Raw genomic sequence first — 576,716 nt, 5'->3', positions numbered from 1 at the left:
TGCATCACGTACCATAGTATCTGAATAAGGGAGTCCACATTGACACGCAAAAGCACAGTCCCTAGTAAGGCCTTGCAAGGCTGCAACCCACTCCAGATTAGTCTGACCTGCCGTACGTTTTGTACGAAAGAAGGTATACTGTTTGGCAACTACATTGACTGATCCTTTGAAATATGCATCTAATGCAGACAAAATTTCTTCATAGGACAGAGTTGCTACGTTGCGTCGGGGAAATAATTTGACTATCACACGGTACGTGGTCACCCCTACGGAGGACAATAAGAAAGGCTGCCGCTCGTTACCTTGAATTCTGTAGGCAGCGAGATGGAATCCAAATTGGCGTGACCACTCCGTCCAGCTTTCCAGTGCAGCATCAAAATAACGAAAAGTTGGTGCAACTGCGTGTTGTGGCTGCGTTAGCGGTGGAGCGGCGGCCGCCGCATCGTTTTGCATTGCACATTGACCCTGGACGAGCTGTCCGAGGGCATCCAGTAAGGCCTGCGTCTGCTGATTCTGTAAGCAATAAAATTCGGACAGTACATCTGGAGATGGTGGCGAAGCCATTACACAAGTAAATCAAGGCAGTATAGTTACGAACGCGGTGTGGCCTCGTCGCCAAATGTTGTGGGTTGGCAGGAGAGCCAACACCGGTATGAGAAGAAGCCGAAAGGCACACGTTTTAGCTCACGCAGGCTGGCGTCAGGTATGTTTTACAGCATCAATAGTAGCTGGCAATGGCGCCTTGCTAGGTCGTAGCAAATGACGTAGCTGAAGGCTGTGCTAACTATCGTCTCGGCAAATGAGAGCGTATTTTGTCAGTGAACCATCGCTAGCAAAGTCGGTTGTATCACTGGGCTAGGAAGTCTCTCTAGACCTGCCGTGTGGCGGCGCTCGGTCTGCAATCACTGATAGTGGCGACACGCGGGTCCGATTTAAAGGCTACCATCTAGCAAGTGTGGTGTCTGGCGGTGACACCACACTAGTTGTGGTACGAGGTACCCTCCGCCACGCACCGTATGGTGGATTGCGGAGTATGTATGTAGATGTAGATGTAGATGTAGTGGCGGCCGGCCATGCAGCAGACCACAGCCAGAAACGCGCCGCCCGCTCCTCATCAGCCCACTCTCCCAGGGCACCGTTCTGCTGGAGGCGCGCTATCTCACCGGTGTTCGATTGTGGCTGAACTGATCGGCGAACTTGTCTGAGGCCGTCGTAGCCCCGAATTCGAAGTTTACCAAGGGACCTTAAGTGCCGACTCTAGTTTTTGCCAGTTTAATTCAGACGCCGAGGAAGGCAATATGTTGTTGAACAGCCTTTTTCATTGGATGTCTTTACTAGTAGACTGCCCATTGGACAGTGATTAGTATTCAAAGTAGTGACTCGAGAATTAATTATCTGTAATTATTGAAAGAAACTGTTTTATTTCGTTTACAAATTTCCAGAACAGGAACTTTTTCAACTCCATTTTCAACTTGTTTGTTATTGGCACAGTGATAAACTTTTTCTTGCCGATTTGTGCCTCAAATATTCAAAACTGAAACTTATGAATAAAATGTAGTTATTCTTGGCTATTCATGTGTTCTTGTTGGCGTGTCCACACTGCGGGGTGCCTTAGCTTGCCCCTGAACTGAAAGTAAGGAGTGGGAACTCCGGATGGAGAAGCATTTAGCAAAAAAATATAGCATTTTTGGTGCAGGTTGGAAGAGACATGTTAGAGAAGTTTCAAGGCAGCGGTAGGCGCAGCGGAAAGAGTACACAACAGTAATCCGAGAGTCGTGGGATCGAAAATCTACACTCCTGGAAATGGAAAAAAGAACACATTGACACCGGTGTGTCAGACCCACCATGCTTGCTCCGGACACTGCGAGAGGGCTGTACAAGCAATGATCACACGCACGGCACAGCGGACACACCAGGAACCGCGGTGTTGGCCGTCGAATGGCGCTAGCTGCGCAGCATTTGTGCACCGCCGCCGTCAGTGTCAGCCAGTTTGCCGTGGCATACGGAGCTCCATCGCAGTCTTTAACACTGGTAGCATGCCGCGACAGCGTGGACGTGAACCGTATGTGCAGTTGACGGACTTTGAGCGAGGGCGTATAGTGGGCATGTGGGAGGCCGGGTGGACGTACCGCCGAATTGCTCAACACGTGGGGCGTGAGGTCTCCACAGTACATCGATGTTGTCGCCAGTGGTCGGCGGAAGGTGCACGTGCCCGCCGACCTGGGACCGGACCGCAGCGACGCACGGGTGCACGCCAAGACCGTAGGATCCTACGCAGTGCCGTAGGGGACCGCACCGCCACTTCCCAGCAAATTAGGGACACTGTTGCTCCTGGGGTATCGGCGAGGACCATTCGCAACCGTCTCCATGAAGCTGGGCTACGGTCCCGCACACCGTTAGGCCGTCTTCCGCTCACGCCCCAACATCGTGCAGCCCGCCTCCAGTGGTGTCGCGACAGGCGTGAATGGAGGGACGAATGGAGACGTGTCGTCTTCAACGATGAGAGTCGCTTCTGCCTTGGTGCCAATGATGGTCGTATGCGTGTTTGGCGCCGTGCAGGTGAGCGCCACAATCAGGACTGCATACGACCGAGGCACACAGGGCCAACACCCAGCATCATGGTGTGGGGAGCGATCTCCTACACTGGCCGTACACCACTGGTGATCGTCGAGGGGACACTGAATAGTACACGGTACATCCAAACCGTCATCGAACCCATCGTTCTACCATTCCTAGACCGGCAAGGGAACTTGCTGTTCCAACAGGACAATGCACGTCCGCATGTATCCCGTGCCACCCAACGTGCTCTAGAAGGTGTAAGTCAACTACCCTGGCCAGCAAGATCTCCGGATCTGTCCCCCATTGAGCATGTTTGGGACTGGATGAAGCGTCGTCTCACGCGGTCTGCACGTCCAGCACGAACGCTGGTCCAACTGAGGCGCCAGGTGGAAATGGCATGGCAAGACGTTCCACAGGACTACATCCAGCATCTCTACGATCGTCTCCATGGGAGAATAGCAGCCTGCATTGCTGCGAAAGGTGGATATACACTGTACTAGTGCCGACATTGTGCATGCTCTGTTGCCTGTGTCTATGTGCCTGTGGTTCTGTCAGTGTGATCATGTGATGTATCTGACCCCAGGAATGTGTCAATAAAGTTTCCCCTTCCTGGGACAATGAATTCACGGTGTTCTTATTTCAATTTCCAGGAGTGTATATGACAACTTTTTTTAATTTTCTGTTTTTACTTTATTTACACTGCAAATGAACTGAAATAATATTTAGTGTATTAAATAAATAAATGTCGTGTGATTAGGGCCTCGCGTCGGGCAGACCGTTAATCGGGTGCAAGTCTTTCGATTTGTCGCCACTTCGGCGACTTGCGCGTATTCATAAGATGACCATCAACGAAAGTAATACTGTGGTAATAGAATGTAGTACAGTTAAATAAAGTGATTTTGAAGTAATCAGATTATGAAATGAGACACTCCAAGTAGATGAGTTTTGCTATTTGGGCAGTAAAATACGAGAGTGTGCTGAAAAGAAATGCCTCCGAAATTTTTATGTGAAACTCTTAAAGAATTTAAAACAAAACAAACATTATTCAACATTCTACATTCTTATTCTTCATGTACACACACAACTTCTCAACAGAGTCACCTCGGTGACGAACACATTTCTCCCAACGAGAAACAAGGCTGATGATACCGTCACTTTAGAAAGTTTGACTTTGTTGACGGAACCACTATCTTACCTCTGCTTGCAACGCTTCATCACTATCGAAGTTCTCGAAGGTGTTATTTAAGTTTTGGAAATAGATGAAAATCGGACTGGGCCAGGTCGGGACAGGGACGAACTCTTCGAATTCGAAGATCGATTACGGGAAGCTGTTTCTCATGCACCGACATACACTGACGAAAGAACATCGCAAAACCAAAGAAGAATTACTGTAGAGTAGTAAAATTTTACGAATACATTTGTCTATTAACATCTTTAAGTGACTGACATTGCAAAATCACAGGTTAATGTATGCACGTGATAAGCCATTGCAGATATGGAATGGTCGTGCGTTAACAACCAGTGTAACCGCCAGATCTTTGAATGCAAGTATGCAAACGAGCATTCATTGAGTTGTACAGGTGCCGGATGTCAGTTTGTGGAACGGAGTTCCGTGCCTACAATACAGGAAAGGGTAATCCTGGATGTGGATGACGCTGGAGTTGTCCAATGGTGTCCCATATGCGTCCAATTGGAGACAGATCTGGTGATCGCGCAGACCAAGGCAACATGTCGACACTCTGTACAGCATGTCGATTTACAACAAAAGTATGAGGGTGAGCGTTATCCTGTTGGAAAAAACCCTCTGGAATGCTGTTCGCAAATGGCAACTTAACAGGTCGAATCACCCGATTAACGTACGGATTTGCAGTCAGGATGCGTGGGATAACCACTAGAGGGCTCGCGCTGTCATACGAAATCGCACCATAACGCCGGGTGTAGGTCCAATGTGTCTAGCACGTAGACAGGTTGGTTGCAGGCCCTCAACTGGTCTTCTTCTATCCGACACATGGCCAGCACTGGCAAAAAGGCAAAGCCAGCTTTCGTCAAAAAAACACAACAGACCTCCACCCTGTCCACCAACGAGCTCTCAATTGACAACACTGAAGTTACAAATGGCGGTATTTTGTGACCAGTGAAATGCACGCTTCAGGATATCTAGCTCGGCGGTGTTCTTGAAGTAACCGATTTGTAACAGCTCGTTGTGTCAGTGTGGTACCAACTGCTGCTCAATGCACGATGCGCCAGAGCCGTACGCCGAACACGATGGTCTTCCCTCTCGATAGCACCACGTGGCAGTCTGGAGCCCGTACATTCTCATGACCGCCGCTTCCAGCAGTCACGTGCAGTGGCTAAATTCTGTAATGTCGCAGAAGGAACACCCAGCTTCTCGTAGCCCTATTACACAACCTCGTTCAAATTCAGTGAAGTGCTGATAATGGGACATTTGCCACCTTAAAGGCATTCTTGACTAACATCGATTCTCGACGTCCATCTCAAAGGTGACTAACGCTCACGACCATAGCAGCGTGTATTTATGGCAAACCTGATTTGCATCCTCATAGTGGCGCTACTAGCGACACTCTTACGCGACTGGAGCGAAATTTAATATACATCACAGATAGATGTAGAGACACACCTACCGACTTTCGTTTACCTTGATAAATAAATCAAGACCCTACGCTGCCGACAGGCGTTGATATACTTCAACGGGGACAGTTGAAAATGTGTGCCCCGACCGGAACTCGAACCCGGGATCTCCTGCCATGGCAGACGCTCTATCCATCTGAGCCACCGAGGGCACAGAGGATAGTGTGACCAAGGGTATTTATCCCTTGCACGCTCCCCGTGAGACCCACATTCCCAACTTAATGTCCATACACTACATTCGTAGTGCCCCTGTCCAATACACTCATTACTCGCGGCAGACAATCTGACCGAGCCCCGTAATAATTCGGGCAATGCGTGTACATCCAGCACAAAAGAAGAAGGTCATGGCCGGTTAGCCTTAATTATATATGGAGATGGTATCTGTTCTTTCGGACGCACACGCATTGCCCGAACTCTTGCGGGACCCGGTAAGATTGTCTGCCGCGAGTAATGAGTGTAGTGGGCAGGGGCACTACGAATGTAGTGTGTGGACATTAACTTGTGAATGTGGGTCTCACGTGGAGCGTGCAAGAGACAAATCCCTGCAATCGCACTATCCTCTGTGCCCTCGGTGGCTCAGATGAATAGAGCGTCTGCCACGTAAGCAGGAAATCCCGGGTTCGAGTCCCGCTCGGGGCACACATTTTCAACTGTCCCTGTTGATGCATATCAAGGCCTGTTGGCAGCGTATGGTCTTGATTTACTTATTATTTCTTTCTAGAGCACAGCATGGTCAACGATGATACATGTTCTTTCGGACATGTCCGAAAGAACAGATACCATCTCCATATATACGTTTACCTTTGTCGCGCAACTCCTTCTTGGTACTAAGATTTACAAGTGTATTTACATTAGACACCACTATCTTACACGCTGCAATTCGGAGCCCCCTAGTGGCAGAGGTCTGGAAATATGTAGACATGAAAAATAAAATGTAGTATGAGTTTACCACATAAACACTTAAGAGGCGTTACTTTTCAGCCGGCCGGAGTGGCAGAGCGGTTAAAGGCGCTACAGTCTGGAACCGCACAACCGCTACGGTCGCAGGTTCGAATCCTACCTCGGGCATGGATGTGAGTGATGTCCTTAGGTTAGTTAGGTTTAAGTAGTTCTAAGTTCAAGGGGACTTATGACCACAGCAGTTGAGTCCCATAGTGCTCAGAGCCATTTGAACCATTTTTGTTACTTTTCAGCACGCCTGCGTAACTAGTGATGGCCAAAGTATATGAAATGCAGCATGAACATAGCCAGAGGAGAGGTTTTAGGGGTTCAAACCCCATCCTAAACTGTTGACAAAGCTGAAAAAAGGGAGAAATGATAATAAAATCGATTGCCATGTGATCTTTTTTCTTAATTACCGCGTTTTCAAACCGCAGGTGTTACCAGCGTGGCGTAGCGTGGAATATGGCAACGATGAGCCAGTTTTGGCAAAAATATTGACACCAATGTGTGGACTGAGCCTCAAAGAAATGTTGTGTGGTGACTTGCAAAGTTCAGGTTGCACTTTCCCTGCATGAGGGCTAATGTAATAGTCATAGTTGCTGAGGCTAGGCGCAATCGGAAGACATCTTTCACATGGCAGCAGCTTAGAACTACCATCGTCGCGCTTGCTGGAAACGGCGGAAATTGTTGTTATTAGCCGGCCGAAGTGGCCGCGCGGTTCTGGCGCTGCAGTCTGGAACCGCGAGACCGCTACGGTCGCAGGTTCGAATCCTGCCTCGGGCATGGATGTGTGTGCTGTCCTTAGGTTAGTTAGGTTTAATTAGTTCTAAGTTCTAGGGGACTAATGACCTCAGCAGTTGAGTCCCATAGTGCTCAGAGCCATTTGTTGTTATTACCGTGGCGAGTATTTTATTATGTTTATTTTAAGTACTGTTGTGTAGGAGACAGGAACGGCTAGTGTACGAGTTTCATATCTCTGTTATGTTACGTCGCAAACGACCTTGTCGCAGTGGTTAACACCGGTTCCCATCGGATCACCGAAGTTAAAGGCTGTTAGATTGGTCACCATCCGGGTCTGCCGAGTGCTGGCAAGTGGAGTGCCAGTTGAGGAGCTACTTGACCGAGTAGTGGCGCTGGCCACGAAAACTGACAACAGCCGGGAGAGCGGTGTGCTGACCACACCCGCATCGGGTAACGCCTAAGGCTGAGGATGACACGGTGACCAGTCGATCCCATTGGACCTTCGAGGCCTGTTCGGATGGTGTTCGCAGGAGAGCTTCTGTAAAAGTTTGGAAGGTAGGAGACGAGGTACTGGCAGAAGTAAAGCTGTGAGTACCGGGCGACAGTCGTGCTTCGGTAGCTCAGATGGTAGAGCACTTGCCCGCGAAAGGCAAAGATCCCGAGTTCGAGTCTCGGTCGGGCACACAGTTTTAATCTGCCAGGAAGTTTCATATCAGCGCACACTCCGCTGCAGAGTGAAAATCTCATTCTGGATATTATATAATGGTAAAACAGAGATTTAGGAACCAAGTTTTAAATTTTAAGACATTTCCAGGGGCAGATATGGACTCTGACCACAATCTATTGGTTATGAACTGTAGATTAAAACCGAAGAACCTGCAGAAAGGTGGGAATTTAAGGAGATGGGACCTGGATAAACTGACTAAACCAGAGGTTGTACAGAGTTTCAGGGAGAGCATAAGGGAACAATTGACAGGAATGGGGGGAAGAAATACGGTAGAAGAAGAATGGGTAGCTTTGAGGGATGAAGTAGTGAAGGTAGCAGAGGATCAAGTAGGTAAAAAGACGAGGGCTAGTAGAAATCCTTGGGTAACAGAAGAATTATTGAAATTAATTGATGAAAGGAGAAAATACACTCCTGGAAATGGAAAAAAGAACACATTGACACCGGTGTGTCAGACCCACCATACTTGCTCCGGACACTGCGAGAGGGCTGTACAAGCAATGATCACACGCACGGCACAGCGGACACACCAGGAACCGCGGTGTTGGCCGTCGAATGGCGCTAGCTGCGCAGCATTTGTGCACCGCCGCCGTCAGTGTCAGCCAGTTTGCCGTGGCATACGGAGCTCCATCGCAGTCTTTAACACTGGTAGCATGCCGCGACAGCGTGGACGTGAACCGTATGTGCAGTTGACGGACTTTGAGCGAGGGCGTATAGTGGGCATGCGGGAGGCCGGGTGGACGTACCGCCGAATTGCTCAACACGTGGGGCGTGAGGTCTCCACAGTACATCGATGTTGTTGCCAGTGGTCGGCGGAAGGTGCACGTGCCCGTCGACCTGGGACCGGACCGCAGCGACGCACGGATGCACGCCAAGACCGTAGGATCCTACGCAGTGCCGTAGGGGACCGCACCGCCACTTCCCAGCAAATTAGGGACACTGTTGCTCCTGGGGTATCGGCGAGGACCATTCGCAACCGTCTCCATGAAGCTGGGCTACGGTCCCGCACACCGTTAGGCCGTCTTCTGCTCACGCCCCAACATCGTGCAGCCCGCCTCCAGTGGTGTCGCGACAGGCGTGAATGGAGGGACGAATGGAGACGTGTCGTCTTCAGCGATGAGAGTCGCTTCTGCATTGGTGCCAATGATGGTCGTATGCGTGTTTGGCGCCGTGCAGGTGAGCGCCACAATCAGGACTGCATACAACCGAGGCACACAGGGCCAACACCCGGCATCATGGTGTGGGGAGCGATCTCCTACACTGGCCGTACACCACTGGTGATCGTCGAGGGGACACTGAATAGTGTACGGTACATCCTAACCGTCATCGAACCCATCGTTCTACCATTCCTAGACCGGCAAGGGAACTTGCTGTTCCAACAGGACAATGCACGTCCGCATGTATCCCGTGCCACCCAACGTGCTCTAGAAGGTGTAAGTCAACTACCCTGGCCAGCAAGATCTCCGGATCTGTCCCCCATTGAGCATGTTTGGGACTGGATGAAGCGTCGTCTCACGCGGTCTGCACGTCCAGCACGAACGCTGGTCCAACTGAGGCGCCATGTGGAAATGGCATGGCAAGCCGTTCCACAGGGCTACATCCAGCATCTCTACGATCGTCTCCATGGGAGAATAGCAGCCTGCATTGCTGCGAAAGGTGGATATACACTGTACTAGTGCCGACATTGTGCATGCTCTGTTGCCTGTGTCTATGTGCCTGTGGTTCTGTCAGTGTGATCATGTGATGTATCTGACCCCAGGAATGTGTCAATAAAGTTTCCCCTTCCTGGGACAATGAATTCACGGTGTTCTTATTTCAATTTCCAGGAGTGTATAAAAATGCAGTAAATGAAGTAGGCAAAAAGCTATACAAACGTCTCAGAAATGAGATCGACAGGAAGTGCAAAATGGCTAAGCAGGGATGGGTAGAGGACAAATGTAAGGATGTAGAGGCTTATCTCACAAGGGGCAAGATAGATACTTCCTACAGGAAAATTAAAGAGACCTTTGGAGAAAAGAGAACCACTTGTATGAATATCAAGAGCTCAGATGGAAACCCAGTTCTAAGCAAGGAAGGGAAAGGAGAAAGGTGGAAGGAGTATATAGAGGGTCTATACAAGGGCGATGAACTCGAGGACAATATTATGGAAATGGAAGAGGATGTAGATGAAGATGAAATGGGAGATACGATACTGGGTGAAGAGTTTGACAGAACACTGAAAGACCTGAGTCGAAACAAGGCCCCGGGAGTAGATAACATTCCATTAGAACTACTGACGGCCTTGGGAGAGCCAGTCCTGACAAATCTGTACCATCTGGTGAGCGAGATGTATGAGACAGGTGAAATACCGTCAGACTTCAAGAAGAATATAATAATTCCAAACCCAAAGAAAGCAGGTGTTGACAGATGTGAAAATTACCGAACTATCAGTTTAATAAGCCACAGCTGCAAAATACTAACGCGAATTCTTTACAAACGAATGGAGAAACTGGTAGAAGCCGACCTCGGGGAAGATCAGCTTGGATTCCGTAGAAATGTTGGAACACGTGAGGCAATACAGGGAGCGAAAGGCTATTTACAATTTGCACAGAAACCAGATGGCTGTTATAAGAGTCGAGGGGCACGAAAGGGAAGCAGTGACATTGTAATTCTGTCAGAGACAGCAAAGGACTTGGAAGAGCAGTTGAACGGAATGGACACTGTCTTGAAAGGAGGATATAAGATGAACATCAACAAAAGCAAAACGTGGATAATGGAATGCAGTCGAATTAAGTCGGGTGATTCTGCTGGAATTAGATTAGGAAATGAGACACTTAAAGTAGTAAAGGAGTTTTGCTATTTGGGGAGCAAAATAACTGATGATGATCGAAGTAGTGAGGATATAAAATGTAGACCGGCAATGGCAAGGAAATCATTTCTGAAGAAGAGAAATTTGTTAACATCGAGTATACATTTAAGTGTCAGGAAGTCGTTTCTGGAAGTATTTGTATGGAGTGTAGGCATGTATGGAAGTGAAACATGATCGAGAAATAGTTTGGACAAGAAGAGAATAGAAGCTTTCGAAATGTGGTGCTACAGAAGAATGTTGAAGATTAGATGGGTAGATCACATAACTAATGAGGAGGTATTGAATAGAATTGGGGAGAAGAGAAATTTGTGGCACAACTTGACTAGAAGAAGGGATTGGTGGGTAGGACATGTTCTGAGGCATCAGGGGATCAGAAATTTAGCATTGGAGGGCAGCGTGGAGGGTAAAAATCGTAGAGGGAGACCAGGAGATGAATGCACTAAGCAGATTCAGAAGGATGTAGGTTGCAGTAAGTACTGGGAGATGAAGAAGCTTGCACAGGATAGAGTAGCATGGAGAGCTGCATCAAACCAGTCTCAGGACTGAAGACCACAACAACAACAACCGCATTGAAGACTACACACATCCATGAATGATTATGAAGACAAGTGTGAATAATATCTATCGATACGTTGTGTAGGCGCTGTGGTGGACAGAATAATGGTGGGACAGATGACTGATCCATTCCACAAGAGGTGCTCACTACCCCAACACATCTCAACGAACTTGTCATCGCTGCTGCAAGGTGGCAACCCATATGGGTCGAGCACTGGGAGTGCAAGGCCCACATCAATCGCCATTTTGTATTTTTCAGTAAGTAATCAGGGCAGTAATGACAAGTAGCAGTATTGATGAGAACAGATTTACGGTTTCTTGCGCGACGCTGACTGAGGTGGCTGTAGGGTGAGCAATGAGAATGTACTGCATTGCGTTAAGTGCAAATAATTTTGCGGACAGTGTTTCGTGTGGGATTTTACTCAGGAAGCCGGTGGTGTGAAGCCAGTTCTCGTTAGCCCAAAAGTCGAATTTTACAATCTACAGCACCCCAGTTGGTACTGGCTCCGCCAGGGCGGTCTCCAGCGGCAGGGTGTTGATACAGCCCGGCGAGGCCAGCAGAACTTCTCCCCAAAGTGAATAATGCTGGAGACGCTGTTTCACCCTTGACCATGTTTCCCTGGGCTCAGGCGTCGCAGGCGCCATTGCCAGCAAGGAACGTTCCTCCACGAATGGCCCACTTCTTCTTCTTCTTTTTTTTTCTTCCTTTCTTCTTGAGCGTGGAACAGAGAAGCGGAATGTGTCCGTTTAGACGCGGGTGCCAAGGAAGCATCTCGAAAGTTTTTCGGACGAGCGGCGTCTCCCAGAGGCCACTGCTATTGGCCAAATCGATTCTTAATTTATATTAATGACTTGCCATTCTATATTCACGAAGATGCAAAGCTGGTACTTTTTGCCGATGATACAAGTATAGCTATCACACCCAACAAACAAGAATTAACTGGTGAAATTGTAAACGATGTTTTTCAGAAAATCATTAAGTGGTTCTCTGCAAATGGGCTCTCATTAAACTTTGACAAAACACAGTATATACAGTGGCACATATTAAATGGACTGACACCATTAATAAATATAGACTTCGATCATAAATCGGTAGCTAAGGTAGAATATTCAAAATTTCTGGGTGTATGCATTGATGAGGGGTTGAACTGGAAAAAACACACTGAGGATCTTCTGAAACGTTTGAGTTCAGCTGCTTATGCTATTAGGGTCACTGCAAATTTTGGCGATATACATCTGAGTAAATTAGCTTACCATGCCTATTTTCATTGTTTGCTTTCGTATGGCATCATATTCTGGGGTAACTCATCATTGACTAAAAGAGTGTTCATTGCACAAAAGCGTGTAATCAGAATAATTGCTGGAGCTCATCCAAGATCATCCTGCAGACACTTATTTAAAGATCTAGAGATCTTCACTGTAGCCTCACAATATATATATTCACTTATGAAATTTGTTATTAACAATCCGAACGAATTCAAAAGTAATAGCAGTGTGCATGGCTACAACACTAGGAGAAAGTATGATCTTCACTACTCAAGGTTAAATCTAACTTTGGCTCAGAAGGGGGTAAATTATGCTATCACGAAAGTCTTTGATCACTTACCTAATAGAATCAAAAGTCTGACAGATAGCCATACAGCTTTTAAAAGGAAATTAAAAGAATTTCTTAATGGCAACTCCTTCTGCTCATTAGATGAATTGTTGGATGTAGTAAGTGGGTAATTTCCCCAACCCCCACAAAAAAATTAAAAATATTAAGTGTCATGTAATATTTTGTGTAATGTAATATCTTGTATAGACACCTTTTATTAACCTGACGCGTTCCATATCATTACGAAGTGTCGTATTCATGATCTGTGGAACAAGTACTAATCTAATCTAATCTAATCTAATGTGAAGCAAGCAGTGTTTCCCAGTCGCCCACAGTGGGAAGGGAGATGCGCTCATTTGTTACAAATTTGTTAAAACGTTACGATTGGGCAGCTGCAGTAGTGGAGCGGAAAGCCGCACTAGAGGTTGCTAGAAATTAGATCACTCGCGTTTCAGCGTCCTTCCGATAAGCGCGCAGTACCCTGCACCGCGCGATACGGAGTAACTGCGGAGTAGTTGTGTACCTTAGTCAGAACTCCGAGTAATATCACGGAATTGTGGCGTGTAAATGCGCGCGGTGGTTGCAGCATCACACCTGATCTGCGTAACAGCACGACGAGGACAGCCGGCTGGGAAGCGCGTCGTTGAATAGAAGAGCCGAAGAGCAGAATACATAATACACACAGGTGTGCCTGTAGCACGAACAGCCTTGCAGCTTATAGAAGTTAGCCGGCCGCTGTGGCCGAGCAGTCCTAGGCGTTTCAGTCCGGAGCCGCGCTGCTGCTACGGTCGTGGGTTCGAATCCTACCTCGGGCATGGATGTGTGTGATGTTCTTAAGTTAGTTAGGTTTAAGTAGTTCTAAGTCTAGAGGACTGAAAGCCTCAGATATTAAGTCCCATAGTGCTTAGAGCCATTTGAACCATATAGAAGTTAAATGGGTGGCCATTGACAAACTGAGCATCGTAACTCATTCTCATATTTAGTTCTGTGATTATATTATGATGGAAAGAACATGGCCTAGAATCTTGTGCTTTCATCCAGTTAATGGGAAGTGCCGATCTGCATTGCTACGTTTTATAGTTCTAGATTTGCCTTATGCACCTTTCTCTTTAATAATATATTAATTTGTCCACATTCAAGAGGCTTCACCTCATTAACTAGATTTGTTAATATATGTAAATTGCCAAATAGAATAAATCTGATTACCAGTAGTTAGAATCAATTTCATTACCAGTTGTGCTCTCATCCAGTTAATGGGATGCGCCGATCTGCATTGCTAGGTTTTATAGTTATAGATTTGCCTTATACACCTTCCTCTTTAATAAGATATTAATTTGTCCACATTCTGCTGCTGGTCCCGGCGGAGGTTCGAGTCCTCCCTCGGGCATGGGTGTGTGTGTTTGTCCTTAGGATAATTTAGGTTAAGTAGTGTGTAAGCTTAGGGACTGATGACCTTAGCAGTTAAGTCCCATAAGATTTGACACACATTTGAACTTTTTTTTTACTACATTCAAGAGGCATCACCTCATTAACTAGATTTGTTAATATATGTAAATTGCCAAATAGAATAAATCTTATTACTAGCATTTAGGACTACGTATATTGACACTCCAATCCTTTCCTACAACCAAGTCACATATGTTGGTGGGGTTAACTTTATGTCAATAATTTACATGATTAACTACTTTCTATGAGGCAAGCGACCTCATCCAAACCTATTCTTCAAAACAGACCTGGACTGCATATTCAGATATCATAAAGCTGCATAAGAATCACATTTGGAAAATTCATAATAGAATTCCGAATTTAATAAGTAGTTCATTTGCGTATCGCCTCACAGTAGCAAAGGAGAACTCGGAGGTCGCTTCCCAGAGTATTAGACGGTGTGATGTGTTGCACATCGAAGATCATCTCAGCGGGATTTAACGCAGGCAACAGCCTCAGTGATTTGTAACGTTAACATGCCCCTTTTAACCAGCCCCATAAACAAAAGTCTAACGAGGTTAGGACGGGTGATCTGGCAAGCCAGTTAATGGGTCCACCACGGCCAATCCACCATCGAGGAAATGTGTTATTCAGATACTGGGATACTTTCTGGTACATTGAATCGGTGATCCGTCATGCTGCAGGTTCATCTGCCGTTGTTGCTCTGATGTCATGTTTTCCAAACGTGCAGGTAAGTCTTCTGTCAGGAAATGTTCATATGCTGCTGCTGTAACGCGATTTGGCAGGAACACATGCCCTATCACCAGGCCATCAATTATACCGTACCAGACGTTCACTGAGAACCCAACTTGGAATGTTGTTTCCCCATTGTCATGTGGATTCTCGATCGCCCACGTATGAGAATTACAGGTGTTCATGAACACTGCGTGTAAATGTAGCCTCATCTGTAAATAAAGTGTATTGCACGACACCTCTGTGAACAGCCAACCATTCACAAGATTGTTGTCTGCTTTCTGAGTCACCAGGATGCAGACGTTGTATGCGCTGCACATCGTAATAGGTACAAGCCCTCAGAATGTAACGTACGCCACACTCACGTTTATAGACTATTGAGCTGATGGCTGATGTTCCACATACTGGTAGTGGGACTGTATTGTACCATTGCCTTCCCTTTCCTCACCTGACTGGACGGTCTCACTTTCTGATGTTATGTGTACAGTGGGTAGTGTTCCGGATTCACGTGATGTTGGAAAGACCTGTGAAATATCCTGTACAGGGGGTTCATCCATCAGTGAAACGTCTCTGGTATTCTGTCACAGCTGCACGGGCACTGCAATTACAGCATCTATACACAAACAACATGTCTATGTATTCTGCACGGGTGAACGTGTATGGCATACCAGTATTCGCGGACAATGGACTTGCTCAGTTAAACAGCACTCAAGCATGACACGCACACGGCCACACGACTGCTCACAGATCTATGCCCGACTGCACATTAGTACTCTTGTTGCTGTTGCCTTGGTGCGATGTCACAGTGCTGCCATCTGTTGGAGAACTCCCACACCTCTTGTAGGATAGATCACTCATCTGTCCCACCATTATTCTGTCCACCACAGCGCCTACACAGCAATTCAGTAATATTCACGCTTGTGTTCATATTCATTCACGGATGTGTACAATCTTCACCCAATCCAGTTGCGTAACGATCGAAAACTGGACACATGTTCATAGGACTTTTTCGGTTTATTTTCGCATGTAGAATCACCTCACAAATTATGTGACATTCCTCCTGAATCACCCTGTATGTTCTTTGCTGCTACCATGACAGTTTAACTATGTACTTAAATTTGATTCATATGCTATAAATACCAGTCTGTGTTTGTAATTATCACACATAATATGTACCTTTTTATGAACATGTAATGGCATTAAGATTTTGTGAAGAAGATGTTGACATCTTGCGAACCAGTATAAATTGAGCTCTTGTAATACACCTCTTATAGTTTTCATAAATATATGGATAAGTTCTAATGATTTATAATATCCCGAATTTTGTAGGCTTCCGAAGATGACAGATTAATTTGTTAAAACAGTAAAGTGAAATAAATTTAATTGTGCAACTGATGAATTTTGTTCTGAAAGAATCTTACTACTTATTGGAACACAGAATCTGTGGTTCTGTGTCACTGGTTAAAAACACCGCACATTTCAATTGGTATACTACGACCTGGATTGTTTCGCACAACAGTCAAATGTCCCCCGTCCTTAAGAAGAGTTCCACTTTCACACAGACTTCTTCACAAATCGAACGCCAGGATTCTCTTGTCAGGAGCAGACCCATCATCAAATTTTTTTGACTGTTTCGTTCGGTTTCCTTCAAAATGTCTTCGCTCAGTTGAATTTCTGATCTGGCTCCAGGGTTCAGTGTCGCTCCAGTAGCTTCCTATTTTGCTTTACATAATGCTGTCTCGGAGTTCTCATTATTTGGCATATTGCGGCGACGACCTAAACCTTTATCTTCCAAATCTTAAAACTCCCCCTTTAGAAATCTGGTTAATAGGCTTCTTTTCCTGCAGTTATGCATTCTTTTCTTAATCCGCACATCTGCTTCGCAAGTGGATAATAATGCTGTTGTTCAGCCGTCTGCAATTCTTTTACAGCCTCTGCACTTAATCCATTCGGAATTCACGCACAATCAGTTCGTATATTCATCACATTTTCTGTGCACTCGGTATCGATGAGCATCATTCAGAAGACACTGCTTCCCTTTCATTGTTGAAATTATTTCCATTACAGTGTACGGAATTTAAGTAGGCTAGGCCCACGAAACTATACGGAAACGAAGGCTGACGGCGAAAGCAAAGCGTAAGTGCCAACACATCCGCTGCCAGTGAACGACCGGTGTACAAATCGTGGAGAGATTGGACGGGAGGGGGGGGGGGGGGGGGAGGCTCTTGTCGGAAAACCCACGATGCAAAATTGCTTGGTCGGAAGTCCCAGGTACCTATGGCACCTACAAAAGGGTCGGAAACACCACAATCGAAAAGCCCACTTAGCCACGCCCCAGTGCTGTTTTCCTGCGAAATGCTTCCAGACTGCCGAGCAACGATGAACTAAACGCCGTCTGAGAGAGGTGAGATCGTCGTGCCGGAAAACACCACAGCTAACGATGTAACCTTCCACTCACGCACACGGTACATTTGGACGTATTTGCGTTAACGCCACACTGCATTTGCCCCTTGGGATGTGGGGCTTATAGAATGAACTGTACGTATACAGCGTTCTGCATCTTGGATGTACTTGGAAACTTCTACCTAGTGGCATCCGTCCATCCTTGAGGGATGATGGTGTAACATGCTTGGTTGAGAGTCTGCAGCGTCTGCTGTGGCTAAAAAGTCCCATTCGAAAGTGGCAGTCCCTACTGCAGTTTGGACATGTGAAATTTGAGGGACTTCGAACAGAAGTCGCTCTGTCTCTTCGCTTTGTCCTCTTCCTGATTTGTTCCTGTGTGCGTTCGTCCTCTGAGAGCTGGACGCCGTTGCGCACAGTTACTCGCCACTTGACACGGTCATCTGCAGTGCTTTCCCAGCGACTTGGATTGATTCTGGTCTTGGTCAGGTCTCTCTTGCAGACATCCTTGAAACGAAGATGCGGTCGTCCCAATGGCCTCACACCCTCCTGAAGTTCTCCGTACAGCAGTTGTTTCGGTATCCGTTCAGGATCCATGCGCCTGACATGTCCCAACCATCTTAGACGTCGATGACTCAGGAGTGCAAAGATGCTGGTTGTGCTTGCACGAAGAAAGACTTCGGTATTGGGTACTCTATCTCTCCAAGAGATCTGAAGGATCTTCCGGAGACGGCGGAGATGGAACCTGTTGAGTCGAGATTCATGCTTAGAAAGAGTTGTCCATGTCTCACAGCTGTAGAGAAGGGTGCTTATAACACAAGGGTTGTAGACTTTTAATTTAGTTTTTGTGGTAAGCAGTCCGTTATTCCATACTCTGTTTTTCAATCTAGCCATGACAGATGATGCCTTTGCGATTCTGTTAGTAATTTCAGTGTCCATGGACAAGTTGCTACATATTGTGGATCCCAAGTAGGTAAAGTCATCAACTACCTGGAGAGGATTGCCATCAATGCTGATGGATGGTGGGTTGGTAGTGCTCTGCGCCATGATCTTAGTCTTTTGAAGGCTGATGAGTAGACCAAATTTTTCACAGGCACGTGATAATTTGTTAATTATATACTGCAGGTCATCTTCTGTGTTCGCTACTAGAGCTGCATCGTCCGCATATAACAACTCACGGATAACAACTGTATTTACTTTGGTGTTGGCCTTGAGGCGAGCAATGTTGAAAAGATTTCCATCAGACCTCCTATGTAGATACACTCACTCCTCATAGTCTTCAAAGGGAAAAGAAAATCCCAAATAATGTAGGAGCTAACAAACACCCCTGTTTCACACCGCTATTAACAGGGAATGCTTCTGATGTTTTACCGTTGAAGCAGATTGTTGCTTGTGTTTTCTCATGGAAAGAGACAATTATTTGTAGTAGTTCAGGTGGGCATCCAATCTTCTGCAACAGTTTGAAAAGCCCATTTCTGCTCACTAAATCAAACGCTTTAACAAGGTCAATGAAAGCAATATAAAGTGGCCTCTGCTGCTCTCTTAAGGAGAAGATCATACCTACGGTTGATCGGCCAGGCCTAAAGCCACACTGAGATTCTGGGTAGATTCTGGAAGCTAAGATTTGTAATCGCATTAGGATGACTCTTGCATAAGCTTTCCCGGCTACACTTAGTAATGAAATGCCTCGGTAATTGATACAGTCACTTCTGTTCCCTTTCTGTTTATATAGAGTAACTATCCTCGAATTCCGCATACTCATCGGGACATAACCTTCTTCCCAGCTGGTTGTGATAAGAGAATATAAATGTTTGAGAAGAACAGACTTGTTATACTTAATAACCTCTGCAGGGATCCCATCTTCACCTGGGGCCTTTCCGTTAGCAAGAGAATCTACCATACACCATCAAAAGCTGTTGATTGGATAATCCTCATTATAATATGTTAAAATAAATTATCATCGAAACAGCAATTCTTAGTGATTGATAAAATTTTCCATAAGTGTTACAAGACTTATACTGTCGCAATATCGTCACCATCGAAACTTCTAAAGTTCCCTGTGGAAGTATAGAAACTAAGAGGAGATTCCATTTGCAAAACCAAATAGTTATCTGTGTTGAGTACTGTAACACTGCATTTGGTCCGCGAACACTTAAAAAGTAACAGAATAGGGAAACAAAATTAAAAATTGAATGTTCCCATGTTGCGCCTCTTTGAGGACTTGTGTAAATATGGCCAGAATTATCTGCCAGCAGTTTGATCTTACCTTGTTCCTTCTGTGAGATAATACTGGTATAATATATTTTGCCATATTTAGTACTACATCAGTAACGACCGTAAGAGTGTTTTGCTCATTACATTCACTGACTCACGAATGCGTTTCATCAAACTAGGTTTTTTTCAGATTTTCATTAAATTTATGCAATTTAAATACATTCACCAGTTCTCTAAAATATTCGTCTTTGCCATACCTGTGAGGCAACGCGGTATTGCAACGCATATGTGCGTCGACCCTTAGCAAAAGCAGTATTTATTGAGTTCATTTCGTTTAATATCGACTCCTGTTTCCACAAAATCACAGAAAGTTTCGGGAGTTCTTAAGGGGTAAAATTTAATTTTCACTCTGTGATTATACATTATCGGATAATAACCAAGTAATGGCTGTTAGCAAACTTTTCCAGTTCATAAATTTGCTTCGATAACAGCGCACCGCTAAAGCTACAGAGTAAATTCACCTTCGAAGTTTAAGCAGCATTACAAATTTTTCTAGCCATTGTTGACAGATAACACGAAAGGACGTATTAGACCTATTTATGCAGGATAGGGAATAGCATCAAAGAGTTATGGGATGAGATTTCTTCTCGTCTTAAAGTGTCTAAAAGGAATAGCGGCCCCCTTTCATCTATATACACAGTATTTGTTTGTGATTTTATGCAGGTAACTGCTTGAATCAACGCAGAATACGTGTTTCTGTGACTGGAAATGTATTCCATGTGTTGGCGATGCTGAAAAAGGTATGAATATGGATCAGGTGCCACCAAGATGTATAAATAAAATTAGCATCCCACAATTCCAATAAATTGTGAAGTCTTAGAGAATAATTAGTAAAATAAATTTAAAATAAATTACAGTACCTTGAATCAAAGACGCCTGCAATGGCCTTCAATTTGTTGTTCAGTTCCTCGGAAAATATCACAGAAAATTGAAGCTAGCATCCAACTTCTTTCATTCCGACTCCAGTGAACAGCCATCTCAATCTTACAATATGCCTTCAGTGCGCTCGGTGTTTCTCAATGAGAACAAGTTTTAATTACAACTATTCGCAGAATTTCTTCCGAAAAGGAGAGTGCGTCGACCCTTAGCTGCCTTAAAAGTGGGAGTAGTTTCTTCTTCGACAGAAATGTGTGCGTGAGTAAGCATTCATTTAAAAAATAAATGTGTTTTACTTAGTCTAAGCTTTAGTTTAACTTATATGTGAATTATTTCTGGCGCATTTTCCGTTGACCCTACTTGCAATTCTTTCACTCTGAATTGTTTGCCACTATTTCTTCTTCCCCCAGTTTTACCTCAGTAAGTAAAAGTAATGTTGTCATCAAACCAGTCCTCCGATCTTTGAACCGAATTACTTAGCCAGATACAGTGACTGATTATATGACAGTAGGCAAAATGAGGCTGCATATCTGAGTGTATTTAGGTGTTAGCGGGTGTCGTTGTGTGTTTTGAATCATTGTGTTGTAAATTCGAGCAGTGAAATTTTTAAAATTTTCTACTTTGTATTTTTTTGTCTCTAAAATATGCGTCTATATATTCATATGGCGCTGTCTACGAATTTGCATAGGCTGAATATCACATAACCGCTGATTTGTTAAATTTAATCACTCATTTGGCGATATTAATTGTTCCTATGGTGAGGGTCCTATTCGTTCATTTCAAATAGATTAAATAGATTACCATTGTCTGTTCTGTACTTGTTTTTTTTGTTTTTTTTAACCCCAAGACTACTTATCTGGCTAAGAATTGACGTAATTAGGAAAGAATATTTGAGCTCCAAATGAACCAGTCTGCTGCTGCTAAAATTTGTTTGGCTGTGGCATTATGCATGGGGAAAATAGACGCTGTACGGTGTACTTTGGCCAAGACGTAGACGTTAACCTAGTAAGGCTTTTGCACATGGACTCATTTTTTTTAGCATTGTTCTCGTAGGATTGCCATCATTCTATGTGTCTTATCGTGTTAGTTGTAGGAAACCATTTCCTGAAGATTTGATGTGATGCAGATGTGATATACAATCAAATTTTGACCTCGTGGTGATGCTAACTGTTCCAAGTGCGACGTAATTTAGATCTATCCGTTAAAAAAATCAGAATGGCCAATTTGATTTTATATAATATTGCTCCACAGTCTGTTTAGTATTGGTGGATTGGAGTCTCTGTTAGTTCTATATCTTCTTCATCGTGTATCAGGACACTGATATCGCCTACATAGGTGTGTACAGCTGTTTTGATGCTGAATACATTGACACCTTGTAGGCTTGAATGTCATCTTCCTAACAGAGACTCCTTTGCAGTAGCATATACAGTGGCGAACAGGCGACAACCTTGTTTCAGCTCCTGCTGAATAGAATACATGTACTCTGTTAACGTATCATCTACTTTCATCCTGGTTCGAATTCGTTTAATGCAATGTTTTACAATATTTATAAATTTGGTGTCAAAACAGAGGCTTGTCATCGTTGTAAAGAGATATTCATTCTCCGTTCTGTCATAAGTCTTTTCAAAAAATAAAGAGGCTATCTCAAGAGACGTTTGAGCAAGCCATATTAGGTAAATAAGAGAAGTGGATGAAGGAGAGTTCGAGTGCAGACAAAATATTTCCTGCTCTCCCTCCACCAGAAGGTCATCTCTTGCATTATCTTGTTGAAAGATTAAGTCACAGAGACTTCGAAGACACAGCCACCAGCTTTAATATTATCAAGGCTGTCATCTAAATTATATATCAAGGCTATCATCTAAATTATTAGCTATGCAAACGAGAGGTGCCAATGGCCTTTTCACAGCTATAACACCGGTTCCCGTCAGATCACCAAAGTTCAGCACCGTCGGGCTTGGCTGGCACTTGGATGGGTCACTGTCCATGTCTGTCGAGTGCTGTTGAAAAGCGGGATGCACTCTGCCTTTGTGAGGCCAATTGAGGAGCTACTTTATTGAGAAGTAGCAACTCCAGTCACGAGAACTTTCAACAGGCAGGAGTGTGGTGTGTTGACTGCAAACCCTTCCATATCCGCATCCAGTGACTCCTACTGGCTGAGCATTTTTGCCAGCATTGGTGGTGAAAATACCACCAAATTCGTCCAAAGAAGAAAAAAAATTACAGACAAAAATAAAAGATAATATTAATAATTAAATATCACATAACTAGATAAAATTTTGGCTTTGCACTGGCCGTTCCATATCCTAATATATAAAATACAGTAAGGAATACAAATGTTTTCATACATGTGATTTTACATAATAGTTTACACAAGTATCATGTGGTTAAACCATTCAATCAATAGCGTCAGCAATGACGAATATGTACCAGTAAGAGTCTCATAACATTTCATGAACAGTCAACACACAAAAAATCAGTTTATACAAATATTCACATAAAATGCTTTCCATAGTTCAATAAACAAGTAGTTGACAGTTCCAGCAGTAGCACCCAGCAATGGTCAACAGGTGCAGACACCAACGAGTGACATTATTTCAGTAGAAACAGTCCCATCAGTGGCACCCAGCAATGTTAAACAGGTGCAGACAGCAAGAAGTAACATCATTTCAGTAGAAACAGTTCTAACAGTGGCACCCAGTAACGTTGAACAGGTGCAAACACCGACAGTCAGTCGGTACTATTGGGCCTTCTGATGCCAATTCAGATGGGGTTAAACCAGAGGTGAATGTATTGTGTCCCCTGTGTTATGCGTGTATGTATGTATTAAACAAGGGACCTACAAACGATGGAGAAGCTTAGTCCCGCCGTAGCCCTCAGGAGTTCCCAAACCCACTACATGCCACAACAGTCCACCCACCCCACCGCCGCCCTACCACCGAACCCAGGGTTACTGTGCAAATCGGCCCACAGTGGATCCTCCCTCCCCCTCCCACCCCCCGGGGACGGCTCATACCAGATGAGCATGATAGAATAATTATGTTGTACGCGTACGTGGAAATGGGGTTTGCGCAGCAAGTGCGGACACAGTGTAGCTGAGGTGGAATAAGGGGAACCAGCTCGCATTCGCCTAAGTAGATGGAAAACAGCCTCAAAAACCATCCACAAGCTGGCTGGAACACCGGACCTCGACATGAATCTGCTGGGCGGGTTTGTGCCGGGGACGGACACACCTTCCTGCTTGGGAAGCAGCGCGTTAGACTGCACGGTTAGCCAGGCAGGCTGTGCCCAGTGGTACTCCAACCAATATGCCAAGTGTTGGGCCCATATGATGAAGAGTGCAGTCTGGCAATGTTCATTCTCCTTGGAGCTTCCACCAATATATAAACTCATCATGATGCTGTATGCAGAACCAGGACTCATTTGAAAAGAAGATGTGTTTTCTCCGCCTTGTCCACTGTTGTCGTAGGGAGCACCTCTGTTAGTATACCTCCCTCTGCTGCCACGTAAGGGGAAGCCATGACGCTGGTCGTCGTACTGGCAGACCAGGATGCTTCAGTCACAGTCGCACTGACCAAGTGAATACTTATCCTCCCGCAAATAAGCCTACTTCCTAACTCAAGGTATGTGATATGGCCAAACGAATAATATGCCTGTCCTCTCAATAATGAGGCACGTAGGTTGTTTGAGATCTGGTACGGTGCTGTTATTGCCCTCCTGAACCCAGCGATTCCAAATTCACATCACAGCTATGGGATCCAGATAGACCATGATCCTGCCGTATATTTTTCCAATATATGCTGGTTTTAGTATAGCAAACTCACTCTCTTTTCGCGGCTGCCGACCCAGTGTATAAACATAGTGATTTATCAGTTTTTAATGTATTTCAGAATAGGAAAATTGTCTTTTTTTTGTAACTACAAAAATATTGTGTTGTTTGCTCTTTCGTTTTCCTGCCAATTATTGGGAGAATACGTGATATCTCCGGCGTCCGAGCCGCGCCTGGACACTAAGGTTGGAGTCATGAACGATGGTGGTCGAGTTAGGCTCGTTCTGTGCGCACCTTCATGCATTCTCCGACAGCCAATGAGCGTTCAGTAGTGTTCTGAGCGCTTGCTGTGAATGTCATAGCCAGTGCGAGCATTAAACTTATTTGCAGCGAGTTATTTAGTGAATTTTTATTCGATTTGTTGTGATTTGTCATTGCGGATGGCGGTGGTGAGCTACATAGGCAAAAGAGGGACATAATTTGGAGGATACATGCTTTCTTCAAAAGCAAAGCAGATGTACTACAATTGCCATCGATCATGACCAGAACTATAGCTGCATGTGTACTGAGGAGTGAGGCCCCAGGAAGAAGTGCACACTCACTGTCCTGGGATGTTCTGAGAACAGTAAAAACTGGTGTTCTGTGATTTTGCTATTAACGAAATGGTTATTATCTTGTTTGATGTGTTCTTGTTAAGATTATCAGAATTACGTCAAAGCTAATAAATGTATAAATTGATAGCAAATTAGCGGTTCACTTTTCAAAGTAGTTAAACCATATCTCAGAATAACTTGTAACAGATTTCTCATTTATTTTTGCCTGCTTATAAGTTAGAAAATGGCTTGCAGAATATTTGAAATGGGCGCGAAAGAACTTTTTGGTGAATTAGCTGAACATAGTTTCATTCGAGGAGAATATTTTGTTACTATTGTAACGCGGCTACCATTTTGTAGGCAAATCTGTGTGAATGTATAGAGTACTGCAGCAACCACTGGCAGCTAGCGAGTGCAGGGTGTTGTCATTTCAGTTACGAGGGTTGGAACTTAAAATAGTGGCAACTATTTGTTCACAACCGATACAAAAGAGTTACATGGTTTCACCTGTTACTGTCCTTCAAAGTAGTCAACAGCGTTGTGTAGAACCCGTTGCCAGCGATGTGGAAGGCGTAGTATACCAATAGCAGAGCCTGTTCTGTTGATGGTGCGAATGGAGTGGTCTACTGCCTGTCGAATCTCTGGAACAGGTCTGAAGCGAATGCCACGAAGTAGCTCCTTCATTTTCGGAATCAAATAAAAGTCACAAGGACTTACGTCGGGGGAGTATGATGAATGCTACAGTACTTCCCAGTCCCACCGACCGAACAGAGCAGCTGTAAGCGCCCGCGCATTGTCGTGCAAAAAGATTGGTGGGTTGCGCAGGAAGTGTTGCCGCTTCTTTCGAAAAGGTGATGCTCCAAAAACCAACAGTAATGCTGTGCACTGACTTTCTACCATGGAGGAATGTAATGTGTTAGAATAACATCATCACAATCGTACACGAGAATCACCATAACTGGCCGGCCGAAGTGGCCGTGCGGTTAAAGGCGCTGCAGTCTGGAACCGCAAGACCGCTACGGTCGCAGGTTCGAATCCAGCCTCGGGCATGGATGTTTGTGATGTCCTTAGGTTAGTTAGGTTTAACTAGTTCTAAGTTCTAGGGGACTAATGACCTCAGCAGTTGAGTCCCATAGTGCTCAGAGCCATTTGAACCAATCACCATAACTTTGACTGCTCCATATGCCCCATCAATAGAACAGGCTCTGCTAACGGTGTACTACGCCTTCCACATCACTGGCAACGGGTTCTACACAACTCTGGTGGCTACTTTGAAGGACAGTAACAGGTGCAAACATGTAACTCTTTTGGAGGGGTTGTGAATAAATAGTTGTCACTATTTAAGTTCCAACCCTCGTACAACAACTGAGTTATTGGAATATTGCGAGGCGGATCAGGGCCCTTTGGTGAAACCTGCCAGCACAGCAATAACGCACAATCCTTACAGTACACCAGCGGGTTTTGATGGCGTTGCTAAGTACATGACTGGAAGTGGTGCATTGGCATAACAGACACGATCATTTGTGTAGCAGTTTCATTCTCAGCCGAGCAGATCTGTCAGGACATGGAGCTACGACAGACGTATGGACCACATGGAGCCACCAGCATCAGTCATGATTTTGGATCTCCATCACAGTACGGATTTAGTGCAATGTCGCAGCAGACCTTCCAGACCAATTTCACCAGCAAGCAGGACTCTTACCCAAGGGGTAGCGGGTCGTATCCCACACACGGCAGCCGTCTTACCTCCTAACGAAATGCGTGCCTCTGTGCTGCAAGCCAGTAGAGGCTGGGACACAGTAATTCATCACAAAGCTGGTTGCCCCAGCAAGATTGCCGACTGCCTTCGTGCGCCGCTGACGAAAGGTGTTTGTGACGGGGCGCCCACGAGAAATACGGGCCCTACAATGAACTTGTGATGTGACACTACTTGTCTTGTCTGCCATACAAAGTGAACGCTCAGTCCCATTCGGGGCCCACAGGAAAACAGTAAGATACACGCTAAAGGGACATTTCATGTACTTAAACGCACTGTTAGGAATTATAAAACTGGTCTAAAACAGTAACTCGGCCCCTTCTGGATACGGTGGCTGGAAATCATAAGACCTGTAGTGTCACGCATAGTGCGCATGCCACAGGGCCCGTATATCTCGTTGGCCCCGTTTGTGGCGTGACTCACGCAACGGGGTTACACGCCACACACTGGCTTCAGCAAAATTGGGCCTACGTGTTGCAGTCAGCTGGCCGGACATTGGTTATTATGTCACGGGTCACCCAGCTCTCTACTCGTGAAGGGGTGGTGTCGTTGCTAGCATACACTATCGCAGCATTAATGTATGAGCGAAAATAAAGCGTCAGTTTTGACAGCTGCTACCCTGCGTCAATCCTCCACCGCCAGCCATCCTAACATCATAGCCACCCCACCACCCCCAAGATCGGCTATAGTATCGAGAATTTTCAGAAGATGTTGCATATTTAGTTTGTGCTGATCGGAGGTAGTATATATAATTATCATTGACTGCAGCATATATGAAAGAAGTCAATTATTATCGTCATTCCTGCATTGCTTTTACCAATTTTTTTCTCTCTCATGTTAAAAAAAGCGAATTTGCAGTCACCATTAACAATTGATTCATAAGATCACTGGACGGCAAAACATCATGGCACACATTTCTCCTTCTTGCAAGAGGCATTACAAGAGACATAACACGAGTTTCTCTCAAACAAACAACATTCAATAGCGATTTATGAACGAAGAATACGCTGTGTAATCTTTCCTTTAGTAGAAAATGAAGATGACATACTCTTACCTACTGTACACGGTCGCACTGAAATGCTAATCGTTTGCTTTTCCAAACATGTGTTGCAATTGTAATGGCTACTAATGTACATGCAGATGCTAATGGCATCTAGAACTGCACCGGTATTTGCAGACGTTTCGCTAAGCGTCAGTAGAAGCAACGAAAAGGTGTGTTTACATGAGCCGGCCATATTTAAGGGAATATTTGACCGCATAGCGTTTTCGTCAACATTACTGCAATACCAGGCAGTTACGCGTTATGACTGGTCAATACTGCTGATGCATATAGTTGCCGACGAATTGCTGAGGGGTTTAGGGTGTTCTCCCCCGAGGGTGGAGAATATGGTTCAAATGGCTCTGAGTACTATTGGACTTAACTTCTGAGGTCATCAGTCCCCTAGAACTTAGAACTACTTAAACCTAACTAACCTAAGGACATCACACACATCCATGGCCGAGACAGGATTCGAACCTGCGACCGTAGCGGTCGCGCGGTTCCAGACTGTAGCGCCTAGAACCGCTCGGCCATTCCGGCCGGTGGTGGAGAATATTTCGTATTGCAGGGCATCTATCTCTGTCCTTGTTTGTAAATGCTTCCCTTTCGCTATCAACTTTTGTTTCCAGCTCTATCACCGACGACGATGCAACCACTTATTTGATGTATGCTCTCTAGTATCTGAGCGAAAACAACAGTTTCGCTTGCGTTCGGAAGCTTGCGCGCGTACTTGTTTTGTTAGTTGTTTGTTGTGTATAGCAATGGAGAAGTGGACAAGCGAAATAACTATGAATTTCACAAATGTTATTCATCTAAGAGCTATGGGACGCTGAAAGTAATGTATACAATGATCGCAATCTGAAAAAGAACAGTTGCAAGCTGTTGCTCACGAGGTAGGAATCAAGCTTGAATTTGTTGTGAGGCGAATAAAAAGAAAACATAAATAAAAACTGTACTCATATTTCAAACTTACTTTAGTGAAATCTTTTACTCCTTCTGCCAAATTATTGCTTACTTCTGGTACCAAGAGGATTATTGATGAAAAGTTGACTTCAGAGAGGTACATTAAACTGTTGTACCGCTGGTTTTAAGTACTGATGAGTACTTATATTCAAGACTGATAGCCAGTCACGTTATAAATGGCATGCACTCGCTCACAGCGATTTTAGCAGTTTCCGAATCAGTTGCTTGTGCGCTATATTAGAAACTGTGTTTCGACACCCTAGCAAAATTGCGGAAAAGGTGTGTATCCAACTTCCACTCACGAGTTAAATTTCTGAAGCACTCCGTAATCTTAAAGAAGAGCGCGTCTACAAAGCCCGATAGGTCTTGTGCTTTCTAATACGTATTATTCCTTGTGTGATGTAAAAATAGAAGATCCGCACTCACTTCCACTAGCTCGAGTTCGTCTATTTTGTGGCAACACTCTGGCCCCTCGCAAACACCTCTGGCCCAGAAATGTATAGCATCAAACATTGCAGGCAATACTGGCCGGTAGCACTGCAGGAGGGGCGTTCAGGAAGTAAACAACACTTCTTTTTCTTGGACAGTCTCGGTTCAAAAAATGCGGAATTTGTTGCGGGGCATCGGAGAACATTCCCACTCCAGTTCCTGTGGTTTCGTGAATTTTAGATTGGTGGCGGTGCTATACGCAGCCTTAAAAATGGCGTCTGTAACGTAGGTGCGTTCCAAGCAGCGAGCTGTCATTCAGTTTCTTTTGGCGGAAATCTAACATCACATATGTTAATAGGCGCTTGCAGATTATCTACGGAGACGTGGTAGTGGTAGAAAGTACGGTGAGTTTGGGCGGGGCAACTGTCATGATCGCAACAAGATCGCACGAACTTGTCCGAACTCTCGGTGTGCCGGCCGGGCGCATTCAGCTGTGACCCATGCAGTGTTGGAACTTGAGGACACTCTCATTCGAGATGGTCGACGGATTACAATCAAACACGTCGCCGCACAACTGGACCTCTCTGTTGGTAGTGTTGACAGACTCGTCCACAAGCTGGAGGATTCAAAGGTGTGTGCCCGCCGCCTAAAAAGCAATGAAGCGGAATTGCCTGCGCGCTACAACGCTGATCGTGACAATTCTTTGTCGAACATCGTTGTAGGTGATGAAACATGGGTTCATCACTCCGAACCGGAAGAAACGGCAATCTACGGGGTGGCGCCACATCGCCTCTCCAACGAAAGCTCAAAGCCGCACCCTAAACCAGTAAAATTGGAACAATTTTCTAACACTTTGAAGGGATTATTCTGTTTGATATCCTTCTTCATGGTGCAGTGATCAACTCTGAAGTGTGTTGTACCCTCAGGAAATTAAAGAAGCGACTTCAACGTCTTCATCACCACTTCTCCTTCTCCATGACAGCGCAAAGCCTCACACAAGTCTGCGCGCCCGAGAGGAGCTCACAAAACTTCATTGGACTGTTCTTCTCCATTCTCTACAGCCCGGACATCGCACCTTCGGACTTCCACCTGTTTGGCCCCATGAAGGACACTCTCCGTGGAAGCAGCACTTGGATCATGGGGAGGTTACACTGAAGTGGAATGAAATGTCATGTGGCGAGGGCCTCCCAGCGGGTAGGCCTGATCGCCTGGTGCAAGTATTTTGAGGTGACGCGACTTCCACGATTTGCGCGTCGATGAGGATGGAATGATGGTGACGAAGACAACACAAACACCCAGTCCCTGAGCGGAGAAAATCCTCAACCCAGCTGGGAATCTAACCCTCCAGGCATGAAAAGCCGGCACGCTGTCCACTCAGCTACGGTGGCGGACTACACTGAGGTGACAAAAAGCCATGGAACAGCGATGTGCACATTTACAGATGGTAGTAGCATCGTTTGTATTGCATAGTACGTTAACCGGGGGCCTACAAACGACGGATAGGCTCTGTCCCCGCCGCAGCCGCAGTGGTCCACAGCCGCACGACGACTACCGCAGTCCACTTCACACCTCTGCCGCCCCACACTGAACCACTCTTTCAGGGTTATTGTGCGGTTCGACCCCCGGTGGACCACCCCAGGGAACGTCTCGAACCAGGTGAGTGTGGCCCCTATGTTTGTGTGATAGAGTAACGTTGGTGTACGCGTATGTGGAGAATTTGTTTACACAGCAATTGCCGACATAGTGTAGCTGAGGCGGAATAAGGGGAACCAGCCCGCATTCGTCGAGGAAGATGGAAAACGCCTAAAAACCATACACAGATTGACCGGCGCACCGGACCTCAAGGCATGTCCGCCGGGCGGATTCGTGCAGGGGACCAGGCGCTCCTTTCCAATCCGGAAAGCCGTGCGTTAGTCCGCGCGGCTAATCGGGCGGGCTAGTATCGTTTACACAAGATATAAAATGGCAGTGCATTGACCGAACTGTCATTTTTACTCAGGTGATTCATGAAAAAAGGTTTCCGACATGATTATGGCCGCACGACGGGAATTAACAGACTTTGAACGCGGAGTGGTAGCTGGAGCTAAAAGTATGGGACATTCCACTTCGGAGATCGTTAGAGAATTCAGTATTCCGAGATACGTAGTGTCAAGAGTGCATGGAAAAAAACAGACTTCACGCTTTACCTCTGACCACGAATAATGCAGTGGCTGACGGTCTTCACTTAACGATGGAGAGCAGCGGCGTTTGCATAGATCTGTCAGTGGTAACAGACAAGCAACACTGCGTGAAGTAACGGCAGAAATCTGTGTGGAGCTATAATGAACGTATCCGTTAGGACACTGTGGCGAAATTTGACGTCACTGGTCTATGCCAGCGGCCGACCGAAGCGAGTGTGCCGCGCGGGGTAGCCGCGCCGTCTTAGGGCGTCTTGTCATGGTTCGCGCGGTTCCCCCCGTGGGAGGTTCGAGTCCTCTCTCAGGTATGGGTGTTGTCCATAGCGTAAGTTAGTTTAAGATTACGTAGTGGTTAAGCTTATGGACCGATGACCTCAGAAGTTTGGTCCCATAAGATCTTACCATAATTTCCGAAGCGAGTGTCTTTGCTGACAGCACATCACCTGCAGCCACTCCCCACTGGAGGACCGTGGTCTCATCAGGTGAGTCCCGATTTCATTCGGTAAGAGCTGATGGTAGGATTCGAGTGTGGCGCAGACCCCACGAAACCATGGACGCAAATTGTCAACAAGGCACTGTGGTGGCTCCAAATGGTGTTGGCTGTGTTTACATGGAAGGGGCTGGGTCCTCTGATTCAACTGAACCGGTCATCGATTAGAAATAGTTATGTTCAGTTACTTGGAGACTATTTGGAGCCATTCATGAACTTCATGATCCCGAAGAACGATGGATATTTTATGGATGGCAATGCGCCATGTCACTGGATCTTAATTGTTCGCGATTGGTTTGAAGAACAGTTCGAGCGAATGATTTGGCCAGCCACATCGCCCGACGTGGAACGTAAGCGGTAGGTCAGCTCGTGCACAAAATCCAGAAATTTGAATATTTTCGAAATTATGGACGGCTAAAGAGGCGACGTGGTTCAGTATTTGTGCAGTGGACCTCCAACGACTTAGAGTCGATGCCATGTCGAGGTACTGCACTACGCCGGGCAAAAGGAGGTCCGACACAATATTAGGCGATATTGCATGATTTTTGTCACCTCAGTGCAGCAAGACGTTGGCCCTGACGTCGAGCAGTAGAGTGATACTGTTCTGGCATACAGACCCTCCCAGCAAGGTGGCATAAGGCCGTGGAATTGAATGGAAATTTTGTTGAAAAATAGAATTTTAGCGCGATAAGAGTGGGGAATAATATGGCGTAGCGGAATAATACATTACTGGCCATTAAAATTGCTGCACCCAGAAAAAAAGCAGATGATAAACGGGAATTCTTTGGGCAAATATATTATACTATAACTGACATGCTATTACGTTTTCACGCAATTTGGGTGCATAGATCCTGAGAAATCAGTACCCAGAACAACTACCTCTGCCCGTAATAACGGCCTTAAAACACCTGGACATTGAGTCAAACAGAGCTTGAATGGCGTGTACAGATACAGCTGCCCATGAAGCTTCAACACGATACCACAGTTCATCGAGAGTAGTGACTGGCGTATTGTGACGAGCCAGTTGCTCGGCCACCATTGACCAGACGTTTTCAATTGGTGAGAGATCTGGAGAATCTGCTGGCCTGGGCAGCAGTCGAACATATTCTGTATCCAGAAAGGCCCGTACAGGACCTGCAACATGCGGTCGTGCATTATTCTGCTGAAATGTAGGGTTTCGCAGGGATCGAATGAAGGGTAGAGCCACGGGTCGTAACACATCTGAAATGTAACGTCCACTGTTCAAAGTGCCGTCAATGCGAAGAAGAGGTGACCGAGACGTGTAACCAATGACACCCCATACCATCACGCCGGGTGATACGCCAGTATGGCGATGACAAATACACGCTTCCAATGTCGCCAAACACCGATGCGACCATCATGATGCTGTAAACAGAACCTGGATTCATCCGAAAAAATGACGTTTTGACTTTCGTGCACCCAGGTTCGTCGTTGAGTACACCATCTCAGGCGCTCCTGTCTGTGATACAGCATCAAGGGTAACCGCAACCATGGTCTCCGAGCTGATAGTCCATGCCGCTGCAGACGTCGTCGAACTGTTGCGTGCAGATGGTTGTTGTCTTGCAAACGTCCCCATCTGTTGACTCAGGGATCGAGACGTGCCTGCACGATCCGTTACAGCCACGCGGATAAGATGCCTGTCATCTCGACTGCTAGTGATGCGAGGCCGTTGGGATCCAGCATAGGGTTCCGTATTATCCTCCTGAACCCACCGATTCCATATTCTGCTAACGGTCATTGGATCTCGAGCAACGCGAGCAGCAGTGTCGCGATACGATAAACCTCAATCGCGATAGACTACAATCCGACCTTTATAAACGTCTGAAACGTGATTGTACGAATTTCTCCTCCTTACACGAGGCATCGCAACAATGTTTTACCAGGCAACGCCGGTGAACTGCTGTTTGTGTATGAGAAATCGGTTGGAAACTTTCCTCATGTCAGCACGTTGTAGGTGTCGCCACCGGCGCCAACCTTGTGTGAATGCTCAGAAAAGCTAATCATTTGCATATCACAGCGTCTTCTTCCTGTCGGTTAAATTTCGCGTCTGTAGCACGTCATCTTCGTGGTGTAGCAATTTTAATGGCCAGTAGTGTATGTTGTATTGGAAACCTGAATAAAACCAACCTGCTTTCACAAAAAAAAGAAAAAAATATCTGTTGCGTTACTTGATGGGTGGGCAATCGGCGTTCCACGAGGCACATCCGGCGCGCGATTGGATGCAATCTGGCCCGCGGAAGAATTTCTGGGTGGACCTAAAATGGACGCTTTTCTCAAAAACAAGAGTTTTGACGTATAATTTGTTGGACTGACGTCTCGGGAAAGGTGTGCTATACATAAGGGTACATTATCACATAAACATTAAAGCCACGGACGCTATAGTTCTGACTTACGCGCTAGGAGCGTTACTGTTACGTCATGCCGATCTGGCCCACGAGTTGATGGAAGTATGAGAACTGGGCCCTCGGGCTGCCCAGACCTGCATAACTTATTGAACGGGCCTCATAGTACATGTGGCTGCAATTTGTCTGGCTGCAATGTTGCTGGACAGTATGTATTGTCGGCAATATGCAATTTTAAGTGCTCGTGCAAAAGTGCTTTTAGAGACACCTCTTCCAAACTTGTGCGATAACCTCTGTCACTCTGGTAGGGGCGGAGTCTGGGGAGTGTGGTTGGTAGTGGGATGCGCGCACCTTTGCGGGAAAGGCGGTGTAAATCACTCAGGCCACGGGCGCAGAGGCGAGGTGCCGGCGACGTTAGACGTGTTCACACTCGCGGCTAAACTGGGTGGAAACGCGCTATCTGGCGGCGCGGCTGCGGGCTCGGCAGCCACTAATAACTCACGCCCCATAGCGCCGACACCTCACCTCCACCCCCGCGCAATCTCGTTTCCACACGGCGAGCTCGCTGTCGAGCAGACGCGCCGAGCAACGCGGCGCCAGACCCCCATACCGACCGCCTCTCCTCAGTTCTCCTCCTGCGCACGGCGGATACGCCGGTGAAACATTTCGGATGAATATTTTGTGTGTCGTCTCGTAGCGATGGACGATGCTACACATCCTGTCTCTTATACAGGACGGCGCACGAAAAACCGGCCAGGAGTACTAGACTGCTCAGTGTCTTCCGCCAGTTGTGATCTATTGTGTCGAAGCTGTTGAGACTACGTTTTGCAAATAAAAATATGGCATATCAGTCTTTGATCGCTATTTTTTATTTTCAATGATCGGTTTTAGGCTAGCTGCCCATCTTCAGATCTGTCAGACAAAGTTAAAAATATAATTAACAAGAGAGACACAGTTACTGATAGAAATATCTTAGTTTACAAAAACAGGAAATTCTGGAATGTATTAAATGCCAACATAGCATATGTTGCAGTTACAGAGTAACTTGTCAGTACATAACTATCGGTTCGCTGTCATAACTAAAGTAAATTTTAATCTGTTAAAAGCTTATATCGCAGTTTTGGAGAAACCTGATTGGTAACATTAAAAAGTGCCCTCTACCTACAAGAATTGTGCATATTTTTTCACCGAACATATTAATGGCGAATATACTTTTTAATAAAACAATTTTGAAAGTAATAATATATGAATAATCTTTTTTGAGATGACCATGAACCGAAATAATTTACACTAATGTAATTTTTTTTATAAAGAAAATTAAAACTATAATTAAAATGTAGATATTCTTTCGAAAATGTGCGTTTCTTCTTCTTCGTATTGATTCGTGGTGGAGAGGATTTCCCTACGTCAGAATGTATACAACGCCACGCCAAGTCCTCTTCCGCCGCGCCCAATTCACCTCGCCGCCAGTACGCTGAGGGCCGTTACGCTGCAGCTCGTTCTTACTGGTGCGCGCTGTTGCATTCAAGAGTATTCAAGAGCATTCAAGAGTAAGTAAGAGTAAACTCATAATAACTCCTGTGCACAAAGTCACTTTGCTCATTAAGTAGTAGGTCTGGGTTTTTTCTTTGATTAGCGTATATTGATAAACTACGATTTGTATCGTCAGTACGAAAGCCGTTGAGAACTGATTAAGACCAGGGCCGGTTCTAGGCGTCCAGAGCGGCACATTTTTGGGGGTGGCAAAATCTTAAATTTTAATGTGGTTCCAAAATGACGAATTAAATAAGACAATGGAAGTTTCATACAGATGATGATGATGATGATGATGATGATGTTTGGGTTGTGGGGCGCTCAACTGCAGGGTCATCAGTGCCCGTACAAATTCCCAATTTGTACACAGTCCAATTTAGCCACTTTCACGAATAGTGACGGAATGATGAGGACAACACAAACACCCAGCCCAAGGGCAAAAGAAATCCTCAACCCGGCCGGGAATCGAACCCGTGACCCCGTGACGCTAGCCATAGGCCACGAGCTATAAACTTCATACAGATGAGGAAGTGTGAGAATAAGTTGTAAACACAAATCATTCACGAAATCCATTGTCTTACTGGATAACGTCTACAGTAATGTGAAACAGACGACAAAGTGCAGTAGCTGGTCGCCTCGGTTGCATTTTCAAAGAAGCAAAGATCGCAGCTGGCAGTGTTTGCAACTCTGTTTATCCCACGAGCCTACACAACGCTAGAAATGTACACTACTGGCCATTAAAATTGCTACACCACTAAGATGACGTGCTAAAGACGCAAAATTTAACCGACAGTAGGAAGATTCTGCGATATTCAAATGATTAGCTTTTCAAAGCATTCACACAAGGTTGGCGCCACCCTACAACGTGCTGACATGAGGAAAGTTTCCAACCGATTCCTCATACACAAACAGCAGTTCACCGGCGTTGCCTGGTGAAAAGTTGTTGTGATGCCTCGTGTAAGCAGGAGAAATTCGTATCATCACGTTTCCGACTTTGATAAAGGTGGGATTGTAGCCTCTCGCGACTGCGGTTTATCGTATCGCGACATTGCTGCTCGCGTTGGTAGAGATCCAATGATTGTTAGCAGCATCCCAACGGCCTCGTATCACTAGCAGTCGAGATGACAGGCATCTTATCCACATGGTTGTAACGGATCGTGCAGCCACGTCTCGATCCCTGAGTCAACAGATGGGGACTTTTGCAATACAACAACCATCTGCACGAACAGTTCGACGACGTTTTCAGCAGCATGGACTATCAGCTCGGAGACCATGGCTGCAGTTACCATTAATGCTGCATCACAGACAGGAACGTCTGCGATGGTGTACTCACCGACGAACCTGGGTGTACGAATGGCAAAACGTCATTTTTTCGGATGAATCCAGGTTCTGTTTACAGCATCATGATGGTCGCATCTGTGTTTGGCGACATCGCGGTGAACGCACATTGGAAGCGTGTATTCGTCATCGTCATACTAGCGTATCACCCGGCGTGATGGTATGGGGTGCCATTGGTTACACGTCTCGGTCACCTCTTCTTCGTATTGACGGCAATTTGAACAGTGGACGTTACATTTCAGATGTTTTATGACCCGTGGCTCTACCCTTCATTCGATCCCTGCGAAACCCTACATTTCGGCAGGATAATGCACGACCGCATGTTGCAGGTCCTTTAGGGCCTTTCTGGATACAGAAAATGTTCGACTGCTGCCCAGGCCAGCACATTCTCCAGATCTCTCACCAATTGAAAACGTCTGGTCAATGGCGGCCGAGCAACTGGCTCGTCACAATACGCCAGTCACTACTCTTGATTAACTGTGGTATCGTGTTGAAGCTTCATGGGCAGCTGTACCTGTACACGCCATCCAAGCTCTGTTTGACTCAATGCCCAGGCGTATCAGGGCTGTTATTACGGCCCGAGGTGGTTGTTCTGGGTACTGATTTCTCAGGATCTATGCACCCAAATTGCGTGAAAATGTAATCACATGTCAGTTCTAGTATAATATATTTGTCCAATGAATACCCGTTTATCATCTGCATTTCGTCTTGGTGTAGCAATTTTAATGGCCAGTAGTGTACCTGTGTCATCTTGAAAGCCCCAGCAGAAACGAGAAAAAAACACAGTTTTAATCTGCCAGGAGGTTTCATATCAGCGTACACTCAACTGCAGAGTGAAAATTTCGTTCTAGAAACGAAAAACATCGTAATAAAGAAATAAAGATCCATGTCAGCATATGATAGCTCACAATTCCTTAAATTCATATAGTGTTAGGGCGTAAAGTCAGCGCCGGCACGCCAGTCGGGAACGACAGAGAAGAGAAGGCTGTGAGAAGAGGTCAGCCAATCGCACACTGACCAACCTCCCTCCAGGACGACAACGCGACAGCAGCGGCCCCTAGGTGAAGACGACTTAAGCGCCGCGCCCGACTTGTGGCAGCCCTCTTCGATAGCAGCTTCAACGTTAGCCATTTTGTTAGCCGACGCATCATAGTCTCTTCATTAGTAATCTATACGCAGCACAGTTAGAGATCAGGAGTCATTGCAATTCAGAGACATTTGTTAGAAGCGGTCGCTAGGACCAGAAGTGTTACTTGTGTTTGTCTATTATGAAGAAGACTGATTCAAAGTTAAGTATTTGTCTTGTTATAATAAAACTCATTGGTACGAGTTGTTTTATTGTTTGTCTAGAGAACCGAGTATGCAGGATAGTAAACAGAGGAAGAATAAGTAAACTATGCACTTCCTATCACATGCCATAATCTTCTGAATCCGGACATTATGATTAAGGGGCGTTTACACGTGGAAAGGTGTATGGCATCCTCCCCTTACTCCCTCTAATTTGGATGCCCCATTAGCACCATTTACACTGCTCTCCTTCTTCTCACAGTCCTCTAATTTAGTTTTTTCTACTATGTCTGATACTCCTTTTAAATTTTCCCTCATTACCTTTTTTCCTCGATGTTGAAGCCATGATCAGTAGCTATTAATATTCAAAGTAATTCGGAAAAACCTGTAAAACCATATTCTAGAGCTGAAGCAACTATATTGCACGAGCTGTTTATTCAGTTTCCCTGTATTTCACATCTTTTGCGATCCAACAGCTTTATTAAGCATGTAACTGTAACTTTTCGAGAAAAAAATGAAAGTGCTTTCAAAACTGCACTCCTTGTTTTGAGCCATAAATCACAGTCGTGGCATGTAGGAAACCACGCCTTCTCAATATTCGGCCATAGCCGTTTTTCCTTTGTGTTTTATGGTCACACTAAATAGGCATTGGCTATTTATACCCTTTTTTCAACAAATAAAGCGTTTATATGTAAGTCACTCGCTGCCCCATGAGCTTCCACTTGTTCAGCAGAAGTGACGACGATACCGTCGACCATGCGATACTCACCTGTGCTGGTTGCTACAGGACTCTCAACGCACGCTCCCCTATGCTCGGGGAACGGGAAAAAGCGACCAGATTTTAGTTATATACTCTAAGAGGGACATAAATAATTTTGGTTGCATAATTAATTTTTTAGTTACACTGTAAACGTTTCACTACTGTTTCAATGACCGACGCCCCATAATAAGCGTAGCTCTGGTTTTAACGACGTATTCACGTCAAAAAGACGTGTGGCTATGTATGCTACGTAAAAATGAGACGTCGTCGACGAATGACGTTGCGAAAATGGTTGACTATGTCTGAAAATGCAAGGAGGGCCTGGCGCGGGAGAGAAATGCGGGGGAGTGGGAGGGGGGTGGGGATGGCGCTTGAAAATTCCGAAGGGGCGGCAAAATCACTGTAGCCAGCCTTGGTTGTCATGCGAAGTAAATACGAGGGTTGTCCAGAAAGTAAGTTCCGATCGGTCGCGAAATAGAAACCACTGGGAAAATCCGGTAAAGCTTCGCACAGGTGTGTTGGGCAGTCTCTCTAGTATGCCCGTCGATCGTGTCGCGTCGCTCTTTTCAGTTCTGAGTGAACAGTGAGCACGTAAAGATGCGTACCTCTATCCTCTTCAAGAAAATATTGCGATAGCGGAAGCGTATGTGTCTATCCGTTTATTTAAGGAAATGCGGAAAATTTTTGCAAAGAAGTTTCCTGGCTTTTTGATACCAGCAAGGAGCAGTATTCTGGATTTGGTGACAAAATGCCGTAGTACATGGTCAGTTGCAAATGCAAAAAAGAATCGAGCCCCGTCCACTCGGACCTACTGTGGCCGCGGATATTAGAGTACGAATGATCCAGAGCCCAGATTCGATACATAAATTGTCTCGACAAGTGAATGCTTCGCATAGGTCTTGTCAACGTGTTTTACACCACATAAGGTGAAGTCGTACAAAATAACACGCGTCCAAGACCTGAAGAAGGAAGATAAGGCAAAACGTGTGAATCACTGTCAAACAACTGATAGTGGAATGTTGGATCCGCTACTTTATTACATGAATGATGAGGCCTGGTATCATCTGACAGGGCATATGAACTTTCAGAACACCAGCTACTGGTCAACAAACAATCCCTATCCGATTAATGAGGAACTTCTTCGCGGTAAAAAAAAATCGGAGTTTGGTGTGCCGTGTCAGCATGTTTGATTGTGTGTCCCATATTTTTTGAAACAACAGTGAACACTGCTGTGTACAAGCGAATCTGAAGTATTTTATGCGCAATTGATCCTCCATAAACATAGGTGTGGGACGACCTGTCAACTTCAAGCGAGTCAATGTCACGAATTCGTGATTCAGAGGAGAAACGTACGCATATCGACAAAGGATTTGGTCGTCGCTCTCGCAGAACCTAACCACTTGTGACTTTTTTCCGTGGGGCAATCGAAAGGGTAATGTGTACACAAATAACATAACAACATTAGAAGACTTCAAGTAACGGAAGTTTGACAACAGATGCAGCAGAGTTGAGTAAAGTGTATATTAACTTGTTAGGGCGCACGCAAAAGTGCACTGAAGTACGAGGAGGTCATTTTCAGCACCTATTGTAATGTAATGTAATGTAAAAGCCAAAATCAGTTCAGCAAATATAGACCTTTGCATTAGCTTATATGTTATTTCTTTGTTATCGAATTATTACATGTTAATAAAACAATTCGTGCGGAATTTGCAAGCACTTTGTACTCGGAGCCGGTTTTCCACGCGCCGCCCTGTAGTTCTAATTCAGCTATCTATTTGTTTCCCGTTTTCTTTCAGTCTGTTATCTGCATACTAAAACAAACCAAAAGAAGCACATGAAGTTGTATATCTATAGGGTGATTCTCTGATGATGTTACAAATTGTCAGGGAATGATGGAGAAGGGAAAATGTATCAATTTGAAGAAAGGAACCCTGGTCCGGAAACGAGATTCGAAAGTTGTACTCGAGCATCGTTCTGATTGTGTTGTTGCTAAGATAGTAGGGTAGGGGAAAATGTTTAGAAAACATGGGCTCTAAAATGGGTACTTTAAGAGCAATGAGCACTTGCTCCTCTTCGCTTCTGTGAAATACATCTTGTGTACTGAACAAGTGTGCATAGCTCTTAAGGGATGCATTTTGGAGTCTATGTTTACCGGATATTTTTTCTCGTTTTGATCCATGTTACATACTCCAAAAATATGCAAGTCAAAGATCTTGCAATAGGGGAGACGTGTTTCGTAGTAGCAGAGATCAGGGGCGGAGATAATTTTTTTCTTCTGAGGGGGCGTTTAGTTCTGCTCAAGTACAAGACGTTCATTCAGATCAGATCCGCAAAACTTCAGCACCTGAACTGCCATAAACTGTTTCAAAGTTTAAAATCGAAATACAGATTGCATCTGTCGAAAATGCTGATGCTATGGTGGTACTTAGGGGCGGTAGTGCCGGGTTGAGAGGTGTGCAACAGCATCCAGGAAACATGTTTACTGATCACACAAAATCTTAACCGTAAAATCAAAATCAAGAGACCCCCAGTTTACCATATAATACAACACATACCTTATAGTGACCTCAAAACTTGGCCACTAAAAGAAAATACAGAACAAAACTACTTTCTGTAAAGTTATCAAATTAATTCTCACTCTAGCCACTTCCCAATTCCACAATTAAAATACCTTACAAATCTCAGATGTGTGACGTCCTTTATATATGCCTTTTTAAAAAAGTTGCGTAAAATGCATTATAATTGCAAATCCAATTAGATCCTTTCAAAAACAATTCACCGCAAAATACAACCACCAGAGGCTTTAAGAAACACAGTGTATCACAATAGAGCCACGCAAAATATTCAGTACTCAAAACATTAGTCAGATGGCTACCAGTTACCACAGACGAGCTCAGAAAGAAACACCACTCAAATGGCAACGTAAGTTAACATGGAAGTGTCATAATGTTAGTAATGAATATAAAACATTTGTACAAACAAAGAACACAATCACCTTTAAGCTTGTTGATAGCGAAATTTTATAGGACATCCGCGACCAAGTGCTCCCGACACACAACGAGTTCCTAGCAAGGCAAAAATACATTTGAGCTCCATTTCATACAACCAAACGAAGCCGACACCTACTCGAGGTAACATCCGGCAGCAAATCTTGTTGGTAAGTGCAGCTCATCGGCAGGTTGAGGCACGTGGCACACTCAACCCAAGGGCCACCTGTGTGATGGCAGATGATGTTTCTTTGCTGATGGCTCAACAAGGAAGACGACGCTGGGATGACCGCGCCGCCGTAACGGGCCCCGGAGCATCCCCTCGGTAGTTGGACGTGTATGCTTCACCGGCAGTGTGCACACTACACACTAGAGCCGTTAAAAATGTGTTTAAAACGGCTGGGGGACGTGACGCAACTGAACCATCACAGATGCAAATAATGGAGATGAAGGCACTGTCGGCCGCGGTGGTCTAGCGGTTCTAGGCGCGCAGTCCGGAACCGCGCGACTGCTACGGTCGCAGGCTCGAATCCTACCTCGGGCATGGATGTGCGTGATGTCCTTAGGTTATTTAGGTTTAAGTAGTTCTAAGTTCTAGGGGACTGATGACCATAGATGTTAAGTCCCATAGTGCTCAGGGCCATTTGAACCATTTGAAGGCACTGTAGCATGACAATTTCGATGCGCGTTGATGTTGACGTAAGTCGTGGGTAGCGTCTATAAATTGCAAGTTGTGCGTTACAAAACATGATGCGCATGTGAATAATGAGGAAAATCATTTGTCAGCCTGAGGATTAATGTTTCTGAAAAGTGTTTTAGGACTAAGAGAAGCGTTGTGTGAAGTAAAGACGACATCCATACCAAATATATTGATCTGCAAATGAATAAATAAATAAATAAATATTGGGTTAAAATAATTAAACATAAAACAAAGGTACCAGCAAATAATAAGCCTATTTCTCATAATAACGTATCGAGTTTTTTTCTTTCTCTTGACGACATTGTCTATCAACTCCAATTGTGTTATTGATACTGAACGATGAATGGACAAGAGGGCTATCCATTTAGTCTTTGTTGTGCCCAACTCCGTACACTACGGTAAGGAGAGGTGGACTACAGAGCGGTGCAGCAACTGTCGTCGTAGGAAAGCTGGACAGGAGCAGAAACGATTACAGAACAAGTTAATAACAGTAAACAGATTTACTTTACTAGTATTTCTCCGAGAGTACGAAGACTCATTGCAAATAATGCAGCAAGAAACAGAGTCCAGCTCTCAATGGCAACAAGGGTGACTTTCTTTGAACTAAGCACGAACAATAATGATGTAGCCAAGAGGCTCCTAGTGCAAGTGGGTTTAGTGGCTGCCGCCGGTCGTACTATACCACAGCGGCAGTGGGTGCTCCTGGTACGGAGCCACTGGAAGCGTGGCCTAGGGGGCACACACCATTCTGTCCGCGAGATCCAGTGCAACCGCTATCAGCATCTAAAGAAAACTTGCAATTCCGTTGCCAAGTTCGCGATACCCGTGAGATGGTATCGATATGTGATACCACTGTCTTCTCTGAAAGGATGAAACACGACCATCAACTCAATTCAACTGATACAGCAGCATACATTATTTATATTTATAACTTATAAATATTAATAAATGATAACATAATAATTGTTATGTCACTTGATGTGAGACAATAAACTTCAAAACTTGCCCATAATGTTGAATTTCGCAGGTATGTCTCGATTCTTTTTAACGTGGAGAATGACCTCTCTTCTCTGTAGTTACGGGGAGTGCGGCCAATATCTTCAGAAACCTGTTGATATTTGGATACATGTCCTTGTTGCACAACTGCAGTGCTTCCATGGCAGACGAAGGTCTAGAACCTTATTTCGAAGATTTTCTTCTCCATAAAATACAGAATTCAGTTATGGCCGTTAACTCTTCTCGTTCTTCACAATTTAATTCTATCTCACTGGCAGAAATAGGGAACAATGAAGAAAATTCCGACAGCACTTTCTTATGTTCTGTAAACTTTAATTCTACTATAAAACAATATGAAAATGAAAAAACAGCCCCTCGGTCCTATTTTTCAGGATCATACCTCAGGTAGTTTGATCTGTTCTTTTGCGCCTTAACTACGAGGAGAAACAAGATTAAGACGTTCAGCTGTTGACAAATTTCAATTGCTCTTTCAAAAAAAGTCCTGAAAGCTTTTCTAGTATCAGAATATCCAGTTCCTCTCTAGAGTCGTCAGCTACGTCCACGGTTTCTCACAAACAAAGTGTTGGTGTCTCAGCCGGCCCGTGTGGCCGAGCGGTTCTAGGCGCTTCAGTCTGGAACCGCGCGACCGCTACGGTAGCAGGTTAGAATCCTGCCTCGGGTATGGATGGGTGTGATGTGCTTAGGTTAGTTAGGTTTAAGTAGTTCTAAGTTCTAGGGGACTGATGACAAATGTTAAGTCCCATAGTGCTCAGAGCTATTTGAACCATTTTTGTTGGTGTCTGAAGTTAAATTTTCACCCTTAGAGAGTCTTGTCCCCAATGGATTTGTCTTGTGGAGCATTAACCTTATTTTGGAGGCATTTAAAAGGACACTGGAAACAAACTTTTTATGTTTTATTTGAATAGTAACCCTAGAACTTTAATACTGAATGTATGACACAATTGTTACATTTATTGTCATGTAATGTTAGTATGAATAAATTAATATAATTATTAAATAAGATTTCACTCTTCCAAAATATAAAAACAAACGTACCTTCAAATATTATTCCAGATGAACTGCACAAACAACACAATCTCAGTCTTGCTAAGTACTGCAACTTCCTTCTTGCTATATGTGACACAAGGTTTTAACATCCACCCCCCCCCCCCCACCCCATGTAAAAAAAAAGGCACACTTAGGACTAATCAGTGACCCTAGAATACAGCCACCAAGTGCAGTTCTGCCATTGGAAATAGGTACAACTTTCGCACTGCGTTCATCATTGTTACATAGCTACGACTGAAATTCTGAGACACTCTAAAAGTCTAAAGTCCAAACCATTGAAATCCATCAACAATTTGGTAACCAATAAGTCATTTAAGCCACGTTTCTTTTATTTCAAGTTTCAGTGATTTCAGGTGCAATAGTTCAGTTCTACAAATATCGATAGAAGTCGGTATATGTTGTCGATGCCAAGTTAAGCTTCGACCTCAGTGATGGGTGAAGTAACCAAGGAGAACTTTATCGCCATGTTGAGGTGAGGAGTAAGTGGGCGAATGTTGGCTGTCTGCTATTGAATGATACAACTTCAGACATGCGTGAGCACAGATACTCAGCTGTTATGATATAAATTATAGGCGGAAGTAACAAGATTATGTGAAGTTTTTCATGTACAGACACACTCATTATGCTACTTATTTCTCAGTTGATCCACAACAAGCGTTCGCTGCACCACTGTCGTACTACAGCTGTAAGATTACGGACGTTGGCAACAGTCGTAAACATCAGAACTCGACACGAAGTGTACCGACATGTACCGATAACAAGTAGGGAACCGAAGCTCATCTCCGTACCAACAATTTACAGACAGCGGATCACTTCTCGCTGCTGCCAAATTTTGCAATCTAACAGTCGTTATAGGTGTTCAACGGTCAAACTTTAACCTCATATTCATTGCAATTATTTGCCGTACTTTACAGTAAGCGACTTTAAACCCACTAGGGTGAGGGATCTGGAGGGTGGGAGTTCGTACCCATTGTCCCCTGCCGTTTCTACGCCTCTGGCGCAGATGAACTCGTACTCATACCTCTTGTTAAGATATGCACTTCAGAGATAAATAAAATGAACTGTACTTGTGGTTAGGGCCTCCCATCGGGTAGACCCGTCTTTTAGTTGACGCCACTTTGGGACTCGTGTGTCGCTGAACAGGAAATGATGAGGAAGGCAAGACAACGATCAGTCCCCAAGCGGAGAAAAAACAACTGACCGGGCCGCGAATAGAAACCGGGAACCTCATACGGCATTTGGTAGCATTGTCACTTTGATGTGGCGGACGGCACATGACATCCCTTCAAGTTCGTCGTGGAATATTTCACTCAGTTTTGTTTGTTACAGAGGGCAACCAAACCTATGACCGAACATGCTGAGCTATTGTGGCGCGTCGACTGAGCTATGGAGGCGTACCATCTTAGACATCATGTTTAATACACATTTTTTTCTTCTGTAGCTCCATACTATCACCTGTGAAAGTGCCAATTCTACAATCTTAGCAACAACAGTGATGATACATGCATTAACTTTCGACTTGCTCGCTTCTGGTCCGGGATCCCTACATCAAATTGATACATTTACCCCTCTCTATCATCCCTGAAAGTTTGTGTAGCATCACCATGGAAACACCCCGCATATTACGGCTAACCCGATTCATGGTTCATGGTGCTCGAGCCCAGTTGCAGACTGCCTAACTAACGGCTTCCAGGGGCAACAATAATTTCGATTTTAATGTTCCATATAATTATTGACCGAATTTAAAATGCTGTCGTAATGTACTCACTAAGAGGCATGTTAAAAGTTTAACACAGTAAGACAAGCACAAGGGTTGTTCAGAAAGTAAGTGTACTAGATTCTTACATTTTTTTTTAGAAAAAGCGTATTTGAAAAATAATTATAGTGTATTATTGATAAACTTTTATATTATTTTTCCACATAATGACCATTCCGTTCAATGAATGCATGTGCCCTGGAACAAGCTTCTTTAAGACTCCCTCGAAGAACTCTCCTGCTAGTTTCCTTCGTCGTCTTTACAACCTCTTCATACACTCGCTCGTCAGTTGAAAATTTAATTCCATTCATGTGGGGAGGCGAAAAGATGTGAGGAGGTGAAAAGATGACAATCTGAAGGTGCCAGTCCCAACCAAATGACTCCAAGAGAGAGTGGTCGTGCAATAAGCACACTCCTCTAGTCAGCATCCCCCTCCTTTTGCTCTGAATGCTCCTTTTGAGTTTTTTATGGTCTCACAATGTCGTTCTGCATTGATTGTCACGCCCTGGGGCAGAAATTCGACCAAAATTATATCTTTTCGGTCCCAAAGCATTGAAGGCATGACTCTTTGTTCGAAATTGTGATTTTAATTTTTTGGCAAGTGGGAAATTTGTGTGATGCCACTGTAACGACTGCCTTTCTGTCTCAGGCATACAATTAGCTACCTGCGTTTCATCCACAGTCAAAATAGAGCTCAGAAAATCCTCATCTTCTAGTTCAAGTCGCTTAACAAACTTGTGGGCGCTGTTGACCCGATTTTTATGTGCCGCTGTCAGTTGTTTTGGGACCCATCTTGTCTACAGTTTCCAGCATACCAGGGTTTCTGTGTGTGTCCCTTGTAAGAGAGTTGTGGAGGGTTGTAGAAACATTGCAGAAATTTCAGCCACTGTCAATCAGCGGTCTTTATGAACAGTATCCTCGATTTTTTGCACCAACTCTTCAGTCAAAATGAAAGGTTTTCCACTCCTCTGTTCGTCATGGACGTTTGTTCTGCCTCCACAAAACTCCTACGCCACTTAAACAAACTCTTTCTGTTCACAACGCTACCGCCATAAACCGTTTAGGTATGTGGAAAAATTTCGGTAGGTGTAATTTCTGCTCTGAGTAGGAAGCGATTCACAGCACGTGGTTCACACTTGGCGGGATTTCTCACCGACCTCTTTCAAGCAACTCGACATTACAAAGTACGTTTACGTACTACTCTGTTCCTGCGATGCTCGCTCTCGTCAGTGGATTCCCCCCCCCCCCCCCCTTACATCTCTACCCCTCAGCGTTGGCAGCTCTCAAAAAACAAAAAACCACAGGCCGTATGGGCACAATACACTTACTTTCTGAACATGCCTCGTATTACAATAGAAACTGTGTGTTGTCTTGGGGCAGCATATCTCACTGCGCGAAATTACCCAGACTATATTCATCCACTATTTGAGAAGGAGACCACTTAGTGACTTCCAACAAAAATTACACATAATTTCAAATGTTCACGAACCTTTTTCACGCTGACCCCATCAACAAAATGATGGAAGAGACAAAGTACATTGATTACTGCATTTCTGCTATTCATACTGTAAAACTTCAGCATCCAGAATGCCATCTTAATTTCTTACTTCTTTACTGCTAACTGCATTCATAACATTTTATCGTATGATGTATAGTTCATGGGATATGATGTCATAAACATTGAGATGCCTGAAAAACTAGCTTTTTCTTAAAACGGAGCACGCATTACGCAGAATATGAACATCCAGTGATTTATAATGAGAGTACTCAGCGGCTTCCAATAAACTTTAAACAAAATTTCGAACCTTTTCTAAGTTTTTTCTCGATCACGCGCTTAGCGTTAGATATTTAACGCTTTATCTCATTAGCAAAGTAATCAGACGTTTGAAGCCGTATATAGAAGGGAGACTGATTCTTTAAAGAATCGCGGTTTACTGGGACTACTACAACACAGAGTATTTTAATATAAGACTGCGAATGTATTAGTTTATTGATGTACCAGAACATTGGGGCCACCTGATTAAAAGGCATGTTGGTTCACCTTCGGAACCCAATGCACAGGCGATTCTACATAGTACGGATTTGACAAATTTGGCAGTTTTCCGTATGCATGTGGCAGACGTCTATACACAACTCAAGTAACTCCCATAGCATTCATATCAAGAGAATTTAGTGGGCAAGACTGAAGTGTGCGTTCATTGTCAAGCTCCTCAGACCACTGTACAACGATTCTGACCTTGTGAGATGGCCAAGTATTCTGCTAGAAGATGCCATCGCTGTCGGGAAAGACATGAAGCACGAACGGATGCAGGTGGTAGTTCGCAGCTGACATTGTGCATTTCACTACGTCCATGAAAGCTGAAGTGAATGTCAGCAGAAGCATATTACTATCTTCATCTGTCTGCGTACGTGCACGTTTCAGGCAGCTGTTCGCCTGGATGGCGACGTATCCAGATATGAGCTTTGACCAGATGTGACAGGGGACGAATTCATCTGACCAGTTAACACCAGTGGCGGCTGCTGCGTACGAGCACAAGAGCATGTGAACGTCTTAACTTTTGACACCTTGCGGATTTATTGGTTATTTTTCTTTGAATGCTGTTAAGCATAATGTAGATTCAGTAATCTGAAATACATGGCACTAAATCTATTGCGCTGTGCTGCGTTGCTCCTCCAGACGTTGAAACTTGACATCAGGGTCTCGAGCACATCTTCACCTGTGCGCGTTATAAGGAGCTTCTGCACATGAGCAACAGGCGCGACGTAATTGCCTTACGGGCCAAATACATATGGATTTGATAAACAATGTGCACGGTTCATGGTGTGCACAGTTATCCCTTACCATGCGTCAATGCCATCAGGTGTTAGCACATTGCAGCAGACTTTTAACTACATCTGCTTGGCATAAATTCCACTAGACGGTAGCACAGTCCAGATATGTCAATTCACACACTACATAGAAAATTAGATCGGACATCAATATATGTTATAGTTAAATAGAAAGGAAAACCTATTTGTGAGATTCTGAAGGAATCTTGGATTTTATCATATGGTTATCGATCTGAGGTGCTGAGAACCTTAAAGAATATCGACGATTGTGAGACTGTAGCATTTGTTCGTGCTCTGACGTCTGTTGACCTTATGGTGGGTCAAGCTTATCTGTACTGTAGGATTCACAAAAAACTGCCTCACTTGTTTCTCTGATGTTCACCTAAATGTGGGGTCGATGGGGTCGAAGAAGGCGTGCTATTGGCCCTTACGGCTCTCAGCGCCTCATTTATATTCTAGTCAAGTGACCATGTTCGTAGACAGTACTACTTGAATTTAATAATTTCCGCATACGGCAACTTGTGTTTAGAGTTGACTATCTACTGTGTGGGAATCAGCTTTCCTGTGGACTGTCAACATGAACTCTGTCGAACCTGTATTAAACACTAACAGAAAAGAAAATACCCAGAAAAATTTAGCTGCAAAGGAATTAGGGCCTCCAAGACTAGATCCGTTGTCTGAGAAAGTGACGAAATCAAATAAGCGTGACTAAAAGCGAAAATTTAACAAAGAAGTGTATAATAAGCACAAGTTTTTGTGTGGATGCAACGTAAGAATGCTCGTTGTGTGGTTGCAACGTAATAATGCCTGATTATCAGCCCAGAAGTTAATTCGTTAACTATTACATAATTAGGGATCTTGCACATTTGCCCGAGAAAATTAAAATGCACGGAAACTCCAACTGACACAAAAATTTGGAACGGAGAGTAGCGAAAGTTTAAACATTATTTCGTTTTTTCCATAAACTATACTTAATTGGTCTCGCGGTTCTAGGCGCGCAGTCCGGAACCGCGCGACTGCTACGGTCGCAGGTTCGAATCCTGCCTCGGGCATGGATGTGTGTGATGTCCTTAGGTTAGTTAGGTTTAAGTAGTTCTAAGTTCTAGGGGATTGATGACCACAGCTGTTAAGTCCCATAGTGCTCAGAGCCATTTGAACCATTTTTTATACTTAATTATGTACAAAATAAAATTCCACAAAAACAATTTTTCCATGTTTTAGACAAGTTATTCATATTATTATTATTATTATTATTGACAGCAGATGAAGGTGTATAAATGTGTTGATAAGCATAACTGTTACACAGCAGTTGGTATTAATTTCGCAATCTCATATTAATCTGAATTTAAAAATTTGTGAACACCCAGAATGTATACATACGAGCCGCCACTGGTCCCAGTGATTCAAGGTTCAATCTTGATGACCTCCTGCCCATTGCAGTCGTAACTGACAAAATCTTTGATTCAACATGGGAAACACAAAGGAGCTAAAAAAAATGGTTCAAATGGCTCTGAGCCCTATGGGACTTAACTTTTGAGGTCATCAGTCCCCTAGAACTTAGAACTACTTAACCTAACTAACCTAAGGACAACACACACATCCATGCCCGAAGCAGGATGCGACCGTAGCGGTCGCGCGGTTCCAGGCTGTAGCTCCTAGAACCGCTCGGCCACAAAGGAGTTATTTGCTGCTGAACTCCATGTTTAATACTGAACAGTGTGCATCGAAACACTTGTACCGACATCCCCACTGTACTCTGTCGTCTGATATCTGACACAGACCGCCGCCTATCCTTCTTTACAGTGGGGGCAAGCCTTGGAACTCCACGTTCTGTTACAGGCGTACACGTCCAGCACCTCGACGCCTCCTACATTTACGTCATCTACATCAACACCCCGCAAGCCACCTGACGGTATGTGGCGGAGGGTAGTTCTGGCGCCATTATCTGCTCCTCCCTTAGCGAATGGCGCGTGGGAAGAATGATTGCCGGTAAACCTCCGTATTAGCTCTAACTTCTCGAATTTTCGAGTTGTGGTCATTTAGACAGATGTATACGAGAGAAAGCAGTCTCTTGTCCGACTCTTCCTGGAATGTACTCTCTCGGCATTTCAATAGTAAACACGTTCGTGATGCACAACGCCTCTCTTTCAGTTTCTGTCACTGGAGTTCTGTATCGCTCTAACGAGGACTAAACGACCCTGTGACGAAACGCACTGCTCTCCGTTGGATCTTTTCTATGTCTTCTATTAGTCCTATCTGGTAAGGGATCCAGAGTGATGAGCAGTAGTCAAGAATCTGTCGAATAAGCGTCTTATAAGCCACTTCTTTCGGGGATGAGTTACATTTCGTAAAATTCTTCCTATGAATCTCAGTCCAGCGTCTGCGTTTCCTACCATTTATTTTATGTGGTCTTTCCACTTAAGATCACTCCGTATGGCTACACCTAGCTCATTTTACGGTCGATACTGTTCCCAGTAGTTTTGTCATCAATGGTGTAGTTGTAAAGTAGGGGATTTCTTCTAGTATGTATGTTCAATATATTACATTTATTTACGTTCAGGGTCAACTGCTGGTCCCTGCACCACTCATCAATCCTCTGCAGGTCCTTTTGCAAATCGCTACAGTCCTCTGGCGTTGCTACTTGATTATAGAGAACCGCATCATCTGCGAATAAGTTCCGACGTTTTCTACTAGGGCACTTATAATTACTACAAACAGTAACAGTCCAGTCACACTTCCCTGTAGTACTCCTGAATTTACCTCTGCATCTAATTTGTTTCGTTAAGAGCGACTTGTTGAGTTCTGTCTGTAACGAAGTATCGAATTCAGTCACAAATGTGGTCCAATACTCAGTAAGCTTATATTTTTTCACTAAATGGCAGTGGGAACGGTGTGAAACGCCTTCACGAAGTCCAGGAACACGACATCAACCTGAGCTCTGATGCCTACATCACTATGGGTCTCATGGAGGAACAGAGCGAGCTGAATTTCAAAAGATCTCTGTTTGCACAATCCATACTGAATGATTTTTATGGAGGAAATTTTCGTTCTCCAAAAACGTCATAATTCTTGAGCATAAAACATGTTCCACAGATTGACGTCAGCGATATAAACGTATAATTATGTGCATCTGTTCTACGAACAATCTTGAAAAGGAGAATGACATGCCCTTTTTTCCAGTCGCTAGGTATCCTTCGTTGCTTCAGCGGTCTACGATAAACTGCTGCTAGCAAGGGAGTAGGTCCTATCGCATAATCTCTGTAAAATCTTACATGCGTCTCTGCGCCTTTCCACAACTAAGCGATTGTAGTCTATTCCGCACGCAATGACTTATCTTAATATTTGTCATTTCGATGGATGTATGATGACTAAAAGGAGGGATCGTGTTACTACATTCCGCCGTAAAACAATTCTCTAAGACCGAATTAAGAATTTCGGCCTTCTCCTTGTCATCTTGCTTTTGAGCACCAGTATAGTCCCTGTGTGACCGAATAGATGATTTCGATCCGCTTACTGATCGTATGTAAGACAAAAACCTCTTACCATTTTTAATCAGGTCGGGTACCCAAATCTTACTCTAAAAGTCACTGAACGCTTCTCTCATTGCTGTCTGTAGGCTCATTTTCGCTTCGCACTGCTTATCAGCTCGTTTTTTTATTTCTCTTGAATCTGTAATGAAACTCTCTTCGTTTACGTAACAGATTTTTAATACGGTTCTTAAACCACGGTGACTCTTTCCCAACCCTTAAGACCTTGTACGGAACAAACATGACTATGGCATATTGAAAGATACTTTTGAATTTGTTCCGCTTGTGGCCTACATCTTCGTCCTCATCACTAAATATTTGATGTTGACTACTCACATATTAAGCAATTTGTATCCTGACGCTTTTGCTAAGCAAAAATATATTCCTACTTTTCTCGACATTCCTGCACCGCCGCACATGGCAATGTCCCAGTGGAGGGGGTTTGCCGTTGCCTTCTTCCGACTTGTTATAGAGTGTCAAGGTGCATCTGCATTTTGTGGATGACTGTAATTAGTGCTTGTACAGCGTAGTGTTGAGGTTGCGCTGTTCTGGATGAAAGGAATGGAGGGGCTGAAACCCGGTGCCGTCACATAGCCTACTACTGTCGAAAAGCCCCAAAGGAGCTCTCAGAGCTTAACGTCCCCATACGGCGGACGGATCGCCATCAACAGTGTAATATGCCTTCACATCATGAGACCCTGAGGAGATGTTTGGAATTTAGTCCAGGACATTGGCTGAAGACTGATGATCGGAAACCTTACGTCATCACCTCTCCTCCCCTTGCCGGCCAAATACTGGCTGTGAAAATTTAATCCATCATCAAGATTCGAACCTGCTTACCTCCGAGTCGAGCGCCACTGCAAAGGCGCTATGGAGGCGTGTTCTTTATAATATACACACATCAAAAAAAGTTTTGCATCACCTCGGTTCCGAGAGTTCCGGAACCTGTATAAAAAACTAGAGTAGAGAACAACATAAACATCATTTCCGCCCTTTTTATTTCTCATGAAAACCATACATTGAATGTTGTACCACCGTACAGTGAGAACTTCAGAGGTGGTGGTCCAGATTGCTGTACACACCGGTACCTCTAATACCCGGTAGCACGTCCTCTTGCATTGATGCATGCCTGTATTCGTCGTGGCATACTATCCACAAGTTCATCAAGGCACTGTTGGTCCAGATTGTCCCCTCCTCAACGGCGATTCGCGTAGTTTCCTCAGAGTGGTTGGTGGGTCACGTCGTCCGTAAACAGAACTTTCCAATCTATCCCAGGCATGTTGGATAGGGTTCATGCCTGGAGAACATGCTGGTCACTCTCGTCGAGCGATGTCGTTATCCTGATGGAAGTCATTCACAAGATGTGCACGATGGGGGCGCGAATTGTCATCCATGAAGACGAATGCCTCACCAATATGCTGCCGATATGGTTGCACTATCGGTCGGAGGATGGCATTCACGTATCGTACAGCTGTTACGGCGCCGTCCATGACCACCAGCGGCGTACATTGGTCCCACATAATGCCACCCCAAAACAGCAGGGAACCTACACCTTGCTGCAATCGCTGGATAGTGGTCTTAGGCGTTCAACCTGACCGGGTTGTCTCCAAACACGTCTCCGACGATTGTCTGGTTGAAGGCATTTGCGACACTCATCGGTGAAGAGAACGTGATGCCAATCCTGAGCTGTCCATTCGGCATGTTGTTGGGCCCATCTGTATCGCGCTGCATGGTGTCGTGATTCCAAAGATGAACCTCGCCATGGACATCGGGAGTGAAGTTGCGCATCATGCAGCCTATTGTGCACAGTTTAAGTCGTAACACGACGTCCTGTGGCTGCACGAAAAGCATTATTCAACATGGTGCCATTGCTGTCAGGGTTCCTCCAAGCCATAATCAGTAGGTAGCGGTCATCCACTGCAGTAGTAGCCCTCGGACGGCCTGAGTGAGGCATGTCATCGACAGTTCCTGTCTGTCTGTATCTCCTCCATGTCCGAACAACATCACTCTGGTTCACTTCGAGACGCCTGGACACTTCGCTTGTTGAGAGTCAATCCTGGCACACAGTAAAAATGCAGACGCGACCGAACCGCGGTACTGACCGTCTATGCATGGTTGAACTACAGACAATACGAGCCGTGTACTTCCTTCCTTGTGGAATGACTGGAACTGATCGTTTGTCGGATAATAGGCGCTGCTCATGCATGGCTGTTTACGTATTTGGGCTTGTTTAGTGACATCTCTGAACAGTCAAAGGGACTGTGTCTGTGATACAATATCCACACTCAATGTCTATCTTCAGGAGTTCTGGTAAACAAGATGATTAAAAACGTTATTGGTTTGTGTAGATGATGCTATAGTATACATGTTATCAGTGCTTTATGATCATTGATACCCACGTCTACGTTAACTGACTCTAAAAGTGAGCTGAGTTTCTGGTGGAATGTCGCTGTTCATCTCTCTTGTTTCACTAGTAAAAGTGATTTATGTTTTAAGAGCTTATGGATCTTGCGATAATAATGCTTAGTGAGAACTCTGCAGAGCAGATTTTGGTGACTGCTTTATTCTTCTCGTTTATATTAACGTAGACTCTAACACCAATAGCGCCACAGTCAGGTAACTTTCTGTCCCAGACAGGGGTCTGTTTGTTATTTCTCAAATATTCCTGCTTTTTTGCATTTTTGAGAATTTATACAGCGTCTTTTACACAGTATGGTATGGACAGAGACTGTGCTTGTTATGTGTGGACACAAGGGAACTGAGCACTGTCCGTAAACAGCTGAAAACTGCGTTGCCCGTGGTCTACCGGCTTCAGGCCACTACTGAAAGATGCAGCGGCACTGGGGCACCAGTGACGAGCCCCGCGACACCTTTGATGCTATGAGAATCCCCTGGCAAACCTGTGTCCTCTGATAAGCAACACCCAGCCCTTCTGTCTTCACTCGAGAGTAAGTAGCGGACTTCAGTGGGTCTGTGTGTCTCTGGACAGAAGGTGAAAGAGGGAACAGGCTGCATGGCTTACTCCTTATGCCTTAGCAAGACGTATGAGGTGCTACCCTGTGTTGAAAACACTTCTGAGCTATCACAGGATGCCTCTCCTGTTTGGTCAGCGACCGATTTGCCTGCCTAGTCAATACATGTGCAGAGGGCTGGTATGTTAGTCATTGGGATCGATAATGTTACGCGAATTATGGAGCTCTTCAGGAAAATGGCCAGCAGGTCGGGAGAGAATACCAGGTACACTCGGTGTGTTTGTCTCGTGGGGGGAGGAGGGGGAGGAGACAGAGATGGAGGGGGAGGAAGGTCTCGTCAGAGATGCGGACGAGGCTCTGCCAGCGGTAATATCCATAAAGGTCTATCCCTTCCAAAGCCTATTGACATGGCTGTACCTTATACCGGGTGATCAAAAAGTCAGTATAAATTGGAAAACTGAATAAATCACGGAAAAATGTAGATAGAGAGGTACAAATTGACACACATGCTTGGAATGACATGGGGTTTTATTAGAACAAAAAAAAATATAAAAGTTCAAAAAATCTCCGACAGATGGCGCTTCATCTGATCAGAATAGCAATAATTAGCATAACAAAGTAAGACAAAGCAAAGATGATGTTCTTTACAGAAAATGCTCAACATGTAGACGATCATTCCTCAACAATAGCTGTAGTCGAGGAATAATGTTGTGAACAGCACTGTAAAGCATGTCCGGATTTATGGTGAGGCATTGGCGTCGGATGTTGTCTTTCAGCATCCCTAGAGATGTCGGTCGATCACGATACACTTGCGACTTCAGGTAATCCCAAAGCCAATAATCGCACGGGCTGAGGTCAGGGACCTGGGGAGGCCAAGCATGACGAAAGTAGCGGCTGAGCACTCGATCGTCACCAAACGACGCGCGCAAGAGATCTTTCACGCGTCTAGCAATATGGGATGGAGCGCCACCCTGCATAAACATCGTACGTTCCACCAGGTGTTTATCAGCCAGGCTGGGGATGATGCGATTCTGTAACATATCGGCGTACCTCTCACCCGTCACGGTAGCAGTTACAAAACCAGAATCACACATTTCCTCGAAGGAAAAAGGCCCGATAACGGTAGGTGTGGTAAATCCAATCCATGGCGTGACTTTCTCGCCGTGCAATGGAGTTTCCATGACAGTTCTAGGATTTTCGGTAGCCCAAATTCTGCAGTTGTGGGCGTTGACAGACCTTCGGAGCGTGAAATGAACTTCGTCGGTCCACAACACGTTACTCAACCAATCGTCATCTTCCGCCATCTTTTGAAACGCCCACACCGCAAATTCGCCCCACTTCACTAAATCGCCAGGTAACAGTTCATGATGTCGATGGGTTTTGTACGGATAGCATCGGAGGGTACGCCTCAGTGCCAACCAAACGGTAGTGTATGGAATGCCGGTGCGACGTGCGACTGCACGAGCGCTGACTTCCCCGTGCATAGACGAACCCGCTACAGTCTCCATTTCTTCCTGAACTGTCTCAGCAGCATTACGCCGTGTGCTCGGTCGGCCACTACGGGGTCTATCGTCTAAACCACCCGCGGCTTCGAACTTCGAAATCATTCTCGCCACAGCTGCATTTGTCAACGGACCTTTACCCGTTCGAATCCCCTCCCTATGGCGATAGGATAGTAACGCTGAACTAGCACATTCCCCATTCTGATAATACAGCTTCACTAAAAGCGCCTTTTCAGATAACGTCAATATGCTGCGACTGCTGGCGCATCTGATTCTCTCTCTCATTACAGCTCCTTTTAAGCACGATTGTCATGCGCAGTCACTGACGTTTTGCTGTCCAGCGCCATATGTCGGACGTTTTGTGAACTTTGTTTTTTTTTTTTTTTTTGTTCTAATAAAACCCCATGTCATTCTAAGCATGTGTGTCAACTTTACCTCTCTCTCTATATTATTCCGTGGTTCATTAAGTTTTCAAATTTATACTGACTTTTTGATCACCCGGTACTTCCAAAGACTACAGAAATGCCAGTGGGAAAATATCCCTTATGACTGATTATTTAAAGAAGAAGATCATTAAAAGGAGGAAAAGAGCAGAACGTATTGAGATAAAGGCATCCACATAATTCAAGTGGCAACTTGTAGAAAAGAAAGTGAAAAAGCTGCTCAAGAAACAGAAACAAGTGAGTCATTCTAATGGAGCAAGCAAGACGGAAATGCACAGCAGCTACCAAAGCGAAAGCTCGACTTTGTTAACGATGATGAAGGCAGGAAAAAACAAGCGATAACAGGCATGAGACAGTGTCTTATTTGCAGAGAGACTGAAGAACGGTTACAGTTACGGTCTTGCAGTGGGTGGATTCATGCTGCGTGTGCAGACACTGAGACCGTTGCCTATTTTGTACATGAACATGCAAAAAATCATGATTGTAATTTTGAAGGACTATAACAAGAATGATATAACTGTGGTATTCAATTTCTCGTGTTAATATGTATTGTGTTTTTTTTTCTCTATGTCCAGCTCAGGCAACAGTTATTTTAAGCATATCGTTTCAAACACATTTCTAAAATGTAGCTGATTATTATGTTGGTGCATAAGTTCGTAGCGTTTTTGTCGTGCGTGTTAGGATTCCAGTTGTTATGGGTTTATTTGCAGACTGTAATTTTTACTTCTAGTACACTGTTCCCATTTGAGTTTACACATTGTCGTTTTCTCATTTGGAAAGGATGACTGGAGATGTGGGCACTAGAAAATGGGGTACCTAGTGGAGAAATCGGAACATTTCCAACATATTCTTCTGTTTGAGTTCATTAGAAAGGTGACAGCAGAGAAGGCAGCCAGAAACATTTGCGTCGTATGTGGGGATAATACCACTGAACACAACATGGCAAGAAACTGGGTTCCTCGTTTTAAGAAGAATCGTTTTCGATTGGTGAGAGATCTGGAGAACGTGCTGGCCAGGGCTGCAGTTCTGTATCCAGAAAGACCCATACAGGACCTGCAATATGCGGTCGTGCATTATCCTGCTGAAATGTAGGGTTTCGCAGGGATAGAATGAAGGGTAGAGCCACGCGTCGTAACACGTCTGAAATGTAACGTCCACTGTTAAAAGTGCCGTCAATGCGAACAAGAGGTGACCGAGACGTGTAACCAATGGCACCCCATACCATCACGACGGGTGATACGCCAGTATGGCGATGACGAATACACGTTTCCAATGAGCGTTCACCGCGATGTCACCAAACACCGATGCGACCATCATGATGCTGTAAACAGAACTTGGATCATCCGAAAAAATGACGTTTTGCCATTCGTGCACCCAGATTCGTCGTTGAGTACTCCATCGCAGGCGCTCCTGTCTGTGGTGCAGCGTCAAGGGTAACCGCAACCATGGTCTCCGAGCTGATAGCCCATGCTGCTGCAAACGTCGTCGAACTGTTCGTGCAGATGGTTGTTGTCTTGCAAACGTCCCCATCTGTTGACTCAGGGATCGAGACGTGGTTGCACGATCCGTTACAGCCATGCACATAAGATGCCTGTCATCTCGACTGCTACTGATACGAGGCCGTTTGGATCCAGCACGGCTTTCCGTATTACCCTCCTGAACCGACTGATTCCATATTCTGCTAATAGTCATTGGGTCTCGACCAACGCGAGCAGCAATGTCGCGATATGATAAACCGCAATAGCGATAGGCTACAATCCGACCTTTATCAAAGTCGAAAACGTGATGGTACGCATTTCTCCTCCTTACACGAGGCATCACAACAACTTTTCACCAGGCAACGCCGGTCAACTGCTGTTTGTGTATGAGAAATCGGTTGGAAACTTTCCTCATGTCAGCACGTTGTAGGTGTCGCCACCGGCTTCAACCTTGTGTGAATGCTCTGAAAAGCTAATCATTTGCATATCACAGCATCTTCTTCCTGTTGGTTAAATTTCGCGTCTGTAGCACGTCATCTTCGTGGTGTAGCAATTTTAATGGCTAGTAGTGTACCAGATGGTCTAAGTCAAAATTACAGAAATCAGCAGGTGGCCATATGTGCATAGTCTCTGCTGGCTCGTAATCAATTGGCTCGTGAACAATACCAACAACTTCTATCCTGTATCGTTACTGATGACGAGAAATGGTGTCTTTGTTGTAACATAAGGAAAAGAAAGGATTAGTTGAACCCAAACGAAGCAGCAACTCCCCTTACAAAGATCCGAGGGCGTCTATAAAAGGTGATGTTTGTATTTGGTGAAGCAGCGACGGGGTGTTGTACTATGAATTGCTTCTCCTAGTTGTAACCTTCGCTGCTGACATTTGTTGTCAACGACGACCCGGAAGACTGCGTGATGTTACTCTGCGACAATGCCCACCAGCATTCTGTTAGATTACCAGAAATCACTACACAGAAGTTATATTAGGAAGTCATTGCACATCCACCTTATTCACCTGATCTTGTGACCTCGATTTTCACTTTTTCTGCTGTCTGTCGAAAAACTTTCAATGAACTTCTTTTCTGGATGAAAACGCACTCTGAACATGGCTCGACGAATTCTTCGCCTCTAAACCAATTGATTTTCACAGTAGCAAACAAGCGTAGCTACTTGTGGCAGGCAAGTCTCAGTGGGCAAATAAGTATTTAGTATTTAGTATTTTTACACTTACTCATACAACTACACATTATTGTTATTATTATTATTATTGCTACTATACTATATCATGTTAAGAAGAAATAGAATAGAAGGACTTGCCCAAGAGAAATTGTTTTAAATTAGATTTAAACGTGCTTTGCTACCTGTCAGACAATTTATGTTATTGGACAATAGATCAAAACATTTTGTGGCTGCATATTTAACTTCTTTCTGAGTCGTTAGAAGCGTTAACAATGGGTAATAAAGGTCGTTTCCCCACTAGTGTTGTAGATATGTACAATGCTGTTCTTCTGAAATTGTGATGGATTATTTATGATGAACTTCATTAGGAAATATATGTATTCTTACAGAGCAGCTAAAGTGCTCAGCTCCTTGAAGAGGGCCTTCATGTGTCTGAGGATGAACACCACATACTTTTCTTACTGCTCACTTCTGTGTAATCGATACTTTCTTTCTAATTGTTGAGTTAACCAAGGAAATTAGACTGTATGACATTATTGAGTGGAAATATGCAAAACATGACAGAAGGTTGATATGTTTGTACCCAAGATTAGCAATTACATGGAGAGCAGAAGTAGCTGTACTTAATTGCTTGAGAAACTTAGTAATGTAATTCTTCCAGTTCGAGTTTTCATCAATATGTACACCCAAAAATTTGGAGGTTCTGCTCTACTTGCTGACTACTGATCATGTGCTATATCAATTGCTGTCTTTATTTGTTGTACTGGGCTTAATGTATTGTTTTGCTTCAAAATTTAGAAAGAGTCCATTTTCTGAGAACCACTTAATACTACTTTGAAAAATTGTTGCTTAATGTATTGTTTTGTTTCAAAATTTAGAAAGAGTCCATTTTCTGAGAACCACTTAATACTACTTTGAAAAATTGTTCCCCCTAGTCACTAAAATTTTCTATCTTTTTTAGATTATCTGAATTGTTCAGCACAACCTTTTGCATTCTGTTTGTTGAGTGTGGTTCAAACCATCTGTGCATAAGCCATCAGCTCCATAAAACTTGAGCTTTTCTAATGGGGTATCATGATCTACATAAACAAATGCCACAAAGAATACTAACTGGTGATGCTTATCATTTAAGGTGTTCACTATTTCATGTGTGAATATACAAATAGCATTCTCAGCCATGCAACCCTTTTGGAATCCAAACTCTGATATATGATAAGTAAATTGAAAAAGATGTCAGTAAAGAAATTTGACGATAATCGTTTAGGTCTGTGTTGTCACCTATCTCATGAAGTGGTTTAATAATGAATATTTCGACCTGTATCCAACAATTCCCTGTGCTAGTGACTCATTGCATATATTAATAACGACATACTTATTAATTTGGAAGAAGTTTCAGAATTCTGTTTGAAATTCCATCAACCCTACAAGGGCTTTTATTTTTTAGAATATATACGCCCTACCACCGGAGCATGGTTGAGGTCCCACAAGCCACTGGCTATTCAAGAGCCATTGAGTAGCATGTCGCAAATCACGATTGTGTCTCCATTCCTATTCTTCCTATTACAGCGCCATCTTGGCGAAACAAAGATAATACTTCAATAAAATGTATGTAGATTTTGCCACAGAATCGTAATCTGCAATAAAAAATCGGGGTAAAAACTGACACATATGACTGAAATGGCATGGGATTTTATTGAAAAACAGTACAAAAACTGGCCAACAGATGGCGCTGGACACATCAGTAACACTACATGAAAATTGTGTATAAAATAAGCTGTGGTGAGAGAGGCAGTCAGATCATCCCTAGCCTGGCTGATAAACACCTGCTGGAACGTAAAATTTTTATGTAGGATAGCGCCCCACTCCATATTGACACACATGTGAAATACCTCTTTCATACATCGTTTGCTGAGGATTGCATTCTGAGCCACCACATCCGTCATGTTGGCCTTCCAGGACCTCAGAGTTCAATCTGTGTGGTTATTGGTATGTTGTACATTGCTGTTGACAACATTGTCCCTCAACGACAGATTGCTGATGAATGAAGGCCAACATGCCGAGCTTTAGTTATAAAAGACATAGTATTTGCCAAAAAATCAGTTGTCATGCGAATTATTATTTTTTATCATATAAAGTGCCATCTGTTGCTAATTTTGTGCATCTTTTTGTTTCAATAAAACCCCGTGTCGTTTCAAGTATGTGCGTCAATCCTTACCTCTATATCCACGTTATTTCATGAAGAATCGAATTTTCGAATGTTAACGGACTTTCAGGATTATATGATTTATACATATATTTGCAACGACACTGATAATTAGATATTATCTTTTTTACTGGGGCAGTTCCAGATTTAGATTATTTTTTCCATGTTTCAGTAAATTTGCATCCATGTGAAGGTACACTGTCGAAGAAGATATGGCCTTCCAGCTATATTAATGCACCATAACTAAATTAATTGCTGCATTGTGTATTCCTCTGTGTGAATGGTCAGACAAAAGTGAAGCACAATATGAGACCTATATAGCTGTAAAATACAATTAATGTTGGAATGTAGTTATATGCAGAAAATGTATTGTAGACTGGCAGTATGTTGGGTGTATCGGGAGAAACAACTGACAACTGTGGCAACATAGGGCCTACATGAGTTACGGTGAAGACATCAACAGCTAAGAACAGAAGTCGAGTCATCACACTTTTGTGATTGTGACTGTTGTACATTGAAGAGAATTGGCACAAACACTTAACTGGTAATGTAATAAAATGACGATGGACAATCATTTACACAACCACCCAACTGTTTCTTCAACCACAATCCTACCCACCCAACCAACAATTCTCAACCATCTACACCTGCATCTACATCTAGATCTATACCGTGAAAATTTCGATAAATTAGCAGATGTAATAAAACGTCTGACAGACAACAGTAACAGTTTTAAAAATAAATTGAAATCATATCTCCCTGACAACCCCTTCTATACCATAGATGAATTCTTGAACAGGAATAAATAAATCTATAGATATAATATATCCATTTTGTGCCATTTAAGGGAATCGAGTAAGCAATAAGAATTTTAAGATCAAAAAAAGAAAAAAAAGACCTTCATTCATTTCTGCATTTCTTATGCACTTGACACATTCCACATCATAACGATTGCTGAGAGATTGATCAGTGGAACAAGTAACTAACTAACCACTGTGAAATGCATGCCAGAGGCTTCATCCCACTGTACCAGTTATACGGCTTCTCTCATTCCAATCATGTATGGAACACAGAAGGAATGATTGTTTTAATGCCTCTGACGTGCCGTAATTAATCTAATTTTGTCCTCATAATACCTATGGAAGCGACAGGTAGGCGATTGCAGTATATCCCCAGAGTTATCACTTATAGCTGGTTCTTGAAACTTTGTAAGTAGACTTCCTCAAGATAGTTTCCATCTATCTTCAAGAGTCTACCACTTACATTCTTTCGACATCACTGTGACACTCTCCCATGGGTCATACAAACCTATGACCATACGTGCTGCCCCCTCCGTATACATTCATTATCCCCTGCTAGTCCTCTTTGGCATTGGTCCCAAACACTTGAGCAATATTCTAAGATAACTCGCATGAGTGATATGTAAGCAATTTCCTTTGTAAACTGACCGAATTTCCCCAGTATTCTACCAATACACCAAAGTTTGTTACATGCTTTCCTCACTACTGAACCTATGTGATCGTTCCATTTCATGTCCCTACTAACAAAGGAAACTCCCCGTCTCACTCCCCTCAGATTTAGTAGCAAGATGACGCAGTGGATAGCCCGTCAAAAACTCAATACAGATCAACCATGAAAACAGGAAGAAGCTGTGCTGAACTATAAAAAAAAGCAAAATAGAAACATTGAATGGTCCAAGCTTAAGTGCAATATTGAGCAAAGATATTCATCAGTGCCGTCGTGGTTGAGCGGTAGTCGTGTTCGACTGTAAATTTTGGCGAGACGTCTTGTAGTGATTCGAGAATTTCTGTGTAAATTCTAGAACCACTCAGGCTTCTACCGTCTCTAACACACGATATTCTAGGTACGAGTGCGTGTTGGTAGAATCCTACCTACTGCGCGTCACATGTTTGTGTGTGCAGGTTTAAAATCAGTCGCAGGAAGAAAGAAGTCGCGGCGGCCGAACGGCACAGACGGATACCTGTCGGACAGTCCATAGATGTGTTAGTGAGTGTGTAATGAAGAACTATGGAGTTTTTATGTCATTGTCTATTGTTATGTGAAACAAGAACAGTTGAAAAAAGTACTTTTATAAACTCTTGGCTTAGCCTTGGTAGAGGCAAGACGTTTTTTCAGTCTCCTCTTCTGAAAGTCATAGTGTCTAAGCAGACTTTCTTTCGAATGTAACTCATTTTGTTTCTAATGTTCGACGGTACGAGGTACTTATATTGTGCATGAAAGTCAAATACATCGTTATCTGACGAAACTTAAAGTTTATGTGTCTACTTTCACACTTTAAGACGTCACAAAACGTTAGAACGTGGCGACCTGTGTGAAAGGACCAGGAAACGGGAATTTTTACACAAAAACGAGTAAAGAAGCTGTTGTGTGTTGTCATAGCAACCAAACATAATACGACAAGGGATTTACTCTGAGACATTGGAATATGTTCAGGTATCTAATGGAGCAAAATTTGAATGAAAAATTGTGAATACATAAAAAATTCACAACGATAAAACAGCAAATAAGATTTCGACGTATTTGTCTAAGAAGATATACACATAGAACGCTTCAGCCAAGAAGATCCCGTGGGGGGAGTAGACAGCTCTGACACATGTCTCGGGGACGCAGAAGCGGAAACCAATGTACATCCGACGCCACCGGCATCAGCTGCTGTTCATCGGTGCTGACCTGCCTCCACATCCACTCACCTATTCAACGAGAATTCTACGCCGAGTGAAAGTGAAACAAAACTTCATTACTTTAGTAAAAAGTCGTACAAGATACGGTTGAGTGAACTTCATTTGTGTAGTTATCATATTTAAAGTTAGTTTTAAATGCTTACAAGAGCTAAAGCATACAAGAGTATGGATAATATACAACAGTTTGTAGACACTCAAGAACCGGCTATGGCCATGAAAGTTTGCAAAAAAGTGCCTGACTGGGCTGAGTTGGTAAATGTAACCAAAGCTCAAAGTGCGGCTCTAAGTAAAGAACTAGGCGTAGTAAATCCTCAATTAAATATTCAAACGACAAATTTGGGTTTGTTTGGTGCCAAGTCGCTCTCAAAGCGAAGAATTTAGTAATCTGCGCAAAGGCATGGGCGCTTTGAAGACTGAGTTTGACGCTATAAGTACTAAAGTAGAGAATTTAAAAGTAGATCTAAAGAATGAGTTGACAAACTATTCACACAACTCATATGTTTACCGACCTTAGTCAGAAACGGAATGATGCCTTTCAGGATTTGTCAAAAAGGTTAGAACTTAACACTGAGAACAAATGTAATAATGTAGAATCCGAACTTATTGAAAAGTTAGACTCTTTTGAAAACGTGTACAATATTAAGTTTAATGATGTAAGACATGGGTTGTATACCTTCCAAGAGAGTGTAGATGAGCAGCCAATCATTCAATCGCAAATAACAGGTGCCAGTACACGGGTAGACAATGTAGAAAGGAATTTCAAAGAGAAAATAGCTAATTCCGATATTATAAATATAATTAGTATGGAGGAACAATTTGGGGAAATTATATATCGAAAAGTTACCGAGAGAATAACATCCGGGAATTTATCGCCTTTTCCTTCTTCTGAACTTAATGATACCAGGAAGGGTATGGACGACCTGTGGAAAGAGATTAAGCTTATCCAAGATAAAGTAGAAAAAGGGGTATCTTCACCTAATGTTGTATTAACTAGTGAAGCTGTGACTGATTTACAATGGGGAGCTAATTCATGGTTGACTAGACATTTCCCTAAGTGTAAGCCGGATGGAGATGTACATCCGACCCATTTGTTAAAAAGATTTAACCAAACTTTGCCAAGAAGTTGGGAAGATACCAAGAAGATCGAATTTGCGGTGGGGTACCTTTTAGAGGAAGCCTCAGAATGGGGTACAGTAAATACTGAGAATTTTTCTTCTTAGGATGACCTTCAAAAGAAAATTAAAGAAAATTACTGGTCTGCCAGTGCACAATAAAAGTTAATATCAGATCCATGGGACCCAGTTGGAGTCATCTATCCTCTAGGGACGTTAACATTCTGAGTTAATGGGCGGAGTGACGACCGGCGGATCCTGAGCTGTTTTCGGTGTTTTTCCCAAATAGTTTCCTCTGCCGAATTCCACTAAAATCTTAAACTATTCTGTCATCTATCCCCCAGGGACGTTAACATTCCCATTTAACAGGCGGAGTGACGACCGTCCGATCCCGACTTGTTTTCTGTGTTATTTCCAAATAGTTTCCTTTAAAACCTTACACTATTCTGTCATCTATCGCCCAGGGACATTAACATTCTGAGTTATCGGGCGGAGTAACGGCCGTCGGATCCCGAGTTGTTTTCGGTGTTTCTTTTAAAACAGTTTTCCTGCACAGAATCCCTTTAAAATCAAAAACTATCCTGTATTCTTATTGACTAGAACACCGGATATGACTATGAAATAGAAAACAACTTAAGAGAATCACAGAAAAAAGTGATATCTACACTATTGGCCATTAAAATTGCTACACCACGAAGATGACTTGCTACACACGTGAAATTTAGCCGTCAGGATGAAGATGCTGCGATATGCAAATGATTAGCTTTTCAGAGCATTCACACAACGTTGAAGCCGGTAGCGACACCTGCAACGTGCTAACATGAGGAAAGTTTCCAACCGATTTCTCATACACAAACAAAAGTTGACCGGCGTTGCCTGGTGAAACGTTGTTGTGATGCCTCGTGTAAGGAGGCGTACCATCACGTTTCCGACTTTGATAAAGGTCGGATTGTAGCCTATCGCGATTGCGGATTGTCGTATCGCGACATTGCTGCTCGCGTTGGTCGAGATCCAATGAGTGTTGGCAGAATATGGAATGGGGGGTTCAGGAGGGTAATACGGAACGCTGTGCTGGATCCCAACGGCCTCGTATCACTAGCAGTCGAGATGACAGGCATCTTATGTGCATGGCTCTAACAGATCGTGCAGCCACGTCGCTATCCCTGAGTCAACAGATGGGGACGTTCGCAAGACAACAACCATCTGCACGAACAGCTCGACGTCGTTTGCAGCAGCATGGACTCTCAGATCGGATACCATAGCGGTTACCCTTGACGCTGCATCACACAGGAGCGCCTGCGATGGTGTACTCAACGACGAACCTGGGTGCACGAATGGCAAAACGTCATTTTTTCGGATGAATCCTGGTTCTGTTTACAGCATCATGATGGTCGCATCGGTGTTTGGCGACATCGCGGTGAACGCACACTGGAAGCGGTATTCGTCATCGCCATTCTGGCGTATAACCCGGCGTGATGGCATGGGGTGCTATTGGTTACACGTCTCGGTCACCTTTTCTTCGCAATGATGGCACTTTGAACAGTGGACGTTACATTTCAGATGTGTTACGACCCGTGGCTCTACCCTCCATTCGATCCCTGCGAAACCCTACATTTCAGCAGGATAATGCACGACCGCATGTTGCAGGTCCTGTACGGGCCTTTCTGGATACAGAAAATGTTAGACTCCTGCCCTGGCCAGCACATTCTCCAGATCTCTCACCAATTGAAAACGTCTGGTCAATGGTAGCCGAGCAACTGGCTCGTCACAATACGCCAGTCATTACTCTTGATGAACTGTGGTATCGTGTTGAAGCTGCATGGGCAGCTGTACCTGTACACGCCATCCAATCTCTGTTTGACTCATGTGGCCAGGCGTATCAAAGCCGTTATTACGGCCAGAGGTGATTCTTCTGGATACTGATTGCTCAGGATCTATGCACCCAAATTGCGTGAAAATGTTATCACATGTCAGTTCTAGTATAATATATTTGTCCAATGAATACCCGTTTATCATCTGCATTTCGTCTTGGTGTAGCAATTTTAATGACCAGTAGTGTAGACGTAATAAATTGACTATCGTATTATGTTTGTGGGAAACATAATATGATGTGACTAATTGAAGAATTGTTACACCGAAGTGTATAGATTTTCTGTTTTGTTTAGAGTATTTTATACCTTTTTTGAGATGTGATATAGATGGGAGGGTTTGTATAAATTTTGTAAGGGGTGGGTATTGTAGCTAAAAGCTTAATTTACAAGATCAGATAAATCATGACTAACACAAAACACACAGCACACCTTTCAAACAACCCTCACAATCAAGTGTGCCTGATTCTTCTTCATTTGCTGCTAAGATTTCCTTTGGGGACCTCAAAGGGTGAAGGTGGGACAAGTCCATTCTGTAGGAAACGATTAAACACCAAACCTCCTCTGGCATCTTACTCGAGTACCCGAGAGGCAGGGATCCTGGGGAAGGGGAGTGGGAAGGCTTTCCTGTCTTTGGGGCTATCTGCTTTCTCTTCTTCGATCCTAGCAACCACATCTATTTTTTCCTTTCTTGCTTCTCATCTTGAGGACCTGTCTATCTTTTCCCTTTTTCCATACTCATAAACTTCTATCGCTGACGTCCTTCTTTATTTCCGTGGTTACTAATAACCTACATCTTACCTTTAGATAAGAAGGCCGAAGAATCAGACAACACGAACACACATCCACATACGCACAAATATACACTTCTACGCAAACATTAAATTATATAAGACAAAGCCTGTCACGATGTGAAAATCGCCATGTGTTCTAGGCAAAAAGGTGTGTACATAGGGAAGTATGCACACATATATGGGGAGTTATGACGGTTCTACATCGAATATACATAAGGAGAGGTCCCCATACATAACAAACAACTATAAAATAGTGATGAATAATGTACAAATAAGAAAAAGGCGTGAGCAACGTCAGTGCAATAAAAACTCTGATGAATTGAGGGACAGGGGGACGTAAGCAGTATATGTAGACATAATATCTGTTGAAAGTATAGAAGTTGATAAGTAGAGGAGGACTCTGGGGAGTGAATGATATATTAAAGAATGAATGCGAAGTTTAAAATCGATTTATAGCTTTACCAGAAGATACTTAATTATGGTATACATAGAAATATATATTAGGGTAATGAATCATGAGGCCCACTCAGAAAAGATAAGGGAAGTGTACCCAGCATTCACTAAGTATAAAGGGCAGACGTACCTATGCGGAGATAGGACGATCTGTGGCCTAAAAAATATTGACTTTTATAAGGGGCGTACCTACCAGAATGGAAAGAGGAAGTGCTCTCATAAGGTCAACCCACATGCAAGGGATAGGTGCTGATCCTAGGAGAAGGGGACAGTATCGTGACAAAAGTCACAAATTTTATAGGAATTATTCTGGAAAGTGTAAATTCTATGAACGACTAGCATTATTATGTTTTGTGGAAGTAAATGAGTGCCACAAGAACACTTTCATTTCGCCCAGAGTTCCTCCAAGCTACAACTAATGAAAATAGTACATACTAGGAAAAAGGTATATAAACATATGTAAGAAATGTATACTGTTAAGATATGAAATATTATTATGAGTGATAGTACTTGCATAATGATTATGTATAAAATATCGCGTGTTCGATCTGATGGGGGGGGGGGGGGGATATGTAGTGATTCAAGAATTTCTGTGTACATTCTAAAACCACTCAGCCTTCTACCATCTCGAACACACACTATTCTAGATACGAGTGTGGGATGGTAGAATCCTACTTACTGCACGTCACATGTTTATGTGTGCAGGTTTAAATCAACTGCAGGAAGAAAGTAGACGCGGCAGCGACAAGTACCTGTCGGACAATCCATAGATGTGTTAGTGAGTGTGTAACGTAGAACCAGGGAGTTTTTATGCCGCTCTATGCTTATTGTGTCATTGTCTATTGTTATGTGAAACAAGAGCAGTTGGTAAAAGTACTCTTATAGACTCTTGACTTAGCCTTGTAGAGGCAAGACGTTTTTTTCAGCCTCCTGTTCTGAAAGTCATGGTGTCTAAGCAGACTTTCTTTCGAATGTAACGCATTTTGTTTCTAATGTACGACAGTACGAGGTACTTACAGAAAGTTACATATGCATTTTGAAAGTGTGAATTACATTTGCATGAAAGTCAAATACATCGTTATCTGACGAAAAGGAAAGTTTTATGTCTACTCATTTTATAAGTAGAAAGAGGCTTAAAAGTTCCTGTACCTAGCGCTATTCAACAGAAAAGAAGTCAAGAGATTTTCCAGCAGCCGACTATCCCGTAAAGAAGAGGGGCTGCAAAATTCCAAGTAAGTAACCTTGTAAAGAAGTGGAAACCTACACCTGCTTTCACACTTAAAATCATTAGAACGTTAGCGTCTTCAGAGCTCCCTCATGTCATTTGTTTTTATTTGTTTATTTTATTTTCACATTATGAACTGTCCTTCCGGTCATTGAAACATTTGTTCTTTTTCTGTAGTCTTAGCAGTTCTCATACTATACATTGGTTATAGAATACGAGTTTTGTAGTAAGAATGCATTACCCTCGCAAGGAGACATGATGGACACTGAGAGTAGGCGAGATACCACATACCCCAGATAGCACAGTAAGCCCGTTTCAAACTTGTTTCCAGATGTAAAGTTCAAGTATATAAGCTTGATCAAAGCTGGAATATTCAGGCCTGTTAGTTGGATTCAAGCTTGAAACAAACATCAAAGTTGGCAGAGCTCAAGCTGTATTTCAAGCTTGACTTATCAAGTTTGGCTTCAGCTGTATCTACAGACGTGGAATACAGCCTGGTATTTACAGCTTGTTTTAAGGTACATAATTATTAATCTGAATTTATTGAACCTAATTAATTAAATAAATACCAGAATGGAAATGGTGTGAAAAATATTATCAAGACATGTATGTTTAAAATTTTTTATTTTCAACATGTTTAAAATTGTTTTATTTTAAAATTTAATTGTTCTGAAGCCCCTCCGGCCCCAGCACACAGACCAGAGCAGGATCAAATATCGCTGACTTCTGCCGGTATAATGATCCTGCAATAGGTAAAAGAAAATGTTAGCCATACCTAAACATAAAAAATGTAAAAAGTTTAAACTGATCAACCTAAATATAATTTATGCCCCAGATTAGCAAAATAACTTCAAACTCACTGATGCAGTAAGAACCATTAAATGGTATAAACGTCACTGAGTAAGCAGCTGCTTCTGGTGACTTCATTCCAAAGAGTTTTTAAAGTAATTTGAAATATTTTTTTGTTTGAAATTTTTAAAGTAAAGATGACATTTGGGTAATTTTGCGACGACTTCATGAAGAAGCCACACGTCACTATTTCTAACAGTTTCAAGGCCATTTAAACTTAATTATAAAGAAACAGTTACTTGAAATCATATACACCTCATACTGTACGCTTATAAGCAAACTACGGTTTAGAAAAATGTAGACATTTTATTCTATCCACAATTATTTTTTGGTGAGTAAAACTGAATCAGAATGAAATAAAAGATGAAATCGAAATGAATTTAAGAAATTACCAGTTCAGTGGAACTGAAATGTAAAAGAACAAAAAATGTTCTCCTTGTCATATTTTAATATTGCCTTTTTTTAGATTTCAGCCACATTACAAATAACAATAAAATTAAAAAGTACCTGTAGGCCTTGCAGTATTATTTCACCTAGGGAATAACAAAATTAAGAGCAGATGAAGAGCAGTCAAAGCTACGTAAATAAAAAAGACTGACACCTATGTAGTGACTGGTTCTTGAGCACTTTTTCCCATTCACCATGTCATTACTATTTGTATTCGCAAAGACACTTTTCACACTTCACGATTACTCATTCATGGTGTGACACATGCGAGTACTTACAAGTAAACAAGTGTAATAGGGTGATATATATAAAAAGGCGAGATTTTAAAAAAGTAAAATAACATTAAGTTTTAATTTATTGGTGTGAACAACTTGTAATATGTATTCTTAGCTGGTAATCCATTTCACTTTCATCCAGGCTCAATTTTTCTACATAAAAGAATATGATATTTCTTTACGTTACGTAATAATATTTAACATTTGTAATATTAACGTACCACTAGAGAAAAATGCACCAACGTACCTGTAATACACTATATATCTTCTCCAGACCCAGTGTAGCAGTAAGGCAGGGAACGCCACACACTTTCCGAACTATTTTCCAGTATAAAACAAACTTCATGACAGTCAACAATCATTAACGCGCGTCACAAAAGTAAAATGGCCGTAAACCTAGCAGAGTCAGTGCAAGGCTTATAAACGCTTGTGACGCTTCCCGTGGACATCTATGGAAGCTATGCTGCGCACACATCTGCTGTACAGCCTTCCCGGGAAATTACAGTTTATTTCAAGCTTAGGAAAATTATTTTAATTCAAGCTAAATTTTTACAGCTTGATGTAAACTGAGTAACTGGTTGATTTTTCAGTCTTGAATTTTCAACTGAACCTAAACTCAATAACCACCTTGAAATAAGCTGTGTAACAGGTTGATTTTTCAATCTTGAATTTTCAACTGAACCTAAACTCAATATCCACCTTGAAATAAGCTTGAGTGCTAGATGGGAGACGATTCACAGAAATGAAAACAACAAACAAATAGGTTTGAACTAAATTACAAAAAAAGGAATTCAGGAGTTTAAACCTCCAAATGGAATACACCATCAAAAACATTAAAATCACGTTTTGACCTAGCACAAAGAATCTGTGTGATTGTGAAACTCTTGCATTTATTTGTTGCAACTCATGTGTCAAACTACCATGTTTTCATCATTCATTTGGGAGTGATCACATTTATATTCATACGAAAACCTAAATTGGGCAAGGAGGCATATCTCAATTACTAACCAGGCGTTCAAATCAGGTGCATTGGTAAGAGATTCCTATCATATGGTACATACTGTCGCTAATGCTGTGTATGACACACCAGATATGTTTTCCAGTAGGGGATTTGAATACAGCGAAAAAAAAAAATTGGCAGAAGGGAAGTTTGAACATGGCTCGCTGGCTTGGCAGTCCAACACGGCAGTAGCGGATACATATGGTGGGCGCCTCCCCCCCCCCCCCTCCCCCGTGCGGGACCGGCCGCATTGCCACTCGCGCCGCCCTTGCCAATTAGCCCTCACGCGCGATTCGTTCGTTTATTTCGTCAGTCGATTTGACTGAATCGAGTTATCGGGTAGGTGTACTTTCCTATGTAGCACGCGCGACCGCGTTATCATATTTTGTACGATCTGTCTGGCACACAGACAGCTAACATGTACCTATGAGAAAAGTGGCGGCCATTCTAGTGTACAAAATATTTGCTTGTCTACCTGCACCTATTACTAAAGTTGAAAGAAGTTTTTCAACATTGCGTCTTACAGACACATGGCTGAGGTCGACAATGAAGCAGAATCGACTAAGTGGCCTAGCTCTGTTGAACACTCACCCTGACATTGACTATCCTATTGACGCTGTAATTAAACAATTTGCTAAGAAGAACAGGCGTATAGAATTCACCATTTACGGAAGAGAACCACAACTGTAACTTTTTTATAACATAAGATGGCATTGTGTTGCATATGTGTATAATCAGTTTCCATAAAACTTTCTTAAACTTTGCATGTGACTTGATTATTTTTCTTATGGTAAAAATAAAGGTAGCTCAAGATATCTTTAGCGCCCACTCCTTGACGTTTTTCTGTATCCGCCACTGCAACACAATGACTACTTAACTACAAACCCGTTGCTGAGCTAAGCTGCTCCGTATTGCACTTGACTGTCCTAAGATCGTTCACTGTTCCTATTTTCCTTTTTTTCGCTTTTCAGCACACCTTCTTCCTGTGTTCATGCTTGATCTGTGTTCAGTTTTTGATAGGCTGTCCACTGGGCTCTATAGTGTCCCTTTCCGTATATTTGACATGAAAAATACAAATAAGGACAAAAGAACTATACATGCATAATGTTGTGTGAACTTGAATGCCTAATTGTGAGATGGACAAAGTGACGAAATAACTTTAACGATAATAGAAAAAAGACATTATTCTCTGTGATATAAGATCATATGTGTAAACTAAAGAACTGAACACTATAATCATTTTATTTATATTATAAAAAGACTGGAAGACAATGAACTTGGTCGTCTTCTGATGTTTTCTTGAGTCTTAGCTATTGTTTGGGTGCAGAAGGTACGATTGTATTACAATAGCTTTTGTCTTGCTCTCGTTTAATTACTAGAACATAATTGATGTGTAAAAGAGTTACGAAAATATAATAAGCTAATCTGGAGTGTAGAGTAATCATTTAAGGAACTCACGCTACATTTGTTACAATGCAAGTGTTTGTGTAGCATTTTTTGCAGTTGCTGATCATCTTTGACTGAGAAAGTTGGTCACCATTATGCGGCGCATTTTAACTTTTTATTTCCACAGGAAATACAATGAAGTTGGAGCAGAAGAACTTATTTAAAAATACTATCAAAATTAATTAGCACCAAATCATAAAATATATTTTATCATAAAGTGACTATTTTCAGTGAAACAATTTATTATAGTTCAGGTAACTATTTGCATAAATTTTATTACACTAATGCATCTGATATTATTTGTAGGGAGCCTGGCGCTCGTTTTCAATCAGAATTTGAAGTTTAATTCGGCAACCTGCAAATATAATATTGCTTATTTGTAATTGTTTCTTACGAGGTTTTATGAAAGGTAGCTTTACGAAATTTAACTTCATGAACTTAATAGAATCCTCATATAACTTACAGCAGAAAGAGACATTACAGCTCCCTTACCACTAAATCTGAGGGGGATGCAATGGGACGTTTCCCTTATAAATGTTCTACACCGGTATTTGTATGAGTTTACCAGTTCCAACTGATATTCCATTCATAAGATACTATGTTTTTTTCCGTTTTGTGAGTGCACAATTTTACATTTAAACCAAGTTGCCCATCTTTGCACCACTTTGAAACTTTATTAAGGTCTGACTGAATATCTGTGCAGACACTTTCAGACTGGACTTCATTGTAGATGGTTGTATTATCTGTGATAAGTCTGAGGTTACTATTAATATTGCCTACAAGGTCATTAATTACAACATGAGTAGCAACTGACAAAGTACATTTCCATGGGGTACACCCAAAGTAACTTCTACACCTGCTGATGACTCTCCATCCAAGGTAACTTGCTATGTCCTTCCTACCAAGAAATCCTGAACCCAATCACAAATTACCGCCTGATACCTTATATGATCGTATTCTTGATTATATGTGTAGGTTTTGTACTGAGTCAAATACTTCTTGGAAATCGATAAATATTGCATCTACCTTAATGCCTTGAGACATGGCTTTGAGGATCTCATGTGAGAAAAGTGCAACTTAGATTTCATGTGATCCATATTTTCAAAATTCTCGCTGATTGGCATGGAGGAGGATGTTCTGTTTGAAATACCTCATTGTGTTCAGTCTCAGAATATCTTCCAAGATCCTACAACAAATGGATGTCAGCCAGTACAATCAGGAGAGATTCCCCTGACTGGGGAGAAACCATATATTAAGTGCCCCAAGGCTTAATGTTAGGTCTGCCAATGTTCCTCTTAAATGTAAAGGATGTTCTGTCTAATATACAACAAACAGAATTAGTTCTTTTTGTGGATAACTAGAATTATAATCAATCTAAGCGTATATATAGCAACAGAGATATGGTAAATTATGTTCTTAACTATGTCTTTGACTGATTTTCAGCAAATGGTCGCACCCTCACAGAATATTCAGTTTTACACATTTAGATGTACTACACCAATGACAAGAGTAACACTTGGCGAGGAAATATAAAATAACGTGAAAATTTCAAAATTTTTGGATGTCCATATTGATGAGAATTTAAACTGTAAAAAGAACATTTTAGAACTTCTAAATCAACATAGTTTGGTAACATTTGCACTCAGAATCTTCTCAAATCTTGGAGAGAGACAAATCAGTAAGCTAATATATTTGTATATTTTTCTTCCCATATACACTCCTGGAAATGGAAAAAAGAACACATTGACACCGGTGTGTCAGACCCACCATACTTGCTCCGGACACTGCGAGAGGGCTGTACAAGCAATGATCACACGCACGGCACAGCGGACACACCAGGAACCGCGGTGTTGGCCGTCGAATGGCGCTAGCTGCGAAGCATTTGTGCACCGCCGCCGTCAGTGTCAGCCAGTTTGCCGTGGCATACGGAGCTCCATCGCAGTCTTTAACACTGGTAGCATGCCGCGACAGCGTGGACGTGAACCGTATGTGCAGTTGACGGACTTTGAGCGAGGGCGTATAGTGGGCATGCGGGAGGCCGGGTGGACGTACCGCCGAATTGCTCAACACGTGGGGCGTGAGGTCTCCACAGTACATCGATGTTGTCGCCAGTGGTCGGTGGAAGGTGCACGTGCCCGTCGACCTGGGACCGGACTGCAGCGACACACGGATGCACGCCAAGACCGTAGGATCCTACACAGTGCCGTAGGGGACCGCACCGCCACTTCCCAGCAAATTAGGGACACTGTTGCTCCTGGGGTATCGGCGAGGACCATTCGCAACCGTCTCCATGAAGCTGGGCTACGGTCCCGCACACCGTTAGGCCGTCTTCCGCTCACGCCCCAACATCGTGCAGCCCGCCTCCAGTGGTGTCGCGACAGGCGTGAATGGAGGGACGAATGGAGACGTGTCGTCTTCAGCGATGAGAGTCGCTTCTGCCTTGGTGCCAATGATGGTCGTATGCGTGTTTGGCGCCGTGCAGGTGAGCGCCACAATCAGGACTGCATACGACCGAGGCACACAGGGCCAACACCCGGCATCATGGTGTGGGGAGCAATCTCCTACACTGGCCGTACACCACTGGTGATCGTCGAGGGGACACTGAATAGTGCACGGTACATCCAAACCGTCATCGAACCCATCGTTCTACCATTCCTAGACCGGCAAGGGAACTTGCTGTTCCAACAGGACAATGCACGTCCGCATGTATCCCGTGCCACCCAACGTGCTCTAGAAGGTGTAAGTCAACTACCCTGGCCAGCAAGATCTCCGGATCTGTCCCCCATTGAGCATGTTTGGGACTGGATGAAGCGTCGTCTCACGCGGTCTGCACGTCCAGCACGAACGCTGGTCCAACTGAGGCGCCAGGTGGAAATGGCATGGCAAGCCGTTCCACAGGACTACATCCAGCATCTCTACGATCGTCTCCATGGGAGAATAGCAGCCTGCATTGCTGCGAAAGGTGCATATACACTGTACTAGTGCCGACATTGTGCATGCTCTGTTGCCTGTGTCTATGTGCCTGTGGTTCTGTCAGTGTGATCATGTGATGTATCTGACCCCAGGAATGTGTCAATAAAGTTTCCCCTTCCTGGGACAATGAATTCACGGTGTTCTTATTTCAATTTACAGGAGTGTATAATATGAAATAATGTTCTGAGGTAACTCACCTTTAAGACAGATTATTGAAAAATGTGCTGTAAGAATAATATATGGTGCCAACCAACAATCTTCTTGTAGATATCTGTTTGAGGATTCAGAATTCTAACTACTACTTCAGAGTATATTTATTTCCTCATGACTTTTGTTGTGAATAAACCACTACACTTCAAAAGGAACAATGATGTATGTAATTACATGACCAGAAGGAAGAATAAATTTCATTACTCCACATTCTGACTGTCTTTAGCACAAAAAGATTCACACAGTGTGGCAACTTAAAATTTTTGACCACTTAGCCTCTGATATAAAATACCTGTTGGATGGAAAAGTAAAATTTGAGAAAAAATAAAAACATCTTTCCTTAACAGCTCTGTAGAAGAATTACTGTTTTTGTAATATGTAAAGTGTGGTTGATAGGAATTACTAACTCACATCTGTGTAGCAAAAACCAAACAAAGCAAAAACCCTTAATGTTCAGTATGTAGCCATATATACAAACTAATTTACAATGTGAATGTAAAATGACTCATTCCATATCATTATGATTTATCATGCAAATAATCTGTGGAACATGATACTAACTAATAATATTGGATAGTACTTTTGTAGAGTGGTTCTGTCACCCTTCTAGTAGAAAGGTGTGACCTGCACTTTCTTTCAGCTACAGGGCATTGTTTTCTGTTTGATTGGTCTATGATGGATTACAATAGATTACAATTAACAGAGGGGCTAACTGAGCCACAAATTGCATTAGAATGTGACATTAGGCCCTGTAGACTTGTTAGTTTTATTACTCAGAAGCAATGTTTCTTTTTTCAGCAGCTATAACACAAATAGCAAATACTCTCAATAAATTTGAAAATAAGATATGCTGTCATTCTCTTAGTAACCCAGGTAAAGCTATTTAACAACATTCACAAGTTCAGATTGTAATCTGGTATTAATGTTTCTTGTAGCACAGTACTAATCCTCAGAAACCTTCATCAATATTAAAACTGCTTTACAAAAGTGATATCACACATTATAGTCAATATTAGACACAAGTGCCATTATTACATAGTGTCTAAACTGACTGAAACAGATATACAAGAAAGATTAGGTAGCTTTTTCAGTAACAATACATACTTGTGAATACTTAAAATGATTTTGCAGAAAAAAGGATAATTTTATCAGCATTATCGGGTGTCTTTGATTTCCCAAAGCAAGTTCTAAGACCAAAGATGGTGGTCAATTAACCTGTGCATGTTTCAAGAGTTAACTAAGTCTTACAGTTTGATTGACTATGATCCGTACATTTTGATGTAATGGTGTCCACACAGTTACCGATTTCTGGGTCAAATACTATCTTTCCAGCAAAGAGATGGAGGAAATATTTCATAATGAAAGAGAATACATTTCAGTAATTTGATCTGATTTCTATTTGGTCTTGTTCAATTACATTTTGACAAAGATCGTACTGCAATGTAGGACAAGTCAATGAATACATTATTAGAATAAAAGCAAACAATGCCATAAACAATGTACACACAGTATACAGAATATTACATTCAAGATTTCTAGAAGAATAACAATACTGCAAACACTGTACAAACAACATGTAATATTACATACATTGCAAAGCAAATTACATAATTTATTATATGAAACATCTTTTACAAATCTTATAGCCCTAGAAATTCAATTAAAATACATACACTATGGTTTATGGGGGTTGCCAATGTCCTTTTTTATATTTATTGGTCACTTATTGTAAATTCTTATTCCTGCCTGGGTAACTCCTTTTTGTACTACATTGAGGGTTACTGAGTCTTTGTGGAGGCTTTGTTTCTGCCTTGTGTCATGATTGTGGATATCACACCTAGCTTGGAAAAGTTTTTTGTTGTTGATTATAAATATCATCAATGAATAGATATACTGATATGTCAATGTCAATACCCCAAGGATCTTGAATAGGCAACTACAGGATGAATGATTTGAAACACCACAGACCAACCTCACAGCTCTTTCTTGTATTTTAAAAACTTGTTCCCCTTTTGCAGCATTTCCCCTAATACAAGATACTTACCTCTGTGGCACTCCTAGGTCCAGTATGTGTCCTTTGATACTTTTACTTTTTAAATGACTCATTATACCATTATCCAGCAGCTAAGAAAGAGTTGTTTGCTGATGATATAAGTCACTTGATTAAAGAGTATGGTGAAGCCAACACCAGTCAAAGTCTCTGTAATGATAAAATTTATATTTATATTTATTTACCAACTATTGGTCATTTATTAATATTTGTTTCCATAGGTATATTAACTACATATATTTAGATACATTTACAAGTAACAAATGTACATCATGTATAACACAATAAACAATATTAACGACTGAGTAGAGAAATTAAGGGAATAAAAAATATATGACTCAATATTCCACCTATAACAGGCTGGGCGAAACAGTGCTCCACAACTACAAATTCTCTGGTAACACTCCTGCCTGTACTTCAAGCACAATGGCGAGTGGGGCTCAGCAAATCAGTCATCTTGTCAGACACCAAACAATTTGTTGACAACTACTTACGTTAAATCAGACTTACATTATGCGTTAGGAGCACTACTGCATCTACACAGCTGTCCAAAAAACAAAAATGGAGAAACCATATTGTTAAGTGTTGAATGGGAGTTGCCTTACTTTTCACCTTGTTTAAAGGCTACGGAAAGTGCTTAATATGTCATCACACTATTATGAGCAGGAAACACACTTCTTCAAATGTCATTACAACACCAGCCACAAATACAATATGATGTGCTTGTTTTCTGATGAACAACAATGAATGCTGGCTGAAATGAAAATGGCCATTAGGGAACAAACTGAGTTAATGGTTAGCAGAACTGGGACAAAAGCTTTTATAGTCGACATTATCATTTATTTGAATTCATTAAGCATCTCAATGTAAAGGGAGAATAGTTTCTTAAGAGATGTGGTGGATAAGATTGCTGATATCAACCAGAAGCTAAACCTATTAAAATATCACCTTCAAGTTCATGACATGGAACATTTCCTGTAACTCAAGGCAGTCACTTGTTGACCAGACATGCCTGTCTACTTTTCAGTTGTGAAACTTTTCATCAAGAATTCTCAAAAAAATTTACAAACATTGGTCATAAAAGTCTGACTTTAGGGTCTTTTTTCATATGAGTTCACATTGTTGTCCTTGGAATACCAAGTTCTGATGAATGTTTATGTGTCAACTTCTTGTGAGGTTGTTCAATTGAAGCAAATATTCCGGAACAACTTTTTTCTTCTTTTGTCTCCTTTCCACTCTGTGCCCTGTCTTTACCACTGCCAAAAGCAAAAGCATGTCTTTCCCAATCCAGAAGTGCTGCTTATTGCACTTGGCACTATGCTCTCCTCAGTTGTTTAAATATGACCACTCACATCTGCCATGGTTACAAATTAAAATGCGACTGCAACTGCAAAAACGTATTAATATGAATTCCAACAATTGATAAGAAGTAGCATAATTACTAACTTGCATAATAACATTTGATGCTAAACAGTGTTCACAGGGCTACAGGAACTTCTGACTCACCCTGTAAATAAATAAAATACCATTAGAAGTATTGATCACTGTATTTATAAAAATTTAATATACACATATTTCTTCTATACATCATTATTTCTATATTGTGTGCTAGACTATAAATGTTCCAATAGCATTGGACCAAATAATTAAAGTGAGAACTATTCATTCACTCATCATGTTTACTAAAACACATCAAGAAGAAGAACCTTCAGGAATGTGGAACAAGTTGAAGTGTATATTAACAAAAGGTAAGCAAATTGTCGTGTTATGCCATGGGGATTCCAGTGTTTGCCAAGGCTGCAGTTATATGTACTTTCACACAAACAAAAAATTAAGTACACAACATTAATTTTTTGATGTGATAGTTAAAACTTTATAAGCATTTTGAACTGCCTTCTGTTTAACAATTTGTGACTGATGTACCCAACCAATTATCTCATGCCCTTGTGTATATAAATTTACATATTTGTGACACTTTTTGTATTACTTCTTAAATGAAAATACGTTTCAGATTTTTTTACTTATTCCACATCCATGACGATAATTTCATTTAGAATCTGTGGAAAAAATATTGGAATATTTTTCTGTTTTGTAAATACACACACACAAAAAAGTTTTGCATCACTTCAGTTCTGAGAGTTCAGGAACCTGTACAGAATACTGGAATAGAGATCAACATAAACATCATTTCCTCCTTTTTTTTTTTTTTTTTTTGAAAAACCACACATCGCTTGTTGTACCACCATACAGCGAGACCTTCAGAGGTGGTGGTCCAGACTGCTGTACACGTCAGTACTTCTAATACCCAGTAGCACGTCCTTTTTCATTGATGCATGCCTGTATTCGTCATGGCGTACTATCCACTAGTTCATCAACGCACTGTTGGTACTGAATGTCCCACTCCTCAGTGGCGATTTGGCGTAGATCCCTCAGAGTGGTTGGTGGGTTACAACGTCCATAAAAACCCTCTTCAATCCATCCCAGGCATGTTTCATAGGTTTCATGTCTGGAGAACTAGCTGGCCACTCTAGTTGACCGATGTTATTATTCTGAAGGGAGTCATTCACAAGATGTGCACGATTGTGGCGCGAATTGTCATCCATGAAGACCAATGCCTCGCCAATATGCTGCCGATATGGTTGCACTATCGGTCAGAGGATGGCATTCACGTATCGTACAGCCGTTACAGCACCTTGCATGACCACCAGCGGCGTACTTCGGCCCCACATAATGCCATCCCAGAACAGCAAAGAACCTCTACCTTGCTGCACTCGCTGGACAGTGTGTTTAAGGCGTTTAGCCTGACCAGGTTTCCTAATAACACGTCTATGACGATTGTCTGTTTGAAGGCATATGCGAAACTCATCGGTGAAGAGAATGTGATGCCAATCCTGACCAGTCCATTCGGCATGTTGTTGGGCCCATCTGTACCACGCTGCATGGTGTAGTGTTTGCAAAGATGGACCTCATCATGGACGTCAGGACTGAAGTTGCACATCATGCAACCTATTACACACAGTTTGAGTCGTAACACTTCGTCCTGTGGCTGCACGAAAATCATTATTCAATGTGGTGGCGTTGCTGTCAGGGTTCCCCCGAGACATAATAAGTAGGTAGCGGTCATCCATTGTAGTAGTAGACCCTGGGTGGCCATAGCGAGGCATGTCACCGACTGTTCCTGTCTCTCTGTATCTGCTCCATGTCCGAAAAACACCGCTTTGGTTCGCTGCGAAACGCCTGGACACTTCCCTTTTTGAGAGCCCTTCCAGGCACAAAGTGACAATGCGGATGAGATCAAACCGCGGTATCGCCCGTCCAGGCATGTTTGAGCCATAGACAACACGAGCCATGTACCTCGTTCATGGTGGAATGAGTGGAACTGATCGGCTGTCAGGCTTCCTCCATCTAATGGGTGCTGCTCATGCATGGTTGTTTACATCTTTGGGCGGGTTTAGTGACATCTCTGAACAGTCAAAAGGACTGTGTCTGTGATACAATATCCACAGTCAACATCTGTCCTCAGGAATGAGATTTTCACTCTGCAGCGGAGTGTGCACTGATATGAAACTTCCTCGGTCCGGCACACAGTTTTAATCTGCCAGGAAGTTTCATATCAGCGCACACTCCACTGTAGAGTGAAAATCTCATTCTGGAAACATCCCCCAGGCTGTGGCTAAGCCATGTCTCCGCAATATCCTTTCTTTCAGGAGTGCTAGTTCTGCGATGTTCGCAGGAGAGCTTCTGTATAGTTTGGAAGGTAGGAAGCGAGGTACTGGCAGAAATAAGGCTGTGAGGATGGGGCGTGAGTCGTGCTTGGGTAGCTCAGTTGGTAGGGAAGTTTCATTTGTCCTCAGGAGTTCTGGGAAGCGGGGTGATGCAAAACTTTTTTTGATGTGTGTATGTAAATGTCAGTTAGCACAGTCATTGGCAAGCTGTTGTAGTTGTATGGGTTGCTCATAAGAATTCGACTTTGAGATGATACACCTGTTGATGATAAGTAAGCTGCTCACACAAGATGGATCAAGGTTTAATTAAACTGCTACTTTATTACAAAGGCTATGTCATTCACCAGACACGGTTGTACAGACTGCATCAAAAATCACAAAACTGATTTAGATAAAAATATGTAACAAAAAAATTTTACAGATTAATTAAAATAACTAACTAATTAATTAAATCTGCTATTGACATTTGAGTTCTCTGACAAATTCACTAGTTTTGGAGAAAGTGGCAGGACCTTCATTTCCATAGGTAGTGATCCGAACATTCTAAGGGCAATGTTCGGAAAACAGTCTCTTGTTTTGGATATATGTTTATGCTCTTTTTGTTGCAGGTGTTGTGATTTTGTATCTCATGCCTCTTAGTGAAGGAATCTAGGTTTTCCTTAGTATGATGGAGGCACAAGAATACATAATGACTCTAAACAGTCATTATTCCCAATATTCTGATTAGTGGCCTGCAGTGATCCTGTCTTCTTCTCTGTGTTATGATCCTTATTGATTTTTTTTGAATAATTATGCTTTCTTGCAGCCTGAAGAGTGATCTCATAGAAACAAGCCACAGCAATAAGGCTGTGAAACAAAGGACAGTATATTATTAGGAGATACTGATCAGTTGCCACATGTTTCAGTTATCTCAGGAGGTATATGACTCGTGGCAGTTTGCCACACACATGTGCAGTATGGTTTTGCCAAGTGAGTTCGCTGTTCACCATGAACCCCAGACGTTCCACAGCTTCTACATCCTTTGTCACAGAAGCTACATATCAATTTGGGTTTTCTCTTCATTGATTTTCATTTTGTTTATAGCAAACTATTTTTTTGTCACATCAAACAAACCATCTGCTTCTTCTTGAGCCTTGATGCCTTTCGAGTGTAAAGTTGTGTTATCTGCAAATTACAAATTGTCCATGAGAGCTTAAGCCATTTGTAAAATTTACCGATCCCTTTGGCATGCCATATTCCAACTTTCATTCGCGTGATAGCGCTCCTTGGATTGATACGATCTGCTTTCTGTTTTCCAGATAAGGTTTGAGGGTTGCCAGAACAGTACCTCTAACTGTATAATGGCTGAGCTGAACAATGGAGGTCTATCGATGAAAGATACTGAACTCTGTGTAATTTCAGTAGCTGCGTCTCTAAAACTTTTGGCCTGATTCTTACTGGAACAATTATTTTGTTGATAGATCATGCATCAAGAACAAGGCGCACCCCTCCTCCTCCTTTACTGACGGCTAATAATGGGCTGCTGTATGGCGAAAGAGAAGGCTGTCTAACACACCACTATATCATCTGCTGGAGCTCCTGTTTGGCAGCCGCCCTTTTGGACCACAGGACGGAATAGGTTGCTTGACAGTAAGTTTCATGCGGTATGACTTCCATCCAGTAAACATAATCCTTGATCACGCCAGGCTTTAATGAAAATACCTCGACGTATTTCTCCATTAACATCGTATGAACGAAGAATCTATTTCCTTTTATCCACTGTTCTTAAGTTCAGGTGCAAGCTTCGTGTACTGCGAATGGTTTTGCACCCACAGCACTATTCTTAATAATTTTAACTTGTATTCCTTGACACAGTCTGCTGTGTTTCTCTTTTGTCTTTACCAAAACAAACTACTTACCTCCTAACTTTATATAGCATTTCACATGCGGGAAGCCGATTTTGACGTCCCTTTCCTGTATGAATTCCATGCCTACGGGACAGGACACGGTTAAATTTTTCACGACGAGGAACGTGCATTGATCCGCTCCGTTCTCGAATCCTATACCTATGCGTGCCTACAACGTAACAGTCTGGCCTCTGGCACCAATAGCACCAGATACCTGGCAGTTTTGAACTGGCAAAGTCGGAATCTTTACAGAGTGCGCTTATTTTCTTAAAGAAATTGGCTTCTGTCACGTTTACGCTTGCACCGGTGCTTAAAATCAATGTCGTGGGAATACCTCCCACAATTGCCAGAACAGCGGCTTGTACATACTTCGATTGATGTTCAGTATTATTGTCTGCCTCATTAAATAACTCTTGATGGATGTCAGTCTCATCGTTGTATCGGAGAATGTTTATCTGCTCAAACTAATGCCCCCATTCTGTCCAGCGACTAGCATCAGGGAACTCGATACAGTCGCATTTAGTTTGACGCCCCGGAGTTGTCGGGAGCGCTTCAACCATCGCGATTATCTAGACGTCCTGATGATAATTATTCCTACTTTGTTTTGCAGGCGTACCTTGCGCTTGATTATTTTGCGACCACTGATTATTGTGGCCTTGATTCCTGCTGTTGTTTTGTCGGTTCCTGTTTCGATTACTTTGATAACCGGGATGGTACCGATTGTTATTTCGTCTCTGCCTTTGAAACAATGCCTGCTCGTTCTGTGGACCACCATTGTTGCCGTTCTGACTTTCGTCACCCGTTTGCGACGTACCACCGTTAATCCACGACCCGCCGTTACAGCTATTATTGTGGCCGGGTCTGTTATTATTCGCTGACTGCGAGCCATTGTTGCCAGTGATGCTTTTCGCATCTTCTCGTATTAGGTCCATGGTATTGAGCACTGACAAAGTGTTCAAGGTCAAAGTCAAGGGCTGTTATTAACTTTTCCCTTATGTGCACAGGCAGCCTTTCCTTCAAGATGCGCCACCAGCTCGTCCCAGTATCTCGTCAATTCAATGTACAGGGTGATTCAAAAAGAATACCACAACTTTAAAAATGTGTATTTAATGAAAGAAACATAATATAACCTTCTGTTATACATCATTACAAAGAGTATTTAAAAAGGTTTTTTTTCACTCAAAAACAAGTTCAGAGATGTTCAATATGGCCCCCTCCAGACACTCGAGCAATATCAACCCGATACTCCAACTCGTTCCACCCTCTCTGTAGCATATCAGGCGTAACAGTTTGGATAGCTGCTGTTATTTCTCGTTTCAAATCATCAATGGTGGCTGGGAGAGGTGGCCAAAACACCATATCCTTAACATACCCCCATAACAAAAAATCGCAGGGGGTAAGATCAAGGCTTCTTGGAGGCCAGTGATGAAGTGCTCTGTCACGGGCTGCCTGGCGGCCGATCCATCGCCTCGGGTAGTTGACGGGTAGTTACAGACAGATAAGTGCCAATGTGGTGGCGCTCCATCCTGCTGAAATATGAATTGTTGTGCTTCTTGTTCGAGCTGAGGGAACAGCCAATTCTCTAACATCTCCAGATACTGTAGTCCAGTTACAGTAGCACCTTCGAAGAAAAAGGGACCAAAAACTTTATTGGCTGAAATGGCACAGAAAACGTTCACCTTAGGCGAGTCACGTTCATACTGAGTTGTTTCCCGCGGATTCTCAGTGCCCCATGTACAGACATTGTGACGGTTGACTTTCCCGTTAGTGTGGAAAGTTGCTTCATCACTAAACACAATCTTTGAAACGAAAGATTCATCTGTTTCCATTTGAGCATGGATAAAATCACAGAAATCGATTCTTTTAATCTTATCAGCTGCAGACAGTGCCTGAACCAATTTCAGACAATAAGGTTTCATAACTAACCTTTTTCGTAGGACTATCCATACAGTTGATTGTGGAATTTGCAGCTCTCTGCTGGCTCTGCGAGTCGATTTTCCTGGGCTGCGAAAAAATGTTTGCTGGATGCGTGCTTCATTTTCATCACTCGTTCTCGGCCGTCCAGAACTTTTCCCTTTGCACAAACACCCATCCTCTGTAAACTGTTTACACCAACGTTTAATACACCACCTATCAGGAGGTTTAACACCATACTTCGTTCGAAATGCACGCTGAACAACTGTCGTCGATTCACTTCTGCCGTACTCAATAACACAAAAAGCTTTCTGTTGAGCGGTCGCCATCTTAGCATCAACTGACGCTGACGCCTAGTCAACAGCGCCTCAAGCGAACAAATGTACAACTAAATGAAACTTTATAGCTCCCTTAATTCGCCGACAGATAGTGCTTAGCTCTGCCTTTTGTCGTTGCAGAGTTTTAAATCCCTAAAGTTGTGGTATTCTTTTTGAATCACCCTGTATTTTTCGTAATACTTCCTAAGTCCACCCTGCTTTGGGTTGTAAATTTCTGGACTGATGACCTGCTTTCTAAGGCGTTCTTGTATGCCCATTGACCAGTACTTAGCAAGAAAAGCCTTTTCAAATTGTTCTCTGCGGCTTCGGTTGCCCATAAAGCACCGTCTGGTTGTATATGTGAGTCAACGAATTGTATTCTCTGCCTCTCATTTCATGACCTGGGCAATATGTTGTGGAATGAACGTATAAAAACTACGGGATAGGCTTGTCTTTTGAATGGGATAAAGACCTGAACTTGTCTGTGTTTTAACAGGCTTCCTTCCTGAAAGATCTCAGCTAAGGCTACACCTGCCCCCACCTCACCACGCGATTGTTGTACAGAGTTTACAGGCTGATACGCTCTAAAGTATGACCTGCAATGTATGCAGCCTGCATTTGCGTATCGATAGTTGATGATTCGCGTGACGGCTGTGGTATTGTTTCCACCACATGGCGCACTTCTTTCATCTGTGACGAAACCGTCTCGCCACTGTGGAAGGTGCTTTATGTGGTCTATTTCCGAGAGGAGCGTTTGTTTTATTGTGTCAAGTTCGGCCATCGCTTCGCTCCCAGCGCGTCCTATGAGTTTATTTTCCACTATGAGTTTATTTTATCGGTAAGCATTTTGTCTTTATGCTTAAGTAACTTGGCGAACTCGGTATCAAATTTTTCATTTTGCTCTTCTACCCTGGTTTTTAACACTTCTTCTGCTGCTACGGACAGGCTGTCGACACATTGTGTTAATTCGCGCTTCGTATCTTCCATCTTCTTCTGTGCTGATTGCATTGTTTCTACATCTTTCGATAGTTTGGAAACGGTCTCTGGTAAATCCTTCTGTGCCTCCTTTAGGTTGACAATTTCCAATGTTATTGTTCCTAAACCAGCGTTTAATTTTTTTTTTTTTTTACTAATTCGTCGTTTACCTGAATCGAAATTTGAGTCACGTTCAGTCAAGGTATTATTTATTTGAGATGTCAGCGCTACATCTCTCTAAGCAAGAGTAGTATTTATGTGTGGAGCAAGCGCTTCATCACTTGCGTTAATCATCTCAGCAATTTTATTGAACAACGCAGGCAGGAGGTATTTGCTGGGCACTTTCAATTGTTTGTGCCCATGTATTAGCTTCTGCTTCCACATTGTGAGCATAGAATTCTGCCACCGACTGTCAGTACTATTGTTACCGCAATAAACGCTATTTTCAGAAACACTATCATTTGCAAAAACCATGTTTTCAAATTTACCTGTCTCTGTCATAACAAAAATTGCTAAATATACTTCAAAATAAAATCTCTTGACAACACACTGAATAATTACTAAAATGACAATATGGATGCTTCAAAGTAAAACAATCCATTATCACTCGTTTTCATCTCCCTTACATGCAGCGCAAAAGTAGCTATCTTAGTATAACGCTTAGGAACAATGCCTACTGCAATTACTGAGCTGCAAACTACGCAAAATGCAGAAAATCCAAAACTGACCACGAATTAAAAGAGCTATGCGTTGCAGAGCACACAAGCACATGAACTGGTAACATGTTGATAACCATACCTTTTTTTATTTCGTGTTGCTGTTGCTGACTCGAGTCTGCTTTAATCCCATTACATCAGTCAATTTCATTTACACACATCAAAAAAATTTTTGCATCGTCTTGGTTCCGGAACCTGCACAGAAAATTGGAATAGAGATCAACATAAACATCATTTCCGCCATTTTCATTGCCCATGAAAACCACACATTGCTTGTTTTACCATCATACAGCGAGACCTTCAGAGGTGGTGGTCCAGATTGCTGTACACACCAGTAACTCTAAGACCTAGTTGCACGTCCTACTGCATTGATGCATGCCTGTATTCTTCGTGGCATACTATCCACAAGTCCATCAAGGCACTGTTGGTCCTGATTGCCCCACTCCTCAACGGCGATTCGGTGTAGATCCCTCAGAGTGATTGATGGGCCACGTCGTCCATAAACAGCCCTTTTCAATCTATACCGGGCATGTTCGATAGGGCCCATGTCTGCAGAACATGCTGGCCACTCTAATCGAGCGATGTCGCTATCCTCAAGGAAGTCATTCACAAGATGTGCGCCATTGGGGCGCCAATTGACATCCATGAAGGCGAATGCCTCGCCATTATTCTACCAATATGGTTGCACTATCAGTCAGAGGATGGTATTCACATATCATACAGATGTTTTAATGGCACCTCCTATGACCACCAGTGGCGTACATCGACCCCACACAATGCCACCCCAAAACAGCAGGGAACCTCCACCTTGCTGCACCCCCTAGACAGTGTGTCTAACGCATACAGCCTGACCAGATTGCCTCCAAACACGTCTACGACGATTGTCTGGTTGAAGACATGTGAGAAACTCATCGACGAAGAGAATGTGATGGTAATCCTGAGTGGTCCATTCAGCATGTTGTTGGGCCCTCTGCAACAAGCTGAATGGTGTCGTGGTTGCAAAGATGGACCTCCACATGGACGTCAAGAGTGAAGTTGCACATCATGCAGACTATTACGCACAGTTTGAGTCGTAACATGACGTCCTGCGGCTGCAGGAAAAGCATTATTCAACATGATGGCGTTGCTGTCAGGGTTCCTCCGAGCCATATTACGCAGGTAGCGATCATCCACTGCAGTAGTAGCCCTTGCACAGCCTGAGCGAGGGATGTCATCGACAGTTCCTTTCTCTCTGTATCTCCTCCATGTCCGAAAACCATCGCTCTGGTTCACTCCGAGACGCCTGGACACTTCCCTTGTTGAGAGCCCTTCCTGGCACAAAGTAACAAGGCGGACGCGATCGAACCGCAGTATTGACCGTCTAGGCTTGGTTGAACTACAGACAACACGAGCCGTGTACCTCCTTCCTGGTAGATTGAGTGGAACTGCTCGGCTGTCGGACCCCCTCCCTCTAATAGGCGCTGTTCATGCATGTTTGTTTACATCTTTGGGCAGGTTTAGTGACATCTCTGAACAGTCAAAGGGACTGTGTCTGTGATACAATATCCACAGTCAACGTCTATCTTCAGGAGTTCTGGGAAATGGGGTGATGCAAAACTTTTTTTGATGTGTGTATGTTTCGTGTAGACAACATCAGTTTTTTCTTGCCTCCAATAATACTGTTGATTCATGAAAAATAAAACAAACAAACATCAACTAACATCACACATGAGAAACATGTTGGCTGCGCCAATATATTACTCATATTCAAACAAAATGAAAGAATATTATAAAACTTATTTATCGCTTTTGCTGGAGGCAAAACTCCTGAAACGATAGAATGGTGCATAGAAAATTTTCACTTGTTGATAATAAAATTATACCGCACCAACCAGCATCAGATTCCTATCAGACCGACGAGAACGTTGACCGACGGCATTGTTTACAGGCAAGTGACTAATCTCAAAATTACCCAGTTTGCGTAATTACATTGCCCGGATATTAATCGAAAAGATCGGTAAAGGAAATCTCAGGGACGACGAAATAAAAGTTTAATAAAGTAAATGCCGATTGAACACTAGTAGCGTTCGGCTGTGGCCACCAAACAATTCTTCGGCAACTCTCCTTCGTTGCAGCCCGAAAAATTCTAATATGCGACATAATAAATTGAGATGTGGCATTAATGGAAAAGGAAAGTAGGATTTTAATTCAAACATGGTTATTGCAATAAAATTAGCGTATTTATTTAACCAAAAGTTACAGATACGAGAGCGACACTTACGTTTTGTGAAACAGCCATCGGAAACAAATGAGAGAGAGAGAGAGCTCAGAGCTCATGCTTTTTCTGTTCTATTCTAGTCTATTAATTATTCAAAAAGCAACTTTTCAGAGTGTATATCCAACACAATGAGATGATTTTGACCTCTGTGGCCATTATGGGGTATTTAATATGTACAGATAATTTAGCAAAATTGTGCAAAACTGACGTTACATTTGCAGCTCTATGGAAATGTGTCAGCTGCCTTCATATATTCTGAAATATTTACCAGTAAACGGCGCATGGCTGTAGCACAATATTAGACTGTGGCTGTAGCAAGTCACTGTTGTTTGCCAAATGTAAAAACAGTAAGTTTTCAGCTAAGTTATTTTGCAAACTGTAGTCAGATTATAATCTTAGTAGATTATATGACTGATTTCTATCACTGGTAGAAATATGTATTTCTACGCGATGATAAAGACTTATTTCAACGGATTTCGATTTAAGTTCTTAATAGCTTTGCTGCCCAAGCCTTGATTTCGGAAGCTATTATAACTTTGACTTATGTACTTTGTTATTGCCGCCAAATTTTTATGTTGGGTGAGGGTGTTGTGATTTATGCAAGTGTCAATGTAATGTGGTAATAGCGTGGCAGTTAGTAAATGGCGAAAAGAATGAATAAAACACGCTGTCTGGTCAATTCATGCATTGTCTCGTCTCCAATAGGCAATCTGTATGTCAGAGTCTGCAAGCAAGGATTACATTTTCTGTCACAAAGCGATGAAACAGTTGGAGATAACTTCCAACCGGATAAAAGGTAACAAAATTAAGTATTTAGTTATCAGACTGCGATAGTGTTATATTTCTCATCTTCAATCGTTGTGTATAAAAGATGAAACATCAACAATAAAAGTTTAGTGTTGCTCTGCGTAAATATTTAAAGGTGGTATAAGAATGAATTTGGCCATTTTGTTTATGACAAACAAAAGGGCGTGTACCAGTTGTTCCCCAACATTCTATTTCACTGTACTAACTCTGTCGCTTGTGTTTGTTTTATTGTTGTTCAATAGTAAAAAATGCAAATTAAGATACGTAGAACTATGTATTAGTGCATATGTGTGGGTTGTATCACTCTCCCTTTTTTCCGTCCTCACCAATATTTCAATCAGAAAAGTGTTTGTGATTTGTCACTTGAAAGCTGCCGCACAGTTTCTGAAGTTATGTAGACACACATATTGAGGGAGATACACCCAAATGAAATCATATAGAGGAAGTTTTCATCATTGGTTTAAGCGAATAGGGTGGCATAAATAGATGCCCTTTTATATGTAGGCAAAAATATTATGAATACACATCTGTAAAATCCTGTCAGCTCGGACACGTTAGTTGAAGGTGCTGCATGACAGCATACATTCATATACTCTTATCGACACAGTAGAGATCGCAGGTAGACTGGTTTTGCCCAAATGAATCCTTCATATGTGATTCAAATTACTCAATGTTTCATACATTTAAGAATGTATTGACATATTTGCTTCAAAGCAGGGCGAGAAGGAAGCTATATTTGATTAGCTGTCAGTCGAAAACCTTGTTTCTTTGTGCTATTTAGTGGTGTATATAATAGTGTGTGGAATAATGGATCCATCATTATCATGGGGCATATTTCTCAGTATAACAAAGGTTTATGACAAAGTTCTTGGCAGTTACATAAAAACGGTGTTTTCTGCTCCTCCATGTCCAAACAATCTGTTATCTCAGTTCACTAGATGTAAGTGAAATGAAACACTACTAGCATTTTCTGTGCCAAACAGTTCTCATCTTCGTTAACACAGGGTCAGTCTTGTATTTCCTTCATTCATGTGTATTTCGGTCTTCTGTGTACAAAAATGTGGGTGTAGCAAGGTGGCTGAGAATTGTTTTATATTTTACCTTTAACAATTTTAAAAAAATTAAACACATTCATCTGCAGTTAGTTTAGTAAGAGCTCTGAGAGCATTGCTGTTGAGAGCTCTAGACACAATACTACTACCTTATAAATGTTTCCTGGGCCAGTGTTATTTTGCCCACTCTGTACAGCCCTAATCATAGATGTTGCATTGTGTGTCACCGTGAAGGGAATGGGTTTCTCACATTGGCAGTTTGGCTAGCGTCTACTTCCTTGACGTAATGTTTTGCAAACTGTTAGTTACTATTGCCGTTAAATTTGAGTCTTTAACTTACATATAAATTTTAAAAGATTAACAGATAGGTTTGTTATATTACTCCAAATATAGAGAAACTATAATGAGATGAATATGGTTACGTTTGTTGGTATCTTCCACAATATCATAGATGTGTATTTAAACCTCACCAAACCAAGAAAGAAAGTAGTTGTATCCAACAAGATTAGGTGGTCACAGTTTGATAGCAAACTTGAAATTCAGAACCAGATGTTTTTATCTAACAAACAAAAGAGAAGAATAGAACATAAAAGATAACTGTAGTTTCAGAGGGAAGATCAACTCATTGGGACCTTTTCAGAAGACACTAAATAGCTAAATGAAATGAATGATGATGACAGAATGCAAGATACAGCCATATGGCTTGCGACAAAGCAGTGTAAATCACAAGAAAGTTCAGTGATGATAAGACAGTCAAAAAATTAGATAGGCAAGTTGTCAGTTGCTGTGTTAAGCCTATCTTTTTTCTCTTTAATTTATTAATTGAATTATTAGTGTCTCAATTTTTCTTGTGGCTGTTGCTTTACATGCATTTTAATATCTCTCAAACAATCAAATACTTCAATGTTCGGCTAATTTCTTTTTCTGTCTTCTCGCTTCTCATCTTTCATGGCAATTTTGTTCCCTGTACTGCCTCTTCACTGACTTTCGTTCTTGGCTGCCTCATGAATCTCATATTTCACATGTGTCGTTGTTCAGATATTGTGACTAATTTATCAGTACACACCCAGTAAAATACACAAGTTACCATTTATTTGAAAAGCTAGCGATTTGGTACCCTCTGTCTGTAAAACTATTAGAGTGTAAACTTCAGTGACTATGAGCATCATATCTGCATGACATAATTGATAATGTCCATTTTTTACTCTTTAAGACATGTTATTTCTTTAGTGTGTAGCACAGGTTTATGACCTCAAAATGTTTCTTGTTTCATTGTTTCATCCTCTAGTCAAGAAGTAAGAATTATTTGTTCAGAAGATGGAAAATCAGCACAGGAGCAAATTGCTTATACTGTTATGTGGTTGCACACATATTTTCACGAGATTCAGGCTCTACCAAATTTAGCTCTTCCATCAATGTGCCCTACTGTAGGAGAAGGTACAGTAATATGAGATGATCTACTGTGGTTATACTTTCAGTAAATTTGATAATAATGGTAATTTTCTATTTTAATGTTTTAGGCACATTTAGAGGTAAAGTGTGGAATAAACTTGCTGAATATGTTGGGCCTGGTTGTACAGTTTCGTATGGAGAATTAGCAAAAGTTTCTGGCCATCCAGGTACTAAACTAGTTTAAATACAGAATGTATTCTCTTATTCTTTGCTCTGAACTGTGGAATGTCTTGGTATGCTACATAATCATTTATAACAGCAGTTACACAATTTGCCAGCATAGAGCAATAGAAAACAGGAACACATTTCATTTCTCTTGCACACAATTTTGAATTTACATTAGCTTGTGTACATTCTGATCGATGTCTTGTACTAAAATCCACTATCAAACTGAATTTTTTCCAGTAGGGCCTCTTAAACAGTAATAATTTTACTGTGCCCAGTCAGAGGCTCTGTCCATATCAGTTACATCATTGATAACTTACTCAGTACTTACAGTACTTTACACATTTCTATTGTAAACTGTGTGTCTATTTTCAGGGGCTGCCCAGGCCGTTGGAACAGCAATGGCTACAAATCCATTCCAAATAATAGTTCCTTGTCACAGAGTTATTCGCACCGATGGTACAATGGGACAATATGCCCGAGGCACCAGAAATGAAGTTAAATTGTGGCTTTTGGAGCATGAGGGCATAACAGGCCATAAAATATCTCACATTAAATGCTGAAACCCGCATAAAAATTAGCTTTGGAGCTGCAATCTGTCTGTTTTTTTTTATTATTTTTTATTATTATTGTCATAACAGATAAAGATGCATAGATTAGAGCACATGATCTTCAAACATGATTAGAGAGTTAATGGATTTCTGCACATTACTTACAGAATATTAAAAAGAAATTACTATTTTCACCATACTTGTAGTTAATTATTGGTGAGATCAAAACCTGCCAATCTGTTGAATACATATTTGTGAAAATGAAGGGAATATGTTACAGCTCTGCAGATAGAAATGCTTTCTTGCAGTATTTATTGCTTGCCAAAGTCTAAAATATGGACCATTAGTGTACAGTTGGTGAAAACCGGTTCACTGCTGTTCTCTTGCAGCGTGTGAGGATACTATTAAGTGCCATTGGAAGGAGTTACCTGCTGACTCCGCCCTGTGGGTCTGGGGGTAAGAATAGGCCCCAAGGTATTCCTCATAAGAGCCGACTAAAAGGAGGCTCACACATTTCGGCCTTTATGTGATGGTCTGGTGTAGGGTGTGACCTCCATTTTTGAAAATTTTCCCGAAGAGCGATCCAGTTGTGGAAGGGCACTTTACATGGTGCATCATGTCCATCGTGCATTGAGATCTTTAGCCCACTTTCTCGTCATCGCATTGCAGTCCCACACATTCTCCGTCTCTTGTGCGAGGACACATTCCTGGGTGCATTTTCCACCATTCACTACGCAGTGTCACTTTCTGTCCGATGATGACCGTGGACTTCTTTGTACCTCATATCCAGCACGGTAGCCAGTCCCCTGTGTTGGGACTGCCATGTACCCTGTTGGGTGTTGCCCCCCTGACAACACAGGGGTCACTGTGCTAAAGCCTGCACCGTTAACTCTCCACTCATGCCAAGGAGTAGATGCCTGTCATCCTTGGGCTTAGGGACTCCCAGCAATGGCCATCCTGCCAGGTGGCCTTTGCTGCAGCTGGGTGGCACCTGTGGGAAGGCCCCATGGGAGTAGGTTGCATCAGGGCAGATGACAGCCATGAAGCATAGTACGTCATCTCTTGCTGGTAGAGTGCCACCAGCAGTCTCCAAGCAGGCAAAGTCTAACTTTAATGCTAAGAAATATGGTCCCAAGTCGTTCCCCTCCCTGGCCACACCATGGGAGGAATGCCAGGCTAAGGATGTCAGTGAAGCTTATTTGCCCTGGTATATCTTATGTACGAGAGTTAATGGGGAATCTTTCATTTCCATGATGCCTCAGTTTGATGTGGAGTATTTGGAAGACAAGTTTGGGGAGGTGGAGGGCTTGTCCGAAATGTGCCGTCAGTTTGGATAAAAACGGCATCCTCTGTCCAGTCACGGGCATTACCCGCTTGTGGCAAGTTGGGGATGTTTGTTACCATCACGTCTCATAAGAGCTTAAATGTGGTTCAGGGTATTATATTCCACAAGGACCTTCTTTTGCATTCTGATGAGCTGCAGGCCAATTTAGGGTGGTGAGGTGTTCATTTCGTCAGGTGTGTCCACTGAGGTCCGAGGGATAACCAGGTTGGCACCGGTGCCTTCATCTTGGCCTTCGAGGGTGACATATTTCCCAAGAAGGTCGAGGTGATGATCTACTGCTGTGACGTCAAGCCATATATACCTCTCCCGATGCGGTGCTTTAATAGTGCTGGAAGTTCAGCCATATGTCTTCCTGCTGTACTTCCAGCCCCATCTGTCAGAGATTGTGGATGTCCATCACATCCCAATACTCCATACACCCTGCCTCCCATCTGTGTCAACTGTGGAGAGCATCATTCACCTTGCTCGCCATACTGCACGATTTTACAGAAAGAGAGGAGAATTGTGGAATATGAGACCCCGTACCTGATGACCTACGCTGAGGCTAAGAGGAAATTTGAGTCGCTTCATCCTGTGGCTATGACCACCTCATATGCCGCTGCTACGAGAACAGTTCTCGCCTCATCAGTTCCTTGAATTCCTGTTGCCTCTTAGAACTGGGAGACTACACCTTCCCTCTTGATGATGGGGGGCACTTCCCTCCCTGTTGCTCCCACACCACCTACGTTGGGAGCAATCCCCTCCCCCCAACCATCGGGAATTTCAGTCCCTACTTCTGAGCCAGAGAAGCATAAGGCTTCTTCTGCTCCTCTCGCCAGGAAGGGGTCCCTTGGGTCACTTGCTTCCCAGGTTTCTGCTAATGGGAAAGATGACACCCACCAGCGGCTGAAGAACCCAAAAGCAGGTGGTCGTAGGGCTTCACGCTCACCCTCAGTCCCGGAGACTGATTCAGTGAAGTCTTCCCAGCCAGGGAAACCCAAGGAACAGCGCGAGAAATCGAAAAAGAAGACCTTTAATAACAAGGAACTTGCAGTGGCAGCCACACCACTGCTACCTACATGTTCTGCGTCTGAGGATGTGGTGGAGATTCTGGCATCCGCTGAGGACCTAGATCTTGCCAGACCCTCAGACACAATGGATATAGACTGCTCAGGCAAAAAGTCAGTGACAGCAGGTGACCTTGAGGCGTAAACTGCCTCATTAAATGTTCCATGCCTTCCCAGTCTCACGATGATATCATCCTCCAGTGGAATTGCAGCAGTTTTTTCCATTACCTGACTGAGCTACGGCAACTGTTAAGCTTTACACCTGCTTTTTGCATTGCCCTCCAGGAAACCTGGTTCCCAGCAATGTGGACCCCTGCCCTCCACAGCTATAAAGGATATTACAGGAACTGTAGCAACTATAATCGAGTGTCAGGTGGAGTTTGTGTTTATGTCCTAAACTCAGTCTGTAGTGAACCTGTGCCCCTTCAAACCCCTACTGAAGCTGTGGCTGTCAGAATATGGATTATGCAGGAAATAATTGTCTTCCTCCAGATGATGCAGTACCTCTGAATGTATTAGCTGCACTGTTTGATCAACTCCCTAAACCTGTCCTACTTTTGGGAGATTCTAACGCCCATAATCCCTTGTGGGGTGACGCCGTGCTTACTGGCCGAGGCAAAGATGTTGAAACTTCACTGTCTCAGTTCGACCTCTGCCTCTTAAATACTGGGGCCACCACACATTTCAGTGTGGCTCAAGATAGTTACTCAGCCATTGATTTATCAATTTGCAGCCCAGGACTTCTCCCATCTACCCACTGGAGAGCACATGACAACCTGTGTGGTAGTGACCATTTTCCCATCTTCCTGTCACTGCCCCGGCATCAGGCCCACAGATGCCTGCCCAGATGGGCTTACAAACAAGGTGGACTGGGAAACATTCACCCCTGATGTCACCATTGACTCTGCCCCACATGGTAACATCGATGTGATGGTTCAGCAGGTGACTACCACAATCGTTTCTGCGGCAGAAAATGTGATCCCTCGCTCTTTAGGGTGCCCCTGGCAAAAGATAGTCCCTTGGTGGTCACCGGAAGTCGCTGAGGCAATTACATAGCAACGGCAAGCTCTACAGCGACATAAGCAACACCCTTCCCTAGAGCATCTGATAGCCTTTAAGTGGCTCTGTGCCCGTGTACGCCAGCTTATAAAACAATGGAAAAAGGAGTGTTAGGAGAGGTAAGTGTCAGCCATTGGGTGCCATATATCACCTTCCCAAGTCTGGACAAAGATCAGACGTCTTTTTGGGTACCAGACCCCAACAGGTGTCCCTGGTGTTACCATCAATGGCCTGCTATGTACCGACGCAAATGTGATAGCTGAGCACTATGCTTGAGCCTCTGTCGGAGAACCACCCCCCAGCCTTCCGCACCCACAAACGGCAGATGGAAAGGAAAGTCCTCTCATTCACTACATGCCACAGTGAAACCTATAGTGCCCCGTTTCCGGAGTGGGAACTGCTCAGTGCTCTTGCACATTGCAGACAGCCGGTGTGGCCGTGCGGTTCTAGCCGCTTCAGTCTGGAACTGTGTGACCGCTACGGTCGCAGGTTCGAATCCTGCCTCGGGCATGGATGTGTGTGATGTCCTTAGGTTAGTTAGGTTTAAGTAGTTCTAAGTTCTAGGGGACTGATGACCTTAGATGTTAAGTCCCATAATGCTCAGAGCCATTTTTCTTGCACATTGCCCCGACACAGCTCCTGGGCCAGATCGGATTCACAGTCAGATGATGAAACATCTCTTGTCTGGCTACAAGTGCCATCTCCTCGTCATCTTCAACCGGCTCTGGTGCAATGGCAGGAGAGCACCATCGTTCCGGTGCTCAAGCCCGGCAAAAAACTGCTTGATATAGCTATCAGTCTCACCAACTTTCTTTGTAAGCTGCTGGAACGTACTGTGTGCCAGCGGTTGGGTTGGGTCCTGGAGTCATGTGGCCTACTGGCTGCATGTCAGGGCGACTTCCACCAGGGGTGTTCTACCACTGATAATCTTGTGTCCCTAGAGTCTGCCATCTGCACAGCCTTTTTCACGTGCCAACACCTTGTTGCTGTCTTTTTTGATCTACGCAAAGCGTATGACATGACCTAGCGACATCATACTCTTGCCACATTATACTGGTGGAGTCTCTGAGGCCCGTTCCCGATTTTTATCCAGAATTTCCTGTCGCTCTGTACTTCCCATGTCCAAGTTGGTGCCTCCCATCGCTCCCCCCATATCCAGGAGAATAGGGTCCCGCGGGGCTCTGTATTGAGTGTATCGTTATTTTTAGTGGCCATTAACGGTCTAGCAGCAGCGGTAGGGCTGTAAGTCTCACCCTCTCTGTATGCAGATGACTTCTTCATTTCATACTGTTCCACCAGCGGTTGGTGTTGCTGAGCGGCGCTTACAGGGAGCCATCCTTAAGGCGCAGTCGTGGGCATCTTGCCCACGGCTTCCCAATTTTGGCCGCTAAGTCATGTGTCTTGCACTTCTGTCAGCGTCGTACTGTTCATCCGGAACCAGAACTTTACCTTCATGACGATCCACTCACTGTGGTAGAGACATATCGACTCTTAGGACTGGTTTTCAATGTCCAATTGACTTGGCTACCTCACCTTATTCAGCTAAGTGGAAGTGCTGGCAGCACCTCAATGCCCTCCGCTGCCTGAGCAACACCAACTGGGGTGCAGATCCTTTTACTCTGCTGCAGCTCTTCAAAGCCCTTGTTCAGTTCCGCCTTGACTATGGGAGTCTGATTTATGGTTCGGCGGCGCCCTCAGTGTTGCGAGTAATCGGCCCAGTGCACCACTGTGGCGTTCGCCTAGTGACAGGAGCTTTCAGGACGAGTCCGGTGGCCGGCATCCTTGTGGAGGCCGGAGTCCCTCCATTGCAGATCCAATGTGCACAACTGCTCGCTAGTTACGTTGCACACATTTGTAGTTCTCCTGAGCATCCGAATTATCGACTCCTTTTTCCACCCGCAGCAGTTCATCTCCGGCATCGGCGGCCCGGGTCAGGGCTAACGATTGCGGTTCACTTGTGATCCCTTCTGTCTGAACTGGGGTCCTTCTCTTTACCAGCTCCCATCCAGGTCCATCCGCATACACCTCCATGGTCTACACATAGGCCGCAGATTCGTCTGGACCTTTCGCATGACCCTAAGGGCTCAGTTACTCCTGCCGCTCTCTGCTGTCACTTTCTCTCGATTCTTGACGAGTTACGGGGCTCTGAAGTGGTTTACACCGACAGCTCGATGGCTGATGGTCATTTTGGCTTCGCCTACGTCCACAGAGGCAATTTTGAAAAGCATTCCTTGCCCTATGGCTGCATTGTATACACTGCAGAGCTTGTGGTCATCTCTCTTGCAGTTCAGTAAATGCTTTCATGCCTCAAGGAATCATTTCTTCTGTATACTGACTGCTTGAGCAGTCTACAAGCTATCGACCAGTGCTACCCTCGCCATCCTTTGGTAGCGTCCATCTATGCCCTGGACCGGTCCTGTCGTTCAGTGGTGTTTGTGTGGACCCCAGTACCCGTTGGCATCCCAGGCAACGAACTTGCCAACATGCTACATGGAAACCACTTCTGGAGATGGGCATCTCTGAACCTGACCTGCGTTCTGGCTTACGCCGTAGGATTCCCCCCAGGGGGTCCACAACTCTTTTGTGGATACGTGCGTGGCGAGCACGGGGCCCCGAGCCATTGCAGCCTTCTTTCTCTCCCGGGCTGCATTTCCTTTCCCTTCCCCTCCTTTCCCCTCCATACCCCTTTCCCCTCGCCCTCTCCTCTCCCTCTATTGGTGTCCTTGCTTATGTTGGCCCCCGCTATCCTCCTGGTTCTGTTGGTTTTACACTCCGGCTTTGTTGCGTAATCATCTCCTCCTTTTGGCATTCCTTGGTCCCCTCTGGGGTTTGACCTCCATTTCAAAATTTCTCTTCCGTAGTGTGAGCCATTTGGGGAAGAGCACCTTACCTAGTGTCTCCGACGTGTGCCCTCCTAGTACATTCCACCTTTTCTTTTACGTCGTTGTCTGATGCTAGGGTGCATAGCCAGCACGGTAGCAAGCCCGTGTGGTGGGGTCGCTATGTACCCTTTTGGTTGAGCCCCCTGAACACACAGGGATCACACTTCTGATACCTGAGCTGTGACCTCCTCATGCATGCCTTGGAGTGGTTGCTCGTCATCCTGGAGCATCGGAACTCCCGGCAATGGCCGCCGTGCCAGACGGCCCTTGCTGTGGCTGGGTGGCGCCCGTGAGGAGAGCCCCTGATTGGAGTGGGTGGTATCAGGGCGGACGCTATGCAGATGAAACGCATACGGGTCCAAAACTCTGGCTGCTCTTCTGCGGCCGTCTCTCTGCGTGGTACTGATTCCTCAAGTGCTGCTTCTCTTGCCCCTTCGGCCTTCCCTTCCGTGGCTACCCCCTGGGAGGAGGGTCAGGCCCGTCGTCTAGGGGCAAAACCTTTCCCCCGTTATCTAGTTTGCACCAGGACTGATGGAGATACTTTCACCAGTGTCAAACCTTTATTCTTTGTGGAACACATTGAAGACAAGTTCGGCGAAGTGGACTCCCTGAGCAAGATGCGGTCAGGTTCGTTGCTGATAAAAACTGCTTCGGCTGCCCAATCTGCGGCCCTTCGTGCCTGTACCCATCTTGGCACAATACCCGTGTCCATTACCCCTCACCAGTCTCTAAATATGGTACAAGGTGTGATTTTTCACAGAGACCTCATCCTTCAAACTGATGAGGAACTTCGGGACAATCTCGGACGGCGGGGTGTTCACTTTGTTCGGCGTGTTCAGAAGGGTCCTAAAGATAATCGTATTGATACTGGTGCCTTTATCCTGGCCTTTGAAGGGGATACCCTTCCTGAGAAAGTTAAGATTATGGTCTATCGCTGTGATGTGAAGCCGTACATCCCACCTCCTATGCGGTGTTTTAAGTGCTTGCGTTTTGGCCACATGTCTTCTCGCTGTTCCCAGGACCCTCTCTGTGGTGACTGTGGACGTCCACTCCATGAGGGGAGTCCCTGTGTTCCCCCTCCTGTATGTGTAAATTGTCATGGTAGTCATTCTCCACGTTCAGCAGATTGCCCAGTCTATAAGAAAGAAAAAAAGATACAGGAGTATAAGTCCCTTGATCGTTTAAGCTACACAGAGGCCCGTAAGAAATATGCACGATTGCACCCTGTGTCCATGACATCTAGTTACGCCTTGGTTACATCTTCATCCCTTCCTCCCCCTTCCTTACCCCCATCCCGGACCCCTCTCCTTCCCCCCTCCCCTGCGGCTCCCACACCTTCTCCTCTGGGCGCTGCTCCCCCTCCCCAGCCGGAGAAGTGTCCCACTCCTTCGGCGTCTGCCGGTCAAGGGCGCCTCTCCCGGGATGCCCCTTCCCGGCACCTTCCAGGTCAAAGGTCTGCTGCAGCGCGGCGACCGCGAGAGCCGCGGTCTATCGGCCCCCAGGTCGCCCGGTCTCTTTCTGTTCCTGATCTTGCTGCAGCTGGCTCCTCCATTATGCCACACAGCCCTCCTCGATCTCAGCCTGAAAAGAAGAAGAAACGTAAGTCCCGGGACAAAGAGCCTCTGGTGTCACCGGAGGTCCCTTCCCCGACTTCACAACCGGATTCTGACCTGTAGTTTATGGATGTCGCCCCCTCCTTGTCGGTGACGGGTGGGGACCCGGCGGTATGACTGGATTTAGCGTGTTCAGCCCTCATTTAAACCATCGTTCTGTGGTTCTCCAATGGAATTGTAATGGCTACTATCGTCACCTTCCGGAATTGAAATCCCTTCTTTCGTCCTACTCAGCAGCTTGTGTGGTTCTCCAGGAATCTCATTTTACTGATGCTCACTCACCGACCCTCCGTGGGTTCCGTGTTTTCTGTCGAAATCGGGTCGGACCCTTGCGGGCTTCTGGTGGCGTTTGTACGTTGGTCCGTACAGACATTGCTAGCACGTGGATTCCTCTCCAAACTACATTGGAAGCGGTTGCTGTTAGGGTCCACTTAGACTCTGCAGTCACAGTATGCAATCTTTATCTCCCTCCTGACAGGACTCTTACACCTGCTGCCTTAACCACCCTTCTTCAGCAACTTCCTCCTCCCTTCCTCCTCCTTGGGGATTTTAATGCTCATCATCCTTTGTGGGGCAGTGCCTTTCCATCTAGACGAGGTCTTCTTATAGACCAATTTATTGCAGACCACGACCTGTGCCTTCTTAATGATGGCTCCCCTACTCATTTCAGTGCTGGTCATGGTACCTTTTCTGCCATTGATCTTTCTCTTTCTTCTCCCTCTCTCCTCCCTTCATTACACTGGTCGCCACATGACGACCTTTGTGATAGTGACCATTTCCCGTTGATTATCACGCTCCCTTCCCGCTCCCCGATGGAGGGGTTACCTCGTTGGTCTTTCCACCGCGCCGATTGGCCTCTATATACTGCACAGGTCGAGTTTTCTCCCTCTTTGTCGGGTTGTATTGATGACGTCCTACGTGACGTGTCTGACGCGATTGTTCGCGCTGCTAACCTTGCTGTCCCGCGCTCATCTGGACAATTTCGTCGTCGGCAAGTCCCGTGGTGGAGTACGGCCATTGCCATCCGTGATCGCCGTCGAGGTTTGCAACACTTTAAGAGGCACCCATCTGTAGCCAGCCTTTCTACCTTTAAGCGCCTTCGCGCTAAAGCCCGTTATTTAATCAAACAGAGCAAGCGGATATGTTGGGAACGATTCGTTTCTTCCCTTGGTTCCACTGTCCCTCTGTCACGGGTATGGGCTACACTTCGCTCTCTCCAAGGTTGCCATCGACAGTCCACCCTCCCAGGCCTTCACCTCCCAGATGGCATTTGTACGGACCCATTAGTTCTCGCAGAACATCTTGCGACCCATTTTGCAGTGGCATCAGCGTCGGCCTCCTATCCAGCTGCTTTCCTTCATCAAAAACAGCAGGCTGAAGCTGTCACCTTATGTTTCACCACTTGTGAGTCAGAATCTTACAACGAACCTTTCACTGAATGGGAATTTCTTTCTGCTCTATCTTCTTCTCACGATACGGCCCCTGGCCCAGATTCCATTCATAACCAGCTGCTTCAACATCTCAGTGCTCCACAACGGCACCATCTTCTTCGGGTGTTTAACCGTATCTGGCTCCAGGGTGACTTCCCTTCTCAGTGGAGGGATAGCATTGTGGTTCCTGTCCTTAAGCCTGGTCAGAACCCCCTATCTGTTGACAGCTATCGGCCAATTAGTTTGACCAATGTTGGTTGTAAGTTACTTGAACGGCTGGTAGCCCGTCGGCTCACTTGGGTCCTCGAATCTCGGGATCTATTGTCCCCTTACCAGTGTGGCTTTCGAGAGGGACGATCTCCAATCGATCATTTACTTCGCTTGGAATCCGCAGTTCGGCAGGCTTTTTCCCAGTGCCGCCATTTGGTTGCAGTGTTTTTTGACCTTCGCAAGGCCTATGACACGGCCTGGCGCCATCACATCTTACTAACCCTTCATCAGTGGGGTCTTCGGGGCCCACTCCCGATTTTTATCCGCCAGTTCCTGATCCATCGGTCATTCAGAGTTCGAGTTGGTACTGCTTTTAGTTCTCCACGGACCCAGGAGACGGGCATCCCACAGGGTTCTGTCTTGAGTGTCCTTCTTTTCCTCATTGCTATCGATGGACTTGTGGCCTCTGTCGGTCCCTTGGTCGCCCCTGCCCTGTATGTGGATGATTTCTGCATTTGGGTTAGTTCCTCCTCGATGCCATCTGCAGAACGGCAGCTCCAGGTGGCTATACGGCGTGCCTCTGCATGGACCCTCTCACACGGGTTTCAATTCTCTCCTTTAAAATCGCGGGTGGTCCACTTCTGTCGCCGTACTACGGTCCACCCTGATCCAGAGCTCTATCTCGCTGCACAAAGATTGCCTGTGGTTCCACAGTTTCGTTTCCTAGGTCTTCTTTTCGACAACAAACTCACTTGGCTGCCCCATATCAGACTCCTGAAGGTAGGATGTTTCCGTAAACTCAATGTCCTTCGCTTCCTTGCCCACTCCTCTTGGGGTGCGGACCGTTCCCTCCTCCTCCGTCTTTATCGTGCTCTAGTTCTGTCACGTTTGGACTATGGTTGTCAAGTTTATGGTTCAGCTGCTCCTTCCACGCTGCACGTGCTGGATCCGGTCCACCATCGTGGTATCCGTTTGGCCACCGGTGCCTTCCCTACTAGCCCTGTTGATAGTCTCCTGGTTGAAGCTGGGATCCCCCCCCCTTTCTGTTCGGCGGTCCCAGCTTCTGGTGTCTTATGCCCTTACTATCCGTTCTTCTCCCGCTCATCCTTCCTATTCTATCCTATTCCCAGACCATGGACGTCGCCCGCCTGACTCCCGCCCTCGCGCGGGTTTACCGGTTGGACTGCGCCTTGCGTCTCTTAACCGTGATTTTCGGCTTCCTTCTTTGTCCTGTCTTCCTCGCTCCCTCCCCTCCAGCCCTCCTTGGTTAGTTCCTCGGCCTCGAATTCGGATGGATCTCCGCCGCGGTCCGAAAGATTCCATCCCCCCGGTGGTGTTCCGTTCCTTTTTCCGCCAAATTTTATGGGAGTTTCGGGATGCTGTTGTTTTTTACACTGATGGTTCTAAATCTGCTGATCATGTTGGGTATGCCTTCACGTCCTTTGTTGGAACAGAAAATCATCTACTGCCACCCTCATGTTGGGTGTTTACTGCGGAATTGATGGCAATTTCCCGGGCCCTTACCTTTATTAAACAATCCCAACAAAACCGCGTTTTGTTATGTACGGACTCGATGAGTGGCCTTCTTGCTATTGACCGGTGTTTTTCGCGCCATCCCTTGGTCTCTGCCATCCATGACCATCTCGCTGATCTTCACCGTGCTGCTTGTTCCATTGACTTCCTATGGGTCCCGGGCCATGTGGGTATCCCGGGTAATGAGCTCGCTGATCGTTTGGCTGGGGGAGCAGTTACTTACCCCCCGTTTTCTGTAACCCCTCCTGCAGCGGATTTACGGCTTCACATCAAATCCCACTTTGCACAGTCATGGGCCAATTCTTGGGAGGCTACTCCACTGTTTAATAAACTTCGTGCCATTAAGGTGAATCCAGGCCCATGGCGTTCTTCCTTTCGCCTCTCCCGCAAGGACTCGACCACACTGTGTCGTCTCCGCATTGGCCATACCAGGCTGACCCATGGTTTCCTTTTGCGTGATGAGCCACCCCCGCTATGTGGTTGTGGAGCCTTCCAGTCAGTGGCCCACATTTTGGTTGAATGCCCCCTTCTTTTGGCTCTGCGTGCTAAGTACAGACTCCCCCACACTTTACCTTTGATGTTGGCTGACGATTCCCGGATGGTCTCTCTGGTTCTAGGTTTCCTCCGGGAGAGTGGTTTTTATTCTCAGTTTTAAAGTTTTTAATCTCCCTCTGGTGTTGGGGCAGGGCGGTGAGTGTTTGGGTGTCTCCCACTGTAGGCAGTGTTCAGAGATTCCCGATTCACCTCCCTGACCAGAATCCTCTTTTCTTTCCCTTTTACTCTGTTTTTACCTCTTCTTTTTAAGGCTTGGTTAGTTTTTCTATTCCCATACGTACTTTCTGCATTATAGCAGTTGTACCTTTTAAGTCACAGGTGGTCTTGCCTATGCTGCTTCAGCATAGTGTTGGGTTCGTTCTCTTGCCAACTTCCCTCATTTGTTTTTACTATTGACAACGTGACTGCCCTTTTACGTTTCCCCTTTTTCCGTTTTATTGTTCTGACTTTTCTGAGATGTCCCGTTAGCAGAATGGAGTCTATTTGAAACAAGGGACTGATGACCTTGCTGTTTGGTCCCTTTAACCTCAAACAACCAACCAACCAACGCCGTAGGATTTTTTGGTTTTGGGAGACGGAATGGCATAACAGTACACACAGCAAACTGTGTGTCATTAAGGAGACTACAGATGTGTGGAAATCTTCCATGCGGGCCTCTCGCAGCAAATCAGTTGTCCTCTGCCGGCTCCGCTGGCCACACTTGAGTGACCCATGGTTACTTCCTGTGCTCTGAAGACCTGCGTGAGTGTCAGTGTGGTGCCCTGTTGACAGTGGCCCATATTCTGGTGCACTGTCCCACTTTGACTGCCCAGCAATGAAATCTTGGGTTACCGGACTCATTGCCGCTAATTTAATCTGACAACTCCTCATCGGTTGATTTGCAGAGTGGCTGGCTTTTCCTTTTTTATTTTCATGGTCAGCCAGTCATGGTAATCTGCTTTGTTGTTTTAATCTCTTCATCCTGTTTCTGTGGTTTTCTTGTACCCTTTTGTCCATTTACATGTTTGTTGCCCTTCATCGTCCTTGTGACTTTTCCTTTCATTCCGTTTTGAGTTGTCAGCCCATTTGTTTTATTCTCACACTTGTGGCATTGTTTTATTTGGAATAAGGGACTGATGACCTCGTAGTTTGCTCCCTTTACCCCTCTTTTAATCCAACCAACCTGTGGACTGTTGTACTTCGGATGTTCATTTCCTCCGAAGACAGCAGCACTTTCCAGTGACTCAGTAGAGGGTATTGACCGAACACACTGGCCCTCAAGAAATATTAATTTCTTACAGGAACATCAGATTAATTGGTATACAGTGTGTATAAGAAAGTCATTCCTTTAATATTTCAAGTCGCACGTAAAGCTATTGAAACTGTGTGAAATAATTGCTAAAATGAAACACAAAAGATCACAAATAGAGGAAACAAATTACGTATCAAAGTTCGGTAAGAAATGGTACAAAAATGTTCGTTTAAAAATTTGACGATGATATGAAAAGGATAGATTGCTACTCCCTGAATTTACATTTAAGTTTTTGGCCAAAAGGCCTCCCTCATGCGTGCGCATGACATGCGAAATGTTGCATGTTGTGCTCTGTCGCATGTTGCAACCACTAGGTGGTCGACCTTATTTTTGGCAACAGTTTGGCAGTGGCCATTCATTCTAGTTGACAGCTGCCACATCATGGAATATAGCTTGATATATTTTTAGAAAAGGCCATAAAGACAAGCACATAATAATAAAGGTTTCATTTAATCGCCGATTTGCTCAAGTAAGTCTCTAAGATCAGTTAGCCCTTGTGATGGGTGTGGCAGGGTGTCTGCTACTTCATTGTCTTTAGCGTTCACGTGCATTATTTCAAAATTATATTTCTGAAGACGTATTGGCAGCCTTGTGGAGTAACTTGCAGGTGCACAAAATATTGTAACGTTTCCTGTAAATGTAGTAGTTTAATTTCTTGAATGTCCATAATATGGCAAGAACTGAATATGCATGCTCAAATTCTGGAGGTATTTTGACTTTCGAAACTACTCTGTTGTCCTTTTTGGGAATTTGAAATAGACAGGTTCCAAGACCAGAAAAAGATGTCTGTTGCATTATAAAAATCCAAATTCATGTCAGGATTTCAGAATTTAACAAAGCAGTTTTTGTAGCATCAAATCCTAACTGATGTTTCTTCATCCAACATCATACTGCATTTTTCTTTTAGTAATATTAACAGTTCCAGGCTTTAAACAACTGATCATGTACACAGGAACCAGCGCATGAACAGAGGCCAATAAATGTGTTAAGTTTCGGTTTTGTTCTAGGACCTGGAAAATCCTTTATTGCACTTGTTTTACTAGGATCAGGTTTTATTCTTGAAGCAGATATAATATGTCCTAGAAATTTACTTTCTTGTAGACCGAATGTTTTTTTTAGGTTGGCTGTCACTCCAGCCTGTGAAAATTTATATAATATTCTTTCGTGTAAATAAAGATGTATGTCCCAAGTAGCAGTAGCAATTAAGATATCATCTACATAGTCACTTTATCTAGCAGATCAGGTTCTAGAACTGTATCTAGTGCAGTAATAAACACATCGGAACTTACCCTGAGACCGAGGGGCTTCACACTAAATTCGTAACATCTGTCAGTTGAACATACCTTGAGCCCAGGTGGTAATATACTAAACTGGTAACTTCTGCCAGCGTGGCCAGAAGCCTTATAATTCCTAGATTCATTAGACAGTCGGACCAGCCAGGAGGAGGCTGTGGTCATGGCACTAGTTAGGAAGTGCAGTGTGAAATTTCTGCAATAGATCCTCTAATTTTTCAGGTTGTGTATGAACTGGCACAATTATTTTGTTAATGGTATGTACATCCAAGACTAAACAAATTTCACCATTGGACTTGCCCACTGCTAGTAATGCACTACAGTATGGAGAGTGAGAGGGTTCAACAGCATTCCATTGAAACATTTGTTTTCTCAGGCAACTGCTGTTTTGTCCATAGGATGGAGTAAAGTTTTCAGCAAAATGCATCATCTGGCATCATGTCCATGTGATACACATAAGATTATTCTACGTAGTTTTTCATCAGATACATGTAAATACTTCATAAGCATGCTACTTAATTTGGTTGTTGTTCTGAACTGAGATAGGATGAGTCCATCCATTACTTTATTGTGGATGTGAGCATCTTTCTTCTTAATCTTACCACAGAGACTTGAGTTATTTTCTGGGGCACTCTTTGTTTTCAAGAATTCTATCTTAATATCCTTGTAGTATTTACCGTGTTCTACTGGGGTTTGTATTAAATCAACTACAATATCCTTGTCCTCAGTGCACAAATAGCATTTATCCAAAGAAAAATCTAACTTTTTGTCCTTTTCTTGCAAAAACTCCATGCCAAGTAAACATTTGGCTATGAGGTCCCTCAAAATTAAGAATATGCATAACTAACTTCATATCCTACTATAAAACCCCATCTCTGCTGTTGTGGCGTAGCAAGACAGCCACGCCACGGAAGTAGCCGGAAGGCACGCGTTTACTCACGCAGGCTAGAGATAGGTCTGAAACAGGATACGTAATGAATGCTATAAAGAAAAGTACGTAGCTTCTGGAATACTTAACTTTAATCCATCCTTGGTACATCGCTATTGACGATATAAGTGAGACTCCATAGATACATGCAATAAACTACTAATGGCGCCTTGCTAGGTCGTAGCCATTGACTTAGCTGAAGGCTATTCTAACTATCTGCTCTGCAAATGAGCGAGGCTTCGTCAGTGTGCATCGCTAGCTACGTCGTCCGTACAACTGGGGCGAGTGCTAGTACGTCTCTCTAGACCTGCCGTGTGGTGGCGCTCGGTCTGCGATTACTGACAGTGGCGACACGCGGGTCCGACATGTACTAATGGACCGCGGCCGATTTAAAGCTACCACCTAGCAAGTGTGGTGTCTGGCGGTGACACCACATCTGCCACTTGCCAGGTTGCAATTTTGTACCTAGAACTCTGGTTATACAACAGTTCGTAGTGGGTAAGTTGCCATTTGTATATGAACTCTGGACATCCAGTTACAAGACAAAGAGTACTATAACATCAAGCACCAGCAAGTTAGGTACAGCCCATGAAAATTGGTATGGATTTTTACACTTTTACAGAAACTAGGACTATCGGAAGAGTCACTAAAGCACTACTTTGGTCCGTAACATGCCCTTTGTCACTTGTTGGACATCACATATGAAGTTCAGGATTAAGACGTCCATCAAGAAGACAAAAGCAGAAACACCATCCATGCTCTCCATATGAACCTTCCTACAGTCCAGGTGCACAAAGTCCACAATGAGAGGTTCAAACTAGAAGACCCACCCAATGGCAAAGATTTGACGGGAGAGGCTACCTTTGATGTTCAGCATAGTAAGTAATAACTAGACCAGACTGCAAGGATCAACCAGTGCCACTATATGGATGACAGTTGAAGAGATCTAGAACCTGGGTGCTGTAATCGGCTCTGCTGTTTCTCCAGGAGAGGGAGCAGTGCTGCGAGCTGTGGTGATGAAGTGTAGCGTCACTGGGTGTTATGCTGCAGAGCATCAGGTCAAACCTGACCAACAGTGAATATTTATTTTTAGTATTTTATTTGATATTTAGAATTTAACATTTCTGGAAGGTTCTTGAAATAAATACCAGGATTACAGCGCATTTGATGTTTGTAAAAATAACTTCACTCTCTGCCCAGGAAGTGCGTCCTGTTGTGATTGTGTGATGATGAACTTAATAAATGAGCTTTCAGTGCTAAGCTTTGTATTATTTCATTCACCTTTCAAATTTAGAACTGATTCTAGCATGACAATATTTATGTTGGAATTAATTTGTATCCTGTAGAAATGTGTCCTATTGCTGAGTATTTGTCCGTTAGGATAGTCAGTTCAGACCACATTTTGCTTCACCAAATCCATTATAATCCACCTCAGAAGAACCAAAATATTGGGTCCATAGATAGAAATGTGAATGTTTTGTGTAGTTGAACCAGGAATGCATATTGGTTCAGATTGTAATAAATGCCGAAAGTTGTTGAAGCACGTATTATGCACAGATATGTAAACATTCACAGATTATTTTTTATGCTGTTTACAAATCAGTGCTTCTACTGTTCACTACCTGGTCTCCTTTACTCGTAGAGTACTTTCTACACGAACTCTCCTTGCCATATTTATGTTTCCTGTTTGATGCACAAAGCAGTTACTTAATTGTGTTTGCACATGGGCCATGAGCTCACACGAGATGACCAACTGAGGTGCTGTGCTGTGCTGTTCTGTTCTGTGACAGGTTGTGTGTGTCCTGAGGATTACCTGCTGGCCATTAGTTCTCAAATCATGCAGCTCCTAAGAGGGCATCACTCTCCAATGACTCAGGAGCATGGTGTAACGAAGCAGGCTGTATTGGGTCATGTGGAGCACTTGATACAGCAGATTTCGTAATATGCGATACATGCTAAAACCGATGTGGGTAGTGTATAAGGACACTTATTGAATAGGGTCACTTAGTGCACAGTGTGAAATAGTTACAATGAAAATGTTAAACTGTATCACAGACCAATTAATGTATGTACTTAATCAGGTTAAGTGATGTACAGTTAGGATAAGTCATCACTTTGATATGAATTTTGGGATGTTTTGAAGAGAAAGAACAAGTTCTGGAATCGGTGTTAATAGAGTATAAATGTTAGTAACCCTTTTCATTCAGTTTTGTAATTATAATTCAATTAGTAAAATTCATTGTTTACCATAATGCAAATTACCTGTGTAAACCATTAATTTTGGAAAAGCTTAGCATTTATGTATCTTTTGCAAGTCAGGACAACATATTCTTACGGAAATCACCAATTAAAAATCTGTAATTAAACTCGATTAATGTTTCTGGAACATTCTATAGAGAAATTCAGTGCAGTGTCCACATATTAAGAAAACTAGAGAAGATTCGTTTAAACTGGAGACATAACCTGATTCAAAAAGACTGTTTGTATCATAAATAATGTTAGAAGAACGATTCATTAATCTTTTGTAACACGATTTAAAGATTTTGTGATGTATGTAATTACTCTGCATTTTAGCCTTCACATGTTGTAAAAAGTCATTTTGAACATTTGAATTGTAAGTTTGATGTTGTAGAAATAGTACCAGCACAAAATTGTTTCGTAAATTACATAATTAATTAAATTGTGTACAGATATTCGAGAATGTTCTGAACTGAATAATAAGAACTTAATTGTAAACTGTATGTATGTTTCAAAAACGCACTTGTAAAAGATCGTTAATTTCGGAAATATGCATTATCATTGTACTCATTTTAATTTCTACTAAAACTCTGTTATCTCAGTTTTTGCTGTATTAACTTATTACAATTGTAACATCAAACATGAAATAATAAAATGATGTCATTAATTGTTAAAAGATATATAAATACACCTTGTACAAAAGCTTTGGAGGAGTGCGGTTGGAGTACTAGCTGGTGTGTTCTGGTGCCTGTAAAGTTGTGACAAAGAAGTGTTGTCAGCAGATTAATTTGTGTACATCTGGTAGCGACCCAAGACTTTCTACAGCGAAGTTATCACTTCCAAAAATGTAAAACATGGTACAATCAGCTGTATTGTGTTAAACCTGAAGTTGATGGGATTGTTATGTTAGTTTTGGTGACTGGAGCTTGTATGAGAAGTTACGTTAGATTTGACATCGGAACTGGGCTTCTGGACCTTGTTATGTTTTAATAGCAACTACGCAATATGTACCCGTGGTCTAGGGGTAGCGTCTTTGATTCATAATCAAAACGTCTTCGATCTCGGGTTCGATCCCCACCACTGCCTAAATTTTGATAAATAATCAGCATTGGCAGCCGAAGACTTCCGGCATAAGAAGTCAGCCTCATTCTGCTAACGGACTTGTCAAAGAGGGCAGAGGAGCGGATAGAGGTTCAGGGCACTCTCTTGTCCTAGGGGTGGGAAATTGCCCCTAAAGGCGGAAGAATCAGCAGTGATCAACAACATGAGGATGCAGAAGGCAATGGAAACCACTGCATTAAAGACACGTAATGTGTATCCACAGGACATGTGGCCTGTAATTGAAGAAGTGTCATGATGATCTCTCCATTGGCAAAAGATTCCGGAATAGTCCCCCATTCGGATCTCCGGGAGGGGACTGCCAAGGGGGAGGTTACCATGAGAAAAAGATTGAATAATCAACGAAAGGATAACGTTCTACGAGTCGGGGCGTGGAATGTCAGGAGCTTGAACGTGGTAGGGAAACTAGAAAATCTGAAAAGGGAAATGCAAAGGCTCAATCTAGATATAGTGGGGGTCAGTGAAGTGAAGAAGACAAGAATTTCTGGTCAGATGAGTATCGGGTGATATCAACAGCAGCAGAAAATGGTATAACAGGTGTACGATTCATTATGAATAGGAAGGTAGGGCAGAGGGTGTGTTACTGTGAACAGTTCAGTGACCGGGTTGTTCTAATCAGAATCGACAGCAGACCGACAATGATAGTTCAGGTATACATGCCGACGTCACAAGCTGAAGATGAACAGATAGAGAAAGTGTAGGAGGATATTGAAAGGGTAATGCAGTATGTAAAGGGGGACGAAAATCTAATAGTCATGGGCGACTGGAATGCAGTTGTATAGGGGAAGGAGTAGAAGAAAAGGTTACAGAAGAATATGGGCTTGGGACAAGGAATGAAAGAGGAGAAAGACTATTTGAGCTCTGTAACAAGTTTCAGCTAGTAATAGCGAATACCCTGTTCAAGAATCACAAGAGGAGGAGGTATACTTGGAAAAGGCCGGGAGATACGGGAAGATTTCAATTAGATTAAATCATGGTCAGACAGAGATTCCGAAATCAGATACTGGATTGTAAGGCGTACCCAGGAGCAGATACAGACTCAGATCACAATATAGTAGTGATGAAGAGTAGGTTGAAGTTCAAGACATTAGTCAGGAAGAATCAATACGCAAAGAAGTGGGATACGGAATGACGAGATACGTTTGAAGTTCTCTAACGCTGTAGATACAGCAATAAGGAATAGCGCAGTAGGCAGTACAGTTGAAGAGGAATGGACATCTCTAAAAAGTGCCATCACAGAAGTTGGGAAGGAAAACGTAGGTACAAAGAAGGTAGCTGTGAAGAAACCATGGGTAACAGAAGAAATACTTCAGTTGATTGATGAAAGGAGGAAGTACAAACATGTTCCAGGAATACAGAAATAAAAGTTGCTGAGGAATGAAATAAATAGGAAGTGCAGGGAAGCTAAGACGAAATGGCTGCAGGAAAAATGTGAAGACATCGAAAAAGATAAGATTGTCGGAAGGACAGACTCTGCATACAGGAAAGTCAAAACAACCTTTGGTGACATTAAAAGCAACGGTGGTAACATTAAGAGTGCAACGGGAATTCCACTGTTAAATGCAGAGGAGAGAGCAGATAGGTGGAAAGAATACATTGAAAGCCTCTATGAGGGTGAAGATTTGTCTGATGTGATAGAAGAGAAAACGAGTCGATTTAGAAGAGATGGGGGATCCAGTATTAGAATCGGAAGTTAAAAGAGCTTTGGAGGACTTACGGTCAAATAAGGCAGAAGGGATAGATAACATTCCGTCAGAATTTCTAGAATCGTTGGGGAAAGTGGCAACAAAACGACTATTCACATTGGTGTGTAGAATATATGAGTCTGGTGATGTACCATCTGACTTTCGGAAAAGCATCATCCACATAATTCCGAAGATGGCAAGAGCTGACAAGTGCGAGAATTATCGCACAATCAGCATAACAGCTCATGCATTGAAGCTGCTTACAAGAATAATATACAGAATAATGGAAAAGAAAATTGAGAATGCGCTAGGTGAAGATCAGTTTGCCTTTAGGAAAAGTAAAGGGACGAGAGAGGCAATTCTGACGTTACGGCTAATAATGGAAGCAAGGCTAAAGAAAAATCAAGACACTTTCATAGGATTTGTCGACCTGGAAAAAGCGTTTGACAATATAAAATGGTGCAAGCTGTTCGAGATTCTGAAAAAAGTAGGGGTAAGCTATAGGGAGAGACGGGTCATATACAATATGTACAACAACCAGGAGGGAATAATAAGAGTGGACGATCAAGAACAAAGTACTCGTATTAAGAAGGGTGTAAGACAAGGCTGTAGCCTTTCGCCCCTACTCTTCAATCTGTACATCGAGGAAGCAATGATGGAAATAAAAGAAAGGTTCAGGACTGGAATTAAAATACAAGGTGAAAGGATATCAATGATACGATTCGCTGATGACATTGCTATCCTGAGTGAAAGTGAAGAAGAATTAAATAATCTGCTGAATGGAATGAACAGTCTAATGAGTACACAGGATGGTTTGAGAGTAAATCAGAGAAAGACGAAGGTAATGAGAAGTAGTAGAAATCAGAACAGCGAGAAACTTAACATCAGGATTGATGGTCACGAAGTCAATGAAGTTAAGGAATTCTGCTACCTACGCAGTAAAATAACCAATGATGGACGGAGCAAGGAGGACACCAAAAGCAGACTCGCTATGGCAGAAAAGGCATTTCTGGCCAAGAGAAGTCTACTAGTATCAAATACTGGCCTTAATTTGAGGAAGAAATTTCTGAGGATGTACGTCTGGAGTACAGCATTGTATGGTAGTGAAACATGGACTGTGGGAAAACCGAAACAGAAGAGAATCGAAGCATTTGAGATGTGGTACTACAGACGAATGTTGAAAATTAGGTGGACTGAAAAGTTAAGGAATGAGGAGGTTCTACGCAGAATCGGAGAGAAAAGGAATACGTGGAAAACACTGATAAGGAGAAGGGACAGGATGATAGGACATCTGCTAAGACATGAGGGAATGACTTCCATGGTACTAGAGGTAGCTGTAGAGGGCAAAAACTGTAGAGGAAGACAGAGATTGGAATACGTCGAGCAAATAATTGAGGATGTAGGTTGCAAGTGATACTCTGAGATGAAGAGGTTAACATAGGAAAGGAATTTGTGGCGGGCCACATCAAACCAGTCAGCAGACTGATGACAAAGAAAAAACGAAGCTAAATAAATAACAATAAAAAAGAACTGTGTTAGAGTGATGATATCTGGAAATATATAATCCTCTTAAATATTTGTCTTGTACCTCAAATCCCACAAGTTTGTGTTTTATTTTGCTTCATCACATACAGATTTATACAAAGAAACTGAACTTTACACTCAGGAGGATGATAGTTCAAACCAGAGTCCAGCCATCCTGATTCAGGTTCTTCGTGCTTTCCCTGAATTGCTTGAGGCAAATGCTAGAATGGTTCCTTTGAATGAGCATGGCTACTTTCCTCCTCCATCCTTCCCTAAACAGAGCTTGTGCTGTGTCTCTAATGTCCTTGTTTTAGATGGGACGTTAAGCACTAATCTCCTTCTCCATCTTAACTTCACTATTCTCACCAATCCAGTTATAGCTCAATTACAAATATTTTTTAAAGTTAGAGGTTTGCTGCAAGTTTTAGAAATCAGAGAATTTTAAACGTGTCAGGTACATTTGGGGGGGGGAGCACAGGAAAATCTAGTTTTTGACGTAGAAGATGAAATGGTTTGTTTACTGAGATACCATGCATTGTCACTAGCTGGGTGTTGTGCACCCCCTCCCTACTCTATCCTTCCAATCCCTTCTCCCCTTCGCTCTGCACCCTTCAGCACCACTAGCGCTGCTTGCCACTAGCCAAGTAGCTGCTGACAAGTTCGGCAGGAAGACCCTGAGAAGTGGTTTGTTTGGATTAAACGTATTCACACAAGTTATCCATTAGCTGAATTAATTGCTGCTGTCTCAGTTCAACAATATGCTGTTGGTGACTCATCACTAGGGTTCTCTGACCAATCGGGCCACCAGCTTCTTGGTAAGTAAGAATTAGTGGATCTCAGCATAAGTTACAAGAGAAGTGAGAAGAGAATTGACCACTTTTGGAGACAACATTGGATGGTGATACCATCTGCCATCATTTGTATAGCTTTCTTCAAAAGATTCTCATTCTGAGCCATGGTCAAGCCTTCGTAGAGAAAGGTTTTTCCATTAATACCAATTGTATAATAGTCAACCAAGAAAACAAGTCATTTGCAGCCATAGATCAAGTATATGACAGCCTAAAGTCAGCTGGCAGTGTCATGATAGAAGGTCACAAGAGAATGAGTCTGGACTATTTAAAGTGCCCAAGATTGGTATGGTGTGGTTTTAAATTAGAAGCAATGTGAAGAAGATGAAGCTGAGACAGGTAGTCAGAAGGGGTCCATTGTCCAGCAGATTAATGAACTGAAGGCCAAAAAGTCAAGGACACTGGGTGAGAGGGCCACTGAACTGAGTGGAATTGATGAAGAGATCGTTTCTCTCTCAAACGAGTTTTGACTGGTTTTCACTGATAGATTTTAATTGTCTGTTTGCCTTTTTATTGTTTGACAAAACACTTGAGTATTATTTGGCAGGGAAAATGGCACACTATATATATGGGAGAAGGAGCCAAAACTTGCTGTTAATTCAAAGTTTGAGTTAATTTGTTAATAAACACACAAAACCTGTAACTAAAATTAAACATCTCACCTGTGTACTTACCCTTCACATCAAAAATCCTGTAAACAAAACAATAACACATTAAGAAATACTGAAGTCCTTAAATGTTGACAGCTTGCCTGTTTACTTACACTTAAGATCTCAAAATTTTTCAGGGAAAAACTCTAATACTGTGTCTAGAAATCAACGAATTTCGCTTAGGGAAACTTGTGGCAACCCTGAATTGATTTCCAAGTAAAATTATGTTGTCAGTACTTTAGATACAAACACAACATAAACATTTGCATTGGACAAAGCACTATAGACTCTTTAACTTACAAAAGCAGTTTACATTGATCCCAAATGTATTTTCCCAAATTTCTCCTATTTTTAAAAGTTTGTAATTTCAAATATTTTAACACATTACAAATTCTCCATATGATCAGTAGAATAACCAGCAAACTAAACTACAATATTAGGTGGACTTTGTCATTCAAATAGTTTTGTCTGCTACTGCCTCAAATATTAGTGGTTTTATATAACTGGGTATTGTAAATGGCAACTGGTCTCTTATCTCAAAAATCATATTGACAAACAAGCAGCAAAATTAGGCATTAATATACACTGTGACTAAAAGATACTCTTGTGTTTTAAATAGTGGAGGACATGTTGACGATTCAAAACAAATGGTAAAATCATTATTAATGATGTCCAACATAAAGCTTTATAGTTGTAAATAAATATAATTCTTTAATCACTGAGTGATACCTGAACTGGAAGGAATTTCCATCACAAATATGTGTGTAATCAATACAGCTCATGTTTCCAGTCTTTGATGATTTCTATAACTATAAAGTAATTAAAAAGTTGTCGGATACTGGTTAAAAGACCAAAGTATTGCAAATACTTACACTGAAAAACTTGTCAGACTCGTGATAAATTCTCAAATTACAATTTCTCACTTCGTAATCTGTAACAACATTTGAATAAGTTTTCCAGGTCAGACAACAAGACAAGTTAAAGAAAATGATAAATAACTGAAGTGCATGTTATATGTAGTACTTCTAGTGACAGTGTTTTAACTCTCCAGTCTCATAAAGACATCAGTATCCAGGACAAAAGTTTGAATTGGTGTTTGTTGTGGCAGTGCAAGACAAAATAATTTAGGGCAAAGGAAAAAAAAAAGAAAGAAGCAAATTATGAAATCAAGACAGAAAATGTGGACACTGATGTTGCGTAGTCATAGATAAAATAAAATGGAAGTAATGCTAGTAGGCTACAGCAAGTTTACAATTATCTGGGTTAACACTGACTTAAGGCCGCAAGAATATGGGTTGCATTATTTTTAATAAAATCACTTTTGGTATTTGTACATGTCATTATAAATCACTAAAAACAATTAAAACACTGATGATGTTTCACCTATCTTTGCAAGAGTCCTCTTCAGGGAGCTCACAACTCTTTTAAGAGTAAATGCATTGTGAGCACAGGGCTCCAAGTGATATCAGCACCTACTCTCCTTCCTGTGCTGCAATTTGTCGCCTTTGCCATCCTTCCTTCCCTTACTCTCTTTCTCATGGCGGCAGCATTTGATTTTGACCCAGCTATTCCCTAGATTTTGCTTTCATTTCTCAGAATATTCATTTGTCACCTTTCAGCTGAAGAAATTTTTGGTCCGTTTCTAGATTTGATCATAATTTTCCAAACCTTCTTCTGTAGTGTGGACATACAGGGGAAGAACATCTTAAATAGTGCCTATTGAAGCATGCAGCATTAGCAGATCTGTGCACAGTACCTACATGGGCTTCTATATGCACTTCAAAGCCAGCACATTAGCCAACCTGATCAGTATGTACGCTTTTACTTGAGCCTCTTGACAACACATAAATCACAGCTGATGCCTGGTGCTGGTAACTTCCCATGCTTACTAAGGAGTAGGTGTCCAGCTTCCTCAGGTGTCAGGATTCCCAGCAACAGACATCATGCTGTTTCCCACATGAAATGTATTAAATTACACCAAAACAATGGGCATTCTGTTCTGGCCTTATCAAACACGTATAAAAATTTCAACACAACTGTTTTCCCTACTCTGACTACCCATGGGAAGAGCAACAAGCTAGATGTCTTGGAACGAAACAATTTATCCAACACTTAGCAAGTACTTGAACTAATGGGTAATTTTACTGTGACAAAGACATCGTTTTTTGTGGAACATGCTGAAGATAAATTTGGAAAAGTTGAGTCATTGGGGAAATTCCACAATGAATTGCTATTGATTAAAGCCTCCTCTAATGTACAATCTACAGCTTTTCAGGTGTGTAAATATCTGGGGGACATACCAGTGACCACTCCTGCAGACAAAACTTAACATAGTCCAAGGAATCATCATCCACAGAGACTTTACACTCCAAACAGATGAGGCACTATGGGCTAATCGATCAATGGGGCACACATTTTGTCCAAAGCATCCAAAAAGATCTTGGAGATAATCCAGCAGATGCAATTGCCTTATCGTAGCCTTTGAATGGATGTATCTGTTAGATTATCCTTGGGACTAATCACTCCACAAAGATAGTCCCTGTGAACAACTATCTTTGTGTGTCAACTGCATGGAACACTGTCCTCCATGTTCATGGGTTTGCCCAATCTTCCAGAAGGCAAAGAAAATACAAGAATATAAACCTACTGACTGCATGTCTTATACTGAGGTATGAAAAACATATGAAATCCTACACCCTGTTGATATGATGAGCAATTATGTGACAGCCACAGCTGTCACTCCCACTAACTCTTCTGTTCCCAAATGTTCTCCCAATGCCCTCCTCTCTTGTGGTTCCAGCAGCACCATCTTCGGGAACCATTTCCTGCACTCAGCCAGAGGAGCAGCTTCATCCTCAGGTGTCTAACAGGGACAGGGTTCCCTCTCGGGATCCCCTCTCCCCTCTGAAACCCAAAGATCAGGGCTGCCCACTATCAGTCTCCATGCTCATCATAGATAGGCCCTTGCAAGAATCCCAGCCACCAAAGGCTGCAGAGGAACAGGAGGAGGTGAAGAAGAAGGAGACTCAGACAAGGCTACTCTGGTGGCCCCAGAAGTACCAGATCCTCCCATGCTGTCTGATTATGAACCAAAGTTCATTGACTGATTCCATCTAGATCGGTGAAAGGCAGTGGTCCTAAGGTGTGACTGGCCTCCTGGCCCTTTCATGTCCAACCATAAAACAATCATTCATTGGAACTGTAATGGCTACTATTGTAATCTACTGGAACCACAACACCGTATTTCTTCCACTACTGCAATTTCCTTACTGTACAAGAACTACACTTCACTGATGAGCATTCCCCAATGCCCCATAGTCATCTTGTGTTTTGTCAGCACTGTGTTGGTTGCATTCTGTCAGCACTGTGTTGGCCCCAAGAGGGCATCTGGAGCATATGCACATAGGTTCGTACAGATGTCATCAGTGAGTGAATTCCCCTTTATACCACATTGGAAGTGACAGTGGTGTGAGAGCAAATAATCTCAGTGATCACCACTTGCAACATTTACATACTTCCAGGCAGGCAACTTACTTTGAATCAACCACTTTAATCCAACAATTTTCCCCCCTTTGTCCTACTTGGGTACTTCAATGCGCACCATCCTCTTTGTGAGAGTACTACTTCATCTGGCAGGAGCCTTCTACTTGGCCAGCTTCTTACTGACCATGATCTGTGTCTTCTCAGTGACGGCACTCCTACCCATTTCCCGTGGCACCTTTTATGCTATCGATCTACCGATCTCTCCTCCAAATCTGATGGCTTTGCTATATAGATCACTACACGACAATCTTTGAGACAGTGACAACTTTCTGGTGATTGTGACATTACAGCCTTTATCACTGCGATTTTTAACGTGTAAAAGTTTTTTTTTCTGTATTCGCGTCAGTATGTGCGAACTTTTAACATATACCAATGAATGTTGTAACCAGATATCTTTGCCGCGCTCCTGAAAAGCGCAGAATATCACGATAGCTATAAATTGTTATACGCTGCTATCGATCAGTAAAAAAAAAAAACGATGCACCTACGTTTCAAAATAACAATTGCCAATTTTTACTTCTGCAGGGAGCCGCGCCGCTCTCTAGCTGTTCTTCTGTGAATGTGTTGCGAGTCAGATGCAAAAGTATTGTGCTCCATACTGATATAATCATTTTATTGTAAATTTAAGAGTTTAAGTGATTAAAAATATATGTAGCCACAAACAAGCGAGAATGTGTATCACGAAAATTCGCTCCACCGCCACAATGGGTGGCCATGTTAATGTAAGTTTCCGTTTCATAATATAATACTTGAAGCCTTGAAGTTTATTTAATTTCAAAGAAAATCTCTCAACCTTATTTTCATTAATTATACTTGTGATAATCTTTTCTGTTTAAAAGATTTATGCAGCTTATGATCCAGCGTGTGTTCTGTCGGAACAGGAGGCTGTCGTGACGACATCGTTATAGTATTTATTCCAAGTTCTTTCAGTTCTGTTTATATGTTCGTACAAATCCAATTAGTTGGTCCCTTAGGTTTCTTTCATGTAACTTCTGTCTGTTTTCTCTGCGTGATCTTCCTCCGAAAAAAAAATTTCTGTTCATTTTTTTTAGTAATTTTCGATATCGCGAAGGAGAAAAGACAGCCGCCTCCTGCTCCGAACGGAACACCACGACTTTTCTAACGTCGGAGAGTACCGCACGAATTTTCCGATAAAAGGTAATAGAATTTCTTAAAGCTGGATCAATTACACATGTTGCTGCTGTTCTCCGACAAATCTGGTGTGATTAATAGTAATTTATTCTGTCACGACAAAAAGAACCAATTTTATTTTTACCAAAGCAACAAAGCTTTCAATTAATTTACTAAAAATCATACCAGATCTGGCGCCCGACTCCTTGCCACTGCCAGATGAACTGACTACAACACTGTGTTCATTGAAGATGGAACTGGCACTTGTACGCCTCTACTGTTACCTTTGCCCCCTCTCTGTCTGACTGCATCAGTGAGACTGTAGAAGATATCTCCAGTGCAATCATCCACCTCGCTGAAACTGCGATTCCCCTTTCTACGGATCCCCTCTAGCCCCAGTCAGTGCTACAGTGGACAAAAAACTGCAATAATTGTTCAGAATTGCTGAAGAGCCACGCTATGTTCCAAGCGACATCCTTCATAGACCAACACTTTTAATCAACTTCATGCTGAGGCTCACAATCTAATAAGAAAGCTGGGAGCACTATATCTCCCCCCCCCCCCCCCCAGGATTGTATCCCTCTTCACTCTCGGGGTGGGCCAAGATCCGCAATCTTTTGGGTCACCAAACATCCACAACTGTATCGTGTCACTTCCTTCAGTATGGTAGCTTTACTCTCTTGCATCTTGCCACTATGTGACGGCATTTGCATCCTCTTCTTATGAAGACATTTTCCTCTCTTTCACCCTGCGGCTTGCCAAATTATATAATAAACCTTTGACCAGAAATTGCTTCAGGCTCTTGCTCTGTCTCACAATACAGCCCCAGGCCCTGATTTCATTCACAGTCAGATGGTATAACATCTGACTGTTACTCAATATCTCCATCTCCACAGGGTCTTAAGCCATATTTGACTGGACTTGCATTCGGGAGGACGACGGTTCAATCCCGTCTCCGGCCATCCTGATTTAGGTTTTCCGTGATTTCCCTAAATCGTTTCAAGCAAATGCTGGGATGGTTCCTTTGAAAGGGCACGGCCGATTACCTTCCCAATCCTTCCCTAACCCGAGCTTGCGCTCCGTCTCTAATGACCTCGTTGTCGACGGGACATTAAACACTAACTACCACCATCTTATGCCATATTTGGCGTGACAGTGTCTTCCCTTCATGATGGTGAGCAAGTATCATCATTCCAATCCTTAACCTGGGCAAACACCCAACATCCATTGACAGTTAACAGCTGATTGGCCTCACCGACCAGCTTTGCAAACTGCTTGGAAGGATGGTTGCCCGCTAATTATGCTGGGTTCTCAATCTCGGGGCCTTTTGTCCCCGTCATCATGGTTTTTGTGAGAGACTACCCACAACAAATGATTGGATTACGTCCAACAGGTAACACCTTTTTTGACCTACATAAGGCATACGACACCACCCGGTGCCATTGAATTTTACTTTCCCTGAATGATTGGGGTTTTGAGGCTACCTACTAATTTTTATTTGTCAGTTTTTAGGCCATAGGTTGTTCTGGTGTAGACTTGGTACTTCATTCAGCTCTCCACAGGTCCAAGAGAATGTCATCCCACAGGGCTCCATGCTAAGTGTCACACTCTTCCTCGACACCATCTATGGGCAAGTGACATTTGTTGGACCACTGGTCACCCCACATAGTAATTTACAGCTTTTACATTTAATCCAGCTCCCACTCTGTAGCCTTGGCTATACGCTAGCTCCAAGGTGCCCTGACGGGTCTCTGCTTGTAACCTTTCCCCCTGGTTACCAAGTCTCTCCTGCAAAACTGTGGGGTGTACATTTCTGTCAGCAGACCACGGTCAGTCGTGACCCATTGCTCTACCTGGGTACCCAGCTCTTGGACATTGTTGCATTGTCCTGATTTTTGCTACTCCTCTTTGAAAAGAAGCTGATGGTGGCTGCTCCATATTGGTAAGCTAAGGACGAACTGCATGTGAAAGCTTCACACTCTCTGCTTCCTTGCCCACACCTTTTGGAGTGCGGATCGCAATTATTGTTCTCCGTATGTACTGGGCTCAGGTTGCTAGTTCTACAGCTTGGCAGCACCTTCAGGTTTGAAATTGTTAGACTCTAGATCTACATAGATACTCCACAAGCCACTGTACAGTCCATGGTGGAGCGTACGCTGTACCACTACTAGTCATTTCCTTTCCTGTTCCACTTGCAAATAGAGCAAAGGAAAAATGATAGTCTACATGCCTCCATATGAGCCCTTATTTCTCGTATCTTATCTTCTTCGTCCTTACGTGCAATGTGTGTTGGCGGCAATAGAATCGTTCCGAAAACAACATTGCCTTCCCTCCAGGGATTCCCATTATAATTCCCGAAGCGTCCCTGTAACACTTACATGTTGTTCAAACATATCAGTAACAAATCTAGCAACCCACCTCTGGAATTGCTTCGACGTCTTCCTTCAGTCTGACCTGACTTTCATTTTACCAAATTTAGGGCTAGCTGCCATTCATCACACCAACCGGAAATTTTGTATAAGTCGTTCGTATCTTCCTACAGCCATTCAACTGTGATATGTTACTGTACACCACAGCATCATCAGCAAACAATGCAGATTGCTGCCCACTCTGTCCGCCAAATCATTTATGTATATAGAGAATGACAGAGGTCCTACCACATGTCCCTGGGCCATTCCATCATCATGGAGTTTGACTAGCCATTGGCACTTTCCAGACTATTCCTGTATACAGTCTCCTTTCCACAGCAGGCACCTTCCCTCAGTTCCAGTGGTAGCAACTCTTGCTCACCTATGCAATCGACATTTGACAGTTTCCTGATGTTCCAGCTTGTTGTTGTTGTGGTCTTCAGTCCTGAGACTGGTCTGATGCAGCTCTCCATGCTACTCTATCCTGTGCAAGCTTCATCATCTCCCAGCACTTACTGCAACCTACATCCTTCTGAATCTGCTTAGTGTATTCATCTCTTGGTCTCCCTCTATGATTTTTACCCTCCACACTGCCCTCCAATGCTAAATTTGTGATCCTGCTACCTCAACCAACCGATCCCTTCTTCTTGTCAAGTTGTGCCACAAACTCTTCTCCCCAATTCTGTTCAACACCTCCTCATTAGTTATGTGATCTACCCATCTAATCTCCAGCATTCTTCTGTAGCGCCAAATTTCAAAAGCTTCTATTCTCTTCTTGTCTAAACTATTTACCGTCCATGTTTCACTTCCATACATGGCTACACTCCATACAAATACTTCCAGAAACGACTTCCTGACACTTAAATCTATACTCGATGTTAACCAATTTCTCTTCTTCAGAAATGCTTTCCTTGCCATTGCCAGTTTACATTTTATATCTTCTCTACTTTGACCATCATCAGTTATTTTGCTCCCCAAATAGCAAAACTCATTTACTACTTTAAGCGTCACATTTCGTAACCTAATTCCTTCACCATCACCCAATTTAATTTGACTACATTCCATTATCCTCGTTTTGCTTTTGTTGATGTTCATCTTATATCCTCCTTTCAAGACACCGTCCATTCCGTTCAACTGCTCTTCCAAGTCCTTTGCTGTATCTGACAGAATTACAATGTCATTGGTGAACCTCAAAGCTTTTATTTCTTCTCCATGGATTTTAAGACCTACTCCAAACTTTTCTTTTGTTTCCTTTACTGCTTGCTGAATATACAGATTGAATAACATCGGGGAGAGGCTACAACCCTGTCTCACTCCCTTCCCAACCCACTGCTTCCCTTTCATGCCCCTCGACTCTTATAACTGCCACCTGGTTTCTGTACAAACTGTAAAGAGCCTTTCGCACGCTGTACCTTCCACCTTTAGAATTTGAAAGAGAGTATTCCAGTCAACATTGTCAAAAGCTTTCTCTAAGTCTACAAATGCTAGAAATGTAGGTTTGCCTTTCCTTAATCTTTCTTCTAAGATAAGTCGTAAAGTCAGTATTGCCTCACGTGTTCCAACATTTCTGCAGAATCCAAACTGATCTTGCATGAGGTTGGCTTCTACCAGTTTTTCCATTCGTCTGTAAAGAATTCGCGTTAGTATTTTGCAGCTGTGACTTATTAAACTGATAGTTCGGTAATTTTCACATCTGTCAACACTTGCTTTCTTTGGGATTGGAATTATTATATTCTTCTTGAGGTCTGAGGGTATTTCACCTGTCTCATACATCTTGCTCAGCAGATGGTAGAGCGTCAGGACTGGCTCTCCCAAGGCGGTCAGTAGTTCTAATGGGATGTTGTCTACTCCCGGGGCCTTGTTTCGGCTCAGGTCTTTCAGTGCTCTGTCAAACTCTTCATGCAGCATCGTATCTCCCATTTCATCTTCATCTACATCCTCTTCCATTTCCATAATATTGTCCTCAAGTACATCGCCCTTGTATAGAGCCTCTATATACTCCTTCCACCTTTCTGCTTTCCCTTCTTTGCTTAGAACTGGGTTTCCATTTGAGCTCTTAATATTCATACAAGTGGTTCTCTTCTCTCCAAAGGTCTCTTTAATTTTCCTGTAGGCAGTATCTATCTTACCACTAGGGAGATAAGCCTCTACATCCTTACATTTGTCCTCTAGCCATCCCTGCTTAGCCATTTTGCACTTCCTGTAGATCTCATTTTTAAGATGTTTGTATTCCTTTTTGCCTACTGCATTTTTATATTTTCTCCTTTCATCAATTAAATTCAATATTTCTTCTGTTACACAAGGATTTCTACTAGCCCTCATCTTTATACCTACTTGATCCTCTGCTACCTTCACTGCTTCATCCCTCAGAGCTACCCATTCTTCTTCTACTGTATTTCTTTCCCCCATTCCTGTCAATTGTTTCCTTATGCTCTCCCTGAAACTCTGTACAACCTCTGGTTTAGTCAGTTTATCCAGATCCCATCTCCTTAAATTCCCACCTTTTTGCAGTTTCTTCAGTTTTAATCTACAGTTCATAACCAATAGATTGTGGTCAGAGTCCACATCTGCCCCTGGAAATGTCTTACAATTTAAAACCTGGTTCCTAAATCTCTGTCTTACCATTATATAATCTATCTGGTACCTTCTAGTATCTCCAGGATTCTTCCATGTATACAACCTTCTTTTATGATTCTTGAACCAAGTGTTAGCTATGATTAAGTTATGCTCTGTGCAAAATTCTACCAGACAGCTTCCTCTTTCATTTCTTACCCCCAATCCATATTCACCCTACTGTGTTTCCTTCTCTCCCTTTTCCTACTCTTGAATTTCAGTAACCCATGACTATTAAATTTTCATCTCCCTTCACTACCTGAATAATTTCTTTTATCTCATCATACATTTCATCTATTTCTTCAGCATCTGCAGAGCTAGTTGGCATATAAACTTGTACTACTGTAGTAGGCATGGGCTTCGTGTCTATCTTGGCCACAATAATGCATTCACTATGCTGTTTGTAGTAGCTTACCTGCACTCCTTTTTTTTTTTTTTATTCATTATTAAACCTACTCCTGCATTACCCCTATTTAATTTTGTATTTATAACCCTGTATTCACCTGACCAAAAGTCTTGTTTTCCTGCCACCGAACTTCACTAATTCCCACTATATCTAACTTTAACCTATCCATTTCCCTTTTTAAATTATCTAACCTACCTGCCTGATTAAGGGATCTGACATTCCACACTCCGATCCATAGAATGACAGTTTTGTTTCTCCTGATAACAACGTCTTCTTGAGTAGTTCCTGCCTGGAGATCTGAATGGGGGGCTATTTTACCTCTGGAATATTATACCCAAGAGGACGCCATCATAATTTAACCATACAGTAAAGCTGCATGCCCTCAGCAAAAATTACGGCTGTAATTTCCCCTTGCTTTCAGCCGTTTGCAGTACTAGCACAGCAAGGCCGTTTTGGTTAGTGTTACAAGGCCAAATCAGTCAATCATCCGGATTGTTGCCCCTGCAACTGCTGAAAAGGCTCTTGCCCCTCTTCAGGAACCACACGTTTGTCTGGCCTCTCAACAGATACCCCTCCATTGTGGTTGCACCTACAGTATGGCCATCTGTATCACAGAGGCATGCAAGCCTCCCCACCAACGGCAAGGTCCATGGTTCATGGGGGGGGGGGGGGGGGGGGGGGGGGGGGGGGGGGGGGAGGTCTTCCAACATATCCTACTCATTTTGCATATGAGGTGCATTAATCCCCTGACATCCATCCTAGGTGGGATTACAAGTTGGAGTGTGCCTTGCAGCTCTCTGCTAGGGCCTCTGTCTATACTCCTTAGAATGTACTCCCTGTGTTTTCTCACACACCCCTCTTGGTTGGTAGCCAGGCCATGAATTAGGGCAGATTTACTTTAAGAACCTAAAGTCTCAGTTGCCTCCGAGACCTTTTGGTGCCTGTTCCTCTTAGTTCTTCAGGAGTATCAGCATACTACTGTATTTTACTCTAATTGCTCTAAAACCATGGGTAGCACAGGTTATTCTTTTACATTTCCTGCACATTATTCGTTGCCGGGAACATGTAGTGTTTTTATGGTGTGCTCCCTGCCGCCGTTGGATAAGCAGCTGCCAGCAGCAAGTCGTATACTCTTAGCTCACTTATTTGTTACTTAGTTTAATTCTTAATTTCTTTGCGTGTTTTGGGTACTTGCATTGTTTAATTCACAAATTTCGGTCGTATTATAGTATTTGAGAGTTGTAGCATCGCATTTTAGTACCTGAATAGTGTAAAATCGCGTAGTCTCCTTCTGCCGCCGAGCAGTGTGTCAGCAGTGCACACGTAGCAGCATTACTGCATTTACTAGGCAGCAGTCTTGTATTTTAATAATCATTTAAATTTTGTGTCGAATTGTTTGTGCTCCCTGTAGATTAGTTCAGATGTTCTTTGCACAACAGTGTTTAGCATGGACAGGGACTGCGACTGCTGTGTTCGGATGCGGGCTGAGTTGGCATCCCTTCGCTCCCAGCTTCAGGCTTTGGTCACACAGCTTGAGGCTGTTGCCAATGGGCATCACTGTGGGGGTCCAGGTGGGGGTTTGTTGGGGACGGCCAGCTCGTCCCACACATCCTCTGATCGGATTTCGGCTGTGGCTGCCGGGATACTGCCCACATTGAGGCTGACCCCTCACCTGTGGTAGAGTGGGAGGTTGTCTCAAGGTGTGGCAGGGGTCGAAAGACATTCCGGAGGGCTGAACGTAATGCCTCTTCAGTTTGTCTGATGAACCGGTTTCAGGCTCTGTGTCCGGCTCATAGTGATCTTCAGCCGGACATGGCTGCTTGTCCTGTTCCAGAGGTTGCCCCTCAGTCTGCAAGATCTGGGTGGTCGCAGAAGGTGGGCTTACTGGTAGTTCGGAGCTCCAATGTCAGGCGCGTAATGGGGCCCCTTAGGGATATGGCTGCAGGGGAGGGGAAGAAAACCAATGTGCACTCCGTGTGCATACCGGGGTGACTCATTCCAGATGTGGAAAGGATGCCATGAAGGGTACAGGGGGCACCCATATGCAGGTGGTTGCTCATGTCGGCACCAATGATGTGTGTCGCTATGGATTGGAGGAAATCCTCTCTGGCTTCCGGCGGCTATCTGATTTGGTGAAGACTGCCAGTCTCGCTAGCAGGATGAAAGCAGAGCTCACCATCTGCAGCATCGTTGACAGGACTGACGGCAGACCTTTGGTACAGAGCCGAGTGGAGGGTCTGAATCAGAGGCTGAGACGGTTCTGCGACCGTGTGGGCTGCAGATTCCTCGACTTGCGCCATAGGGTGGTGGGGTTTCAGGTTCCGCTGGATAGGTCAGGAGCCCACTACACCGAACAGGCGGCTACAGGGGTAGCAGGGGTTGTGTGGCATGGACTAGGCGGTTTTTTAGGTTAGATGGCCTCGGGCAAGTACAGAAAGGGCAACAGCCTCAAAGGGTGCGGGGCAAAGTCAGGACATGCGGGGACCAAGCAGCAATCGGTATTGTAATTGTAAACTGTCGAAGCAGCATTGGTAATGTACTGGAACTTCAAGCACTGATAGAAAGTACCAAAGCTGAAATCGTTATAGGTAGAGAAAGCTGGTTTCAGCGAGAGATAAATTCTGCCGAAATTTTTACAAAGGCACAAACAGTGTTTAGAAAGGATGGATTGCATGCAACCGGTGGTGGCATGTTTGTCGCTGTTAGTAGCAGTTTATCCTAGAAGTGGATAGTTCCTGTGAGTTATTATGGGTGGAGGTTATACTCAACAATCAAGCTAGGTTAATAATTGGCTCCTTTTACCGACCTCCCAACTCAGCAGCATTAGTGGCAGAACAACTGAGAGAAAATCTGGAATACATTTCACATAAATTTCCTCAGAATGTTATAGTCTTAGGTGGAAATTTCAATTTACCAGATACAGACTGGGACACTTAGATGTTTAGGATGGGTGGTAGGGACAGAGCATCGAGTGACATTATACTGAGTACACTATCCAAAAATTACCTCGAGCAATTAAACAGAGAACAGACTCGTGGAGATAACATCTTGGACCTACTGATAACAAACAGATAAGAACTTTTCGACTCTGTAAGCACAGAACAGGGAATCGGTGATCATAAGACCGTTGCAGCATCCCTGAATATGGAAGTAAATAGGATTATAGAAAAAGGGAGGAAGTTTTATCTGTTTAGCAAGAGTAATAGGAGGCAGATTTCAGAGTACCTAACAGATCAAAACAAAAATTTCTGTTCCAACACTGACAATGTAGCGTGTTTATGGAAAAAGTTCAAGGCAATCGTAAAATGCGTTTTAGACAGGTACGTGCTGAGTAAAACTGTAAGGGATGGGAAAAATTCACCGTGGTTCAACAACAAAGTTAGGAAACTACTGCGAAAGCAAAGAGAGCTTCACTGCAAGTTTAAACACAGCAAAAACCTCTCAGACAAACAGAAGCTAAACAATGTCAAAGTTAGCGTAAGGAGGGCTATGCGTGAAGTGTTCAGTGAATTCGAAAGTAAAATTCTATGTACCGACTTGACAGAAAATCCTAGGAAGTTCTGGTCTTACGTTAAATCAGTAAGTGGCTCGAAACTGCATATTTAGACACTCCAGGATGATGATGGCATTGAAACAGAGGATGACAGGCGTAAAACTGAAATACTGACACCTTTTTCCAAATCTGTTTCACAGAGGAAGACCGCACTGCTGTTCCTTCTCTAAATCACCGCACGAACAAAAAAATGGCTGACATCCAAATAAGTGTCCATGGAATAGAAAAGCAACTGAAATCACTCAACAGAGGAAAGTCCATTGGACCTGACGGGATACCAATTTGATTCTACACAGAGTACGTGAAAGAACTTGCCCCCCTTTTAACAGCCGTGTACCGCAAGTCTCTAGAGGAACGGAAGGTTCCAAACGATTGGAAAAGAGCACAGGCAGCCTCAGTTTTCAAAAAGGGTCGTCGAGCATATGCGCAAAACTATAGGCCTATATCTCTGACATTGATCTGTTGTAGAATTTTAGAACATGTTTTTTTGCTTGTGTATCATGTCATTTCTAGAAACCAAGAATCTACTCCGTAGGAATCAACATGGATTCTGGAAACAGCAATCATGTGAGACCCAATTCGCTTTATTTGTTCATGAGACCCAGAAAATATTAGATACAGGATCCCAGGAAGATGCCATTTTCCTTGACTTCCGGAAGGCGTTCAATACAGTTCCGTACTGTCGCCTGATAAACAAAGTACGAGCCTATGGAATATCAGACCAGCTGTGTGGCTGGATTGAAGAGTTTTTAGCAAACAGAACACAGCATGTTTTTCTCAATGGAGAGACGTCTACAGACGCTAAAGTAACCTCTGGCGTGCCACAGGGGAGTGTTATGGGATCATTACTTTTCACAATATATATTAATGACATAGTAGATAGTGTCGGAAGTTCCATGCGGCTTTTTGCAGGTGATGCTGTAGTATACAGAGAAGTTGCAGCATTAGAAAATGCAAGAAGATCTGCAATGGCTAGGCACTTGGTGCAGGGAGTGGCAACTGACCCTTAACATAGACAAATGTAATGTATTGTGAATACATAGAAAGAAGGATCCTTTATTGTATGATTATATGATAGCGGAACAAACACTGGTAGCAGTTACTTCTGTAAAATAGCTGGGAGTATGCGCACGGAACGATTTGAAGTTGAATGATCATATAAAATTAATTGTTGGTAAGGCGGGTGCCAGGTTGAGATTCATTGGGAGAGTCCTTAGAAAATATAGTCCATCAACAAAGGAGGTGGCTTACAAAACACTCGTTCGACCTATACTTGAGTATTGCTCATGAGTGTGGGATCTGTACCAGGTTGAGTTGACAGAGGAGATAGAGAAGATCCAAAGAAGAGCGGCGCATTTTGTCATAGGGTTATTTGGTAAGCGTGATAGCATTACGGAGATGTTTAGCAAACTCAAGTGGCAGACTCTGCAAGAGAGGCGCTCTGCATCGCAGTGTAGCTTGCTGTACAGGTTTCGAGAGGGTGCGTTTCTGGATGAGGTATCGAATATATTGCTCCCCCCTACTTATACCTCCCGAAGAGATCACGAATGTAAAATTAGAGAGATTCAAATGCGCATGGAGGCTTTCCGGCAGTCGTTCTTCCCGCGAACCATATGCGACTGGAACAGGAAAGGGAGGTTATGGCAGTGGCACGTAAAGTGCCCTCCGCCACACACTGTTGGGTGGCTTGCTGAGTATAAATGTAGATGTAGATGGCCATTAACACATTAATAGAACACTCCCTCCCCCTTTTTATAAACAGGCCTCCCTTGACCACATTTTAATATGTAGGATTCAATAAGCAGTCTCCAGGCCCTTGACCAATGTTACTCTCCTCACCCTGTGATATCTGCTGTTCATGACCGTCTCTCTGAACTTAAGCATACTGTGTGCTTGGTTGTCTTTCTCTGGGTCTCAAAGCAATTGGTTATCTCAGGGAATCAACTGGTCAATTATTTGATGAGGGAAGCATTTACTTGTCTCCCATTCATTTTGATGATCCCAGGTGCAGATTTGTGGGTGCAGCTATGGCCTCACTTCACTTGGAAATGGAACAACAGCTGGTGGACTGCTGTCCCTCTAATAAACTCTGAACTATGAAAGACACACCTGCTGGATGGCACTCCTTCCTTTCCTCCTGGAAAGAATCCACCATTTTATGTCACCTTTGCATCAGTCATACCGAGTTACCCATGGTTTTATTTTACATAGTGAGCTACCCCTACATTGTGATTTCAGGACCTCACTGACAGTTGCTCATATTCTGTGGAATGCCCCCTACTCCTGGATCTACATGCTAAGCATAGTCTTTCAAATATTCTTGGTCTCTCATGTTGGCAGATAACTCACTGATAATTGAAATAGTTCTCCGTTTTGCTCTGTGACAGTGGTTTTTTCCTCAAATATAACCTTTGTGGGAGGAGGGGGGGGGGGGGATATCGTGCAACATTCTGGGTCAGGCAGACTCTCAACCCTATCTCCTTTCCCTGCTGCCTCTGCCATCCCTCCCTCCCCCTGTTTTAATTGATTTTAGGTGGACTGCCTCTTTTCTGCTATGTTGATTAGTGAGTGCTGTCCTCCTCTTTGCCTATGATGGGTCAGGAGTGGGACTACTATGAGACGACCCGACCCCATAGCATGCAGAGTCCCTGGGGATGCCCATGTGCGGTCTTAACTGTTTCTCTCGTCTTGTTGTATTATTGATGATACAACTGGTGTCCACTACTTTTTTAGCCTTTTTCCTGTTATTGTCCTGAATCCCTTGACTACAAGGAATTCTTTACTCTGTAGCTGTCTTTGCTTTTTATTGGGTTACCAGAGGCACAACATGGGACAGGCTTCTCTCAGGGTAGGTTAGCCCTGTCCACACTAACCTATACTGATCCAATCCCTATACTTTTACTTCTCCATAAATTGTTTGTCAGCTGTGGCATCAGTATTGTCTGCGTTGCCTCACTTTTACCACTCCTACGTGCTTTCCTCTTCCAAGCACATTCCTGTTGGAAATAACTATCTCTGGATAAATGATGAATCCTTGACCAAGGGACTGATTGATTCTCTGTTTAGTCCCTACCCCCTACAGGACGAATAACTGCTGGATTCTGGTGGTCTCCCCCTATGTACTGTCCTATTTCGAGTGTCAGTTGCTTACAGACATCACATTCTGAGATGCTGTGGGACAATTCGAGTAAAGATGGGTACAGTGGGGGTCACTGTACAGTAGGCTATTGTCTGCGCTGCTATGGCAAGTGATCGGTAGGCAGCAATAGTGAACCAGCAGATTGTGGCCAGTAGTAGTGTTTTCCTGCAAAAAAGGTGCTGTAGCTTCAAGGCAGTTATCTTAGGGTCTCTTGTTTCTAGTGCTGATCACAAGTCATGTGGAGCTGCTGGCTCGCGAATACATGCAGTCCACTTGACAGAGATCAATGGCAGCAAGATCCTTGGTAACTTGTAGGTATTCTCCCTGTTCATGCTGTTTGGGCATTTAATTATTTTCAGTAAGCGTGTTTTATTTTTGCAGCTGCATCCACAGTTGCTGAGCAACCACATGAGGTTCTTGTAAAATGATAGCTTGGCCACAGCCCTAATGGTTTTCAGCTATAGTTGATTTGTTGTATTCCCTAGTTACATGTAGCATTCATGCTGTGACATAAGAGTGCTAATCTGTCTCCCAGTTTCACCAACATAGACTTCACCACATTCACATTGAAGTTCATAGATGTCTGCATTGCGGAGAAACATCTATAGAATTCTTAGTGGGCCTCAACAGATCACAGATCCAGCCACTTACATCCAGAAAGGGAGTCACACTGTTTTTTTCAATTTTGAAAGTGAGCTGTATGTCTTTATGAGCGTGGCTTGATAAGTCGAGCACATTTCCATGAAAGAATGGAACATTTTTGCTGTGCCTTTATGGTTGGTAAGGATGATTATTCCAAGGACTGTAAAAAGAATTCAACAATTTTCAGCATACAGTTCACTGTTGACACACATCTCAGTGGTCAGTGTGTTGGCTGTGATGGAAAATGGAGAAAACCAAGGTTCATGCTGTTATTAAACATTTCATTTGGAGGATTGGGCTGCTGTGCAAATCAAAACAGAACTGGATGAAGTTCACATGCACTCTGCCCCATCATTGAAGACCATTTACTTCTAGATTAATGAAATTAAATGTGGTTGGACAAGCATGGAAGACGAAGCACACTCCAGTCCTCCAGTTGAGGTCCCCAAAAAGGAAACCACTGACAAAACCCACGATATGGTAACGCAAGGCTGCTCAGTAAACATTCATGAGATAGCTGACACTGTAGGCATCTCAAATGAGTGCGCGCATGATATCCTGCATGGAGAACTGGGTATTGAAGAAGCTGTGTGCAATGTGGGTACTGCAGTTGCTCACAGTCAAACAAAAATGCATCCAGCACAACATTTCAGCACAATGTCTGGTGATGTTCAATTGCAATCCACAACATTTTTTGGGTTGACTTGTGACTGTTAATAAAGCCTGGATCCACCATTACAAACTACAGTCAAAATGGCTCTCGAAACAGTGAAAAATGGCTAGTAAAAGTGCACTGAACAAGACGAAGACCATTTTGTCAGCTGTTAAGGTGAGGACCACTGTTTTTTGGGATTCCCAAGGCACAATCCAAAAGCTGTGTCAGCTGAAAGAAAAACAAGGTTAACACACAAAAAAGTGGTCTTTCAGCAGAATAATGCACCCTCCCACACATGAGCAATAACAATTGTGAAAGCATGTTTTGGTCTTTGAATTGGTACCTCATCCATCCTATTCACCAGACTTAGCCTCAAGTGACTTCTTCCCGTTCCCTAACTTTAAACTCTGGTGTGCTAGGAAGGAATTTTCATCATTTGAAGAAGTGATAGTTACAGTCAATGAGTATTTTCCAAAGTCTGATGAAACCTACTTTTCCACTCGGATGAAAATGCTGGAGGGTCGCTGGACCAAGTATATATCCCTCAAAGGAGAATATCTCAAGAAGTAAGGTGAGATGTTTACATCTTTTCTTTTACCAGTCTTATCAGTCCACCCTTGTATGTAAGTTATTGAGCTGCTGATGAAATCTGTGTAGTATTGCTTCCATAGGTGGCCAAATACTGAACATCTCATCTCACCCAACAATGTGAGTACAGCAGCGCAGAACTTAACACTGACTGTTCAGATGCTTCCATGAATATATCAGCTGCTACAGGTGAAAGGGAAGTCCATTTTCCACTCCGTCTATCTACTCATGAAATTTGCCCTGCCAACTAAAATATGTTGATGGCAAGCACACTTGCCCAATTCACAGATCTTTGGTGGTATTTGCTCTCGTAAGATGTAAATGGTTTCATCTCTATAGCTGAAAGAAAGTATGATAGATATGTCAAAGCTGACAGTTAGATCTGCAGTTAGTACTTGCTGTTCTCCTATTAGCTGAGTGAAATGTGTGGAAACTTTAACATAAGACTCCATGTAGAGAACCAGGTGGCTTAAGTTGTGGGCCAGATGTTTCGCCATGTAACGTGGGGCCAGTGGTGACCAGTTGTAGAGGACAGCATTCCTTATGCGCCATTGGTATCCATAATACTTTTGGTCACACTGAAACTTCCAGTGTGAGCCTCTTGGTTGTGTAAGTATTCTATAGCCCTCAATGAGGGCTTGTGCCTGTCTCACTATTCTCGCTGTGTGGTGCTTTTTAGTTCTTTGTGTGTGGGATCGTTCAGCATTTCACTCAGTTTGACTTCACACATTGGAATGCAGTGTCATTATAACTGTGCTGTTTACTTTCTCTACCTGTAAAATCCCCCCCATGAACCATGGACCTTGCCGTTGGTGGGGAGGCTTGCGTGCCTCAGCGATACAGATAGCCGTACCGTAGGTGCAACCACAACGGAGGGGTATCTGTTGAGAGGCCAGACAAACGTGTGGTTCCTGAAGAGGGGCAGCAGCCTTTTCAGTAGTTGCAAGGGCAACAGTCTGGATGATTGACTGATCTGGCCTTGTAACAATAGTCAAAACGGCCTTGCTGTGTTGGTACTGCGAACGGCTGAAAGCAAGGGGAAACTACAGCTGTAATTTTTCCCAAGGGCATGCAGCTTTACTGTATGATTAAATGATGATGGCGTCAGGTAAAATAGTCCCCCATTCGGATCTCTGGGCGGGGACTACTCAGGAGGATGTCGTTATCAGGAGAAAGAAAACTGGTGTTCTACGGATCGGAGCGTGGAATGTCACATCCCTTAATCGGGCAGGTAGGTTAGAAAATTTAAAAAGGGAAATGGATAGGTTGAAGTTAGATATAGTGGGAATTAGTGAAGTTCGGTGGCAGGAGGAACAAGACTTCTGGTCAGGTGACTACAGGGTTATAAACACAAAATCAAATAGGGGTAATGCAGGAGTAGGTTTAATAATGAATAGGAAAATAGGAATGCGGGTAAGCTACTACAAACAGCATAGTGAATGCATTATTGTGGCCAAGATAGATACAAACACCACACCTACTACAGTAGTACAAGTTTATATGCCAACTGGCTCTGCAGATGACGAAGAAATTGAAGAAATGTATGATGAAATAAAAGAAATTATTCAGATAGTGAAGGGAGACGAAAATTTAATAGTCATGGGTGACTAGAATTCGAGTGAAGGAAAAGGGAGAGAAGGAAACATAGTCGATGAATATGGATTGGGGCTAAGAAATGAAAGAGGAAGCCGCCTGGTAGAATTTTGCACAGAGCACAACATAATCATAGCTAACACTTGGTTTAAGAATCATGAAAGAAGGTTGTATACATGGAAGAACCCTGGAGATACTAAAAGGTATCAGATAGATTATATAATGGTAAGACAGAGATTTAGGAACCAGGTTTTAAATTGTAAGACATTTCCAGGGGCAGATGTGGACTCTGACCACAATCTATTGGTTCTGACCTGTAGATTAAAACTGAAGAAACTGCAAAAAGGTGGGAGTTTAAGGAGTTGGGACCTGGATAAACTGAAAGAACCAGAGGTTGTAGAGAGTTTCAGGGAGAGCATAAGGGAGCAATTGACAGGAATGGGGGAAAGAAATACGGTAGAAGAAGAATGGGTAGCTTTGAGGGATGAAGTAGTGAAGGCAGCAGATGATCAAGTAGGTAAAAAGACGAGGGCTGGTAGAAATCCTTGGGTAACAGAAGAAATACTGAATTTAATTGATGAAAGGAGAAAATATAAAAATGCAGTAAATGAAGTAGGCAAAAAGGAATACAAACGTCTCAAAAATGAGATCGACAGGAAGTGCAAAATGGCTAAGCAGGGATGGCTAGAGGACAGATGTAAGGATGTAGAGGCTTATCTCACTAGGGGTAAGATAGATCCTGCCTACAGGAAAATTAAAGAGACCTTTGGAGATAAGAGAACCACTTGTATGAATATCAAGAGCTCAGAAGGAAACCCAGTTCTAAGCAAAGAAGGGAAAGCAGAAAGGTGGAAGGAGTATATAGAGGGGTATATAGAGGGTCTATACAAGGGCGATGTGCTTGAGGACAATATTATGGAAATGGAAGAGGATGTAGATGAAGATGAAATGGGAGATACGATACTGCGTGAAGAGTTTGACAGAGCACTGAAAGACCTGAGTCGAAACAAGGCCCCTGGAGTAGACAACATTCCATTAGAACTACTGACAGCCTTGGGAGAGCCAGTCCTGACAAAACTCTACCATCTGGTGAGCAAGATGTATGAAACAGGCGAAATACCCTCAGACTTCAAGAAGAATATAATAATTCCAATCCCAAAGAAAGCAGGTGTTGACAGATGTGAAAATTACTGAACTGTCAGTTTAATAAGTCACAGCTGCAAAATACTAACACGAATTCTTTACAGACGAATGGAAAAACTAGTAGAAGCCAACCACGGGGAAGATCAGTTTGGATTCCATAGAAACACTGGAACACGTGAGGCAATACTGACCTTGCGACTTATTAGAAGAAAGATTAAGGAAAGGCAAACCTACGTTTCTAGCATTTGTAGACTTAGAGAAAGCTTTTGACAATGTTGACTGGAATACTCTCTTTCAAATTCTAAAGGTGGCAGGGGTAAAATACAGGGAGCGAAAGGCTATTTACAATTTGTACAGAAACCAGATGGCAGTTATAAGAGTCGAGGGACATGAAAGGGAAGCAGTGGTTGGGAAGGGAGTAAGACAGGGTTGTAGCCTCTCCCCGATGTTGTTCAATCTGTATATTGAGCAAGCAGTAAAGGAAACAAAAGAAAAATTCGGAGTAGGTATTAAAATCCATGGAGAAGAAATAAAAACTTTGAGGTTCGCCGATGACATTGTAATTCTATCAGAGACAGCAAAGGACTTGGAAGAGCAGTTGAATGGAATGGACAGTGTCTTGAAAGGAGGATATAAGATGAACATCAACAAAAGCAAAACGAGGATAATGGAATGTAGTCGAATTAAGTCGGGTGATGTTGAGGGTATTAGATTAGGAAATGAGACACTTAAAGTAGTAAAGGAGTTTTGCTATTTGGGGAGCAAAACAACTGATGATGGTCGAAGTAGAGAGGATATAAAATGTAGACTGGCAATGGCAAGGAAAGCTTTTCTGAAGAAGAGAAATTTGTTAACATAGAGTATAGATTTAAGTGTCAGGAAGTCATTTCTGAAAGTATTTGTATGGAGTGTAGCCATGTATGGAAGTGAAACATGGACGATAAATAGTTTGGACAAGAAGAGAATAGAAGCATTCGAAATGTGGTGCTACAGAAGAATGCTGAAGATTAGATGGGTAGATCACATAACTAATGAGGAAGTATTGAACAGGATTGGGGAGAAGAGAAGTTTGTGGCACAACTTGACCAGAAGACGGGATCGGTTGGTAGGACATGTTCTGAGGCATCAAGGGATCACCAATTTAGTATTGGAGGGCAGCGTGGAGGGTAAAAATCGTAGAGGGAGACCAAGAGATGAATACACTAAGCAGATTCAGAAGGATGTAGTTTGCAGTAGGTACTGGGAGATGAAGAAGCTTGCACAGGATAGAGTAGCATGGAGAGCTGCATCAAACCAGTCTCAGGACTGAAGACCACAACAACAACAACAACCTGTAAAATTACAATATCTTTGTTGTTCCTGAGTCCACTTGGGGCGACTTCTTCTTAAAGTGACATGCTATGCATTTGAGACTGCTTGCTGCAAGGTTCTAACTGTTTCTTGACGGATCTCCTCTGCTTCTGCTTGAGGTAGTTTTTGCAACACTTCAACGGCTTGTTCTGTTCTGGTATGTGCTGGGAGATCACAGAAAAGTTTAAATTCTTAGACAATATGTCTGTAGTTGCCTTGCAGATTATATGTGATGAATGAGTCGTCATAAAGTGAGATGTATCCAGTTTTGACTGAGTATTTTCACCACTAAGAGCTCTGTAAATTTCCTATATTCTTTAGTGCCTTACACAACATGTAGCTTCTGCTGTATTTTACTGATGCTATCCCAGTTGATTGCTGATAATTTGGATGGCCAGTGATAGATGTTTCCTGAGTAGCACGCTGTTTTTGATATCCATGGTGGAACAAAGGTGACGGATTCTGTCACACAGCAGTGAATGGCTAACGCATATTACATTTGAAGATGTCACTTGCTTTTTTGGTTCCAGAACATGGTCACAATAAAGTGAACTTTGATATTATGTCATAGTCCTAAGCATCTCTTCAGGAAGATGAAATCATTCAGCTGGTTCTCCTTTTCCTTTCTGAACTGATACTTGTGGATATGGCCATAAACTAGTTGCACATAAAGGTCATTAATATCCAGTCCATATGTGTCACTAATACAGGTTTGTAAACAAATTTCTGTTTGTGAAGACACAGATAGTGAAAGCCCCATAAGTGGCTAAATAATAATGCTTATGAACCAGGTTTTGTGCAGCTAAGTGACACAGATAAACATGATGGTTTGAGAAGTCTGGTAGATTTCTATGAAAGAATCGAACATTTTTGTTGTACCTTTATGGTTGGGAAGTTTGATTATTCCAAGGATCATATAACAAATTTCAACAATGTACAGAATACAGTTCATTTTCAACAGCTGTCTGAATTGGTCAGCGTATCAACTGCGATTGAGAATGGAGATAACTGAGTTTCATGCTGTTAGTAAACATTTTCATTTGAAGTGTTGGACCACTGCACAAATCAAAACAGAACTGGATGAAGTTGACATGAACTCTGCACCATCATTAAAGACCATTTACTTTTGGATTAATGAATTGTAACGTGGTCGGAGCAGCACCAAAGACTAAGTGCACTCCGACCGTACAATTTAGGACATCACAAAGGAAACCATTGACAAAATCCATGGAATGGTAACACAAGGCAGCCAAATGAAAGTACATGAGACTGGAGACGTCAAAACTAAACGAGTGCATGATATCATGCACAGAAAAGTCGTTATGAAGAAGCTCAGTGTGAGGTGGGTAGGCCTGCCACAATTGCTCACAGTTGACCAAAAACACATCTGGCACAATATTTCAACACGATGTCTGGTGATGTTTCATTACAATTTGCAAGACTTTTTGGGCCAATTTGTGACATGATGAAACCTGAATCCTTCACTGTACATCATAGTTGAAACGGCAGTCAAAACGATGGACAAGGGCCGGCAAAAATGCACCAAAGAAGGCAAAGACCGTATTGTTAGCTGGTAAGGTTATGGCTACCAGTTTTGGGATTCCCAAGCAATAATCCTAATAGATTACTTGGAAAACAGCCATATTACAACTAGACTCTATTAATAGTCATTTTTGAATCATTTGAAACTTGCGTTGGCTGAAGAATAACGAGGTTTGGCACACAAAAAACTGCTCTTTCTCCAGGATAACGTACTGTCCCACACATCAGCAATAACAAGATGAAAGTTCATGAACTGGGCTCTGGATTACTTTCTCATCCATCCTACTCACCAGACTTAGCCCCAAGTGACTTTTTCCTGTTCCCTAGCTTGAAACTCTGACTTCCTGGGAAGACGTTTTCATCAGACGAAGAAGTGAAAGTTGCAGTCAATGAGTCTCAAATTGTGGTTCAAAGTGCAAATTGTCCAATGGCTGGGGCAGATGTGGGCTGCATCACACAGTGTGAGACTGTTATTACGTAGCATGGATGTTTGAAGCAGACATGGCCACTGCCGGTGTGATGTAGTCTGCTAGTGGCTGGGATGAGGGTGTTCGGTGATCTGTGTTGGGTACAGCCTGAATGGTTGTGCCAGCTGCCTGGGTGAGGTAAGGGGAGGGTGAGGTGCATGTGGCAGGGCAGTGACAGCTGGTGGCATTCGTGCGTCAGTGGCTGGTATGGGCGTAGGCTTTGCTGGAGAGCCTCCCTGTCCAGTAGTGGGAGAAACTTTGTTTGTTAACAAGTCATCTTCCACCAAATCAAAGAAATGATCAGCTATCCGAGTGGACAAGACATACACCGGCTCCACTCGCTCAATCAAGACTGAAGTCACCTTGTGACTGTACTTGGTGTCATACGTTTTTTCACTATGGATGATCACATAGTGCGGCCATGAGTAGGGCGGCAAAAGTGGTGGCTGCACTGTGTCAGTGGGCAACATTAGTGTGTACAGTGCTGCATATTGGCATGTACAAATACTTTGCCAGTGCCATGCCGCTTTGGCATACGCAGTTTGAGGCTGGCCATATGGGTGTGCAGACATTCTGCCAGTCATGAGGATGAGGCTTCATTTGTGGTGGTACTTTCTCCATGGAAAGGCAGGTGATTCACCGATCTCTTCCTTTGGTGATACTTGCAGGCTGAGGAGTACCTGCAAGAGTGCTTCCATCTAGGCAGTGTTGTGGTATGTGAGGGCAGCTTTCAGTATCCTATGGAGCCATTACACCATGTCTTTAGATGCTGGGTGGTAGCTAGTGGTTCTGTGCAATTGCACGCCACACAATCAGGTGACATGATCCTGGTCTGTTGTGATGTGACTGGGATATCCAAAATGTGTCAGCAAGGGTGGTGGCGTCACTCTCAATGGTAATGTCGACTATGCACATTGCTTCCAGCCAACAAGTAAAACAGTCCACCATCATTATAGTAGGTATCACTTGCGAATGGACAGAGGAAGTGGGCCCACGATATCCGCATGGGCATGTGCACAGCAGCGCGTCGCATCGGGAAAGATAATAACATGTGCATGGGTGTGTCTCCTGATTTTGCCACGCTGGCAAGCAGTGCAGGTGCGTGCCCATCAATGGAAGTCTTTCCGGAGTCCTGGTCAGACGAAATGCATGGTGAAGCAACACAACAGTGTTGCCACCAGTATGTCATAATCTGTGGGTGCAGTCTAAAGCACCAGAATTTCTCTGGAATAAGCGGGCGGAGCGTGCCTGTCGATGCATTGCATCAAATCTTATGGGTGAAACTGAGAATGGGCAATAGTTCAAGTTGTAGCATAGAGAAACCATCATGGCAGAGAATGTCCAGTTGCTTATTGCTCTTCTGTTCTTGTGCAACGTCCACAAAGTTCATAGGAGAGACAACAGCACAAGCATGGGACAAACAGTCAGTGATGATATTGTCTATACTGGAAGTATGGCAAACGTCTGTGTCACATGTACTCCAACTGCTAGGATTGGTGTTGCGAAAATTTGATCTTGCATGTGTGGTGATCTTGTGGTCGGTGCGGTGTAAAGAACGAAGGAATGGGCTTGACGGAAGTATTTCACTGCCTCATATACCACAGGCAACTCAGGGTCAAAGGCACTCCAAGTGCGTTGCAATGTCGATAGCTTCCATGAGAATAAACTGAGTGGCTGTCAGCTGCTGAAGCACTGTGCTGATAGTGGTCTGGCAAGCATCAATAAGCACAGCCAGATCAGTCTCACACACTGGGTGTGCAAGTAGCATCACTTCTGTGAGGTATCGGCAACGCTTTCCTTCATTGCATCTGTCCAGTGCACAAGAGTCCTTCATTTTGTGATTGGGCTGTAAAGAGCTGCTGTCAGGGGCAGCCATCCCGGGTTCGAGTCCCGGTCGGGGCACACATTTCCAACTGTCCCTGTTGATGTATATCAACGCCTGTCGGCAGCTTAGGGTCTTGATTTAATTATCATTTCATTTTCTGAATATCTTTAGGCGCTACTGGAATTTGTTGCCACATTCTCATTGGCACAGCAATTGGTGCTCTGCTGAAGCTTCCAGACAACATGCCGAAGTTTGGTTTTGGTCGCAGGTTACATTGTTGCTCAAGAACACTGCCTCCACTTGAGTGAAACATATGAATGTGTAACGGGACCAAAAAGGAGGCAGCTTTACCAATACCTGTCCAGTGCTTGTAACAGTTCCAGCAACAGTAGGTGGTGTCAATATGACAGGGCTTTGCACGCCGATATTTTCCCTGAGCTGTCTCCAGGCGCGTGAAGTCTGTGCGTGCAGGGCATGCCTGTAAGTCGCTCTCAAGCCTCTGGCTGCGAGCTAGTAGATCTATAGTCTGTTGTAGTGCCTCTAAAGTTGTCATCCTGGCTTAAGAGTCAAGTTCTTGCAAAGGGGGGAGGCACACAATCTATTTTACTAAAAATTACTGAACCCACCAAAATGTGACTAGAATCCCAAAGGTGCAGTACAGGGTATCGGTCTGACACTGTTAGTGAATTCAAAGTATTGTAGTCCCCACATGGGAATCATGAATTGTCTCTTTTGGGGACAAAGTACAAGACAGAGCACCATGGGCTTCTTGATGGTTGGATAATGCCTTGTCGTAGCGTGGCCTCAAACTCAGCATTTGCCGCAGCAAGCCTGCTAGGTATGAAAAGTGGACAGCATGGATGGCCTGAAGTGGGATGGGCCAGGCATAGTTAAGATGTGGTGTACCATAGAATGTTTCGTCCCTAAGAACACAAGAGCTCTGGAAATTGGTTGAGGATGTCGGCACACAGTCCAGGGCAATTAACTGATTTTGCATTGAAGTAAGCAGCCTGCCATCACTGTCCCACTATCTTCAAACTTGTGATTGCGTACATCAGCTGGACGTTTGCAAGATTGACAGGCAGCTTGTAGTGTTCATGGAAATCCGCACCCAAGATGGACGTGTTGAAGTCAGTCACAGTGAAGGTCCATGCGAATGTGTGGTGTAGTTAGAGATCCATATTTCACTGGTGTGTGCCGTACATTTCAATTGTCAAATTATTTGCAGCCATGAGAGATAGTGCCTCGGCAGTCCTACAGGCACTCAGCATGGCTTGCAGGAATACTGAGAGGTCAGAACCTGTGTCAACAGGGTATATGATACCACCAGCCTAATCTGCCACCTAGGGACACTTTGATATGACAATACAGCCGGACATTTGGGAGCAAACAGGGTGGCCAGCACTTTGTTGTGTCATTTCCGAAGCGGTCATGGTACCAGCAGAAGCTGTTTGGTGGTTGATCTGACATCAGTGGGGTACCACTAAAGTGGCTAGTGCTGCATAACCAGTTAAGCGAGATGATTTGGCAGTGGCTGGATGAGCTGCCACTATGGTGCCTGCTGCCCTCTGTCCATGATTGTACCAACTGGTCGACCTGCATGCTGAGAGATGCCACCTATGCAGCTAAGTTCTGAAGTACTGGTGCAGGCTGTCTCTGTAGTGGTGCTTGTGGGAGGCAAGTGCCACTGTGGAGGGGGGGAAACAGTGACATATGCTGCTGTGGCTGTGGTACAGGGTACCATGATCAGCATGTGATGCACCTGATTGGCTGAAGTCGGCAATAGCGCCAACTGCATGTCAGTCTGTGCAGCTGTCATTGCTTGCACTTGTGCTAGGTACCCAGACAGCACATAACAGCGACTCCAGAACCATGTCGAGCTGTGTGAGGCTCCGCAGTTGGCACAGAAACTGTGATGGCTTCCTGCTGCCGCATTCCTCTTAGCACAGCAACTGATGCACTCAATGCTCTTGCGATGATTAAATCCAATGGATCAATGCCTGCTTATCTGAGGACTGCAATGGTGTGATGGTGATCATGTCCCAAACTTCAGCAATGCAGTTCTACTGAAGCTGCCTGACAACGGGCCAGAATTTGGTGAGGTTATTACTCAAGAACATTGCCTCCGCTTGAATGAACCACATGAACGGGTCACAGGACCAAAAGGGAGGCAGCTTAACCAACTCCCGTCCTGTGCTTGTTGCCACTCCAGCAACAGTAGATGGTATCAATATGGCAGGGCTTTGCGTGTGAAATTTTCCTAAGCTTTCTCCGGACGCATGAAGTCTGTGCATGCTGGACATGCCTGTAACTCTCGAGCCCCTGGTTATGAACCAGCAGATTTATAGTCTTTTGCAGTGCCTGTAAAGTTGCCATCCTGGCTTAAAGAGTCAAGTTCTCACACAGGGGGAGAGCACACAGTAAAAAATTCAACACAAAAACAAAAAAAGTAATAAACATTCGAAGTACAAATCTTCTTCACTTCTAACTATGGATGAACACAGAATTGTTTGTTCGCTAACAAGGAACTGTACACATATGAAAACATCAGGATCACTCCACTCATGGTTCCACACTGCACAAGCTGATGGGAGTTCATCCCTAGGTGTTTAGCCTACAGATCACAATGAGCTCTCTACTAAAGGATGAATGTATGGGATTGCTGCTTACATGTTAGTGGTGCAGTGGGCAGTGTTTATTGCTGCATCCACGTACTGTACTCTGGGCGTAGGACGTGTTGACAGTAATCAAAAAAGAATACAACTACGCCTTGATACATTTATTTGTGGCTAAGAAATACACAACTAATTAACAATATTTTAGAATGCTGTTCTTGCGATTTCATAGTCACAGTGATGGGTACTGCACAATAGATGTGCTCGAATACCATTGCCAGAGGTTGCACACTCCTCAGTGATCGAGCATGTGTTCCAATCGCATAACTGCGGAAAGAACAATGGACACATGAGTGGACGAAATCGGTAACCATCCTTCAACCCACAGGGCAATGTGTAGTTGGCAGTCATGATGTGACGAGATGGATGAATGGATGGCACTTTTTAAATAATCCCATATGCTTACTGGGGAGCTCACATCAAGCTTGACCCATGTGGCCCATGGCAAGCAGGCTCATGCACCTGGATACATGTCTACGGTGGTCTGTTGCTCAGCTCACACTGGTCTCTGCTTTGTCTTGAGCGTGCCCATATGCATCGCACCATTGTGAAGATTTTGCTTGAAGGTAAATCTGCAGATGTGCTGGCAAGACAGGTACCGCTAGCTTGTGGTGGTAGTAACTATGGGTCACAAATTTCTCAATGCATTTCCCAAACCAGCTTGAAGTCAAACTGTTGATTTTATTTATATTTCTAAATGAAGGCATTGTTTTGTATTGTACTAAGTAATTTTTTAAGATGGGTTAGTAAATGTGAATGAATGCAGACCCATATCATTTTCATTAACAGCTGCATTTGCATTGTAAACTAGATTCTGCTCTGGAAGTAAGTAGTCAGAAATGCAAATAAGTCATTGGAACATTTGTGGGAAGAAAACATACAGTTTTATTCAGTTGAAAAAATATTTTTCATTTATGTTGAAAGACCACCGAACATAGAATTGTCCTATAATTTTGTAGTAATAAGCAGTTTTGTTCAAATTAGCTTAAAGCAGGTGGTAGACATTTGTCCCAACATATGACAGAAAATGCAGTCATTTAAAAGAAGTTGACTTTGGCATATAGAGAGCATCTCTATCACTTAGAGCATGTTTTGATTTGGGTACGCACTCAGGAGAGAGCAGCTCTATTCGTTGCCACAAGTTTTTCAAGAACTTGGCTATTTGTCTAAAGATTATTCAGAGTCAGAAATTTGCCTTTTAAAATAAATGCTTTTAATTGATAAATATTAATTCATGTGCACAAACAACACAAACAAAACTCACTTATTTTCTAAATTGTTGCAGCACATGTTGACAAATTGGCTGTATATGTAATTTTATTGCAAAAAAAAGCTATGTACCAGTATCATTCTCAGTGAAGCTACATACTGTTGATACATATTCTAAGGCATGGATGCAACTTTTTGGGGTAAAAAATAAAACAGCACACAAACTGTTCTCATAGCCTACCTTACTGTTGCAGCTGCGCCCCCCCTTCCCCTCCCCCTGTGAACCACAGACCTTAAGGAGGCTGAGTGGCTTCCATGCCTCAATAATACAGACTACCATGCTGCAGGTTGCAAACACAATGGACGGGTATCTGTGGAACGCCAGATATACATGTGTTTCTTGAAATGTGTGAGCAACCTTTTCAGTAGTTAAAGAGCCAACAGTCTGGATGATTGACTTATGTGGCCGTGTAACACCAGCCAGGATTGCCTTGCTGTGCTGCTACTGCAGAATAGTGCAAAAAGGGGAAACTTAAGCCATCCCTCTATTAGGCAGGTAGGTCAGAAAATGTGAAAAGGGAAATGGACAGGTTAAATTTATACAAATGTTCATTCCACATCAAGTGTCCTAGGGGTCTCCACTCGACCATCTAAGAGTCTGTTAAAAATTTGTGTGCGTATACATATGTTTGTGGTAGGTCGCTGTGCAGAATTTTGGCTCAATTCTGTCAGTAGTTCCAGAGTTAAGGCCACCTTAATGGACCCATACCAAATCATAAAGTGCAGAGGCTGAATAATTTGGGCAATTTTAGTATAGTTTTGTGCATCTGTTGTGACATCTATCACCTTGAATTGTTGTACACTAGTACAACTTTTAGTGCTGAATGCAGCTATAGCACTCAAATTGCTCAGGAATTACTATCCCTTATGCTACTTGGTCTGAAAGAGCCTTGTAAAATTTATCATGAAAGATTTAAGTCACATTTTAAGCATCTTCTCTATAAGGGAAAAGCAGCTATGACCTTGATTTTTGAGCTGCTAGCCAACAACCAGGTGCTCACTATACTACACCAGTTTTAGCATTTACGAGTATATAGTTCTGATTTTATTGACCATTGTCTCAAGTGTCAAATTGAAAGTTGAAAATTTACAGTATTTTTCAGGGCCAGTTTTTAATATGGCTATCATCTCCGATCTTCTTTTAACTGACACCATAGGAAAGAGCTCTTATTTTGCTACAAGGAACATTAAGAAGTAGAATGGTAATTTTACCTATAAGGTTTTTAAACTAGCTTAGATACCTTAGCTTTTGCGCATACCGCGTGCTTGACAGAATAGCTTTAAAGAATGGCATACAAAAATGAGCAAATAAACAATATTGTTATGAACATAACAAAGCAACAAGTTTTCAAAATGAACCACGCATCATAAATTTGTTGCTGGAGTTCATGAAACCATTTTCATGGCTCTAAAATTCTCTTCAGTGCTCCTCAGCACCTCTGATGGAGAAATATATCTCCGACCCACAGAATTGGAACTTGGAGCTGGCAAAATTCCAATTATCTGCTGCTCTGGGATCCAGCAGGTGTCCTTCCTTAGAGGCCAACGGAATGAATTAGTTGGACCATGTGGATGCATGAAACTGACTAAGGCATTTTGTTCTTCCAATGATGTGTCACAGATATTTCCAATCCACCATTTGTTGTCATAAATGTGCAGGCTACGTACTGCACAGACTGGATGCTGTTGATCGAAACACTTGAGAAGTATGCTGATTGATCGACACCTGCAATAAATAACATTGTCTCATTGGAAACTCGGCTAATTTGTAACCGTTTTTCATCGTTCAGTCTGAACCAGTGGTGTTCTCTGGTCCCTGCAACCATTTTCAAATCTACTTTCTTGCAATGGTTTGCAGCATCAATTTCTTCCTTTGTGATAAAAAGACATTTGATTCTGTGAACTTGTTCGTCACAAAATCTGAATAGATCACTTGGTGTTAGAATTTGATCTGAATTTGGCCGTTGGAGACTTGCTCTTGCTGCTAATTGCTTTGTTGTGCCCCCAGTACCATCACATGGAGATTTTCCAAGGCTTGTGGCGAAGAAGTTCCATTCTGCAATGATACTAAAGTCATTGTAGTGCTGACGTAGATTTATGAAGTTCTTGAAATTTTTGTATTGCACAGCTGATCGATCGCTGAAAGATCTGATGTGCTTCAGCACTGGAAAGTGGGTTCGCAGGTGATCAATCAGCTTGGAGCAGAAAACATGAACTGCAACCCTATCATGTTGGAAGCAATCACTGATGATGCAGAAGCTATGGGACTTGATCTTTCACCGAGCGAGGTGGCGCAGTGGTTAGACACTGGACTCGCATTCGGGAGGACGACGGTTCAATCCCGGGTCCGGCCATCCTGATTTAGGTTTTCCGTGATTTCCCTAAATCACTCCAGGCAAATGCCGGAATGGTTCCTCTGAAAGGGCACGGCCGACATCCTTCCCCATCCTTCCCTAATCCGATGAGACCGATGACCACGCTGTCTGGTCTCCTTCCCCAAACAACCAAACCAAACCAACTTGATCTTTCCAGTCAAAGCCTTGTAATAAATAACAAAGGGATGTTATGTGGCCTGACTATTTTCCCAATGGAAGCCTGCGTCCTGCACAATAAATGAATAATTTTCTGCAAAATCCATCAGAACAACCAGTTTTCCACATTCTAAATTTTCTTTGGTTTCTTTTAGGTAGTTACTTTACTATGTAATGATGGGGTGAGAGATTCACAATTTTGGTCACAACGTTTTGGATAAATTCTTCAATTGGTGACTGATTTGTCTCCAGGGTATCTCGGTCAGTATGTGTCCATTCCTTGCATTCAACTGCTTCCTCAATGTTGTTCCCTTCAAATGTAGCTTCTGCAAGTCTTTCCAATACTTCTAATACAGGGTATTGGTCACATCGTCAGAGCATGCAATCTTTTGAATCCATATTGCAAACGGTTTTGGCTAACCAGGGTGTGTACAGCCCGGGACATCCGGGAAAAACCTGGGAATTTTTTCATCCGGGACAAATTCGGGAAAAACCCATAAATTTTTTAGAATTCTGGGGTTTTTCATTCTTTTAGATTTCCATTAAATTTTTGTAGGTTTGACGTGTAAGATCTGATACGCTGACAAAAAACTTAAGCCCACTACTGCTGAATAATACTGCAGCAATGAAACATAAATCAGAGAATAACACCAAAATAAAAGTTTAGTTGCGTAGAAAATGAGTAATTTACACAATGCACAGACCAGTTTGCCAACACTGAAAAGTGTCAAAGGCTTTAGGTCGAAGATTATGCAGTACGTCCGTAACAACTAACGTGCATTCAATGTGCTTGGCGTCGCAATTGTTTACATTTCTAACAGATCACTGGAAAATATTACGAATAGTGAGTTGAGAAGCGTTACTTTCAAAGTAAATTTCCACGCAAGATGATGTATGTTACGTGTGACAATGTGCAATGAATTTCTTAAATCACAGGGCGTTATAATTCTCATTCAAAACGTACCGGTAACACTTGAGGATCAGCCATTTGAAAAATTTCGGGCCCAGAAGATAAGTAATTTATGGCACTATTTAAAATTTTCCGCACATTTGTATTTGACGACTTAACATGCAACACGTTTAAAAAAAGACCGAGCTTCAAGTTAGTTTTCATATTTAATGTTGTTCTTTCATAGATAAAAATTATGCAATCGATAGCAAAAAGTATAATTGACCTTCAAAAAAAGTGAATAATATATTACTGAGCAATGTCACAAGTCTCTTCATGCCAGAGCATTTCGACTTTTCTATAGTATAGAAAAGACGAAGTGTTCTGGCATGCAGAGCAATACCAGTTCGCTTCTTTTCTACTTTTTTTGCCGGTGAATTGGATCTTCGTCGCCAAAAAGCTCTAAAGTTCGCTACTACTTCTTTCTAACTAATCCTATAAATGGAGAACAGAAGGCAGCACCAGTCAAGTGACAGGTAGCGGGACATACGTACCTTGCTCTTGTATTAAAATTAGTCCAGTTTTAGAGCGAAAACCTGTGTCAAACGCAGCTTCTATATTCCCCGCTCTAAAATTTGCTTTCAGTAAGGACAAGTAAGCCTTTTACCTCTCCAATTCCTCAATTTTTCTGATTTTATTATTTTTTATTTAAATACAAAAGCTTGCGGTTTAATCGCTGTTAAAGACCTTTAATTACTGTCTTTCGTTTTAGAATAACAAGAGATTTTTTCCGTAAAATATTTTGTGCATTTTTACAGTCCTTTCTTTTCGGATTTTAGTGTTGCTAAAATTTAGCTCTGGTCTTTATTTTAATACTTAATTTCTTAAATTAGGTTTATTTTTCAAATATTTTTAATCACAAAAGTTATTGTTTGAAATGTATATTTAAATATCTGTGGGAGTTAGCAGTTTAAAATAAATAACGCAATCATATTCATTTGTTTTCAAAACATTTTATTAAAGAAACATTTTAATTATTATTAGACAATACAACAAATAATTTAGAAGGAAGTACCATGTTTAACGACAAAAACTGTAATTTAGGAATTGATCTTGGAGAATAACTCACTTGGAGCTGTGTGCGAGAGCATTGATTCGTTCTGTAATAGATTCTCGCTCTATCTGCGCGTGTTGAATGGTCCCCTCAAGTTTTGCCTTCCTCTCTTTAAGCTGTCTTATTTCTGCATCAACAATCTTCCTTTTAGTCAGATGATCCTTTTTCCTGGATGACTCGTCGTTTCGATTTTTGAGGTCTTCAGCATATCGATCTCGTGAGTTTCTTACAGAGTGTATAAGGGACTTTGTTATAGGCACTCCTTGGACTTCGCCGTGTGTCTTGACGGCGTCTTACACCAGTCTTCTGCTCACTACAGATTGTTCTCTCATATTCTCGAAGAGGCACTCTTTGTTCACCGAGGATCCTCGCTCCGCAGCCGCTTGACCGTGCGACAAAGTGAGCGCGATTTCCATTGCCTTCTGCAGCTCGTGGCACGTTGCATTCTGGTTCTTGAGACATTTCATCCAGAACTCATCCAGCCGTTGCTCCTTTTTGTTGAATGTTTCGAATTTTATTTTGCAGTTCTTCTTTACAACAGAAGCGTATTGTGCTTCTGCTTTATCGGCACATACACTGTCCATCCAATTGCTCTCCACCAAAATCTGTAGAAGGGAATGAAATCGTTTGGGACCAGCCTCCCTGCACGCTATTGTGGGATCAAAGCAGCCGATAACTTTTGTCAACCTAAAGTGTAAGGGAGATTTCTCCATCAACTTTGTCACGAGCTTGATCATTCCTCTTCTGCATTCGCTCCGGAACTTAGCGATTTCAAGGGCTGTGAGAGACCTGCACTTTCAGAATTCTTTCTTGACGGCGAACCAAATCTTGACGTGGCTCACACCCAAAAGATTGGATTCTTTGTCCAAATTAACTGACGGCGAGATCTTCGTCGGCTGGACAAATTGTGTCATCGTTGTCTCCATTATCTCTGTCAAAGCAGAGTGGAGGAATGGTGCTAGCGGCCAATCGGATTGGAAATCCTTTAGGAAACGTGTCAAGTCTCCAGCAAGAGTCTTGAAAAAGGCAATTTTTGGGCCGAGTAACTTGTCCTTGAGGTGATCCTCCACTACTCTGTAGCTAGCACATTTTGGTTTGTTTTTTTCTTCCAGTTTTCCAACAAATATTCGCAGAAATGGAAGCATTACTAGGGCTCGTTCAGCAGCTTCCACATTCTCCAGCCATCGGATCGCGCAAAACTTTAAGGGAAACAGTTCCGATTCTGTTGTCGAAATATACAGAGCTCTTCTGGCAGGGACATCCTTAAAAAGATTGTACAAGGCACATAAAAACTGAATTATCATCCACTGTGTTTCTTGAATTGCGGACTTGAAGGTGCCGTGAACAACGTGAAGCTCACATGTTCCAATTTCCAGTAAAACGGTGTCTACTCCTTCAATTTCTATTAAAAAATTTTTAAGCTCCCTTAAGAACGCAAAGTTGACGTAAGGGCCATCCATCGATACTTGTAAAAGTTTTTTCGTTGCTTCGCCGGGAATTTTTTTCTTGAAGGACTCGAGTAGCTTAGCTGCCGTCGAACTGCCTAGAAAAGCCGATGCGAAGTAACGGGTGCACACTAGATTTTTTTAATGTCCCAATAACGCACTAAAATGTCCATCTGAATTCTTTTGCACACCTTGTTCAAGGATTTGTCAAAACAAACAACAATCCTTGATGTGTTTACGAGGTCAGATTTAATTTCAGACTCAAAGAAGGGAGCTAGTCCATATTGCACGATACAACCGATTTTGTCCTTTTGTACACGCATGCTCTTGGCCACTTCACTGTCGAGGAACATTGCGGAGAAAAGCAACACGTCATTCGCAGAACTACGCAGTGACTTGTGTGAAACGATGCACTCCAAACACCACAGTATTTCCGCCTTTGTTACTTCGTCCCTTATTGCCATCTGATCAATTCCTCTCAGTTTATCCCCGGGTTTTGACATTGCAGTGACATCCTTCTGCGGAGGCGCAACAATTCCAGCAGCCAACGCCACTGTTCTTGACCCAGCTGTATCCGCAGATGTGGTAGTGGAAGTAGAATCTGTCTGCTGGGTTGAAGTGGTCACCGCCAGTCGGGTGTAGACGTACAAACTTGCTGTGCTTCTCATGGCAGCTGCTTTCGCGACGTGCTTCTTGGATTTTGTCATGTGACTTGTAAGAGCCGATCTTCCCATATTACGGATATTAATGAGGGTCCCTGGACATAATCCACATTTAGCACTATAAAGGTCTGTAGGTACTTTCACCAACCAGTCCTTGAATGCTGGATCTGAAAGCCAGCTATCTTGAAAAACAATCGACATGGCGCAGTCGCAGTGGTTGTTGGTGGGCAACCTTTATTGGAGAAAGAGGAACGATGGATGTAAATAAGGCTGCGCCTCGTTATTACGCATAATGAAATATGACACAATGAGTGTTACCTACCTTGTCAGTTTATAAAACTTTGCCCCGCATGTGCGCAGAACTGAATTCAACAGGTGAGCCGAGCACACTGACTACTGACAGACTGTGTGATTTGAAAATCGAACGAGGTACGTTTGACAACACTGTCTCTGCCAAGCAACAATCGGCGTTAATTATGATATTATTAGTAGTGCTGCGCTTGTTGACCCTTTAAGAAACTATGAGTGACAAGACTTATCAACCAGTCTTACTCGAGTAATCTGTTGCAAGTTTCTAGCTAATTTTACATGTACAGTACAGCATCTCAAGTATAAAGGCGAAAGATATTAAGGGCACCGCGCTCATCGACCAAAGTTCTGAAGGCTTTGCCACCTTTTCCTTACCATGAGGCTTCTCCTCCTCCTCTCTCCCTCTCTCTCTCTCTCGATCAGCTGCTATTGGTTGCTTGCTCTCGTCTCCCATCCACGATTTCTAAGTTATGAAGTCTGCCGGTTACGAACGACTTGGCCTCCCAGTTACTTTACAGCTGAGGTGCTCTACTGTGTGTAAAATTTACGAAGTGCTTTAGGACTTGGTAGACCTTCTGTTGTACATACATCGATTTTAATTTAAAGTCTAGATTCTGTAGCAGCGTACATGTTGATTTACTAGTAGAGGAATGATTTACCCGCTTAATTTTAAAATATGATTTGCTTGACATCCAGTACATTGATAATGTCGCTTTTTATGTATCCCTCCGTACCTAGAAACGTAATAAACCCTGTTCAGCTGTTATTGTTGTCTTCACGTTATGTTTTCTTGCTGTTCTTTGACGTACTTGCAAGCCCCCTCTCCATATTTTTCTGCTAATCAAGTCCGCAGTACAAGAAACACTCTGGATGATAATTCAGTTTGTACATGCCTTGTAAAACCTATTCAAGGATTTCCATTCTAGACTAGCTCTGTATATTTGGACCATTGAATCGGAACGTTTGCCCTTGAAGATTTGCGTGATCTGATGGCTGGAGAACTTAAATGTTGCGGAGTGCGCTCTAGTAACTGCTTCTGTATATGCCAAAGTTTGTTGCAAAGATAGAGCACAAAAACAACCCAAAACATGCTAGCTACACGGTAGTCTATGATCATCTGAAGAACATGCTACTCGGCTCAATAAACTTGTATTTCAAGGCTCTTGCTCCAGACTTTTCTGCTTTAATTATTGACCAACTTACGTAATGTTTTTGTTTACCACTTATTTGCCAGCTAGTATTTTCCTGTAATACTGTCTCGACGTTTTTTTTTTTTTTTTTTTTTTTCTCTTTACATATACCATGTTATTTTTTTTGGCATTGAATGTATAAACGGCAATTGTTTTATTAGTATTTAATCACGGTAACAGCGGCTGCATTATTACGGCGTTTCACGGTATTGGGATTTTGAGCAGGCATGTAATGATGTTAGCTGCTGAAAGCGATGGCTCATCTTTTGTGTGATCGATTGCTGGCTTGGTCATCTCACCTCGCCTCCTCAGCTCATAGCGATGTCTCTTCTCACTTCATCCAGTCACTGGATCGCTTTGCATTGACCAGCTGACGCCATGGTGACTCCTATTCTGTCCCATCCTTCATTGCCACTCCAGTCTCAGTCAGGCAGAACAAAGAATGCTCTCAAAGATCCCTACACCTTGTTGTGAGTGCTCGCAGCCTTAAGCCAGTGGGTGTTTAAATGTTGTACAGTATATTCAGAGATTTGAATAAAAACAATGTAAAAGTTGATACATCACTCTTTGAGAAAACATGACACTGACTACAGCTAAGTATAAACTTCACTTTGTAAAGGTTCTCCTAAATCGCTGCAGCTATGATCACGAAATAAAAACTAAATAGTGTTATTGGAAAACGGCTTATGGTAAGTTTAGGGGTTTTATACTTCCGAGCAAGGAAGTATAAATCCAGCAAAAAACAACGCGTTTTGGAAAGATCTTTGATTCGCATCATCATTTGGACTGCATGTTTGCGTAATACGAAAGTATATGTATGAAATACATCAAATACAGCAGTTTAGTTTCCGAAGCATTCTTAGGTTCCTGCCTAACCACGCCCTTCGAGGAAAAACAGCAAAACATTGTTAATGCCCAATATTATATGTGAAAGTTCAGCTTTTCGTGAAGATATTGTGTACTTACATTACTTTAACCCATTAACCTTTCGTCTTTGTATGGTCGTGCTACTTAACAATGATGCTGCTAGTGGTTGAGTACATAACATGTCTTATGCACTGACTGAGGCCCATGAGAAAGACAGGCCGCGGCGCATACATCACGAAGGTAGTCCTGAACTCGCTAGTTCCCTTAACTAAGCAGGCAAAATGCGTATTTAAGTTTATTAACTCGCAACCGGGTGCATGCATGCTAACGAGAATTTCATGTTGTACTGGAATCCGTTATTATGAAGTCTTACTGATTACTGTTCGTACAACAAAATTTAAAATCAATTCTTGATAGAAATGGTATAACCGCTCGTATACAGCATTTAGTCACTTCTTTGTAACAGTTCTCCTTTCATAGAAGATGTGGCGCCTTTCGCAACTGATAATCATTTTGGTATGATTTTAATTGCCAAATTAGAGCCTGTTAGTAGGCCTACGGACTTCTTATCATTGTAGGACTAATAATAGTGGATTCCTATAGTCGATGCAATTCTCGTTCATACATACACATTTAGTTACGTTAACCGGCATAGAAACGCACTTTGCTGAGTTGAGCGAGCTCGGTCTACGTTTGTAACGTACGCGCCGCGGCCTGTCTTTCTCGTAGGCCTCGTGCTCTGAATAACTGCCATCATTCGCTAGTGAGATCACGTGACATGAGCTATGACTGGCTGACAAAAGTGCATCGCTCAACGCAATCTCTATTTTAAGGCTTCGGAAGCTACCGTGTTGTAACTTGTCGAATTTGCGCACATACTTTCGCTATACGAAAATAAAATCTGTCCATATTGTCTCGCATCAAACATCTTTCCAAATGCATTGTTTTTCCTGTTTCCTAAAGTGCTGGGACGTCCTCAGCCGGTATAAGACCTTGACTGATAGGTTTTACAGCCCTGAGGGAAAGTATACTGTTGCTTAACATGGATGTATTTTCACCCGCTTTATACGTAATTTAATCCAGGAGAAATTGTGTTTTTAACCGGGAAATTTTTTTTCTTGTCCACGTAGACACCCTGCTAACAAACTCTTGTAGTCATGCTTAATTGGAGTTGCTGCTAGCATCAACTTGACATTTTGATGAGCTGTAAAAACACAAACTGAGTGTGTTCCTGCTGAACCAACTGTGATGCACCACTCTGGCCGGGGCTGACAAAATTTGGAAAAGCCAACTTTTGGTAAATTTTGTTTGCAATATTCTTGATAGGCTTCTATCAAGTTACAAAGCAGCAGACATTTCTGCTTATGAACTTTTGGGCCACCTGGTGTCCTTATGGCAACAAAATCCTTTTTTCCATGGAAGATTCAGCTGACTTCATCACTATCATAGAATTTTGCTACACTTTCCTTAATATCTTCTTGGAACACCTTTCCTCGCTTTGGATCTGGTTTCACTAAAATGCATTTGTCTTCCTTCAGCTTTCTGGCCATTTTCACCATTCGCTCAGACAAGTTGAATTCTTCCATCATTTTTTAAATGCTCCAACTGCTAGGGGCCAAAGTTAAAATTTGAATTTTCTCGCCGGCCGCAGTGGCCGAGCGGTTCTAGGCGCTCCAGTCCGGAACCGCGCTGCTGCTACGGTCGCAGGTTCAAATCCTGCCTCGGGCATGGATGTGTGTGATGTCCTTAGGTTTAAGTAGTTCTAAGTCTAGGGGACTGATAACCTCAGATGTTGAGTTCCATAGTGCTAAGAGCCATTTGCTTTTTCTCAGAAGCTGAGGACGCCTTCAGCTTTGCTTTCAGTTCATTGATGACCACTTCGTAGAAAGAGCAATCATGGCATTTTTGACCTCGTTATCGTTCTATGACATCATCTGCTTTAAGCTTGCCAATTTAAGCAATTCTGGTTGCCACAACCATTTGTACTTGCCTTATCTTTAGTTTTGTATATCCACTAGAATCCCAGTTTGAAACGCGCTGAAATTTTTGGTGATGACACACCAATTGCTGTCAAGCTAGAGTTCAAGCTGTCTGAAGCAAATGTAGCAGCATCTTCATCAGACACTGATGATGGCAATGGCTTGGCCTTTTTTGCATTGATGTCACCTCTACAAGCAGAGCAAAGCTTCTGTCCAGGCTTAACATCAACTGTTGAAGTTGTTTCAAAAAGGCAGCTGTTGCAACATCAATAGGATGCAGACCTTTGTTGAACACATTGATTCTTCTTTTGAAATGGATTGCAGCACGATTTCTGCAGATACTGAAACCTGGTCAACAGTTCTGCTTCATGTTGTAACCATATTTTGGCATCACAATTAAGCTGAAATCCAACTCGGAGAACCAGCAAATTCTGATCCTTCTCAGAGAGGTCACTGACTGACTTGAGAAGGCGTTTGTCCTTGGTGAACTTAGTTAAATGACACACAGACTTGTTGATTTGTCCAATGTTGCACAGCTCTAGGTCCATATTTCCATTGTTTGAAGTCATAACACGTAGCTTCAGCAGTGATTCAACAATGGATTGAAGGAATCAACCAAGCTGCAAGGTAAACATTCACAGGTAGTAACCACAAATGATATAATGACTGACTATTTGCATACAAACATGAATGATATCCAAATCAAATTACATCTTATATAGTGTGAATTTATAAAATGACAATACTGGAGAACATTACAGAAAATTCCGGAAGTTTCTAGTGCATTGTTATAAAACTGTTGTACCTGCATATAAGTTTCTGGAAATCATGCCTTGTTTTATAAAACAGTCATACCTACATATCAAAATCCAGGAATTTCCGGAACTCATGCCCTGTTATAAAATAGTCATACCTGCCTATCAAATTTCCAGAAGTTTCTGGAATCTGCTATAAAACAGTCATACAAATTATCGAATTTCCAGAAGTTTCTGGAATCCATGCCCTGTGTTATAAAACACCAATATCTGCATCTCAATTTACAGAAATTTCTGGAACCCATGTCCTGTGTTATAAAACAGTCATACCTGCATATTTAATTTCCAGTAGTTTCTGGAATCCATATATGAAACAGTTGTACCTGCACATCAGAGGAACAAAAGTATCATGCTGCAAATAATTTGTACTAACAAATCACATCACAAGTGCCTTGACATCCTCCAGCACAACAGCTGCCAATATGGTAATGTATGCAGCAAGCGTAACAGCTTAGATTTCTTTTAATCTATTTTAAATGCCTTATATGAAAAATTACCATTCTACTTTTCCAAGTCCCTTGTAGCAAAATATGTGCTCTTTTCAGTGGTGTCAATAAAAGAAGATCAGAGTTGATAGCAATATAGAAAACTGATCCTGAAAAGTGCTCGAAATTTGCCATTTACAATTTGACACTTGAGGCAAGGGTCAATAAAATCAGAATTATTTACTCATAAATGCTAATACTGGTGTAGTATAGTGAGCAACTCGTTGTTGGCTAGCAGCCCAAAAACTAAGGTTCCAGCTGCCTTTCCCTTATAGTAAAGGATCGTTAAAGTAGGGCTTCAATTTTTTTGAGGATAAATTTTAAAAGGCACTTTCAGGTAAAGTAGCATAATGGATAGCCATTTCTAAGGAATTTGAATGCTTTGGCTGCATTCAGCAACAAAAGCTGTACGAGGATACAAAAATTCAGAGTGATAGATATCACAGAAGATGCACAAAGTTAAAACAAAGTTAGCCCATTTCTTCACAATATGTGCTTTGTGACTTCATATGGGTCGACTAAGGAACCACTATAGCAATTGAGCCAAAATTTTTCACATTGACCTAACACATACATATGTCTACAAAAACAAGTTCTGAACCACATCTGAGATGGTTGAGTGGGGGCCATTTTTTATTCTAGGACACTTGATATGGAATGACCCCAAAGTGGAAGTTAATCAAGTTCAGTGGCATGATGAACCAGGACTTCTGTCCAGGAGAGTACAGGGTTATAAATGCAAAATCAAATAAGGATATTGCAGGAATAGATCTAATAGTTAAGAAGAAAATAGGGATGTGGATAAGCTACTATGAACAGGATACTGAAGCATTATCATAGCCAAAATATGACACAAACTCAATACCCACTGCAGTAGCGTAAGTTTACGTGCCAACTATGTTCGCAGAGGATGAAGAGACTGAAAAAGAATGAATGAAGAGATAAAAGAAAATATTCAGATAGTTATGGGAGAGAAAAATTTAACTGTGGTGGAAGAGTGGAATTTGATAGCAGAAAAATGAACGGAAGGATAAATAGCAGGAGGCTATAGACTGGGGAAAAGAAGTGAAAGACACAGCCACCTGGTAGAATTTCACACAGAGCATAATTTAATCATTGCTACATGGTCCAAGAACCATGAAAGAAGACTGTATATATGGAAGAGACCTGGAGACACTGGAATGTTTCAGATGAATTATCTAACTGTAAGATGGGTGTTTCAAAATCAGATTTTGTACTTCTACATCTACTCTGCAAATCACAGTGAGGAGCATGGCAGAGGGTACGTTCCATTATACCAGTTGTTAGGATTTCTTCCTGTTCCATTTACTTATGGAGCAAGGGAAGAATGACTGTTTGAATGGCTCTGTGGGTGCAATAATTATTCTTATCTTATGTTCACAATCCCTATGTGAGTGGTAGGTAGGGGGTTGTAGTATATTCCTAGAGTAATCATTTAAAGCTGGTTCTTGGAACTTTGTTAACAGACTTTCTCGAGATAGTTTATATCCATATTCAAGTGTCTTCTAGTTCAGTTCCTTCACTATCACTGTGACACTCTGTGATGGATTAAACAAACCTGGGATCATTTGTTCTGCCCTTCTCTGTATATGTTCAATACCCCTGTTAGTCCTAACTGGTATGGGCGCCACATATTTGTACAATATTCTATAACCAGTTGCATGAGTTATTTGTAAGCAATCTCCTTTGAAGATTGATTGCACTTCCCTGGCATTCTACCAATAAACCTAAGTCTATCATCTGATTTATCCACAACTGAAGCTAAGTGATCATTCCATTTCATATCCCTACAAAGTGTTACACCAGGTATGTGTGCAAGCCGGCCAACTCACAGTGACCCATTGATATTATAGTCATAGGGTGCTATATTTTTTTCTTTTTATGAAGTGCACAATTTTACATTTCTGAACATTTAAAGTGAGTTGACAATCTCTGCACCATTTGAAATCTTACCAAGATCTGACTGAATATTTATGCAGCTTCTTTCAGATTGTACTTTATTATAGATAACTCCACCACCGCTCAAAAGCCTGATTTTACTATTAATATTGACTACAAGGGCATTAATATACAACATGAACAGCAAGGACCTCAACACACTTCCCTGGGACACACTCAAAAAAGTTACTTCTACATCTGATGATGACTCTCAATCCAAGATAACATGTTGCATTCTCCCTACCCAAAAGTCCTCAATCTAGTCACAAATGTCACTTGATACCCCATATGGCCATACTTTTTACAATAAGCATAGGTGTGGTACTGAGTCAAATGCTTTTTGAAAATCAAGAAATACAAATCTACCTGATTGCCTTGATCCAAAACTTTCAGTATGTCATGTGAGAAAAGTGTGAGTTGTGTTTCACATGATTGATGTTTTTGAAATCCATGCTGGTTGCATATATTACAAAAAATTTCCAGGAGGATATGTGAATTTGACCAGAATTGATTGGTAATGAACTGCAGATTAAAACTGAGGACATTGTAGTAAGGTAGGAAAGTTAATGAGACTGAGACTGAATAAATTGAAAGAACCAGAGATTGTTGACAGTTTCATAGAGAACATTTGAAAAAGTAGACTGAAACATGGGAAAGAATACAGTTGAAAATGTACAGCTATAGCTTTCAGAGATAAAGTAGAGAAGACAGCAGAGGATTAATTAGGTAAAAAGATAAGGCCTAGAAGAAATCCTTGGATATAACAGGAAATGCAGATGTCTAAAAATTAGATTGACAGAAAGTGCAAAATGGCTAAGCAGGAATGGCTAAAGAACAAATGCAAGCCCACAGAATTATGTATAACTAGAGGAAAGATAGGTACTGCCTATAGGAAAATAAAAAAGGCCTTTTGGAGAAAATAGAAGCACCTGGATGAATATCAGTAACCCAGACAGAAAAGTAACAATAAGCAAGGAATGAAAGGCTGAAAGGTAGAAGGAATATGCAGAGCACTGAATAAGGGGTAACCACTGTTTGGATTAATATGTGTTATACATTCTGAAATTAGACAGCTTCTAATAATAATGTAAAGTTTCGTTACATTGGTATCATTTTACACTATTTGCCAAACTGATGCATAAGAATATGGAAAACTGAAAGAATGAAACAGCTGAAGAGAAAATGAAGATGGACACTTCTCCGAATTACAGAACAGTCTTACAAAAGGAGATAGCAATCATTTAAGTAGTGCATCACATAAATAATTTAATGCAAATCAGAAAGGTCATGAATGTAAATAGTTTGTGTGGTCCATGTTGCGAAGTATATTGAACAGATTGAGAGAGCCTTTTTGGTCAGATACTAGAAGCACAAGAGCGCTTTCAAATAGAAATTACAACAAGTCAGCAGTAGCCCAACAGGCCACCCCTCAAAGAGAACACAAGGCAACTTAGACAAAGCATGTTTGACTTCCTGCATTAGAAATAACCATATGGAAAAAATGAACAATGGGGCATGGTTTTCTTTTTTCGATTTATCTTAATGCATTGCATAGTTATTTTGTAGATGTGGCAGAGGTTGGCAATCATAGACACAGAGGTTGGCAGTCATAGACCTCAACCTACAAGTAGTGTCCTAGGATATGAGCTAAGAATATGTGATCAAAGAAATAGCACTGATGTCCAGTTAATAGCTGTGCATATACACTGCCACCTCCTCAGACATAGCAGCTAACAATTATACCATGAAAAATGAAAAGATTGTACAACATTAATGGCCAGGAGATCCCAACTGAGGTTGTTTGGCTGTCAGATGCAAGTCCTGCTATCTGTTGCCATTTTGATATATTGAGCAACTAATGGAAATGAGGTGAGTGATGGGAGGGCAACATACACATCAACATCTACATCTATACTCTGCAAACCACTGTAAAGTGCATGGCAGAGGGTATGTCCCATTGTAACAGTTATTAGGGGTTCCTCCCATTCCATTCATGTATGGAGCATGGGAAGGATGACTGTTTCAATGCCTCTGCGTGTGCTGCAATTATTCTAATCTTGCCCTCACGATCCCTATGTGAAAAATACATAGGGGGTTGTAGTATATTCCTAGAGTCATCACTTAAAACAGATTCTTAAACTAGCAGACTTTCTCAGAATAGTTCACGTCTGTCTTCAACAGCCTGCCAGTACAGTTTCTTCAGCATCTCTATGACACTTTCTCATGGGTCATGGAAACCTGTGACCACTTGAGCTGCCCTTCTCTGTATACATTCAATACCCCCTGTTAGTCCTATCTGGTACGGTTCCCACATACTTGAACAATATTGTAGAATGGGTCGCACAGTTGATTTGTAAGCAATCTCCTCTGTAGACTGACTGCACTTCCCCAGTATTCTACCAGTAAAGTAAAGTCTGCCATCTGCTTTACCCACAACTGAGTCCATGTGATCATTCCATTTCACATCCTTGCTTGCAAAGTGTTACACTGAAGTATTTGTTCAAATTGGTCAATTCCAAAAGCAACTCACTGATACTAAAGCATACTGTGTTCAGGATGTATACACAGACAAGTAAAAAACATTCACGGGTTTTTCCCGGATTTCCTGGTTAAAAAATACACTTTCTCCCAAGTAAAAATACACTCTTTCCGTGTTAAGTGACAGTATACTTTCTCCCGGGATCATAAAACTTGTGATTCCTTTGAATGGTTAAGGTTTTATACACCAGCATAGAACCTCCCACCACTTTAGGAAACGAACCCAGTAAAAAAAATTAAAAAAAGCGTTTTGGAAAGATCTTTGATGCACAGCAACATGTGTGCTGCATATTTTCATATTATGAATGTATATAGTCGAACTCCACCAAACAAAGAACGTTAGTTTCCGAAGTATTGAAATCGAAATTGATGCACTTTTGTAAGCCAGTCATAGCTCATGTCACGTGATCTCACCAGCCGATGATAGCAGATATTCACTGCGTTTACATGGGGCTCCCAAAACCAGATTTCGTCAACTGATCTCCCAGTACTGCTCCTGGGTGGCCATGAAAACATTTCAAAATCAATTCTGGAAATCCGCTTCTGGCTGCCGGTTTTCCAATTCCACAACCGATTCTCACTCCCATGTAAACGCAACTAGTTTTGAAATGTGCTTGAGCAGTCTCGTTTTGAAATGTGCTTGGGCAGTCACGTGTCGTGTTATTTTAAAAATTTTCAGGTAATATGGACCGAGTGGCTTTTTGTACAGTGAATGATATGTAGAAAGGTTAGACTAACTATTTACAACTCGTCTAATTGAAGAGAAATAGCTATTGTGCTGACTAAATCAGAAACTGTAACAACTATTTTCCAGGCACTGTGGTTAACTGGTCTAGCAAATCCACTTCAGACCTTGACGTGTAAACATGATAGTGAAAACGGTTTCCAAAATTTAGTTAAAGTTTTTCAGAATATGTGTTGCGTGTAAACGATGTGATTTAGAGCATAGGACACGTGATGTACCATACGCACAAACAAAGTTGACACTCAGCACGGTGGCTGATGGGAGTGACCTAAGGCATTTCCCAGTCGCTCCCATCAGCCACCGCATCGAGTATCAACTTTGTTTGCGCGAATATTTATTATTATTAGTCAGCCTATAGCAACATCACTGTTAAGTAGCGCGGACACACAAATAAGAAAAGTTAATGGTTTAAATTAATGTACATAGTATAGCTACAAGAAAAGCTAAGCTTTCATGTATAACATTTGTCTTTTTTTGCGTGTGTTATGCTCTGATACATCATACAAATGTGCCGGTAAAATTTAAAGTAATGATGTAAATGTCAGGTTTTCTGGATTCTGTTAAGTAGCGCGAACACACAAATAAGAAAAGTTAATGGTTTAAATTAATGTACATAGTATAGCTACAAGAAAAGCTAAGCTTTCACGTATAACATTTGTCGTTTTTTGCATGTGTTATGCTCTGATACATCATACAAATGTGCTGGTAAAATTTAAAGTAATGATGTAAATGTCAGGTTTTCTGGATTCGAAATTCATATATATGTTCATATGTGAGTGAAACCTTATGGGACTTAACTGCTAAGGTCAACAGTCCCTAAGCTTACACACTACTTAACCTAAATTATCATGAGGACAAACACACACACCCATGCCCGAGGGAGAACTCGAACCTCCGCCGGGACCAGGCGCACAGTCCATGACTGCAGCGCCTAAGACCGCTTGGCTAGATTCGAAATTCATCTAAGTGGCTGGCCCTAGAAGTGTTAAGCTTTAAATGAAAATCGAATGACTGTGATTTAAGAAATTCAAAGCATGTTCGCACACATAACATAACTCATATTGTGTATAATATGTACTTTGAGAGTAACACTTTTCAAACAATCAATTGTAATAATTTTCTGCGACCTGTTACAATTCGTTTCAGCCATTGTCAGAGAGTGCCAGGAAACGGCGTTACTGTGCCTGCCAGCTACGATGACGTAGATAGCCCATATGTTTGTATGTATATGGCATTACGAGATCTTAAATTACATCATAAATGAAACAGGACATCAGAGGATACTCCACCAGTATTAGAATTTCGTACACCATATTAAAAAGCACAATTTGAACTTAAAGAGTACATCTGTATGTCCACAAAGAAGTAGGCCCCCAAGCTGATATTAAACTTTTCAGTGTGGTTTTCAAAATACTGTATTATCTCTTGTTTAGTTCTTTATTATGGCATAATGCCGTAAGTCCCAAAAAATAACAAAGAGCACATGAAATTCTGCAAAGAGTTGGTGCTAGCCAATAGTGTTTCAAATAAATTTATTTCCTCTTGGGAAAAGATCAATTAAAGCCAATTTTTTTAGCAAATTGACAGGAATAACTCCATTGTTCTGCAAGGCAATTAATACCCGACTGCCAGAAACCCGGAAATAAAATAAAATCAGAAAACAAACTAATAACATATTTTAGCCTTCCATAATTATGTGAATATTATAATTCAATTTATAGCTCCAGGCCACAGAAATCCGTTTTGTTCTTGAGAGCTGTAAACCAAAAGTAAACAGCAAAATCACTAAACATAAACATGATTCACGTGGAGATTACCCCTCAGCCCACTACAACTCAGAATGCTCTGTGCATGTGCGAAGCTGGCAGCCAGAAAAATGTTTCTGAATGCTTCTTGCTACTGCTGATATAGCTTGTGTCTAGTTACCTTGGATACTACTAACAGCCGCACTTCAAGTAGCCAGAAGCGGGAGAAAGTACTGCTTACATGCAACTCAACTGCGCATGCTCAGAAGCCTGCTGGCAACTGCTCAAACGAACCTAATGTTAACTGTTGTGACATCACACCCATCAGAAGCAGGGTGTTGTTATGAAACATTGCATAGTCTTTATCCTAAAGGCTTTGACACATTTTGCTGTTGGCAGATGCTTTTGTGTGCATTGTGTTTTGTTGCGCATTTCCTTTGCAACTGAAGTTTTATAATTTTTTTTCCTTGTTTATGTTTTACTGCTGCAGTGTTATATTGCAGTAACAGGCTAAAGTAAAAGTCTTTGTTAGAGTATGTTATTACCAGTAAAAACTACAAAAATTTAACTGAAAACTAATACAACGAAAAATTCCCGGAATTCTTAAAAATTCCCAGGTTTTTCCCGGTTTTCTCCCGGATGAAAAAATTCCCATCTTTTTCCCAGATTTTCCAGAGTGTATACACCTTGTGTGTTTTTTCATTTTGTAAAATGCATAATTTTATATTTTTGGACATTTAAAGCAAGTTGCCAATCCCTGTACCACTACTTTAAAATCTTATCAAGGTCTGACTGAATATTTATGCAACTTTTTTCAGCCAGTATATTCTTATAGATAACTGCATCATCTGCAAAAAGTCTTGAGGTTACTACTAATACTGTCCATCAAATCATTAATAAACAACATGAATAACACATCCCAATGCCCTTCCCTGGGGCACACCCAAAGTTACGTCTAGATCTGACCGTGACTCCTCATCCGAGATAACGTACTGAGCATCCTCCCTACCAAAAAGTTCTCAACCCAGTCACAAATTTCACTTGACATCTCATATGATCATACTTTTGAAAATAAGCATAGGTGTGGTACTGAGTCACCCAGTTTTTGGAAATCAAGAAATACTGCATCTACCTGACTGCTTTGATCCAAGGTTTTCAGTATGTTATGTGAGAAAAGTGTGAGAGGGGTCTCAGATGATCGAAGTTTTCAGAATCCATGCTGGTTGGCATGGATTAGGTCATTCTGCTCGAGATACCTCATTATGTTTGGGCTCAGAATATGTTCTAAGACTGTACAACAAATCGATGATAAGGTTATTGGATGGTAGTTTTGTGGATCACTTAACTACCCCTCTTGTAGACAGGTGTGACCTGTGCTTTTTTCAACTATTGGGCATGGTTTTATGTTCAAGTGATCTATGACACATTACAGTCAGAAGAGAAGCTAATTCAGCGGCAGTTTCAGTATAGAGCTGATAGGGATTCCATTGGACCCTGGAGCTTTATTCAATTTTAATGATTTCAGGTGTTACACACTCCACTGACACTAATAATTATTTCACTCATCTTTTCAGTGGTACAGTATTACAATGCAGCAAGTCTCTTGGATTTTCCTTTGTAAAGGAACATTTGAAAACATAGTTAAGCATTTCATCTTTTACTTTGTTACCTTGTTTCAGTTTCCAGTCTCATTCACTAGGGACTGGACATTGGTGCCACTAACAGCCTTTACACAAGGCCAGAATTTCTTCGGGTTTTGTGAAAGATCATCTGACAATATTCATCATCTGACAATATTCTGCTACGGTAGTCACTGAAGGCTTCTCCCCTACAGTTTGTTGGTGCAAGGCAGTTCTCTAATGAAAGTCTTTCAAATGTTCAGTTGATTACAAGATTATGTGGCAGATTGAAATACAGCTTGCATCTCATGACAGCCAAATGTGTTTCACCTCTCTGTCTATAGTTTTGTGCTTTGTTTTACACCTATTATGCAGCCAGCTCTGTTTCTTTAGAAGTTTCCTTACAGCGACTGTATACCATGGAGGATCCCTCCCATTGCGAACTGCTCTACTGCATACATATCTATCCCGTGCATGGTCCACTATTCTTTTAAATTTGAGCTATAGTTCCTCTACATGCTCCTGTCCTGTGCTGAAAGTTTCGAGTTCCTCACCTAGATATGACACTACTGACTTTTTATCTAGTTTACTGAATAGATGTATCTTTCTTAAGTTGTCCTTTGTACTTTGTTAATCATTATTGCCACAACCGCATCACACTCATTGATACCAGTTTTGATGCGGACATCTTTAAAGAGGCCATCCAGTTCAATTAATAGAAAATCGTCGACCTGACCGGGAAACAAACCCAGAGCCCTGTCTAGAAGCAGCAACACTAATCATGAGCTGCTGAAATCAGGAGGAGAGTGAAGTACACACAGTTGATGCCCGTAACTGACGAAGAGGACATCGGCTGGTGCACTGTTGTTTCATGATGGGACAGAAGCAGATGATTTTAATTTAAAATGAGGGCCCAAAGTCCAATGTGCTTTTTTAAAATGAATTCTGAGAACATGTTTTAGAGTTTTTTTTAGTGTTTTAGTCACATGAGCTGGGTTTCGTTAAACTGATAATGAGAGAATAGTCTGCCAAAATGTGTATTTGTAGTGTATGAAGTATGCTTGAAGTGTATTGAATGCTATCAATTATTACTGAAATCTGTATTGCTCAACTAATGCTTTCAAAAAGACAACACAGGAAATAACCTGTGTAGGTTAGTAACATATCAGTCCCAACCAGACTGTCCTGGCACAAAGAGGCAAGCTGTATTTCAATCTGCCACATAATCTTCTAATCAACCGAACATTTGAAAGACTTTCATTAGAGAACTGCCTTGCACCAACAAATCATACGATACAAAAGCAATAGGCCTACTTTCTGTAAGTATAGTAATCTAGCCATCTACTTCATTTCAAAATTTAAAAAAGAAGAAGATGTTGTCAGTGATTCTTCTACCAGATTATTCTGTTTGTTTTAAATTTTTCAGTTATTTCAATTCAAATATTTAAGTCAGATTGAGGTGTTCATTAACAACCCCCCCCCCCCCCCCCCCCCCCCCCAGTAAATGTGACTTTGCAACAAATGTCCTATTCAATAACTATCAGCATTAAAAAATATTTTCATGTTATGAACCCTACTTACTCACCACTATCTCTTTAAATTTGTTAAAAAAGTCAACAACAATTAATGACTTTTTTTAAGGCGTCACTCTCCCTCCCCCCCCCCCCCCCCCCCCCCCTCTGTTGGTGATAGGTTATTGAAAATTCATTGGTATTGCTAGGATTAATAACAGGTATTTTAGTATTGTCTCACTCTATATTTATAGCCTGTTTGTTTTAATGTTTCACATCTCAGATCGCTAGTTTTGGCGAAAGGCACTAACAGAGATGCAAATGAGAAAATGTAAAGACGTGTACACAAATGTGAGACAATGCTAATTTTCTTGTAAATAAGGAAAGAACATAATGAAATTAGTGCTACCATCACCAACCAATCAAAATGAATTCTCATAAACCATGGTGTGAGAATCTTGTGGAACTGTATTATTTGCACAATGCATTCCCGTTTGTGGTTCTAACAGTTATATTTATTTGACGTGTAACAATTGCAACAGGAAACAAAATTCTGCCTTTCACAGTTAGATGCGTTTTGCAAATTCACTTCTTAATTCTATACATTAACCATATTAGGTGTAAAACAAACGCTATATACTTCCACTACAACCAATCTTAACATCTACAATAACATTTGCACATATGGAACATGTGGATTTCATTTATTACAAAGTTTTCATAAATGTATCATCCAATTACTATTACTAGTCACTAGTTTAGTCTTTCAGTAGTTGTTTAATCAAGTAGATATTATATTTAAACTCAGTGTTTCGTCTCATAAAGTTGTTCTTATTTATTTGAGGAACTGTAACATTACACTTATTTAGCAAGACAGCATTATTTCAGTAAAATAAAAATTACATTTATTTGGCTAAGCCAATAATTCCACATGCCACTCGGGCTCCAGAATTGCCTGTAGTTCTGCTTAGAGGATGACCACCTTTCCCAAGGTCGTCAGGATCTGCATGGACCTGCAAGATGTAATGTAATAATGGCAAATGTCCCAGAGAGACAACACTTACATTACTGCATACGACTAAAAATAATGAGTGTGTTTCATTTATTAACAGGTCTTTGTATGTTCATTTGAAAGTGCCGCTGTCAGACATACAATGTTCATTACGATTATGGAAGTGGTGGGACACCCCTCATCAGGATATCTAGAGAGCCTACAAAAATATGAGTTCCATAAAGCAGTATGACTCAGCTCTCAAAAACATTACTTTTCAAGATTATAAGATTTCTGAACAATATTGAGTACAAAACATTTGTAATTTATTACAGTTGTCAGTAACCCTGAGTGTGTGGTGCAGAAGTGTTTTGACTGGAAAGTACACAATTCCAGCTTTGGTAGTAGCAATATTTTTTTATTTTATTTAAATTCCATATTTATAAATAGAAATCTTATTTTACAAATACTGAACCACAACTTTTTAATAAAAATAAAATCTTTCTATTTTTAACTACTGGTCATATGAAGATAAATTAAAATTTGATACAGACGTGTGAAACGCCTTATTGTTAAATGAAAACCTGTACATCAATAATACTGCTCCATCTCTTGAAAGAAAAAAGTATTTTATTTTGTATTTGATGTTAGGCAATTGTGAAGGAAATTTTTATTTATTGAGAATACTGGAATTTTCGTGTAATTACTTATTCAAAATAAAAGAATGTTAATTTTATTAATTCTGTGTTCATAATTAACATTTCAATTTGTTAATAAATATACAATAAAATAAAAAACAGAATGTTATTACTCTGGAGATTCAAACCACTGACTTTTTGATCACAAAACTGTTATGCTGTGCACTTGGCTACCAATTACATTAAAAAGTTACAAATATTTTGTACTTCACAGTGCTTAGAAATTTATTTTTTAAAACTTTTTTCGTTACGATAATTATGCCATCCGACTCTGTGAAATTCATGTCTGCGAATTGAGTTTCAAATTCTATAATACGAAAAAAACTGAAAAGGGTCCGTCTGTAAAACACCTTGTAGGGAACAAATGTAAAAGATGGGTCAAAGTTGAATAATAATTTAATTACAAATAGAGCTTAAAAGTACAAAATGGTCTATACCAAAGGAATTAAATTTGGCAGCAAAAGCTATAAGTCACAGTTGTCCCTTAGCCATATCAGCAGACATGTTCAACTGTGTGACTGTGATGTCAACAAAAAGTGGCATTTAGACACTGTGCTGCCCCAATGCTCCTCACGAAATACAGCATTAATCTGACATTCAGGATATGCCTTGAGACACTGTGCCTTGTCATTTTGCCCCCACTGTCCTTTTGGGTTCTGCTAAAGAAGAAATTAGGAATTTGTGACTATAATGGCAATGTAACAACAATTACTACATCTACATCCAAAATCTACAAAAAACAGTAAAAAGTATGGCTGGGATTACTTTACCTTGTACTTCTTTCTGCTTTCTCTGCTCCACAGATGTACGGAGCATAAGAAAAATATTACTTAAACTGCCCATCTTTGATACATTCAGTATCCTCTTAAAGATCCTTTTTGGTATGGGCTCCAAACATTTTGACAATTTTCTAAGATGGGTTGAACAAATAAATTTTTGTACTATGTGTGTGTTTGCATGCATGCACACAACTTTTACATTTATCGACATTTAAAACAAACTGACAATATTTGCACCACTCAAGGTATCAATTAATATTTGTGCAGCTTTCTGCAAACTGTGTTTCACTGCAGATAACTGCATCACTTGCAAAATGTCTGAGGTTACTATTGTCTGCCAAGTTATTAATATACATGTACAGCAAGGGTCCCAACACATTCCACTGGATCTTGGCTGATGTGATTTCTAAATCTGTTGATGACTCCATTCACAGTAACATACTGTGTCAGTACGGCAAGGAGAATTTTAATGTCTCCTACAGCAGATAGACAGACACTAACGTACTACCTGCAAGACAAAGTGAGAATATTTACCTTGAATTTCATTTGTGTAGGGAGTTGTGGCCAAGGTTGAATTTCATTGCCCACTGCACACAGGATATATATGTCCATCTACAAGAAAAATCAGTTAAACAGCTACAACTTCCAGTTGCAGATTGGCAGAATAACTTTCTGAGCATTCTGGTCCCATGCAAAATTGAACATTGAAAATAAACAATGGATCTGGACTTCTACACTACCTTCCTTATATCACTTCAGTGTCGAAATAAAGATAAAGGGAAAGCCAAATCTTTAAATTACATGCTCAAAATTTCATGTCCACTTAATATTAACCCTCTGTGGTACAATGTTCCACCAATGAGCAATCCAGTGTTGCACTGTGCAGTTTTCCAGTTCCAGTCACCCACCCACGTCCCCTGAAATGTTGTTGCCTAAAATTTTTGTTGCACAGGAACTACATAAATCCTATATCATTGTGAGACAATCCTTGGGTGCATAAAGATAAATAAATACATAAATTGTAGAGGAACAACCTTTTTCATGACAATCTACAAACTTCCATGAATGTAATGCCTTTATACTTCCACATGTCTTTAGCCAGTGTAACAGTTCCTTAAAGACACAAGCCCTTCAATATTATGTGAATTAAAGATATAAAATGTTAACTGTTCAGCAAAAGTCTGCAGTAGCAGGTGATGGTACAGTGCCACAAGTTACAAATCTGTCGACACCAGCTGCCACTGTATGACTCAACACGGAAACTGCAGTGCTCTCTTTCAGTTTTGAAAAAGCTGGCAGTTGGACAGATGTTTTTTAGTGAGCTTGAGGGTTAATTTGTTCTTTGTTTCGCTGTCACTTGAGAGGAGCTGAGAAATATCTTCAATGAAGCAATATCAGCCTTCCCTCAATCTGATATGTGAATGTTATACCTGAATAAATTTTCTTATACTGTAATATCAAATGTGGGGTGTCATAACAAAACTAGATATTTCTCTCTTCATGCTCTTAGCAACTGGTGTGATTCTCTGTCCATGCCTCCAATCCACAAAATTGTGTCTTTCGACACCATCACAAAATATGAGTTAAATGGATGGATCGTGGTAATCCTTTAAAAAATGGTTGCTTAAAATTTGAAAAGACGCCATTAATCATCATGACTATCACACTATTGGAAACCATAGCTGTACATATATAATCCATGTCGCCAAATCCTGTAACGTGGTCATTAGAGCTATCAAACTTTGCATTAAAGACATCTCATCCATAAAAAAAAATTACAAAGTTTATCAGTTTTTAATAAATGCTCCACCTCCTGCTTTAACATATGGAATAAGTTACCTGTAATGGGCCAGTTCTTTGGTCCATGGTTGTATGGTGAGGGAACATTGCTTCAGTGTGTTGGGATGGTTTAACGCATTGTGGGTTTGATCACTGGGGCAAGAGAGACAGGAGTCTGTCAGTGGTGAGAACAGCTCTGAGGGAGATCTGGGTCTGCCAAAAGTTAGGGTGGCTGTATAATATAGATAGAGTGCAGTAAAATTCTTTATTGGTACATCAAGCTGGAGCAGACACAGGTGCACCCTCACCCTTTAATATGTGTGCAGGCCAACATTGATCCTCAGTGTCTCTGTGCTTAGTGCTGTGAGGCACTCGAGCATAAAGCCCCAGATACTACTGAGACAGCTCTCTGGCAGCCATCTGGCGACAGCACAGCATTCTTGTTGACCGGAGTGACTATGCTGCCTACAGCTGGCAGCAACCTAGCAAAGATTCACACAGGTTCACAGAATTCCAAGGGCATTCTGGTGGTGTCTAGACTCTGACCCCAAAGATTGTGGCTGGATGCTGCATGACACTGTTATGACATGATACACAGATTGTTTTCTGCCCCATGAAGATTGGCATGCACAGCCGACTGATGCACTGCTGTATATAATTGCCACATGTTGGCAGGGGTGGTAAGTGGATCACCTTATCCAGCAATTCCTCTATGTTGCAGTATTCTGTCTACACCATGACATATCATTTATGCAAACAATTTATTTTAACAAAGAGATAGAGGGGCTGGCCAGTACTTACCTCAGCTCAGTACAGCCGATAGATACACATAAAACACAACCGGTTGTGTTTTATGTGTATCTATCGGCTGTACTGAGCTGAGGTAAGTACTGGCCAGCCCCTCTATCTCTTTGTTAGTATTTGTTTCACATCTCATATGAGATTTTCCATTAATCATTTAAACAATTTATTTTTGTCTTTCCATCTTGTCCTTCATTTCACTGGCATACTTATTTCTTTGAACACTGAATCAAGAGTCTTTTTTAAAGTACCTGGGTCCAATATTTTATTAAATATGCTTTTCTGTTGCTGTTTATTCTTATGATAGGCACTTTTCTCATAATTACTTTACACAGAGGCTAATGAAGACAACAAGTGTCTGGTGCAGATGGTAGATCAGTTACTGCTGCTGCAATGGCAGATTTTCAAGATTTAAGTGACTTTGAATGTGGTGTTATAGTCAGCGCACGAGCAATGAGACACAGCATCTCCAAGGTAGTGATGAAATGGGGATTTTCCTGTACGACCATTTCACGAGTGTACCATGAATCTCAGGAATCCGGTAAAACATCAAATTTCCAATGTTACTGCAGCCAGAAAAATATCCTTCAACAACAGGACCAATGATGACTGTAGAGAATCGTTCAATGTGACAGAAGTGCAATCCTTCCACAAATTGCTTAAGATTTCATTGCTGAGCTACCAACAAGTGTCAGGGTGTGAACCATTCAATGAAACATCATCGATATGGGCTTTCAGAGTCAAAGGCCCACACGTGTACCCTTGACGAGTGCACGATACAAAGCTCTACATCTCACCTGGGCCTGTCAACACCGACACTGGACTGCTAATATCTGGAAAAATGATGCCTGGCTGGATGAGTCTCATTTCAAATTGTACTGAGTGGATCAACGTGTACGGATACGGAGACAATCTCACGAATCCATGGGCCCTGCATGTCAGCAAGGGAATGTTCAGGCTGGTGGAGGCTCTGTAATGGTGTGGGGAATGTGCAGTTGGAGTGATATGGGGGCCCTGGTACATCTAAATATGACTCTGACAGGTGACACATACATAAGCATCCTGTCCGATCACCTGCATCCTATCATGTCCATTCTGCATCCCAACAGACTTGGGCATTTCCAGCAGGACCATGAGACACCCCACACATCCAACACTGTCACAGAGTGACCTGAGGAACACACCAGAATTTAAACATTTCTGCTGGCCAGAAAACTCCCCAGACATGAACATTATTGCGCATACCTGGGATGCATCGGAACATGGTGTTCAGAAGAGATCTCCACCCCTCATACTCTTACAGACTTATGGACAGCCCTGCAGGATTCATGGTGTCAATTCCCTCTAGTCCTACTTCAGACACTAGTCAAGTCCATGCCACATCAAGTTGTGGCACTTCTGCGTGCTTGCGGGGGGCCCTGCAAGGTACTAGGCAGGAGTACTAGTTTCTTTGGCTCTTCAGTGTAGGAACAATGAGACAGTTCTATTGTTTTCAATACTTTATTATCATACTTGTGTGGCAATTTTCTCTTCAGCAACAGCAGTGGCTGCTTATTCGGTACACTACATATAATGTAGGTACTGCATTCCATACCAATCTTTTGTTATCTACATTTATACACTGTTTGAGCTCAAATTGTAGCCCACAAAATTTCACATTATTGTATAGGTAGATGACACCTTTCTCCTAAGGGTCTTGTCTTCCACCTATTTAGCACCCATTTCTTGCTCCTAAAAAATAAATATTAATCTTCATTAAATGTCTGCAATTTTCAAGACAATCACATCTAGAGAGTCCTGCAGTGTGATGTTTCATACCTCTCAAGGTATTATGTTATGTACAAATGTAGTGCCTTCTGTTATTGCTACAATTTATAGCACTAAATATGCTTTCTTTTGCCAAAACACAATGAAAAACAATGTAAATGATACTGTTTCACATTTGTCAGATACTGTATTCAACAGTGTGTCTTATTGGCCACTTGGAGTGCTGCTATGCAGTGTGTAACAAAAACCAGCGGCAGTGTCACGACTGTGATTAAAGAATGAAATTATTCCAGCAGAAAGTACCACTCATTTGATGTGATTTTCTCAACACACCTGGTATCAGTACTCACCACACTTAGTATCAATTATATCAAAAACATTTTCACACCCCAATACCTACATTTTGCAGGAAAACACGCAAAGGAAATCCAGGTCTTCATCCTGCAACAATGCCTACAATTTAAGTTTAATAAAGAGACTAACATGCTCTCTGACAGGTACTTTGAGGTTTTCCTCAATGACAACCTAGCACATGATGACCCTTAATAAATGGACTACCTTGGGGATTATTCCTAGCCCCCAAACTGCCCCGGTTCGCAGGAGAGCTTCTGTAAAGTTTGGAAGGTAGGAGACGAGATACTGGCAGAAGTAAAGCTGTGAGGACGGGGCGTGAGTCGTGCTTGGGTAGCTCAGATGGTAGAGCACTTGCCCAGGAAAGGCAAAGGTCCCGAGTTCGAGTCTCGGTCCGGCACACAGTTTCAATCTGCCAGGAAGTTTCATGTGCTGGTAACTGATTGGCAAATTGAGTGGTCCCTTCCAAAAATGGAGACTTCGGCATAACCCAAATAAAACTGAAGTTACTGCATTCCCTCTAAATAATAAATAAGCCCAAAGGAGGCTACATGTGAGTTTTGACATAACTGAAGTACCCTGTGTAACTACAACCTAATATATTTAAGAATCACTCTGGATCAGTTCTTGACATTCAAATAACAGTGCATCAAGTTATTAAACTTTACTCAAGAGTGAATCTACTTTGCAAGAGTGCTGGAAGCAGTTGGGGAGCAGATGTCAACATTCTGTGCACTGCTGCAGGATATGTATACTGATGGTGAAAATTGTGCTCCCATGTGGGAAAACATTGATGTGCAGCATAATGAAGCCTTGAGAGTTAGCACTGGTACAGTTAGACATATTATCTTTCTGTGGTTACCTGTCCCATCTAATATTGCTCTGGAAGATCTAAGGAGGAAAGCAACTAAGGTAAACATACTCCACATCACTTCTCATAAGAACATTTCATTGCACTATGCCCTACGATCTTCATCAACAGCTTGCCTGACAACATGCAAACCACCCCAGGTTGATTCCAAAAGTCTCAGTTCTCTTGCATGACCTCCAAGTGGTGACAACACAAACTAATATCCAGTTAACAATGCTCACCTGGTTCAAGACCCAAAAGCTGAACTGCATTAGGATGGGTCAAAGGAAGTGTCGTTGCACCTTGAAGATGTGGGGTTTTCATTCATCTGCTGACTGCGACTGCAGAGCAAAACAGTACAACACATTGTTAAGTAGTGCTCACTTCGAGCAGTCGACGGTGATCTGATGATTCTACACCAAGTGACTGAGCTCTGAACTGGGTTTCAATTGTGAACATTTACATTTTCTTGTAGATACTTTTGTGTGCTCTTAAAACCACAAATATTTTTGAAGAAAACTGTTATTGTATAGCAGTACAAACAAGAAAAAGCACCCAAAGCTGTGCAAAGGTTGCCACAGCTTATAGAGTCCCAGGTGATGCTGCGAGTCTACTAACAGTTAAAATTCCACTATTGGACCAAGTTATTCTTGTCTGCTACAGATGTTTCTTCATAATGCAAACAACTGACTTAGAGAAAACAAGGTTATTCAGAAGGGGCACAGCTCCAGTGAAACACTCCAGGGGACTACAAAAAGGGGAATAAAATAACTATTTCACGGTATCTTTTTTCTATTTTTACTTCTGTCTTTCTTTGAATGTAATTTATTTTTTAAATTCTTCCCTACACCACGACTGTGTACGACATAAATGTTCCTTTAATTATGACTAATTACACTGTATGAACCTAAGGAAGATAAACAGAAGATACAATAAAACAGACTTACTAGATATGACACAATGCCATTATTATTGAAAAATAATGGAATACTCTAAACATTTTAAAACACTGTGATTGTTACTTTTTTTACAGTTGCTGAAATTGTCCTTCACCACAATTAATTATGTATTAATTACTTTTAAATACCTCATCCCCGGGGTGGTTATACACTATGGTAGCCCTCGATCCCCCCATCCATGAAGAATTTTTCGATTTGGAACAGCAGAGGCTGGTTTTGAAGATAGGGGTGTCGAAAAGGGGGCATTGCACCAATGAATTTCCCATGGGAAGTCATGAAGAACCTAGACATCAAGTTCCTTTCAGAATGTTCGAAAATGTTCTATAATCTTTCAAACTGTTTCAAGATAGTGGTTGTGTGCTGGTACCTGTTGTGGTTGTGGATGTTTGTTTGTTTAGTGGTTAAGTTCCTTTGGAACCAAACTACTGAGGTCATCGGTCCCTAGGCTTATACAATACGTAATCTAACTTATGCTACGGACAACACACACACCCATGCCTGAGGAATGACTCGAACCTTCGATGGGAGGAGCCGCGCAAACCATGGCAAGGCACCTTAACCGCGCGGCTATGGATGTTTCAAGTGATTGCTATCATGCTGCGGTTGTCACCATGACATCATCTATCTCTTTTCACATTAATGTACAAGAATTGGACAAAAACATGGAAACACCATGAGAAATGGACACTGAACATAAATGGAGATGCTAGCTAAGCATATATGCATAGTCGTATTTGACCACGAATGGCACCTGTGCAATGCCCTCAACACATTACAAGTGTCAGACAGTGGGACAGTGTTCTGTCTAGTAGTGAGTGCATTATGTTGAAGCTAAGTGAATTTGAACGTGAGCTAATTGTTGGCACTCCTTTAGTGGATTTACTCCCGCAACTAACGTAGTCGAAGTGCTTGCTGTTTTAGGAGGCCCCACATCAAAGATTTATACTACACTCAGAGAAAGTGGGAAACATCATCCGATCAGTCACAATGTGGTCAAGTTATTTTGACAGGCGTTCACTAAAGAGGAATACAATGAAAAATACAAGGGTGGCTGCAAAAGTCACTGTAGAACTTAAAAGTTGCACTCGTGAACACTTTCAGCACAAAAACAACATGGAGGGAACTCCATAAGCAGGGAATTGGAGGAGGAGCTAGGATTCCAATACCACACATAAGTGATGCAAATGCCCGTTAACAGGAAAACGGGTGTCAAAGCAATAAAATATGGACTATGGAATGATGGAAAAAAAGTTGTTTGGTCAGATGTGTCTTGCTCCACACTTGTTTCCAACTTCTGAGCAAATTTATGTCTCACAAGTGAAACATGGCAGGGAACTGGTAATGATTTGGGTCGCTGTGTCACAGTGTTCCATGGGCCCCATGGTTACTCTGCTAGGTTGGATTACTGCCAAGAATTATGTGACCATTTTGACTGACAACTGTCAATCCCATGGTACAATATTTATTCTGAAATGGTTATCATGCGTTCCAAGATGACAAGGTTCCTCCTCAAACAGCTCACATTGTCCAGGACTGATTTTGTGAGTTTGAGGATGAATTGTTGCATATCCTTGGCCCCTAGTTCTGTGAGCATGAGAATGAATTGCTACATCTCCCCTGGTCATCAATATTATTGTACCTATGTTGTCTACTTTGGAGAGAAGGGTGTGTGATCACTAGCCACTTCCATCACCATTATCTGGACTTGTCACTATTTTGCAGGAAAAATTGTATAAGATTTCCTTGAAATCTATACAGGATGTGTATTTATTTATTCTGAGATTAATGGACTCTGTTTTGAATGCCAAGAGTTTTCCTACACTATATTATGCATAGTAATGTGTTACTCTTTTGGTGTTCCCATTTTTTTGTCCAAACCCACATATTGCACAGGGAAAAATTCGAGATTTATCTACTATGTTCTCAAGCTGTAATGAATATTTTTTGAATGTCAATGAATTTTTTCAAATTTTCTAAAATGTTCTCAACTGTTCTACGACACTTCAGTGCATTCCATATTATCCTCAAGCATTACTTAACATTTTCAAATGCTCTTGACTGTTTTAGAACATTCTGCAATGTTCTAGGAAGTTTCTGTGTTTTCTTTTAACATTCTCAAACACTTATGAATGTTTTGGAAGGTTCTCGGCATCCTACAAAGAAATGGATAAGTGGCTGACACAGTACTTTATTTCATACTATGGTTGTGTTGAATACTTAAAGGATTTAAAAGAACTTAATAGTATTTTTGAATATTTGAGAGTTTTTTGAGTGAAAAATACTAACATTAAATGATTGTTCATTTTTATGATGTTCTCGAATCATCTGGAATGTTGCCACGAAACAAACTGAAATAAAGACGGAAGTGAAGTAGGTCACCTTTTTCAGCTAGTAGTTACGTATGGTGGCACACGACACAAAGCAATCTCAAAGAACAAATAATTGATATTAGCTTTGAAATTAGATGTATGTATTAGAACACATATAACAAAATGTAAAGAACATATTGCCATAACAATGGCCTCACCACTAAAGTTCTTCCAATGATGCTGTGTTTCCCTGTCAGAGAGATTAGCTTGTCAGATATGCACACTTTAGCTACACCATCTTCATCTGCGGTAACATTTCCAAGGTCACCAATGTGTCGGTCTGCATCATCTGGTCCTCCATGGTCCTTGGCTAAAGGATTGTAATGTGGTCCAGCACTTGTGCATCCTGTTGGCACAATGTTTACAATATAACAATAACATGGTACAAAATATCACATATAGTTTAATATCTTATTGGATATTCTATTAATGTTCGTGTATAATTTATATCAAAACTACCTGACAAACCCGGCATTGTCTGGGTATTCATTTTGCCAATTTTCTATTAGAAAGGAAAACAAAAAACTAACTGTATTCCTGAAAACATTTGAAATTATGACACAGTTGTACAAAGAAATATGCATAATGTACAAATGTGGAAGAATAGTATCCAAATTAAGAAACATGATTCCGGACAGCTTCTGTACCTTGGGCACAGCTGCTTCGCTTGTCTACAACATGATTTTGTAAACATCTCTAGGAGCAGACCTCTTCTTTTTAGCTCTATAGATGACAATTTTCACCTACAGCTGTTTCACTTTATAGTTAAAAGCTGTCAAAAATGCTGCCAGATGCCAAATCTTTCCTTAAGTTGACTCGACTGTAGACGTGTCTTAGTAGTAAAAAATGGATGTATTAAAACTTCATGCATGATGTGGAATTTTTTCACATATATCAGTATTAATGATGTCATAACTTTTCAACTCCGTGCCGGGCAATACTTCTGTAGTTAATATTCAGTAGCATATGTGGATACTGTCAGCAAAATATGTTATGAATAGAGTTAGCAAATAAATAACAAATTTAAACATCAAGAACAATGTGGCAATTTTTCAGGCATCTCAGTGTTTATGACATCATATCTCATTAACTATGATAGGTGGTGCTCACTACCACGACAATTGTTGCCTGACAGTAAGGAATCTATGTTCCAAATTTGGTTGACACCAGTCTATTTAAAACATGGTGCAAACCTGTGCCTGGAGGGGCGAACCTTGTCACTTGACAGCTTGCATGCAGTTGGCTATACTGTGATTGCAGGATTGCAATAGCTGCCACCGAACATGCCCACAGCTTCGAAGTATGTTTTGTAAATGTAGGCTACAATCAATGGGTATATAAGCTGTCACAAAATGTATACATAGGTACAACAAAGTATCATTTTTCTAACAATGGAGAGAATGACGATGGAGATAAAGCATTTGATAGTATATGAAGCCGGGAGAGAAACAACACCCACAATGAATGAAATGTCTATGAGAAGTCATTTCGATTGTTACCATAATATCTGCATATAAAATGTCATATAATAATGTAGACCAAAGGATCCCAAAGAACAAGCTATCCACAATCGTAGAATAAAATAAAGCAAAAGATGCATACCTGCTTGGTTGCAGAGAGAAAGATTTAATTCTGTATATATTTACGCTCACCAATTTACGGTGTCAGTGACACAATTCCATCCAGTTCTCCTTCACTATCATTGGAATCGATGCCAAAACTGTCATCAATCAGCAAGAGAAATCATTAATTGTTCACTCTCATTTATAATTCCATCTATAGTCTGTGTTTCTCTTATGAGTTCACCAACATGGTCTACTTTCTTCCTCCATAAGATGGCTTCTACTATAGAAGGACCTTCACATAGCAGCCTTTCCACTTCCACAATAATGTGATGGCCTAATTACCACAAGGCCCTATTCCCCTGCAGTTTCACCTAGGCGTCACAGGCGTTTTGTTTTACAAGTGACTATAACAGCAGCTTTGTCATGCTCGTACCTGCAGCAATGTCTCTTGCCTGCAACCACTGCACCATAGTTTCTTTGCGGTGACTAGTTGTTGGAGTTTTGTCTAAAATCACAGAATGGTAAGGTGTAATATCCATTACAAGCACTGTCGGAACATTAAACTTGAACAATAAATTTTTCAACCACTGCAGAAATCATTGGCGGTCCAAATTCTCGTGATAGTCACAGGTCTTCTTGACTGAATAACTAAAAGTCCTTCAAGCACAAAAACGTTTGAAGAACCTGGATGGGCCACAATTAATCAGGATCCTCTTCCCAATGGCTGATGACTGCTGCTATTCAGAGTATCATCTGCCCAGCATTTATCACATGATTCTCCAGCATTGATCCACATTCATGTACCCATATAATTGAATGCATATCCTTACCTACAATTTTGTGTAAGAAAATTCCATGAGTCGCAATGACATGACCTTTTCGAGTAACAGTTTTTGTCTATCTAACTTTTTACATCTCATACTTTGTAACACCATTTTAAGAGACATTTCCTCCTCTGAGAAAAGTTCAGACTGTTTTAAAGAAATTAGCAAACTTTGATATTCTGGGGTATTCTTTCCTGCAATAATATCCCTAAATGTGTTGATGAATTACATCAGTTTGGAGGAAATCAAGATCTGGAACTGGACCAGGCTGCTTTTTTTCTTTCCAATATTATTTAAAAACACAGTTTTCTCCACAGGGGTTTTGTTACACACTCTTTACTTTAATACCTTGCAAGTCTTGAAGCAGCAGCCTTTTCCTTTTAACAGCTCTTTGAGTTTTCAAGGTACACTCTAAAACTTGATTAGCAGAAATCGATGCATGCCCATGAACAGAAACAAATTCTTTTTCTTGTTTGTAAAACTCGCGAATCCTTCATAGCAATTCCAAAGTCTGACTATTTAACGGCACCCCATGTCTCAACAGACTGTTGCTTGGTGAACGTCGTTTTGGTGACATTCTTTAAGAAACAGAAACTATAGTTGAGGCAATAACAACACAGTTATACAGAAGCAGGGTCACGTACTAACATAGAATGTTTGCATAGAAACCGGCAGCATGGTAGTATTGAGACCGGAACTGGCTTTTGTTGCTGTGCTGCAACTGGTTGTTTGGCACTCATACCGCTAACTTTATGGCACTTGTGGAGCGATCTTAAAAGTGACATGTTTCAGCGATCTAGGTGCACAAATATACTCCAACAGTTCCGATTTTGAAATCTATCTGAGCTATACCCAACTGAGTCAAAGTAAGTGATGCATTATTAATGACTCAGATGGTGTACCTTTAGAGAAGAAACATGCATGCAGATGAGTTTACAGACCACTCAGTGATAAATTTACACTTATAGATGTCTTTGTATTTAATTAAGATTCAAATAAGTTTAACAGCACTTACTGCTAAGCAATGCATCTCCGTTACCATGTTTTTAATTTTCCTAGAACAATATATGACGGAAAGTAAAAGTTCAGTGCAAAAGAGTTAATCTGCAAACTATTAAATTTAATACATTTTGAACCAGTTTCAATTAACTGTTGGAGAACATTTTTATGAAGTGTATTAATTTAATTAAGTTTTGAAATAAGAACTTTTAAGCACCCTAGCAAATACAATGAGAAGTTGCAGTGTTGTCAACCGAGTTCAGATTGCAGTCAGTTGAGTTTTGATGTTCAGAACCAGTCATCTTATTTTAAAGATTTGTTATTCAGAAAGAAACATGTAATCACATACTGTAAACTTCAATAAAGATCTGCAGAACATGTAATCACAGACTGTAAACTTCGATAAAGTTCTGCAGAAGTGGATATGCAAGCCACTAGAAGAAGATGCTGCAGAAATAATTAAAGAAGAAAGAGTAAAGAAAAAAAGGGTAGAAGAAAAAAAGAAAGACAAGAAACAGCTTGATTCATATTGTAAGGCAAACACTCATACAATGAGTGTATAATAATGTGGGAAATTATTTCCTAATTGATCTTGCACACACAGAATACTAGCTGAATCCATGAATGATGTTGGGCCATGCAATGTAGAGGCACAGACAGAGATTGCAGCATTGCCGATTGCAAATGCCCAGTGTGGTGTATGCAAAAAAATGTAGATGCCGAACAGTTTGTAAACTTTATTTAAGGGCGTAGGGGCAGCAAAGAGAAATAGGCCCCCACCACCACGACTTCCACTGTGAGGTGCCAAGATTGAAAAAAATAAGATATGCTTTGTCGTCTGGCACAGCAAGTTGTGATGCTTCATCCCAAGCATCTATAGACAGAGAAGTACAACTGCTTGTGTCCAATAGCAAAATTAAAGTTTACAGATAATTATTTTCGTAAAACACGAAAAAAATTGCTGCCATACTTAACTATGTACACAGTATACCACAAATTACATGTTATATAATATTCTAAATGGAATAATTTTAATATCACAAAAATATTGTAGTAATATTGGAATGTTTCCTGTCTTTTGCTACTGTGATAATCTTTTATTTAGAACAGACGCATTTTGCCTTTTTTAAAACACTTGGATTCCCAGGTAGATGCCATGTTTCTTGACTTCCGCAAGGTGTTTGATACATTTCCCCACAGTTGTTTAATGAACAAAGTAAGAACATATGGACTATCAGACCAATTGTGTGATTGGATGGAAGAGTTTCTAGACAACAGAATGCGGCATGTCATTCTCAATGGAGAGAAGTCTTCCGAAGTAAGAGTGATCTAAGGTGTGCCGCAGGGGAGTATCGTAGGACCGTTGCTGTTCACAATATACGAGGCATTTCGAAAAGTAAAGATACAATGGCTCACAGTCCTTAAATAGAACATTTATCTAGAAAACATCAGTTACATCTTATTAACTGTATTATTTGTTATTTTTCGACATAACCACCCCCGTTATCCAAACATTTGTTAAGTCGGTGCACAAGCTTTCGTATCCCACAGTCATAGAAGGTTGCCGCCTGTTGCGAAACCACATTTCAACTTCATCTTTGATCTTTTCATCACCGTGGAATGATTTTCCACCAACATGTAACTTCTGGTAACGAAAGACATGGAAGTCGGTGGGCGCAAGGTCTGGGCTGTATGGCAGATGGTCCAATATGTCCCGTTTGAATTGTTTGAGTAGTGCTTTGGTTACGAGCGCTGTGTGAGGCCGAGCGTTGTCATGAAGCAAGCGGACTCCACTTGTCAGCATTCCCCTGCGTTTGTTTTGAATTGCACTTCGAAGACGTTTCAAAGTCTGGCAATATGCACCAGCATTAATTGTCGTTCCAGGAGGCATAAATTCCAACAGAAGAATGCCTTGTCTGTCCCAAAAAATAGAAGCCATGATTTTCTTCGCTGAAATCGACGTTTTGCCTTTCTTGGCTTTTGGTGAATTCGAATGGCGCCATTGCATTGATTGTTGCTTGAATTCAGGTGTATGCTGACAAACCCACGTCTTGTCACCTGTCACAATGTGATCAAGGAACTCATCACCTGCTTCAGCATAGCATGTGAGGAAGTCGAGTGCAAAGCCCATCCTTTTCTTTTTGTGTTCTTCCGTTAACAGCTTTGGAACCCAGCGCGCACACAGTTTCCTGTACCCTAACTTGATAGTCACAACATTGTCATTGACATGTCCGGTATGATCCGATGCAATTCTTTCAATGTGAAACGTCTATTCGCACGAATTACTTCCTCCGTTCTCCGAAGAAGGGCATCAAAGATCTCAGATGGCCGACCTGTTCTTTGTTCATCATGAACATCGGTCCTACCTTCAGAGAAATGACGACACCATTTCGTTACATTTTGTCGATTCATAATGTTCCCATAAACAGAAACAATTTCTTTGTGAATATCTGCTGATCACTGACCTTTTGCATGAACAAAACGTATGATGGAGCGCACTTCACATTTGGCGGGATTCTGAATTGGCGCAGCCATTTTAAACACGACCTACTCCAACCAGAAGCAATGTTGAACTGCCGAACGACCGCAAGGAGAAAGCTAATGGTTCAAGGTTAACACCAGTGTTGCCAACTTGCTCGCCAAAACTCTTCTGTTCCTCTGGCGTACGGTGTATCTTTACTTTCCGAAATACCCTCATATGTAAATGAGCTGTATAACATCGGAAGTTCACTGAAGCTTTTTGCGGATGATGCTGTAGTGTATCGAGAGGTTGTAACAATGGAAAATTGTACTGAAATGCAGGAGGGTCTACAACAAATTGACACATGGTACAGGGAATGGCAATTGAATCTCAATGTAGACAAGTGTAATGTGCTGTGAATACATAGAAAGATAGATCCTTTATTATTTAGCTACAATATAGCAGGTCAGCAACTGGAAGCAGTTAAGTCCATAAATTATCTGAGAGTAGGCATTAGGAGTGATTTAAAATGGAATGACCATATAAAATTAAACATCGGTAAAGCAGATGCCAGACTGATATTCACTGGAAGAATCCTAAGGAACTGCAATCTGAAAACAAAGGAAATAGGTTACAGTACACTGCTTGAATACTGCTAACTTTTGTGGGATCCGTACCAGATAGAGTTGGTAGAAGAGAGAGAGAAGATCCAACAGAGAGCAGCGCGCTTCGTTGCAGGATCATTTAGTAATCGCGAAAGCGTTATGGAGATGATAGATAAACTCCAGTGGAAGACTCTGCAAGAGAGATGCTCAGTAGCTCGGTACGGGCTTTTGTTGAAGTTTCGAGAACATACCTTCACCGAGGAGTCATGCAGTATATTGCTCCCTCCTACATATATCTCGCAAAGAGACCATGAGGATAAAATCAGAGATTAGAGCCCACACAGAGGCATACCGACAATCTTTCTTTCCACGAACAATACGAGACTGGAATAGAAGGGAGAACCGATAGAGGTACTCACCACCACGCGCCGTCAGGTGGCTTGTGGAGTATGGATGTAGATTAAAACAAAATTGGCAAAACATACAAAGTCACTTGTGGACTCATATAAACTAAAATATATTGAGTGTCAGTGAAGTGCAATGGGCTAAAAAATGAACTTATTTGAGTATGTCTGTCATAAACAAACGGCAATTGCTTGCTAAAATATAGATCAGTCAAGACAGGCATTGAATATGATCTCACAACAGCAGCGATACACAAAACTATGACAGGTAACCAAGTGGCTAGGTAAGTAGAAGCCAAAATACTATCCACTGAAGATGCTTCCAAATAAAGCAAAAAGCACCCGGTATAAATAAGACTTTTATTACAGTTGCAAAAGACGGAATATGTCTCAATATTGCTGGCAAAAACTGCAACTGCGAAGAGAAGCTATAGAAAAAGGAAAAAGAAAAGACAGTTTGAACCTTTGATTGCTTTCAGGCGCTGCAACGTTGTCGTCATCTACATCGCTGCGGTCTCTGTCATATTAACTACTTTGTGCTTGTTGTGGGAGCTTTGTCAACATCAACTGAGTGATAACTCGCATTTTCCATAACAGGCAAGTACGGAAGAAATTGTTCCCTAAACCATAATGTAGATATCTCTGAGTCCATTTCAGAATAATAACTCCTAAATTGCTCTCTTCTGCTCGAAACACAAATTTGATTTCTGGAATGAATCCAGAAGCAGAACCAATGTGAAGCATGATTTTTTTATCCCCCTTTACTAACTTGCACTTTAAAACCACCTGAACCATCACACAGTTTCCAACATTCTTCCCTTTCGTGATTATAGTTTACCCATGTTTTATCCAAGTAAAATATGTTCTGATTCCCACATTTTTCTTATTTCAAGAATACTTCTTAAAACTTGCGCTCTTGAAGCAGCGGTATCACAATGTTCCATTAAAAATTCCCATCATTTTGAATCCAATTTTTTCTGTACGGTTTGATGCATTTTCAACATAATGTTTTTGACAGTAGGAAATTCAACTGTCTAGAATATATTTAGCACAACTCGTCTTAGAACATCGTTGTCAAAATCATCCAAATAAGCGACAGGCTTCTCACGATTGTGATGTTCCCCTGACGATCTGAAAACTGAGATTCCACTGGACAGATAGATTACCTTCACTGGCAACCCACTGAATAGTTCCCAAGCTGATGGCATTCACTTCTGCAGATTCTAGAGATCTGGAAACATCTGTAATAGGTCCACTGTTTTTTGTTACGTGCTTGAAGGAAGTGTTTATCCTGTAAATTACGTCTCTCGCTTGTTTGTGGAGAATTTGTCGCTTACCACCACCATCAGCCATGACAAATCACAACAAACCGAATAAAAATTCACAAAATAACTACCACAATCACCTTCAACACCTTCACTGGCCAAGATGTTTGCAGCAGAGGGCAGATAAAACTACTGAATGTTTATTGGCTGTTGGAGGATGATGTCACATCAGATGCGCAGAATGAGCCTAAACTCGACCACCATTGTTCAAAGTCTCCAGTGTACGGGCATTGCTTGTTGTGGGAGCTTTGTCAACATCAACTGAGTGATAACTCGCATTGTCTGTAACACACAAGTACGGAAGAAACTTTTCCCTAAACCATAATGTAGGACACGGAAAGTACTCTGGAATTTTTGGTTCCTTTTTTGGAACAGGACACAATTACATAAAAATTAACATGGGACATTAACACAGTAAAATTAAATAGCGATAAAAATGGACACATTGGAAATAATTACTACAGCACATAGTAGCCTCATAGAACTAAAGCCTTCAGCCAGTGGCAAATAACAAATCATTTAATGTCGAAAATTGTACACAACTATTCCACACGTAGCAAATACATGCACATAATAGACTATGGCAATTAGGTAAAACATGGCACTCTATCCACTGTAATACAAATGTTACTGAGAATTCCATGTTGTGGAAGTAGCCTACCGATCCCGTGAAACTACCCGGGATGGTATGAAAAACATAAATCGCAAATCTGTCCATATGAACAAAAGTTTAACGCTCTGCCACTTGCACTCAGCAAGATTTTTGCAGATGCCAGAAACCATTCTTTAGCTGAAGCGTGTGATACAGACTCACAGCGTCTTGTTCTCTGCAACAGCAAATGTACAGGATTACCGTTACTGCATCTCATGGCAGGTCCCATCTTCAAGGCCATGATAAGGCATGAAACACAATTTCGCTCAGGCGAGCATGTCAATAATTTGGTGTCAGTGCGGGTTCGCTCAGGCGAGCATGCCAATCGTTTGTCGTCAGTGTGGGACCGAGAGCTATTTCCATTGTACGCTTCTCTCTGGAGAAACCCCAGGCCTGCCTTAAAGCAGTGCATGGTGGAAAGAGATGCCACTAGTTTGATCTGCTTGGCTCATGACCAATCTGATGTCTGTGTCACCACACAGCCCCCCCTTCCCCCCTGCAAGAAAGAGATGGTGTGGGAGGCATCGGTGATGGCAGTGGCACCAGCTGCAGCCCCCTTACCTGGTGGCGGCATGGTGCTGGCAATGGGCACGGGGTGGCAGCGGCTGTTGTGGCAGCAAAGGCAATGGCACACATTGTGGGCTCTACAGTGGGCTGCAGTGTGGAGTCAGCAGGATTGGCATATATAGTGTCGGCAGGCATAGTGAGGTGGGCCTTGTGTTGACCTGCGGAGAGCCTGGTGCTTGGTGATGTGATGTCATTTTCACCTAATGAGACATGCGCAGCAGTCAGTAGAAGATCCAGCAGTGGGGACAGGGTGGCAGAAGCCACTGGCGGCTCTGTTCTTTTGGTCATCAGGGCTAACAACAAGGCACAGCATCCACCCAGAGGTTGCACGAGCCGCCACTCAGATCAGCGTTGCTTGGTGCCCCCTCAATCTCGACCAGCGGAATGCACATGCTCGGGAAGTCAAGCATGTATGCCGCCTTCAGGTGATCGATTGAGCCTAGGTGGCAGAGTTGTACAGCTGTAAGGAGGGCATCTTCATGCCACATGAGATGACGAGGTGCAGGCCTGAGTACTGTCGACGGAGCAGCAGCTGCTAAGTGTCTATCTACCCAGGGCATCACGTACGTAGTGTGCTGACACAGATGTCACACCATATAGGTTAGTGTGCACCTGGCACCATGCATAGTTGCAGGCTGGGTCCTGTATTTATGTTGTTCACATCAGAAGGAGCTCGCAGTCGGCAACCTGGGTGAGGGTGAGGGCTGCATAGTTGTGAGGAGCAGTAAGGGCACATGATCAACTAAGGCAATCAGCGACTATGTTGTCCATCCCGCCTGCATGTCAGATGTCTGTGATAAACTGCATGGTATACTACTGCGGGGTGAGATCTGTGTACCGTCTTTGCAGCAGAAACTTGTTGTTAAGGTGCGGCGGTCGGTAAAAACTGTGAAATGCCACTCCTCCACCGAGGTACGGAAATACCTAACCACCTCATACACAGCAATGAGCTTGCAATCATGCATGGCCCAGGGCAGCTGTGGATCCATAAGCTTCACTAGGGAAAACGCCAGGGGCTGCCAAGTCTCTGCAGTGTGTTGTTGCAGGACTGTGCCTAATGGCTGACTGGCTGGCATCTGTGACAACTGCGAGTGGAACAGTTGGGTAGGGGTGTGCTAGGAGGGCAGCTTGCAAGAGGTCATACTTCATTCAACCAAAACTGGTTGACATTTGTACCATCCAGGGAGCAAGCCTGTTGCCTTTTGTGCGATCACCCTGGAGTGCACCCATCAGCAGCACGTTCACGGCACCCTTTAGGTGGCTCCTGAAAAAATTTGCCATCCTGAAAACATGCCAATTGCCTGTATGTGGTGGGATGTGGGAACTCATATACAGCCTGGACTTTCTCAGTGTGCATCTCCAGGTTAATAATAACACTATCCCCTGGAGGTGAGAGAATGCCTCCTAGAAGCGACGGCAGTGCTCTGGGAGATCGTGTGAATTAATCAGGATATCGTCCAAGAAGGTGAAACACCGCAAGATACCGTCTGGGATGTTGTCAAGGAAATGTTTCCATGCCTGTGTAGCATTCTGGAGGCCAAATGGCATAATGGTATTCTCTAGGAGGATAAAAGGTGTAATGATGGGTCTCTTCCCTACATCCTCAGAGGCAACCAGTATCTGTGTGAATGTTTTGTGCAGTCCACTTTACTGAAAATGGTTGTGCCACACAAGTCATCACTGTAACTGTGCATAAGCAGAATGGGGTAATGATCAGGCACCATTCTGGAGTTAAGCGACCAGAGCAACTTCTGCCTCAAAATTGGCCTGCATGGCTCTCAGTTTGTTGGGCGGTATGGGGTGGGGGCAGCAGAAAACTGGTGACCCAGGCATCGTGGCAATGTAGTACCGTGAGACCTGGTGAACCTCCCAGAGTGCACTGGATGGACAGGTGAGGAAGGGTCACTGGTGAGGAGGTCGGTGAAAGGGCCAGAGTAGGAGAGCTATATGATGGTGTAAGAGGTGGTTGGATGGGATCAACGTGTGGTGGAACAATGGGAGGTGGCGTCGACAATACAACAGTTCGGCAGATCAAGGAGGAGACCTTAATGAGAAATAAGATAGGTGCCAAGCATGGGGGTCTGTAACGACAGCCACAGTAAAAAGGTCCATGGGAAATCTCTACCAAGGCCTAGGTCAATGGATCAGGTGTGGTAGCAGTAGATGTTGATGGATGAGCTGTTTGCTGTAGTGAGAAGTAGGGGGCAAGGTAAACAGCTGCCAGTAGAGGGTAATAACCAGAGGAGATAGGTAGAAAGGTCAGAACCCAAGTCGAGGAGGTAGGGTGGCAAGAAGTGGATGTTACCACGATTACATACAAAGCAGTGCTGTGAAATAATGGAGCAGCTGAGCGCACATACTGCCATTTGCTGTTGGCATTTGGGGTCCACCCACATGGTGCATGGCAGTTTGCAGTGTCTGTTGAAACACTCGTGGCACCAGCAATATTTAATGGCATCATGCATGCCACACCTATCATGAATGGAGGGGGCGGGGGTAATGGCACAATCATGCACGGGGCAGTCATAAGCACTACTGGGTGGAGGTGAGCAGTGCAAGAGTGCAGGCAGCAGTGAGCTTACCTATCTCTCTATCTTCTGGGCTATTAGCTGTGCCATGCCTAGCTGTGCCATATCTGTGGTGGGTCTGGGGGCTGGGGAAGCTTGGTATGGTGCAGCTTGCATGAGTGTGCAGTCATGGACATGGACGTTGTGATGTTGCATGTTGGCAGTGACAGTGTGCAAGTTCGAGCCTTGAACAGCGGCGGTCGCAGCATCAGCACTCAAACTCCTGTGCAGCTAACACTGTGCTCCAACTCACATGGTGTGCTTTTAGAGGTAAAACATGGATGCAGATGAGTTCAGAGACCATTCAGTGACAATTTTACATTTATAGATGTCTTTGTATTTAATTAAGAATCAAGAAAGTTTGATAGCATTTACTGCTAAGCAATGCATCTCCATCATTGTGTTTTTAATTTTTTTAGAAGAATGTATGATGGAAAATAAAACTTTAGTGCAAAAAAAGTTAATCTGCAGACTAGTAAGTTAACACATTTTGGACAATATTTTACAGAAAGTGTTGTCAACTGAGTTCAGATTGCAGTCAGTTGAGTTTTGATGTGTACAGGGAGTACAGTTAAGGAGTATTTAGTGAATTTGTTTTAAAAACTTATTTTAAAGACCCCAGTCAAATCTTTACAAGTTTCCTCCCAGAACAACTTCGGCTGTGTGTACGTGACACAAGTTACCTGCCTTTCAGAAACCAAGCATTTCTGTGCAGTTAAAGCTGCTGATGACAGACACCTTGAGCCCCCTGCTGGAACTGCTAGAAAATTCACACCATCAGTTTTAGCCAATAGTGTGTGAGAGATACAAGTTACTTGTGTGGAAACTGGAGGATTCTGCAGTGCAGAACACAAATGCTTCTCTCTCTTGTGGTCCAGACCTCAACTAGAAAAGATGTCTTTCTTGGGAGGCAGAGCCTCTGGCTCTCAACCCATGGCTGGCCACCAACATAACTTAACATGAACCACCTCCCCTTCCAGTGCCCATTTGTTCAGTTGTTCCTCTTTCTACCTCCACCAGGTACCTTCCTCCCTAGGTATTCCGCACACCGAAATATATTCACTTTATTTTACCTAAATTTCTATTCTGTCATTTAACGGCAGCCCTGGATGCCCACTGAGTGCTCGACCTTCTGTACACTGTCGTCATAAGTCAGATGCAACAAACTTCTTACCTCTCCCTGCCCATGTACAGACATTCAGAACCACTGACATTACATGTTAAAAGATTTTTATTCAGATAGAAACTTGTAATCATATCTTGTACATTGTGATAAAGTTCAGCACAACTGGATATATCAAGAAGTACGGTACATCAAGCACTGACTGGAGAAATTGACTGGCCACTCTGGAACAGGAAAGTAGAGACATGCTGGATTACCATGAAGCTGCACTGGACGTCATTGACAAGAGATCAGAGAACTCCCAGCCACTACAAGAAGATGCTGTACAAATAAAAGTACAGAAAAAAGGGAGAAGAAAAAAAGAAAGACAACAAACAGCTTGATTTGTATCACAAGGCAGTCATGCAAAATGTATGATATTGCGGGACATTCTTTCCTAAAGGATCCTGCACACATAGCCATATGTATGGACATTGGCAGAAAAAAAGGTGAACAGAACACAGGAAGTACTCTTGATTTTTTTGGTTCCTTTATTGGAACAGGACATAATTATATTTAAAAAATGTATGTGGGGCATAAACACAGTAAAATTACATAGCGATAAAAATGGACACAGTGGAAATAATTTCTACAGCACACAGTAGCCTCACAAAACTGAAGCTTCAGTGAGTGGCAAATAAAGAATCATAAATGTCAAAAATTATACACAGCTGTTCAACACAATCCCTGCCCACACCATTGGGGATCCTCTTCGATATTGATTTCTTTCCACATTGTTTTGGTCCCAAAATCGTATTCCACGTTACCCCCAGATGTGATACCTAGCAAATACAAGAAAAGAAAACTTGTGTGCACACATGTGGTAGTCTACAACAATCAACTGACATGCAGCACACTATCTGATGTGATACAGACATTACTGAGCAATCTGTGAAACTGCCGAGGGCAATGTGAAAAACATCAATATCAAATCAATCCACATGAACAAAATTCTAATGCTCTGCTGCTATAAAATTCGAATGCTCTGCCGCTATCGCTCAGCACGGTTTTTGCAGATGCCCGCTATTATGTTTGGCTGAAGCATGTGATACAGACTTGGCAGTGTCATGTTCCCCGTCAACTGTACATGTCTAGGATACCGTAATTGCACCTTGTGGAGAGTCCTGTCTTCATGGCCACGCAGCACAAAAGACTCTCACTAAAAAATACTACCTTGCTCAGGCAAGCATGTCAATCTTTTGGCATCAGCACAGAAAGTGCTGGTAATGTAGCTCTTTCCACTGCACGCTTCTCTCTGGAAAAACTCCAGTGCTGTCCCAAGGCAGTGTGTGGCAGAGACGGATTTCACTAGTTGAGTCTGCTTTATTCACAGCCAATTCACATTGTCTGGTGAAGCAGACCGGTGGCAAGTCTGCTGAAGCAGACTGGTGGCAAGTGTACATGCACTGTTGTGCATCACCACAGTAATAAATTCAATTAGGGATTTAGTGTGTCAAGAGGTAATAGATAACTTACGGCCACATCTAAGGATCATTTGTTTATAATTTGTAGAGCTTTTTTCTTTGACTGGATACCAGATGAAACTCTTTCAATCCATATAGCAGAACTGGAAAGTCTGTTTAATGAGTTCAACTATGGACTTGTTTCAAAAATGTAAATGTTTTGCGAGATCTCATGCTAATTTAAGCAAACCTTACTTACTTTACAGTCAAGTTGGATGTAACTAACACAGGATGAAAAAACATTCAATGAATTAGTTAGCAGTCAAGTTAAGTATGTCTGAAAGGAATTTTATGAAGAATTTGAACAGCAAATTATACCATTTGCCATCAGAAGGTGTAGGCACGATAAGGTACTAGCCTTCATATTGTACAGGTTACTCTGATTGTGTTAGTTGTTGTATACCTGAAAGAAGCACACCCTGGTGACAAGCAATCCCACAAGTACCGCTAAAAGCACTTCCTTTTATGTAGATTTTCCTGTCTTATTGCATTTATGTTCTTGTTTTTGAAAACAACCAAGCAGATGGTAATTCAAACTACACTCTTATGGTTTAGAACTTTTATACACCAACCCCTTCATTTGGTTAGAGAAAGAAGACAACCAAGACAGGTGAACTGATGTCTGTGGGTCTTATAATGAATCTTTTCAAAACAAGAAATTTTATGGTCATGTTTAGACAGCTACATGAAATTTCACTATTGACAGATGTGTGTCATGGGAAGTGGAGTTGCCAGTCATACACAAAATGCCATGTGCTCACCTGACTGTCAGTTGCATCCCAAGTACCACATACATCCTGCCTCTCTTGGCTGCCCCCATCGTACCTTGGAGCCTGGCAAGCTTCTGCTGTTTGTGCCTACAACAACACAGCGAGCATGTGGAGACCATGAAACAGCTATTATTGGCTAATAAATGGCCCAAGCCACTCAACATTAATCACAAAATAGTTTTAATTGATGCATAACAGCATCCTATATATCACAACAGAATGGTGGAAGTGAGTGTGAGATGCAAACTAGAGTTGAAATAGCAAGACTGCTCAGCTACTCAAATAAAGAAACTAATTTTGCCACAATCATCTGCACGGCATTGGCAGGAGTGTCAGTTTACATTATAAATCAAACTGCAAAATCATATGTGGAGCGAAGAGACTTTTGAATGGTCACTAGTTAAGAAGCCAAGAATAAAATAATTTTCATATAATAGGTTCTACATGCTATGCCCAAATCCTATTTCAAAGAAGGCAGAAAACGGATAAGAAATCTGCTGAGAAATACCTCATGGGACATGATAGCATGGTGATGAGTGTGCCAACATTTGGGTGAAAGAAGAAAACAGTCCTTCCATGCAGAGACGTAATTTTCCATTAATAGCCTGAAAACTGAGCAGAATAAGTCATATTACCATTGCACAAAGTTGAGCAAAATAACCAGGGAAAGTATACAGTTCAAGAAGGTAAAGATGACACTAACTCAGAGGAAGAAGAGAGTGAAGACTGAATAAGGTAGTGCTGGTAACAGATTTATGCCGCCTCATGGGTAGCTGTGAAATTTTGCAACATTAATCAAACCTTCATGGCTCAATGAGATTGTAATGCCCTCTGAAGAGATAATGCAACAAAACGAGATCCAGAGGTGTATCAAGAAGCTGTCAATAGTACACAAAATGTTCACTGGATGCAAGCTATGGGAAATGTAGTCACTACAAAAGAAGAAACGTGGGATGTAACTCTTGTAACAAAATGTGTAAGAGCCACATGGAGTAAATGGGTTTTTCATGTAAAGACTAATCCAGATGGAAGTGATGAGAAATATAAAGTAAAACCTGTCATCAAACGGTTTAATCAATGCACGGTGTAAACAGCAGTGAAACTTATAACCCAGTAGCTAAAGTGAACACAATTAATTCAATGTTAAATGAAGCTGCAGTTTAGAAGATGTAGCTGATGTAGTTTGATGTTTCTGCAGCTTTCTCGTATTGAGAACTAAAAGAAGTACAATATATGCAACAGCCAAAAAGGCTACAGTTTTGGCACTGGATGAATATACTAATCACGGATTAGATTGTAAGGATTAAGCAAGCCCTAAATTTTTGAATAAAGGTTTAGGAATGTCTCTCTCATCAGCAGGTTTCAAGGCAAATGCAGATTCAACCTTACATATCAGAGAAGAAGGTGACAACAAACTGTTAAGTTATTCTTTATGTTGACAAGGGATTAGTTATTGAATGCAATCAGCAGGATGCCAGGAAGTTCCTTCAAGAATTGAAAACTGAATCACCATGAAACCAGTATTGCATTTCCTTGGATTTGAGACTAACTGCTTTGATGACGGTGCAATCAAGGTAAGTCAATGAGCTTATGAAAGGAAGATTCTGGTGTGTTCCAATTTTCAGTAGTGCAAACGTTTCAAAATCCAATGTAAAGGAACAATAAGAAATGCGAGCAGATTTGACTGAAAATGTGCACTTCCTGTCTCGAGCTCTTGACTCAGCATCAACAGAAAATTTGAGACTAAAAAGAGAATTCCAGTATGCAGCAGGCACATGTGACCTATGTATATGTCATCATAGTTTTTTGGTGGTGGCATGCCTGAATAAAATCTTAAAATATTTTGATAAAATCACTCAAGCTTTTGATAGCTTTATCTGCCTTTGTCATCAGGAGCAAAAACCACTGACTGCTGGGGCTGGCACTGTGTTCCACTTATATATGCACAATTGCAGTGTCTGGAACCTACAGATGGCTGATGTGTGGAAAAGGTAAGTTGCGCAGCTCGTAGCAGCACAGGAGGGGATGACATCAAGTGGCATGAGGGATTGACGCCACATTTGAAACTGCCAGTTCATCTCCCTACTTGTGTCAAGCATTCATCTTTGCTTTTGCTAAATACAGGTTGTTTATAAATGAATATCACGGTTTTAATGCTTTATAATATTTATTATATTAAACTTACAGTTATAAATGATATGTCAAATTAAAGGGTACTGTGAAGTTCAACCAATCGCATACTTTGCTACGCCATTGAGGTGGTGCACCATCTTGCTGGAAAATGAAGTTATCTGACTCATCTACTTCCAACTGAGGGAAGAGCCATTGCTCTAGTGTGTCAAGGTAAGAAGTGCCAGTTACTGTACCCAAGTGCTGGATAGGCCACAAGGGGCCCAATGACAGGGCTTGCTTTGCATGGCCTCCACGTTCACCCAGCCTAACGCCATGCGATCTTTTCCTCTGGGGATTCATCAAGGATCGTGTGTATGTGCCTACGCTACCAGGAGACCTCCCTGAATTAAGAAACCGGATTGAAGCAGCTGTTGCTACAATCACTGAAGACACACTTATTAACATTTGGGAAGAACTCGGCTATAGACTTGATGTGTGCCATGTGACAAATGGTGCTCACATTGAACATTTATAAGGTTCTTGGTAAAACTGTTTGAGTTGCTCTTTCATTTGACATATCATTTATAACTGTAAGTTTAATTCAATAAATATTGTAAAGTGTTAAAACCCCGATATTCATTTATAAACACCCTGTATTCAAAGCCTGCTCTCATGCCTTACTAAGTGCGTACCCATGGTCTGTTAAAATTGTTGTGATGTTTCTGATCTTGGCCACCTCCTTTGTAATGAAATCCGTAATACTCTCATCTTTTTATATTGCATTTTATGTCTTGTTTTCCAGGCAATGTTCAGCTATGGCCTACTTCTCACGCTCCTTTTGTTTTATACATCACTTGTGCTCAGTACAACTCTTAGCAACAGTGTGAATAGTTTGACCTGTATAGATCCCTTCACACAGGACACCATAAACACCCGAAGAGCTATGTCATCTTTAATAGGGAGTAACATAACTTGTATCCTGGAGGTGGGCCAGAACACTGGTCTCAGTCCATCTTTCTGCAGCACATGTTGTAAGTTGCTGCTCATTCCCTCACAGTATGACAGGAATGCAGCCATCTTGGCCTCTTCCACCGATTCACAAGATATCCTTCATTGTTGGTGCCTGAAAGTGTTTGCAAAGTCTCCCTTCCTGTAACCATTCTCTCTGAACACACATCTCAAATGTCACTGTGCAGATTGTTGCTGGTCGTCATCAGAAATAACCTTGGCTCTGTGTACTAAAGTGTTTCAGGGTCACTGTCTTGTGCACACGATGGTGAAAACATTTTCCGTTCAACTAACAGTCAGTATGCATGGGTTTCCTGTATGATTACCAAGGCAGACTCCTGCCTTCCACTCAACTAAATCAAATGAGAATGGTAGATTGCCATCCCCTCCATCTCAATAATAAATTTAATGTTGGGATAGACACAATAGGACAGTTGTTAATCCCTTCACCAAGAACTGGATATTGGCCCTGTTACAGTGCTGAGTAAATATTTTAATTTTTCTACAGCTCCACAACACCTGCTGGTATTGAATGTTGGATTGCAGAGCAGTACATCAGGCCACTTTTGCCTCACGCAGCTGAGGATGTCAGGATAACTACCAGCCACATCCTGGCAAAAGTTAAGCCACCGAAATCTAATATTAGCCAAGTGGAATGATGTGGCTTATGCTTATTACTTGATAATGAGAACTTGGCTGTCTTGCCACCAATACAGGAAATCTCACTGCAGTTCTGACAACTTAAGACTACCACATGGGGGTGCTAAATTTATTATAGAGCAATATGTACCAGGAGCTTAGTCACAAGCTGACACAGGCCATTGTCAGAAAGACCAGGAAGTTATTCTTAATAACTTCCTAGTCTTTCTGACTGGTATGCCAGATGAAGTGCTGAAGAAATTAATGCCATGTGTCACCAGACCTTCCAGGATTTATGGATTGACTAAGTTACACAAGGAAGGCCTGTTGTTAGTGCGATCAGTTCACCCACCTACAGACTGGCTAAATATCTGGCAGGGTTATTAGCACTCAAACTAGGACACTGAACACCATGTTGTTGTATATACTTGTTGATACCCTCAAGAAAATGAGATGACATGAAGGTCAGTCTCAACACAGTGTCATCTTTTACGAGTGTGCCAGCACCAGACATGCCGGATCTTTTGGGCCAACGGTTTCCAACTAGGATCATCAAGTTGTTCTGTCAAGCCCTAAGTAAAATTTACTTTTTGTACCATGACAAATATTGTAAGGTGGTGGACAGCACAACAATAGAATCATAACTGTCTCCAACCATTGTGAACTTCTTCATGGAGCACTTTGAGGAGCAGGCTCTGAACTCTGAGACATTACGACTGCCTTGTTTCCTGTGGTACAGTTATACTGATGACACTTCCCCAATATGGCCTCACAATGAAAATGCACCTGCAGCAGTTCACAGCTCACATGAACAGTGTCCATCCCAACATTAAATTTATTATCGAGATGGAGATACTGCTCACATGAACGGTGTCCATCCCAACATTTAATTTACTATCAAGATGAGGAAAACAGGTAAGCTATGATTCTTGGTTGTTTCAGCTGAACAGGAGGAGGGAGGCCAGCTTGGTCGTTCATTGCACAGGATACCAAATCATAATGCCTGGTACACGAACAGCAGTAGTTTTTACGACCGTGTTCACATGAAAGTGGTGCTGAACACTATAATACACAAAGCAAAAGTTATTTCTGACAATGGTCACCTACAGTATGAATTGCAGCATTTAAGACATTTGTTGAGAGAGAACGGCTACAACAAGGGAGACAATACAAACGCTTTCAGGCACCACCAATAAAGGACACCCTGTGATTCAGCAGAACAGGCCAAGCTGGCTGCATTCCTGCCACACTGTGGGACAAAGAGCAGCAAGTTAGGATGTGTGCTGCAGAAACATGGACTGAGACTAATATTTTGGCCCAGCCCCAAGGTACAACACGTGCTGCACCCCGCTAAAGATGACATCGAATGTGCAGCACCCAGTGTGTATGAAGTCCTCTGCGAATGCAGCAAGTCAAATTTTTCACACTGTTTTTGAGCATTACACTGAGCACAAGTGGCATATTATACAAATGTAGCTTGAGAAGCAGGCCATATCAGAGCACTGCCTAGAAAACAAGCATAAAATACAATTTGAAAAAATGAGAGTCTTGGCTCATGTGTCATCTTATGGGGATTCCTTTATAAAGGAGGCGACTGAGATTACAATAAACTGCAACAATTTTAACCGTGACCAGGGGTTCAAACTTAGTACGGCATGAGAGCAGATTTTAGACATTGATCACAAGTAAAGACAGATGGTTGACAGTTGTATGGAAGTGGGAATGAATTTCGTATGTTCTGCAGGGCCCTCTCACCACTGGATACCATCATCAGTCCTACGGCAAACTGGAGCTGCTATGATTTGCCCAACTCAACTTTCTGCCCATGCATTACTTCAGTCCTCTCTTCTTGGTTCCAGAAGCTGTAATCATACCTATATAAGTGGAACACTGTGCCAGCCCTGGCATTCAGCTGTTGTTACTCCTGATGACAATGGCGGAGACAACTGTCAAACATTCATGTGTTTTACTCAAAGTGATGCTGCCTGTAAACCAAGTAGATTTCATTCTGATTAAACCGAGTAGATTTTATTCTGTCTGACGTATAGTCTATTAACCATAATTGTAGTGTGACATCTTAGATTAAATAGTGATGGAGAATTTAGAGGGTGCAACAAAGCTGGTCAGTCAACATCTGGTGTCATTATTTTATGAGGGGGAGCCAAATGAAAACTTTGAAAGTTTAATTAAAAATTGAGATTTCACGCCATTGTCCTGTAAGTCGGAAGTGCTGTCTCCAATATTGTTAGGAATGCCCTAAAGGCAGCAGCATCCTACAGACGAGCGAAACACAGCCACAATACCAGTTCAAAATGGCTGCCATGCTTGTGACAAGCACTAAGGAAGCACAGTATTCTGCCATGTGTTTTCTGTGCAGTGAAGGTATGAAACCTACTGAAATCCATCACTGAATCAATGTCCAGTACAGTGATGCATGTCTTATCATTGCAGGAAGTGTATGAGCAGAGTAGAAAATTCAGAAATGGTGTGACCTCTGTGACAGATTCTCAACACACAGGTGAGGCACACCATATAGTGACACAAGAGTCTACTGCAGCAGTTGAAGACACTGTGATGGCAAATTACAGGGTGACTGTGACTGAAGCAGTTGCAAATCTGAACATCATGAAGTGCTTAAGTTTCACAAAGTGTCTGGTCTGCAAGATGGGTGCCACAGCTGCTCACTCCAGGACTGAAAGAGTGGCGTGTTGATGTCTGATCTGCCATATTTGCCAGCCTCACCAGACGTCACACTGAGTGATTACTACATATTTGAACCACTCAAAGAAGCAATGAGAGAAAAGAAATTTTGTTCCATTGAAGAGATGCAGCAGGCAGTGCACAAGGAGCTGTGAACATGACCAAGATAACTTTTTTCAGAGGAATCCGTACACTTCCTATGCACTGGAGAAAGCCTGTTGACGGTGGGGAGACTTATGTCAAAAAAATTATACTTTTGAGTTCCACTTCTGTTCAATAAAAAATTTTTAAAGACTATTTAAAGTTTTCTTTGGCTCCCCCTCGGATATGCAAAAATTGCCATGTCTACAACTAAAGCTGTTTGCTGCAGCAGAAGTTGCTAAGGAAATAATTTGTGTGTTGTCTTTAGAGGAACAGGAAAGCGGATGATTCCATCATTGCACTGAATATATTATGATAAAACAATATTCAACAAAAAGTGATAGGAGGTCAGTCAGGCATTCAGCATATTTCATCTGCTCAGCTACCAGATATGTAAGCAAAGCCTCTGGCAAAACGAAGACCGACAGTATACATCATAAAATGGATCTTTGATGTTGAGAGGCCTGGTTTTTCTCTCCAACTAATAATTAAATAGGGGCAAGTGTTATGGCTATAAGTATCTTTGTATTTAAGTAATTATCAAGCAAGATTGGTAGCACTTACTAACACGAAAAGCATCTCCATTATGTTCAACTGTTTTTTTTTTTTTAACTATATATGACTGGTAATAAAAGTTCCATGCAAAAAAGTTAATATAAAACTATTAAATTTAACAGTAATAAGCACAAACAGTGAGCAAACAATTTAATATTATAAATTTTAAGGAAGATTGCATCCATAGCCAAATGGTTGGTGCCCATGTCTTCAATGCGGAAGAACTAAGGTTCGATTCCTGGTACCTCCTCAGATTTTTATGGAGGAATGGAGGTCTGGAATGGGGTCCACTCAGCTCTTGTGAGGCCAAATAAGGAACTGTTTGAATAAAGAAGCAGTGCAGGGCGTACACACCCTGGGACAGCCAGGAAATCTGGGTAAAATATGGGAATTTTTTCATTTGGGAAAAGCCCAGGATTTTTTTAGAATTCCAGGAATTTTTCATTGTCTTAGTTTTCAGTTAAATTTCTGTAATTTTGACAGGTAAGAACTTACACTCTAACAAAGTGTTTTACTTTAGTCCGCTACTGCAAATAATACTGCAGCAATAAAACATAAACGAGAGAATAATACCAAAATAAAACTTTCATTACAAAGATTGTATTTTATTCAATATTGTGCTTAAAAACCATACAATAGAAAAATGGAAAGGACTTGGATTTGATGAACAGTATAATAAGCAGACTGCTACTGGATGGCAACAAACAGTCTTCTCTTCAGAGACCACATTCATCCGTACATGCTGATTCTTCCCAGGAGATGATGAAAACTTTAAGTTTCGTGATGTCGATGGACTCACCTAGAAGCATCTGCAAATGGCTGGAAGAGCATGATAAAAGCATAAAAGCACTTCACTAATATCCAAATTCACAAGATCTTAACCCAACAGAAAAGCTTTAGCCCCATCCCCAGTGTCACCCAGTCCTTTGCCACACAGTCCTAAAAGATCTGCAGGAAACACTACAGATATCATACCTCCAGATGTTCATGAGTATTTACCAGCACTTTATTCACTGCTGGTTCATCTTGTAGTAATGACACAACAGAAAAAGTTTTTGAAACACATTATTTTATTTTTGTTAACAACACAGAATGATAATGGCAGTAACTATAACATAACTGTACTTCCATATGCTTGTGCTGGCAATAGTTGTTCTTGGACAAGACAATTCGCTACCTTGACTTTGTGCCACACGGAAAAAAAGAACAGGAATGAAATGTTACATTAAGCCTGATTAATAAACTAAATCCCCATATAAATTAACTCAGTGAGACAAGAATGTATCCATATTCTTTAGCATAACAAAACACACTAGATGAAAAATTTGCCCCCACCCAGAAGATATCACTCTCATGTAGTGAAACACTGCCTCTAGCCTTGACAATGATCTCAATTTGGTCAGGAGGAGAGGCCACAAGTTTTTTCAGGTATGCCATATAGAACGGAAGCCACTCAGTGATGATTAGATCCCTTATGGCTACCAAATATAGGTCTGTTGATTGCTACATTCCATCTTCAATTCCAAATAGTCCAAAGCATGTGTGAAATGAAATACAACATAGAAAAGCAAACAGTGAAGGAAAAAAAAAGAAATGTATAGATACAAACTGCTAACTACAGAAAGGGAACAAGTCCATTTTTACAAAATTTAGAGGAGAGAGAAAAACTGCTTTATACAAAAACTCTAATGCACTTTTGTTTTATATTTTTTTCTAAAAATATGTCGTTTTGCAGTGCTTTAGATTATGTAATTTTAACCCAACAATGTGTCACCAGTAGCTCCCCCCCCCCCCCCCCCCCCAACACACACTCAAAATTGAGTTACCTGTGGTGCATCTTTACTGATACTAAATTCATGATACTTTGAAAAGGCAAAACAAACCTTTGCTTCTCTGGAAACCTTAGTCATTACTAAGGCCAGATATTTTTCAGAATTTTGGTCACCGAGTATTATTAGCCGTAAAGTCGTCTGTTTCCATGAGGACAAAACTACATTTGTCTTGTGAAGAATCCAATACAAATTCTTTCACCTCACTAACAGTGTAATATCATTCATCCAACATCAGTCTCCTCATGATTATGCCGAGAACCCTATCAACCCTTTGCCTTTATGCAGTTAGTGATGAATTATACCTGTTGTTGCAGGCACTTTAGTGACTGTGGATAAATTCCAAATCTGCATTACGTATTACTAGCAGTTACTTGTTTACTTTGAAAATCTAGGAATACTTAGTGGCTCACAATACGGTTTTAAGAAAGCCTTGTTAACTGTTGATACTATAGTCTGAGGTCAAATGCCTGCTTTGAGTGTTTGAGGACAAAGCCTTCGCACAAGTCACATTTTGTTATCCAAGCAAAGCCTTTGACTGTGCAGGGCATACGACAGTTTTTGATGAAGCAAGCTAGGATCTATTTGCTTTCTCTTGTTTTGCCATCTGCCTCTTTAAATTAATTTAGTTTTCATTTTTGCCTAATTACCATTAACATGCATGACTATAATCTGCATTTCCAGAAAAGAGAGAGGTTGGTCCTCAGTCTTAAGGAATATAGCACCAGGTCTAATTTTTTGTATAGTTTTGTGTAAGTAATTAATTTCCTAATTTACTTTGGCCATTCTTTTGCTACAGATTATTATAGGGTGAAATCAGTAATTGTTTCGTGACTCTGATTCTATTGTTAACTTGTAAACAAATATAAATTCTGTACTAATTATAAACATTTGGAAGAAGAACTACTAGGATACTTAAAGTCTTTATTTGGCTCTATTCGGAAACATATTAGCATAGCTAACCCTTAATTAATTCCAAAATAATTACGAAGCTTCCCAAAATTATTGTTTGTATAACTATATCTGTTAATTTCATTATTTAAACAAATAGTTCAGCCTAACCTTTGTGATAGAAAAAACTGTTAAAAAGAAGGAATTTTTCGAAGTATTCAGTTAACTGAATGAGTTATGTTTTAACTGTAATTTCTGTAACTTAAAAACATCAAACAATGTGTAGTTTCAGTGCCTATTATTGCGAGGATATATAAAGGACTGATTTTTGGTCCCCAAAAACATATATTGGTTGATTAACAACAATGCATCGACTTAACAGTGGAATAAGTGTAACATAAATAGGCCATGTGTTAGAAAAATTAAATAACAATGTCCATTTAATTTATTTGAAAAATAGTGTCACACATACTGAATTATTCTGCAGGAACTGTGAACTGTGTGGTTAGATTTTTATTGCTCATAGCTGTTCAACAGCTAACTATTGCAGCAGTATGCTGATGTTGCCTGCAACCTATTAATGAGACTTACTAACATTTACCAATAGTGATCTGGCCATATAATTATGTAATACTGGGGGTGGGGGTTGTGAACAGTGAAAGTAAAGAACTGTGAAATGCATCTGTAGGCTAGATCATTTACAGTCAGTGTTGAACTTCCACTCCCCATTTTCCAGCCAATATAACAATGCAGAATGTTGACACCGAGGACTATCAACGAAGAAATAAAGCAAATGAGCACCACAACTTCTAGAAAAAATGGAATTCTATGGCATTAGATATAACAGCTTCTCCATGGCTGTTCCTGTGTCCTGCCAGCCACCCCTGCTGATTCCATTGTGTTCTTCCAGACCTGGATTGCACTATCCTGAACCCTTTGCTGTCAACCCTGCCTCCACCCACACCTTCCCCCCTGCTGCCTATGGCAGCCAGTTGCTGTTCCCCTACATGGCCATGGCAAGCTTCTTTCGTCAGGAACAAACTGTATGTAGAATGACTGCCCTCTTGCCTTGTTCCAATCCATTCTGGTGGTTGCCCGGTGTCTTCTCCCCGACTGCTGCACTTCTCTGCGATAGTTCCACACATAATCTCCCTCAAGAGGGAAGGAGTGTAGTATACACAGGGCTGGGCCCCTGAATATTCAGCCATTGCATTTGTGGATAAGCTTCGCAGGCCAGGCATGGCCTCTGTAAGTTGTTTGTCAACAGAAGAGTCACTGAGCTGCTTACCACTAAGCCTCTTGCAGCTGCCACAGCATCCAGGGGTGCAAGCTACACTGATATGTAGTGTGCAGGTCACAGTATACAGCACTTCAGTTGCAGGCACCCTCATCTGCACGGTCATGTGCCCATATGGCACCACACCTCTGTTCCTCCACTGATAGGTCACAACTCAGACCCTCAACAGCAAGTTCAGCTCTAGGCTCCAGACCAAATGCCAGTTGCCACTGAGCCTACACTTCAGACAACAACACCTGCCTGTGCTCATGCGACTTTGCCATCTTTCACCTTCTCCAGGTTCACACCCACTGCAATCCGACAGCCAACCCTACAGATGATAGTGATTTCATCATAGTGGCATCATTACAAAAGGACACTTCAGTTGTGCCTAAGCATGGACTTTCATCCTTGAAAGCTGTACCGAGTCAGTCATGGTCAATAAACAAACACATGATACTTTAACATGTGCATATCAATCATATCTTTGGCACAACTCTTGGCCAAGGGTTACTATTTATAGAGAATAAACCTTCTCTTCACAGAAGTAATGATTTCAGTAGCCTTAAAATGTGTGTTGCAAAGACAACTGCTCAAGTATATTTTTGGTTTAAAGTAAATGTGTTCTTGTTAAAAATAAATAAATAAAAAGCAGCACAGGGTTTTTAGCGTAAAAGACAATCTGTCAGATAATCAAGTTCTTTTAATTTTTTGAGGGTATGTGTAGGTGATAAATTACATTGGGGTCAGCATGTATCATATGTAAATGGTGAGATGTCAAGAGTAATTTATTTGTTAAGGTGAATTATGGACTGTGTACCTGAAATATATGTTAGAACATTCTATTTTTCATTTTTAGAATGCATAACAACATGTGGTACTGTATTATGGGGAAATTCTACATGTGTGCTAGACCATCTTAATGCTGCAGAAGAAAGCTATTACTGTAATTACTGGTTATTCATACAAGGCACACTGTAAACCTTTTTCTTGTGAACTCAAATTCTTGACTGTAATAAACTTACATACAATTTACATTAAGAAGACAATGTAGAAAAAGATAGATTTCCACTTAGTGTGAAGATGACACATTAAGTTGCAGACAGAAACACTTAAAAGCCGCATATACACACACTTTCGGCCACAGCCTTCACCAGAAAAAGTAAGAGAAACACACACCATTCATTTACACAAGCAAGCACAACTCACGCATACGTGACCACCACCAACTCCGGCAACTCGGACCATGATGCAACAAATGTAGAATGAAAGCAGCAATCTGGAGGGGGTGGGGAAAGGATAGCAGTCTATGTGTGGGTACAGGGGAGGGGAGAAGAACACTGTCTAGGGTAGTGTGTGTGGACTAGAATGCAAACAGATGTAGTGTCAGGAGGTTCTGGCGCACGGAGATGAGGCTAATGGAGTGAAAAAGGAGAGCAGTGGGGAAGGATGGGCAGGTGCGTTGGCAGAGGGCGATAAACAAAGAGGGCAGGAGACAAGAATGGAAAGGAGGTTACAGGACACAGGGAGAGGAAACAGCTGGGTCAAGAGTTTGGGGACAGTATGTTACTGTAGGTTGAGCAAGGTATAATTATGGGAGCGAAGGATGTGTTGTAAGGATAACTTCCATCTGCACAGTTCAGAAAAGTTGGTACTAGAGGAGAGCATCCAAATGGTTTGGGCAGTGAAGCAGCCACTGAAATCAAGCATGTTCTGTTTAGCTGCACGTTGTGCCACAGGGTGGTCTACTTTGCTCTTGGCCACCATTTGGCCATAGCTATTCATCCTGTTGGACAGCTGGTTGGTATTCATAGCAATGTAAAAAGATATGCAGTGATTGCAGTAGAGCTGGTAAATGTCATGGCTGCTGTCACAGGTAGCCTCCGCCCATCATGGGGGCTAAGATAACCTGTGATAGGACTGGAATAGGAAGTGCTGGGTGGGTGGATAGGCCAGGTCTGGCACCTGGGTCTTCCTCCAGAATATGATCCTTTTGGCAAACGGGCTGGGATTTGGAGTGCCATACGGATGGACTAGGATTTTTGTGGAGGTTGGGTGGGTGATGGAACATCATTTTAGGAGGACATGATGATAAGTAATCAAAGCCCTGGTGAAGGATGTGTGGTTCAGCTGTTCCTGTCCAGTGAGTTATTGGGTGACGAAAGGGGAACTCCTTTGTGGCTGGTTTTGGGCTGGTGGGAAGATTAGGGGTGTGAGGGAAAATGGCACAGGAGATCTGTTTGCAGAGTAGGACTGGGGATATTGCCTATCGGTGAAGAGCTTGGTGAGACCATCAGCATACTGGGCAAGGGAATTCTTGTCACTGCAAATATGCCATCCCCAGCTGGTCAAGCTGCATGGGAGGGATTTTTTGGTGTGAAAGGAATGACAGCTGTCAAAATGGAGGTGCTGTTGGTGGTTGGTGAATTTAATGTGGACAGAGGCGTGTATGAAGCAATTACAAGGGTGGAGATCAACGTCTAGGAAAGTGGCATGCTGGGTTGAAGAGGATCAGGTGAAATGGTTGAGAGAGAAGGTGTTGAGGTTGTGAAGGAATGAAGATAGGGTGTCTTGGCCCTGAGTTCAGATCATGAACATATCATGAATGAACATGAACCAGACCAGGGGTTTGGCATCTTGGGAGGATAGGAAGGTCTCTTCTAAATGGACCATAAACATGTGTGCATCAGAGGGTGCCATGTGGATGCCCCATGCGGGTGCTGTGGATTTGTCTGTCTTCCCTTCAATGGCTCTGGGAAGGGCCTAAGGCCTTAAGCAGTGATTGGAGATTGTGTTTGACTTCTGGGATGGGAACACTCTGGCAGAGGAGTCAGATAATTGCAGAGGCCTTCTGCCAAGTAGTCACTGTAATTCATAACAACAGCATTGGAACCTTTGTTTGCAGGTAGGATGACTAGTTCACGGCTTGTTTTGAGGCCGTGTATGGCAACTCCTCCTTCTGCTGAAAGGTTGGTGTTCTGAAGAAGGGACAAGGGAAGGATGCCAAGATGAAGTTGGAGGTAAGGAATTCCTGGAAGTTGACCGATAGGTGGTTAGGTGGGAGCTGGGGTGGATCATGATTGGATGGTGGTATGAACTGGAGAGGCTAGATGCAATTTTGGAATTGTGTTGGTTTTCATTGGAGGGGATGGTGGCAAAGAAGTGTTTCCATTGCAGACTTCAGGAGAAAGAGAGTAGGTCTTTGACAAGTCCAGCATGATTAAATATTGGTGTAAGGCTAAAGGTGAGGCCCTTGTATAGGACTGAAACTTCTGTGGAACTGAGGATTTTGGTGAAAAGGTTAACAACAGTGTTATGGGAACATTTTGGCACTGGGTTTGGTGGAGTGTTGGTAGGGAGTTTTGGGGGATGTGGCAAGTTGTAAAGGTCAGCTAGGCATGGTTTAGATGCTATGAGGAATGGACAAGGAGGAAAACTGGTAGGATAGGGGCTAGATCATGATGCTGCAAGGTGGCAGTAGGATGTCAGCAGTCTGGATAACCTACGGAAATGGTATCTGGAATGCTCCTCCAGTTGCTGGAGAGCAAGTGATTCAATTTCAGAGACATGATATATGAATCAGGAATTGCACAGTAAAAGTATCTTGTGGAGAGAGCAGAGGTAGTTATGGGCTCCCTGTGCCATGGAGATGTGTTTTAGCAGTACCAGAATCTGAAAAGGTAAGGTCGTTGTGAAAGGACAGGTGGGATCCAGGGAAAGGAATTTTTATGGTTAGGCCATTGGGTGGGGGAGGGGGGTTCCATGGTTCAAGCAGCATTTAAGAAATAGGATGTGGGACTGGGTTTTACTCAGGGAAAGGTGTTCTTTAATAAACTCGTGCAGAATGATGGAATAGGCATCCATTGTGGCAGGGATAGTGTAAAGGAAATGGGAATGGCACGGAAATGGGCAAAATAGGTGTTGATGGTTGTGAGAGAAGCTGGATAAAAGAAAATATGCGGAATACATATGTAATGACATGCAAAAACAGGCACAGATATGTAAAAATATGCACAGATATGTAAAAATATGCACAGATATGTAAAATACGCACAATCACATAAAAATATGCAAAAAAGTGTAAAACCATGTGAAAATAGACAAAATATGCACAATACATTAAAAACTTACAGAAATGTGGGAGAAAAGGAATGGATGAGATATGGGAGTATGTGTGTTTTGTGATAAGGGATGGTAAGTGGGAGGGGCATGAGTTATTTTGAGGATCACAAGTTTGTGTGGCACGACAGGTGAGGCAAATGAAATGCTAATGTATGTCAGGATGAAATAATTTCACGTGGTGACTTCCAATCCCTGCTTAGAGGTTTAGACCCTTCCCAGAACCTTTGAAAGGAAGGTACACAAACAAATCCGCGGCACAGGCATGGGCACCCACATGGCACACTCCTATGCCCACCTGTTTATGGGCGATCTAGAGAAGACATTTCTAGCCTCCTAAAATGCCAAATCCCTAGTCTGGTTCAGGTTCACTGATGATATCTTCATTATCTGAACTCAGGGCCAAGACATCCTATCTTCATTCCTTTACAACCTCTATGCCTTCTCTCCAATCCACTTCACCTGGTCCTCCTCAACCCAGCGTGCCACTTTCCCAACCCAGCACGGCACTTTCCTAGATGTTGATCCCCACCTCTCTGATTGCTTCATCTGCACCAACTACCAACAGTCTGAATTTTGACAGATATCATCCATTTCACATCAAAAAATCCCTCTCATACAGCCTGACCAGCTGGGGATGGTGTATTTGCAGTGACAAGAGCTCCCTTGCCCAGTATGCTGTGGGTCTCATCAAGCCCTTCACTGACAGCCACTACCCCCAGAAACAGAGCAAGCCGGTGTGGCCAAGCAGTTCTAGGCGCTACAATCTGGAACTGCGCAAGTGCTATGGTCGCGGTTCGAATCCTGCCTCGGGCATGGGTGTGTGTGATGTCTGTAGGTTGGTTAGGTTTATGTAGTTCTAAGTTCTAGGGGACTGATGACCTCAGCAGTTAAGTCCCATAGTGCTCAGAGCCCCAGAAACAGTCCGCAAACAGATCTTCCACGTCATTTTCCCTCACACCACCTCAAAACCGCCCATAACAGAGTCCCCCCATTCGTCACCCAATATCACCCTGGACAGGAACAACTGAACCATGTACTTCACCAGGGCTTTGATTACTTATCATCATGGCCTGAAATGAGGAACATCCCACCTGCAATCCTTCTCACACCTCCTAAGTTATGTTCCATCACCAACACAACTGCCACAACATCCTAATCCATCCCTATGGAACTCCCAATCCCAACCTCTCACCACAAGGATCATATCTCTGTGGAAGACCCAGGTGCAAGATCTGGCCAATCCAGCCACTCAGCACTTCCTATTACAGTCCTGTCACAGGTTTATCCTACCCCATCAGAGGCAAGGCTACCTGTGAAAGCCATGTCTTTTGCCAGCTCTACAATCACTGCATATCCTTTTCCATTCTATTAGAATGAACAGCCACAGCCAAACTGTGCCCAAGAGCAAAGTAGACCACCCCATGGCACAACATGTGGCTGAACGTAACATGTTTATTTCAGTCTAGACCCTCCCCTCCACCACCATCTCTTTCTGAACTGGCGGTCATGTGTGCATGGGGTTCGATTGTTTGTGTGTCTCTTTTTCCGATGAAGGCTGTGTCCGAACGCTTACGTGTAAGTGCCTTTTAGTTGTGATTGTCTGCAACTTAACGTATCCTCTTTACGGCAAGTAACAATCTACCATTTTCTACATTGTTGATATCCCAACCCCTTTTCCTATATTGTTGATATTCCAACCTGGAGTTTCCATTGTTTGTTATACTAAGAAGCGAGATGCAGAGAAAATGTACATGGATACAACACAAGAATCAATACATGAATTTACACTCCATACCACAGACTGTCAAAATCACTTAAAAGCCGTGAACTCATGGAGGCATAAATTATTTAACAAGATTCCACAATCTGTATAAGATTTAACAGAATAAGCATTCAAACAAACAATGCTTGACTTGTTAGCTGAGCTCACCCACTCTAGGTATAAAGGAATTCATCAACTGTAATATAATAATGAAATGTTAATAACGAGTCTGTGGTTTCTTTTAGATTAGCAATTTATTGCCCTTTAGTATTATGTTGTCTACTGCTGCAGTGGCTTGATAACAATCAAATTATTATTACGGTAGCTTAGAATCAGGTCATTTCACAAAGCAGGTGATTACATCTCAAATCATACAGGTCAAGAGTAAGTGTGTCACATCTTTATTTCAAAGTTTTCTGAAAAAAGATATATGTTCCACAAGACATCTCTGAAAAACTAAAATACTTTGATTTTCTGATAAAAATGTAAATGTCATGTGACTAGGGCCTCCCGTCGGGTAGACAGTTTGCCAGGTGCAAGTCTTTCGATTTGACGCCAGTTCGGCGACTTGTGCTTCGATGGGGATGAAATTATGATGATGATTAGGATAATACAACACCCAGTCCCTGAGTGGAGAATATCTCTGACACCCAGTCCCTGAGCGGAGAAAATCTCCTACCCAGCCGGGAATCGAACCCGGGCCCTTAGGATTGACATTCTGTCGCGCTGACTACTCAGCTACCGGGGGCGAACTGATTTTCTGATGATTTGTCAAAATGTTATAGACCTCTCTAAATGAGAGTATTTGCAAAAATGTTGCAAAGGAAAGAAAAATAAAGAAAGTGTAATAAAAAACTACAAGCGACAGAGATCTGAAATTATTTTTAGTAAAAACTTGTTCACAATAATATTAGACATGATCAATGCATATACACTTCTGAGCTTTCTTTCATCTTTAATTTGGAAAAATAAACTATGAAGATTTGTTAACATTTAGCAAAACTGAAAATTATGTTTTGAAAATAAGGTCACAGAATGTTAACTGTCTTGAGAAATAATAAAGAGGGAAGACTGATAACTGTCAGCTATGACATTAATACTGGAAATCCTTAAACAATCAATGTTTCAAAATAAAGATGAGAGAATTTGAAATGGTTTTTTTTATTCTTTATAAATTATTTTCTTTAAATCCCCCATTCTGAATATCCTAAAAATTGCAAGGTATGTTAGTTGGTCATTGTACTTGTGGAACGTACAATCAGAGTGGGCAATACTTAGTGGTGCAAAGTTTAGACCTAGCTACTCTCAAGGTCTAAAAATACTGGCAACCTAAAAATTTAAAATGACTGCTGATGTTGAATACATGTACTGCAAAATTGGTATATCTTAGTTGAAACAATTATTTTACAGCCTTGTAAGTGAGTGGGTGATTATGTTCTTCATGGGTATGCAGTTGGATATCATCGTCTTCAATACACGATATTTCGGTGATCTATCTGGCCACCATCTTCAGCTGCGATCTCTGAGACACAATCATGCCGGAACTGAATGAACATCAGAAATGGCAGCTCTTTTATATCCAGGGTCCAGGCCACTGTGACTGCATGAGAAGCGGAAGAGCTGCCCCCTGCAAAGCGAAGAATTGCAGCACTGCCAGTGGCAGAAACTGGCGAAAATGATAAATCGCAAATTAAAATGTGGCAGACCATTGCTGTTCTATATCAGACAAAATTGGGTTCCATATCTTGTCTAAAGGAAAATCTCTTTCTCTGTTAATGATGTCATTGGAGAAGTGTACTTCAACAGATTCCTTGAGTACACAATCCCAGTAACGAGAAGCCGGAGCAACAATTTGCGTTCTCTATACACAACATGTCATGCCCTTCGTTGAGACAATGTTCGATGACAGCAGATTTTTCAGGCTGAAGCAAACGTATGTGACACTGATGTTCCACACATTGGTCATGAACACCGCAAGTAGTCTGTCCAACATAGGCCTTCCCACAATGACAGGGAATTTTATAAAGTCCAGGCTTTCTCAATCCCTAATCATCTTTAACAGATCCAAACAGGAATCTAGTCTTGGCCAAAGGCAAAGAAACACTTTTAATATCATATTTCCTGAGAATTATAGAAATTTTTGAAGAAATAGTTCCAGCAAAGGGTAGCAAAGCAACTGATTTACTGGTATCCAGTGCTGGTTCACGTTATGGTCCAAACTGAAAAGCATGACTAATTTGATGATCGGTATATCTGTTGAGCTTGAAGACGGCCTTAAGATGTCAAATTTTCTGAATCAGAAATTACATAAGCTCTCTTGACCAATGCACGTAGAACTCTCATATGCTGATGTGGTGAATGACAACTCGTAGAATGAAGTTAGCAGTCCATATGTGTGGGTTTATAATACACGCCATGTCCCAAGGTACCATTTTCTTTTTTGTGTACTAAAACATCCAAAAAAGGTAATTTGTCATCTTTTTCAATTTCCATTGAAAATTTGATGCGTGGATGAAGACAGGTTCCATTCCATGTGGCTAAACAATGAAAATGTCATCCATGTATCTCCAAAAACATGTAGGTTGAAGAGAAGAAGTCCTGAATGCGATATCTTCAAAATCTTCCATAAAAAGATTGGTGACAATGGGGGAAAGGGGACTCCCCATAGCGACACCATCAGTTTGCTCAAAGAACACGTCATTAAACAAAAAATATGTCGATGTCAACACATAGCGACACAGCTCAGAAGTTTTATCATCTAAAAGTTGACCAATCAACAACAAAGACTCTTCCAAAGTTACCTGGTTGAGAAGAGAAACCAAATCAAAACTAACTAAAAGGTCTGATGTTCCAATACATTTCCCAACATAAGGGCTGAGGATGGAAGCAAGATATTTAGCTAAATTATAAGTGGGAGCGCCCAAATTACTAATGATAGGACGAAGAGGAATTCCAGGTTTATGCGCCTTCGGTAAACCATACAACCTGGGTGGTCCTGCCGCCCCTGGATGAAGTTTTTTGATAGTGTCCTTTGGCAGGGAGCTCTTCTTAATAAGTGAAATGGTCTTCCGCTTTATCCGGACCGTAGGATCGCTCTGAATTTTACGGTAAGCGGACTCATCCAATAAACAGGCATTTTAGCCACATAAACTTCATGAGACAAAAGAACAGTGGCACTACCTTTATCAGCAGGAAGAACTAAAAGACCCTTATCTTCCCTGAATGAACGAATGGCCTTCCTTTCGTCGTGCACCGCCACCGCAGAGTAACATTTCTTGCAGTGGACCCAGAGTAAAAAGGAGCCGCTGTTTCTGATGTTCATTCGGTTCTGGAGTGATTGTGTCTCAGCGATCACACCTGAAGATGGCGGCCAGATGGATCGCCGAAATATCACACAGTACAGCGGTTATTCATCAACCAAGCAACATGCAACAACTGTAGCTCCGAGTGCCATACCGCCTTTTCGCCAGTTTAATGAAAAAGAAGAGGAATGGCTAGAGTGGTTGCAACAGTATGAAGCCCACATCCTTGCTCACAACATATCAGGTACTGTGAAACTATTACTTTTTGTCAACAGTAGGAAGTGCAGTCTTTTGCCTTATTCAGAAATTGTTCCCTAACTCCACTTTGAGTGAACTTTCCTATGATAAGGTTGTAGATTCTCTATCTAACTATTATGACCAACAAGTGAATGTGGTGGCAGCTACGTACCAATTCTTTTGTTACAAGAAAAGTTCAGAACTAACTTATCACGAGTGGGTAACAAATTTGCAGGGTATGACGAGGAAATGCAAATTCAAATGTGCTTGTGGTGTTTTGTATTCAGATGTTATGTTGTGTGGTGCAATTGTGTACAAAGTAACTGATGTCAAACTTACCAAACACATTTTGAAACAATCAGATCCATCCTTTCATCACATAGTGCAAATCCTAGATCAGTATGATTCAGGTGCTGTGGTGGCCGATAAATTTGAGCAGCCACCAATTTGTTGGATTGAGTCGTCCCTTGCTCATGACCGGCCCAGTAGGCAGCAACAGCACGTGCGTGCCAAGCCGCATAAACAGTTCTCTCAACAGGCAGCTACATCAATGCACAGAATTAAGTCATGCCCTTGGTGCTATTCGTGGCACAAACGCCAAGACTGCCCATCCAGACAAGCGCTGTGTTATTATGCTTGTAGACAGAAATGTCACGTACAATCCATATGTTTGCAACGGAACAAACATAAGAATTCTGCCCATTCACAAAAATCTAGTCACTAGGCCCATGTAATCAATGTTATTTATTTCTAAGCCTGCTGCAGGCATTAGCAAAACTAGCAAGCAAACAGTTTCTTCAGTGCCATGCCAGTTCAACAAACTTTTTGTTCATTTGCATCTAGATGGAAAACGTGTGAAGCTTCAGTTGGACATGGGTGCCTCTGTTACATTGCCGAATCGTAGCACATATGAAGTGTTAGGCTGCCCATGCCTGTCTAAAACTAGCATGCACCTGACGGCTCATAATGGACAAGACATTCTAATTCTCAGAAAATGTACTTTGCCTGCCATGTACTGCTTGCATATGCGACCTGTGACTTTCACTGTGTTACAATCACACGATTGTTAGAACATATTTGTTTTTGATTTGATTGATCTGTTTGCCTAGACAATGCGTTGTCAGTGACTGCATTCAATGCCACAGACAGTGTAGCTAGCTTGCTAAAAGAATTCCCTGAACTCTTATCTGAAGGTTTAGGCAAGGCTAACAATTTTGTTACACATATTACACTGAAAGTAATGCTCTGCCGAACAAGATAGCAGAGCTATTGTGCCCATATAAGCTGATCAATCAGCAAGTCCAATGCTTTTGCTCCCCAAACCTTCAGGTCGCATTCACCTATGTGTTGACTTTAAGTCTAAAGTCAACCCACAGATTGTGATTGGTACTTATTCATTGCCATGCCCAGAGAATCTCATGGACTGATGAGGTGCTGGTCGCTTCAAAAATTGATTTCTGCAACACATATCTTCAAATACCACATGATGAAGAATATCAAACCATGTGTGTTATGGACACTCATTTGGGCTTGTTCAAATATTTGAATTTGCCTTTTGGCAGTGCTTCCGCACACGCCATTTTCCAACGGCATCTGGAACAGCTGACTGCTCAAGTACCAAACTGTTCAGACTGCTCGAGTACCGTACTGTTCAAACTATTAGGACGATATTGTCATAGCAAGTCGTACACCTGAAGAACACATTGCAAATGTGCATACTTTGTTTTGTGTGTTATCTGATGCAGGACTTAAGTGTAGACTGGGCAAGTGTGATTTTTTAAAACCTGATTTACAGTATCTTGGGCATGTCATAAATAGTCAAGGTGTACATCCTCTTCAGTCACATTTGTTAGCCATATGTGATCTCCCAGTTCCTCCCAATGTCATAGAATTGCACTCAGTCTTAGCAAAAATGAACTATTATATTCGGTTCATATCAAATGCTGCACAAATCGCAGATCCACTGCATTGCTTGCGTTGCAAGAACATCCCCTTTGTTTGGTCAGATGAGTGCCAAGAAGCTTTTCAAAAACTTGAAGATGCATTGCTCAGCGAATGATGCGTGGTTCACTTTGATCCTGACAAATCAGTTGTGTTGCAAGTTGATGCTACTTCTTACAGAATCGGTACAGTAATTTCACACAGAATTGGTGATAAAGACAGGCCTATTGCTTTTGCATCAGAAGTGTTGTCCAAAGCTCAGTGTAACTATTCACAAACAGAGAAAGAGGCATCAGTTATTGTGTATGGTTTCACCAAATTCCACCACTATTTGTATGACAGAAAATACTACTTAATAACAGATCACAAGCCATTGCAGTCTTTGTTTCATCCGATGAAGCCATTTCCTGTACGAACTGTCCAAAAATTGCAAAGATGGGTTTTGTTGTTGCCAGCACAAGATTGTGTATCATTCAACAGCTCAACATGGTAATGTGGACGCACTTTCATGTATTCCAATTGGCCCTGATGCAGACTTTGACGCTTCTGCTACATCTTGTTGTCACATCAATGCCCACGATTATGAATTGCTTCAATCCTTTCCTCTGAACTACATGAAAACTGCACAAGCCATGGAAGCTGATTCAGATTTGAACATTTTGTTAAAATACATTTGCACATCTTGGCCTCACTCACTCAGAACTCTGCCGTGCGCCAATACTTTACACGTCAGCATAGCCTTGCTACACAGCAGGACGCTGTTCTTGTTCAAAATGACAGTGGATGGTCATGTATGTTGATCCCCAAAGCTTTCCAAAAGGAAGTGCTGCAGTTACTTCACCAAGGACACTGGGGGATTGTTCTTACAAAACAGGTAAGTGTGTAAACACTGTACTTGGTAGGGTATGGACACCCAAACAGAACAGATGACATCGCAGTGGCACACATGTGCGGAAAATCAGTCCGCTCCACCACAAAAATTCTCTGCTTGGCCTAAGTCGCAATCACTGTGGCAACATGTGCACATAGACTTTGCAGGACCTTTTTGGAACAGTTAATGGTTCATTGTGGTAGACTCTTATCGCAAGTTTTCTTCTGCTGTGCACATGAACTCGGTGACATGTAGCACAGTTCAGATGTTGTCCTCTATTTTTTATCTTGAAGGTTACCCTGAAGTCATAGTGTTGGACAACAGCCCTCAGTTCACCTCAAATGAATTTGAAACATTCTGTGAATGCAATGACATACAGTATCTAACCAGTGCACCGTTCCATCCGCAGTCAAACAGTGAAGCAGAGTATTTTCTCGGAACCTTCAAGCAGCAGATGGCCAAACTTCACACCGAACACACCAGGGATCAAGCATTACAACTGTTTCTCACCTCCTATCGTCCACATCCACGAGATGGACCATCGCCAGCAGAATTTCTTCACGGCCACTGACATCTGATACTGCTCCAACTGCTCTACCCTCCTCAGCATCCAGCACTGAAGGAAGGCCACAAGTATCACTTCCCGCCACATGATATTGCGTTTTTCAGTGTTTTTAGCAGCAGCTGACAGTGCAGGCGAGGCACGATCCTTCGTCGACTTGGCACATGGATGAATCTCATTTCAGGCCCAGACGGATTGCAGCACCAAACATCACAATAAAATTCGCCAATGTCATGTGCAATGGTGGTTATCCTTCTGCATCTCTTCCCCCAGATTCACAGATTCCGAGGACAGCACAGCCATAGCAGCCGCCAGAGGGTGTCATCATAACACTGCAGGACGACCCCATAGAGACGGAGCCTTCACAGTCTCCCCCTCCTTTCGTCCTACTGATGGAGCTGGACCAGCCCACGCCGCAGTGGCCAACACCTTTTACGTCTTGGTATGGGCCTCAGGATGTGGACGCATATGCTTCTGGGCATTTTCCAGGGCATGTTTCCACCAGAACAAAGGCCGAATGGTGGGATATGACCAGAAGTCTGACGTCCCCTGCAGCCACAGCTTCCAGTCCATCAGAGCACCCACACTCCAGCCTCTCTCCAGCTGATGTCATGCTCTACATACGACAATGGTCTGTTGCTTTGAGGAGGGGGGGAGGGAGGGGGGAGTGGAAAGTCATGGTGTAAAGTCAGCGCCGGCATGCTAGTCAGGAATGAAAGAGAAGATATGGATGTGAGAAGGGGCCAGCCAATCACTCACTGACCGACTGACCTCCCTGCAGAATGACAATGCAACAGCAGCAGCCCCTAGGAAGAGAGGACATAAGTGTCGCACCCGACTGGTGACCAGCCCACTTCGATAGCAGCTTCAATATTAGCCACTTCATTAGTACTCTCTACATAGCACAGATTTGTGGTTGTCTATTCTGAATAAGACTGATTACTTTGTATGACACCCTTTGCTTGCAACACACCTATCGAAGTTAAGTATTGTATTGTCTTGTTGTAATAAAACTCATTAATACGAGTTGTTTGATTGTTTGTCTAACAAACCTAGTATGCAAGATTCATAGACACAACAATTTATTATTTTAGGCTAGATTTCATACTTTCTGTACACACTATCATGTACTATGCCCCTTCCAAAACCATGGCAGAGGATTGTTCAATTTGCTCCACTCTTATCAAGGTGTTGCCTCTCTACAGTACCCACCTGATATTCATTGCATGCAGTACCCTTCGCAACATTCACTCAGAAGTTGGGTCAGATGGACTTGCATTCACTGACTGCAGCAGTTTCTTATGGATTTGAAACCAATTATCATAGGGGTGACTAATATATCATCCAGTGAGCTTATCCAAGAAAGAATAGGGTCATTCCATCTGAAGTGTTCACATTTTTCAAAAGTTTCCTGCTCTTCCATTTCTGATTTTGTTTACTGTGGGTACACATAGACCACAGAAATGAACTCATGCAAAATCTGAACTCACTGGCCCTATAACTGAGAAGCTCTTTAACAATGGTGGGGTGAAAGTGAGAAAACGCCAATGTTTGAACCCTTGTTAATACTAGGGGAACAGCACCCAGGAACCTCTTGTTTTCAGATTCTATACAACTTTTTGCCCTGAATCAGAAGAACAAACTGTGGCAATGTGTAAAACACTTTGTGAGCCAGTCTAAATGAATTGAAGAACCCGAAAAAACCTGCAGAAAAAACATTAAATATTTTTGGTTGTCTCTGGAGTCATATATCTCTGGAAGAGAAAATGCAAAAGAACTACAACTTGGCACATACATTAACGGCACCTGGGGCAGGACTGTATCAGTACATCTTCCTGCCTAAGCACTTATTGTGGATTGTACTCAATCAGAAACACCATTGCCAAATATAAAACTGCAGAAAATGAGCCAAGATCCGGTGCAAATATTTCAAAATGGTTGCATTATAAGTTCTTCTTTTCAGCATCATTGGAAAGATCATACTTTTCTCCACTAGAAACATCTTGTTGTATCTTAAGAGTCAATTCAATGAAGGAATGAATGGTAAGGTTGATTATCAACAAAAGTCATGTGCAACCTGCTAACATTGCAAGGTGCTAAAGCTTGCTAAATGCACAGTGCCAGGTCAAGCAATAGTGATGATAGGTAAACTGATGCCAGGAAACAGAAGACAAAAAAAGCTACAAGAAGAACGGTTTGTATTTGGCCATACTTTAGCTGGAATTTGCAAAAAATCACCAATTCTTGCAAATTGAATTGAATCACATTTAAGTTGCCAGGTTTCAAATGATACAACTTCTTTTGTGGCCTCTGTTTATTAGTCAACTGTCACCAATGTGGCATGTCAGTTTTAAGCCTTATTCCTGGCCAATACACTGCCTGTACCTACGAGAATCACTGGTGGATTGGTAACATATGTGAAGCTGATACTGAAGAACATGATGCCCTAGTCAAGTTCATGCACCCTTTTGGGCCAGCTTGCTCATTCTACTGGCCTGAAAGAGAAGATAAATGTTGGATTTTTGAACAGCACATCACCATGAATGTTGCAGCACCTTCAGCAAATAGAACAGGACTTCAGTATAATTTTCGAGAAGCCATATTGAACAGTATTGAAGAAAAATTTAATTCCATGAAGCAGTAATTTTAAATAGCACTGGCTTGGAAACCAGCATGAAGAGACCCACATATCAGCTTGGGAACCATGACAAGAAACCTAACTGAGGCTTTGGAACCTCTATGAAGAAACCAATAAATATGGCTTGGGAGCCAAGGCTAGAAATCCAATTGAGTCTTTGGAACCTTGATGAACAAACCAGCAAACAGTGCTTGGGAACCACAGCTAAAAATCCAACTGAGGCCTTGGAATTTCAATGAAGAAAGCAACAAAGATGGTTTGGGAATCAACACAAGAAACCCAACGGAGGCTTTGGAATTTAGATGAAGAAATCAGCAAACATGATCATCTATATGTAACTGGACCACAAATGTTTGATAACAACGTCTTGCCTATCTTGCCTTTTCAACCATACATGGTCACTATCAGGAAATGGGCAAAAACAGACTAAATTAATGGTTTTGAACTGCTTGGGTCATCAAATTTCCATCGTTTTCATGGCAAAGCTAGTTGGAACGCCAGCATTAATCTACCAGTTGTCATTCTTGCTTGTCTTGAAGCTATGGGTTCAGCAACCTGTACGGTGTTGCAATCGTAACATATTATACATGACTTTTGTTGACTTTCAACCTCATATTTGGTCCCTATGCTGAACTGATTCTAAGATCGAACAGGATGTTGCTAGTGCAGAAAATTTGTTCTTTACAATGGTGCCAGGAAAAGGATTTCTGAAATGACCCTCTTGCAATATTTACATTTGAACTTGGCTCATTTACTGTAATTTTAAATTCGACATCATGTTTGTGATTGAGTATAACGAAAAGTAACTAGCTATGCAGGAACGTATGCTAATTGAACATGTCCCAAATATTGTTAACAAATATGTCAGGCCCCTTTGAATTTTTTTCTTTCTGACATACCTGACCCCAAAGAGGTTTGAGTCACTTTAATGTATTTTGCTCGTTCACGATATTCTTTACATTGTCACACTGCATTTTTTTCTGATTCACAGCCAACAATTGTACAGGGCTTAAAGTAAAGAGTTTCCTACTTACTTTTGTCTTGTAATAAAAGAGCTTCAGACATTGTGTTGTGTTTATTTTAATGCACATTCATCAGCAACCCATTCATATAGAAGGCCACTGTTACTCATATACTTAAGCTCATGATATAAATTTTTGCTCACATTTATTTTTATGATAGGTCTCCACCCACAGCAAATTTCAGGAAAATTGAAGCTCAAGGAGCAGGAGGCCCATTATCATTTGTCATGGAATGACTCAATGGACAAAGAAACATATATCACAAGACACAATCATAAGAGAGATTGTGCGCCACTACACAACATACAGAGAGTAACATTACAGTTATGAAGACCTACAGAAACTTTGACCCCTTACAGAAATTTATCTTGAAATCAAATACATATTTCCAAAGCCAAGAAATAATTGTAAGTTATACATACCATTTTCATGGCTGCCAGTCACACATAGGGATACACAAATATATAAGATTGAAAGATATACAATAAACTGCAACAGTATAAAGCTACCTTTAGATCAATTTAAGTAGGTTACAAAAGCATACTAAGAATTCCGCCAAAGTAATTTGAACGACATAAATAGTGAACAAATGACTTACATCTAGAACAAATGACCTATATCTAGCACTTAAATTTATTGTGTGCCATTTAATGTCTCAAACAATACAATATGTGAGCACATATACGAGGTGATTATGGTGGTTGGTTGATTTTGGGGAGGGGACCAAAGGTGATTATGTCATAACGTTACAAACTTGCAGGGACGATGGAGAAGGATAACTGCATTAATTTGAGATAAGGGATCCTGGTCCCCTCGGACAGTGGATCTCTTCTTCTGTACGATCTTTGCTTTCCATGTTTTGAGAGTAGATGGTATGGATTGATACAAGAATAACTTGTTGTATAGTAAACATGGGCTCTAAAACGCATACCATAAAAGTATGCGCACTTTTTCAGTACAAGAGATGTGTTTCGCTGTAGTAAAGGTAAACAAGTATTCATACATCTTACCCCTTGCACCTTGGAGCCCATGTTTACTGGGCATTTTTTTCTTGTTTTGGTCAATACTACCATCTCTCAAAATATTGAAAGCAAAGAGTTTGAAGTAGAACAGATCTGTTCACATTGTTGAAGATGCTCACAGCTCTTCAGGTGCTTTTTTGGGATTTAGAACCAATGTTTACTGAGACTTTTTTGGTCCTAGTATTGTGTACTTTCAACAGTAAGCATTTACGCCGCTAATTATGATACATCCTGGATATGTAGACAGACTTGTAAATGTATGTACTGTATGCGTGAGTAAATGTAAAATACTCTGACAAACCCAGACGTATGAAAACTCATGTATAATTTGAGCACCAGCACTAAAAAGTTTCATAAGTTTTTGCTTTATAAGTTCAGATAGTCACAGAGTAGGAATATCCTAATCTCTGTTTGTAACGACCACGGGTCTATAAATACCAATGCCACAGTCTCCAATACTTTCCTTTCGCTACAGTAGTCGGCCGTCACTGAAACATCTGTTTCGTCAAGGTATACAAGCTCTCCGGCTTTCCTTGATGCACATAGCACGCAGCAAACTTCTTTGTTTGTTAGTGACATGCTGTTGATTAACTCTTTACGCGCAGCTAGCTTCGATGTGCTCGATCAACTCTTCTAGCAAATCGTGTCGGATTTGCTTCAGATCGTTCGAATTGATGCCACAACAAAGACCACACACGTGATTGCTACATACGCTCCACGGGAGCATGTATGTTAGCATGATTTGGTAATTAAAAATCAAACAAGCCTCAAACGGTTTGTGCCCTTCAAACTCTCGTGTAAAACTGCGCTAACGGTGTTTGGCATGCTTGCACGATCACGTATGTATGTCAGGTTTGCCGTTAACGTACATGACATGTCGTTTTTATTACAAACAAAATCGATCACGCCTCAAGTAGTTTCTTCAGCGCAAATAATAAGAGTAAAATTGTGCCACCGATGCTCATGCGCGCTCCTACCAAATGCCTGATCAGCCATGCTTGACAAGTTTGCTGTTGTTTCGTCCGTTTCTCACGAACTTCTCAGCAGAACTTCTACACACACGAGAAATTCATAGTACAATGATTTCCAATTGGTCAAACTAATCCTGTCATAATACCCCCCCTCCCCCCCCCCCCCCAGGCTAACTTCACGACTTTGTGTATAAAATGAAAATGTATTTTGACACAGTACTAGAGTGGCAGACATATCTGCAGCACCCACTTATTTATTAGTATTTAAGAACATTACTTCAGAAACCCAACAGACATATAATAAAACGGACGAACATCACCGTTACGTACATCATTTTAACATACCATCGGAAATATCGCCAAACTCGTGAACATGAAAGCCATGTTTTCCCTTGTCCAAGCCTTTAATTTCACCAGTTATTTCAACGGGCGCTCCTTCTTTCTGTGAACAAACGAAATTCGTCATACAATAAACTATGTCAATTTATTATTACGACGGTACCGGGCTGAAATTATTCCCGCGATACCTCTTGATAAAAACGGATTAATCCGTTCACCACCTCACCAATCATAACACACACTGCTTTTAGAGACATATTCTAGTAATCCGATACTGTTGCAGGAACGTAGTAGGCGAAGTTCGCAAACGACTCTACGCGATAACAAACGCCACTCTCTCGTTTTCGTCTTAACAATGGAACTCACATAAAAAACTTGAAGCACCAGTGACCAAAGTATATGTTCTGTAATAGTCATGGAGGTATTCGATAATAGTCGACAACTGATCTGTCTATGTCCATCAAACTATTATATGCACAGTGAAAATCAGGATTGAAACTCACGTTAGAAATATTTAATTTGTTTCAGCTGATAATTAACAGTCTAATAACTTATGATACGAAACCCAAAACTTTTTTTTTCATGAACCCATTAAAGTTTGAGCTTTTATAAGAGTGATAAACATTCTACAGATAAGCCTAGTATACACGACGACATTGGGTTGCGCCACTCGTTGAGTGGAATGAGTTACACGCAAGTGGTTTCATATATGATTGTAGACACGGCAACACCGGTATACACTTCAGTTTCGTCGTTTTGTCGGTCCCTGAGTCGTGTCTGAAAAGAAAGTTTAGGCAGCTGCATGTCGCACGAGTTGTGATGGAGTTAAAGCTTGTTGCGTGGAATCGCTGCATAAGAAAAAAAAAATAAGAAACGTGTTTCGATTCGTGACTGGATGAAGAAAAGACGTCAGCTCGGTAGCTCCACTGTGCAACTAGTGTCGCCAAAGTTGGAACACGCCGAAAGTGTTTAGTTTCACAACGAGTTGCGCAAACGCGTGGCGCGCATGCGCAGTGGCCGGTAGCGCAGTTGCCTACAACCTAGTGTCGTCGTGTAAACTGGGCAATAGATACGTACTCAATTTCACTTTGAAAGAATCTAAACCAAAAGCATATTCTGCAACCCAAAGAAGTTTATTAAAACTGTGACACAGAACACAAAAGTAGACCTGAGTTGAACATTGCTAACATGTTACTGAATTGCATATACAGTGACTACTCATTGTTGGCAGAAAATTACACTGCAGACAGATAATGCTGCAAGGAATCGAATATTTGTGTACTGTACATGCAAACTTATCTGTTAAGCTATCATTGCTTTTCTGTATCTCACAAGAGACAAGACATTTGAATATGTAACTTAAGTAATTAGTTCGTAACAGGTGGTTATAATTCAAATGCAGCTATTTAAGTCCATTGTGGGATGTACTAGTAGTGAGAAGAGGTCACTCTCCATTGTTAACAAATTTATTCAAGATAGTGGATCCAAGAAGACGGCAATAGATATGGCAACGTCGCAATAACGTCATGGCGGGAAGTTCAAATTCTGGCAGGAAAATAGGTCAATTGGGCTACCTCTACTAACCTAACCCTTCCCCTCCCCCAGAAAATTGCGGGGAGCTCAAATTCCAGCAGGACAATGTAACACACCATGGCTACCTCCACTAACCTAAGAAAATGGCTGGAAAATAGGTCACTTTGGGTAACTCCACTAACTAAAGTCATCCGACCGCCACCTCTTCCTAGGAACTGGCGGAACAGGGACTCAGACTACACTGGATAGGACAGATGTAGATCTTTATTTTCAGTCTCTATTTAAACAATTTGGGGCAGTAGCTCCATCCAGTGTGTTCACCATGAGGTCCAGAGTCCAACTGATCTAGTATACAGTACTGCCACAAGAAGGCACTGTCATCCATCCTGTGACTTCATCCATGATGGCGGTCTGGGGGGAAAATGGCAGGAAAAGGACTCAGCCTTGTGCTGGGCTGCTGGAGAGAGAAAGGAGTGTATTTTATTTATTTTGGAACAATTTATTTAGGGATAGATTTCACGAAGTTTATTTATTATACTGCTAGAAAACACTCGCCCTGATGTGCTAGGGGTCATGGGACATAGCCTACAAACCTGCAAACTACTCGTAAATTACCGAAATAATACCGTACACAGCACGCAGACCTGCAATGTACTTTGTAAATTACCGAAATAATGCACTACACAGCACACAGACCTGCAAACTACTCGTAAATCACCGAAAGAATGCATATATACCGCTCTGCCAACACGCTCACAACACCTGAACAGTCGAAAATAATGCAGTACACAAACACTCAGTGCACGTACAAAATCACTTTCGGACTATCCTCAGCCACACCGTATCAGAGGCTCCAACACTCTCACATGCCAATGCCACAGTGAACCTCTGCCAGACAGACGAGCACAGGGGCGTGAGCCATTGCTGTCAGGCCGGTATCGGCTACAGCCAGCAGGTGAAAGTCTAGTCTATTTTCGGGTATACAGTTAGAGATCTTCGAGTGTTATACTGATGTCATATGTCTCTGTAAATAAGAGCCAAGTCACCCTCTGTGCATGCAGATGTACACTCCTGGAAATTGAAATAAGAACACCGTGAATTCATTGTCCCAGGAAGGGGAAACTTTATTGACACATTCCTGGGGTCAGATACATCACATGATCACACTGACAGAACCACAGGCACATAGACACAGGCAACAGAGCATGCACAATGTCGGCACTAGTACAGTGTATATCCACCTTTCGCAGCAATGCAGGCTGCTATTCTCCCATGGAGACGATCGTAGAGATGCTGGATGTAGTCCTGTGGAACGGCTTGCCATGCCATTTCCACCTGACCCCTCAGTTGGACCAGCGTTTGTGCTGGACGTGCAGACCGCGTGAGACGACGCTTCATCCAGTCCCAAACATGCTCAATCGGGGACAGATCCGGAGATCTTGCTGGCCAGGGTAGTTGACTTACACCTTCTAGAGCACGTTGGGTGGCAAGAGATACATGCGGACGTGCATTGTCCTGTTGGAACAGCAAGTTCCCTTGCCGGTCTAGGAATGGTAGAACGATGGGTTCGATGACGGTTTGGATGTACCGTGCACTATTCAGTGTCTCCTCGACGATCACCAGTGGTGTACGGCCAGTGAAGGAGATCGCTCCCCACACCATGATGCCGGGTGTTGGCCCTGTGTGCCTCGGTCGTATGCAGTCCTGATTGTGGCGCTCACCTGCACGGCGCCAAACACGCATACGACCATCATTGGCACCAAGGCAGAAGCGACTCTCATCGCTGAAGACGACACGTCTCCATTCGTCCCTCCATTCACGCCTGTCGCGACACCACTGGAGGCGGGCTGCACGATGTTGGGGCGTGAGCGGAAGACGGCCTAACGGTGTGCGGGACCGTAGCCCAGCTTCATGGAGACGGTTGCGAATGGTCCTCGCCGATACCCCAGGAGCAACAGTGTCCCTAATTTGCTGGGAAGTGGCGGTGCGGTCCCCTACGGCACTGCGTGGGATCCTACGGTCTTGGCGTGCATCCGTGCGTCGCTGCGGTCCGGTCCCAGGTCGACGGGCACGTGCAGCTTCCGCCGACCACTGGCGACAACATCGATGTACTGTGGAGACCTCACGCCCCACGTGTTGAGCAATTCGGCGGTACGTCCACCCGGTCTCCCGCATGCCCACTATACGCCCTCGCTCAAAGTCCGTCAACTGCACATACGGTTCACGTCCACGCTGTCGCGGCATGCTACCAGTGTTAAAGACTGCGATGGAGCTCCGTATGCCACGGCAAACTGGCTGACACTGACGGCGGCGGTGCACAAATGCTGCGCAGCTAGCGCCATTCGACGGCCAACACCGCGGTTCCTGGTGTGTCCGCTGTGCCGTGCGTGTGATCATTGCTTGTACAGCCCTCTCGCAGTGTCCGGAGCAAGTATGGTGGGTCTGACACACCGGTGTCAATGTGTTCTTTTTTCCATTTCCAGGAGTGTATTTACCGTTGCTGGTGCAATACCTCTCTACCTGTGGATACTGACATAACTGGTTGCACTATAAAAATTTGTTCCAGTGCTTCCCAGAATAGCACAGGGTGCATTGTTCCAGCATGGCTCAATCTTATACTGACCTCATATGGATATGTAAATAAGAGCCAAGTCGACCTCACGGAAATTGTAAAGTACTGCTGAAATAGTTAACAACCGCTTTTGTAAGAGCTTTCGTGATGTCTCAGCTTTTCTGCATGGAAATTCTGGTCCTAACAAGACCTGGTAACAAAAATAGCCCAGAATAACGCCGATTGCACTCTTCCTGACAGTCCTAACAAAGCATCTTGTGTTACCCTTCTCGGAAATTTACAATCCTGCTTTCAACATACATCTCAGAAACGGTAAACTTCTCACCGCTAAAAGCCTTCACCATGTATGTGCACGCTTGTGAAAACACCGTTAATCATAAATGCATTCTTGTTACTTGGATAGAGAGAGAGACGATGGTTGCATCAAGCCCTTCCAGAAATAGTGATGTTCCAATAAAAGTTTCTTATTGGATGAACGTTCAAATGAAGCTCTCTCATTGGTCGCCTCAGTCTGTATATAAACCAACAACCAACCTCCATCATCCTCTATCCACTGCTGTTCTCCGTGTTGTGCGTTCCGTCATCTCTGTGCGTACTTGTTCATTTCTCTTCGCAAGATGAGAGGTAGCTGCAGCAATGCTCAAGAGTGTGGCAGCAAGAGTCCTAGAGTTCTGGGGACAGGATTTCCAAGTGAGTAAGTAATTTCTATTTTGAGTGTAAATTTTCGTGTGTATGTTAAATTCGCCTTATTAATCCCGTATTTTTGTTATAGTACAACTCCAGGATTTTGTCTTGGAGTGTGAGGAGAGACAGGGGGAAGCTGGACCGCTGCAGACTCTCGAAGTCCAGCCTCCTGTGTTGGGTTCATGGCCAGAATTGACATGTGCGTATAATTTTCATTGTAATTTGTTCTTGTATGGTAGCGATTCAAAATTTTCTTATTTCATACTTGTTTTTTTCCCTCTAGCTCACTTGATGCAAATGGAAACTGAACTGGAGGCAGAGCTGGGGGCTGAAAAGAACTGTCCCCTGCAGCAACAGCCACGCTACGTGGAACAGCCTCCAGCTGTGGATAACCAACAACAACACTCACATAAGTATAGAAAAAAAATATCCATGTGTGATCTTGCCATGTAACTCGACATTCAAAATAAATAAAATTATTTCTCGCCCTGTTACAGGAACAGCTCTAGAGGAGGAGTTCGATTTGTTGGGTAGGCTTTCCATCATCAGATGCAAGAACAGATTCCAGCAAATAATGAGATGCCCGAGCAGCATACTTAATAGTTGAAAAAAAAAAAGATTACATTTGTACGTGCATCTAGTAGTAGTGGTAGTAGTAGTAGTAGTATAGGAAGTTTTTTCCTGTAACAAATCGGTTTATATACCTTGTTTGTTGATGTTGTAGGCGAGACAGACCAATTGCCAGACTCCGACGAGGAGGATGACACGCCTGAATGGGTCAGAAAAAGGCGCTATAATCTGGCCCTATTAGATGATGATGATGATGAATTTTTGTGGGTGTGGTGGTGTCGCCCAATGTAGTGTTACTGCCTTGGAGCCAGAGCGAAAAAGGCAATTACTCACTCTGCTTATAACCTTGTGATCATCACCAGACCAGCAGCGGTAAGCAATGTACTTAACTATTATTTATTTTATCTCTTCTTCTACAGCGGTCCCATCTTAGCAACCCCAACACACTGTGGCACGCATACCGCTGGCGGCTAAACCTTCTTCCTCACCAAAGTGGCGCTTGGTAAGGCACGTCTTGTCTATAAGGGTGCCACTACTTGTAGTGTGGGAAGCCGCCGCCTCCGCCACCGCCGCCACCGCCGCCTCCCTGGCACCTCCACTCTGGGGTCCGTGGGCTGAGCAACGAACCACCCCCTCTCAAGTTACTGGGTTGGGCCTACAGCAGCATCGGGAACCATCGCCGCAGCCTGGCTGTTCTCATCACTCTGACCCGGTAGCACCACAACATCCTCCTCCTTCATCATCATCATCATCATCGTACGAGCCTCGTCAGAATCGGCGTAAACGCAAGGTATATGTGCCTTGGGGCATACCGACTTGCCCCTCCCCAACACCACCATCATCAATGGGGTGGATTCAGAATAGTATTAATACTAACGTAGATGATCCTGTGGCTATTGACAGTTCTCTCTCCCGTCCTTTTTGTGTACGACATCAGGTCAGTGATACCATACCACAGTTAGAATACTCAGTTTTTGTAGATGCTTTTGAGGAGCGAATCTCGTTCATGAGGATCGAGAACCCGGCAGGAGTGTACCATGACCCTGTTGGTTTTCGAAGGGCATGCCTTCCTGTCACGGAAGCGGAGCTCCACAGGGTAGTTAATGATCCACAGTATTCCCCCATTAAATGCAGTGCAGTGCTTTGCATCGAATTATCGCAGCCCTCCACCCCCCCCCCCCCACCCCCCCACCGCCAAACTTGAGTCTGGTGTTGAAGAGACAACACTTAATTATCTTTGGGGGCAAAATGGCATGATAATGTGGAGCACGTCAATCACCGAATGGTTTCATAAATCCACCTTGAGTGCTATACTGGCCTGGTTTACTGAGATGGAAGTCAGAGGATCAGCTAATGCACTCAGCCAAATACTACACCTGGACATCCATACACATGTTGATCATCTGGCAAATGGAGATTCAAGCTATATCAAGCTCGCTAAAGTATAGCTAATAAGCAGGCACATATTAATGTCGAAAATACACTCCTGGAAATTGAAATAAGAACACCATGAATTCATTGTCCCAGGAAGGGGAAACTTTATTGACACATTCCTGGGGTCAGATACATCACATGATCACACTGACAGAACCACAGGCACATAGACACAGGCAACAGAGCATGCACAATGTCGGCACTAGTACAGTGTATATCCACCTTTCGCAGCAATGCAGGCTGCTATTCTCCCATGGAGACGATCGTAGAGATGCTGGATGTAGTCCTGTGGAACGGCTTGCCATGCCATTTCCACCTGGCGCCTCAGTTGGACCAGCGTTCGTGCTGGACGTGCAGACCGCGTGAGACGACGCTTCATCCAGTCCCAAACATGCTCAATCGGGGACAGATCCGGAGATCTTGCTGGCCAGGGTAGTTGACTTACACCTTCTAGAGCACGTTGGGTGGCACGGGATACATGCGGACGTGCATTGTCCTGTTGGAACAGCAAGTTCCCTTGCCGGTCTAGAAATGGTAGAACGATGGGTTCGATGACGGTTTGGATGTACCGTGCACTATTCAGTGTCCCCTCGACGATTACCAGTGGTGTACGGCCAGTGTAGGAGATCGCTCCCCACACCATGATGCCGGGTGTTGGCCCTGTGTGCCTCGGTCGTATGCAGTCCTGATTGTGGCGCTCACCTGCACGGCGCCAAACACGCATACGACCATCATTGGCACCAAGGCAGAAGCGACTCTCATCGCTGAAGGCGACACGTCTCCATTCGTCCCTCCATTCATGCCTGTCGCGACACCACTGGAGGCGGGCTGCACGATGTTGGGGCGTGAGCGGAAGACGGCCTAACGGTGTGCGGGACCGTAGCCCAGCTTCATGGAGACGGTTGCGAATGGTCCTCCCCGATACCCCAGGACCAACAGTGTCCCTAATTTGCTGGGAAGTGGCGGTGCGGTCCCCTACGGCACTGCGTAGGATCCTACGGTCTTGGCGTGCATCCGTGAGTCGCTGCGGTCCGGTCCCAGGTCGACGGGCACGTGCAGCTTCCGCCGACCACTGGCGACAACAGCGATGTCCTGTGGAGACCTCACGCCCCACGTGTTGAGCAATTCGGCGGTACGTCCACCTGGCCTCCCGCATGCCCACTATACGCCCTCGCTCAAAGTCCATCAACTGCACATACGGTTCACGTCCACGCTGTCGCGGCATGCTACCAGTGTTAAAGACTGCGATGGAGCTCCGTATGCCACGGCAAACTGGCTGACACTGACGGCGGCGGTGCACAAATGCTGCGCAGCTAGCGCCATTCGACGGCCAACACCGCGGTTCCTGGTGTGTCCGCTGTGCCGTGCGTGTGATCATTGCTTGTACAGCCCTCTCGCAGTGTCCAGAGCAAGTATGGTGGGTCTGACACACCGGTGTCAATGTGTTCTTTTTTCCATTTCCAGGAGTGTAGAAAGGATCAGGCTTGTTTTGCGTGGTCAATCCTGGCTTGTGAAAGAAAGTACAATCGAAGGGATCATCCTAAGTGTCCGAGTACATAACATGTAGGTGACAATATTCATGGGTGTTGTAACTTTGATGGTATCGATTTCACCGTCAAGAACCAGGGTATACCCAAATTTGAGGTGCAGAGTACCAGAATATCGGTTCATGTTTATGGCCTGGAGAAGAAAAGCAAGTTAGATGAACACGACAAGCATGCTGTCGTCGACTCCCTCCCTTTCTCAAAATTTGCCAGTAAGCGTGAGTTGCATGTAAACATGCTGCTCTTCTATGTTATCACTATGTTTAGATAAAAGACATGTCCCGACTCCTTTCCGCCCAGATGAATAAACGTGAACGTAAGCAGCATATTTGCTTAAGGTGCCTGAATTATTTCTCTTCAGACAAGTTATTAGCGGCGCATCTAGTAAACTGCGCTTCTCCAAGGATCTAGTATGTGTTATTATGTCTGCTGAGGAAAGCCAAATTCATAAAGTTCAAGAATGCTCGCCACCAGGATTGATGCCTGCTTGTAGTGTACGCCAACTCTGAATGCGTCCTCGCTCCTGTGATCTGCTATGATGGTGGCCCTACGGCCTCAAATACCACCTTTACTGAAAAACACGTACCATATGCGGCAGTGTACCAAATTGCATCGTCCTATGTTCCTAGTCTTAACCGCTACAAATCTTATGTCGGAGATAATCCTGCCATTTGGCTGTTCACTGAGCTCGAAAAGTTTTCACGGGAGGTTGATAAGCTTTACAGTAACAGCGTGCTCATGACCAGATCGAAGGAGAATGAAGATTTGTATAATATCGAGCTTGATTGTCATATTTGCGGGCATCTGTTAGACAGAAAAGCGGAAACTCCTCGTAGGGACCACTATCGTCTTACAGGGAAGTTCCGTGGTGCAGCTCACATGTGCAATTTGAAGTACCAGCTACCAAGACACATTTCCGTTTTCTTCTACAATTTCAGCGGGTATGACGCTCACTTTCTAGTTGAACACTTGGCTGATTTCGGTTTGCACAAAGATCAGGTCAGTGTCCTACCTGAGAGCGTCGAGAAATACATTTCACTCACAGTGCCTCAGCTTGGGCATGGAGCTGGTTAGAATCACCCAGGCTATCGTCTTCAAGCAGTCCCCCCTGGTTGAAGGATTATATTGATTTGAATACGAGACAGAGATTCCGCGACGTGTGATTTCGAGAAAGATTTTTATAAATTAATGAGTAATTCATTTTTCAGTAAAACAATTGAGAATTTGAGGAAACTACGTGAACTTTTGATCAGAACCGAATGGGATGGGCGTTATGGCGTAAGAAAATGCATTGCCAAACCAAATTTTAATTGGGTCACCATATTCAATAAGAACTCTGTTGTTGTGGAAATGACAAAGACTACAGTAGAGTTTATGAAACCTAGTTATGTAGGGTGTGCATACTAGACCTATCCAAACTCCACATGTACCACTTTCATTATGAGTTTGCGAAAACTCATTTCGCAGATCCTAAATTACTTTATATGGATACAGATAGCTTCATCCGTTGGGTGAAGTAATGAGGTGCCGTAGTAATGAATTCGACACGTCCTCATGCGCGGCCAATAATCCTTATGGTTTTATTCCACAGAACAGAAAAGGTTATCGGTCTAATGAAGGACGAGGCGAATGGATTTCCGATTGTGGAGTTTGTAGGTCTATGCTCAAAAGTGTATGCATATCGCACATTTGAAGGCGCCACCCAGAGGCGGATAAGGGTGTGTGTCGTATGGCATCGACTATCGAAGACTGCTTGTGGTGCCTATGCGGTGGATTCGCAGTGGTGCACCGCAGCCACCACATATGGTACGGCAGACCAGTATTCGATCGAGAGGACACGAGGTGTACACTGTGCTACAGTCTAAAATCGCTCTGTCGCCTCATGATGATAAAATGGTCATTTGTGATGACAGGATTGAAACTCTCCCGTACTCACACTACTCACTGGTAGCGAGAGAAGGAGTGGGGGACTCTGATTGAGTGAGAGTGAGAGAGAGAATGAGAGAGCGAGGGGGAGAGAGTCTGCGGAGTAGTAGTAGTATCCCTTTCATCACAGTGTAAGAAATTTTGTGTGTGTGTGTGTGTGTGTGTGTGTGTGTTGTGTAAATATTTTTGTGTTCAATGTACATGTGTACATACAGACATAGAATTGTGGAAAAAAGAATAAAAAAAGAATAAAATTTACATATATATCCACACCATGTGTGTGGGAAAGAAAGAAAAATTTATAAGAAGCAGAAACAAAAAAAATATTAAAACGCAAAAACATAAAAAAAATTATATTGATATTTGTTTATAGGCAAAAAATTATATATATAGAATATAATACATAATACTACAATATAATATATAATACAACACAATATAATATATAATACTACAATATACACTCCTGGAAATTGAAATAAGAACACCGTGAATTCATTGTCCCAGAAAGGGGAAACTTTATTGACACATTCCTGGGGTCAGATACATCACATGATCACACTGACAGAACCACAGGCACATAGACACAGGCAACAGAGCATGCACAATGTCGGCACTAGTACAGTGTATATCCACCTTTCGCAGCAATGCAGGCTGCTATTCTCCCATGGAGACGATCGTAGAGATGCTGGATGTAGTCCTGTGGAACGGCTTGCCATGCCATTTCCACCTGGCGCCTCAGTTGGACCAGCGTTCGTGCTGGACGTGCAGACCGCGTGAGACGACGCTTCATCCAGTCCCAAACATGCTCAATGGGGGACAGATCTGGAGATCTTGCTGGCCAGGGTAGTTGACTTACACCTTCTAGAGCACGTTGGGTGGCACGGGATACATGCGGACGTGCATTGTCCTGTTGGAACAGCAAGTTCCCTTGCCGGTCTAGGAATGGTAGAACGATGGGTTCGATGACGGTTTGGATGTACCGTGCACTATTCAGTGTCCCCTCGACGATCACCAGTGGTGTACGGCCAGTGTAGGAGATCGCTCCCCACACCATGATGCCGGGTGTTGGCCCTGTGTGCCTCGGTCGTATGCAGTCCTGATTGTGGCGCTCACCTGCACGGCGCCAAACACGCATACGACCATCATTGGCACCAAGGCAGAAGCGACTCTCATCGCTGAAGACGACACGTCTCCATTCGTCCCTCCATTCACGCCTGTCGCGACACCACTGGAGGCGGGCTGCACGATGTTGGGGCGTGAGCGGAAGACGGCCTAACGGTGTGCGGGACCGTAGCCCAGCTTCATGGAGACGGTTGCGAATGGTCCTCGCCGATACCCCAGGAGCAACAGTGTCCCTAATTTGCTGGGAAGTGGCGGTGCGGTCCCCTACGGCACTGCGTGGGATCCTACGGTCTTGGCGTGCATCCGTGCGTCGCTGCGGTCCGGTCCCAGGTCGACGGGCACGTGCACCTTCCGCCGACCACTGGCGACAACATCGATGTACTGTGGAGACCTCACGCCCCACGTGTTGAGCAATTCGGCGGTACGTCCACCCGGCCTCCCGCATGCCCACTATACGCCCTCGCTCAAAGTCCGTCAACTGCACATACGGTTCACGTCCACGCTGTCGCGGCATGCTACCAGTGTTAAAGACTGCGATGGAGCTCCGTATGCCACGGCAAACTGGCTGACACTGACGGCGGCGGTGCACAAATGCTGCGCAGCTAGCGCCATTCGACGGCCAACACCGCGGTTCCTGGTGTGTCCGCTGTGCCGTGCTTGTGATCATTGCTTGTACAGCCCTCTCGCAGTGTCCGGAGCAAGTATGGTGGGTCTGACACACCGGTGTCAATGTGTTCTTTTTTCCATTTCCAGGAGTGTAGTATTCTTGAGGTATAAACTGGTTCTGCTATTCCAATGCAAAAATACTTTTAACTTACTCGCTACAACAGTAACACTGGTAGGATTTTTCTTTTTATAAATCTACGCTAAAAACTAATGCTGAGATACTTTCTTTACTACAACTAAATTCCACAGCCCCCGTAGCATAGCCTTTACAGTAATTCTGACGGACTGTACATGCTTAGAATCTAATTTCAATAGTCTGCAATAGCAAAGGCTTTTATGTTAACAATTCTGTATATATATATATATATACATGCTTAGAATCTAATTTCAATAGTCTGCAATAGCAAAGGCTTTTATGTTAACAATTCTGTATATATATATATATATATATATATATATATATATATATATATATATACAGAATTGTTAACATAAAAGCCTTTGCTATTGCAGACTATTGAAATTAGATTCTAAGCATGTACAGTCCGTCATAATTCTGTGTATATATATATATACACAGAATTGTATTTTTGTGTTCAATGTACATGTGTACATATAGACATAGAATGTCTATATATATATATATATATATATATATATATATATATATATATATATACACACACATAAAACCTATTCTGACTTGGATGGATAGTGGCAGGTGAAAAAAGCTATTCTACTGACAAGACACACATGGATTTTATATATATACTATGGGTGGGAGCAGGAGGCACGTGACGGTGTCCACTTCCAAAAATATATAGATTCCGATTCAGATTCTTTATTGGACATTCATTATTATTACATGCAATAGACTTCGTCCGTTCACTTAACCTATTAATTTTACAAATGTAAATTTTTACATATTTAAGTTGATATTGGGCATTTCTAAAAATTCTTCTAATGAATAGAATGGATTAGTTAACAAGAAGTTATGAACATTGTCTTTAAATAATTTGTCAGGGTTGATTGACCCATTTTTAGACAATTTGTTATATATTTTAATTGTCATATACTTATGACTATTGTTAGTTTTAGCTAATCTATTTTGTGGCAACAGCAGAGAAGTACAGGTTCTTGTGTAGTAGTCATGCCTTTCATTTGTTACACTTAAATTAGCCAGTTCAGCAAGTATGTAGTTAACACTGTCAAGAATATACAAATTAATAACTGTTAAAATTCTATATTTAATGAACAATGGTTTACAATGTGTTCTATTATCTACCTTAGCCATTACTCTGATTGCTTTCTTCTGGATCACCATAATTTCATTTATTTTTCTGCTGTTTCCCCAGAGTATTAACCCATAGCTTAAAACAGATTGAAAAAAGGCAATGTACGCTGTCCTTACATACTCAAATGTCACACAATACATCAGTCTCTTCAACAAATACATAACTCTTGACAACCTAACCACTATGTGATCAACATGAGAGTTCCATGTTAGACTGTTGTCAAGTACAATACCTAAAAACTTTCCCTTTTGTTTTTATATTTTTGTAGTCTTTGATAGACTGAACCACATATTCTGGGTCTTTTCCTCATTTAATAGCAGACCATTGGCATTAAACCTTGATGTTGCATTTTCTTTTGCCAATTTCATATCACTTACAAGGTTATCAAGTACATGGTTTACAGATAAAAAAGTTGTGTCATTTGCATACATATATGTCTTTACATCCATATTTCCTGGTAAGTCATTTATGTGAACATGAAAAAGAAGTGGTCCCAATTTAGATCCCTGTGGCACTCCGTGTTGAACCTTGAATATGTTTGACAGATGACTTCCTGAACTCACCACCTGTTCCCTTTTATTGTGGTATGATTTGATGAGTTTTAAACTTTTATCACATATTCCATAGTACTCAAGTTTAGAGAGCAGAAGTGAGTGGTCATCACAGTCAAAAGCTTTGCTCAGATCATATATGGTTACCTGTGTGTGCACATGGTCCTCAAATGCTGCTAGAATGTCTCTGACTAAGAGCTCTATGGCATGTATAGCTGACCTTCCTTTTCTGTAACCAAACTGTGATGCACTTAACTTACCATTTAGTTCTAGGTACTCATACATCTGCTGATATATTATGCCTTCAAAGACTTTTCCTAGTACTGGAATTAGTGAAATTGGTCTGTAGTTTGCTGGATCTGACTTGACACTCTTCTTAAAGACTGGAGTTACCTTGGATAGTTTGAGAGGATCAGGAAAAAACCCTTCTATGAGACACAGGATTATAGAATATGTTAATGGTGATGCAATGTAATGTATGATTTCTTTCAATAGATAGTTTGACATATTAAAAAAATCTGTACTGTATGAATTTTTCATTTCTTTGACTATTTTAAGAACTTCATGTTGGCGAACGCCTTGGAAGTGTTTCAATGATGATCTGGCCCTATTATGATTTAGGTTTGCTCTCTTAAGATAATCTATACATGTTACATTTGGTTTACTGATCAGCTTTTTGATATCATCAGCACAGCTTACAAAATATTTATTGAATGTATCTGCTGGTATTGGGACTGTCTTGTCGAAGTTTCTGACTTCACTTTTAACTGTATAAATTACTGACCAGGCTGTTTTGCATTGGTTTTCACTTTTTTTTATGAAATTTGTGTTGTATCTTTGTTTCGCGAATTGTAACTCTTTCTTATACAGTTTCTTAGTAATTTTTTCGAGATCCTTAATTTCATTAGAATTGTTTACTTTGGCAAGGCGCTTCAACAGCAGTAGCTTATTTTTTAGATTCTCCAGTTCTTTGGTGTACCAAAATTTACCCTTTCTTGTTTTATGGTATTTCTTTTGAACAAGATGGGCTTTTAAAATACCTGTTATGTAATTGTGGAATGTTTCATAAACTGTTGGGCACTTGAATCACAGTTTTGACATAATTTGTCCCAGTTTGTTATGCTCAGCTGGTGTGTTAGTTTTATGAGATTGTGTTTTGTTAATATTAAGTTATTAGATTTTGTCAACTTTTGTGCAGCCTTGCTCTCATCCCCTTTTATAAAATGTCTTAACTCTACTGTTAACATGGAGTGGTCTGAGAAAACAAATTCCTTTACCTTGGTGGAGTACATATTACGAGCACAGTTGACAAAAGCATTATCCAAGCATGCTTGTAGTCCTGTTGGTTCTGAATTTACATGATGGAAGTTGTGCTGCCTTAGCATGTTCAGTAACTTATTTACTCTGGGTTTGTAACATGTTACATCAAAGCTTGAATTAAAGTCTCCCCCAATTACAGTTACATACTGTTTCCATTTCGTTATGCAGCAGAGTACACTGTCTAAATTATCTATAAAAGTTTTATCATCTGAGTCAGGGGAATGGTAGATACATACTATGATAAGTTTCATTATATCACATATGATCCCGGTAATCTCAAAGTGTTTCTCTACACATACCCAATTAAGATCTAGTGTTCTACACTCTATTTCATTTCAAACATGGATAACAGTACCACAATTACGGTACTGAGATCTGCAAAAACTGTTTACATGTTTATAACCTTCCGGTACATAGTATTGTATTTGTTCTGGTTTAAGCCAATGTTCTGAAAGACATAATAAAGAATACGTATTCTGTGGCAATGACTCCTCCAGAATTTCAACTTTATTTTCAAGACCCTGAATGTTTAAAAATAGGATGATGTTGTGACTTATCTGTGAGTTAGCAGGCTGGTTTTTCACATTTTTATTTTCTTTTTGGCTTGAAACCATAAAAAATTATCACTGAATGACACAGATGTATTTTTCCTTTGGCTCCTCCTTAAGCATCGCTGTGTTGCTGCTCTAATCGTTGTTGGTTCTGCTACTGCTGCTGCTGCTTCTGCTGATAATGATGGTGCTGCTGCTGTTTCACTTATTTCTGGTGTTTGTTGTTCCACAATTGCTGTGCCTTTCTGTGAATTATTAACATTTGGAGTGTTCACTTGCATTAATAAAATTTCACATTTGTCTTGGAGAGGTGTGGCTTCACTGGCAGCAGATTTCACATTGGAGTCTACAGGTAACACACACTTCCTGACTTTTCTATCATCACACTGCACATTTGAGATTTTATTTACAAGTTCTAAAATTTTTGTTACTATTACGTTTTTTCCATGTAAACTTAGATGAGAACCATGTGTTGTGTGAAATCTTTTCCCTAAATTGCTGATGTTCACAAATGTTACATTTTCAAACCGCTTGCAAATATTTTGCATCTCTTTATTGGCAGTTTCAATTTCTTTACTTACACAGGACCATTCTATCAAGTCGTAACGGTGTGGCACTGAAAAAACAATAACATTTGTTCCTCTCAGCTCATACAGTTTTCTTTTTAGCGAGATTAAGAGATCGTTTTTTTCGTTCCTAGCTATATCATTTCATCCCGCCAGGAAGATGGAAAAGTCTTTTTTCCTCAATGGGGAAATTTTTTCTTGACTCATTGACGTAGCAGCACTGAATTTTGCTCCTGGTTTTATTGTACAGTTAAAATTAAAATTCTGACTACTTGTACGCCGAAATTCAGTGGCTATATTTCGTCCTTGGCTGTCGGCATACAGTTCAATTTTACCGGTACTTGCTGTTCCGAGATTCCTGTTTTCTGCCTACCTTTGCAGTAAGCGAAGTCTTGTTTGGCACTATTTATTATGTGTTTTTTGCTAACACATGTCGATATTGTCTCAGTAGAGCAGCTTAGCGGTGGAAGATTTTTCGTGAGCACTTTCGCATATGATCTTTTACTTAACTGCAGCTGAAATATTCCATGTTTTACCTTATTCACAAAGTCGTTTGGTTTTCCACATGGTACACTCGCACTGTTAACTTCACTGTCACAATCCGTAGTCGAAAGAGCTTGAAAGTAATTTTCGTTCACTACATTTATGTTTCTTTCGCCGTTTTCTGTATCTTGCATTATCTGTTTGCGTCTTTTGTACTTCACTTCCGTCCAATTCTCCGACATATTCGTACTTTCATGGCGCGAGTATTTCATGTTCCGTTAACTTTTTTCTTCTATAAGTTTCTTGATATCCATCTTCAAGGAACTGACAATAAATTGTAAACTAGACACTGTTCGCTGAGCTTTGTAATTTCATCCTTACAACTGTCACAATTTTTGTTTTTCACGGCAAAATTCACACTTTTTCTCGGAGACGCACAACGAATTTTTACACTAGCGGCCATTTTACCCAGACATGTCTAAAATTATATCTCCTGTGCTCAAAGAAAACTACAGACATAGCATGTCGTTAAAATTGTACACTGCATGTGTGGGAACAGGGTTGGAAAAAAAGAACACAGAGGTTGTGAGGTAAAAATTCATTTATTCCTCATCCAACTTAAAAGTAATTTTACATTTTCATAATCAGACATGGGAACACTATTCTCATACATGTTCTTGAGTCGATGGAGAGAAGAACATCCATTGAATTCTAGATCTTGAATAGGAGCAAACTTAAAGATTCGACGCATTCATGAGATCTTCTCCTTCCCCTTCACATAGATGATGGTATCTGTGTGGTTGAATAATTCAAGCACTGTCACCATATCCTTATAGGGCATGCCAGGATCATTCCAGTGAATTCTATGATAGAAATGTGTCAACCACTTTGCACTCTTCTGTGTCGTAGCACCTTCACATACTTGAAAGACCTCGGTGATACAATGTTTGCTGAGAATGTCTATTATTCCTGCATCTTCTGTGTATGCTACAAACACAAAATCTTTAAATATGAGCTGTCTACGCTCACAATCATATAAACTGTGAGCGTCTGCAATGATGTTCACACCTTGAGATGCCATTGTGAAATGGCGCAGCACCTGTTCACTTATACAGCTCATTGCACAACACCGGTGAGGGGCAGTAGTTGATCACATGGTCATGTAGAACTAGAGCATATGTGGCAGTGTGTTCTGGGAAATTTGTCTAGGTTCCAAATTCAATTCGCATATTTATAGGCCCAGACTTAATTTTCTCGTTCTGTTTCGAGCAGTCTATTACGATGATCGGTGATAGGTCCTTGAACTTCCGTGGACTGCTTAGACACTCTCCTCCTTCTTCTTCAGCACTTTCATCATAAGAAGCACGAAACCTTGCATACATGCCACATGCTAGACTGTAAATATTTTCATTCCACTGCAGGTGTAAATTGTCATATAGTTAGAACTCTGAATTCAGGTAGAGTTTGGCATTAGTTAACTTGCAGTTATCAAGCACGGTGGAATCATTGTCTATATCACTTCTTCTATCAGTCTGAAACGCAAGTGTGATGAATCTAGGTGTCTCTAGCTGCGAAGAGGTTTTAATAGCCTATGTTTGTCTGTTCACAGTCGGTAACACTGGGTACTCGAAAATCTCCCAAGAGCGAAATGTCAGTGATAGAAATATACCAGAATTCGGGACTTTTAAAAGCTTCAAATGTCCATATTATCTTGCTGATTGTGATCACATTCTCTTTTTGAGCCCCTTGAATGTATGAGTTATTAACCGTCGCACTCCATACCAGAATGAGTTCCTGTTTAGCATTCATAATAATCTGTCTCATGTCCTCAAAGCCACTCAGACCCATTGAGTTCATAGCGTATTTCTTGGGACAGGAATGCTAAAGTGTTATGTGAAAGCTTGGCTGCTACTGTATCGCTAGCGTCGCTTTTCTGAATGAAACTCTTGCATGGAAGTGTTAGTGCGTCTTGGTGCTGGACGACAATCTTAATTTCATCGTTCTTGTTAAATGTGGTTGAAGTGTAAGGTTTATGCAAGAACTGTTCCTGAAGTATTATTCTCTCATCATACTCTGCTGGACTGGTTATATTGAGTGAGGACGTCATTGTGAGGTTTCAAGCCAACTGATTTAAGAAACACATAGCTCGCACATGTTATCACTTCGCTGTTAAGTAGCGAAGTGACGTGCTGTGGATTGCATGCACTTATACCCCATTGCAACTGAGGGGAAGAACCCGTATATAGTATGAATCGGAATGACATAGGAATTCCTTGCAATGTTACACTCGACTCAGATTGTGCTGATGGGAAGTATGTCTACAGTCTGATCTGACTTGTAAAATTTACTTGGATCCTTCTTCAAAACCTGCTCTTTGTGAAACCCAGTAGGCGCCCTATTGAACCTTTCTGGTTAAAGTCAGTCGTTGCATTATTGTCCTTATTTCAGATTTAAGTGTATTGATGGTTGCACATAGCTCAATACCTTTTCCAGACTATTTAAACACTTCGTTTAAATTAGCAATATCGTATGCACCCGGTTCTATTTCCACAATGTCTTTTTCACCGTTAATATCCAGATGCAGTTTGTTGTTAGTCTCAGTAATATTTGGGATGCAGTTGTACTTCTCCAGTCCAATCAATGCAATACTCCATTCACCAATGGCCTAATCAATTGATGGGAAGTAATTTGCATGCAATACAGATGAGCATTCTTTTAACGTCAAAGTGTATGACATTGGAGCTGAACCTCAACTGATGAAGGAATGTTTAGAGCTCCTCCTTATATAGCATCACGCTTCTTTGTAAACGTCAACAGAAATATGATGCATAGATGACCACAGAGGTATATATCAAAGTCGTGACAGCGCCGATAATTATAGAACACACATCTTCTGTGGGTAAAGTATCGATGTAGTTCTTCTGGCGGTTGCAGGTCACCAAATGAGTCGAAATAGTAGATGGTATCCGCATTTTTCATGCCCGGGCCTCCAGCAACATCTAAATTCACATTACCACATTCACCAGTTTTCCACATAGTCTTTGGTAATGTATCCCGCATAAACATACCATGGACTATGGGAATGTTGAGTTGCTTCTAACAAACTAAAGAATCAGTATTTGTGAGTGGTCGATCTGGTACAACCGCTAAATGGCTTCTTTTTTATTTATGAGTAGACCAAGCCCATTCCTGTACAGTTTCAAGTACAGTCCTTTTCCAATGGCTGCAGCTTCCACTCTTCTAACTGTGCTTGGGAGTTTTGGGCGTTCTTGACCATTCTAGCAATAGCTGCATCACCACCAGTGAGCCATCCTACCATCGACAGTGCGGAGAGGGCCAGGATGAGAAATGGTAGAAAACCGCCAGATGTCTTGGGTATTGGTAGAATTCGAGGTGCTTTAACCGATCCTCTTCTTCTTCTTTTTCCTGAACATTTCTGCTTCAATGCGTTTTTAGCTGCATACGTCGCTGTCAGGGTACAGTTCTTCAAACAGCTCTGCTTCCCGCCCTTATCCCTCTTCTTGTTTAGTGCACAACATGCAGCATTCATAACTCGCTTGAAATTCATCACTCCTAAACCCAACGTAATTTTTCCGCTCATGATTTTATCAACTGGAAATGTTGCAATGCGTTGACCTATACCAATATCCTTTCTTCTCCATATCGCTTTAGCCTAATCGGTTAAAATCCTATCTGCAATGTGACGACTTGAGAGGTCTTTATTTGCAGTGTATGTAATGTAATGTTCCATACACGCTTCGTCGAGCAGATTAACCCCCTTAACAACTTGTGCCAAGTGTTTCTGAAGCTTTGTCCCAGGTCCACAGTAGTTATACCCTGGGATGTGTAATTCCACAGGCAGTTTGTCTAGAATACCACCACCTCCTCTAATGAATGAAGCAGTGGTTGTGGACTGTGTAGCCCCTTTATATAGCAAATCGTTAGTATCAATCCAACTGTTTTGTGCAGCAGAAAAACCAAGTTATTAGACTAGTGCTTTATGTCCCCGACGTCTTATGACTCTCTCCATGAGAAACATATCTGGATCCGAGCTTTTCTGCAACTCCTTGGTGTAGAAGCAGCCAGCAATTTCTTTGCTTTTACTATCCTTCAATGTATAAGTTCTAGGATTCGTTCTTTGCACCTTTGAAACTGTAAATATCTCTGTTGACCAGTTCGGTAGTTATGATTTCTCAAATGTCGTCTTGTGTTTTGAGATACATACCAGAACACCTACATAAAATTTCTGTCTGGGTTGATCTAGCATTTTAATGCGATATTACACTGTATATATGAGTCCATCATCACGAATGTCAGTTAGTGTCATTTTTATTGCGCTATGTTTGGTTCGTTAATACTGAGCAATTATTTCTGGGAGGATATCTGTCCATTTGTATGAGCCACTAAGGCTAAAACGCATCCACATTCGACATTTTATTGTTCTGTTCAGACACTCCACGATACTTGCCTTCAGGTGTGTGAATGTTGAGTAGCGATGTATTCGGTACTACTGGATCATGGTCTTGAAATACCTATTGAAAAACTCTCTGCCGTGATCAGTTTGGAGGTTGTTTGGGCATCGATTCGCCCCTGTCTGTAGCACATGCTCAAACACATCCCTCGACATTTCTACCCGTTTTTGTTTTAACAGGTAATGTCCAGGCATTTTTTGGTAGGTCTTACAAAAATAAGATTCATTAAGCCAGGTGTTCTCTCAAGCCGCCTGTCACCAATCTGTATTGTGTCATCAGTTACAGTTATAGGATGCATGCCCAACATTTACGGTCTTCTCCTGCTAACGCCGAATATTCTATCTATCTGGCCATGGGCGTGACGGATAATGAATTCGTCAATGTCAACACCATCGTTATCGCGTGTTTTTATTCTTGCTGAGAGATGCCTGAGAGACTCAGTATCAGGCTTAAAGGTCTCTCTTAGTGTTTGCTGTCGATCCATACGCCCTAACGTTAGCAACCGTAATTTCTCTCGCACTGCTTTATGCGATTGAATTACTTTCTGCTTCATTGACATCTCACTGTATACTAATCAGACATCTCCGCAGCGTGAGGCTTTATATATCCACTCTTTTTCCTCTTACTATGTACCTGCTCCCCATTCTTAACAACAAGGAAATCTACATCTATTGTCCCCTTAATAGCCTCGACCTATTCAGTTAAGTCGGTTACTTCCTTACCGATTTCATTAACTAACTCATTTAATGCATTCACCATTCTCAGAAGAGTCTGGTAATATGTCTCTAGTTCCCTGCGCATACCTCCAACTTTATGCACAATAGCCTGAATTTCCGCATCCATATACAGGCGAATATTTGCCTGTGCACACCCATTCTCTTGGGTTAAGAGCTAGACATGCATGCGAATTTGTCTATGGTGCAGTGTATACTGATGTACTAACCTCGCTTACCGTGCTATGTATGCAGGAACTCTCGAAAGTTATTCCTGTACCTACCATGTGTCAGTTTTCTTGTTTTATCAATAATGAGAAACTGATACTGTGGATGATTCGAGCAATCAGTACATTTCTCTCTGCCCCCCGATAACTGGGTGGTCAGCGTGACAGAATGTCAATCCTAAGGGCCCAGGTTCCATTCCCGGCTGGGTTGGAGATTTTCTCCGCTGAGGGAGTGGGTGTTGTGTTTTCGTAATCATCATTATTTCATCCCCATCGACGCCCAAGACACGCAAGTGGCGTCAATTTGAAAGACTTGCACCTGGCAAATGGTCTACCCGATGGGAGGCACTAGTCACACGACATTTACGTTTTATTTTAGTGCATGTCTATATAAATTCATTGAACGACATGTCAGTTCCTACATGTGCCTCATAAATGTGTTTTAAATTAATATTGTCTTGTTTGAAGACTATAATGAGGTTTGCATTATCCCTAACCAACTGCTTTGGGATTCTGGAATATGTTTGGCTTAGATAAAATACATCAGCACCCATATGAAGACCAAAATAGAAATATTTTCGCATTTGGTCTTGGTTTTCCACATCAAAATCGTCAAATATGAAGACAGTATTTGGCTTTCCTTTTTCAGGTGGGGGATATCACTGCTTTCACTGAATGCTGTGTATGTAACACCATCTACAATGCGCAATATCTCCTGTAATAACTGGTACTTGGCCTGAAACAGCGTTTTTGAAAATACACAAACATGTTCAAATTGGACTCCATCTACATGTGTTAGCAGTGTCATAAGGACATTCTTGCCACAATTGGATGCACCTACAATAATTGTGTATATGAGGTATGACAAAGTAATTTTCTTTGCAAGATGTGGCAACCCTGCGGGCTTGCATAGGCACAATATCTTTGAACTTGGTCTATAAACTGCTTCTAGTCCAAGAAGCACATCGATGCAACTGCTCAGTCATGAATTTTGCTGCGATAAGTTAACACGTGTTTGTGTCTCGTCACGGGAGTGGAACCACATAATATTGAGCAATGGTATGCCGTTTCTTTTTGACGTTAAACTGGGTGAAAACGCAACAACTTACGGTAAGCTTCAGAAGGCTTTTGGAGAGGAGGTTATGTCAAAGGGTCAAGTTTTTCGTTGGCATAAAATGTTTAGTGAAGGCAGAACGAATGTTGAAGACTGCAGTGTACGACCATCAACCCCACGGACAGATGTCAACTTGCCATGGTGCTTGAACTCACACGATCTGATCGAAGATTATCTGTGAAAATGATTGCAGAAGACCTGAACATCAATCGAGAAATGGTTCGTCTAGTAATAACTGAAGATCTTGGTATGAGAAAGATTTGTGCAATAATGGTCACCAAAAATCTCACACCACAACAGCGAGAAACATGGAAAAATGTGGCAGCCGATCTGCTAGAGCAAACGGAAATCAATCCAGAATTGTTGAGCCATGTTATCACTGGTGATGAAAGTTGGTTTTTTCCGTATGATCCAGAGACAAAACGCCAAAGTTTGCAATGGTGCTCAAAGGGATCACCAGACCAAAAAAAGCTTGCATGTCAAAGTCAAAAGTGCAATACATGCTTGTGTATTTCTGTGATTCCAAGGGAATTGTCCATAAAGAGTGGTTGCCTCCTGGACAAACAGTTAACCAATATTACTACAAAGAAATTTCAGAAATTCTTCATAAACGAATTCTTTGTGTCTGTGCCAATATTGCTGATAATTGGATTCTGCATCACTATACTGCTCTGCCAGTACAGCAATTTTTAACCTCAAAACAAATTTAAATACTACCGAAGCCACCTTATTCATCGCTCATTGCTAATTTTCTATTTCCAAGAGTCAATATGACGATCAAGAGACACCACTTTCAAACAACACAAGATGTCCAAAAAGCTGTAACGAGGGTCTTGGAGGATATTACAGAAGATGAGTTTGAGAAATGTTACCAGCAATGGCAGAAGCGCTGGAAAAAGTGTGTGCTATCAGAAGGCATCTACTTTGAAGGAGACAACACTAAACTTGACTAAAGCAGTAAGCAACATTTTTTTCACATCAGTCTCATTACTTTATTGTCGCACCTCGTATATTATCAGGAAGGTGAATTCCATTCCCCATCTTCTTCGGTCACAGGACCAGACATCGACAACAAAGTCCATGTGATGAGGATTTTTCACCCACTCTGCCATGATACTAACTATGCCAGGTACTGACAAGTACTGACGAGTTCGAGTCTCGGTCCGGTACACAGTTTTAATCTGTCAGGAAGTTTCATATCAGCGCACACTCCACTGCAGAGTGAAAATCTCATTCTGGAATCAACTCCCAGTCTGTGACTAAGCCATGTCTCCGCAATATCCTTTGTTTCAGGAGTGCTAGTTCTGCAAGATTCGCAGAAGAGCTTCTGTTAAGTTTGGAAGGTAAGATACGAGGTACTGGCAGAAGTAAAGCTGTGAGTCGTGCTTGGGTATCTCAGTGGTAGAGCACTTGCCTGCGAAAGGCAAAGGTCCCGAGTTCGAGTCTCGGTCTGGTACACAGTTTTAATCTGCCAGGATGTTTCATATCAGCGCACACTCCGCTGCAGAGTGAAAATCTCATTCTGGAAACATCCCCCAGGCTGTGGCTAAGCTATGTCTCCACAACATCCTCTCTTTCAGAAGTGCTAGTTCTGCAAGGTTCGCAGAAGGGCTTCTGTTAAGTTTGGAAGGTAGGAGACGAGGTACTGGCAGAAGTAAAGCTATGAGGACGGGGCGTGAGTCATGCTTGGGTAGCTCAGTGGTAGAGCACTTGCCCACGAAAGGCAAAGGTCCAGAGTTCGAGTCTCGGCCCGCACACAGTTTTAATCTGCCAGGAAGTTTCTTATTGACACGTAGTTGGTATATATAGAAAGACACACTTGAAGGGACAGTAATAGTATGTGTAGCGACTGTAACTCCATCACTTAACAGACTGGGCTATACAGGCTACACAGAGAAATCAGCTATATATATTTCACCTATGAAGACTAGCTTTATCATACATTTTGTGAATAACTGGCAAGGGGATGTTTGGGGTAACTGTATGCTGCTGCATCATTATAGGTGTAGCACTCAAAACTAATGATATTAGTAAGTTTAATACTTTGACTATAATGAGAGAGGTATGAAATAAAACACAAGCATGGTTTGAGATCATATACACATAATTTATTTATTTAAATATCATACACTGGATGCAGTACTTCAAGAAAATCAACAGACCCTTTCTGTATCTTCTTCTTCTTCACACCTGTACAGTATTTTCCAAACAAAGCTTTTTGACGTGCAATAAATTCTGCGCATATCTCCCTCAAGCCAATGGATGCCCTACAGTACTCAGGTTTTTCACAAGTATATTTAATCTGTTTCTATTTTGGTTCAGCGTTCATGAACAAACAAAGGTACTGCTCCAAATCATCAACATGTACACTATGCGCATTTAGGAAGTTTACAACATCATTGTATGCATCGTATGCAATGCTCGGCAACCAAAGGTTCAATCCTTCCACTGCAAGACTTAGCGCAGTATCCAGATCGTTTAAGTTCATAACTGAGGCACAATCATCGTACAATGTTGTAATACAGTCCTGGAAATGTAAAAAAGAACACATTGACACCGGTGTGTCAGACCCACCATACTTGCTCCGGACACTTCGTGAGGGCTGTACAAGCAATAATCACACGCACGGCACAGCGGACACACCAGGAACCGCGGTGTTGGCTGTCGAATGGCGCTAGCTGCGCAGCATTTGTGCACCGCCACCGTCAGTGTCAGCCAGTTTCCCGTGGCATACGGAGCTCCATCGCAGTCTTTAACACTGGTAGCATGCCGCGACAGTGTGGACGTGAACCGTATGTGCAGTTGACGGACTTTGAGCGAGGGCGTATAGTGGGCATGCGGGAGGCCGGGTGGATGAACCGCCGAATTGCTCAATACGTGGGGCGTGAGGTCTCCACAGTACATCGATGTTGTCGCCAGTGGTCGGCGGAAGGTGCACGTGCCCGTCGACCTGGGACCGGACCGCAGCGATGCACGGATGCACGCCAAGACCGTAGGATCCTACGCAGTGCCGTAGGGGACCGCACCGCCACTTCCCAGCAAATTAGGGACACTGTTGCTCCTGGGGTATCGGCGAGGACCATTCGCAACCGTCTCCATGAAGCTGGGCTACGGTCCCGCACACCATTAGGCCGTCTTCTGCTCACGCCCCAACATCGTGCAGCCCACCTCCAGTGGTGTCGCGACAGGCGTGAATGGAGGGACGAATGGAGACGTGTCGTCTTCAGCGATGAGAGTCGCTTCTGCCTTGGTGCCAATGATGGTCGTATGCGTGTTTGGCGCCGTGCAGGTGAGCGCCACAATCAGGACTGCATACGACCGAGGCACACAGGGCCAACACCCGGCATTATGGTGTGGGGAGCGATCTCCTACACTGGCCGTACACCACTGGTGATCGTCGAGGGGACACTGAATAGTGCACGGTACATCCAAACCGTCATCGAACCCATCGTTCTACCATTCCTAGACCGGCAAGGGAACTTGCTGTTCCAACAGGACAATGCACGTCCGCATGTATCCCGTGCCACCCAACGTGCTCTAGAAGGTGTAAGTCAACTACCCTGGCCAGCAAGATCTCCGGATCTGTCCCCGATTGAGCATGTTTGGGACTGGATGAAGCGTCGTCTCACGCGGTCTGCACGTCCAGCACGAACGCTGGTCCAACTGAGGCGCCAGGTGGAAATGGCATGGCAAGCCGTTCCACAGGACTACATCCAGCATCTCAACGATCGTCTCCATGGGAGAATAGCAGCCTGCATTGCTGCGAAAGGTGGATATACACTGTACTAGTGCCGACATTGTGCATGCTCTGTTGCCTGTGTCTATGTGCCTGTGGTTCTGTCAGTGTGATCATGTGATGTATCTGACCCCAGGAATGTGTCAATAAAGTTTCCCCTTCCTGGGACAATGAATTCACGGTGTTCTTATTTCAATTTCCAGGAGTGTAGATAGTGTCACAACAGTAGCACGAATGTCTGGGGGAGAACGAGTTGGATAATGCTCTGTAGTCATCTGCTGATTGATGTAGCGTTCTGCACGACATATTTCGTCCCAGTTGAACTCAAAAATTGCCTCTTCAACACCCTTCAATGCATTTTCAATTTCTATTCTCGCACGCAAGGCCCAGACATGATGTGCTTCTATACCAACATTTACACGTTTCGCTCCACTGGGAGTTAAATTGTATGTAGAACTGAAAAGCATGGGTACACTAGATGCCTTCTTATCCACGGCATCTGCACTCTGTGCCTGCACTAGCACAAGATGTTCTGCTGGGATGAGTCGCATACTGGTGACCAGTACTGTCCTTCATCTTTCTATTGTTTAGGACCACCACCAGCATTCGACGTGTTGGGAACAGGTCGCATGTCCTCATCACACAAATCTTTTAATGGGACAGACAACAACAGTTCCTTGTCCTGCTCCAGCAAGTGGGTTATATGTGCTACATGATCCCACATTGTCATACGGGTTCACACATGCTGGAGGTTGTTGCTGCCGCAGGTCCAGAGGTTGGTGGAGGTCTCGACAAGATGGCAGCTGAGGTTGCTACTGATCCAGGTGCGGTAGAGACTGGCATGTTGGCGTTCGACCCTGTGGGCTTTGACACATCAAGGGCTACTGCTGAACAAAGACGAGGAAGCATTACTGCTAACCACAGAGAAAGAAGTGATATGGGATGCTTACTTTTCCGCTTCTTCCTGTTCATTATGTCAGTGGTGGATTGTGGCTGCTGTTGATGCTTCGTTGTTCCTCTTCCTGCTGCTGCTGGCTGACTGAGCAAGACTAAGGTCTCAGAGCTGCCGAGTGTACAGGAACATGATGAAAGACCCACCAGGACGCAGTTAACTTAATATTTATTTAAGATCAAACAAAAATGAAATACTGATCGAACAGATGCATTACCAAAGACATTAATTACGATTGCGTGGTAAGGCGCAGATGAAAGAAAACATTTTATCATTAAATTTTTTGTACAGTTGTTTTTTTGATTTTGAGGAGAGAGAATCCAACTTTCAAGTGTGTAGCAGGACGACGTACTGTGATAGCGATGTACTCTATTGTATGGGTGAATAATACAGCGTTAAAGAACGTATCAGGCGTTTTTATTTATTGCGATAAAAGAAAGAGAAAAATGAAGAAAGTGGATTTTTTTGTGATTACGTCGTGCACCGGTATCCCGGAAGTCCTCTGGTGCCTGCATCTTCAACTAGTTCAGCAAAGTCTGAAACGAAATTAAGTTAAGCACAAGACAGACATTTACATAAGCAATTACATTTTTCATATTCAGTATAGATATATTTATTATTTTCATTTCTAAAATATATTACACGATCCTGCCCTATACCCCCTCCAAAGACATTACCAGATACCGCCATCCTGCTGGCCAAAGTCTGAAACATCACTGGATTAAGGTTTCCTGTTGGTTCCCACCATTTTCCCTCTCAGACCACCATTTTGCATTATGTCATGGGAGCGAAGACGTCACCCTCTGGTGGCAGTATTGTGTACTAAGTCAGTTGGACTCTGGACCTCATGGTGGACACACTGGATGGAGCTGCTGCCTCAAATTGTTTAAATGAACACTGCATGCAAAATAAAGACTTGGGTCCATCCTATCCAGTAGCCCAGCATAGGATGAGTCCTTTCCCAGCCAATTCCTAGGACGAGGTGGTGGTTGGATGACTTAGGTTAGTGGCTGTATCCCAAGTTACCTATTTTCGCGCCATTTTCTTAGGTTAGTGGAGGTAGTCATGGTGTGTTGCTTTGTCCTACTGGAATGTGAACTTCCCACCATATTCTGGGGGAGGGGGGTTAGGTTAGTGGAGGTAGCCCATTTGACCAATTTTCCCGCCAAAATTTTACTTCCCATTATGACGTCATTATGACGTTGCCATATCTATCGCCGCCATATTGGATCCGCCATCTTGAATAAATCTGGGAATAGTGGAGAGTAGGGATGTAATGGCCTTGTCCCACTACTGTAGCAGCGCCACCAGAGGTTACAGTAACCTACTTGCTTCTGCAATCCATGTGACTGGAAATAAGTTATTCTGCCACCGGACTGTATTTAAACCAGCACACAACCATCCACAAGCAGTTTACTCTGAGCCAAGGCCCCAGTTTGAACATTCGCCTCCAAGCCGATCCCACCATCTTTTCTGCCCACCAGCCGCTGTTGCTACAGACAATGGCCAGGGTCGCTGCACCTCCAGGCCTGTCTTTGTAGTTAATCATTTTTTTTAAACTTTGTTTAAATTATTCTTGTAGTATATTGACTGTTCCAAAGGAACATGCATAGACAAAAGAACTTGAATTGTTTGTTGGATTTTAGCTCAGAGCCTCGATGGACGAACTTAAACTCTTACAAGGAACCTCTTGAATGCGAGGTCTTTAGTAAGGCTCATTCTAAAGTGTTATGATAACAGTTATGACAGGAAAAACATTAGCTGCTAATGACTCACCAAGTGCATCAGGAGGATGACAGAAAATGAGTGTCCGAGAGAACTAGAGATCAACCTTATGGAATGTATTCCAGAAATGTTCAAAACAACCCATTAACTTGCACCATGAACACCAAATGAAAAATGATGTGCCACAGTGATCGCAAAGTTTGCGCCATCAAGATCAAAGGGAGTTACAACTGAGCACAACATTCAGCTAGTTATACACCCTTAAAGAATGCATATAGGATCATATTAGTGTAAGGGATTGGTGACAACTGATGGAATGCGATGGCATGCAGCAAAATGAGAAACACTCAGTCATGGAGCTTAATGTGAAACTGGCTCTCCCTTATGGCGTACCTCAGATAGCGTGACAACATGTTTCAAATGCACAGAAAAACAAACATCCAGAGGCTGAATTCTTCCAGTGGTTCCAGGTGACATGAACTGAAATGTCACACGCATTTCGGTAGTGACAGTTTGGTCTAAAGGTGTCTGATTTTCATATGCAGACCAGGAATCAAGTAAAAGCAAGTTATTTTGACAAGCTATTGACCAATGGCAGTGCTCATACCATAGCTGTAGTTCTCGTATACCTATTCTCCCACTCTTGCTTGCTCTGACGTAAATATTCGTTACTGCCCTTCGAGATCATACACGAAAGAAAGAATGATAGGGCGCAGAGCACCTCCAACTTCTCACAGCACAATAAATAAGTTTCCAAATGGTTCAAATGGTTCTGAGCACTATGGGAATTAACTGCTCAGGTCATCAGTCCCCTAGAACTTAGAACTACTTAAACCTAACTAACCTAAGGACATCACACACATCCATGCCCGAGGCAGGATTCGAACCTGCGACCGTAGCAGTCGCGTGGCTCCTGACTGAAGCGCCTAGAACCTCTCGGCCACCACGGCCGGCATAAGTTTCCAGCCAATTTACCACCCAGATTAACATTTGGCATAGTTACATATGAATGCGTTAAATAATTGATGTTAGTTGATCTTGATACAACTCCCATAATACCTTTTATTTCCAGGATTCCTTTCATATGCATTTCCTCTACAAATCCTGATTGGTCGGAGCTGAAAACAAATTCCTTACCAAACAACAGGATGAGTTTGTTTATCTCAATTATGAATTTTCGGGCTGATTCCGCGATTTGCTATGCATCGCCAAGTTGAAGATTTGTTATAAATTTCATTATCTTACATCTTCCAATTCTGTTGCGCTGTTTGAAGTTATTCAACCATCCACCACGTCCCTTGAAATCACTGTAATGTGTGTCGCATGCAGTTTAATGTGCATGATATAATGAGCCATTATCATGTGTATACTGAAAATTGTATCGAACATCATTGAAACGTGCAAACACGTTTTTGTAACAAGTATGCCTTGTCTTCCCTTCAATATCCGTTAGTTTTTCTTATGCACTACATGGTCATATTGCTGTGGACTTATTCGAAATCTGTTCTTATTTTTTTTTATTTACTATGCTGAGGATGATCTTCCATGTGCGCAATTATGTCTAGTAGCCGCTACTTGGACAACGTTTGTCCTTCAGTATGTTTCACTGGAGAGGAGATCTGTGACTCCCTGTCAGAAAACGATGATGAACTACATGTCTCTACACCTATTTTAGCAGCACTATTAGACAACAGCTGGATCGTGCTTGTAAGCAGTCAATTGAAAGACACAATGATCAATTCTATGAAAATCCCTATGTACCCTATAAAATTGTGGATTTTATTGAATTTTGTGGTGCTTTTGAGCTCGAACTTCATGGAGACGACAGATGCGGTGATTCATGAAATGCAGGAATTTTCCATAGTTTTACAAGTTTCATTACTTAACTTGATGTTGCACTTAGCTACCACCTTTCGAAGGCTTTTGTTTCCAAAGGCACTTCGAAACATATTCAAAATAATTAACTTGCTTGTGTACTGCAGATTTATCATGACCGAATATGAAAGGAAATTGCAGCTGCTGATTCTGTATCAGTTATTACGGGCGAGACAACTCATATTTAAACACTTTCACAATTTGTCGTGGTTATCAGATATGTTTTGCTTGATGGTAGACGTGTAGAAAGGATGTGGACTTCACTCACTCATTATGAACATGATGCAAAAACATTAGCAACCACACCTAAAGTAACTTTACTGGATATTGTGGGCGATTTACATAAAGTAATTTCTCAGAGCTACATTGATGCAGCTGTTACGAAAACGAGCAGTAAGTCTACTAACTGTACAACAAGGGGGAAATGCTTCGAAAGAGCCATACAGGAGATCCGAGATAGCATCATTGACACAATTCCTGTGTACAGAGAGCTGCCATATTTTGCGAAGAGCTAGTGACAGGAAAACAAAATTCCAGAAATTGTGGCTGCAAAGGAAATGTGTGATACGCTTCGACTTCACGTGGCATCTAATCGCTACCACAGTTTGATTCTGAAAAGTTTGTTTCGTGTTCAGGTTAGCTTCTTCAAACGTTGGTGCTGAGCTCTTGTGAAATATATCAGTTCCTTGAATGCTAGAAACTGACAACGGCGCTTCAGATACTATACACGAGGAGCTCATGGGTGCTGTTCCACTTCGGCAGTTCATGCTCGAAAAAAATTTGCAGGAGCATTTTTGTGTAACACTGAAACTTGTGAAAGTGATTGTTACCATACCGCTGACAAGCTCAGAGGCAGACCAGTCTTTTCTAGTCTGCAGAAAATAAAAGCCTTTCTGCAAAGTACTATGAGCATGAGTCAAGAGCGGCTTATAGCACTAACACCGTTCTCCATCGCTGAAGATTTTGTATGTAGCATCATAGACTTCAATGAACGCATCATTGACAGGTTCTTTGCTCTTAAGGAGAGGAGAATGGATTTTTCTTTCAAACATTCATTGTAAGGTGTCTTTCTGCATAGCAGTTGTTTTTGTTATTCATTTTTAGCCTTCTTGTGTTGGTTATACAGAGATTTGTTGTTCATTTTCCTGTGAATCCCCTAGAAAAACTCTATGAACTATCGCTGTTTGATACCCTGGAACTTCCAAAATTATAAGAGAGTACCCACACTAGGATCTGAAGAGGTATTTCCAGAATTAGTCAATGAACAGTTCTAATATATGAAATGACTTACACAGAACTGTATGACTGCTATTGTATACTAACTATATGATAGGAAGCCTGTGGACACATAAATTTTGAATAGACTACATATGTAATGTAAATGTGTGTATTTAAATAAATGAATAGATTAATTTAAGTGTTAACTAAGTAAGTAATTATGTAAGTAATGCACATTCCTGTAGATAGCTATTAAGGAATATACACAGGAAGCTATTATTTGTGTCTTTGTGTACATAATGATTTTGTGTTTTCTTTGTATTAGTTATGTAAAATCTGTTACTCATAAATTAAGATTTTTGTGTGTCTTGCAAATAAGTTAATTAATGTGTTCACTCCATTTGCAGGAAGAATTATAGTAGTTGTAAATTATTAGTTAAATATTGTTCATGAGATATTCGAAAATTATAGTTCTAATTGGTAAATAACTGAATTGTGAGCGATGAAGTTTCTACTTTCAATACTTCTGAGTTCATGAGTACATATATGTATATATTTATTGCTGATTTTGTTGGAGTTTGTTTGTACCACTGTCTGTTGAGAGTGGCAGAATTTGGTACAAGTACTGGTAGGTTCCAAGGAGATAAGTAAAAATTTCATTGCACTGTACCACTGGATATTCTAATGTGAGGGCAAATAAGATGAATAGGAATGTCAGGCAGGGCAGTGAATCAAACGCTGCCGTAGGAGCAAAGATGTTCATTTCGTTATATTTGACTATATTCTAGCAATTTTACAGTATTCGATCTCCATAATGCTATGATTCAGGGCAGTCTGATCTATTGTAAATGTAGAAGAGAAATTAACTAAACTGACTCTAATCGTGCAAAGACAACTGCATCTGTGTTAGTACAAAGTTAAGTAACTGGACATACACTGAAGCGCCAAAGAAAATGGTATAAGCATGCATATTCAAATGTAGAGATATGTAAACAGGCAGAAAACAGCGTTGCGGTCGGCTGCGCCTACATAAGACAACACGTGTCTGGGGCAGTTGTTAGACTGGTTACTGCAGCTACAATGAGAGGTTAGCGAGATTTAAGTGAGTTTGAACTTGGTGTTATAGTTGGCGCATAGCATCTGCGAGGTAGCGATGAAGTGGGGATTTTCCCATATGACCATTTCACGAATGTACTGTGAATATCAGGAAACCGGTAAAACATCAAATCTAAACATCAAATCTCCGACATCACCGCGGCCGGAAATAGATCCTCCAAGAACAGGACCAACGACGACTGTAGAGAATCATTCAACGTGACAGAAGTGCAACCCTTCCACTAACTGCTCAGATTTCAATGTGGGGCCATCAACAAGGGTCAGTGTGTGAACCACTCAACGAAACATCAGAGCCAGATGCGCACTCGTGTACCCTTGATGACTGCACAACACAAAGTTTCAAGACTTGCCTGTGCTTGTCATCACCGACATTGGACTGTTGATAACTATAAACATGTTACCTGGTCGTATAAGTCTCCTTTCAAATTGTATCAAGTGGATGTACACATACAGGTATGGGGACATCCTCATGAATCCATACCCTGCATATCAGCAGGGCACTGTTCAAGATGGTGGAGGCTCTGTAATGGTATGGGGCGTCTGCAGTTGGAGTGCTATGAGACCCCTGATACGTCTAGATATGACATGTACACAAGCATCCTCTTTGATCACATGCACCCTTTCATGTTCATTGTCCATACGGATGGACTTGTTCAATTCTAACAGGACAATGCGACAACCCACACATCCAGAATTGCTACAGAGTGGCTCCAGGAAGACTCTTCTGCATTTAAACACATCCGCTGCCCTCCACACTCCCCAGACGTGAACATTCTTGAGTGTATCTAAGATGCCTTTCAACGTGCTGTTCAGAAGAGATCTCCACCCCCACATACTCTTACGGATTTATGGAGAGCCCTGCAGGATTCATGGCCATCCAGCACTATGTCAGACATTAGTCGAGTCCATGCCATGTCATGTTGCGACACTTCGGTGTGCTCATGGGGGCCCTACATGATATTAGGCAGGTGTACCAGTTTCTTTGGCTCTTCAGTGTATACAGTCATTGATTGAACCAAATTGCCAGCTGAAAATAGCTTAATCACCTTCTAATAGTGACAGGGTGGTGTAAGTTCGTAAATCTTGTACATGATGTAAGATGATGAACTATAGAAACAGACAAATGAAGTTGCATGGAGAACATGAAGAGGTCTTTGTGCACACCAGCTGCTGTACGTGAGCCAACATACTCAGATTAACTGCAGTCACGACTAAGCAGACGCTATTGTTGATATGGCTATCTCTAATGACCTTGGCGTCGTCGATATGACATTCAACCCTAATATTCCTTCCTTCCTTGTTGATATAGCAACTTTGTTGGTGTATAGCCATATTTGAAAATATTTAATCTGCAAAACTCCGTGATCTATGATCCGCAAATATGAATCATGAACAAGCTCGCATAAACCCATTTGGATGAGACTTGTGTTGTTTGTTTGTACAAGGATCAGTCGTCTACAATACCTAACAGTGACAATGTCACTCTGTATTATTCTCAGACTGTTCGAACCCGAATCTTTCCTGATTCCAGAAATAGTAAAAATTTTTACATCTTCTGTTTTGTTCAGATAATTTGTCTAAACCAGTTTCTTTCAGGAAGTTTTTCTGTGATTTTACCTCATACTTTAATTCGAATGTTGCATGTTATCCTGCCATCAGCCTTGTTTATGGTGCTGTTTGAGAAATGTTTCTAGTAATCTGTTTGGAGATCCATGGTATGACACCCATGTCTGATACAAGAAAGATCTCCATTGGCAATCCTCACCAATGTTGTGGCAACATTGTACCTACTACAAACTCATCATTGTAGAAGAGACTGTTGTATAACATTCCTGTAAACTGATATATATATATATATATATATATATATATATATATATATATATACTATCAACTGAACTAAAAGGTTTTTAATATACATAACAAACTCTTCATTTCAATAGTTCCATCTTAAAGTATAATGAAAATATGAATATGTGATAGCTTGTAACTCAAGGTTGAAAGCTCTTAGTAGGGTTTTACTCTGATTTCCCTCAGGACTTGTGCAAATGGAGGAGTATAAAAAAAGTGATCCATGGAGCACAAAAATTTTCAACTTTGAGAGTAGTAGTAGTAGTGGAAGTTGTAATGTTACTGCAAGTGAAACAGATGTACTCCAGAAATAACAAAAACACTAACAATTGAAAACTTGACTGGACAACAAAATTTTCTCTCAAATGTACACAGATGGAAACTATACTATGAAATCCTATAGTAGTAAACAGTGACATATGTGAGATGTTCACACTATTGCTTTTAAGCAAACGTTAATAATATCAGGTATATATAAATGTAAAATAACTTGAGAAATTATAAATCTTTTCCCTAGCAAATGATGAAAATTTACTGCACAAAAAATAGTAATGAAACCCCAAATGGTGATGGCCTTTAACCACAAGGGTGTAGAACTAGAATGATAATAGAAATATTTCTGAGTTAATAACTCCTGCTCCCATTGGGGGTTTTATAATGTATCTAAATATGTCTTTACTATGTGTGAGTCACAGTAGTTATTTGCTTTGTAGCCACATTTAGAAGCCCCAGTTCACACATTATTATTGTTGCTCCTGTTCACTTGTTTGACAGCATCTTGGTCAAAATGAACTAGTGTCCATTATTTTTTAGTTATTGTCTTTGATAGGAAAGGGACGCAATATATTTATCATGCTTTACTCGTCCATTTTGAGTATTGAAAAAAACTATCACAACTTAGTGTACTTTTTGTGTTCTACAGTTTGCAAGGACTGAATCTGTTGCTAAAGTGCAACTTATGCTCCAGATTAAGCTCCTTTGTAATCTCCAAGTGATACCAACATCCGAGGATGGTATCACCAGCTTGAAGATACCGGCTGTTTTCGCCAAGGGAAGATCGTGGGGCGATCAAGACTAAATGGAGAAGGTGATGAACGAGTGACAGAGTTTCTTATGCATAGCCCCAAGAAATCAATTCAGAAGTGTAACAGTGAATTAGCAATTCCAGTGGCATCTGTGTGGAGAGTTTTAAAGGGACGCTTACAACTACATCCTTATCATTTGCAACTGGTACAAGCTCTAAAGCCTACAGACTATGGTTTACTCGCCAACTTTGGAAACGAAATGTTGCTGTGTGATGATTCTGAGATGAATCGACATTTTACCTAAGTCGAAATGTGAACACACACGTCTGGGGGTCAGCAAATCACCACTAGGTGGTGCAGTTGCAGCGACACTTCCCTAAATTGAATCTTTCTTTGCCATATTCGAGCAGAAAGTCAATGGCCTTTCTTTCTCAGTAAAGTAACTCTAACTGATGTTTCTTATACTGACGCACTTGAACTATAGCTCTTTCCTCAACTGGAAGAAGCTGAACAACAGAACTTTATTTCACAGCAAGATGGTGCAGCAACTCACTGGCATTATTCAGTATGTGACTGATTAAACGACGTTGAACCTGACTGCTTGATTTGGTCCAAGGAGCCAGGTGACATAGTTTGTTTTGCATGACCTCCATGCACAGTTGACCTGGCGGCATGCGAATTTTACTCTTGAGTATTCACAAAGGATCATATTTATGTGCCTCCACTGATCTACTTGACTTAACAAACAGGACTGAAGCAGCTGTTTGCAACAACTATTCCAGACACACTGATGAAGGCTTATGAAGAACTGGCCTATCGACGTGTTGTGTGCCATTCGAAAAATGTTTACATGTAGGCACCTGTAATAAGAACTGTTTGAGTTATTTTTTCATTTGATTTATTATTTATATTTACAAGTTGAGTGTAATAAGTTCCTCAAAGTCTTAAAACCCTGATATTCATTTTGAAACACTCGGTATAATAAGTCGCCTTCACATAAGTAACAGAGTTATTAACATCTTATTACATGTGTTACTACATATCATCAGAGCCTGGCTTTACAGAGAAGTAGTAATTTCCAATTATATACAACTGCAATTAATTTCAATCTTATTCAAATTAAATTATCCAAAAATTGATATATGCTAATTTAAACTGACCACAAATGAAATAATTTATAGTGTGCCCCATACTGTCACCCCAGTGAATTGATAGAGAGATTTTCAACAGGAAAACCATAAGAATGAGAATCTCTATACGGAGAAAGATATTTTAGAGTGAAATTGGGTACTTCAATATTGCTTAGCATACAACATTTCACACAGAACAAATGACTGGATGACAAGCAACACATACTGCATATCTGCACTACAGAATGCCTACATCTTACTGCCTTTCAGCTGCATAATCTGTTTTGAACAATGTGTAGAGTCTCATGAGATGATCTGTCACTCCTAGAAGTTTGTTGCACTGACTTTGAGACACACTGTATAATAAATTACCATCTTAAAAAGCTCATTAGGGTACTGAACGTATACAAAGGTGAGCAGAAATGGTCATATGTTTGTGTGATCCATGGAAGAGCATTACGGAAATGCTGAAATATATTAACTGACATTTACGGAATACAGATATGAACTTTCTCTTGGAGTCCTTCTTACAATGTTTAAAAAAATTGTAGTAAGTGAATAATCTAAGAAAATACAACTGCCTCATACATATAGTTCGAACAGGGGGCACGAAGACAATATTAGACTGACTGGTAAATGCACTGAGGCTTTTGTAAAGGCATTCAACCCACATGCCACATGCGAATGGAAAGAGAAGAAAGCATAATACTTGGTAGAATGAGAAACACCACCTGCTTAGCACTTTACAGTGATTTTCGCACTACAGATGTAGATCAGTTGTGATAACTTGTTTGCAGCTCTTACCTAAGTGAGTAAGAATATATACAAGGTCAACAGCTGATGAACAGTTACCTAAGTCAACAGCTGATGAACAGTTACCTAAGTCTCAAAACAACTCATTTCTCTTGCATGTGTCTACTTTCCGGCGCAATGGAAAAAAATATGTTTTGAAATCTTACCGACTTTTTTCATTCACCAGGAACCTCTCAGTCAGATGTGTACAGATTCATTTATTCTGTTCATATTGTGCCTTTTTATATATACAGGAAGATATTCATTCTTCTGTTAGTCCCAGTGGTATAGGTCCCAGAAATTTAAGCGATATTCTAGGACGAGTCACGCGAGTGATTTGTAAGCAATCTCCTTTATAGGCTGATTGCATTCTGGCAATAAACCGAAGCATGCTACCTGTTTTACCCACTACTGAGGGTATGTTATCGATCCATTTCATGTCCCTGTTACACACTGGTATTTGTATGAGTTTACCAATCGAACTGTGACTCACTGATATTATATTCACAGGATGCTACATTTTGTCGTTTTGTGAAGTGCACATTTTTACATTTCTGAATATTTAAACCAAGCTGCTAATCTTTGCACCACTTTGAGATCTTATCAAGTCTAACTGAGTATTTGTGCAGCTTCATTCAAACTGTACTTCATTGTAGATAACTGCATCATCTGCTAAAAGTCTGAAGTAATTATTAATGTTATACATAAGGTCATTAATATACAACATGAGTAGCAAGAGACCCAACACACTTTCTGGGGTTCACCAGACATTAATTCTACATCTGTCAATGACTCTCCATCCAAGCTACCAAGAAATCCCCAAACCAGTTACAAACATCACTTGATACCCATATGATCTACATCTACATCTGCATTTATACTCCGCAATCCACCCAACGGAGGGCACTTTACGTGCCACTGTCATTACCTCCGTTTCCTGTTCCAGTCACGTATGGTTCGCGGGAAGAACGACTGCCGGGAAACTTCCGTGCACGCTCGAATCTCTCTAATTTTACATTCGTGATCTCCTCGGGAGGTATAAGTAGGGGGAAGCAATGTATTCGATACCTCATCCAGAAACGCACCCTCTCGAAACCTGGACAGCAAGCTACACATTGATGCAGAGCGCCTCTCTTGCAGAGTCTGCCACTTGAGTTTGCTAAACATCTCCGTAACGCTATCACGCTTACCAAATAACCCTGTGACGAAACGCGCCGCTCTTCTTTGGATATTCTCTATCTCCTCTGTCAACCCAACCTGGTACGGGTCCCACACTGATGAGCAATACTCAAGTATAGGTCGAACGAGTGTTTTGTAAGCCACCTCCTTTGTTGATGGACTACATTTTCTAAGGACTCTCCCAATGAATCTCAATCTGGCACCTGCCTTACCAACAATTAATTTTATATGATCATTCAACTTCAAATCGTTCCGTATGCATACTCCCAGATATTTTACAGAAGTAACTGCTACCAGTGTTTGTTCTGCTATCATATAATGATACAATAAAGGATCTTTCTTTCTATGTATTCGCAATACATTACATTTGTCAATGTGAAGGGTCAGTTGCCACTCCCTGCACCAAGTGCCTATCCGCTACAGATCTTCCTGCATTTCGCTGCAATTTTCTAATGCTGCAACTTCTCTGTATACTACAGCATTATCCGCGAAAAGCCGCATGGAACTTCCGACACCATCTACTATGTCATTTTGTGAAAAGCAATGATCCCATAACACTCCCCTGTGGCATGCCAGAGATTACTTTAATGTCTGTAGACGTCTCTCCATTGAGAACAACATGCTGTGTTCTGTTTGCTAAAAACTCTTCAATCCAGCCACACAGCTGGTCTAATATTCCGTAGGCTCTTACTTTGTTTATCAGGCGACAGTGTGGAGCTGTATCGAACGCCTTCCAGAAGTCAAGGAAAATGGCATCTACCTGGGAGCCTGTATCTAATATTTTCTGGGTCTCATGAACAAATAAACCGAGTTGGGTCTCACACGATCGCTGTTTCCGGAATCCATGTTGATTACTACAGAGTAGATTCTGGGTTTCCAAAAACGACATGATACACGAGCAAAAAACATGTTCTAAAATTCTACAACAGATCGATGTCAGAGATATAGGCCTATAGTTTTGCACATCTGCTCGACGGCCCTTCTTGAAAACTGGAACTACCTGTGCTATTTTCCATTCATTTGAACCTTCCGATCCTCTAGAGACTTGCGGTACACGGCTGTTAAAAGGGGGGCAAGTTCTTTCGCGTACTCTGTGTAGAATCGAATTGATATCCCGTCAGGTGCAGTGGACTTTCCTCTGTTGAGTGATTTCAGTTGCTTTTCTATTCCTTGGACACTTATTTCGATGTCAGCCATTTTTTCGTTCGTGCGAGGATTTAGAGAAGGGACTGCAGTGCGATCTTCCTCTGTGAAACAGCTTCAGAAAAAGGTGTTCAGTATTTCAGCTTTACACATGTTTCAATGCCATTATCATTTCAGAGTGTTTGGATATGCTGTTTCGATCCACATACTGATTTAACGTAATACCAGAACTTCCTAGGATTTTCTGTCAAGTCGATACATAGAATTTTATTTTCGAATTCACTGAACGCTTCACGCATCTTACTTTTGATAATAAATGTAGGTGTTATACTGAGTCAAATGCTTTTCGGAAATCGAGAAACAGTGTGCCTTGATCTATTGCTTTCAGGATGTCATGTGACAAAAGTGAGAGCTGGTTTCGTATGATCGTTATTTTCGGAAACGATGCTGGTTGGCACGGAGGAGGTCATTCCGTTCAAAATACCTCATTAAAGGTGAGCTCAGAATACGTTTTCAGATTCTGCAACAAATGGATGTCAAGGTTGGTGGATGTCAGTTTGGTGGATCGCTTCTGCTACCCTTCTTATTAGTCCGTTAATGTACTTTTTGCCTGCAAAAAAACGAGGAAGGAGATCTTATTTTTTTGTCTCTTGTATGTAGTTGACAGTATGTTGAGCCCAAGATTTCAGCCTCCAAAACTCTCAGGACAACTTTTTGTGTCCAAAACAACCAAGAAATTTCGTTATTTTCTTCAAGTTTTCGCCTATTACTCGGAAGGTATGCATTCTACTGAAAATATTACCCTTACCAAAATGAAAGAGCATTAAGTTTTGCGTAAAATGATCCACTTCAATGTCAAAATCAGTGTAGCCGTTTGACCGCAGTCAGTTGTCAAAGTTCGTTCATTTTTAGCAACTTGGCTAAAAAGTCGTCTCCAACGCCTGCAGCTCAAAAACGTCTACTCCAGATGGAAAATGTCAAGTTATCAAATTTCATGTTACAAAATCATATAGTGTTACAGTTTTAGGCACTATTAAGTGTTCATGCACTTGAAATCCCAAGTAATCTCATTTTGATGTTTTTCTTTTCAGTGATAATCATCCAATGAAATTTCCAGTGAGAAGACTTTTCTCTCATGAGCAATTTGTGTTCTCTATGTGAATATTTTTAATTTTATTCATTAAAGTATATTTTTATTCGATTTTGTTCATGTGTTAATTGGTAAGAGTGGGTTGGTAAAATGAAAACCAAGTAAACAGTAATGGCTAATATGTATTTACATATGAGTAATATAAAAATTGTACAAATGAGCAAATAAAACTTCCTGACAATATTAAAAAACCATATAAATATCAGAGTTGAACATTTTATCAAATTTCCATTCCATTGAGGTCGTTCGGCAGACTGTAGCAGGACCTGGTCCTCCAGCGTCCGGTCTTCAGGATCCATTGCGGCACCTTCACCAACTTCCTCGTCCTTGAACATATCTGCTGTCTCTTCCTCATCCTTGTCGAGCCAAATTCTGTGGCGTTCTCGCAATATAAGTCGTGTTTGCACGTCGGGGAGCAGTTCGATCCAAATTTGCGACATTCATATACTGCTGTGTATCCTGTTATGTACTCACAAGAAACAGTCTTCAGCAGTGTGTGTGGTGCCCCATCTTTCATCATTGTCACGGGAAACAAGTCTCAAGTCTGGTAAGTTTTTCTTTCAGCCCCACTGGCGTGGGTCAGTTTTCTCCCCAGCAAAGATTTCACTCGGTGGCACGAACGCAATGAGCGCCACCTTGCTGTGCCCAATGTTAGTGGTAACCTTTCATGTTTGATAGTTTTTCCTGGGGCAGACTCTACAAAAAGTCGTAACTGAGTTCGTCCAAAGTCGCACAGTTGGAATTCAAATACAGTGTCAACATCATCTATTTTCCTGCCGGTGCTGTTAAGTCTTGAGAGATTGAGGGTTAAGCAAATTCAGCAGCTTGTACTTTGATGTGTGGCTGTCGCTCCATAACGTTTAGTAATTTCCGTGTTCCTTAGCCAAAAAAATAGAATGTGGTATCAGATCCCTAGAAGGCATGACTGAAAAGGGCAAATCCAGAATCGAAACTGAAAGAATTACTGGAGTATCACATTCCTGCTGATTTCCCTCTTCTCAGTTTATGAAAGTACAGGTTGTCGTTGTGGTTGTTTCCTCGACCTGTTAGGAGAACAAGAATGCCAATGTTGACGCTTACAACTGCCTCACTGTCAGACTCAGCAACTTGGGAAATAGCTGTTTCCACAATTAATGAACTGGCATCTTCTTCTGCCTGTAGCACTTGAATACCTCCATCCATCATGGAAAAAAAACAAAAAAAAGAAGCAAGTGATTCTTGTTGCTCTTATTTGCGAGAAACTTCTCTTACTTTTGTATCTTCATCGAAAATGGTATCTGATGAAGAACCTGGTATCTTTATATGACGAGGTCTTTCTGAAGACTTTGTTCCCTTTGCGAAACATCACTTGGGTAGACAAAAAATCAGAAGTTGAACGTCTTCTTTCACGATCAAAGTTCTTTTCAGACTCCATAGCTAAGCGGGGTGAGACTGCCATGATTCCTCACATGGAATTGAAAGTATTCAACCTGTCAGTCATGTAGATGTTAAAATCGGTGTTATCAGAGATGAGCTGAGCTGAGCTGATTATGTTAGAATGCTCAGGTCGTGCATTCGAAGACGTCTCAAATAGAGAAGCTTCCATTATTTGAATTGCGAATCCAATTGCACTTAAGAGCATCGTCAATAAGGCTTGATCCGAATCTTTTGTACATGAATGCACTGAGCCCAATCAAACGTGAAGATAGAAGTGACCATGGCCTTACTGTAGAAATCATAGCATGTGACAAAGCAACACATTTTTCTTTTGTTTACCTAGAGATCATTTTGACTATAAAAACAAAAAAAAACAAATGGAATAAAATTGACTTTGAAGTGTAAGAATGTTTAGTAGCCCCAAAAACTGGATGCCTTTATAACATGAAATTTCAAGCCCCATTCCTCTATACCTTTATCAAACCAGTCTCTGGACTGAAGACTACAACAACACAACCTTTGGTAACTAGACAGTTTTAATTCGGAGTAGACCCTTTTGAATTACAGCCGCTAGAGACGACTTTTTAGCTAAGCTGGTAAAAATGAACGAACTGTGACAACTGATTGGAACCAAATGGCTACCCCGTTTTTGACACTGAAACAAGTCATTCAATGCAAAATTTAATACTCTTTCATTTTTGTATGGGCAATATTTTAATATACTGCTTAGTTTCCCAGTAATAGGCAAAAAACTGAAAAAGTGCCAAAATTTCTTGATTTTTTGGCCACAAGTTGTTGTGAGGGTTTTGGAGGTCGAAAACTTGGATTCAACATACTGTCAACGATATAAATAAGACAAAAAAATAAAATCTTCTAGCTCATTTTTTACAAGTAAAAGGCCTTTTTTGTGCAGCATTACTGGACTAAGTAGGCAGATGTGACCTATGCTTCCTTCCAGCTTCTGGGCACGTTTTTTGGTTCGATAGATCTATGATTTAATATAATTAACAAAGGGGCTAACTCATCCACAAATTGGGTATAGAATTTGTAAGGATCCATGGGGCCTGGGAGCTTTGTTCAGTTTTAACGATTTCAGCTGTTTCTCAATACCACTGACACAAGTTCCTCTTTCAGTCACCTTTTCAGTGGTGTGAAGATTGGACTGTGCTGGTTTTTCCTTGGTAAAAGAACATTTGAAAAGAGACTTCAGTATTTCTACTTTTGCTTTGGTGCATCCAATTTCAGCTCTTGTCTTGTCCATGAGTGACTGGACACTAACTTTGGTGCAGTGTACGTTACTGGCGAAATTATACCACTTATGTTTAGGGCTGCAGGCCTTTACACCATATTCGTACTATGTTTCACTCTACTCAGCAGACAAATTGTTCATTTTTATTTATTAACTGTTTTGTATTGTTGTTGTTGTTGTTGTTGTGGTCTTCAGTCCTGAGACTGGTTTGATGCAGCTCTCCATGCTACTCTATCTTGTGCAAGCTTTTTCATCTCCCAGTACCTACTGCAACCTACATCCTTCTGAATCTGCTTAGTGTATTCATCTCTTGGTCTCCCTCTACGATTTTTACCCTCCACGCTGCCCTCCAATACTAAATTGGTGATCCCTTGATGCCTCAGAACATGTCCCACCAACCGATCCCTTCTTCTGGTCAAGCTGTGCCACAAACTTCTCTTCTCCCCAATCCTATTCAATACTTCCTCATTAGTTATGTGATCTACCCATCTAATCTTCAGCATTCTTCTGTAGCACCACATTTCGAAAGCTTCTATTCTCTTCTTGTCCAAACTATTTATCGTCCATGTTTCACTTCCATACATGGCTACACTCCATACGAATACTTTCAGAAATGACTTCCTGACACTTAAATCAATACTGGATGTTAACAAATTTCTCTTCTTCAGAAACGCTTTCCTTGCCATTGCCAGCCTACATTTTATATCCTCTCTACTTCGACCATCATCAGTTATTTTGCTCCCCAAATAGCAAAACTCCTTTACCACTTTAAGTGCCTCATTTCCTAATCTAATTCCCTCAGCATCACCCGACTTAATTAGACTACATTCCATTATCCTTGTTTTGCTTTTGTTGATGTTCATCTTATATCCTCCTTTCAAGACACTGTCCATTCCATTCAACTGCTCTTCCATGTCCTTTGCTGTCTCTGACAGAATTACAATGTCATCGGCGAACCTCAAAGTTTTTATTTCTTCTCCATGAATTTTAATACCTACTCCGAATTTTTCTTTTGTTTCCTTTACTGCTTGCTCAATATACAGATTGAACAACATCAGGGAGAGGCTACAACCCTGTCTTACTCCCTTCCCAACCACTGCTTCCCTTTCATGTCCCTTGACTCTTATAACTGCCATCTGGTTTCTGTACAAATTGTAAATAGCCTTTCGCTCCCTGTATTTTACCCCTGCCACCTTTAGAATTTGAAAGAGAGTATTCCAGTCAACATTGTCAAAAGCTTTCTCTAAGTCTACAAATGCTAGAAACGTGGGTTTGCCTTTCCTTAATCTTTCTTCTAAGATAAGTCGTAAGGTCAGTATTGCCTCACGTGTTCCAGTGTTTTTACGGAATCCAAACTGATCTTCCCCGAGGTTGGCTTCTACTAGTTTTTCCATTCGTCTGTAAAGAATTCGTGTTAGTATTTTGCAGCTGTGACTTATTAAGCTGATAGTTCGGTAATTTTCACATCTGTCAACACCTGCTTTCTTTGGGATTGGAATTATTATATTCTTCTTGAAGTCTGAGGGTATTTCGCCTGTTTCATACATCTTGCTCACCAGATGGTAGAGTTTTGTCAGGACTGGCTCTCCCACGGCCGTCAGTAGTTCCAATGGAATATTGTCTACTCCGGGGGCCTTGTTTCGACTCAGGTCTTTCAGTGCTCTGTCAAACTCTTCACGCAGTATCATATCTCCCATTTCATCTTCATCTGCATCCTCTTCCATTTCCATAATATTATCCTCAAGTACATCGCCCTTGTATAGACCCTCTACATACTCCTTCCACCTTTCTGCTTTCCCTTCTTTGCTTAGAACTGGGTTTCCATCTGAGCTCTTGATATTCATACAAGTCGTTCTCTTATCTCCAAAGGTCTCTTTAATTTTCCTGTAGGCGGTATCTATCTTACCCCTAGTGAGATAGGCCTCTACATCCTTACATTTGTCCTCTAGCCATCCCTGCTTAGCCATTTTGCACTTCCTGTCGATCTCATTTTTGAGACGTTTGTATTCCTTTTTGCCTGTTTCACTTACTGCATTTTTATATTTTCTCCTTTCATCAATTAAATTCAATATTTCTTCTGTTACCCAAGGATTTCTATTAGCCCTCGTCTTTTTACCTACTTGATCCTCTGCTGCCTTCACTATTTCATCCCTCAAAGCTACCCATTCTTCTTCTACTGTATTTATTTCCCCCATTCCTGTCAATTGCTCCCTTATGCTCTCCCTGAATCTCTGTACAACCTCTGGTTCTTTTAGTTTATCCAGGTCCCATGTCCTTAAATTCCCACCTTTTTGCAGTTTCTTCAGTTTTAATCTACAGGTCATAACCAATAGATTGTGGTCAGAGTCCACATCTGCCCCTGGAAATGTCTTACAATTTAAAACCTGGTTCCTAAATGTCTGTCTTACCATTATATAATCTATCTGATACCTTTTAGTATCTCCAGGGTTCTTCCATGTATACAACCTTCTTTCATGATTCTTAAACCAAGTGTTAGTTATGATTATGTTGTGCTCTGTGCAAAATTCAACCAGGCGGCTTCCTCTTTCATTTCTGTCCCCCAATCCATATTCACCTACTATGTTTCCTTCTCTCCCTTTTCCTACACTCGAATTCCAGTCACCCATGACTATTAAATTTTCGTCTCCCTTCACAATCTGAATAATTTCTTTTATTTCATCATACATTTCTTCAATTTCTTCGTCATCTGCAGAGCTAGTTGGCATATAAACTTGTACTACTGTAGTAGGCGTGGGCTTCGTATCTATCTTGGCCACAATAATGCGTTCACTTTGCTGTTTGTAGTAGCTTACCCGCATTCCTATTTTCCTATTCATTATTAAACCTACTCCTGCATTACCCCTATTTGATTTTGTGTTTATAAGCCTGTAGTCACCTGACCAGAAGTCTTGTTCCTCCTGCCACCGAACTTCACTAATTCCCACTATATCTAACTTCAACCTATCCATTTCCCTTTTTAAATTTTCTAACCTACCTGCCCGATTAAGGGATCTGACATTCCACGCTCCGATCCGTAGAACGCCAGTTTTCTTTCTCCTGATAACGACATCCTCTTGAGTAGTCCCCGCCCGGAGATCCGAATGGGGGACTATTTTACCTCCGGAATATTTTACCCAAGAGGACGCCATCATCATGTAATCATACAGTAAAGCTGCATGCCCTCGGGAAAAATTACGGCTGTAGTTTCCCCTTGCTTTCAGCCGTTCGCAGTACCAGCACAGCAAGGCCGTTTTGGCTATTGTTACAAGGCCAGATCAGTCAATCACCCAGACTGTTGCCCTTGCAACTACTGAAAAGGCTGCTGCCCCTCTTCAGGAACCACACGTTTGTCTGGCCTCTCAACAGATACCCCTCCGTTGTGGTTGCACCTACGGTACGGCTATCTGTATCGCTGAGGCACGCAAGCCTCCCCACCAACGGCAAGGTCCATGGTTCATGGGGGGGGGGTGTTTTGTATTATAAACTGCAATATGCCATTTTAAGGAAACGGCACATTGAGTGTATATCACAAATGTGTCACCCTTATCAATAAACGATAGTTAATGACACATCAACAACATACGCCTCTAAGAGAGTCTATGATAACGAAAACAAATGACGAAAATCGCATGAGTACAGTGTTGCATATTTGATGGTGTTGTGGATTACAAATTTAGATGAAGTAGAGTCACATCCCTGTGCATATTAATTTTTTTCATCTTAGCGTTGTTGTCATATAGGAAGTAGGTTCGTGTTCCTGTATACGTTAATTCTTCTTCTTCATCTTAGCATTGTTAACAAAGTCTTGCACTTTCTTATAAATGTAATACAAGTATGTTCTCTAGTATTCGATATTATTTATTTTTCCATGTGATCGAAAACTAAGGATGAAATACATATTTGGCTGTTTATTTCTGAACATGTGGCCATTTCCGAGTGTGTGGTTACGTAGGAAAGGAAGAGGAGAGCTTAAATTGCTCTTATGGAACGTGCACCAACAAAATTCATATTCTTCCTTGTCACAAGTATTTCACTGTTTATTTCTAAATATGTGGTGATTTCCAAGTGTGTGGTCAGGCAGGAACCTTAGAGGACAGTGTAAATTGCTGTGAGTGAAATGAGGTTCAATATCATTCATATTCTTCCTTGTCACTAATATTTGGCTGTTTATTTTCTAACGTATGCAAAACCTCAGTTTTACAACCAATGGCACTTCCAGCTGGTATATTTCTGCTGCTAACGACATGTCCTTAGTGCCACTAAGAGCCATTACATATGACCACAAATTCTTTGGCTTTTGTGAAAGTTCTTTCAACAATATTCTGCTCATTGAGGGCTTCATGCAGGCTCTCTTGACTGCCAAACACATTTCATTCAGCATCTCTCTGTCTATATATTTCTACACTTTCTTAGTACTTATTATGCAACACTTTCTGTTTCTTTAGAAGTTTCTTTAAAGTGACTCTGTACAATGAAAGATCGGCCTCACCACGAACTGTTCTATTGAGTACATATCTACCCTGTGCACGGTCAACTATCCTTATAAACCTGAGTCATAGTTCTTCTACATGCTCCTGTCCTGAGCTAATAGTTCCAAGTTCCTCGCTGAGATACGACTCTAGTGCTTCTTTACACAGTTTTCTGAGCATACAAATTTTTCTACTTGTTTTAATTGTCCTTTGATACTCACTGTTGTTATAACTGGTGTCTGCTATTAACAACAGTTGCTTTACAGATTGGCAGACTTCTCTGCTTGTGTGAAACTCAGTCCGCTTTCCGGAGGCATAAGACATCACCATCTTCCGCAATGATTTTCGTACTCTTTCAACGAGGCAGCTACAACAGGCGTTCAGTCTTCAACTGACGTTCGGGTCACATGACGTCCCTCGCTCGCTGTGTGGTGCAATCTTTATCTTGGCCGTCGAATTTACGAAAGCGTTGTTAACGATTCGATCGCAGCTAAATGTTTGAGACAAGCAAGAATATAAATGTCATTGCTGTTCATTTCACTCATATCAGTTTAAGCAGTCCTCTTAGTTTCTTGCTTAATGATACCATCTGAAATCGCGACATATTTTGGGGGGGGGGGGGGGGGGGGGGGAACAGCGAAATGTTTACGTAAGTAGCAGGAATTTCAGTTTTCGTGTTTTTATTAAACTGGAGTTACAAAATCGAAGAAGAATATTTCCTGAGGGCGCACGCTCTTATATGTAAGTACCATCGAATACTGTAGAACATACTTCTATTACACGAATAATAAAGATCCAGAGCCTTCTACGAACGCATAGATGAGGATACAGCAAAAACCAAACAACCTTCTTTCGATTTCGCAACTGATCGTTTCTTACCACAAAACCACGACTAACACTTCCAGTTTTGTGTGCTATTATTGTTCATCTTTTAGGATGTCCTAAGGTCGAAGAATAAGTCTAACGCAGCGAGCGATGGACGTCGCATGATCCGCACTCTTGTCTCATTGACGAACATACAGTTACAGCAATTCCTTGGGCATGTGTAACGTCCTTGGACATGTGTCTATATCACAGATATTGTTGTCAAACAGCAACAAAACAGTGTGCTGTATCAGCTGTGTTTATAGCGCGTTTTGTTGGATGGGTGCATGTGGTGCAACGTTTTGGTACGGTGTTGTGGGATTTTAGAGAGATGACGTTGTTGCGCTTCATACATAAACGACGACGACGCCCTATATCGACACGAGTCTGATTCACAAATTTTAGTTTCACGTAGGTTAGTCTCATATCATACTTCACTAATCAGCGTGAGACGTATAATGTATGAAACTTCTGTATAGTTAACTTATGTTCCAAATCACAGAACATGTCGTCCGTAAGAATAAAAAGGATTTACGAAACGTGTTTCTCTGGGTTTTCCTTACTTTTGGAAACCTGTACAGCTTGAAATATCAGAAATTATTTTGAGGTAAATAGTAGGACATCCAGATATTTATAAGATTATTTCTAAATGATGTATCAGTGATGATACCATAATTTTTTTATGGGACGCTAAACCCTGACCTTTATTATTTCATCCAACAGATACGGCTTTTCTGATGATGGCGAAAGATGGACAAAAGGCTTAAATATCTTGATTCACAGTTTCGATCATTAACGTCGTGCCATTTTTTTTTTTTTTTTTTTTGCAACTGTGTGCCCAATACGTTAAATCCTTCACACTAGTTTCATGGAAATCGCCAGAAATTGATATTTAAATTGGCAACTGTCTCTTTCGTTTGGTTTCCTTCTCAATAGCTATTTGAGACTGAACTATCTGTAACATAGGTCATGTCACTTCATAGATGAAGTTATTCAAACACACGGCTCTAAATTCCACAGAATTTTGTCTGATCGTTTCTAAAACGTTATTCACTCATAGTTTTATAAAGTTGCAGCTTGATTTAGCGGCAAGTAGACTACGTTTGGTTGCAGATGGCATTATTTATGAAAAGTGGACAGTCAGATTTAATCAATGATGATACTATGTGGTTAACACAATGTTCCATGACAATGGCTCTCTCTTTTAATAGTGCATTTGAGACCATATTATCTTCCTTAAACCATCAGCCTCCCAAAAATCTGGCTTGGCATATGGAACTAAATCATAGTGTGTGCTAGCTGACTGTGGGAGCTAACTGAACTTATTGATATCAAATATCGGCTTCATGCCATGAAATAATAGTGTTGTATATGATATATGTATGCTAATAGGAAGAGATCAGAACACTTACACTCTATTTTTTGGAATGTGGGTAGCGTGTGATGAGAAATTGATCTGTAGCATATTTTGAAAAACAGATTAGGCAGAAGGGTGACAGTTCAGTTGAGAGTTGACAAAGCCAACAAATGTGAATTCAGAATATAGTTCTTGTGACATGCTGATCTGTAGTGTAGCCTGAGGCCCAGTTAGGTTGAAGGTGACAGTGTGGTTTGAGTTGAAACAGTATCGAAGGCTTCAGTTATCCAGATAGTGTAGCAGTAAACAATATGGAACATTTTAAAATTCAGAACTTACTAGTTCTCTAAATTTAATGGCATACCTACTGTTCCTTTAGATAAGAGTTATATAGTGGCCTGTTCTCTTGCACTTTTCATAGTTGATGTAAAATGTACTAGTAAGTATGTAATATGCACCAAGATAGTAGTTGGATGTTCTATTATGTACTATAGCATTTCTGAATTTACTTTCAGTTTTAGTTAAGTGCTGTTATAACGAACAGTATGGGGCATATGTTCTATTGTTGCACCAGCATTCATATCTGTGGGAATTGCTGAAGACATAGCATTCAGAAGTGCCCTGCCCAGAACAATACTCCCCAGTTTTGAGGGAGAGGTAATGAAACTACACAATTGTGACAAAATAACTAATCCTTTCTACTGCAGGTCATAGATGCCCAGTGAGATTGACTGCCTGTCTGCCTCTGGCAGAAGATATCTCCACTCCTCCTGACCTTCTGACCTCTTGTACCAGTGGAACTGTCCCCTCCAGTTCCACGTGAAAATCCTCTGTTTATGATTGCACAGGTGGAACATAAATATCAATTAACACTTCTCCAAAAGGTTAAACTAAAACTTCTTGCATAGTATTATTGCAGTGGAACTGTAACAGGTTTTACCTCCATGTTGCTGAGCTCAACCAACTGATCACTGCTTATCCTTTTATCTTCACTGAATTACAAGAAACTAGGCTCTTAAAAAATAACCATGTGTCCACAAGAAACTATAATGCATTTTAGTAAGAAGTATGCTGATGCCAACAGAGCATTGAGGAGAATCTGTACTGTGGTATGATCCAATATCTTTAGTGAGTAAGTGTTCCAAAATGCTGTGCTGAGAGCAGTTGCAGTCTGTGGTCAGATGACAAACAAGGTAACAACCTACAATGCCTATATTTACCAAACTGAAGATTACATACCAAGATATAGTGGCTCAGTGGAAAATCTTCTCCCACTCTTCTTGTCACTGGCTGACTTTAATGCTGAAAAGCAACTGTGTGGCAGTACAAAGACGTATAGAAGAGGAAGATAATATATAAATTTATTACATAGCATGATCTATGCCTCTTCAGTACTGCAGCTCCAACTTATTTCAGTGCAGCCAGTAGCACATACTCTGCTATAGACCTCTAAATTTGTAACTGAGTCCTCACTCCTGTATTCCAGAGGAACACCCGTAATGATTTATGCAACTGCTGTCAGTTTCCTATCACTCTCTCCATTCTCAACTTCCAATTGAGAGAAAGCCCATTGCATTGATCAAGCAGAAAATCTAATTGGTCAGTTTTTAGTGCACAAGTAGTGCTTGAAATTAAGTAACAAAGGGAGTTGACAGTATCAAGTGCAAAACAATGGAAATGATCATACTTGCCACAGAAGCAACATACATCTCTCCTCAGAGTCGCTTCATCAGAAATCCGTGCCGTGAAAACTCGCTGTTTAATAAGAATGGGAATAAAAGGAATTTTGGGAACTTTATATGTTATTGTTGAGAGTTCATACACCATCTTCACAAATATGGCATAAACTTTGCAGCACTTATGACCAACAGCTCTCAACAACAGTTTCTAGCATCCTTATCAGTGGTGACATTATCACCGACCCTTCTGTCGTGGCTGAACACTTTGTGTTACATTTCACTGAAGTATCTGTGTTCAGTAATGACCATGCCTTGTTTTTGTCCTGTAAGAGCATAATGGAGTCTGCCAATTCGTATAAAACACTTGCAATCTTATGTCGTTACACTTATTTAAGGGTAACTGCCTAATTCACTGGCACTGTGTGAAGACACATCATCAAGACTCGACAAAATCCATAACCAAATGCTGAAACACCGCTGAAATGATAGTAAAAGAAATATTCTGAGACCTGTTACCACTTCTGGCTAGAAGAGCAATTTCTCCCCTAGTGTAGGGAGATTATCATTATCCCAACATTAAAACCAGGAAAAGATCTTTGTATTCTTGTCAACTACAGACTGAGCTCTCTCTTGAATTGAATATATAAACAGCTCGAAAAGGTAGTGGATGAATGTCAGCTGTGGTGCATTGAATCCAAAGGATATCTACCCCATAATCTATTTGGCTTTACAGAATTCCATCGTATCGCTAACCGTCTTATATACTTCAAATGCAAAACACATTCAGATGCATGCACACTGAATTGCTGTGTTCCTCAGTTTGCAAATAACGCATAATGCTAGGTAACACTACCACATTCTTTATACACTCTAAATGTGGGGATTCTGAGGTTGCTTGCCACCATTCATCCAGAACTTTGGATATCTCCAGCTGCTTCACATTCAGATCAATGCGTTCATCAGTAACCAATATTTACTAGAGAAAAGAGTCCCCCAAGCATCGATCCTGATTGTCGTTGTTGTTGATGTTGTTGTTGTTCTTGTTGTTGTTGTTGTGACTGAGACTGGATTGGTGCAGCTCTCCATGCTACTCTAGCCTGTGAAAGCTTCTTCATCTCCCAGTACCTACTGCAGCCTACATCCTTCTGAATCTGCTTAGTGTATTCATCTCTTGGTCTCCCTCTACGATTTTTCCCCTCCACACTGCCCTCCAATACTAAATTGGTGATCCCTCGATGTCTCAGAACATGTCCTACCAACTGATCCCTTCTTCTAGTCAAGTTGTGCCACAAGCTCCTCTTCTCCCCAATTATATTCAATACCTCCTCATTAGTTATGTGATCTACCCATCTAATCTTCAGCATTCTTCTGTAGCACCACATTTCGAAAACTTCTATTCTCTTCTTGTCTAAACTATTTATCGCCCATGTTTCACTTCCATACATGGCTACACTCCGTACAAATACTTCCTGACACTTAAATCTATACTTGACGTTAACAAATTTCTCTTCTTCAGAAACACTTTCCTTCCCATTGCCAGTCTATATTTTATATCCTCTCTACTTTGACCTCATCAGTTATTTTGCTTCCCAAATAGCAAAACTCCTTTACTACTTTAAGTGTCTCATTTCCTAATCTAATTCCCTCAGCATCGCCCGACTTAATTCGACTACATTCCATTATCCTCGTTTTGCTTTTGTTGATGTTCATATCATACCCTCTTTTCAAGACACTGTCCATTCCATTCAACTGCTCTTCCAAGTCCTTTGCTGTCTCTGACAGAATTACAATGTCATCGGCGAACCTTAAATTTTTATTTCTTCTCCATGGATTTTAATACCTACTCCGAATTTTTCTTTTGTTTCTTTTACTGCTTGCTCAATATACAGATTGGATAACATCGGGGAGAGGCTACAACCGTGTCTCACTCCCTTCCCAACCACTGCTTCCCTTTCATGCCCCTCGACTCTTATAACTGCCATCTGGTTTCTGTACAAATTGTAAATAGCCTTTCGCTCCCTGTATTTTACCTCTGCCACCTTTAGAATTTGAAAGAGAGTATTCCAGTCAACATTGTCAAAAGCCTTCTCCAAGTCTACAAATGCTAGAAATGTAGGTTTGCCTTTTCTTAATCTAGCTTCTAAGATAAGTCGTAGGGTCAGTATTGCCTCACGTGTTCCAACATTTCTACGGAATCCAAACTGATCTTCCCCGAGGTCGGCTTCTACCAGTTTTTCCATTCGTCTGTAAAGAATTCGCGTTAGTATTTTGCAGCCGTGACTTATTAAACTGATAGTTCGGTAATTTTCACATCTGTCAACGTCTGCTTTCTTTGGGATTGGAATTATTATATTCTTCTTGAAGTCTGAGGGTATTTCGCCTGTATCATACATTTTGCTCACCAGATGGTAGACTTTTGTCAGGACTGGCTCTCCCAAGGCTGTCAGTAGTTCTAATGGAATGTTGTCTACTCCCGGGGCTTTGTTTCGACTTTAGGTCTTTTAGTGTTCTATCAAACTCTTCACGCAGTATCATATCTCCCATTTCATCTTCATCTACATGCTTTTCCCTTTCTATAACATTGCCCTCAAGTACATCACCCTTGTATAGTCCCTCTGTATACTCCTTCCACCTTTCTGCTTTCCCTTCTTTGTTTAGAATTGGGTTTCCATCTGAGCTCTTGATATTCATCCAAGTGGTTCTCTTTTCTCCAAAGGTCTCTTTAATTTTCCTGTAGGCAGTATCTATCTTACCCCTAGTGAGATAAGCCTCTACATCCTTGCATTTGTCCTCTAGCCATGCCTGCTTAGCCATTTTGCACTTCCTGTCGATCTCATTTTTGAGACATTTGTATTCCTTTTTGCCTGCTTCATTTACTGCATTTTTATATTTTCTCCTTTCATCAATTAAATTCAGTATTTCTTCTGTCACCCAAGGATTTTTACTAGCCCTCGTCTTTTTACCTACTTGATCCTCTGCTGCCTTCACTACTTCATCCCTCAGAGCTACCCATTCTTCTTCTACTGTATTTCTTTCCCCCATTCCTGTCAATTGTTCCGTTATGCTCTCCCTGAACTCTGTACAACCTCTGGTTTAGTCAGTTTATGCAGGTCCCATCTCCTTAAATTCCCACCTTTTTGTAGTTTCTTCAGTTTTAATCTACAGTTCATAACCAATAAATTGTGGTCAGAGTCCACATCTGCCCCTGGAAATGTCTTACAATTTAAAACCTGGTTCCTAAATGTCTGTCTTACCATTATATAATCTATCTGAAACCTGTCAGTATCTCCAGGCTTCTTCCACGTATACAACCTTCTTTTATGATTCTTGAACCAAGTGTTAGCTATGATTAAGTTGTGCCGTGTGCAAAATTCTACCAGGCGGATTCCTCTTTCAATTCTTACCCCCAATCCATATTCACCTACTATGTTTCCTTTTCTTCCTTTTCCTACTATCGAATTCCAGTCACCCATGACTATTAAATTCTCGTCTCCCTTCACTATCTGAATAATTTCTTTTATCTCATCATACATTTCTTCATCATCTGCAGAGCTAGTTGGCATATAGACTTGTACCACTGTCGTAGATGTGGGCTTCGTGTCTATCTTGGCCACAATAACGCGTTCACTATGTTGTTTGTAGTAGCTTACCCGAACTCCTATTATTTTATCCATTATTAAACCTACTCCTGCATTACCCCTATTTGATTTTGTATTTATAACCCTGTATTCACCTGACTAAAAGTCTTGTTCCTCCTGCCACCGAACTTCGCTAATTCCCACTATATCTAACTTTAACCTATCCATTTCCCTTTTTAAATTTTCTAACCTACCTGCCCGATTAAGGGATCTCACATTCCACGCTCCGATCTGTAGAATGCCAGTTTTCGTTCTCCTGATAACGACGTCCTCTTGACTAGTCCCCGCCCGGAGATCCGAATGGGGATCTATTTTACCTCCGGAATATTTTACCCAAGAGGACGCCATCATCATTTATCCATACAGTAAAGCTGCATGCCCTCGGGAAAAATTACGGCTGTAGTTTCCCCTTGCTTTCAGCCGTTCGCAGTACCAGCACAGCAAGGCCATTTTGGTTAGTGTTGCAAGGCCAGATCAGTCAATCGTCAGACTGTTGCCCCTGCAACTACTGAAAAGGCTGCTTCCACTCTTCAGGAACTACACGTTTGTCTGGCCTCTCAACAGATACCCCTCTGTTGTGGTTTCACCTACGGTACGGCTATCTGTATTGCTGAGGCACGGAAGCCTCCCCACCAAGGGCAGGGTCTATAGTTCATGATTGTCACTCTGACTGTTTTATGTTCAAGTCACAATATCCGCCAGAAACCAACCTGTATGATAGAACAAATTCCCCCAGTGGTAGATCATAAATGTCACCTTTTTTGTAGTCTCCATCAATGGCAACATGTTCTCAGTGGGCTCCTAGGTTTCCCCATTGCTGTATGTAAATGACCTCTGTGTACATTACAGCTCCAGTTCAATTGAGCCAAATGTTAGCTCCAGGGAGCCATTCAGAAGGCTCAAGATTTGTCCCTGAACCATGGACGCTAGTTTTCCTTACAAAAACTCGTGCACCATGCACTTCAGTAGACTCTGGATATGCATCTGCATCCTAAACTTTACCTAGGTAAGCGAATGTTAGGAATGGTGGAAAAATTTTGCCTCAGGTTTTATTTTAATTGAGAAGTTAATATGGCTACCACACAAATAAATAAATCAAATAAATAAACAAGCTAGTTAAAGGTTGACTACATGAAAGAACAGGCTATGATTACTCAGTGGCATCCCCTGGAGAGTGTGCTGTACAGTTCAATTACCTCTCGCATCCTTCGTTGACATGGATCTGCACTTCCTCTCATCCTCCAGCTGTTGGGCGAGGTCACCCTCCTGGGTACATTTCCCTCCATTTTCTGTGCAGTATCGCTTTCTGCGCTGTCGACGATAATGGACTTCTTAGCTCGTTTGCACCTGATATCCAGCACGGTAGCCAGTTCGTTGTGGTGGGGCCATCGTGTACCCTGTTGGTTGTAGCCCCCTGACCACACAGGGATTGCTCTGCTGATGCCTGTGCCGTTAACTCCCCACTTATGCCAAGGAATAGATGCGTGTCACCCTGGGACTCCCAGCAATGGCCATCCTGCCAGGTGGCCTTTGCTGTGGCTGGGTGGTACCCGTGAGGAGGGCCCCTGGTTGGAGTGGGTGGCATCAGGACGGATGACACGTCATGAAGCGTGGTACGTCATCTCTTCCTGGTGGTCAAACACCAGCAGTCTCTAAGTGGTCAAGGTCTAACTTCAATGCTAAGAAATATGACCTCAAATCGTCCCCCCCCCCCTCCCCCCCTCGCCCCGGCCACACCATGAGAGGAACGCCAGGCTAAGGATGGTAGTGAAGCTTATTCACCACGGTACCTCATATGTACGAGAGTTGATGGGGAATATTTCTTGTCAATGAAACCTCAGTTTTTTGTGGAGCATTTAGAGGACAAGTTTCGGGAGGTGGAGGGCTTGTCCAAAAACCGATCAGGGTCGGTCTTGATCAAAACAGCATCCTCTGCCCAGTCGTGGGCACTACTCGCCTGTGACAAGCTGGAGGATGTTTCAGTTTCCATCACACCCCATAAGACCTCAAATATGGTCCAGGGTGTCATATTTCACAGGGACCTTCTATTGCAGTCTGACGGTGAGCTGCACACCAATTTAGAGCAGCTAAGTGTCCATTTCGTCCAGCACGTCCGCCGGGGTCCAAGGGATAATCAGGTTGCTACTGGTGCTTTCATCTTGGCCTTCGAGGTTGACACATTACCCGAGAAGGTCAAGGTGATGGTCTACCACTGTGGCGTAAAGCCATATATCCCTCCCCTGATGCGGTGCTTTAAGTGCTGGAGGTTTGGCCATATGTCTTCCCTCTGTACTTCCAGTGTCACCTGTTGGGATTGTGGACATCCTTCACATCCCAATACTCCCTGTGCTCCACCTCCCATCTGTGTCAACTGCAGAGAGCACCATTCGCTGACACCTGCCAGTGGCTGAAGCAACCACAGGTAGCTGGTTGTAGGGATTCACGGTCCTCCTCAGTCTCTGAGACTGAATCAGTGAAGCCCTCCCAGCTGGACAAACGTAAGGAGCAGCGATAAAAACCTAAAAAGAAAAAGACCCCCAAGAACCAAGGCACTGCGGTGGCACCCACACGACCACTACCTACAAGCTCTGTGTCTGAGGATGAGGTGGAGATTCTGGTGTCCGCTGAGGACCTAGATCTCGCTGGACCCTTAGTTTGCCGGTAGGTTAGCAGATTTCTACCAGTAGAGTTGCCCACTGGTAGGAGAGGTGAGTATTCAGATGGTCTGCTGTTAAAGCCTGTTGGTGTATACTTTGATGTTGCCATGTAATGTGATTGGTATAGGCCAAGTGTACAAAAAAAAAAAAAAAAAAAAAAAAAAAATTAAAAAAAAGTAAATAATTGGGGATGGCTAACTATTTCATCATTGTGTGAACTGTGTAGTTATTGGCACAGCCAAACACAAGGCATCCAGCATTTCAAACAAAATGACTGAGATGTCAAATTAATAGTACCCAAGATTTGGAATCCATAGGCTAGTAAAGCATCAACATCAAATATGTTCTGTGCTTTGTCAGAGGCTACTGTGCTGCCACCAATGTAGGAGGTGTTTGTTGAATTTCTGGTGCTGCTGCTGATGTTGTTCAGCCAGTTGCTGCTGCCTTGGAAGAGACTATGTATCCAAGCTTGGTTTGTCCATAGAGTTTGTGGGCATGTAGAGTTTGTGTGCTCTTGATGTGCACACAAGTTTAAAGGGAATTCCACTAGACAGTGCAAAGGCCAGGAAGCAACTAAGTTACAGTTGTAGATCCATAAACGAGTTGCAGGCAGAGTTAAAGTTCAGCACCATTGTTTGTTCGAGGAGCCAACGGGCTCACTTAAAAAGAACACATTGGAGTCATCTGATTTGCCCATGTGATTTGGAGTAAGCACCACCTAGTGTTCTGTACCAGTGCCAAGCACTGCCTATGCATGGCATCTGTATCTATTTTGGGGTTGCTGTTTATCTCTAACATGGGTACAAGGATTACTACTGCTACTACTGTCCAGCTGTAGAATTGCTACTTTCAACTGCTTAGGTTAGATGAAGTGTTGCTAATATACCTAGGAAAGAACACACCTTTTTGATTTGCAGATTCTTTCTTTGGCAAGAGTACCAGCCAGTGTGCAGTGTTTGTAGCTTATGCACATGAGTATGACATTTTTGATGGAATGCGCAAAGTTTGCTCATGAAAGGAGGTGGGAGTCTTATGATTTTGCTAGAGACCTTACTTTTAGGTACTGCATTTGTTTGTTCTTTTACAGATAAAATGGAATTAAACACTCTCATTGCTGATGGTGCTGCTGAAAATGACTTGCAGCAAATGAAGGGAGATCGAATTGGAAACACAATGTACAGTGAGAGATCTGTCCTAAAGACACTAATAAAGCTGTCTCAGGTATTGTTCACACTAGTTTTCTCATTATCATCAATTACTTTTATGTAGGTGGTACAAATGATTTTTATTTTCTAATCCTTCAGATAACAGAGTTCACAAGTGAATTTGAAGAAGAGCTGTGCCTTCTTTGGGATATGACAGTTGAGGAAGATGTGGTAAACTTTCTTATGAATAATAACTTTTTGGATCTTGCTACTCATATTATAATGACCATTGAGGATAACAGGCTCATAGTAAGTGATTCTGCTTCTTTTCTAATATATTATGTATTTTTCTTGTAATGCAGCTCTATGTTGAAGTAGTCATTAATCACCTGTGTGGTTTCCTTCATGTGCTACCTGTTGTGGACACATCATTGTCACCCATCTCAGTGACCAGAAGTCACCATATTGTATTTTGTCACACCGATTTTGTATCATTTTTTATCTGTGATCATACCCCACTCCCACTTAAAGACAAACTAATAACTTCTGAGGACTTCCTCACCCACCTCACCTCTATCCCCTAGTCTCTCTCCAATGATAACAAAGAAATTTCCTTTACAAATGAAGGCTACTATGCAATATACTAGGCATGTCTGTTTGCTTGCCAGAAAATCTGTACCAGCTGTCTGAGATTCTCATCTAGGAGTCTTGGTACAGTGATTTCATTCCTTAAGTCTATAATGAACTCCAGTGCTTGTCTAAATCCCGTGGCCCAACCTGGAACTTTCCACACCCACCTTCTACATATTTCTCAACTCCTACATGCTGTGGTTCCACTGAAAGGATTTCAACCTTTAAGGCCTGTACGTACAATCCAGTGCTAACCTCCTCATAGACTTTTTAGAACAGCTCTTCCTTACCCTCAAAAGTCTTAAACCCCTTCATGTGGTTCAGATTCATTGATGACTTCTGTACACTGTGGACATTGAGTCAAGGCAACTTCCCTCCACTTCTTTCTACATGGTACTTCACTGCAGATCAAGTAGCTTATATGGATGTTGGTATCTTTCCCTTTGATGATATCTTAGAAATGTCAACAGTATCTCCAATTTATTACCTGTCATTCTTTCCACATGAAGAAGTATGTATACAAACATAGCTGTGTGTCTACATTGTCCTAGTTTATTACATAGCAGCACACTGAAATTTGATGGGGTTCTGTCAGATGGAGTGGGCTAGAAGAGGACAGAAGTAAGGCAGGGATGGAAAGGTTAACTGACTGCTGGGAGGAAGATGCGACAAGCACATGGGATAGGAATATGGCACAAGTCAGTTCATTATGGCACAGGCAGAGGGATTTGTGTGTGGTGTATAATGAAGTGGAGGAGGAGTGGACTGAGATGAAAAGATAGAACAGAGATAGATAGAGGCTACGATGATAAGGACATGAGTGTAGAGTGAGTGCTGTACAGATTCGGGGCCAGCTACGGAGGTGGGTGTGAGACAGAAGCTAGTGAAGATTGAGGCATGGCATGTTATGGAATCAAAGGTTTTCTTCGTCTTCTTCTTCTTTTTTTAAGAAGAATTTCCATTTACAGTACAGAGACCAGATATGTTGTGATTGTGATGGTTGTGGTGGTGGTGTGGTTGTGTGAGAGGATAGGGGGAACTGATCTCACCAGAGCCACATTCTTATCACACGCACTTGCTGCCTCTCCCTCCCTGCAGGCAGCCACACTCTACATCTACATTTAGAGGGTGTTACAAAAAGGTACGGCCAAACTTTCAGGAAACATTCCTCACACACAAATAAAGAAAAGATGTTATGTGGACATATGTCCGGAAACGCTTAATTTCCATGTTAGAGCTCATTTTAGTTTCGTCCGCCTACGCTCAATGGAGCACATTATCATGATTTCATACGGGATACTCTGTCTGTGCTGCTAGAACATGTGCCTTTACAAGTACGACACAACATGTGGTTCATGCACGATGGAGCTCCTGCACATTTCAGTCGAAGTGTTCTTACGCTTCTCAACAACAGATTCGGTGACCGATGGATTGGTAGAGGCGGACGAATTCCATGGCTTCCACGCATTCCTGACCTCAACCCTCTTGACTTTCATTTATGGGGGCATTTGAAAGCTCTTGTCTACGCAACCCCGGTACCAAATGTAGAGACTCTTCGTGCTCGTATTGTGGACGGCTGTGATACAATATGCCATTCTCCAGGGCTGCATCAGCGCATCAGGGATTCCATGCGACGGAGGGTGGATGCATGTATCCTTGCTAACGGAGGACATTTTGAACATTTCCTGTAACAAAGTGTTTGAAGTCACGCTGGTACGTTCTGTTGCTGTGTGTTTCCATTCCATGATTAATGTGATTTGAAGAGAAGTAATAAAATGAGCTCTAACATGGAAAGTAAGTGTTTCCGGACACACGTCCACATAACATATTTTCTTTCTTTGTGTGTGAGGAATGTTTCCTGAAAGTTTAGCCATACCTTTTTGTAACACCCTGTATATCTGTATACTCTGTAAACCACTGTGAGGTGCATGACAGAGGGTATGTCCCATTATACCAGTTATTAGTTTCTTCTTGTTCCATTCACGTATGGAGCACAGGAAGAATGAGTGTTTGAATGCCTCTGTGCTGCAGTAATTATTCTAATTTTATCTTCACGATCCCTATGTGAATGATATGCACAGGGTTGTAGTATATCCCTAGAGTAATCATTTAAAACCGGTTCTTGAAACTTTGTTAATAGACTTTCCCAGGACAGTTTACATCCCTCCCATCTATTCAACCCTCCCTGCGACCATTCTCCTCTTGTTCACTCCACTTGGTAGAACCTCACATCCCAATCAAGTTGCAGTCAGCTGGGGCAGTGCATCTGTACAGTTGTGTGTGTGTTTTTGTTTAATTTATATGCCTACCTTAACAATACAATAAGCTGTTACTTTTGATCTTCAATTATATATTTTGATCAAGACTTTTCATCGCCAAACTACTTATACTTGTAGACATATTGCACACTAAAGTGAGGCTTCACTCGTGTCAATTATGAGGTCTTTTCAAAAAATTCTGGATCATTCAGAATTTCACGGTAATTGTGTGTTGAAATGAAATTCAGTTGGCATCCCTGAACATGTCTGTGTTTAATGTGCAACTGCTGGAAATTTCATTGTTGTATGTCTGTTAGTTATTGTGTCAGTGCTGTACTGAGTAGAACGTTGTCACATAGTTTGCGAATTTTGAGGTGGCAGAGTTAGAGGAGCAATGCATCTGCATTAAATTTTGCAGGAAACTCAAGAAAATCTTTACAGAGACACACCAAATGAGAGTGCTTAAGCTGTACTTGGTGTTGTGAATGGTTCACATGGTTTAAAAATGGCTGGATAGAAGTTAAAGCAGATCCTCTTTCAGGATGCCCTTTGGTGGCTACCGACAACTCTCATGTCAGGAAAATCATTGAAATTCTTGCCACAGGGACAAACTGTTAACCGATGATACTATTGGGATGTGTTGCCATGCCTGTGAGAATATTTGAGAAGGAAACAGCCTGAAAAGTGTGAGACAATTCATGGCTCTTGCATCACGATAACACACCTGCACATTCGACTGTTGGTGTGTGACTGTTGCACAAAAACCGAAATCATTGTGTTGCCTCATCTTCTGTACTCTCCAGACCTGGCCCCTGTTGAAATTTTTTTGTTTCCAAACTTGAAAACCCCATCAAAAGGACAAAGATTTGCAGTGATACATGAGATATAAGAAAATTCACAGACAGCACTTCACATGATCCAGCAAGAGGCATACCAAGACTGCTTCCAGAAGTGGAAATGACATTGGAATTGGTGTATCAGTTATGGAGGAGAGTATTTTGAAGGAGGCCATGCACAATAAGTAAAAAGTAAGTGTAGAAAAACTTTGTGGACGAAGTTCCAGAATTTTTTTAACAGACCTCGTTCATATTTATAGAATACATTATGTGTTTTATGTAGTTTTCAAGACGTATATTTTAAGCATTTCATATTGGGTGACAGTTATCGGACTAAATGAAAAAAATAAATGTAAATTAGTTACAAACCACAGAGTGCATACACTTCGTTCAACATGAAAACATCATTACAAACATTCAGATGTAGGTTATGACATGTTTGATATGTTTGCCGTCATTGGCATCGACGAATAGTGAAATTCTGCATGACCTGCTGAAGTGTCGAAACATCGATGCTGTCGACAACCTTCTGGATGGCTGTCTACAGCTCAGCAGTGGTTTTGGAGTTATTGTTGTAACCTTGTCTTTAATATAGCCCCACAGAAAGGAATTGCATGTGTTCAGATCCGGAGAATATGACGGCCAGTCGAGGCCCATGCCAGTGGCCTCAGCCTCTGGGTATCCCAGAGCCAGAATGCGATCCCCAAAGTGCTCCTCCAGGAGATCGAACACTATCCTGATTTGATGGGGCCAAGCTCCGTCTTGCATGAACCACGTCTTGTCAAAATCAGGGTCACTTTGGGGATAAAATCATCTTCCAAAACCTTCACGTACCGTTTGGTATTCACCATGCCATCAAAGAATATCGCACTGATTATTCCGTGGCCTGATATTGCACACCACACAGTCACCCATTGAGGGTGAAGAGACTTCTAGTTCGCAAAATGTGGATTCTTATTCTTCCAAATGTGCCAATTTTGCTTATTGATGAACCCAATCAAACGAAAGTGGGCTTTCTCACTAAACCAAACCATACAGTGCATACTAATTTCCATAACACCTCGTGGCCAACTGAGCAGTTTGAATGTCCTAAAGCAAACCGTCCAGAGTTCAGTAGTTGTGATGATTTTATTTCATATAGTTCGGTAATTGTCACCCTGCATTATTATTTTGTGTGAAATAAAACAAAGTAAATGTGATTATAACAAGGCATTACATTTTTTAGGAGATTATGGTGGGAATTGTTGGCAATATGTGCTGTGTCAAATGTGTCAGGAGCCATTTAGCAGGAAAAAGAACAACTGTTGAAACATTTATGAAGTTGTTGGGCATTAGGGATGCACCTGTGCTCATACAACTAATTAGAGTGTTTGAATTGATATTGATTGACATTATTGACCAGCCACCACAATTATCTTCAAGAAATAATATGGAAGCCAATAACGATGAGGTTTGTATCTCCAGTGACTAATCATTTAAATGACTTTCATGTTGAATTTCTCTATTGTTATCAGGAGTGACTAAACAAAATTTATTATGTATCATGTTGTTCGAGGGCTTAATTTGTACTGCAGAAATTCTCAACTTTCACATATGCTGTCGAAGTAGTGACAAGTTATAATAAAGATAAGTAAATATAATTCTCATATAAATTTTTGTAGAGGCCTAGATCACTACAGTATATACCATATTAAGAGTGGGCATAACCAAAAACATGTAATTAATGACAGAACGAGTTTCATTTTCTCTCTAATTTAAAAGGTTCACTTGCATGGTGTAGTTAAACACATTGATGGGACCATAGTTTACACAAATGATGTATCTCAGTATTCAGAGTGTTTTGTCATTAGCAGTATTTCAAGAATAAACTGTAATACAGAATCATAAAAAGAATTCCAGGATTTGACAGTCTTGTTTACATAAGTGAATAGAAATAGTTCTTATGTTGAAATCAGAATTCCTTGTTCACTCTCAGGGATACACTTTCAAATTCAACATCTGCCACCTTGGGAATGTCACTAGCCTTTAAACCAGCATTGTAGGTTCCAAACAAGAAAATACTTACATAGGTTACAGGAAGACATATCTGTCAGCTCCAGGATGGACAAAGTCCACTACCACCAGTAGCTGGCTGTTGTGCCCCTAATGGCCACAAGAAAGACACCCTCTGCATGGCCAAGAATGATATGTTACAAAGTTTTATTATTACATGTTCCAGAAGATACCACTCACAATTTGTCATAAGAATTGCATCTATGAAACAATGGAAAATCCAGCATGTAAAGTAACAATATTATGAAAAGGATAGTTGCTGCACATCAAATAGGTGAGATGTTGAGTAGCAGATAGGCACAACAAAGAGACTCTCAGAAAGTGAGCTTTCGGCCAGCAAAGGCTATGTTGGCCAAAAGCTCACTTTCCGAAAGTCTTTTTGTTGTGCCTATCTGGGACTCTGCATCTTCGCTATATGATGAGTAGCAACTATCCTTCCCACAATATTGTTGAATTGCATTTATGGCTTCATGTTTACAAGGTACAGATTAGACATGAGGTTAAGCTTGAGAACAGATTTTTCTTCTTTTCTTCACATTCCACAGTGCACTCTTCACAGTCTCGAACATGACAATATGTATGATGGTGGAACAAACTAAGAAATAACTTGTCTTATCCAAAACCGTACGTCATTCAAGAGGAGCTTTACCTGTTACCACAAGTGTTGCTTCCCTCTCAGCATATACTAGCTGTCTTCCCTCCATCCAACAGTAAAGCAATCTTTTCTTTGTAGAGATGTTATTTTGATTTACTGGAAATGAAATTACCACAAATTGAAGAATGAGAATATGTGAGTGGGAATAAGATTACTCTATTGCAGGATGGAGCTCTTTCATATTTCTCCTTACTGATATGAGCAGCCTTAAATGACAAATTCCCCAACTCGAGGACTAGATGGATTAGCCCAATCTGTGATCCCCAGTCCTACAAATGTGGTCTATTTCTTCTGGGTCTACAGTAAGACCATTGTTTATAGTAAAACATTTCAGATTTCAGTTGTGTAAAGTATCAAAACTTACCTGAAATTTCAACTGAACACTAAAGATGCTTTATGAGACATGAACTGACATTAATTAGTTTCTACCAGTTAATGCTTATGTATCAAAACACACTGGAATGCTTATAACACTTCATACCTTTTTGAATTTTATGTTAAAAAATTTGTTCTTATACATTCGTCATTGCTTAATATAATTTTGTTCTTCTGGCATTCTTTTTAGATAGCTGTTCTGTACACTTGTCAGACCAAAAATTTAATATTTTTGGAGAGGCAGAATTGTAATAACATTTGTCAGGAAGTAGATCAGCTCTCATTAAATTATAATAACAAACATTACCAAGAAAAGCATTGAAATAATAAATCTAAATTGGCTTTTCACGGCAGGATGGTGAAATGTTGAACTCATAATTGGTAGGAACTGGGTCCAATTCCCACTCCGGTCATCTAGGTTTACATGTTCTTTGAATTCTACAAATCACCTCATGCAAATGCTGGAATGGTTCCTTCAGCAATGAGACACGTGTTTACTTCACATATTCTCATCAAAAATGAGTTGGTTCTCCTTCATAATTGCTCTAAATGTAGTGCTAAGAAATCGAAGTTTATGGGCTTTTATACCAACTGACAATATTGAAGTATGTGGGTTGATTTTGGTAGATGATTTTTCCTTAACATTGTATTAATGTGCTCAGTATTCTATATATTAGGAAAAAAACTCCAAGAAATATTTAATACAATTCATGAGTACTGAGGTATTTTAGCCACAACCAACTGCTTGTTTCCTAATCTCTTGTGGGATGTATTTTTCAGATAAATCCTGGGTTTTTGCCAGTTTTAGGAAGTGAAAAGGCTCTCCATTAGCTTAAAAACATATAATTCATTTAAAGGCAACTCATTGTGCTATTGTACGTTCTTTCTCCCGTGCAGTATTGGGGGGGTTAGAATAGTTCCGTGGTAACCACTGCCTGTCATAAAAGACAAGTAAGGGAAGCTCCATCCTGAGTGAAACTTTGTGTTGACAGCACAGCTGTTTTTAGAAAAATCCATAGACTCAATTCTGCCTTTGAAAATTACTCTCACTTAATTCGGTTGAATCACTTATGTTCTCCTTCAGGGTTTTCCCTCCGTAATCTTTCTAAATTTTGCAGAACCATGGGTCATCTGGAGAAGAATACTGTATGTGTTTGGTATGGACTAATTCAACCACTCAAAATCCAGCACTGTAACCAATCTGTTGTGGGGGTATTGTCATGTAACTTAATAATCTTAGCCTCATAACAACACTAATGTCCTTTCCCTCAGCCCCCAAACCCACCGCACTGGTGGTAGCTGTCCCTCTGAGGGAGCCAGAGATGCGTAGATTTCCTCCAGGATTATCAGAGAGGAGATCCGATGCCACGGCTCCCTCCTCCCCCCAGAACGGAACAGACCAGTGGCCTCAACTAACCAATGGCTAAAAGAGCTGTAGGCTGCAGGTCACAGAGCAGCACAATCACCTTTGGTCCCAGAAATCAAGCTGACAAAATTTTCACAGGAATCAGAGTCCTGGGGCTCCACTATGCTTAAGTACCGCCCACAGTACATTATTATTTATCTTAGAATCTGTAGCCTGGACCTCGAATCTCTGATACGGTGCGACTTCTTCATTAACCTCTATGGCAGTGACCACGTTTTAAGCTTTCTCTCCCTCAAAAACCATCAACAAATCAACAAATATCTTACACATTGATCACGCAGGAAAGCTAACTCGTAAGCCTGAAAACATGCAAAGCCAGTCAACGGAAGTGGATTGATCCTCGGATACAAGAACTCAGTAACATGATTACATATGTTGCAGAAGCAACAATCTCCTATTCTCTGAACCTTCCCCAACAAAAACATGCATCATGGTGCTCAAAGGAAACAGCTGTAGCTATTAGAAAGAACAGGTGGGTGCTTCAGTGACACAAATGCAACCCTGCATTCAGTTGCTTGTGAAAACGATGTATTGAGGCATCATTTTCAATAAGAAAGAAAACATAGGTGCTGGAATCAATATATGATATGTATTATCTATCCTCAAAAGTATGATACAAGCTCTGCTGCATTTGTGGCCATCAGCTACCCACAACAGTTCTCAGGATTTCCTTCGATGTTGTCTTTAGTACTAATCCATTGGCTATTGCTGAATTTTTTGTGGTACAATTTGCTTACATGCCCATGTTTAGCAGTTATCCTCTTTCTTTCTTTCCTTGTCTATAAACGCTTGCTAGAGGAAAAAGAATTATCCTTCTAGACACATCTGGAATTGTTCAATGTCCCATTTGGAGAACACAGTACTTTAGCAGCAAGTTGAAACAAATCCCAGGAGTTGATAAGATCCCCAATCAAAAGCTTAAACTCCTTTTCAAGCACATAAAAAAAGAAAAAAAAAACACTTTTGAGATTTCAGACATATTAAGCAAGAAGGAGAACTTCTTTCCCAGTTGTGTGACAGTATTATCATCCACATCCTGAAACCAGGAAAAGACCCATGTAAGTTGAATAACTACAGACTAATCTAGTTTATGAATGGAGTATGTAAACTGTTTGAGAGAATGGTCAGCCAGCATTTCTGTCAGTGTGATATTGCAGTGCCTGTGTTATTAAGAGGAATGGTGCAATGTTCTTTTGAACATGCATACATATCAAAAGGAACATGCACCACAGAACACTGTGTCGTTCTTCTTAACAACACAGGCATTGCAGTATCATATTTATCTGTCAATGCCAGGCAGTGACTTTCAATTAAAATGTCCTTCCCTGTAAGGTAATTACATAATGTGTGTACGAGTACAGGTTGCAATGGAGGAACAACGCATAAGGTGACTGCTTGCATCCAGCACAAATTTTTACTGTCATCATTCCCTTATACAGCTGATGGTTGTTCAGAATCGCAACTCAAATACATTTCATGTGTTTCTTTAAGTGCCTGGATGCAAGGGGACATTTGCTTCCAATTTCTAAGTGCCTTTTGAGGATCCTGATTCGTCACAGGTCCTGTGACACAGCTGAAATCTGCAATTTGAAGGCCTTGAGAACTACTGGCACTTGAATGGCATCCTATCTGGAAAAAGCATAGGACACCACTTGACATCATCATATCTTGTCTACACTATGTGAATTATGGTTACCTAACTTCTTAGCTGTACATTTTTATTATAAATACTTGTACCAAGAGTTAAGCAAATCATTGCATCTTAATTATTGACTCATTATGTTAGCTTTTTATTGTTATTATTATCAAACTCACAGCTGAGACTGAAATGAATATGTGAGAGAATGTCTTTATACTACTTCTACACTAAGTGAATCTGTGAAGTGTGTGGCAGAAAGTAATTTTTATGCAGACATTGTAAAGTTTCATCCCATTCTATTTGCAGATGGAATGTGGGAAGAATAACTGTTTATATGCCACTGTGGGAACTGTTATTTTCCTGGTGTTTCCTATGTAACAGAGATGATGAATGTTCATGATTTCCATCCTGAAAGATTGCTTTTGTTTTCTAAGAGGGTGCTCATGAAACGTACAGTGTCTTTCATCAAATGTGTGGCAGTTAAGATTACTCATTTCTATTAAGCTCTCTCACCAGTAAACAAGCTTGTGACTATTTCACCATCCTCCTATGTGTACACCACATGTCCTCTGTGAGGTCTTTCTAATTTGAGTCTCATACTCTTGAGCAGTATGCAGATATGTGCTGTATAGGTGTTTTGTGTGCAATCTTTCCTGTAGACAAAGTGCAGTTTCCCATTATCTTATCAGTTATAACGTGGTTTCAGGACCGCTGGATGAGGTCAAGTATCCTGCTACAGGGATAGTGTCGATTAGCAGGGCAATGGGTTCATGGCGCCAGCTGGATGTCCAGCAACAAGTCATAAAAACAGCGATTGCATGGAGTGAAAGGCACAATACTACAATAGTGACAGTGTTGCCAGGTAACAGTCAACATCCCCAAGACACAGGCTGGTCTCAGTTGGGGAAATGTGCTCAGGTCAGCAAACAGCTTCATGTAATGGCCAATGTGCAGCATCACCGTGTTGAGCAGGTGCAGCTGAGGTGAGGTTATTGTCAGTACTTCAGTGGAGTAGTGTAGCATCAGGCCCCCAGGCAGGCGGGCAGCATGCTGCTATGACAGATTCCCCATTCACTCACATTGCCTCATGTAGCTTCGTGACTCAGGGCGGAGAGCATTTGAGCACCCAGAGTGCAACCAAGAACCCCAGCATCGCGTTCAGTGACAGTGACATGCAGGGGCAAGCGTGCAGTAGCAGTGTGTGATCACACTGTGGGGTGGCAGCTAGCCAGGCCCAGGTGTGAACCATGGAGTCCCAGGTAGGCACCCTGAAGTTAGTAGTAGTCAGTCAGCAGATGGTCCTCTGGTTCGAAGCCACGAGTTTGACTTCTGGCAGCATCAGGCCTAGGCACAGAAAGTAGTTCTGTACCTAATGAAAGCGTCATTGTAGCAGTGGTTAGATGACTAATTTTTAATGGATGACTTGGGTGGAGTAACTCTCGTAGCTGACTACACGTGGTGACGGACATTGCATAGTTGAAATGGTTGGTGTTTATGGTGGCTCGATTCCTTGGCTGTTTTTTCAAGCCATTAGTGCTCATCACAGAGTATAGGGAAGTAGCCTGGTGCTGGGCCTAGACATGCTGAAACTGAGGTCGCTGCTGCACAGGAGGATTACATACTTCTGTTCCGTCACTGGTGTTGCAGCCGTGGCAACGATTCTTGCTGTGCTGGCAAAGTCGGCCTTTAGCTTCTTGCAAAAGTACATCCTGCTAGCTTGTGCCTTATTTCCTTCTGTAAGGCTTCTTGCATCAGCCTGTAGCAACATTATTCTGCTAACCCAGCCTTGGGTTTTTAACTGCCAAGTGATGCAAGCCATGGTGCAACATAATAAATTGGAGCATGCCATTTGATTTCCATGCAACTAAGTCTGTGTGACTATTCCATTTCATATCTGTATGCACTGTTACTCCCAAATAATTTTATGACATGAGTGACTCTAATTGTGATTCATTAATATGTTAGTCAGAGAATAACACACTTGTAAATTTTATGAAATGCACAACTTTGCATTTCTCTACATTCATTTCATATCTGTATGCACTGTTGCTCCCAAATAATTCTATGACATGAGTGACTCTAATTGTGATTCATTAACATGTTAGTCAAAGAATAACACACTTCTAAATTTCATGAAATGCACAACTTTGCATTTCTCTACATTAAGAATTAGTTGCCAGTCTTTGCATCAGGCTGATCTTTAGTTATGATGAAATTGGATGTCACTGCAATTGGCAAGTCATTAATGTATATCATGAACAGCTTTGGTGCCATGCACGATACACCAGATATTGTTTCAGTGTTCGTAGATAAATCCCCATCCAGGACAATGTGTTGCATCCTTCTTATCAAGAAATTTTGATCCTGTTGCAAACTTGGTTAGATATCCTATAGGAATGTGTTTTCTTTACATAGTGTCAGTGTGGTCCTAAATCAAAATCTTTTCAGTGGTCTAGAAACACCGAAGCAATATTATTTCCTCTGTGTCCACGAGGATATCACATGTGAACTGCACTTGTTGTGTGTTGCGTGATTGGTGTATCCAGAGCTATTGATTTCTATGGAATATGTTATTTTCTTCCATGTAGCCCATTATTTTTGAATTTGGTATATATTCTAGGAGTCTGCTACAAATAGAAATGAGTCATATAAGGTGGCAGTTCTGTGATGTGGATCAGTTGCACTTCCTATGTAGGAGTGTGACTTATGGTCTTTTCCAATCAAATGGAACATTTCTGTGCCCACAGGATCTGCAGTAAATTACAAAATTGGTGCTGGTTCATGTGCAAAATCTTTGTTTTTTTCTAAATGAAGGAACATTTGAATACAGTATTGAACATGGTGCCTTTTGTTTTGCTGTTTTCTTCTTCTAAGAACTGCCTTATCCCCAAGAGTGTGGACACTAATTTTTGTGCCTCTGACAGTCTCAACATATGAAAATTTCCTTAAAATTTTTAGATGGCCTGGTGATTTTATTTTGTTGTGGTAGTTATTGGAGGCCACAAGTTTCTGTCCTGGTAGCGAAGCACATTACAGTTAACATATACCTATCGGCAGATTGATGCTTTGCTCTTTACTTGATTGCATTAGGTACTTTTTCTTAAAAGTCTTCCTGATTATTTCTGCACAAGTGTGGTCTCAGCCATCATTAAGTATTCTGTTATGTGTCTTATATATTTTTCTAAGAGTCTGATGAACCATTTGTTTGAATTTCAACCACAGTTCATCTACACGTTCTCTGCCTGATCAAATGATTCTAACTCTCTTTGAGAAATGAGATAACCCCATCCTTCTAGCCCATCCATACCTTAGTGACAGTTATTGCTACAACTGCACTCTGATTACTGATCTCAGTCCGTATATTAACATTTTCAAAGACATTGACACCATTCGTTGCCAACAAGTATGTTATATTTGCATCATGGATAGAATACTGAGCCATTTGTTCTAGATTATATTTTAGAGAAATAATCTACAACAGTGTCACAGTAAAGCTTAGAAATGCAATAGTGCAGGGTAATTAGTGTGTAATTGAAAGTAAATTTAAAATAACTATCAAACATTGTTTTGGGTGAAATGAATTTTTGGTGGGGATAAGAATAATAACAATGAAAATATGATAAATAAGCGTGTTATGTAATTGTTTTCTGTGTTCATACAACCACTGTGGACTAAAAAGTTTGTGTGTGTGTGTGTGTGTGTGTGTGTGTGTGTGTGTGTGTGTGTGTGTGTGTGTGTGTACTGTATGAGCCAGTGTTGTCAATCATAGTAATTTCCCAAACACTTTCTTCTGCTTACAGAAGTTAAGGAGAAAAAGTTCTCGGGTCATTTGTCAAGGCCATGTACTGTGAAAATACAGACTTCAATTGCATATTGTGTATAACTATAGTCGAGTTGTAATTTGACCCCTGACAGTAGCAGTGGGCTGGGCATTTCAGCTTTGCAGGCCTACCTCAGTCAGTAACATTACGCGATTTTGTAAATGTCACCGTGGCAACACCTTTGTGTTATCACAACTCTATAGGTGGCTAATGTTTTCGCCAGCAGTTATTAGCACTTTGCAGTTGAAATCTGACAGTAGCCCCCCTTCTTGTAGCGGTGTACTGTAGGTCTCTAGAAGAGCGTAGCGTTCCAAAGGATTGGAAAAGGGCACAGGTCATCCCCGTTTTCAAGAAGGGACGTCGAACAGATGTGCAGAACTATAGACCTATATCTCTAACGTCGATCAGTTGTAGAATTTTGAAACACGTATTATGTTCGAGTATAATGACTTTTCTGGGGACTAGAAATCTACTCTGTAGGAATCAGCATGGGTTTCGAAAAAGACGGTCGTGTGAAACCCAGCTTGCGCTATTTGTCCACGAGACTCAGAGGACCATAGACACGGGTTCACAGGTAGTCACAGGTAGATGCCGTGTTTCTTGATTTCCGCAAGGCGTTCAATACAGTTCCCCACAGTCGTTTAATGAACAAAGTAAGAGCAAATGGACTATCAGACCAATTGTGTGATTGAATTGAAGAGTTCCTAGATAACAGAACGCAGCATGTCATTCTCAATGGAGAGAAGTCTTCCGAAGTAAGAGTGATTTCGGGTGTGCCGCATGGGAGTGTCATAGGACCGTTGCTATTCACAATATACATAAATGACCTTGTGGATGACATCGGAAGTTCACTGAGACTTTTTGCAGATGATGCTGTGGTATATCGACAGGTTGTAACAATGGAAAATTGTACTGAAATGCAGGAGGATCTGCAGCGAATTGACGCATGGTGCAGGGAATGGCAATTGAATCTCAATGTAGACAAGTGTGATGTGCTGCGAATACATAGAAAGCTATATCCCTTATCATTTAGCTACAAAATAGCAGGTCAGCAACTGGAAGCAGTTAATTCCATAAATTATCTGGGAGTACGTATTAGGAGTGATTTAAAATGGAATGATCATATAAAGTTGATCGTTGGTAAAGCAGATGCCAGACTGAGATTCATTGGAAGAATCCTAAGGAAATGCAATCCGAAAACAAAGGAAGTAGGTTACAGTACGCTTGTTCGCCCACTGCTTGAATACTGCTCAGCAGTGTGGGATCCGTACCAGATAGGGTTGATAGAAGAGAGAGGGAAGATCCAACGGAGAGCAGTGCGCTTCGTTACAGGATCATTTAGTAATCACGAAAGCTTTACGGAGATGATAGATAAACTCCAGTGGAAGACTCTGCAGGAGAGACGCTCAGTAGCTCGGTATGGGCTTTTGTTAAAGTTTCGAGAACATACCCTCACTGAAGAGTCAAGCAGTATATTGCTCCCTGCTACGTATATCTCACGAACAGACCATGAGGATAAAATCAGAGAGATTAGAGCCCACACAGAAGCACACCGACAATCCTTCTTTCCACGAACAATACGAGGTTGGAATAGAAGGGAGAACCGATAGAGGTACTCAAGGTACCCTCCGCCACACGCCGTCAGGTGGCTTGCGGAGCATGGATGTAGATGTAGATGTAGATGAAATCCCGTGGATCTTCTTACACTGCCTCGACTATAGTTGTGATAATTGTAAGACTGCTAGCGATAGGTTTTGCATTTGTTTACAGACTTTTTTTGTAATTTTTTAAGGGAACAGTTCCCTGTTGCATGTGATATTATATTAACAACAACTAACACAAGAGTATGAAACATATTTAAAGTGTATCCAGGCATTATAATTTGGATTAGAAATATTGTGAAGTACAACTAATAACAACAATGAAAAAGAACAGATTGCGCTTAGAGGAATAGAATAACAACATTGAAATAGGATAGATTGTGCATAGAGGAGCCATTGAGCAACAGGTAGACACATATGAAGTACAATGAAAAGTGGACTAAACTATTGGACATAGTCCTTTCTCAGATGTAAAAGGACTGAATTCAAGTCAATAGCTTAGTCTACTTTTAAATGTACTTTATAAGTGCCTGTCTATTACTCAGTGCCTTCTCTGTGTGGTGAGTAGCTGTCTATCCCATTTCATTGTTAATTTGTCTCTCATTAGATAGCAGAACATTGATGATGTGTTAACATAGACTTGAAGGAGACTTGGCTGATTTTGACATGTGACTTGACAGTGTAGTGGTAAGAGCTGATACTAGAACAGAAAATTTGAGAGATTTGCTGTAATTTTTATTTGTTAGTGTAGAGAAGTAGTAATTATGCTGCACACTAGGTGGTATAGTGTGCAAAATATGTGACAAAACAGTAACTCCCTGATTTCCAGTGCAGGCAGATTGTTAGAGAAGAACTAGTTGAAGCAGGAATGTTAAAGGCTATTGGATTGCCCTATGTATTCCAATCACTGTAATCAGAAGCTGATGGAAACCTTCATCATTATGGCAGATATTCATCAACTAAAGTTACTAATAGAGAAAAATCAAACCTCTGTAACCTCGAAAATGTGACGCTGAAGGCAACTACCACAGAGACCTGTAGAGCTAATCTGATGAATCTGATCTCAGAAGTCAATCAATGTCTTGAACAATTTGTTGCAAACATGGTCTTAGCCAAGCAGCCAAAACTAAACAGCTGCGGCCCGATGGAGGTCTATGAACATCCACTTACCACTAAGATCTGTTAGTGTGCACAAATGGTACCAAGGCTTAACAAAAGTGATCAATGATGGATAAAAGAAAATATTATCTTAAGATTCAGGTTCCCCTTTGTTTGTGCCAAGGCCAGTGTACGAGGTCTGTTTAAGAAATTCTGGAACTTTGTCCACAAAATTTTTCTATGCTTACCTTTTATTTATTGTGCATGGTCTCCTTCGAAATACTCTCCTCCACAATTGACACATTGCTCCCAGTGCTGTTTCCACTTCTGGAAGCAGTTTTGGTATGCCTCTTGCTGGATCGTGTGAAGTGCTGTTCGTAAATTTTCTTTTATCTCGTCTATCGTTTCAAATCTTCATCCTTACAACAGGGTTTTCAAGTTTGGAAATAAGAAAAAGTCTGCAGGGGGACGGTCTGGAGAGTACAGAGGATGAGGCAGCACAGTGATTTCATTTTTCTTGAAATAGTTATGCACCAATAGGGATGAATGTACGGGTGCATTATCATGATGCAAGAGCCATGAATTTTGTCACCACGTTTTAGGTCGTGTCCTTACATTTTCTTGCAGGTGTTGTAACATGTCCCAATAGTACCATCGATTAACAGTGTGTCCTTGTGGCATGAATTCATGATGAACTAATCCTTCAGAGTCAAAGAAAATTGTCAGCGTGGCTTTGACATTTGACCTGACCTGACGAGCTTTTTTTGATCTCGGAGAACGTTTCATGACCCATTGTGAAGATTGAACCTCGGTCTCAACATCATAACCATAGACCCACATCTCATCACTAGTTGTGATTCTCTTAATGAACATCTTGTTCTCAGTTGCGTGATCCGAAAGCTCTTCACAGATTGTGAGGTGAAGGTCTTTCTGGTCTTGACCCATGAGCCGTGGGCCAAACTTGGCAGCAACACGATGCATTCTAAAATGCTGTGTCAGTATTTCAAGACATGATCCAACTGAAATGTGATATTTTTTCTGAAATCTCTTGGGCAGTCAGTCTTTGATTGGCACACACAATTTCATTGATGTTCCTGACTTGAGCGTTGTCAGTAAACATTGAAGGGCGTCCTGAACGAGGGTCATTATTTTTAAATTCCGTCCAGCTATCATTAAACTGTCTGAACAGTTTGTAACACTGAGTATGGCTTAAGCACTCATCACTGTAGACGTCCTGCATCAGTTGGTGTGTCTCTGTAAAAGTTTTCTTGAGTTTCATGCAAAATTTTATGCAGATGCGTTGCTCTTCTAACTCTCCCATCTCTGGATTTTCAAACTGTGTGACACAACGTTCTCTTCAATGCAGCACTGAAACAATAACTAACATACATACATACAACAATGAAACTTCTGGCAGTTACACATTACACACAGGTGTGTGCAGGGATGGCAACTGCATTTCGCTCCAAAACACCATTGGTGCGAAATTACAAATGTTCTGGAATTTTTTGAACAGATCTTGTATGTGTGAGTGATTTCCAGATAAGCATGTGTGTAACACTTCTTTTTTCCCATTGTTAAATGTGGTTTGGAGAACAGTAGTGTAGTATTCTGTTTTTCCTATTGTTAATTTACAAGGCTGATTTGTTGCCACAGATTATGTAGATGTGCTAAGGTTCATGTATAATTACTGCTTAACAGGATCTCCATCTTGCATGATGATGATACAATCAGCTCTCTATGCTGTGTGTATCCTAGTTTTAGGGCATGGAATACAGTACAGATTTTCTTTCCATTTATTACGAATCCCAATGAAGAAGAGTTTGTTGGTGATTGTGATAAACCCAGACAAATTGGTTGATGTAGCACTGGACCTTTTGTTTTGTGGGCCTTGCGACGCAGTGCCAAACGTATCAAGAAGAAAATCACATTGAAGCTATTTAGATGTGGAGGGCTGGAAGAAGAGTAAAGGAAATGTGGTGGCTGGATCAAGCTTTGCTTTTACAGTCTCTTATCTGCAAATACTGCTGTTGAAATGTCACATCTGATAATGCTGTTGTGAGAGCTATGTGTTAAGGAAGTAGCCTAAGAGGAAATGTGACTTCAATACTTGACGAAACGTTATGAATTTGTTAGTAGGATTTTAGTAAATGTCTGAGGAGAATAAAAAATCCTGAATGTATGAAACACAAAACAAACAAATAATTAAAAGTACACAAAAAAAGATGACCTCCAATGTTAAGTCCCATAGTGCTCAGAGCCATTTGAACCATTTGAGGAAACTATGACAGCAAGTCCTAAGTGTTGCTGCAATTTTAAGATCTGATGACGAGTAAAAAACAGAGTCTGGTTGTGTATTCAAATAAATTAAAATTTAACCTGGACATCAAATTCTTTAGTTTAATAAATATGAAACAGAGTTACTGTCCATTACTTGTCTTCAGGAGGCTGATGATAGACACACACAAAAGTAAAGTAATTACATTATACCAATGGAGGGAACTGTTAGTTCCTTCCTCAGGGAGGGGAGTGGGATAATAAAGTGAGGAAGACTGAAAAGGAAAGGCATGTCGCTCAGGTGAATGTAATGAGGATGAGAGTAAACAAGGGATGAAGAGGTAGGTGTCAGGCGGATCAGAAGATCAGAGACAGAGAATCTTCATTTGACCTAATTATTAAATTTATTTAGATGTTGATATCGCTTGTCTCCTCCAAATGCCAAAACAACCTTATTTAATGCAGATTGTTTCCTCTGTCCTTCTGCTGAGGTAGTGCTTAGACATTGGTGATTGACCTACCTGTGATGGAGAAAGCTAACTTATCATTATTCATTGGAATAACGTCAACATTGAAGATGGTGATGGGTCTGCTATTGGTATATGAAGGTGATTCTCAGAAGTGGTGGCTATTCAGGGTGTGTGTTAAGAAAAAGATTAGTCATAGCTAGAGGTCTGCACGGATAAGAAAAGTGCAATCCGCATCCGCACCGCATCTGCAAGGTCCTAATCCGCAACCGCATCCGCAGCAGTTAACCCGCATCCGCAAGTTTCTTATCCGCATCCGCATATATTTAAGTTTTGAATGAGTAATTAATAGTAATGGACAGTAGTACTTAGAATTATGGTATGTAATGACGTAGTTATTGTTAGGGTGCCATTTCTGCGACAACTTAACTACTTTTGACTTCTTAAATCACAGGGAATGCTCTATACCTACTCTAAAGCAGACCATTCCAAACAGGAAAGCATTTGCACTCCGGAGCACGCACAGTAGCGGCTCAGATCTCATGAGATTGGAAACGCTATTTAAAAAAATAACATTCAATGTAATAGTATTAAATGGTGAAAATACGTGTATAGAAACAATTATATTTCACTGCTCTTGTCCCAAGGCATCTGAAAATGAAGATGGTTTTAAGGTGTTATTAGCACATTGCATTATTTACTGACAGTTTTTTTGTACTCACTGCTTGGATGTGTCAAATTTTGAAGCCATTCATGTCAGCTGATGATTATATTATAGCTTACGCGTTCAGTCCTCGTCATTTCCAGGTGAAAATATTTACAGCATCAGGCCTACACTGCAAAACCCTGGCGCACCTGTGAAAAAATTAAACTGCCAGCAATAATTGACGTTGTCTGGAAGAAATAACTCGTCTTCCGAAGAGTGACAACAAAATCACTGGTTATAGAAATTAGGAGTCCATTTAGCTTTAGCTAAAAATACGATTGAAATCTCGAACCTCACCTTTTGGCTGGTTTATTGAATTAAGACCTAGCGATAAATGAAATGTCTGTTTCATTCTCAACTAAGTAAAGTTTTTCACACTTTAAAACATCCTCAACATTGGTCTAAATTACTAAGATAAAATTTGCAGTAGATTTCGCAGTTAATACTTTCAATGTTAAAAAAGAATTTTTTTCAAAGTTTAATAGAGCTGCAAACGATTTCAAGATATCTATATAAAAACCACTGTCCCATAACTTCAAATGTTAGGCACTGTTCCCTGTTAAGCAATACCGAGTTACAGTTAAAATGTTCAATTTTGTTACGAATTTCAGCCCTTATCTTTACTAATTGGCTGGTAAATTAAAAGACACATTATTATTTTGGATGATTTGAATATTTTGTAAGTTTTCAATGTGATCAGAATAATCTTACACAGGCTATCGCAGTCACAGCTTGTTGGTGGTCGTGAGCCATAGTTTGAAATCTCGTTGTTGTTGTTGTGGTCTTCAGTCCTGAGACTGGTTTGATGCAGCTCTCCATGCTACTCTATCCTGTGCAAGCTTTTTCATCTCCCAGTACCTACTGCAACCTACATCCTTCTGAATCTGCTTAGTGTATTCATCTCTTGGTCTCCCTCTGCGATTTTTACCCTCCACGCTGCCCTCCAATACTAACTTGGTGATCCCTTGATGCCTCAGAACATGTCCTACCAACCGATCCATTCTTCTGGTCAAGTTGTGCCACAAACTTCTCTTCTCCCCAATCCTATTCAATACTTCCTCATTAGTTATGTGATCTACCCATCTAATCTTCAGCATTCTTCCATTCTTCTGTAGCACCACATTTCGAAAGCTTCTATTCTCTTCTTGTCCAAACTATTTATCGTCCATGTTTCACTTCCATACATGGCTACACTCCATACGAATACTTTCAGAAATGACTTCCTGACACTTAAATCAATACTGGATGTTAATAAATTTCTCTTCTTCAGAAACGCTTTCCTTGCCATTGCCAGCCTACATTTTATATCCTCTCTACTTCGACCATCATCAGTTATTTTGCTCCCCAAATAGCAAAACTCCTTTACTACTTTAAGTGCCTCATTTCCTAATCTAATTCCCTCAGCATCACCCGACTTAATTAGACTACATTCCATTATCCTTGTTTTGCTTTTGTTGATGTTCATCTTATATCCTCCTTTCAAGACACTGTCCATTCCATTCAACTGCTCTTCCAAGTCCTTTGCTGTCTCTGACAGAATTACAATGTCATCGGCGAACCTCAAAGTTTTTATTTCTTCTCCATGAATTTTAATACCTACTCCGAATTTTTCTTTTGTTTCCTTTACTGCTTGCTCAATATACAGATTGAACAACATCGGGGAGAGGCTACAACCTTGTCTTACTCCCTTCCCGACCACTGCTTCCCTTTCATGTCCCTTGACTCTTATAACTGCCATCTGGTTTCTGTACAAATTGTAAATAGCCTTTCGCTCCCTGTATTTTACCCCTGCCACCTTTAGAATTTGAAAGAGAGTATTCCAGTCAACATTGTCAAAAGCTTTCTCTAAGTCTACAAATGCTAGAAACGTAGGTTTGCCTTTCCTTAATCTTTCTTCTAAGATAAGTCGTAAGGTCAGTATTGCCTCACTTGTTCCAGTGTTTCTACGGAATCCAAACTGATCTTCCCCGAGGTTGGCTTCTACTAGTTTTTCCATTCGTCTGTAAAGAATTCGTGTTAGTATTTTGCAGCTGTGACTTATTAAGCTGATAGTTCGGTAATTTTCACATCTGTCAACACCTGCTTTCTTTGGGATTGGAATTATTATATTCTTCTTAAAGTCTGAGGGTATTTCGCCTGTTTCATACATCTTGCTCACCAGATGGTAGAGTTTTGTCAGGACTGGCTCTCCCACGGCCGTCAGTAGTTCCAATGGAATATTGTCTACTCCGGGGGCCTTGTTTCGACTCAGGTCTTTCAGTGCTCTGTCAAACTCTTCACGCAGTATCATATCTCCCATTTCATCTTCATCTACATCCTCTTCCATTTCCATAATATTGTCCTCAAGTACATCGCCCTTGTATAGACCCTCTATATACTCCTTCCACCTTTCTGCTTTCCCTTCTTTGCTTAGAACTGGGTTTCCATCTGAGCTCTTGATATTCATACAAGTCGTTCTCTTATCTCCAAAGGTCTCTTTAATTTTCCTGTAGGCGGTATCTATCTTACCCCTAGTGAGATAGGCCTCTACATCCTTACATTTGTCCTCTAGCCATCCCTGCTTAGCCATTTTGCACTTCCTGTCGATCTCATTTTTGAGACGTTTGTATTCCTTTTTGCCTGTTTCAGTTACTGCATTTTTATATTTTCTCCTTTCATCAATTAAATTCAGTATTTCTTCTGTTACCCAAGGATTTCTACTAGCCCTCGTCTTTTTACCTACTTGATCCTCTGCTGCCTTCACTACTTCATCCCTCAAAGCTACCCATTCTTCTTCTACTGTATTTATTTCCCCCATTCCTGTCAATTGCTCCCTTATGCTCTCCCTGAATCTCTGTACAACCTCTGGTTCTTTTAGTTTATCCAGGTCCCATGTCCTTAAATTCCCACCTTTTTGCAGTTTCTTCAGTTTTAATCTACAGGTCATAACCAATAGATTGTGGTCAGAGTCCACATCTGCCCCTGGAAATGTCTTACAATTTAAAACCTGGTTCCTAAATCTCTGTCTTACCATTATATAATCTATCTGATACCTTTTAGTATCTCCAGGGTTCTTCCATGTATACAACCTTCTTTCATGATTCTTAAACCAAGTGTTAGTTATGATTATGTTGTGCTCTGTGCAAAATTCTACAAGGCGGCTTCCTCTTTCATTTCTGTCCCCCAGTCCATATTCACGTACTATGTTTCCTTCTCTCCCTTTTCCTACACTCGAATTCCAGTCACCCATGACTATTAAATTTTCGTCTCCCTTCACAATCTGAATAATTTCTTTTATTTCATCATACATTTCTTCAATTTCTTCGTCATCTGCAGAGCTAGTTGGCATATAAACTTGTACTACTGTAGTAGGTGTGGGCTTCGTATCTATCTTGGCCACAATAATGCGTTCACTATGCTGTTTGTAGTAGCTTACCCGCATTCCTATTTTCCTATTCATTATTAAACCTACTCCTGCATTACCCCTATTTGATTTTGTGTTTATAACCCTGTAGTCACCTGATCAGAAGTCTTGTTCCTCCTGCCACCGAACTTCACTAATTCCCACTACATCTAACTTCAACCTATCCATTTCCCTTTTTAAATTTTCTAACCTACCTGCCCGATTAAGGGATCTGACATTCCACGCTCCGATCCGTAGAACGCCAGTTTTCTTTCTCCTGATAACGACATCCTCTTGAGTAGTCCCCGCCCGGAGATCCGAATGGGGGACTATTTTACCTCCGGAATATTTTACCCAAGAGGACGCCATCATCATGTAATCATACAGTAAAGCTGCATGCCCTCGGGAAAAATTACGGCTGTAGTTTCCCCTTGCTTTCAGCCGTTCGCAGTACCAGCACAGCAAGGCCGTTTTGGTTATTGTTACAAGGCCAGATCAGTCAATCATCCAGACTGTTGCCCATGCAACTACTGAAAAGGCTGCTGCCCCTCTTCAGGAAATCTCACTTGTAATTAATTACAAGGCCCGCCGTGCCACTGCTCTGTCTTCAAATTTGGCGGAACTTTAGGAACTTTAATGTCTGTCTTGGTATTTAAATAAGTAATTATGCTACTTTGTCCAGTACCACATGAATGTTTTAACAAATTTGAAGTTCCACTTTTATGTCCAGTTTTTACATGCAAAACAAGCCACTATATCTTTTATCTTTTCGTTGCCATCAAATACGTATCCGAATTTTTCCAAATTGGCGATTTCAATTTGTTTTCCTTCACTAATGTAAAATTACCTTTTTTCACCTTACACGAAATTGTATCCATCGATATGGTGTTCATTTGAAGAAAGAACTCTCACTGATATTTGCTACGATGCACGTTGTCACTCGGTCACCACAAAGCGCTAACTGAAGGCAGCGGAAAATTGCAACGGGCACCTGTCTGGCAGACAGTGGGCGGGTTTGCCACCCAGAGAGCACTACACAGGCCACACAAATGACACGGTCGCGGAAATGGATTAGGCGCAGGTCTCTTGGGTACAGCTACGTCAGTTGTAGCCAGGGGATGAGGACAACAGACATCCGATCTACCCGAGTGCTGCAAGATTCCAAGAATGTCAACAGACTTGAAGTTTTCAACTAAAATTGCAACATACGTACTGGGCAGATGCCTTGCTCATTATCTGCAGATGACACGCGGATATCCGCGCCGGTCGCAATTTTATCCGCCAAGTAACAAATACCGCGGATATCCGCATCCGCGCAGACCTCTAGTCATATCCTAGCTGGAAAATCTAATCGATTAATTACAAGATAGAGAAATACCAACTCACAACAGTTAACACTTTCCTGTGTATTTCTCGAAGCACTTGCTAATATGACTAGACAGGATCAACAATTCAATGTTGAATGTGAAGCATACATTGAGCTTAGTGTCTGTGCAAAGAAATTGTTGTGACACCAAAGCCATGTAGTAAGACTGTTTAATATGGAAAGTGCTGCAAAGCAAATAATTTTAATTAGTTTGACTTCAATATTGCAGTGGTATGAAAATCCAGCAGTGTGAATGTCAGTTATTAAGGTTTGACTCATGATATTCAGGAGAGGCTCAAATAAAGAAATAGAAAACTCACATTGGGGCCATTGTGGTTCTTATGCCATGTCTCAGTGTGCAATTAAGGCCTGCACATTGAATGTAAATAATTATTGATAAAAATGATACTGAATTGACTCGAGGATTTTGGTTGGTGGTTTTTATTTATTTATTTACTTATTTACTCGTCAAGTTCTGTAGAACCAAATTGAGGAGCAAATCTCCAGGGTCATGGAACATGTCAGTATATGAAATTACAACATAAAAGTAATAACAGATAAAACTAAAATGTTTATGAAATGGAAAAAAGTCAGTCCATAAGTTTAAGTAAATGCAATCAACATACAACAAGAATCAGCTTAATTTTTCAAGGAACTCCTCGACAGAATAGAAGGAGTGACCTATGATGAAACTCTTCAGTTTCGATTTGAAAGAGCATGGATTACTGCTAAGATGTTTGAATTTGAGTGGTAGCTTATTGAAAATGGATGCAGCAGTATACGGCACACCTTTCTGCACAAGAGTTGAGGAAGTCCGATCCAGATGCAGGTTTCATTTCTGCCGAGTATCAACTGAGTGAAAGCTGTTTATTCTTGGAAATAAGCTAATATTGTTAACAAGAAATGACAGTTAGGAATATACATATATTGAGAGACCAATGTCAAAATACCCAGACTCATGAACAGGGGTCAACAAGAGGTTCGTGAACTTACACCACTTACTGCCCCAGCCGCCTGTTTCTGAGCCTTTTAGAATGGGAAGAGTTACCCCAAAATACAATACCATATGACATAACCGAATGAAAATAAGCAGAGTAGACTAATTTTCGTGCTGAACAATCACTCACTTCAGATACCGTTTGAATAGTAAAAATGGCAGCATTAAGCCTTTGATCAAGACCCTGAATGTGGGCTTTCCACGACAGTTTACTATCTATCTGAACACCTAGAAATTTGAATTTTCAGTTTCACTAATCATATGCCAGTTCTGTGAAAAAACATCAGGTTTTGTTGAATTGTGTTAGAAACTGTAAAAACTGAGTCTTACTGTGATTTAACATTAGTTCATTTTCTACAAGCCATGAACTTACATCACGAACTGCACTATTTGAAACCGAACCAATGTTGCACACAACATCCTTTACTACCAAGCTAGTGTCATAAGCAAACAGAAATATTTTAGAGTTATTCGTAATACTATATCATTTATATAAATAAAGAACAGGAGTAGCCCCAACACAGATTCCTTGGGGCACCCCACACTTGACCATACCAACTCAGACCCCACATCACAGCCATTATCAACATTGTGAATAATGACCTTTTGCTGTCTGTTGCTAAAGTAAGAGGTGAACCAATTGTGAGCTACTCCCTGTATTCCGTAATGGTCCTGTTTCTGGAGCAATATTTTGTGATCAACACAATCAAATGCCTTAGTTAAATCAAAAACTATGCCTAGCATTCAAAACTTTTTGCTTAACCCAGCCAGTACCTCACAGAGAAATGAGAATATAGCATTTTCAGTTGTTAAACGACTTCTAAAGCCAAACTGCACATTTGATAGCAAATCATGTGATATAAAATGATCAATTATCCTTACATACACAGCCTTTTCAAAATCTCAGCAAACACTGCTGGCATAGAAATAGGTCTCAAATTATCTGCATTATCCATTTCTCCCTTTTTATAAAGCAGCTTTACTACTGACTACTTCAGTCATTCAGGAAACTGACCATTCCTAAAGGAAAAATTACACAGTACTTTAATTCTCTGCTAGCCACTCCATCATAACCATGAGAGTCCTTAGTCTTCAGTGATTTAATTATTGACTCAATCTCCCCCTTGTCTGTTATCACAGAGGAGTATTTCAGACATCAATCTCAGAAAGGCATTTGCCAAGAAAGTTATGTGATTCCCTGTAGAAACTAAATTTTTATTTAATTCACCAGCAATGCTCAGAAAATGATTGTTAAATACTGTACATATATCTGATATATCACTAACAGAAATATTTTTACTAAGAACTGACTTTATATTGTCAACCTTGTGCTGCTGACCAGACACTTCCTTCACAACTGACCATATGGTTTTAATTTTATCCTGTGAATAAGCTATTCTATTTGCATACCACATACTCTTTGCCTTCGTAATAACATTTTGAAGCACCTTACAATACTGTTTGTAATGGGCTACTGTAGCTTGATTATGACTACTTCTCTTACATTTTGATATAATTCCAACTTTGTTCTACATGATATCCTTATCCCACTAGTCAGCCACCCAGGCTGCCTATTACTGTTAGTACCCCATTTAGAACATTCTAATCGAAAGCAGCTCTCAAAGAGCATGAGAAATGTGTTAAGGAAAGCCTTATATTTATCATCTATGTTATTGGCGCTATAAACATCCTGCCACTCTTGTTCCTTGATAAGGTTTAAAAAACTCTCTATTGTTGTTGGATTAACTTTCCTACATAGTTTGTAATTATATGTGACATTTGTTTGAGTACAAAAGCCTTTTACTTTTAAATTTGTGCATCGTGGTCTGAAAGGCCATTCACCCTTTTACTAACAGAATGCCCATCTAGTAATGAAGAATGAATAAAAATATTGTCTATGGCTGTGCTTCTGTTCCCCTGCACCACAGTTGGAACAAACACAGTCTGCATCAGATCATATGAATTTAGGAGATCTACCAACATCCTTTTCCTTGCACCATCATATATAACTAATTTCTGGTACTTCCTACAAACTGAATCAAGAACCTTCTCTATCTTGAGCAGAAATGCTCTGAAGTCAGAGTTAGGGGACCTATAAACAACAAATTCAACTGCCGCTGCACAATATTCAAATAGCCGTTCAGTGCAGTGTTGTGACACATCTATGGACTCAAATGGAATACTGTTTTTTACGTACATAGCCACTCCCCCGCTCCACAAGGAACTCCTTGAAAAACAGCCAGCTAATTTACATCCTGGTAAATAGTAGTAGTAGTAGTAGTAGTAGTAGTAGTAGTAGTAGTATGGTATGGTATGGTATGGTATTCTGCCTTACGGTAGGTCTTGTCATGGGTTAAGCCTCTTCCACTTTTGTCTGTCCATAGCCAGTCGTTTCATTTCTGAAAATTTGTCTCCTTTGATATTGTCCAGCATTTGATATCTTCTTTTTCCTCTTCCCCTTTTTCCCTCCACCATTCCTTCGATTCCTTCCTTCAATAAACAGTCCATCCTCAAACAATGTTCACTCCAGTTCTGTTTTTTCTTTCTGATTACTTTCAGCATGTATCTTTCTTCTCCAACTCTCCTTAATACTTCTTCATTCCTTACTCAGTCTTCCCATTTCACTTTTTCCATTCTTCTCCATATCCACATCTTTAGTGCCGCCAACCTTCTTTCATCTTCCTTCCTCAATGTCCAGGCCTCCACACCATACAGTGCAATGCTCCAGATGTAACATTTGGCAAGTCTTTTCCTCAGATTTTTGTTTAGTGGCCTACAAAGTAATTTCTGTTTCCTCTTGAATCCTTCTTTTGCCATTGCAATTCTTTTCCTAATTTGTGCTGAGCAATACATATCATCCTTTATTACACTTCCCAGGTAACTGAAGTTATTCACTTGCTCTATTTCCTTTCCCCCTATTTTCATACCGCATTTTCTCTCATTTCCTCCAATTACCATGCCTCTGAATCATCAAATTATTTAAGTGATGTTCTGATATACCAATAATTTCAGAGTCAACATCTATAAGCAGTACACTAACTTTATCTATAATACCTCTTATATTTTGATGTAATATGCTAATTCCTTCACTACTTGGAAACATTATGTCATCTGAAGATGAGCCCTTAGTTAGAGGGATTTCCTTTAAGCAGGTATACCTATCAGCTGACCTCAGTTTAAAAAAAAGGTGCAGCTCTAACACCAACTACTACAGGAATTTTTCCATGAGTGATTCCACCACCACCCACTACACTGTCACCTATAAGCTTTGCCAACCTCCCCTTCCCATACCTATTGAGGTGCAGGCCTTGCTTAGTGAAACCCAATCTACTGATAGACCCAACTGGCACCAATGAAATGTGACCCATGCCCTCTGCCATCAGCGCCCTCCCCAGCCCCATGTTGACGTGCCTAACAGCCGTATTAAGATTAGGCCGTTCATGACACTGAAACAGTTGCATGAAATGCACATTAGTGCCACCAGTTTGAGTAGCTATCTTTACCAGGTCACCACCTACATCATATTCCCCATCCCTATCAAGACGGTTCCCTGGCCCACCCACTATCACTACCTGATCCTCCTCCGTAAAATTCCTACATAACTCACCTATGTTGTCAGTCAAGAGCCAACTCTGCACTAGACTTCACAATGCTGGTGACCTGGTACTCACTCCCCAACACTTCCTGCAACTGCTGGCCCACACCTCTACCGTGGGAACTACTTAGCAGCAAAACCTTCTTCTTTCTATTAGACTTTGCAACTGACCTAGGCCTCCTCACTGCTGAGGACTGCTGCATGTTCTCTACATCTACAGCTACAAGAGGCTCCTCTTCACTCAACTCTGACAGTTGGTCTAATCTATTGCATATACACGAAGTATAACTGTCTGAATACCTCCTCCTCCTAGCTGCCTTCTTGCCAACTGCCAGTTCCCATTCTTCACCACCCTTCATTCTCCTCAACCTATCTAGTTCATCCTTTGCACGTTGTAACTGCACCTGAAGGTTACGGATCTTATGCTCCTGCTCCTCTATCAACTTATTTCTACTACAGATACTGCATTCCCAGGAGAGGATATTGGTAGAATACCCACTGGCTTCCCCACTGCATTCTCCCCCAATGAAAATACTTAAAACAAATCTGACACTGTAACCCTCTACTCACAAACTTAAGACAGAGCCCACACTTCTCACTCATGGTAAAATTTTACAGCTACTGAAGAAAACTATACGTCTATGTTACCTAAGTTCAGTTACATCAGTAGAACTTTTTATAGAACTAACAATAGCAGTCTAGAAATTCTCTGTCTACTAAGAAAGCAACTACTTGTTTTAATAGTATTACACCACCACCACCACCACCACCACCACCAATACCAACACCAACAAAATTTCACAAAATTACTAGCTAAAACCAAAAATTCAAGTGACCATTGGAACATTCAACGAAGTTAAAACATTGAATGAAAATTTCACTAGAAACAATAAGAAACACCAGCTGAAAACAAAAGCCTGAAATTTACTAAACGAGTTCAGTGCACAGAAAACTCTAAAAAGCACAGTGAGCGAATGTTTCCGAAAGTTTATTAAATTGTTATTTCGCCACAAACAGCACGAAACACCACTGAAAACTGTTAAATTTAATAACTGTATAACAGAGCACAAATAACTTTGTCAGTACTTAGCTTTATAACTGCTACAGCCGCAACTGCACGCTCTAAAATGTAAACACACTACCGAGGCGTGAGGCTTACACGAACGACGTAAGCACACTCATGAATAACGGACCATTCGAGTCAATAACTCAGGAAGAAAGACAGATTAATGAAAATCCACTAATAAGTTCCTTTTACAGCAAATATTAACACAAATAAACTGTAAAATAAGTAACTGAAGACTACAACTTTATAAAATATTGACGAGCAATTTCAACAGCAGTCCAGCACACATGACGTCACACCAAAAGTTTTATTACTGTTTATAGCCAGTGTCTCTTGTTTACTTCAACCTGTATTCTTTGTACCATAATCTTCTGCACATTATCTTTGCTTCCTTCTTATAAGACTCAATTTCTCTTTTTTGTAAATGATTAAGGAATAAAGGATACCACTCACCGCATAGCAGAAGTGTTGAGTGTCGACAGACGCACACAGAAATGAAAGATAACATATTAGCTTTTGGAGTCAATCCTTTCTTGAGCGGGATAGAAACACACACACACACACACACACACACACACACACACACACACACACACACACACACACACACCTGTGCCTTTATACAGGGTGTTACAAAAAGGTACGGCCAAACTTTCAGGAAACATTCCTCACAAACAAAGAAAGAAAATATGTTATGTGGACATGTGTCCGGAAACACTTACTTTCCATGTTAGAGCTCATTTTATTACTTCTCTTCCAATCACATTAATCATGGAATGGAAACACACAGCAACAGAACATACCAGCGTGACTTCAAACACTTTGTTACAGGAAATGTTCAAAATGTCCTCCGTTAGCGAGGATACATGCATCCACCCTCCGTTGCATGGAACCCCTGATGCGCTGATGCTGCCCTGGAGAATGGCATATTGTATCACAGCCATCCACAATACGAGCATGAGGAGTCTCTACATTTGGTACTGGGGTTGCGTAGACAAGAGCTTTCAAATGCCCCAATAAATGAAAGTCAAGAGGGATGAGGTCAGGAGAGCATGGAGGCCATGGAATTGGTCCGCCTCTACCAATTCATCGGTCATCGAAACTGTTGTTGAGAAGCATACGAACACTTCAACTGAAATATGCAGGAGCTCCATCGTGCATGAACCACATGTTGTGTCGTACTTGTAAAGGCACATGTTCTAGCAGCACAGGTAGAGTATCCTGTATGAAATCATGATAACGTGCTCCATTGAGCGTAGGTGGAAGAACATGGGGCGCAATCAAGACATCACCAACAATGCCTGCCCAAACGTTCACTGAAAATCTGTGTTGATGACGTGATTGCACAATTGTGTGCGGATTCTCGTCAGCCCACACATGTTGATTGTGAAAATTTACAATTTGTTCACGTTGGAATGAAGCCTCATCCGTAAAGGGAACATTTGCACTGAAATGAGGATTGACACATTGTTGGATGAACCGTTCACAGAAGTGTACCCGTGGAGGCCTATCAGCTGCTGATAGTGCCTGCACACGCTATACATGGTACGGAAACAACTGGTTCTCCCGCAGCACTCTCCATACAGTGATGTGGTCAACGTTACCTTGTACAGCAGCAACTTCTGTGACGCTGACATTAGGGTTATCGTCAACTGCACGAAGAATTGCCTCGTCCAGTGCAGGTGTCTTCGTCGTTCTAGGTCTTCCCCAGTCGCGAGTCATAGGCTGGAATGTTCCGTGCTCCCTAAGATGCCGATCAATTGCTTCGACGTCTTCCTGTTGGGACACCTTCGTTCTGGAAATCTGTGTCGATACAAATGTACCGCACCACGGCTATTGCCCCGTCCTAATCCATGCATCAAATGGGCATCTGCCAAATCCGCATTTGTAAACATTGCACTGACTGCAAAACCACGTTCGTGATGAACACTAACCTGTTGATGCTACGTACTGATGTGGTTGATGCTAGTACTGTAGAGCAATGAGTCACATGCCAACACAAGCATCGAAGTCAACATTACCTTCCTTCAATTGGGCCAACTGGCGGTGAATCGAGGAAGTACAGTACAAACTGACGAAACTAAAATGAGCTCTAACATGGAAATTAAGCATTTCCGGACACATGTCCACATAACATCTTTTCTTTATTTGTGTGTGAGGAATGTTTCCTGAAAGTTTGGCCGTACCTTTTTGTAACACCTTGTGTAGGGCCAGTTGGATGCACTGTGCATTGTGCATTCGGCCGGCATTATGTAGGGTCATAGGCATTTGTTTGCAAGTGTGTGTGTGTGTGTGTGTGTGTGTGTGTGTGTGTGTGTGTGTGTGTGTGTTTTTCAGTTAACATGTTAAACGGAGCAGTGCTGGAAGTGGATGCTGTGAGGTGTGTTGAAAATGCGAGGCAGTCTGTCGACAGCTGATCTTGAATGACCAATGACTAAACTGTGCCAGATGACATGTTTTGTAGCCCTCTATTTAAACTCGTTTCCTAAGCTAACCACAACACTGACATCTGCAATGTTTCTGGGAGAACGACGGTTAGCACTATGCGGCAGAACTAAAATCACGATCACTTCATTCATGGCAATAAAAACTATGAGCAAACTGAAGACAGAAAAAATTCATTTTCAGCGCTAACAGTAAACTGTAATTTCTCGCTATTATTGTTTACCTGAAACCATCCTCCCACTGGCTGCATGACCTGCCACGTTACCGACTGATGAGAAGTTCATGTTGGCACTTTGTTGCAGATTACAGGCGACACAGACAGAATCCAAACAAAAAAAGTATGATGGGAAGAAAAGAAGAACGAAGAAAAAAGTCAATACAATGATGAAAATGATGCGACAAATTATTAGAAATAAAAAAATACATTTAAACCAATTAATTGAATAAAAATAGTAATGAGACTCTTTTGGTTTGATTTAAAAATTAAAAAAATTGCAGTGCATTTGACGAGTTTCAAACTTATGACCTACACATCAGGCTTATATGCTTACCATTATTATGCTAGGCCGCAACTTTGGGCTAAGTGGGAATTTTGACCCAATCACAATGATGAATTGCACCCTTGAAAAATTTAGCTTCAACAACATTGTGCGAAGCCTACCTAATGTAAGCTGATCTCTGTATTTACGATAACTGTAAATGTGAAGCTGAATTGCGTCTTGTGCAGAAATATCCAGTAGAATTTGTTTAGCGGTGCGTAGGAAATGTGATTGTTCCATCTGTATCGTCGTGTGTGTGTGTGTGAGAGATGAAGTACAAAATAGAAGTGCCGACTCATGATTCAGGACTCAGATGCATAAAGAAAGAGAACTGAACAGGGAATTGGAAGTGAACTGACCAATTATTGTGATGGTTTGGCAGTGGTGAATGGTTTGGGCATGGCATTGAGCACTCAGATATGAGAAAACCAGCTCCAATGCATGAAGTTTCAGTTATCAAGTAATTTTAATCAGAATATAATTTTCATTGTCTGCCGTGTGTGTGTGTGTGTGTGTGTGTGTGTGTGTGTGTGTGTGTGTGTGTGTCAGTGACTCAAAGCTTCTGTTATTTGGTGAATGGTCCCAAATTATTTACATCTTGCTACAACTTTCATCTTTTCCATTTTTTTTTTTTTTTTTTTATTGTTCAGTAGTTGCTCAATGTTTCAAGACATGTTAACTTTTTGTGTCACTGTTTATGTTTTAGTAATCGTAACTATTCTTGTATCTATAATTATTTTGCTGTCTTTAAGTATTTTGGTCATTGTAATCATTGTCATAGTTATATTAATTTTGGTGAGATATTCTGCCTGATGCAAGACGCTGTTTGTATGTTTGTTTTACTTTTGCTAAATATGTTTCAGCACTTCTTTTTCTATCGGCAGTAGGATATTTTTATTTGCAAGTATGAAAATTATTATGATTCTCTTACATTTTAATTACAGCCTAAAGTTATTTATATACTTATAAAGGAGCAATAATTATACATCAAATTAGCATTGGTTGATATATGTAGTTAATTGCACAATTTCACTTGACTGATACACAAAATATTGTAGGTTTTTGTTTTGGTGAAAATAAGGACTAGAATACAGGTTTGGATAATAAATATTTATGAAGATTTGCACATACCTTACATGATGCTAATAAGGTGCATTTACATTAGTAGATTTGCAACTTCCACACTTTATTTACCTTGTTACTTAAGATGTTTGGTTCTTCTAGACTTTATTTCCATTGTTTAAGATGGATTAAGGCACTTACTTTCTTTACAACAGAAGTTCTGATAGCTTCACGCCCATTTTATTTATTTTATCACAGTACATAAGGTTTATGTTGTCATTTAATGTGTCATTGCAGCTGTTTGCTGTTAATTTGTTTCATTGTATGTTTATTTGATGGGTGGTTCATGAATTTCAAAGTGTTTACTGTTATCCACGAACTTTACTGTATGTGTGATGACAGTGACATGCGGTGACTGAGAAGGTAGAAGAGATGCAATTCGCTTTTTTCTTTTAGTGTGTGTGTGTGTGTGTGTGTGTGTGTGTGTGTGTGTGTGTGTGTGTGTGTGTGTGTGTGTGTTATGACTACATATTGTCTATTTCTGTGTTTTGTTGTTTCTTTTACCTAGTATCTTTGTATCATAGCTATTCTTCATTGCTGTTTGCTTTAGTATGTTTAGTTCTTCTTCGTAGTTTTTCATTCATGTGTTCTGTTCAGTCTGTGTAGTACGTATCTGAAACTGGCTTGCTGGTGTGTTACTGAGTGATTGGACAGGTTGTGGATAATTGTGCTGGTCGTGATAGGTTTCCTGTAAATTGGGGGGGGGGGGGTGAGGGGCGGGAGGAAACGAAAATAAAACTTACATTGCAAAGGAAATGCACCATATAAAATAACACAGTGCACATACAAACGTCTGCCAACAGCAAAATGTGTGAAAGGCTTTAGGAAGACTATGCAATGCTTCATAACAACAAATAGCCTCCGATGAGCGGGACGTCACAACTCTTTACATTAGATTCATGTAAGCAGTTACGAGCGGGCTCGTGCACACGCGCAGTTGAGTTACGTATGAGTAATACCTTCTCCCTCTTCTGGCTGCAGAAATGTGGCTGATTGCTGTGTAAGCAGCAACCAGTCACATGGGCTACCCGGCAAAATTTTACTAGCACGCCCAAGCTGCCAGATTAACGCGTACGCAGCAGGCCCGGATCTAGTGTTGGATGGAGGGGGGTCTTCAAACCGCGGTATCAGGACCGAGCGGCAGTTTTTGGGGAGGGGACAAATCTATATTCTAGAGGGAAAAAACCTCGTTTCACAAAGCACCTAGCATCCAGTGCATGTCGGTCTATCGAGTATTCATATGATTTTGAAACACACCCCTGCTGATTTTTGGATATTTTTGAACACATTCTAAGTTGATTTCTGAATGAATTATAAGTTGATTTTGGAATGCGTGCATAGTGTACATGATGTGTCTGCCAAGGGAATCCTCGTTGCATCTAGAAATTAACTTTCCTGCAGACAGAACGGGATGGGGCTATACGAGCTGAGCAGAGTAAAGCCGAACCGGTGAATGGCAACTGCTGCTTGTTTATGTGGTTGATTTGGTTTGCAAATGTTCAGCGCTGTTATAATTACTAGCGAAATCCATAGCTTCAGACTACCAGAGTGGAAATAAATGGCTAACAGGAATAACAGTTAAGAAAGATTATGTATTATCTTCTCGCTGTGAAAGTGAAATCCTAACGGAAAATTTTTGGCCAGATTGCTACACTAGACAGGGCCAGTTGTAGTCCCCGGCTAGCAGCTGCTTAAGTTCAATTCTGGGAGTAGCGCGGAAAACGCATTGTACGAACACGTAATAATGCCTAACCGGAGAATAATCGCTGGATATCTAAACCGGTGATTGTGACAGGGTTACTAAAGTTAAGCGGAGAAAGAGTTTTGACAGTGGTAGGAATAGTTACAGAATTAGTGATGGCAAGATTGATTGTTAGAACAAGGAAGGAGAAGAAACGGAGACATCACACAAATTATGTAAGAATATGACAATTCCAAATATATACAAAAATTTCGTTCTACTACATTCTGGTCTCATGCATGAGAAACTGGAGCGTACGAATGAAATGTGAAACTATTTCCAAACAAAGCTTTTTGATTGTAGTAGGCCAAATAAGTATTTCGTATTGGTACTTCGTGAATAATATTGTCGTACTATAAAAATGATCATTATTGCCAAAACAGTCTCGCTTATTTAGTGTGTGGTACAATTGCTGCAATATTGGAAAGGCCTATTGTGTTTTATCCAGCACACAGTGACAAAATAAATGTAAACAGATCGAGAAACCACACCAGTCTTGGTTCAAATGGCTCTGAGCACTATGGAACTTAACTTCTGCGGTCATCAGTCCCCTAGAACTTTGAACTACTTAAACCTAACTAACCTACGGACATCACACAAATCCATGCCCGAGGCAGGATTTGAACCTGTGACCGTAGCGGTCACGTGGTTCCAGAGTGTAGCGCCTAGAACCACTCGTCCACTCCGGCCGGCACACCAGTCTTGGGTGTTATTTGTATTAACAGCTTTTTCAGTATTAAACAATGACATTTCGATTTTTCATGTAGCAAAAAGTTTGACGAACTTTGATGAGGTAATAATCCTTTCGCAGAAAGCAAAGCACGCCACATAAAGCTGCAGCAAGATTAGAGAGAAAAATTGCTAGGACCTAAGGATTGAAGAAATGTGTACTGTCTTGCCTGTCTCTTGTCTGTACTGGTTTTCGGTATCCTATATTTAATTTTGTTACACAGAAGAGTAAGTTATTAACTAATAGGCAATAAAGAGTCCAGATTTTGTGAAGAGTTCTTGTTCTTCCGGTTACAAATAATCCCATCAAGTATTAATTGTGATTTTTTAATTTTTTTATTATTTTTTAGAAGGGCAGGATGTCAAACCGGCCAACTGGGAGCAGGAGAAGCACTACAGGACATTTTAATTTCCACTGTTCTGAGATAGTTTGATGGCATCCATTACAAAATATACACGTTTGAGTTCCACAGAGCGAAATACAGTGAAGCGAAATACAGTGACAAACGGTATAAGAATGTTGTTGAAGAGGTGTGACACTGCATTTCGGCGCACTAAAGACAAAATAACATGTCTTACATTTGCTCGAGGATATACGTTTTATGCATCAGACTCTTCAGAAACATGTGCGCTACAAAATGAACTTATTTTTGAAAAGCCGTTTTTAAATTTTTGACGTTCTGGTGAGCAGAGCAGAGGCATTAATCACCTTGCTAAACAATAAAGATATTTTTGTCGGTTTGCTAAAGAAATCTGGCTTTTATTAAGCTTTCCTGCTGAAGCAGTAAATTTATTTGAAACAAAGTGTTTAATTCCACACTATTGACTAGTTTCAACTGTTCGCTGCATTTCAAGTGCACATTTTCATCTTCTAGCACATATGGCAATATGCCATAATAAAGAACAAAACATGAGATAATAAAGTACGGTACTGGTACTCCAAGAAAATTTACGTCCTGAAAACCATACCGAAAAGCTTAATATCAGCTCGAGGCGTACGTCATTGGGAATCTGAACATACAAATGTGCGCTTTAAGGCGAACTGTGCAGTTTATTACGGTTCATGAAATTCCGACGCTCTTGGAGTATCCTCTGATGTCTTGTTTCTTATGACATAATGTAAGTAAGATGTTTTAATGTTTCACACTTACGAACATATGGGCTTCCTGCGTCACCGTAGCTGCGCAAGCGTGGTGACGCCTCTTATCTGGCGCTCTCTGGCAACTGCTGAAATGAATCTAACAGGTCACGGGAAAATATTACGAATTGTGGTTCAAAAAGTGTTATTTTCAAAGTAAATTTCCTTTTACGCAAGATGAACTATGTGTGAGAATGTACGATGAATTTCTTAAATCACAGAGCGTTTGCTCTCATTTAAAAATCAACTCTTTGATGACAAGCCATTTAGAAGAATTTCGAGCCCAGAAGATCAGAGATTTATGTCGGTATTAAAAATTTTACTGGCGTGTTTGTGTGACGTATCTTAAAGTGTAACAGATCAACATTATATGTGAAAGCTGCTTCTCTTGTAACTTATTAATCTTCGAGACAAATATTATATGCGAAAGATTTTCTTTTCTTGTAGCAACACTATATGTAGTAACTTAAACCATTAACTTTTCCTGTTGGTGGAACTCGGATTTATACTTTCGTAATACGAAAATATGCACCATACATGTTGCTGCATATCAAAGATATTTCCAGAACGTGTTTTTTTCCCTCTGAGTTTCGTTTTCTAAAGTGTCGAGAAATTCTAAGCCGCTGTATAAAACTACATCCATTCAAAGGATTGATAAGTTTTACAGTTTCGACGGAAAATATGCTGTCACTTAACACGGAAAAAGTGTATTTTCATCCGGGAGAAAATGTATTGTTAACCGGGAGATCCGGGAAAAATCTGGGAATTATTTTTCCTTGTCCACCTATACACCTTGATATATCAGTTAAGTGACATTGTGCAAGTAACTACACGTATAAACGAATGCAAATTTGATGCCTAGCTATTGCTCCTTCATACACTATGTGATCAAAAGTATCCAGAACCCCCAAAAACATATGTTTTTCATATTAGGTGCATTGTGCTGCCACCTACTGCCAGGTACTCCATACCAATGACCTCAGTAGTCATTAGACATCGTGAGAGAGCAGAATGGGGTGCTCCGCGGAACTCACGAACTTTGAACGTGGTCAGGTGACTGGGTGTCGCTTGTGTCATATGTCTGTACAAGAGATTTCCACACTCCTAAACATCCCTAGGTGCTCTGTTTCCGATGTGGTAGTAAAGTGGAAACATGAAGGGCCACATACAGCACAGAAGTGTACAGGCCAACCTCATGTGTTGACTGACAAAGACTGCCAACAGATGAAGAGGGTCATAATGTATAATATGCAGACATCTATCTAGACCATCACACAGGAATTCCAAACTGCATCAGGATCCACTGCAAGTACTATGACCGTTAGACAAGAGGTGAGTAAACTTGGATTTCATGGTCGAGCGGCTGTTTATAAGCCACACATCATGCCGGTAAGTGCCAAATGAAGCTTCGCTTGGTGTAAGTAGCATAAACATTGGACAATTGAACAGTGGAAAAATGTTGTGTGGAGTGATGAATCATGGTACACAATGTGGCAATCTGATGGCAGGGTGTGAGTATGGCGATTGCCTGGTGAACATAATCTGCCAGCGTGTGTAGTGCCAACAGTAAAATTTGGAGGCGGTGGCATTATGGTGTAGTCATGTTTTTCATGGAGGGGGCTTACACTCCTTGTTGTTTTGCATGACACTATCACAGCACACGGCTACATTGATGTTTTAAGCACCTTCTTGCTTCCCACTGTTGAAGAGCAATTTGGGGATGGCAGTTGCATCTTTCACCATGATCGAGCACCTGTTCATGATGTATAGCCTGTGGCAGAATGGTCACATGACAATAACATCCCTGTAATGGACTGGCCTGCACAGAGTCCTGACCTGAATCTTATAGAGCACCTTTGGGATGTTTTGGAACGCCGTCTTCGTGCCAGGCCTCACCGACCGACATCGATACCTCTCCTCAGTGCAGCACTCCGTGAAGAATGGGCTGCCATTTCCCAAGAAACCTTCCAGCACTTGATTGAATGTATGCCTGCGAGAATGGAAGCTGTCATCAAGGCTAAGGGTGGGCCAACACCATATTGCATTCCAGCATTACTGATGGAGGACGCCACGAACTTGTAAGTCATTTTCTGCCAGGTGTCTGGATACTTTTGATCACATAGTGTATGTATATAAATAACTTTTGGTCAAAATTCAAGCCTAACTGTATTATAATAATTTTCATACTGGAAAATAAAAATGTCTGACTGATTATAGCACATAAAGTGCTGAAACATGTTTGCAAAGAGTAAAACAAACCAACAGTGTCTTGCATAAGGTAGAATATCTCACAAGTTTTTATCAGCAAACAAGGAAAGACAGAAGAATATCAACACCAAAAAAATTATTATATTTATTGTATTTTTCATCACTACAGTAAAAGATAATAATTATTTTATATGGCCTCACTACGTGACCAAAAGTCATGAATTAGTTTACAAACTGCTGTGTGAAATCGTAAAGGAAGCTCGAGTGACTTGAAAGCTGTAATCATCATGCAGAGTTATTCTTAATAGAAACTCTTGCCTAGCCATAGATAGTTGAAGTGTGTCAGAAGAGTGTGAAAAAAGTTACCATGCTGAAAGAATTTAAATAAGACAAATAGCACAGGTTTCTGTCTATAATGGAAGAAAAACAGAAGTCATTTATTTTTCATGTGTGTGGGGTCTTCCAGTGCCAGCCAGTGAATGTATCTTATTTACGGATGGAAGTTTGAACAGCAATTTATCAAGGATTGTTCAGATACTGCTGAGAGGATGTATGCGTTTTTGGGTGAAACTCAAGGATTTATTTTTTTGCAAGAGTTGAGGTACTCATGTGTGAGAAGGCTAAGGGTTGCGGTGTAGATTGATGTTATATGGGTAAATATACACTGCTTGGCAATTGCTAAGTAACAACTGTCAATTACTATGCAACAACCAACAGTTGCTACAAAACACCCTACGAATGATGATAAAGGGAAATGTAGAGGTTGGATCGTGTTAACTACAGCAAAGCCTGTGCACAAATGCTCTGTATGGAATAGACAGTTCATGTAGTACAATACATGATGAAGGTTGTTGTGAACAGATTAGTGCAACATTTTGTGTGATATGACAACATGTCTGCGAGACATCATTTGAGTGCTTACAATCGTGTATGAGCAGTTGGAGGGCTTGAAACTGGTCATAATGTCACCACTGTAGCCACAGTAATGGTTCTGTCCAAAATTGTCATCTCATGGTTAAAAAGTGCTGCTGAAGGTGGAAATGCTATGCAGAGGCCTGCCAATGGTTGTAGATGGACCATCACACCTCGAAAGGATCAATACATAGCTCAAGCGACGAAAAGGAACAAATATTTCACTGGCCCTGAGTGATTTTCTTCAACAAATCCCACTTCACAGTCTCAAATGTTTCAAGCCACCAGTTAGTGTGGAGAGAGAGAGAGAGGGAAATATGTTACATGCCACAAAATATTCATGAATGTCATCAGTATGATGGCCATGGTGTTATGGTGTGGGCAGGCATTATTCACAAGGGCTGAACACCACCTCGTATCTTTGTGTGGACCTGTTACAACATGGCGGTGTTGCAGGGAGATTATTCTGAATCATGTCTGTCTTTTTAGGGGTGTAGTATGTCCTGAGTTTCCATTTATGGGTGACAGTGCCCACCCATGCAGTACTGCTGAGGTGTCAGACACACTGGAAAATGAAGATATTGAATGTATGGAGTGGCCTGGGTACTCCACAGATCTAAACCCTATAGAGCATATCTGGGATGCTCTTAGCAGACTTGTTTCTCAGTGAACACCTCCTTCCCAAACCAAGCAAGAACTGGAAACTGCCTTGAGAGAGGGCGGCACAATGTGCCCCAGGAACTCCCCGATAGTTTGGTAACCAGCATGAATAACAGGTGCAAAATGTGCATTAGTGCCTGAGGAAGGCGTATTCCTTATTGAGTGTCCGATATCGACCTTTATGTTGAGAGTCTGATCTGAGTCAAACATAAATGTTATTTATGTCTGTTATCCTGCTTTCTCACGTGGTTAAATCTGTACCATTTTTTATTATAAATCTACCACTCCATGTCTGTTATGTATGTACTGTGTTTCATTATGTCCATCATTGCCTGCAATTCTTTCTGTCCCACAGTGTCTCTGTTCTTTAGCAATTGTCAAGCAGTATAATTAATTGATATCTGAGTATTCACTGCATAATTGATTCTACAGTCATTTCTAACTCGTTTATTGACTTGCTAAGCACAGTATTATAAGATTTCTGCCACAGTTATAGTAAAAGCTCTTGGATTTTGACAAATGTGTAAAACAAAAAAGATACATTGTTAGAGAACTAATGGCTCTTGTTTCACATAGGGAAAAGATGTTTGCAAAGGAGATGGACAAGTAACGCAGCCACCTACTGAAACTACTGATTCAGAAAGCAGTGACTCATCTTTGTCACAAGAAGACTGTCAGAATGTATCCAGTAATTGGTGGGAAATATATTTATCCAACACTGAAATTTGGTTTCATAATATTCCAGAAATTCTTAGCAACTGTAAAAATGGTATGTTTTTTTGTAATTAATGAGAAAGCAAAAAAATGAAAGAATCAGATATAAATACCTGACAGTGAAATCCTAATAAGATAAATGTAAAAAGCAAAGAAAAGTGCCATACAACAATTTCAATATGTAAATACCGAATCTCAGACTTTAACAGAGGTGTTTGATACTATTCTCTTAAATGATATAAAAAAAAGGTAGAAGAGAAGATGAATCATACAGAGGTCAATAGTTGGGAACTGTGTTGTTCAATTGCAGGGAAACTACCAATATTATTCAGGAAGAGGGAACCAGCTGGTTGTTTGACTGTACCTATGTACAATAAGAGCAGAGTGTTACCATTAAAAGCGATATAAAATTTGGGGCTGGAATTAATATTAAAAATTAGTGATGAGAAGAATAAGAAGAAAGAAGCAGACCAGCTAAGTGGAAGAAATGAAGAAGAATAGAAACTATAAGGGGGGGGGGGAGGGGGGGGGGGAGAGAAAAGCTGTTGTATGACTGAGTTAATAGTTCATCTAATACATCTTTCAGTATTACTCGTATTTTTTTTCTGTATCCAATCAGTTTTTCAGCTTTTGTTAGGTCTGCTTTATTGTTTCATTCTTTTAGTTCTTTGTCCTACTGTTGTGAATAATAATTATTTAATTTCATTAGCTTTTATTTCCATTTCACTATGTTTTCAAGCTGTTATATTTAGATCTTACTCCGTTAGTCTTCCATTTCATCGTATTATCACATAGGTTTAATTCAGTTCCCCAATACAACTGTTTCTTTTTTGAAAGTGAAACTTTCACATCTGCATTTAAATATTTCTGCATTACATCATCAATACTTAGTATGATCTTGAACATTGTGGCTCTTCAACTCTGCAGGATTTCCATCTAGGTGTGCAAAACTACTTGCTACTTGCTGTCAGCAGTCAATGAACTTTTTCATCCAGATTTTCCTTCTAAACAGGACATTGCTTTGGTTTCTAGAACAAGATTAAATATTGTAATGATTGGTTGAGGGGAAACGAGTTCACAAGTACTGACACTACCTCTAAAGTGATTAAATATCTCATCCATTCTTTAATGCTAATGGATAGACTGATGTAATTTCTTTTAGATATATCATCTAAAATACTGTGCATTTTAATGATATCAATATAATAGAAGGAAACATTCCACGTGGGAAAAATTATATATAAAAACAAAGATGAGGTGACTTACTGAACGAAAGCGCTGGCAGGTCGATAGACACACAAACAAACACAAACATACACACAAAATTCAAGCTTTCGCAACAAACTGTTGCCTCATCAGGAAAGAGGGAAGGAGAGGGGAAGACGAAAGGAAGTGGGTTTTAAGGGAGAGGGTAAGGAGTCATTCCAATCCCGGGAGCGGAAAGACTTACCTTAGGGGGAAAAAAGGACAGGTATACACTCGCACACACGCACATATCCATCCACACATACAGACACAAGCAGACATATTTAAAGACAAAGAGTTTGGGCAGAGATGTCAGTCGAGGCAGAAGTGTAGAGGCAAAGAAGTTGTTGAAAGATAGGTGAGGTATGAGTGGCGGCAACTTGAAATTAGCGGAGATTGAGGCCTGGCGGATGACGAGAAGAGAGGATATACTGAAGGGCAAGTTCCCATCTCCGGAGTTCGGATAGGTTGGTGTTGGTGGGAAGTATCCAGATAACCCGGACGGTGTAACAGTGTGCCAAGATGTGCTGGCTGTGCACCAAGGCATGTTTAGCAACAGGGTGATCCTCATTACCAACAAACACTGTCTGCCTGTGTCCATTCATGCGAATGGACAGTTTGTTGCTGGTCATTCCCACATAGAATGCATCACAGTGTAGACAGGTCAGTTGGTAAATCACGTGGGTGCTTTCGCACGTGGCTCTGCCTTTGATCGTGTACACCTTCCGGGTTACAGGACTGGAGTAGGTGGTGGTGGGAGGGTGCGTGGGATGCAAAACCTGTCCCATGCACCCTCCCACCACCACCTACTCCAGTCCTGTAACCCGGAAGGTGTACACGATCAAAGGCAGAGCCACGTGCGAAAGCACCCACGTGATTTACCAACTGACCTGCCTACACTGTGATGCATTCTATGTGGGAATGACCAGCAACAAACTGTCCATTCGCATGAATGGACACAGGCAGACAGTGTTTGTTGGTAATGAGGATCACCCTGTGGCTAAACATGCCTTGGTGCACAGCCAGCACATCTTGGCATAGTGTTACACCGTCCGGGTTATCTGGATACTTCCCACCAACACCAACCTATCCAAACTCCGGAGATGGGAACTTGCCCTTCAGTATATCCTCTCTTCTCGTCATCCGCCAGGCCTCAATCTCCGCTAATTTCAAGTTGCCGCCACTCATACCTCACCTGTCTTTCAACAACTTCTTTGCCTCTACACTTCTGCCTCGACTGACATCTCTGCCCAAACTCTTTGTCTTTAAATATGTCTGCTTGTGTCTGTATGTGTGGATGGATATGTGCGTGTGTGCGAGTGTATACCTGTCCTTTTTTCCCCCTAAGGTAAGTCTTTCCGCTCCCGGGATTGGAATGACTCCTTACCCTCTCCCTTAAAACCCACTTCCTTTCGTCTTCCCCTCTCCTTCCCTCTTTCCTGATGAGGCAACAGTTTGTTGCGAAAGCTTGAATTTTGTGTGTATGTTTGTGTTTGTTTGTGTGTCTATCGACCTGCCAGCGCTTTCGTTCGGTAAGTCACCTGATCTTTGTTTTTATATATAATACTGTACATTTTCATATGTACAGGTCAACTGATATCCTCAGTAAACACACTCACCAATTTCTGCTTTGTCTTGATAAGCCATTCATATTAACATCCAACTGCTGTGCCTTTCCTAGTATTATCCGGCATGTTGCACTGTTTGTGCTGCTACTGATTTGTTTATCACTATTGATGGCACATCACTCACATCAGTAACCTGCAAATTTCTCTATACATATGCAACATGTTATTAACTGAACAATTATTTCTTAAAGCCCACAGTTTTACATGTACTACTGCATTTATTTTTACCCCAGCCAGTTTTTACACTGACCAATAAGTATCCTATTTAGGGCAGAAAGGCAAAGAGGTTGGACAAATGATTGAATAAACAAGGAAAACTGTCTGTCACCAACAGGAATTTGAGCAGGTGTAATCATAGGGCCATTCTTCTCTGGTATGATTCACATTAAATGACTACACCTTAGAAGTACAGTGTGTAGGAAAACTACTCTACCAAAACCTGTGCCATGACAATGCACAACTGCTCAGATGAATGAAACACTGGCCTGGGAAGCATAATAGGTGTTCTTCAAGGAGAAGCTGAAGGATTGTAAGACCTGTAGTGAGTGACATCAGACTGTTCCTCACAGTAATAATGTTGAAGATATATATTTTTTATTATTTAATGAAATGTTACAGTAGGAATTCACATCTCCAAGTAAAGAGACTGGTTTGTTTGTAATCACATATTTTATTTACACTAACTAAGCCAGTCTCTGAAACAGAGATGTATGTTTTCAGTGATTGCAGTGGTATTTTTTAGTTCCTAATGTAATATGTAATTATGTTTGATTTAGCGTAGTGTAGTCATTTTCATGTTCCATGGATCATAATTGCACACTCTCGCTATGATGTGGAATAAGTCAGTTTTGCAATCTCTCTCTCTCTCTCTCTCTCTCTCTCTCTCTCTCTCTCTCTCTCTCTCTCTCTCTCTCTAACACTGGTTAAATGGTCAAAGATTATTTTACCTCCTAATGTTATGTTTATGAATGTCATCATTGCTTTTGCTTTGTGATTGATTCTTGGCACCAAATTTCATAAGAGAGTTAATGTGTTGTGAGGTTGTGTTCAATACGCTCAATTGGAGTGGACACCACGTATTACAATTCCAGGTTTTAGATATGCGAGAAAATCAGTAACATGTGACATCCAGTTAAAGTTCTTATCAGTATAAAGTTTTAAGAGTTTAGGGCATTATGTTTCCTTTATTGATTTACCTTCATGGATTCATTACTGATGCCATGCTCGGATTTTGTGTAGTGCAGGACTGCATGTATTAAGTTCTATCTACATTCAGTGACAGTCTTATTTGCAGAGAACCAGTTATTAATTTTCAAGAAGTTTTTCAAGTATTGTATATTGTCCATTAGGCTTGATTTGGAAAATGAAGCATTTATTTTTGGCAAAATTCACATATATTTTTGCCAGAATTTGCATATATTTTTTGCAAAATTTTCCTCTATTTTTGTCAAAATTTTTGTTATTGATCAGATGCACATATTTAACACGTTATCACACTGCATTAGTGAAGACAAACAAAATCTCGGTTCTTTGAAACTGACTGTTAAAAAAAAAGAGTGCTAATTGGGAACTTTGTGACTGGAATGTTTGCTTTTGCAAAAACTTCAGCACATTTTTCTTCTGAAATGGCCTTTGTTTTCTTCATTTGGATGTATTTAAGCTTTCAAAAATGATTGTTCTGTCGAAAATCAGCACCATTTTCCTGCTGGTGAATTGAATGTGTTGCCGATTTAAGGTGTTTCTGTACGTTATATGCCTTTGTCCAATTTGATGATAACAAAATCTTCAGACTATTTATTTCGGTATTTTGTGACCATTCGTAACTGCACTACCCATGCTTGGTCGACAATGCTATGGGTAGAACTGATGAGCCAGTTAGTGTAGAAGCAGAACCAAACATATGGTAACTCTTTCTTAACATTAGGGGAAGAATATCGGCACATTCAAAAAACATTAACAGTGCGGTCCCTATAGGCTGTTGTGGCAGATGGCCTTGAAGGTAAACAAACGAGAATTTTGACAACTAGAGGGAAGAGGAGCACTGTAGGGGAAAAGCACTTTGCCTCCCTTTCACAGTGCACCAGCCTTTACAGCAGAACTGACATGTTGTCGGAGAGATCACTGATCTCTTCTGACTTTATAAGATTGTAATCGAAATCTGTGATGGACGAGGATTAGTCGCTTCACTTATTTCAAAATAAGAAAATAAAACGACGAGCAATGCACAAATCAAAGTATTTGGGGATGGCTACCATGCAGTTGATTGTTGAGGTTAGCAGAGTATTGTTAATGTAGTAGTTCAGGCCCGACCTGTAGTGGTATTTGTTGCAACCACAGTTGTAAACATTCATTAACTAATTTGTCACATTAAAAGTGTCTGCATTATACCATATTTTGAGCTTTAGCTAACAAACAAACACATTTCTTTGCTATAAAATGATAGGTCTCATTGCTGATACTAAGTTGCATTATGTGACGTGTATCGTAAGTAGATCACTCATCTTCCAGGGCACCAGATTGTTGAGCAAATTGCGTGGAACACTTCATTTTATGAACAGGTTCTTACACGCATTATATTTCCAAATTGGACTTCACAGATGATGTGCAATACCAGTAACTGAGAATTGGTTACATATTCGATATTTATACACAGAAAATAAAGCTATTTCAAACTACCTCTGACAAAATAGTACATCTGGATGCAATTTGCTATGAAATAGCGTCTGTTAAGTAATTTCACATTTTGAGGCAGGATTCACATCTGTTTTGCATTTATTGCAGAATGTGAATTTTTCTGGTCCCTAGTTATAATACTATCATTGTCATCAAAGGGAATTATTTCCATTTCTAGGTTATGTCATGGCAGATTGTATATGTGTATCAAGAACAAAAGTGGACCCAATGTCAGTCAGTGTGGTACACCTAGTCATTGTTCCCTCATCTGAAGATGTTCCATTGAGTACACTCTCTAGGTTTCTTTGTATAAAACTTTGTATCCTTTTAGTTAGATAGGATGAAAACCAGTTTTCAATCAAGACCTCTGATTCAATAATATTTTAGCTTCTCTAAGAGAATACTGTGAACTGCACAATCAAATGAACTCTCAGAAAATACCAATTTGTAGTACTTCGTTGTTTAAATTTTGTGTAATCTGATTCATGAATCGAAAAATGACATTTTTGTTGATAGACCTGTTTGAAATTCAAATTGAGATTGACTAAGTATTTTACTTAGGGGTAGATGTGTTACAGTTCTTGTCCACTTAGAGGAAGGAGGGGTGGGGTGGGGGTAAACAGTGAGACTACGTCTTAATATCTGTCTTATTATCAATTTTGTAAGGGTATATATATATATATATATATATAAAAACTGAATACAAATGTGACTCCAAAAGAAATGCACAACTTTTTTTTTTTTTAAATATCCAATTTATTTTCCATGCCTTTGATATTTTTACAGTAAGTGGACACGTTCTTGAGAGACAAAATATCACTCTTGCACATAACCTCCATCCCTTTCAACTACCTTATGCTACTGTGGAACTAAGACATGTATACCTGCATGGTAGAAGTCAGACCCAGCACTGGTTGGGAGCAAGTGAGTCATTGTCTTCAAACTTCCCATGTCAATTCTTGATAGGAAATCTCCAGAATTCTTGTGCTGTTCCAAAAATTCACTGCACACTGTCTTCTGTGTTTCTTTTGGAACCCACCAAGTGCAAACTTTTTCAACTTCAGCTGCCTCAGTATTGTGCACACAATCACTTCTAGGCCCACGGTTGTATATTTGTCAGATTTTGGGTATTTTTACATTTTCAAGGTGCTGTGCAGTGCTTGGTTTTCCACAATACAGGAGGTTCCGTGTATGACTGTATTCACTTTCACCAGATAATCTGCTTGCCCATTGATTAACTGTACTGTGATCAGCAGCATCACCCCAGTGCAACTTTTTCAGTATCTTGTTAACAACACATGAACTCTATAACAGCATGTTGCTTCAGACGAGCGTCGAGCCATTTTGACAGAGTGCTATCGCATTGCGACTTGTGGAAAAAAGTTGAATTAAATTAGAATAAAAGTGGAAAGAATATTTCTGTAACCTCTATGAATAGCAAAGATGTAGAACAAAAGCTAGATTTTTGAAAAAAAAAAAAAGAAAAAGTGCATTGCTTATATGCAAAGAACATGATTTTAGATCATTAAGTCGAGATATTATCAACTGCTTGAGAATTTTTGTGTGTAAGAGAGATATCTACATTGTTAATTTCTTTTGGCATTGCTTCTTTTGAATTGTCCACTCCAATCTTCTGAGCTACTTCCAGAAAGTGATTATTAAATATATTGGCCACCAGACTGCTGTCATTTATTATTCTTCTTCTTTCTTTGTTAACAAAGTCCACATATACCTTAAAGGATTTTCCAGTTTCTCTTTTAATTATTGCCTGTGCAAATTTGATTTCATTACTTCCATTAATAATATTAGACATTGTACAGAAGTTTATTTTTTAAATAATTTTCTTAAGGCAGCACAGTGTCCTGTGTAATTCAAAATAAATTCTACTGCTGCTCTGATTTTCCAACTATTTCATATGATTTTATTTTTACCATACAATGTTATTTTTACCATGTAGCAACCCTTCCTTTGTCTATGTTGTCCAACTAGAAATAGGTTACTAATTTGTAGTCATCGATGTGTAACATCTGGATTGTATTTGTGTGATGCTCAGGCAGACTTAATATATTAACCTCCTTATGACAGTATAGATCATATAAAGGGGCAGTAAGTTCATTAACTTTGTGTTTTAGTCCTCTAAAATTCTGAGACATAACAGTAAGCTTATTCAAACAATTTATTTTCCATGTTACACTTTATTTATACATACATTGCATTAAAGCAATCTCTCTGAAAGAGGTACTTAGCCTAAAAAAAGTTTTATGTGTCATACCTTTAATCACAGGAATTTTACAATTTCTGGCAGTGTCCCCACTTTTACTTATGAGTTCAGTTAGTCTATCTTTTGCCATTCTGTTAAAGTGTAGGCTATGTCTTGTGTGTCCCCACCTCCCAAGACAGCACCAGACACAGTGCCAATGTGAGCTCCATGTAAAGTCAGTAGCGACCTGTTCAGTTTTTGGCTAACTCACCTGATGGCTTTATTCACCCAATACTGCTGCTGCAAAACATTGTCATAGCTGACATTTGTGTGAGAGGTGGTTGTGCTTAGGTTATTCGACTCACTGCCAATACTATATTCTTGGCCAGGCTAATGCATGATCCTGCAAATATCGGTACGTGACCCTCTTTACACAATCCCCAGTTGGTGCCTCAGTATCCTCTATTCGCTGATTATAGATAGCCATAGGTTTTACATTATTTGCGACTTGGCACCTTAATTGTTGTTTTCCTGAAGCTGTTGATTTACATGATGGCTACCTGGCAACAATACCTTTCTTTTTTCTGCTCCACTCAGTTTCCAACCTGATTCTTAAATTTTCATTAATCTGGTGTGCCCTACTTTCTTCTAAGGCAGATTGAGACTTCTACCCTCCAACAGATAACAAGCTGTGTCTCTTCTTGAGCTCAGGGGTAACTGCTCCAGTTTCATCCTTTTCCTTTTACCTTTCCTCTGCCCACTTTCATTTTTTCTGCATCAACTGCTCTTATTCAATATTTATGCCCTCAGTCTGTGCCTGAAGGGGCACAGATCTTAACTTACAGTTTGTCAATTTTCCTGTCATTAGTCACTACCTACATATTCATGGGAGAGACAGACTGGGAAACACTTCTACTTTCCCACTGCAGTTTTCTCGGTGAAGCCACAATTTACAATCTTTGCAGATCAATCCCAAACTATTAACTAAACTTTTAACAGTGCACACATATTTTAAAATGCAAACTTGAATGTCCAGAAAGGTTAAAATTACTGAATTTCTCTGGGATATTATGCTCTGGCTTTTTGGGATCTGTTAGGTAACTCAACACAACAGAGCAGTCTAACGTCAATCAGCGGCAAGTGATGGTACGCTCCAGACATTGAACCTGTCTCTTGAAATGATACCAAAACCTTGAGTTATCTAAGCATGCACATATGTCAAACATTGTAATACCACTTAAAATAATTGCACAGGTAAATGACTTTCTACATGTTAGTGGCCTGTTAAAGATGTGTTAATACTCATGGACATTCTTAAACAAATTAAGACTTACCTCTGATGAAACACTGAATAAACAAATATAAATTTAACTGAATTGAAACCTACATTAATTCCTTAGATAAAACACTAAGCACTCTAATACTTGACCTTTTCAATGAAATAGAAATGCAAACAAATTTTTCCAGACAAGGTTTATTCCATGTTGCACTGCTGCTTCTGTGGTACAAGCCCATGATCAGGCTATTGGCCTGATTGCAAGTGGAGTGCAGTCTTTCTACACTGTGGCACTGGGAAGAGAAGGGTGGTGTTCTTGTCACCTCAACCGCTTTTTACCCCCAGGAAAGGTTCTCAGTACTCATTTGATAGCAGGCTGAGTATACCTGGGGCCATCCTGGAGGGAGTGGAATGAGGAAAAAATCCCTGCCCCTGTATGGGGTTCAACCCTGGGTCCCTGGGGCCAGAGTCATTTGCTCTACCTGTTAGACAACCATGGCCTCCCATGTTGCACCTGACCGTGCAGTTTTCATTCTTATGAACTTTTCATTTTTTATGACTACTACAACTAGAGAAGCTAAACTTACGTTATGCGAATTGGAACAGACTCTAGTAAAGTTATTTACTATGTAATATAGATAAAATTAACTGTTAATATCCAATTAATAACTTAATGGAAACACAAAATGATAGTGTCTCATCTGGTAGATGGGTACACTGTAGACATGGCATCTAATAAATCTTATTATTGAGAGGTACAGTGAGTGGCATTAATTTCTGGTCTTGAGACAACTCTTATACAGGTATACATTGCAGACCCATGTTCCATTTGTTTAACTTAGTCTGTACTATTGTTACACCACAGGTTTTGCCTTTATAGTTTTTTAACACTGTGTATGTTTGCAGTGAATTTCAATGTGCTTATTTTATCATCTGAGGTTCTCTTCATTAGCTAAGTTTACATTGCTCTGGTAAAGGGCAGCTTTATTGGATGATGGCAGCATGTATCTAACAGTATATCACTACAGTAACTTGACTTTATTGGTTTTCACCATTTGAGTCATTTTTATTTTATTTATTTATCGTGTCAGAAGCAAACTAAAAACAATATTAGATACATTACTACATACATACATACATTATGGTTTATAAATTAAACTAGTCAAGAATGAAATAAATGATTAGACACAGATTGTGTTGTCAAACATAAGGTAATTTTAATCTATACAGTGGATGCCCAAAAATTTGCAACGTCCAGTGCACTTTGTGTAGCGTTTACTAGGTCCTCCATGGTGCACACAGTTGGAGGTAATGTGCATTGTAGTAGATGTGTTGATGTCTGCCGGCAGCTCCGCAGTCACACTGGAGAGAGTCCACCTGGAAGCCCCACCTCTCCAGATTACTCTTGGATCTTGTGACAGAAGAACGCAGGCGGTTGAGTGATTTCCATGTGGACCATTTCTCTGTGTGGCCTGGGGGAAGAACTTCTTGCGGGATCAGCCACTCCTCCAGGTGCTGGCATCTGACCTGCCATCTCTTCTCCCGGTGTTGATGTGGAGTGTCAGCGAGTGGTTCTCTACTGTGAAGGAAGCTCTTTCTAGACCCAAGTCTTTGCTGTGCTGGTTGGTGGCCTTGTAGTGGGTGGGCTTCGGATGTTAATGCCTTCTTCATTTCACTCCGTGCTGCTGTATCTCTTCGGATGTCCGGGGGGGGGGGGCTATGCCGGATAAGCAGTACAGTTTTTCCACAGGTGTGGCTCTTAGACAACCCATAGTGATACGACATGTTTCATTCAGAGCAACATCAACTTTCTTTGTATGTGTAGATTTGCACCATACTGGGCAAGCGTACTCAGCTGCAGAGTAGCAGAGGGCTAATGCGGATGTGCGCACTGTGTCTGGCTGTGCTCCCCATGTTGTTCCAGTCAGCTTCCTAACCACATTGTTCCTGGCAGCCACTTTTTGCTTTGTTTTTAAGCAGTGTTCCTTATATGTAAGAGCACGGTCCAAAGTGACTCCGAGGTATTTTGGGGTCTTGCAGTGTTCTAAAGAGGTTCCTTCCCAATCTATCTGCAAGGTTCTACTAGCCTGTCTGTTTCGGAGGTGGATAGCACAGGTCTGGGTCTTAGAAGGATTTGGTTTCAATTGATTGTCCCTGTAATAGGCAGTTAATTCTTTCAGAGCATCAGTTAGCTTCCGCTCCACCCTCTCAAAGCTGTGGTCTTGTGCTGTGATTGCTCGGTCATGTGCATATATGAAGCTTTGTGGTCCATCTGGTAACGGTTGGTCATTAGTGTATATATTGAAGAGGGTGGGTGCCAGTACACTGCCCTGTGGCAGCCCATTTTTCTGCTGCCTCCATCTGCTTCTTTGTCCTTGATATTCCACAAAATACCTTCGGTTCTGCAGAAGATTTCTAATTAGACAGTTTAGTTTGTAGTCCTTGGTGAGGTTGTATAGCTTCAGCAACAATAGTCTGTGGTTGACAGTGTCGTAGGTGGCTGAAAGATCTATAAACACCGCTCCTGTTATCTGCCGCCTTTGGAAGCCATCCTCTATATGCTGTGTCAAATTCAACGCCTGTGCTGTGCAGCTCTTCCCTTGTCTGAATCCTGCCTGTTGAGGGATCAGTAATGATTCTATCATATCTGTAATTCTTTGGAGGATCAACCTTTCCAATACCTTATACAGGTGGCATAGGAGGGAGACTGGCCTATAGCTTTTGGGGTCATCCTGGTCTTTCCCTGGTTTATGTATAGCTATAATTTTTGCTTTCCGCCAAGATTTTGGTATCTTGCCGCTCTTGACACAATTATTCATTAGCTCGAGTAGCCAGCACTTTGCGCCTGGACCAAAGTTCTTGATCTGTTCACTTCTTATGTCATCTACCCCTGCTGCTTTTCCGACTTTGCACTTATTTAGAGCTGAGTCGAGCTCATTCAAACTGAATGGTCGAGACAGAGTGTTTCCCTCTTGTTTGCGCTCCCTTTCCAGGCTTCGTCTCCCGATTTTTCTGGTATGGTCAGGTTTACCATTTTTCAAAAGTTGGTGTGCGATCTGGTCTGCCTTCACATTTGTATGCGTATTGGGTTGGGAGGGATCATTGTTAAGGTGTCGTAACAATCTCCAGGCCTTTTGACTACTTCTACTCATCTCACATTCTGTCATCAGTTTAATCCACTGTTCTCTCTTCGCCTCAGAGATTGAGGAGAGAGTATTTTGCGCAGCCAGATGAGGCCCCTCGCTATAAGGGTTTTCTTCATATAATCGATAGTATCCATCCAGCAGAGCATCTGTTTCAGGTGTCACACACTGCAGATACATTGTCGTACACCCTCTTGGAATTGATGCCCGGGAGCAATGTTTGACAGTTTGAACAAAGCTGTCATACTCTTCAGGAATAGGTCGCACAGACTTAATCTCCTTGTCCAGCATCTTAGCAAATTTTTTCCAATCAGCTTTCTTGAAATTGTATCTCCGTTTGAAATTCACCTCCTGCGGCCTTATTGCTGGAAGAACTTGACACAGTAGTGGCCTGTGTTGCGTCTTTGGTATGGGCGAGCACACTGATTTGGAGCAAAGCTGTGTGATGTCTTCACTCACAAAGAGGTGGTCAGGGTTAAATCCACGTTGCCACCTGCCACTGTTGAAGGAAGGGGGTAGCTTGCTGTGATGTATAAGAGACAACTGGCAGGATTCAGCCCAGGAGAGGACTGCCTCCCCATTTTCGTCATCTTCAGAGTATCCCCACAAATGACTATGGCCGTTAAAGTCACCGATTACTACAGACGTCTTGCTGTTATGGAAGTTCCTGGGTGGTGTGAAGGAAAATGCAGCCGAAGGGGGCTTATACACAGAGGTAACCACGCAGTTACTCAGCTCCACTGAGATGACTTCGATGTTATTTTCTACGGTGCAGTGAGCACTGATTATCTGAAGCCCTGGTCTTACAAATATAGCACTTCCATACTGAGAGTGCGGTGTTTCTGCAGCTAGTTTCATGCCCGGTATTTTTGGTCGTCTCTGTCGCTCATCTCTATGCGTCTCTTGTGTACACAGGACGTCGCATTTTTTGTCACGGCATAGGTTGGATAACAGATGTTCTTTGGCTGATGATATGCCTTCAATATTTATAGATATGATAGTTAAAGTTGGCTCTGATAAGGACTGTTTACTTACTCGCATGTTTGTTTGCTTCTGGTGTGAGAGAATCATCCGTCTAGGTATACCTAGATGCCCAGGGGACGCCCGGATGTGTAAGGCTTAGTTGTCAGGACACACCCTTCGTGGAGGCTTCTCTCATTTGAGTCATTCATGTCATTACATACTAGAGCCTATTTTTTATTAAATGAATTTTTAACATCTTTGGAAAAGGCAAGAAATGACTCATTAATGTAGCAATAAAATGAGTTATTCGGTCCACATAAAGGTTAATCATTTATTCATTCACCATAAGTAAGTTACTGGCCTCAACTGCAGACAAAATTCTTGGGTGATTTTAGATCTTTCACCCAAAACAAAAATGAAACTCTATGCCAAAGCATTCTTGACCATGTGACCGTTAAGTGCACCAATCTCATATCTGTTGTTGATGTTGGGTGATCAGCTGAATCATTGCTTCCATTACATGCACAATATTTTGATGACTGACCAGTTGTCATCTTCAGGTGCAGTGAGTTTGGTTGTTTTAGTCAGGTGTGTCACTGATGATCCTTGGACCTCTCTTTGACTGATATAATAGTCTGCCCCCATGTAAGACATGCCACATTCGCATGGAATTGTGTTTTACGTTACAAAGATAATATTTCTTATCATTGTTGATGAACAAAATACACTGAACACCATATTTCTGTAGGGTTCAACTGATCTTTTGAGAGATTGAGCCTGCATTCGATAGGTAACCAATGCTTTTTCTCTGTCTCAGCCTTCATTTTTACTGCAGTTTCACAGTCTGAGTTCCCATTCCTATGGAACACTATTCATAGATTTTGTAATCCTTTGCTGAGGCTTTCTTTTCTGAAAATGTTCGAACTCCATGGATGAGAGTCTTTGGGTTCAAGGTTTTTTGTTTCATGAGGCTTTTTTGTTCCTGTCATGACCATACTGACAGGAACGTGTTGGTTTCAGCTTGGTGGGCTCTAGTGCTTTTGCTTCAAAGTGTTCTATATACAAGTTCCCTATGTCAGGCAATAGTGGACTGCCTGTTATGACACCATTGCTCTTTCATTAATATTCTCCTTAAAAGAAAAAGCAGGTTTACGCGAGAACATGCCTAAAGAGTTCAACGAAACAATCTTTGAACTTTTCCACGGTTAGTTTTGAGGATTCAGGAAGTGGCATACTTGTAAAGACATAGAGTACATTGAAACTGATCATAATTTCCATCTTCCAGAGATACAATTGAATGACGGAAGTGCAAACACAATATTTACAATTATTTTCATTTAGTACACCTCCTCCCCTCTCACCAATGCCTTCCTTCTCTCTTCTAATGATTTTCTTTCCTATCTGTTTTTCCAATTTACATCGTTTGTAAGCACAATTCTCTTTCCACCTGGCTGTCTTTTATTGAGGAGTGTGAAAGTATATAGAGGACATCTTCAATTTAAAATTAGTTTGTGCCCAGCCATTGTAAAAGCCAAGACAAGAAGTGAGATACAAAGAATGATTTCTTCCACTTACTTGCTCCTGCACTCTGGTAGTCTTACAAATGGAGCATTGTCACACATTATACACCTATATACCAGTGTCCTGCATAGCACAACAACTCAGTACTGACTTTTGCGCTCTTGTTTAACGATATTCCTCTCACACTATCACTTTTACAAAGTTGATTAACAGTTTAATATTTGTGATTCCAAGATTCTTCTCAGCAAGCCACTGACAACTTTAATCCTAATGCTTCATTTTTTCATAAAAATCTAGTGCAGTGTACCTATTGTGAAACTATGTCATTTTGTTTGCACATGATGACTCATGTATTCTGGCGCCTTTCAAAACCAAATGTTATAAACAGAACATTTTCCCCCAGAGTTTCCCTGCTAGCATAGAAGTCCAGTTTTGTCTGTATTGTTCATAATATTGCGATAACTGCTGTCTAATAACACATTTGTCCATACATTCTGTGAGATATTTACTGTTTGCACTTTGCTTCTTCTTCTTCTTCTTCTTCTTCTTCGCAGTAGATACTTGAATCCCAGTCTGCCCAGCATCATGTTTCTTCTGCTGTAATTTGTACAGCATTGACGTATACAACGTTAACATTTTGCGTGCATGTTTTGTCACCTTTTCTGGTTAGCACTGTCACTTGTTTCTTCTTCTCATCATCAATAAATTTAATGACATTGACACTAAACCATCACAGGTGCTCACCAAAGTCGGATTTCACAATTACTTTGCATAAAATGCAAGCACGGTGATAGTGTGTATCACTGAGTGAGGTGGCGCAGTGGTTAGCACACTGGACTCGCATTCGGGAGGACGACGGTTCAATCCCACGCCCGGCCATTCTGATTTAGGTTTTCTGTGATTTCCCTAAATTGCTTCAGGCAAATGCCGGGATGGTTCCTTTGAAAGGGAATGGCCGACGTCCTTCCCAATCCGATGAGACCAATGACCTAACAGTTTGGTCTCCTCCCCCCCCAACCCAACCCAACGGTGTGCATTAGTTTGAACTGGAATGTGGCTGCACCTACTCACATAATCAGATTAGTTCTTGCTAAAAGTGGGTCTACAGTTTGCTTTGTTAAGTAATAATTGAATAACTTTTTTACTGTTAACCACTTTTTCCTGCAACTTGAAAAAGAATTCAGCTTCTGAATTTATTGTGTTGGAAAATTTTTTGTATGAATTTAAAAACAGTGTATGGTTATGATTCATTTTCTCTCTCAGCAGCAATAGATGTGTGACTGTAGTTAGGCTGAAATTTAATTACATGGCCTGTAAGAAAAATGATTTATAGTAAAGAAATATGCACCATGGAGAAATATCATCATTATCAAAGAATAACACAGTATTTGGGAGTATTATTTATCTGATTAGAAGTGTTTGTAAACAGTGATGTTTTTTGAAAATTAGAAGTGTGTAATTTGAAAAATGATGAAGCACTTCGGTGCTCAAATTTTCAACACAGTAATGCATAATTGATTGGAAGGGAATAGTGGAATAAGCTGATGGGAATTAGTTTGCAAAGTAGTTGACACAATAACAGTAAAACAAGTACTTTACTGTTACCAGTCATCATTTATTTATTTCCATGATGCATTTTGGAGGCTTAAAACTCCATCATTTGGTGGACTTATGTGGGTTAATATGGCCTGCATGCGTTGTGTTACAGCTGGGGTAGTAGTGGAAAGGGGGGGGGGGGAGGGGGACCATTATTTCAGTACATAGCTCATAGTTTTGTAGAAGTCGTTGACAGAAAATATTGCGTACATGTGAAAGTAAATATAAAAATAACTCTGGTAACTGTAGGTATCTTTATTTGTATATTTTCTTTCACATTTACACAGCGTATTCCAAAATGAATATATGGGTTTTAAGGCTTTGCAGCATTTATTACATTCAACTTACAGTTATAAATAATACACCAAACTAAAGAGCAACTCATACACTTTCGTTTGTATGCCTGTGCATGAAGGGAAGAATAGAGAATGACCAAGAGCTACTGAAGAACAAGTTGTACGAGTGAGAGTCTTTCACACATACCCTAGGGAATCAGTTCGGAAGGCTAGAGATGAATTAGCAATTCCAGTGATGTCTCTGTGGAGACTTTTAAGGATACGCTTACTATAATGTCCTTACCATTCACAGTAAGGGATCATGTGTAAGTACCTCCGCTACCAGCAGCTCTACCCGAATTCAGAAACAGCATTGTTAAACAATTACTCCAGACACACTGATCAAGGGTTGGGAAGAGCTCGTCTTCTGACTTGATGTGTGATGAAGGGTGTTCATATTGAATACTTGTAATCAAAACTGTTTGAGTTGCTCTTTCATTTGATGTATTATTTATAATTATAAGTTGGATGTAATAAATGCTACAAAGCCTTAAAATCTGTATATTCATTTTGGAACACCCTGTATTTTCAGTTGTTAAGTCCTAAATAGAACTTGAACCATATACTCAAGTAATGTTTCATTTTTCTATCTGTGCTAGACAGACCAGAGGTTGTCCCGAAGTCATAACACAACACCTCCATGTCTTTTTAACCCACATAAATCTAGATGATGATGGAGGTTTAAATCTCTGAAACACAGTGAGAAAATAAGTAAATATTGACTCATAACAGTAAACACGTTGTTTCATTCAATATCAATAACAGTCACAGTAAAACATAACCAAAAATGTTCACACTTAAAATTAGTAACAGTGAATTTAAGGAACTGAACAAACAGCAGTAGTTAGCATTGTTTTGTCTTGTTGTCTTGGAGTACTTTCAGTATGATGACTGTGTGTGTGTGTGTGTGTGTGTGTGTGTGTGTGTAATGGTAAAGTGTCTAGTAGCTGCTATTAGGGAGAGGCACAATGAAGAATGACAAAAGAAAAATCTCTCTGTGCTAATTGCTGCCTATTAAAATTTTTTAGTTATTAGAGAATAGCTGTGACCTATCGTGAGCAGAGTATTTATTTAAGGATTGTTTCCTGTCACCAAACTGGAAAAAAATGCTTTCTTGGGTTTCAGACATTTAAATCTCATCCCAGTGGACTTCACCTTGCTTCTTAAGTTACTTGTCAACTTGTTCAGGTCCATATTCCCTGTATGCTTTCCATTGCCCTTAGAGTTCCACTGCCATTTGTATGGCACTGTGATCAGATTTCAGTTATGGAACTGCTGAGATTGTGGCATATCTGTCCACATGAGTCAATTATCTCAGTTTGCTGATGGTTTGTGTCTGTTGTCGCAGCTGATGACTACACCCTATTAAGAACAGAATATTCCAGATTTGCATAATTGTGTAACTTGTATTACAAATAGTAACCTCAACTCTGATTGTTTTCGTTTTCCATTTATTTTTAAATTTACAGAAACATAGGACAAAGTTCCAGTTCACTATCACAGATCTGGTACCACATAATCAGCAGAGAAAGTAAATGAGTGTCATGCTGATTTGTGTCAATTTGCTAATAACCTCACCCTATATTACTAATTTGTTTCATCTGAACCAGAGTTTCTTCTCTCTGGTCAAAAGTCTAGTATCTGCCGGTTACAATGTTGCATATATGATCTCTGATTATAGAAATGTATTGAAACCCATTCAAAGTGTTTGTGAGTACCAGCTATGTTAAACTTTGTAAACACATTGTAACTGCCATAAAATTGCTTTTCAGATGAACTCTTGAGTAAGCTGTGGCATCTGGTTGATAATCTGAGTGATGTTGCTTGTGACAGCAGCATTTATCTTGATGAATATTTTCTGAACAGAGGTAGGATTTTTAACGTACATTACATCTTTTGTGCAATGTTGTTAAAGGACCCCATAACTCTGGAGAATATTCTACATTGTTGATTTTGTAATCTGTTGTACTTTTGTAAACATTGATTTTTTACTGATGTACTTGATGTAACTTCTGTGGTTTGTTCCTAATTTACTAAGTTAAAATTGTGTTAATTTACCAATACATTTTTTAACTGAATGACATTTAATTTCATTATACAATGAAATCAGTCAGCAGTGTAGTTATTATACTTAATGTTTTTAATCTGTCACCTGATTTCATAAATATGTACAAAGTATAAGCTATATAAACTTGACAGAAAAGAATTTGTGTACCACTGGAAATATTTCACTAACATATCTGTTCATCTCCACAACCAAAGGTCTCCACAATGCTTTAAGACTTGCACAGAAATAGTGTTTTTTTTGTTTACAAAGTGTGACAGTGTGTATGCGATGTATTATGACAGAGAAAGGAACCTGTGACCACTGGAGGTATTCTGTTTTAATTATTTTTCTTTTACATTTATGTTCAGTCTTTAGTCACAGACCTCCACAGAGCCATGTTCTGGTATAGTGTTATGTTTTTCTCTACTAGACAGTGCCACAGGTTACACTGAAGTCGTAACACAACACATACATCCATATTAATACACTCAAATCCATAAGATGAAGTAGGTTTGAACCTGTGAAATGTGTTGTGGAAGTAAATAAACAGTGATGGTAACTTGTTGTTTCATTTCATGTCAATAACAGTCATGTTAGAGGTTAACATACAATGTTTGCATATAAAAGCAATTTTCTTTATTTACTTGATAAACTTACAGTGACTGTCTTTTGCAACCTGACTTAATTTTACTGACTGAGATAGTGCAGAAGTTCCCTTTGCTTTTCGTAAACTGATTATGGTGAATGATTCCATAGGGAAGGACTCATCTAGTTTTCTTTATATCCTTGCCTTACTCAAACTTGGACTATTTATGAGATGTTGAATAATAAGGCTATTACTATTTTCATATTCTTTAGTATAAGAACTTTTGTGACAGATGAAACATGCTGTTTGTTTTGTGAAATATTGGCCTGCTTTAGGTGGCTAATGGTCACTTAATTTTTAGCTAGTTAATTATGCATCCCATATATCATATTTGTGATAAATTGAATGATGTTGAATGTATCAAGTCAACTAAAGCAACACACTTCTTAAGAAATGCATTTTTATTGGGCTCAGTGGCAGTCATTTAGAGGTTTGTAAGTGGTTGGTTATTTCTATTTGAGAATTCAACTGTGGTATAGAAATCATCACTAAGGAGAAAAAACTTTAATTATGAACTTCCAGGCAGATTAAACTGTGTGTCAGAATGAACTTAAACTTGGAATTTTGTCTTTCATGAGAAATTGCAGTAATAACTGAGCTTTTCGGGCATGACTCATGACCTGTCCTTACAGCTTTATTTCTGCCAACACCTCTCCTACTTTCCAAAAAAAAGTAAAGAAGTGAGGGTGGGCTGTGAGTCATGCTTGGATAACTCAGTCATTAAGATTATTGCTCACCAAAGGAGGGTTCTGGGTTCGTACTCTACACGTGGAAATGATGTCGCTCCATGTCGGAAATTCTATTTCTGTGAATAGGTAGATTTATAGATATGTTGTTTCACTCATTTCTGTTCCAAAATTACATTCACTAAAGGTGAGTGCACAAAAGTTTTGTTGTAGCATTGTATGTGTGGTTATCTCTGTTACTTTTAAACATAAGTGGAATGTTGACTACAGTTTGATTAGTGAATAAATACATTAGAAAAATGTGGTTACCAGTATCTTAAAAAGATACCTAAAAGACATTTGTGTAAGACTCCTATACATAATCGTAAGCACTTCCTTTTGTTCGATGAATATTTGTTGGCCAAGTGAACATTTGCCACAACATAGTATCCCATTTGAAATCAATGAATGAAAATATGCAAAATATTTTAACTTATCAATTTATGCCACCTAAAGTTGCAAATTATTCATATACAAATGCAAATGCATGGTGTTTTATACACTACTGGCCATTAAAATTGCTACACCAAGAAGAAATGCAGATGATAAACGGGTATTCATTGGACAAATATATTATACTAGAACGACATGTGATTTTTCACTCAATTTGGATGCATAGATCCTGAGAAATCAGTACCCATAACAACCACGTCTGGCCGTAATAACGGCCTTGATATGCCTGGGCATTGAGTCAAACAGAGCTTGGATGGCGTGTATAGGTACAGCTGCCCATACAGCATCAACATGATACCACAGTTCATCAAGAGTAGTGACTGGCGTATTGTGACGAGCCAGTTGTTCAGCCACCATTGACCAGATGTTTTCAGTTGGTGAGAGATCTGGAGAATGTGCCGGCCAGGGCAGCAGTTGAACATTTTCTGTATCCAGAAAGGCCCATACAGGACCTGCAACATGTGGTCGTGCATTATCCTGCTGAAATGTAGGGTTTCGCAGGGATTGAATGAAGGGTAGAGCCACGGGTCGTAACACGTCTGAAATGTAGCGTCCACTGTTCAAAGTGCCATCAATGCGAACAAGAGGTGACCGAGACGTGTAACCAATGGCACCCCATACCATCACGCCTGGTGATACGCCAGTATGGTGATGACGAATACACGCTTCCGATGTGTGTTCACCGCGATGTCGCTGAATACGCGTGCGACCATTATGATGCTGTAAACAGAACCTGGATTCATCTGACAAAATGACGTTTTGCCATTCATGCACCCAGGTGCGTCGTTGAGTACACCATCGCAGGCACTCCTGTCTGTGATGCAGCGTCAAGGGTAACCGCAGCCATGGTCTCCGAGCTGATAGTCCATGCTGCTGCAAATGTCGTCGAACTTTTCGTGCAGATGGTTGTCGTCTTGCAAACTTCCCCATCTGTTGACTCAGGGATCGAGACGTGGCTGCATGATCCGTTATAGCCATGCGGATAAGAACTCAACTGCTAGTGATACGAGGCCGTTGCGATCCAGCACGGTGTTCCATATTACCATCCTTAACCCAATGATTCCATATTCTGCTAACAGTCATTGGATCTCAACCAACGCAAGCAGCTATGTCGCGATACGATAAACCGCAATCGTGATAGGCTACAATGCGACCTTTATCAAAGTCGGAAACGTGATGGTATGCATTTCTCCTCCTTACACGAGGCATCACATCAACGTTTCACCAGGCAACGCCGGGGAACTGCTGTTTGTGTATGAGAAATCGGTTGGAAACTTTCCTCATGTCAGCATGTTGTAGGTGTCACCACCAGCGCCAACCTTGTGTGAATGCTCTGAAAAGCTAATCATTTGCATATCACAGCATCTTCTTCCTGTTGGTTAAAGTTTGTGTCTGTAGCACATCATCTTCTTGGTGTAGCAATTTTAATGGCCAGTAGTATATATGAACAAGCACCATGTCTGGCAGACTTTGGCAGGTGGTATACTGGTTTTAGTTGTGCTAGAAGAATTAGAACCAACCTAGAGAAGAGATTCAAGAAGACTGTTGTGCTATTAAGCACTTCAGACTGTTGTGCCAAGAGCTTGGGAGAATCTCAGACTGAAACCTTACGTAGTATCAGTGGTGTACGTACTGACCAATTCAGATACTATTGCTTGACATCAGCTGTCTTTTGGAATCTGTGCAAGATGAGGAGAATGGTGGAGAATTGCTCTTTCTGTCTGATGATGCGTTGCTGCATTTGCCTGATGATCTCGCAGAATGAATTTTTGGAGTTCTATATCTCCTCATCAGTTCACTACCATCAATAGCCTCTGCATAATGCAATAATGGAAGAAGAAGACATAAAAATAATTAGAATCAACAGTTAAAAAAACCTCCTAAACCTGCAAGAAAATTAGCACATACAGAAAATAGCAGAAAGGAAAACCCTGTTGAACGATCAAGTACACATGCCAAACAATTCATTGTTTACTTTAGTAGATAAAATAATGGAATACTGCTTCCAAGAGGATTAATATTACAGGGTGTACAACTTTGCTTCCACCGTTTTTTCCCCAACATTTGAGGCTTTAATGAAACAAATAGGTTACACATGTATCATTCAAAGTATTTTCCATTGCTGGCCACTACTTTCTCCCATCTTTTGGGCAGTGTATGGATCCCGTGTCGAAAAAATTGTTCATCTTTTGAAGCAATCCAAGAATCGATCCAATTTGTGACTTCTTCATGTCTTCATGAGATCGCAAGTGTTGGTCAGCCAGGTAATGCACCATTGATCTAAACAGGTGATAGTCAGAGGGAGCAATGTCTGGAGAATACAGTGGGTGGGGTAGGACTTCCCATTTTAACCTTTCCCAGTACGTTTTGACCTCTTTTTGCAACGTGGTGTCAAGCACTGTCATGCTGAAAAATCACTTTATCACGCCTCTCGCTGTATTGCGGACATTTGTCTTTTAATGCTTTGCTAAAACACATTAATTGCGTTTGATAATGAGCACCTGTGATTGTTTCACTTGGTTTTAACACCTCATAGTACATGATGCCCAGCTGGTACCACCAAATGCAGAGCATGATCTTGGAGCCATGAATATTCATTTGGCCGTCGACGTGGAAACATAGCTGGGATACCCCCATGATTTTTTGTATTTAGGGTTATCGTAATGAACCCATTTTTCGTCCCCGGTGACAATGCAGTGCAGAAATTCCTTCTGTTTTTGCCTCTGAAGTAACTGTTCACAATCACACACATGCCGTTCAACATCTCATGGTTTCAGCTCACACGGGCCCCAAGTTCCTTCGCTCTGAATCATGCCCATAGCCTTGAGATGTTTTGAAATGGCTTGCTGTGTCACTCCCGCTAATTGTGCCTATTCTTCTTGAGTATGATGCGAGTTTTCACTCAGCAATGTCTCCAATTCTGCATTTTTGTAAACATTCTCTCTTCCACCACTATGCCGGTCTACGATGTTAAAATCACTGTTCCTGAAACATTGAAACCACTCATGACATGTTCTTTCACAAATAGCATCCTTACCATATGTACCTGAGAGCATTTGATGAGACTAAGCTGCTGTTTTCTTCACGCTGAAACAAAACAGTAATACCTCCCGCAAATGACATGAATTAGGCTCGTAAACTGACATTTTCAGTCATGAACAACTTTGTGATGCAGACATAAATCGACTAATGTTTGAATGAGGTTATGTTGGCTGAGGTCTAAGGTAACTGCCTGATGTCTACTACCATTGTCACCACCTATCCATGAACCCCTCCACAGAACGGTGAAACGAAAAGTCAAATCAGCGGTCACCAAAGCTTTCAGCCACTCTCCAGCAGCTAGTACATTCATATTCAACAATTGACAACTCAAACCACCACACACACACACACACACACACACACACACACACACACACACACACACAAATCTCTTATGCATGAACCCCTCCACAGAACGGTGAAACGAAAAGTCAAATCAGCAGTCACCAAAGCTTTCAACCACTCGCAAACAGCTAGTACATTCATATTCAGCAATCGACAACTCAAACAACCACCACCACCACCACACACACACACACACACACACACACACGAACTCACTCTCTCTCTCTCTCTCTCTCTCTCTCTCTCTCTCTCTCTCTCGCACACACAGACATACGCATGATATAAACATCATGAATAGAAGTTGGTTTTGAAAATATACTTCGTTAGGTTGGCAACATGTAGGTAAACAAACCAAAGAGGAGGAAACACATAAGAAGTTACAATATTTACATTGTTAAAAGCACAGTATCTGAAGAAATAGCTATATAAAGTCACAAAAGAATAATAGTACACAACAAAAAAGGAGGAGAAACATGGTGAGCAATGTGAAGAAGGAATACAAAATTGTACTTATATGTCAGTAATAAAGAGGTAGTGCTATCTTCAGACCAGATGAGAGGAAATGCAAATCACAGCAAACCGTAAGTAATTACTTATTTACGTAAAAAGCAAGTCGTTAACTGTTCGATAACCTAAAAATAACAAAACTGTATCGCTATAGATCCCACTGATGATGCCTTAGAGCAAGGAAAGGTGAAATGTGTCTGGGAAAAATAAAATAAGTTGCAGCAAGAAAAGGTGGTTTTATTTGCAAAACAAGTACAGTAGAGCATCGATTATCCGAAGTAACTGGGGGACATGGGTGTTTGGAAAACTGGTTTGTTCGGATAATCGAACTGAACCTGTTTATTTGCCAAAAAGAAGTACTGTACAGTAAATTTATTCATAAAAACAGGTGTCTCTTTTAGTATTACAAAGTAACATACAAAGGAAACTTCAGTAGGAATATATAGTAATAATCTTGTACTGTATAGTAATAATCTTGTACTGGTCCCTGATAGAAAGGACAACACGTTTATGTTTAAGCATTTTGTATTGTCAAGTTCACTTCTTCACGCAGCAGCACACAAGTGGTTGTAACGGAGAACAGAAGGTGACTGTTTGCACCGTGAGAAGCTCTTGGGGGCGTGCAATCCTTCAAACTGCGCGGAGCGGCACGCCTCAACTCTAAGCTGGCGCAGCTGTTGCTGTGAACAGCTTTGATACTGCTGCTACTTCTACTGCCAGTGCCAAGCCGACAGAAGTGTGCTGATTGTTGAAACACAGCGATTGGCGGCTTGGCCAGTCAGCACCGCCTTGTGAAGGCCCCATTAGAAGCAATGTTCCGCCAGCGGTGGCCCAGTGCAGCGACTACTGTGGGAAACTTGGTTTGGGAGTGAGGGGGATGATGGACGGTAGGGTGGGAGAGTAACAGGTGCGAGCGAGTACACAGTTCGGTTAAGCGGTTGTTCGAATAAGCGATGCTCTACTGTATTTCTGTGCTTGTTGCAGAGGATGGCCACACAAACAAACTTGTTAATGATTTCTTCATTTAATGAGGATGTTAAACTGTTTTATTGCCTGAAATTTTCAGTAATTACTGCATGGGTATACACATGACTGGCGATGGAAATGAGACACAGTAAATTGGCAGACCACTGTGGGTTGTTGGTGATGAGGGCTAATTTAAAAACTTAATCTTAATGTTAATGTCAATCAAATGAAAGGAAAAAAAAAATTGTTACTGAGTCAACACACCTAATTGAACCATTCTAGGTCAGCTTATAGTAAAAATGTAGATCAATGTGCATTGTTATTCATGACAAGCTAGCTTCCAAGGAAACCTTACACTTGAACCAATACTGTTAGCTGAACGAGCTGAAAAGAATGTATGCGGGTGCATGTTTATTTTTCATTTGAAATGCTACAGAGGTGATGGTTGTGAATCTCAGGCATTAGTTTTGAGTCAACCAGTTCCCTACTGAGAACATAAAAAAATATGGGTGTTTGTTATTTCAATGGAGTCTGACAGTAAAATTGCTGATAATTACCATAAATATTTATAGTGTGTTGGAGACTCCTAGTTTTAGTATAAACAATGAAAAAAATAAAGGTAATCATTGAAAGTATAAGTTAGTTGTTGAGTAGGAAACAGGCACATAAATAAAACTGAATTTATAGTTAATAATAACAACAACAACAACAATAACAATAATGTATAAACGTACACGTAGATATGTTGTCCAGTTGTCATAACCAAGAAGCAGAAGGGAAGGAAAGATGACTACTATGAGAGGGAGGACTAAAACAGAATGGGATGGGGATGTGGCACCAGTGAGTCACCAGGGACCAGGCAAGGGAGAGCAGGAAAGAAAAGAACATGAAGAGGAAAGCCATGGAGAGAAAAGTGTGGGTGTAAATTATTGGATGCAAGGCCTACCTTTTAAAATTTGTAATAACAATGAAAGAAAAACATTTCTTATTTAAAATAATTTTATATCTAAAAACAAAGATGATGAGACTTACCAAACAAAAGCGCTGGCAGGTCGATAGACACACAAACAAACACAAACATACACACAAAATTCAAGCTTTTGCAACAAACGGTTGCTTCATCAGGAAAGAGGGAAGGAGAGGGAAAGACGAAAGGATGTAATAATACGTAACCCACTTCCAAACCATAACAAAAAAAATTTTTTTTCCACTTTCAGCACTACCGCTGCTATAAAATCCACCGTTTCTAGTTCACAAACAGTTCCTTTCACCTGTTAAACAACCATTTCGGCTAGTTCTAATAACTTTTGCTTTATTTCCATCTCCGTTTTTCTCACATCACTGATCATTTTTAGCCGCTTCCCACAGGTTTTAACATCATTATTTCTTCGTCAGACAATTGGTAGCCTAATTTTCATAATCTGTCACCACAAAACCACTCCTTTTAATACATTTACACGTAGTTTTTTCAAAATTTTCCCGAAATTCTCCACCCTTTAACGTGTTTTGGCGGCAACACAACCACCTAACCTTTGTGCACATCGTTGTCTACCTACACAAGTTCACCACAGGATCAACATAGCCCAGCTCTAACCAACACTTTTTCGCCTTTTTTCACACCAGATCTCCAGTTGCTTTCTAGTTCACCTTTATCTCTCCCCATATATTTTTATTTTTATTTTCATTTTCGTTTCAGCCTCATGTTACACTTTCCACCTTCTAATACCATGTCACCCTCACAACACCCCCACAACGACCCCATTAAGTTCTATTTACATTCCCTCCGCAAACATGCCTTCGCCCTAGCCAGATTACACTCCCATATTTTATTTTCTCAGGCTTGTCTGACATTTGGCATTACCCCCAAAGGCCTCACACTTAAAGTTCCCATCTCTGGCTGCAACCCTTCTTTCCATCAGTCCCTATACCAATTCCAAACTGAACAATCCATTGCCCTCACCCACCTAATCCTTCACCTACACATCAGGTGTCTGTGTATGTGCGGATGGATATGTGTGTGTGTGTGTGTGTGTGTGTGTGTGTGTGTGTGTGTGTGTGTGTGCGAGTGTATATCTGTCCTTTTTGCCCCCTAAGGTAAGTCTTTCCGCTCCCGGGATTGGAATGACTCCTTACCCTCTCCCTTAAAACCCACATCCTTTCGTCTTTCCCTCTCCTTCCCTCTTTCCTGATGAAGCAACCGTTTGTTGCGAAAGCTTGAATTTTGTGTGTATGTTTGTGTTTGTTTGTGTGTCTATCGACCTGCCAGCGCTTTTGTTTGGTAAGTCTCATTATCTTTGTTTTTAGATATATTTTTCCCACGTGGAATGTTTCCCTCTATTATATTTAAAATAATTTTACCGTTTCTCTAAATGTTACCCTTTAAAATTTATGTATTTGTTTGTGTGTTTGAACTAACAGTGGTTTACACTCTGATGTTACCTCAAGAACATGGTTTTGGAAGGAGTTGACAGCTTCTCATTGTGATACAAATCACTGTCTGCACATTTCTTGTTTCGCATAAGGGAAGGAAATGAATTTTATAGGTGATAAATCAGGTGACTACCAGCAGTGGGATATTAATTTAAAGTTTTCCTCCATCAAATAATCAATTGTTAGATGCACTGTTTGAGAAATGGTGGTGCATGATAAACAATGTAATATTTCCAGTTCCATTTCTGAGTTTCATTGATGACTTGTGGCAGAAAAGCATAACATGTAGCATTTACTGTTCTTTAATCCTCTTAGGTTGTGGTCATGAAATTTCCATTGTAACCAAAGGAACAAATGGCCATCTTCTTGAAAAGCTTCATGATTGAATCTCTTTTGTTGATTTCAGTTCATCTTTGAACACCCATAAAGGGATGGCAGCTGTTGAAATGGAGAGGATGTTGGTGGTTATGTTGATGGTTGATGGGTTTTATTTTAATGGCATTTCTTTTGTGCAGAAATGTGAGAGGTGGAGTCTGATGTTGTCCAAACTATGTTGAACTGAATAGGGCCATATGAAATGACTGGGAGAATAAGTCAGTGAAAGAATGGAGATTGGCCCTGGGTTCAGAGCTCACTGGTGTCACATTTCTATCCCATTCCCTTGCTGCCCCTCCACACCCTAGCTCTTGCTCTTCCTGGCCTACACCATTCCTCCCTACCTTAGCCCTTGCCCTGAAACAGAAAGGAAATGGACTTCTCTACTATCCACTAACTTGCCAGGTTCAGTGACATGAGTTAAAAGTACAGGTGGTGATATGAGTCATATTATAAAAATTATGCAAAAATGGGAAAACCATGAACATTTTTGAATAAGGAAGAATAATGTCTCATGGCCTTGCAAAATATACAGGCTGAGACATCATTCAAAAGTAAGTCTTAAAGTAAGAAAGCTGTAATCTTAAAATGTTATTTGATTACTATGATCAAAAATTATACAGAGCCCTGTAAGTGAACCACCTATTGAATTTTATTTGATTCAGAATGTAGTATGATAGCACAATATGCAACAATAATTATTAAAAATATGGGTGTTCACTTCTGATTTATACATTGGACTGATAATCAAAATCTACAGAGTGGCAAGTCTACTAGCTGTATATACCTTGACACTGTGTAAATTTGCGCTTGAAATTTTCTGAAATTGCTTATAGTTTTTGTTTCTGTATATGCCAGATATAAATATTTCGATCTTATGTAATGTGTATGTAACTGATAATTTTAAATCGTAATAGAAGGCTAGACAGATAAAATAGTTTTGTTTTTCTTCTTTCATGTGGTCCAGATGATATTTGTGGTTCCTTAGACAGCTATTATCATTCTTCTTTTCAGTTCTTAAAAGTGTAAAAGCACAATTTATTACTTTTCAGAACTGCTTCGTTCACTCGTGGTGTCCTTCAATGAATATTTTAAAGAATGCCATCCCTTACAAGACATAGATGAAACTTATCAGTTAAGGAGGTCAGCCTCAGATTGGATTATGGCTGTTAATTGTTTTCATAATTATGAGGAAGGCACAGACATTGTGAGTAAGTATTACAAGGCACAAAATAGTTGTCATAATGAAGAAACATTTAGAAATGATTGCCTTACCAAGATAAGAAGTGCAAAAATGTAGAAATGCCAATTAAAAAGTAGGATAGACAAGTCAGGTTCTCTGCATTTCACATTTTTCAAGAGTTTTGGAAATATTATTTAAATTTATGATGATGAAGAATTCCATAATTCATAATACAGTTGCAGTAAATGATATGCAACTGGAATTATACTTCAGCTCAACAAAATTGTCTTCATGTTGGAGCATTACTTTACAGATGCATCATTTGGTGCCCACTACAGCTGAGGAAGATTTAAATAAAATGCTGTGGAATTATGTGATGTTCATTTTATGTGTACACCAAAGAACTTATGCTGACAAAATTGTTTCAAAATTGGGATAATGCTCTATATTCAGTGTTAATGCTGTCTAGAAGTGCTACCAAGTAAAAAAGGGAAGAAAGGTGAGGCATAAAATAATGTGAAAGTAAATGCCTCAACAGGAGTGTTCTTATTCTGATAACTGATAATATTCAACCAGATATTATTTCTGTGTAAAGCAATGAGAAGAAGAAGGGTATCTGTTCTGGAAGGCTGAGAGAGTAAACAATAACTTTATAAAGTATTTTCATTGAAACTGCAGCCAAATGAATGTGTATTAATTGTTCTTGTACATTAAGAATGAGTTGAAAATAAATTGTTAATGACAGACAGTTGTTAGCACTAGAAAGTTATTTCCACTCTGCATTTTACATCAGTTAAATTAATCAATTATAATTATTTTGACACTACAATTTATAATTATATAATTACAAATCTTGATGCAATTTTAGCGCATTTGCCACTATAGAAGTTTAAGCAGTATTTACTTGAGAAATAATAATGTTAGTTATGTTCAGAACATGTTACAACTACTGTGATTTACAAAAGTTACCTGTTAGTTTGAGAACATTTTAGTATATTTCAATGGATATTAATATCTTGTCACTTAGATATTTATAACATTACTAACTATGTTTAATTTCGTGAAAGACAAATGATTAACATTGGTGTTGTACTTCTGTACATACCATGAATTGACCTAACCTTCATTTCTACAGCAGTAAACTAGTCACATTACCTTCTAGCATGTAATCTTCATAGGTTAAGTTATATAGACCAAACAAATTGCATTTGCAAATTATAATGGCATTATTGTTTAATAATAATTTCCGTTCAGCAAATTATCTAGGTATAAAAAGCGTCATTCAAAATTGCGGTGACAATACAATGCACAGTAATTTCATTCAATAATAGCACTTAATCATCTTCCATTGAATAAATATCTGCCAAAGATTTTTGGGCACAGAAATCAGTGCAAAAGAATAGTAGCAATCCGCTTATAAAGTGGTGCTGGGCATACATTAATGATTGTGTGATGATAGTTATTGTGCTTTTGCTCTATATTTGTGGCTAAAGGAAAAAAAAGCAACAAAACTTACAAGCTGCCATAAGAGCTGCAGAAGGCTTCTGTTGGGAGCAATAATGTTAGATTGGGTGGTTAGGTAATAATTAAACCTTAAAAATTAGTGAAAATATTCTGGAATATTGAAAGTCTGATATGTCTTCAGTTTAACCTCAACTATGCTGCTTGTAATTTACGGTCTTGGTAAAGAAGTTAATGTCGTGTGTAGGGGTTCAGCAACAATTATGATTGCAGACACTATTACACAATTGAGAAAGGCATCATTAAGGCTTAGAACAACATACGAAGTCAGCTATGGGCCCTGTTGATGCAGAGCTAGGAAATTCTTGGAGAGAGAAGAGATCTCTCACATGGTGTGATTGATTTATCACTCTGTGTTTGGTAAATGATATGTGGTGGGAGAAGAGTGCAACATCTTCAATGGAACTAACCTAGACCTCAGGCTATGTTACAGATCAATCTGCCACAGCAACCAAGATTTCAGATGGGGGAGGTGGGGGGGGAGGCAATATCACACTCAAGCCAAAAGGGTACATACTGTATTTTCATTTGGTTACATAATGTTTTTCATATTTGCAGTTCTGAACTTCTGACATTTAATGTTTTATCTACGTTCAGTGAGTGTTTATGAGTTCACGTAACAACATAGTTATATTTCCGTGATATTATGGGAGTGGCTAACAGAAGAAAACTGATCAACCACCATGTTGATTTAAGTGTTTCTGAAGCTAATGATGTGAAGGTCGAGGGCCGCATGTCATGACCTCACACAAATGCAGGATGCTTTTTGATTGGTACCCCTGGGATTTGCAGTGGGATGATAGAGGCTAGCATGAGTGGAGTGGTAGTAGGAATCTGGATCATTCTATAATAATTAGTGATGGAATACTTTAGTAAATAAACTTTACTTTACTTTGTCCTGATACTGCATTCCAGGAGCATAACTAATAACAACTACCTTTCTTGAATACAAATGACTCATTAACAAACATTAACTGGATTATACAACAAGCAACACAATCCTGGTATTACGTGTGTAATACATGCATGAACTCGAGGCTGCAAACCTAGTGAACTGAAGGCTATTCTAATCTGACTTTGCTCATGACTTGTAGCTGACTCAGCCAGTGTGAGCTGCAAGTCTCTGTCCATGCAATACGGTGGCACTGCAAGTGCTAGCGAGTCCAGAGAGGTTGCAAGTGCTGGACCGCTATCGATTATCGCAACCTCTAGCATGGTATCTGAAGTTGAGACCACAGCTAGAATACCGTTTTTGTTGGTTTTCATATTTATGCTTGTGTATTATGAAAATACGCACTTTTACATTGTACAATACATTAAAGATTTCTCCAAAATGCATCATTTTTAATACAGTCTGTTGTACTAAAGTGTTGGAAAATATGATGTAAGAGGATAAATATGTTGCCAGTGTTTTTTATGCACTTCATTTAGCAGACAAAATGCATGGTTACAACAAAGGAACTGCTTCTTATCACATATTACTGTGAATTTTGCTTAACTTAATTCATTATTTTATAGATGAAATCAGCTCATCTCTCCTTATGCACTGCAAAATAGTCTGAGACAATTTAAGTGAAATTTGGATGATTCAATACTTCTTTTTGAAGAGAACACATTGTGTTCCGTGCTCACAGAAATCAACCCTCACTCATAGTATTTTGCATGAATGTTTTCACTAGGTTTAGCTTAGAGAAGAATTGATCTGCTTCTCCACTTGTCACTGGAAAAGTCACTATTATCTGCAGAAGTTTCACACTTTCAGGACAAGCTTTTGCCAAGTTGTTTTCGTAAAGTAAGTTCAGTAAGATCAAAGTATGTGACGCTTTCATGATATCCTTTTGGTTACACATCTCATTCAGTTCATGACATTTAGTCTGAAGAGTGTAATTTGAACAAATTAATAGCTGCTTTCAGTTGTTTTGCTGGAAAATTAATGGGACATATTTGGTGCTCTTATATCCTCTAATGATTCAAGAAACACTTGCTAGGTGGTGACACTTATGTAACCATTACTGCATTCTAGTGCACTCTAGTGAGATAGTTATAGAATTGTTCCTACAGTGGATAATATTGCCAATGGAGGCACAAAAACTATCTAAAAAAGTATCAGAACAAGAATTCTATACATCAAAAATGCATCAAATCTAGTAGAGCTATATAGAAACACAGATTTTATGGCAAGGTTTAAGCTGCTCTGTTCATTCCCTTTTTATGTAAGCAGTGAAATTGTCTGGAGGTTGATAGGGTACTCTTAGACTGAATAATAAGAGCCTTCAGGATACCAAAGAGAGTTACACTCAGTAGAAGCCACACCCTCAAACCTAGAGCTATCTGACATTTCAGGGTACAGATTTAAGACTAGCTACTACCTGTTCAAGAAACATTACCGTATTTACTCGAATCTAAGCCGCACTCGAATCTAAGCCGCACCTGAAATTTGAGACTCGAAATTCAAGGGGAGAGAAAAATTATATGCCGCATCTCCAAATCGAAACAAAGTTGGTCCACTGTAATATGAGACACAATTTAGGTCGAATGAATGGCGATACAGCTACAGTAGTTTGGTTCGAATCGTAGGTTAGCAGTTAAGCTTTACCAGGTAGCCATTGCTATGCGTCAGGCGCTCCGTCCGTATTTATACAGGTACCCTTCCTTTTCCACGTGCTTCTTCTGGTTTGAATTGATAGCTTATTTTTCTTTGATCTGATAAGCGCAGTTTTCTTTGTTAAAGGTGTTTACGTCACTCTAAGCTGAAAATGCGTTACTGTACTGTGTCATGCATTGTTTGTCGCATTCTGATAGTGCGTGTTTACGGCCTGTCGCCGCTCGCGGCATGGCTTGCTTTTGTGCGCGCTATCGCCGCATTTTTTTTTTTTTTTTTAAGAGGAATCGTCTCATTAGCGAAACAATGGCAAGAAACTGCTATTTGTTGTTACTTACACTGCTGCTTTCTTTGATAATGATCAACAAGAACCAAATAATAGACTGCGTATGATAGAACATGTTCTGAACGAGAGTTTAGCGAAAATTTTTCTCCGTTTGAAAATCTTTGCAGGCGCCTCTTTAGTACATTACATTCTACACAGAAATTAGAGTCATCTTAGATTTAAAAATCTAGTCAATTGCCGTGCTTCATTTCTGACTGTATCACTATTAAGCATAAGAATAATGCGAATATAAACATGACATGATATTTATATTCTTCCGCGTTTGCTGTTGTCTCACTCTAGTTTCGTAGTTTATTAGGCAGACCGGATTTAAATGAGATAGCTGCAAACGTGAAACAATACATGGCAAAATGTTTATATGCGTATTATTCTTATGGTGACGAGAATACTGCATGTGATTCACAACTTATAAAAGTTCCTATTATAGCAACCATCTCTTCTCACAGATAGGAAAAAAATCAGAACGTAGAATTGGCCATATTGACAAACATCCCAAACAGTCTTGCCAGTCGGATTTTCGTAGTACATTGAAAATAGCTCGTCTTCCACCTTTATTTACTGACGCAGACGTTTTGGCGCCAGTATTTATCTTTGTGCCTACAAAACATGCCTGTGTAGCGCTACATATATTCGTCGGCAGAAGTAAGTTATGGCGGCACCCACCAACTTTTTTCAGAATTTCCGCTGGCTTTGCACTCGATTCTAAGCCGCAGGTGGTTTTTTGGATTACAAAAACTGGAAAAAAAGTGCGGCTTAGATTCGAGTAAATACGGTACTCAGTAGCAGCAATTCCAAAGACATTGACTATCATTATGTCAGTCCTTGTAGGAAATATGCAAAATGCCTCAGATCTGCACTTGCTGTAAACACTCATTTAACATCTTCCATTAAAATGTAAGAAGACTCATAATTAAAAAGGGTTAACTTTAATGTCAAAAGAGGAAAATGAAGGGGCAAATGTAATGTCAGCAAATGTGTCATGCTCATCAGCTATGGGAAAACAGAAAAATTGACCAGATACAAATATGATGATACAATATGTTTTCATATTCTAGAACCAGTAACAGGAAAAGGGGGAATGGCTATGTACACAAAAAGGGGAGTAGAATCCTAGGTCCTGTATTGTACGGAATATTGTTCAAGGGATGTTTTCAAGTGGCCTCACAGTAAAATTTAATGCTTTCTTAAAAATATACCTTTAGCTCTTTGAAACACTATTTCCTCTACAACAAATAATACTAAAATAAAACAGAAGCATTGAAAAAAGATGGATGACACACAGGACAGAGAGAGCACTGTTAAATTCTTAGAAGTGTCGTCAATCAAAATCTGAACCAACATTACAGTGTATTTTGTAAAACTGTCCAGTCTGTTACCAAATGAGCAAACCAGTTGTGCTACATACACAGAATAAAACACTAAGCAACAAACAAATAAAAACAGTGAGATGAATATGATACAACAATAGCTGTGACAAAGCATGTTAAGATACTGAAATCATTTAATTATTACTTTCTGATTGTGATAAGGAACTTAATGTGTGAAAATACATGATAAAATGCAAATGCAATAGATATATTTTCATATAGTGCACACAATAAGACAAGTATTAATTTTGAAAATTCAATATCTTAGGAGATTGAAAAAATCAGTGGTCATTAAAAATAATTAATTCTTTTGCCTGCAATGACATTTCTAATACAGTCTTAATACTCTGTTCTGGCTTATTAGGTCCATCTTTGATTTATCTTTTTACAAATCTGTAACTCAAGACATATTTCCAACAAGAGTTTATTGCTAAGGTCTCTTCCAGAGATTTTGATGGGCTGTTCAAAACCTTTATTGTTTGTTGATGATAGAAGCATTTTAATAGGAGGCCTAAATTCACTTGTTGGAGACACAACCCAGGTGAGAGGTGAACAGGGCTGCAATTGATTTGCAGTAAACAGTTCAAATCCCAACTGCCACACACACACACACTATTATGATACTTTGAAAAAATAAACATTGTGCACTGGTATGATAAATTGACATTCATGATCATAGAAGAAATGAAACACAATCTGTGAAGTCCATTGGGATCCGGCTGAGGAACTAACTAAAATGAACTCAGTAAGTGGAAAAACTAATCAGGCAACACAGTTCAGCAGGTTTTGCACATGTATTAATTTGAAGACAAGTAGGAAGCTAGCTTATTCAACAGACTTTCAGTCCCTGTGGTCTTATGAAGTTATCATCTGAAGTCATGCCTTTAAAGAAAGTATTTATTTAGAAAAAGTGATCAGTAAGCCTGTAGTGTAAATTAGATGACTGTGTCATCTCCTTGAATTTTCCCTCTTAGTTGGCAGTACTTTACTCTGTAATGGGTAGTGGTATTTAAGACTTAAAACACACAGATTGTTTTGTCTTTTTGATATATACATTGACTCATTCCTCATCAGATTTTCATTCAGGATGGTATTTAAATAAGGTTATCAATAAATGCCTTCCTTAACCATTTAGGCAATATTACAAATAATCTATATAAAAGTTTTGTTCAGTAACGTGTTCAGTGGAACAGAGCTTATTTTGTTCCCACCAAAAAAGGCTCACAGTTCATACATAAAAATTGAGTCCTTTTTTTTTTGTACGATTTAATAGAATTCTCAAAAGCAGAAGCAGTTAGGTAGGTATGTCTGTGAAGAAGCATTTGTACATGTAATAGAATTACACTGAAGTACTAAAGAAACTGGTATAGGCATGCGTATTCATATACAGAGATACGTAAACAGGCAGAATGTGGCACTGCAGTCAGCAGCACCTATATAAGATAACTATTTAAGTGTCTGGCATAGTTGTTAGATCAGCTACTGCTGCTCAGTGGCAGGTTATCAAGTTTTAAGAGAGTTTGAACATGGTGTTATAGTGGGCGCATGAGCTATGGGACGCAGCATCTCCGAGGTAGTGATAAAGTGGGGATTTTCTCTTTATGACCATTTCATGAGTGTTCTGTGAATATCAGGAATCTGATAAAACATCAAATCTCCAACTTAGCCGTGGCAGGAAAAAGATCCTGCAAGAATGCGACCAATAGCAACTGAAGAGTCATTCAACGTAACAGAAGTGCAACCTTTCTACAAAGTGCTGCAGATTTCAATGGTGGGCCTTCAGCAAATGTCAGTGTGCGAACCATTCAGTGAAACAGCACTGATACGGGCTTTTGGAGCCGATGGCCCACTCGTGTTCCCTTGATGGCGACAAGACACAAAGCTTTACGCCTCGCCTGGTCCCGTCAACACCGACATTGGACTGTTGATGACTGGAAACATTTTGCCTGATCGGACGAGTCTCACTTCAAATTGTATTGAGCGGGTGGACGTGTAAGAGTATGGAGACAACCACGTGAATCCTTGGATCCTGCATGTCAGCTGGGGACTGTTCAAACTGGTTGAGGCTCTGTAATCATGTGGGGTGTGTGCAGTTGGAGTGATATGGGAGCCATGATATGTCTAGGTACGACTCTGACAGGTGACATGTACATAAGCATGCTGTCTGATCACCAGCATCCATCCATGTCCGTTGTGCATTCCGACAGACTTGGGCAATTCCAGCAGATCAGTACTACACCCCACACCTCCGGAATTGCTACAAAGTGACTCCAGGAACTCTCTTCTGAATTTAAACACTTCTGCTGGCCACCAAGCACCCCAGAAATGAACATTATTGAGCCTATCTGGGAAATCTTGCAATGTGCTATTCAGAAGAGCTCTCCACTCACTTGTACTATTACGGATTTATGGACAGCCCTGACTACTTCAGACATTAGTTGAGTTCATGCCATGTCGTGTTGCGGGACTTCTTCGTGCTCGCAGGGGCCCTACACATTACTAGGCAGGTGTAGTAGTTTCTTTGACTCTTCAGTGTTTATCATCATTTTGAGTAAGTACTTACTAATTTGTAGCTGTAAAGAGGCTCCTAATTCTCTTTAGTACTTTGTGGCCCCATTGATTGCAAATATATAAATGAAATATATAAATATTCATTACAACATAACTATAGTCCTATTAAAATTGCTTGATAGCTGACACTTCATGCGTTCTGGGTGGTTTCCACCAATCAGAGCACTCAGTGTTATGCCTGAACTGTTTACGTTGCCAGACTGCCACAACAATTAGTTCACTTCCAATTTCTTGTCTGACTTTCTTTCATGATGTGTTTGGATTCTGAATCATGGGCCTGGACTTTTTATTTTGTATTTTATCACATATCACTACTGGATCCTTCTGCACAAGACACGATTCAGCATCATTTATAGAGTTATTTTAATCACAGACCTAGGCTTACATTAGATAAGCTTTGCATGACATTGTGTAAAGCTGACATTTTGAAGGCTGTCAGTTAATTGTTACATCTGGGACATGGCAGTCAGAAATATAACAAACTTTTGCAGATACAATTGATGGAAACATCCCCTAAAACCAAATGGGATTCAGGAAAAGAACATCAACCCTGACCACAATAGAATGCTTGCTAAAGAACATATGGATCTTTTGAAGAGAGAGAAAAGTTTGATGTCACATTTGTAGACTTTAGAAGAGCTGAACTTATCAGAAAAAAAAGAAAGAAAGCTGAGGGAATGCTCGCAACATGGTCGTGAATCATAAGAACAATAATGCGATGGAACGAAATAAGGACCTCAGACACCCCTCGCGCTATCAGAGCTGATACTTCAATCAGAGTATCTCAGGGAAACCCATTAAGTCCATTGTTATTTATCCTAGCAGTAGTGGAATTTGTAAGACTACCCCAAAGGGAGGGGTAAACTCATAATGCATAAGCAGACAATATTATAATAGGCTCAAAAGATTTTGCAGTGCTACAAGAAACGATAAACAATATAGAAAGTTGGTGCATCAAGCATGATTTCGAAATAAATCTGGCAAACACAGAAATTATGGTAATCAGAAATGAAGGAAAAGCACCTTTATATGGAATAGTAAACAAAAAATCTCACCGACTTCAAATACCTAGATCACGATACCGACAAGTCCAAAATATTTCACAAAACACGTAACAGAGAAAGCAGTGCAAGCAATAATGGATTATTCATGAAATAGAACGCATTAGATCCTTGACCTGTAAATGGCAATGGGACTATTCAGAGTCAAAATCTTGCCCTACAGCATAGAAATCATCCAACCACATCTCACACTGAAAAATCTGACAACACTAGAAAGAATAAGGACAACCTACATAAAGAAACTGATTGGAGTGTCCAGAACAACGCAATACAGACTCATTTACCTCACTGAAGATCTATGTACAGATCTGATGCTACCCAACACCGCCTCTTTGGAATGTCTACTGAAAAGGTTGAAGGAAAAAAGGGAAGACATGCATCCAGAATTTTACAGCACAGGGACCACAATTGACTGAATATGGACAAAGGAAAACATCAAGTTGAAACATGTGATTATGATAATGACAGTCCATTGTTTCCACCACCTTATTTGCAAAGAACAGTACATTTCAGGAACTAAACACAATGTGTGAGTATAAACTATATTACGAAATATGCAGACATCACCATATAGAACTTTGCACAAGAAGGATGTGGTCAATAAGTGACTATGCAAACCACATTTGTAAAATTTCTAATTTCTTATATTATTATAATTATACTTCGAACTTGCGCGACTGTTAGACTGCAATAAATGTATTATTAAGACATTGGAAACTGACATGGGAAGTATGGTTGTAACAATGAAGGGAAGTTAATACCTTAAGAAAGTAGAAATTGAGAATCTTTCTGAATCAGAGCAAAGACAGAATGAAGAAAAGGAAGAGATAAGATCCCACTGATGCATTGTGTGGAGTATACTAGTTCAAGGGAAACAACTTAAAGTACATGCTGTACATGATGGCATTAGTCTGAACAGTGTTAAAAGAAGTGTGTTCCAGTAACCAATGATTTGGATTGTTAAGAGATGTAAGAAATATCTTAATATCACACAACTTACATTGAGTTGTTAAACAGAAATTATCAGAGATGATCATAAGATACTATTATAACTGTTCAAGATACACCATTATGTTTTGATGCAATTAAAAAATGACAAAAAGAACAAGGATTGATAAGCACAGTAATATCTCTGCTTTTCAATTTTGTACATGTGTCACAACCTCAAAATCTGGTTTGGCTCCCTGAAAATATAATTTAAAAATTATCATCTTAATTATTCTGTGGCCAGATCCAGTGTGCCTGCGTTGCTGCAAGGCTGCTCCTTCATCGATTCCTGGTAGTTTCCAGTCATATTACATATTCATCCATCTCAGATATTCCGATTGGCGTCATTCCACATTTTTTCGTGGCTTGCCAGGTGATCTTCTCCTTCTTGACATGATATCCAATGCTTTTAGTGTCCAACACAGTAAATTGTCACATGACATGACTTGCCCCTCTGTTACATTTACTCCTCATTAGATCCATGATATTTTTGTTCTTTATATAACTGCTCTAGTTCATGATTGTGCTTGATCCACTATTTCCCTTCAGAGCAAGTCCTGTGTTGTACTAATGGTTTCCTTAAAACTTCCTGTTCAAAAATAAGATCATTGTAATCCAGTTTTAGGCTACTATATGTTTCACATCTCTTATGCTGTATTAGTGTTGTAACGGGTGTTCTTAGGTTGGTGTGGGCTAGTGGCTCCCCATCAGGGATGGGTTTAGGCAGCCATCTTGATTCTGACATCCTGTATTAACAATCATAAACAAACGTAGAGCAGGCTGTCTGCAATAGGCAGAGAGCAGGCAAAGGCTAGTGACCATCAGACCTGAGTATACTGGCACAGGCATACTGGTTTAGACTTTCTTTGTGTATGGCAGCATATGGTTTACCGCTACCACTGCACCTGATGTTGGATGGTGGGTTGGCTGAATGGCTAACGGTTTCCAGGGCTAGATAGGTTCGCCCAGAGACATTGTCCCACATGTTGAACTCAGACCTCACAGGTCAGGAAGCAGTGGCATCGAGGTGGCTAGAACTCACTGTATGTCTTGGACCATATGGCAGTAGTAGAGTGGCTGGCTGTTAGGAGCCCAGATAGTCAATCAGTTAGTGGATGGAGGTTGCATCCTGGAGATGGCAGTGCTGACTATGTCATAAGTACTGCACTGGCCAGCACAGACTGAACTTATTACTACTGCCTAGGAGTTCAAGGATGACGGGCTGGTCCGGGGGGGGGGGGGGGGGGGGGGGGGGTTGTTTAAATACCGCTGTCCAACGCTGACCATAGTGGAAGAATATGTGTTTCTTGGTTCTGTCAAAACATCTCAAACGGGCCCAATGTTGTACATGTGAGTATTGTCACACGGAAGGAGTCTGATGTGAAATTAGGTGCATGGTGAAGGGTTGCTGACCATGGTTGCTGGTGCAACAATGGCCTGATTATGACTTTAGACTGTGATGGAGTTTTATGCCGTTACACCTTCATGTACGGGGTGGTCATAAACACCAAATTAACACTGGCAAACAGGGCATTCCTGCCAGACAGAAGTTTGCTAGTGTCAAACATAGGTCCTCATTTGAGGAAGGAATTTCTGAGAATATACCTTTGGAGCTTAGCATTGTATGGTAATGAGGCATGGACCATGGGAAAGGAGAGAATCGAAGCCTTTGAGATGCGGTGCAACAGGTGAATGTTGGAAATTTTGCGGACTAATATGGGAAGGAATAAGATGATTTGACACAGAATCTGCAAGGAAAGGAGCATATGGAAAACACTATCAAGAGGAAGGAACAGGATGATAGGACATCTGTGAAGAACATCATGCCTAAATATTTAAACTCTTTGACTCTAGTGTATAACCAGTTCCTAACTGCGAACATCTGGAGCTGTCCAGTATTATTGTCTTGTCTGCAACTGATTAGGAGAAATTCAGTTATATTTCATTTATGAGAAGTGAAGCCTTGTTTACTGCTCTCTTCATGGCTTTAATCATTTGTATCACCGCCTCTTTTGATCTGAACAGTAGGTAAATATTTTTAGCACATGTGTAATACATGGTGTTTTCAACTCCAGTTTCTATTCCAGCAAAATGTCCATGAAAAATTTCTTGCACAATTTTTTCCAGTGCAAGGTTAAACGATACAGGAGACATGCCATCTCAATGCTCTCTATTAATTTGCTATTAAGCTACACTTTGCCCTTCATTCTTCTAAGACTCCTCTCGCTGTATGTTCCTGGAGTCTTTCGGGGTGGCATAAATAAATGAAATATTTTTGATTATCAAGCTATGTCACTTCAAATAAAACATTCAAGCTTTCTACTGCTGTCTCCACCATCACCATTAGGAATAAAAATTGCTGACTGCCAGGGCTGGAATATAGGTCAAAACAACAGTTTCAAACATGTTGCTGGCCCCAAGGGTCACTTGATGTCAATCGGCTCCACGGCCAGCACGAGCTGCTATGAGCTGCCTGACTCGCCTTTCGATTTATGCATCACTTCAGCCATCCCTGGCAGGTTACAGATGCTACTATTGTGTCTGTATGAGTGGAACACTGTGCCAGCACTGATAGTGATTTTTACTCATGATGACAATGCCGGAGACCACTGTCGGAAGTTTCTGTTTTATTTGAAATGGTGTGGCTTGAAAACTGAGAAAATTTTGTTGAAACTCGTATGGTACTGACCATCTTTGTAGGAACCCCTCACTCCTTTCACAGTTGAAAAAGAATGCAGCATTCTTGTAATTTATGAGCAGTGTAAGCAGATACTCTCTATGTTACCTTACTTTTTTAGTAAGCAACCACTACGGTGCATTGCCCTTCTGAAATTCTCACATATATTCACTTGCAGTTTCTTTGGTTTAGGACTGAATTCTATCCAAAATACCATTTGACCAGATCTTGTAGCTAACAATGAGAAGAACAATTGTATGATATTTATTAAATTTGATTATGTCTTTATTTTTGTGGTTGCATCAGGTCAGTACTGTCCTCTAGTCTTGTGGATCTCCTCTGTCATCCATATTCCCTCAGTGAATCTGTATGGTCTCCTATGAAGCATTCCACCATTTATCATGTGTGGTGGTCTGCACAAGATCATTCAGAAGAACTGCAGCTCAAGTTGAGAAGAATAATTGATCATGCACTGGATGAATATATACCTAGTAGAACAGTTCATGATGGGAGAAACACTCCATGATATACAGTAACTATAAAAAAAACTTCCAGCAAATTGGAGACTTCTGTGTACTAGATGTGAAACATAGCATAATGCTGTAGAGGGAGACATGCTGAATGAGTAGTAGGTCATTGGGTGAAGCCTTCGGTGACTATCATAGAAGAAAATTACCAGCAGATCTCTCATAAATCATAAAGAAATTCTGATCATATGTAAATGAAATGTTCAAATGTGTGTGAAATCTTATGGGACTTAACTGCTAAGGTCATCAGTCCCTAAGCTTACACACTACTTAACCTAAATTATCCTAAGGACAAACACACCCACCCATGCCCGAGGGAGGACTCGAACCTCTGCTAGGACCAGCCGCACAGTCCATGACTGCAGCGCCTTAGACCGCTCGGCTAATCCCACGTGGCTATGTAAATGAGGAACCAAAGGTAGTGTCCAGTGTAATGTAATAGATTGAGCTTCACACATTGCAGAATGCGATACGCACAACTAATATAGTGTGTTATACACATGTTAACTTCATTTTTCGTAGTTTGTTTTTTAACTCCTTAATTTACTTCGTAGCGGCGTGTTGGTTCTTTCCAGTTATAATCATTTCTCTGAATATTTCTTTTATTTATAATATTATTCTATAAATGAAGTAGTTAACTAATTCAATCAATAATAGGGATAAATAAAACATGGTATTGTTAATGTTATGTAATTAATGTAGTTTTCAATATATCGGTTATGGAGGATAATACTTACTGGAAGAATGATTGTGTTTATTAATTTTAAAGACCAAAGGAAGAAAGAAAACATTGTATTGAGAGAAATGAAAGATAAAGTAAAAATTTTGTCAACAATGGAAAATGTTTATATGTATGTTAGTTTTAAATTGTGTAGGAAAAGGCAGATTGCTACTTACAGTAAAGAAGATATGTCAAGTTGCAAACAGCCACAGTTAAAAGATCCTTACATAAAGCTTTTGGCCACAGCCTTCGTCAGTAAAATGCGCGCGCGCGTGCGCTCACACACACACACACACACACACACACACACACACACACACACACTCTCTCTCTCTCTCTCTCTCTCTCTCTCTCTCTCTCTCTCTCCACACACACAAGCAAGCACGCCTCACCCACACACTGTGTGTGTGTGTGTGTGTGTTTTTTACTGATGAAGGCTGTGATCAAAAGCTTTATGTAAGGATCTTTTAACTGTGCCTGCTTGCAACTTGACATGTCTTCTTTGTGGTAAGTAGCAATCTGTCTTTTCCTACACTGTTAATTATAAGTTTTAATGATGAAGTAAATACCATTTTCAGTGTCAAAAATGTATAAAAGTTACTGCATGGGGCAGTCAGTCACCAGTTTTCGCACAGTGTTAACAGCATATTTGCTTGGCACAGTGTTGGCGTAAAAGTGTTAAAAAATTATGATGAGTAATTGAGAAAAATTGAAAGATGATGTGTGTTGAACACTTTGTTTCAATAATTAAAATTTATTTAAGAATGTAGTGCAATCCAAAAAGAAAGAACCCCAGTATATCTACAGCAAAGAAGAATAGGCGCTACTTTGATCAACAATCATTGACACCTGTTGTTTTCTGCTACAAAACTTTTTATCATTTGCAAGTAACTGTATTTTATAAAGAAGACATTGCAAATTGTGAAAAGAAACTTTCAACTAATTTTACATGGTATATGTGAGCAGAAACATTTCACCAGACACTCATGGCTGACACAAGAATTAAAATGGAGGGTAAGAGGGCAGAAGCGGAAATGCTGAACTCTATTGTCAATTAGTCCCTTACAATAGGAAATCCAGGAGTATTGTAGAATTCTTTGGTGTCCGCTGGATTCATATTGTCAGTTATCCATGATATTTTGGGAAACAGACTTGTTGCCAACCTCAGGTGGTTCCTGGCGACTGCTACTCTGCCCACGTTGGCGTCCTACGTACGTTGGCTGTTGCACCCTCTACCACTCTGCTATTCTGACTGTGCTTCCGCTATTGTGAGTGGTGGTAATGGTGGGGGTAGCAGCACCCAGCTACAAACCATTCGTACTATTGTCACTAGGTGCTTACCCCACTGTAAGAAAGTGCTCAGCTTTTTCTCAACTCAGTTTAGGGTTACATACCTGACTCAGTTGAAGGCTGCTGTCTTTGATAATTAAATTATAATGGTGCCTAATTTCAGTGGCCTCTTTATCACTCAATCCCAGAAGGAGCAGGACTGCCCAAGTATTTTGGTTTTATTGTAGTCTATAGTACAGTGACAGCTGATTTGGTGTTTTGGCCTAATTGGTGTGGAATCTTTGTTCAAAGCACCTCTCTTCTACTGTGCAAACAGTTTCTGGAATGTGTGTCCTGCCGCATTGGCAGGGGATTTAATGGAACCCTACTTTCTGTAGGCCTAGGTCATCCTTGTTTTTGAACCTAGTAGTGTCAAAGTCCTAGGGGGTGGGGGTGGGGATGGGGATGGGGATGGGGAGTGGGGATGAGGAGTGGGGGGTGAAAGACTCATTTAACATTGTGTCCCTCCAAGATTCTGCTTACTTTTCTGTAGGTATTGCTGACAAATGGGATTCAGGCTAGATATTTGTGCACCTTTTTCCTTTCTACTTTTCCGGAGGTATGACCTGTCTGAACACATGCATTGTCTGCTTGCTGCTTTACCCATTTTGTTGGAATGTCTTCTCCAGGCACTTCACCTCAGTTCAAGGGCTCGCTGTCTGTGCCACACATGGATCATGTCCTGTGACAAGTGTGCACAAGATATCTTCACCTTAGGTTCCAAGGTGCTGTAATTAACAAGGAGAGAAGCCTACAATTGAATCAGGTGTATAATCCTGTACTGAGCTGAGAAAAGCTAAATGTTCCTGTACAGTAAGGTCCACACCTGACAACTATACTGCAGACACTAGAGGCCACAATTAGCAGCAAGGTGGTGCTACCCCCCCCCCCCGCCCCCCCACACACACACACACACACGCATGCGTGCGCAAACGCAGTTCACGCGCACACAACCACTGTCTATGGCTGCCAGCAGAGACTTTGGTCATGTGTGTGAGTTGCATTTGTTTGAGTGTGTGTGTATGTTGTCTAATTCTGATGAAGGCCTGTTCGGCCGAAAGCTGTGTTTGACACTCTTTTGTTGTGCCTATCTGCGACTCAGCATTTCCACTCTATGGCGAATAGCAACTATCATTTTCATAATATTATCAAAGTTCATTCTTAGGTATAGCAGATAGTTGGGTGCTATCTGGTGTGTTATCATTGGTAGGATAATGGGAAAATTCAATCAGTCTACAAAGGAGATTGCTGACAAAAGATTTGTGTGATTCATTACAGTATCCAACAAGTTTGTGGGGCCTGTACCACATAGGAGTAACAAGGGATTTTAAACATATACCCAACCCCCAATGTATCACCCTCATAGGGATTGCGATGAGATGATAAGATTAGTTACAGTGTGCACAGAGGCCTATTAGCAATCCTTCCTGTGCTACATATGTGAATGGAATGGGAAGATGCCCTAATAATTGGTCAATGGCAAGTACTCTCTGCTATGCACTTAACTGTGGTTTATAGAGTATAGATTTTGAAGTGGAGAGTAGATGCAGAATGTCTGCCTGGACTACACCCTTTTGTGGAGTTTTGTTTTTCTTTAACTTTGCTAGCTGTTAATTTCTTGCAGATCGAGTGAGGATAATCTGTTCGCAGTGTTAGTGGGATTTGAAGTGCAAACATCTTTTTAGGTTCTTCGTGATTTAACAGGATGTTGAAGTATTATTTCCATCTTTCAGCTATATCATGTCTGTTAGATAGTGTTCTCTCATTATTAGCCTTAATTAACTTCTTAAAATATGTTTTGTTAATTGCAATTGGTCTTATAAATATTTACATTTCCTTTGCAGGAACGTGTATTGGAGATCTCTTGCCCTGTATTCAACATATCTTGAGTCGATTTAGTATGAATTTTAAAACTAGGGCAGAAAGTAATAAATTGTTTATATCTGTAATATGTTTCCTGGATAAATCTCTTCCTGTAAGAAATTTGCCACATCTCTGTGAAGACGAAATGAAGAATTTGATTAGTAGGCTAGAAGCATTTCTGGAAGAAGGTAAGTAATGTAACTGTCTTAAAAACTGTGTTATAAATTTAAAGCACCCCTCACAATTTGAAATATTCATGACAAGAAGATAATATTTGTGTGTTCCCCTTTAGTTACTACCATACATGTGTAGTTACGTACACTACATAGTATGTGTAGTAAGTGAAGAAACTTTTGAGCTCATGTAATATGCAGTCCATTCAACAGGGTTGTGGACAGACATTCTTTCAGACATAGCTGGTGGTGTCACTAGTGAATGTGCTCTGAAACTATTTCCGTGAAATCACATTGACTGTAGCACATTTTTGTATCTTTGTTTTTCTTCATATTACATGAAAGCTTGCACTGAAAAGTATATTTGTATATCCATGGTTATTGAAATCATGTGGTGTATCTGAAGTTAAGAACAAACAAGTGTATGCATTGTAGTTACACATCAAACAATGGAAAATCCAGGCTGGAATAACAACAGTTTGAATGGGATAGATTGCTACTCACCAAATAGAGGAGGCAGTGAGTGGTAAATAGGCTCAATGAGAAAAGAATGCTAGATATTATGCAGCTATTGGACTAAGTCCTTCATAAGACATAGACAAAACAAAACAAAACACACACACACACACACACACACACACACACACACACACACACACACACACACGTGCGCGCGCCAATGGCAATAAAAACACGCGTGGCCACTGTCGCCTCCAGGCACTAGTGTCCAATTGCAGCTGTGTGTGTGACGAGCAGTGATTATTGCTGAACTGGGTAATGAGGGTACAGAAGAGGTGTGAGGCGGGGAGAGGTTGGGATAGTAGGATCAGGGTGATGGAAGATGCTAGTGCTTCTCATGGGAGTGTGGAGAGGTGTGGTGGGAACAGAATCAGGAGGCTGTGCTGGGAGGGTGGTAAGGGGCAGAGCAAAAGGGAGAGGAGAGAAATAGAAAATGGGAAATGATGATGCAGATGCACTGGCAGAATTGAAGGCATGTGTAGAGCTGGAGTGGAAGCAGGGAAGGGGATAGGCAGGTGGAGGACAGGGACCGGGAAAGGTTGAGTGAGAGTAACCTAAATGTAAGATTAATGCCACATGCTTGTATTTTTGTGACACATTTAGAGAAAATTGTAGCTTGCCATGTGAATTTCAACACATCTGAGACGGTCTTATTGATATTTGCCTGTCTGCTAATGAATGTCATATCAAACGGATCTTGCAAATTTTCCTGTACAATTTTCACTTTACTGTATATTTCTCATATAACATATAATTTCTCTCTTGCAGCATTTTTCACTGTCAACTAATCACACTTACACTATTACACTGACAAGAGAAGCGTGTGTGGAGCAGTCCATGCCTTTGTTGAAGTTTTGCATGCTTTTGTCAGACAGATCTAGCAATGATCCTTCACAAATCATCATCTTACATCAACACCACTCACTAATGATAGCGTTTGCTGTGATAAAAGTCTACTTTTGGGAAAATTACTACTCAATAATTTCATATCCCTTTCTTGTTAATTGTACTTTGAATGTATGTTCAGTATGTTGTAATGTTTCTCATACTGCAAATAAAGACGTGTATGGATATTTGGAAAATATGAAGCATGTTGCTGGTACATGCAGGACCAAATTGCCTTGCTTGGCAGTATGCTGTCATATGACAGAAGAATGAAGAACTCCCAAAGTGATATTCTGCCACCCACCCAATCTACACAGTATCCTTGTCTGTACTTGTACCATATGCCACACTCATTCCCAACCAGTTGCCAGATGAATCATGTCCCTGTGGAAGACCCAGGTGCAAAACTTGCCCAATATATGCACCCAGTGCATTGTACTCCCAGTTCCATCACAGGCTTATCCTATCCCAACAGAGATAGGGCATCTGTGAAAGCAGTCATATCATGTACCAGCTGTGCTCAAATTTCTGCACAGCATGCTATGTCACCATGACCAGCTACCAACTGTCCACCCAAATGAATGGCTATCTCCAAACTGTGACCGAGAGTGCATTTGACCACCCAGTGGCAAAACATGCTGGTGACACCACAGCATCAGCGAAGACAAGTCAGTTGCTCCTGACGATGATGATGGAGACTATTGCCGAAAGTTGGAGATTTTATCCCAACTTGACACAGCAAGAAAACTGGGGATGTTTTACATACCAGTGCCATTGTGAAAGACCTCATTCTCAACAGCATGCTCAGTTTTGATGGCTTCTTCACAACCCATGCATCTGAGTACTTCTTCCCCAACACCAACTTTCCTGAACTGTAAGATGAGAGTTGTTTTTGCAACATATCTTTTGTTCCTGTAATGCCCGTGGCCTCAATCTTTCTAGCCCTTTGCCCCAAAGGCACCTCCAGCCTCCCCCAGGACCCAACTCATTCATCCTGTACCCACAGTCTCCTCTTCCTCTGTTCTGCCCCCCCCCCCCCCCCAAAAAATGTCCTTTCCTCCACGTCTTCTTAATTGTGTGCTTCACAAACTCACCAATGCTATTACCCACACCCCTGTTCTGTTGTTATCCCATCCACCTCCTGCTTCCCTCCCAGCCCTTAGCAACCCTATGCCAACCATACCTTCTGTTCCGCACCTTTTGTCTCCCCTTGCCACTCCAACCCGATACGACCCCTTACCTCCACCAAGCTGTAGAACTGCAGTCACAGCACATTTTAGCCATACAGGTGTGTGAGCATGCACACGTGTACATGTGTGTCTGTTTACTCCTACTCAGAAAAGCAATCATCCAAAAGCTAGCAAAGTTTTCAGTATGTTGTTTATGTAACTGTTGATGTCTATGTGGTAAGTTGTTATCTTTAACCCCAAAAAGTTTTTGATTTAATGTAGATTTGTTATTGAGTAGCTCACATGGGAGTTCGAACAACGTGGAAAGGCGAAGATGCTGAGTTACAGACAGGCACAATGAAAATAATGCTGGAAATATTCAGCTTGTGGACAAAGTCTTTCATAATAAGTAGAAAACAAACATACATTCATGCAAGCACAACTTTCACATGAAAATAATGCTGGAAATATTCAGCTTGTGGACAAAGTCTTTCATACGAAGTAGAAAACAAACATACATTCATGCAAGCACAACTTTCACATGGCCACTATAGTCTTCAGGGGCTAAGGCCTGAGATGACCTTACTGTTTTCTGCTTGTGTGAATATGTGAGAGTTTTCTACTTCAGATGAAGAACATTGTCAGGAAGTTGAATTTTCTAGCATTCTTTTCATTGTGTCTGTATGCAATTCAACACCTCCTCTATATGGTAAGTGGCAGTCTGCCTTTTCCATGTTGCTGTTATTCCATTCTTTTTCATTGTTCTTGTCTGCAACTCAACAGCTCCTCGTGGTGAATGATAGTCTGTCTTTTCCATGTTGCTATTATTCCATCCTGGACTTGCCATTGTTTGATTTCACATGGAAGTTTGTAATGCAGTCATTTTAGCACACCAATTATTAGGTTGATACACTAATGCGTGATAGTGTTGTTCATTAACAGAACAGTGTGGCATTAGAAGGTTGTTTAGCTTATCTCTTACACCATTTATAGTTCAGTATGTTGTGAATTACACAGGACAGACAAGAGTGAAAAGAAAATGAAAAATAAGTACCAACTCCTCCAGTGTGCATTTTGAATCTGTCAGGAAGAGGAAAATGCAGGTGACGTGATGCCTACATGCAAAATGTGATAATTTGTATTTAAGAAGATTGCTAATCTATGAATGCCTGCATCTGTTAGAGTAATAACACAGAGTTGTCATTTAGACATCACAAGACAACTGTGACGAGATTAGTGCATTAGTGTATTGCTTCTGTATACATTGTCAGTGGATGAATTCTTTTGAATCTCTGGTTGTTTATTGTTTGTTACTTGGTGAACAAAAGGAACCATTCATATGCCAGGTCACTCCTGGTGATGAAAACTGGTACATTTATGTCAACATAAAAAAGAAAGGTATTGGTGGGCACTGACAAAACAAAACATAACCTTTATGCAAATGTGTAAAATAGGCCATTTGCTAATTTTTAGGTATTTTGTTACCAGCTTATTATGTACACTTGATTTGTTATGCCAAAGATCTGTACCCACCACTTTTTAAACTAGTGCTAAGATTGATTTTTTTCACTAAAAAAATAATATCCAGTTGCTTATTTCTTGCATATATACAACAGACAACATGAATTTCAGTTATGTTTATTATGTTTAATTTGGTGCCAGAGCTGTGAAATATCTGCTCTATGCCTTCCTTCCCATTCACCCCTTTTTGCAGGAGAGGAACAATTACCTTCCATTTTTTCTCTTTTTTATGTCATAAGTTCTTGTACCACACAGATACACATTTGTATATTATTTATGTCTTTTATAGATCACAAAGCAAACTCTGATGAATGGGAAGATATCTCTGATGATGGAGAAGCAATTAATAAAGAAAAGACCACTGAGTGTTTGCAGCATTTACTCAACAAAGCCAGGAACTTGCTCTCAACAGCTTCACATCAAAGTGCCCAGTCTTTGTTAAATGGAGAAAATACACCAAGCCACTGAGAGAGAGTTGTTCTAACATTATCAATGAGTAATGGAGTTCCTATGAAGAGATGAAGAAAAACAAAACTGGAAAGGTCATTCTTATCTTCTGCAAGTCACGCAGCCCCCTTGTTTACATGAACTTTCCGGCTATTAATTAAACACAGTGAATTATGAAACTGTTGCTGAAACAGCAAAGATCCAATAGTACTCATGGTTTCATTTTATTTTTTGATTGTGTCTCTCACATCTGTCATACTTCAGTTGCAAGGAGGTAGGGCAGTGTAACTGCTTTTTACCATTATGTGAAATATTAATTAATTTCCTTCAAACTTTTCTTGGGCCATAGTGATAATGTCATCTGTATGTGGACCATGAGCTGTTGAAATAGTGAAATGAATGCACACTTATGTGAGTCATAGAGTGGTAAGAACAAAAAATAGAAGAGAGACAATTACTGCACAACATCTCAATCATCTAATTAATTTTATTGTGTGGAGAACGTAGCTAGTTGTGCACAGTGTTGGTATGAGCTATCAACATCATAAAAAAAGAGGAACTCTTTGTGTATGTGAAAACAACTATATGATTACAGAGTTTGGAATTTACTTTTCATATATGTACATTAATTAATATAATTCATTTCTAATATTTTTTACATCTCTGGAAGTGTAAAACTAACAAATATTGAGCAGTGATAATTCTGTAATGAGCTGTTAACATTGTATATATCTACTAGATTAAAAAGAGAAATAGGATGTTTGAAGCACTTGTTTCTAAAGTAAATAAAATTGTCATCCTGCTCAACTTAACAATTCTGCTGTTTAGATGTAATAATTTAGTCCAGTGAAGATTGCTAACTCGAAGGCTCCAGAATTTCTCATCGTGCACCATTTGTGCATGACTGTGTGTTATCTGATCTATGTCAAACTCAATTTTTAGTTTCTATAAATATGATATTTATAAAAACTGAAAATTGAGTTTGACATACAAAGAATTTTAGAAAGGAAAGTGGGAAGCTGTGACTTTACTGTCAGTTAATAATGGTTGTTAGTTCACTCTTCCACATTATGTAGGTTGTCGTTATTCATTTCTATCAATTGCATCAGTAGTTTTAACGCTATGTATTGATACTGTGACCTTAACTGCATTGGTTGCATCACCAGTTACTTTCAACTATTCAACACATTTTAGCTCTCAGTATGGTCTGTGAAGAAATATTAATGATACCATTTCATCAGAAATTAAAAGGCCACAACTGGAACTTTGGAGATTGAGAGAGATGGTGCAGTGATAATATCTCAAAGGGTTATTATATGATTTATCAATATGGAATCCTCCAATTACTTTGGCAAGCTATTTAGTACAGGGATGTTTGTTGGCAGTGACATTAAAACTTGAAGTGACTTGAATGTTAATGCACTGGATTGGCATTCATGAGGAATGTAGTTTGTTTCCTCAATCTCCCATCCAGATTTGTTGTTGTTGTCTTCTTCAGTTCTGAGACTGGTTTGATGCAGTTCTCCATGCTACTCTATCCTGTGCAAGTTTCTTCATCTCCCAGTACCTACTGCAACCTACATCCTTCTGAATCTGTTTAGTGTATTCATCTCTTAGTCTCCCTCTACGATTTTTACCCTCCACGCTACCCTCCAATACTAAATTGGTGATCCCTTGATGCCTCAGAACATGTCCTACCAACTGAGCCCTTCTTCTAGTCAAGTTGTGCCACAAACTTCTCTTCTCCCCAATCCTATTCAATACCTCCTCATTAGTTATGTGCTCTACCCATCTAATCTTCAGCATTCTTCTGTAGCACCACATTTCGAAAGCTTCTATTCTCTTCTTGTCCAAACTAGGTATTGTCCATGTTTCGCTTCCATCCAGATTTAGATTGTCCATAATTTTTCTAAATCAATTACTAACAGTAACAGGTTCTGCCAGCAGACAACATACAAGTCCTAATAGAAACTTTTATCAAGGGTCTGACGCTGCTGTTTTAGAATTTATACTCCATCTCTAACAACATCACTGATGCAACATTAAACTCTAATCTTTATGTCATTATTCCTTGAAGTATTGGACTGGCTGTTCTGTCTCGTAGAAATTTAATAAATGTAATACGTGCATTCCTAAATTTTCTGGATTGATAGTATAAAAAATACCTATTGTCTTACATAAGTTGAGTAATTAATATGGAATATAAAAATGATGGACAGTGGTACCTGTTCCTGATGGTGATGGAGACAACTAATGGAGAACTTATTGTTGCAATGGCGAATTTCTGGGCCAATAATTAAGTGCTAATCATAAAGGCTATATGTTACCTCTCTGAAGTCCTTCATTTCTGTTAAACCTAAATGTGTGCTGGTAGTCTAATGCATTCGTTGCTGCTGGTACAATGAACAGCGTGCAGTTTCTGAATTTTGTTGGGGATTTGTAGATAATTTTGTCAGAGTAAGCATATGTCTTGTCATCCTACAAATTGACTCATAACTTTTTATTTATATACTGTATTTGAATAAATCTTCCCAGTAACACCCTATGATAGGCAAGTAGAAAGCGAGCAACAGAAAAGAAAACAAAACACGGAAAGAGTAGCAGGAAAATGTAGATTTTTTGGTGGGTGGGGGTTATGGATAGGAGGAGTAGAAAATAATTATGTTAATCAAATTTCCCCAGCCACTGTTAGTAAAGCAAGAATCTCAAGAACTTTTTTCTTTGCTGTTTCTAAAGACTTTTCCAGTTAATTTTGTGGAATTTTTGGGAATTGTTCATGGAGCCAACAAAGACAGATCACAACATGCTTCACACCATGTCCAGTATTAATAGGAAACATAGTCCTTGCTGTCATGACAAACAAAGTTATATCTTGATAATTTTTGCTATGAGAGATTTGCATGACATAGATGGTTGATGATTAGTTCTGACCATATGTAATGATCATTTTCAGATCTAAGTGTTCACCATGGGTAACCATCAAAATACTCTGGCAAAAGGAATTGGCCAGTAGCTACACAATAAATAAATTCTAAAACAGTAGCGTCAAACCCTTGATAATAGTTTCTATTAGGACTTGTATATTGTCTACTAATAGAAGCTGTTACTGTTAGTATGTATTAGTAATATGTTTTCCACTAATAGAAATGGTGACCAGGGATTTGATGCTAGTGTATTCTTTATTCTGTAACTCCAGGTTGATTACTTTTACCAAAATATTTTGAACAAACACCAGTGGTGAACACTTAGATCTGAAGATGACCATTATATGTGATTGAAACTAGTCATCAATCTTTTATGTCACACAGCTGATAATATAAAATTAAATGTGTCTAAATCGTAATTTGTAAGTCATTCCTGTAATCAGTTTGGTGAGATATTCAGTTTAAGTATGTGAGAGTACAAAGAATGACTAGTGTCTCCAGCAGTGACTGAATACAAGGCTGCTGTGACACACTATAGTGTCTTGAGTCACATCACACAGCAATGTGGTGGAAATCTGAAGACACCTCAGTCTGGCACAGTGCAAGAACTGTACTCAATCACTTCATGTTTTAATGTCACTGCCAACAAACATCCCTCAACTGAATAGCTTGCCAAACTAGTTGGAGGTTGTTGTATTGATAAATCATATAATAACCCACTGAGATGGAATTGGAGGGTAGAACTATTGAAAAAACAAGGATTTGCTGGTCTGCAAAACTCAAAGAGGAAAGTAACTTTTGCATAATATATCTCTGGCAAGTAACATAGCTCAATGAAACTTGAATTGTGCATAGAAAGAACTGCTTCAGTATAGTACAAAAGGTAACTGAAAGTCATACACAATGTGATGAACAGAAGTGACACATTGATTTAAAGACAATAATTACACTGAAGTCACTGTGATTTATGACAGTGCCCTGGACTTTACAAAAGGCAGAAAATGGTTCTTAATAAGATGTATGATCACCAAGGATGGCAATGCGTGCTCTGTAACTTGTTCCCATGCCGGCCACAATGTTGGTAAGGAGTTCTTGTGGTAGGGCATTCTATTCCTCTATCAGCATGGCTGACAACTGCTGGGTGGTCGGTGGTGCATGTTGACATGCTGCAATACATCTCTCCCATGTGTAGCACGCATTCTCAGTGGTATTTGGATCAAGAGAATGGGCAGGCCAGTCCATTTACCGAATATCCTCTTGTTCCAAGAGCTCCTCCAACTATGCAGTTTGAAATGGTTGTGCATTGTCATCCATAAAAGTGAAGTCAGGCCCCAAAAGACACACTTGGTGAAAGTACAGTGCCCCAATAACATTGACCAGTGAGTGTACTGTGTTCAAAGATTTGGATGTCAGTACACCCATTCATCATTATGCCTCCCTACACCAAAACACCTGGACCACCAAAATAATCATGTCCAACTATGTTCCTGGGTGTATTACACACACTCATACCGTGAGAGATGGGAACATGTAACAGGTGTGAGCAGATGAGACATAATCAGGGGTTGAAACTTTTCATATAGGATGTAGTAATGCCTTGGAAACGTTTTGATCTCTGAATATCTTATTTATGATGCATTTTGAGTAACCATTGTCAGATAAAATCAAGTGAGCAATACAAGAAAAATGTACATTCTCATGTGCCAAAGGCAGTGCTTTGAGACGTCGCATGCCAGAGTGAGAATGTTCTCACATCTTAAAATGGATGACTTCCATCAGTGAAATGGAAGGAATTCATCATAAATTCAAATTTTCTGAGTGCACAGCAGACCATCCACCAATTGCACTGGAAAGTGGAAGAAACAGAGTAGGATGTTCAAGTTGCCTCTCTCCAATTGCAAATACAGGAAGAGGATTCTGGTGGGTAGCAAGGTATGTGAGAATCCACGGAAAAAAAAGTATATGAGACTGCTTCCACATGCTGTAATGGATGTGTCGGATGAAGAGTAGGTGGAGATGATAAATAACAAATGTCACTAGAGCTTTTGGTGAGATGTCTGTATCTCCAGCTAACCACTCAGACACATATAAAGTTATTCTGTACCAGTGGAGTTGATGCGGTTTAAAATATACACCAGATCAACTCCACTGGTACACAATAACTGTATATCTATATGAAACTTCCTGTGTGTGTGTGTGTGTGTGTGTGTGTGTGTGTGTGTGTGTGTGTGTGTGTGTATTTTAAACTTCTGTGTTATTTCTGATCTACTACTTAAACTCCTTCCAAAGGAAAATTCACTTAACGAAAACTATAAAATTATGAGATACAGTTACTGGCCAGTACTTCCCTTCATGAGGCAAAATTCTTAGCTCTGGCAAGAGACAGGTATAAATATATAGAAAACTATCATAGCTTTCAGAGCTGTTAGTTCAATACTTGTGGAGGAAAGAGGAATGCATTCAGAAAGGTTAAAAATGACTCAGACCCCAGTGTGAGAGTGCACCACCCATTTCGACAAATGAGGGAGATTACTTGAACTGTTAGCAGATTTTAGTCTGTTGCCAGGATGGCACAGGTGGATGGAGCAGAGCAAATAGTGGAGACTAAGATTAAGAATATTGCCAGATTGAAAAGCTGATTATGAGTGGAGGGTGTGGGAAGGAAGGAGGGGGATGGAGTGTGGGCTTTGAAGATACACATGGCAGGATTTGTGAAAAAGCTGTTCAAGTTAAGCATTTTGTGCTCAGCAGTATGTTGTGCATTTGGGTGGTGGAACTTGCTTTTGACCACAGTTTTCCCACATAAAAAGCAATGCATTTTTTTTTACAATGAAGTTGATAGAGTAGTCCTCTTCCAAAGATGACTGTTTGTCTGTGTTGCTTGATTATAGTAAATCAGATATTTGTTGTCAGAATGATGCAACTATAGAAATGTTTTTCTTTGTGAGAATAAAGCAGTTAAAGTTAATTTATTTGTTCAGGTATAACATGGTGGCTGCAGATACTATCAGAGGATTCCTCATTCTTTCTTTTTTTGAAACTAATGATTTCATACTATTTAGAATTATCTTATTCTGTTGTTGTGTTTTCCCAAAAAATGACAGTAACAGCAGATGGATTACATATCTATATCAACATGATTACTCTGCAATTTAGATTTAAATGCATAGCAGATGGCTCATAAACTGCTTTCAGACCATTCCACTCTTCAATAGGATATGGCAAAAAGTGAAGACCCAAATGATTCTGTGTCAGCTATTATTTCTTTTATGTAATACTAATGGCCATTTCTCCCTATGTTTGCAAAAACATTTAATAGCTGCTGTTATTTAGAGTTTAATGAAGTTTGTTCGCAAATTTAAAACTACAAAGTTTAACATTGTGTGCCAATTCAACTAGGTATGCTTGACAGTGATGTGAATGAGTAGCAGAACAAAGTATGACCCAGTTTTGAACAAATAGTTGGAATGAATAATGGAATATAAATATGGGATAAAATAATAACATTTATTTTTCATAGAATCATTACTTTTGAAAGATGAAAAAAATAAGTCTCTGAAAACTGAAATGGGAAAATTAAACAATAGAAAATCTAAAATGTAATAACGATGTTATTGTCAAAAAGATAGTGAAGATGTTGAGTCGCAGACAGGCACAACGAAAAGAATGACAAATAAGTAAGCTTTCACCCAAAAGGCCTTTGTCTGTATTAGACAACATACACATGCACATTCATACAAACGCAACTATCATGCAAATGACCACTGTCTCTTGATTGCCAAGGCCAGATTGCGAGCAATTGCCCTTGATGAGACAAGAAATCTGGGTGGTGGGGGTAAGGAGGATGCTGTGGTGGGGAATGGGAGTGATAGTAGGGTAGGTGATATGTGGGTGATAGAGGGTAGTGCTGCTTGTGGGAGCTTACAGGGTCGAGGGGCGAGAGAGAGGCAAGCAGCTAGGTGCAGTTGGGAGGTTAGACATTGGGAAATTGGGGGGAAGGGGGGTACTGGAAAAGGAGAGAAGTAAAAAGACTGTGGGTGTGATGGAGGAACAGGAGGCTGTGTAGTGCTGGAGTGGGAATGGGGAAGAGGATAGGTGAGGTGAAGGGCAATGACTAACAGAGGTTGATGCCAGGAGGGTTTTGGGAACATAGGATGTATTGCAAGGAGAGTTACCACATGTGAAATTCAGAAAAACTGGTGTTGGTAGGAAGGATGCAGATGGCGTGGACTGCGAAGTAGTCATTCAAATGGGGAACACTGTCTTGGACAGAGCGCTCAGCAGCGGAGTGGTCCAGCTATTTTTGGCCACTGTTTGTCTGTGGTGGTTCATGCAGATATACAGCTTGTTGGATGTGTATGAAAATAACGTGTAGGTTTCTTTGGCATTGGAGTACCACTGTGGGAGGGATCGGAGGGATAATGGGTAGGACATTCCTCATTCCAGAGCACTATGAGAAGTAGTTAAAACCCTGGCAGAGAATATGATTCAGTTGCTCCATCCTGGGTGGTACTGAGTGATGAGGGGAATGCTCCTCTGTGGCTGGACAGTGGGACTTTATGAGGTGATGGGTGACTGGAGAGAGAATGCATAGGAGATCTCTGTCTGTACAAAGTTGGGAGGGTAATTACGATCTGGTGAAGGCCTCAGTGAGCTCCATGGTATATTTCTAGAGGTGCAGCTCGTCTTGGTATGGAATGGGTGGCAGCTGTCAAAGTGGAGCTATTACTGGTGGTAGGTTTGGTATAGATGGAGGCACTGATATAGCTGGCATCCAGGAATGTGGCTTGTTGGGTGGAGGAGGACAAGGTGAAGTGAATGAGGGAGGAGGTTTGAAGTCTTGAAGGAATGTGGATAGGGTGTAATCACCCTTGATCCAGATCACAAAGAAGTCGTCAGTGAATCTAAACCTGGTGAGTGTTTGGATTCTGGGTGGTTAGGTAAGGTTCCTCTAGATGACCCATGAATAGATTGGCCTACGATGGGGCCATGCAAGTGCCCATTGCTGTACGTGGCATTTCTTTTTAGGTGATACCTTCAAAGGAGAAGTAATTGTGGGTGAGGATGTAGTTGATCATGGTGGCCAGGAAGGAGGTTGTAGATTTGGAATCTGTCGGGCATTGGGAAAGGTAGTGTTTAATAGCACCAAGGCCGTGGGCATTAGGGATGTTACTGTAAGAGGAGGTGGCATCAATAGTGTCGAGCAGGGCACCATGTGGTAGAGGAACAGAAACTGTGGGGAGTCGTTGGAGAAAATGGTTGGTATCTTTTATGTTGGATGGTAGGTTGAGGGTAATAGACTGAAGTTGTCGAACTAAAAGAGCAGAGATTCTCTCAGTGGAGGCACAATAACGGGCCCCAACGGGCCATTTGGGATGGTTGAGTTTATGGACTTTAGGAAGCTTGTAGGAGTGTGGGGAGTGATAGGGGTAAGGAGAGAGATGGATCTGGGGAGAGATTCTGATATGGGTCTAAGGATTTGAGAAGAGACTGGAAATCCTGTTTGATTTCTGGAATGGGGTTACTGTGGCAGGGTTTGTAGATGGACGAATGGCAGCTGGTGAAGTCCTTAGGCCAGGTAATCCTTGCAGTTCAAAACAACAGTGATGGAGCATCTGTCAGCTGGTAGGATTATAAGGTCGGGATCAGTTTTCAGGTTGTGGATTGCGGTTCTTTGCATGGATGTAAGGTTAGCTTGCATGTTGAGGGATTTGGGGAACGATGTTTAGGCAAGGTTCAACGTTAAGAAATTCTGAAAAGTTAACAGGGGTTATTTGGGGATAGTGGGGGTGGATCATGGTTGGATGGAGGTGTGAACTGAGCCAGGCAGTGTTCAACATTGTTCTTTGGTTGATTTAATTGATACGGTTGGTGGCGAAAAAGTGTTTCCACTGTAGGGTCTGGGAATAGGAGAGAAGATCTATAACAAGTCCATTGTGACTGTATTTGGGAGTGGGGCAAAAGGTAAGGCCTTTGGAAAAGACTGATATTTTTGTGGGGCTAAGGCTTTTGGAGGAAAGATCCATGTCTGTTTAGATTTCACACATAGCCCTGCCTTTGATGGGATAGGTGGTGCCTGCAACCAGACTGGAGTAGGTAGTAGTGCGAGGATATATGGGACAGTTCTTGCATCTAGGTCTATTATGAGTATATGAGCCATTAGGCAAGGGGATGGGAGCAGGGGTTGTGTAGTGATGGACGAGGATATGGTATAAATTCAGTGGGTGGCTGAATGCCACTATTGGAGGGGCGAGAAAGATAGTGGGTAGGACATTCCTCATTTCAGGGTGTGATGAGAGGCAGTAGAAACCCTGCTGGAGAATGTGATTCAGTTGCTCCAATCCATCGTGGTAATGAGTCTCAAGGGGAATGCTTTTCTGTGGCCAGACAGTGGCACAGTGCGAGGTGGTGGATGACTGGAGAGATAAGGCACATGCAGTCTGTTCATGCGCAAGCTGTGGAGAGTAATTACAGTCTGAGGCCTTCACAGACCATAAATACATTCCAAACCTTGTACGGAGATGCCCCTTATCTCACTAGTCACTCACCACCTTGCAGAGCCTCACCATCCAACCAAAGAGCAGCATTTCTCTCGTGACTCAGTACCACCCAGGACTGGAGCAGCTGAATAACATTATCTGCCAGAGTTTCGACTACCTTCCATCGTGTCCTGAAATGAGGAATGTCCTTCCCACCCCTCCCATAGTTGTATCCTGCCACTCGCCAAACCTACACAATATCCTCACCCATCACTGCACAACTTGTGCTCCCAACCCCTTGCCTCATGGTTCATATCCCTGTAATAGACGTAGCTGCAAGATATGTCTTCCAAACACCACGTCCTCCAGTCCGGTCACAAGCACAATCCATCCCATCAAAAGCAGGGCTACCATTGAAACCAATAATGTGATCCACAAGCTAAGCCACAACCACTGTGCTCCCTTCTACGTGGACATTAGAACCAACAAACTGTTTGTCCTCTTGAATGGTGGGATGTATTTTTCCCTCTTCTCCTGCTGATGTATATTTTGTAGGGTTTGTGGTGGGTCTTATACCAGCACTAGTGGGAAGTTGCATCCCTGGCCAATATAACTGGGCAATATTTTACCAACCCTAATACACCACCAGATGAAAGTAGTATTACCTTTATCCTCTCTTTGAAGAATAGTTGTTTTGTGGTCCGGATCCTTCCGTGCCACCCCCCTGTTCGTCCAACTGCGGTGAAGATTCCTGGAATGCTTCCGCAAGTTCTCTCTACTGCGCTACTAAATAAATAGCCACACTTCTCACAAACAGTGGTACATTTTGCCCAACATTTTTACTATTTCTTTTAACAACACAACAAACAATTGCTACGGTAATACCACTCTCTTGAGTACATTCAAAAACGTCTGTGCATGCATACTTTAGGACCTGAGAGAGCAACCCAGATAAACAACTGCTGCTGTTCAATTGTTCATTATGCCTCTGTTGGTGCGTCATTTACTCGATGACTCTCGACTCAGGCACTTGCTGCACCATGGCACAAATGACTCCCGAATGACGAGTGGTTGTAATACCATTTCTACTGGTTCCCTTCTCGCTGGCTCCACCACTGCTCCACATTCACTGCATACAAGAAAGGAAAACATCCAGTTTCCCCTTCCCACTACATTAATGCTTGTTCAGCTTGCTTACGAGCATATCTTGTCAACGGCTTTCCAATGTTGTGTTGGGATGTTTACAAATGTCCCAAAACACTACAATGGCCACCAGCAAGCTGTGGCCATGAAACAGCGGGATCCCCCTGCTGCTTAGTACTCTGCCCAACTCAGAGTTCTTCATTTGAATGACTGTTTCACAGCTGTACCATCTGGATCCTTCCTACCAACCCCAGCTTTTCTGAACTGTGCAGATGGGAACACTCCCTGCAATATGCCGTACATTCCTGTAATGCTCCTGACCTCAACCTTCGTTTGTCATTGTCCTTTGCTCACTTATTCCCTTCCCTGTTCCCTCTCCAGCACTACTTAGGCTCCTATTCTGCCATCACACCCGAAGTATTTTACTTCTCTCATTTTCCAGTCCCGCACAGCCTGTCTCTGTCCTCCGTCTAACTTCCATACTGAACCTAGCTGCAGTACCCTCTCTCCACCTCATCCCTGTATACTCCCACAAGATTACTTTATTCTCCAACACCCCTACCCTGCTATCCCTCCTCCCTCCTGCCCCAGCCTCCTCCTTACCCCAACCACCCAGATTGCTTCCCCTCTCATGCGCAGTTGCTCGCAGTGTGGCCTCGGCAGCCAGAGACAATAGTAATATGTGTGTAAGTTGTGTTCGCGAGAGAGAGAGAGAGAGAGAGAGAGAGAGAGAGAGAGAGAGAGAGAGAGTTGTCTAATTCAGAAGAAGCGTATATGTTTAGTAGTCTTTTCATTGTGCTGTCTATGACTCAACATCTCGATTATATGCTGGGTAGCAGTCTATCCTTTGGATAATACTGAAATGGGAAAACTGTTGAATGTTCATCCTTAATGATGCAGCAGGTGGGTTTCAGAACAAGGGTTTTAGGTGTGGCTAGTTGACTGGGGAATCTTTCTTGCAAGTTATTGGCAAGGTATCATGCTATTTACACACTGGAGAGTTTAATGTATTTAACTGCTGAAATAATAACCAATGATTGTGCATACATCTGATTTCCTGATTCTGGTAGATGAAATGGAGACCATGGAACTCTTATATGTCTGCCTAGATTCCAGTAGATGCTACCGTCTGCCAGTATTTCCCGCAGAAAGATGCCATACAGTCTTCCTTGATAGTATTCTGCATCTCTGATTGGTGTCCCCTCACCCTGACCCACAACAATCTGTGAAAAGTATTCTTAATTTTTCCCTTATTTGTACCTGGTTTGGTGTGAACAGCTTGAGACCCGTTGTAATAGGATGGTGTAAGCACATTGATTGCTCACTATCTAATATGTGAATTATGGCTCGTAAATGTTTGATCCAGCAGTTTCACACAATGGAAAGTCCAGAATGGACTAACAGCATTATGGGAAGGATTGTGTGAATGTGTGTGTATTTTCTGCTTCAGATGAAGGACTTTGTCTGAAATCTTTAACGTTTTGACAGTCTTTTTCATTGTGCCTATCTGTGACCCAGCGTCTTCTCTATGTGGTGAGTATCAGCCTATCCTTTTCATATTATTGTTGACTCAGCAGTTTCAGATTTCTTGTGTCTCCCAAGTAAAATGGCATACTGATGTAAGTTGGATATTGTGTAACATTTATGATGTATGAATGTAATAGAAGACAGGTTAATGTGGCAAATACTCTTTCTGCTCGTATACGTAATGCTTGGAGGCTCAGTTGTTCAGTAGTACAGAGCCAGACTACAAATTCAAATTTCTTCTGTTCAATTGCCGGTCAATCCTAGTATTTTTGTTTGTCACTTACCACTTCTTTCAACTCTGGCAATGTTTATTGATGTGAAAAGTGCCATTATTTCGCCGTGGTTCAGAATCAACATTAAACTGTAGGGCCCCTTGTAATTGTTTGGGTATGTCAGTTCGAAGGAAGTCGATGGCATGCCACCTCCAACAGGAGGATCACTAGTAAAGCACTGTGGTATCCAAAGCTTATCTTCAGTTCAGTGATTGCCGTACTTACTATACTTAACAAGATTTCAAGTGGTGTAGGGCGCTGATGACATTTCTGGTTGTGGTTCACAAAATGATGAGTCTGTGATCAAGATCTTTCATTGGATCGTAATGAATTGTTCTGTCACCAGTGGCCCAGTTGTCCTGGAACCAAATGGTTGGCAAGCTGTCAGTTGTAACCTCCAAACTAAGACTGTACATGTTCTTTTCTCCTTTGTGTTGTTACTATAGCAGGTAATGAAGTAAGAGTGAATGGTTTCTGATGACTTAGAGAGGTGCTTCTGTCAGTGTATTGTACTGTGCAGTGATTTAACATATGAAACACAGAAACATTTTCATTAATTCTTGAGAGAGCTAGGCTTATAAACATATATGATTTTTTAAAAATACATTGTGTCTATGAAGAAAAATGTATGACACTTCTTATCAATATAATGTGCAAGCAGATATAACATAGTCTATTCATTAATGGAGTTGAGAAATTAGAACTCTGAGATCACTGGCAAAGCTATGTCCAATATCCTCCTTCATCACAAGCAGAAATGCCATATTCATAGAGAGTCATTGAATATAATCTACATCTGCACCTACACTTGAGTAGTACTTGGCAGGGAGTACTCTCCAATTGCAACATATGAGGTTTTTTCCCCATTACAGTCACAAGTAGATCATGGGAAAAATGATTGTTAAACGCACAGATGCATGCTGAAATTAATCTAATCTTGTCTTGTACCTCTTGTGGGTGCAATAAAAATATGTTATAGTATATTCCTAGCTTCATTACTTAATACTGGCTGTGAAACTTTATAAATAGGCTTTGATGGTATATATAGTGACTATACAACTGTTTTTATATATGTTGAATATCCCCTGTTAATTCTGTTTGGTATGGATCCCAGAAATTTGTGCAGTATTGCCAGCGAGTGGTTCTAGGCGCCACAGTCTGGAACCGCGCGACCGCTACGGTCGCAGGTTCGAATCCTGCCTCGGGCATGGATGTGTGTGATGTCCTTAGGTTAGTTAGGTTTAAGTAGTTCTCAGTTCTAGGGGACTGATGACCTCAGAAGTTAAGTCCCATAGTGCTCAGAGCCATTTGAACCATTTGTGCAGTATTGTTGGCTGGATCACATGAGTATTTCTTTGTAAATTGATTAAATTTTCCCAGTATCCTACCAGTGGACAAAAATCTATCCTCCACTTTCTGTACACTAATCTTATCTATACATTCTGTTTCATATCCCCCACAAATTGTTACAGATTTTTATATGAGTTGGCTGATTCTATTTATGATTCATTCATATTGTAGTCACTCCTTTTTATGTTTTGTGAACTGCACAATTTTACCTTTTTGGATATCTGTAGCAAGTTGCCAACTTATACACCACTTTGAAATCTCATCTGGATCTGACTGAGTATCAGTGCAGCTTTTTTTCCAGACAGTACTCCATTAGAGAGAACTGCATCTTTTTCAAAAAGTCTTAGGCTACTAGTATTGTCTGCCAGGTACTTAATATACAACATGACATCCTCCTTACCAAGAAATCCTTAATCAAGTCATAAATTTTGCTTGATATCCCCATTCAGTTGTATTTTCAATAATAAGCCTAAGTATGGTACTGAGTCAAATGCTTTTCAGAAGCCAAAAAATACTGCATCTACCTGATTGTCTTAATCCACTGCTTTCAAGATATCAAGTGAGAAAACTGTGAGTTGTGTTTTGCGTGACTGATGTTTTTGGAATACATACTGTTTGGCACAGAGAAGGTCATTCTGTTCACGGTAACTCATTACTTTTCGATTCAGAATATGTTATAAGATTCTGCAACAGATGGATGTTAATCTTATTGGATAGTAGGTTTATGGATCACTTCTCCTACCCTTCTAGTGGATGGATATGACCTATATCATCTTCAAAATACTGAACACAGTTTTTTATTTCAGGAATGTATGTTATTTTATGGTTCAAAGGGGTTATAATTCAGTCAAAAATTCCTTGTGGTGTCTGATAAGGATTCTGTTGGATCCTGAAAATTTGTTCAGTTATGGCAGTCTCAACTGTTTTCAAATGCCACTGACATTAATATCTTCTGTATATCACTCATCTTTGCAATGATAGGAGAATTAAGTAGGGGCAGTACTCCTGGATTTTCCATTTGAAAGGGGACTTTAGCATTTCTGCTTTTACTTTGCTACACTTAGTTTCAGTCACTGTGTCGACTGTGAGCATCTGGACATTAGCTTTGATGTCACAGACGGCCTTTAGTTATGCTCAGAGCTCCTTTGAGATTTGCAAGAGGTCTTTCAATAACATTCTTCTATGGTTGTTACTGAAAGCTTCACGTTACCATTTTGACTACCAGATAAGTTTCATTTTTAGCACCTCTCTGTATGGATAGCCCTTGGCTTTGTTTTTCATGTGTTGTGCAGTAGTTGCTGTTCTTTAGAAGTTATGAACAGAGGCTATATACCACGAAGTGTCCCTCCCATTGTGAATTGTTCTACTAGGCACATATCTATCCAGTGTTTGGTTAATTTTTTAAACTTAGTGTACAGTTCCTATACATGCTCTTGCCTTGAGATAAATGTTTCAAGTTCTTCCTTGAGTTGCAACACTGCTGCCCCTTTATCTAATTTACTGAATATGTAAATATTCATATTCACATTAACTAATTGTTGGTAAGTGTTAAATAACAAAATACTTGACAAAATTACATTAATGCGGCTACCTTTTTTGATAAGTGTTAAATAACAAAATACTTGACAAAATTACATTAACGTGGCTACCTTTCTTGGTACCTATGAGTAGTGGTCTGCACTGAGGTGGATCTCAACATGTGTATCTCCAGTAATTGTTACATTGTGGATAAAAGCAAGTGCTGTTGGGGATATCCTTGGATTATCTGCAGATATCAGCAATAATAACTGCTTTTTAGATAAAATTAAAGGAAAATATCAATTTTATTACATGCTTTTTGTCTCAAATGGTGTTGCCTGTGGACAATGAACAAGGTTGCATGAACTGGCACCACATGTCTGTTGCATTGTTTGCTGAAAACCTGAAGCCTTTGTGCCCAGGTAAAGCAGACATATATTTCTGTGCTTACCTTCTGGCTATGACTGCTTTAGCTGTGCCCAAGGGACCTGCATGTATTGAATATGCATTGCTGTGACCTTATCTTACATGCAGTTTATGAAGTATGTTCTGGATGTCAAACCTGGCCACGAGAACCTGAGAAGTGAGAGTTGCTATGCTTCTGCTGCCTTCAGTTAATGCTTTGTAATGACTAAGTGACCACATAATGAATGCATCAGGGTGTACGTTAGTGAGACTGCTTTAATAAAGTGCACACCAAGGACAGAATTTCATGGAAGGTGAAATAAGGTGATTTCACTTTATTGCGAGAAGCCAAACTGAAATCATTGATCTGGAAGAAATTTTTGTATATATGTGATGACAATGAGAAGATCAGAGATATAGTGGCTTGTTTTGTGTGTTGAAAAGTGTCTACGCTGGAGACAAAACTGGGACTTTATATTTGTTGAAACAAGCATGTGAGACTGGAAAAAGTAGTGTAATTACTTTTTAAAAATATTATGAGAGGATTAAAGTTCCTGAAGTGCCATCAAATTTGCAAATAGCTGCCACAAAAGAATAATCTTGTCAGCAAAGACATTTTACCTATTGAAGATGAGTGTGGAAATGGAGTTATCAAGATGGCACAGTTCCTTATTGATATGGGGGCGAAGCACAGTGCAGTGAGTGCCAAGGAATTGCTACCTCATGCAACCATCATTTTGAGTAATTTAAAGGTGACTGATGAGCATCTACCTGAAACTGTTTCTGTTGAGATGAGGAATGTTCTCAGATATGTAGGAAGCGAAATACCCTCAGACTTCAAGAAGAATATAATAATTCCAATCCCAAAGAAAGCAGGTGTTGACAGATGTGAAAATTACCGAACTATCAGTTTAATAAGCCATGGCAGCAAAATACTAATATGAATTCGTTACAGACTAAGGAAAACACTGGTAGAAGCTGACCTCGAGGAAGATCAGTTTGGATTCCGTAGAAATGTTGGAACACGTAAGACAATATTGACCCTACGACTTATCTTAGAAAATAGATTAAGGAAAGACAAACCTATGTTTCTAGCATTTGTAGACTTAGAGAAAATATTAAAAATGAACTGATAAAGACATTATGATCGTTCTATGTAGTTAGCATTGTACAAAACTTCAAGTTTGTTGCTGACAAAAGTCCAAACAATATAGCAGCACTTCATCAGTATGAGAGACTCTCTTGCTCAGTGCACGTCGTCAATTCTGTGCTGAGCAAACTACTCAAGGACTTATCAGTGATAAGAAGAGTGTGTACAGTGATTAATAAATTCTTGTTGAGTTGTCACAACATTTTTTAAAAGATCTAGTCTTCAGAACCATGTGCAGAACACACTGAAAGCAGATGTCGACACACAATGAGACAGCAAACTAGAGCCAATTAATTTGCAGTGATTCAAATTCTAGTAATTTTTTCAAATAGCTTGAGATAATTTAATTGACATTGTTGACAAAAAAATGTTGGAAGATGTTATGAGCTTTCTGACACCAGTTAAAAACACCTCCCTAAAAATATTTTTAGCATTTTTACTGTCCCAACAAGAACATTTAACTTCGGCTAAGTCTTGCACCGGCTGAGGTGCTATGAGAACACAGGCCAGGTAAACAGTGCAATACAGTTTTACTGAAAAGGGCATAAACGAAAATACTCTTCCTTTGGAGAGAAGTTTATGACTGCAAGTTTATGATAGTTCGTGAGTAGCACTGAATTTATAAAAGTCCAACTTAGACTGAAGGCTGTAATGATGAAACAAAGTTAATGTTCACTTGGAAGTAGAACAAACTAATGTAGTGAAGGTCAGTGGCCGATACCAACTTCCTGGACATCTCTGATGCAGAAGCCAAGACCTGGCAGTCACGAAGGCAAGTGCTGAAAGTTCTGTCGATCAGCAGTGGCTGGTGCGGCGTGGCATCATATGTCGTGAAGGTTCCAAGGGAGGCTCTGATTGGGGATCTCCAAATGCAGTCTGTGCCTGCCCAGAGCTCAATGGAATGTTTCTCAGAGTGGTTTTGTGCCTCTACAAATACACAAGACCGGGAAAGAAGTATTTGCTATTCACGTGGCCAGTGGAAGCAACCAGGTCCATGGGGCCAGTGATGTCTGGGTGGTGCTCACAATGCCACCTGCTGGCCAAGGGAGTGTGGTTAAATGAGCTCTCTGATCTGCTGATGTAACTCCTTCAGGATAGGCTACTTGGTATACCATTGCTGTAAGAAGAACTGCCAGTCTGTAGGGCATACAGCCTGTATGCAGCATCATTCCCCTCCGAAGGATGAGAGGTTGTAACACATCTCGACATGGTGCTTCTTTGGTGGCTGCCTGTGGAACTCGTGACCCCAGTGGGCTGAGGTTGATGTCCATTGGAGCAGATATCTGGACCAGGGGCAGGCTGACCTCACCAGAGGCTGGACGTTGTGTTCCCTATGGCTGCAGCAGTTGTGCTGTGTTGTTGAAGGTTCTATGAGGAGGGACGTCCGGCTCTTGAACAAACGATCATGGGACTCCCCTGATACGATGCATCACTGTTTTCCATGGCTGCATCTGGTTGACATGCTCGTGGCAAATGGAGCTGTCGTATAGTCATACTTCCACCATGGCTTGTCCCAATAAATGGTTTACTACTGCTGGGGCCCATCGAAGGTGATTATTGGAGAAAATTGATGCCCAGAAAATGGTGGTGTAGAGACTGTGTACGGGGATATGGAGAGTTTGTACCGGTGCTGCTGTTCCTGGAGTTCCTCAGCTGGGCTGAGACCGTCCCAAGGGGTGGAGCAATAAGATGCCAAAAACAGAGTGCGCACTTCATCTGAAACATGATGGTTATGCAACTTTGCTAATTGTGACTTAAACGTGCAAACAAAGCATTCCACTAATCCATTGGATCCAGGATGAAAAGGAGCTGTGTGCACTAGGATGACGCCACTGGAAGAATAAAAAGAGGTGATTTTGGTAGATGTGAACTGAGCCCCACTGGTAAGTGTTATTTCTGGGAGTCCTTCCATAGAGAAGATCTGTGCCAGAGCCTAGATAGTTGGTCTCAAGGATGTTGAAGACATAGAGAAATCAGCTTCCACATTGACGACAATAAACCAAGAATAGCCCTGGAAGTGGCATTCAGAGTCTAAATCATTGTTTCCCAACCTCTCTGAGCCCATTACCCTGGAGCGCAACCAGATATTAGCTAGTAACCCCCAGTGCCTCCCCCTCCCCCCCCCACCCGCCCCACCCCCTTCCCATTGCCCCCATTGTCAAAGTTAGCACCTAACTAAACTTTAGAACAAAGAAGAATTTTCTTGGAACATTTTCATTTTTAAAATGAAGAAGATAAATGATATTTAGTTTTTGAAATTTTTTATTAAACCATGAACTACTGTGTCAGTGAGAGTTCATACTGCTTATTTCTAATAACCATTTTTTTAATAGAACGTTGAAGTCATTCTCAATGCATGACAAATGCTACCTACTGTAATGGCAGCTTCTGCCACCGAATGTATCAGGATGACCAAATGTATCGCGAAGACACCAAATGTAGTGGGTTAGTGCCAGGAGTTGCCATATTAAAACTTGGCGAGAACTTTCCAAATGATTTATTGTTTTTTAGCTATGTGCCCCGTTCACCTCAGTCCGTGTCACAGGGTCCTCCAATGCTGAGGCCACTGCCCCAGTGACTCTGTGCAATGCGCTGTATCGAGCCAGCCTCCTACGGCAGCTGCAGAGTTCCAATTATGTCAGGATGGCTGTGCCAGCTGCCGACTCGGCGGCCACCATTCTTGTTGTTTCTGCGCTGCTCTGCTGGGAGCCGTAGGCCTGCTCCGGTGCTGTTTCTTCCTCGCTCATGTAGCTGAGAACACGGCAGCAATGACCGCCCACGATCTGGCATCTGAATCTGCGTCCTGCGCCTTGGAAGTCTCCAGTGTGTGTTGGGAGCCAAGATGACTGCCCGCGGTAGCGAGCTGAAGAGTGGCCCATCGCTGGCTGGCTGTAGACACCGTGTCGGCCTCAAAGGGTCGAACCAACGACCCGCCATAGACTGGGACGCTGTCGCCCCATCTGTTGCTGTGTGTAGGCCGGCCACTGTGACACGCCCCGCCATCCAGGAGAGCTGCCACACTTGAATGACTCTCATTAGAAAATGGAACCTACTTATACTCAGCTGTGTGCCCCTGTTTTGCTAATGTGCTGCTCCGAGTCACGTACGCACAACACCTAAGTTGCCTTCTGCCTGTAGCTTGCGCCATGCATACCACTGCATTTACTCTTTTCAGTGGTTTGATGGCCCAGTGGCCTCCATTCTACTTTGCAACCGTTGGTCAGTGTAACTTACTGCAGTCTGGCTTGCACCTGGCTGTAACTCGTCCACTCCGAAATATTGCACCAAATCTAACTTTCCTAGCTTAACACTTTGCCATCCACATATCTGGTACAAATTTATTCGCATGACACCGGCAGCCCTAATTTGGATTATTTGATTTGTCACCGGCCGCTTGCCATTTTTCCATTGATGACAGGTTTCAAGCAGATTGGCTTTTGCGCGCTTTAATTTTCCAGAAATCCTCTATTTTGCTGTATCATTCCACACACTCGAATTTTCTTTTCAAGTAACTTCTCTGCAAGTTCTACACTGTTATAATAATTATCCATGCAGAGGTGATGCCACTTTCCATCAGAAGGTGTCAATAGTTCCATCACTGCTAAAGGCTGTCCAGCGCTGGAATATATCTTGAATGAGAAAATGCCTCCCATACTCGAATTACACAGCATCCGAATGAGTATACCGTATTTCATAATTTTCAATGGATCGTAAACTTTAAAATTTTACTGTCCTCGCCACAGTATCATTCCTTCATCAATTGAGATGTTTTGACTTAGATTAAACGTTTCTTTAAACTTTTTGGCAAAATAATCAATTTCGGATTGCACTTTGACAAGCCGGTCGGCATTATCTGGTTTATTGTTGCTGTCGGAAAAATGTAAAAATGATAATATTTGTCGGAATCAGCTGCAGGACATCGTTTTGTGAAATATCAGTGTGTCTATCAATGATTCGTTGACCAATTATCATCGATCCTTGCTTTTTTTACAATTCCCATGAGGATAGCAAGCCCAAACCATTTTCTAAGTTCGAGTCCCGTAATGCCGACAAATTCGGCATTTTTTAAAAATCCAGTTTCCTTCTATTGCAATTTTGACTGTAGTACTTATTGGTTTCGTTGCTAATATATTCAAATAGATCATTCCCAATATATAATTCTACGATATCCTCGATGCTCTGTATATCTTTGGGGAATATGTTTGGACCTGGGGATCCTTCAGATTTATTATTGGCCCTCAGTAAATCAAAGTCTGACCACTGTGCACTGTCTTTTTTGTCTGATTCGCCTGAATCAGTTGACAACCGTAGCGTTCACTGAATTCTTCTTGGATGTATTTCACTATCTTCCTACAATTCTGCTTCACTTTCATTTTTTTGGTATCCAATGTCTTCTTCCCAATCGGCCAAATCGTCCGGAATGTCAGACAAGATGTCCGCGCATTCATTGTAAATAATCCTATTGTCTCTTTCGTCCGCCATGGTGAAAGGGCACAAGTACTTATAAACACAAAAAAACTTGTTGACATGTGTAACTTATTGTTACCTAAACAAAACACCAATAGAATGCAAAAGATACTAAAGTGCTGTCGCCGGCCACTGCGTGGTACTATGCTCACGACACCACTATGGTGTCGCCGGACAGCATAGTGTTAAACTGTGGTGCCACTACTCTACAACACCTCCTCAGAAAAGAAAGCTAATTATACACATTGAGAGTAGGGTAGGCATTTGTTTGAAAACATGTTTCCTCTGCACCACTACACTCCCTAGCAATACTAGCTTCACCCACATCCTCCACCCCCATTTAAAATGAACCGAATTAAAATGTGTGCACTGTACTTAGGCCTGCTGTTTGTAAATCACTTGATTGTTGAGATCCTTACTTCTAAACTGTAGAAACGAATACTTCAGGCTGTCATCGCTTTGTGTCTGAACACTGCCATTAATAATAATAATAATAATAATGACTGACCAGGGCTCAGTCTTCTGGTCAGACACCTGGAATGGTGGTGGCATCCCTCTGAATCCTTTTACCAGGTAAACCAATACGGGACAGCCAGTAAGAGGTGATAGCTGCCACCTAGTCCCGTCCCACATTCCTTGCATGGCCTGTTGCATGTTCTGGGGTAGCAGCATCACCTGTAACATCCAAAGGGTTAGATATGGTGAAGCAAAAAGTCACTATCAAGGACTATGTCACAAGCACACTGAAACTGTCTACTGAGGTGTAAAACACACATAAAAGTTTTGGTTTGTAAAAAAATGTAGCTCAGATAAACAATATAGAACAGTTTTATTAAAAAGTGTGTAAACCAAAATACTACTCCTTTGGAGAAAAGTTAATCACTACAAGTTTGTGATGCACTGATGAAAAAAAAATTGCAATACCAAGAAGGAGTTGTGCGACATCAATGAAAGTTCATAGGTGTGTTTCTACATCTGAAAGGTGATATTTATTCAAATTTAATGCCAGTCACATAGGAGTTTTGCTAATAGCACCACTATGAAGATGCAACTCCAAGAAGGAGTTGTGTGACATCAACGAAAGTTGATAGGTGTGTTTCTACATCTGAAAGATGATATTTATTCAAATTTCACACCAGTCACATAGAAGTTTCGCTAGTAGCACAACTATGAGGATGCAAATCAGATTTGCTTTAAGTACACGCTGTAATGGTCATGAGCATTAGTTACCTTTGAAATTGGATGTGGAGAGCTGATGTTAGTCAAGAATTCTTTTAAGGTGACAAACATATCATTATCAACATCTCACTGATTTGAACAAGGTCGTGTAATAGAACTATGAGCAGCTGGATGTTCCTTCCGCAATTCTGCAGAAAGACTTGGCAGGAATGTAGCCACTGTAGGTGACTGCTGGCAGCAGTGGTCACGAGAATGTATGATTGTAAGAACAACGGGCACCAGATGGCCACATGGCACTACCGTGAATGAAGACCATCATGTTTGGCATACAGATCTGGGGCATTGTGCTGTGTCTGCAGCAGCAATTTTAACAGTGGTTGGTATAACAGTGACACAACAAACTGTTACACATTGGTTACTCCTAGGACGGCTCTGAACCAGACACCCTGTAGCATGTATTCCATGGCCTCCAAACCATCACCATTTGCAACTTCATTAACATCAAGTGAGAGCTCATTGGAGGGCAGGCTGGAGGGCTGTTGTGTTTCGCGATGAAAACTGGTTTGGACTTGGTGCCAGTGATGGTTGAGTGTTGGTTAGGAAGAGACCAATTGATGCCCACAACTGACCTGTCTGCGTACTAGACCTACACCTAGGGGTGCAATTTCATATGGCGGTAGGAACATTTTCATGGTTATCCCACAAGCCTTGACTGCAAAATTGTACGCCAATCTGGTTATTCAACTTGTGCTGCTGCCATTCATAAACAGCATTCCAGGGGTGTTTTCCGATAGGATCACACTGATTCTAATACCACTGTTGTAACCAGCATGCTTTACATAATGCTTGCATGTTGTCTTGGCCTACTCAATCACCAGATCTGTCTCCAACTGAGCACATATGGGACATCATTGGACAAAATCTCCAGTATTGGCCACAAACAGCATTCACTGTCCCCGTATTGACTGACCAAGTGAAACAAGCATGGAACTCCATCCCACAAACTGACATCCAGCACCGGTACAACACAATGCAGGCATGTTTGCATGTTTACATTCAACTTTCTGGCTGTTACACCAATTATTAATGTACCAATAATTCACATTTGCAATGGCTTATCTTGCATTTACATTAACCTGTGATCTTGCAATGTTAATCACTTAAATATGTTACCTTGACAAATGTATTCCTAAAATTTCATTACTGTACATTAATTATTTTTTGATGTTGCAATTTTTTATTAGTGTAATTCATGTTAACACAGAGTTATGCTGAAGACTATAGTGATGAAACAGTCAAAGTTAATGTAGGGAAGGTCGACAGCCAATATTAAGTTCAGAAGTCTCTGAGAGAGGGACTGTGGGTGCATTTGGAGACTGGCTCAGAGCTCAATAAAATGTGCCTCACAGCAGTTTTGTGCTACCGTAAACACCCAGGTTGCATAGAAATACTAGAGGAAGTATTTACGATCATGTGGCCTATGGAGGCAACAAGATCCACAGGGCCTGGCAGCACTCACACTGCCACTTCCTGACATTTTCGAGCTCTGTCATCTGTTGTGTGTGAGAAGAGTCTGCAGGGTGTACAGCCTGCACACAGGAACTTCAGAATCAGATTTGTTAAATGCTATGGAGCTAAATACTGATGGTCTGTTAAGTGTCTATATAAGCTTTTAACATGAATGCCAGTAATTTTCTTCTATTATAACATGCTGTTCCAGCTCATGGAGCATTGTCACTTTCTGTGATCAATGAAATGGCCAGGCACACTGGGGAGCATTAACACTTGCTTTGGACTGTCAAGTTGGTCAGCACAGCGGAGTATTGTGCTCTTTCATCTGCACCTTACATGATAGTCAACCTCATCCTCATTGCACCCACAGTACAGTCTCCAAGACACTGCAGTGAGCACTCCAAAGAGCTCCCGCTCCATGACACTTATTGCACCTTACTTGGTCCCCACATCAATAAGGAACTATGCCATTTTGAGAGATCCATTTCCACAAGCAACTTCAAAAGGTAAAATGTGTTTACTGAGAAGATTGATGAGCTTTTTGTTATGTCTACTTTCAAATATTTGCGAATGCAGGTGTGTATATGGATTTTGTGGATGCAGATGTGGACAAGGATTTAGCAAATGTAGTGTGGGGGTAGATAGCTTTTTTTTTGTATCTGTGCACTACTCTGCCTATGAGACATGAGCAGCTGTGGAGAAGAATGTATCTGCTAATATCTGTGTATTTAACTACAAGGTTAATGTTGTTTCCATGTTCCACAAGCATTAGTGTCAAATGAGCTGACCTTGTAATGTAATGATAACCAGAAGTAGAATAGCAGCAGTACTTAGATTACATCAAGTGACTGCTTGGGTTAACATCAAAATGAACAATACTGAAAAAAGTGATTGCAGTGTAGAAAATCAACTGAAATCACTTCACAGATGGAAGGTGACTAGACCTAAGGGGATATCTGTACAATCCTACAGAATATACAAGAGAAATTGTTCCTCTCTGAGGAACAGCGTACTGTGGATCAGTGGGAACAGTGAGGTCATTCCAATTAGCAAGAAGGGTTATTGAACAGATGTACAAAAATATAGGCACAAATTCTAGATGTAAGTATGTTGCAGAATTTTGTAACACATTTTAGGCTCATGTATTATGCCAGTTCTGGACACAAAAATCAGATACCACAAATGATGATTGTGTGAAAGCCATCTTGTTCTATTTGCACATGAGACCCAGAAGGCAGTAGATACTGCATGCCGGTTGTTGCTATGTTCCTTGTCTTCTAGAATTTGATACAGTTCCACACTCTTGCACAATGAACAAAATACTGGGGTATGGATATCAGACTAGCTTTGTAATTGGACTGAAGAATTCATAGTGGACAGAACACATGCATAATTCTTAACAGAGAGAAATGTTCAGACGTAAAAGTAACTTCAGGTGTACCCTAATGGCCTGTTATAGGACCATTAATATTCACTATATGTATGAATGACCTAGTGGATAATGTTGGAAGCTGCAAGAGAATGTCTGTGAATGATCCTGTTATAATAGGAAAATCACAGTGCTATAATATTATAGCAAAATGCAGGAAGAGGATCCAAGAGCATCAGTATTTGGTGCAAGGGTTACATTTATTTCATGGAAAGGCCATAAAGGAGAGATTAGAGAGATTTGAGCTCACACAGAGGCTTACCAACAATCATTCTTCATGCAGACTATTCACAACTGGAACAAAAAGGAGGGAAATGATAGTGGTACACAAACTGCCTTCTGCCAAACACTATAAAGGTGTTTCAAGAACTGCACGATGCCCTTGTTGTATTGAATTTCATACATTAATTCCTATTGATTTTGGTTCTAAACCATTGTCCAGGGACTATACCAACAGAAGGTAGAAAAATACATGTTACTATTGAAATATATGAAATCCACAGTTTTCAGACATTAAGAAATCTTATTAGAATACAGTTGAATAAGTACTTAAAATAGAAAAACAATATGGGTTTTATGTATCATACATCATCGGACGGCTGAATGCTATACTGCAGTTTAAGTCAGAAGACATACCAAAAGCTCGTTGTAGGTCAATGTGTCTCATTCAACTTAGTCAGTCAGACTGAATGAACGTCAAACTTGTTTGTGAGTACAAAACATACATATGATGCCAGACCAAAGAATGTGCATGTCAAAGATATTCAAAGCTATAGTCAAACAATCGAAACAGTACAACCAAATAATGATTTACAACAGATCATTGTGACAAAACACATACGGCACATGAAATTTTATAATTTTTCCCCACTATAACTGTAAATAACATTCACATTTGAGTATTATCAGAATAATTTAAGTCTCCTAGACAGCAGAGGAAGTCTGGAAGATCCGGACACACTGTTCTTGAAGGTAGCTATCAGTATGCACACCAGTGTCATCCACCATAAACTTCATCACTGACATTCCTAATCTTTGTAACCTTGCCTACTTTTTACCTTCGAAAAATCAGTTTTTTGCCATTTATATATCTTATCTCTACTAGTAAAATAATAGGAATCCATCAGTTACGCACTTTATTCAAAATCAGTGTCGTGTTCAATTTTCTCTACCATTACTTTCTTGTCATAGTTGTCCCCATTATCTAATATTCCTTCCTCACCGAATAATTCATCCAGTAAAAAACGTTTAGGGCTACATTGAGGTCACAAATGTCTGATGGGAGTGCTAAGTGGACTGTATAAAACATTTGGTGGCACAATTATAGTGTAATTTTAAACTACTTACATGACAAGGTGCACGAGGTATCATATGTAACAGCAGTGATCACTTCAAAGTAACACAGTATAACAAATAATAAGTGTATGGAACAGAATGGCTCTGTTCAGTTTCAACTTTTATTATAACAATGAGCAAACAGGTGGGGGAGGGGAATCTCATGCTGTTTTAACTGACGGAGTTACCACGATTGGAAAACAAAAAAGGAGTCATACTTCCTACTTCTCTGCTATGGAGTTAAGCAGCTGTGGAATGAAAGTAATTCTCTTGATTGTTCTGAAAGCAGTTTCATTCTACTCAAATATTATCCTACTTAGATGTATTTGTGCATGTTGTTCAGTTGGTCCATCAGCTGTTTCTGCAGTAAGAAATGTGCGAGGAACTGATAGTTTTGTAGAGCAGGCCATGGCGATAAATGAGTCACGTTTGGGAAAGAACGTGTTTTCAGTCATGAGTATAAAAAATGCATTATAAAGGCCTAAAAAGTTTCTTCTTAGGGGATAGAGTAAACACTAAACCATATCTAAATGCAAGTCATTTTCCATTGTTGAAGATACGCTTGCTTGTAGAAACACAGTTTTACAGTTTTGTGAGTTTCAGAACGACTGTGATACTGAAAGCAGAAAAGGACAGTGGCATAAAATATGAGCAAAACTGTTATTGCCTGTTTCCAGTGTAGAGTATGTTAGAAACTGATAGATGTACTCCCACTGAGAAACTTTTGATTCATTTGGAGAATCTTGCCATGTAAAAACCAAGGGAGAACTATTTAAGAAATTTCTGAGGCTTTAGCCTACTATAAGGAGTGTGATTCCCTCATAAAAATGAAGAAAAAGTGAAAATAAATTGTGAAGTGAGAAGTGTAAATGTATACTTTCCCAGCATATTCAGCTGATGAAAAGCTCCTCTGATGGTGTGGTCTACATCTATATCTACATTTGTATTTTGCAAATCACCGTGAGGTATGTGGCAGAGGAAACATCCCATTCTACCAGTTACTAGGGTTTCTTCCTGTTCCATTCGCATACGGAGGGCAGGGAGAGTGATTATTTGAATGCCTCTGTGCATACAGTAATTATTCTAATCTTATCCTCATGATACCTATGTGAGTAGTATGTAGGGGGTTGTAGTGTATTCCTAGAGTAATCATTTAAAGCTGGTTCTTGAAACTTTGGTAACAGACTTGCTCAGGATAATTTATGTCTGTTTTCAAGAGTCTTTCAATTCAGTTCCTTCAGTATCTCTGTGACACTCTCCAACAGATTAAACATAGTCTGGGACCATTTGTACTGCCCTTCTCTGTATACATTCAATATCCCCTATTAGTCCTATCTAGTATAGGTCCCACACACTTGAGCAATATTCTAGTACTGATCCCAAGAGAGATTTTTTGGCAATCTCCTGTGTAGACTGATTACACTTCCTCAGTATTCTACCAATAGACTGAAGTCTACCACCTGCTTTACCCACAACTGAACCTATGTGACCATTCCATTTCATATGCCCACAAAATTCTACACCCAGGTATTTGCACGAGTTGGTTGATTCCAACAGTGACTCACTGACATTATAGACATAGGATACTGTTTTTTCGTTTTGTTAAGTGCAAAATTTTACATTTCTGAACATTTAGTTGCCAATCTCTGCACCATGTTCAAATCTTATCAAAATCTGATTGAATATTTATGCAGCTTCTTTCAGACAGTACTTCATTATACATAACTGAATCATCTGCAAAAAAACCTGATTTTACTATTAATATTGTATACAAGGTCATTATATACAATACGAACAGCAATTGTCCCAACACACTTCCCTGGGGCACATCCGAAGTTACTTCTGCATCTGACGATGGCTCTCCATCCAAGATTACATGCTGTGTCCTCCCTGACAATAAGCATAGGTGCGGTACTGAGTCAAATGCTTTTTGGAAATCAAGAAATACAGCATCTTCCTGGTTGCTTAGATCCAAAGCTTTCAGTATGTCATGTGAGAAAAGTGCAAGTTGGGTTTCACATGATCGATGTTTTTAAAATTCTTGCTGGTTAACATTGAGAAGGTCATTCTGTTCAAGATACCTCATTATGTTTGAGTTCAGAATATGTTCTAAGATTCTGCAACAAATCGATGCAAGGATATTGGACGGTAGTTTTGTGGATCACTTCTACTACCCTTCTTGTAGATGGGTATGAAGCTATGCCTTTTTCCAAGAACTGGGCATGGTTTTTTGTTCAAGGGATCTATGATAGGTTATAGTTAGAAGAAGTGCTAACTCAGCCACACATTCAGTAGAGAGTCTGACAGGGATTCCATTTGGGTCTGAAACTTTGTTCAATTTTAATGATTTCATCTGTTTCTCAACACCACAGACATTAATACTTAGTTCATTCATCTTTTCAGTGGTATGAAGATTAAATTGGGACAGTTCTCCTAGGTTTTCCTTTGTAAAGGAACATTTGAAAATAGAATTAAGCATTTCAGCTTTTGCTTTGCTACCTTCAATTTCAGTTCCTGTCTCATTCTCTAGCAACTGGACACTAACTTTGATGCCACTAACAGCCTTTATATTCAACCAGAAATTCTTTTGGTCCTGTTTAAGATCATTTGGCAATTTTCTGCTATGCTAGTGACTGAAGACATCACACATTGCTCTCTTGACAGTCAAACATGTTTTTTTCAACATCTCTCTACCTATAGCTCTACATTTTGTTTTAAACCTATTATGCAGTAATTTGTGATTCTTGAGAAGTTTCTGTATGGTGACTGTATCCCATGGAGGTTCCCTCCCATTATGAACTGTTCTACTGGGTGCATATGTATCCAGTGCATGGTCAACTATAACTTGGGGCAAGAGCTCTTGCCCTGTGCTGAAAGTTTCAAGTTCCTTATTGAGGTATGACACTACTGATTTTTTATTTAGTTTACTGAACATGTATATCTTTCTGCTTATTTTAGTTGTCCTTTGTACTTTGGTAACCATTGTTGCCACAACTGTGTAATGGTTATTGATACCAGTTTTGATGTGGACATCCTTAAAGAGGTCAGGTCTGTTTGTTACCATTAGATCCAATATATTTACATTACAAGTGGGGTTCCTAACTACCTGTTCTGGGTAGTTTTCAGAGAAGGCATTAAGTAAAGTTTCCCAGGATGTCTTATCATGCTCACCACTAGCATCACTGTAATTTTCCCAATTAATTGTTATATGCTTAAAGTCTCCAACGATGATTACAGTATGACTGGGGAACTTATGCACAAGTGAAGTGAGGTTTCCTCTGAAGTTTTTCATTACGTCAGGAGTCTGGCGGATGATAGAAGGAACCAATTATCATTTTATGCCCACCTCTGATCCTGAGTCTTGCTCAAACAATCTTACATGCAGCTTCAATTTCTACCTTGGTGGATTTGAGTTTCTTGTGTACAGTGACAAATACATCACCTCCATTTCCTATTTGCCTATCCTTTTGATGTACTCTTAAATTTTCCCCAAAAATCTCACTGCTTTTCAATTCCCGGTTTCAACCAGCTTTCTATACCTAGCTTTTTGTGAGCTTCGCAACTTTTCATGAGTTCTTCATAGTCCATCACTTTGATGTGATTGCTTCAGCGGATTATTATTAGGATTTTACTACTCTCACCTCTGGGAGGCATGTATTTCAATTTTATACTGATACTTCTGGGTTTCCTACAGCTATCATTATCTGGATTGGATGGAGTGTCATCTAATCTAGAAACCTCTTGTGCACACTACCATACAAAGTCAGCTACCTGAATAGCAGCCTCTGTTGTGTAGTGCAAATTCAGTAAGTCACAGCCTAACTTGTCACAGAACCTTCGAAGTCTCTGGTCCAGTCCTTCTACTCGATGGACCATGATCAGTTCTGGGGACTCTGTTGCAAATTGTGAGCTTTGTTGAAACTCCACACGTGAGGCTGGTCTTCTCAAACTTCTCTGCCAGTTGGTGAAATGAACCAAAAATGGCCTCGGAGTCCAGACGACAGGCATAATTTGTTCCAACTTGTGCCACAATCTGCAGTGGATTGCACCCTGTTCCCTCAATGGCTGCCGGAATAGCCTGTTCAACATACTGAATGAGGCTCCTAGGCTTACAACCTGAGTGCACCTGGTGTCCTGTCCCCTGCCGCCATTTCCCTAAGGGTACCATTATTCACTGTACATTTGAGCTGCCATTTCGGGCTCGCCTCCTCCTCCTAACACCAAACAAAACAGCTTTTCACAAAACAAGTGAAGCGAGTCCCACTGTCTCAGTTTCAATTTCAGTGAAAGACAGCGCCTCAGATTTGTTGGTTAGGGAGATCAGTACAACACCCTGAGTCTTCCCTGGTCCCTGTCCACCCTGTGAATGATGCCTAGGCCCTCACAGTGAAGTGGATGGGTAATGACAGATTATGTACTTTCTGCGGAGAAGACATGATCCACAGGAGTGGACAGTACTTAAGATACTTTTTAAATGCCACATATCGTGGAAGGTAGCTACTAAGTGAGGTGGCACAATAGTTAGCACACTGGACTCCTGTTCAGGAGAAAAATTGTTCAGTGTCATGTCCATCCAGCCAGATGTAGGTTTTTCACGGTTTCCCTTAAATGATTAACTCCTATCCTGGGACAGAACCTTTGAAAAGTAACTGTTCAATTTCTTGCCTCTTTAAACCCTAATCTCAGTTCCTTTTGATGAGTACGTGATCTTGATCAACTTAAATGACTCATTGAGTTATGGCAGGAGCATTATGCAGTGTGAGGATACAATGTTCATCAAAACAATCAAATAAAACAAAATGGAAGACAGTTATCATCACTAACACTGTCAATGTATGAAGAAGCTGCAGAAGAAACCAACAACTGTGCTGGGTTCAGCTCACATTTGTCCCAGAATTCATAGCTACAGGCTTTCATTGCTTTAAGGTACGGTGTTAAATATCACAACTCTGTTGATATCAGCATTTTGATCATATCATGCAAGCATGTAAGGACCAATTTATGTGTGATAAACATACTCAGACTTCCAACGAATCAGGAAATAATGCTCATTTCCTGATCATTAAGTCAGTTGATGCTGAAGTGTAAAGGGCGTACACAACATAAGATCCACCTACCTCTGCTACATCCTTGAGAGAGAGAGAGAGAGAGAGAGAGAGAGAGAGAGAGAGAGAGAGAGAGAGAGAGAGAGAGTAGATAAAACTACCCCAAAGTTTATAGCTTCTGCCAAACCCTCATCTGCTGGATTGGAAGAATATGTTATGTATATTGGTGCCATTTCTCAGAAGGCCAACAGAGATATCTACAAATTCAGCTGCAAATGCAGTGAGATAGTACACTCAATTAGCAAGTGCTTAACAGAATGTAAGAAATATACTGCTCAGACAATATAGTAAGCAGAGGAAGAATATTATTATGAATGTAACAATTAAATAGTTTTGGAAACCTTGTGTACTAGCTAGGCATCTATCCACTTACCTTCTAGAAAAAGTTATATGAGGTGATTAAGATAATAAATCAGCCTTCCAGCATGAATTGTGAGGATTGAACTGGTACAGAAGTCTTTGTGATATGATTACCAGGTAATTAATATTTTTAAGCTACATTCAGGGATCAGCAACATCACCCGTAATTTAGGATCTTGGAAAAGATGATCATGATATAATAGTAGGGGGTGCAGGTAACGGTTCAAGTTGTGTCCTTAATTTTACAACTGAAGATGATATCTAGCACATTGCTGAGAATGATCCTTACGCAAGTGTGAAGATCATGTTGCTCTTTGATCAGTATGATAAGCCCTGGATGAGGCATTCTGTGGTAGGTGTTAATGCATAGCCTGAAAAATCACTTAGGAGAAGGACAGTCTCACATGGGTGTGACATGCGTCATCCTTGACTTGGTCACATCTAACACAATGTGGTTTGCATGTGAAAGCTTCTAATAACAGGCTACTTGCATGGGTAATCGCCAGAAGCATCCATTCATACCAAATCAGTATTCATCCTATCCCAATATTTACAATGTGTCCATTAGCTCTCTTTAGGGTAAACTTATCTGAAAGATGTAGCTAAAGAGTAAATGTATCTGAAGTTGAAACAGCTACAAGCACAACAAATACTGTAGCTTAGACAAAGCCCACAGTATCAAAGAAAAGTCAGTAAAATGTCAGAAGGTTCAGAAATAAAAAGGACGAACTTCTAATAAACATATACAAAAATGAAATGATAGATGGAATTTCAGCAGATTTGTTGTTGTGCTCCTGGTTATCCTCCCTTGGGCATGGGGGTGTGTGTTGTTCTTAGCATAAGTTAGTTTAAGTAATGTGTAAGTCTAGGGACTGGTGACCTCAGTAGTTTGGTCCCTTAGAAATTCACACACATTTGAATATTTTGATAAACAGCAGCTCTGTTGTATTAGGAAAGGCAGCAGCTTTTTTCTTCTTTTTTTGAGAGTAGCAGCTATCCTACTAAGTTACTGAATCAAATTTAGAAGGCATAAATGTAAATAGCGTTAAATGCTACAATGAGAGTTTATCATTAATGCAGTATACACATTAAGATCATAAGATTTGGTAGTCTTTTGTTACTATATACCTTATCTCATTCCACCCAATGAAAGTTTTCCTTCTTCATGGGATCTTCAGAGCATTATGAATGACTGAATGAATGGTGCAGGTTCCCGTTATGTATGCTGCCAGCAGTAGTTGTCTACAGATATGCAGGGCACATGTGTGTCAGTGGTCAGAAAGTCGGTCAGTTTATCATGACAACATGGTCACATAACTTGTAACATTTTACTGAGGATGACACTGGATGTGGAAGTCTATGCTTGCGTATAGTGTAGGTAGCATATCTAACAATGCAATTAGTCCATCACTTCAGTAAAAAACAGATATTAAGGGAAAATTATTAACAAAACCAAAAGATCAAGTCAAACATACCTGACCATACAACACTGGTTGTTCTCGTCAAAGTGATCAAGTGATGACATTCCTACCCAACCAATAAAAGTTGGAAATCATGTTAGAAAACCAAAAGCTCCCTTTACTACTTTCTTGTGCATCACATGCTGCTCAACAATGTGAAACAAACAGAAGATGGAGACATAAAAGTGTAACTACTTATACTGCTCCTATAGAATATCAGTGGATTCATGTTTCATGTGGAGAAAAATAATTTCTAGCACAGGTGAAATCAGTGTAATTTTTTGTTTGGGAAATTCACCTCAAAGACACTGGCTCTCATTTGCCAATGATTATAGCCTCCAAAGAAAGAAGAGCCTCACAACAAAGAGGTCAAAATGCGAAATGCCCATATTTTTAGGACTGAGTACCACTATTCACCTCTCAGTCTCAATGCCATCATTGAAGCAGTAACTTTAATATTACTTGTACCATCATTCCTATTACCTGTCTCTTAAAGGAAAATTCAACCGCGAGCCTCTCACTGACCTTGCTACACAGCTCCCTTGTCAATAATCAGTGCACTTAATGTGCTAGGGCATGAGGATTTCAAAGCACATAATGCAGCAGGGCATTCTTGTACCCCTTGTTTGAGTGGATGAACTGTTGAGCTCTTTGAAACTCTGACTCCTGAACAACAGACAGAGTATATTATTCAATGCTTCAGTTGGGGCTTTCCCTACTGTTGATGTCTTTTATGCTCTCTAACCATCACTGGCACTGATAAGTGCATGTGTGTCTTGTGTGCCATCTATCTGTAAACTTTGTTCTATGTATTATCAAATTTTAAGTGGTTGCATATCCCATTGTCTAAGGCAGTTATTTAGTACCAGCCCAGAATTGGCTGAAAACTGCTAAAAAACCATACTCAGACTGGCTGGTGTGTCACACTGATAGTTGTTAATCTGCCACACAGATTCAAACTGGGTCTGGTTCTCATTTCTGCCTCCTAAGCTAGCATACTGTACAGCCAACTGGCTGTGTTTAAACATTCCGACAGTATCCAGGAAATGGTGGAATGGGTAATATGGCTGTTGGTTCACAAGCCAGTGATCCTTTAATTCCAAAGTCTTTATGAAGACTGCCTGTATTCCCTGGCTGAGTAAGACATAGCACTTTGCAGGTAAATAGGGCCACATGCTGCTGAATTATTAAGGAAATTAAAAGAGATCATAGTGTGAGTTTCTGAACACCACTAAATTGTCCCACTGAGTTGCCTGCAGTAAGAGAGATCATAGAAAGGGTTTATGAGCAAGATAGGGGGTTCCCAGTTATTGGTATAATGTGCAAGGGAAATTTCCAGATCAGTGCACACTATGGCAGAACACTTTGCAGAATTGTCTGCCATGGCCCGCTAAGATCCGGCCTTACATTACTGAAGAAGTATCACCAAGACGGTCAGTTCAGACTTTTGTTCCAACAGTAAAGAAAGAGAATATTGTATCTTCCCCATATGAGCTCAAGATTCATGTTTCCTGGTTATGACAAAGTGCATTACACTGTGCTGCAGAACCTTTTAAGGGAAACAAGAATCACCTGCGTCCTGTTCAATACCATCTGGAAAGCAGGGAGATGACCTGATCCATGAGAGGAAACAATGTAAATCCTTCTTTTGAAATTGAGGCATTTTCTGGAACAAAGGCTCATAGGACAAAATGATTATTTCAGCTAGGACAGTCTTAAAGACTTACTTTTAATGTATTTAAATAATGACATGATTCTAATATACAAGTATATTTTCATAGGATGTCTTCCATCAGTAGAGAGAGTCACACACAATGTTCACACACAAAGGCAAGTAGGCACACCTTACACACACATGACTGCCAACTCTAGCATCTAAGGCCAGTGTCTTTTAATTGTTCCTGTCTGCAACTTGACGTGTCATCTTTATGGTAAGTAGCAATCTGTCTTTTCCTACATTGTTGATATTCTTACTTGGAGTTTCCATTGTTTGATTTGCATAGGATGTGTACCACTATTAACCCTCCCATTACCAAGCTTTTTCAAACCTCTGTTTTTATTCGGACTACCCCAAAAGAGTTTTGTGTTTTATTGTAATATTTGTTCTCAGATTTCATTATTTCCATTGAATGGGTTTATTTAGTATTGAAAAACAGCTTTTCAGGTTATTAGAAGTATTTAATCAGATCACAGATACAAAGTACAAAAAATTATTTGTATCTTTCTCTAAATTTAGTACTCAATGAACAGAAAATTAATAATCTATGTACCTCAACAGTCACTGCAGTAAAATAACACAAGACTTTTTTCAACTTTTCAGTCAAGTACATTTTTGCACTGCATTCACTTCACAGTAACAATTTCTTCTCTGTGTATATTACAAATAGGCTTCTTGCACGTTACACAACAGAATCTTGTTTTCCGATCTTCATTTCTCTTGCAATCTTGACATCATTGTGGCATTGGTAACTTGGAACACTGGATCTGGATCACTGCTGTAGGAATTGCAATACCACAAGCTTTCAGTGCATCTTGTACATCTTTATGAACACCGTTGATATTTTTGGCTCTTTCTTCCATGTTGCCTTTGCTGAGTCCAAATGCCAGTTCAGTCGTGAAGAGTTTACGTCGGCTTCGGTTATTTTTCTGTCATTCAGGAAATCTTTGAATGTACAGAATATATGCATTCAGTGCTGCAGTATCTATCATTTCCATGAAGATTCTTAGTGGCCACCGCCTCGTTCCTCTAATACAACTGTATTCTCTTGTCATTTTATCTACAGTACCTTTGGTTTTGTTGTAGTGCAGTATGATTTCGGGTTTGTGTTCACTGTCTTCACCACTCACTTGTCTCTCATTATGTTGAGTACAGAGTAGTATTACTGCCTTTCCGTTCTTTGGAACATAGGAAACTAGGGTCAAGTTATTTGTGAAACTAAACATTGAAGAGTGAACTTCTCTTTCTGTTTGGCAAGAATTCCTTTGGAATCTCTTTCTTATTGGAATGCAGGTACCAATCAATGTTGTGTTTCGTTTTAGTAGTTTAGCAGCCAATGGAAAACTGGTGAAAAAATTATCAGTTGTTACACCATGACCATTATTCAGAAATGATTCCATCAGATCCAAGACAACTCTCTGTCCTTGATTCACTTCCCGAGTATTATCCACCATTCCTGTGTAAATTTGGATCCGTAATAAGTAAGATGTTTTCACATCAGCACAAACCCAAATTTTATTGCCATACTTGCCAGGCTTGCTCTTCATATAAACCCTGAAAGGGCAGTTTCCTCGGTACCTTGCTAATCATTCATCAATAGTCATGAATTCATAAGGATAGAAGTTCTTGCACAAGTTAGATTGAAATTTGTCGAATACTACCCTGATGGCTTATAGCTTCTCCTTGGTTTCTTCAGTTCTCTGTGCTCTTGTGTCTCTGTTGTCAAATCACAAGAATATCACTATAGACAAAAATCGGTTTCTTGACATGGCAGCAGAAAAGAATGGTTGCCGAAAGGCAACATTACCTCCCCACAGAGCGGAAGCACTTGTGCGATGTCCATGAGTTCGACCAGCTCCTATTAGAATTGCTAATACAGCGCACACTTCAGTTGCATTTATATCTCTCCACGTCATTTTGTTCGAAGAATTAGCTACATTCCACAAAGAAATTACTCATTTGGCTTCCCTGTTCATTTCTTCTACAATGATGCTCGCGATTTCCGATGAGATAAATAATAAAAATGACTCTGTTATTGTTTTGATTGTTTTTCCATCATTCCTTGGGCCAGGGGCTACGTTCAAAATGTTGAGACATTGACGCTGCCCACCTTTTGGTGTTCACTAGAAAATTGTAGTCCACTTCTAGAAACAAACAAATCTCCAGTGTCTTTGTCTTCTTCTTCTTCTTCTTCTTCATCATCATCCTCTTCTTCTCCTTCTACTTGTTCACGTGAATGTGTAGTGTCTTCTGATATTCCATCATCAGCTTCATCTGATGCTGTGATATGGTCTTTGTCAAGATGTTCCATATATTCATTCAGTTAATTATCTATGTCCAATTCATTTTCATTGTCACTGACATCAGAATTGTATAGAATTTCCATGATTTCTTCGCTAGAAAGTCCTTTGGACATCCTTACTTGCAGATAAAATACTGACTCCTGTAATTTCAGCTCAACAGTGAACATCGAATTCAACTCAACAATAGTAACCAGCAACACTAACAGACATTGAATCTAAGGCAAAACTCAACAAAGAAGATGAATGGCAGATATATTTCCCAAAATCTTCGTTTTCTACAAATAATAAAATAAGATGTTTCGTACCAAGTGGGGTTGTCTCACAATCCCACCAATAAATGATTTGAACAACAATGATAAAGCCAAAAAAATTAGACAGTCATGAGTGTGAATTCAATATCAATCATTTTAGTACAAAGTCATGAAACCACAGGCATGTGGCCCTTCAGATAACATTATTATAGGGAAAAAGTCAACCTGGGGTAGTCAGAATACCCCGCTTGGTAATGCGAGGGATAAGCAAATCTCTCGATAATAGTAGACATGTTCACCTATGTTTTTAAAGTGAAAAATGATATTTGTGATAAACATATACAGACCTTTTATTAGATGTTATTTTAGTCCTCAGAACATATTCATACATAACAGTAATGTTATTCTCAGTAACACCTCTGATAGGGAACTTTCAGAAAGGTACAAAAATAAAATAACAGAAAAATTGATACCAAAATACAACTATGTGAATAAAATACTGTTTTGTCCTGTGGTCCATACATTATGATGAACAGTTTCTCTACTGTAATTTTTAGTTACTGAAGGACCTTTTGTTTCTCTTTTGCTTCTTCCTGTACTGCATACATGGCTATTTTCTAAATAACATCTGGTTGCTGGTGACTGTCTTCAAGCATATTGTGTAACCATAAAGTACTTTCATCATTCTCATATTTAAATAAATCCCTAACAGTCTCTTTTTTCTGGCTTCACTGAATTAAATGCCACTGTTGATAGTCTCAGCTATTCCAGTGCTCTATTACTGTATTTCTGCTTCCAAAGTTGAAGTGATGTATATGGACCTTTGTACATTAGTGAGCCTAGTACTGAACCATCTCCTTTTTATTTTAGAACAAATTACTTTTGAATTTTAAACACAGCTCCAGCTGTACATCTAACTGAATGAGAAGGGCTGCATGTACACACATCAAGAAAGTGCTGCCCTAACCCCTAGCATTGAGATAATGAAACAAAACCTTGGTAAAACATTCTACATAACCCACTTATTAATTGTTAACAATTTCCCAAAAAAGGGCACATAAACCTATGGACTCTTCTTCCAGAAAATGCCTCACTTGTCAAAGTGGATATCACAGGAAAAAACTTGGAACAGAGAGCATCTCATCGGCGTTCTAGGATGCAAACTGTTTCTTAGTTACTTGCAGTGTAAATTCAGGAGGTATTATTCCACAATTTATATCTTGGCTCTGCTGGAGTAGCCAATGGAACAGGCTTTCCTGTGCAAACAGTGCATCAGATAAGTAATATTACCAGAATGTACAATCTTGAACATGGCTGTTAACAGCAGCTATGAGTAAGCTTTGATTAGTAAAGTAAACAGCCAAACATTACTACAAGTGACTTGAGCTGGTTTTCTCATGGTTCATTTAACACATTTTAATCATTGTAACCAAATAACATCAAGTACTCCTGAAGAAGATACTCAGAGTAGTATTGAAACATAGGTCAAGTTTATATAAATGGCTGATTGGCTGTTCACGTTACTAATCTGTAATTACCAGAATGCTTCTAGTGTTATTGAGCTGTCTCTATATGGTGCTTTATGTTTTTACAAATTTTCTAATAGACCCTCTTTCACATGATGTGGCTAGAGGATAAAGTGATATTGTGCTGGATGCCAGGGTGTGGTAGAAACCTGGAGCAGGAGCTGATCGATGGAAAAACTGAGGAGGCTTGTACAGTATCTACACTAGCAAAACATAATGCTCTCCTGCCGAAATGCAAAGACCCACTCCCCCCTCCCTGTCCCACATGTTGTAACTTAACTGTTGATGATTAGGATAATGTTTCTTTGGAGGAAGAAATGGCTAGAAATGAAGGAAAACAAGCTGTAGTTGGTGAATACAACTATCTGACCTTGGAGTACCTCTCTGCAGACCTTTAGAAGATATAGTGTCTTAGAAATTTGCTTTCAGATAATACACTGCCTTCTAATTCATTGTTTCTTCTTCTGATGATAGGAACCACACGTGTTTGGTACCTGTGCCATGTGAACATCTGGATGCCATATTAGTAAAATGCACCTAGTAGTGGGAGGGGGGAATCAAACAGCGAGGTCATCAATCCCATTGGATTAGGAAAAGATGGGGAAGGAAGTTGGCTGTGCCCTTTCAAAGTAACCTGAAGCGATTTAAGGAAATCACAGAAAACCTTAATTAGGATGGCTGGACGCAGTTTTGAACCATCATCATTTTGAATGCAAATTCAGTGCACACACCTCACTCAGTATTTAACAGTGTAACCCATTTTAGGCAAAGAGTCAGTGTTATGCAATTATTAAATTCTAGTTTATCTTCACAGCTTTCTCTGGGAGTATTGAGAACCAACAAATAGCTTGGTCATCAAGCTACTTTTAGCAATGAACCAATCCTTTCCACTTAAACATTTTTCAAATTTTTTGGTTTCATGTGAGGTATTTTACAGTTTTATTATTTTATTGGATTCTTAATTAATTTTCATCAGTGTGTATTAGCTGAAATGAGTCACTAACAACCATATTACAAAATTATGACATAAAATATCTGGCCAGTACTTACCTCCAGGAATACTATCCATGTGTTATGTTTCAGAGTTATTGGTTCCTTCTTCAGGGAGGGGAGAGTGTTTTCCCTCCCACTGAGCATGTATCAAATTCTTCAAAATACCACATTACATTGCTTGTTGTCAGTGCAGTGAGGGTCTTGCTTTCTCACTGTATGAATTTTTGGATTTTAAGTGTATATGTTTAGTGTAGATAAATGCAATGAAAGTTTGTTGTTGTGTTTTCATTATTGGTAGTAAAGGATGATTATGAAATTCAAGCTCAATAAATAGCCAGTTCCACTCAGACAGCACCAAGGAGTCTGCCAAGTGTAACGTCCCCACCAACAGATAATTATTGTGAAAAGTGCTTCATGCTCTCACTCACAAAAATACTTAATGTGTGTCACAAACATCCTTCCCTTTCCTGGTCAAATTCTAATAGTAAAAAATTTATTTTACCACCAAGAGAAAAATGAACTATCTCCAAATTGAAGACAACCTCACAAATGTGTGTTAGCAGCCTTAGCTATAGGAATAATTAACCCAGGAGTAGAAATTTATTCCCAACATACATGTTAACAACCAAGTTGTTATGTTTACATGCTCCATAACTTCATCAAAAAGTCTTAATAGCACTCCTTATATAAAGCTCATGTATGACATGTAATTATAGATTATTGACAGTGATACTAGATTGAAATAACTTCAACATAAAAATTATCAAGAATCTGATAAGTATGATATCATTCTGGCTCTACAGGTACTAGTTTGAAACATTTAACTGTATGATACTGTTGATAACATTCAGTGTACTTTCATTCCACTACAGAAACTGATCTATGATCAATTTAATTTTTAGGTCTGTCTGTAATATTCCCAGAAGCTGTGCGTGTTGTGGAAGGAGGTGATGTTTTGCTAAAATTGCTAAGGAGCAATCCAAACCAAAGATCATGTCTTCTTAAAACACCCAACACATCAGTTATTTATCCACTCATATCAGAATTTGCTCATCATGTAAGTATGCAACACCTTTAACAGAACAGCTACACTAAAGTACATAACTATTGCTTTCTAGTTTAAATTCAGCTTAACCCCAATATTATCAGTTTCTTCTGGAAATAACTTGCAGTGTGCTTTTCAGTTTGTTAATATTAAAAAAAATGATGTGTGATGTTTTACTCCGTGTAACTCTGTGTAACTGGTATTGTTCAGTGTACAATCTGAATTAATGCCTTACATGAAAAGGATAAAGTAGAGCTAAATGGGTACAATGAAATAGAAACCAAGGAGATGTCATTTCCATATTTCCAGTACAAGAAGAAATATATTGAAATGTCACATTACATTAGTGCAAATAACTGAATGGAAATTCCTTTCTGGTGCAACGTTAGTGACACAAATGTGTTAATGCTAATTGTCTCTTAGTTACAAAGGAATATTCATAAACAGCTTTTACAAAATAAGGCCCTGTAAAAATTTAAGAAATTGCCGTTATACCACAGCCATGCAAAGGTTTTTGAAATCTCGCCAATTAAAAAAAAGTTGTCCTATATTCTTTTTTGGGTTACGTGGTCACTTATGGGACATCGATAAATAGCCACAGCTTCTTTTTGGACTATGTTTTGGTTATTTAACATTTTCTTGTGTAGAAATATACCATTTTATGTAGTGCTGACACAACATGACAAGGCATATTTCTGCTCAGCGTTACAAGGATGTTTCAGAAACTTGTGCATAAAGCAGACTGTAGTTATAAGGATTGTAGGACGTGAAAGGGATGGAGTAATTGAGAGGGTAGTGAGATGGAGTTGCAGCTTGCCCCGCATGTTATTCAATTCTTACTTTGAGAAAGCACTAAAGAAACCAAAGAGAAATTTGGATAGGGATTCAAAGTTAATTGAGAAGAAATAAAAACTTCAAGATTCAATGGTATGCTTCCAAGTGTTCAGCCAAGTTGTTCTTTCCATTTTATGCACAATATTGTGATGACCAACCAAGGCATATTCTTTAGCTGTTATGAGTTGTGTTTTTGAACACCAGAAGCACAGTGTTAATCAATCATACAAAGAAAACCTGAAAGATCACATCACTTACTTCAAGCTTTTCTGATGACATGGTAAGTCTGTCAGATTCAAAAAAGATCTTGGAAAAACAAGTGAATGAAATGCATAGCATTTTGAAAAGATGCTATATGATGAGCATCAACAAAAGTAAAACAAAGTAATGGCATATTGTAAATTTGTCAGGTGATGCTAAGGGCTATAGATTAGGAAATGAGATGCCTAAAATGGTAGACAAGTTTACTATTTGGGAATAAAAATATCCTACAGTTATACAAGTAACGAAAATACCAATAGCAAGAAAAGCTTGTCCAAAAAAGATTTGTATGTGAACACTGTATATGAATTTGTGTGTTAAAAAATGAAGTTATTTTTCGGGGTATAATGCTATATGGAAGTGAATCATGAATGATAAACACTACAGACAAGAAGAGAATAGAAGGTTCTGAAATATTTTTGATCATTCACAGAACTGCAGTTTGTGTTAAACATGTACTCATTAATCTGGTTATATCCATTAAATTAGAATTACATCCACCCTCTGAGTACTATATGACAACACTTTCACATTGTACATTGTGCATAAAAATCTATATTAGCTCCACTATGAGCATCTATTTACAGGACCATTCACCCATCAATGGAACTGAAGTTCCTATGCATAGCACATGGAAACTTCCTGAAATGGGTTTAATATAAATGATTATCATGGTTCATTAACAAACCAACATTTACTTTATATTTACCACAATATAAAAATTTATTTTATAGACTAAGCTCTTATGCATGTTTCAACAGCAGCATCATACAGACACATCTACAAACATGTGAACGCCTGTAAAAAGCAGATAATCGCGCCGGTAACACTGAATAAAATGTTCTTGGTTTTTCAACCATGTCAAGTTATTAAAATTGCACTAGCTCTTGGCCAAGTAATTTCTGATTATTTTCAAGTGGTATGACTGCCATTGGGCTGCCGGTACACCCTTTATATACACTGGCCACCTCCTGTGACATCACTGGTGCCTGTAACATCACGATGTTTGGGCATATGTTGACTCGGCATTTGATGAGCCCACTTCAACTGCACAGTCACTGGATCCCACACAATGCTGAACTGCAGGCCACCATCCCTATTTAGTATGTTATTGGTCGCTTTTATTTGAATGATTTCTTTAATGACACAATCCCAGAATGCATTTGTGTTAGCCATGATGGATGTTTTGTCAAGTTTTATCTGGTGTCCATTTTTTAAGGCGTGCTCAGCTAAAGCAGAGTTATCAGTGATGGCTGGGTGATTAAACCTCTCAGGCTCCTTCCTGCACTGTTCCAAAGTGTGTACTGTTTGTCCAACATAAGACTGGCCACACTCACAAGGCATCTTGTTGACCATAGGTTTTGAGAGACCTGCTGTGCGAAATGAGTCATATTCTCATGAAAGCAAAGTTATCAGCACCCTACATGACAAGAGCTGAGCACAATGGCCTGTGAGTGCTATGCAATAATGAGAGCATTGTGGTCCTTTCCTGCTGAAAATGGGAATGCAGCCATAATTATGCAACATGCAGCTTATGATATGAAGATTTATGCACTACTGGATGAAGATACTTACCGGAAACTCCCATCTGACCCAACATCGAGAATAATAAGAAAGACATCTGAACTTTTCAATTGTTCTTTGATGGAAGACTCTGTGGTCCAGAATCTTCTCCCACAGGCACCTAGACCACCTGCTGTTTGTGCTCTACCGAAGATCCGCAAGGATGGGACACCATTCCGCCTCATCGTATCCATCATTGGTTCACCAACATACAATCTGGTGAAGCACTTGTCCTGTCTCTTTGCTCCACATGTGGTACACTGTGAGCATCATATTAAAAATTCAGCAGATTTTATCAACTAAATTAACTATCTTTGACTTAGTGAGGGTGACATTATATCATTGTTGATGTGGTAGCATTATCTATGGATGTGCCTGTCAAAGACTGTTTAGATCTAGTATCCCAGTTATTTGTAAGTGAAATGGTCGAGCTATTTAGGCACACTCTGACATCTTATTTTCTGTACAACAGCTAGTATTACAATGAAATGGAGGACATTGCAATTGGTAGCCTGTAAGAACCAGCTGCTGCAAACCTCTTCATCAAGAATTTTGAGGATATTGTCTTGGACACCATGCCTTTAAACCCTAGTTGTTTCTTTCTGTATGTTCGTAATTTGGCCCCATGCTCATTAGGAACTTGACAAGTTCTTGGAAAACCTCAGTGGCATTAACAGTAACACCCAGTTTACCACAAAGGCAGAAAAAATGACAATGCATTGCCCTTCCTTGAGGTTCTCATCTCCAGAAAATTAAATGGATGCATCTAAAGGAAACCCACACGCACCAATCTGTACTTGCATGCTATCAGCCATTATCACCCAACACAGAAGCACACCATTTTACACACATTGGTACATTGTGCAAGAATGATATCAGATGCTGACAACCTGCCCCATGAGCTGAGCCACCTGCAGAAGGTCTTCAGGAACAATGGCTATAACGTCCATCAAATAAATGAAGTGATTTCATGCAAGACTCACAACAAGACCACTGATGAGGAGCAGGAAAAGAAACTTGCTTTCTTGCCATTCTGTGGCTCCATGTCAGACCGGATAAGCTGCCTGCTAAAATGACACAAGATCAAGTCAATCTTTGGGCCTCTGACAAAAATCTGTCAGTTACTGAGACTGGTTAAAGATGCAGCAAGTTCTGGAACACCTGGGGTCTACAAGATACCTTGCAAATGTGGCCAGTCTTATGTTGGACCAACAGTACACACTGTGGAACAATGCAGGAAGGAGCATGAGAGGTTTTATTGCCTACACTATCCCGACAAATCTACTTTAGCCAAGTGTACTTTAGAAAATAGACACTAGATGAAATTGGACAAAATATCCATGATGGCCATCAGGTAGTGAAGGGAGACGAAAATTTAATAGTCATGGGTGACTGGAATTTGAGAGTAGGAAAAGGGAGAGAAGGAAACATAGTGGGTGAATATGGACTGGGGGAGAGAAATGAAAGAGGAAGCCGTCTGGTAGAATTTTGCACAGAGCATAACTTGATCATAGCTAACACTTGGTTCAAGAATCATAAAAGAAGGTTGTATGCATGGAAGAATCCTGGAGATACTAGAAGGTATCAGATAAATTATATAATGGTAAGACAGAGATTTAGGAACCAGGTTTTAAATTGTAAGACATTTCCGGGGCAGATGTGGACTCTGACCACAATCTATTGGTTATGAACTGTAGATTAAAACTGAAGAAACTGCAAAAAGGCGGGAATTTAAGGAGGTGGGACCTGGATAAACTGAAGGAACCAGAGGTTGTAGAGAGTTTCAGGGAGAGCATAAGGCAACAATTGACAGGAATGGGGGAAAGAAATACAGTAGAAGAGGAATGGGTAGCTCTGAGGGATAAAGTAGTGAAGGCAGCAGAGGATCAAGTAGATAAAAAGACGAGGGCTAGTAGAAATCCTTGGGTAACAGAAGAAATACTGAATTTAATTGATGAAAGGAGAAAATATAAAAACGCAGTAAATGAAGCAGGCAAAAAGGAATACAAATGTCTCAAAAATGAGATCGTCAGGAAGTGCAAAATGGCTAAGCAGGGATGGCTAGAGGACAAATGTAAGGATGTAGAGGCTTATCTCACTAGGGGTAAGATAGATACTGCCTACAGGAAAATTAAAGAGACCTTTGGAGAAAAGAGAGCCACTTGTATGAATATCAAGAGCTCAGAAGGAAATCCAGTTCTAAGCGAAGAAGGGAGAGCAGAAAGGTGGAAGGAGTATATAGAGGGTCTATACAAGGGCGATGTACTTGAGGACAATATTATGAAAATGGAAGGGGATGTAGATGAAGATGAGATGGGAGATACGATACTGCGTGAAGAGTATGACAGAGCACTGAAAGACCTGAGTCAAAACAAGGCCCCGGGAGTAGACACCATTCCATTGGAACTACTGAGAGCCTTGGGAGAGCCAGTCCTGACAAAACTCTACCATCTGGTGAGCAAGATTTATGAGACAGGCGAAATACCCTCAGACTTCAAGAAGAATATAATAATTCCAATCCCAAAGTAAGCAGGTGTTGACAGATGTGAAAATTGCCTAACTATCAGTTTAATAAGTCACAGCTGCAAAATACTAACGCAAATTCTTTACAGACGAATGGAAAAACTGGTAGAAGCCGACCTCGGCGAAGATCAGTTTGGATTCCGCAGAAATATTGGAACACGTGAGGCAATACTGACCCTACGACTTATCTTAGAACATAGATTAAGAAAAGGCAAACTTACATTTCTAGCATTTGTAGACTTAGAGAAAGCTTTTGACAATGTTGACTGGAATACTCTCTTTCAAATTCTAAAGGTGGCAGGGGTAAAATACAGGGAGCAGAAAGCTATTTACAATTAGTACAGAAACCAGATGGCAGTTATAAGAGTCTAGGGGCATGAAAGGGAAGCAGTGGCTGGGAAGGGAGTGAGACAGGGTTGTAGCCTCTCCCCGATGTTATTCAGTCTGTATATTGAGCAAGCAGTAAAGGAAACAAAAGAAAAATTCGGAGTAGGTAGTAAAGTCCATGGAGAATAAATAAAAACGTTGAGGTTCGCCGATGACATTGTAATTCTGTCAGAGACAGCAAAGGACTTGGAAGAACAGTTGAACGGAATGGACAGTGTCTTGAAAAGAGGATATAAGATGAACATCAACAAAAGCAAAACGAGGATAATGGAATGTAGTCGAATTAAGTCAGGTGATGCTGAAGGAATTAGATTAGGAAATGAGACTCTTAAAGAAGTAAAGGAGTTTTGCTATTTGGGGAGCAAAATATCTGATGATGGTCGAAGTAGAGAGGATATAAAATGTAGACTGGCAATGGGAAGGAAAGCATTTCTGAAGAAGAGAAATTTGTTAACATCATGTATAGATTTAAGTGTCATGAAGTCGCTTGTGAAAGTATTTGTATGGAGTGTAGCCAAGTATGGAAGTGAAACATGGACGATAAATAGTTTGGACAAGAAGAGAATAGAAGCTTTTGAAAAGTGGTGCTACAGAAGAATGCTGAAGATTAGATGGGTAGATCACAGAACTAATGAGGAGATATTGAATAGAATTGGGGAGAAGAGGAGTTTGAGGCACAACTTGACAAGAAGAAGGGATCGGTTGGTAGGACATGTTCTGAGGCATAAAGGGATCGCCAATTTAGTATTGGAGGGCAGTGTGGAGGGTAAAAATCGTAGAGGGGGACCAAGAGATGAATACACCAAGCAGATTCAGAAGGATGTAGGTTGCAGTAGGTACAGGGAGATGAAGAAGCTTGCACAGGATAGAGTAGCATGGAGAGCTGCATCAAACCAGTCTTAAGGACTGAAGACCACAACAACAACAACAACAACAACAAAGCCACCTTTGTCCAGGGCAGCAGCTGAAGACAATTGACAGTGGCCAGCACAACTTGGAAGCTGTATCTGGATTGTAGCATATTGCCCTTGCATCTGTACATAACAAGTGCAGTCCCTGTCCACCTTTAATCTATGTTTGTATGTACAAGAAAGACTGTAACTTTAACCCAAGCAGTCACTTGATGTAACTAAGTACTGCTGCTATTCTACTTCTGGTTATCATTACATTACAAGGTCAGCTCATTTGACACTAATGCTTGTGGAACACATGAAAACTAAGTGTAAGTTAATCAACATTAACCTTGTAGTTAAATACACAGATATTAGCACATACATTCTTCTCCACAGCTGCTCATGTCTCATAGGCAGAGTTGTGCACAGATACAAAAAAGCTATCTACCTCCACACTGCATTTGCTAAATCCTTGTCCACATCTGCCACTGAAATAAAAATCACCAATAACACCCTAAGTAGAGATGGTGGCCTGCAACGAAGCGACGTGTGGGATCCAGCAATCACATGGTTGAAGCTGGTACATGAAACACTGAGTCAATATATGCCCATATATGGAAATGTCACTGGCACCAGTGACATCACAGCCAGCAGATAGTTGTATATAAGGGGTGTACCAGCAGTGCACTGTTAGTTATACCACTCTGGTAATTATAACAGTCTACAGATTCCCTACTGGAAACTTTCAGTTTATGAGAAATCTAGACACATTATTGAGCTACCTGTAAGACAAGAAGAAACAGTTAGTAGTTTATGGAGATTTCAGTGTAGATTTTGTGAAAGACACAGACAGGAAAAATGAACTGGAATCATTATTTGGGTGTTACAGTCTGATTTCAGCACTTAGTTTTCGAACTCATGTGCAGCAAGATAGTATGACCCTGACTGATAACATGTTTGAAGAAAGTGCTCACACTGAAACAATTAATGTGTACCAAATTGTTAATGGACTATCTGATCATGATGCACAATTAATGGAAATAAACAATATTGCACCTTTCAGCCCTGAAGCAGGTTCATATGAAGCAGTGAAGCTTATTAATGAGAACAGGATGCAATGTTTTAAGAGTAAGTTAAAAGAGATGGTACGAGATGAGGCACATATTGAAAGAGATGCTAATGTCAAATTCAATTTATGCCATAGAAAATTTGTGTCAATATTTGAAAGTAGTTTTGCTAAAATGTTATCCAGAAAACCAATTTCAAAAATAGGTAAGTCGTGTATAAATAAGGGAATTAAAATCACATGTAAAGGAAAGAGGGACATTTATGTAAAGGCCAGAAAAAGTCAAGATCCAACGTTACTAGCAAACTGCAAAAAATACTGTAATATTTTTAGGTAAGTCATTTAAGTGCCCAGAAGTGTGCATGTCCAGACAGAAACGCACAATGCAGATAATAAGATTAACACTATATGGGATACTGTCAAACTGGAGACAGGATAGCCAGTTGGTGTGTAAGATACCATAATGATGAAGCCAAATGACAATGTTGTGTTTAGTAATTCATAAGCTGCAAGTACTTTTAACAATCGGTTTCTAGATGTAGCAGCAGAAATAGGATTAAATGGTTCTGTTGAAGAAGCAATGTAATACATTAAAAATGCTGCTCCACAAAACTTTAAGCAACAGGCCTTAAATAATAAAATATCAGCAGTTGATATTTTTTGTGGTCTTTCCAAGTGTTTGATTGTGTATCTCATGTTACACTCGTAGAAAAACTTCAATTTTATGGAATTGATGGCTTTACACACAAATGGTTTGAATCATACTTAACAGACAGAATGCAAAATCTGTGCTGAATAACTCAAACAGTGTTGGTAAGGTAGAAAAGTTTAGTACCTAGGGAGATATCACAAAGGGAGTCACACAGGGTTCAATTTTGGGTTCACTCCTCTCCCTTATATAAGTGAATGACCTTCCAATTAACATTCAGCCAGCAGCGTTGGTACTTTTGCAGCCGATACTAGTGTTATCTTCCTCCTATGAACCATGGACATTGCTGATGATGGGGAGGCTTGCATGCCTCAGTGACACAGATAGCCTTATCGTAGGTGCAACCACAATGGTGGGGTATCTGTTGAGAGGCCAAACAGACTTGTGGTTCCTGAAGGGGGCAGCAGACTTTTCAGTAGTTGCAGGGCCAATGACTGGATGATTGACATATCTGGCCTTGTAATATCCCCCAAAACAGCCTTGCTGGCCTGGTACTGTGAATGGCTGAAAGCAACAGGAAACTACAGCTGAAATTTTTCACTAGGGAATGTACTGTATGGTTAAATGATGATGACATTGCCTTGGGTAAAATCTTCTGGAGGTAAAATAGTCCTCCATTCGGATCTCTGGGCGGGGACTACTCAGGATGACATTGTTATCAGGAAAAACAGAACTAGTGTTCTACAGATCTGAGCGTGGAATTTCAGATCCCTTAATCAGGTAGGTTGATTAGAAAATTTAAAAAGGGAAATGGATGGAACCATGGGGAAGCTACTCTGAAACGCATAGCGAACTCATTATTGTAATCAAGTTAGGCACAAAGCCCACACCCACCTCAGTAGCACAAGTTTATATGCCAACTAGCGCTTCAAATGAGGAAGCGATTGAGGAAATGTATGATGAGATAAAAGAAATTATTTAGATAGTTACAGGAGATGATAATTTAATAGTCATGGGGGACTGGAATTTGATAGTACAGAAAGGAATAAAGGGAAAAGTAGTAGGTGAATATGGACTGGGGAAAAGGAATGAAAGAGGAAGGTGTCTGGTAGAGTTTTGCACAGAGCATAATTTAATTATAGCTAGCACTTAATTTAAGCATCATCAAAGAAGTTTGTATATGTGGAAGAGACCTGGAGACACCAGAGGGTTTCAGATGGATTATATAAAGGTAAGACAGAGATTTCGGAATGAGGTTTTCAATTGTAAGATATTTTGTGGGGCAGATGTGGACTCTGACCACAATTTATTGGTTATGAACTGCAGATTAACACTGAAGAAACTGCAAAAAGGTAGGAATTTAAGGAGATGGGACTTGGATAAACTGAAAGAACCAGAGGTTCTAGATAGTTTCAGAGGGAGCATCAGGGAGCAACTGACAAGAACAGGGGAAAGGAATACACTAGAAGAAGAATAGGTAGCTTTGAGAGATGAAATAGTGGAAGCAGCAGAGGACCAAGTAGGTAAAAAGACGAGGGCTAGTAGAAATCCTTGGGTAACACAAGAGATATTGAATTTAATCAATGAAAAGAGAAAATATGAAAATGCAATAAATGAGGTAGGTGAAAGGGAATGCAAACGTGTAAAAAATTAGTTTGACAAGAAGTGCAAAAAGGCTAAGCAGGAATGGCTAGAGGACAAATGTAAGGATGTAGAAGCATATATCACTAATAGTAAGATAGATGCTGCATACAGGAAAATTAGAGAGACCTTGAGAGAAAAGAGAACCATCTGTATGAAATCAAGAGCTCAGATGAAAAACCAGTTCTAAGCAAAGAGGGGAAAGCAGAAAGGTGGAAGGAGTATATAGAGGGTTTGTGTTAGGGAGATGTAGTTCAGGGCAGTATTATGGAAATGAAAGAGGACATAGATGAATATGAGAAGGGAGATACAAAACTGCATGAAGAATTTGACAAAGCACTGAAAGACTTAAGTTGAAATAAGGCTCAGGGAGTAGACAACACTCTGTTAGAGCTACTGATAGCACTGGGAGAGCCAGCCATGACAAAATTCTTCCATCTGGTGAGCAAGATGTACAAGACAGGTGAAATACCCACAGACTTCAAGAAGAATATAGTAATTCCAATTCCAAAGAAAGCATATGCTGACAAATGTGAAAATCACTGAACTATCAGTTTAGTAAGTCATGGATGCAAAATACTAACATTAATCCTTTGCAGTAGAATGGAGAAACTGGTGGAAGACTATGTCAGAGAAGATCAGTTTGGATTCTGGAGAAATGTGGGAACACACAAGGCAATACTTACCCTATGACTTCTCATAGAAGATAGGTTAAGGAAAAATAAACCTATGTTTATAGCACTTGTAGATTTAGAGAAAGCTTTTGACAATGTTGACTGGAATACTCTCTTTCAAATTCTAATGGTGGTAGGGGTAAAATACAGGGAGTAAAAGGCTATTTACAATTTGTACAGAAACCAGATGGCAGTTGTAAGAGTCAAGGGGCATGAAAAGGAACAGTGAGTGAGACAGGGTTCCATCCTATCCCCAATGTCATTCAATCTGTATATTGAGCAAGCAGTAAAGGAAACAAAAGAAAAATTTGGAGTAGGAAACGACTAGTTGTGATAAACGATACCCTACGCCATACACTGTGTGGTGGTTTGCGGAGTATGTATGTAGATATTGGTGTAGAGATATTGTTGATATCCCTTGCAGTACTGAGTCATGTGCTTTTTTGAAGTTAAGAGTTCCTGCAGCTACCTGATTCCCTTGGCCCATGGCTTTTAGAGTGTTGTATAAAAAAATGGAGTAGGAATTAAAGTCCCGGTAGCAGAAATAAAAACTTCAAGGTTTGCCGATGACATTGTAATTCTGTTGGGGATAGCAAAGGTCTTGGGAGAGCAGTTGAACAGAATGGACATGTCTTGAGAGAAGGACGTAAGCTGAACATCAACAAAAGCAAAATGAAGATAATGGAATGCAGTCAATTTAAATCATATGATGCTGAAGGAATTAGATTAGGAAATGAGAGACTTAAAGTAGTAGATGAGTTTTGCTCTGTGGGAAGCAAAATAACTGATGATGGTTGAAGTAGGGAGGATATAAAATTTAGACTGGTAATAGCAAGAAAATCATTTCTGAAGAAGAGAAACTTGTTATCATTGAGTAAGGATTTCAGTGTCAGGAAATCATTTCTGAAAGTATTTGTGTGGAGTGTGGCCACGTATGGAAATGAAACATGGACAGTAAACAATTTAGACAAAAAGAGAATAGAAGCATTTGAGATGTGGTGCTACAGAAGAATGCTGTAGACCTTGTAACTAATGAGGAGGTACTGAGTAGATTTGGAGAGAAGAGGAATTTGTGGTACAACCTGACCAAAATAAGGGATTGGTTGGTAGGACACATTCTGAGGCATAAAAGGATCACAAATTTAGTACTGGAGTTAAGTGTGAGGATAGAAATCATAAGGGAGACCAAGAGATGAATACAGAAAGCAGATCAGAAGGATGTAGACCAAGAGATGAAGAGGCTTGCACAGGATAGTGTAGCATGGAGAGCTGCATCAAACCAGTCTTTGGACTGAAGACCATAGCAACAACAACAACAACATGTGTGCTTAGATGCATTATGAATAAGTTCTGAGTAAGAAGGTGGGCCCTACTTAATATTAACATCTCCTAATGGTGTTGTATGTAATTTAGGGTAAATTATCCAAATGTTTTACTTATTTTTCTTCAGAAGGTATATCCACAAGTGTGACCATATTTACAACAATATTCTTTCATTTTTACAGCAAAATGAATATCAAAAGGTAAAATATTTTGGTGGTAATATAAATACAGATTGTGGTGTCCGTATCAATAATGTAACTGCTGAAGATGTAGGATACTGGCGACTTACTTCAATATCACATATTTATGAGAAGGTTGAAGGTGCTTCGAAAATATCATTAAGTAAGTGCAAGCATTAATTTTGAAAAGTAATATGTACTCAGCCATTGTACCTTAGTACAATAAGAATTTCACTGGATAGTGTTTAAGTATTCACTGGTATAACAATTTATTTCTGATACACCTTGTATTGTTATTCTAGGTTCTAGTTCTTCTTCAGCAGTGAAGCTTTTGATTGGTACTAAGCCTGTTATAAACTTTGGTGATCTCCAGCATTGTACTACATATTACGTGAATAATAACTACAAGAAAATTAATGCAGATGTTAAAAATGCTTCTTGTACTAACAGTAAGTAGCTCTGTAAATTATGCTGGTATGCCTGTTGCATAATGAGATTTATTTTCATACATTAGACTGAATAAGCAACAAATGCTAATACTGTGTGCACAAGAAAGAACTTATTGTGACAAACTGCAGCATGTAGTTAAAACTGGCTATTCTACTTTGGAGTAATGCTAAATTGATTTGAATCTTCAATTTCTTGAATCATAACCACATTGTTCATGACTAAACTGGAAATTATATGCAAAAATGATGTACAATCTTGAGATATACTGCAAATGAAATATCTATTTTATCAAAATTACAAATTAGTTGTTCAATCAAATTTCAAATCAGTTGTTCTTTCCTTTTCGTATTGTCCAATAGGTCTCCCTCAATCCAGGGTTCTGGGTGACTTTTCTGAATTGTACCCCTTTTCCTAAACTTCTCCAGTCATTTTCCTTCACCCCTCATCCTTCCCCTTCAACTCTTCTGGCAGAAGAAGGAGTCACTGGCTCTGTAAGCTTGTAAAAGTTAAATCCTTTTGTGTGTGTGTGTTCCTCTGCCACTGCTTGGTGAGTAGATTTTTTATCTATCTGTTTATATTAAATCAGTTGTTAAGTTAGAGAAAATATTACCTGCAAGCAGAGCAAAACAGCATGTAAAATTAAAAATTAAAACAGTTAATAAATCAGTAAACCAAGTTCTATTTACTTGAGATTTTACTAACTGTGTGGCTTAGGGTTCTTGCAAGATACTATTTTATCAGCTAGGAAGTCTTACATGTCAGGAGTGAAGCTTATTATGTCTGTGGCTGTGATGATTGCATGTAATATGTAATGATGTGTTTGTATTATTGATGATGAGAATGAAAGAGAGAGAGGAGAGGGAAACAAAACCCAATGCCATGAGTCCTGTTGAGAGGTTTGGAATTTCACAATGAAAATTTCTTCCATTACCACAATTTGAGCCTTCCACTGCTGAGTCCAGTAACACTGCACAAGTATCAACTAGGAACTTTCACTACAATTTGTTTGAGAGAGCAAGGATAGTATTCTGAACAAATAAATATTGAAAAGTCAGAATAAGATGATTGAATGGAACACAAATGTGATTTTCTCCTTATCATGTCTGTGCTGAGGATGGCACAATGGTTTCCAATGTACCTTCTCTTATCTACTCTCTCTATAATTTAATTTACAGCAGTACTGTTATCCACCTTGTGCATTAACAATTATTACTTGTGTGTAGCTTGTAGGGCTCCCAAATGCAGTACAGTGACACACTGTGGGGTGACCTTCCCCCACCCCCACCCCCACCCTTACCCTCTCTTTCTGCCCTGTTCCTACTGCTTTTGCATAGCCCTTTAGTTCCTCCAGTGATTTTGACATCTTGCACTAACTAAACAATCCTGTGAAAAATGTGCTGCTCTCTGTTAGATTTTGACTATCCCTTCTATTAATCCAAATTGGTAAGAGTAATACTCAAGAATCAGCAAATAAGTGTTTCATAAGCCATTTGTTTCATGGATGAATTACATTTCATTAAGTCTCTTTTTATGAATCTCAGTCAGGTGTCCACTTTTCCTACTGTTTGTTTGATGTGGTCATGCCACCTTAAGTGATCCTGGGGGGGTTATTTCCGGCAATTTGCCACTAATAGTGTAATTGTGGAGTAGTGAATTTCTTCTCCTATATATGTGCAATACCTAACACTTATTTACATTCAGGGACAACTGCCAATCCCTGCATCATTCATCAATCCTCCACATGTCTCCCTGCAGTTTTCTACAGTCTTCTGACTTGCTACCTTCCTACAGACAACCGAATCATCTGCAGACAGCTTCGTGGAGCTTCTGGCATTACCCACTAGATCAGGTGTGGACTGCAAGTGGCCCACTTATCTCAGTTAATTCTGACATTACCTTTCATGAAACTTTGTTCTGTTAAGAGGGGAAACAGTGATGTGTTAAGTTCTACCTGCAAGGAAGCCTTGAATCCAGTCACAAAGTTGGTCCAGTATTAAGTAAGCTCATACTACTTATGCTACATGACAATACAGAACTGTATCAAATGCCTTCAAGGAACTTTGCATCAAACTGAGCACCAGTGTTTATGATGCCCCATACTCATGGATGAAAAGAGCAAGCTGAGTTTTGCAAGATATCTGTTTGTGGAATCTATATTTACTTTTATAGAGGAGGATTTTCATTCTCCAAAAACATGCGCATCAAATATGTTCCATAGTTCTACAACAGATTGATATGAACAATATAGGTCTGTAATTATGACATCTATGCTAAAACCTCCTTGAAAATGGGATTGACCTACACTTTTTTCCAGTCACTAGATACACTTTGTTGCTCCATCAAGCTGCAATAAACTGCTGCTAGGAAGAGAACAAAGTCTTTCACATAATCTCTATAGAGTCTTATGAGTATCTAATTTAGTTCAGATGCCTTTTTGTTACCAAGTGATTGTAGGAGCTTTTTTATTCTGTGACCGCTTATCTCAAATCTGCCATTTCAGCATTCATGTGATGTCTGAAAGGAGAGACTGTATTAAGATCCTCTTCTTGAAACTGTTTCAGAAAACTGAATTCAGTATTTCGGCCTTCTCTCTATCATGTTGCATTTCAGTACCAGTAAGGTCATAGAGTGACTGAACAGATGGTTTTGATCCATACACTGATTTTATGTAAGATCAAAACATCTTATGGTCCTTAGTCACATTAGTTGGCGTAACTTTATTTTGATAGTCACTGATTGCTTCTCTCATTGCGCTCCTTACGCTCATATTTGCTCTGCTCAGCTTTGGTTGATCAGCTAGGTTTAGATTTATTTGAAATATGAGACAGAGTTCTCTTTTCTTATGTAGCAACTATCATACATGGGTATTAAACCATGGTGGATTTTTCCATCCCTTAAAATCTTGGTTGGAACATATTTGCCTAAGGCATATTGAATGAGGCTTCTGAATTTTATCTACTTGTGCTCCATATCTTCATCCTCAACACTGAATGTTTGATGTGGGCTATTCAGATACTCTACAATTTGTATCCTATCTCTCTTTCTGAACAAAATATTTTCCTACCATTCTTAACAGTCCTTGTTAATAGCCATAGTCATTGATGCTATCACAGCCTTATGATCACTGATGCTCTCCTCTTTGTCAGCTAATTTGAAAAGCTCAGATCTGTTTTGTTGTTAGGAGGTATAGGATGTTATCCTTATGAGTTGGTTTGGTTCTCTAATTATCTGCTCAAAACAATTTTTGGATAAGACATCCAGAATAACGCCATGGGAATGCCTATCTCTGGCACCAATTTTGATCTGAGGGCTCTCCCATTCTGTAGCTGACAAACTGAAGTCTCCCCATATTACAGAACAACAGTCTGCAAGTTTTTTTCTAAAGCGCTCTGCCACATCACCTCCTGATGCAGGTTTTAGTATCTGCAGTAGGCATAACATTGCTGCTACTTGACACAGTTGGTCAGCATGGCTACTATGCAGGCTGACGGTGACTTGGTAACTACCAGAGAACAGAATGCTATGAGTGGAACAAACTCGCCATGCTAACTGAATTGTGGGAAGTGGAATATCTTAACCTGCATAGATATGCACATGACAATATACTTGACATGTCATTGGCGAGGATGGCTAACAACTGCGCATACAACAACTCTCAGCTGAAGCACAAGACTAGGTCTGCAGTGGTTCAATTCTGGAAGAGCACTATCTGTCTCCACCTCCTGCTACTTGTGAGCAAACACCTCCACCAGCCACTGGACTTAAGATCAGGAAGACGATGGTTTAAACCCATGTACAGCCATTCTGATTTAGGTTTTCCATGATTTCCCTAAATCACTTCAGGCAAATGCCAGGGTGGTTCCTTTGATTTCTTTGCCCATCCTTCGCTAATCCGAGCTTGCTCTCTGTCTCTAATGATCTTGTTGTCGATGGGACTTTAAAACACTAATCTCCTTCTCCTCCTCCTCCATCAGCTGGTCTGCCCATATGATGTGATGAATGTACCCTCCATGACAGGCTCCTGAACTACTCCACTGTTCTACCCATGCCAACTCATCTGCCCCCATTGGGACATCTGCTGATGGAGATACTAAACAGGTGACCTGTAAAAGTGTCTGATTATTGTGTCTGACACATATTTGATGCTTAGCTATATTTTTTAATCAAACTTGTTGGTCAGAGAAAGATATGGAACACTGATTATGTACTAGAAAATGGATGGAGTACCAGCAATATGAAATGGAGAGGTGTCTACTTACCACATGAAAAGATTGTAACAGGGGGAAGTAAGGATGGTGATAAGAGGGGGAGGGGGGTTAAACTGTAGAAGCACAGTGAGGCTTGACTACAGTAAGCAGTTTCAGATGGATGTAAGTTACAATAGCTATACAGAGATAAACAGACAGACACATTTGAAAGTAAACTGAACTATCAGATAAAGAGTTCTTCTTTTCTTCAGGCTAATAAACCAAACAAACAAACACACACACACACACACACACACACACACACACACACACACACAGGGTCACTGTTGAATTATGAACAGAAAAGAAGGATTAGATGAAGATCATATGGGAAATATGATGCTGTGAGAAGAATCTGATGAAACACTGAAAGACCTAAGTTGAAACAAGGCACATGAAGTAGATGACATTCCCTAAGAATTATTGAGATACTTGTGACAACCAACCATGACAAAACTATTCCTCCTGGCATATAAGATATACAAAATAGGCAAAATACCCTCATGCTTTAAGAAGAATGCAGCATTCACTATTGCAAAGAAGCCAGTTATTGATAAGTGTGAATATTACTGAACCATCAGTTATTAACAGCCTGTTGTAAAATACTGACATGAATCATTAACAGAAAGTTGTAAATACTGGCAGAAGCCAACCTTGATGTAAAATCAGTTTGGGGATCTGGAGAAATGTGGTGCACATGGTGCTCAATTGACACTGCACCTTATCTTAGAGAAGATAGACTGAAAAATGGCAAATCTGCATTAATATCATTTTTTAATTTAAAGAAATCTTTTGATAAAATCAATTGAAATATCCTTTTTTAAGTTTGAATGTTTCAGGGGTAAAATATAAAGAATGAAAACTTATTGACAACTTGTACAGAAGCCAGACTCCATTCATGAATGTTTAAGGACAGTGAATGGGTGCAGTAGTTGAGGAAGACTCATAGCCTGTCACCAATTTTGTTCACTCTGCACACTGAACATGCAGTGAGGGAAACCAAAGAGAAATTTGGAAAGGGAAATAAAGTTCAAGGAGAATGAATAAAAACAGAAGATTTGCTGAAGGAACTGTAATTATATCAGAGGCAGAGGCAGCAAAGGACTTGCAAGAGTAGTTGACTTGAATGGATTGTCTCTTAAAAAGGCTTAGGGATGGGTTGAAATAAATCCTGCGATGAAGAAGGAAGTAGCTTAGGATGCGAGGCACTGAAGTGATAGACAGGTTTTGCTATTTGGAGAGCAGAATAACTGATGATGGTAAAAACAAAGATAATATAAAATGCAGACTTGTAAAAGCAAAAAAAAGATTTTCTGAAAAAGAGAGATGTTTCACCTCAGCATTGCAAATCTAATTGGGGAGAGTAGAATGTTATGGCACAAATTGCATAAAAGAAGGAAACAGCTGATTGGACACAACAGGAGGCATCAAGGGATGATTAATTGGATCATAACAGAGGGTAGTAATTAGGGTGGTAAGAGGGGGAGGGGGGGGGGGGGGTAAAATTGTAGAAGCACAGTGAAGCTTGACTACAGACTTCAAATGGATGTAAGTTACAGTAGCTATACAGAGATAAAGGGGCCCAAACATAATGACGTTCTTCATCAGAATGACCTCCTCAATGCCAACCTGTATGTAACCCAATTCACACTTTTCTCACATGACATACTGAAAGCTTTGGATCATGCTAATTGGGTAGGTGCAGTATTTATTGATTTCCAGAAAGCATTTCACTCAGACCACATGTACACTTATTGTCAAAAGTAAAATCATGTGGGGTATCAAGTGAAATTTGTGACTGGATTGAAGACTTATTGCTAGGGAGAGTCAATGGAGAGTCTTTGTCAGATTTAGAAGTAACTTCAGGTGTGCTCTAGCGAAGTGTGTTGGGACCCTTTCTGTTAATGTTGTATATTGATGACCTTGTAGGCAATATTATTAGTAACCTCAGGCTTTTGCAGATGATGCAGTTATCTATCATGAATTACTGTCTGAAAGAGGCTGCATAAATATTCAGTCAGATCTTGATAAGATTTCAAAACTGTGCAAGGTTTGGCAACTTACATGTTCAGAAATGTAAAATTTTGCACTTCAAAAAACTAAAAATACATGTTATCCTATGACTATAATATTAATGAGTCACTGTTGGAATCGGTCAACTCATACAAATACCACGGTGTAACACTTTGTAAGGACATGAAATTGAATGATCACATAGTTGTGCATAAAGCAGGTGGTAGACTTTGGTTTATTGGTAGAATACTGGAGAAGTGCAATCAATCTACAAAGGAGATTGCTTAAAAATAACTTGTACAACTCTTACTCAAATGTGTGGGACCCATAACAAATAGGACTAATAATAATGATAATGGCGTGTGATGAGGGCCTCCTGTCAGGTAGACTGCTCGCCTGGTACAAGTCTTTCGATTTGACGCCACTCCGGCGACTTGTACGTCGATGGGGATAGGACTAACAGGGGATATTGAATGTATAGAGAGAAGGGCAGTGTGAATAGCCACAGGTTTGTCAGATCTGTGGCAGAGTGTTATAGAAATACTGAAGAAACTGAACTGAAAGACTCTTTGCTAAAGAAGTCTATTAACAAAGTTTTAAAAATTGGCTCTAAATGATAACTCCAGGAACATACATACATCAAAAAAAGTTTTGCATCACCCCGGTTCCCAGAACTCCTGAAGATAGGTGTTGACTGTGGATATTGTATCACAGACACAGTCCCTTTGACTGTTCATAGATGTCACTAAACCCACCCAAAGATGTAAACAACCATGCATGAGCAGCACCTATTAGATGAAAGGAGTTGGACAGCCGATCAGTTCCAGTCATTCCACCAGGAAGGAGGTACACGGCTTGTGTTGTCTGTGGTTCAACCATGCCTAGATGGTGAGTTCTGTGCTTCAATCATGTCTGCACTCTTACTTTGTACCAGGAAGGGCTCTCAACATTGGAAGTGTAGAGGTGACTCAGAGTGAACCAAAATGATGTTGTTTGGACATGGAGGAGATACAGAGAGACAGGAACTGTTGATGACGTGCCTCGCTCAGGCTGCCCAAGGGTTACTACTGTAGTGGATGACCACTACCTAATGGATTATGGCTTGGAGGAACCCTGACAGCAATGCACCACATTGAATAGTGCTTTCCGTGCAGCCACCGGATGTCATGTTATGACTCAAACTGAGTACAGTAGGCTGCATGATGCACAACTTCACTTCTGATGTCCATGGCGATGTCCATCTTTGCAACCACATCATCATGCAGTGCGGTACAGATGGGCCCAACAACATGCTGAATGCACTGCTCAGGATTGGCATCACGTTCTCTCCACCGATGAGTGTCGCATATGCCTTCAAACAGACAATCATCAGAGACAATTTGGAGGCAACTCGGGCAGGCTGAACACCTTAGACACACTAACCAGTGAGTGCAGGGAGTTGGAGTTTCCCTGCTGTGATGGGGTGGCATTATGTGTGGCTGACGTACGCCACTGGTGGCCATGGAAGGCGCCATAATGGCTGTACAATTCGTGACAGCTATCCTCCGGCCAATAGAGCAACCATATTGGCAGTGTATTGGCAAGGCATTGATCTTCATGGACGACAATTCGCGCCCCTATCATGCACATCTTGTGAATGACTTCCTTCAGGATAACATCACTCAATTGGAGTGGCCAACATGTTCTCCAGACATGAACCTATCGAACATGCCTGGGATGGATTGAAAAGGGATGTTTATGGGTGACATGACCCACCAACCACTCTGAGGGATCCATGCTGAATCACCATTTAGAATTGGGACAATCTGGCCCAACAGTGCCTTGATGAACTTGTGGATAGTATGCCATGATGAATACAGGCATTCATCAATGTAAGAGGACGTGCTATTGGATATCAGAGGTACCGATAGGTACAGCAATCTGGACTACAGCCTCTAAAGGTCTCACTGTATGGTGGTACAACATGCAATTTGTGGTTTTCATGAACAATAAAAAGGGCAGAAATGATGTTTATGTTGATCTCTATTCCATTTTACATACAGGTTCCGGAACTCTTGGAACTGAGGTGATGCAAAACTCTTTTTTGATGTGTGTATTACAACCCTCCATATATCACTCATATGGGGATTGTGAGATAAGATTAGAATAATTATTGCATGTGTAGAGCCATTTGAACAATCATTCTTCCTATGCTCCCTCTGTAAATGGAATAGGAAGAAACTCTAGTAACTGGTACAATGGGATATACCCTCTGCCATGCACCTCATGGTGCTTTGCACACTACAGCTGTAGATGTAGACGTACAGGATAGAGCAGCATTGAGAAATGTCTCAAACTAGTCCTTCAACTGAAGACCAACAACACTAACAAATACACATATTCCGTCACACAAAATTGAGGTCCTTTGAATTTAATAATATTTTTGAAATAATCAGTCTATAATTGTTTTGAAGTAATGCTGCTGCTGTCCAAATGTACAAATTTTGCTAACAGTTCTGTGATGACCAAGGTTTACACAATATTCCCTTTTGACTTCAGCAGTGGGCTGTAAAAATCATGGCACACATTTCTTCCAGTTTTGTTGGGACGATGTTTTGCATGAAACCTTAATGCTGGTTAATGGACATATCGATCTTTTGATATAAATCACATGTTCATGTAGGAAATTGGTGTGATAAGGTATCCAGAATAACACTTGTGGATGAGAGAATGAAATTGTGTTACATTGTTACAAATAGTGCAGATAGTTATACAGACATGTCAGCAAAAGTCAGATAAAAAACAGATTAGACCACTCTTTCATAGCAAAGATGAAATACCTCACCAAAGAAAACTAGTCACTATAAGATGATGCATGTACATTCAATATTTATCAGTATGAAGTCCCCATATTAGCCATACTGCCCTCACTTTTTTGGAATTTTCTTAAAGCTGTAGTATTCCTCCACCTTGTCAAGCTTCTTTTTACAGCCTGTAATGAGCATAAATAAGAGAGATATACCCAATAATTTATTCAAATGCCTACCTTTGGTTGTTTAATGTTCAAGGTCTACCATGGGGCTGATGATTGTAGGAGGGAAAAAATCCTGAAGATTTAGATATGTGTAGATTCTCACTTCATCCATCTTTTTGCTTCACCAACTTCAAGACTAAATTGGCATGTTGCTCTGTCTTAATGCTTAATAATAATGTTTGTATGTTTGACTCTGCTTTCACTACTTTGCTGAAATTAATTTGGAATTATTTCATGATGGCGTGTGCCAGCTTGGAGATTTCAAGACTTGGTGGCTGTCATGATAAAGTACAGGGTACTATAAAGTTCTTGCTGGGAGGTATTTGATTTCAAAATTGAATTCCACAGTGACAGAGCTTGCCTTTTCAGTCACTTATGCATTAATTTATAGTGCATCCAGAAAATAATAACTAAATTTCTAAAAACTTGAGAGTACTGTGATCACTTGGCACTCAGTCATGGTGTATTTACTTTCCAGTACTATCAGCTTATGAAAGCTATTGTTTTATGTTCAACATTTACATTAATCCCACACAGCTAATAGACCACTTTCCAGTCCTGTAGTTGCTACTGATACTGAGGTAAAAATCTGCTGACAATCATATGGTAGAGAATCAGGCTCTCACATTATTGTGATTTTATTTGTCCTAGTACCTCATTCTGCTCATTGTGTCATAAACAGTGTTCATTTATATTCAGTACTTCATCAGTGCTATAATATTTGATGATAAGCCATCCATGAATCTTCTATGAAAACAATATGCTTCTGCAGAGACTTCAAAATTTTATGTGTCTGGCAGATCTAAATCATAGTAACATTTTATTTATACTCTCCAGGTGCTCTACCCACACATCTTTTAAAATATTTTTGTAGTACACTTCCAGGTACTTGATTTAATAACTGCATGAACACCGGATTGGCAACAGTTTGAACCGGTGGCACTGTTTCCAGTACAGAAATGCTGTGCATTTTTCTATTTCTTTTGACCGTTTGCTGCTGATAGTTGTTAGTGAGGTTGAAACGGATCTATTACTTTATTCCTTTGAAATTCTGCAATAGTCCTACATTTTTAAGATGATATCTCTGTGACACTTATTCTCTTGATAATGTTGATGCTGATTATTATGTTCACCCTCTCTTTTCACTACATGCAGGAAGACTTTAAAACTGCTTCCTGATCACTTCATATTCCCATTTTTCAACGCCATATTATGTCTTGCACTGCAATGCTGTTCTTTGCAAGTAGTTGTGGATAAATTTTTATTAAACATGGTTCATGTTTCCATACATCCCTTCTGCATTCAAGATTCTTCAATAATCCAGTTGTTGATGCTAATGCTTCTGTGTATTTGGCAGTATGTGGTCAGATCCTTTCCCACACTGACAGGCACTCATGTAATGCGTCTATTTTATGTTGTACATTTCCATCTGTCCCTTCCTCTGCTAGCATCCTCTCTGTGTCTACAAGAGTCAAACCATATTCATGAATGGCATCTTCTGATTCTGTACTTACTACAATCATCCTCAATTGCACATCACTCACTCCATTGTTTTTTCAACTTGCATACCCTTTGAATTCTAATTTCCTTCAAACATCTGGCTACTCATATTGTTATTGCTGCTATTTACCAAAAATCATAAATCTGTCACTTATTTTTTATTTACTCATGTCAGAAGTGTGATAAATATTTACAATTAAATATAAACATGATTACATAACCATACGTACATAGATTACAGAAAATAAATTAGCAAGACAAAGGAATTGACAAAGTCTGCATTCAGATAACTTTTCTCTGGCAATAGATCTTTTTCTGAGCATGAAAATGGGTAGAGAGGGCTTCAGCACACATGGCTAAATACTTGTTCTTGGCCACAGACTTGCTGTTCCCTGATGTGAAATCCTATTACTTAAGCAATGACTTTGCCCTGCTGACACCAGTTCTTATTTGGTTAAGGGACCTCCAAACATTGCAGTCCTCACTGCAGCCAGTCAGATGATATTCACATGACTCCATCCAATCTTGATGCTTAGATTTTCACAATGAAAGTGTTGCCTTACATGGAAGTACTTCCAAAGGCTTTGATGTGTGGAGGAATTTCTTTGATTTCAGCCTAGGTTGGAAATGTTGCTGGCCAAACAGTGGGTGAGCTCCAACATATGTTTTCAATCTGGTGCTGATTCACGCCTACTCGTTTCTGTCCTGGCTGATTTTCCTATGCAATAGGCATTTTATTGTTTACAGTTATTAACCATGTTTGTAATCACTGTCTGTTAATTACACATTAATATGACCACATGCACCTTTCTTCAGGTATGCTGTTCAATATGCTAGTCTTATTCTGTCTATTAATCTTTAATAGTCTGCGTGTTCATGCCATAGCTAACTAGAAATGTGACTGGCTCCCAACCCACTAACAGAAGACCCCTTGTTGTTCACAGTTTAGCCATGCTCAACAATAACATTTCAAATACTTTATTATTAATGTCTGACTACCAGTTGAAATCAAGAGTGATTCTCATATCCACTCATTCATTTATCATATTTTATGATCCCATCAAGAATTAGAACTCTCTCAAGAATATTGAATGAGTCAATGTATACATTAATAAAGACAAATGATTCGTAGAAACTTAATCTTTACATTATATTAACAATAAAATATAACTATATAAATTATTACTGTATGTGCTTGTGCCTGCTAAATTTAACCCAATAAGTTAGAATGATAGATCCTACTTTGAAAAAAGCTCCTGCTTTCTCATTTGGATTAAATAATTGTAGTTATCTTTTATTGGCAGCTTACTACACTAGTGACTATTAAAATTGCTACACCACATAGATGACATGCTACAGACATGAAGTTTAACCGACAGGAAGAAGATGCTGTGATGTGCAAATGATAAACTTTTCAGAGCATTCGCACAAGGTTGGTGCTGGTGGCGGCACCTACAACGTGCTGACATGAGGAAAGTTTCCAACCGATTTCCCATACACAAACAGCAGTTGACCGGCATTGCCTGGTGAAACGTTGTTGTGATGCCTCGTGTAAGGAGGAGAAATGCGTACCGTTACGTTTCTGACTTTGATAAAGGTCAGATTGTAGCCTATTGTGATTGCGGTTTATCGTACCGCAACATTGCTGTTCGTGTTGGTTGAGATCCAATGACTGTTAGCAGAATATGGAATCAGTGGGTTAAGGAGGGTAATACGGAACACCGTGCTGGATCCCAACATCCTCGTATCACTAGCAGTCGAGATGATGGCATCTTATCTGCATGGCAGTAATGGATCGTGCAGCCACGTCTTGATCCCTGAGTCAACAGATGGGGACGTTTGCAAGACAACAACCATCTGCACACGACGACATTTGCAGCAGCATGGACTATCAGCTCGGAGACCATGGCTGTGTTTACCCTTGATGCTGCATCACAGACAGGAGCACCTGCGATGGTGTGCTTAACAACAAACCTGGGTGCACGAATGGCAAAATGTCATTTTTTTCGGATGAATCCAGGTTCTGTTTACAGCATCATGATGGTCGCATCCGTGTTCGGTGACATCGTGGTGAACGTACAGTGGAAGCGTGTATTCGTCATCGCCATACTCGCGTATCACCTGGTGTGATGGTATGGGGTACCATTGGTTACATGTCTCGGTCACCTCTTGTTCACATTTACGGTACTTTGAACAGTGGACATTACATTTCAGATGTGTTACGACCCGTGGCTCTACCATTCATTTGATCCCTGCGAAACCCTACATTTCAGCAGGATAATGCACGACTGCATGTTGCAGGTCCTGTACAGGCCTTTCTGGATACAGAAAATGTTCGACTGCTGCCCTGGCCAGCACATTCTCCAGATCTCTCACCAATTGAAAACGTCTGGTCAATGGTGGCCGAGCAACTGGCTCATCACAATACGCCAGTCACTACTGTTGATGAACTGTGGGATCATGTTGAAGCTGCATGGGCAGCTGTACCTGTACACACCATCCAAGCTCTGTTTGACTCAATGCCCAGGCGTATCGAGGCCGTTATTACGGCCAGAGGTGGTTGTTCTGGGTACTGATTTCTCAGGATCTATGCACCCAAATTGCATGAAAATGTAATCACATGTCAGTTCTAGTATAATATATTTGTCCAATGAATACTCGTTCATCTTCTGCATTTCTTCTTGGTGTAGCAATTTTAATGGCCAGTAGTGTATTTTCAAGGAAAATAATTACATACATCTATAAATACAGAAACTTTTTTAAATGCATCACTACTTTTGTACACTGTTAAAAATGAACAATGCTGCTTCCAATGCACCTTAACAACCTTTTCAGTCTTTGAATTCAGACAAGTGGCTAATAAGGTTGTGTTTTTATAGTGGTCTTCAATCCAAAGATTGGTTTGATACAGCTTTCCACACTAGCAAACCACTCTAGCCCAGCCTATGTAACACTCTTCATCTCTGCATAACTACTGCAACCTATATTAGTTTGAACACAAGACTTGTAAGCTCCCCCCCCCTCCCCTCCCCCCACACATACATACACACTCTCTTCTCTTCACTTCCTTTACCAAATAGACAATTCGATGATGTATTAGATTCGTCTTGTCAACCAATTCCTTCTTCTAGCCATGATGTGCCATAAAACTCTTTGTTCAATTTAGTTCAGTACCTCCTCATTAGTTATCACTCTAGATGGGTATCTAATCATCAGCATCCATATGTAGCACTACATTTCAAAAGCTTCTATTCTCCTCTTGCCTGAACTGTCACTTCTGTGACAAGCCACACTCCAGCCAAACACATTATTTATTTACAAAGAAAAAAACTGGACTGTGAACAAATTAATGCCCCTTTACATCTTCTTGGTATTTATTGTGGAATTCTTCCACTCCACCATAAACAATAACAAAACTCACAAATGCATCTAAAACATCCTCCTCCTCCTGCCTCTGCAGCTCATGTGTATATTTTTTAACAATCAAGTAAACAAAACAGTAATTATTAAAGTTGCCAATTATGAGATTTACACTTAAAAAGTTAATTACAAAAGTTCTTGCTGCATTAGCTTTACAAAAAATAAATTGCCAAATTGATACATAGTGTTGTAGCTGTGTATTTCATGATTTACTGTGAAAATAATCTTTTATATCTGATCCAGTAATGCAAAATATGGAATATTGATTTTCTTCTTAATTACAAATTGGCTGTCCTGAATAATATTTTCATGAATTCCAGACATATTTTGTGATAGTCTCATTAAGCTGGTTTTTTATGAAGTAAACAGATTTTGGGAAAATATGAAAATATTATACCTATTTACAGTATGTTTTGTAAGTTTATAATTAAAAGCATAATTGATAACTTTCTAGTACTGTGGTTTTACGTGGAATAAATTACCAAATTAACACATAATAAAGATTAACTTGGATTTTGCAATGTTTTTGTGCAAAATAGTATTTTACGTCAGCTCCAATAATGCAAAATGTTATGTTAATTTTCTTTTTAATATCAATTCAGATTTTGTAGCTAGGATTTTTTTGAGCCCCAAATATGATCATTACATGTTATGTTAATTATCAAATTATGAAAACATGCTGTTTGTTTGCAATTTGTTATGAGAAATTATTTTTGAAATACTACTCTGTTACTTGATAAAATACGCAAAACTTTACAGGTGTCATTAATGTTGCATTCTGCCAAATAGTTTGTGGCAATACGCTTATGTAGAATATACAGAGATGTGAGATGCTTGGTATCTGGTTATATACTAATGTGTGATTCTGTAATATTCAATTGATTTATGTGGTTTATCCCATTATGATGTCCTTCTGAGGAATTGCACCAAATTCTGTTCAATTGGTGCCTAAGATTGTCAACATCCCAACCTCGCTGTAAGGCTTTGCCCATAATAGTCCAAACATTCTCAGTTGGGGAGAGATCTGGTGACATTGCTGGCCAAGTAGGGTTTGGCAAGAATGAAGACAAGCGGTAGAAACCCTTGTCATACGTGGTAAGGCATTATGTATGTAAGGTCTGGATGGCTTGCCATGAAGGGCAACAAAATAGGGTGTACAATATCAGTGACACAGCAATGGGCTGTAAGGGTGCTGCAGTTGACAACCAGAGGGGCCCTGCTATGAAAAGGAAAGGCACCTCAGACGATTACTCCTCAGACTTTTGTCAGGTGACAGTCAGAATGGTATCCCACCACTGTCAAGGACATCTCTAGATACCCCTTTGGAATGGAGTGTGTCTTTAGAGAGGTGCAAATGTCAAATGTCTGACTGGATTACTGAATATGAAGTCATTGATGACTGGTCGGATATCCAATTCATCCAAAACATCTTGGTGGCCATGAAGAACAGCCAAGTTGTTCAGTCACTTCTGTCCCTTTGCTGATTGGAGAATCATTGACAGTACGAATACAAAATGACACTTGTTCGTGAATCGAAGAATCACTTGTTTTGTCAACCATAATAGAAAAATTTTCAGTTTTTTGATTGAAGCCAATACCTTTCTTAACACAGACTTTCCTAGTAATCAATGATCTCATTTTGAATATCATGGGATGTCCACTTATACCCCGAATGCCCTAACCAATCTTTAAACTCAGGTACGTCATTCTTTCAGAGTTCCAACAATTGAAAAAAAAATTGAGTTTACATCCTTGTGCCCTCTAATTGTTAGTCCTTGTCAGCATAGAAATTGCATGGTAGTAAAAATTGTCTCAAGGGCTAAACGGCCTTTCTTCATATCACTATCTAACTGTTCATTCAGCCGTGTGGGGTAGCCATGCGGTCTAAGGCACCTTGTCTCGGTTCGCGCAGCTCCCCCCGTCGGATGTTTGAGTCCTCCCTTTGGCTTGAGTGTGTGTGTTGTCCTTAGTGTAAGTTAGTTTAAGTAAGCTTAAGTAGTGTGTAAGCTTAGGGACCGATAACCTCAGTAGTTTGGTTACATAGAACTTACCACAAATTTACAAATTTCCTGTTCATTCAATTGGGAGGCCACACTTTGGTTGGTGATAGAATTTAGTTTCAGAACACCTTCTTTATGCGTTAACATATTTTCATGAAGACAGAATTTTTCCAAAGCCATTTTCCAGTTAGAAAACACTACAGAAGTAAATGCATCTTCCGTTTTTGAAGAAAATTGTAACAGATTTTTAGCATCTGCCTCTTTGCAGGTTTTGCAAAAACTTTTTCAGTAGATGCTTCATATTCTTCCTACATATATTTGATCAATCAAGACTTCTGAAGTTATCTTCCCTTACCAGATAGTTTAGGTTTTGTCTTTGAATGGTTCTCGCCTGAAGATGACAAAGCAACTGACAACACAATAACTGTTGGAGGCTTACTTGCAGTATCATCAGCTTCCAAGCACAACTTTTTGGTAATAAATTTATCCATTGTAAACTTAATTCACAATACACTAAGAGACTAAAGTAAATGAATAAAATATAGTCATATAAAATAGTCCACTAGACACTAAAGTTGGAACACTAAACATTCTGCAGCATGCACTGAACAAAACTATCCACACTGAATGACTGCGACAGCAGGGTGGGCTTTATATAGTCGCAGTGTCACAATGTCTTGAAACATCAAGGTGATGTGAGGAGGAGGGTTTCAGGTGCTTCTGCTTCAGTTCTTTTGATGTTGCCGTGGCTGCAGCACTGGCCCGCCAGCGCCAGACTTTACTCGAAGGTTCGCACACTGGGACAAATTCTAAGTGTGCCTGCAGCACTGTAACACTATCATGATTCACGCCACTCATTTTCAGTTAACCTGCTTACTACTGTAATAATTATTTGTTTTAACTCATTACTGCATGTATTTTGAAAGGTAACTATTGTCAAACAAGGAAAATAAAAATTTCAACATAATTTCGTGATTTTACAAAGCATAATATTACTAATAATTTTCTTAAATTATTGGAGGGGGGGGACCTCTGCCCCGTAAACAAATTTTTGAGGGGGCTCTGGCCCCCTCCGGCCCCATGGAGTTGGTGCCTGTGTTGTTTATAGGTATGTACTAAGTTTCGAGTTTCTTGAATTCTTGTGGTTTTAACTGTCTGCACTTGAATACACTTATGCTACGATCCTGATGGTGCAGGGCTGTTGAACTTCATCGTCATTTCAATCTTGAGAATGCTGGGATTGAAATATTTCAACTTGCATGAACTTTTATAAATAAACAGTAAGAGTTCCTTCTATTAGAATCTGCATATATAGGTTCAAAATGCAACTACTTTGTCTATTCAAAACTTTACAAGATAGGAAACAACACATAAGAGTGTATATTATAGTTTGAAAGATTGTAAATGAATAAATATCAAATATGCTGCTTCTGTTTCTACATGGATCTCTCACAGTATTGTTATGCTGTGGGTATTTGTTATGGACCCACCTCATTAGTCCATCCTGGGGTCATGATACATGGTATGTGCTCCTAGTAGCGACACAGGTACTTAGTCCTGTTGAATTACTACAGTCGACATCCCACATTGAAGACAACTGGTGTTCCTCTGTATACTCATTACATGTTAAGTTACATAACAAGGCCTCCATACAATTATACAATTATAATTACTAAATCACCATATTGCTTAAATCATCATTCATTGGTTAGGTAGATGTAAGGTTACACATCAGTCTGCCAGAGTGATAAGTAACATCACAAGCTATATATCTTGAATCTGACATTACCTAACACTGTATACCATATACTTTTACTTGCTTAAATGTGCTGTTTGCTATGTGATCCATATATATTTTGTAAAGTAATCTGTAAGGAAAGAATCTCAAATATAATCACATTATCTCTTTGGCAGGTGATGAACTTGATTATGGATGGACAACTCATAATTCTTTAGGTGGAAGTTTAACACTATTTTGCAATTTGAAATGCAAGGAGAGACTAGCATCTTGCTACTTTATTCGTCTATACGATCAGGTACTCTTGGAAGATAAATGAACTAGTGTGTATATACTGCACTTACACGTTTCCAGGAACAATATATATGTAGAAAAAAATTGATCAAACATTTATACTGTCTGGAAGCAGACATTGCAGATCATAAGTTATAAAATAAAGCAAAGGAGAAAAGGGTTAAGACTAATATGACAACGTTATTGCTGTTTAGTAATCATGGGATGAAATGTAAAAAATTGTGTAGAACTATTTGGGTAAAGAGTACCAGGTAAGTAGAATTTTTAAGTAAGAAAGAGGGTTCAGTGATGTCACATGTGATGTTGACACATGTGGTTTCAGTTGACAGTGAGGGGGGGTGGGGGGCTGAGCAAGCAGCAGTTTTGACTTCAAGCTCATTTATACTATTGAGAATGATATCAAGAATGTAACTGAGAATGCTCCTTACACAACTGTGAAGACCATGGCACTCTTTGTGTAGTCCAACAATTCCTGATTGAAGAGTGATGTCAAATGTGTTAATGCAAAGCTTGGAGAGACTCTTAGAAGAGGGGCCATTCACATATGGGTGTGAGTGATGCATTTCTTCTGAAAGGCAGAGCTGCAAAGTAAATATACTGTAGTTACAGCTGAAAATAGCTACTAACAAAGCAAAATGCAAATCCATGATTATGAAAGAACACTCATTTGGTGCCTTCCATCACAAAATAAGGAGTAGTCTTGTAAATAATACAGATAAACTTATTGGAAATCTACTAAATTGAACAATATTAACAGAGAGATACAACATAATGTTATCCTATTTCAGAATCAGTAACAGAAAATGGAGAAAGATAAAACACACAAAAAGTGTAGTTAAGTCGCATACCCTGCTGATTAATGAATACTGTATTGAAAACATATTTGAATGCAATAATTATTGTTCTGCAAACACAGAAACTAGTAGTACTACTGACAGCTTAAGGCTGCAAACAGGAAACACCTAATGTTTAACCAAGTAGTTAGAGAGAGTGCTAATGAGATTATGTAAACTTGACTAAAGACCTTTCTACCCCTGCTGTTTAATGGTATTAACTGAGCATGAATATACAGGGTGAAGTGAAATTCACACATGCGGGCTTCGCATTGCGACTCTTGACATGCCAGCGATAAAAAATTCTTTCTCATAAAATTTCGTCTGGCGAGTACATTTAGCAGGAAAGGGACATTAAAGAGTGGCACTCTGCAACACTGTAACCACATGTATGCTAACTACCTCTGTTAGCACATATTAGTTGTTCTGTACAGTTGGTGCAGTGGGTAGAGTTTTGGGTTAGCATCCAGGAGATTGAAGGTTCAATCCTGTGTTGGGACGCATTTTTTATTTTTTTTATTTTCTAATTTCTTACTGACATTTCCTGCTTTAATAAACACTGTTTCTTAGGTCACATGTATCCTAAATTTATAACATTTTGTAATGCTGAACATACGAAATATGTGGTTAGACAGATAAGAAATAGATAGTTGAAACAAGTGACCTGTCATAGGACAGAATAACTTTGAAAACAATATCAGAGAAGGAAAGTTGCTACTCACCATGATAGGCACAATAAAAAGATTCACACACTCATAGCTTTCGGCCATTAAACCTTTGTCAGCAGTAGAGACACACACACACACACACACACACACACACACACACACACACACACACACACACACACACACGCGCGCGCGCGCGAACCAAACTTCCACACACGTCTGCAGTCTCAGAGAGCTGAAACTGCACTGCCTGCAGATAGTTTGAGAGGAATACATGATACCTTTGTGAAGTTAACAGTCAGGCAACATGTAGGGGCCCAAATACCTGTTGCCCAATGTTTCAGCCCAGACATTGATACCAAAGTGAACTTGATATCCACAGTCGTGAATGACGTGCAGGTTAATTCTACACCAATGGTTAGCATTGTGCATATTGAATACACCCTCACGAGTGAATGCTACTTCATCTGACCGAGTGATGGTGTTCACAAAGTCATCGTTGGCTTCCTGTTGTTGTTGGAACCATTCACAGAATTTCATCCATTTATGGCAATCAGCAGGATGCAGGTGTTGCATGAAAGCTTAATGATCGGGGTGCAGCCCATGCTCGTGCAGCACGTTAACAACTGTGCATTGCAGGACACTCAGCTGACTTGCTGTGCTACTCGTACATCACTGCAGTTATTGTTGTATGACCTCTGGAACAGCCTCCTCAGTAGCTGGAGTATGGCGAGTCCAGGGACGACCTCTGCCACATGATGGTGGAGGGAGAGAACCTGGCTCCCGAAGGCACAACTCCAGGTTACAAAACACATTTTTATCTGGATGGCTTTGACGAGGATATCTAACAGCATAGTCACAAGCGGCAACACCAGCCCTGTTATCAGATGAACCAAGGACCAGAAGTGCATTCACATATTCATCATTTGTGTCTGCCACACTGGTTTAGAGGTTTACAATGAGAAAATTTGATACGTGTACGCATGTACATTGGAGTCTGTCACAGGCATGGTTCTCCATTCGCAAATAGTCCCTGTCCGGTGCACAGCGCATACAGTAGAAACATGCCATCAGTCCAGTGCACTGTTCCATCTAATGCGCATTGCCCTCTGACAGATATTGTTCTGTATGATTCATCCTGACACCGCTAATTGTGTAACTGTGAAATTTTCGGTTCCAAATTACACTGTTTCCCTGATGGTAATATATGTGATGTTTCCATAATCCCATAGATAAAATAATAATAATAATAATAATAATAATGCAATGAGATACGTACTAAACAACATGTGGTTACCAGACTCAATGTTGAAAGGCATAATTAGTGGGACCATGGTGATAACACATACAAATAGTAACCAAGTTTGGACATTATTCTCAAAGCACATTGTTAGTCCTCCTGGTAACGTAAGGCCCTACCAAAATGTAATGGACCTGAATGAAGCAAGAATTATAGTTGGTACTAATATGTGGGACCATTTGAGGAGAGTTCAAAGAAAACTGGTGTGAATAAATTCACACCCATGATGTGGAAAGGGCTTCTTTCAAAGCTGACCAATCTTCCATTTCTATGATAATAGTATGTAAGTGCAAATGTTTTCTGGAGGACCCGCTGCGATCGCTGTTGACGATGAAGATGCTGCATCACATGGAGTACATTTACCAAATAAAAAACATGTGCCTCAAACCAGGATCAAACCATTGAACTCCTGCACGCTAACCCAAAACTCTATCCACTGCACTAACTGTACAGCATGACAATGATGTGCTGATCAGAGGCAGTTACCATATGTGTGGTTACAGTGTTGCCAGATGGACGCTCTTTAACATCCTTTTTCTGCTGGATGTACTCGCCGGATGAAATTCTGTGAGAGACGTTTTTTATCACTGGCATGTGAGGAGTGGCACTGCAAAGCCCAAGTGTGCAAATTTTGCTTCACCCTGTATAATGGCCTGGATTCAAGTGGCATCCTGGAGACATTTTTACAGGTGGCTCAGAAGTCTGATGCAAGAGCCGACTTGATGCCCACAAGCGAGGCAAATATTAGTCACTCCAGCAGGAGGTTTAGTCATAAGCTCATGTATTATGACCTTTCTACCCCTACTGTTTGATGGTACTAGCTGAGCATGAATGAAGTTGTTATTACCCATCTTTGGATTATATCTGTATTTAATTTTAAAATGAATACAAAAGCTCATGCTGCAATATCATGAACAATTTGTTCTTAAACTCAGCTTGGGGTTTGGATTGAAAAGTGATGGTAATTGGCTTATGTGACCTTAATGCTCAAATCTTAACAATAAAAATCACTGACCAATTAATCTGAGACCATAATTCATGTGCTTAACACCCGAAAACATTTGCAAGCAGATGCTGTTGATGAATAAATTAACTGTTTCTTAAACGGAGGCCTGCTACTACACAACTTTTAGCTGTATATGGCCACAGGTTGTACAGCAACTGCTATTAAACCATATTATGCCAAGAAGGGAGGAGGAGGAGATTAGTGTTTAACGTCCCGTCGACAACGAGGTCATTAGAGACGGAGCGCAAGCTCGGGTTAGGGAAGGATGGGGAAGGAAATCGGCCGTGCCCTTTCAAAGGAACTATCCCGGCATTTGCCTGAAGCGATTTAGGGAAATCACGGAAAACCTAAATCAGGATGGCCGGAGACGGGATTGAACCGTCGTCCTCCCGAATGCGAGTCCAGTGTGCTAACCACTGCGCCACCTCGCTCGGTATGCCAAGAAGGGAGATCTTACTAATACAGAGGATATGCTGAAAACCAAAACTGAATCTCTATCAACTAGCTACAGCCTCAGTAGTCAACCATAGCTGAGCACTACATCTCCACATCTCCACAATACATTCTGTGGGCAATACTAGCAGAAAAATCTTTGCTGTGGTGAAATTCTTTTGAAATTATATTATTAAGAAATCTGTGGAAATACAGTTGGCAGAAGATTTTACTAATCAGGATGGTGACTTTCATCTGGATAAGGTGTCGGTGCTGTCATTTCCTTAATTTGTTCATAAAGACTAAATTATACACCTAGTGCTTCATATTGTGACAACTAATTCTACCAATTTTACCAAATTTAACTTTGAGGGTACAATTTGACAGAGGGTGTGCCCATGGTGTGCTAAATTGCAGTACAATTTGACAGAGAATGCTATGTTTGTCAGAAGATGTTCATCCAGCCAAGACCTTTGCACATGCAGCACTGCATTGTGGCATAATTAGAGCAATATAACCTCCAGTCATCAAACTCAGCTAGAGATTGCTGCCTGACTGCCAGCCAAACTATTGAGGCAGGAAGTCAACAACATCTGAATTGATTTATTTGCATATCAAAAACTGTTGTGTTATATGAGGCATGATCACTGCATACCTGATTATACAAATGGTTAGCATACATAAATGTTATTACATAGATATTGTGTCTCTTGCATTTTTACACAGAATACATAGCCTACTAATTAAGTTGTATGCCATAAGTTACAATTTTGTTTGTTAGAATCACATTTATAATAAAAGATCTTTTTCATCACATACAAATTCATTTGTGTTATAAAATACTTGTTCTTTCAACCATGTCTCTAGCACTATTTTAAATTTATTTTTATGTAATGTTCTGCTTCTGGTTTCGTATTAGTGCACATCTGATATACTTTCATACATGTGGACGTTCTGTTTGGCACGCATAAGTACTTTGGGCATGTATAGATGGGGGACTGGCAGTATTTTGTGCTCAAAAAAGTACTATATGCAAGAAGTTAAGTTGCTTGAACCAAAAATACAAATAATGTATTTCTTCTGCCAGAGAAACTGTTTTGTTCCAGTGGAGTTTCCCCAAAGAAGAATTCCATAATTCAAGCATGTAGGAAAAAAGGCATAGTATGCTGTAAGCATGAGCTCTATGCTCACACAATCTTTTAGCTTCCTAAGGAGATTTAAAACTCTTGAAATTACCGCAGAGCTTTTCTGTGTGGATATTGCAGCATAATTTACTATATTACAGAATGCTTGAGTTCACTTTGTCCATTATTAGTTTCTCTAAGGAAAAAGATGATATATTCAGTTTTATTTTTATTTGATGTCAACCTATTTTCATGGAACCATTGAAATGCTTTTTCCATCATGGAGTTGTTCATTTGTTCGACGACATTCATGTCATTATGCGATGTGCAATCCCAAAATTACAGAGGTCCAACACAAGCACAGCAGCACTACACAGAACTACCTTCCAGAGCCATCCTTACCATCAGATGGTGTACCACAATGCTTTGTCTTGAGAGTATTTCTATTTATAGTGTACATTGATGTTCTGCCCTGATGTGTGAGGAAGACAGAAGCAATACTATTTGCAGATGATACCATTCTGTTTATTGAAGCAAAAAGTAGAGATCTTACCATTTCTGCAAGACTCATCAGAGGTGAAGTTTACCGGTGGCTCTATAGAAGTTGGCTCATCTTAAACCCACAAAAACTGTTGCTTTATACTTTCAGCCCTTTAAATCAAAAATGTAGAAAAGCCAGTAATTCATATGAACACTATTCTGATTATTGTATTTTGCTTCTTGAATGTCATTAAGGTATGAGGAGAATTACCCCAAAAGATAACTTAATATCTAAACAGTGAGTGTATCTGAGAAAAATACACAGTTTTTACCATTTCATGAGCACCATTGCTAGAGAGCACTCTGATTACATATGCTAACTTAGAGAGTTGTGAGATTAAGGGAGACTTGAAAGAGTTCCATTTTAGAATTTCTTGCAGGAAAAGGCCTAGAAACTTTGTATCAGTGATATTTTGAATAGAATAAATAAATAAATATTTTTAATACTGAGTGCATTTCTCCCATATTTGACTTCATTCCATAAATATATGTCATCACTCACAAACATTTATTCTATACATTCAGATTTAACAGATTTTGAGCTTAAGTTGTTTACCTTCATAAAAATTTTTGTGCAGTTTATGGAAGTCCACTCTTTTCAGTATTTATTTATTTATTCATTTATTGTTGTGCCAATTGGTTGCCTCATAAAATGATATTTAGTCATTCAATAAAGAGAAAATGTAGCTTAAGAAAAGAAAAATACTCTGCTGGTATACTATGCACTGCTCGAACACTTGACCCTGCCTCTATAGAATAGGATACATTTCCACCACAGGCACATGGTTCAACATGTAGTCACCAAAAGACGCTTTGAATCACCACTCTTCTGCCCTCTGGCAGTCTCTCACACAAATATGATGTTTTTGTATAGTAAGATGGTATCTGTTCTTTTGGACATGTCCAAAAGAACAGATACCATCGGTGACCATGCAGCTCGTTAGAATAAAATTACAATGAAATGAACACCCTTAGCTGCTTACAGGCATTGACATACGTCAACGGGGACAGATGAAAATGTGTGCCCCGACTGGGACTCGAACCTGGGATCTCCTGCTTACATGGCAGATGCTCTGTCCATCTGAGCCGCCGAGGACACAGAGCATAGAGCGACTGCAAGGATTTATCTCTGGCACGCTTCCCCCGAAATCCACATTCTCAACATATTGTCCTGCACTACATTCGTAGTGCCCCCGCCCATTATACTCATTACTCGCGGCGCGTTGCCGATTCCCGTGAGAGTTCAGGCACTGTTTGTGCATTCGCACAGAAGAAGAAGATGGTCAAGTGGCCGGTGGGCCTTAACTATATATACGTTGAGAATGTGGGTTTCGCGGGAGGCGTGCCGGAGATAAATCCCTGCAGTCGCACTCACACAAACGCAACTTCTTGCACATGCGTCTGCTGTCTCAGAGAGTGTAGTTTCAGCTCTCTGAGACCGCAGACATGTGAGCAAGTTGCGTTTGTGTGAGTGTGTGTATGTGTGTCTACTGCTGACAAAGGCCTTAATGGCAGAAAGCTATCGGTGTGTGAATCTTTTTTATTGTGCCTATCGCGACTCAGCATCTTGGCTATGTGGTGAGTAGCAACTTTCTTCTCTGGTATTGTTACATTCCATCCTTGATTTTCCATTGTTTTATTTGTGTAATACATATTTAGATATACATAGGAATTTTTGAAATGAGGATGTTGTACAGATAAGTATTTAAATTTTTTTATGACATTCATTTTGGCAAACAGTCTAACTTGTAACCGCAGTTTTGTATTCCAAACATTCATGTCATTTATGGGAGTAAGAAATGGAGTATTCCTTCTACTTATTTCTGAATATTTTTCATTTTTTTGTTTGTTGCCTTTGTTCTGCTGTACATTTCTGCATCCAAATTCAGATCGGCACTTGGAACAATACACTTATTACATTTGGATGCCACAATTCTTTGAAAATTATTAATGTATTTATGCAAATATTAAGCAAATAGCTATAATATCCTTCAACTAATTAGTAAGACTGAAGGAATAGCAACTTCTTTTATGATTTTGCTGTCTGTCTGATGCTCTATTCATTCATAGCTTTTCTAAGCACTAAGAACAAATAAATTAAGTGACAGTTAATTGTTGATACAACTTATAGAATTAGATAATAATAGGTACTTTTCTCTGTTATTGTGCATCTTGACTTATAACACGTACCCAAAGATGATACTTTGTGATGGAGTCTATGGAACATGATAAATGAAACTGCTGTAAATCAGATTTGTACAGTAAGTTACAAAATTGCTTATACTAAGTTCTGAATGTAGTATGCCTGTGATTTGCAACTGAATAAACAACTTCTTTTCAGGAGCTGCATGGCCATTGACACTGAAACTATTCATGATCCTTAGTACTTTTCTTTTTAACTTATGTTAAACAATGAATTAATGTGTGTTACAATTTTACTATCACATATGTTTACTCGAATTTCCAAATTAAGAGGCAGATAAAAATATGTAGCTGCACATTTTTGCAGGCAACATTCAGCATGGTTGATGGGACTGGCAATGGCCAATACAGTTATTTTGGAGATGGACTTTGTTCTGGTCATTGTGGTATAACTATTGATTCTCCTCAGGAGAAGGATTATGGCAGATGGCAGTGCATTGTTTTAACAGCTCACAGAAGAAAACCTCTTTCTTCTTTTATCTCTATTTCTTCAGATATGAGAGATGTTGCTGGAGCTGGTAAGTTGTGAGAAAGATAACAATAACTTGGTGAAAAGGAAAGGACTCATGTGGCCTTTCAGAGACTCACTGTGCTCACTAATGAATTTTTACTACCACAACAGCTGGACATGAGGTAAACTTGCAAAAGAATTGTGAACTGAATTGCTTCTCACATCGCAGTTGATTGTTAATCATTGTAACTGATCGATGATGTAATCTGATTCACATTCTTTTGCTGAGATATATACTACAGAGGGGGAGGAGGGGGTGGGGAGATATTAATTCTATAACAGACAATCAGGATCAGGTCAAACATGTTGTTATGTTAATACCTTCTTGTATCACATGGACTGTTCTCAGATTTTTTGTGCATTAAGATGTAACACTTTTTATGATCCAAAAGCAAAAATCAGTTTATATTCTCAGACAGTAAGTGTTTGGAATGATACAGGGCTCTTGCATTGATATCCTGAACAGAACCCTAGTGGAGGTGGTTTGCTAGTGCCTTCGTCTTATAAAGCATCAAATATGCATTTGTATCCTATGAATGGTATTGATTATTTCTTTTGTGAGGCTGAAATTCAGTGTAATAACATAGCCTACTTTCAAATAATGTGGATGGGCACCATCATCCTAACTGCACCCACTTGACACATGGTTCATCATTAGTTCATATCCTCATTCCACAGGATATGGAAAATAGTTTTGGGATTTGACTCAACATAAGTACATAGTCTGTTGGCAAAGAACTTTATGCTACCATCTCTTGCTCCCTTCCCTTAATATATCTTCTCCAGCCAAAATTTGAACTAGCTATCTTCAGGTTGAGCATCACTATATTAGATGTTTCAGAGATCTTAGCTATGGAAGCTAGTTTGTCATGCTTTACTACTCTATTAAACTCAAGGCGTTAGTGGAGAAGCATTTGATCACCTAGAAAAAAGTAAGTGAAGGAAATTACTATGACTCTCTTCAACGGTACATATACAGTAGAGTCCCATTAATTCGAACTAATTGGGACTGGGTCTTGTTCGGATTACCGATTTGTTTGGATTAGCCGGAATTACAATTATGAGTTTCTAGAATGAAGTATACCAAGCAGACAAGCAGTTAAGTGGGTACACCATGGTAACAGATGGCTCACTCTCACTCCCTGTCGTTGTTGTTGTGCACTGTTGCAATCTTTGTAGTGTCTGAGGTCAGTGCGCTGCCAGTTGGCTTGCAAAGCCCTTCGTTATGTTATTATCGATCGCTGGCACTTGTAACAGTTGTATTGTATTCGTTCAGGTATAGTGGTGTATGTATTTTCGTCATGAGTAAATAGAAACATACCACATTGGTATAGTGGTGTATGTATTTTCGTCATGAGTAAACAGAAACATACCACATTAACTCTCAAAGAGAAACTGAATGCTTTGAAATGGATAGAGAATGGTGAGAATGTATCTAAACTGGAAATGGAACTGGGTGTTGGCAAAACGACCATTTGTGACTGGAAGAAGAACCAAGTGAAGCTTGAACAGTCCTGTGCAAAGTCTTCAGGAAAAACACTCTAAATTTGGCAGAATTAGAAACAGTCCCAGTATGATAAAGTGGATGAAGCTCTTTTCCTTTGGTTTACACAGGAAAGAGAAAGGGGAACTCCTTTGAGTGGAGCACTGGTTCAGAAGAATGCTGTTTTACCTGAACAATTTAATGAATTGTGTTGAGTCTTTTAGTGTGAATATGGGTTGGTTGGACAGATTCAAAAAATGTCATGGAATCCGTCAGCTAACAATTACTTGAGACGAGATTTCTTCTGACTGTGATGCAATGAAGGAATACTTGGATGAGTTTGAAAAAATAAGAGAGGGAAAGAATTCTCCCCAACAAATTTATAACGTTGGTGAGACTGGCTTTAATTTTAGGGCATTGTCAACAAAAAGCCCAGCATCAAAAGTGGAAGACCATTGTCCTGGTTTTAAAATGTGCAAAGATCGTGTGACTTTATTAGCATGCAGCAACACTGCTGGTAATCACAAGCTGCCTTTAATGCTGATCAGCAAATCTGCTAGGCCCAAAGATTTTAAAAACTGCAACATGAAGTTCTTGCCTTTATATTATCGCAACCAGAAAAAAGCATCGATGGTTGGTAACCTGTTCAAAGAATGATTTCATGGCCAGTTTTTTCCCCTCTGTCAACAGTTTTCTAAGGAAAATCATTTGTCTTTCCACGCAATCCTTTTGATTGATAATGCGCCAACTCACCCCAGCACTGAGGAATTATGTTATGGAGAAATTGTGGTGCCGAATGTTACACCACTTCTACAGCCGATGGACCAGGGCAACTGCAAACATTAAAACTGATATACAGAAAACAATTTTTAAGAATGCTGACCCAAGATGATAGCATTCTTTTAGTGGAAAAAATAAAAAAGACCAATGTGAAGGATATTGTTTATTGGACCACTGAGGCATGGCAGAATATTTCAGAAAATACTCTGAGAAAATCATAGACATCTCTTGAATTTCAGGACAACTTAGTTGAAAATGAAGAGGAAAATCTACTACAAATGATACAGACAATCCCTGGATGTGAAGAAGCTAGTGAAGGAGGCATAGATGAGTGGATAGCAGCAGGTAGGGCATGTGTGGAGAACCTCACTGACGCTGATTTAGTTGCTGCTGTGACTCAAGACTAGGAAAAAGTGGACTGCTGTGACAGAAGTGACAATGAGCCTGAAAGTGACAAAGGAGAGCTGGTGCCATACAGTGACACAGCAGAAACCTTTGACCTCGTACTACATTATTTGGAGCAACAGCCCACTGCTACACCTGCTGATTTGATGTGCATGAGACAATGGCGCAACTATGCATCATGTAACAGACTGTCTTCATTATGCCAAAAAACAATGACTGAGTGTTTGTTATCTAAAAAGTAGGGATAAATGTCCACTGTATTTTAGCAAGTTTGACAGCTTTTCTTTCATTGTTATGCAGTGTTTAAACCTAATGTTTCCTTGCCAATTTTTCTACTACATGTTTACTGTACTGTGTAAATTAAAATAGTGTGTGTGCACAACAGTTTACCACATAGTTTTTGATACTTAGACTAACATTTTTCATGTTCGGATTAACCAAACATTCAGATTACCAGGGTTTGGATTAGTGGGATTCTGCTGTACAGGGTGGAGAAAAACTGAGTCACAAAATTTTAACCCTGGATAGCTGATGCCAGTAGGAATGAAAATTACTAATGTTGTGTAGGTCAATAAAGCACAATTTTTAAACTAATGAAACTTGGCGCCACACACTCTGATTGGTCGTGGGATTGCCCTGTTGCTGGATGCTCTGGACAATGCATGATTGCAACTGCTTTGCCTGCCAGAGATCATGATGTATCCAAGGTGGCCCGCATACTCAGTGGTAGCGTGCCAGCCTTCCACTCTGGGGGCAAATCTACTGGGATCCCAACACATCCATCGTAATTTCATGATAAGATGCACTGGAAACAAATTTATCAACAGCTATAGTTTGCATACAGAAAGGCTTATCCTCTGACATGACACAAGCTTGGTAATGTCGAACGGTGTTTTGCCGAACGATTTCAAAGATTCCTGGCATTCCCCTGATGTGATTAGTGGCATGTTGAATGCGATCCATTAATTCTTCTTCGTTTCTATGTGGTTTGTGTCTGGGTGGGTGAACTAGAACCTTGAAGAATCCCCACAGGAAAAAGTCTGATGGTGTGAGGTCTGGTGGCGTGAGGTCTGGTGACTGTGCGGGCTTTCAAAGTAATAAATGATTGAAATGAGGTGGACCTCAACTATGTACCCTCCGACTCCGCATTGAAATTTTAAAAGTTTTGGTTGGTTTCGTTGTCTAGGGGCTAGGATACATAGTTGCCGCATTACAGGCCAAATACTGCTGAGTATACAGTATACAATAAGAATACACACATGAATCGAATGGTCGAAGGTTTCTATCACTTGGCAACTGTGAATTATGAAAGTAACACATAAATTTATAAATGAAAGATTACTATTGAATAAAATCTGCAGGTACTATCTTAATGACTTTAAATGATGAGTACGATAGTAGAAGTACTTTTGAGAATGCGGTATATTTCTGCAAAACACTTATTGGTGTCGGCGGTCCAGCAATTAAATAAAATATAAGTTGAATAACAGGGAAACAATAGATTCCTACTGCATGTAATTAGTTATGAACAACAACATAGCTCGCAAGATATTCACTTCTACATGCACGCTACATCTTCACTGTAAAAGCCATGGAAATCTCGCGAGTGCACAAGTCAGTACTAAGAAATATTTCTATTTGCTGTGACCACATGTTAACTGCTCCACACCCTCCAAGTCCCTGTCATGACTCTGCGTCCATCGCACCGTCGCATTCAGCACTTCCTGTATCCAGTACCATACCATCCAGCCCTGCCGCACTGCCAGAACTACCCCGTGTTCTCTCCAGAAATTCGCTTCCATCCAGGCTCCCCATTCACGAGCGCTGTGATTGGCTAGAGTGCTTGCGCCATGTCTTCATGCCAACGCACAGTCACACAAACATAATGAAACATATTCGAAATACTGGATTCACATTTAAATACTTGAAATTAAATAAATATTCCTACAGCTGGACCATAAAAGCACTCTAACACACATTATTAAATACATAAACAAATTAAGTAAACATAAATCAAAGGAATAGCGACAAAAGGTAGGCCTGTAGCCTAATGTCTCTGTGCTTTCTAAAACACAGTAAATATTTAACCAATTTCTTCATGAATAGTGTATATCAGATGTAAACAAAGACATAGATGAATAAATATATTTATAAGCATGCTGCTACCATTTTTTTGTGTAACTGTGGAGTACTTATGGCCTGACGCGATTGATAGTAATCGGCCACTTTGACCTCCAATAACTCATTTACTATTCAAGTTTCATGCCTGTAATTTATACCAATTTAGGTTTACACTAATAGCTTTCTAAAGACACATAGATCAACAAAATCAAATGAACCATTTAGATTTTGGAAATTTGTTGCTGGGTGTTACTTGTATAATTTACAGTCAGATACTAAACTTTAAACTAATAAAGATATTGAAAATCTGATTACACCATCAGAATCATCGTGCAAATAATACACTCCTGGAAATTGAAATAAGAACACCGTGAATTCATTGTCCCAGGAAGGGGAAACTTTATTGACACATTCCTGGGGTCAGATACATCACATGATCACACTGACAGAACCACAGGCACATAGACACAGGCAACAGAGCATGCACAATGTCGGCACTAGTACAGTGTATATCCACCTTTCGCAGCAATGCAGGCTGCTATTCTCCCATGGAGACGATCGTAGAGATGCTGGATGTAGTCCTGTGGAACGGCTTGCCATGCCATTTCCACCTGGCGCCTCAGTTGGACCAGCGTTCGTGCTGGACGTGCAGACCGCGTGAGACGACGCTTCATCCAGTCCCAAACATGCTCAATGGGGGACAGATCCGGAGATCTTGCTGGCCAGGGTAGTTGACTTACACCTTCTAGAGCACGTTGGGTGGCACGGGATACATGCGAACGTGCATTGTCCTGTTGGAACAGCAAGTTCCCTTGCCGGTCTAGGAATGGTAGAACGATGGGTTCGATGACGGTTTGGATGTACCGTGCACTATTCAGTGTCCCCTCGACGATCACCAGTGGTGTACGGCCAGTGTAGGAGATCGCTCCCCACACCATGATGCCGGGTGTGGGCCCTGTGTGCCTCGGTCGTATGCAGTCCTGATTGTGGCGCTCACCTGCACGGCGCCAAACACGCATACGACCATCATTGGCACCAAGGCAGAAGCGACTCTCATCGCTGAAGACGACACGTCTCCATTCGTCCCTCCATTCACGCCTGTCGCGACACCACTGGAGGCGGGCTGCACGATGTTGGGGCGTGAGCGGAAGACGGCCTAACGGTGTGTGGGACCGTAGCCCAGCTTCATGGAGACGGTTGCGAATGGTCCTCGCTGATACCCCAGGAGCAACAGTGTCCCTAATTTGCTGGGAAGTGGCGGTGCGGTCCCCTACGGCACTGCGTAGGATCCTACGGTCTTGGTGTGCATCCGTGCGTCGCTGCGGTCCGGTCCCAGGTCGACGGGCACGTGCACCTTCCGCCGACCACTGGCGACAACATCGATGTACTGTGGAGACCTCACGCCCCACGTGTTGAGCAATTGGGCGGTACGTCCAGCCGGCCTCCCGCATGCCCACTATACGCCCTCGCTCAAAGTCCGTCAACTGCACATACGGTTCACGTCCACGCTGTCGCGGCATGCTACTAGTGTTAAGGACTGCGATGGAGCTCCGTATGCCACGGCAAACTGGCTGACACTGACGGCGGCGGTGCACAAATGCTGCGCAGCTAGCGCCATTCGACGGCCAACACCGCGGTTCCTGGTGTGTCCGCTGTGCCGTGCGTGTGATCATTGCTTGTACAGCCCTCTCGCAGTGTCCGGAGCAAGTATGGTGGGTCTGACACACCGGTGTCAATGTGTTCTTTTTTCCATTTCCAGGAGTGTAGTAATGTACAGGTTTCTTTTTGAGGTATCATCATTCATCTGGCTACTATTAATTTCCATATGAACTGTGAAATGTCTGCCATTAAGGTTTCACAAAGTTCACCATTTTGGCACTCCTGGCATAGACATCTCCTTCATCGACACAAAGCACCGTCCCTGTCACAGTGTCAACATGGAATTCCCAGCCACGGGGCCGATGGACCATGTGGTCTGGCCGTTGTGCGGCATCATGCGGTTGCTAACGAGCTGCGGCTTGCACAGCAACCCGAGTGTTTGCCGCCAACTCTGAACTTAGAACATTTCCTGGGTGCTGCAACTCACCCGTTACCTCACAGTGGGTGAACTAGAACCCTGAAGTGTTCCCACAGGAAAAAGTCTGGTGGCATGAGGCCTGGTGGCATGAGGTCTGGTGGCGTGAGGTCTGGTGATCGTGGGGGCCATGTCCTGTGAGCACCTTTGCCAATTACCTGGCCATCAAAGAGTTCATTTAAATATCTGCGCACTGCACGACTGTTATGTGCAGGCATCCCATCATGCTGCAACCACATGCGTAGCTGTATGTCCTGGGGAACATCTTCCAGCAGGTTGGGTAGAGATTCTTGCAAAAAGTGAAGGTAATTTGCCTCGGTAAGTCGAGGAGGTAAACGGACGCCCAATCAGATGGTCACCCACAATGCCTGCCCAAATGTTGAGAAAAAATGTTCCTGGTGTTCATGGATGTACGTGGTGTGAGGATTTCTCCTTGCCCAATAATGAACATTTTGAGTGTTGTAAAGGCCATCCCGATGGAAGGTGCACTTGCCAGTAAACAACACAATGATGGGGAAGTCAGGTCCTTGTGCAACATGTTGCAGAAACCACCGGCAAAACCCTAGCCTGTGTTCATAGTCTGCCACAGGATTAGGTCCTGTACAGGGTGGAAACCAAATGGATCACGGCCATCATTCCTCAAAACCTCCCAGACTAACCGATGAGTGACACTCACGTAATGTCCAACTGCTCGGGTACTTGTCGTAGGTGCTTCCTTGACGTGCTCGAGAACAGTCTCCCGTTGTGTTTGAGGTCTTCCAGCATCACCATGATATCCCGCTAATGAGCCTGTTTCACTAAGTCACTACTGAATTGCTGTAAACATTTGCAGATGCGAGTGGCATCTTGCTGGGTACCATTCCTCATACAACCATTGAGCTTCATGCTCATTACCATCGGCTAGTCCATAAATAAAAACCATATCTCGTTGTTCTTTAAATGAATACTGTGCTGCCATGCTTACTGTATGACTAAATTGCAGGTGACATGTGCGTGCTCTGAAGCAAAGTTTATGTGTGAATGCCTGTGACATGAGGTGGCACAAACAGCAAGACCTATTTGACATGTGTGCATTTCATGTTGAGGCAGCGACGGAGTGAGGGACATTTGTATGTGTCAACCGACAACCATAGTGCTGCCTGTCAACCAGCGGATGGCAACAGGGCAATCTTATGGTCAATCAGAGCATGTGACGTCAAGTTCCTGTAGTTTAAAAATGGTGCATTGTTGACCTACAAAACATTAGTAATTTTGGTTCCTACTGACATCAGATATCCAGGGATAAAATTTCATGACTCAATTTTTCTCCACCCTGTTTGTCACATATCTGCCACCATTCTTTGTTTTAGTGCTAAATACAACCACATAAATAAAAAAATAATGATGATTTTAGGACTATTGATATAAAAACTAATACTATGAATTACAGTACTAAGCCAAGAAATTCACCATTTATGGGAAAGTGCAGTTGCAATGCTGTCTCATGCATATGGTAGAATGAAAAGACTTTTCACCTTGCTGGACTTAAGATTTTCTTCCATTCCCATCCAACATTTCCTAGTTCTTCAACTAATGTATTTTTCCAAAAATGAAAGTAACTGTGTGCTGTCATTTGCTGCTGCAAAATAACAAGGTCTGATCTTACTGTATCACACACCAATACAGAAAGAAACTGGAAAAATTGTTCTTATTACATGAATTGGGCTCAATCTCACATCTTATTTAAATGTGGAATCATCATTAATATGTTACATTGGTGTGACAGAAATGACTACAAGCTTTCTGCGCATGTTGTTCAACACACATCAACATGTACAGAAAGTCATCATTTGCTGGTGGTAGGACTACAGTGAATGATGTTAATGTGTGTTGCTGCACACTTCTCAACTAGATTTAACTTGTGCACTGGGTAATTTATATAGTGATTGTGCATCATTATGCATCAGAGTGCCCTTACAGTCACATAGCGACTACACTGAGATGTAATATCTTTGACATCATTTATTCCTCGTTTTTTATAATTATTCTCTCACTGATTTTTCACACTGATGTATTTTCAAACTGCATTGCATTAGCACACTATGCAATCAATATTGCTTTAAGGCTTAAAGTTAATTTCTATGAGCCACAAGATTTTTGCCATCCCAGTGTGATTGTAAGTGACAGTCAATGTCAACTAATGTGCTATCCATGCTTCATCATTCCAACATCAAGCCCACATCAACTGCATCGTCTGTGTACTGCATTGGCAACATACTTTGAGCATCAAAAGCTGCTCTACCGCATCAGTTGCACCACTGGCCATCTGTGTGTTAAGGTATAGCAATGCTGGACCCAGCACCATCCATCTATATGCCTCTGAGCACTTCAGTTAACCAAGTGAGTTTCAAATCACCACCTTTTTGGAACAGAAACCCGTCCTATGGTTCGTGCAACTGAAGAGTCAATTCTTGCTCACCAATGTCACAGCTAACAAAAATAATTTCGGTTATGTCACCACGGCACTTAACAAAGACATGGCTCTCAAGGTGCAGGATATTTTGGCCTTACCACCAAGCACTGACCAACATATTACTCTGAAGAATGCAATCTCTGTCACAATTTGAGCAGAATGACCTGATAAGTCGCTGCAAAAAAGAGGATTTAGGAGATCATACTCCCTTACAGTTGTTGGGTTGGTTGCAAAAACTAGTGTGAATAATACTGTTAATGGAGACATTCAAAGGAACATCTGGCTGTCACATCTTCCTCTCAATGCACAGAAGATCCTTGTAGTATGTGCCAGAGACCATGACATGTTAGTGCAGACTACAGATCATATTGTGGAGATGTACTCTTGTGCAATAGTAGCGAGTGTTAGCTCACCACCTGATTCTGTTATAGTATCACTGTAGACGCAGAGCTCACTGCACAAGTGACCACACTATGGACACGGCATTCCAGTCATCAACCTTAACAACATCACTCACCAGGACAATGCAACCAACCATTTTTGTCAAAGGAGATCTGCTGGTACCACAGAAGGTTTGAACCTCAAGTACAGAAAAGCACTCCACCGTGCAAGATGGGAAACATGACAGGAAGTCAATAATAATGAAGATTGGCTTTCTGAACAGAAGCCATCAATTGTTTGCCACCGATCTCTATACCAATCTCCAGTTCTTGGAGGATACTGGTCCAGACATGTCTGTTTATTCATCCACTCATCTGCCTTGCAATAATTGTGATGGCTGTCACCTCTTTGCTGCCAAAAGACCTGCGATAAAGACGTATGGTCATGTGACACAGACCTACGTAATAAGTTAAGAGTTGGAATTTATTATAGCAAATGTGACACATTTTAATGGTCTTCAGATGACAGGAGAGACAGTATGGTACTGGGGTGCAAGACTCACATGTCTCTCACAGTTGACTCATGTATTGTGTGCAGCCGATCTTCTTCTTGGGTCAGACAGCTGCATCGATCTTCACAAACTCTTCTTCTCTGAAGACTCTAGCTGGTTAAGGGAATTTCAAAATAGACTTCTTTTCTACTCTTGAAATGATTCTGTACTCTCTGGATACTTTTGTTCAACTCTGTTATATTTTCATCTCCACAATAAAACAACTTCACAAAATTCACACAAGCGTTCAGCTCCCACAAGTCAACCCCGTCTTGGACCTTTAGAAACTAACAGATACAATTATAATGTGTTTGGTTTAATAACCAGTATAAAACCAGTTCTTGCTTATCACAAGTCCAACACCCGAAAATCAAATGTAAGTATCTTTAGTTCAATATATAATTCATTTGTTCACAACAATACAGTCATTACACTGTCAATGAATAGAGCATGCTAGCTTGTTGTACTGGACATACAGCTTCTCAGGCGTGCACTGCAAACACTTGTCCATGCTAATCGACCTTCACTATTGCTGTATTCTCCTGATACATGTCTATCCTGCACACACAGAACCTGTGGTGAGGTAGACACATCTCCACTCTCTTACCCTCGCACTTAAAACATGGGGTGTTTGAGACGGTGGAAAGCCGCGTGTCTCTAGAATTTACACTGAAATTCTTGCACTACAACATTCCATATTAGAAGCTGACTTTCTGTCATTTTATGACCTGCTACCCAACCTCAGACATCGGCAACTATTTGATACCACAACCAATCTCACCAGTCAAGCATGTGTATGTTGTGTGGGTGGTGTAGGAGTTTGGATGATTGGTTGTGACTCTCCCTACATAGAACTTCTTAAACAGTTCCTAGAGACCAGCAGGCAGCTACTGGCACTAGCACCAGTATGCTATTTGACAGTGCATCACATCCTCACAACAACTGGACTGCCAATCCATGCTTGACTGTGCTGTTTGACAACAGAAAAGGTGAAAGTAACTTTCATGTTTGCTCAGGGTGTCTTCTGACCATCAAGCAGCAGCTGGGTCTCACTGCTACATGTAGTGCCCATGAAGAACAATAGATGACTTCCATGCACTGATTACCAGCAGCTAAATCAAGGACAATCCTGAACTGCTATCCAGTACTACATATGGAGGGCTTATTATTTTATTCATGGCTGTAATTTTCAGCAACTGCAGTACTATTTTTTCAGGATAAATTTCAGTCATCAGTTGCAAATAAGTATTTATTAACTTTACCAGTTTTTACAAGTTAATTTGTCATCTTCTGGAGCCTACAAAATTAGGAATATTATAAATCTTTAGACATTGGCTACACATTTATGTGAAGTACAAAAAGCATATTACAGAAGCTTACTTAGTTTAGCAAACAGTCAATATCTTCTTCATATAGGGATAATGCCATCCAGAAATTTACATATTGTATATGATTATTTTATACGCTATTTGACAGTTCGCAATAACTCACTCACATCTGTGGATCTATTGTGCTAGCAGTAAGGAACATATATAAAAACACGTATAAAAAATATAACAAAGGCATTAAAGCAGTTATACATAATACATTAAAAAAATTAGACATAATTTTAATATATGAAGTGGGTGGGCTAATTTTCACATTTTATAAGAGATGATACATAATCGAAGTAGTGTCTGTTTTTTAATCCAAGTTGATCACTCAACAAACCTTTTCAGTTTAAGTGAGAATCTTTATGTATTTCAGATTCCTTTAAAAGGTTCATTTTTTAGCCCTTGTCATTTATATGTAAAATTTCCATGCTTAGCAGTAGTACAAGTTTATGTGCCAACTAGCTCTGCAGATGACGAAGAAATTGATGAAATGTATGATGAGATAAAAGAAATTATTCAGGTAGTGAAGGGAGACGAAAATTTAATAGTCATGGGTGATTCGAATTCGAGAGTAGGAAAAGGGAGAGAAGGAAACATAGTAGGTGAACATGGATTGGGGTTAAGAAATGAAAGAGGAAGCCGCCTGGTAGAATTCTGCACAGAGCACAACTTAATCATAGCTAACACTTGGTTCAAGAATCATGAAAGAAGGTTGTATACATGGAAGAACCCTGGAGGTACTAGAAGATATCAGATAGATTATATAATGGTAAGACAGAGATTTAGGAACCAGGTTTTAAATTGTAAGACATTTCCAGGGGCAGATGTGGACTCTGACCACAATCTATTGGTTATGAACTGTAGATTAAAACTGAAGAAACTGCAAAAAGGTGGGAATTTGAGGAGATGGGACCTGGATAAACTGAAGGAACCAGAGGTTGTAGAGAGTTTCAGGAAGAGCATAAAGGAACAATTGACAAGAATGGGGGAAAGAAATACAGTAGAAGAAGAATGGGTAGCTCTGAGGGATGAAGTAGTGAAGGCAGCAGAGGATCAAGTAAGTAAAAAGATGAGGGCTAGTAGAAATCCTTGGGTGACAGAAGAAATACTGAATTTAATTGATGAAAGGAAAAAATATAAAAATGGAGTAAATGAAGCAGGCAAAAAGGAATACAAACGTCTCAAAAATGAGATCGACAGGAAGTGCAAAATGGCTAAGCAGGCATGGCTAGAGGACAAATGTAAGGATGTAGACGCTTATCTCACTAGGGATAAGATAGATACTGCCTACAGGAAAATCAGAGAGACCTTTGGAGAAAAGAGAACCACTTGTATGAATATCAAGAGTCAGATGGAAACCCAGTTCTAAGCAAAGAAGGGAAAGCAGAAAGGTGGAAGGAGTATATAGAGGGACTATACAAGGACAATGTTCTTGAGGACAATATTATGGAAATGGAAGAGGATGTAGATGAAGATGAGATGGGAGATATGATACTGCGTGAAGAATTTGATAGAGCACTGAAAGACCTAAGTCGAAACAAGGCCCCGGGAGTAGACAACATTCCATTAGAACTACTGACAGCCTTGGGAGAGCCAGTCCTGACAAAACTCTACCATCTGGTGAGCAAAATGTTTGAGACAGGCGATATAGCCTCAGACTTCAAGAAGAATATAATAATTCCAATCCCAAAGAAAGCAGGCATTGACAGATATGAAAATTACCAGACTGTCAGTTTAATAAGTCACGGCTGCAAAATACTAATGCGAATTCTGCACAGACGAATGGAAAAACTGGTAGAAGCCGACCTCGGGGACGATCTGTTTGGATTCCGTAGAAATATGGGAGCACGTGAGGCAATACTGACCCTACGACTTATCTTAGAAGCTAGATTAAGAAAAGGCAAACCTACATTTCTAGCATTTTTAGACTTGGAGAAAGCTTTTGACAATGTTGACTGGAATAATCTCTATCAAATTCTGAAGGTGGCAGGAGTAAAATACAGGGAGTGAAAGGCTATTTACAATTTGTACAGAAACCAGATGGCAGTTATAAGAGTCGAGGGACATGAAAGGGAAGCAGTGGTTGGGAAGGGAGTGAGACAGGGTTGTAGCCTCTCCCCGATGTTATTCAATCTGTATATTGAGCAAGCAGTAAAGGAAACAAAAGAAAAATTCGGAGTAGATATTAAAATCCATGGAGAAGAAATAAAAACTTTAAGGTTTGCCGATGACATTGTAATTCTGTCAGAGACAGCAAAGGACTTGGAAGAGCAGTTGAACGGAATGGACAGTGTCTTGAAGGGAGGATATAAGATGAACATGAACAAAAGCAAAACGAGAATAATGGAATGTAGTCGAATTAAGTCGGGCGATGCTGAGGGAATTAGATTAGGAAATGAGACACTTAAAGTAGTAAAGGAGTTTTGCTATTTAGGGAGTAAAATAACTGATGATGGTCGAAGTAGAGAGGATATAAAATGTAGACTGGCAATGGCAAGGAAATCGTTTCTGAAGAAGAGAAATTTGTTAACATCGAGTATAGATTTAAGTGTCAGGAAGTCGTTTCTGAAAGTATTTGTATGGAGTGTAGCCATGTATGGAAGTGAAACATGGATGATAACTAGTTTGGACAAGAAGAGAATAGAAGCTTTCGAAATGTGGTGCTACAGAAGAATGGTGAAGATAAGGTGGGTAGATCACGTAACTAATGAGGAGGTACTGAATAGGATTGGTGAGAAGAGAAGTTTGTGGCACAACTTGACAAGAAAAAGGGATCGGTTGGTAGGACATGTTCTGAGGCATCAAGGGATCACCAATTTAGTATTGGAGGGCAGCGTGGAGGGTAAAAATCGTAGAGGGAGACCAAGAGATGAATACACTAAACAGATTCAGAAGGATGTAGGCTGCAGTACGTATTGGGAGATGAAGAAGCTTGCCCAGGATAGAGTAGCATGAAGAGCTACATCAAACCAGTCTCAGGACTGAAGACCACAACAACAACAACAGCAAGGATGGGGAGGAAGTGTGTCTTCCTTTGTTTTGAGGTGTTCTGCAAAAGTTGACTTATATGGATTCCTGCCATCTTCATTGAGAAACGCAACATTATCTGAGTTTTTATACAGGACAGACAGGGAGGGCACTTAAGACCCCAATTGCTCAACAAAGATGGCGAGAGTTCATGTAAGTCAGCTTTCGCAGAACACCTCAAAACAGAGAAACACACACTTCCTGCCTTATCCTTGTTTAACATGGAAACTGTATTTGTAATTGACAAGGGCTACACAATGAACCCTTTGGAAGAATGTGAATTATATAGACATTCTCACCTAAATTCAAAAGATTTGTTGAATGCTGAACTTGCATTAAAAACAGACGCTATTTGTATTGGGTATAATTTTTTATAAAATGTGGAAATTAGCCTTTCCATTTTATATATTGAAATTGTGTGTCATATTTTTTCAAATGTATTACATGTAACTTCTTCATATGCCTTGGTCATTTTTTTTGTGTGCTTTTATATATGTCCATTGTTGCTAGCACAACAGATATATAGATGTGATTCAGTTATCGTAAAGTGTCAAACAGTGTTTAAAATAATCACATACAATTTGTAAATTTCTAAACATACCATGGCATTATCCTTTGAGAAGAAAATATTGCCTGTCTGCTAAACTAAGTATGTTTCTGTAATATTCTTTTTATATGTCACATAAATGTATAGCCAAGGTCTAGGATTTATAATATTCCAAATTTTGTAGGTTTCTGGAGATGACAAATTCATGTGTTGAAACCAGTAAAGATAATAAAAATTTATTTGCAACTGATGACTGAAATTTATCCTGAAAAATATTAAGGACTTTATGTTTAACATCTACAGTAAGCATGTCTTCTCCACCTTAGATTTGGTGCATGCATATTATCAGCTACCCAAAGCACAAGAAAGTGTTGCTAAAACTGCTGTCACCACTCCATTTGGCATCTTTGAATTCAGAAAAATGTCATTGAGGTTGTGGAACGTCATGCAAACTTCCCAATGTTTCATGGGTGAAGTGATGAGAGACCTGAACTTCTGTGACATATACAGGGTGATTCAAAAAGAATACCACAACTTTAAAAATGTGTATTTAATGAAAGAAACATAATATAACCTTCTGTTATACATCATTACAAAGAAAATTTAAAAAAGGTTTTTTTTCACTCAAAAACAAGTTCAGAGATGTTCAATATGGCCCCCTCCAGACACTCAAGCAATATCAACCCGATACTCCAACTCGTTCCACACTCTCTGTAGCATATCAGGCGTAACAGTTTGGATAGCTGCTGTTATTTCTGATTTCAAATCATCAATGATGGCTGTGAGAGGTGGCCGAAACACCATATCCTTAACATACCCCCATAAGAAAAAATCGCAGGGGATAAGATCAGGGCTTCTTGGAGGCCAGTGATGAAGTGCTCTGTCACGGGCTGCCTGGCGGCCGATCCATCGCCTCGGGTAGTTGACGTTCAGGTAGTTACGGACAGATAAGTGCCAATGTGGTGGCGCTCCATCCTGCTGAACAGCCAATTCTCTAACATCTCCAGATACTGTAGTCCAGTTACAGTAGCACCTTCGAAGAAAAAGGGACCAAAAACTTTATTGGCTGAAATGGCACAGAAAACGTTTACCTTAGGCGAGTCACGTTCATACTAAATGAAACTTTATAGCTCCCTTAATTCGCCGACACACAGTGCTTAGCTCTGCCTTTTGTCGTTGCAGAGTTTTAAATTCCTAAAGTTGTGGTATTCTTTTTGAATCACCCTGTACATTGATGATTTATTAGTTTATGTCTAGCTCCGAAACTGAACATTTGGTACTGACTGCATGTCAACCCTTCTAAATGTGTCTTCGGAGCTTCAGATGTCCACTTTCTGGGCCACACAGTCAATGTCCATGGAATTCGGTTGCCGCAACATGAGGTAGAACCAGTGACTTCTTGAACTGCATCGATTTCTGTTTGTCACCAACTTCTACCATTGTTGTGTGCAGAACCATACATTGTTGGACAGTGTTCTGAAATATCTTCTGCAGGGTTTGCGCAAACCAAATGACAGACTGCTGTGGAGTAGTAACCCGAGACGGCTTTCAACACTGTAAAGGCTGCTATTGCTGTGGCCACTCTGTTGGCACACCCTGTACCACACGCACCGCTTGCCTTAATGGTTGATGCGACAGCAGTAGGTGCCACGCTACAACAGCTGATAGAGGATCAGGGGCAAGCTTTGGCATTCTATAGCAGAAACTATCACAGCAGAACTGGTTAACCTATGAGTGTGAACTGTAGGCAGCGTACACTCCCATCAAGAAATTCAGGCACATGCTCAAAGGTAGACACTTCACTCTTGTCACAAACCACAGACATACATATGTCATCAATGCCTAAACAAAGCTTTGCCACACCAGCTTCACCATTTGGACTTCACAGAACAGTTTACGACCAACATTGTCCGTAATCAGTGAGAACTTAATGTCCCAACAGACACTCTCTCTTGCACTGATGTGATCTTAAGTGCAATCAATTATGGGGCACTAGCCTTTGCACAACAGTCTGATGGAAAACTGGAGGATGTATTGACACAGCTGTCTAGTCTTCAGCTCCATCCCATTCCAGTGCCACTAGGAAACATATTGTTGTGCTTTGACACGTCCATGTCTAGGCCATGACCCTTTGTGACTCACAGTTTTCAACAGCAATCAATCACATTTCTGAATGACCTGTCTCATCCTGTTGTCAGTGCTACAGTGCAGTTGGTGAAAAAGCTTTTGGGTGATTGGATGCACTTATTGTCTTACTGCTATAGGCTGGTTCACTTGCTGGCCTGAGCTATTCCCCATTTCCGACACCACTGCTGAGACCATCTCAACTACACTCTTCCATGTAAAGACTGACTTTTGTGGTATATCATTGTGCAGTACCACTGAGCAGGGTATGTTAGGCACAAATAGCATCAAGGCAACTGCTTATCACCTGGCAGTGATTGATTTGGTAGAACACTTACCCCGTGACTTCAAAGCATCTCTTCAGTGTCATGAGTCACAGCACTGGACTGAGACACTACCAGTCATGCCGCTGGACCTCCACATAGTCATATAGGATGACCTGAAAACAATCATAGCTGACAATGGTCTATGGAAAACTAATTAGACTACCTGGTGAGTTCCTCTACAACATGGCGGACGCTATTGTTGATGTATCAGATTTTGTCAGAAAGCTACCCTCACAGATATGGCTACTTTGGTCTATTGCAGCAAGAGAACAAAGGACTCACTACCCATTCATTTTTATGGATTTGTCAAAGTGTCATTTGACACAATGTTGTATGTAAACCTCTGCAACCACTGTACAATGGATTATCTACATTACATAGCAGAGAGGATAAAACATTTACATTTGACATCATGGGAATGCCAACAGTTTCCACTGACCACCGAAAACCTGCCTTTAGCACTGCTTCTACTGAGGCATACAAGACACTTACCACACCACCTATGGACACAACAGAACCATCTGCTACCCCACCATCGATCACTGACTGACATCCCGCTGTTGACAATGAGTGCCATCCCTGACTTCTCAACAACATCAAAACCAGTTGTCATGTGATTTGCACGCCACATCAAGTTTAATTGTAAGTATCATAAGCACTTTTGTGTGTGTGTGGCGCGGGGGGGGGGGGTGATGTAGGGGCTGTGCTTCATTGTGCATCGGGGTGTGGAAGTGTGCAAGTTATACAGTGATTATATTGAGACATACTGTCTTTGACATTGTTTATTCCTTGTTTTATATAATTACTCTGTCATGGATTTTTCATGTTGATGTATTCTGAGATTGCATTGTATGAACATGCTATGCAATAAATGTCACCTTACAGTTAATTTCTCACAAGCTGCAACACTTATTTCTGTTATACAATACGTTAATAACTCTGGAAAAAACGTAATAATGCAGAATTTGATGTGGCAAGGAGTGCTAAGCTGGTGATATTCTCCAACAGTAACAAAGCACTGCCACAATGAAGCCATAAATATACAATGTATTATATCTGCTTACTTCACATCAGTGAAAAAATATGTCATTTTTAATGACTACTGAAGTTATCTGAATGCTTCTCATTGATATAATTACAAATAGTCATATTTATAGAATCAAAACAAGCCACCTCAGAAAACAGTCCAATCTATTCATGTCATACCACCATCCATCGCCACTACAGAAGTCCCCATCAGACTTCTCCTGCATCCCCTCAGAGCTGCCTTGAAAATATCATACATCTGCCACATCCTCAGAAATTCTCTCCTGTCGCCCCACAGAATCAAGAGCCTTAACAGACCCACAACATGATCAGGAACCTCCCCTCAAAAAGTCTCAGTCCCACAGCAGTATCTGTCCTTGCCAATGATTTACCCACACGTGGGTATGCCTTTGAGAAGCCCATTTGGCAAATGTTTATGACAGTTGGCAGGCTGTGACTCCATCATTGCATGCCCTAATGTTTTCAATAGACTCTAGGGCTGTCTCTGTCACACTACACATGTTGCCCCTATGTATTTTGCTGACATTTATTACAGATGGGATGGCGGTTGAATTTCAATTAGATATGGGAGCATCCGTCAGCCTCATTAATTTAGATATGATGGGAGCTTGGGGCACCCAGAGTTGCAATGGCTAATCTGTCAGATTGTGTCGTATAGAAAACAGCGCTGTCCATTGCAAGGACAAATCTCCATCTCCATCATTGCAAGAATGTGGAATGGGAACTTACATTGCCAGTAGTAAATTCACTGTTTGTGCAAAATGTTTTTGGTATGGACAGAATACTTTTGGGCTTCATGCCTTTTAGGTTTGGCTTTCAGATCAAGGAACAAAGTGCATTTAGTGTCTCAGTCTGTCACTTTTCATGATCTGGGCTCCTTACTCCAGTACTATAGCCAGACGTTAAAGAAAACCTTGTACCATGGCTGAAAATTTTGAGGCATATGTTTCCCTTAAGCCATCAGTCATCCCAAAATTTTGTGGCACTGCCCCATTCCCTTAACCATGCATGACAAATGACAAGGAAAATACTGAGTTGTACACTGAAGAGCCAAAGGAACTGGTACATCTGCCTAATACTTGGTAGGGCCCCCGCGAGGATGTAGAAGTGTCGCAACATGATGTGGCATGGACTCGACTATTGTCTTAAGTAGTGCTGGAGGGAACTGACACAATTAATCTTGCAGGGCTATCCATAAAGCCATAAGAGTACAAGGGGGTGGAGATCTCTTCTGAACAGCACATTGTAAGACATCCCAGATATGCTCAATAATGTTCATGTTTGGGAAGTTTGGCGGCCAAAGGAAGTGTTTAAACTCAGAAGAGTGTTCCTTGAGGTGATCTGTAGCAATTCTGTATGTGTGGTGTGTTGCATTGTCCTGCTGGAATTGCTCAAGTCCGTCGGAATGCACAATGGACATGAATGGATACAGGTGACCAGACAGAATGCTTACATACGTGTCACCTGTCAGAGTCGTATCTAAATGTATCAGGGGTCCCATATCACTCCAACTGCACACACCCAACACCATTACAGAGCCTCCACCAGTTTGAACAGTCCCCAGCGGACATGCAGGGTCCATGGAGTCATGAGGTATTCTCCATACCTGTCCACGTCCCACTTCCATCTGCTCGATACAATTTGAAACAAGACTCATCCAACCAGGAAACATGTTTCCAGTCATCAAAAGTCCAACGTTGGTATTGATGGGGTAAAGTGAGGTGTAAATATTTGTGTCATGCGCTCATCAAGTGTACACAAGTGGGCCTTTGGCTCTGAAAGCCTGTATCAATGATGTTTTGTTGAATGGTTCACATGCTGACACTTGTTGATGGCCAGCATTGAAATCTGCAGCAATTTGCTGAAGGGCTGCACGTCTGTCATGTTGAACAATTCTCTTTAGTCATTGTTGGTCCCATTTTTGCAGTATGTTTTTCTGGCCAAAGTGATGTTGGAGATTTGATGTTTTACTAGATTCCTGATATTCACAGCACACTCATGAAATGGTCATACAGGAAAATCCCCACTTCATCGCTACCTTGGAGATGCGGTGTCCCATTGCTCATGTGCTGACTATAACACCACATTCAAACTCACTTACATCTTGATAACCTGCTATTGCAGCTGCAGTAATCAATCTAACAATTGCGCCAGACACTTGTTGTCTTACATGGGCATTGCCAACTGCAGTGTCGTATTCTGTCTGTTTACATATCTCTGTATTTGAATATGCATGCCTATACCAGTTTCTTTGGCACTTCAGTGTAGCATTGGTAGGATCAGAGTATTGTTTCTCCTATTTCATTGAGTCAGTAGGCCATTACTTTGGTGGTAATTGAGAAGCCTAATAGTGCTGTGCTGCTCAGCAGTGACTTTAAAATGATGGCCAGTGTACAATGTGTTGTGGATTCATATCCCATTCCATGGCAGGTGGAGTTGTTGGTGAAGTCATTGGGCTGCCAGTGTTTTTCCAGCATTGACTCGCAAGATGTTTACCTTTAGTTGCCTTTGGACACAGTTTCTTGGAATTTCCTGGTCCTCAGCACACCCTTTGGGCTTTATCAGTTTAATTGCTTGCCTTTTGGAGTCTTGTCTGTACCAAGAGTTCACCAATGATATTTGGAGCAATTGAGTCAGGAGATTCCCTGTTGGTTTAATTAACTTGATGACATCTAGGCCACAGGCACTACTTGGGAGTAGCATTTATAGAACCTTCAGTCAGTTTTCCAATGCCTCATGGATAATGGCATTCTTGCAAGCTGGAAAAGTGCAGTTTTTTGGGTCACATACTTTGTAAGTCTCAACTCCACAGATGACAACATCAAGGCCATTGTCAACCTATCAATGCTGAAGAACTTGAAGGAGCTCCAGTTTTTTTGTCTAAGGTTTCATAATATTTTCAGTCCATTTCCCAGACTGCACACATCTTCCAGTCTCTTAACTGGCTTTGCCAGAAGGGCATTAAGTTTGTCTGGTCTGCAGATTGCCAACAGGCTTTTCACTGTTTCAAGCAGCAGTTGTGTTCTGCTCCCTGGCTGTCTTTTTTTACCCTGTCCTGTGACATATCCCACTACAGTATTGGTACAGTCATGTCCCACCGGAACATGGATGGCACTGAACACCCACCAATTATGCTTCAAAGACACTTCCACTGCACAACTGAACTATTCACAAGTGCAAAAGGAGGTGCCAGCTTTTATTTGCCGTATCAAAAAGTTCTATGTTTTCCTGTATGGGGTGAGGTTCCTCCTCATCATTGGCAATAAGCATTTGGTTTTTGTATTTGGCCCTTGTTCAAAGTTGCCAGATAGTTGCCCAGTGATTGCAGCATTTCTCTGTAACTATTCTTATGACATTCATTACTGCTCCACCAACCAGCATGCAAATACTGCTGTATTCTCACAGCTACCAGTGAGATCCAGTCCAGAATTCGACAGGCAAGAGGCTCTTGTGTTCACTTTGGGTGATGCCTTGCAGCAAATCTTGTATGATTTGCTATTGAGAGTATGAGAGTTCATGATTGCTGTGGCTGCTGACCCACTTTTCTGGAAAATTGTTTTGGTGGTCGAGGTGGGATGGCTGGAATGTGTCTCATCATGAATGGATCCACCATCATGGTGTACATTTTTTCTCCTCCATGCTCATCTCAATGGTATCCAGGTGGTCCTCATGCTTGCCACAGAGGACCAGTGCTGTTTGAATGGTTGTCTCATAGCATTGTGTCCTCACAGTCTCTAGTTGCTGTATGTGTCACACTAGGGGATGACCCAAGTGAAGGTGCGACTGCAATGTCAAGTCTATTGGCCAGTGGTTGATCATAGCATTGGACATCAGTTACAAGCTCGCAGGGTTTGTGCTCAGAACCGGGCCATGCCACCTCTCTCCTTGGCCAGTTCCAGAGCACCCTTGGGGTAGTGTACACATTGATTTCGTGTGTCCATTTTTGGGCAGTAGTGGTTGTTGGTACTCAATGCAGTGTCAAATTTGCTGTATGAGACCAAGCTGTCATCCACATCATTGACTGCCACTGGTCATGCATAGTCATTTACTTTTGCATTGAGGAGTCATGTAGGAGCCTCAGTTATGATAACAGTAGGCAATTTGTGTCACAGGAGTTTGAAGACTTTTGCACCTGCAATGTTATACGGCATCTGAGTACCTATCTATTTCACATAGCTTCTAACTTGGATGAGGAGTGCCTTGTGCATACATTCAAGACCCAGAGGGAGTAGGCTGTATGTGTCTCTTACTGCCATGACTCATTGCTCAGTTTTCTGGTGATGTACTGGGTGACACCCTTCAGTGGATGCAGTCTGGCGGAACATTTGTTGCACCCTGAATCAAATACCATGGACCACTGTGGCCTGCCATGTCTTTTTCCTGGGGTGGCTATTTGGGCCATTTCTTCAGCCAGCAGCCAGAGTGGCTGTGGGTATCATGTTGGACTGCAGAGGATGGCATTTGTTTGCAGTGGATGTTGGCTTGGGCAGCCCACTCATCACATTAGTCAGTTGGGCCAAGACTCTTTTGGAGTGTTGCCACTATGGTCTTCCAGTCAGCTGAGCAGCAGAGTTGGTTGCAGTATTGCTCCTGGAGCAAGCTCCCATTTTCAGCAGCTTGCATCACTGTTGCCATCCTCTCCACACCTCCAGCTTCCTCCTGTCACCTCATGACCCAGTGTGGCTCATGCCTCCATCTGCCATTGGGTCCACCAGTGGACCCATTGTTGCCACAGCCTCCATCCCCTTCCACTTTTCTGGCAGGACCAGCAGTGCTGCTGTTGCCTCCTTCGGTAACTGGCAAACTGCCAGGTTCTCTGATGCTCTCTCCAGTTCAGCCCCAGAGCTCACTACCCAAGCCTGGCAATTTTTGCCTTTTCAGGGGGAAGGGATTTAGAATCCACACCAGTGGACATCCCAATGGAAGGCAGAAGAATGGCATGGGTAGAACAGTGGAGTAGTTCAGGAACCTGCAATAGAGGTTGTATACATTGCATCATATGTGCAGGGCCACTGGTGTTAGTAATTGCTTGCGAACAGCAGTAAGTGGAGCAGGCCAGTGCTCACGTGGAGCTAGACTGCTGTGGACCTAGCTTGGTGCTCATACTGAGAGTTGTTGTATGCTCAGTTATTAGCAGTTCACACCAACTGCATGCTGTGTTATTCATACTCATACGTCTGTGGGTACTGGTGCTCCACTTCCAGTAGTTCAGTTCACATGGTGAGTTAATCCCATTTGTGGGATTCTATTACCTGTCACTATCAGCGTGAAGTACTGTGCTGACTAAGTTGAGTAGCAGCATTGTCATACCTTCATTATATCATTCTCAGTTGAACAACAATTCTGGAATCCAAACTGTGATATCGTAAGTAAATTGTTACTTCTTAAATCTTAAATTATTCTTGAGTACATTACTTTTTGGAATATTTTGGAAAAACATGTCAGTAAGGAAACTTGATGATAATTACGTTTCCGGTAAAGAAGTTTAATTGCATATTTTAATCTGTGAAAATTTCTTGTGTCAGTGATGCATTAGATGTGTCACTAAGGATAATGAAGTTATGAAATGCAGGTGTTACCTGGCAGAGGGTCTCTTACAGCTTTCAGATACGTCCATCTACAAGGCCTGAAACAGTGACCACGCTCCAGAAATCCAGCAAGATTTCCAGTCCCTTCTCAAATCCATCCCAGAATCTCTCCCATGAGTATGTCTCCCATCTCACCCCCAACACTCCCCACTTGCCTACATTCTAAATACTTCAGAAACTACATTAACCAAACCACTCAGGACACCTCATTGTGGCTGGCTACTGCCCCTTTGCCCTTGTGTATGAACAGCCCCAGCCTTTTACCCATAACCTGTTCTTATACGCTGCTAGGAAAAAAGTTAGTACACCCTTTTAGAGGTTTCTAATTCACTAAAAATTTATGGTTGCAGCAGTGCATACATATGGAGTACATGATATGGTTACATTTACAGATCAATAACACAAGCGGTACTGAGGTACCAGGTATCGACCCATACTGAAACACCCACATTAGTATGTAGTATAGCCCCTGGTTGGTAATGCAGGTACTGACTGTGGCATCTAGTAGATCATACAGATGGTGAATACTGTCTTGGGATATGTTATGCTACACCTGCTCAACCTGTTCACACAGTTCTGTAAGAGTTGTTGGTTGACAAGTGGTATGAGTGACTTCTTGTTCCATCATACCTCACATGCGCTCAATTGGAGACAAGTCTGGAGATTGTGCTGGCCGGGGAAGTTGCTGCACATCTTGCAGAGCACGTTGAGTTTCATGGGCAGTGTGTGTATGAGCATTATCCTGGTAGAGCAACACTTCATCTTCCTATTCCAAGCACAATAATATAATATGTCTATAAACATTCTGCACATACTAAGTGCTGATTAGTGTACCCTCTAGAAAAACCAAAGGTGAACAAGAGTTGTAACTTATCGCACCCCAGACCCTAAGGCCAGTGTGTCTTGGATGAGTACACTCTGGGAAACAGTGCTTCCCAGGTCTATCTACATAGTATATCCAAATGACAACCACTTGCATGCAGACAGAATCTGCTTTCATGGCTGAATTCTACGGTTCACCATTCTATCACCCAAGTGATCCTCTGATGCCACCAGTTAAGCCATGAATATTGATGCTGTAGCATGGGTGGAAGACAAGCTAGAGGTATGCATGTCTGTAGTCACACTGCTAATAATTGATTTGCAATAGTTCATGTTGACATGTCTGGGCTCACAAGCCCTCTTATCTGTAATGTGGTTTCTGCCTGATCTGCCATTGAAATACAATGTTCCTGGCAGATGTCTGTGCTGCGTGGATGTCCAGAACCTTGTCTACAGGTGTGAGAGTGTTCATGTGACCACTGATACCAGCTTTGTTCCACAAATGCAGCATGTCCAATTTTTGTGTGGAAATTCTCCAAAAGAACCATGCTGTCTCTCGGACAGTCACAATTTGACCTTTCAAACTTGCTCAGTTGGCTGTCAGGAAGCACAAATACATTTCTATGACATGGTTGCCTGCTTGCTTCACACTTTTGCACCACACTGAGCCTTTGGTCTATGAGCATTCCCTATTAGAGGGTAGACACAGATGGTGCTCTGGTAGCTATTCCACTATACTGTCTCTTGGTGGACAGCACTAAAACCATCTTCATGATGTGGACTGAGGCTGAGGGCACCCTATCAACATTCCTCCAAAACCTCAAAACTTTTTCCCCATTCATTGCATCTTGTCCTCCTCAGACCAACAAGCCACCTGCCTTGAAGTCAACTTCCACTTCAATCATGGCTACATCAGTACATCCATCCACAACAGACCTAATAACCACCAATGAGCACCTACATGGCAACACTTGACAACCTATTAATGAACCATCTCAATCAGGTGAGAGGTTTGGGGTTCTGGATGGTTAGGAAGGACACCTTTAGATGGTTCTTTAATAGGTTATCAAGTGTTACCATGTAGGTGCTCATTGCTGTACCATGGATTTGATTGTAAATGAAGCCTTCCCAGGAGGAATAATAGTGGGTGGGGATGTTGTTCTTCATTGTGACTACGAAAGAAGTTTTAGGTTTGGAGTTAGTTTGGTGCTGGAAGGGTAGTGTTCAATAGTGGCAAGGGCACTGGGGATGCTAGTGTAGAGGGCTGTGGCATTGACAATGAAGAGCAGGATGCCTGGTGCTGAAGGAACAGGAACTGTGGAGATTCAATAGACAAAATAGTTAGTGTCTTTTATATACACTGTTGGAAAACAACAATATCACCCCTTTGACACCGCCCACCCATTCAACATCAAGAAGCCCCCTTCATACACCCTAGCCACATCTGGTCATCACATTTATAGTGACAAGCAGCCCCTTTCCAAATATGCCAAGGGTCTCATCGAGGCTTTCGCATACTTTAGTTACCCTCCCAACATTGTCCAGAAACAGGTCTCCCGTGCCTTGTCTCCTCAGTCAGCTACCATCCTTCACATACACACTGTCTGGCCACAAAGAAGCACTCCCTCATGACTCAGTACCAAATAGGACTGGAGCAACTGTATCACATTATTCTCCAGAGTTTCAACTATCTCTCATCATGCACTGAAATAAGAAATATCCTCTCCATTATCTGCCTCATCCTTTCCACAGTGATATTCCACCAGCCACCAAACCTGCACAATTTCCTTGTTTGTCCTTATCCCACCCCAGTTCCCAACCCCTTTCCCCTTATCTAATATTCCTGGAATGGATCTAAAGACTTGTCCCATACATTCTTCCACTACCTTCTACTCTACTCCTGTCAGAAGCATCAACAGCAAGGTTATCTCTGAAAGGAACAATGTGGTATCAACTTAGCTGTGATCACTGTGCTGCATTATACAGAGGCATGACCTCAAACAAGTTTTCTGTCAGCATAAATGGCCATTTCCAAACTGCGGCCACGAGACAGCTGGATCACCGAACTGCTGAGCACACTGCCCAACAAAATATTCTTGTTATCAGCTTCTGTTTCAGAGCCTTTTCTGATTTACACAGGCAGTAACTCTGCCTATAACACATCCTACATTCATGTGACTACCACTGCCTCAACCTTCACTAGTCCCTGTCCTGCATGTGCCTATCATATTCTCTGCTCCCACTATGGTTCCACACTACATCTGAATTCCATTGGCGCATCTGCAAGTCCTTTCCTCTTCTCTCTTTTTCTCCTCTGCCCTTCACCTCCCCAGTCCTTCTCCACCCAGAAGAGCCTCCTGATGCTGCACCTAGTGTCTGGAGACAACACTGGCCATATGCATGTGAGTTGTGCATGTATGAATGTGTGCATGTTTTGCTTTCTCTCTGTCTGTCCAATACCTAATAATATCTAGTTGTCTTTTTTCAATGTCTGATGTAAAAAACAGGAGAAGTTGTGAAATTAAATTCTTTTATTTAATTAATGATTGGCTTCAGGTATCAGAACCCTTTCTAAAAGCATCCAAACAGAAAAAATGGAGTGCCTATCTGTCACTTGATGCCTCCTCCATATGGCGAATTGCAGTATATCTTTTTCATATTAGTGTTATTGTATTCTAAATTTTCCAATGTTTGAATACATTATTTTTGATCGATTAATTTACACATTTTTCAGAACAAAATCATACAGTTATAAATTATGGTATGAAGATAATTTAATTAAGAACACAAACTGACAAACAATAATTCTACTTGTGACAATTTTAACTGTTGTGTGTAATTTCTGAGTAACAAGTCTTTATTGAAAGGGTTATATCATAAGCATTGTCATAAGATAATAGAACAATTGTATATTTGATTATCTTTTTCTAGTTAATTGATAAATAGGATCATTATATCATATCAAGTGTACTTGTTGAAAAGAAAATATCTTTGACAACAGTTTTAAAGTAATAACTTTATAAATTTACAGATTATTCATAATCATCCAATTTACCATTGCTGAAATTTTTGATTATGTTTCACACTTCTAGTTTTGAAAGTGGTTATTTCTGCTGCAAGCCATGTTCCTTGGATGCTACATGAAATGCATTTTATTTATTTTTTTTCAGAAAAAATTCAAGTATGGGATGTTGGTAACACTGTTGTACTCTTGGGGAAACCACTGACATTGAAATGCCGTGTTGAGACACCAATAAGTGAATGTTCACTGGTTCATCCAAATGGTTCAACAATTGTGCTTGACTCAAAAGAGGGGATTTACAACAGTACAGAAATGTGGAAATATGATGGTTTGTGGAAATATGATGGTTTTAGTCTTGATGCAGGTGACTGTGGAGGGACACTGTTTGCTGCAACTGAGGAAGAATCTGGAATCTGGAAATGTCAAATGAAGACATTGAGGCCAACCAACGCGATTTATGCATCACAGATTCAGGTGAAAGTGACAAGTGAGTGAATATTTTAATCTATTCATGTACAGAAAGTAATGACAGTATTGTGACAAGTGAGTGAATATTTTAATCTATTCATGTACAGAAAGTAATGACAGTATTCATTAAATGCTTCCTTTATCTTCATTGAAAAGTTTCAGTACATTACTCTGGCATGAAAAATTTCAATAAGATTCCCCTAAATAATTTATAAAAATCATTAACCAATAGAAAGATTCTACTGATATATCATCTTTGGTAATATGATGATTATATGACTGATGTCTCCTTAGCAAATGTAAACTTGTCATGCTGTTAAATATTCTATGATGTTGCCAAAGACTATAAAATAGTATTCATGGATCTTACATGTTATGGTATTAATGGTAATATTCTTCTGTGGCTGCAAGCTCATCTTCATACTAGGAGGCATTTCTTTCTTTCTCACATCTTGTTCTGTAGAGTCTGGATGTAGACCGAGTCAAGTTACATTTTCACAGGTAGAAGTTCCCATTGCAGGCTACTTTTGTAATGTGCATGGCATTCATAAGAGAATGTCCCAGTTATACATTTTAATAGCATCAACTGCAAACATTCCAGAGTCTTGGTTCAAGGTCACAATTAAAGAGTAACTCAAACAGTTTTATAATAGCACAAGTGCAAGTACTGCCCTATTGTTTTCCCACTTGTACTTCCACATACACACAAAACGGCAACTGCTGAGTATAAACTTTTTTGTGATCTGTTTGCTGGGAGTGAATCTATAATTTTAGTTCAACATGTGTTTGTTTAAAGTTTGATAGTGATCCCTCATGTGAAAAAAAAGACCTCTGCCAGTGATAGAGGCAATTCAAAACAACTGAATGTGTGTGTAAATGAAAAAGCACAGGATGGCCAAAAAGTCTGAAGAGGATGTTGACCACATCAGAACATACTACCATCGTCATCCTAAGAAGTCTCTTTGGAAAGGAAGTCTTTGAACTCCAGTTGTGACAGATGACACTATGAATATTTAAAAAAAATATATTTACACATGTACCCATGCCAAGTACAGTTGGTTCAAGCTTAAAGGCCAGATGACTGTGGTGCGTTGCAGTTGAAGTGTTGCAGTGAGAAGATGACTTTCTTGATCATGAGGTGTTCAGTGATGAGGTAACCTTTCACTTAAGTGGGCAGATGAATACCCATAATGTTCACTAAGGGGTCAGAACATCCTCATGAACCAGTGTGATATCAAAGAGGTTCTCAAAAGTAAATGTTTCCTGCACTGTGTCATGTTGCCAAGTTTATGAGCTATTACTTTTGCTGAAGAAGCTACCATAACAGGGATTGCTTATCTGGATATGCTGTAAGAGAGGCTCTTTCATTTTTTTTTTTTTTTAATTTGTGTCAAAGGCATCAATTCCACAGGAGATAACAAAAAGCTCAATAATTATAAACATGACTGCATGGACCATAGACATTAATGCATTAAACATGGAAATAGACTGACACAACAGTAATTAAATCACTTTTACCTACAAGTGGGCTACATCCAAGGCATTAGAGTTAGCATACATTTGTTAAGTATTTGTCCATGAGTAAACAGTCATAAATACATTTAAGGGTAGAAAAACTAACAAACATTCAATCAAATTGTTTTTGCCCAAAATGGGTTATGTCCAAGACATTAGAGTTGGCCATCATTAGATTTTCTTTGGTGCATGATGACGAGCACCAATGGCAATTGCGCAAGCGAGATATTGTCTGCTAATCCCCTCCACACCTACAGAAAGGTTGAGGGCCCACTAGCCTACTCCACTTTCCAAGATTTACTTTACATCACCCAACACCAGTTCGCATTCTGTTGAGGGACTTCCAAGTGCATCAGTTCTTATTGTGACTGGGGGTAGCTCATCTTTAGGTTTTCTCCAGTCTAGAGGAGCATCATCTACTCTGTTTTTTCACATGTCTAGCATGTGGATTGTATTGTTGTGGGTTTTTGTTACGAAACTTTTTCTGCTATGCCTACTGGTACATGTAGCTCCTCCACTTTAGTTGGTCTCAAGCATCCAGTAATTATGAGACACATTTGGGGCAATGTCCACTGGCTAACATGGCATAAATTATGCCAGACGAGTGCTGCATATTCTCCTGACGAATAGCAACATGCCAATATAGTAGTCTGGATAGTGGCTGGTTGTGCACCCCTGTTAGATCCCTTTAGTTTATTCCTTCCAGATACTTTCATTTTGTAGTTATGGTAATGCATTTTATGGGTTTAGGTGCATTCTAAAGTAACCTCAAGGTATTTTGGGGAAAAGGAATGTTTGAGTTGTGTGCCATTCCATGAAGCAGTTATAGTGCATTTAAAATTGGTCACAACTTTTGACATTTGACTGACCGGAGGGTGATGTAACACCATTGCCCAGGTAACACCAATGGCGAGCCAACTTTCCTTACCTGACTATCAGTGATTCTGCTGGTAAAGTGCCCCTGTTGCCATACTATGAATAAACAGTACCACATGGTGTCATGCATTAAATGTATCAATGTTCAACAGCTCTCATTGTAAAGTCACATTTCCTGGCATTAAAGTGTACTGTTGTTGTCAGGTATTGTGAGCAAGTGTTTCATGTTGGCATTGCATTAATAACAACAGTGCAGAACACCTGAATACATGATTTAGAATAAAAGTGTCGTCCATCAACACAATCATCAGCTGGGCTGATAATGTTCTGCTGCAAAACATTCCTCAGAATTTGACAATAGTAGATGAAATGTCATACCACTCTGTTGTGATGCATAAAGCTCCAACAATGCAGTGGAGGAAAGCAGATATTTTACTCCAGATACAAAGAAATGTTCTATGTGATAATGGTGAGCCTAGCATGTACAATGTAAAGTTAATGGAACTTTACTGCTCTACAAGCCAAAATCCCCCTGCGGGTTCGGGGGTAAGAATAGGCCCACGATATTCCTGCCTGTCGTAAGAGGTGACTAAAAGGAGTCTCAAATGTTTTGGCCTTATGTGATGGTCCCCTGTTGGGTTTGACCTCCATGTCTCAAAATTTTTCCGAAGAGCGAGCCGATTGGGGAAGGGCGCCTTGCTTGGTGCATTGTGTCCATCTTGTGTTGAGAACTTTCGCCAGCTTATTCATTGTTGCATTGCAGTCCTGCCCGCTCTCCATATCTTGGGCATGGATCTGTTCCTGCATGCACTTTCTGCCATGCGATGAGCAGTGCCAGTTTCTGCACAGATGAAAACCATGGACGACATGTCACCTAAAATCCAGCACGGTAGCCAGTCCGTTGTGGTGGGGCTGCCATGTACCCTCCTGGTTGTAGCCCCCTGACAACGCAGGGATTGCTCTACTGATGCCTGCGCCGTTAACTCCCCACATATGCCAAGGAGTAGATGCCCATCTCCCTGGGGCATCGGGACTCCCGGCAATGGCCATCCTGCCAGGTGGCCTTTGCTGTGGCTGGGTGGCGCCCGTAGGGAGGGCCCTTGGTCGGAGTAGGTGGCATCAGGGCGGATGACCCGCAATGAAGCGTGGTACATCATCTCTCGCTGGTGGCACACTGTCAGCAGTCTCTAAGCATTCCAAAGCTCACTTTAAGGCTAATGTGTATGACCCCAAATCGTTACCCTCCCTGGCCACACCATGGGAGGAACGAAAGGCTATGAATGAGAGCGAAAGGTATTCACCCCGGTATCTCGTCTGTACCAGAGCTGACGGGGAATCGTTTGTGTCTGTGAAGCCTCAGTTCTTTGTCAAACATTTAGAGGACAAGTTCGGGGAGGTGGAGGGCTTGTCCAAAATGCGGTCAGGGTCAGTCTTAATAAAAACAGCATCCTCTGCCCAGTCACGAGCCTTGCTCGCTTGTACAAAGCTGGGGGATGTTTCTGTTACTATCACCCCACATAAAAGCTTAAATATGGTTCAGAGAATTATTTTTCACAGAGATCTCCTTTTACAGTCCGATGATGAACTGCGTGCCAACTTAGAGCAACGAGTGGTCCATTTCGTCCAGCGCGTCCACCGGGGTCCGAGGGATCACCAAGTTGCCACTGGTGCCTTCATCTTGGCCTTCGAGGGTGACACGTTTTCTGAGAAGGTCAAGGTGATGGTATACCATTGTGATGTCAAGCCCTATATCCCTCCCCCGATGCGGTGCTTCAAGTGTTGGAAGTTCGGCCATATGTCTTCTCGCTGTGCTTCCAGCCTTATATGTCGCGATTGTGGTCGATCATCCCATCCTGATACTCCATGTGCCCCGCCTCCCATCTGTGTCAACTGTGGGGAGCACCGTCCCCCTTGCTCACCGGACTGTAAGATTCTCCAGAAGGAGCGGAAAATAATGGAATACAAGACCCTGGATAGGCTGACCTACACTGAGGCTAAGCGTAAGTTTGAACGACTGTATCCGGCACGAATGATGTCCACTTATGCCGCCACTGTCGCTCCTGTTACAGTTCCTATAGCTGCACCACACAACGTTAGCTCTCAGAGCCAGAGAACCACACCTGCCCCCTTGATGGTGAGGGGCACTACACTCCCTGTTGCTCCTGCTCCATCTACTTCAGGAGCAACGCCCCCCCCCCCCCCCCCCCCCAACCATCGGGGACACCAGTTCCCCCTTCCCAGCCAGAGAAGCATAAGACTTCTTCGGCTCCTGTTGCCAGGAAGGGGTCCCTTGGGGACCTCCCTTCGCAAGTTCCGACCGGTACAAAAGCAGACAGTCACAAGTGGCTCAAACAACAACTGGTCCCTGGTCGTAGGGCCTCACGGTCGTCGTCCATCCCCGAGACTGACCCAGTGAAGCTCTCCCAGCATGAACGACCGAAGGCAGAGTGAAGTAAGCTGAAAAAGAAAAAGGTTCCCAAGGTTCCCGACATTGCGGTGGCACCCGTCCCACCGCTTCCTACAAGCGCTGCGTCTGAGGATGAGGTCGAGATTCTGGCATCTGCTGAAGACCTGGATCTCGCCGGTCCCTTGGATGCCATGGATGTCACTCGTGCGGGTTCTGAATCGGTGGCAGCGAGTGAACAAGCGGCTTAAATTGCCTACCTAGTCCCTTCACGCCTTCTCAGCCATGGACAATTTCATACTCCAGTGGAACTGCAGCGGTTTTTTCCACCATCTAGCTGAGCTCCGACAACTTATCAGCCTTCACCCTTTCTTCTGCATTGCTATTCAGGAAACTTGGTTTCCAACAATGTGAAACCCTGCCCTCTGTGGCTATCGGGGTTATTATAAGAACCGGGCAGCTTATGAAAGGGTGTCTGGTGGCATCTGCATATATGTCCTTAACTCTCTTCACAGCGAGTCTGTCCCTCTACAAACACATTTAGAGGCTGTTGCTGTTCGGGTGTGGACGCCACAGGCTGTTACCGTCTGCAGTCTTTACCTTCCACCGGATGATGATGTTGCGCAGCATGTCCTGGCTGCGCTGATAGCCCAATTGCCGCCCCCTTCCCTGTTACTGGGCGACTTCAACGCCCATAACCCTCTGTGGGGTGGGTCGGTGGCGACCACTATTGAGCATTTGAGCATTTATTGGCACAGCTGGATCTTTCACTTTTAAATGATGGTTCCTTCACACACTTCAGCGTGGCGCATGGCACATACTCCGCCATTGACCTTTCGATTTGCAGCCCTAGCCTCTTACCATCTGTTTACTGGAGTGTGCATGACGACCTGTGTGGTAGTGACCACTTTCTGATCTTTCTGTCACTGCCACAGCATCAGTCTTCTGGGTGGCCTTGCAGGTGGGCCATGAATAAGGCTGACTGGGACTTGTTTTCCTCCACTGCTGCTATTGGGCTTCTCTCTAGTGATGACATTGATGTGGTGGTTCAATTGGTCACCACCGGCATCGTTACTACCGCCGAATCTGCCATTCCCCGTTCTTCTGGGTCCCCTCAGCGCCGGACTGTGCCTTGGTGGTCGCCTGAGATCGCTGAAGCGATTAAAGATCGCCGGCGGGCGCTCCAGCATTACAAGTGACATTCCTCCATCAAAAACCTTATTGCCTTCAAACAGCTGCATGCGCGAGCCCGCAGCCTTATCCGCCAAAGCAAGCAGGAGTGCTGGGAGCGGTATGTGTCCACCATTGGCCTCCATGTCTCTCCATCACAGGTCTGGGCCAAGATCCAACGCCTCTATGGCTATCGGACCCCTGTCAGCGTCCCTGCGCTTTCACTGAATGGAGCAGTTTGTACAGACTGCGACGAAATTGCCAACAGCTTGGCAGAGCATTTTGCTCTTAGTTCCGCTTCTTCCAATTACCCACTGGCCTTCCGCTCCATTAAAGAGCGGATGGAACGTCGGAGCCTTTCTTTTCACACCCGCCATTCTGAATCCTACAATGCCCCATTCAGTGAGTGGGAATTTCACAGCGCCCTTGCCGCTTGCCCTGACACCGCCCCTGGACCAGATCGCATTCACTGTCAGATGCTGAAACACCTTTCAGTGGACTGCAAGCGACGCCTCCTTGACCATTACAACCATCTCTGGGTCGAGTGTGAGTTTCCATCGCAATGGTGGGAAAGCATTGTCATCCCTATTTTGAAACCCGGCAAGAGCCCTTTGGAGGTGGACAGCTACCGCCCCATTAGCCTCACCAACGTTCTTTCCAAGCTTCTCGAATGGATGGTGAGCCGGCGCTTGAATTGGGTACTGGAGTCTCGGGGCATTCTGGCTCCATCTCAGGGTGGGTCCCGTAAAAGCCGCTCCGCAACCGACAATCTGGTCCGTCAGCACCTGGTCGCTGTCTTTTTCGACATGCGGAAGGCGTACGATACGACATGGCGTCATCACATACTTTCTACGCTTCATGGATGGGGTCTTCGGGGCCCTCTGCCGATCTTTATCAGAAATTTTCTGTCGTATTGTACCTTCCGCGTGCAAGCCGCGGCCTCTCATAGTTCCTCCCAAGTCCAGGAGAACGGGGTACCACAGGGATCTGTCCTCAGTGTCTGCCTGTTTTTAATCGCCATAAATGAGCTCACTGCAGCGGTGGGAAATTCTGTCTCCACTTCCCTGTATGCTGACGACTTCTGCCTTTACTACAGCTCTACTGGCATTGCAGCTGTTGAACGTCAGCTACAGGGCACTATCCGCAAGGCGCAGTCTTGGGCTGTAGCGCATGGTTTTCAGTTTGCGGCTGCCAAGACCCGCGTTACGCATTTCTGCCGGCGCCGAACAGTCCATCCTGAGCCACGGCTTTATCTTGCCGACGAACTCCTTGCTGCGGTGGAGACCCACAGGTTTTTGGGTGTAGTTTTTGATGCCCGGCTGACTTGGCTGCCTCATATTCGGCAGCTTAAGCAGGCATGTTGGCGGCATCTAAATGCTCTGCGATGCTTGAGCCATACCCGCTGGGGTGCTGACCGATCTACCAGGCATTAATCCAGTCCCATCTGGATTATGGGAGCCTTGCTTATGGCTCAGCATCCCCATCTGCGTTGCAGGTGCTGGACCCAATCCTCCACAGCGGGATACGCCTTGCCACTGGTGCTTTCCGGACCAGCCCAGTGGACAGCATACTTGCGGAGGCAGGTGTCCCTCCATTGCGGATAAGGCGCCAAAATTTACTGGCCGCTTATGCTGCCCATGTTTTTAGCTTGCCCGGGCATCCACACTATTGTCTCCTGTTCCCGCAATTGGTCGTCCATCTGCCAGAACGTCGGCCCCGGACAGGTTGTACGATCGTGGTCCATGTCAAAGAGCTTCTCTCCGGGCTTAGAGTTTTCACTGTTCCACCTCCTTTCCAGGCCACTTTGTGTACACCCCCATGGTGTGTTCCTCGCCCTTGCCTTCGGCTCGATTTGGCACAGGGCCCGAAGGAGTCAGTACCTCCAGAGGTCTTCCGCCGCCGCTTTTGTTCCATCCTGGCCATGTATCAGGGCTCTGGCATTGTATACGCTGATGGTTCGATGGTTGCTGGTTGTGTCAGGGTTATGCGCTAACTCTAGGGGACCATTCCGAACAACATTCCTTGCCGGATGGCTGCAGCGTTTACACTGCTGAGCTGGTCGCCATCTTTCGTGCCCTAGAGTATATCCGCTCCTGCTCAGGTGAGTTCTTCATTATCTGTAGCAATTCCCTGAGCGGTTTACGAGCTCTTGACCAGTGTTTCCCTCGTTCTTGTCTGGTGATGGCTATCCATGAGTCCCTGCATACTCTTGCCCGTTGTGGCCGCTCTGTGGTCTTTGTGTGGATCCCCGGTCATGTCAGTATCCCAGGTAATGAACATGTTGACCGACTGGCGAAAGAGGCCACCAGTAAACCACCTCTGGATGTTGGCCTCCCAGAGACTGATTTGCAGGCAGTCTGATGCCGCAAAGTTTTCGGGCTATGGGACGATGAATGGCGCGAACTGACAATGTATAATAAACTCCGTGGTGTCAAGGAGAAGACAGCTGTGTGGCAGTCGTCCCTGCGAGCCACTCGCAGGGACTCCGTAGTCCTTTGCCGGCTCCACATTGGCCACTCCCGGCTGACACACAGTTATTTACTGCGCCGGGAGGACCCTCCTCTATGTCGCTGCGGGGCGGCTTTGACAGTGGCCCACATTTTGTTGGCCTGCCCCCTTTTAGCTGTGGTCAGGCAGACATTTGCGCTGCCTGATATGCTCCCTGCCCTTTTATCTGATCACCCTGCTATGGCTGGCTTAGTTTTACGTTTTATTCGGGCAGGGGGTTTTTATCATTTAATCTGAGTGTTTGTTATGTTCTTTTGTGTTGATTCTGGCCATTGGCATACAATTTTAATCTGAATTTTTAATGCGTTTCTCGGTGGTTGGCTTTTCCTTTTTTGTTTCTCTGGTCGGCCAACCACCATCACACTCTGTGTGATTTTAGTTCTTCTTGTCTGGTCTTTGTCTCAGTTTGTATTGTTCTGTGTCGTCTGTGATCTATCCTATTACTCGTTTTTATTCTCTGTGGGTGTTTTTAGTATTTGGAAAAAGGGACCGATGACCGTAGCAGTCTGGTCCCTTTAATCCCACAAACCAAACCTACAAGCCAAAACTTCACACTACCAGGTAGGTGAACAGGCTAAAGGTAAAGGGCATAGTTCAATCAGGCTTCCTCAATATCATGCTCACTTAAATCTGACTGAGAACATACAAGCCTAGGTGAAAAGTAATATGGCAAAAAACAGCAAGAAGTTTGTGCTTGCTGAGATTGCAATCTGACAAGCCACTGCAAATTTTACATGACTGACTGGTTTTGAGTTGTCAGCCATACCAAGAAGATAGCTGAGGAGACACTGATTCATGAATGACTGTAATGAGTTTTGAGGAATATATAGCTTCTGTTGCTGCCATGTTAAAGTTTGCTTCTTTTGTCATAACATAGCTGAGTTTATAAAAATTCACCTCACTAACATTGTAATGCAATTGAAATTGAGACAGAATCCTGAAATAGAATATTATTCAACTAACAGCTGAGTGCAAGTCAGGTCAATAGTTTATGAAATGGCCCATTCTCAGAACAAAAATAAACGTGGAACTTCTTCACTTATGTTGCTAAAAACCCACATCAGTTCTCACTTCACCAGCTGTGAATGACTGTCAATAATTACATTATTTCATTGAAAAAAACTGTAGTTGCTTGAATATCACAGTAGGTACGGAAGTTTCATATATTAATCACATGACAAAGCACTTTGTGCACTATCATTTGCCAAAATCTTGTTTTGATATCTCTGAGCATTTGTGAGATATGAGGATTTATGTAATTTCATTCTAGTTTTTCTCACTGATGCATGAGTTCATGATAGAGCACTTTACATACATTTCATTTTCTTGAGGCTGGAACAGACAGTGATATGGCTCCAAGTTTAAAGAATGATTCAATATATTATATTCATTTAATATGCAGCAACATGTAATCTAACATGCACCAAACATAAATTTTTCACTGCAAACTAAAAATTTCTAGCAGTAGTTACCTACTAACAAAATATCACAACAACTATGACCATTAACGAAGTGATAGGGCGCTCATCATGAATCTGACTAATTAAACTTTAAGATGTGCAAGAATGAGAGTTTAGATTGATTTCTTTAAACAGCATTTGAGAAAGATTGTAGCATGCAGTCAAGTGAACCTGCCATTATAGTGTGGTCACCTGCTGATGCACCTAGCAGATGTTGGCAACTATGTTTCCCTCCACTTGCTCCGTATTGAACTTCCAAAAATCACAAATTTTTTAAAACCCACTGTAGTTGTTGGTTGGTGTGTCTGCTTTATAAGTGGAAAGCACAGACTTGAGTTTGGTAGATTAGGCCTTAACTTATTATCAATTTAGAACTGACCTATTTCTTCCAGTGCTTTAGACAGGTTTATTTCAACATCACCAAAATCCTCTCCCAGGGTGACCAACATGAGATCATCCACCTAGAGAAAATTTTGGTGTATAGTGGAAGTTGTTTGTCTTTCATCTGTATATTGAAGAGTATAGCGGCCAGGATACTGCCCTGAGGAAGCCCATTTCTCTGTAGTCTCTGTCTACTGTGCTGTCCTTAAAACTGCATGAAGGATCTTCAGTTGCTAAAGAAGTTGGCAATTCAGGTGGTTAAAATAGAATTATTTGACATGTCACAGAATTTTTTCAGAAGTAATTTATGGTTTACAGTGCTGCATAAAGCAGACAGATCAACAAAGGCCATGCTGGAGCTTGTATGTGATTCAAAACCATTTTTGATGTACTGGATAAGACTGAGGATCTGCGAAGTGCAGCTTTCACTAGGTCTAAAACCAACATGTTCAGATATGAGTGCAGAGTCAGTTTGTGATGAAGCAAGCTAGGATGTTTTTACTTCCCCTCTTGTTTTGCCATCTGCCTGCTTTAAATTCATTTTTTCACTTTTAACTAATTAACATTAACATACATGAGTATAATTTGCATTTCCATAAAAGGAAAGGTTGGCCCTCAGTTTTAAAGAATATAACACCAGATCTAATTTTGTGCTTAGTTTTATGTATGTAATTGATTTTCTAATTTATTTTGATTATGCCTAGTTAGTATCTTTTGTTATAGGGTGAAATCAGTAATTGTTTTGTAACTTAAATTCTATTGTTGACTTACAAACAAATATAAATTCTGTACTAATTATAAACATTTGCAAAACGAAAAATTAGTAATCTTAAAGTATCTATTTGGCTCTCCTCGAAAACATGTTAACACTTAATTAATTCCAAAGTAATTAACAGTTTTGTCAAAAGTATTGTTTGCATAGCTGTATATGTTAATTTGACGATTTTAACAAATAATTTGGCCTAACTGTTGTAGTAGAAGAAACTGTTAAAAAGATAGAAGTTTTTGATGTATTCAGTTAATTTAATGAGTTAAGTTTTTATTGTAATTACTGTAAATTAAGCATCAAACAATGTGTAGTTTCAGTATCTATTATTGTGAGGATACATAAAGGCCCAATTTTCGGTCCTGAGACATTTAGTCCACAGCCAAGTTTCTGACGAGGAACCTATGTTGGTTAGAACAACAACAGTGCATCAATGTAACTGTGAAATAAGTGTAATACAATCAGGCCATGTGTTAAAACAATGACAGTGTCTGTTCCATATGTACCTCATTATTCTGAAAGAACTGTGAATTTTGAATTATGTGGTTATGTTTTTAGTGGTCATAGATATTCAAGAGTAAACTATTGTAGCAGTATGTGGATGTTTGCCTGCAAACTATTAATGAGGCTTATCAAAAGCTAAACAATAGTGCACTGACCATATTAAATGTTTCTATGGAGGGGGGGTTGTGGAAAGTGAAAGTAAACAACTTGTATCTGTCGGCTACTCATTTACAGTAGACAGTACTGCACTTCCATCCCCTATTTCTTTAGCCAATACATCAACACCGAGGGCAACAAAGAAAGAAAGAAAGAAAGCAGGGAACATTGTCACAAGTTACTTCCTTCAAGTGGCTCAGAATCATTTTCTCAAGGATTTTATACAGGTGGCTAACAAGGGAACCTCTCCATCGCATCCCCCCCCCCCCCCCCCCCTCCCTCAGATTTAGTTATAAGTTGGCACAGTGGATAGGCCTTGAAAAACTGAACACAGATCAATTGAGAAAACGGGAATAAGTTGTGTGGAACTATGAAAAAAATAAGCAAAATAGACAAACTGAGTAGTCTATTTGCAAGACAGGCAACATCCAGGATAGTATGAACTCAGGAGTGCCGTGGTCCCGTGGTTAGCGTGAGCAGCTGCAGAATGAGAGGTCGTTGGTTAAAGTCTTCCCTCGAGTGAAAAGTTTACTTTCTTTATTTTCACAAAGTTATAATCTGTGTTTTGCGACCGCACCACAAAATCGTGTGATTAGTAGATGAAAGGACGTGCCTCTCCAATGGGAACCAAAGACATTTAATCGCAAGGTCATAGGTCAACCGATTCCTCCACAGGAAAATACATCTGATATAATCTATACAACACTGGTGACGGCATGTGCGTTACATGACAGGAATATGTTGTCGACCCACCTAACTTGTACACTTGGCGAATGGGCAAAAAGATTCTTCTACCTTACCCAATTTAGGTTTTCTTGTGGATGTGATAATCACTCCCAAAAAAGTGATGAAAACACAAGAGTTTGTCACATAAACTGCAACAAATTAATGCAACAGTTTCACAGTCACACAGTTTTCCCTGTGCTCTGTCAAAACATATGATTGGTTTCGATGCTTGTTTAGGTGTAACGTCCCCATACTACGATGCAGTTACCTTACATCGGATGGACAAATAATAATTGTCTGAAAATAAAAAATTAAACTTTTCACTCGATGGAAGACTTGAACCAAGGACCTCTCGTTCCACAGCTGCTTACGCTAACCACAGGACCACGGTGCTCCTGAGCTCATATTATCCTTGATGTTGCCTATCTTGCACATGGACTACTCAGTTTGTATATTTTGCATATTTTTTCCATAGTTCCACACAACTTCTTCCTGTTTTCTCGATTGGTCTGTGTTCAGTTTTTCAAGGCCTATCCACTGTGCCAACTTATAACTAAATCTGAGGGGGGTGTGATGGGGAGGTTCCCTTGTAAGAAGAGATATTGGATGGTAATTCTTAGGTTCTTTGTTTCCTGTGACAGGTATAAGGATAGTAATGACTTGAGCTTTCCTGCTGATTCTAGGGATCCTTCCAGAGCATAAGCAGTTATTAAAAAGATTTAAAATTCATTTTAATGTTTCGGGTCTGAAACACTTTATTTGCTCATTCCTAATGTCATCCAAGCCAGCAGCCTTTTCTGTGTTACACTTACTACCTGCCCTCTGCAGTTCTTCCAAATAGTAAGGTCTAGACAGCTAGGTAACAGAAGTACACATGTTATTAGATTTTGGCTTGATGTTTTGGTTGTCAAATTTACTCTTTATTAATAGTTGATTGGCAATATCATTGACTGTCTATGTTTGCATGTATCATTATGGAGGCATCTCAGAAGTTTCCAGGCTTTTTGACTGTTTTTGCTGAGATCAGTTTCTTCCATAAGCTTGACTCTCTGCCCCTACTTGGCAACTGATACTGATTTGAGTAAATACAATCCACAAGATGATGTTTCTTTGTCAAATGGGTCTTGTTCAAATGTTGAGTAGTAGTGACTGAGGTCTGATGCTATCTTAAGGGCAGCCCTTGCACATGTGTAATTCAACATACATGAGGGATGGACATCTTAGAACATTTGTTCACAGCACTTATGTATTAGTTGTATTGCTCAGAGTATGGACTAATATGCATTACCTCTTGATCAAGGAGCAAGGAGAGATTTAAACTTCTTCCAGTTTTTTCTTTTTTTAAAAAGTAGTATCTGCGGCAAAATGAATCATACTGTGGATGTATTGCAGGCAAAATCTGATGCAATTGATCTGTGTTGAGACTTAGGAATCGGTGAGCATACTGACTTTATGCACAGACATGTGATGGTGTTGCTGGAAAATATAAGGTCAGGATTGTATCCACACTTTCTTAGAACACTGTTGAAAGGTGGTGGCAATTTACTATTGGGTATAAGTGTCATAGACCTGGAATCTGCCCAATTCACTACTGTGACTTCATGGTTGTCATCTTCACTATAACACCAAATGGTACTATGGGAACAGAAGTTGACAATAACACATTTAGCTGGCTAGCTATGGAAATTATTAAATTATAATTGGATTTTAGGTTGGAAGTGTGCTGTAAAACTAAAGGTGCACACATTGAACATTTATAAACAAAAACAAGGTTAGTTTACCTACAATTTGATGTATGATTTGTGGTAAATAGTCTAAATTAAACTGTTATAATATACCACTCCAACTGGAATTTTCTTTTATGGACATCCTGTAAACTAACAACAGATTCTGCTTGGTACTAATCTTTTCACACTGATAATTATGAGAATTACTTATAGATTATTTTATACATGTATACTGGGAGAAAAATAGCTATGTTGAAAAAAGTTGTCAGCCTCCATAGCTGACTGGTGAGCATGGCTAACTGCTGTGCGGAGGTTCAATTACTGATACAGCTAGGGATTTTTCATTGATGGGAGGAATGCAATGAGATGACTCAGTCTTGTGATGCCAACTGAGGAGCTAATTGATTGAGAAGTAGCAGCTCCAAGGTCACGAGAGTCGCCAAAGCCCAGGATAGCTGTGTACTGACTCTATGACTCTATGTCCCTCTTATACTAAAAACTAAACTCCTCTCGAACAGGCCATGAAGGCCCAACAGTACCGACTGGCTGCCGTGTCATTCTCAGCCCACAGGCGTCACTGGATGCGGATCTGGAGGGGCATGCAGTCAGCATACCGTTCTCCTGGCCGTATGGCAGTTTCTGAGACCTGAGCTGCTACTTCTCAATCAAGCAGTTCCTCAATTTGCCTCACAAGGGCTGAGTGCACCCTGCTTGCCAACAGCACTCGGCAGACTGGATGTCACTCATCCAAGTGCTAACCCAGCCCGTCAGCGCTTAACTTCGGTGATCTGATGGGAACCAGTGTTACCACTGCTGCAAGGCCATTGGCTGCTGTTTTTATACAAAATTTCAAAAAAGCATTTATGTAACTTTACATGGACATTTTGAAAGGTCTTTGTACTGGCAAAGATGAGAATGTTTAATAAAACATTACAGGTAGCATTTACATCTAAATATTTTGATAAATTGCGGTTGTGCACAAGAAGGATTCTCTTATTTTGGTTTTGAATATCTGGGGTTGTCAATTTACTGTTAATATCAAGCCCAAGCAAAGAACTGTATTACACATTTTCAATAAGGGGAAATAACTTTCTTTAGTCACAAGTACACTGCAACATTAAAGGGAGAAAAAATTTCAGGGATTTGTAAAAGATGACCCAGTTAAACATTTCAAAGTGACTTTACAAGATCCAAAAAGGGAAAAACTTACCAGGGACATGTAGTAGATGAGAATTTCAATTCTTTCCTAAAAAATTTCTTCCAGCATTATGAATAGAACTCTCTTTTACAATGTGCCAGGGACAGATGCAGTGGAAGCTGAGAGAAGGGATGGCCCACATCAGGAATGAAAATATCTTGTGCCACGAAGAGAGAAAGACTAACATAACTCTAATCAAGAGTAAAAAATTCACTGCTACAACTATTGCAAAGTTAGTCATCATTTCACTAAGACAGCAAAAGCCGTTTACTATGCACATAAAAGTAAGAATTCCAACAATGGTATGCTGTGGAGTCAGGATGGTCCAAGCATTACTGAATCCATAAATTTATAGGATGATGTTGCAGGAAGGCTATCTCGGCAGTGATCACAGTGAACCAGCTCCTCAGCCATCATGGAATTGTAATGGCAATGGGAATAACAACAGATTTATTTAGTAGAATTCATGCAGATGATGTGATTGGCACCCCAGTGGTCGTGTTGGCCCTAGTGGCAATGTCAATTGCAAGAAAAAAAATGTGGCAGCCCCACTCAGCAGGACGTGATGGCAAGGCTTTATGTCATAAACATGACTCCTGTGGTACCATGTCAGATGCTGATGCAGCACTGTCAGCCTATCACTGGCATGCTAAGTGGCAGTGTAGAGAAGAGGCACACTGCACCACAAAACTTGGGGTGCTGATGTAGGATACAGCATTAGCAGCCCCTCAGATACAGGTCTGCAGCAGCAGAGTGCCTGCACATAAGGCAAGAGGGGGTTTTGCAGCAAGTCAGGTATGGATGGCACCCAAGTATAGACTGTGAACCAAGGATCCCTGGAAGGTGCCCTGAAGTTGGTTTATGGTAGCCAGCCAGGGCTCCCAGCTGGAAGGCACCAGTTCAGCTCCTAGAAGCATCAGGGCGAGGTGTGAACCACTGATCTGTGGCTGGTGGAGACAGTGTCTAGTAGCTGAGCATGTACGACCCACCTTGGATCAACAGTCGGTGCGGATTATTTCTCAGTGTGGGCTGTTGTTGACAACAGATACTGCAAGGGTGGAGTGGGTGGTATTTATGCACACTTGACCCAGCTCTGTTACGACAGGATGTCATTTTTGGTCATGTAGGCCAGAAGCAACACAGGACCTGATGCAGGCATGGCATCATCCAGGTCACCACTGTGACAACCTGGTCCTCACACCTTGCTTCGTTGATAAGATTCGAGGCCTGGCATTAGGTGGCAGGGCTTGATGTGTGGTAAGCGAGTTCAGTTCATTGGTGAGTGGAGACTTTTGCTGTGTCAGCTTAGCACTTTTCCAGTTCTGACAGCAGAATGTGTTGGGCAGCTTTCTGACTCACCTGGCCTCGGGTTACAGATGACAGTTTTGAAAATTAGTGCTGTAAGAGAGGCAAGAACAATTTGGAGCATTATTCTGAATGAAATGAATAAATTTGACAAGACAGATAACATTAAAGTCCCTTATAACAGTATCCTGAGGCAGACAATGTTAAATTCAAATGAATTCTTCTAACAGCAGCTGGGAGCAAAGTGCAAAAAGCAGTCCATCAAAGGCAGATCTGTTAGCTTTACTTAGAGTGGCATTGCATAGTCTACCATCAGTCATCAGTTTTGTCATATCTTGTGTTAGGGAGATTATAACATTTATTACACCAGTAAGAAGCAGTAACTCTTTTGGCTATGATGATATTTCAACCAGAGTACTAAAATCGTACTCAATAATATCCCCTCCAGTTACCTTTGTAATCAGTCAATAAGTCAATACGTATTTTGGGAAAGACTGTAACATGTAATAGTATCACCTATTTATAAAAATGGAGATAAGCAAGTGTTCCCTTATTATTGACTCATCTCCATCCTTCCCAACTTCTCTAAATTTCTTGAGAATGTAGCTCACAACAGCTCAGTTTGGCTTCCACAAAGGCTTGTCTATTAGGAGAGCTATACATGATCTCATGAACTGAGTGATGATAGAACTAAAGAAGAACAGTTATCCTGATGGTATTTTCAATGACTTGCCAAAGGTTTTGAATGTGTCAGTCACAAAATTCTTCTTGGGGAACTCAAATGGTATGGTATTAAACACCTTTCTCTTGCATGGTTGAAGTCTTGTGTTCACACAGGAAACAGGGGATCACATTATTTAAGGATACAAAATAGAATGAAGACTAAATTCATAGTGGAGAAACATTAAACATGGCATCCCTCAAGATTCTAAGCTTGGACTTTTCCTGTTCTAGATCTACAGTAGTGATTTACCTGGTGCAGTGGAAGACTCCTTAAAAACTCTAATGTTTGCTGATGACGCAAGTATATTGATAAAAGATCCAAACACATCCGTACCTGATACAGCCAAGATATTAATGGAACCATGTCATAACTGGTTCACAGGTGGTGACAGTTCAAACTTGATCCTACAGAGACTCATATTATGCAATTCCAAAGAAATAAAAATACATTACAGAAGTTACAAGCACAGCTCAATTGGCATACACTGGACGAGGCTCCACATGTGAAGTTTCTGGACACCCGGATGAGTAATAGACTGAGGTGACATCAGCATGTGTATAGGTTAACCAAAAGGTTCAATTCTGTCTGCTTTGTGTTTAGAAATCTTGTCCATTGTGTTGACTTGGAAACAAGACTGTCAACATACTTGAACACTTTGAGTCAATATGGCTTTGCAGCTACAGAAGTATGTGATAAGAATATTGCACAATGTCAATAAACAACCATCTTGCAGAACCCTCTTAGGGGACATAGAGATTCTTACACTTATTGTTAATAATGAGAGTTAATAACAAGAGTGAATTTAAAATAAACTCTGATATTCGTTAGAACCAGATTATGATCCCTTTGTAAAGTTCACAATGGATTTTTGTAAGCTGGTGCAAAAGGCTCTAACACTTTACCAATTGATATCATACCTGAAATTATAGAACCCCAGATATTCAAAACCAAAGTAAAAGAAAACCCTTTAGCCATTCATTCTTCATTTTATCAGACTACTAGTCTTTTATCTGTGTCTTCATCCTTGCATGTGAGTCACATGCGTTGTACACATCTCCTCCTCTCCTTTCTGTGCCCATTCCTCCTGCTCCCCCCCTCTCTGTCTGTTCTCCCTTCTCCCTCTCTCTTCTCCCTCTCTCTCTCTCTCTCTCTTCTCTCTCTCTCTCTCTCTCTCTCTCTCTTCTCTCTCTCTCTCTCTCTCTGTCCATTCCACCACCTCCCTGTTTCTCTGTCTATTTCTCTCCACCCCCCCCCCCCCGCCCGCCCCAATCTCACTCCTTTCCACACACTCCCCCTCTCTTTCTCCATCTCCTCCTCGTCCCTCCCTCTTTCTGCCCATCTCCTCATCCTTCCCCATCTGTCTGTCCATCTCCTCATCCTTCCCAATCTGTCTGTCCATGTCCTCTTGCCCCCCCCACTCTCTCTGTGCATTTCCTTGTTCTCCTCTTCCAACTATCCATCTCCTCTTCCTCCTCCCACTCTCTCCATGCATATCCTCCTCCTCCTCCTCCATCTCTATCCACCTCCACCACCTCCTCCTCCCACATCTTTCTGTCCATTGCCTCATCACCCTCTCTCTGTCTATCTCCCCTTCTCCTCTCTGTCCACCTCCTCTTCCCACTTCTACGTGTCCATCTCCCCCTCCCCTCTTTTTCTGTCCCCCTGTCACTATCCATCCTCTTTGCCCCTACTCTCTGCTCAGTGCATGCTTGTGCATGAATACCTGTTCACATACATTCTGATACTACCCAAACAACACACTGGTCACACAGGGAATCTGAGATGTCAGGCAATACCAACCATTTTACCCCCACCCCTACCCCTTTGGGAGCTGGGTGGTATATGTAATAGATATCAATATAACTCTGATGATTTTAGTACACAATTTTGACTCTGTGAGCATGTAAACAGCTGATAGTGGTTTGTGTAAAGCTACATAAATTCTTGCTTGAATTAACTTTATAAATGGAGTTGATTCTTCTTGTAAGATAACATGCTGCATCATCACTCTCAAGAAATCAGCAATCTAGTCACCAAAATGGTTGGAATCCCAATTTGATTTTACAAAGCGTACTCTACAGCATTGGCCTCTTAATTAGCTTGTATTTATCACAAATCTCTTGCCCAGCACAAAGTTCCAAATGATTGGAAAGAAGTCTGGTGACTCCAGTATTTTGTATAAAAAGGGTAAAAGAATGAACCAGCAAAATTATGGACCAGTAGCCTTTACATCAGTTTGCTGCAGTATTCTTGAACATATTCTCAGTCTGAGTATAACAAATTTCCTTGAGACAGAAAAGCTTCTGTCTATGAATCAGCATGGTTCTAGAAAGCATTGCTTGTGAGAAATTCAGCTTGCTCTTTTCTCCTGCAGTATTATGTGAGCCATGGTTGAAGGGTAACAAGCATATTCATAGATTTGCAAAAAGAATTTGACACAATGCCTCACTACACACTGTTAATGAACATACAGAACAAGTCCCCAGATATGCGAGTGACTTGAAGACTTCTTAGCTAATAGAACTCGGTACATTGTCCTCAACAGTGAAAGTTTGTCAGACACAAGGGTGTCATCAGCAGTGCCCCAGGCAAGTGTGCTAAGACTGTTGTTTTCTGTATACATAAATGACCTGTTGGATAGGGTGGGCAGAAATATGTGGCTGTTAGCTAATGGTGTATGGGCAGGCGCCATCATTGAGTGACTGTAGGACAATACAAAATGGCTTAGACAAAACTTCTAGTTTGTATGATGAATTGCAGAGACCTCTACATGCAGAAAAATGTAAGTTAATATAGTTTAGTAGGAAAAACAAACAAATAATGTTCAACTACAGTGATAGTACTGTGTTGCTTGACACAGTCACATGATTTAAATATCTAGGGGTAACACTGCAGAGAGATATGAAATGGAATAAGCATGTAAGAACTGTAGTAGTGAAGGCAAATGACTGACTTTGGTTAAGTGAGAGGATTTTAGGAAAGTATGGTTCATCTGTAGAGGAGACGATGTATAGGACACTAGTGTGACCTGTTCTTAAGTATTGCTTGAGTGTTTGGGAGCCACACCAGATTAGTTTGAAAGACATTGAAGCAATTCAGAGGTGGGATGCTAGATTTCTTACCAGTAGGTTTGAACAACATATAAGAATTATAGAGATGCTTCAGGAACTTAAATGGGAATCCCTGGAGGGAAGGAGACACTCTTTTCAAGGAATATTATTGAGAAAATTTAGGGAACCAGCATTTCTGGCTGGCTACAGAATGATTCTACTGCCACCACTATACATTTTGCATAATGACCATGAAGATAAGATATAAGAAATTAGGGCTCATATGGGGCCATGTAGATAGCCATTTTTCCCTCGCTCTGTCTGCAAGTGGGACAGGAAAGGAAATGACTAGTAAAGAGTACTCTTGCAGAGTATGTGTGTAGATGTTGATGTAGAAATTTTGTCAATATTCTGTGAAGTACTGAGTCATATGCTTTTTGTAAGTCAAGAGATTCTGCAGTTACCTGATTCCCTTGGTCCATGGCTGTCAGACTGTCAAAATTAAATTTCAGGGAGAAGAAATAAAAACTTTTAGATTGGCCAAGAACATTGTAATTCTGTCAGAGACAGCAAACGACTTGGAAGAACAGTTGAATGAAATGGATATTATTTTGAAAGGAGGGTATAAGATGAATATAAGTAAACAAAAGCAAGAACAATGGAATGTAGTCAAATTAAATCAGGCAATGCAGAGAGAATTAGGTTAGGAAAGAAGACACTCACAGTAGTAGATGAGTTTTGTTATTTGGGTGGAAAAATAACTGATGATGGCCAAAGTAAAGAGGATATTAATTATTGACTGGCAATGGGAAGAAAAGAAATTTGAAGAAGAGAGATTTGTTAACACCAAATATAGATTTAAGTGCTAGGAAGTTTTTTTTTAACAGTAAATTGCAAAGCACTAAGGCTTGTTTGTTTACAATCATATAGCATGACAATCCTTTAAATTGTTGGCATCTAATCATTTTAGAACAAAAAACAGATGTGAACTTTTACAACAATATAAGCTACATTTTCCTATCTCTAGTTACAGAATTCATCTAGAGAAACAGGACTGCTATGGCACAAGAGGAAAAGCTGTGGTTATTATAAAAACCTTTGTTGAAAACAGGCAAGAATGGGTTGAAATAAAACATAAAACCGAAAATACAGAGAAAAATGTCTACTCTGATTTCTTGCAGATGCAAAATGGACTAGCTCATGGTTCAATACTATAACCTCTGCTCTATATCTTGTACCATGTGTAACAGATATGCCCACTCCACTAAATGAAACAGTTATTATCTATGTGAATAAGCCAGATTAACTGGTCAATAGTGACTCAGTAAAGGATTTGAAAAAGACAGCTATTGACAACATGCAAATGGCAGAATAATATTTTAGAGAAAATAATTTATTGATCAATAGGAAGAAACCAATGTGTACACAATTTGAAACAAACAGAACTAACAGCTCAGAGGTTCTTGTTCTGAGCACTGTGGGTGCAGACTAAGAACAAGTGGATGGTAGTAGGTTTCTGGGAATAGAGATGGACAAATTTTTTTCTTAAGAAAGCCACATTGATAAATATTGGTACAGATGCATTCTTAATGAAAAAATATGTGTATGTGGTGGACACAGAAATGTACTAGGTATGGACTTATCTTACCATGTGTATTCCAGTGATGGGAGGAGCAACAGAAGTACACATTCAGGGAATTTTAAAACTTCAAAAGAAAGCCATCAGATGCATAGCAAAACTAACACCTTAGGAATCCTGCAAAAACTAATTCAAAGAATTTAAAATATTAACTCCAGCAAGTTTGTACATATATGAGAAAATATTTCTTTTAATAGCAAATTTTACAGCACCTCCAAATAGAGATTTTTATGACCAGCACCAAGAACTAGAGAAAATTTCCATATCCGGGGCAACAAATTGCAAATACAGACAGGGGCCCAACATATGCTGGTAGCTTATTCTACAACAGACTGCTACTTAGTGTAAAGAGCACAAAGGAAATGAGCACCTTAAAAAAAAAAGCCGATTGAACATCTCATCTCTGGATGTAGGTATTTGGTGAAGCAGTACTTGCAGGGACTAGGATAAAACATTTGCTTTTTCTTGTGGAAAATAAGTATTCTGAAATAAGGAAAAAGAAAGACAAAGTGTAGTGCTGAAAATATAGAAGATGACATACAAAGTGGAAACTTGTGTTCCTGATCCTGTGTATTGGTGCAAATATGAGTTTTCACTATGTGTAACTGTCTAAATATTTTCTACAGTGTGTCTAACATATATGATCTAAAAATTTGGTCCCCAGTTTTTATACATGTATTACAATTTTGGCAGTAAGGTGAGAACATTCAACTTTGTAGACTTTCCTTATGTCTGCAAGACTGTTGTGTAAATTAATGCAGGCTATTGGTATTTATAAGCACTGGTTATTACTAAAAATAGTTTTTGTGTTTCTATACTGTGCTTATAGTACCTGGTCACTTTTGATTACCTGTCAACATTATTTTTTATCAATGACAAATTTCTAACATATTTGTTTATTCCATACAAAACTGGCAATGTGACATGTCTAAAATCATCATCAAATATGATCAATGGACAAAAACTAAAGCAAACTGCAGTGAACTAATCTACAGCTCATAATCAATAGATTCTGGCCAGAGTTCACATCTGCCCCAGAGATGTCTTAGTCTTATGGTTTAAAATCGGATACCAAAATCTCTGAACCTGAAACCTTCCATTGTCTCAAGGCCTTTTTTCCATGCACACAAACTTATTTCATGACTCTTAAAACATGTGTTAGTGAAGACGCTCTGTGCAAAATTCTTCCAGGAGGCTTCCTCTTTTATGCCTTTCCCCCCTGCCCATCTACTCCAACTACTTTTCCTTCTGCTCCTCTTCCTACTACTGAATTCCAGTCACCTATCACAATTAAATTTTCCTGTCCCTTAAATACCTGAATAATTTGTTTTATTTCATCATACATTCTTTCAATCTTCAAATAACATACGGAAATGCAGCCATGCGATATTTCTGGCAACCACTGATATTTCAACAGGAGAACACCCAGCTGTTACTAAGGCAAAATTTGCAGCAAGAAAATGCTGTGCAAGGAAATTATTTAAAACCTCAGTTTTCAGAGAAGCTCTGGAAAGATAACTCTCTCTCTCTCTTTCTCTCTCTCTCGCTCTCTCTCTCTCTCTCTCTCTCTCTCTCTCTCTCTCTCTCTGTAAATCAGAAGTTACTGACAGTGAAATTAATAATCAATGAGTGAGGCAGCATAAACTCTGTTCCTCTATTTTTTGACAAGTAAGAGAGCGTGGTTCCATACAAAAACCACCATCTCTATCGATAAAGTTACTTGCTAATTTATTTTCTACAGCTTCTTTAAGAACAGTACCCCAATAGCTGGAAGTGTATGCCAAAATCTCTGTGTTGTTATATTCCATAAGATGACTGGTGCCAAGGTAATGTTCTGTAATGGTGAATTTGCTTGGCTGTTGTAAGCATGTATGCTGCGTATTCTCAGTAGACCAGTTCTCCACAGTCCTGATAGTCTAACCAATATATGACATGCCACAACTGCAAGAAATACATTAGACATCTGCCTTAGGCAAACCGAGATTGTCCTTTACGGAACTTAAAAGGACCATGATCTTATATGGTGGTCAAAAAATACACTTCACATCATATTTTCACAAAATGTGACCAGTCGTGTTCAAAATTCTCCCTGCATAGGTCAAAAAGACCATAGACATTGTTGCCACCTTGATTTCATCACCACTCATCTGGTGCACAGTTGGTCAAAAGTGCAATGCATGTGTGATCTGCCTTTCACAATAACCATTCTGATGAAACTTCTCAAGGTCCAAGATGATATGGATATATGGATGCTGTGAACCAAGGGATGAAGTACCCTTTCATGCTGAGCCAGATGGTGACAACTATGAGCCTGCAGTGTGAGTAGGCTTCCTATAATTGGCCTGTCCCTTATGAAATAAATATTTAAATGGATTGAATTCAGGTGTTCTAAAAAGACATTCAATTTTTCTCTAATGCAAGGCCAAAGAACAAAAGTGTTGTCTACATATCTGAAAAAAATGCAGGTTTCAAAGCTGCTGACTCTAAGGCACATTCTCAAAAACTTCTATAAACAAATTGGCAATAATAGGGCTCATATTCTTTCAATCAGTTCATCATCTGTGGAGCCAGTTGTTGTATAAACTTTTACTAGTGTGATGGGTGTTTGTGTTGTGTCTGACGTATGGATGATAATTCATTCACCATGCCCTCATAGTAATTTACCCAAATTCCTATTTTCTTATTGATTGTTAGTCTTACTTTTGTATTTATGACCATGTACTCACCTGAGCAGAAGTCCTGTTCATCCTGCCACTGAACTTCACCAATCCCCACTGTATTTAACCTCAATTTATCCACTTCCCTTTTCAGATTTTTTAACCTAATTACCAAACCAAAGGATCTAATATTCCACACTACAATTGGTAGAATTCTAGTATTGTTTTTGTTATTTTTTTTATTAAAGATGTCATCCTGAGTGTTCCTTGCATGGGGGTCTGAATGGGAAATTATTTTATGTCCAAAATATTTTACGCAAGATGTCATCATCAACTAATCAAACAGTAGAGCTGCATGCTCTTGGAAAAAGTAAAGCTGTAATTTTCCTTTGCTTTCTGCCTTTCACAGTACCAGCACAGCAAGGCGATGTTGACTTATGTTACAGGACCAGATCAGTCAATCAGCCAGACTGTTGCCACTGCAGCTACTGAAAAGGCTGTTGCCCCTCTTCAGGAATCACATGTTTGCCTTGCTTCCCCCCATATACCCCTCCATTGTGGTTGCACCTATGCTTCAGCTATCATTGCTGAGGCATACAAGCTACCCCAACTTGGCAATGTCTGTGGTTCATGTGGAAGGGTGTCAATATATGACTTGAAAATTACAGAATCATCATACTGACACTGCAGCACAAAATTAAATCAATACTCACACAACTAAACCATAAACTAAACATGCTGACCCCATTGATATCATTATACTGAATACACAAAATATTACCCTGTACATCACTTAATAATAGCTGATGATGTACAATAACTTTTAATGAGATTTATGGAATTATTATGGTAATTTATGTATTTATGGTTATAAGGTTTTTCATAGCTCCTGAACTATGATGGAAAACATACTTTTTAGCATTACCATTGTATGTTGTTGTTTAATCACCAATACCATTGGGGGATTATTATCCAGCCATCAGAACTGTGACTGAGTATGTGATGTGGTGATTAAGACATGGGAGTTGCATTCAAGAGGATCAGAGATAAAATCCATATGCAACCATGCATTTTTAAATTTTCCTTGATTTGCACAATTGTGTACAGCATATTTCAGGATCATTTCTCTCAAAGGATAGCTGATTTCAATCCTTATTCTTCCCCAGTTTTCACTTGTGTCTGTCTCTAATGACCTCATTATGTTTGAGGAGGCACTAAATCATTGTCTTCTTCCCAGCCCTGTGTTACAAGTTATGAGGGAAAAGTTGTTTTTAAATATTTATTTAATTTCTGCTGTAGCTGAGTGTTTAATTAAGAATAAACTTATGATGTCCTCAAACTATTTACCATTGTCACACTCATATCAGTTTGCTATACCCATAGAAACTTAATTGGTTCTTGTTCTTACTCAGAAACTGTACATTTTTATTTTCACATTATCTGAGAAAGCTTGTGTTACCTGGGTATTCATATATAACTGTGCCCAAGACTTTGTATGCTTGGTATTTATTTTTGACTCATAAAGCTTCTTTGTCTACAGAGACTGAAGCAGTATGATTGGGGACATGTGTGAAGAGTTAGTTTGCTTCTGAATTTGAGAGAGAAAGAGAGAGAGAGAGAGAGAGAGAGAGACATAGAGCTGGTCATACAAAAGGCAACTGACACTAGGGTCCATACCCACAGCATACAGGTCATGCCATAACATAAACTCACCAGGAACTGTGGACATTTAATGAAAAATAGTAAATTGTTAATGAATAAGCAGGATTCAATGTATAAAAACTCACTTGCCCGTGCCACTTCCCATTAAAATTTATGATTCTATGATGTCACTTTGAAGAGAAGTAACTTTAAGCCTCTGCAAATGCAGGAGTGAGATAATGCATGATGCTTTTGATCAGAGTAAGATCACACCTCTCTTTCAGGAGAAGTTTGCAAAGAGTGAGTTAAAGGTTAGTGTTCTCAACTTGCACCATTTCTTGCCTCATGATCCGCATTGGATTCAGAAAACCATGTAGTCCTCAGTCTTTTATTCATTCTGGTGTACAGACAAAGACTCAAACCTTTTTCTAGACATTTTTATTCGTAAACAAAACACAATCAGTAGTGAGTAGGCATTCAAATCACAAAGCAAACTTAATAAATTCGTTTTTCATAGCGTAGAATATAAATAAAGTCCACTGAAATAAGCAAAGCAATATTGCTAAGTTTTTAATAAATGAAGCAAAAGCAGTAAATCCTTATATTCTAGCTATGGAAATTCAATATTAGTCTGTATTTTTAAAGATAAAATTTTGGCACTAAATTCTGTCACTAACACGAAAATATATCTATCACTGAGTTAAAAAAACTAACAACCCCATCTTTTGATTCTTTGGTGTATTGTAAGACTAACAATACCATCCATTAGCTTTTTGGTGTACAGTGCTGTGATGATTAAAAATCCAAACTACTAAGATGAGCAGACAATTTCAGGTAAAACTTTAAATTATGATATCTTTTTTCCCCTTCTTTGATTTTGATGAAATTAAACCTATGTGTTGCTACAAGATATGTTCAAGTCTCTGTGATAATTCCATGAAAATTAGTCTTGTAGGTTTACAGATTAGTGTTTATAAACACACAAGCAGTAGGTACAACAGTTTTGTTTTTAAACAATGGAAAACCCAGGATGGAATGTAACAATAATATGAAAAGGAAAGTTGTCACTCACCATATAGTGGAGATGCTGAGTCGCAGATAGGCATAACAAAAGGATTGTCACAAATAAAGCTTTTGGCCAGTAAGACCTTTGTAAAAAAAAAGATGATCACACACACACACACACACACACACACACACACACACACACACAAATGCAACTCCAACACACATGACTGCAGTCTCAGGCAACTGAGCAAGCAGCAGCACCAGCGCATGATGGGAGTGGTGATTGGGCGGGGGTAAGGAGGAGGCAGGGGCGGGGATGGGGAGGGATAGTAGGGTAGGGGATGCAGAGAGGGAAGTGCTGCTGAGGAATACCACCCGGGACAGGAGCAACTGCATTACATTCTCTGGGAGTGTTTCGACTACCTCTCGTCATGCCCTGAAATGAGAAATGTTCTGCCCACTATACTTCCCACCCCTCCCACAGTGGTATTCCATTGTACACCAAACCTACACAATATACTCGTCCACCCCTACATAGCACCTGCTCCCAACCCCTTACCTCATGGCTCATACCCCTGTAATAGACCTAGATGCAAGACCTGTCCCATACATCCTCCCAGCATCACCTACTCTAGTCCAGTGCTTATGATCCCTTACTCCATCAAATGTAGAGTTACCTGTGAAACCAGTCATGTGGTCTACAAGCTAAGCTGCAACCACTGTGCTGTATTCTATGTATTCTATGTGGGCATGACAACCAACAAAATGTCTGTCTGCATGAATGGCCACTGAGTAACTGTGGCCAAGAAACAAGTGAACCACCCTCTTTGCTGAGCATTCTGCCAAACATGACATCCTTCATTTCAGTGACTGCTTCACAGCCTGTGCCTTATGGATCCTTCCCACCAACACCAGCTTTCCTAAACTGCACAGATGGGAACTTTCCTTGCAATATATCATACATTCCCATTACCCTCCTGGCCTCAACCTATGTTAGTCAATGTCCTCACCCATCCAGCCCCTTCCTTGTTCTCATTCCAGTACTACACAGCCCTCATTCCACCATAAGAAATTGATCTTAAATAATGATTACTGAAAGCTATCAGATCTCTACATTGCTACACATTTACACAAGACAGGGTTTTATATAATTTCAGCTGTCTCCACATTGCAGGCATTGTAGCTTTCCAAGTTTGTAAAATTCAGAATTGTGGTTTGAACAGAGCTGTAGGCCAATGCCTCCAAGCTTAGTCATGTTTGCATCATAAACACTATGCTGTCATCCAGGAGATCTGGAAAAGATGGTACTGTGATACAGGATCATGGAACTTTGTCACTCTTTCTACATCTACACAAATACGCCCTGTAAGTATGGCAGAGAATAACCAGTGTTGTCACTCACATGGACCATGAGGGTACTGTCTTTGGACTGTCAGCTTGCTTGTTATGATCTGTTGGTCAGTGCTAAACCATTTGTTATTAAACTGTATCTTTCTTTCCTATTTGGTTATTTAACGTGTGGTACATGTATGGCATAATTTTTTGTGTGACACTACATGGTCACTTTCCTCCTTCTTTCTTCCTCTTCCACCACTCAAATGATAAAGGTAATGTCATCCTAGCTTTCAGATGTCTACTTACTTCTAGAGGTCACATACTTCACAGGCACTGTCATTCCATAGGTCAGGCTGTTCCTGCTCAAATGCTTGGCTGTTAGCAGCCTGATGCCTGCAGGCTATGATGGACATGTGTGGGCAAATGGCTGATATTGGGCAGTGAGGTACCTGGGCTAAAGCCTGTGTGGCTGTATGCCTCAGCTCATCCTAGTGTCCATGGATAATGATGGGTAAATATTTCATGCACAAGGCAGTACAAGGTACAAGTATGGTGGAAAAAGTCACACTGGCAGGTAGCCTACACTAGCTATGTCTGCTCACTGGCAGACTCTCACAGTTGCCCATGTCCCATGAGGCAGCATTAGAAGAGTCTGCTGTAAGTGACAGCAAGTACTTCCTCCTGAGCACATCATAACACTCTTATGATTCTCGAGTGCATGTGTACATGCATGCATATTCTCTCTCTCTCTCTCTCTCTCTCTCTCTCTCTCTCTCTCTCTCTCTCTCTCCGCACATACACAGACACAAGCAGACATTTGTAAAGGCTTGTGTCTGTATATGTGTGGATGGATATGTGTGTGTGTGCAAGTGTATACCCGTCCTTTTTTCCCCCTAAGGTAAGTCTTTCCGCTCCCGGGATTGGAATGACTCCTTACCCTCTCCCTTAAAACCCACTTCCTTTCGTCTTTCCCTCTCCTTCCCTCTTTCCTGACGAAGCAACCGTTTGTTGCGAAAGATAGAATTTTGTGTGTATGTTTGTGTTTGTTTGTGTGTCTATCGACCTGCCAGCGCTTTCGTTCGGTAAGTCACATCATCTTTGTTTATATATATATATATATATTTCATGATATTACATATCACCTGTTCTTATTTTTACCACCAATAATCAATTTTTATGTGTTTCAGAAATCCCTTTAACTGCGATAAATGAAGTGGTTGTGTCACATGTTGGTGACAGTATAACAATAGGCTGTCAGATGGTATCACCTATGTATGTTATGGAGTACTGTTCATTTAAGCGACCTGATGGAGCTGTATTTGGACCTCTTCAAAATGCATCATCCTATGTTCACATTATGGAAGCTGGTCTCTGTCAATTGAGTATCAAGAGTGTGGAAATGAGGGATCTTGGAGAATGGACTTGTACAGTAAAGATAAAACGTGAAGAAGATGAAATATCAACCACTACCATCATTCAGTTTTCAGGTACTTATCACACTAAATGATACATTAAAACCACTTGCTTAACTGACAGTTCTGCAGAAAGGTTGCGTGATGTTCAATGTAGCTAACTGCTGTAGTATTACAAAATGTCTCCCGCAATCTTCTTCATTTACCACTTCAGAAGTAATTTTAAGAATTCTGGTTCAACTAAACTGCTGTTAATAATAGAGATAACCAAAGACTTAACATTAATTTAATACAAGAGAATCACATCACCCTGAAAGTGATTTGATGAAATTATTTATTTGTTAATGCATTTTATTATTAAATTTCAGTAGTATATCTAGATTCAAACAGCAACTGATGTGATGCCACAGCTGGTGACATTTTGCAGTCGCAGCATGAGCCACAGTTCACACAGTAAATCAGAACTGCTATGTAGTTCTACAATTTTCAAAATGATGCCAGTGCCAGTTGAAATGATTTGGACAGGTGTTAATGAAGTAGCACAGATTGTGCCAGTAAAAGTGAGTCAGAGTTAAATGTTCTGAAAAGAAAAGAAAATGCAAATGTTGGACATAAAATGGATTTTGTGCAGCAAGACAATGGGGGTTACAAATACACTTGGAAAAGAATTTACATCCAAAGATGAAAGTTCATTCATAACCATTTTATCATGACAAAAACAAATTTTGAGTGTGTGTTGAGTAGTGTATCAAACTCCAGTCAAAGATCAGAAACACATATGAGGGATGTAGCCCCAGGTTGTGTGAAGCTGCAAGTAACGCTTAAATATTTGGCAAGTGGTGATTTCATGTCATCTGTGCAGTGCACCTATTGTGTCTCAAGGAATAGAATTATTGTGTTCTTACATGGGATGTTGAATGGTATTTACAGAATTAATACTCATAAATGTAGATACATTCATGAACTATTTTTCAGTAATAAAAGCAAATTTTGAGTACTTGTTGAGGTGCATACTGAACTCCATTAAAAAATCTAACCATCTTACTAAAGATGCAGTGCTTTCTTGATTGTAACTACAAGTGACACTTCAATGTTTGACATATAGCAACTGACTGTCATCAATCCAGTATGTATAGGATGTCCCCATTAGTAAAATTTCAAAGTTGTTGTTTAAAGAGTTGGATATTATTTTTGATGCTGAAAAGACTCATTTGAAAGCTAATTTTTCACACTTGCACCCTGTATCAGATAAAAAGTTGAAATTATCAAGTTATTCTATACCATAGTTTGTAATCATGCTTTTTGTAAGTGCACCAAAAGACACTTTCTATAGTTATTCATTGGATATTTGTTCCTGTATTAAAAGCTACAGTCAAGTTGAAATTATGCTGCAATTTCTATATCTTTTGCTGTAGTTTCACTGAGTTTAGTGAGAGATTCACCTTCAAACTACCCAGTAGTGAAAACTTTATCGGCATGATTAGTGTTTGATTTAGTTACATTTGTAAAGAACTACATAACGGTTCTTACATTTGAGCAGAATTTAAAACAGTTTTGTCCTCTACATCAATTTTAGAAATATCATGGCCACTAACTGTAGCGTCTGTTTCAGCTTTGTTCACTGACCATAATGTCATTGTCTTATTTACATTTTCCAAGGAAATCTGTTATCTAATAATTCTTTTTTTACCTTCAAGATTTTCTTAAAAATATTTTTGTGATTTTTTCCATAGGTAATAAACTCAGTAATTTGTTGTGTTTTAATTCTATGAGTAGCTGTCTTTTTCTCACACTGGATGTTTTTACTCCTCAATAATTCACTTTACTTTACTTGATAATTTTTATTGTATTCAGTAAGAGGCAAATTATCATGAAAATGTGTCAAAAGCTTTCTAAGAATTTAGAAACATTTGCAGAACTTGAAATACTATGCTCCATAGTCTGTTGTAACTTGTTTAATCTATGATGAACTGTATTTTGGCATAGATTTTTTTAGGGTAAGTTTCCATTTTTTTGTTAACTCCAAAAACAGAGCACAATGGTCAGAAAGTCCTAAATCCAAACAAAATTTATTAGTTTCATTATAAGTACAGTAAAACTTCACCAAAGCAGAATGTTTATAATTTGGGAATCTGGCCAAATTGTACAAATATTTTAGTACTGACTCCCAAATACACTTGCACAAAGAGGGATGTCTCAAATGCAGAAATGAAATGCAAATTTTAAGACTTAATTAATAATTGATTTTATAATTTGGACAAAAGCTTCTACAATACTATTGTATTATGCTATACCTTAGTTATTTATGTGTGTATGAGGATGCTACTTTGAACACAAAGATTGCACCGTCCTGGCAATGCTGTTATGTGGAAGAGTTGAGTGTTGTTCTGTTAAACTATAGTTTTATCTGGCAAGGACACACATTCCAAGGAAATGCAATATCTGCATTATTTTCTGCAAGTTTCAGTTAACTTGTAGCGCTTTAAGTGACAATAGGATGTCAAACAAAAAGTTTGTGTCACTAACATTTAACAAAAAGATTATGGTAATTGAGAAGAGTGAGAAAGGCAAATTGTCTGTGTGTAAAATAATATTGCATTTAAAATGCGGGAAAACAAAAATTTATGAAACTTCGAGAATCGAGGATGAGGTATGGGATGAATGGATAAAAGGGAACATGTAAAAGAAAGGAAAGGTGAAGAAAATAGGAAATGAAGCAATTAATGAGATAGTGTGGAAGTGGTTCATAAGTGCAGGGGCAAAAAAATTATCTTTGTCTGGAATCATGTTGCAGTGTGAGGCTCTAAAGATTGCTAAAGAGCTTGGGAATATGGAGTCTAAGGCATCCACAGAATGGGTGGACAGTTAAAAGCTAGACATAACATTGTGTGGGATGAAGGGCATGGGGAAGCAAGAAATGAGCTAAAAGTGTCTAGGGTAGTCCCAATATATAAAACCGGAGATATTGACTCACCTTCAAGTTACAAACCAATATCCATTGTCCCAGCTCTCTCTGAAGTGTTTGAATGTGTAAAATACCAACAGTTATCTGTGTACTTTGAAAATGCAGGAATAATTAGCAAATCACAGTATGGTTTTAGGAAGAACTTGTCAACTCTTGATGCTATAGACTCAGTAGTCAAACACATACATCAAGTTTTTGAGGATAAAGGATTTGCTCAAGTTACCTCTGTAATCTAAGTAAGGCTCTTGCCTGTGTAGAGCATAAAATACTCCTAGAAAGAATGGGGTACTACGGCATTTGAGGTAACACCCGTAAACTATTAAAATCATACCTACAGAATTGCAAGCAAACTGTTTGTGTAGGTAAAGAAAAGTCATGTACTGAATTAGTTAAAATAGGTGTACCACAGGGATCTGTACTGGCACCTTTTATGTTCCTAATAATGATTAATGATCTGCCATCATTCATTCAGTCCATGACAGTACTATATGCAGATGATACAACTTTCATTCATTGTAGTACCAGTAATGATTTCAGCAGCCTCAAAGCTTGTGTTGCAGAGACAGTGACTCAAGCAGGATGTTTAAATCAAATGCCTTCCTACTGAATGATAAAAAAGTGCAACAGATGGTTTTTAGTCTAAGACAAGCCTCCATCAGATGATCCTAGTTGTGTTAAGGTTTTAGGGGTGTGTATAGATGAAAAATTATCCTGGGGTCAACATGTACAATATATAAGTGGTAGATTGTCTAGATTGATGTATTTACCATTTCCATTTATGGACTGTGTATCTCAAAATTATGTTAGAATGTGTTATTTTGCATTGTTCCAAAGCATCCTAACATTTGGTATTATTTTATGGGGGAACTCGAGTTCAGTTTGTGACATCCTAATACAACAAAAGAAAACCATTAGGATAATTACTGGCTCTCCACATAAAGCACACTGCAAACCATTGTTCTGTGAACAAAAAATCATGACTGTAATAAACCTATATATTTACTGTGTTTTACTCCATACAAAAAAGAAGTTGGTGGAAGCAAAACGTAGAGAAAATATACACTCCTACACATGAGAAGGAGCAAATGCATTTATACTCCTTACCACAGACTGTCAAAGTCACTTAATAGCTATGAACTGATGGAACACAAATCTTTTAATAAGTTTTCACAATATGTACAAGATCTACCTGAAAAAGCATTCAAACAAAAACTGTATGAATGGCTAGTTGCTCACCCATTCTATGACATAAACGATTATTTCAAATGTAATATAATTTTGTGGTATTAATGACATGCCCTTGTTTTCTTTGAATTAATAGTTATATTGTATTATACTCCTGACGTTGGCTATTGCTGTAATGACCAAATGACAATAAAATTACTATTACTATTATTATTTTTGTTATTATTATCATCATTATTATAATGGGAGGAAAACCTGGGCAACTGACATTGGAAAAGAGAATTCTGAAAGAGATTTTGCGTGCAAATGACCTGCATAAGTAGAAAAATTTCAGGAAGAATTAGAATAAGAAGAATAAACAGAAGAAATTTAACTAGTGTACATACAAATAGTATTACATAGTAGGTCAAAGTGTCATACTTTGTTACAATTTTTAGACTTTTCTGGTAGCCAACCTTGTAACAGAAGTGTTATATAGTTTCTTATTCCTTTTTCTAGTGCTAGCAGTCACTTTTTATGATCTGCAGTCATTTTCTGAAATTAGGAAAACTACTTTGGAAAATTAAGGGCTTTCCAAATGTAAAAACATGCTACAAGGTAAAACATGCTCATGTACCTAGTGTCACGAAACAAGTGCTGTATCATTTCAGAGATACAGAGGCAAGCGAGTGTGGTGGGGCTTACCCTAGTTCACTGCTAGTAGCAGAACGTCACCATAACACATCTATGCATAGCCCAAGTATTGCACCATAATTAAGAATGAAATTAAAAGTGAAAGATGCATTTTCAAACTTTTTCAAAATATGCTTTAGCATAATAATGTTTAAACTGTCAAGTCTCAGATTGATTAGATCATTACTTTTACCTAAATATGTCATTTTAAGAAAAAAAATAGTGGCGCTAAATAATAAAGCTAGGAAGCCAGAAATTGGTCATAATGTGCAGATGTATGTCAAAATTACCTGGTGCAAGTCTCAATGTGATTCAAAACAAATTCTGGTCAGAATCCGTGTTTTAAAAAAAATTGAGGGCACTAAATATTAGACTTAGAGATATGAAAATTTGTATGGTGCTTCAGTTCAACATAAAAATAATAACTATGTGACTCTGTTAAGCAACCTCTAATAGTTTTTGAGTAATTTACTGAAAACTAAATTTGGAACAAAAACGTCCTTATTTATAGTAGATTAAATATCTGCTATATTAATGCTAGGAAGTTTTGGTTAGAGCCCATGATGAAACCTACTAACTAATACAGTTATAATAAGTTTTAGGACCTTGATGATAATAACAACCAATACAATGTCTTTTTAAGTTGTAGATCAGCGGTCGTTTTCTACTGTCAGCCCTGTTCTAAAAATTCTAGAAGGCAACGTTTTAATGCAAGTGAGCTAAAACATTTTCTGTGATTTTAACCAACCTACCTACATGCATGCAAAATTACAAAGATTCTAAATTGATTCATAACATTGTTATTAAATATTGTGTGTCTGAGAAAGCGGCCGTTTAGAGACTGCTACTGTGGGCATAGGGCAGATGACGGCACGTGTTCCCTTGGCCGTCCACTGCACCACATATACAGGGTGTTACAAAAAGGTATGGCCAAACTTTCAGGAAACATTCCTCACACACAAATAAAGAAAAGATGTTATGTGGACGTGTGTCCGGAAACGCTTAATTTCCATGTTAGAGCTCATTTTAGTTTCGTCAGTATGTACTGTACTTCCTCCATTCACCGCCAGTTGGCCCAATTGATGGAAGGTAATGTTGACTTCGGTGCTTGTGTTGACATGCGACTCATTGCTCTACAGTACTAGCATCAAGCACATCAGTACGTAGCATCAACAGGTTAGTGTTCATCACGAACATGGTTTTGCAGTCAGTGCAATGTTTACAAATGCAGAGTTGGCAGATGCCCATTTGATGTACGGATTAGCACGGGGCAATAGCCGTGGCACGGTACGTTTGTATCGAGACAGATTTCCAGAACGAAGGTGTCCCGACAGGAAGACATTCAAAGCAATTGATCGGCATCTTAGGGAGCACGGAACATTCCAGCCTATGACTCGCGACTGGGGAAGACCTAGAACGATGAGGACACCTGCAATGGATGAGGCAATTCTTCGTGTAGTTGACGATAACCCGAATGTCAGCATCAGAGAAGTTGCTGCTGTACAAGGTAACATTGGCCACGTCACTGTATGGAGAGTGCTGTGGGAGAACCAGTTGTTTCCGTACCATGTACACTGTGTGCAGGCACTATCAGCAGCTGATTGGCCTCCATTGCAAATGGTTCATCCAACAATGTGTCAATCCTCATTTCAGTGCAAATGTTCTCTTTACGGATGAGGCTTCATTTCAATGTGATCAAATTGTAACTTTTCACAATCGACGTGTGTGGGCTGACAAGAATCCGCATGCAATTGTGCAATCACGTCATCAACACAGATTTTCTGTGAACGTTTGGGCAGGCATTGTTGGTGATGTCTTGATTGGGCCCCATGTTCTTCCACCTATGCTCAATGCAGCACGTTATCATGATTTCGTACGGGATACTCTACCTGTGCTGCTAGAACATGTGCCTTTACAAGTACGACACAACATGTGGTTCATGCACTATGGAGCTCCTGTACATTTCAGTCGAAGTGTTCGTACACTTCTCAACAACAGATTGGTGACCGATGGATTGGTAGAGTGGACCAATTCCATGGCCTCCACACTCTCCTGACCTCAACCCTCTTGACTTTCATTTATGGGAGCATATGAAAGCTCTTGTCTACACAACCACGGTACCAAATGTAGAGACTCTTCGTGCTCGTATTGTGGACGGCTGTGATACAATATGACATTCTCCAGGGCAGCAATAGCGCATCAGGGATTCCATGCGATGGAAGGTGGATGAATGTATTCTCGCTAACGGAGGACATTTTGAACATTTCCTGTAACAAAGTGTTTGAAGTTACACTGGTACGTTCTGTTGCTGTGTGTTTCCATTCCATGATTAATGTGATTTGAAGAGAAGTAATAAAATGAGCTCTAACATGGAAAGTAAGCATTTCCGGACACATGTCCACATAACATATTTTCTTTCTTTGTGTGTGAGGAATGTTTCCTGAAAGTTTGGCTGTACCTTTTTGTAACACCCTGCATAAATACATCCTGGGGGGCAAGACCAGGCTTCACTTCGCACACAGCTACCATAAGATCCACGTCAGTCAGACTCAGGAGTGTGCATTGCCTTGGATGGTGTCGGAGACCAGCTGTTCCAAAACGCTTAATTTCAATAATAATAGATAGTGAACACAAGAGGACTGTACACTGTTCTGGATTGCATAGATTTCGCAAAAGTAACTGTTGGTGTGCTGCGCATAATGTTAACAAATCCGGGTGGCAAATGGTGACAGTTATTTTCCACTTTTGTGGTGAGCATTTATTTTGATTATCAGTAGTCAGGGTGAAAGACAGTTTAGTAGGAACTTGCCATAGAGGTCACCCCAAACTGCTCATAGTGCTGTTTAGGGCAGAGAGATTTACTGTCAGTATGAACATAATGAATATTACCATATTGTGCATGTGAAACTTTACAACTATATGTATCAATTAAAACTCAAAATCTTCATTTATAGTCATAGTCCGGATCCCACTGAGCATATAGAGAACAGAAACATTTCTTTCAGTGGGCTGAACAAGAAAGTGGACTTGCAGACTAGGAACTATGGTCGTATGTTCTCAATCGCTTTCTGGCTGATCACAGAAATAGTTGCCAGGCTCTTGTAAAATATGGCAAACAATATTAACAACAATTCCAATTTCCTCCTATGACTTATTATTATCATTATTAAAATTAGTCAACCTACTGCCCCACGCTAGGACAATATTTTCTATTGAAATTTAAAAGCATTACAGTTTAGAAAAATCTTGTCAATACTGTCTTGAATGATCTATCTGTTGCATTATTACTCTGCTACACGCCAATAGACATTAAGTGAAATCAAATTAAGCAGAAAGATTATGAAAACCAGTTGCAAGAGAAAAACATTTTGAAATTGAATCTATTGAAAACCAACACAAGTTTCCATTTTCAGGATATGAAAAATTGTTAAGACATTAGAGAAACTCACTTCATTTGCGAGTATTACAAGTTCCATGGAAGCAGACCTTCTGTTTCAAGTTACACAATGGTGCATGACCAACAAAGTATGGCTTGTCTGTTCACATGATATATAAATACTTCCAAAAATTTATAGTATTTTACTCACCATAAAATTCTGAGCCTGAATAATTAATAATATATTGCAAAGAGCTAAAAAAGGCATATAAGTTTCTATTTCTTGATGGGGTGTATTTAATGTAACAAAAGGGTGAATGAATACACCATATTGTATAAATAAATACCTAGCATCTAGTGCCTTAGTGTTGATTGTGTTTGAATTTTCTTGTGCAGAAACCACATTCTGAATGTGGCACAAAACATATCAGTGGACTACAGAACATAAGAAGTTGTTGTCTGTGCAAACTGATAACATTTGTGTATTTGTGTTTAATCTCTGTGGCATGAAGCAGGTTTGACATAGCAGCAGCAGCCACCCCCTCACCACTTTCAGACTATGAGACAAATACTTGGATATTACATTTCTTGATGTATGGGGAAAAAAGACCATTTAGTATTCAGCTTAAGAAGATTTTGAGGTGGATGAAATAACATCCTTCATCATGGCTGCAGTGAATCATTGCGACAGCCTCTAAATGGATTCACATTGGTTTGAGATTAACTGGCATACAAGGAAGGCTGTACTTTAGATTCAGTTTTGTACCTGTGATCCAGAATTTTAATGGTGACAATAAATTGGGATTAACACTGGCAGGGCAACAAAATTGTCATTTGCTTTGATTGTGAAGTACCGATAATATTACCCAGCATGTTGACTACGAATGTGATACCAAATAGCCATCACATTCTTTAGTCTCAATGAAAATAATATAAAGAGTTGTTTTCTGTTGGAGGTGAGAATTCTTAAGAAACATAATGACATGAGTAGCTTGGAAGTGATAACTGGAAAGAGAGTGCTGAGTATTGAAATCAGTGGACTATGTACTGATTCTATTTTGGCAATGAATATTCCAATACTCAATTTCTTTCATATAGCTGAATCAAAAGTTGATTTATTAAAGCATGTATTACTCTGTCCTTGCAGAGCCACATTGCTTTAAGCAAATATCAAACTAATGTATATAGTAAATAGAAACCTTTTTCTGTGTCAAGCAGATCGAATATTACGTTAATTGTGAGGTGTTACCATATGTAAGTTTTAAATAGAAAATTTGGATATGAAATTCACAAATGAATAAAACCAAATTAAGAGTTTCAAGCCAAAATTAAGTAAAAGTCTTAATTGGTTCATTATTTTCAGCAAACCCTTCAGTAGCTTCAGCAGGTGTGGGTGCTGCTGTTGGCATAGCAGTTCTGGTAGCAGCAATAATTGGGCTACGCTTTATGCGAAGAGTCTGCCAACAAAAAAATTCTAATATTGTAAGTTTATCATCTGGCAAGCACACAATGCTTGTGTTGTTCTGAATGTTATTGTTACAAGCTCTCATTTGAAAATACATAACACTAGAATGCTCAGCTTTGAACTGTCCCCTAGAACGCCCAATGGAGGTCAACTTACCACCAAGATTTTTAATGCATTTAAACCTTTTTCATTTATTTTTTTCCTCTATAATATTGATGTGGGGACATATTTACGAGGGCCGTTCAGAAAGTAACCTCCGGTTGATTTAAAAAAATACACCAAGTTAAATAAAAATATTTTAATATATACATCTTACAACTACATCTTTGCACTATTTTTCTACATAGTCTCCATAGCGATTGAGGCACTTATCGTATCTCTTCACAAGCTTTGAAATTCCTTCTACATAAAAATCACCCGCTTGTGCCTGGAGCCAGCCTGTGACCGCATCTTTGAGCTCTTCGTCGTCATCAAACTGCTGTGACCCGAGCCATTTCTTCAAATGCATGAAGAGGTGATAATCACTTGGCGCCAGGTCTGGGCTGTAAGGTGGATGGTTGATAACGTCCCACTTGAAGGACTCAAGAAGGGCCGTTGTTCTGCGAGCAGAGTGAAGACGGGCGTTATCGTGCAAAAAAACGATACTGGAAGTCAGCATACCACGGAGTTTGTTCTGTATAGTCCGTCGTAACTTTTTTATTGTTTCACAGTACACGTCTTGATTAATGGTCGTACCACGTTCCATGAATTCAACTAACAACACCCCTTTGGCATCCCAAAACACCATTGCCATCAGTTTTCTGGCAGAAAAATCTTGCGAGGCTTTTCTTGGTTTGGTAGGCGAATTTGAATGTGCCCACATCTTTGATTGTTCTTTTGTCTCAGGGTTCACGTACTTAATCCAGGTTTCGTCACCGGTCGCGATTCTGTTTAACAATGGTTCTCCTTCGTCCTCATAACGTGACAGAAAGTCTAATGCAGAGGCCATTCTTTGAGTTTTGTGGTGGTCAGTAAGAATTTTGGGCACCCATCGTGCACAGAACTTACGGTAACCCAATCTTGCTGTCACTATCTCGTACAAGAGAGTCTTAGAAATCTGTGGAAAACCAGTAGACAACTCCGACATTGAGAAACATCGATTTTCACAAACTTTTGCATCAACTGTCTGAACGAGTTCGTCAGTCACCAATGATGGTCTACCACTCCTCTCTTCATCATGAACGTTTTCTCGTCCACTTTTAAATAAACGTACCCATTCATGGACAACTCCTTCACTCATAACTCTTAGTCCGTACGCGGCACAAAGCTCACGATGAATAGCTGCTGCAGAATATCCTTTGGCTGTAAAAAACCTTATGACAGCACGCACTTCACATTTGGCGGGGTTTTCTATTGCAGCACACATTTCAAACTGCCACAAAAACTAAACTAGCGCAGGTACGACGTTCACTCGACCACGGCTTGATGCCGACTGACCTGTTGAGTGCGTTAACGCACAGATGGCGTCGCTACTCCCCCCACAACCCGCACTGTGACCAATCGGAGGTTACTTTCTGAACCGCCCTCGTATTTAGACCTGCTAAATTTTAGTTTTATGTTTCACTATACAAAAGTAAGTGACATTGTATTAGATATACATAAAATTGCTTAGTTTTCAGTACCTATGTCTTACATCATATAACAGTCGGTGACAAACATTATTATCATAGAATTGCTTATCTGTTCACTAATTATACTTTTATCATATAAACAATTAACTAGTGTTTTTCTACACACATCTGTTTACTCAGAGAATCTCGTGTATCTTTTTTCTTAAACATGAACTGCATACAAAGTTTTAATACATAAAACACTTATCTTTAGTGTTGTTTTCCTTCCACAACCCAACTTTGAAAGTTTTTTCTTTAGCAATTTTAAACGTTTATTTTTCTCTGTTGGCAGTCCCTTACACTACTTTTGTGTGACATTTGCTCCACCACATCTACATCAAATTTGGTGTCGTAAAAGTTGACTGTTTCTGGAATATTACTTTCTGTAACTCTGAAAACTGTTACACTGGGGTGCATGGAATTAAGAATAATCCCATTTCTGTTAGCCTTTCATTGGTAAAATTTTAGAGTAATGTCATCAACCATGTAAATAACATTTCAGAGAAGTGTAAGTTGTCTTTTTCTCAAAGATGGTGGGCAATTCCTTTTTACCCCTGTTGGAAGTGCCAGCAATGCTTATATCCTTCTTTTTCAGTTCTTTTGCCAGTGTGAGAGAATTGAAGAAGCTGCATCATGTAACAGTTCCCTTCTCTCATAAACAAGGTTCTGTGAGATGTTCTGTAACAGGTTCTCCCAGGTTCTCTCTGCAACTCTCATTTCATCTTTTCCAAAATAAGGAAAACCATTCAGGACATGTCTAACTTTAGCATTTGTGAGCGGCCAGTATTTTATTTTCGGCTTCAGAAAGGCTATGACTGTGATAATGAACCATTATAGTTATTAGTTGAACAACAAATAGAGATGCAGAAACTGTTACGTGCAACGCTGTATGAAGTTAACCATTATTGGCTAACAAAAGGTCCTAAATAAACCTGACAAGATGCATTTCTGTAGGAAGTGGTCAACTGAACGCCATTGGGAACCAATGGTAAACATGTACTTCTCTTAAAAATTTGTAGTTACAAAGAAAAACAATTAAAACTAATTAAATATTCTCTAAAACAGTGGAAAGTCATTAAAATAACAGGAAAAACTATTTTATGCCAAAGAAATTCACATCTCAAAACCAAAAATTAGTCAGCTGACCTCTGCTGGGTGTTCTACTGTTACAATAGTTATCAATTAAATTTATCATATTAAATGTCAAATTGTCATTTTAATTTTTTTTGGAAAGATAGCTTTCATTGTGATGTCACCAATTCACAGCTCTGTGACTGTAAAATGTACATAATAATGTGTTTTTTGCTCCGTGCTCTCCATTTGACAGACAAGCTCCTACATCTGATGGATGGTATGGTTGTATTAGATCAGGAATAGTCATTTAAGCTGTATTGCATTCTGGATGTACATATTCTTCTTAAGAGACATTATGGGGACTGATGACCTTAGATGTTAAGTGTCTTAGTGCTTAGAGCCATTTGAACCATCGGAGACATTATAGTATTAATAATTCCCTCACAAATTATTATTGAATGGTTTCTCTTATTTTGTAATTCACCTATTCCATTTTTAAGTATTTTACAGTATCTCTTTCTGGCAGGGGAGCAAATTATTGTTTGCAGCACTTTAACTTGTCACATAAAATAAAATAAAGAAATTCTCTTTGGTTTCCAAAATTTTACAGTCTACACTTCTCTTAATACAAAAGTCAAATGCTAAATTAATCCCATTTTATGCATCTGTACAGTCATCACATCATTAGTTTAAAAGGGGCTGATATTCTGCTATTTGTGTGCATACCTTTCATTTATAACATGCTTTGATAGTCAACAGAAAATTATGCCTGACAATGAAATAATAGAAGCAGATCTGTTGAAGTCTATGCATGTATCCATTTCACTACTAGACAGTCATATACATTAATAAGAATAAAATCTACCTTCATTTCAAGATATGGACAAGAATGTTAGTGTGTTGCTGATAACTAGGCATAAATACATTAAATTCTTCACACAGATTTGATGTTTGATGAGTTAGATACTAGCATTCATAAATATGAACACCTGATGCTTGAAGTAACTGTATTATGAAGAAAATTCCAGGACTTAAAAAGAAAAAAATCTGGGAAGGAAACCACTCATCTTCCGCTTTTTATACATGGCACATATAAAAATGCATCACATTCGAAAATCACATAAAGTTTCCAGCTTTTTGTTGTTGATTCGGTTTTCAGGCTATAGACTTATTTGCTGCAACTCTGCTCACTACTGTAGCCTTTGCAAGGCTCATCATCTCCACATAACTAGTCCAATTTACTTGCTTGCTGTGGTCAATCTTTGGTCTTTCTCTCCAGTTTTTACTCCACACATTTGTACAGAAACCAGATGGCAGTTATAAGAGCCAAGGGGCATGAAAGGGAAGCAGTGGTTGAGAATGGAGTGAGACAGTGTTGTAGCCTATCCCCAATGTTATTCAATCTGTATATTGAGCAAGCAGTAAAAGAAACAAAATAAAAAAATGGAGTAGGAACTAAAGATGAAGGAGAAGAAATAAAAACTGTGAGTTTTACCAATGACACTGAAATTCTGTCAGAGACAGCAAAGGACTTGGAAGAGCAGTCAAATGGCATGAACATCAACAAAAGAAAAGCAAGTATAATGGAATGTAGTCTAATTAAATTGGGTGATGATGAGGAAATTAGATTAGTAAATGAGGTACAAAGTAGCAGATGAGTTTTGCTCTTTGGGAAGCAAAATAACTGATGCTGGTCAAGGTGGGGAGGATACAAAATGCAGACTGGCAATGGCAAGAAAAGTGTTTCTGAAGAAGAGAAATTTTTTGACATTGAGTATAAATTTAAGCATCAGGAAGACCTTTCTGAAAGTATTTGTGTGGAGTGCAGCAATGTATGGAAGTGCCACGTGGACAATAAATAGTTTGGACAAGAAGAGAATACAAGAATTTGAAATATAGTGCTACACAAGAATGTTGAAGCTTGATGGGTAGATCACATAACTAATGAGGAGGTACTGAATAGAATTGGCGAGAAGAGAAATTTGTGGAACAATATGACTAGAAGAAGGGATCTGTTGGTAGGACACATTCTGCGACATCAAGGGATCACCAATTTGGTGCTGGAGGGAAGTGTGGCAGGTAACAATCTTAGATGGAGACCAAGAGATGAATACAGTAAGCAGATTCAGAAGGATATGGGTTGCAGTAGTTACTTGAAGATGAAGGGGCTTGCACAGGGTAGAATAGCACAAAGAGCTGCATCAAACCAGTCTTAGGGACTGAAGACCACAAGAACAGCAACACTCTTCCCTCCATAACCAAATCGACACCTCTCAGGATGTGTGCTATCACATTATACCTTCTTTTAGTTTTCTGTAAATTTTCCTGTTCCTCATTTCAGTCCAGCACCTCTTCATTAGTTATCCAAAGTACCAGTCTAAACTTCATCACTCTTCTGTAGCAATGCAGTGTAGCAATGCATTTCAAACACTTTTGTTCTCTTGTCATTTGGGATATTTCTCATTATGTTTCACTTCCGTATACAGACACTTCAGACAATCACTTTCAGCACACACACACACACACACACACACACACACACACACACACACACACACACACACACACACACACATATATATGTGCGTATGAGTGCATGTGCTTGCGGGCACACACACACATACATACAACCAAAACATGCGCCCCTACAGCTTCAGCAGCATTTTAAGTCACAATAGCACAGTAGGGGTATATCTGTTAAAAGATCATAAACTCAAAAGATAGCATGGTTTTTTTTGTTGTGTTAAATAAGTGTGTCCATCAAACAGTTGAAACTGCCATTACTGCATATTCAAACAAAGGAAACTCCATGTAGGAATATCAACAATGTAGGAAAAGATAGATTGCCACTTACCCTAAAAATGACACATTAAGTTGCAGACAGGCACAACAAAAAGACAATTATACAGAAAGCTTTCAGCCATATCCAGCTGCCTGAGCCATTCTGCCCTGAGTTGGCAGTCCTGTGTGCATGAGGTGATTGTTCATGTGTATGAATAGCATGTGTTTCTCTTTTGCTGAAGAAGGCTGTGGCTGAAAGCTTGTATAAGTGTCTTTTAATTGTGCCTGTCTACAACTTAATGTGTCATCTTTAGGATAAGTAGCAATTTATCTTTTCCTATGATACTGATAATTCTTTTTATTTGGTATCAACAAACAGTATACATCTTACACATTTAATGGTCGTAAACAATTTTTTTTTCATTGTATTGGAAAGCTATTACCTTAGAAAAAACTTAAATTTTTGCAGTTATATTACACAGTAACTACTTAGAACATACTTCGAGTATACGCAAATATATGAATCCTTAGTTCTTTCAATTTCACTGTGAGCACTTTGTGAAACATTATTATGAGAAAAAAAGAAAAAGAAACACTCATTTCATAAATGATGTATATATGTAACTTAGGTTTCAAGCTCTTATCCCATGATCTACAACTACTTACTCAGATATTGTTGTGCATAATGATAGATGTGTAAACAGCAGATAATCCTCAAAGAAACTATTTGCTTATTATTAATATACAAAATAATATATTCATAATTTTAGAACACTATTACACCTAAATAGATGGCGCACAGTTTTATATGTTTTACTATAAAGCAAGTTAAAAGCTTTGCATCAGTTTGAAATCTTATTAAGATATGACTTAATACAAGGGTAAGTCAAATATTATCCACAAAGTAGTCATAAAATTTTATTGTAATAAAATAGGAAACTTACAAATACATTGTTTTTCAACTTAATCTTCTTGCACTGTAATGCACTTGGTTCATTGTTGTACAAGCTTCCTGATGCCCTCATAAAAAAAAGGTTCTCGGTTGAGCTGCAAGCCAGGAATGCACCACTTCTTTCACTGCTTTGCCTGCGGCAAATTGACAGCCCCTTAATGCCTGTTTGAGTGGACCAAACTAGTGATATTCAGAAGGGCCAAGATTTTGACTACATGGAGGATGATCCAGTACTTCAGATATGAGTTTCTGGAGGGTTTCAGCAGTGTGGGCAGCAGTATGTGGACAGGCATTGTCATGCAATAACATAACACCTTTTGACAGCAATCCTCAGCATTTGCTTTGTGTTGCAGGCTTTAGCCTGGCAGTAAGCATCTCACTGTAATGTACACTGTTGTGACCTTTCCCCATAATGTTACAGTACTGGACCTTGTGCATCCCAAAAAACTGTAAGCATCAGTTTTGCTGTGGATGGTTGGGCCTTGAAGTTTTTCTTGCATGGCAAATTTGGATGTTTTCATTCCATACTCTGCCATTTACTCTCTGGCTTGTAATGATGGGTCCATGTTTCATCAACAGTAATGATCCTACCTAAGAAGTTGTCCCCTTTGTTACTGTAGCAGTCAAAACGTTTTTTTGCAGATGTCCAAGTGTGTTTGCTTATGCAACTGTGTGAGTTGTTTTGGGACCCATCTTGCACAAACTTTATGAAACCCAAGTCTGCTGTGGATGATTTTCTAGGCAGAACCATGACTAATTTGCAGGCAATGTGCCACTTTGTCAATAGTTATTCGTCTGTCTGCGAGAATCATTTCATGTGAATGCTCAATGGCTTCTTCATTTGTGGCAGTAAATGGTCATCTGGCTCCTTCATCATGCATAACACTTGTGCAACCATTTTGAAATTTTTAAATCCATTCATAGACACTTCGTTGTAGGAAAACACTGTTCCCCTTCTGAACCAAAAGTCTTTGATGAATTTCGGCCCCTGATACTCCTCTTCTTTAGTGCCAATAGGAAGTGGAGTAGCCATGATTAACAGTATGGCAGTGATAATGAAACTAACCTAGCAGCTTGAAAATTGCAAAGATATAACAACAAATAAACAAAGCAGTGCCATCAATGTAAAATGATAATACTACCAAAATAAACAAAAATATAACTAAATTGCGAATAATAATTGACTTACCCTTGTATTTGTGTAGCTTTCTCCAGACAAAGAATACATAACTCTATAAACTCTCCAAGATTCTTAGGTATTTTATTAGTACTGTCTGCCAGCTCTTTAATATAAAACATGAACAGTAAATGTTCCAACACACTTCCCTGGGAATGCCTGAAGGTACTTCCACATCTTTCAGTAACTTTCCACCAGAGCCTATACTAAAATACTGTTCAAGCATGTGTGACCTGTATCAGATAAGATTAACAGAGAATACTAAATGTATACAAAGAACAGCAACACAGTCACAGATTTGCTTGCTCTATAGGAGAGCACCATGGCAAAGCTGGGAGGTGATAAATGTTGTAGTGTCAAAATACCTGTATAAAGTTATTAACATTTTTGTTTGTTGTTAATGAATTAATTGTCTTTTCCAGTTCACTTTCTTTAGTTTAGGTTAGTTTATTGAGCACCCGTTTTATCATGTACAATGATATGGGATTTGTCATATGTTACATACAGAAAAAATATGAATAACAACATATTATGTAAAAACTATCAGTGAATAATCTGAATTAAATATATGGGCAAAACAATTATAGCTTACATGATATAAATTTGTAACAATATAGGACACAAATAAGTTACATATATTCTGTGTATAATGGACAGCAACAAGAAACAATGATTATAACACTCTATATTGACAGATTAATTAATTTTTGTGTGTACATAAAAGAGTCTACCCCACAACACTAGTTTGTATATGAGTAACTTATAAGATAGGTGAAGGCACGCTATCTTTCTGAAGAATTCATATATTCACTAACACTGTAAAAACTATTACTGATTAACATTCTTTTGAGTTCACTTTTAAAACTGCTCAGCTGCTGAATCCTTTTTATTTTTAAGGGAAGAGCACTATAGAGAATTTTTGGGTGGTATATTGCACTCTTGTTGTATTGGGCTTTCTTATGCACTTCTCTGTGAAATTCATTACTCTGTCTTGTTGTATAGTCATGGAACTCACTGTTTAAAGAAGAAAACTGGGGGTGAGACTTCAGAAAGCATATACTTTCATAGATGTAAATGGATGGAAGAGTCATGATTTTATATTCCTTGAAAATTTCCCTACATGGATCTCTAGGTGCAGCTCCTTTTATGATTCTTATTGCTCGTTTTTGAATAATAAAGGAGCGTTTTGCCTGACTTGAATTGCCCCAAAATATGACACCATATCGCAAAAGACTATGCATAAATGCATAATATGTACACAATACTGTTTGATCACTGCAGCAATTTTTGAGCATTCTAAATACATAGCAACATTTACTTAACTTTTTATTGAGCACGTCTATATGCTTGTCCCATTTTAGATGCTCATCTAACCAAATTCCTAAGAATTTTGTATTTGGCGTTTGTAGTATATTCTGTTGGCCTAGCTTCACAGTTATATTGGGCTTCATATTATTTGAAACATGTCTGTAATTCATCCATAATGTTTTCCCCTCATTCACAAATAAACTGTTGTCCCTGAACCACTTACTTGCTTCAACTGCTGTTGTTTCAATTTTGCTGTTAAGATCAGTCTCATTCTGAGCTTTAATAAAGAGACTTGTATCATCAGCAAAAAGTACACAATCAGCTTGTGTTAAATAGTTTGGCAAGTCATTTATAAAGATCAAGAACAACAGGGGTCCCAACACCGATCCTTGGGGCACCCCATAACTAACTTCCTTATAACCAGAAAAGTATGACTTTCCATCATGAACTATTTCTACTTTCTGGGATCTGCCAGATAAATATGACTTAAACCATGCATGAGCAGTACCACGGAGTCCATAGCAACTAAGTTTTTCGAGCAGTAGTTTATGATCAATAACGTCAAAAGCCTTTGATAAATCTAAAAAGACCCCACAATTTACTTCATTATTATCAATGGAATTTAGGACGAGTTTTAGAAAGTTGTATATAGCTGTTTCAGTTGATCTATTCTTTCGAAAGCCATTTTGTTCATCGACCAATATTCCACTTTTTTTTAGGAAAGTAGAGAGTCTTCCATACATTACTCTTTCTATAATTTTTGAAAAACAAGATAACATTGATAAAGGCCTGTAGTTTTTTACATCATAATGATCCCCATTTTTGTATAATGGTTTTATAATTGATTGTTTCAGCTTTCTAGGGAAAGTGCCAGTACTGAAAGATGCATTAATTATATCTACAAGAAGAGGAGAAATATATCTGCTGTGTTTAATGATTTTGTCTGGAATGCCATCGGTGCCACAGGATAATTTATTTTTTAGTTTGCTGATGGCATTCTCTACCTCATGTACTGTTACAGGATACAAAAACATAGTTTCAGAATTCAATGTGATGTTATGACTGATGTCTGTACTACTTTGGGTTTGTATGAGGTTTTGAACTACACTTGTAAAATGACAGTTGAATATATTGGCAATTTGTAATGGATCATTTATAGTTTTGTCCTCAGTTTTAATAACAATGTTGTTTCTTACTTTGCTTCTTCCTAAGTTACTATTGATCACTTTCCAAACTGATTTCATTTTTTTGTTGCCATTATTTCTACTGGTATATGAATCATTATTTAACTTTATTGCTGCAGTGATTACTTTCTTGTATAATTTCCTATAACACTTAACACGTTGTTTAGGTCATACATGAAATTATTTAGATTTTGATCACTGTATCACATATAGCTGGTGGAGCTCACACAATCAATGGGTTCACTGTGGTCTAATTAGCCAAAGTCTGTGATTTTTTCCGTAGAGTCAACACTACCTGCTTGGATAAGAAAGCTAGCAACTTTTACAAATTATTATTTGTGGGCAGTTTCTCCAAAAAAATTAAGATTTCCACATATTAATAAACTTTTGGTGTTTTGACAAGGTTTTACTAGGAAAGAAATCAAGTTTCTGAGAAAAATAGAAAATTTGCCATTAACATACCTATATAAAATGATATAGATACAAGGTGTACAACTTTGCTTCCACCACTTTCTCCCCAACATTTGAGGCTTTAATGAAACAAATTGGTTACACAAGTATCATTCAAAGTATTTTCCATCACTGGCCACTACTTTCTCCCTTCTTTTGGGCAATATACAAATCCCGCGTCAAAAAAATTGTTCATCTTCTGAAGCGATCCACGAATCGATCCAATTTGTGACTTCTTCATGAGATTGGAAGTGTTGCTCAGCCAGGCCATGCACCATTGATCTAAGCAGGTAATAGAGGGAGCAATGTCTGGAGAATATGGAGGGTGGGGTATGACTTTCCATTTTAACTTTTCCAAGTACGTTTTGACCTCTTTTGCAATCTGGAGTCAAGCGTTGTCATGCTGCAAAACCACTTTATCGTGCCTCTCACTTTATTGCAGCCATTTGTCTTTAAATGCTCTGCTCAGACACATTAATTGTGTTTGACAACGAGTACCTGTGATTGTTTCACTTGGTTTTAACACCTCATAGTACACAACACCAAGCTGGTCCCATCACATGCAGAGCATGATCTGCGAGCTGTGAATATTTGGTTTGGCCATCAATGTGGAAGCATGACCAGGATATCCCCAGGATTTTTTGCATTTAGGATTATTGTAATGAAGGCATTTTTCGTCCCTGGTCACAATGCAATGCAGAAATTCCTTCCGTTTTTGCCTCTGAAGCAACTGTTCACAAACACACAAATGCTGTTCAACATATTTTGGTTTCAGCTCACACAGGACCCAAGTTCCTTCTTTCTGAATCATGCCCATAGCCTTGAGTCATTTTGAAATGGCTTTCTGTGTCACTCCCACTAATCATGCCAATTCTTCTTGAGTTTGATGCGAGTCTTCACTCAGCAATGTCTCCAACTCTGCATCTTCAAAAACATTCCCTCTTCCACGACTATGACAGTGTACGATGTTAAAATCACCATTCTTGAAGCGTTGAAACCACTAACAACATGTTCTTTCACTAATAACATCCTCACCATAGCAGGTGACATTCCAGAACTGTAATGTATTTCTCCGATTCAGTTAAGAAAGGAGCAAAGAGATTACCAAATGACTAACCGTAAGTAATATCTTCAGTGGCTTCAGTATTTAATTGTAGGGTGAAAGCCTTCAATTCTCTCTTACGTTAAACACAGCTTATGCAGAAAAATTACCCTGTGGTTAAGTCAGGAATTTTCATGATTCTTGTTTTTAATTACAATAGTACGTTAACTAAAAACGATAATGTGTTGTGGTTTTCATCTAGTTATCTAGGGAGTATATAGTGTGAGATTTGCAGTGTAATATTTCATTCTGCTTAAAAATTTAATGACATTCGAAGCTGTATTGCACCTCTCCTCATCTCTTTTATGTGTGAACTGCAGCTGGCCACTTCACTGCAAGCTAGCTGTACCAGCTGACCGGCCAGTGGTGTCCGAGTTAAATGCACTGGTAAAGCTGTTGCCTCGTATCATCACTAAGGCGATGTGCGTGTAATGCACAGTGCAATATGTGCCCTTATTATTGTACTTGACAGTACTCGAGACAGCTTGGCTGCAGTCCCACGTGAAACAGAAATTCAATGAGGTTCCAGCAAATGCGGAAGAATACATAGTCTAATAATTACATCAGGTTTATTCTTATGATGAATAGTTTATAGGTACTATGAGTAGAGGTAGTAACATACTACCAATCCTGTCGTAGGTGAGGTCATGTCTCTGTATTCTGGTTTTGAAAATTAAGCTCATTTGGCAATTACTTAGGAAAACAAGCCCAATTATGATATATTAGAGCTATGTCAGGTAATTGGGCTCTGGTCAAGCCAGTTAAATTAACGAAAATATCCAGAATATCCTATAAAGATGATAGCTTCAGCCTGAACATCTTCAGTATCTTCACTGGATAAAAACATTTTGATGAAGCAACAGACATATTCATTATGACAGTACCAGGCATAAAACTTAAGCAAAGCCTGGAAAGGAAAATGTGATGGGGACCAAATGGGATTATTGCTATATAATAGTCTTGGGAGGAGAATGTCAGAACTAGTGTGAACTTTATGGCTAAATATTACCAGATAAAGATGGTGTTCAAGACAGGGTCTGAGCTCTGAGAGGTCACCTGTGATCTATACTCTTGTGGAAGATCTTGGCATAATTGATCATATAATTATAGTTTAGGATGCAAATAACTGTTTGAACAAAGCCTAAATTGCTAAATTGAGGATGGCAGCAGACAAATACTTGAGAAAACTTATTGCACTGATTTGAAGATTATATTTTTGCTTGGGTGGTATGACAAGCCTTGGATAAACTTCCCTATGGAACATGTCTACAGATCTTGAGAAGCTACATTCTGTCTGATATGGAAAACGTAAATATCAGTGGTTATAAACTAGCTGCACATATGAGTAGAGAGAATAAGGTGGGAGGAGGAGTTGCCACATATGTCAAAAGTTATCACTGTGTAAAAAGCTTAGATACAAAAAAGTTTTGTCTAGAGCAACATATAGAAGCATATTACTGTCAACTTAAACTGAAGGAGGGCTCTTTTATAATTGTAACAGTATATAGGTCCCCTTCAGGAAACTTTCATTTATTCCTGGATAACTTGGATGACTTATTGTGCTATCTGTCAGATAGGGGAAAGCAAATTATTATTTGTGGGGACTTCAATGTTGATTCACTGAAAGATTGTAATAGAAAGAATGACCTGGAAATCTTGCTCGGTTCTTTCAATTTGACATCTGTCATTAATTTTCCTACTCGGGTAGTGAAGGACGGCAGCACATTGATAGATAACACTTTTATAGACCAAGATAGGTTTAAAAACATAAATTCTTGTCCTGTTGAGAATGGGCTTTCTGATCATGATGCTCAGCTAGTTACAGTATATGTCATAGCTCCATTCAGTAATTCAAAACTATCCTCCAAAGTTGTGCGTTCAGTTAATGACTCAACAATTAGAAATTTCAGAGAAAATCTTCAGCAGTTAGACTGGTGTGAGGTGTACAAGGAACCCAATGCTAATTTAAAATATAACTTATTTCATGATACACTTGTAAGAGAATTTGAAAACTGTTTCCCCAAGAAAGTAGTTAAATCTAATTATAAGAAACTATGCCAAAAACCTTGGCTTACTAAAGGAATAAAAATATCTTGTAACCACAAAAGGGTACTGTATTTAACAACAAGAAAGAGTAATGACCCAGAAACAGCCAAATATTATAAAAACTACTGTGCTACATTAAGAAAGGTTATTAAAAAGTCCAGAAACATGTGCATCATGTCTGAGATTAATACCTCTGATAACAAAATCAAAACAATTTGGAATATCGTTACAAGGGAGACAGGACAACCAAGAGTACAGGATGACGGCCTCACCATCAAAGCGAATGGAAACTTGATATACTGCAAGTTGGAAGTCGAAAACATTTTGAATAATCATTTTTTAAATGTTGTAGAGAAAATAGGATCTAAATGTTCATTAGAAGAAGCAAGGCAGTTAATGGAAGAGGCCTTACCCACACCATTTGATACAACTGAAATTCCACCCACCTCTCCATCTGAAATTAGGAAGATAATAAACTCTCTCAAGAATAAAAGCTGACATGGGGTTGATGGCATTTCCAGCAGGATAATCAAAGCTTGTTCCCAAGAAATAAGTGGGATTCTGAGCCACATATGTAATAGCTCTCTGAAGCAGGGTATTTTCCCAGATAGACTGAAGTATGCCATTGTTATACCACTGCATAAAAGAAGGGGTCACGTCTGATGTCAACAACTACCGCCCAATCTCTCTTCTGACTGCCTTATCCAAAATTCTTGAAAAAGTAATGTATTGTAGAGTAGCTTCACACCTTTGTAAAAATAAAGTTTTAACAAAATGTCAGTTTGTTTTCCAGAAGGGTTTTTCAATGGAAAATGTTATATATACTTTCACTAATGAAATATTAAATGCTCTGAGTAACCGGAAGTCACCCATTGGGATTTTTTGTGGTCTATCAAGGCTTTTGATTGTGTAAATCATGGAATACTTCTAGATAAGCTCAAGTACTGTGGTATGAATCGGACAGTGCTCAAATGGTTTAAATCATACCTAACGGGAAGAGTGCAGAAAATTAAAATAAACAGTTCACATAATATGCAAAAAACTGGTGATTTCTCAAACTGGAGAACAATCAAGAATGGGGTGCCGCAAGGTTCATTCTTGGGTCTTCTGCTGTTCTTAATATATATTAATGACTTGCCATTCTATATTCACGAAGATGCAAAGCTGGTACTTTTTGCCGATGATACAAGTATAGCTATCACACCCAACAGACAAGAATGAACTGGTGAAATTGTAAACGATGTTTTTCAGAAAATCATTAAGTGGTTCTTTGCAAATGGGCTCTCAAACTTTGATAAAACACAGTATATACAGTTCCACACAGTAAATGGAATGACCCCATTAATAAATATAGACTTCGATCAGAAATCGGTAGCTAAGGTAGAATATTCAAAATTTCTAGGTGTATGCATTGATGAGGGGTTGAACTGGAAAAAACACACTGAGGATCTGCTGAAACGTTTGAGTTCAGCTACTTATGCTATTAGGGTCATTGCAAATTTTGGTAATATACATCTGAGTAAATTAGCTTACCATGCCTATTTTCATTCTCTGCTTTCATATGGCATCATATTCTGGGGTAACTCATCATTGATTAAAAGAGTGTTCATTGCACAAAAGCATGTAATCAGAATAATTGCTGGAGCTCATCCAAGATCATCCTGCAGATAATTATTTAAAGAGCTAGAAATCTTCACTGTAGCCTCACAATATATATATTCACTTATGAATTTTGTTATTAACAATCCAAATGAATTCAAAAGTAATAGCAGTGTACATGGCTACAACACTAGGAGAAAGGATGATCTTCACTACTCTAGGTTAAATCTAACTTTGGCTCAGAAGGGGGTAAATTATGCTGCCACAAAAGTCTTTGGTCACTTACCTAATAGCATCAAAAGTCTGACAGATAGCCATATAGCATTTAAAAGGAAATTAAAAGAATTTCTTAATGGCAACTCCTTCTACTCATTAGATGAATTTTTGAATGTAGTAAGTGGGTAATTCCCCAACCTAAAGAAGAAGAAGAAAAAAAAAAAAAAGGTATCTATGGAACAAGTACTAGTCTAATCTAATCTAATCTAAAGTGATGGGTGTTCACGAATGGTTGTGACTGATACATTACCTGTCACTTCCTTGCAGAATGCCATTGCCTGCAACTGAATGCTTCTGTTAAGAGGGAACTTGCATGTCTAATTGTAAGCAGCGTCCAGTCTCACCAAAGTAATACCCAATCTATCTCAATAATTTCCAGTGACTTCAATAGGTATTTTTAAGTTAAATTTTTCTGAAATACAGAGCTGCAAAATAAATGTAGATACAATTGAAATAGCCACTAACAAAGCACAATATTTCATTTTGCACAAATCTCATAATTTAAAAGATCGCTCATGTATAAGGAGTACTGAAATGAAAACAGGACAGATGGGAAGAAAAGCAAGTAAACTTTTTATTATTCCAAAAGTAACTGCCATAACTGTTAATGCTTTTATCCCACAGTGAGACAAGATAATCAATGCCTTCATGGGAAAATCTTTTTGTTTGCCTATGGAACCATGGTTGTATCCATGGTGAGCACCTCTTTGTCCAAAGCAAATTGATAGCCACAAATATCTTTCTTCCATGCTCTGAAAATATGGAAATCACCTAGGAAGGGATCAGGACTGTATGGAGGGTGTGTAAGGGTTTCCCAGTGAAATGTCTGCAACGTAGTTTTAAAGGCATCATTCTGTTGGAGGAAAATGCCCGCCCACATGTTGCCAATATTGTTTTGGTTACACTGCAGAAGCTTTGCTGGGAGTCCCTCACACATCCTCTGTACCATCCTGACCCCTCCCTATGTGATTTCTATATGTTTGAAGCCCTGGATAAAGACATTCATGACTATCAATTTACTTTGGACAAAGAAGTGCGTACCTGGCTTCAGTCATGGTTCTGTAGGCAACCCCAAATATTTTTCCATGAGGGTATTGACTATCTTGTCTCACAGACTATTGTTAATCCAGAGTCTGGGCTCTGAGATGCCACCTGTGGTCTAGGCCCTTTGACCTAGGTAAAGATGATCATATAATTATAGTTGGGTGTGTAGGTAACAGTTTGAACTACAGCTTAAGTTACTTAACTGAGGATTGAGATAGGTATATTAACAGATATAGTGATTACTTTTGAAGTAATAAACTATTTACTTAGTTTTTTTCTATCTGTCTTGTTTTCATTTGACTGCCCCTTATAATATCTCCCATGAAAACATAAGAAGCCAGAGAAACAAGAACAATGATCTCCTACTATCAACACTGGCACATAATGGGGCAAATGGAATACCAGCTAATGTGAAATGCTTCAGTTGGAAATCAATGAAATTGAACATAGAGCCCACTTCTAGAGGTAAACAAGCTAACAGCAGAATGAAATTTTCACTCTACAGCGGACTGTAGGCTGATATGAAACTTCCTGGCAGATTAAAACTGTGTGCCAGACCGAGACTCAAACTCAGGACCTTTGCCTTTCGCAGGCAAGTGCTCTACCAACTGAGCTACCCAATCATGACTCATGCCCAGTCCTCGCAGCTTTAATTCCGCCAGTACCTTATCTCCTACCTTCCAAACTTCACAGGAGAGCTCAGGGTAGCTCAGTTGGTAGAGCACTTGCCCGCAATAGGCAAAGGTCCTGAGTTCGAGTTTCGGTCCGGCACACAGTTTTAATCTGCCAGGAAGTTTCATATCAGTGCACACTCCACTGTAGAGTGAAAATTTCATTCTAGAAACATCCCCCAGGCTGTGGCTAAGCCATGTCTCCGCAATATCCTTTCTTCCAGGAGTGCTAGTTCTGCAAGGTTTGCAGGAGAGCTTCTGTGAAGTTTGGAAGGTAGGAGATGAGGTACTCGCGGAATTAAAGCTGTGAGGACGGGGAATGAGTCGTGCTTGGGTAGCTCAGTTGGTAGAGCACTTGCCCGTGAAAGGCAAAGGTCCCGAGTTCGAGTCTCAGTCCGGCACACAGTTTTAATCTGCCAGGAAGTTTCAAGCTAACAGTAATGTATGAGTGTAAGAGTTGTGAGAAATAAGTGGGAGTGTCTATACACTGAAAAAATTTAATTAATTTCTGAATGAAATTGAACATAGAGCCTACTTCTAGATGTAAACAAGCTAACAGTAATGTATGAGTGTAAGAGTTGTGAGAAATAAGTGGGAGTGTCTATACACTGAAAAAGTTTAGTTAATTCCTGGGCTCTACAAGTTAGTGAATATTGTGTTAAAAATACCTTTGGATTCTGTCTGGTAAGGAGTAGAATTGTAGCAAATTGATTTTTTTCTGTCTTGCTATGTGTCACCCTCCAAGTCCCCCCCCCCCCCCCCCCCAAAAAAAAAAATCTCCTTGCAAAGTCTAGCCTCTCTCTCTCTCTCTCTCTCTCTCTCTCTCTCTGTGTGTGTGTGTGTGTGTGTGTGTGTGTGTGTGTGTGTGTGTGTGTGTTTGTTTGTTTGCATTCTATATTGGATTTGAAAGCAGCCTTCATAGTAATCCTCAATCATTTTATACTGATCCATAAAATATTGTTTAAATGCCATCTTCTGTACAATTAATGTCCCAATTTATAAAGTTTTTTTTCCAAATAAATTAGTTATAAGTACATCCCTAAATCCTAATTATTGTGAAAATTTGAATGCTTAATTTACTTTTACAGACAGGGGAACATCCTGAAGGAGAAGAAATTGAAATGCAGCAGGCAGGATAGGTTATCTTGCATGTGCCTCCATAACTTGGCATGCTGAGTACTATTGTCAAAGTGGGAATGATAGTTGAACATACGAAGCTCTATTATGGTATTATAATTAACTGTTTTTATGAATTATCATTTATTTATGCACTTACGTCATGCAAGCATTTTTGTACCTGGCTACTAGTTTTCATAATTAGTCAAGACCATTTGTCATGTTTTTATGATCACTTTGAGAGTGACAGAGTTGTACAGAGAAAGAATCACTAACTTTGTACATTAACTGCCTGTATTTTATGCTAATAAATTCATTTGGCTGCTATTAGTATTATGCACCATATTCTGTGAATTGCAGCATGACTGAGAATATTTATGAATTTGAAACAATTCAAGGAGTACATTAGTCAAGACAAGTTTGTACATTAACTGTCTGTATTTTATGCCAGTAATTACACAAATGCTGAACCAACCTGAAATATTATCATCTGTAAGAATGGAATGAAATGAAAACCTTAAAATATACCCACTGGGAAGATGATCAGCTTACCAGTTTCATAGAAACTTATTGTATGATATTTCTAAGACAAAAACCAGTCAATAACTAATGGAAAGGGACTTACATATACCTTTCCTTTGAAATTTTCTGGTAGAAAATATTATGTTTCATTGTGTAATTTTTGTATAAAATATGTGGCAGCTAATAAATTCATTTGGCTGTTATTAGTATTATACATGATATTCTGTGAATTGCAGCATGACTGAAAATATTTATGAATTTGAAACTATTCAAGAAGTATCTTAGTCAAGACAAGCAACTGAATTTAAATTCTAAGTATTAACTGGCATCATTGGTGGTTCTGTACATGGAATATGAAGACAAGGCACTTCCTTTCATTTTTACACATTTAAAATAGTTACAAATGTACGTTATTTGCTTATGGTGCTATTATTTAGTGCTAATGTGTACTTCACCTGGAAGTTGAGAAGAAAAAAAAATATATCTGTTTACTATAAGTATGGAGTTTTCTTTCTAATGGGCTTTGTACAGATTTCTTCAATCACGATCTTGAATTATTTAGATCTTCTTTTATGAAGATTCTGTCTGTCTCTCTCTCTCTCTCTCTCTCTCTCTCTCTCTCTCTCTCTCTCTGTGTGTGTGTGTGTGTGTGTGTGTGTGTGTGTGTGTGTGTCTTGAAATCTGGAAATGTGAAATTGTAATCAGTATTTTGCATGTATTATTATATCTAGTTTATCCTTCTGTAACCAGTAGTGTCTAATACTAACACTAACCTTTAAGAATAGAAAATTATATAGTTGTGTTAACAGTATGTTGCTGGCAACGTACGTAAGTATCTTTCACCAGCTCATGTCACATCTGCAAACATCACATCCTACAAATGAAATGTTCTTGAGTATAATGACTTACCCTATAAACATATATGCAGGTGTAGTTTACACTTTAGTTAAGATGTTATTACTGATTAATCTATGATCAAGGGTGTCAAATCTAAATTGCAAAATTTGCTATTGCATGAAGACATTGTTGGTCAATACAAGTTTTGAAATGCAACATCCTGATGGCAAATACTCAACATAATTTTATTAAAGGCAAAAATTCTCATCATAAATGGTATATCCTCTGGAGGATTGTCTTCAGGTTTCTGGTTAATGAAAACAGAACAAGTACATCCCAGTCAGACCTTTAGTTTTTCTGTTTGCGGTTATGTCCCACTAGTCCACAGGTGTATGTGCAGAAATGAAAATGCTATATGGACATTTCTTTGGTTAAAACTAGTGATTAAGAACTGGAAAAATCTTAAAAACAAATTGTAATAGAAGTGAAACAGCAGTAAAATAAGATACCAGTATGCTAAAAACAAGTTAGCAATATGTTTGAATATACACCATCATAATTTGGAATTAAATATAATAATAATTTATCATGGTTTGAATCTGCACTGTAGAAAATCTTACAAGGTGCATGATACAAGGGAAAATTCACCAAAATGATAAGCATATTAACTAAAAACCTCCATTTTCCTGCCTCTCCCTCCCCCCTCCCCACCCCCTCCATCTGAGGCTTTTATGGCAGCCTCATGATAATTTAAAGATAAGATATCATTTGGAAATTTGTCAAATTTACACAGTTGTTTTAGAAATTTGCTTTTATTTAATAATATATGTATTTGATGATTCATATGTTATTGTAGTTGTGTATAATACTTCTATTCTGAGCACATATAAATGTTTATCTACTCTTTATTAGATTAGATTAGATTAGATTAGATTAATACTAGTTCCATGGATCAGGAATACGATATTTAGTAATGAAGTGGAACGAGTCAAATTTTCCAATACATGACATAATTAAGTTAATTTAACAACATACTTAAGTTAATATAACAACTTTTTTATTTTTTGTGTTTTTTTATTTTTTCTATTTTTTATTTTTTTATGAATACTTAATGCTTAGTAAATACTTGTCATGTTATTAAATGTATGTATCAATACTGTTTAATAAAATGTAGAAATATATACCAATCCTAGGTAGGTCAACCTTTCTCAGTTCTGTTGCAATACATTGTGAGATACCACTTTATGCTTGTAGTTGTAATGAGCAGTGCCAATAGAAAAGTACAAAGCATTCATTTTTCAACAAATGAAAAATTAGTGAGTCAGAGGGAAAATCTTCAAACTCCACTAAATCAGTTATGTGGTTGCATGCATTGTCAACATAGTCCAATGATAAATCTTCTCACATGATAAGCTGTTGTGGTATCATCTTGTTGCAATGTTTCAATGAGTTTTGTAGCACTCACATTAAGGCAAAGATTTTGCCTGAAGATGATGGGTACAAAACTCATTGAAATATTGTGGCAAGACAATGCTGCCTCTCAGCTAATAACCCAAGAAGATTTTATCATCTACTAAGTGACATTTGTCTTCCCACTGCAGCTCATTGGAAGTGACTTGCACCCTTCAACAACACAGATAGCCATACAGTATGTGCATCCATATTAGATAAGTGTCTATTGAGAAGTTAGAATAGATTTGATTCCTGAAGTGGAACAGGAGCCCTTTTGATAGGAGCAGGGGAAACAGCCTGGATGATGGACTGATATGCCTTCTAATGTTAGCTAATGTGGCCTTGCTGCATTCATACTGTCAATGACTGCAAGCAAGGTGCAACTACAGCTGTTATTTTTCCTGAGGGCATGCAGGTCTACTGTGTGGCTTAATGATGATGGCATCCACTTGGGTAAAATATTCCAGAGATGAAACAAGGCTTATTTGTATCTTACAACTGATAATACTCAAAAGGAAGTTGTCAACAAGAAAAACAAAACTGTCTTTCTATGGGCCAGAGCATGGGATGTTAGATCCAGTCATTGGGTAGGTAGATTAGATGATTTAAAAAGGGAAATGGAAAGGCTGAAGTTAGATATAATGGGAATAAGTAAAGTGCAGTTGAAGGAAGAATAGGAATTCTGGTCATGTGAGTTAAGGTTATATATAAAATTAGAGTAATAGAGGAGTGGGCGCAATAATGAATTAGAAAATAGAAATTCAGGTAGCCCGCTATAAACAACGTAGTGAACACATTACTATAGCCAAGGTAGACACAAAGCCAAGACCCACCACAGTAATATAAATATAAATGTTTACTAACTAGCTTGTTAATTATCAGGTTACTTTTTCCACAGATCATATTTGTGGATACATTTTTTCTATAAAAATGAATAATTATTTCTATTCATCAGTTCTTTTATGGTACAGAAGGACTCATTAAGGAAAAAATATTATTAACCTGTTCTTGTCAATATCTCTGTTACTCTCTAATTCAGATGGTTGTTGATAGCAACTTACATAAGTGAATAAATGTATTATGAGACTGTGGTTAATATTCTCATTTGCTTTAAAAGAAAAAATAAATTTATTCTATTTATTAAGGAAGAAGAAAACTTAATTTTGATGGGAGAGTGGAATTTGATGGTAGAAAAATGAAGAGAAAGAAACCTAGCAGAACATGGATGTTGGGAAAGGAGTGTAAGGGGCAGGCACTACACATAATGTAGCACAGAGCGGATTTAATCATTTCAAACAATGGGTTTAAAAATAATGAAGAAGTTTCTATATCTGGAAGAGACCTTTCAACACTGGAAGCTTTCAGATACATTATATAATAGTAACAAAAAGCTCTCAGAACTACACTTTAAATTGAAATAGTGAAAGTAGCAGAATGTCAAATGGTGATAAAGGCAAGTGACTTATTATTAATACCACACCATTAAAATACACTGTGTCTACAATAACTGGACCTAACTTTCTTTTCGATTATGTACTATAAGTTTCCCGGCTAGCTGTATGGCCTAACTCGCTACTTCCCAAGTGGGAAGGCATGCCAATCCCTGGCACGAATCCGCAGGCAGATTAGTGTTGAGGTCCTGTGTGCCGGCCGGCCTGTGGATGGTTTTTAAGGCAATTTTCCATCTACCTCGGCAAATGTGGGCTGGTTCCCCTCATTCCGCCTCAGTTACACTGTGTCGGTGGTTGCTGTGCAGACATCATTTCCATGTGTGTGCACGGCATAATTTTTCCACCACTCAAACATTTGGGGTTACACTCATGTGATATGAGACATTCCGGGAGGGTGGGTTGTCCACTGGGGGCTGAACCACACACACCACACAATAAACCTGGGTTCGGTGTGGGCCAGCGGTGGGGTTGGTGGACTGCTGTGGCCTGTTGTGTGGCTGTAAACCACTGAGGGCTACAGCAGGAAGAAGCCTCTCCAGCATTTCTAGGTCCCCAGTTTAATACATACATACTACAAGTCTTGTTTGGTTGAACTGGTTCATAATAGCTCCTCAGAGTTTCTTTACATACTTCTGGTTAATGTCAGATGTTTTTTGTTTATCACGTGGAAATCATCTGCCTTTTATCTGGAATGTGAGGCCCAGTGTTAGATGTGTTTTGTTTCTCACATAGAAATCATCTGCCTTTTATCTGGAAAATAAGATCCAGTGTCACAAAACTTCCTTCAGTGATTTCAGAGCTAACAAGATATTCTGAAGGAGGCAGATAATAAGACCTAAAAAGCACTCAAGGTACCACAATAATGAGCAGCAAGCAAATATGCTAATTTGTAGTAGAATCAGCAGTACAGATATTCAGTACAGTTGCTATACATCACACAATTACCGTATAACATGAAAATATGTCAATCAATTATGTAAACATTGTTATGCCAGAAAAACTACAATAATTGATACCTTTGTGTAGACTTCTAAATGTCTTGCTGCTTTGAAGCAAGGAAGTTTCTTGTTTACTATAAACATATACAACTGGAAAGACAATATTTCCATCAGATTTGTGAAAATCGTGTGTAGTCCACAGCCACATATTTGATAAGTATCATTAGTATTCTCCCACATTTACTTCCATAATATATACTCATATACTCGTATGACCTCAATCTTAGGTTCAAAATTATACATCACATTGTATAATTTCCCTTATGTAAATTTTGGAGGAGAATTAATACCAAATTATGTTCTGCAATACAAACTCATGCCTGCATTTATATATGTAATTGTTTGCTAACAATATGTAAAATATTTTTAATTATGGCTACATGAAATTATTTCATTTATGTTTGAGACAGGCTCTATATTACATATAAAAAGTCAATATTTATTTTTTGGTGCACATCTTTTTTATCATTAACTTGACATAAAAAAAAACACAGAAATTATATGTTTCTAATATAGGACCAACAAATGTTTCTTATAACTAGTATACTATTAGTGATATTACTCTTTGATGATGCAAACACATATGAGTGGCTTGTGAAATGCCATTTCAAATATTTATAGTTAAATTCTTAGCCTTTCCATCAGTAATATTTTTTTCTATCCCTTAGTGCTACATTCACCTCTGACAAAGATTTGTATACATAAAAAATGTCAAATTGTACCATAGTTCAGACACCACATTAAACTCACCTTGTCCAGTGGGACCTCACCTCACAAAGCACTGCAAAGTTCAAACCTACTTTCCAGCTGTGAATAGTAAGACAGTGTAAACAAAAAATGAATAGTGATGTCTTCAACGACTAAAGAATGAAAGCATCTTACGTTACCTAAAATTTATCATGAAATTTTACTGTTGACCTGTTTCTCTAACAACAAAAGATAAACTAACAGACAAAAATTACATTCATTTCCTTATGAAATGACAGCACCATTGTCTTTCTTGACTACACTCTCTAGATCAGATACAATTTTCTAAATGAAAAACAGTTACATGGTGTTAGTATTTAAAGGAATTCAATTTCACATGGCTTTTCAGATAGTGTAGTGTACTAAAAATCAACATCCAGTAAGAACTGTAACTTCATTTCCATCGTTGTCTTTGTACTAAAAAGGTTATTACGTGGCAACACTCTTTATATTTGTATTTTGTAGATCTTCTCAGTATAAAACAGACTAATGGAATGGTAACACTTTATACCAACCTAATGGCAGACTCTACAGATGATAGTGGCTTGACACGACCCACTGCCAAAGTTGAAGTGAAGAATACAGTAACTTGCTTGCTGCAGCATAGAAAAGCTATGGGAGTGGAGGTGGTAAATTTTATCATATTTAGTGTTGATGTTTGTTTCAATATTTGATAACTTACAGGTCAATGTCTCTATGCACATTAGAGTAAACAGTACTCACACCCTCCATATTTTGCCTGTCTGGTTCTCATTTTCAATCATCATTCAGTCCTACATCCAGATAATGAAAATCACATGGACAATAATATGTTATAGATAGCTTGTGTAATGCACACATAAATAAATAAATGAAATGCAATATATAACTTACAGTTGTAAGATATTAAAAAAATTCAGACTGGATTATTTCTCACATGAAATCCCCCTCCCAGTTTATAATAAATAATGCTGAAAGATGACATTCTGACAATTACAGAGGTACACAAGTGTTCAAAAAAAGCACACTGGAATGAACAATTACTGATTGTACACTTACATATATGTGAATATTACACTAGAATAAATAAAATGTTTGCTTGTAGCTAGACATGGTGACTTGTCAACATTTTCATTCCAATCAAAGAATTTATTATCTCAATCAACTTATCAGCACTCACCAAAACTGTCCGTTATGTGAAGTAATAATTAATGGAATTCTAAGATAAGATCTTATCCATTCCTTGTGGGTTATCCAACTTATCTCTGTCACAGGATTGTATCAGTGACACTTATGCTCCAATATTTAGAACAGTTTTCTGTAGTGCTACATTGTCTTTTTGGTGATCAAATAAGTAGCCAGAATGGTTTTAAGTAGAATTTTTATCCAGTACCAGCTGCCTCTTGTCTTCTTTAGTTAGTTGTATTTACCTTACACAGGCTAAGTCAGAAAAGAAATCTTTTCTTATAGTGAAAATATACAATATACTGTTGCATCTAACTAAATATTTAAATGGGTTATTGACACATCCATAATGGATATGTTGCTGGAAGTGCTTGAATTATTGATTTGTAAGCCATTTTTTACATTTTATCTAACTGAATGTAATATTCATTGTTAACACATCGAAGAAATAATCATAGCTTTGTGGGCTTACAATATAGTTACTTGGAATGATAGTTCTACACACATATGACCTGTAATCTTAATTTCAGGCTTTTTGCTAGCTTGTAGTAAAACTGTAGATGGTAAAAATGTTTTGGCAGTACCACAAACTGTCTCATTGTACACGGGACAGGAAGTATATGTTTATATGGCTACTGGAGAAAACTTAACGGAGTGCTGGTTTTTGTTTCCAAATAAAACTAAAATTGATCTGCTACAAGAAAATGTAAGTATATGAAGATAATTAATTGAGGATATTACTGTAACACTTGAAATTTTCATTAATTTTGCTTTAATGGTTGTGGTCAATTGATACCAACCATAAGATCTTGGGCAGAATTAGCATCAATATAATTCCTTAATAGAGATGCCCTGTTTCAATCATATTAAATGTTTATTTATGGCAGTTGCCTTTTCTTATGAGCATTCTTTTTAATTCTGTAATAGTTTTCAGTTTACAGAGAATAGATGAAAATGTAAAAGTAAATTTTATTAATAAAGCCATTGTTTTGTATACATACTTGGTTGGGAAAACCTGGACACCACAATATCAGTATACATTTTTTCCATTTTAAGGCTCTGATTACAGAGTTTTTCTATTTTATCATTGTGGTCTTCAGTTGAAAGACTGCTGCTTGTCTCTACAGTAGTCTAGTCTATCCTGTGCAAGTATTTTCGTGTGTGTGTGTGTGTGTGTGTGTGTGTGTGTGTGTGTGTGTGTGTGTGTGTGTGTGCGCGCGCGCATGCGCGCGTGCGCCATCTCCTGTGTCTTTTCTTATATGGATATCTGATAACATATTTGCAATGTGCCACATGATTCAGGATCTGCTGACTACTGAAATGCACTACATGTTTCAGAGTGCTGTAATTTGTCTCTAACACACCCTCAATACAAGCAATAGCATCATAGAAGAGACCTAAGTGTTCTAAGAGTCTTTGCTGCCACTGTATCCTCAACGAATGCATCTCAATATATAAGATTTGTCAGCTGATGTGGCTACTCCATTGTCTCTTCTGTTTCAAAATTTTCCAGTACCTGTGGTATTAGAAAGTAGTGCACTTTGTTCCATTATGCAACATCAACTGTACCAGACCTTTTTGCTCAATGTACAGCCTGTATCAAAATTGTTTGAATTAGTTCAGTAACCTGTTTCACATTTATCCCATGAGCATGTAACTATTAAGATAGAATTTACATCCTGTTAGCCGTGCACAAGTAACTACTCTCAACCATCTACAGAAATGAATCCTTATATGTACCACTCAAACGTAAGCATTTACAAAGTTCACATAAACTGTATTACCATCATACCAATTGAACTCTAAGTCAGTGCTCCCGGCAACATGTTGTAACAAGTAATGTTACACTTGGCATGACATATAGCTGGCAATGCATATGCTTTGATGCCAATAGAAGTATCATGGCACCAATCTTCTTAGTTTCTCTGTAAAACATTTATATTTTGGGTAAAAAATTAAAACCTTTGTTTTTGAATTTTTGCATGTTCTCCACTTCATGATCTATCTCATTTTATTTTGAGGAAACTGTTACGTAGAAAAAAACTGTTTCTTTCACGGAAGATATTCTGACATGCCACCTTAATAATGAACTGGTTCTGTTTTCAATATTACTTGTCATTATTATGATATTTTATAGGTAAGTAAAACATGGAACATATTTTGAAAAGTTGCTGTTAAAAGTGTAGTCACTGGCCAGTTTATGTCTGGTGCATATAAAATGTAGCTAAAATATTGAGATTATTTTAAATCTTGAAAGGAAAGCCATGCCTATTTTGAGTAAGTAAATTGACATATTTTGAGATTTGGACCACGAGAAGCAATGACATGCCACACTTGATGGTATGGCCGCATACTTTATTGAGTTGTGGCTCATGGTTCTGTTTTGTATGTGGTTTATGATGTCAGTTACAGCCACATTAAGAATTATTCTAGTTTTAAAATTGGAGACAGATAATTTTAGATCCAGTAGCAAAGATAGCTATGTACTGTATGTGTCAATTTGTCTTGTCTGCACTAATAGTTTCATTCACAAAACATTCAGTAACTGCTTTTATTCACACATTATCAAACAAATTATGTGTGTTCCACTGAGGAATGAATATGAAATTTGATTTAGCTATTCACATAACTAAAGCATACCATGTTCTGTTCTGGATGTCACCAACTTGATGACACATTCATTGTGAGGTGATTTGAGCCTGTCTCAATCCTGGAAGAAACAAGAAGAAATGTGTCTGCAATAAGAAACAGAGATGCAATGGCTAACTATTTTGTAAATGAGACTGATAAAATGCCTTGACAGAACAGTAAAATCTGGAATGGGGACTTACATAAGGCAGAATATGAGTGATCATATGTATTTTTCTTTACTTGTACAGTGTTGTTGATTTCATTGCCTCCTCTTAATTGTTATTTTCAGTAGTCATATCTATAAATTCTTCTGAAGCATAACAACACAAACTAATCTGCTACTGCTGACTGTTCCTTCCACTATCCAGTAATATGTTTTAGAGGAGTGCTTATTGCACATGGTTTTTTTAATGTTCTATTTTTATCGATATATTTATCACTGTAACTCTCCTACAAGGTATTATGGTTTAATTTATGTTATAAAAAGAAACATATCAATAATGCCACTTGTTCATGAAAGGAGAGGGAGAACACTACCCTCTGTCATGCTTTGTAAGAAATTATAATGTATGCTGCCACTAATATTTCATTTTTATTGTTCATTCGTTAAATCTGTTGTGCATGTTTACAACAAAGTAATTAATTTTGTATTTACACCAACAATGTGTATATCAGACATATTCCCTCCATGTCCAGTTATCAAATAACCACACCTGGAATACTTCATAAATCACACGATTTAAAAATTTCATAGTTATTTGATGCCTTGTCCTTAGTTGCATATTAAAAATAATCATTATCGGATTCTGTCACAACTGCAATTGAAATTGTCTGTTTGCTGGGTTGCGTCAGAAGAAGCATGGCGAAATGTGTCAACATTAAGAGAAATGTTGTAGTTTCTCAAAACTTTGAATGTAAGAGTTTCCTGAAACTTTAACATGCTGCTGATGTCCCACAAATATTCTGCTCTTGTGAACTCTCACTTCATGTGTTTAAAGCCTTTAATATGTATCCCACTTTCCTTTTGGTTGTTTTTCTTGGGACACACTATCATTTGAATAATTGTGGATGAAACATCAAAGGCAGTATGAGAACCTTTGGAGCCTGAGTATTTACACTAAATCTGGATTGATGTATATTTTATGATTTCAGTCCATGCCATGTTAGCTGTTTTTAAATACAAATGGATTTTTTATATCAGTTGACATTAGGGAGTATGACTGCAACAGTATTGGGAGAGTATTAAAAGAAACTCATTTCAGTAAAACATTGTGTGGAAGAGCACTCCAACTACTGAACCTAAACATTTGCTGGAAGAAAGCTATGAATTTCATTTTTTTCCCTGCAGATGAACTTTTCATCTCATAAAACATATAATGAGACTATTTCCTTGTAGACAAATAATTAATGAAACATGAGTGTTTAATTACAAGTTATCCATGGGAAGAAGATCTCTAAAATGAACTTTCGGTACATTAGTATCAAAGATTCAGGTGTTGGATACTTCTTTACATTACAACATGAGTAAAATAAGTGTGGTAGTTCATGTTATTTGTTTGTTTCATAATTATACATATTTATGATAGTTCATATTCTAAATCATCTATGGCACTCAATGTAGACCACACCACTGCAGAATGCACATCAAATTCCAGGAAATCACCAAAACTTATAGTTCTGTCCCACTCCATATTTTCTTTCAAAATGAAAGCCAAAATTTTAAATTTCATGTCTAAGAAACTGTTCACACAGGAGAACTGTGCAAACCTACCATCATTTGATCATCAAACAGGCTCCTGTATGGACACCATAGTAATAAGCATCCTTAGCATAGAGAAACAACTGAAAGAGTTGAAAACCAGTAAGTCACCAGGCTCAGATGGAGTCCCAATTAAGTTTTTCAAAGAGTACTCTACAGTGTTGGCCACTTACCTAGCTTGCATTTACCATGTATCACTTTCCCAGCACAAAACACCACATGACTGGAAAAAAGCGCAAGTGACTCCTGTATATAAAAGAACAGACCTGTAAAATTAGAGACCAATATCCCTAATGTTGGTGTGCTGCAGAAGCCTTGAACTCATTCTCAGTTTCAATGCAATAAATTTTCTTAAGAGGGAGGATCTTTTGTCCATGATTCAGCATGGTTTTGAAAGCATCACTCGTACAACACTCATCTTGCTCTTTACTCAAACTATGGATGAAGGGCAACAGGCAGAATCTAATTTCTAGATTTCTGGAAAGCATTTGACATGTTGCCTGACTGTGGGCTGTTAAAGAAGGTATGAGCATATGGAATAGGTTCACAGATATGTGAGTGGCTTGGAGATTTCTTAAGTTAGAGAACCTAGTATGTTGTCCTTCATGGTGAGTGTTTGTCAGAGACAAAGGTATCGTCAAGAGTTCCTTAGGGAAGTGTGATAAGACCATTATTATTCTCTACATACATAAATGAATAAGCGGACAGGATGGGTAGCAATCTGTGGTTGTTTGCTGATGATGCTGTGGTGTACAGCAAGGCATCAAAGTTGAATGATTATATGAAGATACAAGATGACTTAGACAAAATTTCGTGTGACAAATGGCAACTAGCTCTAAATGTAGAAAAATGTAAGTTAATGTAGATGAGTAGGAAAAATATACCTGTAATGTTTGGATACAGCATTAGTAGTGTCCTGCTTGATACAGTCACTTGTGTTTAAATATCTGGGTATAACATAGAAAAGTGATATAAAATGGAAGGAGCATGTGATAACTGTGATAGGGAAGAAAATGGCTGACTTTGGTTTATCGAGAGAATTGCAGGAAAGTGTGGTTCATCTGTCAAGGAGACTGCATATAGGACACTAGTGCAACCAATTCTTGTGTACTGCACAAGTGTTTGGGATGCATATCAGGTCAGATCAAAGGAATACACTGAAGCAGTTCAGAGGCAGGCTGCTAGATTTGCCAGATAGGGTCAAAGAACACGCAAGTGTTACAGACTTATTTCAGGAACTCAAATGGGAATCTCTGGAGGAAAGGTGATATTCTTCTTGAGGAACATTATTGAGAAAAGTGGCATTTGAAGCTGACTGCAAAATGATTATACTGCTTCCAACATACATTACACACAAAGACCATGAAGACAGGATACAAGAAATAAGAGCTTGTAAGGAGACATATAGACAGTCATTTTTCTCTCCCTCTATTCGTCAGTGGACCAGGAAAGGAAATGATTAGTAGCAGTATGGGGTACCCTCAGCCACAAGGCATACACCAGATTGAGGAGTGTCTATGTAAATGTAGATGTAGATTTAAACCTCATGTCATCCAGCTTTTATTACTATCTCATAATTTATATCTATTTTGTCTGTTCTGTATTGTCCATCCACATCTTTTCCTGCATTTTCCCTCTCACCATTGTTTTGCACACACCTCACAGGCTCTGTCCCATGCTGTCATGCATGAATTTTGGCCACCCCCTGAATAACTGGTCATGGCCATTATGACAACATTGCATGCTATTCTACAAACAACCTATCCATTTCCAGCAACTGACCACCACATTTCATCTCCAAATCCAACCACCCATCTTCAAACATTGCTCGCATCAGAATTTTAAATCTTTCCTTTTTCTGCCCCACACAAATTGAATTGGTCATTGGAGAAAGGAACTGTCATTTTTCTTATCTTTCAGGAGAGAGAAAAACTGTCTTATTGTTAAACTGTTTGATAGATTGCATTGAAATTTTCAACATTTGTTACTTGCTAATCATACATACTGTGAATGAAAATAATTTTCATGTATTCTAAAAAGTATCTTCTGAAAAAAATTGAAAATTTGTAACATAGGTTCTTTCTCCAATCATCAAGAGAATTTAGCACTTTTGTGAGTATAATGCTTTGAAAATTACACATTTCTGGTCTAAACTCAAATTTATTGATTAACTAGTGGAAAATTAGCTTCAACTGAACATGAAAACAACTACTTCATAGAATTAAAAGTTCTGAATAGCTCACAATTTATCATTGTGATTTATCCCTTGTAGTCAGCCATTTCAATACTTCCTCATAAAAAATGTCATTGTCTTCACCATAGATGTACTTAACCAGTTTCTGAATATCTTCAGTTTTCTTTTTATTGATTCTAACCTTTTTTCCATCACATAGCCTTTGCAACTCAATTTGAAATTAAGCAAGTTTAGTTTTTGCCAGATTAAAGGAGTGACTACACAGCAGTTTGATTGCTCCATAATAAAATTCTTTGAACATTGACACCGAAAAAATTTGTTTTTCTTGACGTGGCATCTTGAGATGTGCTGTTTCCCTAGACTGTACATTTTTTGTTGTTGTAATGACGAGGCCATTGTGTTCCAGAGTCCATTATGTCTTCACTTTCCACCATAATGACTGTAACTTCAGAAATGCTGATTGCTATGATTTCCATAGACTCTTTATGGGTGTAAATTGGATCACATTTCCATGTTTCCCTCTTCAGTGTTCTAAACACATGGTCACAAGGGAGAAACAAGTGACCTCTTTTGGGAAATCTGTGAGTGACTTTTTAAAATTTTTCAATGTCTGTCAATGTAAGGCACATGTTTACTGTGGTTTTTATTTTGACCAGGTGCTCTATCTAAGAACAGGTGTCCTTCTGTAATATTCTTCAGTACATAGTTTTTGATGTAGTGGTACAGGAATGAACAGACCTCATTCACTTCCTTTTTTGCTTCTCCTACATGATACAAATACACTGTCGAAGCCCTGGACTTTATGTCATAAATGTAGAAATAGTTAACCCACAGCTGACATAAATTGAATGTTTCCTGCACTGGGACATTTGGCAGAGGCAAGTTTTGCGTGAAGTTGAAAGCTAGTCCAACAGTGTCTTCCCTGCCCGCATATTCTTGCTCAGTTATTTTAATGAATTTATAAAATGTCCTGCTGCGCCACTTGTGAATAGCTCTTTTACTACTGTCAGATATATGTGGACTTTTTTTTACTTAGACTGAAGCTCATCACATTTGCCACATACATCAATTTGGGGATGACTGAAAGGAAAACTGTAATTTTCATAAAAATGTTTCCTATAGAAGTCATATTTCACATTTATTTCTGGATACTTTGTAAGGAACATTTCATGCATAGTTTTTGAATCCAAGCATTCATCCAGGTATTTCATTTCCCTTCTAGCATAGTTAGTTTCTTTGAGGGGGAAAGATGTGATGTGGGTATCTATGAAATTTATTACATTTTCCAAAAGTTTGGTTGTGCATAGGTTTGCTCCATGCATGTCCTTTGGAATTTGCCCTTTAACTAGAAATTGGCAAATACGAAAAACATGTTTCTGTGATACAGCATGAAGACTGCAAATACAACTCTTCTACCAAATACAATGGCATGGTAAACAAAGGAATGTTGTTTCTTGGTGCTACTGATGTCACTACCAACTTTCCTTGGCCTCCTTTTCGAAATGCCACCTGCTAAAATTAACCTTTGTAGATAAATATCTTGACTATTTTTTTTCCCATGTTTTAAAAGTCTGAAAATATCTCGATGAGATCATTCTCACTGATACATTGGAAACATTCCATTTGGCATCTGGAATTTATTAAGTAATTGCAAAGCATCTATCACATGCTATGCAATTTATATTACACTGAACTTGTTGAATGGGTAAATGATTGGAAACATTCCATTTGGCATCTGGAATTTATTAAGTAATTGCAAAGCATCTATCACATGCTATGCAATTTATATTACGCTGAACTTGTTGAATGGGTAAATGACAATACTGGTACCTTACCTGCAGTCAGCATCAATAGATTTTTCAGGAACTGCTCTCCCACTGTTGTGAGAATGCTTGGCACCTTGATTCTCTTGCTCTTGTGCTCATTTTCGTTTATCTTTCATTTGGGAGAGATTTCGAAAGATAGCATTCAAGAAATTACAGCAACAATCAACAATAACGAAGACACATCATGAAGTTGGTGGCAAGTTAGTGTTTGTCATGCTTTCTGTGCCTGCATGCTACAAGTCAACACCATTTAGTTTTAAAGTGGTGTAGTACAAGTTCACTGACTGTGCAGTGTGCTGGAGGGACACGATGTGCAGTGGAGAAAGGAACTAAGTCAATGACTTTATTCCTTTCTCCTCAGCACATAACAAATCAACCTCATGTTATTCCCAGAGGAAGAAGCCACACGTAGATGTGTCTTGGGGTCCGTTTAATACATTTATGTAAAAAAGTGAAAATTGCCAAAAAGTGACTTACTTCCTTTCTCCACTGATTGATGTAATTAAATATTGTATGGCCCTCAGTACAATTTCTTTCACCCTTTTCACTCCCCAAACTCAGGTATCCACTTCCCTTTATAACAACCTAAGTTTTTGTTTGTCCATTTCCCACATCATTTCTCGTTCTCCTGACACCGCCCAACCCACATGGACCACTGCTCCATCAGTCTGCATCAGTTCAGGAAAGTATTCCTTTCCATAGCTAAAACTCAGTCCCACACTAGTTCCTTAAATACTGCCCAAGCCATGGAATCTCCCCATGGTCGAACCATAAAAATTCTTGTTTCTGGAACCCACCCCTCCTTTACAATGACCTTCATCTTTTCCAATTTTGCCAACCCTATCCCTCACAAACCTGGCAGTCTGGAAACACATCTCCGCAGCACAGGCATTCCAGAACCAGCTCTGCTCCCTTGCAAAATCTGCTACTCTGCAGTCCTAACTACATACTCCACATCTTGGAAATTGAAAGCCTTTCCCTCTAACACCTGGAAGGGCATTCCAAACACCACCCCCATAAATTATCCAACCTGTAGACATCCTGTTCCCACCCTGCAGCACAGCTATTCGTAAACACCCATTACACCCATACCTGAATCCCTCTTCAACTCTTTGTAGCAACCAGACCATCCCTAGCAGACCTTTTCAAATTGACATTCCCTACAAAATTCTCTTACAACATTCAATGAAATCCAGAATACAAACAAACCCAAAACACCATTGTTAACCTTTCCACAAAAACTTCAATCCCACAAAAGTTTCAGTCCTATCCGAAGGCATCACCTTCAGCAGCACAGCCAAGTTCAATCACATTGGAATTGTCAAAGACTTTCTCTCCTTCTCCTGATACCCACAGCAGAAACACTTCTTCACCACCAAACTCTCCACTACAACCAACTTAATTCCAACAATGAACCTTGCTTCTTCCAGTTTATACTTTCATCCAACCATGACCCTCCCCCTTCCCACCTAACCATCCCCAGGTCACCTTCCAGGAATTTATTACCTCCAACTGGGCCTCATTGTTATTCTCCAGATCCCGTACTATGAACACTAATGTTTTAGCAGAAGAAATGAAAGCCGTACATAACCTCAAAACAGATCATGACCTTTTCATTTTCCCTGCAGACAAAGGCTTCACCAGCGGCTTGATAAACTGCAGTGACTACCTGACAGGAGGCTTCTGCCAACTGTCTGACTCCTTCACCTAGAAATCCCGCCATAGTGACCCCATCTAAGCAGTCAAAAATAACCTCCTAAGCCTTTACAAATACTAAGTCCATCCCAGAACAGCTCCCTTGAGTCCATCTCCCTCCTTGCCCCAATGACACCCCACACATTCACCTTCCACACGCACCCCAAAGTCCATAAACCCAACAATCCTGGAAGCTCCATAGTAGCTGGTTATTGTGCTCCTACTGAAAGATTTTTTTATGTTGACCAACACCTCCAACCAATTGCCTGAGAACTAGCCTCTCACATCAAAGATTCTAACCATTTCCTTCCCTGAATCTTTGCCATCCCCTCCCCTTTACCTCATGGATCTTTACTCCTCACTGTTCCATCTCTCTATGCACCAACATCTCTGTAGCCCAAAGCCTTGCTGCTATCAAACACTACTTCTACCAACCTCTTTGAGGCTCCAAAACCACTACCTCTTTTTTCATACACCTTACTAACTACATCCTGACATGCAACTACTTCTCCTTTGAGGGAAAGATATACCGGGTGATCAAAAAGTAAGTATAAATTTGAAAACTGAATAAATCACGAAAAAATGTAGATAGAGAGGTACAAATTGACACACTTGGAATGACGTGGGGTTTTATTAGAACCAAAAAAATACAAAAGTTCAAAAAATGTCCGACAGATGGCACTTCATCTGATCAGAATAGCAATAATTAGCATAAAAAAGTAAGACAAAGCAAAGATGATGTCCTTTACAGGATATGCTCAATATGTCCACCATCATTCCTCAACAATAGCTGTAGTCGAGGAATAACGTTGTGAACAGCACTGTAAAGCATGTCCGGAGTTATGGTCAGGCATTGGCATTGGATGTTGTCTTTCAGCATCCCTAGAGATGTCGGTCGATCTCAATAAACTTGCGACTTCAGGTAACCCCAAAGCCAATACTCGCACAGACTGAGGTCTGGGGACCTGGGAGTCCAAGCATGATGAAAGTAGCGGCTGAGCACACAATCATCACCAAACAACGCGCGCAAGAGATCTTTCATGCGCCATCCTGCATAAACATCGTACGTTCCAGCAGGTGTTTATCAGCCAGGCTGGGGACAATGCGATTCTGTAAAATATCGGCATACCTATCATCCATCACGGTAGCAGTTACAAAACCAGAATCATGCATTTCCTCAAAGAAAAAAGGCTCGATAATGGTAGATGTGGTAAATCAAACCTGTACCGTGACTTTCTTGTCATGCAATGGAGTTTCCATGACAGTTCTAGGATTTTCAGTAGCCCAAATTCTGCAGTTGTGGGCGTTGACAGACCCTCGGAGCATGAAATGAGCTTTGTCGGACCACAACACATTACTCAACCAATCGTCATCTTGCACCATCTTTTGAAACGCCCACTAAATCGCCAGGTAACAGTTCATGATGCTGATGGACTTTGTATGGATAGCATTGGAGGGTACGCCTAAGTGCCAACCAAACAGTAGTGTATGAAATGCCAGTGCAACATGCGACTACACGAGCACTGACTTCCCCATGCATAGACGAACCCGCTACAGTCTCCATTTCTTCCTGAACTGTCTCAGCAGCATTACGCCTTGTGCTCGGTCGGCCACTACAGGGTCTATTGTCTAAACAATCTGTGGCTTCATACTTCGAATCATTCTCGCCACAGCTGCATTTGTCAATGGACCTTTACCTGTTTGAATTCCCTTCATATGGTGATAGGATTGTAATGCTGAACTAGCACATTCCCCATTCTGATAATACAGCTTCACTAAAAGCGCCTTTTCAGGTAACGTGAACATGCTGCGACTGCTGGTGTATCTGATTCTCTCTCTCATTACAGCTCCTTTTATACACAATTCTCATGCGCTGTCACTGATGTTTTACTGTCCAGTGCCATCTGTTGGACATTTTGTGAACTTCGTTTCCCCCCCCCCCCCCTCCCTAATAAAACCCCATGTCATTGCAAGCACGTGTGTCAATTTTTACCTCTCTATCTACATTATTCCATGGTTTATTTAGTTTTCAAATTTATACTGACTTTTTGATCAACCGGTATAAACAATTCTGCAGCACAGCCATCCACACCTGCACAGCACCCACACATTGCAATCTGTTGTGGGCTATCTGGGAGAAACCCTCCAAACTGTGCAAAATCTCACACCACCTGCCTGGTTGATTAATTAATGGTAGCTTCATGATCTGGATTCAGGACCGAGACACCCTACCATCATTCCTTACCAACCTCAATACCTTCTCTCCCATCTGCTTTGCCTGTTCCTCCTCAACACAATGCGCCACCTTCCTGAACATTGACCTCCACATCTTTAATGGCTCCTTCCACACCTCTGTCCTTATTAAACCTACTTACAACCAACAGTACCTGCATTTTGGCTGCTGTCATTCTTTCCACACCAAACAATGCTTCCCATACAGCCTGGTCACCTGTGATGAGAATTCCTTTTCCCAGTATGCTGAAGATGTCATAGGACCTTTACAGATAGGCTTTACCAACCAAATGTCACTTATTTCACATCTTCACATACCTCGAATCCTCCCCCCACCCCAAGAATCAGCTACAATTGAGTGCCCCCCAATCACCCAGTATCACCTTGGATGGAACAGCTGAATGATATCCTTTGCCATGGCTTTGATTACGAGTATCTATCTTCACCAGTGCTCGCATTTTAATGACCTAAAAATCAGTGAAAAATGCAAGCATTTAATATCTAAAACTTATATAAACATGATCATAAAGAATAAAATATAGCTTTACATAAATGTATTTAAAAATATTCTTGTTGATCTTTTTATATACCATATATAAAAACAAAGATGAGGTGACTTACCGAACGAAAGCGCTGGCAGGTCGATAGACACACAAACAAACACAAACATACACACAAAATTCAAGCTTTCGCAACAAACTGTTGCCTCATCAGGAAAGAGGGAAGGAGAGGGGAAGACGAAAGGAAGTGGGTTTTAAGGGAGAGGGTAAGGAGTCATTCCAATCCCGGGAGCGGAAAGACTTACCTTAGGGGGAAAAAAGGACAGGTATACACTCGCACACACGCACATATCCATCCACACATACAGACACAAGCAGACATATTTAAAGACTTTGCAGTGAAAACAGTAACACCTATACAAACCATAAAACCATGTTTTTACTACTGCACACCACTTGTTTAAGCTATTACAAGTTAGTTGACACTTCCTGTCAGTCTTCAGTTTCTGCAGAGTGGCACTGGATCAAAAGGTGCATTTTCAAGTTTCCCATTTTCAGAGATCTGCAGCTGTCACTGAGGTTTGGTTTGTACTTGGAAAAGCTCCTCTCCACATCACATGACAACACAGGAGCTTATCTGAGTGTGGTGAGGTCACTGCAGACCAGCTTTGGTCCATTGTCTTCAAACATTGTGGCATTCCCAGAAAGACAATGACTGATTTGGCACATTGTAGGATATACAGGACTATGGTGGAGAACATGTTGCAATTTGTAGTTCACTTTGTCAGCCACATGATCTCAAGTGCAGCTCAGCTCACTCTGCACATATTACACAAAATCCAAGGTACCATGTAGTTGAGTATGTCAGGATCGAATCATGTCATGGCTTTTGATACCACTGAAAAATTGAAACTGAAGTGTGTCAATTTTACAGACAAGGTATCTGTAAAGACCCGTTTCACAGTTTTAATAACACTTGTTTCATTGGCATTATAATCACAAACGATAGTTTGTATTTTGATATAGTTGGTGCAGTAATACTCAGCAGCAATGAGCTAAGAACCCCACGTGCCAGAAAAGGGCAAAGCTGGAAAGGTAATAAAGGTGCTTGTTCCTTGAATTTCTGCACCTTGCCACAGGAAATTAATTTGTCCACATCAGTATAATATGATCACATCTTTTTCACAACCCTGGGTAACACATGTGCAAGACAAGTAACATACACCTTACTGGGATAGAGAATCTGAAGCCCCTTCGCTGCTTTAGGCACGCGTAAAGTACCATCTATTACTAGCAGCAAAAAGTTGTCTCTTTTACACCATCTGGCCATAGTAGTTTCTTAGAGTTGTCATACAAAATGGCAATTGTGAAGTTGTTTACTGTATTGAGAGCTTCACATGTTAGGAGGAACATTCTCCAGACCCAGCAACTTTTAGATCATCACCAGCAACGTTTGCAACATAATGCTCACCACCATTGGTTGTTTTATCTATAGCCACTCTAATAGTGCTGCTCTCTATGACCACTTAAAAGTAATTAATAGGAAATTTCATGATAATTAATTGCATTTTTTCCAGTTGTCCACATAGCTACACAGACACCTAGTAGTGAGCAAAAATTTTAATACTCATCTTATTTCATGAATGTGTTTGTGGCTCCAAACTGTTTCTTGTCTAGGGTATGATGTAAAGGTCAAGGTTTGTTGATTGGTTGTTTTGGGGAAGGAGACCAGACAGCGAGGTCATCGGTCTCATCGGATTAGGGAAGGACGAGGAAGGAAGTTGGCTGTGCCCTTTGAAAGGTTTGTTGAACATCACTGAAGATACTTCCTCACATTTTCGTCACTTTTCTTTTACTTTCCACCCAGACACAGCAAAACAAAGATATTTATGTGTCAGTTTTCTGCACATCACTAAAGAAGTCTTCTATCAGTCATACACAGATTTCATACTGACCACTGTCCTCAATCAATGAACATGTAAAACATTTTGAATACATTTTCGATAAAAATTACAGATTCCGACATAATAAGTTATACATGGAGCACATTCTACCTGAAAACACAAAGACTAACTTACAACTGGTCATCTAGATAAAGACTGTATCACTCAAGGACAAGACAAAGACTAACTAACTTTTGGAACATATGACAAACAATGTATTACAACACAAAGTTCTAGATTGTTCCAGAGCTGGCAACTGGTCATATTAACATTTGTACATATTTTTCTGCATGCATGACTGAACAGTTACAGACAAGTATATTGAACAGCTTTATGAATTATATGGAAATCTGAACTCACAAATGGAAGACAAAAGTGCAGAAAGCGATGTTAGGCTTATCATCCAACAAAATATCAACATCTTCAAAGTGATGTTAAGAAAAGAACAGTGGACGGACACACTTCAAGTCCAGGGAACAGATGAAAAAAACAATGCTTTCCAAGACACCATAACACATTACTTCTATTTAGAATTTCCAAAAACCAAGAGCAAAAGAAAACATCTCAAAAATAAGCAATGGATCAAGAAGGAAATAATAAAACAGGGAAAAATGAAACAGAGAGAAAATATTGAAACCTACAGGCAGCACCTGAAGAAATATAGGCAGTTGATAAGACAAGAAAAAGCAAATTCAATCAATGAGACTATTTCAAAATCAACAAATAAAATGAGAGCAGCTTGGAATATAATTAACTCTGAGAGGGGCAAGAAAAAATCTCACAGAAAACAAATGAAATGTGATATGTGGTTTATTCATCTCGTTACGTACAATTTTCAAATCATTTGATTTGATGTACAGGAGACATGTCAAGGTGTACAAAAGAAACTTTTTTCACTTTTTTAAGACAAATATAAAAGTTTACATTATATTTTACATTTCTATTAAGTTACAACTACACATGTACATAAAATAATACATGTAATACAATCCCTGTGTTCAGATTGTGAAGCTGTCCTCAATGAATTCATCAAAAGAATAATAACACTTTTCCACCAGAAGAGTAAAGAGCAATCTTTCCAGTGAACCAATCTCCATTTTAAATATATTACAGCCTTTTATTTTACTGAAAATTTTTAACCCCATATACTCTGGTGTTTGGGCATAAAGTTTTAAACGATGTGTTGGAAGTTTGAAGTTATCTCTGTGGCGAGTGCTGCAGTTGTGGTCAAAACGGAAAGTGTCTAGTGTATGTTAATTTCTATATAGGAACACCACCATCTCATACATGTAAAGTGAGGGCATAGAAACCATGACAGTAAATAACAAAATCATCACAAATAAAACAAAAATTGCCAACATCCTGAATAATAACTACACAGATGCAATAGAAAAACTAAAGCATGGATATAGTACCCAAGGAACTCACCAAACTATTGTGACGGATGCGACAAGCCACTCAATATTTCTGAAATGAGTCTCTGAAAAGGAACTGACAAATGTTATGAAGAAGCTAAAAACAAAAAAGTCTGCTGGACATGATGAACTACCTAATGAAGAATGTGGCAGCAGAAATAATAATGCCAGTACTGGATATTGCCCACTGCTCTTTCCACGAAGGAGTATTTCCAGATAAACTCAAATTAGTTAAAGTAGTACCTGTATACAAAAAGGGAAAGCACGATGGCCCTAACAACTACAGGCTAGTATCTTTAGTATCAGGCTTCTTCAAAAATATGAGAAATTCTCATGCTAAACAGACTAACTACTTATTTGGAAAAACATAATGTAATAACCCCAGCACAGCAAGGATATCAGAAAGGAAAATCAATGGAAACGCCAATTGAATCATTAACAGAATCAATCATACAGGCCTTGGACAACAAGATGGTAGTGTGTGGAGTTTTTCTTGATCTATCCAGTCCTAGTAAGGAAACTAGAGAATACTGGTATTTGTGGACATGCAGCAAACTGGATAACATCATATCTTAGTAACAGGAGGCAATATGTAGCATTAGTAACTTATAGATCGGAAGTTACAAACATTAAGTTTGGTGTACCTCAAGGATCTGTAATGGGCCCTATTCTCTTCAACTTATTTGTGAATAATATACAAACATGTGAAAATGAAATCAAAATACTTTATGTAGATAGTATAACTGTGCTAAATGTTTCCAACTATTTGGAGGTGCTTGAGCAAAATACATTCATATCAGTCAGTAGTACAGCACAATGTCTATCTGAAAATGAGTTAATTATTAATCTGAAACAAAACTATGTATATGGTCTTAAAAAAGAAACAAAAAGAACATATGGATGTTTTCTTATATGAAAATGGACTGGAAGAAGTAGCTTCAGTTAAATTTTTGGGCATTAAAATTGACAGTGAACTAAATTGGAAACAATAGATAAATACAGTTTCCAATAAGCTCTACTCAGTGATATTTATAAGGAAACAACCAGCTCAGTATACTCACTGTGACCTCCTGTGCAGTGTCTGTCATGGACTTTTTGAACCATACATGTGATATGGAATCACAGTATGAGGGAACTCAACTATCACAGGAATGAAAAGAATATTCATATTAGAGAAGCAAGCCATTCAAATCATATTGAAAAAGGAGCAAAAATAATTGTGTAAAAGTTGTTTAAAAGAACTAAACATTCTAATGTTTCCATCATTGTATATATTCAAGACCATTGTGAGTGCATTATGTGATCACACAAAACTGGAGACAAATGAGACTATTCATACACACAACACGAGGAACAGAAAACAACTGCAGTGCATTCCACATAGACTTAAGATTTTTGAAAAAGGACCCAAATACTCTGGCGTCAAGTTAATACAAGCAATTCCAAGGGAATTACAAGACCTCAACATTGAAAAAAACGTTCCCCCACAACTCTAAAAGAATTTCTGACACAAGGAGAATTTTATAGTGTAACTGACTACATTAGCAAAGAGCGATCAAAAGTTCATCCTGTGAGTGATAAATCTCATACATCATAAAAAAGTCCTAGCAACAGAAATCAGTGTCAAAGAAATTAGCTATAATTAGGAAATACTGATGTATAATACAAGCTAATTATGTCTCACAAAATTATTATTTTATTTTGTATGTATCATGTATCATAAGTCATTTTGTACTGTGTAATATTATGAATATTCTGCATCATAAGTCATTGTGTATGATGAAAGCTACTATATATATTTCATGTGTAAGCTATTTTATATACTTTTATATTTCATATTATCGAGATGGTAAGCCTAATGACCTGTCCCATGTTACAAGTACATATCCGTACAAAAGGTAATTTACAGGACCAATAAAAATCACAATCACAAAACATGCCACTTGAGGTTAGTATCATTTAAAAAAAATACAAATAATATTTTGCTATTCACAATTTTGAAAAAGAGTTTTGTAAAAATTATGGTGTATGCCACATTGCCAAAATAATAAAAATCCCCTATTTTCTTTCATATGACTCTTTTCTGTGAAAACTGAGTTTGCTTTAGAAAATTATAAGTGTAATGAGATGTTTTGTAACCAAAATGTTGTACAGTAGGAATTATATGCCGTTTATCATCAAATAAAACAAATGGAATCTATAGGATAATTAATTTCTTTTAAAATAAAAAAATAAAGGTGACAATCCAAAGCAATACAGAAAAACTTGGAAAGATCTGAAATTTAAATAAATCATTCCATACAATGCACCAGTCCCATGGGCTCACCTCTGGTACTTCAGACTTAAAACTTTACATAAAACATAGCTGAAAAAGAGAGGAATCACAATTGTTTCAAATAGGCTTAGTACTGTAATCTACTTTCAATCAAAGATCCCTGTAATTCTGTTTCATTACCACACCCAGAATGTTTGGTCAGCGACACT

General features: G+C 40.6%; 4 protein-coding genes across 5 annotated transcripts; 3 read left to right on the top strand and 1 right to left on the bottom strand.

Annotated features, from left to right (window-relative positions):
* The first annotated feature begins 92,204 nt into the window (after nt 1-92,204).
* LOC124789723 (methylated-DNA--protein-cysteine methyltransferase) lies at nt 92,205-95,894 on the top strand. The gene is made up of 4 exons (XM_047257174.1): nt 92,205-92,464; nt 94,816-94,964; nt 95,048-95,146; nt 95,520-95,894. Exons 1-4 carry the CDS (start codon nt 92,310-92,312, stop codon nt 95,705-95,707), a joined length of 591 nt encoding a protein of 196 aa, XP_047113130.1. The 5' UTR covers nt 92,205-92,309; the 3' UTR covers nt 95,708-95,894.
* A 76,899-nt stretch (nt 95,895-172,793) lies between these two features.
* Nucleotides 172,794-228,793, bottom strand: LOC124789876 (superoxide dismutase [Cu-Zn]-like). Its single transcript, XM_047257390.1, has 4 exons — nt 228,725-228,793; nt 228,543-228,639; nt 183,391-183,578; nt 172,794-172,901 (listed from the first exon to the last, which is right to left on the bottom strand). The coding sequence occupies exons 1-4, from the start codon at nt 228,791-228,793 to the stop codon at nt 172,794-172,796; spliced, it is 462 nt and encodes a 153-aa protein (XP_047113346.1).
* Nucleotides 228,794-278,903: 50,110 nt separating this feature from the next.
* On the top strand, nt 278,904-384,054 carry LOC124787710. Of its 2 annotated transcripts, none has more exons than XM_047254544.1 (9): nt 278,904-279,187; nt 289,191-289,324; nt 289,408-289,557; nt 294,198-294,422; nt 331,566-331,758; nt 350,056-350,151; nt 360,872-361,030; nt 378,556-378,762; nt 383,131-384,054. In XM_047254544.1, the coding sequence occupies exons 2-9, from the start codon at nt 289,196-289,198 to the stop codon at nt 383,307-383,309; spliced, it is 1,338 nt and encodes a 445-aa protein (XP_047110500.1). In that variant the 5' UTR covers nt 278,904-279,187; nt 289,191-289,195; the 3' UTR covers nt 383,310-384,054. The 2 variants fall into 2 exon arrangements, with proteins under 2 accessions (XP_047110500.1, XP_047110501.1); XM_047254545.1 differs by lacking the exon at nt 278,904-279,187 and adding an exon at nt 279,277-279,379.
* On the top strand, nt 383,431-553,121 carry LOC124787709. Its single transcript, XM_047254543.1, has 10 exons — nt 383,431-383,562; nt 424,596-424,750; nt 436,735-436,894; nt 437,034-437,180; nt 455,289-455,410; nt 463,819-464,029; nt 492,293-492,631; nt 522,550-522,849; nt 532,336-532,454; nt 550,839-553,121. The coding sequence occupies exons 1-10, from the start codon at nt 383,502-383,504 to the stop codon at nt 550,887-550,889; spliced, it is 1,665 nt and encodes a 554-aa protein (XP_047110499.1). The 5' UTR covers nt 383,431-383,501; the 3' UTR covers nt 550,890-553,121.
* Nucleotides 553,122-576,716: the final 23,595 nt, after the last annotated feature.

Source organism: Schistocerca piceifrons, chromosome 3 (genome assembly GCF_021461385.2).
Source record: "Schistocerca piceifrons isolate TAMUIC-IGC-003096 chromosome 3, iqSchPice1.1, whole genome shotgun sequence".
In the NCBI taxonomy this organism is placed as follows: Eukaryota; Metazoa; Arthropoda; class Insecta; order Orthoptera; family Acrididae; genus Schistocerca; species Schistocerca piceifrons.
Note: the sequence above shows the minus strand (reverse complement) of the source record. Positions and strands in the feature narration are given on the sequence as shown.

Excerpts from the sequence above, each read along its gene's own strand:
- LOC124789723 (XM_047257174.1), top strand. The coding sequence starts at position 92,310 with ATGGCGAAAAGAATGAATAAAACACGCTGTCTGGTCAATTCATGCATT. Across the intron at positions 92,465-94,815 it reads AACTTCCAACCGGATAAAAG|TCAAGAAGTAAGAATTATTT; the intron begins GTAACAAAATTA and ends TTCATCCTCTAG. Across the intron at positions 95,147-95,519 it reads AAAAGTTTCTGGCCATCCAG|GGGCTGCCCAGGCCGTTGGA; the intron begins GTACTAAACTAG and ends GTCTATTTTCAG.
- LOC124789876 (XM_047257390.1), bottom strand. The coding sequence starts at position 228,793 with ATGTCTCTAAAAGCAGTGTGTGTTATGATTGGTGAGGTGGTGAACGGA. Across the intron at positions 228,640-228,724 it reads TAATCCGTTTTTATCAAGAG|AAAGAAGGAGCGCCCGTTGA; the intron begins GTATCGCGGGAA and ends GTTTGTTCACAG. Across the intron at positions 183,579-228,542 it reads GTTTGGCGATATTTCCGATG|GATGCACAAGTGCTGGACCA; the intron begins GTATGTTAAAAT and ends TTGTGCCAACAG.
- LOC124787710 (XM_047254544.1), top strand. The coding sequence starts at position 289,196 with ATGGAATTAAACACTCTCATTGCTGATGGTGCTGCTGAAAATGACTTG. Across the intron at positions 289,325-289,407 it reads CACTAATAAAGCTGTCTCAG|ATAACAGAGTTCACAAGTGA; the intron begins GTATTGTTCACA and ends CTAATCCTTCAG. Across the intron at positions 361,031-378,555 it reads GGAAGGCACAGACATTGTGA|GAACGTGTATTGGAGATCTC; the intron begins GTAAGTATTACA and ends TTTCCTTTGCAG.
- LOC124787709 (XM_047254543.1), top strand. The coding sequence starts at position 383,502 with ATGGTTTCATTTTATTTTTTGATTGTGTCTCTCACATCTGTCATACTT. Across the intron at positions 424,751-436,734 it reads TATCAGAATTTGCTCATCAT|CAAAATGAATATCAAAAGGT; the intron begins GTAAGTATGCAA and ends TCATTTTTACAG. Across the intron at positions 532,455-550,838 it reads AACAAAAAAATTCTAATATT|ACAGGGGAACATCCTGAAGG; the intron begins GTAAGTTTATCA and ends TTACTTTTACAG.